Here is a 541,724-nt window from a genome sequence, read left to right as displayed (position 1 = left end):
AGCCAAAGTAATGAAGATTTTGTATTATCTGATAAACTTCAAAGCGTAATAACAAGACACCATTTATCATCTCTCTAAATATAACAGCTACACCAATGAAGATTTTGTATTATCTGATAAACTTCAACACGTAATAACAAGACACCATTTATCATCTCTCTAAATATAACAGCTACACCAATGAAGATTTTGTATTATCTGATAAACTTCAACACGTAATAACAAGACACCATTTATCATCTCTCTAAATATAACAGCTACACCAATGAAGATTCTGTATTATCTCATAAACTTCAACACGTAATAACAAGACACCATTTATCATCTCTCTAAATATAACAGCCAAAGTAATGAACATTTTGTATTATCTGATAAACTTCAAAGCGTAATAACAAGACACCATTTATCATCTCTCTAAATATAACAGCCAAAGTAATGAAGATTTTGTATTATCTGATAAACTTCAAAGCGTAATAACAAGACACCATTTATCATCTCTCTAAATATAACAGCCAAAGTAATGAAGATTTTGTATTATCTGATATTCTTCAACACGTAATAACAAGACACCATTTATCATCTCTCTAAATATAACAGCCAAAGTAATGAAGATTTTGTATTATCTGATAAACTTCAAAGCGTAATAACAAGACACCATTTATCATCTCTCTAAATATAACAGCTACACCAATGAAGATTTTGTATTATCTAATAAACTTCAACACGTAATAACAAGACACCATTTATCATCTCTCTAAATATAACAGCTACACCAATGAAGATTTTGTATTATCTGATAAACTTCAAAGCGTAATAACAAGACACCATTTATCATCTCTCTAAATATAACAGCCAAAGTAATGAAAATTTTGTATTATCTGATAAACTTCAACACGTAATAACAAGGCACCATTTATCATCTCTCTAAATATAACAGCCAAAGTAATGAAAATTTTGTATTATCTGATAAACTTCAAAGCGTAATAACAAGACACCATTTATCATCTCTCTAAATATAACAGCCAAAGTAATGAAAATTTTGTATTATCTGATAAACTTCAAAGCGTAATAACAAGACACCATTTATCATCTCTCTAAATATAACAGCCAAAGTAATGAAAATTTTGTATTACCTGATAAACTTCAAAGGGTAATAACAAGACACCATTTATCATCTCTCTAAATATAACAGCTACACCAATGAACATTTTGTATTATCTGATAAACTTCAAAACGCAATAACAAGACACCATTTATCATCTCTCTAAATATAACAGCTACACAGCTGACATTCAGTCAGAACGGTACTGACATTCCGTCAGAACGGTACTGACATTCAGTCAGAACGGTACTGACATTCAGTGTGACATCTTTGTAGTTTTCGCAGACATTACGCTGCTAATAGTGACTGAAATTTGGTCTATAGTACAAAGTGTTTCCTTATTTCTTCATCTTAGTAAATATGCTCGCATCCCAACTGGTGTCATCATCCTAACAACTTTTGTTACTTTTGGTAGTAAAATGTCTTGGGGAATCTTTCAGAGAGTGACCGACTTGCTCGGCGTGTGACGTCACGTTAAGGGTTGAGACATGCTCATGGTTACTCGCTAGACTGGTTTTTGTGTCTGGCGTTGGAAGAATGTGATGTCATAGAAGACGATGGTACCGGTCAAATTGTTCGCCAGCGCTTTGCCTCCTGCCACTAGTTCTTGTTTCGATAGACATACGACGTAAATTTAGTTTTTGATTTTACCCAGAATTCACGAGGAAAGACTTGTTTCTGCCAAGTAACCACACAGTACAATTTCAATATGTAAAGGTTAAGTGTAGGATAGATTAATTCTTAATTATTTATCACTAATAAATCTAACACTAGCGAAAGATGGCACTTTCAATTATGATAATGCACCTTTAAATAAGATGGGTTAAAACCTGTTAAGGCGAGATAAAGCCTTTACTAAAACCGCCAAAACAAGCACTATTTCTCTCTGACATGCGCTATCCCCCCTTTCATGGTTTCGCCATCACTCTCGGAATCTTGACAAAGAAATCTAAAACACCGCTGAAGGAAAATGATCCCCGCTTATCTTTACTTATGACAAATGAGAAATTGCTAATCTTCGCTTAGTTAGTCTGAAAACCCCGCAATTTTCGTGCGCAGCGGTGCGCCGTAAATACGGGAGGTTCTGTTAAAGATGTCAGCGGAAACATCGGAGATAAATACGCGCATTATCCCGGTGTCATTACCTAATTGTCGAGTCGGAACGCGCATTGACGCGGCTGTCGGGGGGCGCGCGGTGATACATGGCGAGATAAATGAAAGCAATATTGCTTAGCGTCCACAAAGCTTGTAGCTTGACACCACATTATGACCATATATACAGAGCTGTCAACCTCTAAATGTTTTAAGGCGTGATATTCGCCGTAAAGATGGAATCCAGGGGCTGTTAGGTTCCTTCCCCGAGTCAGACCACCGATCATATCGGAGGCCGGACTCGGGGTAGGTGTGTTTGAAACCATAAAGGTATATGAGCACGTTAAAAACATATCTGAGTCTAAGTCTAAGTTAGGTCCAAGGAGACGCCATGATAAGGGTTTTTATGGTGGCAAATATATATTTTTACTTTTCGTTAGATATACTTCCCGACCTGTGATAGCTATAGGTTGACAAATGACATTGATGCTATAATTCCCTGATAACAATGTGTTGCATGTTTTGGCACAAGTTAGGTATCCACGAGCATTCGTTTCACAATATAAGGGCGAGATTTAGCTCAGTCAGTTCAATGCTCGCTTGAGCTGTTTGTGTCACAGGATCGAACCACTTCAGTGATCCATTCCGCTGACTGGGTTTTTCTCGGTCTAACCAGTGCACCACAACTGGTCAAAGGCCTTGCTATGTTCTTTCCTGTTTGTGGGAAAGTCATTGCCGGATTTATAAGAGGCAATGGGCCAATTGCTCAGAATGTGCTACGGTTTTCACATTTTGATAAATGTGTTTTGCGTTTAGAAATATGTTTAATGAGAGATTTGACATGTTCAATGTGAGAGCGAGATTTTTTGAACGGTAAAATGACAGGTCTGCCATATATTATCAGTGCACATAATTAGCAATCACTAACTCTGTATAGTTCAACTAGTTAGTAAAAAATTTGTTTTGCATTATCACAATATTGATCGACGTAGTTTCTGTGTTGTTCAGGGTTTTGTTAATTGGTTGTTGTTATTGTTATTGTTGTTTTGGTTTTGGGTTTGTTTTTTACGGGTGGATGTAAAGTAGATTTCAGAGGTATTTTCAAGAATACGGATCACACCTTAGGGGTAATTGTTAGATTATCATTGCTAATGGTTATAAAATAGCTCTCCCCCCCCCCCCCCCTCCCTTTGTGTTTGGTTTGTTTGACTCCACGCTGATTATAAAAAAAAAAAAAAAAAACAGACGACTGCTCATGTTTCACGATTTTGAGCAGATCCGCCGAACATAAACAGCAACTGATCGACTTGCCCTCCACTTCCCGGCCTGCGGACCCGGATGTCGTTCCGTGGTACATCCTCACCTTGGGTGATGTAGGTGACGGACCGATTCGGTTATCTCCCCTTTCAGCCGGTGCTCCACGACTGGTATATCAACGACTGTGGTTTGTGCTACATGTATTATATTTGTCGCCAAGTGGCGGGACGTAGCCCAGTGATAAAACGCTTGTCTGATGCGCAGTCGGTCAGTGGGCCCTTTGGGATATTTCTTGTTCCAGCCAGTGCACCATGACTGATATATCAAAGGCCATGGTATGTGCTATCCTGTCTGTGGAATGGTGCATATATTCAATTCATTCATTTCAACTTATGTTTTGCTCATATCGAATTAAGGTTATAGCACGCTGTCATGGGCACACACCTCAGCTATCTGGGTCATAAATTAGTTGTTGTTAGTGGCAAGTGAAAGAGAAGAGGGTTTAGTGGTCTTACACCTACCCACTGAGTCGTTAAAACTCGCTCTGGGTGAGAGCCGGTACCGAGCTGCGAACCCAGTACCTACCAGCCTTATGTCCGATGGCTTAATCACGACACCACTGAGGCCGGTGGTGCATATAAAAGATACCTTGCTACTAAGACAATATGTCAAAATTACCAAATGTTTGACATCCAATAGATCAATGTGCTCTAGTGGTGTCGTTAAACAAAAACCTAATTTTATATTTATCGCCAGTAACTGTCGACCTAACGGGTTTCCTCTCTAGTATTTCTCTGTTATATGTGGAACTGCTGCTAACACGCGACGATTTACAGTATTCTGCGGTTCGCATAAACTCGAAAAAAAATTATCTACGCTTTCCTCTCAACATGATACACGTGCCAAACGAAACAAACGAAATCGTCGATTATTTCTACATTTACCACACACATCTCCATGTTATGTTTTCAAATTCTCCATTATCACAAGAGTGCAAGTCATTTAAATTCCAATGCATTCGAAAATGGCTTTTTATGCACCTTAAAATAATATATCGCTATTTGAATAGCTTCTCCATTAAGCGTTTCGACGCGATCGTATATTGATTGCTGATAGCCTAAAAGTAAATTTGCACCATCCCATAAAATGTTCATCAGTGTTCGTCTTTTTCTTTGTACGGTTTGATTATTCTGTTATTGCATCACCTAGGGGCTAGCAAAGACCTAACGGTAAATACTCGGCTTTGTCCCGGGGGACCCAGCCTCTGTGCTGTTTTCACAAATACTTGGCATACAGTTTAATGGATGGACACGTGTTACATAATGTCGATTATTATGAACATGTTTACGACTGTTTGACTAAGCTGCGTTTGATGTTTAATACAATAATAAATATTAAAAAATAATGGAGTAGTCACCGGACTTGGTAGCATGGTGGTCAGGCGCGGATCCAAGGGTGTGTGAAAGGGGTGTGGTGGGGACATGGTAACAAGTGTTTGCACAGAATTTTTAATTTTTAAATTTTTATCTGCTTGTGGGTCCTGCGTGTGTTTGCCCACAAAGACGTGCTTGAACTTTAATTTATTGAAAGTCAAGTCAAAATAAAAATATTGTAATCGGTCTGCGTTAGACTGCGTTGGTGTGTAATTTATACATATCGACTGCTATTTCATGGCTGGTACGAGCAACATCGTAGTATGTACTGTCCTGTCTGTACGTATAAAATAATCCATTTTATGCTACCTATGCGGCATCACCATACAACTCTTTTTTTTTTAATCATTTCAGCCTCTGATTTAGACAGACGAGTCGCGTGGCCAGGACAACGTGCTTCAACCATTGATTAAGATAAACATAAAAATATATTATTGTATTGTAAAATATATTATTGTATTGTAAAATATATTAATGTGGTTGTCGTTGTTTTGTGTATTGATAAAATCCGTATGGAAGATTAGCAAGTGTTAAACTTGTCACCCCTGCCCAGTGGTAAAGTGCTCGCCTTATGACCCATCGACCTAAGATCGATCCTCTTTGTCACGGGGATTCTATAATACCCTTAACTGAATAAAATACGATTGTCCAAATATCTCTCCTAACTGTATATCTATTTGATATCTCTGTAACAGGCAGTTATACCCGCTGTGGCTCGTCTCTAGGTATGATCAGAGATAAGATCTTATACAAAGTATATATTATTATAGCACGTTTAGTTCACTAGAAAACACAACAAAAACACAATACACTTTGGAATCTGTATTAACCTACGCTGACAAATGTACTGCCGCAGTAGTTAATTAATAACAACAATAATAACAACCCAGAACTGATCACTTAATTAGTTAATCTCTAGGTGTCTAGTTTACACAATATGCTAATCACTTCACCGTGACACAACACCCACACGTGTGATAATTGAGAAACGCTAACACACACACGTGCGATAATGGAGAAACGCTTCCAGGGGAACTTAATTAATAAAGGAATTACAACACTATTCCTAACTGGTTAATTTTTAATTAACCCTAACTACTCATTCAATAAACTTGTAATACAGAATTAATACTGGTACCTATCACAATAAAGACAATAACCTACAGTTTACCTAGGTCCTCTAGGATGACTGGCTAAGCTTTATATATAATTATTTAGGACAGTGAGCCTACAGATTACTGCGTCAGATGACCGGCAGCCCCGTCTAAATAATATTGGTATAATACAGTATTAAAATATTTAAAGTCACATCAATCACATCAAGGTTATACACAGAGCAGAAAATATATATTTACGAAAGTCCCGTCTGAACTAATATAGATCGTTCAGTGGACGACGACCGTTCCCCTGGAGCCTTCCTATCGTTCTTCTCGTTATATCTAAATCCTAGCTATATATTCAAAACTCTCAGAGACAGCGAAAATCGCCTGGGAGTACAAAGCGGTACCTCACGTATCATGTGGATTTTCAACAACCACCACGCCGGCATATTTTTCTCTGATCGTCAGACTGGCTGTCGCCATCCGCGAGCAATCCCCTGGCCATAAACAGCACTACCGGAGATATTACGTAACTACTTGCCACATGGCTCCACAACTGCGCTGGGTGTGTATTAGAAAAGCTCGATGACCGTCGCGCAAAGGTATCGCGTAACAAGTTGCCCATCTGGGCTTAAGTGCAATTTTGAACTGCACACGGTCCTCTAAAACAATTAATATCGCCACAAGCGAAAAGAAATTAAGAGCATGTACCGTCACACACACCCACCTCAAAAAGGATATTTCCTCTGCTCTAGGAATAGGGAAATATACTACATTAAAACAAAAAGGTGCGTTAACCGACGCATACGGGCATTATAACACATGTAATAATAAGGTGACTACCAGTAATCACACTGAGTCTCTGAGTCCCTGGTATACAAACAAAATATATAGAAACAAAACAGAAATCAAGAATGTCAACACATTATCATAATGTTCAACTTCGGGACAGGGCATCAGCGATTACATTGGATGTGCCCTTGATATGTTCAATGGTAATTGGGTATTCTTGCAGAAGAAGACTCCACCTCAAAACTCTCTGGTTGGTGGCTTTCATTCTGTGAATGAAGGTAAGCGGATTATGATCAGTACCATGGCCAAAGCTTCCTTCTCTATAGTGGAATAGTTCACCTGGTGTTTGTCAAACTTTTTGGAGAAGAAACTTACAGGATGGTCCAATCCATTTTCGTTTTCCTGGAACAGCACAGCTCCAGCTCCCACGTAACTGGCATCCACAGCTAGCTTGAAAGGCATTCGGTAGTCTGGTGCTGTCATCACGGGAGACGAGGAAAGCATCTGCTTGAGACGGTTGAATGACTTCTCGCATTCATCTGACCACTGGAACTTCGTCTCCTTCTTTAGCAGCGATGTGATGGGGGCCGCTACCGTCGCAAATTTAGCACAGAAACGACGATAATAACCGGCCATACCAAGGAACCGGCGAACTTCACGACGGTTGGTCGGTGCAGGGTACTGGCTGATGCTTAGTGTCTTGGCCTGCAGTGGGGCGACGCAACCATGTCCGACAGTATGACCTAAGTAGGTCACTGAAGCTTTCACGAATTCGCATTTGCCCAGGTTCACAGTCAAGTTAGCTTTCTGTAGGCGACTGAATATTTGTTGTAACCCGATTAAATGTTCACCCCAAGTGTCGGTGGCTAACACCACATCGTCCAGATATACACTGACGTTTTCTAGGTCTGATAACACCTGGTTCATCATCCTTTGAAAGGCAGCAGGGGCAGTCTTCAAACCAAACGGCATCAGTCGGAATTGGAAGAGGCCGTCAGGTGTGATGATCGCCAGAATGTCCTTAGCTTCCTCCGTTAATGGAATGGCATAAAAACCCTTCAGTAGGTCCAATTTAGTGATATATTGCGCTCGTCCAACTCGGTCGATGCAATCGTCAAGGCGGGGTAGAGGGTAGGCATCTGCCTTGATGAGTTGATTCACGCGACGTAGGTCAGCGCACACCCGGAAACTGTTATCTCCCTTTTGAATCAGAATAACAGGTGATGCTCACTGACTGTTTGATGGTTCCAGAATTTCGTGTTCCAACATGTAATCTGTCTCATTTTTTAGTGCCGATTTATCCGATAGGCATGCTGTCGAATCGGTGTAGCGTTGGATTCCAGGCGCACATCCTGGCTTAAGGTATTAGTAACCGTTGGAAGGTCCTGACAAATGGAAACATTGTCTTGTTTCAACGTAGTCAACTTTACTCGCTGGGGGCTCAAGTCTGCTAGAATCTGGCCGTTGGCCAACTTGACCTCTGCAGTCTTGACGTCATCACAGGAAATTGAGTAACTCTCAATTTGGACGGGTAGCACTGGAACTATTGGCAGTCTGTCAAAATAACCTTTTAGCAAATTGATGTGACAATACCTACTTTTCCTAACCCTATCAGGAGTGTTTATCACAAACCCTGTCTCATTAACCCGTTTGTGCACAACATAGGGACCGAAATACCTGTTCTGTAATGAGCCCCGTTTAATGGGAAGGTACAGCAGCACTTTATCCCCTGGTTTAAATTCCCGACTCTTAGCCTTCCTATCAAACACTGATTTTATTTTGCTCTGAGCATAGCTCAGATGCTTCCTAGCCTGTTTGGTCGTCGGCAACCTCCTATCTCTAACTCTTTTATTCATTAATACTCTCTCAGTTAACAATGTAGTGCGAGCTGCCAACAAATTTGGATCAGCCCCCTGCTCTAGAACTAACTCTTGTCTGTTACAAGGTAAGGCCCCTCTATCAAACACAACTGGTTCAATTCCCCTCTGCGGGAGGTCAACAGGTTCCACCACATTTAGTTCGTCAGTTGACTTATCTACCAATTTACTGATAACCTCATTCACTCCAATTTCATGGCTCACACGGGTATCAGACAAATCACAAATATCCTCTGGGTATCGTGTTAACCTACTGGCCATAGCCCTATTCATTACACACGCAGGATATCTAGTCTCATCAACCTCAGACTCTTCTATGGGTAAAGGGCTGTCTTCAATTAACAATTGGTCACAGTTCGGCTGACAACACTGACTAGTCGAATCATTACCCAACAAAACTCCTATGTTTTCAACAGGCAAGTCCTTTACAACACCCATAATGACTGGTCCCGTCACAAACTTCGAACACAAGAAAACGTTATGTAAACGGACAACCATTTTTTCTCCAGTAACCGAGGTTAAAGCCAAACTACGTCCTGTATCTGAATTTTCAATACCAGCTAAACACTCTTGCGTGATCAGCGACTGCTACACCCGGTATCTCTATAGATTGATATTGCCTTAGGACTCAATTCTTGTTTCACATCACAAACCATACCAGTGGACACATACGGGTTTACCTTCTCTGCCATGGGACTAACCATTAACTCTCTCGCTAACGGAGCTGACCTCACTAAACCGACCACTTGCGCATTATCGCGTTTCCTTTTAAAACAGTCCCCGACAAGATGGTTATCCTTTTTACAGTAACTGCAATGTGGACGAAAAGTTCGTGCATTGGCTGATAATGCAGGCTTATCCTTACTTTGCCCACCAGGTGCATTCCTTGCCTGACTAGCTGACCAACTAGATGACTCTCCCCGATAGTTACTTTCCCGGGAAAAACCTGGCTGAAATTTCTTCTTATCACCCTGTTGTATAGAGCTACCCTGTACTGCCTGAGCCTTGTGTATTAACACGTAGTCATCTGCCACTATGCCTGCCTCCTCTATCTTTTTGACATCACGATCCTCTAAATGAATACGTAAGCTAACTGGTAATCCATTTTTAATGTCCTGTAAGATCAACAACTCCCGTAACTCGGTATATGACTCTACCTGATGAGACACCACCCATTTATCAAACATCCCTGCCTTCTTAGCCACAAACTCACTATAAGACTGACCCTGCGTTTTTCTCAACTCGCTATACCGTAAACGATAATCCTCAGGTCGTAATTCATAAGCCCTCAACACTGCAGCCTTAACTAGGTCGTACTGACTTGCTCGCTCATCACTCATTGAATTATAAGCTACACTAGCCTTCCCCTTAAACTTAGACACGGCTAACAATGTCCACTTGACTGTGGCCAATTTCGCTGCTTAGCGGCCCGTTCAAAAAGTTGGAAGAACATATCTCGCTCCTGGTCATCAAATACCGGCACTGATCTATAAGCCTCCGACATGTTAAACCCATTTCCGGCTTCCCGTCTAACTTCTTCAGTATTCAACTTTAACTCATGTTCCACTTTTAATTTTGCTAACTGGAATTCTCTATCCCTATCTCTCTCTTCTCTCTCTCTCTCTCTCTCTCTCTCTATCTCTCTCTTCTCTCTCTCTCTTTCTCTATCTCTCTCTTCTCTATCTCTATCTTCTCTATCCCTTTCTTCTCTTTCTCTCTCTCTCTATCTCTATCTTCTTTTTCTCTCTCTTTCTCTCTCTCTCTCTCTATCTAATGCACGTTCTTCTCTTTCGTACTCAAGCTTTATAAAAGTTAATTGTTGTTCCACACTTAACTCATTTATCTCTATCTCTGGAACAATCTCACTGTCTTCCATAACAGGACTATCACCAAAAACTTCCTGGGTAATAATTGTCCTTATATCTCCTAAGGTTTTAGCTGATGTTAAATCAATTTCTCGCTAACCCGCGATTTCAACTAACTCGGCCTTACGTGCTCGCTTAATCTCCACTACACTGAGCGTAGGCCTATCCAGCAAATTCTTATCCATGTTTAGATATGACGCACTTATTAATAATTAATTTTCTAGTGAACAACGTTGCTACTTCTAGTTATTTGTAAAAATAATTTATAAAGCCCCCATTTACAAACAATACTTTTTTTTAAATATGCATGTCCCGTTTCAGATCCGGGACGAGCGCCCCAATTTTCTACTCCTGTCACGGGGATTCTATAATACCCTTAACTGAATAAAACACGATTGTCCAAATATCTCTCCTAACTGTATATCTATTTGATCTCTCTGTAACAGGCAGTTATACCCGCTGTGGCTCGTCTCTAGGTATGATCAGAGATAAGATCTTATACAAAGTATATATTATTATAGCACGTTTAGTTCACTAGAAAACACAACAAAAACACAATACACTTTGGAATCTGTATTAACCTACGCTGACAAATGTACTGCCGCAGTAGTTAATTAATAACAACAATAATAACAACCCAGAACTGATCACTTAATTAGTTAATCTCTAGGTGTCTAGTTTACACAATATGCTAATCACATCACCGTGACACAACACCCACACGTGTGATAATTGAGAAACGCTAACACACACACGTGCGATAATGGAGAAACGCTTCCAGGGGAACTTAATTAATAAAGGAATTACAACACTATTCCTAACTGGTTAATTTTTAATTAACCCTTACTACTCGTTCAATAACGTGTGATAATTGAGAAACGCTTCCAGGGGAACTTAATTAATAAAGGAATTTCAACTCTATTCCTAACTGGTTAATTTTTAATTAACCCTAACTACTCATTCAATAAACTTGTAATACAGAATTAATACTGGTATCTATCACAATAAAGACAATAACCTACAGTTTACCTAGGTCCTCTAGGATGACTGGCTAAGCTTTATATATAATTATTTAGGACAGTGAGCCTACAGATTACTGCGTCAGATGACCGGCAGCCCCGTCTAAATAATATTGGTATAATACAGTATTAAAATATTTAAAGTCACATCAATCACATCAAGGTTATACACAGAGCAGAAAATATATATTTACGAAAGTCCCGTCTGAACTAATATAGATCGTTCAGTGGACGACGACCGTTCCCCTGGAGCCTTCCTATCGTTCTTCTCGTTATATCTAAATCCTAGCTATTTATTCAAAACTCTCAGAGACAGCGAAAATCGCCTGGCGGGAAAAAGCGGTACCTCACGTATCATGTGGATTTTCCACAACCACCACGCCGGCATATTTTTCTCTGATCGTCAGACTGGCTGTCGCCATCCGCGAGCAATCCCCTGGCCATAAACAGCATTACCGGAGATATTACGTAACTACTAGCCACATGGCCTCCACACCTGCGCTGGGTGTGTATTAGAAAAGATCGATGACCGTCGCGCAAAGGTATCACGTAACAAGTTGCCCATCTGGGCTTAAGTGCAATTTGGAACTGCACACGGTCTCTAAAACAATTAATATCCCCACAGGCGAACAGAAATTAAGAGCATGTACCGTCACACTCTTCGAAGGACCCATTGAATTATTTTGTTTCAGGCAGTTGTCCACAATATGTGTACTAATGGCCATAGTATGTATTATCCTGTTTGTGTGTGTGTGTGTGAGAGAGAGAGAGAGAGAGAGAGAGAGAGAGAGAGAGAGAGAGAGAGAGAGAGAGAGAGAGAGAGAGAGAGAGAGAGAGAGAGAGAGAGAGAGAGAGAGAGAGAGAGAGAGACAGAGAGACAGAGACAGAGAGACAGAGAAAGAGACAGACACAGAAAGACAGACAGAGAGAGAGAGAGAGAGAGAGAGAGAGAGAGAGAGAGAGAGAGAGAGAGAGAGAGAGAGATCGATCATCCTTCCTGCCTTCTCCTGATTCACCGTTTCTTTTCTATCTCTCCTTCTTACATGTATTAATATTCTGTCGTCTTTGTGTGTATTTGCGTCTGTGTCTGTCTGTGTCTGTCAGTCTCTGTCTGTCTGTCCATGTGTATGAATGTCTCTCTGTCTGCGTGTCTCTTTATCTGTTGATTTAAATTATTAAAAAAGATATTTGATTTACTATTTCCACGGTAACATGATACGTGTGGGTTTTATTTTCTGTTTTCTTTGTGCAGACAAGAGAGCGCTATCAACTGTTCACGAACAACAGTATTTTTGTTGCAGCGCTTTTGTTGTGTTTATCACGTTTCTATTTCTCACAATATCATTCAGGTTATTTGTATTGTTTATTACCAATACTTGATCACTTAACGCGACGCCTCATGTTACAGGTAAAATGTGTATTTGCGGATGTATGTGTTTGCGTCAGTGTGTGTGTGTGGGTGTGCGTGCGTGCGTATTTGTATGTGTCAGTGTGTGTATGGCGTGTGCACGTGTACGTCCGCGTGCTTATGTTTGTGGTACAGTGTGTGTGCGCGTGTGTGTATTTGTGCGTGCGTGTATTCATGTAAGTGAATATGTGTGTGATATTGTATGTCAGTTTAAGTGTGTGTGTCCGCAGGTGTGCGCGTGTGTATGTCAGTGTGTGTGTGTATATGTGTGTATGTCAGTGTGTGTGTGTGTGTGTGTGTGTGTGTGTGTGTTTGTGTGTTTGCGTGTGTGTGTGTGTGTGTGTATGTATGTATGTATGTATGTATGTATGTATATTTGTGTGTGTGCGTGTGCGTGTATGTGTAAAACAATTGTCTCTTCTTTAGTTGGACACGAGAACCGAAGTTTCTGTTTTGTGTGTATTTTACAAATGGTATCCCCGTCCTTTTCTTTCTTGTCTTTTTTTTTCTTCTGTTTTTCTAAACCTTTATTACCCCCAGATCACTGGCAATGTCAAGGTTGGGGTGCCTTGAATCATCGTCTTATAATATACAACAATAATAAAATTATAACGTGATTATGTGTACCTGTATAACGGTAAGGTAAAGGTTTTATATTTCATATTATGTATATAAACAATATGTGATATGTATGGGAGTTATATTCATATTTCTTATCATATACTGCACAACCGTATTCATATACATACATACATACATACATACATACATACATACATACGCATTTTAAAATGATCTGAGGGACAAGAATGATAGGTGAAACGAGCTTGCATTGATGGAAAAATAAAAGTGTGGGGGGGGGGCAGAGAGGAAGGGGGGAAAAGGACATAAAGAAAAGGTTTTGTTGTTGTTGTTTTTAACTGTTTTACGTGGGTGTCTAATGTACCTTTGTCACCTGGAAATATTCTGTAACTGTTGACACTTGGTAAACCTGCATCATATGTAGAGGTGCTCAGCTGCAAATTGTGGCACATCAAGTCCGTACCAGCCTACACTAACCAGGGGGAATAAAAGAAAACAGGCCGCAGGTCTTCTCAAACTAGATCAAATAAAATGGCACTTTTTCATATTTTTCGGTCGTACTGGCAGATCACAATTCCCTGCTAGATACTACATAAAAGTAAACAAAACAAAAAGAAATCTTTACATTTTTTAGGTGTCTTATTTGGAATGTTTTCTGACCAGCCTATGAGAATATTCTGCATGGTCTGTAGTGTGATTAGCAAACCTGTATTTTATCTCCCACTATTTACATATTTATACACATTTTTGAATCTGTATAACCTTATGACACAAGCTCCGAGGGTATGTGACATCCATGGATGTGCCTAGAGCAGATCAAACCTGTAAGACTGTCATGGATGTAGATCGCATGTATAGTTTGAACTCCATCAACGTCACTGTCAAAATCCGCGGTGCTCTGTCTAGGAGGAGGAAGGAGGAAGACAATTTACCAACAACTTATGATCTTGAGTCACACACGGTGAACTTCTTAAATGAGGCGAATTGCTGATGACCTGTTCTAAACACTCAAATATTCAAAATATTAATTCCAGATTGCAACTTTAAACTCGGCGGTTTATAATCAACTATTACGTCATCGAGTGTGGTTTTCGGAATAGGAAAAGAAAGGAATTGGTCGAGAGAGAAACAGAGAGATGGGGGGGGGGAGAGAGAGAGAGAGAGAGAGAGAGAGAGAGAGAGAGAGAGAGAGAGAGGGGGGGCGATCCCAGCTGTCACAACATAGGCTACTCCGTCTACAACGCAGCAATGCAATTTCTCATAGACAGAATAGTACACGTGAAGGCTTTTTCATATACTAGTGTGGGACCTGGCTAGGATGTTTGGGGGGGGGGGGGGTAGCCGTATCCGGCGAGCGGTATAGCCGTATCCGGCGAGCGGTATAGCCGTATCCGGCGAGCGATATAGCCGTATCCGGCGAGCGGTATAGATCATGCAACCCACCCCAGGCGAGCGTTTTACCACCGAGCTACGTTCCGCCATTTGGAATACAAAAAATGTTAAAGTTTGTTTTGTTTAACAACACTACTAGAGCACATTGATTTATACTCTGTCAAAAGAGAAACACATAGGTGATAGGGAAAGAAGAAAAGTGTTTGATTTTACAAAATATCGGGGGGTTTTTTACAATGTTGCTGAATGACCATGTTTGTTAATGTTCCTGAAATGGGACAGCATGCCCAAATGCACCCTAAAACAAATTTAACGCACGTTGTGGCACGTTGTGCGACAATTGCAGAAAATCGGCGTCAGATTTTGGCGAATGCACGTGAAACTCGGGGAAAAGATTGGGGTAGTGATGGGTATTTAAAGCTGCAATGCTCGCAATGATGCCTCATTTCCATTTCGACGTAGACGAGTTACAAGACTAAGCCTGCCGAATCGAAGCATTGCAATAGGCCGTCTCCAATTAGGTGAATCGCAGTCGCACGCCACATGAACGTATAACAGAGCACCATTTCACGTCTCTGGGACAGGTACCAGCAGTTTCAATCAGCTGAAGACCGGCCCAGAAGTGGAAGACCTCGCATAACAACTGCAGCACACGGTCGCTACATCCGGGTTCTGCACTTGCGTCACCGAACTGCCACAGCAGCGAACACTGCTGGACGCATACCTGGTTTGAGAAGGGTGTCTGCACAAACCATTCGGAACCGACTTCGAGAAGCTGGTTTACAGACTAGGAGACCGTATGTTGGCCCCGTCCTGCGACGTCAATATCGACATTTACGTGTTCGCTAGTGCACGAATGGACAGGGGTGGAACTTGGGAAGCTGGCGGCGAGTATGGTTCAGCGACGAGTCACGTTTCCTTCTACAGCGACGTGATGGACGACGACGTGTTTACAGATGCCGCAATGAACGTTTTGCCAACAACTGCGTCGCCCAAGTTGACAGATTCGGTGGAGGGAGTGTCATGATGTGGGGAGCCATCTCATACACCGGCAGAAGTGAACTTGTGTTCGTACAAGGCAACTTGACAGCTGTATGCTACCGGGATGAAATTCTTCGCCGTCACATGCTTCCCATTTAGGATCGACAGAGAGAACTCTTTCAGTAGGACAATGCCAGGCCGCATACGACACGTGTAACAATGGATTTCCTACATAATGAGAATATAATGTGCTGTCATGGCCATCACAATCTCCAGATCTCAACCCCATTGAACATCTATGGGACGAACTGGACAGACGTGCACGTCAGTGTGACCCGGAGCCTCAGACGCTTCCGCAACTGTCACATGCACTGCAGGAAGAATGGGCTAGAATTCCACGTTCCAGGATTCAGAGACTCATTCAGTCTATGCCAAGGAGATTTCGCGCAGTGATTGCTGCTGCTGGTGGCCATACAAGGTACTACTTTCAACGCCTTCGTACGACGCTTTTTGGTGACGAAAACGCCCCCACTGTCGTCAGTCCATAGCAAGAACATTGTCACATACTCATGTCAAATGTGACTGTGATACGATCATAAATAACGAAATTATGCCACTTTGTATTAAAGAGATAATTCCATGAATATTTCGCCTATGCGTTTCTTTTTTAACAGAGTATATTAATCAACGGCTATTGAATGTTAAACATTTGGTAACTGTATAGTCTTAGAGAGGAAACCCGCTACATTTTTTTCCATTAGTAACTAGGAATATTTTTATGTGCATAATCCCAGACAGGATAGCACATACCACTGTCTTTGATATACCAGTCGTGGTGCATTGGCTGGAACAAGATTGAAATACGAAGTTTTGTCTTCTTCATGTTAGTACATCTGGTATATATATAGCACAAATACATTTTAGTCGTAATTGCATTTGTCGATTTCTGCGTGTAATAAAAACAACATATCATATTTCCGAATACTGAACTAACGTCATCGCACTTGCTGGAGTATTATTAGTTGCTTCCACTTATTGGAATATATGACTTATGAACACCTCGAGAAGATGAGTGAGTCGGACGTGTAGACTGATATACGAGGTGATACCCGACCGTGTACTCATGAAAGGGTCGTTCTTATAGTACACAAAAGATTCTTGCAATTAAAAGCTATTGAGTCGTGCATGGAAACAAAATACGTTTGTATTGCGTTATGCGTTATGAGTTGAAGCGTTAAATTCAATTGCCTGGTCGCTTGGCCGTAAGTTATGAATTTGCCTAACTTAATAAAACCTAATGATTTCTCCTGCGTCCTTCGGGGAAAGTCTTAATTACACACGGTCGATAAATACTACAGTTTGTAATTTGTGTAACTCGCAAATGTTGGGATTGTTTTTTCTATCTTTCTAACCATTCTTTTTTCTGTTTTATACTCGCAATATTTTGTAATAGGTCAAACACAAATCTCTCCCACTGTCTGTCTGTCTCTCTGTATATCTGTCGGTCTCTCACAATCTCTTTCACTTTCTGTCTGTCTGTATATATATATATATATATATATATATATATATATATATATATATATATATATCACTCTCACTCTCACTCTCTCTCTCTCTGTGTGTTTGTCTCTTTCTCTGGGAAAGGTTCCGGAGAATTTCCGGGTGGCTTCACGTTTACAATAAACTTAAAACATATTGACAAACGAAATTCCAGAGGAGAGAACCTCTAGAAACTGGCATGCAGATCAGTATTTTGATCCATGTCTATGATTATTATTATTATTATTATTATTATTATTATTATTATTATTCTAGCGAATGGTTTCAACACTAATCTTAGTCATAATAATACTCAGACTAGCGAATGTGTACATTTTGGAAGAATAAATCATGTGATTTGTTAACGCCTGTTTAAGGGACGACCCACTCGTTGAATACACCTACACACACAGACACACAGGTGGACAGACTAATAGACAGGCTTTCAACCCTAACATTTTGTGTTGACATTTAGCTTTGCAGCATGCTAAGGTAAAATCGATTTATGTCTTCAGCTTTGTCAAAGAAACAAATGTGTTTATTGTTGAGACAAACACACATTTAGCTTTCTTTGAAGCCTATTTCTGAAGTAAAGTGTAGTTTTTATCGTCTAGATGGAATGAGCGGACGTAACAGCTGTGACATCGGTTCTCGCCACGAATGCTACCGCTAGGGCAGAATATGCTCACCTTCCTCTAACACTTGACATCATCAATATCCATTGAGCTCTGTTTTGTGTAGGTTTACATTTGTCAAAACTATCTTGAAGTGGCAGTCGTCCTAGAGGTTGAGTACCTTAGAATGAAGTGTTTCTGTACAGTGGCAGTCTTCATAAAGACGAACCTTGACAATGCCTTTTCGACTCGTTGTTGTTCAGATTAGTTGAAGCAAACTCCTTTTGTGACAGTATTTTATAAATAATTTTTGTAAGAGTCCAGGTAAGGCGTACTTTAATTGAATCAGTCTCAACATTTTCGCGATTGTTTTATATCCTGATGTCCATATCGGTTGCTATCTAATCGCTTATATAAACTTAAGTGCTTCGCGACGAAACACTTGCATTAATATCGAAAGTAAACCAGAAATGACGCAACGCAAAATCTGAAGTGTTTTTAAAATTGCCAACATTCATTACTCAGTGGCTATAACAGCTAGGAATGTGTGTTTGGTGTCAAACCCTATGTTTTGCGGGTCATAGAACATGGAAATAATATTTTAAAGGTAATTTGGTGAATATTTTATAAGATTTGAAAGAAAATAGACAAATTCTCTGTGTAAACAGGACGAAAGATGGACACCCCTTTTACACGAGCTACATACACGGTCCCATTTTCTTCCTGTCTGCACTAATTACACATTACATACACTACCAAGGAACTCTTCGTTCCTCTAAACTAGTTGAAATGCTTGGGGTTTAAACATAAGCCCATACTCACATACCCCGTCACCTTTTGACATGAGAAACATCTCATATAAGAGTTCGAGTGCTACGTCTCATACAAGGGAACACAAGCACAAAGAAGTTACAATTGAACACATTTATGGAAAACAATAACTGTTAATATTTAACAAATTTATTGAAAACAATAACTACATGTGTCATCTTTCCTTGTTGTCAACAGCGGCGACGTTGTCTGTCGAGTTAGTAGAATACCCCTGGAAAAATAAAACAGAAATAATTGTAAGTACCGCTCTAGTGGTATACCTGTTAGAGTCGTAGCTAACGTCTATGTAGGATATGGTTTTGTTGGAGGCCTTTTGTTTATGTTTTTGTTTTTGTTTTGTTTGTTTGTTATTTGTTTTTGTTTTTATTATTTGTGTTTGTGGGGGGTTTTGTTTTGTTTTGTTTGGGGTTTTTTGTTTTGTTTGTTGTTTTTTGTGGGGGTTGTGGGTTGTTGTTTTAGGTTAATTGTAAAATTTCTATTTAGTTAGATGTATGCAATAGGAATGGTTAAATATACAAATATATTCAATTTGCAAACGTATTGTATAGTGCATGAACGTGAGCCGTGTCGTACCTAGAAAACACTAAATGAGCTTGTGTATCATACCATCTTTATGAAATAAGTGAACACTGTTCACGAGTTTCATAAAGATGGTATGACAGGCAAGCTAGTTCAGTATTTTATTTATTACAAACCAACTGCAAGACTTACTACATATTAATGTATTCAATAAGATTCAATAAAATGGAATACATTAAAGCCAGCTTCTTACCTTTACCTTATTTTCCAATCCCCATTTTGCCGCCCATCATGCCTTTTCCGTACATTCCGAATCCTTTTCCTCCGCCGAATCCTCCATATCCTCCGTACATGCCCATGCCCATGCCCATGCCTTTTCTGTACATGCCCATTCCCATACCTATGCCTTTTCCGAACATGCCCATGCCTTTTCCGTACATGCCCATCTTGCCGAATCCGCCGTATCCCATTCCCATCTTTCCGAATCCTCCGTATCCCATTCCCATCTTTCCGAATCCTCCGTATCCCATCCCCATCTTGCCGAATCCTCCTCCGTATCCCATCCCCATATTGCCGAATCCTCCTCCGTATCCCATCCCCATTTTGCCGAATCCGCCGCCCATGCCTTTTCCGTACATGCCCATCTTGCCGAATCCTCCGTATCCCATCCCCATCTTGCCAAATCCTCCTCCGTATCCCATGCCCATCTTGCCGAATCCTCCTCCGTATCCCATGCCCATATTGCCGGATCCTCCGAATCCCATTCCCATCTTGCCGAATCCTCCGAATCCCATTCCCATCTTGCCGAATCCTCCGCCCATGCCTCTTCCATAGATGCCCATTCCCTTTCCATAAATATTTTGTGGCATGGATGACGCAACTGCCAGGCAGGCAGCAAGGGCAATAGTTAACGTCTTGATCATTCTGAATAATAGAACATCAAGTGGATTAAAACCAAACATCGTTCACCAGGCACACAGCTTACCTTAAAGGTATGGTAGTGCTAAATCACAAGCTATTGTATGTATGCACTGTCTGGTACTGTCTGGCTCAACTGATACACTGCCTATATCAGTTTTAGTAGAACCAGCTTCATATTATCGGCAATGGGAATTCGTTTGTTCGAAAGGAACCAAGCCCTAATGGTACCAAAAGTGATAGTTTCCCTTGTACTGTACTGCTAAATACAGGCAATTTCAGCTGATTCTAGTTTTTATGTTAAAGATGAATTTTCTTGTGGTATTCCAACGAGAACTTTCTTATAATAGTATTGTAACGTTAGGACAACACTTCAAGTAAAAATCGAAATACAACAGTATTATCGTATAGAGTTAGTATTTTGTTAAATGGTAAAATGATTACGAAAGAATTCCTTCACTCTGTAGCATTTCCGTAACAAAACACGTGGGTAAAATACATGATCACAAATTATTATAATGCGATTAGCAAAGTAAATTCAAAATGAAGTAAAGGAAGCTACTCATTATCATAATACAATGCAACTACTAAAGTAATTTCCAAATGGAGCTATTGCTCTTACACTTCATCATCATGTAATACAGATTATCACAATCAGATCAAAATGAAGGAAATCTTACAGAATGGGGAATCATTGTCATACCTCATTCCTGTTGTTGCCTGTTTGGGGGGGGGGGGGGTGTTCTTTTTTTTCTTTTCTTTTTTTGGGTGGGTTGGGTTTTTTGGTGGGTTAAGCGGGTGGGGCTTTTTTTTTTTTTTGGATCGTATCACAGTTCAATGCTGTTAAATAAACTCCCGCCCCGGAGTCGGTCACTGGCGAAGTCAGAGGCTGAATCCGGGGTGGGCGTGCCTGAACCTTAGTGGATAGGGGCACGCAAAATGAGTTGCCAGTTGCCAGTTGTTAAATAAAAGAAACATGTACGATGATTTCACTAACACATATAAAATATAGATAAATTGCCCAGCTTGAAGCCTTCTTCATACACGTGTATTGATACTTACATTGGAATATCCTGATACCTCGATTAAGTTAAAACAAAACATGTACGATGATTTCACTAACACATATAAAATATAGATAAATTGCCCAGCTTGAAGCCTTCTTCATACACGTGTATTGATACTTACATTGGAATATCCTGATACCTCGATTAAGTTAAGATATGTTGTCTGCTGTACAGTATTTCATACTCTGGTTTGTTTTGGCTCTGTATTTATACCTATGTTTGACAGAGTCTCATAAGTTCATTCGAAGTGTCAGGTCAACCTGTGTCATGGAAAGGTAAACAATTTGTACTTCCGCGTAGGTCGCTTGATCGCTAATCGATCATACCTCATCAAACTAAAAATGGAGTTTACTTAATTAATAATATAATGGATAGATCTACAGGTAACTAAATTGTCGGAGATGCCGAAGCTTAGTGGTGGTGGGTGGATTTTATCGTCGCCAGTCATCCAGAATCTTTGTTATTCGAAAAACGTTTCAGGATATTGTTAAAAGTTGTTGAAAGAAATGTGTGTGCTTAATTCGTTTTCAATTAATAGTCTGTGCGGAGGCACTGCCCTGAATTTGAGGTAGGGATGAACGGGGGTGGGATGGGTGCTGTTCAACAAAATCAAAACATATCTGTGTTGTACTAAAATGTTCTATTTCCGTGCATTGCTTTTCTCCAGACACGATGGATGGCTAGATAGACAGATAGTCGAGTAACACAGGATGAAAAGGCCGCTGAAACTACATTAATAATCAGAAATCATAACTATAATTCCAGATACGTTCAGCGCAGCTTTACACAAAATTCAATCAAACGTAGCGAGCGTCTTGCATCGATCGGGTATTTGTAAATCACGGGTCCCAGCGGCAGATCGCTATCTTCGTTCGTCTCATTTGATTACGAAGTTACCATACTCCGGCATGGCCGAGGTTACTGCAATTATCATCAGCGGCCATAAGCGGAGATGTGTAATTTGATTTACTTCTCCACGAAAAGCTGTGTTAAATCTCTAATATGCGTCTTTTGATTTTCTACAAACATGTCGTTTAGTTTGTTGGGGTTTTTTTTAATTATTATTATTATTATTATTATGAAACGGTCAAGACATGTTGTGTTTGAAAACCCTCGGGTGATTTTCATGGTAATCGGGAACAAGTGAAGTAATTTATGTTGTTGGTTTTTTCTAACGTGATTTATCTTTCAAAGCCGTTATAATATTTATGCACAATAAGCATACAAATGTAATGTTGGAAAAGTTACTATTATCCTGTTCAATTATTTAGACCCAAAGTTTTTTGCAAATGTTACGTTTATTTCCTATTCGATATTTGTTTTCTTTGCATTTACATGAAAACAAACCCAAACCCCGACAGGTTTTATATACAAATCATCATATAAAATGCACGAAGTTGACTTAATTCCACTTTTTAAAAATCTCTGTGTCGTTTGAATGCACGTTATTTCTCCTATAAATAACTAAGGTCATTTGCATATAAAAACATTGGGATCTGAGGCTACGTGAAGGCCATTATAGCTTGTTTCACTAAATCAAGGTTATTATTGTTTTGCAGTGTGTAACAGCAATGTCTAATCTTTCCGTTAAACATAGATGTAAACAAACAGAACATGTAACCCTTTCTTGTAGGTGCATTATATTTAATAAATTTAGCTAATGTATTATGTATTTTTATTTTATTATATCAATTATATATTAGCATACCATACCTAACCTAACACAACTGAGGTGTAGCACAGTAATAAACACAAATCACCTCACTCACCGCAGGAATGTGCTTTCCAAATTTATAAATAAATTTAATGCAGGGCCGGACCCAGAAGACTAGTTTTTTTTTTTTTTTTTTGGGGGGGGGGATAAAATGTCAAAGGCCACCAACATCAAATAATAATAAAAATGTTATTTAATTTACCTCTAAATTGGGAACTCATACGTGTATATATATATATATAGTATTTAGGGTGGTGCTAGGGGCTGGGGTTTGGGGGTGGGGTGTTACATTTGTAATGCGAAAAACCAAAGGGCTATTGTTCGGACTCGTATGGGTTCAACCACTTTTTCATCCCGCAGACACAGCCCTGAATGTTCAAAATACGATAGCATTGCTTGGTCAATAACATCATTATTTCGATCTATGACTGCACGTGCTATTGTAGCAATGTGTAAACCACGTAAAATACAAGTTAGGTAGGGTATATAAATTCATTAAAAATGTAGTAGTCGACATTCTTGTTATTGTTATTTTAGGAAAAATATGGGTAAATCGAAAAACACTTCAGTTGATGTAAAATAGAACGTTTTCGATTATTTTGAAGATGAATATCAGCGCGGTAGACCTAGGTATGCTTCTTATCGAATTGTCGATCGAGTTGCCGCTGCACTTAAAGTTTCGGTTTCAACTTTAAAAAGAACTGTGAAAAATCTAAGTTCTACGAATCCAAGCACAGAAATCACTGTTAAAAAACGCGACCGAAAACTCATCGATTTATTTGATAAAGATGTTATTAGACGACGAGTATACAGATTTTATAGAGAGGGCGAATTACCTACATTACATAAGATTAACGTGGCTTTAAGGGAGGAATGTGGAATCAACATATCCATATCAACTTTACGAAGAACACTCCATGACCTCGATTTTAAATACCAACATATGTCTACAACCGGAAAAGTGATTTTTGAAGACGCCAATATATCAGACAGGAGACTGTCCTATCTCCATGAAATATCCAGTTTACGAGAACAGGGGTAGATGAGACCTGGGTGAATGTCAACCACACAACATCCCACCACTGGACAGATATCCACCCGGGCACAAGTACCGCCAATCACCTGCCGAAATCAGATGCTGCTGATCGAGTTCCTAAACTCTGTTCGGTGACTGGGAAGGGAAAAAGACTTATTATTTGTCATGCTGGCTGTGATAAATATGGATTGATAGATGGCTGTAAATTGATCTTTGAGGCTAAAAAAACAGACGGAGACTATCATGGTGAGATGAATCATGACAATTTCATCAAATGGATTGAAGAATAACTTATGCCTTCTCTACCAGAACCTTCTGTTATCGTCATGGATAACGCAAGCTACCACAACAAATTAACTGAGATTACACGATGTCCTGCACTAAACGCTAAAAAGGAAGAAATTCAGTCGTGGCTACGAAACAAAAATATACCTTTTGAGAGTAACATGACAAAGCCAGTTCTTTATGAACTTGTGAAAAGTAACAAATGTGCAAAGCAATTTGTTACTGATGATATTGCTGAACGCCATGGGCACTTGTGTCTAAGACTGCCGCCAAGACATTCTGAACTCAATCCGATAGAACTGATCTGGAGTCAAGTCAAAGGGCACATAGCTCGTCATAATGATGGTAAAATGACCACGGTGCGGAGAGAACTTGCACATGCATTGAACTCTACACACTTCTCTGACGCAGTTAAACATGTAATAAAGATCGAAGAAGATTTTGGAAAACAAAATAGTTTTATAAGAAATAAAATACCCCCTGTGATAGTCCCCCTTAACGAAGATAGTAATGAAGAAATGAGTTCGTCGACTGATTAAGTTATTTCTCCATACCCATCAGGAGTATTACTTTAATGTATGCATGAACTCTTTAACACCAAAACCAATTTATTTCCATATCATTCACTATCAAACAACCTAACAACCTATAAACTAATCGACTAGAAATGCATATAGACTACACATACATACGAGAGAAATGTTTATTTAACGACACACTCAACGCATACGTTTATGTGGCGTCAGACAAAACGGTTACGGGGCATTATGACAGTGATGCACCATCCCATAGACAGGATAGCACATACCACAGCCTTTATACATCAGTTGTGGTGCACAGGCTGGAACTAGACACAACCCAATGGGTCCACCATGTGGGATCGATCAGTCGACCTACCATGAGCGAACGCTTTACCTCTGAGCTACGTCCCGCTCCATATACAAAAGAAGCCTTAAGTGGGGTTGGGGTTGTGCAGAGGGTCACACCTCCACCAATCGCATGCATACCATATTCTTCTCTCTCTCTCTCCCTATAACCATATAACCATAGATTAAAATATGTTGAGTGCGTCGTTACATAAATGACGTCTCTCTCTCTCTCTCTCTCTCTCTCTCTCTCTCTCTCTCTCTCTCTCTCTCTCTCTCTCTCTCTCTCTCTGTCAGTCTCTCCCTTCAGCGCGCGCGCTTGTGTATTCCACAATATAATTATAATATTTGATACATTTGTTTTTTTCAAACTGAGGTTTTGTCACTTGAACTCCCCACCTGAATCCGCGCCTGCTTCATGTTTACAGATATTTTCTTAAATATAGGTCATACTACTATTTGTGCGGATATGACGATAGAACCGAACATTAGTTTGAAACGCACTATAGAATGATGCTTTTGATATGCAAATGACCTTAGTTATTTATAGGAGAAATAACGTGCATTCAAACGACACAGAGATTTTTAAAAAGTGGAATTAAGTCAACTTCGTGCATTTTATATGATGATTTGTATATAAAACCTGTCGGGGTTTGGGTTTGTTTTCATGTAAATGCAAAGAAAACAAATATCGAATAGGAAATAAACGTAACATTTGCAGAAAACTTTGGGTGTAAATAATCGAACAGGATAATAGTTCGTTTGGTTTAACGACACTACTATAGGACGTCGATCGATTTATTTATCATCGGTTATTGGATGTCAAACATTTGGCAATTTTGACATATAATCTTAAAGAGGAAATCCGCTATATTTTTCCATTAGTAGCAAAAGATCTTTTATATACACCATCCCACAGACAGGATAACACATACAACGGCCTTTGATATACCAGTTGTGGTGCACTAGTTGGAAAAAGAAATAGTCCAAATGGCCCATCAATGGGTTCGATCCTAAATGTACAGCGCATCAAGCGAGTACGTTACCACTGGTCTACGCCCCCCCCCCCCCCCCCCCCCCCCACATACACACAGATATATTGTAGCAGGTTTACATTAAGAACGTGTCGAGTGTGACGTACGAACAGTGTTTCACGTGAACGGTGTGTACATCGACGTCGGCGTGATATAGGTTAGGCTGTCGGACTAGTAGCTACCGGGTTCACATCCCGGTACCGACTCCCACCCAGAGCGAGTTTTTAACTACCACTGGGGAGACGTATTGCCACTACCCTGAGTTATCTCTCACTAACCACTAACTACTAACCAGTCACCCCCTTTTCTGGAAAGCCATCTTTATATAATATGTACGTTCATTTTGTAGAGTATTACTGGTAATCTTTCACAATTCCTGTAAGGATTGGTTCATGTACGTTTATATTGTATTTTGTATTACATTTTATTAGTGTGTGTATAAGGTGAGACTCAAATAAAATATGTGTCTGTCTATTCTAGATAGTTGACAGGGCTTCAACGTTAATTGGATTCAAGCACGGAAATCAAGTTAGGAAACAGAGAACTCGTCCTGATGTTGTCGTCATGTGAGACATTCCAGGAAAACGTGCCAAAATTGTTCCAGTCAAGATCGTTACGTCTAGTTAATTTTTGCTCCATGGGGTGAGAGAGAAAAGGAAAAAAAAGACCAAACACGAAAGAATATATATATATATATATATATATAATATATATATATATATATATATATATATATATATATATATATATATATATATTAAACAAAATAATAATAAAAAAATATAAATAAAAATCCACCTTGAATATAAATTATGTACAAATTAGACATAGTACCAGAAATAATATATAAAGGAATGTTATATTCTCTGTGTTAAATACACACTTTAATGGTCAGACAAAGCAGCAATATAACAACTAAATAAATAAATGTGCACGTTGAAGCTATTGCGGTAAAAACTACATATATACTTGTTATTCTATTTAGAGTTATTTATATTTATTATATTATTGTTAATCATAATCCACAACATTACTTATTAGAGAGAGAGAGTAACAAAGCGCCGAATGGTTTCATAAAATTATCTTTGTCCGAAATAACCAAGAAACGAAAGGATAAACTAATATTTAATCAATGTCTATGTTTACCAAGTACAAGACCGTCAACTGAAGGAATATTATTTCCTGCTGATTTTGTTACGGATCCTGTAGACTGTAGTCGGTCTAACTTGGAAAACAATTGGTCCCTAACACCGTTTATGTTTGCGCGAGATCAAATACTGCCACTCAAGCTGAATTCACAGTGAGATCATATTAAATGCATTTCTTTATTAAATGTTGAAGGGTTTTGTTTCATTTAAACAATTACGTTTACTCCGCACATTGCCCTTGTTCTGCTTGGCATCAATATTTTGGTGTCTTCGAATCCCGCCTGAGTTTGCGACACATCGCAGTCCAGGGTCCGTGTTTATAAAACGTTTATAAGAGTCCAGACTCAATCTCTAATGACGTCACACGTCTACAATTTGTATGGCATTGTTATGACATAATTTAGAATCTCAAGTCTAGACTCTAAAGATTTTCTAAGCACCAGGCTTGGTCGATTGCCTTCTATGGATTCTGGGAGGGAGAGGTCCCGTTAGAATCACTACATCAAAGTACTTTTGTACTTACTGTCCTGCCTATGGGAAAAGTGCATGTAAAAATAGCTAGGATCACAGCAGGTCTCTCTACCTATCTCTCCCTCTCTCAAAGGCCGTGGTGTGTGCTATCCTGTCTGTGGGATGGTGCATATAAAAGATATCTTGCTACTAATGGGAAAATGTAGCGGGTTTCCTCTCTAACATTATATGTCAAAATTACCAAATGTTTGACATCCAATAGCCGATGATGAATAAATTAATATGCTCTAGTCGTGTCGCTAAACAAAACTGCTCTCTCTCTCTCTCTCTCTCTCTCTCTCTCTCTCTCTCTCTCTCTCTCTCTCTCTCTCTCTCTCTCTCTCTCTCTCTCTCTCTCTCTCTCTCTCTCTCTCTCTCTCTCTCTCAAACCAGTCGTCAGAAAACTATGTTTGACATGAAGTATCCGTAGTTTACTGAGGTTGTGTTAACAATTATTTTCCTTCTTCCTTTACTATCTGTAACTAGTTTCCTACGTTTGGTTGTCGCACAGCGTTTCTTCTTAACGAGTGCCACCCATAATCGTGACCCACGATGGCGAATCGTCTCTCGGGGTGCACCCGCTGACCATTTCCGTCTGTATTGCTGCACATTAAGTCGAACCCCGCAGTCGTAGCCAAATAATTGTCAACAAAATGGCATTTCATTTAACCAGGAAATGTTCCAGATTTGTTCAGCCACCTCCCGTGATGTTGTCGAATTAATATCAATTTGGAGAGAAACTGCGTCCGTGGACAAAGCTCGGAGCTCTTAAACTGGCCAATCTGCTTCAGGACAAAAGAGATATTTGCAAGCCGAAGAACACGAATACGATCACTAACTGCTTGTGGTGTCATCAGTGTATGATGAGATGGCAGTCATAATCGCGTGAGAGAATTCGTTCTGACGACTATTATCTGTTATAATCGTAATTAAAATAAGCCTTAAATTATTTCAATTTCTGTTCCGTGTCGACAGCTGAGGTTTCTGGGTTAAGTGATAAATACAGCGTGTTTCAATCTTAGATGAATATAGATGCTCCTAAACTGACTCAACATAATTCAATATACTATTTATTATTTTCTTTTACGGTTGCTTTTAAGGAATGTGCAAGTTTACTATTAGTATGTACACTTGCAAAAAAAAAAGAGCATAAATATTCAGATGCCGAAAGGAACTGCGTTGATTTGTCATCAAAATAACAATCGGGTTAGTTCTTCTTCTGAGTTATCATAATTATATCCATCATTCCGATAAAGTAACGCTGCATTATTTATTGCTTCATTAATGCGAGTCCTTGCGGCACAGAAGTAACGTTCCTTTAGCTCGCCTCTATTGACCCCATGTTGGGGTGCTTCCTGCAAGGCCCAGGGCCATCGCATTCGCCTCTATTGACCCCATGTTGGGGTGCTTCCTGCAAGGCCCAGGGCCATCGCATTCGGAGAATTGGGGTGTGTGTGTGGAGGTGTGTAGAGTCATATATTATCAACTTCAAACATATTTAGCCTATATATTTATGAAGATACAAGGAATAAACTCACAATTTAGAACAGTCTATATAACTGTATTATATCCGTGTCTTCACTGTATTTTTTTGTGTGGTTTTTTTTTTGGGGGGGAAGGAGTACATCTCATATAGTTAGGTTTCTGGGGTTGTTTTTATTAGGTTTTTTGTTGTTTTGTTTGGGGGTTTTATTGGGGTTGTTTTTTGTTGTTGATTTTTTTATCATGTCAAATTTAACGATTAGTTAAATGTCGTTTTAGCTGGTGAATTATTATCCATTATTAAAACCAAATAAAGCATAATATATGCCTATATCTACGTGCATATTTTTATTTATATTACATTATTATTATTATTATTATCATTAGTATCATCATCATTATTATTATCATTATTATTATATTATTATTATTATCATTATCATTATTATTATCATCATCATCATTATTATTATCATTATTATCATCATCATCATCATCATCATTATTATTATCATCATCATCATCATCATCATCATCATCATCATTATTATTTACATTTTCATTTTTATTCCATCTTACCTTTCATTTCATTTCAACTTATTTTCGTGATTATATCCAGTTAAGGTTCAAGCACGCTGTCCTGGGCATACACCTCAGCTATCTTGGCAGTCTGTCCATGACAGAGCATTAGTTGTTAGTGATAGAGAAGACAATGTAGTGACCCTTACACCTACACATTGATACGAGTCCTTACCGGGATGCGAACCCAGAACGTGCCAGCCTTATGTCCCATGGCCTAACCACTACAGTACCGAGGACTGTTGGATCTTACATTCACATATTTATTACATACACACGGTACACACAATTAGAACTGGTTGTAAGTAGTAGTAGTTTATTTACTTTAAGCCGTGTGACTCATAAGCATACAATTATATACAATATTATAAAACATATATAAATAATCATCAGCATAAACATAAACAAGTGGATGTGTATTTGGAGGATGGACAGTTATACATGTTGCAATCTTAAATGTAATGCACATTTTAAATATTTTCCAAGGTTACAAAGTTGTTTTCTATCCTGACCAGACAGTAATTGTATTAATTTAAACACAGACGGTCTTAACCAGTAGTATTTTGTCGCGATACGCGAATATGCAAACACAATGGACATATTAAAATAAAATGAAATTCATCTTCAATGTTGTCCAGATTACACATACGACATTTTCTCTGTGATCGTTCAGTTCCACAATACCTTCCTTGTTCAATGAATGAGTGATTGGTTCGATGAAACACATTTAGTGATAAAAGATGAATAACAAATAGGTAATGATATCATCAGATAAAATTGTAAACAAAAAATATGTTAAATGCCTTAAAATATTACATTTTGGTGAATTGTTCTATAATTTGTCTATTTCTTGAATACAGTGATCTGACAGGCGCATTTTAACAGTTTTTATAAATATTAGATTAAATGAGTTACATGGTGTAGCCAGTCAAACGATTCCTGGCTTTGTAACATATCATCATATATTGATTTCAAGATACAATTATTCGTTTCTAAAAGCTTCAACCAACATTAAATAATTCTTACTTTACGTACTACATGTAGAGGCAATCTTCCTAATTCTGTTAACACAGCTGCATTCATTGTAGCTTTTTTCACATTCAATATTATTTTACAAAAATACATATGAACTTTTTCTATATCATGAGCTGGGTCAAAACCCTATGGCCATACGCCACAACCTGTGGCATACACATTAGATATATAAGTATCAAAAACATGTAACTGTGTTTCCTTATTAAGTGATAGATTATTACATAGTCTGGATATGACCCATGGTTTTTCTGCCACTTTTGACTACAAGTATTTGCTATCTATTTCACACACAACGAATACGTCGATGTAGACGACGGGTCAAGGTACGGACAAAACAAATTGATTGATGTATATCTTGAACTGTTCTGTTTGTACTTTGTGGTTACAGTGATCCACATTCCGTGATTACGTAATGTTCTGCCTCAAGTAGATACTAAACCATTGTAAATGTACGGCTGCTAAATGCTCAGAGGTAAAGGAAGAAAGGAATGTTTTATTTGACACACTCAACACATTTTAACTACGGTTGCATGGCGTCGGACATGCGGTTAATTTAAGGACCACACAGATAATGGATGAATGAATGAATGTTTAACGACACCCCAGCACAAAAAATACATCGGCTATTGGGTGTCAAACTATAGTAAATGCTAAACATGAAGTGATGATCAACATCAATATAAAAGTTCAAGATTTAAATAGAAACAGTGTAAAGAACTGTGCAAACATATAATGGAAGGTGAGGTTTTTGAGTTGGGAGGAATTTGCAATACCAGGTTAGAAATTTGGTCCAGAAGCTAAAACCAAAAAGCACTTCGAACCTTGGTCTGAAATAAAAATGTAGAGGCCAAAAAGATAAGTTGAATGTTTAGCTATAATAAATGAAGTTGATTTGACCTTTGACATTCCAATAATTGTGAGGGGCAGGACGTAGCCCAGTGGTAAAGCGCTCGCTTGATGCGCGGTCGGTTTGGGATCGATACCCGTCAGTGGGCCCATTGGGCTATTTCTCGCTCCAGCCAGTGCACCACGACTAGTACATCAAAAGCCGTGGTATGTTGCATATCGAAGATCCCTTGTTGCTAATCGAAAAGAGTAGCCCGTGAAGTGGCGATAGCGGGTTTCCTCCCTCAATATCTGTGTGGTCCTTAACTATATGTCCGACGCCATAAAACCGTAAATAAAATGTGTTGAGCACTGATTTGGATGGGGGGTGGGGGGGTGGGGGGGGGGGACAATGAGAGAACAGGTTGACAGGGGAATCAATCCTTCGACCAAAATACACGTACCTTAAGCAAGCGTTCTAGCGGAACTTGATTATTTAATGAAAACAAGACTGCGCATTTAGTATTAAGACAATGTTAGCTGTTGCATGCTATTACAAAATATAATAAATTCTAGGACAGCGACATGCTGTTTGAAAAATCAGTTTCAGAGAATGCTACTTTAAGTATTGATTTGTTGTTAAAAGACAATATATTAGTGGACGCCAGTATTCGCTAACCTTTTAAAACAAGTATTAGCAGAACTGACAACGTTACGTCCAACAATTTACTCTTTGGTTTGTTACCATTGATTTGCAAAACTGAATCATAAAAGGAAAAAACATCTATGAAAATTTTTTTGAGGCTGTACGCATTTTGCCCACAAACCATTCGTAAGAAGAAAAATTGCCGACAAATCTACAAAAAGCGAGAGAGAGAGAGAGAGAGAGAGAGAGAGAGAGAGAGAGAGAGAGAGAGAGAGAGAGAGAGAGAGAGAGAGAGAGAGAGAGAGAGAGAGAGACAGACAGACAGACAGAGGGAGAGAGATGAGATGAGACACGGAGAGAGAGCGACAAACAGAGATAGAGAAACATATATATTGAGAGAGAGAGAGAGAGAGAGAGAGAGAGAGAGAGAGAGAGAGAGAGAGAGAGAGAGAGAGAGAGAGAGAGAGAGAGAGAGAGAGAGAGAGAGAGAGGAGGGTCTGTATCTCTCTCCCCAATACATGAATTATAAAAACATGTCAGCTTCTCTTTTCTTATAGTGACGTGCCAGTATTCGATTTTCTGTATAATGATATCTTATGTCTAGGCCACATTCAAACTCATCTTCGATCAAATCGGGCGATATAACCGCAGATGTCCATGCTAACAGATTACGTGTACGGGTATATATATACACACATGTATATATACATGTGTATATATATATATATATATATATATATATATATATATATATATATATATATATATATATATATATGTCTGTGTGTATGTAGGGGGTGGGGTGGGGGGCGTCCCCCACTTGTTGGCACCTTCCTACGCCTTTGGATATCGGTATTAAAAAGGTAATGTAAAAATTGACATTTGACTATTTTTCTTTCTTCATTATTTCTTTCTCTTTTTGTTTCTATTCGTTAAAAAAAAAATCCACGATCTTTATTTTATCAGTTCCTAATGAAAAAAATGCGCATAAGGTAATTAACACCAGACAACATCCAAGAAGAGTGGAAACTTCCTCAGGGGAGGTAATATATATTTTTGGTCCCTGCTGGCCTACTCGCATTATACGCGTAATGAGACTAATATCATCTCGTCAGTGTAAGTCGCCATAAAGCCGTGTGTTTACAAACAATCCAAATGCCAAAGATGCCCATACTAATTGACATACAAAGCGTCAAAAAGCCAACGTAAAAACGCCATCTTTAAATGATTAATGGCTGCTACAAAAACGATCACGTATGGTTGAAGTTGGAGACTGGCGGTAGGAGTTTGATGCAACACGGTTACATGTATTAGTTTAAACCTACAATCTCGTCGCTTTTCTCACATGGATATAGTCACCTGGGTGAATTAAACAAATACGCCCGTTTAATTCGGTTTTACGCTTACTTTAGCGTCGCCCACTTTTGCTAAGCGAAGAAACTAAAGTGACATCACCATGTTTTAGCACTAAAATGTTACCGGTGGTACTGTTTGCTAATACAGTCGTTGCGAAACTCGGTTCAAGAGAAGATTGGACTGGGATGGACTGGATTGGACTGGAAGTAGGCCAAATTTAACATGCATTTTGAGAGCAAGCTGTTTAGCGCACGCTTCTTTTGGGCACAAGTTTTGGCATGGCTCAGTTCTTTCGTCCAATACACAAAGGGAAGAGAAGAAGCATGTTCTAATATATATAATGTATGTATGTATGTGTGTGTGTGTGTGTGTGTGTGTGTGTATGTGTGTGTGTGTATGTGCGTGTGTGTGCGTGTGTGTGTAAACCATCGCTGCTGCTACTGGATCAAGAAAAGATCTCTAGTGGTACCGTTAAACAAAACAAACTTCTATTATGGAAACTACCGAAATGGTTCGTAGACCTACTTATCGTGTTGTTCGCTCTAAAGCTTTGTTTAAATTATTAAGTTTAACAACATAGCACAACGTCGAAATGATGTAGATGCCCTTTGTTTAAATTATCAAGTTTAACAACATAGCACAACGTCGAAATGATGTAGATGCCCTTTGTTTAAATTATTAAGTTTAACAACATAGCACAACGTCGAAATGATGTAGATGCCCTTTTAAAAAATAATATTTAAACAAAACAATGCCGAAAATATCTACTGTCCCCTAATTAATGTTGTTGAGTATAAGTTGGGCTACCTTTGACCTTGAGATCTGGATGAGATATCTTTTCTAGTCCACCTACTCTGGCCCTGCAACTCTGAAACTCCGTTCAGAAACCTTGGTAATAAAGTTGGTTTGTTTTGTCTAACGACATCACTAATAATTTAGTAATTTATGTAATTTTGACATAGTCATGTCACATTAGTCTGCGTAGCACAAAAGTCTGCGCATATTAATTACGTTACATTACGTCTTGAAACAAGCGTTGAGGTATATTTGTAAACAAACAAACAACGTTAATTTAATTCATAAACCATTGTTAAAACAACACATCTTGATTGTGAATATATGTATACAACTGGTAGATAACAATTTGACTGAAAAAACTGAATTAATGCACTAAAAGTATACCTTTGACAGCCTCGATCAACGTGTTTTTCTGTCACCTGTTAACACGGGTCTGCCATTACAATCAACCTTGTATATCAACTTACACAAGTTTACATAGAAGCTTCAATACATACCTTATTGTAATTTATGAATCCATAAATGAAATAAATGTTTTATTTTATCTGTTAACGTAAACATCCAAGCATACTTTGATTTTCCCTCCGAGTGACACAACACAGACAATATGGCTGCCCCGACTATAAAGCTTACAGCATTGCCTATTTTTAGCTATATTCTGCTTCATAATTATCATTGATTGTTCTATACAACTAACGAACACTATTTGTATTTATTTGCACAGTTAATAACATACAACTTTTATTGAATAATGATAATAAATTTTGACATTGGCTTGTTTTATATTGTTATTTTGTGTTATCCAAACTAAGCAGAGAACACCATTTATATTCATCAGATACCGACTCCAAACCCTGAGTGAGTGCTCCGCAAGGCTCAGTGGGTAGGTGTAAACCACTTACACCGACCAGTGATCCATAACTGGTTCAACAAAGGCCATGGTTTGTGCTATCCTGCCTGTGGGAAGCGCAAATAAAAGATCCCTTGCTGCTAATCGGAAAGAGTAGCCCATGTAGTGGCGACAGCAGGTTTCCTCTCAAGATCTGTGTGGTCCTTAACCATATGTCTGACGCCATATAACCGTAAATAAAACGTGTTGAGTGCGTCGTTAAATAAAACATTTCTTTCTTTCTTCTTTCTCATTTGCACAATCTAAATTAACCTGAAACAAACTATAATAGGAAGTGTTTGTTGTCTAGAACTTAGGAAAAGTCGGTCACATTATCTGTTTGTTGTTTTTGTGAACACTAGTGACAGAAATAGTTGTTTTAATGTGACTTATGTGCCGTCATGCAGGCCAGTAAATATAGAGGGATGCCACTAAAAATGCACTCATTATTTGAGTTTAAAAACAAATTTTTAATTTTTAACTTTCACTAGTAACACGTTTATTGTTCCATTGTATTGTGGCGGTGAAACAAATATTTTAAAAGAAAGATTTTAACTTTAAAATATAACACAAATGTTTAGGTGCGCAGACTTATCAGTGTATTATAGTCTTAGAGAGAAAACTCGCTACATTTTTTCCATTAGTAGCAAGGGACCTTTTATATGCACCATCCCAGACAGGATAGTACATACCACGGCCTTTGATATATCAGTCGTGGTGCAATGGCTGGAACGAGAAATAGCCCAATGGGTCCACTGTTGGGGATTGATCCCAGACTGGTCGCGCATCAGGCGAGCGCTATACCACAATGCTACGTCCCCCGCCTCCTCCCCACCACCCCACCTTAGTAATAAGTGTTGCATGTATAGAAAGACCCTGACGTTTAAAAAAAAGAGCTTATATTGTAGCAGGTTTCTTCTCCGATTCTCACCATAATGAGACATTGCATTGAAACACCACAAAACTCAGCATTGCTTTGAGTATGTTTAACATATCTTGTGTATCTGGTAGGTCTATCAGAAGAACCTGTTCTTTGGGGTGGGGGTGGGGTGGGGGGGGGGGGAAGCATAAACATGACTCATAATTATTCCAATTACTGAATATTGCTTTCCACATGTAGACTTAGGGCTTAAGGCGGTCAAAGCTGTACAGAGGGGGTAGGTCACATTTGGTTCCCTAGACATGGAAAAGTTCAGTTTTTAGTTTTAAAATGGTCCTTTTGTGTAACTAGAGAAGACTATATTAAAGATAGAGTCAACTTAAACAAGAGCCTTGTGTGTTGGAAAGATGCATATCCGGACCACCAACACATACTGACACTTTAACAAATGAAAAACGCGTAATTGTAGAGTTAATTAAAAAAAAACATGATTATTCTTGCTAACTGGGGGCAGCCATTTTGTTTCGTTTTTGTGACGTCCGGTGATGTAGCTTGGGGCGAAGTGACGTCAGCTCCGTCCATCCCCTCTATGCACAGTGTAAACAAACGCCCTAATTTACGACAAGGCGCTTCGCTTTCATCAACCTGACTTGTAAAACAACATAAATGACTTGATAGTATAATAAACTATTTAACTAAATATATTTCAATTTGCATCAATAGAACAAAATGGAATTATAGTATTTTTATTTTTTTCAAATCCAAAGAAAAAATGCATATTATTAGGCATATTGGTAGGGTACGTTCGAGCAAAAACGACCACTCACAATACCCCAAGTGATACTTTTCTTTTCTTTGGGACGATGTAATTGGTCAGTTTGGTGATTTTAGATGGGAAAGTCTACTTAATCAAAGGTTTTACAGAATTACTTACAGTAATAAAGCAGGACAGCTGATAATGTCCATTACGATTTGAGGGATATCCGTGCGGTTATCACACAATACCCTATGATCTTAATAAAAGAGGCATGTGTTTTTAGTGTGTGGACTATATACCTAATATTATTGACTTATTGTATATATGTATTTTTGTTATGTCCACTCGTTGTATTTCTGTATACATGTATTTATATAATTTAACTATTCATATACTATATTATTTACTATTTAATGTTCTCCTGTAAACCCTGTCCTGTCTTGTCAGATATTATATTATGTAATTGTTCATGTTTCCCCATATGCCGTTGCCCAAGACTAATTCCTGACGTGACACGTTAGCTATTACGTAACCACCAGCTCGCCAAAGGGCGTATTCACTGGGATGGTACAAAATGGCTGCGCCAGTTATATATAATAGCCGTCACATTTAATCGTTTTATTAATTAACTATACGATTATACTTGTTGATATTAAGCAATAATGTGCATTATATATCGATGAATATGCATACTAGGCCAAATGCCTTAATTGTCCCTCCTTTAAATTAAAGGGACATACCCTAGTTTTTAAATACTTTAAGGTATATTTTTTACAATTAGAGCTGTTTTGATAACTGAAATCATACTTTACTTAGATTTTATTGTTTAGATTATCCATTTCCGTACATTCGAAGTGTTTTTGGTCATCCTGATGTTTTTTTATATCACAAAATGCTTTTCTCATATTTTTAAAAACGCACGTGCGTCTGAGAAGTAACAGTTATGGAGTCGAGTTTTAGTCTATTTTTAGAGGGTATTTCACCATGTTTCATTCAGTTGTAACTTTATCCAAATGTGTTACACGTTTGTAGATTAACTAAACTTTGTGTTAATTTTCACGGGTTGAAACTAGGGTCTGTCACTTTAACATACACAACTGTGTCTTGGTTATATACTGATAGACAAAAGAAACTCGTAACTAACATGCCATGATGTATATAATCCACAGTGTAAATTATCGCATTATATTAATTCAAACAGAAACTCTCTTCTTTTAAATATCTGTATGCTTAAAATCACCAAATAACATTTTAGCGGTTTTGTTTTCACATTACTGTGTACTTTTTATTATAATTTTGTACCACGCGTTTTTTTTTTGTCAATTAGTGTATCTCACTGCTGCTCGGCCGGGTATTTTCGACTGGATCCTGCCCTGGCGGTGTGCCACCCAGTTAAGCTTTACAATTGTAGATGGTCTCATTGGGCATTCTAGGACATTTTACATTGGCTTTTTTTATCATCAGTTTAAAAACTGGAGTTGGCAAGACAGTGGCAGATCCAGACAATCCATTTAAGTGTCCCCCAATAACATGAGACGGAATGCCAAGGGAACTTTGGGAAAGGTTTGGAGGTGGATCGTAAAAAAAAAAGAAAATTAATATATAATAAAATAATAACTGTCGCAAAATTTAGGGGGGCACGGGCCTCTCCCACCCCCCCCACCCCCCCACCCCAATCCGCCTCTACAAGAGGTTACCGTTAGATGCACATCAGTTTTCTGTCTAGTGGCTTGTACTGTCACAACACGACGCAGATCATCAGCGTGCATTTCAACACAGCATGGTGTCCTGGCCGCGAGATGACGTCGTAGTAGTGCCTAATGTTATTGCGATATTCTACATACCAACAGGAGTACTCTGCCGTTCGAGAGCTAGACGAACATTTGGACGGTTATGATCGCTCTCTCAGCCAGAGATAACTGTATAGCGAAAACACGGAATGGCTGCCTACCATTAGGTAGGCAAAGATTCCCGCTCTAATACAACAATAAGCCAATGTTTGACGCTAAATACAATTATACGGATAATTTTTGAGTTCGCCGATAACAAATATTTCACATATTAACCACTAATACAGACTACAGGACGAAACCCGACAGCATCCAGTTTCAATAATGTTGCGGTTAAATGCATAGGTCACGTGCTGTCGAGTTTCTTCCTGTAGTGGTATGCAACCATTCCATGTTTTCCCTACAGAGCTTTATTATATAACATTTAGTGAAATATGTTAAAATATCAGTGAAATAAAAGTGTTATCAGTCACTCAGTGATGATAACACATTTTAGAGTGAAAATTTCACTATTTCACTCTAAAATGTGTTATCGTCACTGCAGAAGGTATTATCTTCACTGTACGAAAGCCGGAACTATTTTGCTGCTGACATTTTTAAAAATAAAGGTAAATTGCCAAAAGTTATAAAATAAATAGAAAATTTCATGTTTTTTTGTCAAATATGATTTATATCTCATCTCGTGAAGTCTGCAATCGTATCACACTCGTCGCTAAAACGCGGCTCGTGAGATATGATTGCAAACTTCACTCGATGATATATAAATCATATTTGACAAAAAAAACATTAAATATCCTCTATATCCCTGGCTGAGAGAGGATCAGAACCTGTCAAATGCCCGTCTAGCTCTCAAACAGGATGCTTGCCTTTTTTGGAGGGCAAGCGATAGCGGTCGCTCGTTAGACTGGACGTGTTTACCGTCTAAAAGTTAGATACATGTGATGTGACAGAAGACGATTATACCAGTCCAATTATTCGTGATCGCTCGGGCACCTCAACACGTCATTGATATAAAAAATAATAATAATAATTTTTTTACAAACAACGTCCGATAAAAAATAATAATAATAATTTTTTTACAAACAACGTCCGTGTTAAACAGAACTGTTGATGCCACAATTAGTCACGAAGTAATTCTGCTGCATGCTAGCGTAAACAGTGCTGACGATTAGTACACGCGTCTTGTTTCCAAAATATTGATCTTGTAACCCCGGCGAGGGACTTCCATTCTCGTCAGCTAGACTGGCTTTTCAAGAACCCCCAGTAATTAACGACAACCATAAACAAGACTTATCGTCTGCCGAGACACCAGCTGGCCACCGTGTCGTTACTTCCGGTGGCTGCAGCTCAAACGTGTCTTGTCAAAAATCCTTCATACTTCACGGGGCTAACAATGTTGTTCGCTGATCTCTGTGACTGGAGTTTCTCATGGATCGAGTGTTCGGTTATGTACGAACACGATTATTGCCAATAGTTTGTTCACATATAATTGGGTTTGTTAGTTTATTTTAGAGGGGTGTGTGTTCGTTGGTCTTATTTGACGTTTTGTTACTGTTATTTTTAGGACTTAAAATTATATTGTATATGAACAATTCAAATAACATTGCTTGAATGTTTTATTTTTTTTTTTAAATTAGAACTTTTTTAAAAGTGGAGGGCATAGGGTCCTCCAGCTCCTATGGTTATTAAGCGTCAGCTATTGGATGTCTAACAGTTGGTAATTTTGATATAGTCTAAAGCTTCAGTCACACCGGGCCTGCAACCAGGTTACGACCTAGCTGCGACCGAAAAATGTTTGAATCGCGGGCAAATCGTAGAAAGAGTTGATTGCCAGAGCAAATTCAGTCGCATCAAGGTCGATGGTCATGTTCAAAACTTCTGACCTGCGATTCCAAATCGTAAGAGGTCGCAGACAGTTCTTACATGGTCGTACCACCAGTCGCGCACGGACGCACCACCAGTCGTGCATGATCGCTGGTTAAGTAGTCGCCAATCTAATTAAAATTAGCTCCACTATTACATGTGGATCTAACAGCAGCCAGTTGGAGCTCATGTCCACCAATCAAAACCTTACTTGCAGAATCATGCCAGTGATTTGAAAATAATTTGAAAACATTCCGAATTATCCTGAGCGTATACGACATGTTTTGTGTGAATTACAAATGCCTTATTTACACCAGTAGAACTAATTTTAATTAGATTGCTAACAGCACTGCGTAGACTACTATGTCCAGGTAACATTTTGTCTGTAAATAATAATTTAAATATTGACCAATCACACTTCGCCTTTTATAACGTTATTTGGGAGCATACAAATTCTAAAAATATCGGGCGAGTCTATTTTAGTGGCCGCAGTACAGCGAACTATACCAATACGTACGGGTTTGGTTATCAGTCTTCAATTTTACATTACAAATTATTTATTAAAAAAAAAAAAAAACTAATCATTGTTCAGTTTTATATTACAAATTATTTATTTTATAAAATAAAACATGTTTTAAGGCATTCGTAATTCACATGAAACATGTCGTATACCCTCAGAATAATTCGGAATGTTTTCAAATTATTTTCAAATCACTGGCATGATTCTGCAAGGTTTTGAATTCAGCTGGCTGCTGTTAGATCCACATGTAATAGTGGAGCTAATTTTAATTAGATAGAGTAGTCGCACGATTGGTCGTGCTACCTGACGATTGGTGGTGCCACCTGTCGTACAACCTCACGATCGGTAGTGCGAACAGTCACCACCTGTCCCGACTGGTTGCACGACCTTACGTTTGGTGGTACCACCAGTCTTTAGCTCACAGATCAGTATATTTGGAGTGGCTTCTGGGGTTCAGGTCACTCTCCACTACCACACCCAAAGAGAGCATATCGCTATGACGTGTGTACAGGTGCCGCCGAGAAGACTAGAACTTATGTTGGCCCGACTGCAGATGAAGCAACAACAGCAGCTGGGTGCCTTTATATCTGCTCCAGCGACCCATCTCACGACTAGTTGCGATTGGCTGCGATCGATCGTGCAAACTGTCGCAGGTCGCCACGATTGATCGTACGATCGGTCGCTGATCGCCACCACTAGTCGCACGATTACCTACGATTGATCGCAAGATCTTCTCCAATCGTTGGTGATCGCACGACCACGCGTACCACCAATCGTACGATGACCTACCACCAGTCTTAAGAGCAATCGCAGTATGCGAACGCAAATGGAGATCGTAGCAAACATTGCCGATTGGTCGTATCTCGGCCAAATTGCCACTCGCTATATTATTCCATTAGTAGCAAGGGATCTTTTATATGCACCATCCCACAAGAAGGATAGCACATACCATGGCCTTTGATATACCGATCTAGCTCAGTCGGTAGAGCGGTATCTTGCGGTGTTTTAGTCGAAGGATCGAACCACCTCAGTGGACCCATTCTCTGATGGTACACCACCACCCAAACACAGTTCCAATCAGTGCTCTACCACTGGTATATCCAAGGTCGTAGTATGTACTGTTGAGTTTGTGGGCAAAAGTGCATATAAAAAAATCCCTTGCTACTTATGAAAAAACGTAGCGAGCTTTTCTGAGACTTTGTCACTGATGTCAGAATTACCAAATGTTTGACATCCAATAGTCGCCTCGGTGGGCCGATTGGGCTATTTCTCGTTCCAACCAGTACACCACGACTGGTATATCAAAGGCCGTGGTATGTACTACCCTGTTTGTGGGATGGTGCATATAAAAGATCCCTTGCTGCTAATCGGAAAGAGTAGCCTATGAAGTGGCGACAGCGGGTTTCCTCTCTCAATATCTGTGTGGTCCGTAACCATGTCTGACGCTATATATCCGTAAATGAAATGTGTTGAGTGCGGCGTTAAATAAAGCATGTCTTTCTTTCATTCCAATAGTCGATACAAAATAAATTATAAATCAATGTGCTCTAGTGGTGTCGTTAAACAAAGCAAAACTTTCCCTTCTTGTGCATGTCACAACTCACAAGCAACGGTCGAGATTCGAACCTGTTGGTAAATTGCAAAGGACCATGGGAGATCAACCACTGGTTTTGTCCACAGACCGGGAAACGTTTGCTTGGCGAGGACCTCTTCAGATCTGCCACAGTGCTACATTTCATAGCTGGCAATAGTAATAACTGTAACGTGGTACAAATCGCCAAACAATGGTTTATTAGTGTAGTACAACTTTTCGAACCGTATCTTCGTGTTATTTCCGAGTTTCCGCCGAGGTTCTGGTAAGAACGCTAATATCCGGGCAATAGGAAGCGCAGTGGAATCAGATTTATGCTGAATCAGAAGTCGAGGTAACTAATGTCCAAGTGTTAGTAGCGCGGACAACATCATACAAATCTAATTATATGGGCTTCAGAACTAGTGTGTTGAAATCCACATCACGCGTGGGCTTTGGGATGTTGGAAGAAGACTGTGCTGTGTAGTTATAATCGAGCCTGTAGGTTAAAGCACGAGAAACAGGAGATAAATGTCGAGTAGTAGCCGTATACCTGTCCAGTGGCCCGTCACAAAGTTCTATGGGTTCAAGCACGAGAAACAGGAGATAAATGTCGAGTAGTGGCCGTATACCTGCCCAGTGGCCCGTCACAAAGTTCTATGGGTTCAAGCACGAGAAACAGGAGATAAATGTCGAGTAGTGGCCGTATACCTGCCCAGTGGCCCGTCACAAAGTTATATGGGTTCAAGCACGAGAAACAGGAGATAAATGTCGAGTAGTGGCCGTATACCTGCCCAGTGGCCCGTCACAAAGTTATATGGGTTCAAGCACGAGAAACAGGAGATAAATGTCGAGTAGTGGCCGTATACCTGCCCAGTGGCCCGTCACAAAGTTCTATGGGTTAGAGCCGGTACTGGAATGCGATTACCAACTGTGTACTTAAACACGTCACCAAATTAAACCAGTTTAGTGTGTGTGTGTGTGGGGGGGGGGGGGGGGGGGGGGGGGGGTGGTGGTAACGACACCACTAGAGCACATAACATTTTCCTAATGTAGCAAGGGATATTTTATATGCACTTTCCCACAGAGAGGAAAGCACATACCATGGCCTTTGACCATTTGTGCTGTACTGGTTGGAACGAGAAAAAATCTAATGAGATTCAAGCGAGCACTCAACTGACTGAACCAAATCCCGCCCCCAAATAAACAAATACTAACTCTTATCATATATCTGAACTTTATCATACAGCGTGCCTACCAGATCACGAATGTGAGACGACATCTTTTCAATACATCATCAAGGGTCTCACCTTAGCAGCTGTGGTGTCTTTCCCCAAATTTAGAGAGCTTGTACGTTGATGCACACGAACCTTGTTTGGGTGCTAGACGTGCCAAGCTTTCTCTGCAGTATGCTGCCAAGATTAAATCGTTACCAACACATCCAGCTCATGATGCGGTGTTTGACAACAAATATATGAAGTTGTATGATGCAAGTCTAAATGCTATTCGTACATTTGGTCTTCGCATTAAGCGTTTTTTTTATCGCTTTCCAACATTGATTTATCAGACACTTTGGAAACATCTTCATTTTTTGTTTTACCACCATGGTGTATTACACCACCTAAAATTGTATTTGATCTTTCGCACCTAAAGAAAGATCGTACAGATGCTGTTGTGTTTAAACAGTTGTTCATGGAAATTTAAGACAAGTACCGTGATTACATTCCTGTGTATACAGATGGATCACGGGATGGAAATTGTGTGGCTTGTGCTACAGTCTTTCCATCAGACACAATACTTTCCATGAGACTGCCCGACTCAGCATCGATCTTTAGTGCTGAAGTTTGGGCAGTCATTAAAGCCTTAGCTGAAATCAAGGATTCTAGTGCATCCAAATTTATTATTTTTACTGATTCACTTTCGTGTCTCCAAGCTTTAAGTAATATGAAGCTGGACCATCCCTTAATTGGGATGGTGATACGAAAGTGTGTCTTTTTATCTATTGTGAATAAAGACATTGTATTTTGTTGGGTGCCCAGCCATGTTGGCATCAGGGGTAATGAAAAGGCAGATTCAGCTGCCAAGTCTGCTTTGGATTTGCCTCATGCCAGGGTTGGTGTACCTTATACTGATTTTAAAAATAATATCAACCAATTTATCTTTTCGACTTGGCAACGTGATTGGGACGGTGTGGTTGCGAGCAAGCTTCATGCTATCAAGCCAGTCTTGGGAGAGTGGCAGTCCTTCTATAGACAGTGCAGGAAGGATGAAGTAGTCTTGTGTCGTGCCCGCATCGGTCATACTCACTTGACCCATTCATTTATCTTAAAGAAAGATCCTCCACCTCAGTGTGAGTACTGTCAGTGTACTCTGACGGTACACCACATTTTGGTGGAGTGTAAGCATCTTCATGAAATTCGAAAAGATATTTTTGGTCAAAGTAATGTGATGGAATCATTTCGATTCCATCCTGAACGCATTTTACAATTTTTACGTGACACCGAGTTTTATTCTAAATTTTAATTATATCTATCTGTGATATTTGTATTTTTACACAGTCCTTTACACTGTGTTTTTATTTAACAGTTAAATTTTTATATTCATGTTGATCATAAAACAATTGTTTTTGCATTTACCATTGTTTGACACCCAATAGCCGATGTATTTTTCGTGCTGGGGTGTCGTTAAACATTCATTCATTCATTCATTCATTCATTCCCCAAATTTTGAATATACAAATGTTTGTAAAGACTGAGCCGTCACAAACCGCGCACAAAATGCGTTTTCTATCTAGAGTTGTTTCTACTTTGTGGAATACTATTCCACAATAGGCTAGCTAAGACACTGCTACGATTCCACTCCGGCTCAGATTGTTTGGTCACATTTTTGCTATAGATAGAATGGACGTCACCTTCAGACCAGTGATCAATGACTTTCACAATGATACAAATCGGCTATGGTACGAAATGACGAGGCAGCATGGGCCCATTCCTCTGATGATGTTACTGGTATTTCATGTGCCAATACCCGGATGGTGTAACGGGGATCCAGTGGGCCTATCCCTCTGATGGTGTAATTTCGATACCACGATGGTGTTACTGGGATCCCATGATTGTCTACGTTGGATCCAATTGACGAATTCCCCTGATGATGTTACAAGAATCCCATAGCCTACTCCCCCAGTAGTGTTACTGGGATTCCATGGGCCCCATCCCCTGATGCTGTTACTGTGACCATTGGCCCCATTCCCCTGATGACGTTACTGGCAGTCCATGGATCCATTCCCCTTGTGTTACTGGGAACCCATGCAGTGGGCCCCATTTCTTCTCCGTTTGTGTGATTTTGGTCGCAAGATACCGCGCCCCTGAGAATATTACTAGGATCCCATAGCCATATTAACCAAAGGGGTTACTGGGATTCATGGACCCATTTCCCTGATGGTGTTACTTGGGATCCATGGACCCATTTCCCTGATGCTGTTATTGGGATCCCATGGTCCCATCCCCAAAAAGGTTACTGGAATTCAAAAGAAGCATCCCCATCAGTGTGCCGATGGCCCAATTCCCCTAATGACGTTACTGGAATCACATGGTCATATTTCCCTGGTGTTGTTTCTATGATCCCATAACCATGATTGTGTTACTGGGATCCAATGGACCCATTCCTCTGTTGGTGTAATTTCAATACCACCCAGCTGCTGATGTTACTAAGATTCCATGGCTCCATTCTCCAAAGGGAATATTGCAATCCCAAGAAACCTTCCCAATGATTGTGTTCGTGGGATCTAATAGCCACATTCCCCCCAGTGGTGTAACTAGGATCACATGCCCACATCCCACAATGGTGTAACTAGGATCACATGGCCCCATCCCCCAATGGTGTAACTAGGATCACATGGCCACACCCTCCAATGGTGTAACTAGGATCACATGCCCACATCCCCCAATGGTGTAACTAGGATCACATGCCACCATCCCCAAATGGTGTAACTAGGATCACATGACCCATCTCCCAATGGTGTAACTAGGATCACATGCCCACATCCCCCAATGGTGTAACTAGGATCACATGGCCCCATCCCCCAATGGTGTAACTAGGATCACATGGCCACACCCTCCAATGGTGTAACTAGGATCACATGCCCACATCCCCCAATGGTATAACTAGGATCACATGCCCACATCCCCCAATGGTGTAACTAGGATCACATGCCACCATCCCCAAATGGTGTAACTAGGATCACATGCCCACATCCTCCAATGGTGTAACTAGGATCACAAGGCCCCATACCCCAATCGTGTAACTAGGATCACATGGCCCCATCCCCCAGTGGTATAACTAGGATCACATGGCCCCATACCCCAATGGTGTAACTAGGATCACATGGCCCCATCTCCCAATGTTGTAACTAGGATCACATGGCCCCATCCCTCAATGGTGTAACTAGGATCACATGGCCCCATCCCCAATGGTGTAACTAGGATGACATGGCCCCATCCCCCAATGGTGTAACTAGGATCACCTGGCCCCGTCCCCCAATGGTGTAACTAGGATCACATGGCCCCGTCCTCCAATGGTGTAACTAGGATCACATGGCCCCATCCCCCAATGTTGTAACTAGGATCACATGGGCCCATCCCCCAATGTTGTAACTAGGATCACATGGCCCCATCCCCCAATGGTGTAACTAGGATCACATGGCCCCATCCTCCAATGGTGTAACTAGGAACACATGGCCCCATCCCCCAATGGTGTAACTAGGATCACATGGCCAAATCCCCCAATGGTGTAACTAGGATAACATGCCCACATCCTCCAATGGTGTAACTAGGATCACATGGCCCTGTCCCCCAATGGTGTAACTAGGATCACATGGCCCCATTCCTAATGGTGTAACTAGGATCACATGGCCCCATCCCCCAATGGTGTAACTAGGATCACATGCCCACATCCTCCAATGGTGTAACTAGGATCACATGGCCACATCCTCCAATGGTGTAACTAGGATCACATGGCCACATCCTCCAATTGTGTAACTAGGATCTCATGCCCACATCCTCCAATGGTGTAACTAGGATCACATGCCCACATCCTCCAATGGTGTAACTAGGATCACATGGCCCCATCCCCCAATGGTGTAACTAGGATCACATGGCCCCATCTCCCAATGGTGTAACTAGGATCACATGGCCCCATCTCCCAATGGTGTAACTAGGATCACATGGCCCCATCCCCCAATGGTGTAACTAGGATCACATGGCCCCATTCCTAATGGTGTAACTAGGATCACATGGCCCCATCTCCCAATGGTGTAACTAGGATCACATGGCCCCATCCCCCAACGGTGTAACTAGGATCACATGGCCCCATCCCCCAATGCTGTAACTAGGATCACATGGCCCGATTTCCCAATAGTGTAACTAGGATCACATGGCCCCGTCTCCCAATGGTGTAACTAGGATCACATGGCCCCGTCCCCCAATGGTGTAACTAGGATCACATAGCCCCATCTCCCAGTGGTGGAACTAGGATCACATGGCCCCATCTCCCAATGGTGTAACTAGGATCACATGGCCCCATACCCCAATGGTGTAACTAGGATCACATGGCCCCATCCCCCAATGATGGATCACATGACCCCATTCCTAATGGTGTAACTAGGATCACATGGCCCCATCCCCCAATGGTGTAACTAGGATCACATGGCCCCATCTCCCAATGGTGTAACTAGGATCACATGGCCCCATACCCCAATGGTGTAACTAGAATCACATGGCCCCATACCCCAATGGTGTAACTAGGATCACATGGCCCCATCCCCCAATGGTGGATCACATGACCCCATTCCTAATGGTGTAACTAGGATCACATGGCCCCATACCCCAATGGTGTAACTAGGATCACATGGCCCCATACCCCAATGGTGTAACTAGGATCACATGGCCACATCCCCCAATGGTGTAACTATGATCACATGGCCCCATCCCCCAATGGTGGATCACATGGTCACATCTCCCAATGGTGTAACTAGGATCACATGGACCCATCCCTCAGTGGTGTAACTAGGATCACATGGCCCCATCCCCCAATGGTGTAACTAGGATCACATGCCCACATCCCCCAACGGTGTAACTAGGATCACATGCCCACATCCTCCAATGATGTAACTAGGATCACATGCCCACATCCTCCAATGGTGTAACTAGGATCGCATGACCCCATCCTCCAATGGTGTAACTAGGATCACATGGCCCCATCTCCCAATGATGTAACTAGGATCACATGCCCACATCCTCCAATGGTGTAACTAGGATCACATGCCCACATCCTCCAATGGTGTAACTAGGATCACATGCCCACATCCTCCAATGGTGTAACTAGGATCACATGGTCCCATCTCCCAATGTTGTAACTAGGATCACATGTCCACATCCTCCAATTGTGTAACTAGGATCACATGACCCCATCCTCCAATGGTGTAACTAGGATCACATGGCCACATCCTCCAATGGTGTAACTAGGATCACATGGCCACATCCTCCAATGGTGTAACTAGGATCACATGGCCACGTCCTCCAATGGTGTAACTAGGATCACATGGCCCCGTCCCCCAATGGTGTAACTAGGATCACATGGCCCCATCTCCCAATGGTGTAACTAGGATCACATGGCCCCATCTCCCAATGGTGTAACTAGGATCACATGGCCCCATCCCCCAATGCTGTAACTAGGATCACATGGCCCCATACCCCAATAGTGTAACTAGGATCACATGGCCCCATTCCTAATGGTGTAACTAGGATCACATGGCCCCATCCCCCAATGGTGTAACTAGGATCACATGGCCCCATTCCCCAATGGTGTAACTAGGATCACATTGCCCCATCTCCCAATGGTGTAACTAGGATCACATGGCCCCGTCCCCCAATGGTGTAACTAGGATCACATGGCCCCGTCCCCCAATGGTGTAACTAGGATCACATAACCCCATCCCCCAATGGTGTAACTAGGATCACATGACCCCGTCCCCCAATGGTGTAACTAGGATCACATGGCCACATCCTCCAATGGTGTAACTAGGATCACATGGCCCCGTCCCCCAATGGTGTAACTAGGATCACATGACCCCATTCCTAATGGTATAACTAGGATCACATGGCCCCATCCCCCAATGGTGTAACTAGGATCACATGGCCACATCCCCCAATGGTGTAACTAGGATCACATGGCCCCATCCTCCAATGGTGTAACTAGGATCACATGGCCACATCCCCCAATAGTGTAACTAGGATCACATGGCCCCATCCCCCAATAGTGTAACTAGGATCACATGACCCCATCCTCCAATGGTGTAACTAGGATCACATGGCCCCATCTCCCAATGGTGTAACTAGGATCACATGGCCCAATCCTCCAATGGTGTAACTAGGATCACATGGCCACATCTCCCAATGGTGTAACTAGGATCACATGGCCACATCCTCCAATGGTGTAACTAGGATCACATGACCCCATTCCTCCAATGGTGTAACTAGGATCACATGGCCACATCCTCCAATGGTGTAACTAGGATCACATGACCCCATTCCTCCAATGGTGTAACTAGGATCACATGGCCCCGTCCCCCAATGGTGTAACTAGGATCACATGCCCACATCCTCCAATGGTGTAACTAGTATCACATGCCCACATCCTCCAATGGTGTAACTAGGATCACATGCCCACATCCTCCAATGGTGTAACTAGGATCGCATGACCCCATCCTCCAATGGTGTATCTAGGATCACATGGCCCCATCTCCCAATGATGTAACTAGGATCACATGCCCACATCCCCCAATGGTGTAACTAGGATCACATGCCCCATCTCCCAATGGTGTAACTATGATCACATGGCCCCATATCCCAGTGGTGTAACTAGGATCACATGGACCCATCCCCCAATGGTGTAACTAGGATCACATGCCCCATCTCCCAATGGTGTAACTAGGATCACATGGCCCCATCCCCCAATGGTGGATCACATGACCCCATTCCTAATGGTGTAACTAGGATCACATGGGCCCATACCCCAATGGTGTAACTAGGATCACATGGCCCCATACCCCAATGGTGTAACTAGGATCACATGGCCACATCCCCCAATGGTGTAACTATGATCACATGGCCCCATCCCCCAATGGTGGATCACATGACCCCATTCCTAATGGTGTAACTAGGATCACATGGCCCCATACCCCAATGGTGTAACTAGGATCACATGGCCCCATACCCCAATGGTGTAACTAGGATCACATGGCCCCATCCCCAATGGTGTAACTAGGATCACATGGCCACATCCTCCAATGGTGTAACTAGGATCACATGGCCCCATCCCCCAATGGTGTAACTAGGATCACATGGCCACATCCCCCAATGGTGTAACTAGGATAACATGCCCACATCCTCCAATGGTGTAACTAGGATCACATGGCCCTGTCCCCCAATGGTGTAACTAGGATCACATGGCCCCATTCCTAATGGTGTAACTAGGATCACATGGCCCCATCCCCCAATGGTGTAACTAGGATCACATGGCCACATCCCCCAATGGTGTAACTAGGATCACATAGCCCCATCTCCCAATGGTGTAACTAGGATCACATGGCCACATCTCCCAATGGTGTAACTAGGATCACATGGCCACATCCTCCAATGGTGTAACTAGGATCACATGACCCCATTCCTCCAATGGTGTAACTAGGATCACATGGCCACATCCTCCAATGGTGTAACTAGGATCACATGACCCCATTCCTCCAATGGTGTAACTAGGATCACATGGCCCCGTCCCCCAATGGTGTAACTAGGATCACATGCCCACATCCTCCAATGGTGTAACTAGGATCACATGCCCACATCCTCCAGTGGTGTAACTAGGATCACATGCCCACATCCTCCAATGGTGTAACTAGGATCGCATGACCCCATCCTCCAATGGTGTATCTAGGATCACTTGGCCCCATCTCCCAATGATGTAACTAGGATCACATGCCCACATCCCCCAATGGTGTAACTAGGATCACATGCCCCATCTCCCAATGGTGTAACTATGATCACATGGCCCCATATCCCAGTGGTGTAACTAGGATCACATGGACCCATCCCCCAATGGTGTAACTAGGATCACATGCCCCATCTCCCAATGGTGTAACTAGGATCACATGGCCCCATCCCCCAATGGTGGATCACATGACCCCATTCCTAATGGTGTAACTAGGATCACATGGCCCCATACCCCAATGGTGTAACTAGGATCACATGGCCCCATACCCCAATGGTGTAACTAGGATAACATGCCCACATCCTCCAATGGTGTAACTAGGATCACATGGCCCTGTCCCCCAATGGTGTAACTAGGATCACATGGCCCCATTCCTAATGGTGTAACTAGGATCACATGGCCCCATCCCCCAATGGTGTAACTAGGATCACATGGCCACATCCTCCAATGGTGTAACTAGGATCACATGGCCACATCCTCCAGTGGTGTAACTAGGATCACATGGCCCCATCCCCCAATGGTGTAACTAGGATCACATGCCCCATCTCCCAGTGGTGTAACTAGGATCACATGGCACCATCTCCCAGCGGTGTAACTAGGATCACATGCCCACATCCTCCAATGGTGTAACTACGATCACATGCCCACATCCTCCAATGGTGTAACTAGGATCACATGCCCACATCCCCCAATGGTGTAACTAGGATCACATGGCCCCATCTCCCAATGGTGTAACTAGGATCACATGGCCACATCCTCCAATGGTGTAACTAGGATCACATGGCCTCATCCCCCAATGGTGTAACTAGGATCACATGCCCACATCCTCCAATGTTGTAACTAGGATCACATGCCCACATCCTCCAATGGTGTAACTAGGATCACATGCCCACATCCTCCAATGATGTAACTAGGATCACATGCCCACATCCTCCAATGGTGTAACTAGGATCGCATGACCCCATCCTCCAATGGTGTAACTAGGATCACATGGCCCCATCTCGCAATGATGTAACTAGGATCACATGCCCACATCCTCCAATGGTGTAACTAGGATCACATGCCCACATCCTCCAATGGTGTAACTAGGATCACATGCCCACATCCTCCAATGGTGTAACTAGGATCACATGGCCCCATCTCCCAATGTAACTAGGATCACATGCCCACATCCTCCAATGGTGTAACTAGGATCACATGACCCCATCCTCCAATGGTGTAACTAGGATCACATGGCCACATCCTCCAATGGTGTAACTAGGATCACATGGCCCCATCCTCCAATGGTGTAACTAGGATCACATGGCCACATCCTCCAATGGTGTAACTAGGATCACATGGCCCCGTCCCCCAATGGTGTAACTAGGATCACATGGCCCCATCTCCCAATGGTGTAACAAGGATCACATGGCCCCATCTCCCAATGGTGTAACTAGGATCACATGGCCACATCCTCCAATGGTGTAACTAGGATCACATGGCCACATCCTCCAGTGGTGTAACTAGGATCACATGGCCCCATCCCCCAATGGTGTAACTAGGATCACATGGCCCCATCCCCCAATGGTGTAACTAGGATCGCATGGCCACATCCTCCAATGGTGTAACTAGGATCACATGGCCTCATCCCCCAATGTTGTAACTAGGATCACATGCCCACATCCTCCAATGGTGTAACTAGGATCACATGCCCACATCCTCCAATGGTGTAACTAGGATCACATGGCCACATCCTCCAATGGTGTAACTAGGATCACATGGCCCCATCTCCCAATGTTGTAACTAGGATCACATGCCCACATCCTCCAATGGTGTAACTAGGATCGCATGGCCCCATCTCCCAATGTTGTAACTAGGATCACATGGCCCCATCTCCCAATGTTGTAACTAGGATCACATGCCCACATCCTCCAATGGTGTAACTAGGATCACGTGGCCACATCCTCCAATGGTGTAACTAGGATCACATGGCCCCATCCCCCAATGTTGTAACTAGGATAATTTATGTTACAAACGAAACATTTTGATGTGTCACAAGACTTTCTGATTGTTCAAAAAAGCTCGATCATCGAATTGGCCTAAACCAGAGTTTGATATTCCAATCAGAATTTTGTACTGTCAACATTTGATATTTGTGTGATCTGATTAATACAATAAAATAACATTTATATCATAATGACAGCCAGATATTGACAAAATAATCTAATTGCCAAAGAAAAGTGTAACTTTTAATCGCAATTGCAGAATTTCACTCGTATTGGAGTGTGTTTTACTCGCAATACTACGCCCCGATTTCCCCAGTGATACTCCAGGGATCCATGGGTAACTGGGATCCATTTCCCGATGGTGTAACTAGGATCCATGAGTCCATTTCACAATGGTGTTACTGGGATCCCATCCCTATAATGGTGTAACTTGGATCCATCCCTTTAGTGGTGTTACTGGGATCCCATCCCTCCAGTGGTGTTACTGGGATCCCATGGACCCATCCCATTTGAATGTGTTACTAAGTCCTATAATTACATCCTACACATACACACACACACACAGGCACGCACAACGCACACGCACACCAACGATACCTTCACCTGGCAATTTCTGGCAAAACGGATGAATTTTGTTTGATTATAATCGATCATTGGACCATGACTAGTGTGGGCCGGAGTTTGCAGTGGACTTTAGATGTCACTCATGTGGGCACAACAGGTTTGTTGTCCAGGTACAGCCAAGTCTTTTCAACACAACTGCTGAAGGCTTGTAGTTATGCTCAAAGCATTTAACGTTACTATAATATAATTAAAGCTAAACATGGCAGTGGTTTTGAGTGGGCTATGCTTAGAGTGGGCTATGCTTAGAGTGCGCTATGTTTCGAGTGTGGTATGCTTAGAGTGTGCAGGGCATACAATTTGGCACGAACGATTTTGTCGTTCGTCTGTCGGTTATGCAAAACCAATATCGACACGAACGACGGATTGTTCGTGCAAAAACTATAACCGCTCGTCAAAAAATGTAAACTGACGTGTTTTGGTTAATATAACTATTTTTGGAATAAAATAATAAGAGAACGGGCCTAGCATTGCAGGTGTGATAAAAAAAACCAATGTATCCGTTTGAACTCGACATCGCGGTCAATTACAAAGTCGGAACTGTCATTAGAAGTGTCAATAACATTTAGTAATATAGTCCCACGCTCCGTTTGATAATTTCGCTACGTGCAGAAAACAATACGCGGTTTGGAAATTAAAGCGGTTTATGAGTATTTATTAAACGTAACATCATCTTAGCCCGGCATTTAGTTATAGAGTTGTAAAATGTCAGGACCTAATGCGAAAAAACGCAAAAAGGACAGTTAGTGAAAAAAAACGTTTAAAAAATGGTGGTTTTCCCCGACTATTTCGCAGTTAATACAAACGAGAATGGCGATGTATGTAAAGTTATAATCAGCGTATGTACGGAGTATTGAACAGCGGTTTAAGATACATTGTTTATATATATATATATATATTTTTTTATTTATTTTTTTTTGTTATTTTTTTTTTTTTTAAGGTATGTAATAAATACAGAACCTCGTGGTAAATATTCTTGCACACAATAAACTCGTGCAATAAATAGGAAGTGAAAAAAAACATATGAAGTTCTGTATATTTATTTACTTTTTGACACCTGTGTGGTTACGTTGAAATATATGCATTAATTCTGAAACGTGTATTAATGAAAAAAAGTACAACCATTGCTAAATCAATTTATTAAAATATGACATACACAGCGAAGAAAATAGTACGTTTAATAAGGGACTTAAAAATAACGAAGTGGAAATTAGAACATGATGAAACACTGAGTTGCAACATCGATTGGATCGATCGAGGATTCGCAGAACTTCGGTTTTTCCGTTCAGACCCCCGTTTCGTTCAGACTATTGTTTGGCGCCAACAAGTACTCCCCTGTAACAGAACCGATAGGGTAGTGTGCTGAAATTAAATGGCAGCTTTCAAGTTAGTCCCAGCATACCAAATAATAATTTAGTATTTATAATAAGAATTTGGAGAAAAGCTACGAAAATCGCCCATCTTAGATTCTCATTTGATTACCGTTGCCGGTTAACCTTTTCATTTGTATCTGAACCACTGGAGAAAATCGTTCGTGCAAAAACTAAAACCACCCGAACGACAAAATCAAATTTTATGCCCTGGTGTGGTATGTTTTGAGGATGGTATGTTTTGAGGACGGTATGTTTGTACTTAAATTCAGAGTATTGGAGTGTACATATTGTACACACATTTATCACCTTCACTTTGATACAATCTAAAGCCCTTAGTGGTGCAAGGGTTGTTTCTCTGGACGTGGGGTAGGATGCAGCTTGAATGCGTTTATGACGTGATAGGTCTCTGCAGAACTGTTTTAACCGTTTCCACGTATGCCGCATCATTTTTGGGTTTCCGCTGGGGTCCCTTTAAATACGACGATATCCGCTCGTTGAAAAGCATCGTAGAATGAAATTTCTGTAAGTAAACGTGACAAAATATGTACAATCTGATTAAAATTAGCTCTACTGGGTCTAGCCAGTAGATCTAACAGCATTGCGTGGACTCCCATGTCCAGGGGACATTTCATCTATAAATAACAATTTAAATATCAACCAATTACACTTCGCCTTTTATAGCGTTATTCGGGAGCATACAAATTCTAAGAATATCGGGCGAGACTATTTATGCAATAGGCGAACTTGTTGATCTATTTCAAGTGCAGTAAAAGTGCAGTAATAAACTTTGGATTGTATACTAGTATAAACAGATTTTATGGCTATACCATCACGGTTTATTTTTTCGTCTTGAAACGAATTTTATATTAAAAAAATTATAATGCAATTAGTTTCCGGCATACTTCGTAATTCACCCGAATTATTCCGTATACCCTCGGCATAATCCCGAATGTTTTCAAATTCTTTTCAAATCACTGGCATGATTTTGCAAGTAAGGTTTTGATTGGTCGAATGAAAGGTCAATTGGACATGAGCTCTAACGGGCTGCTGTTAGATCCACTTGTAATAGTGGAGCTAATTTTAATTAGATTGAAAATATGTAATAATTTCTGGTTTAAACCATTCTGATTATGAAGGGATGCATGAAACTGTAGAAATAAAACACCGACTGTAGAAGATGATTATGCTCACCTTCAAGGATGGGAATTCTTTTAATGCTTCCTCTCCGAAATAGTCGAGCGCAATTAAAACAGGTTCCAGAAGCCCTACATCAGCCAATGTCAGCTGCTTACCCACCAAATAACCACTACCATTTTTGTTCAATACCTGAAAACAAGAAATAACATATGACTGAACGCGTGTTTGAAACCCTAGTGGTATATGAAAACGTTAAACTAGTTACCTACCTACATATATGACTAACAAAAGAGTGAATCAGTGAATAAAAATCACATTAAGCTTAGTTAAAATTTAAAAGATTAATATTATACATATACTTGTATTTATTCAAATTAATATATCTATTTCGCATTATGAAACGTTATAGTGGAGGGAAAGGGTGTTTGTCAAGTGTAATATATCGTTTTCAAAGTTTATCTTTTTTTAATAATAAAAAATTGGAATTGTTTTACATTCAGATTGGGCTTTTTTTTACTCCACAATAGACCTCTTTTTCATTCCACTGCGCATGTGCCCGTTGCGGAGTTACTCGAGGACGCAAACTGCGAGATTTCGCGAGATCTCGCCAAAATAGACCTATCTGCAAATTGGGGGGCAAAAGCAATGGGAGGCCACGACCATTGTTCAATTATTAACTGTTCCAATCACATATGTCTGGGAAATTCGTTATCCTTCCATCGATATCCAGCCAATTGATATCGGAAACGTTTGTGGGTAATAGTTTCACGTAGAAAACGATTTTAATGTTACTTTAAGTACGAGGGTTTGTTCGGTACATTTTGTAGGAGGGAACCCAGTGACCAATACCTTACCAGTTCTGTACAGGACGTTCCTAAACAGGGCGGTCTAGTATACTTAGATATGGTGGAAAACTCATTAACAGTAAAGAAAATAAATATATATTTTGTATATAAAGAAAATATATGTATATTTCGAATTATACTCAATAAAATATATAACGTGGCGTGTGTAAATATATAAAAAATATATGTAGTCAGGACAGCTATGTACAGAACGTTCCTATACAGGGCGGTCTAGTATTCTCTACTTGGATATGGTAGTAAACAGTAAATAAAATAAATAAATATATATTTTGTATATACAGAAAATATATGTATATTTCGGACAATACTCAACAGAATATATATATATATATATATATATATATATATATATATATATATATGAACTTTTAATGTTATTATTACTCAGTGTGTTTCAAATTTAATTATAAGTATTGTCTGTTATTACTTTTACGTTCATCTAGGTATGAACAAAAAAATCATCCGCAAACTTATGTGATGATTACGGATGATTTATTTTGTTCATACCCCGATGAACGTAAAAGAAATAACAGACACTCCTTAAATAATAATAATAATAATAATAATAATGATATATGAATATATATAGAGTGATGATGGCTGTGTACAGGACGTTCCTACACAGGTCCGTCTAGTATTTTATATACTTAGATATGGTGGAAAACACATTAACAGTAAAGAAAATAAATATATTTTGTATAATACCCAATGCGTTCATGTTGACACTGTATAAAAATGTGTGTATGGGTAAACAGAACGACACCTACCTTCAAACCCCCCCCCCCTCCCCTCAAATCCCCCTTTTTTTAAATTCCCACTTTATGGATATACATGTAACAGCATAAAATCAATTCCTTTTTTTAACTTTTCCCAATTAGACAGACACTAAGAAAAATGCAACAAAACACCTAATATATATACAGTCAAACCTGTCCTAGCGGCCACCTGTACTCAGCGGTCACCTGTCTTAAGCGGCCACTTTTTTCCTCCCAAACGATTTATAATGTAAATGCACCTGTAATAAGTGGTCACCTGTCTAACGCGGCCAGCGGCCACCTAAATCGGATCCCAAATCGCTAAAATACCTGCATTAAGCGGCCACAGTAAAGTTTTACTCTTATATAAAAGGGATATTTTAACAACAGCGATAAGGTGCAGCAAATAACTGATCTTCACACCTTCAGGAATACTAGTACCCATTCAGTCCCGACATCTCCACTGTATATCAATTAAGGAAGTATGAATCTGACATGCATCTAATTGCCTCTGGGCAGGCTACGCTTGACATTTGTAGATTCACTTACTATAACAATACATCGCATGAAGTCGGAATTAAATAATTAAATGGAAAAAGAAAACAAAATTGTGGAGAACGGTTAATTTAATATATTCTATTTGCATTATTTCTGAAGGAGACAACATGTCAAAAGTTGATTTATAGTCAACTATGAAGCACAAATCCGTTAATTAGCAGTACAGACGGTAAAACAAGAAACAACAACAAATGTTTTAAAGACTATATATGTGGCAACCTGTACTCAGCGGCCACCTGTCTTAATCGGCCACGTTTATCTACTCCCTTGTGTGGCCGCTTAACACAGGTTTGACTGTGTGTATATATATATATATGTGTGTGTGTGTGTGTGTGTGTATACTCTCTCTCTCTCTCTCTCTCTCTCTCTCTCTCTCTCTCTCTCTCTCTCTCTCTCTCTCTCTCTCTCTCTCTCTCTCTCTCTCTCTCTCTCTCTCTCTCTCTCTCTCTCTCTCTCTCTCTCTCTCAAATATATATATCGATCGATGCCATAACCTGTCGATGCCATAACCTATGGAATCTGTCAACTGTTTTGTTTATATTTTTTACGAGATAGTCTTTTAATCTGGCGTTATCAAAACCCTCGGGTACGAGTCGCAGAGACTTTGTCCAAGTTGTTGCACTGCTTTTTAAAGGGACATTCCCGAGTTTGCTGCAATTTTTAAGATGTTATCGACTAACAGACTTTTTAACGATTGTAATTACATATCAAATATATTTTTCTGCATAAAATATCAGTGGCTGTATATTAAACGTGTTTCTGATCGTTCTAATATTTGTACTATGTTAAATTTCATCTTATTTCCTAAAATATAGTTTTTTCTTATGTACGAAGTTATTTGAAGACAAAATCCAGTCTGGGCTTCTTACAAATATTAAGACGATCAGAAACACATTGAATATACAGACACTGGTATTCTAAACAAGAATATATATTTAATATGTAAATTTAATCGTAGAAATATTTTATTAGTCGGAAACATCTTACAATGCAGCAAACTCAGGAATGTCCCTTTAATTTGAACCATTCCGCTGTAAATTTCAGCGGACCGTTTTCTACGGCCATTATACCATCTAATTCGAAATATGTACATGTTAGTTGCCAAAGTTTAAAAGTCTCCTACGAAGCTACTCAAGTCACCCATAACAATCTGTCTGTCACGCCCCCCAATTTGTAAATAGACTAGTTTCAGTCTATTTTGTCAAGGGACGTTACTCTTCGCGCGCATGCGCAATAGGAATGCGAAATACCTCTATTAGAAAAAAAACCCCGACAAAGCCTTTGAGGAACGGCTGGAAATGGTACCGATTATCGGAATCTAGCAACATAGCTGTCAAAACCTTGGGGTCCTAAGAACATCGCTATTAATACATTTCAAAACATTTATATGGTTATTTCTGTGGGTGAAAGTATTATATATGATGTAATACAAGAAAACAATGGAAGCTTACCTCTTCAAATATTGCAAAGTACTTTGGCATGGTCGTCGATTTGGCAGCATCAAGAGCTTTGCTCTCATCCTGGAATCCAATAATTAAGAACGCTAACGCGAAGTCACGTGATCCTTCGTACAGCATGTCCACCCTAAATGTGAGGGGAAAATTGTACACATTGAAAAATGTTGTGGGGGTTTTTTTTTTGGGGGGGGGGGGGGTAAATTCAGGCATTTGTTGAATATACCGGCCTCGGTGGCGTCTTGGTTAGGCCATCGGTCTACAGGCTGGTAGGTACTGTGTTCGGATCCCGGTCGAGGCATGGGATTTTTAATCCAGATACCGACTCCAAACCCTGAGTGAGTGCTCCACAAGGCTCAATGGGCAGGTGTAAACCACTTGCACCGACCAGTGATCCATAACTGGTTCAACAAAGGCCATGGTTTGTGCTATCCTGCCTGTGGGAAGCGCAAATAAAAGATCCCTTGCTGCTAATCGGAAAGAGTTGCCCATGTAGTGGCGACAGCGGGTTTCCTCTCAAAATCTGTGTGGTCCTTAACCGTAAATAAAATGTGTTGAGTGCGTCGTTAAATAAAACATTTCTTTCTTTCTTTTTTTGTTGAATATTTAAAGATAGAAAGTCAGGGCACATAAGATCTAGCTAGGATTTAGATATAACGAGAAGAACGATAGGAAGGCTCCAGGGGAACGGTCGTCGTCCACTGAACGATCTATATTAGTTCAGACGGGACTTTGGTAAATATATATTTTCGGCTAGAATAGAGTTGGAATTCCTTTATTAATTAAGTTCCCCTGGAAGCGTTTCTCCATTATCACACGTGTGTGTGTGTTAGCATTTCTCAATTATCACACGTGCGGGTGTTGTGTCACGGTGAAGTGATTAGCATATATTTATTGTTGTTAATTAACTACTGCGGCAGTACATTTGTCAGCGTAGGTCAATACAGATTCTAAAGTGTATTGTGTTTTTGTTGTGTTTTCTAGTGAACTAAACGTGCTATATTACATATACTTTATATAAGATCGTATCGCTGATCATACCTAGAGACGAGCCACAGCGGGTATAACTGCCTGTTACAGGAGATCTAATAGATATACAGTTAAAAGATATTTGGGACAATCGTGTTTCATTCAGTTACGGGTATTATAGAATCCCCGTGACAGGAGTAGAAAATTGGGGCGCTCGTCCCGGATCTGAAACGGGACATGCATATTTAAAAAAGTATTGTTTGTAAATGGGGGCTTTATAAATTAATTTTACAAATTAACTAGAAGTAGCAACGTTGTTCACTAGAAAATTAATTAATAATAAGTGCGTCATATCTAAACAGGGATAAGAATTTGCTGGATAGGCCTACGCTCAGTGTAGTGGAGATTAAGCGAGCACGTAAGGCCGAGTTAGTTGAAATCGCAAGTGAGCGGGAAATTGATTTAACATCAGCTAAAACCTTAGGTGATATAAAGACAATTATTATCCAGGAAGTTTTTGGTGATAGGCCTGTTATGGAAGACAGTGAGATTGTTCCAGAGATAGAGATAAATGAGTTAAGTGTGGAACAACAATTAGCTTTTAAAAAGCTTGAGTACGAAAGAGAAGAACGTGCATTAGATAGAGAGAGAGAGAGAGAGAGAGAGAGAGAGAGAGAGAGAGAGAGAGAGAGAGAGAGAGAGAGAGAGAGAGAGAGAGAGAAAGAGAAGAGAGAGAAAGAGAAGAGAGAGAAAGAGAAGAGAGGGATAGAGAATTCCAGTTAGAAAAATTAAAAGTGGAACATGAGTTAAAATTGAATACTGAAGAAGTTAGACGAGAGGCAGGAAATGGTTTTAACATGTCGGAGGCTTATAGATCAGTGCCTGTATTTGATGACCAGGAGGTAGATATGTCTAAGTTTAAGGGGAAGGCTAGTGTAGCTTATAATTCAATGAGTGATGAGCGAGCAAGTCAGTACACCTAGTTAAGGTGGCAGTGTTGAGGGCGTATGAATTACGACCTGAGGATTATCGTTTACGGTATAGCGAGTTGAGAAAAACGCAGGGTCAGTCTTATAGTGAGTTTGTGGCTAAGAAGGCAGGGATGTTTGATAAATGGGTGGTGTCTCATCAGGTAGAGTCATATACCGAGTTACGGGAGTTGTTGATCTTACAGGATATTAAAAATGGATTACCAGTTAGCTTACGTATTCATTTAGAGGATCGTGATGTCAAAAAGATAGAGGAGGCAGGCATAGTGGCAGATGACTACGTGTTAATACACAAGGCTCAGGCAGTACAGGGTAGCTCTATACAACAGGGTGATAAGAAGAAATTTCAGCCAGGTTTTTCCCGGGAAAGTAACTATCGGGGAGAGTCATCTAGTTGGTCAGCTAGTCAGGTAAGGAATGCACCTGGTGGGCAAAGTAAGGATAAACCTGCATTATCAGCCAATGCACGAACTTTTCGTCCACATTGCAGTTACTGTAAAAAGGATAACCATCTTGTCGGGGACTGTTTTAAAAGGAAACGCGATAATGCGCAAGTGGTCGGTTTAGTGAGGTCAGCTCCGTTAGCGAGAGTTAATGGTTAGTCCATTGGCAGAGAAAGTAAACCCGTATGTGTCCACTGGTATGGTTTGTGATGTGAAACAAGAATCGAGTCCTAAGGCAATAGCAATCTATCGAGACAGAGGCTGTAGTCAGTCGCTTATAACGTCAAAGAGTTTAGCTGGTATAGAGAATTCAGATACAGGACGTAGTTTGGCTTTAACCTCAGTTACTGGAGAAAATATGGTTGTCCGGTTACATAACGTTTTCTTGTGTTCGAAGTTTGTGACGGGACCAGTGATTATGGGTGTCGTGAAGGACTTGCCTGTTGAAAACATAGGAGTTTTGTTGGGTAATGATTTGACTAGTCAGTGTTGTCAGCCGAAATGTGACCAATTGTTAATTAAAGACAGCCCTTTACTAGTAGGAGAGAGAGAGGTTGATGAGATTAGATATCCTGCGTGTGTAATGACTAGGGCTATGGCCAGTAGGGTAACACGATACCCAGAGGATATTTGTGATTTGTCTGATACGTGTGTGAGCCATGAAATTGGAGTGGATGAGGTTATCAGTAAAATGGTAGATAAGTCAACTGAGGAATTAAATGTGGTGGAACCTGTTGATCTCCCGCAGAGGGGAATTGAACCAGTTGTGTTTGATAGAGGGGATTTACCTTGTAATAGACAAGAGTTAATTCTAGAGCAGGGGGCCGATCCAAAATTGTTGGCAGCTCGCACTACATTGTTAACAGAGGGTGAGATGGAGGATCAGATGTCAGGTTATGATATGGACAAGGGAGTATTAATCAAATCAGTGTTTGATAGGAAGGCTAGGAAGCAACTGAGCCATGCTCAGAGCAAAATAAAGTCAGTGTTTGATAGGAAGACTAGGAGTCGGGAATTTAAACCAGGGGATAAGGTGCTGCTGTACCTTCCCATTAAACGGGGTTCTGTGCAGAACAGGTATTTCGGGCCCCATGTTGTGCACAAACGGGTTAATGAGACAGGGTATGTGATAAACACTCCTGATAGGGTTAGGAAAAGTAGGTATTTGCTAAAAGGTTATTTTGACAGACTGCCGATAGTTCCAGTGATACCGGTCCAAATTGAGAGTCACTCAATTTCCTGTGATGACGTCAAGTTGGCCAACGGCCAGATTCTAGGAGACTGAGCCCCCAGCGAGCAAAGTTGACTACGTTGAAACAAAACAATGTTTCCATTTGTCAGGACCTTCCAACGGTTACCAATACCTTAAGCCAAGATGTGCGCTTGGAACCCAACGCTACACCGATTCGAAAGCTGCCTATCGGAGAAAACCTGGAAAACGTGCGACACGGAAAAAGAAGGAAAAGAAGTTCCAGTGGTCCGATGAATGCGAGAAGTCATTCAACCGTCTCAAGCAGATGCTCTCCTCGTCTCCCGTGATGGCAGCACCAGACTACCGAATGCCTTTCAAGCTAGCGGTGGATGCTTGTGACGTGGGAGCTGGAGCTGTGCTGTTCTCCAAAAAGTTTGACAGACACCAGGTGAACTATTCCACTATAGAGAAGGAAGCTTTGGCCATGGTACAAGCTCTGAAGCATTTTCAGATCTACGTGAAATCGGCAGTGCATCAAGTGGTGGTCTTTACTGATCATAATCCGCTTACTTTCATTCACAGAATGAAAGCCACCAACCAGAGAGTTTTGAGGTGGAGTCTTCTTCTGCAAGAATACCCAATTACCATTGAACATATCAAGGGCACATCCAATGTAATCGCTGATGCCCTGTCCCGAAGCTGAACGTTATGATAATGTGTTGACATTCTTGATTTCTGTTTTGTTTTTATATATTTTATTTGTATACCAGGGACTCACCTTATTATTACATGTGTTATAAATGCCCGGATGCGTCGGTTAACGCACTTTTTGTTTTAATGTAGTATATTTCCCTATTCCTAGAGTAGAGGAAATATCCTTTTTGAGGTGGGGGTGTGTGACGGTACATGCTCTTAATTTCTTTACGCCTGTGGCGATATTAATTGTTTTAGAAGGCCGTGTGCAGTTCCAATTGCACTTAAGCCCAATCTGTTTTAAATTAGTGATAGAAGCCAGACATCAAGCAGAGATGTGTAGCACGTAACGGGTAGTGTGGGGAAATATTGTTCCCCTTTGGTACAGTCTAGCAACAAACGGCCACTTCTAAACAAAAAGTGTTGGGGGGGGTTTCGGATGGAGGGGGAGGAGGGTATGTCGAAGCAGCAGCTGCCATTCTATTCTCTCCCCTCTAATAAAAACTGTGTGTTTTGGCACTATAATCATAACTGTTAAGCTGTATCCCAACGGGACACGAGCGATGCGAGCGATTATTTTAGAAATGCATTGATTTCAATCGCCATATCCTAACCGCAAGCGTATGGCACGACAGATAAATATGTCGCATCGCACGCGTCCGGTTAGGATACAGCAATTGAAATAAATGATTTGTAAAATAATCGCTCTTATCCGGTTACAGCTTTAAGTTGTATCCTAACTGGCCGCGAGCGATGCGAGCGGTTATTTTAGAAACCACTGATTTCAATTGCAGTATCCTAACCGGACGCATGCGATGCCACATATTTATCTGTCGCGTCGTACGCGTGCGGTTAGGATAAGGCAATTGAAATCAATGATTTTTAAAATGCTTGCATCGCTCGCGTCTGGTTAGGATACAGCTTTACAATGTTCCAACACTGTCCCCGTCTTCCATCAATCATACAAAATATTACCAACATTTCAGTGCAGGCCTGCCGCCAAACCCATCTCAGGTGTGGATCTAGAATGCCAAGTGGGACATAACACTTCGACGTCACCCGATGATGTCATCGATTTGTACATTACAACTTACAGGAACGTCAACCACACGAGTTGAGTGATATAAATTAAGATCGATTACGAGTAATAAATAGGATATTAAACTCGCTACCATTTCGTATCATGTTTATGTTCCTCGTAAAATAATTTTCATTGTCAGTCTCTAAAGCTGGTGACAACTGAAAATTATTTCACTCGGGACATAACATAAGAAATGAAATGGAAGCTCATTTAATTACCTATAATTCTAATACATCACAAAACATCTGCCACTATGATGCAGGGAACATTTTGTTTCAAAATTTTGATTAGCAATATGTCTAGTCAAGGTAAATTTATTAACAATGACTGTTTAATGTTTTACCATTGTGTATGGATCTTTGAAACCAGCGTAGCGACGCGATACTCAACAAATGTTCCTTGTGTTGGTCAGTGGCAATGTGTTGCAGAGTTTATGGCAACCAGGCTTAGTGACAAGCTCGCCTCGCCATGGTGTAATCAAGTCTTAAATATCTGCCAACATGGCGCTCTACTCTGTGAAAGTCATGCTAAGATTTTAACATTTCGCTCGGATTGAGCTACTCACTTCGGTCGTAGACTTCATAACGAATTTGTTGTTGTGGCAGCCTTGATATACCAGGCCCAATACTGTTACCAATGTTGTGAATCAGCTGAAATTTCATCATCAAAATTATACAATTGGTTAGAATTATACAGACATACACACATTAGAAGGATTGTCAAGCCAGAATACAATTAAAATGGTTAACAGTGACCGACGCATCACTAAACATAACATACTTACTGTACTTTTTCATGTTCATTGCCCCAAATATTTCCTTTCGTTGCTAAATATCGCACAATTGCGTTTGTCTGAACGATATCTCGTCCATCTATTTCCAGGAGTGGAACTTGTCCAAACAGAAGTCGCCCATCTGAAAAGAAAATACTTCTTAAATCCTTCAGTTTTGGAAACTAATGGTTGACCATAAATAAATATTTGTTTGGATTTTTGTTCCTTCTTTTTCTTGGTTGTTGTGGTCCTTTAAGGATACATAATGCTAAATAGACTAACAACAACAAATATATACTGACCGCCAAAACAAACTACACTTTTTAAAATGTTATATTTTCTCAAGTATATACTTAGACAAATTTCTACAAAATTATAATATACCATCGACGTCCCAAACTGGACGTAAAATGAATCTTTTCTAGTAAACAAAAGGTAACACAATCCAGTAAATAAGAACATGTGGTGGTTTCTAAGTGCCATGTATTGTATATTAATATTACTCCCCATTTAAAGTATTATGGTAACAGGGCCAGTATTACATATTAACTTACGTTAAAGGCCATGCTTTGTCTGAAAAGTGCATTTAAAAGATCCTTTACAGATAATAAAGATCGTACATATCGTACATCATTACTGTCCCTCATTTTCTTTTCCCTTCCCCTCCCTCGCTCTCTGTGTGTCTCAATCCCTCTCTGGATGGTGCATATAAAAGATCCCTTGCTGCTAATCGAAAAGAGTAGCCCATGAAGTGGCGGCAGCGGGTTTCCTCTCTATATCTATGTGGTCCTTGACCATATGTCTGACACCATATAACCGTACATACAATGTGTTGAGTGCGTGGTTAAATAAAACATTTCTTTCTTTCTTCTAAGTGCGTTCAGGCACAGGCATTTGGAAAAATAACCTTTCCGTACACGCGCAGTTCGTCATTTTCAATTGGTAAAGCGTCTATGTGGTAAAATATACATTTCTGAAATATATACAGTGGACGAACACTTTGATTAATATTTTTTTAAAGGAAAAATTCAATTTGTCAAGAGCAGTTACTTTTCCCCCCATGATCGCTGACAATTAATGTCAGTGTAAATAAGCATTACGTTTATATCAGTGAATAGTTTGCATTGGCTGGAACGAGAAATAGCCCAACTGATGGGGATCGATCCCAGACCGACAGCGCATTAAGCGAGCGCTTTACCTCCGGACTATGTCCCGTTCCCTTGTAGTTTAAATTTAACATTCAGTTCGATCATTATTGGACTATTTTTATGCATTATAATGTACTCACGTGTGAAATGTGCTGTGAAATGATAGGCAGTCCAAATGAACATATAAATTTGTATTCGTTGCTTTTGGGTTTTGGGGGCTTTTGGTAGGTGGTTTTGTTTGGGGAGGTAAATTAGACAAGATGTTTAAGATGCGACGAGTCGTAGGATCCATCGCCCTAGATGGACTTTAGTTTCCCCCGTCCCAGCCAGTCAAAGACAGTGGTATTACTGCCTTATTACTGCACGTATTTGTGGCATCTATTTTTTTATTTTTTTTATTACAAATTAAGAAGAAAAAAGTTAGTTTGTTTTGTTTAATGACACAACTAGAGCACATGTTGTGTTATTAAGCTAATCATCGACTATTAAATGTCAAACATTTCGTAATTCTTTCATATGTAGTCTTAGTAGGCTTGAGCAAATCCAAATGTGTGTACCTTGCATTGTATATGGCCATTTTGGTCACTGAACATAAATCGGGGTCGGGACGTAGCCAGTGGCAAAGCGCGGTCGATCTAGGATTGATTCCCGCTGGTTGGACTATTTCTCATTCTAGCCAGTACACCATGACTGATATATATCAACGGCCGAAGTATGTGCTATCCTATCTGTGGGATGCTGCATATAAAAGATCCCTGGATACCAATGACAAAATGTAGCAGATGTCCTCTGTAAGACTCAATGTCAAAATTACCAAATGTTTGACACACAATAGCCGATGATTAATACATTATTGTGCTCTAGTAGCCTAGTGTCTGTAACCCTCACTCGGAGGAAGTAAAATAGAAAGTCAACATTTCTATTTGAGTCCTACAGAATTTATTCTGTTGCCTTCAGGAAAAAAAACAGAACATCTGGCTTCAGCCAACGCTGAACCCACAGCAGCCTAGGAGTGATAACGTTATATATCAATATAACGACTTTGCAGTCGATTAATAGTTTTAACAAATATTCTTGTACGTGTGTGTACTTCGAAATGTCGAGATAGAATGCCCTGGGTGTGGTTAATTTGGCGGAGAAAAAGATGGGATTTTTACCAGCATGCATTTCTACCTGTCATGTGTCAATGTCTTCAGTCAAGCGTAACCTGTCATTAGCTTCACGTGTAACTGACAACACCCAACTTCCCAAAATAGTAACACAGCTGACCAATCCATAAACTGACCAGACCATTAAGAATACAATGCAATCAGGCGTAACACTTAATTAATAATTAAAGTGTAAAACCTGTAATAAAGTTAAATGTATGTTTATTAATATATAGACTTTAATATGGTGCATTCATAACAGTGCAATCGTACTATAATATATGATAAATTATTATTATTATAAATTATACAAAACTACCCCTGATTACATACTTCCCCTCTTGAAGAAAAGTGTCTCCAGACATTTAGTCTCTGCTGAACCTATAAGTTACACAGATGATCCTAAAACTGGTAAGAAAATGGTATGCATCAGTCGAATACAAATTCACATTAATAACAGCTACATACATGTACACATTAATATTGCTAATATTAGGGAACAGCAATATCCTTCAGTACTATATCGGTAAAATAAAATTAAACATACATAATTAGGACCAATATCAATAATAAAATGCACACATATCTGTGGTGGAAACATCACAGATTAATATTAATCATAAAAACAATTATATTATATAACACATTGTGCAACATGTTACAGGATCGCCATTGCAAAGAACGCAATCAGGAGATGCAACTCTCCCATTCAAGAGCATCACCATTAAATTGTTTAATACACCATACACACGTCATAAAATACGTTTGACACAAAAACTTGACAAACACCTCATCGTGTACCTGTTGACACCCAGTGCCCGTACCTGTCGGGAGGTTTACGATTCCGCTGGGAACGTCTACTTGGTTGCTCTGGAGTTTCCAAAGATTCCTCCGATATATCTCCATCATCATCAGGCAAGTGTTCCTGATCAGATAGAAGTCCATCACCAAGAGGTGAGTGTTCCTGTTTTGAGATACTCTCGTGTCTTTGGATAATGTCAATTCCTAAATCCCTAGGAGTATCCTTCTACGTGAATTGAAGTCTCCAAAGATATTGTTGGTTGCACTGATCTTCTTCGCTGAGGAATAACATACTTGACGTATATTTGAGAACCATCGCTACTTGAATCAGAAGACTCAGAACTTGATACTGACTCAATTCCCGATCGATTCCGAAACGGCTGTTTAGGCTTAACCGTGTAGTTAACTTTAACAAGTTCCTCAGATGGCAAAGCATTAAAGGGCAGTAACATGTTACGGTGAAGCATCTGAAAGGGCCCTTTCTTTGTTTCATGCTGTACCCTGTTCACTGGAATATCAATATTTGGAATGCCAGTTTGTGTTTTCCTTTCATACCAACTTTTCGAACCAGCACTCTGTCTCCCATTTCTAACTTGGAATCTTGAACTCTTTTGTCATATCTTTCTTTGTTCTTGTCAGAAGATTTTAAAGCTTCTGTTGCCGCTGATTGGTATGCAAACTGCATTCTCTTACACAACTTCTGTACATAAAGAGTTTGGATCTGGTGCTCCTTCACTCCGAGGTTCTGTACACAAAAAGGCGTCAACAGATAATCTCGGATTCCAACCAAACATCAAGTAATGCGGTGAATAACCGGTGGCGTCACTCTTTGTTGCATTGTATGCTTGAACCATTGGAGCTACGTATGATTTCCAATCAACCTTTTGATCTTCCTCCAATGTCGCCAACATTTTCAATAATGTCTGATGATATCTACTTTATAGATAGATAGATAACAATTTAACGTGTCCATATACCACTAGGGTTTCGAACACGCCCATCTAGAGTCCGACCTCCCATAAGATCGGTGGCCTAACTCGGGATGTGAGTTTAAGGTGGGCGGAATTTGGAATACGAATTTAGTAGTTAGGTCAAAGACCAAAAGCCAAAATGAGCTCTTTCATACTACTCATGTCTGGACAAAAATTTAAGTCCAAAGAACAAAATTAGAGTGCTCGACCGAAAGGGTTTTAAGGTGATTTGAGCAATTTAGACGGGCTGCCAAAATAAAGTGCGTCGGACTGTTTACAAAAAAAAATAAAAAATAAAAAATAAAAACATAAAAAAAATAAAAAATAAAAAATAAAATAAAATTCTGAATGCCGGCCAAAATATTTAAAAGTCCAACTAAGCCCTTGGAACGGTTGGCGACTACGGGGACGAGATGAAGTGCTTGGCGTTGAACTGTGGGACCAGTTTCCTCCAACGGTGGGCTAGCAAGGTCTTAGCTAGCTAGACGTAATGGGCGCCGGCGATGATCTTCAGTACTCTGTGGACGGCGTAGTTGTCCATGTCTTCGAAGAGTATTCCCTGTCTGTAGAGATCATCTCGGCGCGACGTCACCACAAGTCCAAACTTCCCGTCTCGTAGTTCCGTGGCGGTCGTGGAAGGCCGGGCCTTGGCTGGCTGGTCACTACTCGGTGGGGTGACGGCCCTCCGCTTCGCAGCAGCACCATCCATAGGGGTCTTGGCGGAGCCCTCCGGGGGTGGGGGACTCGACGCCGACCGCCTCGAAGGGGTTGGAACGGGAGACGCATGCTGTGGAGTCTCGCAGATCGCTGTGTCCAACTGCGGCGTCGACTGGCCCACTGGCTCAGTCTGTTCAGATGTGTCTGTGTCGGCTGGCACTGGTTCGTCGGGTCCCGCCCCCACACCACCACCACGAGCCGTCCCTGGTGCGGGTTTCCTCTTCCTCATTCCTCTTCCCTTCCTCTTCGTCGTGTTCGTAGCCTACTCCAATAAAGAGTCGTAGCTTGCAATAGACCGTGGGCCCACTATAACCCCCCCAAGATGAGTATATTTTTTAAGCCTATCCATAGACATATTCAAATCAGCTTGTCTGCAGGCAATCTGTTGGTGGGTGTGCCTGTAGGGCACGTTTGAGTGTAGGCACCCTATTTATTTTTAACAGGGCATTCTGATTAAGGTGAATGTTCCACATAATTTTCAAAAATATTTGAAAATAATTCTGGACTATATCACTGCTTTTACTTTAAAGCTGGGTTATTGGTGAATGTATTCCACCAAAAAATAATACATTTTTAGCATCTGACTAAGTATAGTGAGTCAATGAATTTGAAATGTCCTGAGTATTACAAACATAGTATATGCAAAAACTGCATGACAATGTTGAAGTTAACATGCATACATATTTTGGACAGGTTTAAGACCAAATTATGAATGCTATTCATGCTAAATTACATGTTCATAACAACAAACCACAAAGCAATGCAATATATGTGGTATGGATATAGTACCGCGGGTATACTCATCAGCAAAAGTTACACAGTTCCCGATATACGTTATTCTCTATGTACATGTGTATATATACATACTGTACCTAAAACATTGTGATCCTTTTATTATTGTATTGTATTTAATATCTGAGGGCAGCATTACTTAAATATGGTGCAGTACATGCTGTCTAAACCATTTACATGGATATTTTGAATATTTTTATATTACACACAAATCTTAAAACATAAAAAGTGAATTTACATATCATTCTAGGCAAGTCTGCATTACATATACAATTTATCTATCTCACAACAGTTCATCTTACAATAGATAGGGGTTTTTTTGTTGCTTTTTGTAATATTTTAGAATTGCAGTTCTATTTATATTATGCTTAACTTATGTTTTGGTGTATATAATTGATATCTACATAGAATATTGTCATCAGGCAAATATCTAGCACTATAAAAATCTAACTTTCATTCCCACTTCTCAATCATTTTATGTGACCCAAATATGATACATGTGAAGTTTACAATTTTCTATTTCTACATCCGTTCTTTCATTCTATAAAGTAGATGTTAATAACAATTACAAAACAATATAATATGAGGTATTAATAATTATATACTTCTCAAAATACGTTACTAGTAAGCAGTGTATTAATTTCTATGTATACACATACTTAGGATGGCCTGAAGCTTTTATTATTAAAAAAACAAATTGACCAGGCTTTTTTCTATAACATATTGAGGCTTCATTATTCAAATGTGGTTCAGTATATGGAGTTTATATACAATGTTCACAAATATATGAAGATGTCCCTCAATTCCTAGTACCAGCCAATTATAAGTACCTTTCCTCAGCATGTGTGTTAAAACATTTACAATTCATCTATCTCACAGAAGCTTGTACTATTTTTAAAAACATATTTGTATTTAAATTGTGATTAATTTCTGCTTAGGTTTATATAACTGACATCAGATATAGTCATCAGGCATATCTAGCACTTGACTTTCTTTCCTATTTCAGTATTATCATCTGACTCAAATATAATGTCTATTATGTTCACAATATCTGTAAAAAAAAAAATTCCTCTGGGCCTTTGCTCTTGTTCCTCCCTCAATATGTCAACAGCTCTTGCATTATCAGATCACACCATCCAATTCAGCTTCAGTATTTCTTTGGACATTTCTCATCCATTTTTATGTGGTTGAGGAATACCATGGACATTGTGATATGACTAATATGAGACCATGGCAATTTGCTCTCTTCCAGTTTGCTCTATTGGTACAGCATATTTTCAGGGAATATCTACTGGATGGACGGTTTGCAACTAATCCACAGTAGCATAATAACAGCATTCGTGGTTTGGCACTACATTTCTCATGTGAAAGGGGTTCTTCCAAGCCACACTTGATCAAGGAATCCCTACAAAGGTCTTAAGAGACTGGAAGACCTTTGAAATGAAAAAAAGAGGATTGGGGCAGTTAATTGTAAACAGGGTATCTGTGAAGGAATAATAAAACATTAGAATCATGAAGAAAGAAAAAAAAAAAAAAAAAAAAAAAAAAAAAAAATGGTTTTGCATTTATGGCAGGAAATAATGTCCTTCATAAGATATGGATGTTGATTTTATACATTTTATGACAAATGGCCACCATCTTGTTTTTCATCATTTGACCATAAAACTAAATTTTAAGATTTTCAACAGAGATTTTTATAAATTAATTTATACACATATATATTAATGATATAAAAATACAATTAGGCACACAATTTTCCACCATTTCGTTCAATGCTATTTTGAACCATAAAATGCAATTGCTCAATATGACCAAATCCTAAAACAAAAATGCTTGCATATGTCAAATTGGCCCTGACTTTAAGAGACATGGATATTTTTTTCAAGAACTGAACATTTTTGTGTTAAACAAGCATTTTTTAATTCTAAATATTACTCATTTTACTTTACACCAGAAAGCAACATTTTATGTGTGTTTGTATGCCTTTGAATGAAAAACAGAAAACAGAAAAATGAAGAATGAATATAATCATAATACAAATTTATAAAAATAACACATTTTATTGATTTTTTTTTCTACTTTTTACCTCAAAATTTGTTTTAATATGTTATACTAGATACATATGTGGAAATAAAAAAAAATTAAAAATAAAATAATTAAAAAAAAAATTAAAAAAAAAAAACTCTGCCCTCAGCTTCTTGGGAAGAGGGTTCTATTTGTGAGACAAAGTACATGTTTCAAATGCAAACTATGTGTTGGGGTGTTGTAAAGTACACAAGAAGATGCAGAAACAAAGATTATACTTCAATGTCTGTACATTGCTGCCAGTTCACCATCCCAGATACAACATTTTTTATACACTCAACTTGGCAACAAGAGGCATCTTATAGAGATAGATGTGCACAGCATCATTAAGGATGCAGGGAAGACACCAACTAGCAATTCCAGCTGTGCTTGCCATTACTGGCTATGATACCAACAGTGCTTTTATGCAGAATGGAAAACTGGAGGTTTTGAATATTCTCAAGCAACACCAAGACTCCCTTGAAATGTTGAAATGTTGTTAGCTCATGAAGTTCAGCAAAAATTGATGTTCATATACCTTCTTTATGGGAGTGCAGGTGTGAATAACATACTTGAGAAGTATCTGGAAATGTTTGTTGTCAAACCAAGGATGATAATATTGAACTACAGTAGAGTGTAAATCAGCCTTCTCCACTCTACATGTATGTATTCACTGAGAATGCTCTGACAATGCACATAAAGAGAACAAATTGCCAAGTTGTCATTTGGTATCAGTCATGCCAGGCAGTCCAGGCTATTCCTCAACCAAATTGTCATATGGCTGAGAAATTTTAGAAGGAACACTAGAGATGAAATAGTGATATTATACTATGAGCGCTGATGGGCATACTGATGAAGGAACCAGAGCAGAGTCTGGAGAAGGAGAATACCAGAAATTGTGAACATGACAGACATATTTTAATTGCATGAAAATACAAACGAATATGAAAGGAAGTTAAGACTTTCCTAGACAATATTTGATGTAGAAACTAATTATATACACCTGAGCATAAGTTAAGCACAATGTAAATATAAAGGCAAATCTAAAAATATTACGAACACAGACTAGTATAAGATGAACTTTTGTGAGATAGATGACTTGTACATGTAATGCAAAAGAAATTATGGTAGGTACACAAAACTGGTGCTTTAAATTTTTAACACTGGTGTTTAGTAAAGAGGGACATATTCATAATATTGATGCACATACATGTATACTCAACAAAATTAATTAAGGGCTAGTAAACTTTCTTATATTATAATATAATTCTTTGTTACTGTCATATTATTTTAGCATGTTTTGGTCATATATATGGCTTCTATACATTGTTTCAGTAAACTTTTACTGGTTATACACGCACAAAACACTGGGTATTTCACATACTTATGAAAAATATTCAAATGAGCATTATGCAAGTATTTGTTACATATTTGTTCAGAATGTTTTTTGTTATTGTGTTCCCTCAAAATTATTATTTAAGTCATTAAGTTTAAGTACATGCCACAATGCTGACAACTTTCAATGGAAGAAGTTGTATTTTCCCCCATATTTAAAGAACAATGCTAAAATATCTATACTGACCTTAATTAATTTTGTTGAGTATAGTATAGGCAGATATACTGAACCATATTTGAATAATGCTGCCTCAATATATTAAATACAGTGCAATTTTTAATAGTAAAAGGTTCAAGCAGCCCAAAATATGTGTAAATATAGAAAATAATGCATTTCAGGCATTGCTTAACGTTTGCCGATGAGTATATCATTATTCATACCACATATTGCATTGTTATTTGGTTTATTACTATCAACATCTAGTATAGGATGAATATCATTCCTTTTGGCCTTATATCTGTTAAACATTTATATGGATGACAACTTTATCACTATATTTAATTTTTCAATGTAGTGTTTTGGGGACACAAAATGTGCAACGGTACCCCCATTCAAATGGCGATAATTTTTTAATCCACCAACATTTTTGCTGCAGACAAGCAGATATTAAATTCATATATAATGAGGTATCTAAAAATACTTGTCTCCGAAAATCCCTAGGGGGGGTGTTCGGTATCTGGCCCATGGACTACAATAAGAGCGACACGAAGGCATAGCTCGGAATGTCGACTTTATAAAAAATATTGTATAAACAATAACTGTAACTACAGGTCGATGTACACATTCTCAATCTACATTAGTCATAGCCTACTACCAAGAAAGACTAAGAGGCAACAATACAAAAATTTGTTTAAAAAAAATATTTTAAAAAATAATGAATGTTTAACGACACCCTAACACAAAAACACTCATCCGTTCTTGTTTTCTTGTGTCAGAAAAGGCAAGTATATGGAAATATTATATAATTAAAGAAATAAATACAATAATAAATAAAATTTCAAAAATTCTAAAAAAAAAAAAAAAAAAAACAAGAAACCCAAGACAACTTTAAAAAAACATTAAATTGAAAAAGGAGAATTCAGACCGTTCCAGCATGTATTGGGTAGCGATATGAAGTGGACATTGCATTAAACACTACAAACACTCACACTCTCTCACTCACCCACCCACCCTCTCTCTCACTCACTGTCTCTGTCTCTCTCTCTCTCTCTGTCTCTCTCTCTCTGTCTCTCTCAATATCTCTCTCTCTCTCTCTCTCTCTCTCCCCCTCTCACCCTCCCTCTCTGGGTGGGGTGGCAGTGGGGGATTGCATTTCATATGCATATTGCATATGATCTACACATTATTCCGCCGGAATCATCAAAAGCTGGATAGATATTCACATAAACACAAATCACACTGGAAGATATTTCAGATAATTAACAGTATTAATAAATAGTTCCTTTAATTTGGGGGTTGTTTCATAAATTACCTGACTTTAACTTATTAAACTGTTCTGGTTCTGTAAGGAATTCTTCGGTGAACTGAAAAACAGAAACAAAGAAAATTATTTTTGTTAACCTCTGCTGCAAATGCTTTTTTTTTTCTTCTTCTTCTTCTTTTTTTTCTTTTTTGTTGTTACTAATACTGTTTTATGGATTTATTTGTCGAGTTTTAGTTTTTAACTTATTTTATTTAGTTACTTATTTATTTTTAAAGGGAAGAAGGGAGGAGAACGAACAAATATGTATGTGATGTACGAAAGTTATGAAAGTTTTATAATGCAGTAACCAGGTGCGTGCGCCAGGGGGGGGGGTGTTTGACCCCCCCCCTGCTCAAGGTGAAAACAAATTTCATATCCCTATTTTTTACATTCCTGTGAATGGATATGGAAGTACTGAGATGTTATCAGGCTTCGCCAGACACCTCAACACCCCCCCCCCCCCCCTCCACACCTGCAAAATTTCCTGCGCACGCCCCTGGTAACCGTTATTTCCAACTATATGCCGAATACTAATAATATACATGTGGGGTGGGATCTGTCAGTGGTAGAGCGCTCACCCTGGTAACCGTTATTTCCAACAGTATGCCGAATACTAATTATATACATGTGGGGTGGGATCTGTCAGTGGTAGAGCGCTCGCCCCTGGTAACCGTTATTTCCAACAGTATGCCAAATACTAATAATATACATGTGGGGTGGGATCTGTCAGTCGGTAGAGCGCTCGCCACAAGTGCTGGTGTCGTAGGATCGAATCTCCTCAATAAATCTGAACCATTCTCCGTTTCTTTTCCTGTCACAACCAGCTAGTGAACCACGACTGGTATATCTAATGCCGTGGTAAGTGTATATAAATGATCTCTTGCTACTATTGGAAAAACGTAGCGGATTTCCTTTTAAGACTGTACAATTATGTGTTACGGGCCGTTCAAATATTACGTAGAATAATGAATAATGTTCAGGCAGACTAATTTTGTCCGAATTTCTCTTGTTTTGCCCCAAATTTTAGGATTTTTGCCCCCTTTCTCATACGCTTATGCGGAAAAATATCCGCCCGGTCCCCCCTTCCCCTAACCCCAACCCCAACCCCAACCCCAACCCTAACCCCAACCCCAACCCTAGTCCTAACCCCAGCCATAACCCTAACCCTAACCCTCAACCCTAACTAAAAATAATAATGGAGGGGACCGGGCGGATATTATACCCCAAAAAAATACATAGCTTGGTCTCTGACTGTAATGAGAGCGTATTTATGTCCAAATGTCCGTCTAGCTCTCTTACAGTCAGAGTACTCGGGCTAGGAAACTTAGTGCAACAGTCAGCATGTTCAGCAAGGCTACTGATCGATCGATCGCCAGACTGGTTATTGTGTGTAACCCGAGATGAATGTCATATAATAGAAGAAGATGGTATCAGTCTAATTGTTTGCGAGCGCTCGGCCTCCTGAACACGCCACGTGTTACAAGTATTGTCGCTAAATATCCTCACCTGTATTCCTGTTGCAGCCAATGTCAGCCTGACTATTTCACCACGCCCCCGTCCGTTGAAGTAGATTAGCTTTGCAGAAGACATAACACGTCAGCCGTACACGAGTTTGCAGAGAAATGGTTGTTGACTGCTCAGGCGAAAGCTCTGCCAAACTAACTGGCCTCAGACCACAATTAATTTCGCTATATGTTTCTATATAGCCTTAGTGGCTATAACATTTTTATTAATATCAGCAGGCCCGTGAGGTTTTGTATGTACCTTTGCCTGCATGGGGGACACATACCCTGAAAAGGACAACCCCTGTTGTCCAGCTCTTTCTCCCAGCATATTGGTTTAAACAGACACACCCTCTAAACCAGGCCGGAGTACACCCATTTTACACAAAAAGCACTACTTTTGCATGGGCCGGAATTACCACAAACAAGTCTTCAATGTCAACAAGTTACACATGTTTACAAACTACATGCTATCCCCTGTCACTTCAGTCAAACAGTTGCCACTTCATAGCTGTCTGCCATGAAATAATCACAGTCAAACAGCAGACTACTTGCGCGGTGAAACTTCCGGATTTTCGACAACCAAATGGGAAGATAACTGTAATCTGAGGCCTATCAGTCAATTTTTTCCCCTAAAAACTGGCCCACACTAATGCATTCCAATGATATACATATTAAAGCAATGCTCGGTAAGTATCGGTATGTCACCTTTAAACTGAGAGTATACAGAGGCTGTGTTAAAACACCTACCACAGTGCCTTGCCATGGCCAATTTTAGCAATGGAAACTTGAGGGACACCAACTTCAAAATGTAATAACTTTATCAAATTTTGGAATTTCTTCATACAATGAGCAGCTATTTTTTCTTCTACATATGTTCTATCTGCACAGTGTTGTCTTGGAAAGATTTTGAAATATTTAAAGGAAAAAAAATCAATCATTAGATTTTACTTCATTTTTAATTAAATATTAAACTTAAATTTAAATTTTTGAGAAACAAAAAAATCTAAAACTGTAAAATTTTGCATTTTAGATATGATAAGTGGAGGCTTAGTAAAGATATGGTGACTGAATTCATGATACATTATTAGAAATGTGTCAGAGGGATGGTGAAAGTCACAAAATTGGGGCCATTTGCAACAAATGTTTACACACTAATTTCAGGGGAAATTAGACATGATAGGCCTCATATTCAATTTTGACCTGCTGTATTTACTTAATCTACTTCATTTACTGTATTAGACATGTAGCCACTTTGTAAAAGGCAAAACAGTCCATATAAATGCATATTAATATGAATATGCCCTACAGATATTACTTAGGTATACACCATAATATTTTTTTTGTTGACGACAACTTTGAAAATGAAGATTTTGTCACAAAATGCTGATATAAATCCTACCAAGAGGTACTTGAACCATATTTTTCAGTTTCCAGTGGTAACTGTTAACAAGTGTAGTCATGTGCCAGTGTCTGGGATACCTCAGTGTAGTATTTCATTATGGATTATTCTGCCATATGTATTACAAGCCAAATGTTAACCTTTTTGGCAAATTTTCTGCAATAAACTTAAACAAGTATACCAGCATCTGATTACTGAACACAATAAATACATTCAGACAGCATAGAATATTAGCCTATTAGATTTTCTAAGGATAAAAAGACCATTTTTGAAAAATGACTGAAGTGTGTAATTTACATAAATGTAGGTGAAATGTATTATTAGAGTACTTAATCTTGTTAAAAACTGTATACTATTTATTTAAAGTGTTTAATTACATTTAGTAGTGATATATTCATTATATTTAGATCTTCTGTCCAATTGCAATAATTGAGAAACTCATTAAAATTCAATATGTAAAAAAAATTAAAATCTCAATATTGACTAACAAAATCCAACTTTTGCTCTTTTTTACCAAATTATTAGCTCAAAACTGTTAAAAAATATTGCAACAACCTGTAGTAACATCAGAGGTCATGTTATGCTATTTTGGAGGATACTGAAATTTAAAAGTTGAAAATTTTAATTTTAATTTTTAATAAATTAAAAAAAAATGTTTTTTAATTTAATAAAATATTTAGAAAATAAATAAATTAGTTTTCATATTCCTTGTGGTATGCACAATCAGTCTGTGTAATTTCACCTCTCTGGTTATAATACTTTCATCAGAATCAAGCATTTAACCGGTGTAATGTGTGAACTATATCAGGCCTCAGACCACAATTAATTTCGCTATATGTTTCTATATAGCCTTAGTGGCTATAACATTTTTATTAATATCAGCAGGCCCGTGAGGTTTTGTATGTACCTTTGCCTGCATGGGGGACACATACCCTGAAAAGGACAACCCCTGTTGTCCAGCTCTTTCTCCCAGCATATTGGTTTAAACAGACACGCCCTCTAAACCAGACCCATTTTACACAAAATGCACTACTTTTGCATGGGCCGGAATTACCACAAACAAGTCTTCAATGTCAGCAAGTTACACATGTTTACAAACTACATGCTATCCCCTGTCACTTCAGTCAAACAGTTGCCACTTCATAGCTGTCTGCCATGAAATAATCACAGTCAAACAGCAGACTATTTGCGCGGTCAAACTTCCGGATTTTCGACAACCAAATGGGAAGATAACTGTAATCTGAGGCCAACTGCCTGTCGACGGCTGGCTACAGGTAGTACTATACCAAATAACTTCCGGCTGGGTCAAAGTTGGAGGTGCACCGAACTTTTGATAGAGAAGTGAACACCACAAGTCCTGTGATTGGTTATAAATGTGAGTGTGTTGGTTGTAAAAAATAATAGATTCATCTGGGTAAAAAAAATGTGCAATTTTATTTCATCTAGTACCAATGTGTCAAGTAGCCTTGTGCTTGAAACATGTATGGGGTACCTGTAAAAAAAAGTACTCGAATTTTGTGCGAAACTAGGGTAGTCATAGACGCTACCCGTTATCTCAGAAACGAGCAGCTTGACCCCCATTTTTTTCTGATTCACTTTAAGTGTAAGGGGTGGTAGTATTTATATCCGTGGCGTTTATTTCGGTTGATACGTTGCAGGTAGGAGTTTTAGCCGCATATGTTACTATTGTCGTCTATGGGATTTGATTTGGTAGTATACACCCTATACTATTCTATAAAAGGTCACTCTCACCTGACTTGTCCTAAATAAATCAAATCAAATCATTTATTTATATATGAATTATATAAACATGGCATGGTATACATTGGACAACATACATAATTAGAATATAAAATAGTAAGATCAGACACATAGTAATAATAATGATGACAATGAGTATATACGTGTAGTAGTTATACGACATGTACACGTAAATGTGTGCAGTGTCACTGAGTGAGTATACGTGTTTATTCAAGTTGGTGTTGTAGTAGAGGGTCTGGTAAGTTCATTTTGCCTATGGTTGAACATTTCATAACAGAATTGTCCAACAGTTGGAGTTACTTGTTCTGGGCCGTCAAGAAGGAAAACACATTTTTCCAGTTCAGACAGAAATGTGAACTCAGAACATATTTGACCGACTTTATAGTATAGTATTTTTCTTAAATGCATATTTATTGGACACCGAGTCAAAAAATGAATCTCATCTTCTGGTTCTTTTTGGCACAGCCGGCATATACGGTCATTTCTATGGATATTCCTATAACGTCCTACCTCGATTTCCAGTCTGTGCGCACATAAACGTAGTTTTGTGAGAGCTTGTCTAAAATTGGTATTTTTTATATATTTCAAGTAATTTGCCATTTCATATTTGTTTTTAATATGTTTAAATATTTGCAGCTTTTCAGAGTTCTGTAGCTTGATTTTAAAGTGTTCGTAATATCTGTCATCAAGGATTTTGTTAGCGTAGCTAGAGTTTGATTTTGGGTGAATTTTAGCGTTAGTTAATAGACTTATGTCAATGTTGTTATTATCAAGCATATCTTGTAAATAGGCATGCCAGCCTATGTTGTGTTGTGTTTGTAGCTCTTTGCTACAGGATACTGCATCATATAATATAGATCTTGATTCTTCTACATTTTCTAGGTACATAAAATATTTACAAATATTTGTATGTATGCTATTTATAAGTGGGTAGCGCCCCAGTTCACTCCTGCAGGCAATGTTAACACTGTTTCGTGGGACTTGAAGATTAATTTTACAGAATTTTATATGTAATTTTTCGAAGGGTTCAGACTCTAATATGTTAAAGAATTTGTATTGGTTGTGTTTCTTTAGTTTGTCATGCAGTTCCGTGCCCCATACTTCCGAGTTATAGAGTAGAATAGGTTTAATTAGTGTATCAAACAGTTGATTATATATATGTGGTGGTGGATTGACACCCTAGAAAGCTTGGTGTAATCTGAAGAGTGCTTTTGATCCCTTATTACCGAGTACAGTTTTAGTTTCAGTAAAGTTTCCAGCGGAGTTTATAATGCAACCCAGATACGTGTATGCATTTGTTTGAGAACTTGTATTGTTATCTAGGTAGAGTTTAGTAGTTGTGGGGCTTTTCCCTTTTTGTATGATCATAAAATTTGATTTTGAATGGTTTATATTTAGGTGCCATAGCTTACAGAAGTCATCAAGACTATTAAGACATTCCCGAAGGCCTTGTGGGGTTTCAGACAGGAGGAGGAGGTCATCTGCCCATAACAAATGGGATAGTTTTTCTTTTTGTAGTGTAACAGGTGCACATATAGTTGATTTAAAATTTAGGTCATCTATGAAAATGTTAAACATGGCAGGGCTGAGTGTATCACCTTGTTTTACCCCTATATTTGAGGAAAATGTATCTGTAATGTTATTTGCGAACCTAATTGCGACTTCAGTTTTGTCGTAGATTGATTTAACAATGTTGTAGAATTTCCCGCCAATCCCTAGACGTAAAATTTTAAGAAGAAGTCCTTCTCTCCACACAGTATCAAATGCTTTTTGGAAATCAATAAAACATATGTAGAGTCGTTTGTGTAATTTGGTTACATATTTGTGTATTAGGGTTTTAAGAATAAATATGTTGTCGGCTGTTCTTCTACCTTTCCTAAAGCCAGACTGGTTATCTGATAATAGTTTTTTTCTTTTCTAAATGATTAACTAGGCGGTTATTCAGTATCATGGAGAAAAGTTTTCCTAGACAGCTTGTTATAGTTATTCCTCGGTAATTTGTCGGGTCCATTTTGCATCCTTTTTTGTGAATTGGAGTTATATATCCTTTAGTCCAATAGTTTGGAAATATGCCAGTTTTGTACACCGCAACAGGGTAGTGATTCGGGGTCGGATCCATGATTTATTAATACAAATTTGTTTTAAATGACTAAGGAATATTTTGTTATACGATACCCCAGCACATTGCTGGTGATGTTTGGTGTAGTTATAGTTACAGAGACGGGTCCATAAAAACTACTTCGGGGGAGGGGGAGGTCACAATGATCTTCCCAAAGTATAAAACGTTCCCAAAGTATAAAAAAAAAGGAAAAATATAATATTTTTTATAACTGTCGCAAAATGTGCGGGGGGGGGGGGGGGGGGGGGGGGAGCTGCCCATCCATCAGTGAGTATAAATATATATCTGAATGTGTTCAACTAGCGATAGAATGGCTCATGAGACTAACCATAGCGGTGGGCAGGGGGCATGTTTTGACGTACCACCTTGTCCAAGCATAAAATTATATAATAATTAAAAAAAACATATTTTAGTTCAGGCTCGTAGGAGCCGGGGGGATAGGACTTTTTCGCCAGTTTTTATTTCGGGACTTTAAAATGTCTTATAATGCTAATACGGAAACCTGACGAAATTAGCCCCCCCCCCCCCCCCCCCCCCCCCACACACACACACACTGAAAATAATAGTGCATGTATGTAGTTAAAGTAAAAAGTAAAGTTTGTTTTATTTAACGACGCCACTGGAGCACATTGATTTTTTATCTTATCATCGGCTATTGGACGTCAAACATATGGTCATTCTGACACTGGTTTTTTTAGAGGAAACCCGCTGTCGCCACATAGGCTACTCTTTTACGACAGGCAGCAAGGGATCTTTTATTTGCGCTTCCCCACAGGCAGGGTAGCACAAACCATGGCCTTTGTTGAACCAGTTATGGATCACTGGTCGGTGCAAATGGTTTACACCTACCCACTGAGATTTGCGGAGCACTCACTCAGGGTTTTGAGTCGGTATCTCGCTTAAAAATCCCATGCCTCGACTGGGATCCGAACCCAGTACCTACCAGCCTGTAGACCGATGGCCTAACCACGACGCTACCGAGGCCGGTTATGTATGTAGTTACAGGCGTTGTAAGTTCGGCCCATTATGGTTAATGCATGTATTTAGTCGTTCATTATGCTTATCATTAGCTTTATTACTGCTGGCTCACCACTGGGTTTGTTATTATGTATAATTATATGTAGAAACCATATGTAAGCATTTTATATTGTGCTGTGTTGTGTTGTGTTGTGTTGTATTTTGTTGTGTTGTATTGTTGTGTTGTATTGTGTTGTGTTGTGTTGTGTTGTATTAGTGTGGAAGCGCACAAGACGGGAGGGGGTCGGGGGGGGGGGGGGGGTCGGTGGTCAACTCCCGCTCCTTCAATACTAGCCATGGAGCAAATCTTCGCATTCGGGCAAACGTAATGCAGATGTTTTGACAAAATGAGCTGGTTTAAAAAACAGTTGTAGCCTGCCTTATTCAAACTTCCATCGTTCTACTCACAATAATGTCTCGCACGTTTAATTGGCGTTCCGGCCAGTGCACCACGACTGGTATATCAAAGGCCAAGGTATGTACTTTCCTGTCTGTGGGATGGTGCATATAAAAGATTCCTTGCTGCTAATCGAAAAGAGTAGCTCATGAAGTTGCTAAAGTAGGTTTCCCCTCTCAATATCTGTGTGGTCCTTAACCATGTCTGACGCCATATATGCGTAAATACAATGTGTTGAGTGCGTCGTTAAATAAAACATTTCTTTCTTTCGTACGTTTAATTGGAACCCTTAAAGCCGCACACCCTAGTTCCATCCAGCGAAAATAAATTATAATTTGGTTAATCTACAAACCTGTAACACACTTAGATCACGTTTTTATCAAATGGGAGTGAAAAAGCAGGTTTTATATCGATAAATACCATGGGAATCCCCATGTCCCAATTGCTTGAAATAATTTTGAAAGTTAGTATTCTGATGTCACCGGTAGATAGCACAACAAAGCACAACAATGCCTACGTCACGACAAATTTCACAGACTTGGGGTGCGTTCTTTTCACCTCTCCTGGACATGTTCCAACTGTTCTGTCCTGGTTGTATCTCCTCTCCAGATATCGTAGGACTTAGCAAAATTATTGGTTTTAAGGGTTTGCAACGTTTTGTATTGAGATACTTACTTGTCTGAACTTTATTGTTACTGAAAATGTTCACGAACTGTGAAGAAAAATCTCACAAATGAACAACAACAAATCGGATGTTGATTGCGCGAACCGTGCACGAGAAAACAAACCGAACCAAAATGATAACGGTCACGTGGTATACCAACATCTGTGACGTTTACACAGGAAGATTCCCTATAAAAATAGATTGGACCTCGCTTGCTTAACGGTTTTTTCTCGATAGACGTCTTGTGAAAAAATGCAAAAAATGCATTTCGTGGTTTTACAAACATCAGGATTAGCAAAAAGCACTTCAGGTGAATGGAAATGTGTATTCTAAATAATAAAATGTAAGTAAAGTGCAATTTTATTTGTGAAAAATGGGGTTTAATAGCGAAAAACAACGCCGTAATGGTTAACAAATAACTGCAACTAGGGTGTGTCCCTTTAATACCCTGCAACCCCAGTTAGTGAAGACTAGATACGGACCTACATAAAAAAGTCAACATTGTGATATGATATTATCCAGGCCCGTAGGAACGATATTTGAGCTGGGCTACTAGTGGGGGCGAAGTCTGTAATGGGGGTGGGGGGTATACAAGACAGAGTTTTATCTTTATATAGGGCATAGGACAAAAAACCGTACATTTTCGTCCTCAAATGGTTGGACATAACCCCTCCCCTCCCTTCCTCCGTGTGTGTGTGTGTGTGTGTGTGTGTGTGTGTGTGATTCACTGATTGCGAATTTATTCGTTATACTGAAATTAACAGTGTAACATCACTCATGAATCGATCTCGCTAGAGCAAACTAGTTTTGCACGCACGCACATGTATGCACACGCGCACGCACGTGACTACATCGTACGTTTGTGGATTTAGTAGCGGCTCCTAGTTTCACCCCGTGGTAATCGACACTAAGTTAGGTTAATCTAAAAATCTGTTACACACAATACTCTAAAAATAGATTACCGCTCGTTTCCATAACCGTTACTTCTCAGAAATACGTGCGTTTTTACAATTATGGAGAATGCATTTCGCAGTACAAACACCAGGATGACCAGAAACACCCTGAAGTACGGAATTAAATAATCTAAACAATAAAATATTTAAGTAATGTCTCATTTCGATTATCAAAAACTGATCTAATAGTGAAAAATACGCGCTAATGTTTTGTTGGGGGGGGGGGGGGGGGGGGGGTCAAGAAAAAGTAGGGACGGTCACTTTAAGAGACGAATACTGTAAATGCTGGATGATTGGCCGATTCTTGAATAGCATCCGGGCGAGCCGTTGTACCAAAGGCGACCTCGCATCTGGTCGTGTTCTACAAACAGATGTGTAATTTCGTTTTGCGTGTCTGTTTGTGTAACACACACAATGACGCTGTGAGGTAGCCCGTTCAAAGTCACCCCAAGTGTGATACGTGTACATGTCAGTGCCAGTAACGGCTGCAGTTCATGGCGCAGTTTACTCAGTGACAGGGCGATTTCTTCTCTTTCACACAGGGAATCTGCTGTGTCATTACAAACATCGCCGCCTTGTTGTAACAGCACCCTGTCGTAATGTAAACACACAATTTATTTAGACTAAAATATGGCACGTGTGCAGGTGCAGGCTTTCGGGGATCGAAACACCCTTCCTACTAAAAAGAAAATATTTTTCCGGGGGATCATGACTCGACCCTCTTTATAAACTTCGCTCCCCCCCCCCCCAGTCTAGGACCCCCCCCCCCCCCCCCAGTCTAGACCCCCCTGCTAAAATTCCTGGGCACACGCCTGAGGAATGGGGCGCTCAAAGTACACTCAAAAGTATATAAATAAATAATGTAATAAACTTTATAACGGTTGGATTCAACCATTTTTCATTTTACTGCCTTGGTAGTGTTTGTAAGGAATTTACTTGATACCGAGTCGGACATCGACATAATCAAAAATAAAATTTTAATAAGTTGACTTAGGTTTCAAACAAAAGTAAAGGAGCTGTATGTATACACACATCTTTAAAATAAATACCATTTATTTAGTGTTGTCACATACATGACATTGTGTTCCGTTTAGCACGCTGCACACTCAACTGATGATGATCATTGAAGAAAAAAAATCAGAACTTTTAAAATATTAATTATGTATTTCATCTTATGTTCAAAACTCCCACCGATGTGACATCCTTCTAGCGTTAAATGAAACGAATTACAAATTGTAGTTCTAAAGGTAATCTTTATAACCGTTTTTATGTGTGTGTTGTTTTGTTGTTTAACGACACCACTAGACTACATTGATTTATTAATCATCAGCTATTGATGTCAAACATTTGGTAAATCTGAAATATACTCTTAGTGAGGAAACATGCTGCAGGTTTCCAATAGTACCAAGAGATTTTTTATATGCATCATCCCACATACAGGATAGCACATGCCACGGCCTTTGATATACCAGTCGTGCATCAAGCGTGCACTTTACCACTGGGCTATTTTGGCTACATTCACTTTGGCTGGGCCCACAGTGAGCGTGTTTGAACTCTCGGGATATAAGCATGTTAATATATACGAAACAAAAGCAGCAAGGGATTTATTATATGTACTGACACATAGAGGTCAGGACCCATATTCACAAAATATCGTAAGCCTAGTTTTACACGTAAACGTAAATCTACGACTGAAGAGCTATTCACGAAACCACGAAAACGTAAGTTACGTGTAAAGTTGGACGTAAATATAAGAGTGCCTCAGGTTGCAACTAACGCTGCACGTAAGTTGTGTACATATAATAAATCAAGCATGATCGCCGTTATTTACTATTATTTACGGAAACTATCAGCATTTCCAATAAATGAAGCAGTTTGCTATGGCGAACGCCCACGGATTGAACATATTTTTGTTCGTGATCGAACGGATGTTTTCGACTTGGCCAATTTCTCCTGAGTTATCTTTTCCTTTTTAAGAAATGTCCTCAAGTTCGTACCAAAACGCGGATCCCCACCAATACCAAAATGCCATGGTTCACTGTTCGCAATGTTATTGTTAGCAGACGACAAACAAAATTGCGTTTTGCGCATTTGTTATTTACCCGGTAGCCATCGTTTCTAATGTGTTTTTATTAATTACTCCAGTGAGAATGTTAAATCGTAGATTTACGTCCAACTAAGTTACGTTTACATTTACGACCATCTTTGAGAATAAGGTGCTTGTTGCACGTAAACGTAAATCTACTGCACACGTAAGTGCTAGTCGTAGACGTAAATTTACACTTTTTTGTGAATATGGGTCAATTGATGTACGTAGTGAGAATCTGGTGTTGAAAACAAAATCACCGGAGTTCATCTCTAGGGATCTATTGTACGACCCATCACACTTGACCCGATCGCTCTACCCACTTAGCTATATCTCGCCCTTTGTTACTCAGTACAATATACTCGAACCATACACAAATATATTGAATGTCAAAAGAAAACATACACTTTTTAAAATGAATATTTTCTATTAAAAAAAAAAGAGAGGGCCACAAGATCACCCAAAAGTTGCAAATCAGTTTTTCACAAAAAGCACGTGCACAATTAATTTGAAGTTTGCAAGTGGCCATATCATACTGAATTAAACGCTGAATTTTAGCCATTTAAAAAAAACAACAAAAAAACAACAACTTTAAAACCATATTGGATAATGAAAAGTGTGAAATGGCTACGCTCAGTCAAGTTGAACACAAACACGCAGTTTAGGAAAACTTTAATTCATTTGGAGCGTCAGATCAGTATGCTGGAGTTCGGGACATAACCAACAACTCTGCACTATGCCTACCTTGTGAAGAACGCCGTCACGTGAATGACAAAATTTGGTTCGTTTACTTTAACTTTATACGGTAACATCTAACAGCACCATTTTGAGACAGCGGCGGGAAAACGCTGACGAGTCCTCCCACCCCAAACCCTTTCCTGTCCGGGACAAAGAAAGAAAGAAAAGTTTTATTTAACGACGAACTCAACACATTTTATTTACGGTTATATGGCGTCAGACATATGGTTAAGGACCACACAGATTTTGAGAAGAAACCCGCTGTCGCTACTACATGGGCTACGCTTCCGATTAGCAGCAAGGGATCTTTTATTTACGCTTTCCACAGGCAGGATGGCACAAACCATGGCCTTTGTTGAACCAGTTATGGATCACTGGTCGGTGCAAGTGGTTTACACCTACCCATTGAGCCTTGCGGAGCACTCACTCGGGGTTAGGAGTCGGTATCTGGATTAAAAATCCCATGCCTCGACTGGGATCCGAACCCAGTACCTACCACCCTGTAGACCGATGACTTAACCACGACGCCACCGAGGCCGGTTGTCCGGGACAAAGAAGCCGGCTTAAGTCGACATGTGCGCCCACGACAGGCATGCACTACAACAGCTTGCTCTGAATGAAGTTTGTTTTAACGACACCACTAGACCACATTGATTTATTAATCATTGGCTATTGGATGTCAAACATATTATCATTTTGAGTCATAGAGGAAACCCACTACATTTTTCCATTAGTTGCAAGGGATATTTTATATGCACCGTTACACAGACAGGATAGCATATACCACGGCCTTTGATATACCAGTCGTGGGGCATTAGCTGGAACGAGAAATAGCTCAATAGGATCACCAACGGGGATTGATCCTAGACTGATCGCGCATCAGGTGTGCACTTTATACCACCGTTACGTCCCGTCCCTGCTCTGAATATGCACGTCGAGGACCTGACCCGTTTAACAAGCACGGCTCTTTCCATACGTAATGTTACCCCTTTAATTTCAGACGGAGTTGGAATTTTCAAATGTTACAATATTTCACTTTTTTAGGAATAAGTATGGTTTTTATTTTTAAAATGTATTGAAATTTAGTGAAATCGGGTTTGATATTACAACGGTTTTGTTTGTTTTTGTTAAAGAATAAATGTGAAAAATATTTGTTGTAATTTCGTTTGGCATTCAGTATACAATTCTACTGTCATGTTCTCGGCCAGTGTGAATAAATTATAGTTTGTTGTATTTTCGTTTGGCATTCAGTATGCAATTCTACTGTCATGTTCTCGGCCAGTGTGAATAAATTATAGTTTGTTGTATTTTCGTTTGGCATTCAGTATGCAATTCTACTGTCATGTTCTCGGCCAGTGTGAATAAATTATAGTTTGTTGTATTTTCGTTTGGCATTCAGTATGCAATTCTATTGTCATGTTCTCGGCCAGTGTGAATAAATTATAGTTTGTTGTAATTTCGTTTGGCATTCAGTATGCAATTCTATTGTCATGTTCTCGGCCAGTGTGAACAAATTATAGTTTGTTGTAATTTCGTTTGGCATTCAGTATGCAATTCTATTGTCATGTTCTCGGCCAGTGTGAACAAATTATAGTTTGTTGTAATTTCGTTTGGCATTCAGTATGCAATTCTATTGTCATGTTCTCGGCCAGTGTGAACAAATTATAGTTTGTTGTAATTTCGTTTGGCATTCAGTATGCAATTCTATTGTCATGTTCTCGGCCAGTGTGAACAAATTATAGTTTGTTGTAATTTCGTTTGGCATTCAGTATGCAATTCTATTGTCATGTTCTCGGCCAGTGTGAACAAATTATAGTTTGTTGTAATTTCGTTTGGCATTCAGTATGCAATTCTATTGTCATGTTCTCGGCCAGTGTGAATAAATTATAGTTTGTTGTAATTTCGTTTGGCATTCAGTATGCAATTCTATTGTCATGTTCTCGGCCAGTGTGAACAAATTATAGTTTGTTGTAATTTCGTTTGGCATTCAGTATGCAATTCTATTGTTCTCGGCCAGTGTGAACAAATTATAGTTTGTTGTAATTTCGTTTGGCATTCAGTATACAATTCTATTGTCATGTTCTCGGCCAGTGTGAATAAATTATAGTTTGTTTTGTTTAACAACACTTGAGCTCATTGATTAATTAATCATCAGTTACTGGATGTCAAACATTTGTTTTACATGTTGTCTTAGAGAAAACATGTAACATTTTTCCATTAAAGAAGGATCTTCTATATACATTGTCCCAGACAGGACATCATATACCATGGCCTTTGATATACCAGTCGTAGGGCACTGCTGGAAACAAAAGACAACATATTCATCGTCAGGGTTCAATCCTTCTACCCAAGCACCTCAGGGAAGCAATTTACTGACTGAACTAGGTCCAGCCCTTGCCAGTGTGAAAGAAACAAACCAACATTTTGATTAGTCTAATAAAATCAAAATCAAGAGTTAAAAATGTTTATTGTGAAATGATGAACGTTAAATACAAATGAACATGATATTGATCAAATATAATATATGCCTAAAGCAATAGTAACTGAAATAATTATAGTAGCCAAATGAAATTCATTACACACAACACACACACACACAGACACACAGACACACTCTCAGACACACTCACAGACACACACACTCACTCACACACACACACACACACACACACACACACTCTCACTCTCTCTCACTCTCTCTCTCTCTCTCTCTCTCTCTCACACACAAACACACATGTACTAAATATGCAAATAGGCACTTTCAATACCATCTCAAGTATTTAGCTTCACTATTTACTAAAAGACAACTTCAAACAAGTGAATGAATTAACACAGAAACATACAAAAACACGAAGGTAGTAATAAATATTTAAACTATTAATGAAAAACCCCCACCTAATAAGCTAATTAAAAACATTAATGATACTACCACAAGCGTGTGTGCAGGAATTTTAGAGGGGGGGGGGGGGGGGGGCAGGGTGTACTGTGGCTATTAAAGTTTATAGTGTGGGCTGAGTTGTGCTCCCCCAGAAAATATACTGGGAAAAAAAATGTGCTTGAGCAGGTATGGGTTTCGAACCCAAAACCCCTCCCCCTGCACACCAGCCTGTACCAGTAGTTTGAAATAGTTTTTAAATCCCTTGTGTGTTTTACACGTTACAATATAATATCCCCTCCCAAGTTTAGTTTTCCGTAATCCCTTGCACTAAAAACAAGTGGCTATGCATTTACACTGCCTGTTTTTCTTAAACACAGGTGTTCAAGCATCACCAATACTTGTAGTTACATGCATGGAAGTCAAAAACACACTTTGTAAAGTCAGCCCAAGGTCATTAACACAGTTGAAAAGGGGGTGTCAGTAGGTATGAAAAAGATGGTAATAAATCTACAAGTTGACACTATTTTGAATTGCACAACAAATTCATCTGAAACCATGAGAATCAGTGATGTGCCGATTCTCAGCTAACAAACGGTCAATGAAACAGAAAATGTAGACGTCAAAAGTCCAAACAGCTTTAACATGCCAATGCTTCGTGTTCAGGCATGTCCAATGTAGACATTTGACATACAGTATTTATTTTTTCCAGACACATAGTGGGTCATTCAGCTATTACAAAATGCCAAATCTGGTTATTTTTTATCACACCTATTTCAGGTTGTATATGGCTAAGCCCAATCCCAATGTAAATTACAAAATGTTCTTGTCAACCCCCTTTCACTGTGATCTTGAGATAATTTCATCATAACTTTTTTCCACCACAGTGGATTAATAATCTGGTTATTGGTCGCATGGAATACAAATAAAGCTATAATTTAAACTTTTAATAACTAAACATTTTCTACTATTAAAATAATTTTTTTTTTAATTGTATGTCTTTATGAGCTGTTACAATTTCTTAAAATACTATATAACTAATATAATTTTTTGTTTTTCTTTCTTTCTTTACTTATTTAAAGATGATTTTTGTAAAAATCCAGATGTGATCAAATACACATGAATTCATTACGCCCTAACAAACTCAATGTAAATGTGCAATCAGAAAACTTCATCAAGTAAATGTTCTAAAAGAAATCAACTCACAATTTCAAATTGCACACCACCATGTTTGATTTCAATGACAGATTCTTCAATCGTCAACAGAATTCAACACATGAATACAACCAAGAATGACAAAGGATTAAACGATCACCCACCCCTTTGTTTTGATAATTTGTCCCAAATTAAGGAAAGAGAAGTCAATGTAAATGAAAGGAATGTCATACAAGTAGAATGCTAATCGGAGCCTATTGTCAGCTGCTACTAATATATAATAGACATAACAAGTGATGTGAATAATGGCCAACAGCTGGCATATATGATCAGGTATTTACATAAATAAGTATCGGCCATTAAAAGGACTATCCTCAGTTTGTCACATTAGAACAGACACAAGGTATTAAAACATTTAAAAACTAAATTATAAATAATTATATAGATAAATACATCTTGAAGTCTCTTTAACCCAATTATTTAAAGCTTTGTGTTGCATTTGGAAGAAAGAATAAATTAATAATGCAAAATTACTGTAGACACAAATTCATACTGACCTGCTACATACATCACAACGATCAGCAGGGGCCATGCTTATCAAACATTAAAGGGACATTACTCAGTCTGCTGCCTTTATAACAGGTTTCCTTCATATATAATTTCTATTAGGAACAAAATTACATATATAATCCATTTTATTGTTTACAATATCAGTGGGTCCATATTCAATGTCTTTCTTGGCATCCTAATGTATGTAGTAGTTCAAACTTAGTTCTATCCTAATACATATTCAATGTCTTTCTTGGTATCCTAATGTATGTAGTAGTTCAAACTTAGTTCTATCCTAATGCATATTCAATGTCTTTCTTGGCATCCTAATGTATATAGTAGTTCAAACTTAGTTATTTCCTAATGCATATTTTTTCATATGTACAAAATTATTGACAGACAAAATCCCGTTTGGGCAAATACACACATTAGTATTTCCAGAAACACACTATAGACAAAGAGACTGGTATTCTAAACGAAAAATATAGTTAATATGTAATTTTTATGGCTTCAAAGGATTCATTGGTGAGAATACTGTTACATAGCAGCAAACTTAGCCATCTCTTTAGGGTCCATGATTAGAAATATCCATACTTAACTACGTACAATTGTGTATGACGTTACCATGACATTAAAGTCTGCACCCTTTATTAAAGACTCAAGTTTAGAATTAGGGCCTACATTTTATAAGAATGGGTCTGAAGTGCATTGAACATTCACATATTCATATTCTAAGCAAGAGAATGTATATCTTATGTTAATAATTGAATAATGTATTCTATTGTCTGAATATGTGCTACAATGGATACAAACTGAACATAGTCCCTCCGACACATCAATACAATTATGGATGTTTCTGTACAGGGTTGCTGCCTGATAATCTATTTTCATCACAGGTATTATAATTTTACCACCTGGTAAAAATCTTACATTATAAGCCCATCATTTAAAGGTATTTGGACCTCTTACACCACTGAAATAGTACATTTGGCAACCATTGGTTGTAAGACAAGTCCAATCAAAAAAAAAAAAAAAAATCCAATCTGTAAATACTTGTAATAAGTTATTAGATTGGTCCAAATAATAACGCGAATTAAAAAAAAGACGACGTTCATAACTGCAAGAATCTCAAGTTTTCCCAACTTTAGACAAGGTTTAGAAAACAAAATTGATTGTCGGCTACTGAAGGAAAAAGCCAAACCACAAAAATAAGGATTCCCCTCATTGCGTATATTAACTTGATGAAGAAAGAGTTTGATAGTTATTTCATATTAATTCAATTATTATTCACTTGTAGAGCTAGCTCTGGGTTAACACAGAGTTTCTCCATATAATCTATTAAACTTATTAAACTTAAAAAATGGCACAAAACCAGTTATTTTATTAGAAACATTGTAGTAAAATTATTTTATCAACTTAAAATAAAATTCGCCAAATGTTTTTAAAATTCCCAACTGGCGAATGTGGCAACTGTGAGAGCTAGCCCTGACTTAGGAATTGTACAAATAAAACATGATCATGTTTTGACATCCATGCAAATATGAACCACTTTACACACCTTGGTTTGTTTAGTATCAACGGCTTCACGCGTTGGCTCCAAATGTAACAGATAAATCAACCTCCCCTGAGATTCAAACCAACTGAGCTAATAGGGAAATTCCCACTAGCTATCAACACTACCACACTTGTTCATCAAGCTACACACACAGTCATCATCTCCCACTTAGAACTGATATTATGAAATATAACTCGATTATGACAATGAAGCCATAATTTTAAATAATAAATAAAATTAGATAACACTAGATGTTTAAACTGTATCTTATAAGATGAATGTACACAGTGTATATTTCAAGTCACTGAGTCTGTGTGATTTGGTCTTTAGTAGATCAAATGCCGAGAGACTGTTTTTAAGAATCTGGGCCTAATTCACGAAATCTTGCAACCTTGTGATCTCCCAGTGCATTAGAGCTTTAGCAAGTTTTGTGAATTAGGCCCAAGAACAGCAAAACCCTCAAAATAATCCAAGTCAAATCTCTGCACAAGACGGAATCCAAAATGACAGTCAGATACTTTGTCTACAAGAGATAGACATTTTTCAGGATGATTCATCTTTTCTACTTTGTCTTCAGAGGACTGCCACTCAGATTGCTTTCACAATTTATTTCAACTGCAAAACCATATTTCTGCACAAGTCAAGTATTGTAGATGCCCTATTTATACTGTATTTATATTACATGCAACCACGTCAATTAAGAAAATGGCCACAGCAGATAATGTTTTAAGTCAGGAACTGTAAGACTAAGTAGTTTACAGAAATATTGCTCAAATTATTTTGAGAGCAAACTACATTTAATGTTAATTCAATTTGTTTATTTATTTTTCTTATTCCTCTCTCTAACAAATATCCTACCCCACCCTCTACTTTTCCCCAACACTCAAAATTTAACTGGGCACATTCTTTCACTTATTCTAAAATTTCATAAATATATATATATATATATATATATATATATATATATATATATATATATATATATATATATATATATATATGTAACACACATCATTTGCATCCACTATTGTTAGAAGTAAATTCCAGAAAGAACATTTATAGCACTGAATCGCACAAGTAACACAATACTGAACAACTGATCAGGAAACTGAATTTGTTAACATACAATGATTTATCAACAGTATTAACAGTAAATATACACTATGCTTTGTACACAATAAACACTAAGTGAAACACATCCAAGTAACATAGTAACTTGGGACGTGCCAAACGAACAAAATATAACACTTTCAACTGTTCTCAGTGTTCACAAAAACATCTCACAAAATCATCACACTTTTTTCAATAGACAGTTTTTGTTAGATGTACCATTTCAAATAGTTTTAATAGTCCTAAAGAAAATCTACAAACTGTGATCTATCTGTATAAGAGTCTACTAATTTCAATATTTTTATATGTTACCAGTTTTACTGTGATATAAAATATAAAACAGTGTTATTACAATAACAGATATACTTTCAGGCATAATCTGAATAGGAACAAATATATATATACAAAATGCCTCATTTTTATTAAATTCTACCACAATTTATAACGATTCCTTCAACTTTATATCATATGAATCTTAAACAATATAACTTATTCTTAGATTATGGAGGGGTTTTTTTTACAATGTAGGTTTCCAATTGTTGTTCAACACACTGCAAAAAGTTAAATAAACTGCAAATTGGCAAATATATTTCATAATTAATTTGCCAAAAATCTTATTAAAAAATTCCCTGCTGATCTACAACCACTTTGGCTCTTTGGCTAATTCCGAGGGGAATTTAGCTAGAGATATATGGCCAAATTGCTAGTAAACTTTGCAGCTTGCTAAGTAAATGATGCACCTATTAATTAGACATGAAGATTACATTTTTAACATTGAAGGGTGAACACAGGAGGTTGATCTACAAGCAGATGCATGTTTAGTTTTTAAATAATGATGTCACAGGAATCTAAAAGAGTTCACGTCATTTTCATTTGATGAAATATTATAGGAACCCAATTTCCCTGAAACATATTAGCAACTAGTGTTTTTTATGATGTTACATTTCGATATTAGGCACCATACACCAAATAGAGTTAAACTGTATTAGTCCAGCCACTGTCACATCTGCTCTACGTACTGTACAAAATGTTACAACTTTATTTTATCGTGTTTGCAGGACTCTGGGCCAGCTGAAACTGACCATCTACTTTAGACAACCAGCTCCCATCTTTAAAACAATGAATTACTGAATACACTTATGCTTAGTTAACTATAAAATAGTTATATACCTGAATACACTATCAGTTATGATACACTCATCATACATTGAATGGCAAGCAGTCATGTTTTTTTCATCAAAATTTTATATACTTTTAGTAATTAGCACATAACAAGCCGAATTTACAAAGTCTGTTTTTCTTAAACGCAGGTGTTTAAACATTGTAAATGTATGTAGTTACATGTGTGTAAGACAAAAACAGGTGTTATAATTCGGCCTAACAAGTTTTACCATGACATTAATATGAAGAGAGATAACTCATGACAACATTTGTCAACATTACCAACACAACAGAACAAGGCGACCATTCAACATATATGGTCACCATCACAATGTCCAACTGTGTACCGTTTTCAGTTCCTGGAACAAAGTTCAAAGTTTAACTATTTCGACGGATCCCTAGTTTCATATTTGAGCTACTTGTGTCTGTACATGTGTACACAAGTGACAGACTTCATTCCTTCTCTTTATCGGAGTCCACCTCCTCCACCTCCCCCTCCATGATCCCATCGATGTTGTTCTGGTCAGGCTGGTTCGTCCACGTTACATTGTACGTCACTTTGTCGTCTCCCGTGGCAACCACTGTGACAGTCTCTCCTTTGCCGTGCAGTTCGGCCCTGGCCTGCGCGATTGCCTGGTGCACAGCCAGCTCTTTCTGTGCCCGCTCCTCAATGATCGCCCTCTGCAGGATCATCTGTGCATCCAGTCTTGCCGCTTGCAACGCCTGCAAGGTACGAGTTAATGTCGGAGGTCACATAATAGGTTGGCATGGCCTGCGTAGTAAAATATAGTCATTCTAAAGTCAATAGAATACTAGCAGTCAAATTTTAAAATATTTCCTTACAGTTTGTGGTGATAAAACAGTTACAATGACCTCCTTCCCTTAGCGCAAAACAAAGCTACCTCTTTTTTTTTTTTTTTAAAAAGACTCATAATTAAGATATCAATTCATTAGAATATTTAACATATATCCCCAAAATATTCCCATTCCAGAAAAGAAAACCAAAAACAAAACAAATGTCCAACTTTTACATAGAGTTACATCAATGTTCAACTTCTCAATTCTGATCTGGACATCGTTCCACGAAGCGATCTTAGCACTAAGATCACCATAAGTGCATAACTACATTAGTTGGCCCTAAGTTCACTCTGTGGAACAAGGGCCAGATCAGAATTACTTCTAATTCTAGACAAATCTGAGTAAAAGACAACACTATTTCTAATTATAGCCAAATCTGAGTAACGGACGACATTAGTTCTAATTTTAGACAAATGTTAATAAAAGACGAATTACTTCTAATTCTAGACAAATGTGAGTAAAAGACAACATTACTTCTAATTCTAGACAAATGTGAATAAAAGACAAATTACTTCTAATTCTAGACAAATGTGAATAAAAGACGAATTACTTCTAATTCTAGACAAATGTGAGTAAAAGACAACATTAATTCTAGACAAATGTGAGTAAAAGACAACATTACTTCTAGACAAATGTGAATAAAAGACGAATTACTTCTAATTCTAGACAAATGTGAGTAAAAGATAACATTACTTCTAATTCTAGACAAATGTGAGTAAAAGACAACATTACTTCTAATTCTAGACAAATGTGAGTAAAAGACAACATTACTTCTAATTCTAGAAAATGTGAGTAAAAGACAACATTACTTCTTGTTTCTCCTTCTCCATCTGGTTCTTGAGCTGCTGCAGGGCCTGCTCCTTGGAGAGGAGCGACTGGTGTTTGAGGTGGTCGATCATTGCCTTCAGACCCTGCGCCTGCTGGATCACACTGTTACAGATCTGACAGGAGCAAAACAACAATCCAGTCACATATAACAATGGAGTTTAACAAAACATAACAATCCAGTCACGTACTCGTATATATAACAATGGAGTTTAACAAAACACAACAATCCAGTCACGTACTCGTATATATAACAACGGAGTTTAACAAAACACAATTCAGTCACGTACTAGTATATATAACAATTGAGTTTAACAAAACGCAACAATCCAGTCACGTACTCATATATATAACAACCGAGTTAAACAAAACACAACAATCCAGTCACGTACTTGTATATATAACCACAACAGTTTAACAAAACACAACAATCCAGTCACATATTGGTATATATAACAACCGAGTTTAACAAAACACAACAAGCCAGTCACGTACTCGTATATATAACAACGGAGTTTAACAAAACACAACAATCCAGTCAAACAACGGAGTTTAACAAAACACAACAAGCCAGTCACGTACTCATATATATCTAACAACCGACTTTAACAAAACACAACAAGCCAGTCACGTACTCGTATATATAACAACCGACTTTAACAAAACACAACAATCCAGTCACGTACTCGTATATATAACACAACAGAGTTTAACAAAACACAACAATCCAGTCACGTACTCATATATATGACAATGGAGTTTAACAAAACACAACAATCCAGTCACGCACTCGATATAACAACTGAGTTTAACAAAACACAACAAGCCAGTCAGGTACTCGTATATGTAACAACCGAGTTTAACAAACCACAACAATCCAGTCACGTACTCGTATATATAACCACAACAGAGTTTAACAAAATACAACAATCCAGTCACGTACTCGTATATATAACAACGGTGTTTAACAAAGCACAACAATCCAGTCACGTACTCGTATATATAACAACGGAGTTTAACAAAACACAACAATTCAGTCACGTACTCGTATATATAACAATTGAGTTTAACAAAACGCAACAATCCAGTCACGTACTCATATATATAACAACCGAGTTAAACAAAACACAACAATCCAGTCAGGTACTTGTATATATAACCACAACAATTTAACAAAACACAACAAGCCAGTCACGTACTCGTATATATCTAACAACCGACTTTAACAAAACACAACAAGCCAGTCACGTACTCGTATATATAACAACCGACTTTAACAAAACACAACAATCCAGTCACGTACTCGTATATATAACACAACAGAGTTTAACAAAACACAACAATCCAGTCACGTACTCATATATATGACAATGGAGTTTAACAAAACACAACAATCCAGTCACGCACTCGATATAACAACTGAGTTTAACAAAACACAACAAGCCAGTCAGGTACTCGTATATGTAACAACCGAGTTTAACAAACCACAACAATCCAGTCACGTACTCGTATATATAACCACAACAGAGTTTAACAAAATACAACAATCCAGTCACGTACTCGTATATATAACAATGGAGTTTAACAAAATACAACAATCCAGTCACGTTCTCGTATATATAACAACCGAGTTTAACAAAACACAACAATCCAGTCACATACTCGTATATATAACAATGGAGTTTAACAAAACACAACAATCCAGTCACGTACTCGTATATATAACCACAACAGAGTTTAACAAAACACAATCCAGTCACGTATTCGTGTATATATAACAACTGAGTTTAACAAAACACAACAATCCAGTCACGTACTCGTATATATAACAACCGAGTTTAACAAAACACAACAATCCAGTCACGTACTCGATATAACAACTGAGTTTAACAAAACACAACAATCCAGTCACGTACTCGTATATATAACAACCGAGTTTAACAAACCACAACAAGCCAGTCACGTACTCGTATATATAACAACCGAGTTTAACAAAACACAACAAGCCAGTCACGTACTCGTATATATAACAACCGAGTTAAACAAAACACAACAAGCCAATCACGTACTCGTATATATAACAATGGAGTTTAACAAAACACAACAATCCAGTCACATACTCGTATATATAACCACAACAGAGTTTAACAAAACACAACAATCCACTCACGTACTCGATATAACAACTGAGTTTAATAAAACACAAGCCAGTCACATACTTGTATATATAACCACAACTGAGTTTAATAAAACACAACAAGCCAGTCACATACTTGTATATATAACCACAACTGAGTTTAATAAAACACAATGATCCAGTACAGTACTTGTATATATAACCACAACTGAGTTTAATAAAACACAACGAGCCAGTCACATACTTGTATATATAACCACAACTGAGTTTAATAAAACACAATGATCCAGTACAGTACTTGTATATATAACCACAACTGAGTTTAATAAAACACAACAAGCCAGTCACATACTTGTATATATAAACACAATGATCCAGTACAGTACTTGTATATATAACCACAACTGAGTTTAATAAAAACACAATGATCCAGTCACATACTTGTATATATAACCACAACTGAGTTTAATAAAACACAATGATCCAGTCACATACTTGTATATATAACCACAACTGAGTTTAATAAAACACAACAAGCCAGTCACATACTTGTATATATAACCACAACTGAGTTTAATAAAACACAACAAGCCAGTCACATACTTGTATATATAACCACAACTGAGTTTAATAAAACACAAGCCAGTCACATACTCGTATATATAACCACAACTGAGTTTAATAAAACACAAGCCAGTCACATACTCGTATATATAACCACAACTGAGTTTAATAAAACACAACAAGCCAGTCACATACTTGTATATATAACCACAACTAGTTTAATAAAACACAATGATCCAGTACAGTACTTGTTATATTTAGGGAACTAATATTTGTTTTGTTTAATGACATCGGCTATTAAATGTCAAACATTTGGTAATTTTGATCAATAGCCTTAGAGAGGAAACCCGCTACATTTTTCCATTAGTAGCATTTGAGGTATTTTTTATTTTTGTACATTTCAAGTGTCATCATTTGTATGACTCAAAACAGACTAACTGGTTTTAATACAAAACAGAATGTATATTTCAAGTGTCATCATTCGTGCGACTCTGCCTGTAGGTGAGATGCCTTGTGAGTGTTTCTAATAAAAAGTAACTGATCTTAATACAAAACAGAATGTATATATCGTGTCATCATGTGTGCCACTCTGCCTGTAGGAGAGATGCCTCATGAGTTTGTCTCTAAACAAACTTACCTCTTCCAGCTGCCACCACTGCTTCTGTTCGTTGACATCCATTGTGACGATGGCCGTGCCTGGCTTCGACCCGGGACCCAGTGAGATGGGTGTCATCACAACAGCATCTGGTGAAAAATAAAAAGAAAGAAACATTTGTTAATGACACGTTTTAAATTGTGGACATTTGGTGTTTAACATATGTATATAGCTATGCTACTTGGTCAACAGGAAATTAATCTTCTAGACAAGATACACAAATTTCAATTATAAGTATTTTACATCTTTTATTATGACCATGTACCTACAATACGTAGATTTATGAAGACCACGTACCTTTAATACCTAGTTTTATGTACCTTTAATACCTAGTTTTATGAAGACCACGTACCTTTAATACCTAGTTTTATGAAGACCATGTACCTTTAATACCTAGTTTTATGAAGACCATGTACCTTTAATACCTAGCTTTATGAAGACCATGTACCTTTAATACAATTTTATGACAACCACATACCTTTAAAAATGAATCCCTGATAAACCTCAAAAAGTTGTTTAATGATTTAGTCCAACAAAGTGGCACAATAAGTAATAAAAACTGTTTGTACCTCCAGAGATGAGATTTCCATGGCTGTCAGTTGTAACTATGTGCACCGTCTCACCACTTTCTGCATTTGTCACTGATATTGGCCTTGAATTGTTAGCCATCGATACTACATTGGTAACTGTCAAACCTGAAGAATTAAAACCAGAAACATAGAATAGCAGAGTACTGACATAGGATAGGTCCTGATATAAAAACAGGTTAATTGGGTGTCTAGAACAAATTCAGTGTCTACCAAACTTAAAACACCAGATATTACTTCCCTTTCATTTCCCTAGAGGGGTGTTCAGGAGACGGCTTTTTTTGTGTTGACTGTTAGTAGTAATGACAGAGGCAGTAACAACATAATACAATTCTACACCTCATAACCTTCATGTTAAATATTTCCTTTTTTTCTTGAAAGAAAACTATTTTCAAAATTGATTAGCAACTATTATTTTCTGAATAAAATGTTCCTCATTTAAATCTGCTCATACAGTTGTATTTTAACATCATTTCTTGGGTATGTCTTGATGCGTATGTATCTTAGGATATTGGCTTTATCCTGCAAAGATTAGATGGCAAATGTGTGGGGCATTTGTCATTTGACCTACATCATATGAATAATAAATGATATTAGAATAACCACTTTATTTGATAACTTTACCGTTTTCCAGATTAGTAGGTCCATATGTATCGATAGCCTTGTCATCTAGCATACCTACACATAAAACAGAATAGAACTTCTTATTCAAATACTATATTTTATATAATTAAATATCTTCTTGTTATTAAAGTTATTATTATTATTACATTTTAACATCACATCGTTTGTTTATATTGTATGGTCAAATATCAACATTTGTTTCCTGATCATAACTATGGAAAAGGTAGTTCCGTCAATAAATTCTATCTTTTCAGAGAGCATTTTATTCAGTATCGCACCAGAGAATGTTACACAATTTTAAAACATTAAACAGTAGTTGCTAAGCTAATTTCAAATGACTAGAAATGTTGACAATCAAAATTTTTAAAATAAAATATTCCCTAATTTTTTATCATCCATCATATCTTGCCAATATTTAGAGAGTGCAGGATAAATGTGCATCATATGATATTGAATACTCGCCAGTAAATAAAGTTCTATTCTGTTCAGAAATAAAAACCATCAAGTTGTGACATTTATTTAGATAACAAAAATAAAGTAGTGTTTACCTGCTTCAACTTTTGGAATTACTGTGGCCGTTTTGTTGACTTTCATCTTCTTTGCTGGCGTCGGATGAGGAGACATAGGCCCCCCACTCTCGCTGTCCTTCTTCCGTCTCTTGTAGGGAACAAACAATCTCACTGGACCAGTCTGAAATCACATCAAAATAAAAATATATATATATTTTGGAGTTTAACAAGAACACATTTTTTTTTTTTCATCCCATCTTTTCCTTCTGCCATATGTAATTTAAATTTTTTAAATTTTAAATCCTTTTTTTCTAAACTGATATAATAATATACATTTTTTTTTAAACGAATCGGGGCCATTTAAAATTTAAGATTATGGTAGCCCCACTCTCATGGCAAGTGATATTCAATGTTGGGCTAGTAAATAACTATTATTGCTATGCCCGGCGGCTAGTGAAATTTTTGGTCAAATGTTGCAGTTGTCTATTTTGTAAATATGAATATCCTGCCCCATCCCAACACCCCAATGTTAAATGTTTGTGTTTTTAAGCTCTATCTTCCTGTTTAGGTGACATATCTGATTATTACTATTATTTAGTAAAATTTAATCAACTTAATGAGAAGTGGGGCTGGTGAATTTTTAATCATGGCTAGTAAATTTTAAAAATCATTGATCCCATGGCTAGTGGATTTTATACAAATTCTAGAAGCCCCGAGTATATTTATCAATAATTGTTTGGTTACATAATGTCATCCATAAAACTTGTACATTCCTGCTTTGTTTATCAAAATCGAAATATGCCAACGCTTATAATTTCCCGAAGTATGTTAAAACTGATGGGATTTAGTGGCATCACGTAATCCTATGCAGAAAAAAAGAGTTGAAACATTTCCAAGAAAAAAATTCAAATTTGAGACATTATAACCAGCAAGAGTGTCAAAATCATATTAATAGCAAAATAAAATACAAAATGTGATAAATATGAAGTTACATTAAATACTGAAGAGTTACTGATTACCTCCAAATGCATTTTTTTTATTTGTAACATAAAATCTTGAGAGTGCCAATTCCAACTGCATTTTTATGTATCATATACATTTCTAAATTTGCGAGATATTCCATACACAATTTGATGATTACTGACCTTGTTTTTTGTCATATTTGTGGAATTAAACTCAGTATGACTCAAGATGTTATCTTTTTGTTGAAGGACAACAAAGTGTTTTGTCACAAGTTTGTGCTTGTTTACATTAGAATTAGCAGTTGACGTTGCCTTACGTTACCTACTCATTAATTGGATAGAATTTTGTCTCATCTTTATTTTCATTGGTCAGGGCAATATCACTTTTGATGGACCGGTGGGACCATCTCAGGGCAATATCACTATTTACGGAAGGTCATGTGACTGACTTTTTACCAATAAGAATACAGATATATTTTCATTATGTAATAAAAATACTTATTATCATTAAAATAAATGGTTGTGGGATCAGCCAATAGCCTGAAATATATATTGAGCCTATATTCACAAAAATACAATTATGTTATAATATTCATCATGACTGCAAAAATGGTAAGAGTATACCTTTCATTGCTACCATGTCCCCTTTCCTAGAAATCAACATCAAATGCTGATTTGGCAAGAGGAATTTTTATCGAAAATGTTCAGACCCATAAGAAATTAATATCTTACACAACCCATATAAGTAACAGAGTAATTAAAAAAAGAAGTGGGAAGACAGGCAACCTATTTTATTTTGCATAAAACATTGTGGTCTTGTAAATGATTTAATAAATTTAATGAGTAAACAGAAAAAGGGTCACATTCAACCAAATTTGTATGACAAATGAACAAAACAATTGTTTGCAGGTTTTAGATGCCTACAGGTTTTACACAATGAGGCAAGTTGTACTTTTTATAAATAATACTTAACTAAAAACAAAAACGCCCTCTCCCCTCCCACTACCACATTTTTATACTGACCACTGACTCATCATCACAGCATGCAGCACAGGTACAGGACGTGGCGTGAGGCTGTAAAATATTGTCTTCAATCAAACACTGCAGCGTCCGACCTCCGTAACGAATACTTCGCTTCCAGTCTTTACTGCTCGCTCGGCCAGCCTGGGTCTCAAATTCGTTAGGTGTAAACCACTCGCCTAGTGGAGTTTTAATGCACTTCCCTCTCCCACCTGAATAGCACAAACAAAACAAAGCAAATAATTAGTATATAGCATATTCATTGTAATCAAAGTAGGAGATATTTTTCAGATTACATACTTTCAGAAGTTTATAACTTTGCAAATTAGATGTAAATTAATCAATACAATTTGTGTTCCTAATATTTAAATGTATATGATATTGATGATACCAAAACACACTCCAGTTGATATATGTATTAAAAACTAGTCGTTACATATACATGTATTTATTTACATTGGGGGGGGGGGGGGGGGGGGGTTAAAAAAAAACTAAATGTCTCTGTCACTATAAAAATATTTAGGTTGCTGACAGTTGCATCCATAGTTGTTTATCTAACAAAAATCATGGGGTTTCTTTTAATCTAAATTTACATAGCTGAGCAGTTGTTTTTATCACGTCAAAGATAAAAAAAATTGTTGTGTGTTTTTGCACTCAACTTTGATATTTTGTTTCATATTTGTTATGATGGTTAATTTAATATATTTAAGCCGCAAAATCAACAGGAGGCAGCAAACAAAAGCCACTGAAAATACACCATTTTGAAATGTCCACCGTATTTTTTAATACAGTATATATGTTACAGTCAATCTGTGAAACCAGTCATTATGCGTAATGCCTAAACAAATCAGTCATTTCGAGAAGTGCCTGTGACCACCAGGCAATACGCAAAATGACTGAAAATTCCAGGCATTTCACGAAATGACTGAAAATCATGGCCAGCCATTACGCAAAATGACTAAAGTGCTATCTATAATACCACACCACTCAAGTCCTAATGTAACGCTTTATTTAATCTCAAATCAAGTCACTTCAGAAGTTGTACATGAAGATGAAGTTGAATGTTACCAAGTAGTCAGTGTCAAATCATTAAACTGACATATTGGTATAGAAAGGTCACTTTGATAGCAGATAGTATCCATGTCTGCTCTTTGGTCCACTATCAGCTGCTGCTGTTTTAAGATCTTCTAGCATTGTGAAATATGCATCTTTTGAAATTAACACTTTTCTACAAACTTCATACTTTTTGTAAGGCTCAGTTTTAAATTTATCTTCATTGGACTCTGCCATCATGTACTGGTTGCAACAGAAGAACTTTTGAGTAAACCCCATAAACATGTTTAGTTTTATAAATTTGTACTAAAGAATTAGAAGAAGCCACTGAAAGTAGCCATGTCTTGATGCATTTGTTTATAGAAACACAAAGCAAGGCTAGGTTTGAGAATAAACCAGCGAACCATTACAACTAATCAGGGATGAAAAGAAGCTCCTAGATAACAAGACATCAATAATATAGCAGATGCTGTGTTGTTTGTTTAAGAATAAACCAGAGAAACAGTAATTACCAGAACCTTTTGTTAGTAATATTCAAGTGGTATTAAGCATATTTTCTATGATTCTTTAATCTGAAACTATAGCGAAAGTTGAGTAATAATTCATATTAAGTAGTATTTTAAATCGTGTAATCAATATACTTATCCTTGTTTGTTCTTAAAATGTGGTTTAAGACCAAAAGCCTGTATACGAGTGTCAACAATAAGACTTGAATCACTTTAGTCATTTTGCGTAATGGCTGCCCATGATTTTCAGTCATTTCGTGAAATGCCTGGAATTTTCAGTCATTTCGTGTATTGCCTGGTGGTCACAGGCACTTCTCGAAAAGACTGATTTGTTTAGGCATTACGCGTAAAGACTGGTTTCACAGATTGACTGTAACATATATACCAAATATACCCATTTTTAAGAGTGATAATGTATATCATAAGCTTTTATTTGCATTTGTCTCAAATTTTCAGTGTTGCTGCCATTAAAAAAAGTCATACTGTAAATCTAATAAGTTGTCTAATTTCCAGTTTCTTTCTTGCATTACTATAAACTTTTTTGTATGTGTTAACAATGTAGTGAAATCTGTCTAAACCAGAAGCTGATCAAAATAGAATTCTGTTACAAGTGACCAAGATTCATGGTCCCGTTGTTTCTAAATGCTAAAACATTACCAGGCTCTAAACACCAGATCCTGTTTAAATGTGATAAATATTACGTCCCCGGCATTATCACATTTAGACAGCTGTCACTGTATTATAATAGTGTATATGTCATCCATTTTGGCGAGTGAAACATTTAGTACACCTTACAGTCAAAACTTTCCAAAACAAAACTATTCAATGTTTTATCAAAACATGTATGTTTTTAAAAAAACATGTGCATACAGTAATAATAATATATGAAAATGCTTTTAAATATTTTTAAAGCAAATTACAAAATGGAGTCCTTGACAACTAAACATTTTTTATCATAAATATAACAATTCTGTCTCAAGTCCTGCAATTGTCCAGGCTTTAAGCTGTTGCTTGCCAAATCGCAAAATTCCAATTAAAGTTGAATTTGGTGAATACATATCATTACTAATTAGCTAAAAGCTAATTCAAAAATCGTCTGTCGTTTATGGATGTTCTGCCATTTTTGCCAGTTGGCTAAAGGAAACTTCAATTTGGAGATAAATTTATGTAGCAATTCCCCAACTGCTATTATTTCATGGGTTTGCACCTAAACCGTGATTGTCTTACAAGATGGGAAATGAATGGTTATAATATTGGTAAAATTGTTTGGTCAAAAATATAAGATGCATATTAATACATAGAGGATTCGTCACGAGTATTTTTTAATATGGGAAATATCAACCGAGGCTTCGTTAATCTGTATTTGTCGAGGCTCTGCCAAGACAAATACAGATTAACAGGCCGAGGTTGATATTTCCCATATTAAAAAATACGAGTGACGAATTCTATTTATCATATCAGTATCACTGTCAATTTTGTTTATTTTCCACTTAAATGATTAATAAACAAAACCCCAATGCTCGGACGTAACAATCTGTTATGACGTATGAATACATGCACATGTCAATCACTCAGCTGATAATCGGTTTGTCAATACACCTTGAAGGTTATCTATGCTTTCTGAAACTAGGTTAAAAGCGGAAACAAAGATTGTACTATTTAAACAATTTAATACTAATTTAACAGTTTTATATATAAACAATGAAATTATAATAAAATAATTGACAACAGCCAAATGTTTCAAAATAACTTTTCGTGGCATTTTGCCGAGTACTACGTCATTGTCAGACATAGGCCTATCCACGTCACTGACCTATCTAAGGGCTTCATCAAGTTCAGTCTGAGTCTGTCGAAAATAAGTCTTCGTCGTTTTAGGGGGACAACAGGACTTTTAGGCTGAGCCACATTTATTACGATGTTGCTTTGGAAAGAGGTAAGACTGTTCGGTTCGTAATGTCCCCCGGTTTCTTTTCGTACACTGATGTAAAACTTGCACAGAATTACATCGAGTTCTTTGGGGGGGCATTTCATGTATTGGTCTGAACTCATTGATTGATTGTAGATAGTTTTCAAAAATGCGCATGTCGTATAGAGTTTTTTTGGCAGTATTCTTATTTTCATTTTCTGTAATGACATTACCAATCATCATATCATCTACTTCTACAAATCTACAAGTTTTGTTTTTGGGCCTGCCGGATTGTGGCGTCTGCTTCGATGTCCGTGGATCTACCCTATCCCCTGTTTGCACTAACTAAACGTTCTGGTGACAATTCAGCTTGAATCATAACTATATAATTACCGGACGGTAGAGTTGCTTTGATTGTAGCACTTCCTTTTTTATCGATAGTAACGCTATCTCCGACTTCAAAAGACGCCATGTTTGTTTGTCAACAATTTTGACAGGTGAAAATAGTTCTACGTTTTCGGTATATAATTTGCATAATAATGTAATTTGCATACTTATGTTCTAAATATTTGCATACTTATGTCTCAAAATATGTGATTTATGTAATGGGCGTGCCCAATGCTATTCCTTAGTAGTGATATGATAAATTTATATATTAAACACTCCCAGAAAGATTTTATGTTTCAATTTTTTTATTTAAGGACCATGTATATTTATGTTAGGTATATGCAAAGAGTTTTTTCAGCTGACATCATCACAATCATGTGACCTCAATTTAACCAGATAGCAAAACAGCGGACTGGGGAACAAAAATAAAATAAAGTTAGTCTTTCAAAATCACAATAAGAAGTATGTCATGTTTAAGAATGATTGTGATTTCTTAAATCTTTGCTCGTTCTAATTTATTGTAATTTGGAAAGAGTTCGACCCGTTCCCCTCTATATTAAAGTCTCTAAGACAAACCCTAAAACTAACCTTAACCACTGAAAGGGGGGATATGGGTCGAACTCATGCCCCAAAATTAGCTCCTTACCGGAGTGGGGTATTGTGATTCAAAACCACCTCTGTGTTCAAATATTACAATTTATTTGTTTTAAATTTCTTGTTGTTATTGTTCTTTTAATTTGTTTTTGTTTTTAATGTAGGCTCAATATCAGCTTGAAATAATTTTTAAAAGACCAACATAGTACATACTACAAAAGGTTTACATTACAGTCCAGATCCATATTTTTGTTAATGCCAAAAAAACAGTTTTAAAAAAGGCTTTAAACCCCCCCCCCCCCCCAGTATAATATCCGCCCGGTCCCCTCCATTATTATTTTTAGTTAGGGTTAGGGGTTAGGGGTTAGGGTTAGGGTTGGGGTTGGGGTTGGGGTTGGGGTTGGGGTTCGGGTTGGGGTTAGAGTTGGGGTTAAGGTTAGGGTTAGGGGAGGGGGGGACCGGGCGGATATTTCCCCCCCCCCAAAACAAAAACAAAAAAAACTAAAGATCAAACAAACCAAACAAGAAAAGAAATTTGGTAGTAAAAGTTAATATAGTCTAAATTATGGCTATTAATTATTATTATTCACCAGAGCCAAATTTTGACTTGTGCAGTTCACCATTTGAGGATTTGCATCTAACTGGTAAGACTTCTGCATGAACACAAGTATCCCATTGATATTTGAAACCCTTTTCTCGACTAAGAGGGGTTGAAGGGGTCGGTGGCGGGAGCGGTGTCGTTGGAGTTTTTAACCCCGATTCCAAAGACTGGTCGTGGATGACAATGTGCGTCGTTTTGATGCCACCAGCGGCGTGAAGTTGATCTGCAGTTAGAAGACCCTGAGATGTTGCCACAAATACATGTTCTGCAGGAATTGCGCCGTTTTCAGCTGAAATTGTAGTTGTTTCTGGAGTTCTTTCTCCGTTTTGTTGATCTTCGACGAAAGATGATTCGTCATTGCTCGGAATTTCCTCCGAAATATCAACTTCTGACATCGCGAGTGAAAAAAGTTGACAAAAAAACCCAAATTGCCTCCAATGATAGCACCGTGACAGATTGAAAATAAGTTATTAAACGTACTGAATTTAAATGCCACAAAAATAATCTGCAAAAATTATAAATTTAAAGAATAAAGTTTAAAATTGCGAAGTAATCTCGGTCATTTCCGTTTCGTTAACGAAACATGGCGGAAAATCGAACGAGAGCGTCGTGTTGAGGATTGACTGGTATACTTTTTCCAATCAAATATGACAGAACACCGTAACATTAATAAAGCTGTCGGTTCAAAAGGTCTCTGCCGTCTCCAACCCAATCTCACATACGTTGGAAACACAATAAAACAATATTTATTTGTAACATTTTTATAAAATTGTATTTTTATATTTGTTTTAGAGTACAACTGATGATTAATAATATTTAAACTTTTATCAGCGGAAAATGTAATATAATAACATTTCATCTGTAGAGTATAAAGAGTATTGTTTAACTGAAACAACTACAAACAACCATCATTTGCTTATTATTTTTGATGGTGTTATTAAAATTACAAACTAAATACAATTGCTTATGAATTAATCATATTTATTAACTTCGTGGTTTGTTGTTGTTGTTATTATTATTATTATTATTATTACTAAATGGAGTAAATGTGCGTGGAGTGGGGTGGAGAATTGGCCATCAGTGTCAGATAAATTTATGTCAGCTGTTTCCACCGAATAATCATGACACAGACCTTGCGAGCTTTTTTTTTTTTTTTTTTTTTGCTTTCCGTAGCACATGGATTTATGGTACATCAATAGGCCTATGGTAATATTTTTAATAATTCCCCATGATCTAAGTTAGTGGAAAAGTTTGGTACCGTATAAAATTATATCATGTCCACTAACTTCGCATTCATTCAGTTCATATGTAGGCCAACATATATATGTGGGAAAAAGTACGGTAGTGAATCTAAATATGAGGTCTGTCTTCGGGTAGCTTAACACACCTCTAGGCTTTAGGGGTAGATTTTAAGACCCCTCTTGTCTGTGGTAAATATAATCAACCAGTCTTTATTTCTCTATACATGTAACCCTATATGAATAATACAAGGAACATGGCACATTTTAAAACAAGTATGAAAATGTAAATAAAAACATTTATATTTATACAGTTATGTATGTATTTTAAGTGAATAAAGGCAAATCTTGTCCCTAGAAAAACATACGGTTAAATAAATATTTTAGATGGTTTAATAATGAATAAACAAAATATATATGTAGGCCGAGGCTATAGGTTTTAATGCAAAACCAACACTGATGAAGGCTACCATGTCAATTTATAAACATAATAAGAGGTGACTTGTACATGTTCCATGGAAACTAGTAGGCTGCCGTACATACATGATCAAGTGCAAATCATTATAATCTGCCTATTGAGACATTCTCTAACATGCCTATGCAGCTATTAAGTTCTTACAAATGTACTGATTATGGTTCGATTATAGAATATATTTATTCATACATTCACGTATATATAATTTTATAATGCTACATATAACTGTTCAGTGGCCAGCTATCTCAAAATATTAAATGAGTTGCCAATCACAGGCGGATCTAAGGGGCCCCAGGGGTCCGCCCCCCCCCCCCAAAAAGGTTTTTGCGACAATTATAATTTTATTATCTATTAATTAAAAAAAAAATTACGATTCCCCTCCAAACCTCCCCCAAAGTTCCCTTGTCATTCCGCCTCATGTCATTCCCCCCCCCCCCCAAATGGAATTTCTGGATCCCCCACTGCCAATATCTAGACATACGCAATAATTTATGGTGATTAATGGTGCATTTGCGACGTTTCATGTGCCATATTTTGTTGATATTTGCACGTATATATGTGATAAATCACTACAAATTAAGTGGTGCCACGTATAATCTTTTCACAATTAACTTAAAATATTATCCAAACTGTAATTTGTTGTTACTCAGAGTAAACAAAGGTTTTCTCAGAATCATAGAAATGTTCACAACGTTGGTCAAACTTATTAATTTTTTACAATAATATAATATAATATATTAATAAAATCAGGCCTAGTTTGATGTAATTTTTTTGTGAGCATGTAAATACGGTTTGCCTGTACGTTCGCAACGAAAGTGTATAAATATTTTTTTTCATTTTGAAACTTTGCTTTCCTGTCCTGGAGGGCCAAGGCCGGCATCTGTGCCCAGGACAGGCGTGCGCTACAACAGCTTGCTCTGAATGTGCACGTTAAACCCTCTGACCTGACCTGACCTGACCTTGAAACTTTGAGACTGCTCCTTAAAGTCCCCAATTGATGATCTCTCTCCTCCCCCCCCCCCCCCACCGGACACAGTCATAGACGAGCCCAGGTTTAACATAGGCCTAGAGGTTTTTTAAATTTGGATTTGATTATCTACTATAATACACTGGCGTATGAAGACATTTTGCTTTATATTATAATAGTGTAAAAGTGTGTACATATAAAAGTGTGCCCCCCCCCCCCCCCCCCACACACACACTTTTTGACACCTTCCTACGCCACTGTAAATACATTTCGGTCGTTCGGCTTAGCTTAACTAGTTCCTAAACGTGTACATATCCAGTGACAAACTTTCTAAAATCAATACCTTATATTGTTACTTATTTCCCAAAAATATTAAAATTTTATTTCTGGTTTAGTTTAGTTAAGTTAATACTGTCTACAAACTATTCGTCCATTTGTTTAGTTTCAAGTATTGTATATACAAAACTTTCCAAATGTTACCGTATCTTGCTCTTGCTCTATTGTCTCTTAATTTGTTATAGTATATTTTGCACATAATTCAGTTTGTTATTATGTGCTCTTTCAGCATTTATAGTTGTTTTAGCAATGAATAACTAAAAGAACCTTTACAAGATAAAACATTATATGCAATCAGATAGGTGACGATCCGTTTATTTATTTGTTTGTTTAGGCCTATTTATTTATTTATTTATATTTATGTAAATAATAACTCCCCCAAAACATGAACGCATAAAAATGTGTCTACTCTTCCAATGTATGATTGATTAATATAAAGCAAATTAATAAATCGAGTGGACGAATCGTCTTATAATGATTTCTGGTTGTGAACGAATCATCTCGAGTTCATGATTAGTGGATGAATGAATCTTCCGTGAACGAAATGTACGGTGGACACACTAATGAATTAGTTGTTTATGACATGTCGCGGGATTCTACTGCACTTTCTGCGCATTGTATGGGGGAACTCCAAACATGAAAATGGTTTGACATGGATGAATCGCGTGTTTCTGGTGGTTCTGGGTTGTCTGTAAGTATATAAAAACATGCAGGAATGAAGTTACTGAAAAATAAATTGTTCCTGTTGCATAATTTTGGGGAAATAATGTTTAAAATCGTAATTTTCTTAACCAGTTGAATAATTGAAAATAACGATTTGAAGTTCCAGTTGATGTCGAGTCGTGATGTTCTGGACCAGTCACCAGGGCTTGCAAATTTATTTGGACTGTTAGCCACCATGCTGGGAGAACAAACCTGGCATAGAATCATTTCTAATGTAGCTTTCAGTATTATGGGTAACATTTTGGGTTACTTCATGATTGAATACTAACATGTTACATATTAAAATGTTACAGCTGCAGTTTTCTAAGGATCGGTCAACAATATCTTACCATCAGTGTCCCAAGCTGCGTTCATCAAACGACAAACATACAAATACGATATTTACGGAAATACTATTCTACATTTTTCAGCAACAATTTTTGAAACAAAATGGATTGCTATCAGTTAATGTAAAAAAATAAACAGTGTGGACGTAAAACATATCGATTCTAAGGTCGACGACAGTCACTTTTCGGACCCTTGTTCTGGCTTCATAAACAATAAATAAAATGTATCCAATGGTAATTTTTTGATATGATATATTTTACAAAAGGTACTTTTTATTTCTTTAATCTTTTAAAACTTAAAATTAATATTTTGCCCAGAATTATGAAAAAAATTTAAAATCCCGACCTGTAAACAGCGTTGTCTGCTTGTTATGCAAATTTGACAGGGGTCAATGTTAGTAGACCAGTTTTTATTTTAATGTGACGAAGCATTGTAATAATATAGCTAATTTTGAATTTGAATGACGACAGTATTCCAGTGATGTCACTTTGCATCTCCTTACAATAACAATAAACTGGGTACATGACATTTCTGTTCTAAGAATGCTGGAAAAAATCCAGTGCAAAATTGCTATTGAAGTTTTTTTGTTTGAACATTACTAATGCACCTAAATGTGTTTAAAGAAAATCTTGATTAAAAAATAGTACCTTTTACCAGTCCTTGTCTTTTGAAAATCCACGGCGAGTTAAAAATTGCACTCATCAAAATGCACTGCTACGGCTAGTGAAAAACGAGCATGATTAATTTATAAAGTAATTGGTAAATGTTAATGTAGGCATACGTTGCAAAAATGAACCAATAAACCAATAATGTTTTCATCTAATTTTATGTTGTGTGGTTCATTAGTGTAGTCTGATTTCTTTTTCCCTTTCAGGGATGGAATTATTAAAAAAAAATTCAGGAGCAGTTCTATAGAAATATAATTATGACATACACTGATACAAACAGTTTGATTGTTTAATTACAACATGCAGGGCATTTGAAGGCATTTAACTTTAAAGGGACATACCCTAGTTTCAACCCGTGAAAATTAACACTAAGTTTAGTTAATCTACAAACCTGTAACACATTTGGATAAAGTTACAATTGAGTGAAACATGAGTCTGTAACTTTGACATTGTAAAATACCCTCTAAAATAGACTAAAACTCGACTCCCTAACTGTTACTTCTCAGATGCACATGCATTTTTTAAAATATGAGAAATGCATTTTGTGATATTAAAAACATCAGGATGACCAAAAACACTTTGAATATATGGAATTTAAACAATAAAAAATCAAAGTAAGTAAAGTATTATTTCAGTTATCAAAAATGGCTCTAATAGTAAACAATATGCCTTGGTGTTTAAACACTACAGTATGTCTCTTAAAGAAATTAGGCCTTAATTCATAAATCATGGTATTCCATGACGGTGTCCGAGAAGTAAATTGCCAGAAATGTTGAAGAATCAAGAAAATGCTGTTTAGAACGTTACTAAAATAGATAAGTAGACTCTTTGTAAAGTTAGTTTTTGCTTTATCTATGTGAGCTCACGCAAAACACTTGTGATGTAAAACAAAGTCAGGGAATTTCCACTGCATGGACAGTTTTTCACTATGGTAGTAGTGTTTCGTATTGAGAATTCGAAATTAGGTAGTCCATCTGCATATTTTCGCATTTGTTTCCCAATTAAATGGACATATTAAATGTACATGCAAATTAACATTTAATTCACTAAATGTTAAAGAACAATGAGTAGGCACATGTGCAGGAAAATTTGTAACGGGTTCTAAGCAGTGTCCAACTGAGTCTATGTGTCAGACTCGCATCAAGAGCGCCAAACGCCAGGATTTCTAAGGAAAACCGAGTGTATACTCCCCCAGAAAAATTTAAAAATTAAATGTCCTGAAATGCAATGTCCTGCATTCTACAATTAAAATTCATACTGAAAAATAGAGGGGTATACTTTATTTTTATTATTTAAAAAAATATAATATACATCTCTGCGGTACACTTGTCCGTTATAACCCCTACTCCCAAAACCCCCTCACCAAACAAACAAACAAAACATAATTAAGGTTTTTCACTGAAATCATTAACTCAAAGTAGCATATTTTCTATGATCATTCTAAAGTATACCTACACACTGCAGAATTCTCTCCCTTGCCGGATATGCGCAATGCTATCCTTGCACAGGCTACCTGTAACTTCATTCTCAATTTTGCAGTCCACCTGTTAACACCTGTTAAGCTTTGGCAAAAAGTTTTCTTTACTTGTAATTGTGTTTGTTTTTCGGTTGAACTTGACATACGGTTGGTAGTTGGGAATTCTGTGTTGAATTTACCATGTCCGACGTGAGTTCGTTGACAGCTAGCGCACGGAAAGTTTGTGCGCGAGATGGTTGTCCATTTCCTTTACGACGTAAAGACACACATGTGTTGTGTCCGGACTGTCGGTCTTGTTCTGAAGACTGTGTGATCTGCGCCACGTGGTCTCCTGACCAGTGGGTTCGGTTCTGTTCGCAGACTCAGGTTTCGGGTACCAGCAAAATCTTGTCTGCTTCGGCAATAGTCGGCAAGTTGGACTTAGTGGGTGGGTCCCATTAGTCTGTAGACACTTCAAAAAGTGTCCGGAAAGGGGGGAAACACAAGGGTGTTTCTTCGTCGGTCCGTGTTACGAGTACAGTTACCGATACTTCGGGAGCCCCCCCCCCCCGGGCTCCTATTGTGACCGTGGTAAGTGAGCCGTCTTCGTTAATGATGGCGCCTTCTTCTGTTTGTGTGGCTTAGTCGCGGGCATCGCCAACGTCGTTACGATTACTGTTACAAACAGAAGGGGGGCAGGGTGGAGTCGTCGCGGCACTGGTTTTGACGACTTCATCGGGAATACCGAGCACATGCATTCCGTTGTGCATAGGTCCACTGCTTCGTCCGCAGAGCAGGTGGCCCCGACTTTGCCTTCGATTGCTGACAGTCGCTTCGGCACCTCAGCATTCTCAATCCAAAGGGTACGGTGACTTCCTCACAGTTTGCACCGTCTTTGGTCCCTACCTCTTCGACTTTACTCGATAGAGGATGAGGTTTGCGCAGATACCCCTCGGCTGGGGGGTACTCGGTGGCCGCAAACTCCGACCGATCCGCACTTGGAGCAGGAACGACCGTTAGGCTTTCAGGAAACGTTGTTTCGTGGAATTTTTTAACGCTTCGCCTCAGTTGGGATCATTGCTTTCGCAGACGGGACCGTTGGGCGCGGCTCCCATTCCTCTTCCCTCTCCCCCCCCCCCCCCCCCCCCCTCGACAGCAGTTTGACGATGCAGTTAGGGATTGTCATTCGGTTCCTATTGTTTCCGTCTCGGGAGACGCTGCCCCAGGGGCGTCTCGATTAGGGGGAGGAGTCCATGTAGATCTTCGGGATCCAATGGACAGTGACCTGGCTTCAGAGGAAGCGTCGGTTGGACCGGATTCTGTCGCTGACCCAGCTCTCTCTCACTTCGGTTCGGAGGTAGAGGAGGAGTGCGATTATCCGGCGGTTCTGGCTTTTGTCAGGGAACAAGTCCGACAGGTATGCGGGGACGCTATACCTCAGGTTGAGGCCCAGCCTACATTGAAGGGTGTCTCCTTCGGGAACCGTTCTTTGAATTTGGTCACTCCTCGTGAGGAGTCGGGTTTACCATTTGCACAGGAGGCTCACAGTTCACTTTGTGACATTGATGTGTTGATCACTGGCAGTGATCGTATCCTGGGAGTGGGAGTGGGTGCCTACGGGGGAAAATCTTAACGGGAGCGCGCATTTTTCGTGCTGACTCCTATGAGACGTTGGGGGCGGATTTTCTCGAACATCCGGCGGTCGTTCCCGCTAGTGTCCGAGCCGCTTGTTCCCCATCGCCGCATGTGACATTGCCAATCGCGGATCTGGAATCGTTCGAACGGCTGGCTAAGTCGATGTTCCAGGTTAATAACCATTTAGGTACGTTCCTATTTGGCTTGGATAAGGCTGTTGAGAGCCTTCCCGTGATGGCGAAAGGCTGTTTGGAGGCTGCGTCAAAAGCCTCTGAGCATATCGCTCAGTTATCTGGCCGATTGTTTGCGAACAGTTTTTTGTTACGGCGTGACCATTACCTGGCGGGTTTGAGTGCGTCAAACGTTGCGAAGATGTTTTTTCGTACGGGAAAATTAACTTTTTGGTCCCGATTTTAATATTGTCCTAGACAAGGATTTGTCGCGACCAGTCCCGAACACTCAACCCTCAACCTCTGGTAAACGTCGGTCCACGTTTTCGGGGTTCAAGCCTCCTGCTGCTTTTTTACAGTCGGCTCAGATCCCTAGGGTTCCTGACACTAGGAGGCAACCAGGTAACAACCCGTCTTCCGCTAAGCGAGGACGCAAACGTCGTACTGCGTTTCGTTCTCAGTCCACCAAAGGCGTTGCGCCTACGGGCGGTTGGGGTGAGGGTACGTGAACGATCGGCAGTTGCTCTCGGAGGTACTGTTAGCAACCATACCCGTGGGGGGCAGGCTCCGCTATTTCCTTCGAAATTGGTGCAAGCTGCCTGGTCTGGACCCCTGGGTTCTGTCGGTCGTTCAACACGGTTACAAAATACTCTTTTCTTCGAGCCCCCCTCTTACTTCCACTCCAAGAATGCCGCCGTTACCGTCCGCGGATCGGCGCGTTTTAGTGGAGAGTATGATTGCCGAGTTTCTCGACCAAGGGACCATCCAGAGAGTCAGTCTGGACACTCCGGGATTTTATTCTCATCTTTTCTTCGCCCAAATCCTAAATTTGAAGCCACTGAACGTCTACGTCGATGTTCCTTCCATGAAAATGGAAACGGTTCATTCGGTCCGGAACCACCACATGAGATCCGAGCCATTTCTGCTTCCATGAATTTTCACGACTCTTTAGATATTATAAAGGTCATGAATGCAGGGGTTTGGAAAGGACGGCACACTTTTGACCGTTTCTATTTCCGGGATATGGCGGTTGGTCCTGACGGTATGCGTAGGAACCAGACAGTCATTGCGGCTCAACACGTCGTGTCTGTGTGCAGGGCAACGGAAAGGGGTCGACCTCTTTTCCATCCGACTGCCATCGATTCATGCTTCGGACATGTTTAACACTCCACCCTTTTCTGAGGGATGGGTTTTTTTTGTAGTGTTGTCTACCGTTTCCTCTCCCTGGGGAGATGTTTTTCCTCCCTTTCTTGGGGATGAGTTTTTCTTTTGGGAAGCCCCTTTTTATTCCCAAAAGTTTTTTGACTGCTTGTTACCGTATGTCGTGGTTCATCCTATCTCCATGTCATTACTTCAAAGGAGCTTTTTGGGTTCGGGTAAGTACGGGCAAGTTTCTTACCTCCTCCCATTAATGTTGAATTCACGTGCTCTAACGGTGTCATTGCACGTCCTTTATAGCATATTTGTTGTGCTAGCACAGTAAGTTGAATAAGACTTAGAAAATTTGTTTCTAATTTTCATTATTATTTATACTTACCTAGTGCTAGCACAACAAACTATACCTCCCGCCCACCCCTATGAGGCTTTCCCTCGGTGGGTTTGGGTGGACTTTGAACCGAGAATGAAGTTACAGGTAGCCCGTGCAAGGATAGCATTGCGCATATCCGGCAAGGGAGATAATTTTGCAGTGTGTAGGTATGACTCAGGTTGAATAGCATATTTGTTGTGCTAGCACTAGGTAAGTATGAATAATAATAAAAATTAGAAACAAATTTTCTAATGTGTTTTCCACCATATCTTAGTATATAAAATACTAGACCGCCCTGTGTAGGAACGTCCTGTACAGAGCCGTCGTCACTATATATATTTTTTAATACTGTTATCCACAATATACATATATTTCTTTATCATTACTGACTTTACTGACTCTCTCACCCTATCTCAGTACACGTGTAGACAAACGTCAACTGGTAACAACTGGTAACCGTTTACTGCAGCGTATACTATAGACCGTCCTGTGCAGGAACGTCATGTACAGAGCCGATATGGTTTTGGTCCGTTATGATCGTGGTATAACAAAGAATGACAAAGCAATGAAAAAATACAGCTATTGTCCGAGTTTGTTGGACCCCGACGAGTGACGCACCACCTGTTTTATTATCTCCCCTGTTTTGAGCTAAGACGCCCATTAGTTCGATAGTGTTGGTTGGGGCATTGACATTCACTTGGCATTTTTAATTCAACAATTACGCAACCAGTCTCCCTCCCTCAACATTTTGTAACAGTTACATGCCATTTGACCTACAACTACCAGTGGCAGTTACGAATGTCTCTGACATCTATGTCAAGTCAGCGATAAGTTATTGATCTAGAATGGTCCTAATGTTGTTGGTAAAAAAATATACAAACTCAACAAAATCTGTCATTAAAATTTACAAACAATTTTATTCCAAACGTGGGATGCCATAATAATGATAATCTTGAAAAAACCCACTTAATTTTAGACACCATCATAAATGCGAAACAACTTGTGAAGTAGACCAGTGTGTGCATGCAGCCAATGTTCCAAGAGTAAAAATAATCAAACCCAGATAGCTCTGATGCCACAGAGTACTGCGCATCAAATCATGTTCCAGTCACATAGTCTGTGACTTTCTAACAAACATATTGAAACAAAGACAAATTAAATAGTCGGCTATGATCATTGATTACTGTTACATTTTGTACATAATATTATATACATATATAAATAACAGATGTACATTCATTAACCTCTGTTTTATTTATTTTTATTTTTTTGAGATTAAAAAAAGGCCAAAAAATACCTGTTGAAAAAAGGACACCTAGGCCTATTCCTACATACCTGTTATCATTTCTTTTCCTTCTTTTTATTATTCCATCTACTTTTGAATTCTTTGTCTAAATTTCATTTCTTTTTTAAAGAAAGTAGAAAGTTACATGCTTGCCATTTTTGGGACCTCACATAAGCTTTGTAAGCTAACATGTTCAGTTATGAACTAATCAAGATAATTTTACCGACTACGCTGATTTCTATAACGAGTTCATTTTTGTAGGTTGTATAACTACAGTGAACTCTGTCTAAACTGGATTCTGTGTAATCCGGATCTCTGCGTAAACCGGTCCATTTCTAAAGCCCCGTTCAGCTACCGTTTATCTCTTAGGTATAAATCTCTGCCTAATCCGTATTCTGTCTACTCCGAACTCCGGATCAAAAATCAAGAACAAAAGAACCATTCATGTATTAATTACCTCTGTCTACACCGGACTGGGATTTGACTGAACGACGGGCTGCTTAATAAGTTAAACAATGATTGTCAATTGCCAATTAATCAGGACGCCGTCGCAAGATCAAATACAAAATGTAATCGCACTCGTGTGAAGTTTACTCTTATTGCGGTGGGCGTTAGATCAATCGGATTAATATTAGTGTGTGCGTTGATACCTAACTGATTTCACTCTTATGAACTCGGCGAGTTTTACTTGTCAACCTAACGCATGTCTAAATAGGTGCGACTCGCTCGTATATTTTGTGTTGTCTTATTTCATTTATAATGGCGGAGCGACCCCCAAAAACGGCAACATATCGAACTTTCGTTAGAAACTAAAGTCAAATGAATACAAAAATTAGTCAAAACAGAACGATTTAGCACAATTTTTTTAATTCGTACGTACGAATAAATAATGTTTTAGGAAATAAAATGAAATTTAACCTAGTACAAATATTAGAACGACCAGGAACACGTTTAATATGCAGCCACTAATATTTTATGCAGAAAAATATATTTGATACGTAATTAATCGTTAAAAAATCTATTAGTCTATAACATCTTAAAAATTGCAGCAAACTTAGAAATGTCCCTTTAAGTATATGTTTTATGTCTGTGAAATAATCGATTGCAAGTCTGGGTCTGTGTTTCCCAACCATCCATGGGTTCAAATGTCATTGTTGATCGCGAGTTGTCGATCATTCAAGAACCATAACTCTGGATGAACTCTGTCTAAACCAGTCCTCTATGTAAACCGGACTATTTCGACGGTACGAAGTGAGTCCAGTTTAGACAGAGTCCACTGTATATGAAAAGTATAAATGAATTGGATGTGATCTGTTACCTTACAAAAGTAGACTGTTTCTAATTAATAATAAATTAAATAGCAAAGGTGTTTTGATCGGATTGGTACATTTTTGAAGATGTCTATTAAACCAGTGTTTTCCAATTTGTATAACAAAGATAAGTACCAGTCATATATTAAAAGCTTGCATGGACGCTGCCATTCTCGTCAAATTTTGTTGTTGTATTATTAAAGTGGTCTTTTTATCAGCTACATCAGGTAAATAGTGGCAATCAATATTAAAACCCCCATATTTCTACGTGCGCTGTTTGTTAAGGGTAACATGCATTATTTTTCACACTTGCCAGATTGAAATTATGTGTGCTGTACAAGTGCGATCACACTCGCGCACCTTAAAAGATATGCTACATTGTGTACAAAGCCGAAACAAGGATGTGAAAAGTGACTGTCATCGACCTAAGTAAACAAAAGTGAAGCACCCTCCAGTAAACAGGAAAGAATGCAAAGTTTCTAACTGCCTTCAGGTGCGTGCATTTGCAAAAAATATCATACTGTGCACATGCGGTTCGTCACTTTTCCATTTTTAAGGCAACTACATGAAAAAATATGTTTCCTAACTATGCACAGTTGACTTTGTTTAATATTTTTTTAAAAGGAAAAATTCATTTTGTCAAGCATTCTGGTCCGGTACCAGTTTTACCAACACCCATCGCTAACACTTGATGTCAATACTGATAGGTGTTATGTTCATACCAGTGATTAGTTTGTAAAATATAATTTTTTTAATGAATTGATTCTTAATTAACACAATTTATACACTCAAATTGTTTATGATTGTTATGAATGGATTATGAATATTATTGACAACAATAGAGGCACAAGAATGTAGCTTACCTTTTGCAGATCGAATATAATAATTGAAAACAAATTCTAACAATGGGGCTTAAAAATATTTAAAATTAAATGATTTGGTCTTGTTGATATGACATGTGTCAGCTCATGTGACACGCACCGAATGTTAATTCATGTTCCTCCATTTTAAGTCAATTTCTACGAGTCATCATCTGGACCCAGTATCGGTAATTTTAAGGAATAAAAAAAAAACTTAGTAAAATTAATGGTTTTAAGTGTTTGTAAAGTTTTTTATTTAGATACTTGTCTGAACTTTATTGTTAATGAAAATGTTCCTGAACTGTGAAGAAAAACCTCACAAATGAACGACATGCAGATGACAACAAATCGAACCGTGCACGAAAAAACAAACTGATCGGATTTGGAAACAACGTAGTTAGGTACATAGTGGCTTGTAACAGTCTTATCTTGGTGAAATAATAATAATTTAGAAAATGTTATGAATATTAGGGTTAGGTAGCAAAACCAACATAAAGTTCAGAACTTCATTTCTCATAATCCAATGTCACCACGTTGACATATTGTATTTCCGGGTTAAATTTCATCTATAAGGTTGCTTTCATTAGTGGTTTTGGATGAAATGAACACAGTGACTGGATGTGGAATCATGGGGAGCATGTTAGCTTACCCAAAAACTAATTGGTTAACTTACTCCACACTGTTGGTTAACTAGTCTCCAAAAATGTTACCAAGTAACCACTTTATTGTCCATAATTATGACAATAACATTAAAAATGGACATCTACTATTTTGGTCATTTTATTAAATATTAATATTACAGTGAACCTCTCTGCTATGATGACTTATTTGTTTAATGAAAGGACAGGTTTACAGTGTATTTATTACTTTTAGTGTGGTAAAAACTGCATTTGCGTGTAGTAAACATTATCTATCATGACTGTATTCAAGAATGTTGCATCATGGGGGAAAAACTAAAAAAAAGATATTCTAAAGGTTTATATATATAAAAATATAGAGATATAATTTTATGTAAATATTGATATTTTATTCAGAAATAACTAGGTTTCTGTAATTTTTGAAGTTTTAATTTGGTGAAACTTAGCTCACACAGAGCTACTTGTAGCCCTAAACAAGTAATGTCTATTTCGATACACCCTACCTGTTCCAACACCCTCAGAAATATCGGCAAATGTCTTCAGGCACTACCGGTAATTTACCTGAGAGCAGTGAGAAGTCTAAATCGCCATATTTTTTTAGATCCAATCCCAAAAATAAAATTACATGTGTGTCAAGATGCTTTTTGTTTATTGTTGTAGCTGACTTAGCACCTTGTCTCATGTTTCACTTAGTTAATCAGTCTAGCGTTATTTACATCTCATCTGGATTGATATAATAAAAATATTATCAAGGAGGAAATAACGTTTTCTTCTTGTTTTAGGCACTAGGTGCAGGTAAACTGAACCCACTGGACAATGAGCTGATTGAGGCTCCCGAGGATGAGGAAGACTTCGATATTTTGAATGACGAGACGTTTGGAGATATACCTGTAGGTGAGTAAAACACACAGTGATATGAGGTGAGGTAGACTGATATACCTGTAGGTGAGTAAAACATACAGTGATATGGGGTGAGGAAGACTGATATACATGTAGGTGAGTAAAATATACAGTGATACGGGGTGAGGAAGACTGATATACCTGTAGGTGAGTAAAATACACAGTGATACGGGGTGAGGAAGACTGATATACCTGTAGGTGAGTAAAACACACAGTGATATGGGGTGAGGATGACTGGTATACCTGTAGGTGAGTAAAACACACAGTGATATGAGGTGAAGAAGACTGATATACCTGTAGGTGAGTAAAATACACAGTGATATGGGGTGAGGAAGACTGATATACCTGTAGGTGAGTAAAACACAGTGATATGAGGTGAAGAAGACTGATATACCTGTAAGTGAGTAAAATATACAGTGATATGGGGTTAGGAAAACTGATATACCTGTAGGTGAGTAAAATACACAGTGATACGGGGTGAGGAAGACTGATATACCTGTAAGTGAGTAAAACACAGTGATATGGGGTGAGGAAGACTGATATACCTGTAGGTGAGTAAAACAGACAGTGATGTGGGGTGATGAAGACTGGTATACCTGTAGGTGAGTAAAATACACAGTGATACGGGGTGAGGAAGACTGATATACCTGTAGGTGAGTAAAACATAGTTATATGGGGTGAGGAAGACTGATATACCTGTAGGTGAGTAAAACATACAGTGATATAGGGTGAGGAAGACTGATATACCTGAAGGTGAGTAAAACATAGTTATATGGTGAGAGAGACTGATATGCCTGTAGGTGAGTAAAATACACAGTGATACGGGGTGAGGAAGACTGATATACCTGTAGGTGAATAAAACATAGTGATATGGTGAGAGAAAGACTGATATACCTGTAGGTGAGTAAAACACACAGTGATGTGGGGTGAGAAAGACTGATATACCTGTAGGTGAGTAAAACACACAGTGATGTGGGGTGAGGAAGACTGGTATACCTGTAGGTGAGTAAAATACACAGTGATACGGGGTGAGGAAGACTGGTATACCTGTAGGTGAGTAAAATGCACAGTGTAGGTGAGTAAAACATACAGTGATGTGGGGTGAGGAAGACTGATATACCTGTAGGTGAGTAAAACATACAGTGATGTGGGGTGAGGAAGACTGATATACCTGTAGGTGAGTAAAACACACAGTGATACGGGGTGAGAAAGACTGATATGTCTGTAGGTGAGTAAAATACACAGTTATATGGTGAGAGAAAGACTGATATGCCTGTAGGTGAGTAAAACATAGTGATATGGTGAGAGAAAGACTGATATACCTGTAGGTGAGTAAAATACACAGTGATATGGTGTGAGGAAGACTGATATACCTGTAAGTGAGTAAAATACACAGTGATATGGGGTGAGGAAGACTGATATACCTGTAGGTGAGTAAAACATAGTTATATGGTGAGAGAAAGACTGATATGCATGTAGGTGAGTAAAACATAGTGATATGGTGAGAGAAAGACTGGTATACCTGTAGGTGAGTAAAACATAGTGATATGGTGAGAGAAAGACTGATATACCTGTAGGTGAGTAAAATACACAGTGATATGGGGTGAGGAAGACTGATGTACCTGTAAGTGAGTAAAATACACAGTGATACGGGGTGAGGAAGACTGGTATACCTGTAGGTGAGTAAAACATAGTGATATGGTGAGAGAAAGAGTGGTATACCTGTAGGTGAGTAAAACACACAGTGATATGGGGTGAGGAAGACTGGTATACCTGTAGGTGAGTAAAATACACAGTGATGTGGGGTGATGAAGACTGGTATACCTGTAGGTGAGTAAAATACACAGTGATACGGGGTGAGGAAGACTGATATACCTGTAGGTGAGTAAAACACAGTGATACGGGGGTGAGGAAGACTGATATACCTGTAGGTGAGTAAAATACACAGTGATGTGGGGTGATGAAGACTGGTATACCTGTAAGTGAGTAAAACATACAGTAATACGGGGTGAAGAAGACTGATATACCTGTAGGTGAGTAAAACACACAGTGATGTGGGGTGAGGAAGACTGATATACCTTAAGTGAGTAAAACACACAGTGATATGGGGTGAGGAAGACTGATATGCCTGTAGGTGAGTAAAATACACAGTGATATGGGGTGAGGAAGACTGGTATACCTGTAGGTGAGTAAAATACACAGTGATACGGGGTGAGGAAGATTGGTATACATGTAGCTGAGTAAAACATACAGTGATATGGGGTGAGGAAGACTGATATACCTGTAGGTGAGTAAAACATAGTTATATGGTGAGAGAAAGACTGATATGCCTGTAGGTGAGTAAAACATAGTGATATGGTGAGAGAAAGACGTTTGCATATTTACCTGTAGGTGAGTTACAAAACAAAAATGTAGATGAGTAAAAATGCAGTGATATGGACTACATGTTTTGTCAACTTCTTAAATTTTTATATATTTTTTTAAATAATAAAAGCAAAATCTTTTAATGATTTATTCCTTGATAGAAGCACTAAAATGTGTTTAGTTATTTTAAGCCTAGGACCCACAAACACTTTAATCTGGCCCTGTGTAACAGGATCGTCATCGTGATATCTTTTGTTGTATTCACAGAACCGTTTGACTGGCATGAGCAGCATGAGCGGTTTGCGGAGGAGTTAAGTGGCAGTGGTTCGTTTTATGAGAGTCGGCAGAATGGACACGCTGCAAACAGGACGTGTGACTCCGGCTTTGGCACCACGGAAAAAAATTACATATCACAAGAGGTATGTAGAGTTACTACACAGTGAGGCAATTCCACGGTGACTCGTTACATTTTCAGGCAGTTATTTAATTTTAAATACCTGGGTGTGGGGTTTTTTATATATTTTTTATTGCTATTGCAAGCTTTTAGATTCATATATTTATGGATCACTATAGGCAACTTAATGCTAACACAACAGATTCACAGACTATCTTAAATAAACTTTGATGGCCATTTAACTGACACTGTCATGATTGATTAATGACCATCAAAGCCCACTTAAGATATAGTTTGATGAATTTTATTACAGCATTAAGTAGCTTATGGTCTTCTGATATAAATCTTAACAGTAAGAAATGTTTCGACACAAAATTCCGTTATTTGTAACGTCAGTGACCGTGGAATTAACCAGTGGTGTAGTGGTTAAGCTTTCAGAGTCTGACTTGAGGCTGGTAGATACTGGGTTTGCATCCCGGTATAGGCTAATAGTAATAACTAGAGTGAAATTCAGTGGCTCATTTGGGAGTTGTAAAGCCACTGTAAATACTGATACCTTTTCTGTCATTAACTACTAACTTTAAATATTGTCCTAGACAGACAGATTGCTGAATTTTGTTTTCAGAACAAACTGCTTGAACCTTGATTATTATGAAAATCAAGATGAAATGAATGAGTGTCAATCACTAGTACGCCTATTATTGGTTAGAACTGTGTGACAGGCAGATAAAGAACATTTATGGCTGATTCTGGGGGAAAATCCAGCAGTCTGAGAACACGGCTAAAGCAATTCATATCCCTTACTGGGCCCAACAAATTTCCATATAAAGTTCAAGGGCCATAACTCTGTCTACAATGCGTCAAATCTTATTAAAGTCAAACGACCTGTAACTGCGTGATAAAGCTATATCCACAATTTTTTAAGCTTCTTGATGTGTTGCATTATACTAATTTTGAATGGTAAACTTGCAGGAATTTCTGGAACAGAGTATCAGTCAGTTGGTTGTCGATGACGACGAGAGCTGTCCCGTCAGCAGTGACCCTGCCATTGTCAACATTTCAACCAGCCGGGACATCCCATTACCATACGTAAGTTTGTAACTTGATAATGTGTTTTTATATTGATTTTACCGTTATTCATTATAGTGGGTCAGAATGTAGCCCAGTGCTAAACGGTTCACATGATGAGCCTGAGATTGGGCTATTTCTCGTTCCAGCCAGTGCACCACGACTGGTATATCAAAGGCAATGGTATATGATATCCTGTCTGTGGGATGGAATGAATGAATGAATGAATGAATGAATGAATGAATGAATGAATGAATGAATGAATGGATGAATGGATGAATGAATGAATGAATGGTTAATGACACCCCAGCATAAAAGTATACATAGGCCATTGAGTGTCACAAATGGTAGGCATATGAAAATATTATTTATTAAGATCCCTTGCTACTACTAAAAAAATGTCAAAATTAAGGAATGTTTCAAATCCAATAGCCAATGATTAATAAATGAATGTCCTCTAATGGTGTGGTTAAACAAAACAAACCTTTTATTCATTATAGTGTTGTATGTCAATTTATCAGTCCTTTTAATAAAAATGTAATGTAAAACAAAATATTGTGGGGTGTTTTTTCTTTACTTCATCTGTCCACATGTTTTATTACAAGTAGAGGCAGCCAGCTAGAGTTATAATGGTTTCTAACAGAAACCATTCCAAAGTGTAATAAATATGCATTCATACTCAAGGAAGTAAACAGAAATCTTATTTTCAAGAGCGATAAAGATGTTTAAACTGTATGTTTGTTTCTGTATTAAATGTAACTTCATATTTCTATGTTGGTTTTTCAGAAGAAAGGAGAAAGCTAAATATTTAAGTTAAAAAACTTGTTAAAAGCTGTTTGCTTCCATATTAAATATAATTTAGAAAGTTGACTTTTATACTTGTTTTGTTTTGTTCAAGAAGAAAGAAGCTCACCTTGAGAATCTGTTTGGTCCAGCCTCCCCACCATCTTTCTTGGACACAGAACACTTGGTAATCAGTGCTCGTCTTTTTGTCGCCATTGCTATATTCATCATTTACTGTGATATAGAAAGAAAGAAAGAAATGTTTTATTTAACGATGCACTCAACACATTTTATTTACGGTTATATGGCGTCAGACATATGGTTAAGGACCACACAGATTTTGAGAGGAAACCCGCTGTCGCCACTACATGGGCTACTCTTCCGATTAGCAGCAAGGGATCTTTTATTTGCGCTTCCCACAGGCAGGATAGCACAAACCATGGCCTTTGTTGAACCAGTTATGGATCACTGGTCGGTGCAAGTGGTTTGCACCTACCCACTGAGCCTTGCGGAGCACTCACTCGGGGTTTGGAGTCGGTATCTGGATTAAATATCCCATGCCTCGACTGGGATCCGTACCCAGTACCTACCAGCCTGTAGACCGATGGCCTGCCACGACGCCACAGAGGCCAGTTTACTGTGATATAATGCTAGCCAGTTAGCTGGTCAGTCTTTACTTGATGAATAGAGGTTTAATAATCAGAACATGACAAAAATACTTATTATCTATTACTGTTACTTCTTTTCACATCTGGAGGTAGTATGGTAAAAAATAATTAATTTTTTGACCGATTTTGATTGTGTGTGTATTTGAAGCATAACTATAAAGTTAGAGAATTAGAGACGGTATGTTTCAAATCATTTAAAGCGTTTGATGAATAATGTACATCATTTTGAAGTTGCTTTAGTGTGACACTTCTTATCCCAATTCATCATTTACAAACTAGTGTTTTTGTTGTATTGTTCCCCTGCGTGTGCTGTAACCTCACCGTGGTGCAGGGGTTTAACATTCTCTATGAGAATGGCCAATACAGCACAAATTGAAATTTTGAATAAAAGTCTGTATCTATCTGTGATATTTGTATTTTTGCACAGTTCTTTACACTGTTTTTATTTAAATCTAGAATTTTTATTTGTTTGCATTACCATAGTTTGACACCCAATAGCCGATGTGTTTTTCGTACTGGGGTGTCGTTAAACATTCATTCATTCATTTTGTTGTATTGTTCTTGGTGGCATGTCCTGTAGTGTCCATAAACATTGATAGAGGATATTAATAGAGGTGTGATTTTATTAGCGCCAATTGTTAGATGTGAAAGCTAAGAGGTCATACGATTGTGATTGTGTTATGACATACGAGGGAAATCATATGATAAATATGAACTGCATTATGCTGTTCCTCATAGTAATAAAAGTGATTTTGGCCAGTGTTGTCACTCCGTATTCCAGTCAGTGATGTATTGTGTGTCGTTTGTTTTAGCTTTCTCCGACAAGCAGAGACATCTGGGGTTCACCAGCTGGTGACTCATCGTTCCCGAAACCTGTTGACAATCTGCAGGCACTGTTCAACTTCGCAAAAGTAGCCAACAATGATGTTCAGATCAGTACCAGTGTAAGTTGGAAGACACACATGCATGTATATACACATACAAAGGAATTTTTTTGGATAAAATTAAGTTTCTTATTAAAGCATTGCAATAGTCATGGATTATGACAATTATTGCAGAAAAAGTCTTGAAAATGGAAGGTCGATAAAAAAAAAAAAAATTCTCAGAAGAGATATATTTTGAAAAAGTGATTTACGTATAGTCCGTCACATCCTCTTACAAAATTGTTTTTTTCTAAATAATTTCAGTTTGTTAAGATGTAAGAAGAAAAGTAAAAGTGTTTTGGAATTAACAAAAAACCCAACTATTTTTGTGTGCAATTTAGAAAAGGGTCTGTTCAGAAATAAATAATTTGTAGTAAATTGTAAAGTATGAAAACAGGTGATCCCTGTGGGAAAGACTATAACTCCCTTAATCCAACATTGTGCCTGTATGTTTTCAAAACAAGCTTCCTGACGTTCATCTTAATTTTCATTACCCAGAGTCCTGCTGTTACCAAATCCAAGTCGGCAGTGCCCCAGTCACCATCTATACCAGCCTATGCACAGACACTGGCAGAAATAGAAAACCAGCTCCTGAAGAAGAAACCAGTGAAAGTAATGACGGCCGAAAACTTGGAGCGAGAACTGCGGGGTGAGACCGCTTCGCCAACAAAACACGAGGAGATCTCTATCCGCCAGCCGGGCCCGTTCCAGCTCCAGCAACAGAACAGGTTGCCTTTCTCTATGCCAGTACCCATTCCTCCAATTGGACGAACCGTTATGCAGAATATACCACAGGTGACCTTTTTATGTGTATTTTTTGTTATTTGCTTTACGTTTTTTTTAAATTTATATATATACATCAGTTAGCATAAAAGAAATAAGAAAATCCTTGTAATTATATTTGAAACATTACTTCAATAATAACACTAAAAGTTCATATTTTATTTTTAATTCTTCTTTTTTCTTATTGTTCTATAATGGTCATTATTACAAATATAAAGTTACACCATGAGGTATGATGTTTCTTGATGTAATTTTTACATTCATCAAGTAATGAACAAACTCAAATTGCTGCAGGCTGGTCCATGGAGATGCCTTGAAATTGTCATGAAAATAATGGAAACCTAATTACAATTAACTCATAATGTTACTTACTTATTTAAATGACATACTTTTTATTGTGGGCTATTGTGTGTATTTATAATTATATTTGTTTGCAGTCTAACATTGGCTTCAGTCCTATTTCTCATTACCCCGATGGACGGAATTCCCCTCTCCAGTTTGGCAGTTCTCCGTTACGGAACAGAGTGTCACCTATACCAACATTAACTCGCCAGTCACCAGTCTTCATTGGTAAAACAGGTCTTATTGCTCTTCTCTTGTTTTCTGGGGCAAACTGTACAGCAAGTCAAGGTTTTTAACATTGGCAGTGGACACCTAATAACTTGATGAAATAGAGAGCTGAGGGGTCATTGAGCATTAATGTTCTTGTTCTGTCTTGTACACTAATATACTGCATGTCTGTTGTGCATGCTGATTCTAATATACAAGTATAGTTCGACTGTCGGACCAGTCCAGGGTACACTGAGAGACGTTAGCTTAAATGATCATGAAAAAAGTAAATAATGTTTTCTTCATTTGGGTAAATCGGTTTTTGCAAGGTAATATATTTGGATCTTCCAGTTAAGTCATGGGTTGGATGTAGCCTTAAGGTGCGATGAGTCTATTATCAATCAGTTTGTCCATAATAATTGTAGTCCTATCTATGTGAGAGTGTTTAATAAAAAACACACATCTTTTTCTGATTCTCAGTAATGGCAGTGGTTTTTTTCTTTCACTTTAGACATAATGTCGAGATAATAATATGTTACTCTTAAAATTAAAAGGTTCTGTGGTGATATTAAACACATTTCCCTTTTCTTTCTAATTTAGACAATTTGTAGATCATATCAGATATGTGTGTACATCATACTACTATAAAATAATGAATCCAGGGCATTTTGTTTGGCCTGCATGGGTTTTGTATTGGTAGTTTACTGTTGTGTAGAATTTACTCTTGGTTATATCTGTTATTAATCCCTTTTGTCTTTTTACTGTATAATACATCACAGTGGCACCAGTGCGGCAAAGAGCTAAACTTGTAGCTATAAATTACAGGCTCGAAATTAAATACTGTAAATCAGAAAATATTAGCGACCTTAAAATTTAGCGAAATCCATATCAGTGACATATTAGCGACATAAAATGTTACCGAGGTCGGCATATCAAACATTAAAAAAAACGTAGGCCGTTTTTTGTTGGTTCTTTTTAGACTGACTGGTGACAAGAACACTCGATAATTTTTGATGTTATGCAATGCACACTATTTCCGGTTTGAAATATAGCCTCAAACATCCAAGTGACGCTCCTTGTCGCCAACTTAATTTTAATAAAAACATTACAGTGTTATACGTCTAAAATAATTAGTATTATTGTCTGTATTTATTGCCTAATCTATAACCTGTTGTTTGTCCGGTTAATCGCCGACGAAACAACCATACATAATCAGTCCAATGAAAATGTGTTTTTGGAGTAGTCTGTTGTGCGTACAGGGGTCGTAAGCTGTTTTTCCACTGAGACGTACTAGTAATCAGTGCTCTGGTACTTTTCTCACTTTGTCAGATAAAGCAAACAATTTATTTTTAACCACAATTATGTGTCTTTATTGCTAAAAGTTACAAACATTCAAACTATAAGACTGTATTCATAATACTGACATTTCGTGTTGCTTTGCTGTGACACTGCACTGGATGTGACAATAGTTTTAATTATTGTGCCACGAACGATAGTGCACATAGGATATGTGACGACTTTTTATTTGCCTTGGTTCTGAAATTCAATTGAATTGTTCATAATTGATTAATTCAAATCGTTATTAAATATGAATACGTTTTAAGACTTGTTTGATTTTTGTTTCAGTCCGACTTCAGTTTACATTTAGCGTCATGAAATGTTAGCATTTTGTATGGCTTCGCGAAATTCGCGAATATTTTATGCTCGCCAACATTTTCTGATTTACAGTATGTAATTATGATTTTGTATGTGTTTATGATGGGTTTTTTTTCAATTTAATAAAATCAAGGGCTGATGGGATTGAGTAATAACAAATGAAGGATGACACTGAAATTCTGTTTGTTTTTACTTAGTTCATTAAAAACAATTATTATGCAGAATCAGTTTTAGTAATCACAATCGTTTGGGAGCAACCAAATTCTTTGAAGTAGAAATGTCATTGTGGGATTACCCACTTTTGATTGTCTGTGAATAGCCAGTGTCCGAGCCATACCATTGGTAATCAGAAGGTGCCACAGTGATGAGTAACATAATCTAGTTTAGTTGCATGAGTTGTTGAAGATGTATTTTTCAGGTATTCAGTCGCCACTGGCTAGATCATTCACACCACCCCTTCCAGTTCACCGACCCCCTTCTCCTGTTCAAGCACGTTTTATGTCCCCTTACAATCAGACATACATCATAGGTATGTTTTACTAATCTACCTTCTTTCACTCCAACTAGAACCTGAGACATGTTCAGGAGGACAAGTACTTGTAGCTAATTGTATTAGTCCCTGACTCGTCCAACTGGAGCGGACTAATTGTGATCAAGACTCGTTTTACAATGAAAATTTGTTAATAGCTTTATCATGTACCGTTAGAGATTAAATTTGACTTTTCATGGTGATTTATCCATTTTTGACAGAGTTATGGCCCTTAAACAGACATGAATATGTGTTGGGGGCCCAGTAAGGGACATTTATTGCTTTATCAGTACTTTCAGAATGCTTGTTCATTCATTTAATGTTTGGTGTGGGCTGTGGTAGAGTGTTTGCATGTGGTGCGATAGGCCACCAGATCAGTCACATTTCATGGACTTTGGTTTTTTCCGCGTCTCAGCTAGTGAGTGACCCATAAAGGATTCCTTGTTGGACTAGCCTGTGTGACGGTGGAAACTTTCATCTCTCACTTGACTAAGTCTCGAAATAGCCATATGTTAGATATAATTAGTTATATTAAAATGTACTTTGGGGTCGTTAGACAAATATTTCTTTCATTAAAGTAAGGTGCCAAAACATCAGAGCAGCTGAAAGTACTTGACCTCAGGAACATGCCTCGTGTTTTCCAGGTGGAAGTTTAAATTTTTTAATAATGCATGGTACCAGTGAATAACTGAATAATCAAAATTGTCAAAGAGTGAAGTTATGTAATGCATTTTAGTGGTGTAATAAATAATATATAGTCATTTATGTGCATGTTCAACAATATATAAGTAATGGTGGTGGGGGAGTAATTAAAAAGTGCAGAATTTTCAGTCAATTGTTTGTGACAGACATAGTTTGTGAGATAGAATGTTCACTGGATATATAGTTTTTCCACCAGAGTAATACCATATTGATCTTGAAATTACTAGTATGGAGGGGCAGAGAGAAGAGAATAAGGCCACAGTGATATTGGACCATTTCTAGATAGTCCCAGGGCTAGCTCTGGATGAGCAAAACATTTCACCTTATTATCCTTTAAATACAAAACCACAGTTATTTTCCAACAAAATACCAATTATTGCATGAAATTTGTTTGCCAAATTAAAATAAAATTTGCCAAGTCTTCCTAAAGTTCACATTCAGCGAATTTGGCGAGTGGCAGAGCCATCCCTATTAGACAATAACTAAACGTGTTTTATAATTCCGTACGGTGGGGAGTAACTGTTGCTGCCTTCTCCACTAGGAATGGCCCTGCCAAGCAAATTATTTTAATATATCTGGATTTCACAAACTTGCAAAAAGTCTGCAGATCTAACTGAACAAACAAAATTTGACTTGCATTTACAAGTTCTCAAAAATCCACCGACTTTTTTTCTTTGGAGATTTGTTTAGTTCTTCATTATTTCTCTATTTTTCACTATTTCTCTACTAAAACTATGTTGTTGGGTTTTTTTTTACTAGAATTGTACTGTATGTTATTTGTGCTTTAGGAAATGCTACCTCCCCACAGAATGTATTCAACAATGCAGTCCGCATTCCCCAGTCAAGTCGTGGCCCGGGTATGCCATTTGTTCACATGGGTAGTCCACACGGTCCGAGGTACGTACTCAACAAGGTTCTCTGTGTTTGTATTCTTGGTTGTTGCAATAAGTCGAGAATAATCATAGAGGTTACTGGGACATTACCACATGTTCAGAAAATAGGGAATGGTACTACATTCCCCATGAAATCTTTTAAAATAAAAACCCCACCATGTTTATTTTTTTTATTAATTGTGTTATTCCAATATAGAATACACATACAAGTACCGGTACAACAAGAAAAGTGATATGAATGAATATCAGAGTATCAGTGTGGCTGTGAAGGAATTGTATATTATTATTGAGAGTTGTAAAGTCAGTAAATGTGTGATGACCTATAGTTAGCAGGTGTGTATTTTGTGGTAACCTGTACGTGGGTTACCACACGTTATGCTTGTTTGAATACCTGACTGATCAATCTAATTAAAATTAGCTCCACTATTACATGTGGATCTAACAGCAGCCCATTGGAGCTCATGTCCACTTGACCTTTCATTCGACCAATCAAAACCTTACTTTCAAAATCATGCCAGTGATTTGAAAAGAATTTGAAAACATTAGGGATTATGCCAAGGGTATACGAATTGATTCGGGTGAATTACGAAGTATGCCAGAAACTAATTGCAATATAAAATCCACAAGATGGGGGGAAAAAAATATGATGGCATAGCCATAAAATCTGTTTATACTAGTATACAATCCACAGAGTTTATTACTGCACTTTTCCCCCTGGTTTTTTAATGTTGAAATTGACCAACAAGTTCGCCTATTGCATCAATAGTCTCACCCGATATTTTTAGAATTTGAATAGTGCTATAAAAGGCGAAGTGTAATTGGTTGATATTTAAATTGTTATTTATAGATGAATTGTCACCTGGACATGGGAGTCCACACAATGCTGTTAGATCTACTGGTAGATCCAGTAGAGCTAATTTTAATCAGATTGCTGACTGATGTACATATAGTTCCAAGGGATATGTCAGTACAAGTGAATTGTTTTATTAAAGATGTCTCTTCATTCTATTCCTTTCGTGTTATTCATTGGTTCTGTATGCTTTAGTACAAACATGTCCTTGTTTTGTATTGTGCTCTCTTATACATGAGAACAAAATGAATAAAAAGCAGAGACCAATGCTTGGATGTCATTCTTAGACATAATGGTTTTGACAGTTTGAAAGTTCCTTGAATTGCTGTGTAACAACTTTAAGCGAAGTATATATACACTTATTAAATTGTGTATGAAGTTTGTCCTTCTTTCATGTTTGTACATTGATCTTGTTGTATAAAATGTGGTCATATTGCAAGTGATTATATAATGCACATTAGAATATATCATCGTTGAAAATAAACTGTAGTGAGTTATTACATTACTAGCTTGTTTGTGTGTTTTATTTGTAGAATAACTCGTCCGATGGTGATGAGTGATCCGGGATTTGGACGAGGATACCTGTCAAACAGAGGTCGTCATTTCTCCAACAACCAGTGAGTAGCGTGGAGCCATGCAACTTGTTGCTGGCTCCCTGTCACCTTTCCCCAATTTAGTATAAAGTACCAATGCAACTGCAGCGTTAATGAACCATTTTGAACAGCTCGCACCAACGGTAGAGGGAAGAATAGAGGTCATTTCTAGGATGCTTGTCTGAGGTATGGTGGGTTGCAGGATCAGACGCCATCAGTGGACTTCCCTATTTTCCACATCCCAACCATTGCCAGATGATTGGAACATCAAAGGCCATGATGTGTACTGTCTGTCAGGAAAGTGTATATAAAAGATCACTTGTTGCTAGCTGGTGGGGTTGTCTGACAGTAGCACATTTCTCTCTCTCTCTCTCTCTCTCTCTCTCTCTCTCTCTCTCTCTCTCAACCAAGTATTGAAATATCCTGTTAAACACCAAATAATCATAGTTTAAAATGTGCTGAGGTGTTAAACAAATATTCCATTCCTTTCCATGTGTATAACCACTATTTTATTTTGTTATCACAGCTCCAAATACTATTTTCATAAATTGTTTGAATGCTGGAGTATCGTTAAACATGTATTTGTAACAACTGTGGTTTGTTATATACTCATCATGATGTGTCTTTCACTTAGTAGCTGATTTCCCTTTGTTCTAGAGTGTTGTTAAACATTCATTAATTTATTACCCTGTTTTTTGACACCATGATCAGTATAATTTTTTTACTAGGGTGTCATTAAACCCATCTATTTATTAATAATTTCCAGACATTTTGAGGGTTCTCCTGTGTTATATCATGACAGACCATCTCACAACACTCGCTTCGTGAAAGACAACCGACCGATGCAGGTGCGTGATAACCACCGGACTGTGGACGAATACGACGGGCTGATGACGCAGAAAGAGAAGGACTGGATTGTGAAGATTCAACTCATGCAGCTACAGACGGATAATCCATACCTAGACGACTACTACTACACGGTATGTCACAGACTGATAATCCATATGTAGACTACTACACAGTATGTCATAGATTACAGACTGATAATCCACATGTAGACTACTACACAGTATGTCACAGACTACAGACTGGTAATCCACATGTAGACTACTACACAGTATGTCACAGACTACAGACTGATAATCCACATGTAGACACGGTGGTGTGTCACGACCTCTATGTGCACATCCTGTGTTTGATAGTGCTCACTTCATATTCTGGTATATTTTTGTACACTTTTTTTTATCACAGATGTTATATTGTAGAAGAATTTCAATATCAATTAATATTGAGTAGAATAGTTAATATTGAATTTGTTACTTGATCTTTACTTTGATACCCTTGGTTAGATACAAAATTGTTTGCAAAGTATGCAGTTTTCCTTATTGTATGGTACGTATATTATGATTTTCAAGTCCTCTGTCATATTTGTTGCAGTGCTACACGTTAAAAAAGAAGGCCATAGAACGGCAGAAACTCCGAGAGAGTAGTGGAGATGGAGACAATAAAAACGATCCCAAACTTGTGATACCTAACTTAGCAAAAATGGAATCCAGGGCTTACATGCCAGGTATTGTAGAAACCAATTTCTGAAACTCGAGTGATAAACAGTAGGTTCCATCTATGGGATTACAAACTTTGATCCTTGTATAATTTTAAAAGGAAACATAACATTCGATCAGTCTGACTATTTGACTACACACATAAAAGATTACTGACTGCTAATTGGGGGTGGGATTTAGCTTAGTCAGAGTAATTGGGTTGTATCATAGGACGTAGGCACACCAACTGAATTGTTTTCCACATCCCAACCAATTCCCAATAACTGGTATATCAAAAGCCTTGGTACATACTCACCTGTCTTTGGGAAAATGCAAGATTCTTTGCTAATCCTGGGAAAATGTGTGTTTTCTCTAAAGTATTACATGTCAGAATTACCTAATCCAATATCCAATGATTAAAATTAATCATTGATGGCAGCAGCTGAAAATTAGTTTGTTCTGTTTAATGACACCACTAGAGCACATTGATCTATTAATCATCAGCTATAGGATGTCAAACATTTGGTAATATTGAAACATGGTCTTAGAGAGGAAACCTACAGTTTTCCATTGGTAGTTAGGGAAAGGATTACACATACCATGGCCTTTAACATATTGCATGGTTCACTGCTTTTAAAGAAACCTGCTACAGTTTTCCATTGGTAGTTAGGGAAAAGATTACACATACCATGGCCTTTAACATATTGCATGGTTCACTGCTTTTAAAGAAACCTGCTACAGTTTTCCATTGGTAGTTAGGGAAAGGATTACACATACCATGGCCTTTAACATATTGCATGGTTCACTGCTTTTAAAGAAACCTGCTACAGTTTTCCATTGGTAGTTGGGGAAAGGATTACACATACCATGGCCTTTAACATATTGCATGGTTCACTGCTTTTAAAGAAACCTGCTACAGTTTTCCATTGGTAGTTAGGGAAAGGATTACACATACCATGGCCTTTAACATATTGCATGGTTCACTGCTTTTAAAGAAAATATTCCAATGGGCCGGCCAACAGGGATCGATCCTAAACCGACCTCTCCTTGTGTGTGTTTTCCAGCCCAGTTTGAAGGATCTCTCGGCAGGTTGACCACGGCTAGTGTTCACAATCCCAGGCAGATCATCGATCTCGCGCGGAACATCAGCCAGGCTGGGGAAGAGTCGAAGAACGTGAGCAAGGAATTACGTCGCTTCAGGCAGTTACTGATGGATATCGAGAAGGTAAATCGGCTAAACGCCCACTCTGTCATTTCAGGCAGTTACTCATGGATATCGAGAAGGTAAATCGGCTAAACGCCGACTCTGTCATTTCAGGCAGTTACTCATGGATATCGAGAAGGTAAATCGGCTAAACGCCCACTATGTCATTTCAGGCAGTTACTGATGGATATCGAGAAGGTAAATCGGCTAAACGCCGACTCTGTCATTTCAGGCAGTTACTGATGGATATCGAGAATGTAAATCGGCTAAACGCCCACTCTGTCATTTCAGGCAGTTACTCATGGATATCGAGAAGGTAAATCGACTAAACGCCCACTCTGTCATTTCAGGCAGTTACTGATGGATATCCAGAAGGTAAATCGACTAAACGCCCACTCTGTCATTTCAGGCAGTTACTGATGGATATCCAGAAGGTAAATCGGCTAAACGCCCACTATGTCATTTCAGGCAGTTACTCATGGATATCCAGAAGGTAAATCGGCTAAACGCCCACTATGTCATTTCAGGCAGTTACTCATGGATATCCAGAAGGTAAATCGGCTAAACGCCCACTCGGTCATTTCAGGCAGTTACTCATGGATATCCAGAAGGTAAATCGGCTAAACGCCCACTCGGTCATTTCAGGCAGTTACTCATGGATATCCAGAAGGTAAATCGGCTAAACGCCCACTGTGTCGCTTCAGGCAGTTACTCATGGATATCCAGAAGGTAAATCAGCTAAGCACCCACTCTGTCGCTTCAGGCAGTTACTCATGGATATCCAGAAGGTAAATCGGCTAAGCGCCCACTCTGTCGCTTCAGGCAGTTACTCATGGATATCCAGACGGTAAATCGGCTAAAGCCCACTGTGTTGCTTCAGGCAGTTACTCATGGATATCCAGAAGGTAAATTGGCTAAGCTCCCACTCTGTCGCTTCAGGCAGTTACTCGTGGATATCCAGAAGGTAAATCGGCTAAAACCCACTGTGTCGCTTCAGGCAGTTACTCGTGGATATCCAGAAGGTAAAACAAGAAAACATTTTTATGTTGTTTTTACTTATGGCTGTTGAGATGGTTTCATTCACTGCATGTGACTACATTGCAACTTGTATGCGAGCTGTAAAATTTGACTGACTTCTTGGCAAATATGTACCCATGTGCACGGAAGATTTGTAATTGAAATTACAGGCTGTTAAGAAACTAACAAGGCTAGTACTTGTTTTTCAATGTCTTTTTTGGGGTCTTTTTTTTGTGAACAGTCTGCAAATCCATAAACAAATTTTAAAAAGGCCTGTAGTTTGTCTTCTCATGGTTTAAACCAGTAATGTGGTGAGGGGATAGGAGGGCTAGTGATTGTTCATGGAAAGTAGTAATTTATAGATTGATTCTTAGGTTCTAGCTCTAAACTTCTTTTGTCATCATAATGCTTGGCAAAGAAAATTTAACATACAAGAAGTCTTTGATGGTTGTTTAATTAATAAAATTTTGAAGTATCCAATTCTGTAATGGCAGCGTGATGTGTGCTATTAACAGTTTGTATTAGTGTCTCATTGCCTGGGTGTTCTGTTTTGTTGCAGGGCTTTAATATTCTTCTGGACATCGATGACCTGGAGAAAAAAGTGCTAGCTCTCCCGGAGGACAGCAGGTTGGTTTGGATCTCGTAAAGACTTTCACCATTTTAAAAGTGCAGTATTCATAGATTCTCATAATGATGTAGTTACATGCAGGGTTGTCCATCTTTCACGGGTTCATTTTGTCGTACTCGGGTTTGATCTTGTGAATCATATAAATCAGCGTGGACGTTTTCAAGGTGGAGAGTAGGTACATTAAGATTTGTGATACTTTTAATTCTGACATGATCAACAAGGAATCTTTCAACAAATGACGTCTCATATAGGTTCAGTGGGTCATGTTTATCATTTATTTACCTTTTTGTTGCCGTTGTCAAGCATCATTCTAGATACAAAACTTTACATTTTTAAATTTGAAATCCGATTTTTAAACGGCTTATTCCCTGTAAACATAAAGGTAAGAGAAACTGCAATGTACTCCATTGTAAAACTCGTAGTCAGTTAAATGGTTCAATAGTTGAAGCGAGATTTGCTCAACAATCTTTATTATTCAGAACGTCATTAGTCATAACACACCAGTTTTCTTTATAGTGTCTACTGTTTAATGTTTTGACATTGTGTTGCGAATCGCGAAACTACACTGAACAAAATGTTCCCAGTATAGAGCTTGGGTATTATGTTTATTCATTTGTTCAGTATTCACCGATAGGACTGCAATTTACACATTTCAGGATTCCACTGTTAGAGGAAAGGCAGGACAAGATCAACCTACTCTATTCATCTCTGTCTATGCAGGATTACATTGAAACATTTATTCAAATCATGTCTGTCAGAAAGGGGAGGAAACTCTTGTCCAGAGTGCTGCCCTATTTGAGCAAGGTATGTACATTTGTTTGGTTAATAATACCTTCCCTCCCCCCCCCCCCCCCCCCCTCGAGAATTGATTGCCAACATTTTATAGTGCAACAACACACTCTTTTGTGGGCCTAAAATCAGTATTGCCACATCTGTAAATGAACAGGCATGATGTCAAATGTTGGATTTGACAGGTCACAAATACATTGACTACCACCAAGAAACTCACTATTAAATGAAAAATAGTTTTGTGTTTCCTGACATATATTTTGATGGCACATCACTAAAACACTCAATACGACATCACTAAAAACTTATCTTTGTGTAGGAAAAATCCCAATCTCAGGCCATACATCTCTCAGGATAATCTCTTGCAGGATCTTCTAGTTATTCCTTAACCTTCTGACTAGATATCTCACCTGCCAGTCGACATACTGTATATAGTGCATTCCCCAATTCATATAAAATAATAATAATAGAACACAGGCAAGTATTTTCTCTAGACAACAGTGGAACATCACAGTAATTTTGAGGAATCGATAGCTGATTGTGACAGCTAATTTGTTAATACATTTGATCGTTTTACTAACAACAGTGCTCTACAAAGCGAGTAAAATACTCGCCATGGCGACTACAAAAATTCCCTGGCATCTAAAAAATAAAATCACATTCTCCAGTTGGCGACTGTCCAATAATTTTACTTTAATTTGTAAACAAACTGGACATCGGAAAACACAGACTCAGTGCTAGCTCTGGGTTACCACAACTTTTCGTCAAATTATCTATTAAACTTCAAAAATGGCAGACAACCAGTTATTTTCTAATAAAATGAAGTAAAATTATTTCGCCAACTTAAAATAAATTCGCCAATTATTTTTAAAGTTCGCAATTTGCGAATTTGGCAACTACCAGAGCTAGCCCTGACAGTGGACCAGTAGCAATTTATCTTCTATAAAACTTGTTTTCTATCGGTATTTTGTTTGAAAAATAAAAGTTTGAGACAAGTTATATCGGACTATGAATAATGATTTTCCAGTATTTAAGAGTAAACATGTTAAGGGAGGTAATATTTCGTTATGATGCTATCTCCCTTAAGTGTTTGGAAATAATTCAGCCCCAGTTCAGTTTTGGACCCAAGTCAATCCTGTTCCATTTAGAGCTCGATTTTATTTATGGATTAAAATGAGATTGTTGAGTCACTGTGTGTCTTTACTTGTCTGTTTGAAACTCAAACGTTAATTATTTTAAATGTTAGACTTACATATGTGTTATGCTGCACTCCAATCGTCTCGTGCTTATAGTGACGAGTCCCTCCACGATAACGACGTCTCCAATCGTGAATGTCGTTTTAATCACGTCGGAAGTCATGTTCACCAGTGGAGGATGAAAATATGTTTCCATTTTCATGACTCGACTTTAGACGTGTTTAAAGACACAACTATTTACAAAACAGTATTTATGGATTTACAAGGCAGTATTTGACGAAAATAAATATTATTTAAACCAAAAGTAAGGTAGCCGATTGGTAACTACTAGCAACACGTTGAAGCCTGGTAGATATTATAACAATGCTTTTAGTTAACTTAAATGGAAATATCAATTCGCTTAATTTCATTTAATAAAATTATTGGGTACTGAAGTTGCTAATGATAGTTAAGTCGTTCACTGTTTTAGTGGAACCGGACACAAAAAGTTGCAATTATGAAAGTCTCATACAAAGGCTTCATGGTCAGAAGACATTCACATGATGGACGAACTGTGATCACACAGTTGACAAAAGTACTTTTTAATAATTAAAGAACAAACTCTTTAATGGTGTTTAAATGTTTTAATTAAACCAGTGACTCTTCATGGACGAATGATATCCACAGCTGTCTGTGATCCATTAGGGGATGATCAGGTCATAGCATTAATAAATGAAGATAGAAACAGCAAACGGTCTTGCAAATTTCTTTATTCACTCTATTTAAAAATCTAATACATATTATGCAGTATACAAGTATATGTATAAATTTAGCTGGCTATTAAATATAAGTGGCTGGTGATTAAAATATTATATTTTACTGGCCAGGGAAGAGTAAATTGGAACTTGTTTTGTAGAGCATTGAACAACGAAAATCACCAAATATTGAGATATGCATCCGAATGTAGTCCGAAAAACTGTTATCTGGCACAAATGCCCATAAGTAAACGCAACTTGTCAAAAATTAATCCTGTAGTCTGAAAGTTAAATGAAACGTGTTCCTATAAACTGTTATATGCACTTTGATAATACTATATGAACTTGACGTCGTGTTTCAGGCACAAGCTGCTATACTAGTCTCGTTGATACTGTGTAAGTTTACTTTGATAATACTGTATAAACTTGACATCGTGTTTCAGGCAAAGCCACTATACTAGTCTCGTTGATACTGTGTAAGTTTACTTTGATAATACTGTATAAACTTGACATCGTGTTTCAGGCACAAGCTGCTATACTAGTCTCGTTGATACTGTGTAAATTTACTTTGATAATACTGTATAAACATGACATCGTGTTTCAGGCACAAGCTGGTATAGTAGTCTCGTTGATACTAGTCTAAATTTACTTTGATAATACTGTATAAACTTGACATCGTGTTTCAGGCACAAGCTGGTATAGTAGTCTCGTTGATACTGTGTAAGTTTACTTTGATAATACTGTATGAACTTGACGTCTTGTTTCAGGCCCAAGCTGCTATACTATAGAGGTGTGCGGTATTACCGGTATACCGGTGTTTTTTTCTGTCGTGGTACGTACCGGTACTTTTTTTACTGTACCGGTATACTTCGGGGCTTTCCGTGGACGATGACTTTACGGACATTTCCGAGAAATAAATTATCAGTGTCATGAACCAAAATACATAATTTCGAGAAATTATGTTAAAAGTAGTAGACTTCATCCAATGTTAATGATTGTTTGTGTTCCATTAACAAATCTTTGAAAAACTAACGGAATTTCCCAAAGTATCTAGAATCTCAAAACGTTGTCACTAACAAAAACATGGTAACTGATGAGTTTGTTGTTCGTAACACATGTGCGATATTGGTCATTTGCAGGGCTCACCCTGTTGTTCGTCAAAGTCGCAAATTACAAAAACAAAAAAAAATTGGTAAATGGAATTTTCGACTTGTCGAAAAAAAATTAAGAAAGTTTTTTAATGTCGATTTTTAGTCACCAAACATACTTTCAACCAATTTTGATCGACAGATATGCCTCGCGGTATGCATAAGCCCTATTTGCATGTCCGGGTGACCAGTCTACTATTCAATAGTGAACTGCTTCTCGTAAAGCTATAAATGCGATCAAATAATATGAAATACTGTTCAAAACATGTTGCATTGTTGATACTGAATGTTTTATTACTAGCTACAACAAGGTTCACTTTTTATTTGTCACGTTTTTAGTGTTGTGTTGTATCAGATAATGTTGTAAAATCTAGGTCACGTGGTTGAGTTCATTTTACTGAAGTTGATGAGGATTACATATTTTTTCTCACATATACACAAGCATTATTAGTTGAAGTTTTCAAAGTTTACAGATTTAATTTTAAACATTCAGTGGGGGAATTACAATTTATTGATGCTATGTCTACTTATATAATATTAGCACAGGCATGATACATCCTTCCGCCCCTGGTAGATAAACATACAAAAGTCTCGGATCACGTTGCAATGAATTTATGAAACTGAAAACGTTTTTTTTCCAGTTGTTAAAGTCTGAAAGACGGTCACACGCCAGTGTTTTGAGAACAATAACATATAATGACGTTTTCTTTGTCTTTGTTTTGTGTGACTGGCTATACTCTTGAGTTGGATACGAAAACAATTATAAACAGTATTCAGTTTAAAACATACATATAAGTTAGGAGGAGGGGAGTTACGTACTTGAAAAACCCCCACGAAAGCCCAACTATTTCATTTGCATTCATAAAATAAAATACTGCCAGTGTGGTTATTTTGTTTCTAAACTGTTTTTTCTTCTTTAAACATGAATTCATTATCAAAGAGATTAAAGATACAGGCCCATAGGATATAGCTTATATATATATATATTGGGCCTGTGGAATTGGCACGATATCTGGAGGGTTGGGGACGTATGCAGAGCTTCTAGTGGGGTGGCACAGGTTACATTTTTTATCTTTATATAGAGCAGAACAAAAACATCGGCTACTGAATGTCAAACGTTTGGTAATTTTGATATATAGTCTTAAAACCCACTACATTTTCTCATTAGTAGCACATACCACGACCTTTGCTATACCTTTCGTGGTGCACATACATAAATGAGAAATATCCCTATGGGCCCACCGACTTGGATCGATCCTAGACCTACCACGTGTCCAACCGAGTGTTTTACCACTGGGCTACGGCCCGGCCTAGACATTCAAATATTACGTAACTTTGTCATTTTCATTATTTTCCAGTTTAACTGAAATGATAACTAGGGAATTTATTCATCTGTTATGTTTATTTCATTTACATTATAAGGTCTTAAAATACAACAAGGCTCTACAACTATGTTCTACCTGTAAGTATTGGCTATTCTCTAAATGAGAGTTTTAGTCCTGCTTAATGCTTACTCAACTTTAGAGGAAATAGTGTAAACTGAATCAGTCAAAATCTGTACTGGTAGGTATATCATTGTAGTATGTCATATGTGTTTGACCCCTACGTTCAAAAAGGCACATAAATGACATTGTATGTTGCGCAATTATTGTATCACTGAATCGCAGTGATTAGTATCCTGTCATTACCATGGTATACCGTGGTACATTACAAAAAACCGTGGTACGTTTTTTTTCGCGGTACCCAACCCTACTATACTAGTCTCATTGATACTGTGTAAGTTTACTTTGCATCGTGTTTCAGGCACAAGCTGGTATACTAGTCCCGTTGATACTGTGTAAGTTTACTTTGATAATACTGTATGAACTTGACATCGTGTTTCAGGCACAAGCTGCTATACTAGTCTCATTGATACTGTGTAAGTTTACTTTGATAATACTATATGAACTTAACGTCATGTTTCAGGCACAAGCTGGTATACTAGTCTCGTTGATACTGTGTAAGTTTACTTTGATAATACTGTATAAACTTGACATCATGTTTCAGGCCCAAGCTGCTATACTAGTCTCATTGATACTGTGTAATCTCGGACAGCTCATGAAGAAAGACCAAAAGGATGAGGTATGATCAATTTAATTTTTTTTTTTTTAAAATATGACTGAAATGAAAACTACATACATTATATTTTCATTGAGATCATGTTCAGAATGATCAGCCTAACTGTTAGGCTAACAGCATAAATGTAAACTTTGAGCATGTTATCAGTTGCCTTATGTTCATGCTTGTGGCAAGTGAAGAGTCACTCTGGAAATAAACTTCGTACTAACAGGTATCTTGTTTATTTATTTTCATCTGTTATTATGCAGTGTGATGTTGTTGATGTGTTTAGTGGTGCTGATGACTGGTCCTATGTACATGTTTGGTGTATGATAATTACGCAGTGTGATGTTGTTAATGTGTTTAGTGGTGCTGAATCCTATGTACAAATTTGGTGTATGATAATTATGCAGTGTGATGTTGTTAATGTGTTTAGTGGTGCTGATGACTGATCCTATGTACATGTTTGGTATATGATAATTATGCAGTGTGATGTTGTTAATGTGTTTAGTGGTGCTGATGACTGATCCTGTGTACATGTTTAGTGTATGATAATTACGCAGTGTGATGTTGTTAATGTGTTTAGTGGTGCTGATGACTGATCCTATGTACATGTTTAGTGTATGATAATTACACAGTGTGATGTTGTTAATGTGTTTAGTGGTGCTGAATCCTATATACATGTTTGGTGTATGATAATTATGCAGTGTGATGTTGTTAATGTGTTTAATGGTGCTGAATCCTATGTACATGTTTAGTGTATGATAATTATGCAGTGTGATGTTGTTAATGTGTTTAGTAGTGCTGAATCCTATGTACATGTTTGGTGTATGATAATTATGCAGTGTGATGTTGTTAATGTGTTTAGTGGTGCTGATGACTGATCCTATGTACATGTTTAGTGTATGATAATTACACAGTGTGATGTTGTTAATGTGTTTAGTGGTGCTGAATCCTATATACATGTTTGGTGTATGATAATTATGCAGTGTGATGTTGTTAATGTGTTTAATGGTGCTGAATCCTATGTACATGTTTAGTGTATGATAATTATGCAGTGTGATGTTGTTAATGTGTTTAGTAGTGCTGAATCCTATGTACATGTTTGGTGTATGATAATTATGCAGTGTTATGTTGTTAATGTGTTTAATGGTGCTGAATCCTATGTACATGTTTGGTGTATGATAATTACGCAGTGTGTTTTTAATGTGTTTAATTGTGCTGATGACTGATCCTATGTACATGTTAAGTGTATGATAATTATGCAGTGTGATGTTGTTAATGTGTTTAGTGGTGCTGAATCCTATGTACATGTTTGGTGTATGATAATTATGCAGTGTTATGTTGTTAATGTGTTTAGTGGTGCTGATGCCTGGTCCTATGTGCATGTTTAGTGTATGATAATTATGCAGTGTGATGTTGTTAATGTGTTTAGTGGTGCTGAATCCTATGTACATATTTGGTGTATGATAATTATGCAGTGTGATGTTGTTAATGTGTTTAGTGGTGCTGAATCCTATGTACATGTTTGGTGTATGATAATTATGCAGTGTGATGTTGTTAATGTGTTTAGTGGTGCTGAATCCTATGTACATGTTTAGTGTATGATAATTACGTAGTGTGATGTTGTTAATGTGTTTAGTGGTGCTGATGACTGATCCTATGTACATGTTTGGTGTATGATAATTATGCAGTGTGATGTTGTTAATGTGTTTAATGGTGCTGAATCCTTTGTACATGTTTGGTGTATGATAATTATGCAGTATGATGTTGTTAATGTGTTTAGTGGTGCTGATGACTGATCCTATGTACATGTTTGGTGTATGATAATTATGCAGTGTGATGTTGTTAATGTGTTTAGTGGTGCTGATGACTGATCCTGTGTACATGTTTGGTGTATGATGATTATGCAGTGTGATGTTGTTAATGTGTTTAGTGGTGCTGAATCCTATGTACATGTTTGGTGTATGATAATTATGCAATGTGATGTTGTTAATGTGTTTAGTGGTGCTGATGACTGATCCTATGTACATGTTTGGTGTATGATAATTATGCAGTGTGATGTTGTTAATGTGTTTAGTGGTGCTGAATCCTATGTACATGTTTGGTGTATGATAATTACGCAGTGTGATGTTGTTAATGTGTTTAGTGGTGCGGATGACTGATCCTATGTACATGTTTAGTGTATGATGATAATGATTTATGGCAGGGCTTTAGATTGCACCAAAGCTGAGTCAATAAAGGGTGTGTTCAAAATAAGTATGTTCAAAATAAGCAAGCCCAATTAAGTATAATCAAGTTAACCTGAAAACATTTCAAAATCAATGGAATGTTACTTAAGATGTAAATTGGATTAAAATAACTAAAAATGCATTTCTGAATATCTGGAACTCTTTACCAGCTATTACTATCATTACTGTAATCAGAACTTGTTGTGCTTAAAACAAACAAAAAGCCTGTTGTGCCCAAATCTAAAATGTGGTATTACGTGTTTAAGGCATGGTGACCAGGACTTGTGGTGTTTATATGTTTAGGGCATGGTGACCAGGACTTGTGGTGTTTACATGTTTAGGGCATGGTGATCAGGACTTGTGGTGTTTACTACATGTTTAGGGCATGGTGACCAGGACTTGTGGTGTTTACATGTTTAGGGCATGGTGACCAGGACTTGTGGTGTTTACTACGTGTTTAAGGCATGGTGACCAGGACTTGTGGTGTTTACATGTTTAGGGCATGGTGACCAGGACTTGTGGTGTTTACATGTTTAGGGCATGGTGACAAGGACTTGTGGTGTTTACTACATGTTTAGGGCATGGTGACAAGGACTTGTGGTGTTTTCATGTTTAGGTCATGGTGACAAGGACTTGTGGTGTTTACAATTTTAGGGGATGGTGATAATGATTTGTGGTACTTATGTGTTTATGGGAATGGTGATAATGATATGTGGTATTTGTCTGTTTAGGACATGGTAATGTTGACTGGTACCATCTGCCAGACAATCGAAAACACAACATATTAGGGCATGGTAATAATGACTTATGCTATTTCCATGTGTAGGGCATGGTGATAATAACTTGTGCTATTTACAGGGCATTGTGATGTTTACTTGTTCTATTTGTGTGATTAGGATATGGTGATCTTGACTTGATATTTCCATGTGTAGGGCATGGTAATAATGACTTGTGGTGTTTCCATGTGTAGGGCATGGTAATAATGACTTGTGATGTTTTCATGTGTAGGGCATGGTAATAATGACTTGTGGTATTTCCACGTGTAGGGCATGGTAATAATAACTTGTGGTATTTCCACGTGTAGGGCATGGTGATGTTGACTGATGCCATCTGCCAGGCTATCGGAAACACTGATCTCGACCAGCTTGTGGAGCTCACTCAGCAGATCAGCGAGGACAAGATTCAGGAGAAAATCTCTGCCCTTATGCAGAACAAGGTTTGTCATCTTCTCTAGCATACACACCTTACAACAAGGTTCACGAGAAAATCTCCACCCTTATGCAGAACAAGGTTTGTCGTCTTCTCTAACATATACACCTCACAGCAAGCTTTAGGAGAAAATCTCCTATTTATTGCACAAGTTTATTTTGCGCAAGAATATATACCACATGTTCTTGCACAAAATAAATGAGTGCAATAAATGGGGAGTGAAAACAACATGTGAAATTCTGTATTTAGTTCTTTATTTTATACCTTATTTTATTTGGTCAAAAACAGTTTTTAATTTACTGTCTTAACTACACGTTGTTTGAAAATGTCTTTATCACTATAGTAAGATTGAATAGGTGCAGAGCTCGACCTTAGTGATAGCCCAGGCTGTTTTGGCTACCGACTTCTTACTCGGACTACCAATTGTCTAACCCCGGTAGTCCGCCAAGCTACCAAATATTTTGGCATGTCCAGTCAATCCTCAATCAACAAGAAGTTTAATTCATAGGTGTCTGAAATTCCTCCTTTCATGTGTGCGCTCTCTACTGCCACGAGTCACTGTAACTGTTAAGTGCTCCCCTAGTTGGCCCACAGGTGGCAGTTGTACAATATGATATTAGTGAAATAAAGGGGTATATTTGCCAGGGGTAGGATTTTTTTAACATAGCGGACTAATACAAATAATTTGAAGTAATTCAGTGGCCAGATACACAGGGTTCGTACGGGTCATGTAATTTTCTTTTATAGTCATTTATGACAATCAACAACACAGCCTGTTGTTTTGATGCCTACTTATAACTAATGCCTGGTATGATCAAGACTAGACTATTTACCACCAGTTGAAATCTAAACTAAACCATAACTCAATCATGGTTTATTTCCTTCTAGGCTACCTATGCAAATTGTCAGATTATTGTTTACAAAATTAAAATCTATTATTATGTTAAAGAAATGTATAAATTGGCAAATGTTTTCAATGTTAAAACTATTAATCTTTCTTACAAATTATTTTTAATTAAATCTCTCTCATTGTTTACTATTGCTTTTTGAGATAACCTCGCTCAAAATGGCATCTGATCTTGTCATGTGATAACACAAAAACACACATGGCAATCCCCTGTCTGGGATAATTGGCGTACAGCATTTACAAGTTTATTGTCATCAATAAAAAACACTGAAAAAAGGTCAAGGCCTGAGGTATGTAATAAGTCAGTTTTGAGGAACTTAAAATATTTACAGATGTTGAAGTATTTCCCATGTATTATTGAACACAAAGCATTAAAACAACATACTGATCTATAAGGTGTACAGATTTATTTTTTATTGCACCCCAGTACAAAGCTACATCGGCTATTGGGCATGGCTAGAAAAATGGCTCTTACACTGTTAATGTAGAGAAATTAGTTTTCTAAGCAAAAATGTTGATGTTTCATGAAAGAATCATAGCTAAGATTAATTGTAGTGACTTAAAGGGACAGTAAACTCAAACATGAGCCTTATGTGTTGGAAAGATACATACCCGGACCACCAACACATACTGACACTTTAACCTTCTGACTACTGCAGGCGAGATATCTCGCCCGACGTCACATCAGTCGATATACTGTACACTGTATACAGTGCATTCCCCAATTCATATTTCCCCGCCGTTTTGCACACGACACTCACCGGAAACGGAAATATAATTAAAGAAAAAAGATTTTTTTTCAAAATGGTGGTTTTTGTTTTGATTTTTTCAATTGAAAATACCTTGAAATTTTTAGTTCAAAAAGTGGTTTTCGGCAAGTATTTTCACTTGACAACAATAATATTCAGGGATCGATAGCTGATTGTAACAGCTAATTTGATAATAAATTTGATCGTTTTACCAACAACGAAAATTACCAAATATTGCAATATGAATTGTAGTTCGGATTTTAAAAAAAAATTCTGGTCAGAAAACCACTGTTATCGGGAATAATGGACATAAATACTGGACAGCTGGCCACAAATGCCCGTAAGTAAACGCAACTTTTTCGATTTTTTGCCTAATTTTAATCACCATTAGCCGATCTAAAATAATAAAAATTACAAAAAAAGACACGAAAATAATACTTACCGATTCATATATGAACTTTATTTCATGTATTTATGAAACATTTAAATGAATATATGTGAGTAAAAATTATAAACTTGTACCCACTCAACATGGTTTTTGTTAAAAATTAATCCAGTAGTCTAAAAGGTTAAGAAATAAAAAGCATGTAATTTTAGAGTTGATAAGAAAACGTGATTATTCCTGCTAACTGGAGGCAGCCATTTTCTTTTGTTTTCGCCGCGTCCGGAATTCTAGCTTGGGGCGAAGTGATGTCAGCTTCGACCAACTCCTGTATGCACAGTGTAAACAAATGCAGTCATTTACAAGGTGGTTTGCTTTCATCAGCCTGAATTGTAAAACAACATATATGACTTGATAATATAATAAACTATTTAACTAAATATATTTCAATTTGCATTAATAGAATGAAATGGGGTTATAGTATTTTTCTTTGTTAAACAAAACCAAAGAAAAAAATGCATACTATTAGGCAAAAACGATCACTCACGATACCCAAGTCACAATGATCTTTTCTTTGGGACTACATAATTGGTCATTTGTGTGATTTTAGATGAGAAAGTCTACTTAATCAAGGGTTATACAGAATGATTTACAGTAATAAAGTATAACGGTTGATAATCCATTACCATTTTAGGGGTGGCCGGTAGATAATTTTGTGTCTATACGGCGGTAATTAATAGTCTTTATACACCTGCCAATCAGGAATCGGTTATAGACCAATTAACTAAGAAAACATTTCGTTTATCATTTCAGTACATAGGTTATTCATTTCAATTTCATTTCAACTTATTTTCATGCTTATGTCCAATTAAGGTTCAAGCACGTTGTCCTGGGCACACACCTCAGTTATCTGGGCTGTCTGTCCAGGACAGTGGGTTAGTTGGTTAGTGAGAGAGAAGAGGGTGTAGTGGCCTTACACCTACCCACAGAGCCCTTAAGAACTCACTCTGGGTTGCAGCCGGTACCTGGCTGCGAACCCTGTACCTACCAGCCTATAGTCTGTTGGCGTAACCACTGCGCCACCAAGACCTGTCATAGATTATTGCATGGAAACTTCGACAGTGGCGGTTTATTTTGTATTGTACAATAATATGTACTTATTGGTGGCTTACTATTACAGAACACTGCACAAAAATCAGATACATTTCTTACTTCAGTTCTAAGACTAATTCCTGGTGTGACGCGTTAAATATTACGTAACCACCGGCTCGCCAGAGACTTATTCACTTGGTTGGTACAAAATGCCTGCACTTGATATGTATAATAGTCATCACATTTAATTGTTTGTTAATTAAATATAATAATATACTTGTTGATATTGAGCAATAATATGCATTATATATCGTAGAATATGCATACCAGCCCAAAAGCCTTGCGTGAGCATTCCTTTAAGGTGAGTTTACAACTGGCACCGTTAACTTTACAGCCGTTTGACAAAGCAACCTTATGTTAGTCTAAGTGCCCCTTTAATGATTAAAATCTTCTTTGCTAAGAATTGAGAATTAGTTAAATAATAAAATGGTTACCGACTTTTCGGAACATCTTGGATGTGTTAATTGGTAACTTTGTCAATTTATTTGCTAAACAATAACTGCTGTATGCATAAGAGATGAGTTATCTCCCGTATTTTCGTGTGCATGTCATATGGTCTAGAATGTTTTTCATAGAACGCCGAGTTTCATAAAAGGTATTTGGTATATATTAGATCCAGTTTTACACAAAAAGTTAGTATCCTTCTAAGTGGCTTAGTGGCTTACAACTGCAATTATAAATTTTCACCGTAATTTATGGCAAAAGTAAGCTACACCATGTTGTGGAATGGGCTGGCAATCTCAGAAAAAATGACGGTAATGCTAGATAATAGTGCTAAGATCGCTTCGTGGAACGGGACCCAGAAGTACCAGGTGAACAAGAAGCTTTAACCAGCCACCAGTGTGTGTAGGTGTTAATCAAGAATCATGCCTGGTTTCTCGAGTAGGAAGACTGACCTTCATTATTCTCACATTCACCGTTTTGACACCATCTGTTTCAGTTCGGCTCAAGCCTCTTGTGCAGTATGTTACGGCAGGGGGAGAACATTCTGAAGAACACGTCACCAGTCGACTTGGACAACCAGATGCAGACTGCTTGGTTAGTTCATTAGCACAATAAAAGCCTCTTCCATCTAGTTGTCGTTTATGTAATTGTAACTGGCATTAGGTGCAATATTTCTCTTTGCAGTAGAATTGTGGTGAGTCACAGGATTAACCGTTACATCAAATACTATGATGTTGGCAGTATCTGGGAAAAGGCATATAAATGATTCATAGCTGCTTTTTATAACAGGTAGCCTGTGTCATGGCTGCATATTTCCCCTCCCTCCCTCTTTTTCTCCCCTCCCTCCCTGCCTCCCTCTGTCTCTCTCTCTCTCTCTTGCTTTCTCTCCTTGCCTCTGTCTATATCTCCCCCCTCTCTCTCTCTCTCTCTCTCTCTCTCTCTCTCTCTCTCTCTCTCTCTCTCTCTCTCTCTCTCTCTCTCTCTGCCTATATCTCTCTCTCTCTCTCTCCTCTCTCTCTCTCTCTCTCTCTCTCTCTCTCTCTCTCTCTCTCTCTCTCTCTCTCTCTCTCTCTCTCCCTCTCTCTCTCTCTCTCTCTCGAAAAGTCTCTCTCTCCTGCTTCATCTCCCTCCCTCTCCCTCTCTCTCTCTCTCTCTCTCTCTCTCTCTCTCTCTCTCTCTCTCTCTCTCTCTCTCTCTCTCTCTCTCTCTCTCTTTCTCTCCCCCTCACTCTCTTTCTTTTTCTCCTCTAAAAAAACATATATTAAATATCAAATGCTTGTAGTAGTATTTTGTTTACATAATGGTGATACTTTAAAGGCACCAACATAGAGATTAACTTTTTATTCATTATTACCTTGTGGAAAGCACAAGCTTTGTGGGGTCAGGTTTTTATTCTCATGCATATCTGTAATACAGTCTTCTGTATTTTTCAGGAGTCATTTTGTGGAAGAATTTGTCGAAGCCTTGACTACCATCCCAAAGGAATCTATAGTGTCTCCGAACAAACCTCATCAAAGTATAATGGACCATCTTGACCGCCAGCTGAACAAAGAGCTCATTGCTGACATAGAGGACAAAATCAGTGTACTCACTTCAATACCGGGGACAAACCGTCACAACAGCGAAAGCAAATAAACCGTGACACCACACTGGGTCGTTTTCCTCAACAATTTGGGTCTTTCATTAACAAGTCTTTGTCCGAGGAGAATTAGAATTTTTTTTTATCGCAGTGTTTGATATGTTTGAGTATTTATGGACAAGTTTTCAATGTTTCAAGACCATTACGCCAAATGTGAAGATATATTAGGTATGAAAATGGTTAATCAAAGATTAGTTTATGTTGATAGATTTGTTGAATGTGAATTCATTTGACTAGTTAGAATTGTTTTTGGATTTTTTTTATTTTTTTATCCTAGTCTTTCAACAAACATTTTTCATTAGTTTAAAAGGAATTTACAAAATATGTATCGAGGGGGTGGGGGGAGACTCAAACTAACTAGTCAATTCAGCTTTTGTACATATGAGGTGCTGGGGTTATGACACAGCCGGGGCAAGGCTTTATTCTGTACACTGATATATGTGGGGATATAAAGTATAGTATTTATTAACAACTCTAAGAAAGTGCTGTAATTTAAGAGGAATTGTTAAATGGACACCAGGTGCAAAGATGTGCATTTTCCATTGGTGAGAAAGATGAAATATCTTCATGTTTTTATTTAATAGAATTGCGCTAAGAAATAATAGCTTCTTCGGGGGTTTTTCTGTGTATAAATGTTGTCACAAACAAGACTTTCTAGATAGTTGGTTATTCATTTATAAAATGTGTTATCATTCTGTATCGGATGATTATTCATCTGTAGGTATATTATCATTCTGTAATATTAGTATGTGTTAACCTTGTGTAACGGATGATTATTTATCATATAAGATTTGTTGGGATGGCCACTGGTTGGACAGAGTTGTGAGCTGTTGTTGAGGAATTTTGTGTGCTTAATAATATGAACTGCACTGTACAATATAACATTTTAGATCCTTTGGTTTTCATTTTCAGAGACCTCTCACTGCCATTTTGGATGCATGGGAAAAAAATTTGAATTTCTTATATGATTCAATAAAGTTGGAAGTTACTTTATATTCCCTTTTTTGGTTAGCATTAGTGTGCATGTTAGTTTGATAATTGCATATATTAATTTCAGAAATTCTCTTCCCTACCCTATTGAATATTTTCTGGCATTTGTATGTAGGACTGGGCAAAAAGTGCTTTGAATTTTTGTCATTATGATTGTTAAAAGCCCCGAAATAGAACAAACTTAGTTTGCTTTTATGGTGATCCATTGATGATTTTTAGGGTGTTACCTCTTGTGTTACTCCACTTTCATATTCATGACCATTCTCATGAAGGCTTTATCATTTTTATTGCTAATTTGGTAGTCAAATTTCCTAATGTGAATGTTTAAATTCCCACCTTTTTATCATCAATGATATATATAAATACATATATAAATATATATATTAAATGATACACATTTTCATCATAAAGCGTATACGAACATGCAGTAGAATAGACTTAGAAGTATCTTACTAATTAACAAGTTGTCACCAGAATTTGCCATTTTTGAAACTCATTTTGATTTTGTAGGCCAGTTGTGATAGGAAGATAGCCTGCTTTTAAAGTTCAATTGGGAATGTATTTTTCATTATCTTGGTTTTGTAACTGGTGTAAGCCACATGTGCATGACAAGACGAGACATTTTTCAACATGCAGAGTTTGTATTGTTTTTATTTGATGCAGTCGTGTAGATATAGTTTTCTTAAATTTACTTTGGGCTGTAACAGAACTTATTTTGGGGCAGTGGTTTGATGTGGGATGAGCTTTTTTGTTTGTTTGCAGAAACAAATTTATAATATTCTGAAGTTAAACAGAATATTTTTGACTTGGCAAAGCAGGAATTAAAATATAAAGAAAAGCTATAAAGTACAGTTCAATTATAGTAATTGTTCCTTAAGAACAAGTTTATGCCAAACCTAAAACAGTTCCAGCAAACACAAGCTGTATTAAATGGGTAAAAGAAAAAGAAGCTGTTTTGCCATTCCTAGAACACTCTTAATTAAAATTAATTTTGAACAATTAAGCTAAAATCTTTTCATATGATATAGTACATAGGCTTGCCTAGCAGAGTTAATTGTAATTTAGTTTAGAATGTATTCGGATCAACTAACAATTAATTTTTTCATGTAAATGTCCTTGTTGTCTTTTCTTTTGGTCTCTCGTTTCGTTGCTGCTGGAAGTTGAAGCAGAATTGCTGTACAGGTTGTTTAACTGAAAACCAAATTCTTTCTCAAGATGAATTGCTGTATTTGTGAACTGCATTATGTCGTTTGCTTTAATACTTGCAAATATGCTGGCCAAAATAAATTCTTTTTCTATTATATAAATGAATTGCATGCATTTTCAGAGATAGATCCTGACAACTTAAGAATGATACTGAATTACTTAATTATGTGTTAACTGTTTGTTGAACTGTCCATAGTGCTAGTTATGTTATCTTTTTTCTTTCTTTTGTTTTTCTTTTCTTTGTTTTAATTTAACATTTCTATTTCTGCAAATGTGTTAGAATAAAGTGTTCGTATAAAGTGCACCTACTCTGGCAGTAGCTAGTGGGAATTTCCCTATTAGGTCAGTTGGTAGGGCACTGGACTGGAGGTTGATTTTTCTGTTACACTGGTGTAAAGATTGAACTGGATGTATTTGGGTAAATTGGAAAACTAATGGGTTAATACTGACAGAATGTACTAATTGCCGTCTATCTAAGCATAACCAATAAGTGCAAAGTAAGAGTTAAAATGGCAGTGCATTTTATTGCAGATAAATGGTTAAGACCTATTAACTGTAGTATATCATAAGGAAAAGAACTGTTATAATATAGTTAACTGGGTCAAATTTAATTCTAATGATAACTGAAGATTTGTTATTCACAAGTGCTGTTGTATGCACATGCTGTTAATACTGTGCAGGCTAACATTTGTTTTAAACCCTGGCATGCTTGATAATTGAAATTATAACAATTGCTTGTGTTTAAAGTATTAAATAGACTGGGTTACCGGTAATAAAAATGGAAAAGGTAGCAGTACAAAGGTATTTTTATTTTATTTGTGTAATTGTCTATAGTTCATATGAAGTGCTAATTTCATTTGATGTTTATTTGCATTTGTTATGTTCGTGAATGTTGTATTTGTGAAATTAATGGAACGCAGCTTGTTCAGAATTTTGTTCATTTTATTTAACACATTATTTTGAGTGGGTTTTTTTCCCCTTTAAATTTCTTTCCTTTTTTTGTCTTTTTTTTTTTATACTAAATGTGCACTATTTGTATTATTTGATATTAACCATTTATTGACACAAATTGCTTGTAAGTGGGGCGACATTAGTTAAGCCGTGACAGTATTGCTGGCTGACTCTAAGGACAAAAAAACTATTTCCGACTAATTCTCTTTAGGTTAGATTTCCACATCAGTTCATTACACTGGTAGATGAATAAAGACAAGTAAATATGTTTATTCTTAAGGTGACCACTCCATATGTCGGTAACCTAGTGACTGAACCATTGCAGTTTACCCGGAACTTGTATGGTAAATGAGTTCCTTAAAAACTAATCCAATAGTTAACTCCTAACTTAATTTAATTGTTATTTACTGAATCCCCATACAGACATCAGTGATTTATTGTGTTGAGATGTTCTTACATCCCTTGGTTGATTGGGTCAACTTTGACCAGAGAAGGAAGAGAATCGGCTGGGGTCACTTTACCAGGACTCTCTGTTCTTTGACGGACCAGTGACATAGATATTAATATTGTCATTGTCCTATTTTGACAAAACGTATGGTCCGATATGCTAATATTGACTTTTTGCATATTTGAAGTATTTATTTTTAAAACATAGATAAATAATATTTGTTTTATAAATGATTAACATGCCATGGGCTTAGTCAGCAATCTGTCTTAACTCATTTCTAAGACAAAATATGTAACATTTATGTTAATGAGTCAAACACTTGCAGGCAGAACGTCATGTACAGAATTTGTAATGGCTCCAATAAAGATAGTGTAAACCTTAGTCAGTCATTATTTTCTTTAATTTATGATGAGCAGTACTCTTTGTCACCAAGTGCACTAACCTACCAGCGCTGGCAGCAGGCGACGTATTGGGAATGGCTGCATCTGATGACGTCACGTGGGAATGATAGACCTCTTCCCCTCACTCATTCCCCACACCATCCACCCGTTACGGACATGTATTAAGACTATGTAGTCTGGCTTTTTTTGTCTCTTCAGAATTGTCATATGATCAGTAATATATTAATCCCCTTTAGCAAAAGGACACATTTGTGTTTTTCGCTGACCCAAATTAGCACTTTTCGACTGGTATATCAAATTCTACAGTATTTATTATCTCCTCTAGGAGGCATACATGCATATAAGTATTGATTAATACAGAAAACGAACAATCGCATGTTTGTAATTGGGGTCGGGTACTAGTAGCAACAGCGGGTTTCCTCTCTCATTATCTGTATTGTACTCCCACGTCTGACGCTATATAGTCGTATTAAAATGTGTCGAAAAAAATGTTTTATTTAACGATGCACTCAACACATTTTATTTACGGTTATATGGTTATGGACCACACAGATTTTGAGAGGAAACCTGCTGTCGCCACTACATGGACTACTATTTCCGATTAACAGCAAGGGATCTTTTATTTGCGCTTCCCACAGGCAGGATAGCACAAACCATGGCCTTTGTTGAACCAGTTATGGATCACTCATCGGTGCAAGTGATTTACACCTACCCACTGAGCCTTGCGGAGCATTCACTCAGGGTGTGGAGTCTGTATCTGGATTAAAAATCCCATGCCTCGACTGGGATCCGAACTCCAGTACCTACCAGCCTGTAGTCCGATAGCCTAACCACGACGCCGGTAAAATGTGCCGAGTGAGTAGTTAAATAAAAATGTCTTTCTTTCATCCTTATTAGCAGAATAACAACAAATAACGTTCCACGAAAAAAAGTTATTGTCGGGCAAGGTGGAAGCAAGTGAATATTGATTTGTTGGATGACTGATATCAGGGCGAGAAGCATACCACTTTCTAGATATTTCGGGAGGTTATTTGGGGGGGGGGGGGGGGGGGGGGAGAGGAATGACTAATATCAAGGATAAGTGCGATAAGCATACGACTTTAAGGAGTTTTAGACTATTAACTACTCAGTTGCCCTCCCCCCCCCCCCCCCCCAAACAAAAATCCTAGCTACGGCCCTGAACCATATGTCCAATGTTGTATAACCATAATTAAAAATGTGATGAGTGTGTAGTTGATAAATAAAACATTTATTTTCTTTGTTCTTTTTTTTCTCATGATAAATGTTGCAAGACTTAAAACGCATCCCACACCCCCACGGTGTATAATTTTTGTGTACATGCGTATGCGCTTAATATTATAGGCCAAAACACCATAGTGATGTAGGCTACTAAACTGATGGATCCATCTAAAAGTTAAATGTTTGTTTCGTTTAATGACACCACAATGATAATCACCGGCTATTTTGGTAATTTGGAATCGCAGTATTTAGAGGAAACCCGCTACATTTTTGCATTAGCAGCAAGATATCTTTTCTATGTATTTTCCCAGACATGACAGTACACACCACGGCTTTATCGATATTAGCTCTAAAAACATTGAAATTCAATTTTCAGTCGTGGGGCACAGGTTGGGACCGGAAATAACCTAATCAAAGAATGGGTCAATCCAGGAGGTTCTATCCTGCAACCAAATCAAATACTTAAAATGAACAACTGTATGGTCCAATAAAATAATTACAATTGGGGTGGAAAATTTCATATTATAAATATCACACACACACACACACACACACACACACACACACACACCACACACACACCACACACACCACACACACGAGAGACGAGAGAGAGAGAGAGAGAGAGAGGAGAGAGAGAGAGAGAGAGAGAGAGAGAGAGAGAGAGAGAGAGAGAGAGAGAGAGAGAGAGAGAGAGAGAGAGAGAGAGAGAGAGAGAGAGAGAGAGAGAGAGAGAGAGAGAGAGAGAGAGAGAGAGAGAGACGGACACATTTGCAATGCATTATTTTCAGCCAAACTGGTCTGACTCATTTTGGTCTCCCTCGGAAAATGTCAATACTTATTTTTATTTCTTTTATATTTAAAATTATTCAGCCCACACACCCCTCCCCCTACACACACGCGTCTCTTCGCCCCTGTGCCTGCTTAAATATAAAAGCATAATTATAAGGTTTTTTTTTAGGCTACCAAAGAGACATGACCAAGTCTAATTCTTGCACTTTCACCGCTTCCCGTCATAATACATCATTCAGTACTCGCCATGTTTTTAAATGCGGACTCGTATTTTGATTCACATATTTAATTCATTATCTAATGTATAAATGATGTTCATGTCAACTCTTTAGTAGACCTATGATATAAATATTTGGTGACTTTCAATTAGGACAAGTTTACCTTTAACGAACTCGTGTAACCCTACTGCATCTGTCAGGTAAGAAGCGTAGTCTGCTATTAATTGTAACGTCCTCACCAATACAGAATGAAATAAGCTGAGAGGAGTCTGGATGGAAGGGAAGAGGAGATGAGAGAAAGATGGGAGAGATAAAACGAGTTAGTGCGGTTATATACGATGCCAATTGCTTTGTTACAGAAAAATACATATCCATTTCAAAAAGAAATATGCATGTATGTATACACATAAGGGATACACATAAGCGTACGAGACGTGACGGGCAAAGCCTCAAATTCGAACAAAAATGATAGAGATATTCGGGGTAAATGTGCTAATCTATGACCTTTTACCATGTATTTCCATCATTCTACTCTCAACATTATTTATACTAATATGAATAAATGTTAACCAGATTCGGGCATATCAGCCCCTCCCCCCCCCCCCCCCTTACGAACATGGGAGCCCGTACGCAGGCCTATGTACATACATAAGGCCTTAGGCCTTAGGCCTGGTATGGATGGTATTGCATGTTACTATTTGTTATGATATGGAGCTATTTTATGTTAAGTGTCATTCGCGACTTTTTCGGTCTTGCCAAATGTGTAATAAAGGCCGTGAGTAGGCAAATATGAGTGCCACGGAGCTGGATTTGATGTCACATTTTGGGAAGAACGAGCCAAATTATGTTAACAATGACGGTTGGCCTGTTGCCTACCACATGCCTCTATTTCAATAGCTTCAAAGTCGAAAGGGGCTATTCAAATATTACGTAACGCCCAATGGGTGGGTGGGTGTAGGTCCAAACGTTATGTAGCGTTACAGGGGTTAGGTGTATTTAACAGCGTTACGTAACGCATTAAAAAATTTATTAATATTTTTTTTTTTGCTATTATTTTATTAATTTTGTATTCGTAATACTAATAGCTCTGTCACGGCGACAATGTTAAAACGAACGTAGTTATAGCTAGACGTATACACACAATAAGGAAAATAAATGAGTTGAAATGCGTAAGCCTATCTGCGCTTTCCCAAATTGCAAAAACAGGACGTTAAAATTAGTGGTGTAACAATACATCGAACTATCGATATGTTGCGATAGTCAGCGCCTCGATAGCAATGCATCGATAGTTAATTAAACTATCAATAACTATCGCAATTGTTTGTTTAACTATCGATAGTTTTGATTGTATGTATAGTCAAATAATATAGTTTACGACCAACGCATGATTTCACTACCTAGTGACATTATTCCAAATAATTAAGTACAAACACAGTACGTACATACACACGCATGCACATTCACACAGACTTGTAAACACACACACACACACGCGCACACACACACACACACACACACACACACACACACACACACACACACACACACACACACACACACACACACACACACACACACACACACACACACACACACACACACACACACAATTTGAAGACCGGTAAATTGTTTTGCGAAATATCTTCATATTATTGTTATCAAGCTATTTAAGAACTCGCAATACTATTGCAATATTATTACAATAGTACTATTACTATTGCAATACTGTCACAATAGTATTAATTTTTAACTATCGCAATACTATTGCAATAAAAACTGACCGCAATAGTCACCCTTAGTAAAAATTATATTACACGCATGACTTGTTTGTGAATTGGCGGGGGGGGGGGGGGGGGGGGGGGGGGTCCTCTAAGTGTCACGTAATATTACTGGAGTGTAGGCCTATGGTCTAGCGTTACGGGGGTGGGGGTGGGGGTGGGGGGTAGATGGTGTCTAATTTTGACAAAAATAGCGTTACGTAATATTTAAACGGCCCCAAATGTGCTCCCAAACCATTTTATAGGCCTATTCCTGTTCCATTTCCAGTTCACTGTCAAATTATTATTTATTTATTTATTTATCCATTCGTTCGTTCGTTCATTAATTTATAATATAAAATATGTCATTGCCGTTGAGTAGCATCACATACGGTAAAGATGGGTACAAAATTGTCAATAGGGGGCAGCACTATCGCAAATTTTGTTTGCGTGTTTTTCGAATTCCGGAAAATGCCGAAATGCTCAAATCAGACGCCAGCCAGTAAAATGTGTTGTTAAAATGCTCAAAATGTAAATAGATACATACACACCTGGCATGAGTGCCTTTGGAAGTATATGGTATGAAAATATTATACGATATTTTATATCGCTACTATATTAAAGGGATACCGCATTTGTAAATTTCGCCGTTAAGTTTTGTCAAATTTTGTGGGAGAAAAACTTTTTAGCCCTAAATTTTGTAAAGCGATATGTCAGTGATTTAACCCAGTTTTACAGATCGTATATATATTTCTGTATTTTAAGAAATAAAGCATATACATATATGTAACCTTTCACACGGTTTATAGCGATGTATATAATACATTTTTATTTATTGAACAATAATTGGCCTCTTTACCTAACTCCGAACATCACCCATTTCCGATATTTTAACAGGAATAGGGTTGGGGGTTGTTCGTATGTATTCACGCAAAGACAAAACAAAACATTGTCAATTTGTACGAATTTCAGTCTCAATATCCACAAACATTCGATTTTCAATCTTATGAAATATGATCTTGAAAAGAGGTATAAAAGATAACCAAACCGTTAGTCCGAACCAAAATGTGGGTAAAATCTAACGAAAAATTGCTCTCCTATCTTTATTTTTCGTTAGATTTTACCCACATTTTGTCTGGACGGAAATCTTGAAAAAACCATTACAATGACACAGATTCCACATAGATGATAACCATGTCACCTATATCGACTTCGCTTAGATCGCATAAGGCAAAAAGCATGTAATTTTGTGCCGACTGCCATTTTGACTTTTTATGGAATATTCTCCAAGAGGGGTGAAAGGATATAAATTAATCTAACAACATCATAACATGTTATGATATAAAAGCAAACATGATGACGTCATATTAATTTATTATTATTATTTAATTTTTATTTAATGATACCACTAGAGATAATTGATTTTATATTAATTATGTCACATACTTTGGAGGCTTTCACCCCTCTTGAAGAGTATTCCATAAAAAACCAAAATGGCAGATTGCAGAAAACTGCATGTATTTTGCCCTTGCTATTTCAGCGAAGTCGATACTGGCGACATTGTTACAGTCTCATATGTGGAATCTGTGTCACTGTAATGTTTTTTTCACAACTTGTGTCTGGACAAAATTTGGGGGAAATGTAACGGTAATTAAAGGTAGGAGAGTAATTTATTGTAGTTCTTAACAATTTGGTTTGGACTTTTAGGCCTATATGCATAAAACCTATACTTGGGCAGAGCAATAGGCTATAATTGTCATAAAATGTGTGAAAGTGATCTGAAACAACCAGACATGAGGTAAAAAAGTGTAGAAGCTGATGGGTGTTTTGCACAGATGGCCACAAGAGACAAACACTTGTTGCAGTTGGCAAGACAAGTACTGGAATGGATTTAAAAAGGAAATGTAAACAAGGAAGGATAAATAATTGAACAAATAATATTAACAACCTAAATTATTATTTTTTTTTTATTATTATTATTTATTTATTTAGGATTTGTGTTTATTTTTATTAACGTTCATACAGAAAACAGATATTAAATAGTTACTAAAGTTAAACTTAATTTAGGAATTTTTAGGGTCTGTCCTGGTGAACAGGTACATGATTCTTATAATTCAAATCCTTCTTTTATTCATATAATTAATTCTAACCAATTGTTTCATCAAAAGTTTATCAGACGGTGCAGATTGATTATAATTAATCGATAATGAAATACCAGTCGATTCCCAACACTAATCTTAAAGGCAAACTACAAACCTTCTCAAATTGCAGTAATGGTTGTTTTGTCCATGCATCACAGTCATCACCATGAGTAAAATCAAGGCGAACTCTTTAAATGATGCAAGGTGAGCAGTTGCAAGCATTTTCAAATGAATACATCAAGGTCTCTAATTTGTAGCTCTCCTAAAACTTTCCAGGTGAGTATGGAGGAGAGCAGGAGTGAACACTCACCTTTCCTGGCAAAGACTGCATTGGTTATACAGTTTTATTTAGCATGACTGATAAACTGTTTGTGTAAAATTTACTGAATGTATGATCAGTCTTAGCAAAAAGTTAAATGCAAACCAAAGTAGGTTCTGTAAATTATTTCAGCATAATCCCTTTTGAATTTCGGGTTATGAAAATTTTGAATTTACTGAAGCATGTAGTATCAATGATTACATTGTATGGGATGTGAAGACAGACTGTTTTGAAGCTGGTGGAGTTGAGTACTTTTAGGGACAAAGTAATTTCATATATGTTTAGGTACCATATTATTTTTATTGGGTTAATTAAATAGTACTATCCAACATGGTTATGCCATTAAATAGCAGTGTTAGTAGTTTTGTTTACTTGCATTTTCAGGGCCAATAAGACTTGTCATGTGCCTTGGTCAGATCATCATCATAACATGAGCAGTGACCGACAGTAATAGTTGTGGAAATATCAAGCTCAGCCCACAGTATCGAGAAGATGGAAGATGATTCTGTTTGTTCAGCACAGGATGAGTCGACCAACAACACATCTGATGCTGTTGACCATTTTGAATGTCATAGTGCAGAATATGCAGTCAGTAATTTGACCGATTTGGTCTTGGAAATAGATCAGTCTGAAAAATGCATAGTGTAAAAAAGAGCATGATTCTGTTATTCCAGTACAGGATGAATCGACCAATAACACATCTGATGCTGTTGACCATTTTGAATGTCATAGTGCAGAATGTGCAGTCAGTAATTTGACCGATTTGGTCTTGGAAATAGATCAGTCTGAAAAATGCATAGAGAAAAAAGAGCATGATTCTGTTATTCCAGTACAGGATGAATCGACCAATAACACATCTGATGCTGTTGACCATTTTGAATGTCATAGTGCAGAATGTGCAGTGAGTAATTTGACCGATTTGGTCTTGGAAATAGATCAGTCTGAAAAATGCATAGTGGAAAAAGAGCATGATTCTGTTATTCCAGTACAGACTGGATTAACCAATAACACATCCAATAGCACTGATCATTTTGAATATGAGAGTGCAGAATGTGCAGTCAGTAATACAACTGAAGCGGTCTTAGATGTAACAAAGTCTAATTATTCTACATTGAGCAAAGATCATATTGTAGCACATGATGAATTGAGCAATGAAATATATTTTACTGCTAATAATTTTGAAGATGAACATACAGACTTTGCAATCCACAATTTAGCAGATACATCCATGGAAATAAAAAAGTCTGAAACTTCCATGGTGAAGACAGAATCAAATTATTCAGATATGTTAGTACAGGATGAATGGACCAACAAAACATCCAGTATCACTGATCCTTATGAATATGAAAGTGCAGATTATGATGCCACAAATTTTGGCTTGAAAATACCGCTGTCTGAACATCCCTTGGTAAACACAGAACATGATTTGGTTATTCCAGAAGAGTTTGAATTCACCAGTGAATCATGTAATACTACTAGTCCATTTGAAGATGAAAGTGCAGACCATGCAGTAAATAATACAGCAGATATGACCTCACAAATACCAGAGTGTGAACATTCCCTGTTGGAAACAGAAGACTATGACTCCTCTGTCCCAGCACAAGGTGAATTGACAGTTGAAACATCTAATACAATTAATGACTCTCGAGGTGAAAATGCAGAAGGTGTAGCCAATGACACAACAATAGATTTAGTCTTGCAGATACCAAAATCTGAAGATTCCGTGATGAATAGCAGAGAACATGATTTAGTTCTTTCAGAAAAAGATGAATGGATTAATGGATCATGCAATAAAATTTCCAATGACGTTGAGAGTGCAGAGTGTGTAATCAGGGACTCGACAACAAGTGTAGAAGATGGTGAAGTAGCAGATATAGTTTTGCAAACACCAGAGCCTGATCAGTCCACTATAAAGACAGAACACGATTCTTTTACTCATGAATTCACTAGTGAAATGACTGACACAACAATAGAAGAAGCAGTGGTTGACAATCTGTTTTTTACATGTGACATTGACAAGAAAGGACTGGTTTTAGTGTCAAGTATTATCAGATATCTACGATCAAATATACTTCATCATCAGTTGCAAGTAAGTTTCTGTTAACATGCCAAGTATGTCTTCTTTTCTATAAAATATACATTTTCTAGATGACCCTCACAGAGATAAACATATTCTTTTTACTTTCAGGTTGTCACAAGTGATTGAATAACTAAAAGAAACAACACTAATCTAAATAAATTATATTACATTTATTTACAGCACACAAATAACAATCACATTCATTCTCCACTCCTACTTACTAACCCTAATTATATCCCTCTCACATACCACTAATCACCAGCACTCCCTCAACACTCACACTTCTCATATATAATAAACATACATTATCACCACTTTACACATAATTTCATATAAAAATATCACGTATCACAACACACAAAATAATATACTAAAACCACACAGTTCAATATAAAATGTTTCAGTTCATACCACAATCCTTATGATTCACTTCCTCGTGATCAACTTTTATATACATATTTTGTTCTAACTAAATTATGTACTAACATTAGTTAGCACCCTCCATTTCAAATCAGCTCTAAATACTACAGCCATATTTACACAATATGTTTCTGCTGCACAATAACAATACACTTGTTATTCACCGAGATGCTGCACGATAACAATACACTTGTTATTCACCACCACAACATCATGGCTAATAAGTAGCCCACATGTGGAACTTCAATTTCCACTTCAGCTGTACCCAACTTCCATGAATTAACATCAACGTCAGTTTCCTCGTCCCTTCTTCACATAATTCCGCAGCCCAATCACCTGGTCAAACTCTAACATTGCCCCTCGCTGCTCATCCCGTTGTTGGTCTCAACAGATACCACACAAGCTGCTGTAAACAATATACACTCCATTACTATTATGCAAAACCTCAATATTAAATACCCTTCATACATCAATCATTTTCATCATTTCACACATGTCCACATTATACAGGTTTCACAACGTATACGTTAATAACACGTACAACTTACTTCATGTGCATAATTCAATTCACATTATACATTTAATAAACACATAAATACATACAGCAAACAATTTCATTACTTTACACAATGTCCGCATTTCACAAGTTACACTGAGCATTTGCTAAATATATACATTTAATATAACAAACTAAATACAGACCAAAATAACATTCAAATGTCACACCTCTGTAACACAATACATGTATAAAATATTTAATTTACTTACGGTTAAACAATAACCCGAACTTCCACAAAGTCTCTTACACTTCTACCAAGTCTTTCCCAAACTGAATGTTCAATGATTCTCTCTCAGCGATTAATGACAAATCATCCACTCAATAGCCCAGTTCCACACTATATTCACCCAGTCAGCTTATCACTCATCTATCACTCACCCATACCACAAGCTACAATAATACAAATTGCTACCTTGCTAATTACAGACAGCTTCACATGTGAGATACAAGCTATGACTCATACTTCATGCTTCTCTCATTCGTATAAATTAAAATACCGTATAAATGATAAAAAATGTTATAAAATATATAACACATATTCTCTTTCATACAATTAAAATCAGATTACCCTTGACTTGTGACACAGGTCATAATATTATGTATAGTCCATATGTGTCAAAAAGGAACTGATGAATTGACATGTAACTGTAACGAATAGCAATAAAATTCATATCAAAATATATTATTACGATTTAAACCTGTACCAACTCCTAAAACATTTTTTTTTTAAAGAATCTCAGTGTAAATAAAAAAAAAAAAGTTTCTTTACAATTTATTCCCATCAAATTGCAGAGATTAAATCTCTTTTTTAATACAGGAATGAAGGCTACTGATGGAATAGACAATTCTGCTTTTTTGTGTCTTACACTGCTATATTGTTTACTTCAGGTGGTACTGCATAGCTTGACTGTCCATCATTTTGTCTTCACCCCTATATTAGAGATGAGCTTTAATCTATATAATTTGAAGATAATTTGTTACAAAATGTTTTCCTTTCCGTAACTTTTTCTTGCAAAAGATGTTCTGAGATTTGGTATGTGTTAAAAAGTGAATAATATGTTTTTATAAAAAAAATTATCATTATACTGTATGTAGTTGTATTTCCTTTTGATGCAAATAGACTATACAGACTGTGGGACTCAGTTTGTACAGTGTATTTGCCCTACATTGTCTAGAAGTATCCTGTGGGGTGAACTAATTTTACAGCTCAGTCTATTCTGGATAAGAAGTTATTAGCATATCCTAGGCATATTCAGAGAACTATATTTATTCAAACCTAGATTATTTCATGCTAAACACTTTCAGAGTTTCGTAGTATTATAACTTAAAAGTTACATTATGCATGTACTGATTGAATTCTGATGAGGTTTCTAAAGGGCTTGTTTAGAAACAGATTGAACTGGCCTGCAATGTCTTTACTATGAATTTCTCAAGTGGTTTTTCTTACCATGATTCAATAATTGCTTAATACAGCTGTGCTATAAAAGACTTATGGTTTGAATAAATAAACTGAATTCCTAAAAATGTAAATTTTATGATTAAATGTGACAATTAACATTTTGTTATCCTAGTTAAATTTTGCATATCAAACAGTTCATACTTTCTTTACTTGTACTTGTAGTAATCTTATTAATGTGTTATAAAACTGTTATATTTCCAGTCAGAGTGTGAGTTGTCTACCCTGTCACATCTGCTAGACCCCGATGGAGACGATGTTATTGTCGACATAGTGACGTACCGAAAGGCCATGATGAAGTGGATTGGTGACATCAGGAGAGAGTCGGGGTATATACTGTAGATCTGGTGATCAGGGCAGGGGTCAGTTTTAACAATTATTAGAGGTTGTCAAAACAGCAATCAAGAGGTCATGTTTAAAGATGCAGTTTGCCTCCCCACCATGTAACATTGTATACTATTATTAATTCAGAAACATAACTATAGTTTCAGTAAACTGATCCAAACCAAGTTGAACTTAAGATTATTACTTTTATTTATTCATCTTATAGTCTTCCCAGTATATACAGTCAAATCCGCTTATTTGGATGTGCCTCGTGCAACAAAATTATATTCAAATAAGCGGCATATTCAATAAACCGAAGGTACAATTTCGACATACGATATACCCAATTAAGACCTCTTGTTGATTTATGCAAACCCTAATTATGATTCTCCCAATTTGGGCCTCATGACATGTGGAATTTTCGTCAGAAACCGGTAAGTATTTTGTGTTAATAAAATACCGATTCCAAGTTCCATATTGTGACTCTGTTATCATTATCAAGTTTGTCTATAAACTTGATAAATACAAGAGGCAACAGTTAATGCCGTTTGTACGCCTAGAAGTAGAAGTGACTAAACATCTAATGACCCAGATAAAACCACCGGAAGCTCAATTAGACTGGCCACAGTCAAATAATTAAAAGGCCGTTATTAACTTCTTGATAATTAAACGGCCATTATTAACTTCTTTGTACATTTGTAAATCAAATGCAACAAGACCCCACCCCCACCACCCAATATAATCTTGAATAAGTAGTCATTTCCATATTCTGTATTTTACCAGGACGTCTATCTGACTATTATCTGTGTGCATTTGTAACTGATTTGACAGGTAAACTAGACTGGCCAGAGTCAAATAAGTGAAAGGCCGTTATTCAATGTAACGGAAGGAAAAACACAAACACAAACACAAATGCTAATATCTGGCCCGATATTGCAATGTCTTTTTGTCTGGTGACGGAAAACCATTCTGATAAGGCCTTCTCCACATTGGCTGCTTTTCCCGTTCTCTGTCTTTTTCGTTCTGGGTCAGCATTGGTGAGATACTGGGCACATATCTCGTCGTATTTCTGAGCCAAAGATAAATTGTTTCGTTTCCGTTTATTTGCCATGTTGACGTGAAAAAAAAAGTTCTTGTCAATATTTATAGCCTAAAGATTATTAATCCAACTTGCTAAGAAAATCTCCTACAACTTACCTTTTGTCGGCATTTAACAATTTAAACAGTAATCACCATAATCGGTCACCCCAAATGGGGCCTCACATTGTGAGCTGCAGAGGAAAAATCACGTGATCAAAAGATCCCGCTAAAAATAACACTAGTAGCAAACGGCTTTTGTTTTGTTACTGTCACCGACAATTCATAGAGAAAAATATCTGACAAGTGTTTATTTATGGATTAAACATACACTACTTCAAAAGTGGCCGACATGAGATTAAGGGATGCCTGCTTATGAAAAGCACATGGCTGCCAACAAGGTGGGAATGACCGACTTTGATCCTTGATTGTCCTGCATTGTCTCGGCCATTGGGTCACATTTGAGATGAATCTCAGAGTTCATGGATTAATTATGATGTAATTAGGAAATGTATTGATTAATAACGAGTCATCCGAAATAATTTAAGAAACAAGAAAACAAGTTTGTTGTAAGTCTTTTCTCTTTTTTTAACAATGAAATTAAATCAAATTAAAAGTATTCATTTCTGCATGTACGATAGTATGGTATTACGTACGATCATAAATTTTACATCAAGTAACACAAACTTTCCTATGTTTTACATGCAATTGCCATTCGGCAAGGATAATTTTATATTCAAATATCCGAAAACACGTTAAAAAACACATCCAATTAACCGTTGGATTTTGTATTGTCATAATGGCAAATGGTTCCGTGCAGGACAAACATATTCAAATATCCGAAATATACAATAATCCGACATCCAATTAAGTGGATTTGACAGTACTAGGATACCTTATTATGTCAAAATGATGTTGACCAGGCATCACAGAAATAACTGAATATAAGTTTCATGATGAGTATAAGTGAGAATAATATAGAGTTACTTGCTTTTTTGTTTTATGGTTTGCCATGTATTTACTATAAAAGTATGCGAAGCAAGCTATGATTAATTGCAGGGTTCGAAATAATAGGAAGCGAAATATGACTCACTGCTATTTTTTTAAAACTGAGGATGTATTTTCAGGCTAAAAGAAATATGTCTTGCTCAGAACAAACTATGGCCTCCTGGAAATAAGACAGCACTAGGTCAAGGAAGGGTTTCGGATAGTGTGTGAAAAATTACGACCTCTCAAATGTATTTTCGAGCATTATAGAATCAAAATAACCGAATCACAAACTACATTGCAGATGAGATGATTGTACTCTGCAATTTCTGTTTCACATGCTAGGTCTTAAAAATGGACCCTGTAATTGGAATAGTTTTTTAAAGAAACATAAGATTGCATTGCATATTTTTATATATGACATAGTGAGAAATGTGCTTGTAAAATAATCACTGGTATTATTTGCTTTCATAGAAAGTATACATTAGACACCAAATAGTTGCTCAGTTGTTCTGAGGTGTTGTCACGTTTTCCTCTTTTCTGTTCAGGGAAAACGATCTGAGTGAGGAGGAGGCTCATTTAAATTCAACAACACCAAATTCACCAGCTTTCCGTGAATCTCTCCTGAGTAAGTGTTGTTTCAAGATTTCTTTTGTCTCTCTACTCTGTTACAAAAAATAACCATTATTTAACTGGTCTATCTCTTCATTTGTAATTGATAGCCACAGACTGTTCATTTTGTCAAATCCTGATGAGTTTACTTAGCCTAATTTATTTCTAATGTGTGTTAACATTTCAAACTAGTATCACAAACATCTTGAAATTTTGGTGATTGTTTTCTTCTGTAGGTGTGTACAGTAACAGTTACGATGCATCTCAGTTGACAGATATTTCACATTTTTCAGACTGGTATGTATTATTTTAAAACTAAACCAGATTAATATTTACAACGTACAAATTTTGCAAACAATCACTAGTGTCTGGAAACCAAATGAGAAAGTCATTTAATTTACACATGTAATTTTTATCCTCCCCCAAACGAGTAATGGAATATGATTACTTTACTCAACTTAATAAACAAGAAAAGGTAGCATGTGTATTATACTCTGTTTATTGCCAGTCACAAGTACATTTGTATATAGCCAGTCTCTGGTTAGACCAAAGTTCTAAAATTGATGCGGCAATGCTGGGGTTTTGTTTATGCCTTTCCTTTTTTCTTTTTTTTTGAAAGCATGGAACAGGTGGGCATATTTAGGGTTTTTTCTGTCTCTCCTCATTGACCATGGGTGCTACCTCATTTGCCTTGGTACCCTAAATGCTTTCCTTCACATTTTCCATATAGGCAAGGAAAGTTTAATAACTTTGATTTTGCCCCCAAATGACCTCATTATTAGATGAGATGGCACAGCATTATTTCTAGTATAGGTGTGTTGCTAGCTATGAGGATAAATTTGAAGGATTTTTTTTTTTTTTATGCATCTTATTTAAAAAAATACAATTACTTCTCTATCTTAATTTTTTAAAATGTACTGTATGACTGTATTGGCATTTTTTATAATTTAGTGCATGTACATGCCTGTGTAATTGTGGTCACCTTGTTGTTGTTGTTTTTTAGTGATATTGCCGATCTGTCAAATAAACTAGAAATCCTACAGTATCAGTACAAAAGACAAGGAGAGGATTATGCCAAGTTGCAGCAGCAAATTGACTCTCAGGAAGAAACTATTACTTCCTTGTCCCAAGAAAATCTAGCAGTATCCAAACAGATCAAAAGGTTTGAATTTGTATTTAAAATGATATATTTTAGTTGTAACATTTGAGTATATATACCGATAAAGGCTATGTACTTAAAAATATGCAGGTTGTAAAAGCACACAAATTATATTGCCTCCATAATGATGGAGTCGTGGTTTAGTAGGCTGTTACTTAGTAGTAAAGAGGCTAATTGTACTGCAAGTTCAATGCTGTAACAACACATTAATATTGGCACACTCAAACACCGAGTTGTGGACTGAAGATCTACACAAACTTTTCCTATAGATATTACACATGAATTATGCCATTTATCATAATTGGGTCATAGTGGCCATTGTTTTTTGCGATGTTGAACAAATAGAGGAATTCATTTAGTTTTATTAGCCTTCAGGAAATATCTAGTTTGCGGAGTGGGATCCAGACAGAGAACGAAGAACTGAAAACAGTTGTAGTGAGATACCAAGAAACAAAAAGGGACCTGGAGCATCGACTTTGCCAGATGGATAGAGATAACACTATCCTCGTTGAAAATGCTGAACGCTACAGAATACGGGTAATTGTGTCAATTACATTGGACTTGTACAATATTAAACAATTACAGCACTGTGATGAGACCAAAATGATGTTTAATGAAACAAAAACAAAACACCCCAAGAAAAATCAGTATGACCGAGGCTGGAGGCTGAGGTTGACATTTATTTTTTGCACCCCATAAAGCATCATATCACTCATGTAACAGTGCCACAATTGTTTTATTACATCAGTTAATTTAATAATAAAAACAAAAAACAAATTATATACTATATACTGGAAATGTGTTTTAAGTGTCCTAAAAGAGTCCTGGAAATGTCCTTGAATTTGATGTTGTTTCAAGTGTAAGAGCCCTGTCCCTATGGGTTAAGAATTAAAGATGAAAGAAAGGAAGCACTTGAATATGCAATCGAGCACTGCAATCTAGTAAGCACAAGTATATTGTCCTATGATGTCATACACAGAACACAACATCATCTGTAAGACAATACAATTTCTGATAGCACTTATTGGTCAGCGCCAAGGGGATTCTCCGTTTATAGTGCAATATCTTGATAATGGGTTCGCAAAAACACAGCAGTGCAAAATGATCTCAAAACGTAAAATACAGAATGGAAATTATTCTTGATGATTTATTCTAAATGCTTAAAATGTCGTGAAGATTATAACTGTAGGACATGCTTAGTGAATGCCTGGTTAATAGTAATTTTATTTTGTTAAAGGTGTCTTTAAAGGCCACTCAATTTAAGCCACATACTGTTTTCCTTTTGCACAAACGATACAGATTCATCTCTTGCCCAAAAGACCAGTGTCATCAACACTGATTCTGGCTGGCACTAAATATGGGCTGGACACAGTCCTGTTTAATATTGCATCTCTCTTGTAGATTCAACAGTTGTTGTCTGATTTAGATGCATCGAGGTGTCAGATAAAAGCCCTACAAAAAGAATTAACAGAGCAAAAGGTTTGAATTTATTTCACTTTTTCGTTTTATTTCAGTTATTCAATATTATGGTGCTTTATAATTATTTTAAAAAGTTAATATTTCTTGCTGAATTAATCTGATGATTCAGTATAATAGACTATAGGAATACAAGAGATGTCAAGATATGGAACCTACAACATAACACTCTTTATACAATAAGCCTATGCAGGCTTTCTATGTAGCAGAATGACATTCAGGGTAAATCTGCCTGTGATATATGCCTGTTTTATGAACTTAAATCAAAATAACTTTCATAGGTATTGTTGTAACTCTTAAATAATGTTCATTAAAATTATAAACACATTGATTAAATTTTATTTATTGTGGATCTTTTAGCTACTGATGACCAAACTACATGATGACAAATCTTTCCAAGAAGTTCAACTTGCTGAGGTAACTTGTTGAAATGTTTAAAAAAGAAGAATAAGAAAATAATCAGAATGCCAGGATCAAAGTAATATAAATGATTCCTTTTTGCTAATGGAAAACTGTATCAAGTTTCCTCTGAAGACTGCTGTAATTATCAAATGTTTGACATCCAACAATTGATTAGTTCAGTAATAGTATGCTCTAGTGGTGTAGTTAAAACAACTTGACTACTACTTAACAACTGCTATCTATAATGGACATATTGTATCCCATGCAAGCAATTGGTACCATTTAAATAACAATGATTTGTTAATTTCTCTGTTACATTAAATATATCATAAAGAAAAAAGCTTCCCATGTGGCCCCTCACTTCATTATATAAAATATGCAACACCATGATTACAGTTATGTTCTATTGCTGCAAGTCAACAGGAACCAAGCTAAGCTGAACCTTGCAGAATCCATTTGGATACACTAATTGAACACTGTTCACCCATGTGGCTTAACCCGAGTTCAGCCCTACTGGTTTTAATACCTAATACTTTTTATACCCCATCATCAATCACTATTGGTCAGTTTTTACTCCCCATCATCAATCACTATTGGTCAGTTTTTACTCCCCATCATCAATCACTATTGGTCAGTTTTTACTCCCCATCATCAATCACTATTGGTCAGTTTTTACTCCCCATCATCAATCACTATTGGTCAGTTTTTACTCCCCATCATCAATCACTATTGGTCAGTTTTTACTCCTTCCCAATATTGTTTTTAACTTGCAAGCTAGTTTTTTTCTTCTATTTTATGATTACTTGCCAACCATTTTGTTTTATTTCTTCAGACAAAACATTGATTATATCTTGGGTGGTTTCAATGGAAACAATTCTTTAAATTTTTTATACCATTTCTCTGTTAGAAAATCCATAACATGATTTTCTGACACAGAACATATTTGATACTGCTATCAGACATCTAAACACCCTCAGTTACTAAGTATTGGTTTTGCAATTACTTCAGTAATATTTTCCCAGAAGGCCTATTGTTTAGTGGAACTCTGTTTGCAACAGAATGTTTAAAATTAATGTTTTTTAAAAAAGGTACATTTTATTTGGTACAAAACTAAAATTAGTCTGGAAAAGATTAGTTGTATTAAGAACATTGGTAAATGTTTTTGTATAACTGTAATATTATGATATTTCAGTTACACAATGTTATTTGATCTCAGCTAAACTGGCAAGGACATTGAAGGGCCAGTGGTTGAAAAACAGTGCATTAAGGGCTGTTCCAGAATTGATCTTGGTGGAGGGGGAGGTGGGAGGCATTGTAATTGTTACTTTATGATCAGCTATAATATTTCTCAAAGCTTACTTGGCTTAAATAAAACTTTATTTTATGGGTAGTGGCTGTACAGACAAATTGCCTTCTACCCCACTCACACCAGGTAATTAATTCTGGAACAGACTAGTCCCAACATAATCTCAATAGTACGTCATTTCCTTGAATTAAGTTGACTTGTAGAACCTATCAAATCCTTTATTAATGCCATCATAATACTTGACTTGGAGCTACTTATACCTGTGTAGCAGCTTTACCTAGTGTTACCCATGTTTGATATTTTCCATGTATGAGTATGTAATAGCCTGTGTTTTGTTTTGCAACAGAAGGAAATCCAGAATAAAGACCTACTGGCATCTGTACATGAACTCAGTCGTGTTATTGAGGTACTTTAATAGGTTTCCATAATCTGCTGCCATAGGTATTCAAATAGCATGGGTCTTAAACAATATTGTAATATGCCTTATTATTAATTAATATTTAGATCATTATAAATTGGTTTGTGGTAATCATTTATGTATTTAAAAATAAGATGGAAATATGTATATAAAAATATTAGGATTGGCAGACCTGTTAAAATGAAGAGTCAGTTATGTAACCAGAAAAAAACAATATTTTATGTTATGCCTAAGTGTTGCTATGAGAAGTATCTCAGCAAACACATATCAATTAGTATATTACTGTATAATACTTTATTTTCGCGTGGAATTTATTTTCGCGTGTGAATGAAATTCGTGAAAATATATTCCACGCGAAAATAAACTTTTTATAAAGGCCGACAAAAATAAAATATGTAGTCTCGTTCAACTATACCACATTAGTTTCCGATGTACAAGGCTAGTAGTAACAAAGCGGTGCTCCCCCCTGTCACGGAACAAACCACAAAACACAAAAGCTGTTTAAAACTTTAAATCAAGAACACGATTGTAAGTACATACATGATAATAAAACAATACTAACACTAAAAAGCTTTATGCTGTTTTCCTTCGCATGTGCTAGCGATCAGTTCATCGGACAGAGTCTACACATGTTCAACGACGGAAGTAAACATGCATTATCACAGTATATTAAAAATGTGGAAGTGAAAAAATCCAGACTGGGCTATGTTCAGATGTTTCACAATTTTATTTTTATTTTTGGCCCGTTAGCCAATCACAAACCATTTTGAACTAGTATTTTGACTGCAATAAATATTGTTTCAATCAAACTTAAGTTACTGAGTACTAGTAGCTTGTGCCTTCAAATTTCGTTTCGTTTGTTTTCGGTTTTTGTTTTTATAACAAGTATAAGGACAATAAAGTCTTGATTGGTTAAAGCAGGAAAACTATTGTTTTATGTGTATGGCACTCGTGTGTACATGTAGGATTAGTTCTACAGATTAGCGTAACAACCAGCAAAACTAAATTCCATTTTTAAAACAAAATTATTGACATCTGTACCCATTTTCATTAAATTGCAAAAATTTGATCCCGCAAAAATAAAGTATTCTACAGTAACAAGTCCTTCGATCTCAGATGGTCTTCTTTGTGTTTTACATTGGTAAAACACAAAAGACATAAAAAGTACAATCTACTGCGAAAGTGTAGTCTATTAACATTAAGAACAGTATTCAGTGTATGATATGTTTGTTGTGCGATGTTTAAAATGAGTTTTTTCTTGACAGGATTTGAGAAGTGAATACAAGGATCTTCAGCTAGAGTTGATTCATACACAGCAGCAACTCGAGAAGTAAGAAAACAATAACACTTTTGTACCACCTCATCCCCCTATATATTGCATAACACTTTTATCAGCAACCCACTCCTTCACTGTTATTGTGATGTCATTTAACCAACATTTAGGGGATAATCATACTGTGGTTTCTGATTTGCTGACATAGATCGGTGGTTTTACTTTTGCAAATTTAATTTTATTAGTGATGTCAGCAAATTAGAAAACGCAGTAGGCCTTATAGGTCTGCAACTGTTGGGGGTGGGGGGGGGGGGGGGGGTGGGGGTGTTAATAGCAAATAGTAAGAATAACCATTACAAACATCACCAGCTAATGATGTCACTGGGTATTTTAATAGGAGCTGGTAGTTCTAACTGATGTGTAATCTGAGATGTTTAATCGGCTTTGTGTATGGATAAAGCCAAATTAAGGAATGTGTTCATTTCTGACTTTAAAATAATTCAATATTTAATTATTTAAGTATGGTATAGAAATTGTCTTCATTATGTCATTAAAAACACATATGTTCTTTGCTTAAGTAATGACATTGTATGACTTTACTTTAAGTTTTACTACCTCAAATTTTACTAGAGAACCAATCAGATTCATTATTACAAATGAGTTGAATTAGAATATTGGGGGTTTTGTTTGTTACTATTATTATTATTTTGTTTTATTTAAATAAATACTGTATTTGACAAAAGATTATATATTTTTTATCAACTGCTCCCTTCCCCATAACATTTCATAACATATTGCACGACCTCCCCTCCCCCACACCCCAAAGCATTACGTAATTGTTAAATGGCCCTTTTTGAGTAAAATTTGTGTGTATGTGTCTGTGTATGTTTGTGTGTGTGTGTCTGTGTGTTGTGTGTGTGTGTGTGTGTGTGTGTGTGTGTGTGTGTGTGTGTGTTAAATGTAGGACATCACTTACATGGTTATAATGAGCCTACAAAATAAAATGAAAGTGTTGTTGCATAACCTGTCATTAGTTTATTTGCAAATTGTTTATTTTCAAAGGTCTGTAGTTATGATAGTGTTCACACCATTTAATTAGTTGTAGTCAGGCTTTAGATTGCATCAATATCAAAGTGATAATAGTGTAATGAATTTCGCACTCAAGTATGAAACGAAATCATTTTACCCGGGTCCAGCTACCCCTTTCAGTTGTAGACTTCAATGTAATTAACACTAAATAGGCGGCCTTGACATACCACGTCTAAATACTAGTATCAGACAGACTACATAACAATAGAACAGATTATATATTTATTCCAGGGGGTCAACACAGAAAACAGTCCTCAACATTTCACAATACGAAGACAGTTGACATTTAAATTTTAATAGTTATTTACAAATAAATCTAAGTCCCCTTTTAATTAACACCTCCCCATCACAACAACGTTCACCAATACTAAATGAGATTGAGATATCCGCTAGCTCTTCTCAAAACACGGAAAAACAACTCCCTATTATAGTCTAACGGCACCCTTTTCGTTAGCTCCGTTTTGCTAATTCGGAAAGCGTTTTCTTCAACGAGTCAAACCCCGAATCCTACTTCCTATTATAGTCTAACGGCACCCTTTTCGTTAGCTCCGTTTTGCTAATTCGGAAAGCAGATTCCTTGACACGCTGCCCTAGACGGATAAACTCCCAACCCACTCAAAATGTGCTAGCGTCATCGTTGGGAAAGGAATTTCCTTTAGCCAAATACAACCATTTAATTAATTAATCTCTTCCCCACCCATAATAATACTTAAATACGTTCTAATGATTTGGAAGCAAGCACAAATTCAATCCAAAAAAAAACATCCTACAGAACAAAACAAGACTTACTTGTTTGAAACCCAAAAACCAAGTAAAGGATAATGCCTCGGCCCGGTCTGCACGGACTTTCATAACCCTTAAACCCGATTGGCCAGATAATAACGAAGCCCGTAACCTACCGACAATGCCCAAGTTATTTTCCACCACAATATAAATTAGACTGGTCTCATACCATACTTTATAATATGCATAACGTAACATTCCTGGCATTCCCTTATTAGTAAGGTTAATATTAGAGATTTATATAATTAATAAGAAGAAGAATAACAAGAAGAACCAAATAAAAATAATAACCAAGGAAATATGAAATGATAGATCGACAGAAAACCAGGAATGCTACATATTCCCCCTCTACATCCTAAGCTATGTCCTCATAGCTCAAAATGTACTCCATCAGAATTAATGGCACTGTGAGCTTCATATTTCCTAACAAATGCTAGCTTCCAATAATTAGAACTTAACTATTAATTATATATAATAACCTTCCCTAAATCAAACCCCCTAAAAATAATATAACCGTACATAGAAACTTATAAAGACACATGTTCACAAAAACCAAAAATAACAATACATTGACTTGATTTTGGGCTAAAAAAAAATATATATATACATTTTAAAATAATGAGAAACCGTTCCTTACATTATATAATTTATAATAACCTACTTTAATAAACATAAATTGACTTGTTCCAATTACCATTCAAAAATAACCTCTTCCAAAATTCCAATGTAATATCCATATTGACAATAGCTCAAGTTCCTTACTATATATTCACACGTACCTAATACCCCCTTAACTGTACATTAGAGTTCAGAATATCTAAATTGCGCAATGTGCTCCCCGAATAAATAATAAATATAAAAAAAAAAAAAAAAATTCACAATAGAAATCCTACTCTACAGTTAAAACACTAACAGTCTATCACACGCTGTATTCAACAATAGAGTAGCACCTCAATTTAACATTTACTTCGTGGATCAATATCAACAAACAAACAAAAATCCAAATCTACTGTTAAAGTACCAACAGTCTATCACACACGGCACCCAACAGCAGAGTAGCAATTCAACTTACAATTTGTTTTCCCTTTTTCCACATTACAACATTCTGAATTCTTTAATAACCACCCACTTCAATTCATGATAATATTTCTTCATGCCTTTTATCCCCAGATGGACCCCACCTGACAACAATTTCCTAGCCTGAAGTTTTTTTCTATTAACATACGTCACCCTACCCCCCCGGATACCTTTTTGCTAACTCCAAATTCAAACATGCTCGTCTGGCCGAGTATTCAGCCAGAGTCACATGCCTGAACTGCAGCCGAGGAAAGATCCTTAAAACCACAAATTTCCTCACCCCCCAATCTTCTAAATCCACTATGACCTTCTCTAACTTTTCCAAGAAATCCCCCAGACTATACCCCGCCCTATCCAAAAATCATTGCCACCCACCTGAAAAATTACCAACTTGGGTTTAAACCCCCTGACGTTTCATTCGCCCCACTAATTCCTCTAAACTATCTACATTGCCCCCACCACATCCATAGTATCGCACAGTAACCCCTTGCAACCCAAGATTTCTGCCCCCCGATGACGTCCGTGCAAAACTAGCCAGCCTAGATATAAATGAATGCCCCATAATAGCAACATTCCCCAAAACTTGAGCCATTTTGTTTTCTTTTCAGTTTTGTTCTTCCTACAAAGGGAAGAACAGAAATTTGTAATAACATTTCACTAACATTCTCTACGCTTCATGTAACATGAAACATAACAAAATAAAATACATCGTAAACTATTCTCAACTACATATATGGCTCAATTTCTAAATTCTACAATTCATTTACCAATATATAATTCAAGAACATGACTATGCAATAGTCATTCCTTTCTGTAACCACAGTTCTTATAACTAAAACAAATAACAATTCATGACCATAAACTGGTCATATATTTTCCTAATTAGTCCATATGAATTACACAATAGTTCATGACTAATTTAGTCATATTTTCCTAACCACAGTCCATATAAATTGCACAGTAGTTCATGCCTAATTTAGTCATATTTTCCTAACCACAATCCATATAAATTGCACAGTAGTTCATGAAGATGAAGAAACAGTCACTCATGACTTGTCATGAATTTCCACAAGCAAATCTCACAAGTGCAGGAACACAGTTTATAATTACAGCTTGACACTTCGCGACTAATATTACAACAGAAGGAACACAGTCCATGTGGACCAGAAGCACATCAATACATGACACCCGCTTCCAGGAACGACATTTAGGTGTCAACAGTTCATGGCGCAAAGTATCCAGTATTCAGAGAAGCACGAATCCGATCTCAGAAAAGCATTTCCATGATAACAATTTGTAAAGTCACAACCCGATTACCAGGCATAAGTTCAGTTTATAGCACCATAAATGTAATGAAAATAGTCCCAGGTGCATCGCTTTATTTATATAATAAACAATCCACACACACATTGTATGGTGCATTATCTATCTCACAAATAAAATAAATATATACACAATTCACAATGAGGTCAAATCATATTCCCCAGACCTCATCCACTCTGGACATTTACATTTTCTTTTTCTGTCAGATTCCCTAATGGAGTAATTTAACTCAGTGGCCCTTGGTGCTATGGCTCCATAAAATATTTGATCTACAATATCGTCCGAAACAAATTGAATTTCTGAACCGTTAGGTTCATTAACAATATCAGGTGTAAACAGTTTCCTCCGGTACCGGAATATTGAACTCATTGTCTATGTCCTCTATCTCACTGTCAAAATAGGGCTTTAACCTATCAAAATGTACCACTTGTTTAATTCTACTTCCAGGCCTCAAAATGACATAATTCACTGCCGACAATCGGTTTAGTACTTGAAAAGGACCAATCCAGAATTTCTGGTTTTTCGGAGATAACCCTTTCTTTCCATTTGGAGTAAATAACCAAACCTTAGCACCTATTTCAAATTCTTGTCCACTAATCTTTCGATCATAATGAACTTTCTGCCTTTCTTGATTTGTTTTAGTATGCTGACGAGCCAACTCAAAAACATCACTAAGTTTCTCCTCTAATTTATCAACATAATCCACAGGATTATTAATTTTCTTTTGCAAATTTTCTGTCAGAAGAGTCAAAGGTACTTGAATTTCAGTCCCCAACATCATTTTATTTGGAGTGAAACCAGTGGTCTCATGAATACTAGTTCTATAGGCCATAGTTATCAAATGCAAATCCCAATCCGATTGATCAGTTTGTACATACGCACTTAGCATTTGGATTAAAGTTCTGTTAAAGCGTTCTATCATTCCATCTGATTGTGGATGATATGGAGTAGTGCGGGTTTTTTTTATTTCCAACATTCTGCACATTTCCTGGAATAATTTACTTTCAAAATTTGCACCTTGATTGGAATGCAATTCTTTGGGCATACCAAACCTAAAAAAGAATTTATATACCAGTACTTGCGCAACGGTCTTAGCTTCCTGATTAGGAATAGGATACGCCTCGATCCATTTCGTAAAGTAATCCCCAACCACAACTATGTATTTATTGTCCTGCTGGGTTTGTGGGAATGGACCAATAATATCCAAAGCAACCCTCTCCATAGGCTCTCCTACTGGCATGGAAATTAAAGGTGCTCTTCTATAAGGTATAGGATGCTTTCTAGCTTCACACGGTTTGCATGTACGAATCCAACAGGTAACATCTTTTCTTAAACCCACCCAGAAATAAAGCTGTTTAATTTTTAGAGTGGTTTTATGAACACCTAAATGACCCCCAATTGGTGAGTTATGGGCTAGTCGCAAGACCTCTTGTACAAAGCACTCTGGCATAACTATTAGCTTAAGATCTTCCCCCGTCTTCTCGCAAAACCAATTTCTAAAAAGGATTCCTTCCACCATTTCTAGTTGTTCCCACTGAGAGTTCACTACCTCATAGTTCGGTTTACTGCCATTGGTTTGCAGTAGCCCAATTATAAACCCCAATGTTTTATCTTGAAGTTGAGCTTCTTGAATTTCCTGCTTTGTCCAACATAAATTATTAAATACTAAACTTGAGCAATTTAAAGTTATCCTACTCATTGCATCAGCATTAGTGTGCTTGGCTCCAGATCGGTGTTCAATTTGAAACTGAAAACTATTCAAGTACTCTATCCACCTAGCTACTTGTCCTTCTGGATTTTTGAAAGTAGTTAGCCATTTTAAGGAAGCATGATCTGTACACAGTAAAAATTCCCTACCGTACAAATAATGTTTGAAATGCTTAATAGCTTTAATCACAGCCAATAGTTCTTTGTGGGTTACACTATAATTTTTCTCTGGCTCTGAATGAGTAGTACTGAAATAAGCCAAGACTTTCTCTTTTTTATCTTGTACCTGTGATAACACCGCCCCTGAGCTATATTCACTGGAGTCTGTGTCCAGTATGAAGGATTTAGACAAATCTGGATATGCAAGTATAGGAGCTTGTTGTAAAGCCAACTTTAGTGTATCAAAAGCTTCTCGTCTTTCAGAACTCCATTTAAATTTAACATTTTTCCTGGTAAGCTCAAAAAGAGGACTAGCTATATTCGAGAAGTTTTTTATGAACTTCCGATAATATGAGCATAACCCAATGAAACTTCTGACATCAGAAACACTTTTTGGAATTGGCCACTCCTTAACTTTTCTTATCTTCTCAGGATCTGATTTTACTCCTCCTTTTCCAACAACAAATCCCAAATAAAGAACTTCAGTTCTAAATAAATGGCATTTTTGTGGCTTCAACTTTAATCCCGCCCCTTTTAAACAATTCAGCACTTGTTGCAGGCTAACTAAATGTTGTTCAAAAGTGGAAGAGTAAACAATGACATCATCAAGATAAATTAGACACACTTTCCAGTGTAACCCTGCTAGTACCCTTTACATTAACCGTTCGAAAGAGCTGGGAGCGTTACAGAGCCCAAATGGAAGTACATTGAACTGATAAAAGTCCAGTCCCCGTGGTAAAAGCAGTTCTCTCCTTAGCTCTATCCGTAAGTCCCATTTGCCAGTAACCCGAGGCTAAATCAAGTGTTGATAAGTGTCACAAGTGATTAGATAACTAAAAGAAACAACACATAAAACCAATATAAGTTTGCTACATTTATTTACATCAGCAAATAATAATCATATACACTCACACATTTCAATCATTACTCAAACCATAGGCCTATTCATCCTACATCAATGCACACTAACACAACTCCTCACACCCAAACCTTTCTCTCCACACATTTAACAAATTTCACCAGTCACCATCTTAGTACAGATGATCACCACACTACTCAATATTAATTACACACAAATACTACTCAATGTATTAAGTATATATCACATCACACATATAGCACCACGTAATATTTAAAATATTACGTATTCAAAATAAGATATCAGTGTCCACTTATGACTTCATATATCTTCATTAAACAGTTCTTTTATAACACCCAAAGTCACTTATTTATTTTAACTAATTAAGCAGTATTGTACATACCACTTTCTTCCATTATCAACTATCACTGCTAATGTTTCAACACATACATGAGCACGTTGTTAACTAATACACTTATGAACTAATTGCACAACTCATCCTTCTCTTCACCTTCCGAATTCACCACACCTCCATTATTATACTTGCACAGTATAATAATAATATTACAAAACAACAATCTGTTGTTTTCTATGTTACCCGAACATGGCTAATAAATAGCCCACACATGGAACTTCATTTCCACATTATCACCACACTGCACTCTCTCGTGTACCACTCCTCCACGAATCACCACACCTCCACAAGCTCAACTCTCAGCCACATCTTCAGGCAAGCCATCTCTATATCTTTGAATACATCTTCACACAGGCAAGCCATCTCTACATCTCTCAGCAGACACTACTTCTGTACCATCTAGCACAGATACCTCTTACAGTGGGTTAAGCATTAACCCGAACTATAAACACCAAAGTCTTTCACAAACTTCTGTCCAACTTGCACAACTCTTGTTCACTATTCTCTCTCAAAAATAAATCACACTGCCCCAAACAATAACTAAGTCATCTCTTTTATTCACACAGTCAGCTTTTCAGTTACCTTTCCACTCACTCCTGCTACAAGCTATAACAATACAAATTCCTACCTTGCCTAATTAATCCCATACCAAGAAACCTTTAGTTTCACGATCCAAGCTATGACTAATCTATTCCATTTCTCTCAACTGTACAACCTGTATTACCGTATAATTGATAATAAGTATTATACTATAAACTTCATATGTACAACTAAAAATACCACATGTGTACTAATAAACATAGTATAGTAAATCTACAAATAATTACTTTCAAATCACATTCTGCTCTGATTACCCTTGACTTGTGACAATAAGTATTTGGAACCAGCTAACATGTCAAGGCTATCGTCTATTCGTGGTAAAGGATACGCATCTTTTCTGGTCACTTTATTTAACTTTCTATAGTCAATGCAAAATCGCATGGTTCCATCTTTCTTTTCAAATAGCACAATGGGAGAAGCCCACGGACTTTCGGAATTCTCTATAATACCCTCTTTCAGCATATCCTCAATTTGCCTATCCACTTCCTTTTTCTTGACCGGCGGAGTTCGATAAGGTCTTTGTTTAATAGGACAAGCACCCTCTGTATTTATATCATGAAGAGCCCTATTACATCTGCCCAGCTTTTTATCCGATTTCATAAAAACATCCTGATTCACCAAGAGAAATTCCCTGATTTCATCTCTTCTATCTGCAGGAACATTATCCTGAGTATCTTTAATTAACATCTCCAATAACCCATCCATATGATCATCCTTATTCTTTTCTCCATCTTTAATATCATCTAGCTCCTTGACACAGGATCTAATAGGATGCATCAAACCTATCTGAGTTCCCTTCTCAATAACTTCCGCCTCCCCAGAGGTATTCAATACTCTAACAGGAACATGCCTATGGACATCACAGGTTACTAATGTTCTGGCCAACAGTAAAGATCCCACAGCCTTACTAGAATCTGTAACGGGTTCTATAATTCCTTCAGCATAAGGCATTCCCCTCTTATGTACCAACCCCTCAACCAATATCTCAGCATTGGGTGGAACAGTGAATGTCTGAGAGGCTACAACTCTACAACATTTATAAGACCCCTGTTCAGTACAAAAACTAATAATGTTGGTTCCTATTTCCAAACGACAATGGAGTAAATTAATATTCACTTCATATTGTTCAAAAAAATTTATTCCTAATATACCATCTTCAACAGTATCAGCTACAATCACCTATTGTTCATAGAGGAAATCCCCTAACCGTATTTCTATCTCACAGGTGCCTTTCATCTCCAGATCTTCCCCATTAACCATTTTAAAGTTTTGGTTAACTTCTTTCAGTTGAGGACATTTCATCTTATAGATATTCTCAAATAGTACAGAATTTAAAAGGGTCACATCAGATCCCGTGTCAAGGAGAAAACTAACTTCTTTGTTGTTTACTCTTCCCTTTACATATCTAACAGAATTAGGGGCTTTCTTAAACTTCCTGGACCAAGATACGCCCTCTACCTTGACCCCTGTTCGTTTAACGGACAATCTGACATTCTATGACCTGGACTTTGACACCTAAAACATACAGGAACGCCTCCCCGTTCTGTTCGTCCCATCTCCCTACCACAACTATCAGGAATATATCTAAGATTATTTCCTTGCTCATTTAAGGGGTGTCTAGTAGTGTTCTCAAAGGACACCTGCTTCTGTCCGAAATTCTTATGTTTTTCATCTAAGCACTTTTTCACTCTCATTTCAAGTCTATCAAACTTTTGATTCAAAATATTCATCTCCGAAATATGTGGAACAGTTAAATTATGAACTTTTGGCTTTCTGTCCAATCTTTGATAACTTTCCTCATCAAGAGCAATTTTTAGTGCTTCCGTTAAATGGGTAGGCCGTTGACGTCTTACTTGTTTTTTTACCTCCAAATCATCTAAAGCTTCAATGAATTGCTGTACTGCAATTTCCTCACATGTACTTACATTAGCCCACGGGTGAGCCTTATTTACTAACCGTTGTATTCCTCCTGTTGGTTCAGACAATGATTCTCCCTTTTGCCTTACTCTGTTTCTTAATTGGGTCTAATATACACCAGAATCCCATTCTGGCTTGAATCTATTTAACAATGATGAGGTTAGAAGCTCTAAGTTAAACTTATCATCATCGTGTAAATCAGTATAGACTTGAAGAGCATCACCACGAAGCTGTACAGCCAAAAACTGACATGACTCTTTTTCAGTCCACCCGTTAATTTCCCTACTCAGTTTAAATTGAGCTAACCAATCCTTACAGCTAGTCTTACCAGAATAAGTGTCTGGCATAACGACAGGTTTTGACTTTTTTTTTCACTACGCCCAGCAGACGGCAAAACGCAAGAAGCAGAATCAGGAATGTTAACTGACCTATATCCAAAGGGGCATCGTGGCACAGAAACGGGACTACCGAACAGAACACGGGAAGGTTGGGATACATGTACAGACAATGATTCGGGAACGGTTTCTCGTACATTAGATGGACTTGTGCCTGCTTCCAAATCAACATTATCTAAAACATCGCCCACTACTAAGCGCACTAACCTGCGTCTACAATGATTTATTCTCTCCAAAGTAGAATTAATTTCCCTTTCTATCTGCAAATGAGCATTGTCAAGATCTGGTATATCAAGTCTGCCTGCCATATTTACTAATACAATTTTCCAAAAAAATAAAATATGTCCGCATCCAAAACAATTATTAGTCCGAATCAATGTTAATTTTTACTTAAATAAAAACCAACAATGGAATTGTTAATCAACTCTGACTTGCCTAATTTTCGATTCCTAAATTTTCTAATTCTAAATTTTCAGTTTCCCGGTCGATGCACCAAATGTAATGAATTTCGCACTCAAGTATGAAACGAAATCATGCCACTTGAAATTTTACCCGGGTCCAGCTACCCATTTCAGTTGTAGACTTCAATGTAATTAACACTAAATAGGTGGCCTTGACATACCATGTCTAAACACTAGTATCAGACAGACTACATTTCCCCTTAAAGATAGATTATATATTTATTCAAGGGGGTCAACACAGAAAACAGTCCTCAACATTTCACAATACGAAGACAGTTGACATTTAAATTTTAATAGTTATTTACAAATAAATCTAAGTCCCCTTTTAATTAACACCTCCCCATCACAACAACGTTCACCAATACTAAATGAGATTGAGATATCCGCTAGCTCTTCTCAAAACACGGAAAAACAACTCCCTATTATAGTCTAACGGCACCCTTTTCGTTAGCTCCGTTTTGCTAATTCGGAAAGCGTTTTCTTCAACAAGTCAAACCCCGAATCCTACTTCCTATTATAGTCTAACGGCACCCTTTTCGTTAGCTCCGTTTTGCTAATTCGGAAAGCAGATTCCTTGACACGCTGCCCTAGACGGATAAACTCCCAACCCACTAAAAATGTGCTAGCGTCATCGTTGGGAAAGGAATTTCCTTTAGCCAAATACAACCATTTAATTAATTAATCTCTTCCCCACCCATAATAATATTTAAATACGTTCTAATGATTTGGAAGCAAGCACGAATTCAATCAAAAAAACATCCTACAGAACAAAACAAGACTTACTTGTTTGAAACCCAAAAACCAAGTAAAGGATAATGCACGGACTTTTATAACCCTTAAACCCGATTGGCCAGACAATAACAAAGCCCGTAACCTACCGACAACCCCAGAGTAATTTTCCACCACAATATAAATTAGACTGGTCTCATACCATACTTTATAACATGCACAACATAATGTTCCTGGCATTCTCTTATTAGTAAGGTTAATATTAGAGATTAATATAATTAATAAGAAGAAGAATAACAAGAAGAACCAAATAAAAATAATAACCAAGGAAATATGATATGATAGATCGACAGAAAACCAGGAACGCTATAATAGGACCAAAATGTATATAACAAACAAAAAACTAAAAGAATCATGCCTAAATTAAGTACAATCATGCTGACCTGAAAACATTCCATTTGAAAAGCACTGAAATGATAAACTGTAATTGGATTAAAATAACTTGAAATGTATGTCTGCTTCAGAAGCTGTTAGTAACATTATTGTACTAAAAAAACTTGCTGTGCTCGGAAAGGACAAAAAATCGATTGAGCACAAATTAGTTAGATCTAAAGCAAAATCTAAAACCCACTGACTAGATATTAGAAAGTGTCCACTATTTTTGGCTGTTACAGCTATTTTACTATTAACTTATAGATTACTCAACTTTTTGCTAATCCAGCATTTCTTGTCCTGATGTTCAAATTTGATTTTATGTGAAACAAAAAAGATACATAGCTTGGAGAGTAGGGTCAGTGACTTCAATTATTTATATTTTCTGCTTGGCTTATCATTGTGTATTTAAAGTGACTACTCTTCATGTGTGAATCATTAGTACTAACAAAATTGTATAACCTTTGATTTTATTTTATTTTTCAAAAATACTGTCTGGATTAATAAGGATTCACTGTATGTTGTACATCAGGAAATGTTAGCGAGCATAAAATTTTAGCAAATTTAGTGAACCATACAAGACACAAACTGTTCTGAAAAATGTTTGTGTGATTGTTTTGTTGGTGATTAACTGAACATACAATTATGGTTGCATGCTATTGTTTAAACCAAAATGATCGCAGACAACAACAGTTAGTTAGCATGCACATTACTGCAATTTTCTTCTAAATTTAAGTTGTCAGTAAACTGCGTAACATCAAAATTGATCAAAAGTATTATTTCAGCTGATCCTGCAACTTCAGCTCAGTTTTTTAGCTAATGTTTTTAGTGTTTGATATGAACACTGCTAAAGTTTTACGTCACTAATTGTCACTTATGTGGATTTTGCTAAATTTTAAGATCTGTAATTCTCAGTTGTTTCTACTTGGAAAAGTTATACTATTGTTTTTCTCACATACATCATTTTTAAAATACTTTTCCTTCCTTTATTATCATTAGTCTTGTGTTTTTATATTTTTGACATAATTTGCCATGTCCTTAACAAAATCAAAAACCTGACAGATGTTTTGTTTTGAATGTTCTTTGTTGCAGTCTTGAGAATCTGGGAGAGGAACACTTATCTATGTCTGTAGGGTGCGATGATTACATGTTGGATGACGAGGAGCTGGGGTCACGCCGTTCATCGTTTTCATCCTGTGGATTCAAGAGAAGTTCATCTATTCACAACGAGCTGAAAGCAGTGGTCAGTCACAAAAAACACAGCACAAGTAATGCATTACCATGAAAATAGGGTTCTGACAATAAGGGGCCACTAGGAGACAATTTTGAAGTTATGGGGTCACACATATAAACAATGAAAGGCTGTATGCTGCTTAGAAACTTAACTCTGATGGCTCTAGTTAACATGGTGTTACTAGACAAAAATGCAAATAATGTTAACAAGTCACGTTTTGTTTCTAAATTAGCAGAGTTTCTTTAAAAAACTGTCTATATCATAAGAATTGTACGGATCTACTTTTAAAAAATACATGCCAAATCAGGTACATGGATCCATTTCCAAATATTTTAACATTGGGGCTGTTCCTGAATGGATCACATCAGTCAGCAGTCAATGTTTTAGTGTACCCATAACACACAAAATATATTAAATATTTTACATAAAATAAAAATGACATTCTTCATCCCTCTAACACCAACAAATAGTTAATGTTAAAGGCAGTGTATAATATTTTCAGCTATTATATTTTTTCTCCATTAAAGTGCACTTTATATAAATAATCAGTGTTGTCCATTCCAGTATGTTTCTGCTTGTCCTGGTGTTTGCAGTAGTTTCAAATGAAATTTAATGTAAAATTGAAATGACACGCACCCCAGAAACTAGGATCAGTAACTTTAATTATGTATGATGTTTGTTATTTGACAGCTTGATCACAGTCCACTCCCGTCTCCGCTGTGCGAGAGAGATCACAGCAGTAAAATGATGATGATGATGGAAAACAGTCCTGCTGACTCCTTCATAATCGATGCCGTTTGGGGCAACATAGATCTCGAACTGTCTCCTCACAAAGAGGAACACTTGGTGACAGACCTAGTAAAACTGGTTTGTATTGGAGTGATTCCAATCCTGTTACAATTTGTATCAATAACCTTATTCTAGTCCTCACAGTTTAGGTTAAAATATAGCATTGCAGAAGTAAAATTAATGAACATCACCATTTTGCACTCTGTTTTTTTGTCCTTCAGTGAAGAGATACTACTATACATATTTAAATACAAATGCAGAGGCAAAGTATATTTTGGCTGATGTACTTTAACATCATCGTTTGTTTTTGATGAAGCAGTTTTCTGAATTGCAGGGACTGCTATTAAAGGACCAGCTATGCCCATCTGTGCTTTCAGAATAGTCTTCAGTTTGTAGCTTTTATATATGTCCTATTATGTTTAGCTCTTACTGCTGACCACCTAACCATTTACTTTTGTTTAAATGATCACAGTTATCTCCCTTCCATTATGTATTTTAGGACTTGTGAACTTGCACAGCTTGGCACATGTCTTCATCAGTGTTTTGAATATTTCCCATTTGTTTTTAGTTCCCTACCGTCCTTCTGTCTGTATGTCTGTCTGTCCGTCCATCCACATAAGTTTTCCAGATGTGTTTTTTTTTCACAGTGCCCTGAAATATTTAGCTGAAATTTTGTGTATAATTTTATCAAGATCAAGTTTGACTTTCATGGCGATTTACCCATTTTTGACAGAGTTATGACCCTTGAACTTAGGAGATACAAAATGTGTTTGGTTCAGTAGGGGACATGTATTGCACTAATAGTACTTTCAGAATGCTTTTTTCATCCGGTAATCCTTGTTTTATTTAATTGTGTATCTAAATTTTTGCTACTGACTGAATGGATTGTGTAAAAGTCTTTGCTCCTGGCTATGCCTATCCTTATTGATAACTGTTCTTCTCTCAAAGTCAAAACGATTGCACAGTTGGCAACATCTACACATAAACTCTGATAAATTAAAAAACCCAATATAATTATATATTTTTTAACTATAACGGATTAGTGGCTCATTCATTATTTATGTTTTAGGTTGAGAAATGTAAAGGAAAGTACAATCCTTTGCTGAAAGAAATCTATGGCATTGTCTGTAAACCTGAAAGTACTTTGGATGTTCATAGATCTAGATCGTGGCCATCGATTAAAGGAGAACCTGACGTAGAAGAGACATCAGCCGTACACTCTATAAAGCAGTAATATATCATACTAATTTATTACACATCTTTGTTAGTTTAAAAAAAAAAAAATTATTACGGGGAAATGATACTATCGCACGCAGCGCCATTATATTTGGCAGCGGTAGACTTGTTAACTATCAGAATGACAGTGGCATGACATCACTAAGGATAGGTTTAGCGCTGAAACACACAATGATGTAACAAAATACCATCCATCTATATAGGCTATAGCCATAGTCTGTGTTTAGTTTTCAAAATGTGTTTCATATATAATTGTTTTTTTTGTCAACATAGGGGAAAAAAGAAAACAGTTTTGGCAAAAAGAGATAATGTTCTGTGAAATTAAATAAAATTCTATTAAAAACTGTATGATTAAATGAGATTGTGGTGTAGGCTACTTCCACGACTAATGTTCTCTGTTGCATTACAGAAAAGTTGAAAATTAAAAATGGTTAATAGATATAAAACATGACTAATTCAACTACACACGGAAAAAAGGAAATGTCATAGTGTTTGATACACCTATTCACTTTACGGTTTGTGGATCAAAATTTTGTCTGGTGATTTATGATTTTTGAAAATATTTTAGTGATATAAGGATATCTTTATAATATGTGAAAATTTCAAGATGTAATGACTTTTAAATTTTGACCGAATAGTATCATTTCCCCTTAATATCTGTTTCATTGAAATTCATTAATATTTTAAATTAAATTGTGGTCTTCAAATATTGAAGGTGAGGGAGATTTCATAAGTACCTAGCTGATAAAAGTAGCTCAATTTTATGATAAATGCATAGCAAATATGTTAGTGTTTTAACTTATTATCATCATTCAGCACAGTGCTCATTCTAAAGCAAACATTTGAGAACTATTTTGTTCGGTATTGCAGAATGCAAAAAAAAATTTCAAGCCTGTTATGATCAGCAGCATCTTTTTTCTTTCATAGTGAAAAATAGCTACATTCAATTTAGATCTTTTGATCAATCTTGACCTTATAACTACCAATACAGTTTTTATGAACTGTTTTTATGTTAGCACCAGTGATGTATCTTATTCTTTTTATTTAATTCATATATTTCAGTATTTTTTATTCCTTTTTTCCTTCTTTTTGTAGCTTAAAACAATTGGTATGCATTCTATGCAGATTGGAAGGTAAGCTGTTTAAAATATTTTTAACCAAATAAAAATTTCTTGTGAAATGATACGCATACAATTTAAAAATAACAAAAAATACAAATAAAATAAAATAAGATTGATGGCCTGTCCTTTGTAATGAGTTGTTTAAAGTAATTAACAGTTATAAAATGTTGTAAAAATACAGATAAGCTTTTTCAAATACATATTAGTTCCATACGTCTTGTTTCTAAATGATGTTGGAATTCATGTCTTGGACATGTCCTGTACGACAGTTAATACATTGTGTACTAGCTTTTCACAAATACAGGTAATGAGGTTAAAACCAATATCATTAAATAACAATCGTAATTCAGTCTCACTAGATCACATGCAATTCAATAGATCATGTCTTGTCTACATTACACAACCAAAAACGCCACTGAATGTCCTGTACAACAACAATCATGAGCTATTTGGTTTGTTTCCATCATCACAGAGATAATGAAGGTTGACTGTGTTTAAATAACTTGACAGTTATTCACCCTTCCAAATACTAATTTCATGTTGTCTTTTCAAATGGTAAATTAACAGTTTTATTCCACCTGTTTTGTTTAATGCAGTTTAAATATTTAATTATTACTCCAGCTGAAAATGAACAACTAAAACAACTGCATTACAAGTCTGTGGAAATTCTTGAAACCTCAAAGCCAGACATGGATAAAACTGCTGAGGAGAGATTTTTTGCACTACAGACAACGCTAATGGAGGAAAGGATAGAAAAGTTATCTCTACAAGAAGAGGTATGAGACATATTCTTAAACAATAAATAATTAAATTTCTGTTACATCCATTACAACGTAACGTCATCCCATTGGTCCAGACACGGAAGTTTGTTCAATTCTCGAGGAATGTAAAAATTACGTTGTCAGGGAATGTAATATCTGATGACATCATTTTATATGAGCAAGTTGTCTTATTTGAGCATTTATAGGATGTTAAACGAGCTTCCATTTTGTATCATGTTTTCGTATCGTATTTTTAATTGTAAAATTATTTCACGAGGGACATAAACATGATACGAAATGGTAGCGAGTTTAATATCCTATTTATTACCCATAATCGATCTTAATTTATATCACTTATCTCATTTCGTTGACATTCCTGTAAGGTTGTAGTACGCTAATTGATGATGTCATCATCTGACGTCAAAAGTGTTACGACCCACTTGGTGTTCTAGTAGGACGTACCACTTTGATATGTACCAAGATATTTTTAACCATATGGGTAATAATATTGTTTATGGACATAAAGTATGAAATTTTGGTGTTATTATTAGCAGATATAATTAAAATTAATTATAAGTATTGTCTGTTATTTCTTTTATGTTCATCTGGGTATGAACCAAAAAAAGAAATCTGCAAACTTATGTGAGAACGGCTTCGCCGATTCGCACAATTTGGAGATGATTGTTTATGTTCACACCCCGATACCCCAATGTAAAAGAAATAACAAACAATCCTTAATTAACAGCTAGAATTTGAAGTTCATAGATTTTTAGTTTTAAAGTGATGTTGGAAAAGTTTCTCAAATCACTTTGTTTTATTTAAAAAAAAAAAAATCACTGCTTGAAATTACCTGAGTTTTGGGATCTAGAGCTGATGTATGGTTATTGCCTTGGTTCAGAAACGAAGGGAATGTTAAACGACACAGTACATTTGAAACTACAGCTGTCTAACATTTGGTTATTTTGATACTTGGTCAAAAGAGACGAAACCGGTTGCTGCCATACAGATTACTCCTTCCAAAACATATCTTTTATATGCACAGAACAGTACATACCATGGCCTTTGATGTACAAGTCATGGTACACTGGTGGGTGGGTGGGGACCAAGTCCATTAAAGGAGATTGATCCTGTACCTAATGGTGCCTGATGCCAGCACACTGCCACTGAGCTGCAGTATTTGAGACCTCTCCTTTTACCAAAACCACTGTGATGAGGTCACTGCTGCAGTCTGTGGCAGGTGCATTGTTCAGCACCTGTTTTTACACTTGTGTCAAGAAATCCCTGCATGTGTGGAATTACTCTGGAGTCTGATCTTTTGATCATTCTTAGTGTGATGACGGACATCAAGCGTTGTTGGCGTTTCCCTTCAAACAGCTAGCTCTATTTGTTACATTACGATGCTAGTAATTAGTATTTGTTTTTGTGCTTACATTGAGGTTCAAGCATGCTGTCCTGGGCTTGCCTCTCGGCTGCCTGCCTTAGCTCTTACTGGCTACTCTTATTAGGAGTAAGAGATCTTTAATGTGCACTTGTCAATGCAGGACAGCACATACCACTGAGTTCCAGACAGTCCATCCAGCATTGCTTAAATTGATTGCATTAAGAATACTGTATGTATCAGTATCAGAATCGGTATAATACTATATTAGGCCTACATGGTGCACTTTGTTTACTTTAGTTCTTGATATTTATAAAGAATGCAATCTCATTTTATGATCATTTAATTAAGTAATCAGTTGTTTTGTGATGAGAATGTTCCTCAAAAGAGTGATGTTATACTGATTAAAATACCTGATATAAAGGATCTACTTAACCTTTAGACTACTGGATTAATTTTTGACAAAATCCATGTTGAGTGGGTTTATACTTTTTACTCACATATATTCACTTAAATAATTTATAAATACATAAAATAAAGTTCATATATGAATCGGTAAGTATTATTTTCGTGGGTTTTTATAATTTTTATATCAATTAATGTTGACTAAAATTAAGCAAAAAATTGAAAGAATCACATATGCTTACCGGCATTTGTGACCAGCTGTCCAGTATTTATGTCTATTATTCCCCCAAAAAGTGGTTTTCTGACCAGAATTTTATGTAAAAAACAAACTACGATTTATATCCCAATATTTGGTGATTTTCGTTGTTAATAAAACGATCAAATTTATTGTCAAATTAGCTGTCACAATCGGCTGTTGATCCCTGAAAATGACCGCTACATGCTGCCATTAAGGTCAAGCGAAAATACTTGCCGCAAACCACTTTTTCAAAGAAAAACACCAATTAAAGAGACAGGAAGCTGGATTGACTTCTGTTTCCTGTTATACAAGTCTTTCCTGTGAGTGTCGTGTGCAAAATGGCGGAAATATGAACTGGAGAATGCAAGGTATACAGTGTATAGTATGTCGACTGGCGTGACATAGGGCGAGATAGTGACATAGGGCGAGATATCTCGACTGCAGTAGTCAGAAGGTTAAATAGCTGATAATTTCATTTTTGCTAGAATCTCAACCCGTAGCAGATTGTTTCAATCACTGTTAGTCAGAATATGTTAAATAAATATAAATAATCAGGAAATGAAGTAGTTGAGAGGAAATAAATTTGTTGAGAGGAATCCAATAATTTCTTGACTTGAATATGCTGCGATAATGTTTACTTAGCTGATCACGTTGGTCTCTTGTAGCTGACTTACTGAATAGATCACAGGAGCCAAAGGGAACGTCTGTGTAATTAATATTAATTATAAAACTATTGTGTACTATAGTCCGTCCCATCCTCATACAAAACTGCTTTTTGTTCATAATTTTAATTTGGTTTGACGTAAGAAGAAAAGTAAAAATGTTTTGGAAATAACATAAAACAACAACTATTTTTGCGTGCAAGTTACGAAACAATGGGCTTAGAAATAAATAAGTTGTAGTAAATTCCATAATATGAAAAAAGGTGTTCCCTGTGGAATGGACTATAAAATTACAGTGACTGTATCATTTTAAATTTGTAGGATATAACCAAAGCTAAGGATAATTTAAGACTTGTTGCTATACTTAGTCTCTACTAATTTGACCTTTAGTTCATCGTTTCTGTCAAATTAAGACTAATTGAAGACCATTAAATCTGCATAAACATATTTTTACTGAGTAATAATGTTGATTCGGTATAAATTACTTGGTCAGACTTTTAAATGTTGCTCAGAAAAGCTGTAAATTTTCACTCCTTAGAATTGGATAATTATGCATCATCAGTGTTTAATTATACATATAACAGCAACTCTAAAACACTGATGCTTATTTCTGAAGAGGAAATGTGAGTCATTTTGAAGAGAAATTTAACCAATACTTTTTTCCTTCAATGTCTGTTACATGACATTTAATAATCACATGGTGAATGATTGTTTTATAACCTGCAAGATTAAACTTGTACATCACTTGTCTTGTTTTAAATGAGTTCCATTCGTGTAAGAAGATGACAAAAAAAGTCAGATTAAAAATACTGCCAAGCATGCTGTTTGTTCTGTGTTTTTGTCGGGTAATCCCTGCTCTTCCAGGGTGGGTTTTTAAAAAAAATACCCAGTGATATATGAAGAGTTCAGGCGCAAAAACCGACAAACGCCATTTTGGTCGAAAATAAACCATGGCGACCATTACATAGTACTGGTGGCGTATTTACTGACAGCATATCTGTTTCTTTGCAAAAGCCGACACCTACTTCATAAAACCCACAAGAATTCCATGATTCGTTTCAGAAACCGACAAGTGACGGGTATCATTTTTCGCAAATACCGACAACTCCATTTATCCAATCTATACGCCGTAATTAGTCACGTGATTCAACATGGCAGCGCCCAGGATCCCTCTCATTACTCACTAAAGTTTTTACGTATTTTATCGAAAATTTCCTTTAATAATGGAGAACTTTGATGACATTGACGAGACAGTGGTATTATCACCAATTGGGCGTAAACGGGAGAACAATTCAGGCAATTCTGGACGCTCCCTTGCAAAAAACGCGCGACATAGTGGTGCTGAAAAACTTGCTAGCATTTCGTGTGTACATAATGTACGTAATGTGTGCTTGGCGACTTCCCTGTCCAATGATGATTTAACCTACGCACATGATCGGTTATATTCTACTGAAAACAAGGTTACTCAGGATGCCACCCTGCTTTCTTACATGGATATCGGTAAATGTGTGCGGAGGCGACCAAGGATAGACGATACTTCTAAAATTAAGAGGAATAGAGAAATTTCAGTGAAGTACTTCACTTTGACTGCAAACAAAGAGAAGATACCAGTGTGCAAGGCCTCATTCATGAGCATTTTCGGTGAGTATAGTACCCAGTGTAATAAAGTTCTAGACCCTAGGCCATAAATGATCTAGTTTTCATTAGTATCAAAATGCCATGCAAATAAAAAGTATTATAAGTTGTAGAAACATCACGAGGGGCAAATGGATTTTTATGTGCCCTCTGTGTGCTTCGACTCGGGGTAAAAGAGCACACAGAGGGTACGGTGCATAAAAATCCATTTACCCCGAGAGATACTTCTTCAACGGATTTATCTGGCCGACATTTAACTATATATTATGATGATGTATTTACAAATTTCCGCGATTAAAGGTTTACACTTTTCTAAGAGTACGGCGTCTCCCTAAAACTGAATGTTTTCCTTCCATAAACCTAAAACAAAAATGACGTCAAACCTTAGAAAATGACGTCATTTATATCTCGGCGGGGAATACAATTCAATAAGAGAATCTGGCTTTGCCTTCCAGTGTATAATGGTTTTTGTCAAAGGCTAAATGATCAATGGAATTCAAGTATTTTACATGCAGGCGAGATAATTAATATTAGCCCCCGAACCAGAGAGTGGCTAGCCACACCAACTGACCAAGGCTATGCAATTGTTTGCTCCAGCGGCCATATTTCCTGGTATGGCAGACGCGTGCGCAGGGGGAGGGTTTTAGGGGTCCCCCCCCCCCCCCCCCCTGCTCAAGGCGAATTTTTTTTGGTCAGAAAGCAGCTCGGCTAGCCAGCAGAAAACACCTCAGAATAGCCCTAGAAGGGGCTTCGCCAGACACCTCGACCCCCCCCCCCCCCCTGCAAAATTTCCTGCGCACGCCCCTGTATGGTTACATGACTGCTAAATTAGCTCCACTTAGCAAATATTCACCCCTACCCAAGACCAGGCTATACCCATTTATTCTGACCCCCCCCCCCCCCACCCCCACCCACCCCTTCCCACACATTTTAACCTTACTATATGGGCTTTGGGAGTGGCTCAGGTCTTATCTAATGACATAGTCACGTACTTTGAGCCTTCAGGTGGGACCCACCTTCATAAAATCGTGGATCTTCCCCAGATTTCATGCCGAATGATAACTGCTTATTGTTATGTACTCCAGTATCGTTATTTTAATAATTTTCTTATTTTCATTTCCATTTTATTGTTTCAGGTGTCAAGAAAGATCGGTTAGCGAATATTGCCAAATATTGGTCAGAGAATGGAGTTGCGAGACCAGAACATCGTGGAGGTGTGCGAAATGTGGAGAGGAACCTTGCCAGAAAGCATGCCATTCGTGACCACATCACAACGTTCACTTGTCGAGCTAGCCATTATGCTCGGCGTGGCGCCCCTGGCCGGAAATACTTACCAGCGGACCTGAACGTCAAAAAGATGCACCAAATGTTTCAGGATCAGAATAATTTACAGATATCGTATTCACTATACTACAGTGTTTTTGTCTACGATTTCAACTTGGCCTTTGGTCATCCTGCTGTGGATATATGCAGCACATGCCTGAAGTTCAGGCTACAGCTGAAGGACCCATTCATCACAGATGATAATAAACGGAATTGTTCGGCCATGTTCATTCTTCACAGGCGTATGGCAAGGAGATTCTATGACAGTTTAAATAATGTCGAGGATTCATTCACCGTTTGTTTTGATATCATGGAGAATCTTGTTCTTCCAAAGTCTCCCATAGGACAAACCTTCTATTCTCGGCAGCTCTACCTCTATGTATTTGGTGTAGTTCACCACCGCGGCCGAGGTCTTCCACAGGGAAAAGATGACATTCACCTATACATATGGCTAGAAAGCCAGAACCGCAAGGATAGCAATATGGTGGCTTCAGCCTTAAACCATTTTTTCATTTCTGTTGTGGGGGACCAACTGAAAAGGAATCAACACTTGCGCTTGTTTTCAGACTCCTGCTATGGCCAAAATAAAAACATCAATGTTTTGTCGATGCTGTGTGCTATGCGAAAACAGAACTTTCCACAGCTGAGCATCGAATACACATTCCCTGTCCGAGGCCACAGTTTTCTTCCAGCAGATAGGGTATTCGGGAGGATCGAGCAAGACATTAGGAAAAATAATACTATTCTCCTACCTGATGAGTATGTTGCTATTCGAAAAACAAACACGGCAAAGTACATGAGTATTGTACAGATTGGCAATGTCGCGATTTCAAGACAGCTGCAGCAGCGCATTGCAAGTCCCAGAGGTCCTTCAAGATCAGCGACGCCAAGGTCCTACGCATCAATTCGGATCAAGTTGGTTTCAAGCAAGTCTATGGTGGTGACTTTTGTGAACACGTTATTCTCAAGAAGGGTAGAAAATGGGAGAACTTCAAGCCAGCCATCACTCCCATGGTCAACTGTGTGAAGCCTGCCAAGAAAGTTGATGTCCTCAAACTTATTGATGAGATTGGTGCAGCTGACACTGTCCGGATCTTTTATGAGAATATCTTCGCCGATGTCGGCCAGCGTGACATTGGCAGACAGGACCTCGAGCAAAGCAGTGATGAGGACTGAACTGTCATTGGTTGGTTTCAAGCTAGTGCTACATTATATCCTACTGGAACTTTGTGTGGCGATACTAGTCACAAACTGTATAAACCTTAAGAACCTTGACTCTCTTTCGTGGCGGTGATTATTCCTTTGTAGTTAATATCAATCTGATTAGATTTCTAGTCATATGAATGTTTGTTTCCCCCAGGACCTCTTGTTTTGTTAGATTAATACTGATTTATGTTGAATATTGAATAACAGTCATAATATTTGCCATTTTTAACATATTTGTGTACTTTGAAACATATAATGTTTAGACCATTATTTGAAGAAAAAAAATGTATGGACTTGTCTGTTTTTGCCGTAAAACGGAATCAAAAACTACATTTTTCTACTTTATTAATAAATTAATATTTTTGAAATTCTGTCCTTGGTTTACTTCACTTATAACAATTCAGAATCACCCTATACTAAATTGATATGCTTAACCTAGAAAGCACACCAAAAAAACCTCTTTTACAGAAAATGATCAAAATGGATTTGTCTGTTTTTGCATCTGAACTCTTCATATAATGACAGTGGTGACGCCTTGTGTTTCTTTCTTTAATTTGATGTACGTAGCAGACTATAATGATACAGTTTTTTTTTTCAGTTTTGCCATTGCTTTATTAAAAGTTACTTTGGGAGGGGAGGGGATTCACATCTAATAGGAAGTCCAGAGCACCAAATGACTCTGCCAGCTCCAGGCTCCGAAAAACATTAACATCTTTGAAGATGCCACCACTTTAACAAAACTGCTAATCTCATATCTGTGTGCATTTAGAATCTCTTCTGAAGTCGTTAAATAAAGATTGCAGTCATAAGAACAACATAAACCCGTTTTCCTGTCAGAGAGTCCAGATTCTTGGATGTTTTACAGATGATATGCAGTTTGTCTGTTTGATCACTTGATGTGTGCAAAGGAAATTGACCCTTTGGACGACTGTATTTGTGATAGGCATAAACAAATTTAAAAATTAAAAAGAGAAAAGTTATATTTAACACCCAATAGCCATTGTATTTTTTTGTTGGGGTGTTGTTAACATTCATTCATTCAAAAAAAAAAAAAATTCTTCAAAAGACCAATACCAGTTGGGCAATGGCTATGCCAAACTCTGCAATTAAGAAAATGTCCACGGCAAATAATTTGCAGTGGAATTCGGCATTTTTTCCGTCAACATGTTTGCAACTCTAGATTGTAAGTAAATTTGAATGATTAGTTTGGTGTTTGTGTTATTTGCCAATATGCTTGTAAGATTTATTTATACCAGTGGTGGTATTCGTCGCGAATGACACGTGCACGTTCAAAAACAATGGGGTTGCAAGGGGATGACAATTTATCATATACATCATAGTTAGTCCACAGTGATGTGCCAGTTCAATCTTTATATTTTAATTATATTACATCAAAGTGTGGAAACATATTTAATGCGATATACAATTAAAATAATTTTCCATAATAACGGCATAATTTCGGTTAGAAATCTGTCACCAAGACCAAATGCCTCTCTCCCCCCCCCCCCCCCTTCAAACCCAAGTAAATCGGTAAAGTTTGTTTTGTTTTTTGGATTAGGCCACTCGGTACCATGAAAAGGGTAACATATTTTGCCAATATAAATAATGCAGACATTTTTATTAAACTATCGGAACGACCTCTCTCTCTCTCTCTATATATATGTATATCTACAAATAACTCATCTTTAGGCTGACCATAACACTTCATGTGACTTGTAGGAGTGTATGTCAACATTTTACTGAAAATAAAACACTCAAAATGCACCATAGCCACGGTTCAACGATGCATAAGTTGTCAACCCCCCACCCCCCTCCTGCAGTTCAGTGGTCCCTGCAGTGCATGCTTTTAACAGTCAACAGAGTTCAATGACCTAGTTGATACTTGCTTAATGCTGGTAATTTACATGTATTTACCATGTCCGATGACGCTGAGATTCAGATACTTAGTAACAACGGTGCAGTTACTGTTTTAAAACTTACGTTTAATCTGTTTTCAGTTCACAAAGTATATTTTATTTTTAACAATAAGGAAAAAATACATCTTGGAAAAAAAAATCCAATAGAGACCATGGCAAAAAAAATGCAGCAAAGAACGAAAAACTCTGCAACAATGTCCACGACATTGCCGATTGCCATGGGCAATTACAGGGGTTGAATGCTATCATGTTATTGGCTGGTAGATGTTAGGTTTGTATGCCATTTCCAACACTAATTGCAATAAGTACACAGCTCAATGGGAAAGTATAAGATAACACAGTGACTGGTCTTTTAGAAACCATTCTCATGGATACTTACTAGATAGCTGATGTGAGTGTCCAGGACAGTGTGCGAGAACCTTAAAGGTTAGCTTTATAATAAAGTAAAGTTAAAACCAGACATAATAAAAATATTTTGCCAAGTTCTAGTCAAATACCAGAAGATGACATTATGGTTTTTTTTTTCTCATTTCCAATAAAGGCTATTTCAAATTTACAAAAAACCTTGAATATCCTGTATTGAATAATGACATAGTTGGTGTGACTTTCCCTGACTAGCTATGTAGGGATAGACAGAATATGAACAAGAATGACTTCATGTATGAATAACGATGTCATCTTTGTTTTTGAATAAATTTTACAACAGTTAGTGTAGGAATTTTGTAAGATGCTTATGTGAAAGCGAAAGCAGCAATAACACTTTTTACTCGCATTGGGAATACAAAGTATACAGTAAAATAGATTTAAACTGTATAGCTTGAAGTTGATAATTTTGTAGTTAACTTTTCATTGGATGTAAGAACGAAAATCTATCTATAGTAAATGAATAGTGAATGACTGAGATAATTGAGCAGTGTGGGACTGGTTGGTTTATCCACCGTCATGCTGAAAGATTGTTTCTCTAAATCTCGTGACATGTCTAATGGGGACCGTATCGTAAGATTTGTGTTTGCCATGCTGTACGTGTCGTGCTTATGGTCACTGGATCTAGATTAATTCCTACCCTCGCTAGCTCTGTGGACATTGGTAGAGCCTTTATCTGACCAGTTCAGTTGTTATGTTATATCCATTTTTACTAATGAATGATGTTAGATTTTGGTGCTGCATGACATTCCAGTGTTATGTGTCTGCCATTTATCATCAGGGCTTTTCCAGAAGTGAACTCTTAAGAGTTAAGGGAGGAGGGAGGGATGAGGTTAGAAGTTAATTGTAATTTTCCCCAGCTCAGACTACAGTTGTTGGTCCAGTACATTTGGCATTGAAGAAAAAAGGAATAATTTTGACACTTGTTAATAGTTTTTTGTCTTATTGGTAGTTTATACCCAGTAATATCTCTGCTCATGGTGCAGCTTTGAATTAAACTGTTGAAATACCTGTAATATTAGAGTGAATAGATCAGTGGTTCTGAATCGGGGGGGGGGGGGGGGGGGGGAGGAGGCAAGGAAATTCTCGGGTCTGTATGGAATCCATGGGAAAAGCTAGTTTGCTGTGTGCTGGGTCGAAGATTGGCATTTTGAGAACTGCTGGTATAGTTAAATCCAATATTCAGTTCAGTATTGAATTTACAAGCACTCAGCAGACAGTCAGATTTCTTAAATTGATTGCTGTTACATTTGAAATTCCAAAGCCTTGATACTTGAGAGAGAAAGCTACATAATTTCATAAAGCAGATTCTTTAAACCAAATATTCAATATTCAAAATAATGGAATAGGATAGACAGTAAAACCTGTCTAAACCGGATGATGAACAAACGGGAATCGGTTTAGACAGGCTTCACTGTATTTAATCACTACCATACCTCATACTAGTTGTCTGCTCTTAAATTTATTATTACATTGTATTATTATTTATTTATTTTTTAATATTTTATTATTACTTTTTTGTGTGAAATACTCATCGCTGGAACCATGGTTTTAATTTTCAGCTCGAAAGTGTAAAAAGCAAGTTTGGTGAAATGTCTGATGAGCTACAACAAAAATTCAAGGAGATAGTGATTTTGCATGCTGAAATTGAAAAGCTTCATGATAGTGTCACAAATCTAACAAGGTCAGCTATTTGTATCATTTGTTATCCAGCGTTAAATAACATGTCTGTCTGTTATGAGAGGTTTAAAATTAAACTTTGAAGTATCACAATCCAGAATTTCAGTGCGTGTAGCTTGTGTGTTTCATGACTTGCAATACTTGTATGCTGGATACAGATTCAGTGTGTGTAGCTTGTGTGTTTCATGACTTGCAATACTTGTATGCTGGATACAGTTTCAGTGTACGATTGCAATGAAAAGAGTGGGTGTTTGTTTTGATCTGTGCAGACAAGCGTGAGATACTGTTTTCTCTAAACCTGAAGACAGACTTTTAGCTAGATTGTTTTCTTAATTAACTGGTGCCAGTATGCATCTAATAACTGACTCCATCAACACACTGGGTTGATTTCTTACACTGCTTTCAGAGTAGGTAGCTTTCTTGGCAGCTGCTTGATAATGAAAAAGTGTTGACCAATTAAGAGAGAACATATCTTGTTATGCAGCTGCCTCTGTATATATGAGAGAGAGAGAGAGAGAGAGAGAGAGAGAGAGAGAGAGAGAGACAGAGAGAGAGATATGCAGCTGCCTCTGTATATGAGAGAGAGAGAGACAGAGAGATATGCAGCTGCCTCTGTATATGAGAGAGAGAAACGGACAGAGAGAGAGACAGACAGACACAGAGAGTGGGGGGGGGGGGGGGGGGGGAGGGAGAGAGTTAGAGAGTGCAAGAGAAAGATAGACAACTTCAGACAAGGCCAGAGTGTGCTAAGTATTAAAAGCTATCAATTTTTGTAACATTCAGATGACTATTTTAAAAGAGTCGTTAAATACTGTGTCTAAAATATACATAGTTTCCTAAATCTGATGGCACAGACCTTTAGTGTTATTGTCTTAGAATTCAGTTATAACACTAAACTTACATGTTTTTGTTTATTACAAATGCTCAAAGAAGAAACTTAACACCACTATCCTAAACAGAGTTGGCTGGTTTTATCTTAGTTTACTACTAAGAGTAAACTTAAAATGGATCAAACTGAAGGTCTGTAGCACCAGATTTAGAAAAATGTGTGTATTTAAGACAAAACTCATCTTAAACCTGGTCTAAAATATAAGCAAGGCAGGGCTAGAGGTCACCTATGTACTAATATACTAATTACTTTACTTCATTAGCGTGCCTGTATCCAAAAGAGGTTCAGGCATGTTACACTATTCAGTGGCGTAGGAAGGTGCCAAAAAGTGTGTGGTGGGGGGAGGGGGCACACTTTTATATTTACACACTTTTACACTATTACAAAGCAAATATAAAGCAAAATATCTAAGTGCCCCCCCCCCCCCCCACACACACACACACACACACACACTTCCTACGCCAGTGCAGTAATTAGTTCTCAGTTGTTCCAGTTTGTTTTGATGTTCTGTTTGCAGATGGAATAGTCATTACTATCTATTTTGTCATTTAGGCCAACTGTCTGCGATGCAGATAATTTTTATTTGAAAAAATATTCTTTGATTTGAAGATAAAACATTATTGATTTACAAGATGAGGTTATTAATAGATTTTTGAGAAGCACCAACCTGAGCAATTTTCTTTTGGCAAATACATTTGTGTTTCTTTAGACAGATTTACTTGATTAGACGGGGTTAAGTTTTCACCGAGAGGGATGCCACTTCATCAGCTTCATGACAATATTTACAGAGAAAACACTGAACACAAAACTAATTCAATCAATGCCCAGTTTGGGATTTAGAACCTCCTGTACATTAAAGAGAGTTTTTTTCCCATGTTTTCAAGAACGTGGTCTCTAGTGGATTTGAATATTAATAATCAATTATCGTTTCCTGATCAAGTGTAAGCATATAGCTACCAGTTATAAGTACAAGTCAAACATTCTATATACAGGGAAACCTCCCAAAACCGAATTTTCTCAAAACCAGACATTTTTCATGGTCCCTTTTTAATAATCGGTACAAAACAGAACCTAAACTGGATACCTCTTAAAAGTGAATATTTTACTTGGTCCCTCAAATGTCCGGTTTAGAGGGGTTTCACTGTGTATATATTTTGTACAAATATTTGTTGTTGTTTGGGAGGAGAGACCGAAATGTTTGCTAAATGTCACCCCAGGAGATTGTTTACTCATCAACTATTACAGGCATCGAAATAAGTCGAGAACGGTCGTTCAGGTTACCAGGAGGTTACCACATGTAAGAAAAGTCGAGAACGTATTTTCGTTCTCGACAAAAATTTCAACGTTAACGGTAGTTTCGTTTCTGGATGTAAACCAGACAATGCATTCCGGTCTTCTGCGTTTTATTTTCTCGTAAGGAATTGCATCGATGTTCGCATGCACTTGTGCAATTGCAAGCAATTATAGTTTATCCGCGTTTAAGCAGCGTCCACTAGATGAATTTACTTCCGCGTTTCGTTTTCTCGTACGAAATTGCACCGATGTTTGTGCGCACTTGTGAAATTGCAAGCAGTTTCGGCAATCCATGTTTAAGCTTCTGTCGCGGGTGAGGCCCCTGGATATCCAGAGACTGGACCCGCCACAGACATGCTCGAAACTCAAGTGGTATATGAGCATGGTAATACATATCGGTTTCGGTTTCCGCGTTTAAGCAGCGCCCACTAGATAAATTTACTTCCGGATTCCATTTCTCGTTCCGATGTTCACGCGTACCGATACAATTTCAGAATTATTATTATCTTTCGTTGTTGTATGATAAAATACGAGACAAGAGAAAACAGAATATTTTTATTTTAATCAATTTATTTATTCAGTTGTTCAGTTATTAAATATGAGTCACCTACTTGTAAAGAATTATATGTAATACATTAAGAACAGTGATAAGATAAAGAATGAATCATAAATACATGTATACTACAATAATCATCTAGTACACATACAAGGGCGTTAAAAATAGTAGTAACAGGAATTCAATTCTAACTTTCATATAGTTGTGTTAACCTATGGGTTACCAGGCTATATTTTGTGGTAACCTGTAAATGGGTTACCAGACACAATGCTTATTTCGATGCCTGTATTAGGTGTCCAACATCAGGTAACTACAACACTTGGTCTAGAGAATGCGATAAAAACAACAAATCATACTGTTTCCACTTAAGCTATTCTTGCAGAGTAAAGGAAAGCAATATCAAGCCTCCCAGACCACCTATATTTCCTATATTTTTATAGGATCCTATAAAACTCCTATATTGAGATTCATTTCCTATATTTTTTATAGGATCCTGTAAAACTCCTATATTGAGATTCATTTTCTATATTTCCTATATATTTTCTAGGATCCTATAAAACTCCTATATTGAGATTCATTTCCTATATTTGACTCGATTTCTTTGCCAAAATGCCGATGAATAAAATATGTTACTGAGTTATATTCGCAATGAAAGGCAGCCAGCCTGTTAGAAATTCAGAAGATGCATTGAATATGCACCAACTTTAAAATTATCCTGAATATCGGCATGGACTGCTGGCAAGCCTTGGTATATATTTGTTCAGGGTTGAAAATTAACATGAAAACCATGGTCGCCAGCAGGGCCAGTTGAAGAATTCAACTAGTCCTCCAATTTAACTGCACAGCCAAAAGGAATTGACATGTAACTTCATAACAAATAAAGTTAAAATTCATAGTAGAAACATGTTATTAAGTTTTAAACCCATACCAACCCAAATCACATTTAAAGAGAAAAAAAAAATAGTCCAGTATAAATAAAAGTTACTTTAAAAGTTACCATTAAATGATACGGATACCAAAAAAATATACTAGAACAGCCAAAGTATGCAGCTTCGTTTGCATTGTCTCTGAGTAATCGATAATGCAATACAAAGAGACTAAAGGTAGAACTGCGCATGTTTTAGTACGGTATAATAGTCTGGGAGTGACAGTCTTCTGGTTTAATATGGAGAACTCTCCAGTAAAGGATCTCCTTGGGAGTGGTCGTCCTAAAGATGAGGCACTATAGATAAAGATTCATGGAATCATCCACTACTTTGCCAAATACCCAATCGACTCTGCATTGTGCAGAGATACGGCCCAGATCTTGTATTACGGTTTTTGTCATTCAGATTACGTTGGATTTTTCCTATGCAGTTTTATAAATATATATTGTTTACCCCGAAAAACGTTATTTGACACGATATGGGTTTACAATTTAATAAATTAATATGTTTTTATGTGAATTTTATCTTTAGGCCTACATACATGCCAGTTAACTGACTTTTGAAATAATCCATGTAGTAATGGAACATTTCATTGTTCGTGTGAGTTAAAAGTACATGTTCAAATTTGATTTTGTCCCAGAATAACATACGCTAATTAAATACGATTAATATATTGAATAATGTCAAAAAGTAGGTCTACTAAATAATTATGGCATATCCAGTCCATTAATCTGACAACTTAAAAAAAAAAAAACATGATGTGTTTGCAATACGTTTTGAGTTATTATTTTTTTTAAAGCCTCGAACCAAAATCTCAGAAGCTGAGGCTGAGTCTGGTAAGTCTGGTGTTGTCAAAATATAGAACATGTTCTATAATGTTGTCTGTTGCCAGATCTGTAGTTTGCGCCAGCACAATAGCGGTGTGTTTTGTCACATTCGATTCAGTTTCAGTTCGTTAATTTTTCACCTAGTACCATATTCACCAGATTCTAAAATTAATGGTTGTCCAACGGACTACCTTTGTGAAATTCATAGTTGCCCATAGCCAATAAAGGTCGCTACGGGCAACCAGGTGACTGCTAATTTTCAACCCTGTTTGTTGAGGTAGTAGATGGTAAGGTAAGAACATATAATTAGTAATGTAAATGTCTTTAAAAATCCATGTAAAATGCCTATAATCATGATAATCGGTCCAAATTTTCCTATAAAACTCCTATATTTTGGTATGCAAATGCCTATATTTCCTATATTTTAATATGTACAAGTGGCTGGGAGGCCTGTTACTGAAACGAAACCCAGAGTTCACTTGAAATCATGTGACTCGGTGTTTACAAAAAGGATAAATTCCCACGCCAGGTCCGGCCACCCCTTTCGGTTGTGGACTTCCAAAAGGTTCTACAACTTAATACATTTTATAATAATGGTCTGTCCAGTAATCTAACGACCTGCCACAAGGTTAACCAAAACACAACAATTTTAAAACATTTATTCAACACAAAGACAAAGAGCTCTTAACAAAATACTGTGGACATTTGACAAGTTATACAATAATATTACCCTGAGATTTCCGACAAATATACTTATTTGAAAGTTCCATACCAAATAAAACACCGGTCTACATGAAAAACTTATAATATCGGTAATTTAGGCTACAACTCCTATTACAAATAAATTAGTCCCTATCGGAAACTATCAATTTGATTTGAAAGATGATTTACACCAAAATCCCAAAACTACAATTCTTCCATGTTACAATTAATTTCCGCAACAGCCCCTATTACAAATGTGAATATCCCACATAGAAATTCAACAATTGGTTTGAAAGCCGAATTATCACGGAGTTCACTACATTACCAGTTTTGGAGACCATTGCATGCCGGGTGAGTTCACAACCTCTAAGCTATGATACATCCCACAGACAGGATAGCACATACCACAGTCTTTGCAAGAAATAGCTCAATGGGCCCACCGACATGAATCAAACCTTGACCGACTATGCATCAAATAAGCGCTTTACCACTGGGCTATGTCCCGCCCAAAAATGGCCACAAGAGACAGGCACATAGTGCTGCTGTGGAGACAGTGACTGTGGTGTGGAGCTGGAAGATAAAAGACATCACAAAGACTAAATATGCTTTCTTTCCCCACATGTAGGCCTGTCTATGACAAGTGAATAAAATTTAACATGTCAAACAAACACGGTAATAAAATGGTCAAATAAATAAGATACTTTTTCAACCATTTTTTTCTGTTCATGTAAAATAATAGTTATACATCCATTAAAGGCTTGTAGGAGATATCGCTGGCACTATAATTTGCGATATTCTCCGCAGGAGATATCGCTTCTTATAATCTTGATTGGTCTAATTTTAATCACAAGACAATGTTTTGTTATGTCACTGTGTTTGTTTCAGCGCTAAACTTACCATTAGTGACGTCATGCCAGTGCCGTTCTGCTAGTTAACGAATCTACCACTGACATTCAACCCACATTACTGACATTGTTTACAACTGTCGCAAATGAAAAGAACGATAATGGATAATAAAAAGAATACCGCCTCGTGTCTTGTGATATCATAATGTATCAGCACTCATTGATAAAAGTATAAAATCCTCGGCAAGCCTCGGTTTTTCATACTCATGCTGATAAATTATGATATCACAAAACACATCATATGTGGTCATGTGGGATAGAAAAAATACACCCTCGGTGAGGGAAATTTCGACCCTGGGACTTCTATGATGTCTGTAAATAACGTCTTCTTTTCTTTTTCTTTCTTGTTTTACCAATAAAACAATTTGATAAGATGCTGTTAATTAGTTACCAGATATCACTTTTAATTAGATTACAGATATCACTTTTTAATTAGATAATAGATATCACTAGGTTAAATACTATGAGCAGATTATCGAGAATAACTGGTTTTCAGTGTTAATACTCCTTGGATCTAGTTTATTTTCATGTAGTAATAGTGCTTGCTGGTTTCATTAACTGTCTTAACACGCTTTGTTGGCAAATCTTTAGACTGAGTGTGCCGGGGAACTAGTTTATCTTCATGTGGTAAGAATGATTGCTCAGCTGAAGAAAATTGATTTTTGAAGTCCACCAACGGAAGAAATTGTATTTGACTTGGGAGTCAAGATGTATCATGATCAAATTTTATTTTAACCTAAAAAGGAATAGCCAGAATGTTTGAACTCAGCAAGATACAGACACTGCAACAGGGTTTTCACTTTGTGGGAATATTTCTGTCTTTTTGGGGACTGAGAAATCCATGCCAACACAAGACTGTAGCCAATTTAGAGTTCGATCGATATGATTATTACCTCCATAGCGTTCACAAGAGTGCCTCCTACAAAACAGTGTAGTATCGGTGAGCTCTGTATGATTTAGAATCTGGCATTATAATGATGAGCACCCTGTAGAATTTTATTTCCATTTCAAATGTAAAAATGGGGAGTTGTTCCTCCAAGCGTTCATTTCATGCAGCAAAGCTGGCATCAAGGTGAGTTTGTTTTTATCACTTGTTAAAGAGAAAATTAAATTGTGATTATTCTATAAAAAAAATCTTATGTTCACAGTGAATTGTGATCCTTATCATAATATGTGTATATCATGTACATTTCAAAATTATCTCCCCCTTTTATAGATTTCTTGAATGACGCTCAATGACTGAGTCATCCATGTTAGTTTTATTTTAAAGTAGTCAACATTTTTATTTAATTCTTCAATCTCATGAATATTTATTATTTAATGATGTGGAATAGATCATCAATCATTTTTTACTTGCTGTCACACACCATTCTTCAACATCATTTAAATGCAGTTGCCAATCTAAGGGACATGAAAATGTATCCGTTCGTCATTCATGCAAACAACAGTAGGTACCGTTTCTACTATCTTCATAATGATTAAAACAAAATGAAGAGAGACCTCTCTGTCATATCAATACAGATAACTGTATATCACATTGGTAAACATGATATACATACATTCTGTCTCTTCAGAGATCTATCTTCTGTGTTAATTTTAGTAAGGCGATAGATATACATACATTCTGTCTCTTCAGAGATCTATCTTCTGTTTTAATTGTAGTGAGAAGATTGATAACATACATTCTGTCTACAGAGATCTGTCTCTGTATTAATTATAGTGAGGAGATAGATATACATACATTCTGTCACTTCAGAGATCTATCTTCTGTATTAATTGTAGTGAGGAGATAGATATACATACATTCTGTCTACAGAGATCTATCTTCTGTTTTAATTATAGTGAGAAGACACATATACATACACTCTGTCTCTTCAGAGATCTATCTTCTGTTTTAATTATAGTGAGAAGACAGATATACATACACTGTCTCTTCAGAGATCTATCTTCTGTATTAATTGTAGTGAGGAGATAGATATACATACATTCTGTCACTTCAGAGATCTATCTTCTGTTTTAATTATAGTGAGAAGACACATATACATACACTCTGTCTCTTCAGAGATCTATCTTCTGTATTAATTGTAGTGAGGAGATAGATATACATACATTCTGTCACTTCAGAGATCTATCTTCTGTTTTAATTATAGTGAGAAGACAGATATACTTACACTCTGTCTCTTCAGAGATCTATCTTCTGTATTAATTGTAGTGAGGAGATAGATATACATACATTCTGTCTACAGAGATCTATCTTCTGTGTTAATTATAGTGAGGAGATAGATATACATACATTCTGTCACTTCAGAGATCTATCGTCTGTATTAATTATAGTGAGGAGATAGATATACATACATTCTGTCTACAGAGATCTATCTTCTGTGTTAATTGTAGTGAGGAGATAGATAATACATACATTCTGTCTACAGAGATCTATCTTCTGTTTTATTTGTAGTGAGGAGATAGATATACATACATTCTGTCTCTTCAGAGATCTATCTTTTGTATTAATTATAGTGAGGAGATAGATATACATATATTCTGTCTACAGAGATCTGTCTTCTGTATTAATTATAATGAGGGGATAGATATACATACATTCTGTCACTTCAGAGATCTATCTTCTGTATTAATTATAGTGAGGAGTTAGATATACATACATTCTGTCTCTTCAGAGATCTATCTTCTGTATTAATTGTAGTGAGGAGATAGATATACATACATTCTGTCTACAGAGATCTATCTTCTGTATTAATTGTAGTGAGGAGATAGATATACATATATTCTGTCTACAGAGATCTGTCTTCTGTATTAATTATAATGAGGGGATAGATATACATACATTCTGTCACTTCAGAGATCTATCTTCTGTATTAATTATAGTGAGGAGTTAGATATACATACATTCTGTCTCTTCAGAGATCTATCTTCTGTATTAATTGTAGTGAGGAGATAGATATACATACATTCTGTCTACAGAGATCTATCTTCTGTATTAATTGTAGTGAGGAGATAGATATACATACATTCTGTCTACAGAGATCTATCTTCTGTATTAATTGTAGTGAGGAGATAGATATACATACATTCTGTCTACAGCGATCTATCTTCTGTATTAATTATAGTGAGGAGATAGATATACATACATTCTGTCATTTCAGAGATCTATCTTCTGTATTAATTGTAGTGAGGAGTTAGATATACATACATTCTGTCTCTTCAGAGATCTATCTTCTGTATTAATTGTAGTGAGGAGATAGATATACATACATTCTGTCTACAGAGATCTTTCTTCTGTTTTATTTGTAGTGACGAGATGGATATATATACATTCTGTCTCTTCAGAGATCTATCTTCTGTATTAATTGTAGCGAGGGGATAGATAGACATACATACTGTCTACAGAGATCTATCTTCTGTATTAATTGTAGTGAGGGGATAGATATACATACATACATTCTGTCATTTCAGAGATCTATCTTCTGTATTAATTGTAGTGAGGAGATTGATAAACATAAATTCTGTCTACAGAGATCTATCTTCTGTATTAATTGTAGTGAGGGGATAGATATACATACATTCTGTCATTTCAGAGATCTATCTTCTGTATTAATTGTAGTGAGGAGATAGATATACATACATTCTGTCTCTTCAGAGATCTATCTTCTGTATTAATTGTAGTGAGGAGATAGATATACATACATTCTGTCTCTTCAGAGATCTATCTTCTGTATTAATTGTAGTGAGGAGATTGATATACATACATTCTGTCTACAGAGATCTATCTTCTGTTTTAATTATAGTGAGGAGACAGATATACATACACTCTGTCATTTTAGAGATCTATCTTCTGTATTAATTGTAGTGAGGAGATAGATAATACATACATTATGTCTACAGAGATCTATCTTCTGTTTTATTTGTAGTGAGGAAATAGATATACATACATTCTGTCTCTTCAGAGATCTATCTTTTGTATTAATTATAGTGAGGAGATAGATATACATATATTCTGTCTACAGAGATCTGTCTTCTGTATTAATTATAGTGAGGGGATAGATATACATACATTCTGTCACTTCAGAGATCTATCTTCTGTATTAATTATAGTGAGGGGATAGATATACATACATTCTGTCACTTCAGAGATCTATCTTCTGTGTTAATTGTATTGAGGAGATTGATAACATATATTCTGTCTCTTCAGAGATCTATTTTCTGTGTTAATTGTAGTGAGGAGATAGATATACATACATTCTGTCTACAGAGATCTGTCTTCTGTATTAATTATAGTGAGGAGATAGATAAACATACATTCTGTCTCTTCAGAGATCTATCTTCTGTGTTAATTGTAGTGAGGAGATTGATAACATATATTCTGTCTCTTCAGAGATCTATTTTCTGTATTAATTGTAGTGAGGAGATTCACCCAACAAATGTGTGCAAATGATGGTAGATTGTTATCTCTGGGGAGGTTGAACTACAAATTCAATCAGTTTAAAAAAAACAAAAAACATCAACATGCATTATTATTTTTGATGTAGGTGATTGGCATGGTTTCTCCTACAGGGTAAAACGGGTAACATACCATCCCCTAGAAATATTTGGGTATGGCACCATACCTTGAAAGTTTTGCAGATTTTTTTTTTTTAGTTGACCATTTAACAAAATTAATGACTTATCATTACTGTATGATTAATGTGTTGATTTAATGGAGAAAAATCCACAGCCCAACAGTAACAGGATACAGTGAAACCTCTGAAAAACGGACCCTCTGTGGTCCTCGGTGGCCTGATTTCATCCATTCAGAACCAGTGTCATGGATTGATGGTCCTCGGTGGCCTGATTTCATCCTGTCAGAACCAGTGTCATGGATTGATGGTCCTCGGTGGCCTGATTTCATCCTGTCAGAACCAGTGTCATGGATTGATGGTCCTCGGTGGCCTGATTTCATCCTGTCAGAACCAGTGTCATGGATTGATGGTCCTTGGTGGCCTGATTTCATCCTGTCAGAACCAGTGTCATGGATTGATGGCCCTCGGTGGCCTGATTTCATCCTGTCAGAAACAGTGTCATGGATTGATGGCCCTCAGTGTCCTGATTTCATCCATTCAGAACCAGTGTCATGGATTGATGGTCCTCGGTGGCCTGATTTCATCCTGTCAGAACCAGTGTCATGGATTGATGGCCCTCGGTGGCCTGATTTCATCCTGTCAGAACTAGGGCCCCACAACTGGTACATCATAGACAACGGTACATACTCTCCTAATTTTGGGAAGTGCATTTAAACCATCCCTTGTAGGAGTAGTCATGTACACTTTCTTCTGTCAGTGTTCTACATTTTGAATGAACTGGCTGGATCTAATGTCTAACAATTTCCTGCATGATGTCATTTGTTGATTTACAGCGTGTGGTTTAATTAAAGTAAGCAATTTGGTATAGGTTTCTGTACCAATAAATCAGTATTGTTTAATAAACATTTGCAATCTCCTGTAGTATTTGGCTATATTACATTACTAGCAGTATTTTATCTGGATAAACACAATTACATAATTTGTGTGAAGCAATCAAAATAAGTGAAGAATGGTTATTCTTGATATCAGAAGGTTATCTCATGTCTAGTAAGATGAGAATAGTACATTGTTCTCCACAAAATCTTCATGAACCAAAACTATGCCTCGTAAATCATGATCCTTTCAGTGTTAATCAAAATATAATGATCTTCACATACAGTATCAATACAATGAGAACGGTGTTATGAATGAATTTGAAGAGATTTTTTTGTAATAATAATATAATATAAATTGTAAACTTGATAAATGGGTCGTAACCTATCAGTTACCAGGATCCATTCTTATAAAAATAAAAGATTTACTCGATCTCTAATGATATCACACACATACAATTTGTATGGTGTTGTCATGGCATTAGAGTCTAGACTGACCAGTCACTATATATATATATATACTTATTTCGCTATCTGATCAGGTCAATGGAATCTTAAACTTAATTTCAACTTCTTTTTGGTTTTAATCAGTGTTTACAGCTGGCTAACTTAATTAGCAAAATTTACATGTAGACACATGGGTAACAGTTAATTTGTTTTTGCAAATTATTTTAAACATTTGTACACAAAACAAAGCTGTAAACTACATGATTTGATATGGATACAAATTTAAGTAGGTGAATAATGTATTATTAATTTTTGAAGTGGAATAGTGACACATGCCTTGAACTTCATGGTGGCAATCAGAAATACATTTTTATGTCATCATAAAATGGGGGAAATATCATAAGCAACACAGCTCCAAGACTACACAGTTGAGACATTTAAAGCTGGTGTTTATTTGTATTTTCGAAGCATAGCTATAAATTGGATAACTTGTCACAGAATGGAAACTGTAACCAAACTGCACAAATTTGTCTTTGCACCTGCACCATGTTTTTTAAAATTATATTACTGATGCATTCCATCCTAGCCAACTAAGGTAAGTCAACTAGGGTCCCAGAAGCAAAGACATGCAGGAAAACCGATGCCCAACTATCCAGATAGCCTGAAGACAAACCAAGTAAGCCTACTAAAATCCTATATTTAGGGGCTGGGAATCAAAATTCTTCAAACTAAGTACCTAGATCGGTGCATATATGTATACAATTGCTACTTGCCACCGTTAGTTTCGTTTTATTGCATTGGTAATAAAGTTAAGTATGCCAAGCACTAGGCTTTTAAACCAATACCTACACTATAAGGGTTTAACCCTTCAAATTAGATAGCTAGGCTAGTTTAACTCCCCCTCCGTCATTGTATTCAATGCTATACAAGGACGGAGGGGGATGGGTGGTCTTGAATGACCGTTGAACTCACTAGAATAGGGACTTAAGACAATAGGTACAACTGTAACACAAAACTAAGATTCACACACAGACTACACGCTCACTGCATCAGTACACAGGGTGCATTGACTAATGATAACAATGCACCCGCCCCCATTTAATGGTCCAGCACGTACTCTAATAAGGAACCGGACAAAAGAATACCGTTCCGAGTACACAATTGCAATGCACCCGGGGGAAGCTGAACAAAAGAATATCGGCCTCCCCCACCCAAACGCCCAATACTTGCTGCTGGTAATAACTTTGTACTTGGTGATGCCTCGACCAGAAGCAGTCAGGCCCTTATAAGGGCCCTATGGGCAACCTAGAGAGACCACACAGCATCGTAAAGGTCTAAAATTAACGAGCTACTCTCGATTCACTAATATCAAAACCTATATTAGCTCGGCCATATACCTTTCGACCGACCGTTCAAAATTGCGCCAAATTCCCTCAATCAAAATTGCGCACCCTTTTCTCTTTGGCATTTAACTGCTCCATTCAAATTCCATAGCTCCACCACCACCCCCACCCGCCTGCTACCGATTTGATCAGGCTGCTGGTGCTCCCTTGCACCTGCCAGTGCAGGCGGTCCTTCCTCTCCCCTCCCCCCACCTTTCCTGTCATGGACGGAGGAGCCGGCCAAGGCCGGCTCTGTGCGCTACAACAGCTTGTTCTGAATGTGCATGTAAAACCCTATGACATGACAGAATGAAAGTTAATAAAACATTTTTTATATTTCTAAAATAGTTTGTTTTCTTTATATGTGAAGCCAAAGAATTACTGACAATCAACACTTAAATGTTTTGCTTAAGAGTATAGGTTTTTATTTTATTTAATCTCAAATACATTTAAAATAGACTATATTTATGTATGCAGATCATATATATATATATATATATATATATGTACACATACACACACACGTGTTTGCAAGGTTTTATCACCTATGTTTCTAGACTGATTATCGGCATCATTCCCCACCATTCCCCCAAAACCAATCTGTCATTTTTTTATTCCCAATTTTGAACTAAAAAATGTCCTAACTGAATGTAAATAATTCCTATTTTATTCTATAAATATATACATGTATTTTGAAAGCAATATGCAACACTTGACAAACTTGAACACTCCATCATTTACCCATAACATTTCATAATGCAAAATAAATATATTAATTTGAATCAATTGCAAGTATATGTTTTGTATTACTCTTTTTAATTCTAACTTCACATAATAAGATTTTTTAAAAATGAAACTGAACATTCCCAATTTTTTATAAAACGACGCTAAAATTCCCAGAATCAAAGCCATGGGTGTCAAGTCAAATTTTAGAAATAAAACCCTGCCTATTTTTAATTACTAATGCAATGCCATGGTAAAATTAATATGCAATGGCACTTTACTGCCTTCGTATAATTGTGTGCATTTCAAAGGCTGCTTCTTCCTCCCAATTTGTCTGAGGCAAACAGGTCTAATAGCTGAGGTGTGTGACATGAGAACATAGTAAATATAAGCAGGAAATAAAATCAAAATGAAAGAGTTTTACAGAGAAGACTTGTACAACATTGTACAACACCGCTAGAACTTTGATGATTTTAGTTATCATTATTGCAACTTTTTGTGTTACCTCAGTTGTTTAAGAGTGGCGCATAAACTGGCGTAATGTCTGTAAAAGATATTCAGGCCACAGTCGTTATTGATTTTTCAAGATTCCCTTGAACAGGTTGGGTTTATTGTACAGGAAGGATTTATGGCAATCCAGACCTCACTTATCTCCAGGGATGTTTGACTGTGGTTAAGAAGGTGTGAATTGATGGGGGTTGATATTAGATGATATTAGGTCTTAATGGCTCAAGTGATCCTTTTCACAGAACTTACAGGAAATGAAATCATGTATGACACACACATACACATACACTTTTTAATGCAATCAGGTTGTTGATGTAGCCGTTAGGAGTTACATATTGTTACGGAAATTGTGTGAAGTGAAAAGCTATTTGACATACATATTCATGAAAATTTGTTTTGATTGTTAATGAAGTTGAATTGTTAACATAGTGATTAGGAGTTGCAGGTTGTTACCTGAACAAGGAAAATAGGATTTTTTTATATAATTTTTTTTGAGGGGTGGGGTGTGAGAGGTGGTTTTGGGGGCGGTTTTGTTATTTTAAAAGTTTGAGTTGAAGATATGAACCAATTTCTGAAACTTGTAAACACACATGTACATGTATGCACACACGCACACACACTCATAGCAAATGTCTTATTTCTTTGGTGAAATTTTATTCTTAATTTAGTCAAAATGAGTTAAGATTACCCTGTGAAATTGTACCTTTTTTGCTGGCTCTTGAAAATTTACATTTTGAAAATAGAACTTGTTAAAATCCAAACAAAAGTTACATATGACAACCATATAGCAAGACATTTTTCTTCTAACTATAAACTCGACATTTTTAAAGAATAAAACAGGTTAATAGCTGAAATAAACATTTTATTGGTTTGTCCAAATTACTGTACAGCAGAAGATTAATACATGATAACAAAATAAGAAAGCATGGGTGTGGGTCTTTTCCTATCTACAAAATGTACATTTTATTGGTTTGTCCAAATTACTGTACAGCAGAAGATTAATACATGATAACAAAATAAGAAAGCATGGGTGTGGGTCTTTTCCTATCTACAAAATGTACATTTTATTGGTTTGTCCAAATTACTGTACAGCAGAACATTAATACATGATAACAAAATAAGAAAGCATGGGTGTGGGTCTTTTCCTATCTACAAAATTTACATTTGGGAGAATAGATTAGATTTGCTGAAATAAAGTGCTTCTTGTTGTTTTGTGTGTGGTGTGTGTGTGTCAGTACAAGTTTCAACACACAAACACTAGGGCGAGCCAACTTCATTGGTTACTCGGAGGTATCTAAAGATGTTCTCTTAGCCACCAAGACGGTTACTGATTCAATTACTCTAGGTATTTTCATGGCTAATATTATTTGCAAGCCAAAGTATTTTGGCATTTCTAAGGTCTAACTGAAGATATATGCATATTTTTTTTAATGTGTCTAGGACAGGTTTATGTAGCATTTCTATTTTAGGTGTGAGCATCATTGCACCAAAGACTATATTTGTGAACAGATAGAAAAGAAACAGTAGGTTTGAGTTATTGACACTCTGCTGTCATATGTAAGGATTAAACAACAGTTTTACCATAACCAGTTTGTTGGTTCCATGGGTCACACTATTTTACATTAATGGTCATTCTGTTTGTGTGTCTGTTACGTAAATTTCAATTTGTTTTGATCATCAGTCAGTTAAAAAATAACAGTAAAAAGAAATTTATGCATTTAGTTAAATTTCTGTTTATATATCCAGCTGAATGAAAGAGAATTGTATATGATCTACCATTTATTATCAAGTATATGTTCTGGGCATTAAAAATATTCAGGTATGACAAATCTGTTGTGAATTACAAAAAGCTCAGTAGCTTCAAGAACCTATCAAATGTATAGGGTTTTAAAAAAAATTATTATCACAAATAGGTTTATTGTACTACTATAATTACAGAGGTTTTACTGGTTCTATGGTAGTGACGTCTTGAGGTGACTGTAGGATCTATTCTTGTTGTTGGTTTTTCATCAGAGCTGCATGTCTGTGGAGTCGTCACTGTGTTATTGGACAATGATCAGGACATGTTTCAATATTTGGAAACACTTGTTTAGGTCCTTTCTATGTTTTTCTAAAATTGATTTAGTATATTTCATTTCTGATTTTAGGGCCAACTTGGATTTGTCGGAAAAGTACCACTGTGCTGAATGTAAGTACTTTATTTATTTATTAAAAATTTTAAAAACTTAAATTATGTTGTTATGGAATTTATCATGTAGGTTTACTCATAAATGCATTTAAGAGGATCATTTTTGCTTTTAATTTATTTGTGGTATTTTTATTTGGTTTAATGATTTGGTGTAAATTTTTCATTGTTCCATTTTTCAATAACAAAGTGATAGGTTTGTATCTTTTGTATAAATTGTTAGTTAATTACTCAGTTAAAGAGAATATACAAATAGATCTCTATTGTTATTTGCAGTGACATCCACCAAGCTTCAAGAAACACTGGAAAGAGAAAAACAGATATGTTCTGAATTAGAGGTTGGTTTAATTGTCAGTTACAAATTACTGATACAAATATAGAGTAAAACCTGTCTAAACCGGACACTGAACAAATTGGGATCCTGTGAAAACCGGCCAAGTTTCGTGGTACCAAAGTTTGTAAATGGCAAAACACCACCCTCTAAACAGCGGATCGTGTGTAAATGGGATCAATAATTGATCCCTGGCATGATCCGGTTTAGACCGGTTTCACTGCTCTTTGTTGCTTTTTAGCATTAATTGGATGATACCTGTTGTTCACTATTGTTGCCATAATATGTTGATCCAAATCAGCACTTTATATATGTATTAAATGACACTTGAATAAACAAAAAAATCATAATTTAATTAAAACATTTCTTGTTTTTAAAAGAAACTTAACAAGATTGTATTTGAATAGCATTGTGATTTGTGTACCCATTTATGTGTACGACTAACCAGAATGTTTTGTTTTGACATAAGGAATGGAAAGGAAATGTTTTATTTAACGGCGCACTCAACACATTTTATTTACGGTTATATGGTGTCAGACATATGGTTAAGGACCACACAGATATTGAGGGAGGAAACCTGCTGTCGCCACTTCATGGGCTACTCTTTTTGATTAGCATTGATTTATTAATCATCGACTATTGGATGTTAAACATTTGTTAATTTTGACATATAGTCTTAGAGAAGAAACCGGCTAATTTTTCTATTAGTAGCAAGGGATCTTTTATATGCACCATCCCATAGACAGGATAGCACATACCACAGCCTTTGATGTACCAGTCGTGGTGCTCTAGCTGGAATGAGAAATAGCCCAATGGGCCCACTGGTGGAGATTGATCCCAGACCGACTGTGCATCAAGTGAGCACTTTACCACTGGGCTACGTCTCGCCCTTGTTTTGACATAAAGTAAACCTAACTTGGTTTTTCATTCTTAGTTTAATGGCATCATTTGATATCTGATTTGTGGGGCACTGGATGAGACGGGCGATCATTCCTGTGAGTCATCAAACCTCAGGCGAGTGCTCTACCGCTGGTCTACATCCCTGACATTGCAAGTAATTGAAAACATGTCGAGTGCATCGTTTTTTATCTTTGGTTAATTACAGCTGTTGCTGGTGTGGTCTGTTTTAACAGACAAATGGCACATCTCTGACCTCATTAAACACTTGATCTTGTAATGGGCAATTTGCAAGGTGAGGGTGTGGGAAGTGATCAATATTGTAGTGGCGCTAATTTTGTTTGCAGGGACATTTATCAAAGGCCAAGCTGGCAAGACAAGTTGATTTACAAGATATATGGAGGCTGGTTCACAAGGAAGCCGAGATGGAGTACGTGGACGATCAGGTTCGTGAGATCGGCAGACAGTGCACAATTGTCGACTGGCTGTGAAAATGGTCAGACGTGTCCACAGTAAGCAAATCTCTCGCATCCACTCGGCCGCCAGTAACCTAATAAATATGATTCTCGTTTTCTTGATTCAGTTATTGAGTGGATGTTTTCAGTTTGTACAAATATAGTCCTCAAAGTAAAACTTACACAATAAAAATTTTATTTTTCTTTCTCACTTTCTTTAAAAAATTAAAAAAAAAAAATGCTTAATTATTTTTTCATTTGGTCAGTAGAGATAGGTTAAAAGATTTAAATTATTTTGACTAATAGATATGAAATAATTATTTTAATCACCTTAATTGCGTTAATAGTTAACTTCTTTTACCTTAATTAGTACCTAGTTAACATTTTATCCTGCATAAATTAACTAAATGTATGTTTAATGACACCTGCAGAACATTGTTTAGAAGGAAGGAAATGTTTTATTTAAGGACACACTCAACACATTTTATTTACAGTTGGTTCTATGGCATCAGACATATGGTTAAAGACCACACAGGTATTGAGAGGAAACCCACTGTCGCCACTTCATGAGCTATTCTTTTTGATTAGCAGCAAAGGATTTTTTTATATGCACCATCAGACAGACAGGATAGTACATACCATGGCCTTTGTTACATCAGTTGTGGAGCACTGGCTGGAACGAGAAATAGCCTAATGGGTCCACTGACAGGGATCGATCCTAGACCGACTGCGCATCAAGCGAACGCTTTACCACTTGGCTACATCCCGCCCCCACATTGTTTAGAAAACCAAAAGACAGTACTAATGAAATATGCTTATTATAGTAATAAAAGATTGTTTTAATAACCAGCAAATGTATTTGATTTTCTAGAATGATAGTCCTGTCTCCAGTTCAACAGACCTTCTAAAGGATCAGATTTCCAAGGAGATCGAAACACTCAAAGGACAACTGGTGAAACGGCAGGCCGCACTTGGTGTTCTGGTTCGTATCAATTCCTAATATTGCCTTGTCCACAATATGGATGATATGACAATCATAGTCTCATTTGTCTGTTTGGTGTTTGTTTGGTGATCAGTTTCAATGAATCACAGAGGAGTACTGAGATGGTCAATGATGGTCAATCTATGCGCATAGAATAATTAATGGGTTTAGCTCATGAGGTGTTTGAGCTGATAATTGAATACTAATTTTATTGACATGTTTTTAAATATGATTAATAATCAACGCCACTGAATATGATTTTCTATAAATACCTTTATGGTACTGAGTTAATTTTAAAACTAAATTGTGGAAAAATGTACACAAATAGATGTTGATAAATTGGAATATTTTTGTTTCCCTTTTATTTTTATTAAATGAAATGTGTTAAAATATTGTGTCCCCATATTGTATGTTCTTCACAGTATAATGGATCTCTGTTTTCAGAAAGGAAAGCAGATGTCGTTGGAGTTGGGAAGCCTGTGTAGACAGTACAACCCCGCACCTCACTCCCCGAGTTCACCTCTTGTCGGTAACTGATGCACTTACTCAATCTTAATCATTTTAATCTTTATTAGCTCATCTGATGCGTGATCTGTCTGGGATTGATCCACATCTGTGGGCTTGTTGGGCTATTTCTCATTTCATCCAGTGCACCATGACTGGTATTTCAAAGGCCATTGTATGTGCTTTCCTGTCTGTGGGATGGTGCATATAAATGATCCCTTGCTACTAATGGAAAAATGCAGCGGGTTTTCTCTCTAAGACTGTAGATCAAAATCACTAAATGTTTGACATCCAATAACCGATGATTAATAAATCAATGTGCTCCAGTGGCAGTGTTCATTCTAGGATGCCCCATTGGTACTATTTTTTCATGAATGGACCAAAATAAATTACGCCAATGCTCCCGACGGCGCACATAAATGTGCCCAATATGCGCAACGTGTTTACTAAACGGTGGTGAGACCGCCATATACACATGGCCATAAAATCAGAATAACCATGTCGGAACATCAGTACATTCAGGCGGCCTCGTTCAATCAAGCAAGGCATGTAGCCATAGCATGTTATCGATTATCATTTTCATTGGTCAGCACTATTGGTTACAATAATTAGATATGTAAGCGTTGATTTCATTGGTCAACCTTGCAATCTGAGAAAATGTTACCGAAACGTAAAAGTGTAGCCTAAATATTCTTAAAAAATGTGCAAAAAATGCAAAGTGGTCTGATTCTAAAAATGATTGTAATAAATATGGTACCTACTATTGCAATTGTAACTTTTTCTTATGATCTGTAGACTGGTTCACATTTTGCGATAGTTTACTATTGTCTTAAGTTGTGAAAATTTACAGACGTCTATGCCACTAACATAACTGACAAATTACTAGGGATAACCTTACAGAGTTTTCCAATTTGCTGACATAGATCAGTGGTCTTCTTGTCACAAATTTACTTTTATTGATGATGCTGAAATTTCAAGCAATTTAGGGTTTTTGGGTCAGTACAAATATTTTGTTGTTGAAAACTTAGTTTTCTGAATATACAAAGTCACTGGAAATAATAGAAAAGCTGATTCAAAACAACTCAGAATGCATCTGAGAACATTTGCAGTTAAAACAGTTCATGTCTTCAGACCCTCTCAAGACTATCTGTTTGAATAAGTTATATAATAGTTGTCCTGAATCCATCCTATTTGTTACCAATGCATCTTGACCCCAAAACTTACCAAATACATTTGTTTTGTTTTAATTATTATTATCTGTGTATTTTGGCATCATGACCCTAGCATAAATCAGCTATATTGATGTAGACATTTACTCAATTTTCAAACTTTGCTTTGAACTGAAAAGACCGTGAAAGCCTTGTAATATAAACTGAACAAATACTGAACACCTTATAATGTAAATAGTTTTATTGCAGATGCTTTGACAATTGATTTCTTTGACGGAAGATACGGCCGGTTGAGACAGAGTAGTAAGAAAGTGTGTACGTTTAGCGGCCTGGCCCACCACTCGTTTGACATGGACAAGTCGAGGTATGATGACAGCAGACTGGCACCACACCACACCTTATCATGTCCATCATTGCACCAGAACAGACAGCAGTGTGCGTGGGATGGCAATCGGAACATTGTATCGTACACCAGTCTTAACACCTCCAGCAGCTCCAGCACCAGTGGAATTGATACCAGTCCACGCTATCACCGCAGTACTGACGGTCAGAACAAACGTAGGGACTTTATTCGCAGTTCAGCCAGACATGAGAACAGTAGTACCACAACAACCACAACGTCGAATAGTGCAGACAGCAATACAGCGTCGGACTGCTCGTACTTGAAACAGCAGCAGCAACAACAGCACAATGTCAATGGTGTGAAGTCACCGGCTGGAGTAAGACGGTTTAGTTTTAAGGCGGCTATTGAAAATAGGAAAGACATGAATGATCATGGTCAGCCTCTGCCTCGGAATCGCAGCTCCAGCTATCATTCTGCTATAGAACAGGGTCAGAAGGATTGCACAGAGGATGTGGGTTATGCTTCGTCCACCACGGACACAACGCCGGAGAATGTAGACAGCCATCATGACTTTATGTTGGGACATGCGGGACCTGTGAGAACCGACGGCAAGTCTGTCAGTTTCCATCTTAAAGCACAGAATGTATATGAGTACTGTGGTGACAAATGTTCAGGGGATGATTTCGATGTGGAGGCTTTAGATTCAGAAGAAGATGCTTATCGTAGCTTTGAGAGTTTCGAGGTTTACCATTCCTCTCAAAATAGCAGGTAAGATGATTTGATACAGATATAATTGTATGGACTTATACTTATATATATATAGTGTAGAAGTGTATCTTGGTAAAAAAAACATTAGGCCAACATTTAAAAAAATATACTGTTTGCTCTATCCTGACCCAAGTTTTTTTATTTAGTTATAAATTGTTTTTATTTTCAGTGTTGATCAAAATAATAAGAAATAATAATAAGATTAAATTGCTGCTGCAACCATCTTATTGTAAAAATAGTGGGTTAGGGTAAGCAAATCATCCATTTTTTTAAAAGATGGCCTAAGCATTAATTTGTTGTGTGTCTATTGTTAGCATAGATTTTTGGGGGTCATGTTATTAAGGCATAAATACCCTGTTGTTCACAGGTTTTATGTTATTTTCAGGCATTTAAAAGGTGTTTGTACAATATTGGTGCATTTTATTAAATAAGCCAAATAATTCATCCTCGAAGTACAACTTTACCAGTGATTCGGCAAATGACCTTCAGCATGTAGTTACCCTCATGTTGTCTATCATTTTCCATGAGTACCATCTCTGTACATGCGTTTTGTTATGAGCATCCTCTAACATTTAGAGCCCAAACCATGTTTAGCCAATGTTAACTGACCACAAGGCTGGCTTCCTTGTCTGCCAGAGCTAACAAATTTGACTTGCCCACTGCACTGTCAACTGTCAACCATTAGTAGGCTATAACAGGAGAATGGGAATACCTCTTAGTGTCAGGTCAAGTGAGAACTGCATATCCTGAAGTAGAAATCACCAGACAAAGCCCACAGCACAGAGCTGATATCAAATGACAGGTTCACAGGTAATGGTTACATGAGACACTCACCTGTTATGGTTGCAGAGACAAGGACTGTGAAGTGGAGTGGACTGGCAAACTTTGTTGTAAAGATGATTCTGATATTTTCCAACATCTTTTCCTACATTTTCAAATGAAGTATCTGCTCCAAAAATAAGATTCAAGTGATTTGATGTTATTGATAAATATGTGGTTAAATAGAAGTCATTCCATATAGTACTACGATCTTTGACCATTTATGTCTAAAAAACATTTAAGAAAGAAAGAAAAAGATTTCATTTGAAAAGCAAGTTAGCATTAAGTAAAGTGATTACCACTGTATACCGAGTTAACCGTGAAGAACTACATAAATATGCTTCAGTTGGCACTGGCATTTATTATATGCTGATTGCCATGGAAATCATCTTGAGTAACACCTTCAGCTCTGTGCATTGTATTATGAAAAGATATAAGATACACACGTGGTTACTATTATTCACAGACAAGATGATGTACCATATGTCACTGTGTATAGGCAGAGTTTCATGTCTGTATATACCTTCATAAAGGGAACCTAAAGGAAATTAAAGTAATATATTTGTTTAATGGCACTTTCTAAACTGGCTATTTGGTAATAGTTTGGAGGAGGCCGAGACAGAGAGAGACAGAGAGAGACAGATATAGGGGAAACCAGTTTTTACAACAAACGCTACTCCCAAAAGTAGCAAGGGATCTTGTATATACACTTTGTTATTGACAGGATGGGACATAACTCACCTTTGATGTATCAGTTATAGGGCAATGCTTGGAATGGGGGGGGGGGGGGGGGGGGGGGGGGGGCAAAAAGAATCCACCGCTGACACAGTGTACTCAGTTGACTGTATAAAGACTTTACTACATTCTGCCTCCAGCAGTACAATTGTCAGTGTATTCAGTTGACTGTAGTATAAGGACATTGCTACATGCTGTCCTCAGCAGTACAATTGTCAGTGTATATAACTGACTGTATAATGACCTGTATATTGCATGTTCATTGGAAATTCAAATCCATCTGATTAGCTTGCCTCTCTTGGGGCAGCTTTGAGACACTGGTGTGTAAGACATGCACACACTTGTCAAGATGTGGCAGTCTTTAGTCTGATTGCTTACCCATTACACCACTGAGGCTTGTAATTCATGCTGTCTTACATAATCACACAGGGTATGCACTTGGGACTTTTTTTTGGACTGGACAATCTGGCCACTCACAGCAACACTTTGACTTTCCCCGTACAACTTTTGAATGGCCCGCGACCGAATTTCGTTTTAAAAAAGAACTTACTTAAATTGCACTTTAAAAACATGTTATTATATCAGACAAACAATAATAACAACAGAAAAGAAGGAAACAGAACTTGTTTTAGTTTTATTACAAACTGTTGTAATTAAATTCTAATTTTTGTGTTGTCACGGGCCCCACACAGTCAAAAATCTGGAATGTTTTACCAAAGTCCGGTCTTGGAATAAATAAGGTGCTTTTATTGACCGTATGACGAGGAATTAAAAAAAAAAAACCTAAGCTGACAGCAATCTATACAAACAATAATCACATCCACTACAGAGCAATCTATACAAACAATAATCACATCCACTACAGAAATAAACATACAACACAAGTTAAAGGCATAATTATCACTATTTAACTCGCCCCAAAACCAACTCGCCCCACACTGTTTAGTCAACTCATATCGTTACATTTTGAAAATTAATATACCAACATTTTAAGCTAATGTGCATTAAATATTGTTGAATATGCACACCAGTCGGAGTCCAAAAGCCTTGCCTGATCATTCCTTTAAGGACACAAGGAACAAACTAAATTAGGCTTGACAGTTCATTGTAATAGATTATTATTTATCCGATATTAAGATCTCCCCAATATAAAACCATTTAATAAGCGGTAGTAATAGCGGAGTTTCACTGCAGTAATATTAATAAATAAAATGACACCAAAGTTGTAGACGTCGATTTTTAATTTTGTCACAATTATTTATGGACAGTAAAGTTTGAGGCGAGTTGGCTTTGGGGCGAGTTGACCAGCATTCCTATTTAACACTCGTATGTGCACAGGCAATGATAGCTGTTGTTGACATCATTGACAGTGACAATTGGGTGTTTGGTATAGTAGACTCGGTATATTCCGTAAGAAACGAAAACGTTCCAACACAATGTAACGTCAGAAAACCTCAGTCTCGTAAACAAAATCTGTTTGCGAAACATACCGTATCGGAATGTGACGAGTTGTTCCGATTGTAACTAAATGGAAAGTAAAGATGGACATGGCCGAGGTGTTCTGATTGCACCTACATGTTGTATGAATACATTTATGTGGTCGAGATTTTCCAAATACATAATCAAAACTAGCCGAGGCATTCCGAATGGTTTTAGACTTTGATATAATGGGGAAGTGGTCGTTATTATGTCCTATATGGGTTTGGTTGCGCAGATATTAACAGGAAACCAGCTGAAAACCATAAATAAAAAATAACTTACCGATCTCTTACAAACATTAGTTATTTGCATTTTTATAAACAATAAAATATATGGAAATTTTCTGTCATTAAGCGGGCAACACGTGATAAGGTTTTGACTTGCCCGATGCTATTTTGACTCGCCGTGAGCGATCAGGCAGCCGTAAAGTGCACACCCAGATCACAGATAAAAAGTTTAAAAATGAAGAATTCTTAAAATGTTAGGTTCAGTTTTAAAAAACAAAATTGTTATAAAATAAACAGTTTTCAGTTATTTGAACAGGAGACATATCTTATTTTCTTGTCAGACCATGTTAATTTCTTTTTGACAAAATGGAGCATGATAAATATTTTTCGTAAAGTACCATTGTTGAATAATTTGAATCTATCAAAATTGGAATTTAGTTTAATTGATTGTAAAGTAATGTACATGTAAGTAGATAAGTTTTGTTTCTTTGTGTTGTAAATAGAAATTGATGTTTATTGAGTTGTTCACTAACTGTATCAGTTGTCTTTTGATGACCATGACATACTAATCTGTGTCTTGTAGTTAGTTAGAAGTCTTATCATATATTATTTATTAATATCCAAATATATTACAGTATTAATATCCATATAATTCGATACTCCAAGCATATTCTTAAGTAAAATAGCTTACACTTTCAGACAGTTGTTAAATCCACCCAGGAAATTATCAACGTTGATAGAAGAGGACATTGATCACTTTGATGGTCATGGAGATACAGACTTTGTTTCTCCTAAAAAACAAGACAAAACTCTGAAATATTCAAGGTAGTTAGGGTTCTTTCTATTTACATTTTTCATTACATTTTAAATTTAGTTTTCATTGTTGTTTTGGCATAATTCATCGAGTGATCATTCTTTTTCCTCTTTCTAATACATGTTTAGGGTGGGGTATGATTCTAATACATGTTTAGGGTGGGGTATGATTCTAATACATGTTTAGGGTGGGGTATGGTTCTAATACATGTTTAGGGTGGAGGTATGGTGGGGGCTGACATGCAGTTACTACCCATAAACTGTTATTGTTGTTTTAGTCAGTTGTTATTGTTGTTTATTTCAGTGCATGTTGATTATCACCACCACCCCCACCCCCCACCCCCACCCCCCCAAAAAAAGTGAGCATTTCTAACTAGACAACGAAAAAAATATACTGTATTCAAATATATCTGCATTATTCTATTGATAATGATATGTGTCTTTGTGTGTGTACACACACACACAAATGCCCACACACACAAATACATAAATAATTAGTTTAGAATTTATGAATTATCGTCATTGTGAATTTATTTTGTGCAAGTTGACTAAACATCTTAAGTTGTTAGTTAAATACATGGTTGTTAGAAGTTACACATACCTTTTTTAAATTTGTCTTTTAATGCTTGGCAACACCCCGGCATAAAATTGCAATAAAATCCTTCTGTTGATCACATGTGTAACTATCTATAGATGTGACTCGGGGTTTGGTGTGCATAATCTCTTTATTTCAGCTCATTTATTGTAGGACAACTATTCTTAAACATATCTTTCATGATATTTAGTTTTGAAAACATGGTAAAGTAGTCACGTCTACAGTAATATTATACAGTGTACATTATATCAGGGAATATTTTGTTTTTACATTTTGATTAGCAACAGTAACTAACTAACTAAAAATTGATTAGCAACTACTATTTAACATTTTAAAATTGTGTAGCAATCTGTGAAACTTGCATAGCAAATTACAATGCGATACTGAATAAAATGTGACAGGGCTGTATATATTACAGTATAAAAAAGAATCCTAACTAGCATTGAAACAGTTGGTTAAGTCACATTCAGACGGCATGTTAGTTCATGTATGTATTACCCACCTTATATGCAAATATGTTTGCGAATAAAATTTGTTACATCACTCTTTAGTATATACAGAACATTGTTTTTGGTGACTATCATTAGATGGATGTGATGTGATAGAAGGAGATGGTCCTTGTCGAATTGTTTGTGAGTGCTCGGCCTCCTAACATGCCACTGTTCACCAACCTTTTGGGTGTTCTCGGCCAAATAATAAACCCTTGCCTTAAATACAATCACATATCTGTCTGCAAAGTCGGCCAGATAAATGTATTGTTGATTACATTCTTTCACAACTTGTGGATATCACTAATAAAGATTGTTTGGTTTGGTATGTGATGTGCATTTTTTATTCTTCTGCATCTTGTGCATGTGTTCAATCAGCAACATCTAATCGGAACACTGACGTTTTATCGGAACACTGACTTCGCGCATATACATGTAGCATGGCGAGATTGTTTGAGTGAATTATTTTTGTTGTGAAATTGTTTGTGTATATTTTTAAAATAAAGTAATAAATACATGTGTGTTCTAGTGATAACTGCAGAAATAAAAATCACAAAATGCAAAACATATCTTTGTTTTCGAGAACAGCACATGAATAGTTCGTTCGTAAAATTACACAAAGTTATCATTTAAATCTAATGCATCTACTGATAAGTACGTCTTGAGATAAAATAATGGAAATTTTTAACAAACTTCATGTGTAAAGAAGTTAGTATCACACACATGGTTGAATGTTGGTATTGTGGTTTGACATTTCCCAGGATAAAAAAAAATCTTATATAAATTAGACCTTGTTAATTTACTAACTTTGTTTGGTGAAATACTGGCATAAAAAAGTTCATCAATTTTAAATCCACCACCTATAACAAAAAATAATTATTTTACAAATTTAACTCTTTCTGAATGTTTTTTGTGTGTGTGTGTGCATGCATGCATGCGTGCATGGGTGGGCGTGTGCATGTGTAAGATTTTTATTGCTAAATATTCATTTCTGTTCTAGTTTTAAGCCCAGTTTAGCTAAACTGTTCATAGTAAGATTGTAATAATTTGGTCTTTTGGATATTTAATAAATGATATAATATATAGATTATATCAGATATGGTTACAGGTTTATTGTGTGTTATTTACATTTCAGATTAGAGTGCAATAAGCCAATAGACAGTGCCAAGAATATTAGTTGTGAAAAGGTAAGTTGTTCTTTCCATATTAGGCCAATTTTACTTACAACAATAAATACATTTTTTAATTTTTAAAATTGTGTGTGTGGTGGGATAACATTCATGTAGAAAGATTGATTACTGATAGTTACACAAATCCCTAAACTAACAAGACAGTTGATAAGTTAAAAAAAAGAAAAAGAGGCTGGAGCTGTTGTCTTCCATTATTAGACTTTTTTTATCAAAAATAATAAGTACTTGTAAATTCCGAAAACTTGCACATACCCAAACACCATGGCTCTCTGCATGCACGAGAGCACACAAATGAATGAATGAAAGGAATGAAGTAGGTGAATGAATGAATGTTTAATAGCCAACATTGGCTATTGGAATATGTTAAAGTGCATGTAAAAAAAGTAAAGTGTGTTTTATTTAATGACGCCTCTGGAGTACATTGATTTTTATCTTATCATCGGCTATTGGACGTCAAACATATTGTCATTTAGACATATTTCTTTAAAGGAAACCTGCTGCTGCCACATAGGCTACTCTTTCTGATAAGCAGCAAGGGGTCTTTTATATGCACTTTCCCAGACAGGACAGCACATACCATGGCCTTTGATGAACCATTTATGGGCCACTGGTTGGAACAGAAAATAAAATGTATGCATGTGTGCACATACACACAGAGAGATATGTATCAGAAACTTAAAAATGTCTTCAAAATTAATAGTTTTCCTCTAAATGAGAAACATACTGTTATTGTGGCATACAGTTCACTAACCAATTAGCAGATGCATCTGAACAGCTTTGAAGAGCTTAATAACAGACATTTCTTACTTTGCATGCTGTGCATTTTGCGTACAGCGAACTCTCAGATGATGTTGTGAGTAGTGATCATATTTTCAAGAGATCCTCTTTTCCAATAGGTTGTAAATCTCCTAACCTTGGCCGCTGTGGTTCTTGACTGCTCACTTTATGACATGCTTGGTAGATACTTAATATGATAGGGCAGGCAGTGAAAGCTAACACTGTGATTGGGGTTCCTCTTGATGAATGAACCTGCTGAAGTGTTCAGCTATCTACAGTGTGCAGGGATGATCAAGATAGCAAACCCAGTACAGTACACCTTGCAAAAAGTGTATGCTTATAAGATGTTCCTGTTACTCCAACAAACAAGGCCATGAAAAGATCCATCACAATCAACACATAGCTTCTCTTGTGTGTCTGTGATTTAGTAATTAGTGTTGATTTCATTCTTACTTAAGAACACATCATGTCTATTTTTTATATGCATTTTGTCATCAAAGAAATTGCTGAATGGATTGATGGCTAACAAATCTATCAAAAACAAACAACCTGATTTCTTCAGCTTTATGTTGTTTATGTACACATGTGTTTTGTCGTTACCAACAGGATATTGTTCAAATGATTTCCTGATCTCAATTCGGTATTAATGTCGATTTGTTCTTGGAATCTGGAAATGTGAAAGAAAAATTTGTGTTGTGGTATATTCTTGAAAAACGGATGCTGGCATTACTGGCTTAATGGTTTTTCCTCTGGAATTATACGACTGGTTTATGTGGTCTTTATGGATGGTACCACTAATGACACAGGAGAAAAACTTGTTTCGTTTCTTTGTTGGGAGGATAAGTTGGAACTCCAGGTTTGTTTTTAGCTTCTTGGTTTATTTTTATTTTCAGATCTTTGAGAATTCTCTTGACAATTAACTAATATGAGGGTAAAGTTCAGCATACCATGTGTTGTACTACATGGTATGTAATTTTCAAAGAAACATTAATTTGCAAATATGGGTGGGTGGGTGAGAGTGAGGGTGGATGAGTTGCCAGCTAGATGAATGAATTGATGGATAGCTGGGCATTTTTCTATACATATACAAAGTTCACATTGTAATCGAAAAAAATAAAGTGCTTTCCAATCACAGTTGGAACTAGATTTATTTACATTTTGGGTGGTTTGAAGTCAAATCCATCTGGCTAAGAAAATAATAGGATGAAGAAACAAAGTAGGGGTCTTTACTTAGTGACACCTAGTACATTGTTTAATCACTGCTGTGAAGTATCTAACCAATAGAATTATAATAGATTTTATTACACACCTATTCAATCTTACTATAGTGATAAAGACATATTCAAACCGTGTAATAAATTTATTTTGCATTACACATATGTGCAATCTGGACCTGAACTTTTTAAATGGGGAATTCCCTTTTTATTTTTACTTTTATTTACTGACGTCATATATGATTTACAAATGATGTCACATTGTATTTGAAACATTACACAAGGCTGCCGCAGAGTATGATTCATAATGTTAAGCAGATCCATGAAAGGAGTTTTGATCATAGATTTAACAAAGTGACGTTACGACGTTAAATTCGCTTCTAAATTACACTCGTTTATTTTGTGAAAGAACATACCACTCGACCGCTACATATATATTATTGCTCAAAATAAATAGGAAGCAAAAACAACGTATATGTGAAGTTCTGTATATTTACTGCCATTTAAATTTGGAAATGTCTGCTAGTAGACAAATTTAACCGACTGTAGTGTTAGTCCATACCTCTCTTTTCCCCTCTCTCTCTCTCTCTCTCTCTCTCTCTCTCTCTCTCTCTCTCTCTCTCTCTCTTAAATTAAATGTTAGACACTAAACACGCATAGTTTAATTTATATCTATCTCCACTTCAATTATCTAAATAATTATGTTAGACACCAAACACCCATAGCTTAAAATTTCTCTCTCTCTCTCTCTCTCTCTCTCTCTCTCTCTCTCTCTCTCTCTCTCTCTCTCTCTCTCTCTCTCTCTCTCTCTCTCTCTCTCTCGCTCTCTCTCTCTCTCTCTCTCTCTCTCGCCCGAAGTGTCTAAATAATTATATGTTAGACACTAATCATCCATAGCTTAAAACATCTATCTCTTCACCCAAAGTGTCTTAATAATTATATGTTAGACACTAAATATCCATAGGTAAAAATATCTGTTTTCATCCCATGTGTCTAAATAATTATGTTAGATAGCAAACACCCATATCTAAATACATGTATATGTCTTCACCCCAAGTGACTAAATAATTATATTAGATAGCAAACACCTATATCTAAATACACATGTATATATCTGTCTTCACCCCAAGTGTTTAAATAATTATATGTTAGACACTATACATCCATAGCTTAAAATATCTCTCTCCACTACAGTTGTCTAAATAATTATATGTTAGACACTATATATCCATAGCTTGAAATATCTCTCTCCACTACAGTTGTCTAAATAATTATATGTTAGACACTGTACATCCATAGCTTGAAATATCTCTCTCCACTACAGTTGCCTAAATAATTACGTTAGACACCAAACATCCATAGCATAACAAGTGTCTTAATACAAAACAACACCTATTCAAACTAAATAAGTGTGAACAATTTCGTATTTTTGTAATAAAAAAAACTTTCAGGAGTTACTTTTAAGTATGATGACCAATTACTAACATATACCCAATAAGGCACAGCCAGTTAGGCAGAGAGACTCTTGTTAATTTTCAGGGCACTGGAGCAATGACTAGGGCATTGTTGGAATTTGCCGCATGGCACCATTAAACTCAAGAACTGAAAAAGTGTATTTTTATAACATCTGTACTTTTTAGAGCAGAGATAACAAAAATGAAAACCTACCAGTAGGTAGAGGATATTCATGTTTTCTGTCAGATATGATTGATATTTCACTGAGTGAAGTTTGTAATCGTATCACATAGGCTGCGGTTACATGATGACTATGATATAAGATTCCAGTGTTCACAAAATGAGATATCAATCATACTGGAAACTTCTCAAAGATGTTGACATAATATAAAGGAAGGATAAAACTGACCAGATTTGCACATGAAACATGACTTTTCACCATTTGTTTTATGATTATCTGAGCTGAAATATATTAGTTTGACTGTTTTTAAAGAAGAAAACATTCATCAACAACAAGTATGGAGTGTTATTTCATTGGTTTCATATTGTGTTTGATGTGTTAACCTATTCAGGCATCGAGTGCTGATATGAAATGAAACAGGTGTTATTTTCACTAGTGATTGATAAAAATATTATTTACTGTTTTGTCATATTTAAAAAAACAAAAAACATTTCTGAATGTAAATAATAATTTTTCAGGAAAGAAAACATTGTTTAAAAAATTTGGTCGCTATCATTATAATTATTTTGTTTTATCTGCCTTATAAAATATAGTGCAAGGAAGTTAAAAAGTTATTTTTTTGTGCAATAAATCTGTTGCTTCCAATTTTGTTTTATGGTCTTAAACACGCTCTCTCACAGATGGTTGACCTAATTATTGACCCAACAAGGTATTATATGACAATATATACATTTGATTTGTACCTAAAAGTACTTTATTGAACCATTTACATAACCGCCATATCACACTTATTATTGATATTTTATAAAAATAATTGAATTATGGGTACGGTCCATAATTCTGAGAAAAATAACTGCTATTTGAAGAGCAGAGGTGTGACGTATTATTTTGAGTCACATGACGGGCATTCCCCGAATAACCGTAGTGCCAAAACGATTTACCAAGCTCGTGTAACGAGAACACTTGACCGTCCTCTGCGACGTAGGGTAAATAAAAAAAACAAAACAATGAAAATAAGTTATTAAAAAATAATAAAAACATGTACTGAATGATAATAAGCTTATACATTAATTTATTTTAGTAACAGAAGCATGTTAAACGTCGACAATCCCGACTAGTTAGGCCTTTGCATCTATAAGTAAATTTATCGTTAGTCGTCGGCGAAAAACTCTAAACATCTGGATCACAAACACCGTCATTTTCCATCTTGTCAAATTCATTATTATACATAATATGCCATAACATTAACAGCTGACTTGGGATAGGAATTGTTACATTTTTAAAGAATACTCTAAACTAGACAGTGTTTATATACGATGTGACTATATATACGAAGGCCGTGTCTATAGCCTTCACTAAAGAGGGCTGGCTATATTCACAGCAAAAATGTATATAGGCAGTAAATAAGTACATGTATTTGATTGATCCATATTACTGAACCATCTGGAACAGGAGGAATACATACTAAGTACTGTACGAACAGTGCATTTTCTGAACAGGGGAGGTGGTGGGGGAGTATATGAATTTAGCAGACCCTTTTGTGTACGTTTTCCATAGATATATGAATAGCGTCATATTGTCCCTATAGTACTAACAAAAAATTAATTGCAAGGGGCAATAAAACTCAAAATAATTTTTTTTATAGGCTACTAGTAAAGCTGAGACCACTCCCGGGTCTTCGTCTAAATTTATGTCATGTTTTTGTAACTATTATTATTATTAGCCTACTACTACCTTTTTGGGGTGGAGGGGCGGTGTTTTATCTGGAGGAGTTTAGGCTATAAAAATGCAAGATTAACGTGCGTGCACACACGCACAAACGGCAGGCTGTTCCTGCACGTAGAACTGGATTCAACTGGGTTAAGTAATAATTAGCCAACCTTTGGACGACAAAACATGCAACAATACACTGTTTTTTTTATGCTGTACATTAAAACCGAAATACCATTTTGCGAACCAGTCAAAATAATTTGCACACACACCTAATAATAATAATAAATGGTGAGTTCATGTTCCGACTGTTTATTAATTTATTTCAGCATATTCGCGGTTATTTTCGTCATGAAATAATATATTTTTTATTATTTGCCATGTATATAGCTGGCCCTCATTTGCCAAGTCTCTATACACGGCGATCGTTTATATAAAATCCAAAACTACATTATACGGTTGTCGTATATATAGCCTCATCACTACGAGTCTGTTTTCCCATATTGTTCATGTCTCCTCACAAGAAGAGTTCCAGATTTTAAAAAAATAAGTGTATCATGGAATTCCCTCGATTGTAGTTCAATTAAAATGTTTTGGATCATACAATAACTAGGTTTGGAATTCCAAATGAATGTAAGTTTCATTTATAATGCATATTTAGAGAAACAAGGCCCACTAAATCCGTGATTGAGCTCCTTTAATAACAACAGTGTCAATTAATATTCAGACATGATTATTTTCCATTATAAAACAGATTTCCAGGGGTTTTTTTAATATTCCATTACCGATTTTTATTTTCCACTTGTTCTAGTTTTTAACAAGTGGCCATATCTCAGTCTGCATTAACATTGCTATGTTTGAGTAAAATCAGGGGTTTTTTCCGATAGGATGTGCACTCATGTTTGAATATTACTGATTTTACTTATTCTAGATTCACACTGATTACTGGTGTTGAAATTTTTTTACACTTCTGCATTCATGTCAGCATCACAGAAAACCTTGTTAAACATTTACATCACATTTTACAGGCACACACATTTTGCTTCAGAAATAGAATATTTCAAAGGCAATATTAAATGAAAGAAATAAGATACACTTTCTACAGTAACAGGCTGCACCTAAATATAGGAGCTTGGGCATTTCGCTAAATTTTCACCACATTAATACTGGTTTATATGTGAGGAAAAATTGGATTAGTCAGTAAAATTTATGTTACATTAAGATAGCATTTGAATATTTGTCTATGAACAAGGATGCTTAAATAGATTATTTTAATATTTTTTCCACTTCAGCGTTCATTTTGACAAGTAGCAAGTTTATGCACATGATTACACTCTACAGTCTAGAGATGAAACATAATGGAATAAATTCACTTGATGTTGCAAGTGCGGCACAGTTAGATACCAAAAACTCAAATTACCAAGCAGTCGGAACAAATCTAATTAGGCAAAGTGGCAATTCAAAGTAAGTTATTGCAGGCTACTGCGTGCATCTGAAGTAGCTGGCAAAAACTAGTGAAGCTAACATTGGGGGATTCTGGGCTATTCACGTCACTGTATTATTATTTTTTTAAATCTTTCTTTTTTACAGGGTTCTTCTGAAAGGGTTCCTAAAATTACAACCAGAGTGATGCCAGGAAAAAGTGGAAAAGGTGATCTATCTCATGGTAATTTAGAAAACATAATTTGCATGTTGATAATTAAATGAATAAACCATACATGGCTGACAGAGGTGGAACATTCTTAACCTGTACTCTTATTCACGCATCACAACATCCCTTCCTGCTACATTTAGTTAAAGTGTAGATTAATGATTCTTTAGAGCAAAAGAAAAAAAAGGTTATGAATCATTTCTGTGTATGCCACGGTACAAAACAGAGAGGAAATGTAAAGTAACACATCTGGCGTCTGAAAATGCTTTCAGATAATTTCTGTTATTAACTTTTCATTCATGCTAATTTCCTTTCCAGCCTTATATCCATGTGTTTCAAGCATGCTGTCCTGGGCATACACATTGGCTATCTGGGCTGTCTTGTGGAAGACAGTTAGTAGATTAGCGATCTAGAGAGGTCAATGTAGTGGCTTTACACCTCCACATTTAGCCATTAAACTTTACTCTGGGTAGGAGCTGGTACCGAAAAGTTTGTAAGTTTGTTTTGTTTAACGACACCACTAGAGCACATTGATTAATTAATCATTGGCCATGGGATGTCAAATATTTTGTAATTCTAACATGTTGTCATCTGAGGAAACCCAGTACATTTTTCCTAATGCAGCAACAGATCTTTATATGCACTTTCCCACAGACAGGAAAGCACATACCAAAGTCTTTGACTAGTTGTGGTGCACTGGATGCAATGAGGAAACCCCAGTCAGTTGACTCAACCGACTGAGCTAAATACAACCCCGGAGCTGGTACTGAGACATGAACCCAAGACCTACAAGCCTTTATTCCAATGGCTTTGTGATAATTTTCAAGAATACTTACTCAGGACATTACACAGACTAATTAACACTGTCTGGACCTTGGATTATGTGTGTGTGTGTGTGTGTGTGGGGGGGGGGGGGGTTGACAGATTAAATAATTTCCCATTTATGTTGAACCATGTGAATAATAACTGTATATATTAACTGGGCTTGGATTTGATTTATTGCAGGATTTTACAAATACATGAGCAGGATATAGCCCAGTGGTAAAACACTCTCTTAATGCATGGTTAGTCTGGGATCGATCCCTGTCAGTGGGCCCATTGGGCTATTTCTTGTTTCAGCCAGTGCATCATGACTGGTATATCAAAGGCTGTGGTATGTGTTATCCTGTCTTTGGCGTGGTGCATAATAAAAGATCCCTTGTTACTAATGAAAAAATGTAGCAGGTTTCCTCTGTAAAAATTACCAAATGTTTGACATACAGTAGCTGATGATTATTAAATCTTTATTCTCTAGTGGTGTTGAAAAACAAAACAAACTTTTTACAAATACACCACCTATTCTGTTTCCTCCCAAAAGAAAACAAGCACAATTATTTTTACCAGATTTGACAATCAACGTTCAGCAGGTATTAATGTTTATGTGCCTTTCCTGGGCTAATTAACCTGTCCTATTTTCTCAACTTAGCAGGTAGGCCCCTTGCTTGTGTACAGTAAATTGCATTCCGTAATCTGTTCACTGCTTCGCTGAGTACTGTAGCACACAAGAGTTTTTACATATGTAAAATATTATTAACATTCTTCTCACCAGCATCAGTGGCTAAACTATGGGCTTTAAAGCTAGTTGGTTCTGGGTTCACTTCCAGCTACTGACTCCATCCCAGAGTTCAAAGTGTATCAGTGAGATGTAAAAGGGTGTTCTCACTTTGCTACTTGTCTTTCATCATGTTATTGAGTTACATTGTGAGACCTACTGTTTAAGTGTAATGATTTTAGACGCACACTCTACAAGGCCATGCACAACAAACATATTACAGATCACACGATACAAGTTCTTACATGTGGCACTACATTGTATTTTTTCATTTTTTTATTAACCATTAACTTCAGTTCTGGACAGTCAGTCCAGAAAACTGAAGTGTGTGTCCAGGATAGCATGCTTGAACCTTAATTGAATATAAGCACACAAATACTGTCTTGTTTTGCTCAGTATTCTTTATTTGGTTGGTCTGGGGTTTTCATGACTAACTATCCTATGTAATTTGTTCAAGATGTTTATTCTTTATGGTTTATTCTTTATAGTTAGTGATATGTATACAGTTTCGTTTCATTTGGGATATCTTATCACCACTTTTATGACTGAACAGCTGATCAATTAGTGGGATAGTTGAGATATGAAGTGGTCTTTACTGCTCCAGACTGACTAGTTGTTTCAAGATGTTTAAGTTTGGAAGTTAAGTTCACATCATATCGATATCATTGATGAATTCCCAGGTCCGAATTTTGAGCCTTGACCTTTATGTATTCAAGTAGAGCTGTCACTTTTATAAACTTCACTGACACTTACCTGGTACCCAGACACAAAATTATTGTGTTTAAGGCCTTCCACTTTGAATTTATTTGAAGTTTTTACCAGTAGCAGATAAACAAATTTAAAAGCAGACTTTAAACTGTTGTTTGCCAAAATCCCCAAATGCACTTTGCATTTGAATTTGACAAAATATATTGTATTATTAATTCAACAAAAAGCTAATTCAAAAATCGCATTTCCTTTGTAGATCAATTGCCATTGGTGTTGTTTGAAAACACTGCTGTCATTATATAGGAACAATTTATTGGTCAAATTTGAATGTTTGTTGTCTTTTCAATTTTTTGATATGTAATAGTTATCTTAGTCAGTCAGAAATTCTGTATTGTCAAAGAGTTGATTTTGTGATCTTATATGCTTTGGTAAATTGTCCAATTGAATTAAGTAAGTATATACAAAAAAAAAAAAGGTTTTGTATGCTTTATATATCAGGAAATATTGTTTCCGTATATTGAAACTGTTGAGCCATACTGGTATACCGTGGGTATTAACTATGTCCATGTCTTTTTGCTTATTATCAGTGCAGAGTTTACATTGCAATAAATTACAAAATTAAATTATTGAAATAGTGAGATATAAAATGGAGCACCCTTTTATTGCTATCATATACATGATTCTAACCATGGTGGGTGAGCAGGTCAAACTCAACTGGAACTTACAAAGTTCTGACCAGCACTTTTGCTGTTGATCACCATTATGAAAGTCATGAATGTCATGCTTTGGTGCAGAACCCTACATGTTATGTGCAATTCCCAAGGCATGAGGACGAGTGTTTACTGTGTTGGACTATATATACATGGACTATATAGATCCGTTGCTTCTATCCTGTCAGCTTCTTAAATATTTTGCTCCTTTAGAGCATAACCTAGCTGGTAATTATGAAGGTTTCCACATAAATAACAACAGACTGATATAGCAATGGCAACACCCATATCTGCAAGATGTATAGTAAACCATGGGAAATAACTCTAGAAATATTTGCTCAAACAAAGTTGTTTGCCTTGGTTTTGATACATTCAGTTACATGTTGTGTTAAAGCATTGTGTGATAATAAACATGTCATCATAATCAATTAAATGCATTGGGCTCCACAAAATAATTTGAAATTGGTTTACTGTAATGGATAAGACTTAACGAAGAATAAAACCACGTGTAATACAAGTAGTAATTGAATACAGGTAACAAGATGAAAACCAAAACATCAATTAATGACGTAACTATATCATTATAAGTTATCATTGTCCTTATTATTTGTAATATAATTTGTCGTGTAGTTAGGCAGTAAAATAGTAAGTGATGTAACATATGTACAAGAGAATAGGAATTTATTATTAATATTTCTTACGAAAAAGTGCACAAAATAGTTTATATTGCAAGTGAAGTGAACGTGATGCAGGCTAATTTCAGGTACGTTCATAGTTCAATGTAATTAAAACTATTTAAACAGAAAATGTAGATAGTTTAATGTGTTCATGTTATTTTTCAGTATCATATTCCAAAGAGGATATCTATAAAAAGGCTTTAAAAGCATATTGCAAATTATGTAGGTTCTTTTAAAAATTAAGCAGTATTAACTGCAATTGTTGTTTTTGTTTTTTGTTTGTTTGTTTGTTTGTTTTTTTCAATTTATTTTCTATTTGTCTGATCCTATAGTTCAGGGATGGATGACCTAACCTTCCATTTCAGTTGACCATAAAAATAAATGAAACAACAACCATATGTATAACTTGACTGAGACACTTTCAACATAATTCTGTCACATGAATACACAGTGAACTCAATTTAAATTTCATTAAACTGAATTCTATCACAACTTGTATAAACCAAATTGATATAAAACTGAAGGAGCATATAATAATATTACAAACATTGTACAATGTGGAAATTGTCTAAATTAAAGGGAGGGATGTAACCAAGTGGTAGAGCGCTTACCTGGGGTTTGACAAGGCATAACACTGATTTCATTTCATGGACCCATCAGGTTTTTCCCCCCTGGCTGTGGCATGTGCTGTCCTGCCTATGGGAATATGCATATAAAAGAGTACTTCTGTTTGGTAGGAGTAGCTTTTGTGGTAATGCTAGGTTTCCTTTCATTCTCTAAACCAAAGTATATTCCAGTTTTAGTCACTTGTGTGTATTTTGTTTAATGTGAAGGAATGTAATATCCTTATAATCATTATTTCTTTCATTCATGTTATATACGTCATAGTTTTTTGTTTCTTTTCAAATACCAAATAACTTGTCTACCACACCAAGTCTGTATTAAGTATTCAGAACAAAAAGCAATTGTTTTCCATGCAGTGCTTTAGATTTCACTGATTTTGGTACAGTAGTGCAGTAAATTTTGAACTTTTGATTGGAGAAAAATAGGAGAGAGATAAAACTTGGCAGATACCTTCGTGTGACTATCAGAAACAGCATACTAAAAGTCTCCAAGTGTCAAGTGTGAGCTAATGTCACAATAAAGAAATGACATCATACCCTTGCAAAGACCCTGATGCTTGCCAACCCAAACAAAAATTGCAAGCTTAATAAATAGCTGGTAACAACCTTGCAACAAGGTAGTAACTACCGCGTTTCGAGCTAGTATTTGAACCTGCTTGCAACGTGCTTCTCGCAACCTTGCAACGAGCTTCTTGCAACCTTGCGACGAGCTTCCTGCAAGCTTATTCAGTTTAAGCTAGTATTTGTAACCTTTTTACAACCTTGCTGCAAGCTTGCGATGAGCTTCCCGCAAGCTTGCGACGAGCTTGCGGGAAGCTTGTTGCAAGCTTGCGACGAGCTTCCCGCAAGCTTGTTCAGTTTAAGCTAGTATTTGGAACCTTTTTACAACCTTGCTGCAAGCTTGCTACGAGCTTCCCGCATGCTTGCGACGAGCTTCCCGCAAGCTTGCGACGAGCTACCCACACGCTTGCGACAAGCTTCCTGCAAGCTTGCAACAAGCTTCCTGCAAGCTTGCGACGATCTACCTACAAGCTTGCATCAGTGGCAGCCATCTTGCATCTTGTATAATTCTTTAAAAAAACAACAATGGTTTTAAAGTGAAAAACATAAACAGTTAAAACAAAAAAATAGGTGCTACATGTTGTCAGATACTTAGGCTACAAAATTAGTTTACCTGTCTGATAGATGTGTTCCATTTATGTGGGATAGTCTTGACTAAACTAATATGCTAAAAAGCTCCTTGTCCTATATTCTTCTTCTTCTTGTTTTATGTTATATTCCTCCACTATCTGGAGATCCACACTGTGGTGTAAAGTCATTTGTTTGTTTCTTCTTGTTTTCTTTTTTCTCCTGTTCCACTAAGCAGGATTCAACCAAACTTGGTCCAAATGATCCTCTTATAGACCTGACCAAGTGTTGTTATTTTTCAGGCCAATAAAAATTCCAAGATGGCCGCCCTGGCCTCTGAATAACTGAGACATTTTTAACTTTTACTCAAATTCCACCATGCAAATTTAAACCATATGTATTCCTAATGATCCTCTCATGGCCCTGACCATGTTTGTTATTTTTCGGGCAGATTTAAATCAAGATAGCTGCCCTGGCCTTTGATTGACAGAGACATTTTTTGGCTTCTTTTCAAGGTCCACCAGGCAGGTTTCAATCAAACTTAGTCCAAATGATTCTCTCATGACTTACTAAGTGTTGTTATTTTTGTGGCTGATTCAAAATCCAAGATGGCCACCCTGGCCTCTGATTGGCTCAGACATTTTCAACATCTCAAATTCCACCAGGCTAATTTCAACCAAACATGGCCCATGTCATCCTCTCATGGCCATGCATATGTTATTATTTTTGGGGCCAATTGAAAATCCAATTATTACAAGATGATTCTGTTTTAACCATATTGTATTATCATTCGTATGTATTAATATTAATTTTGTTTTAATTATTATTGTAAATACTATCTAAATCTGTAACATGTATGTTTGGTTGTTTAGCCAATGTTCCCACTTAATTTGATAAATCATATGAGAAGTTATGAATTAAAAAAACAACAACATGAAAATGATTTGGACTTAGCTTTTTCTCCATAAGTGTAGACATGCTTTCACAGTTGAAGATATACATGCAGCAAGCTTACAAAAATGAAAACATGCTTGCGGGAAGCTTGCACAGTTGAAGATATGCATGCAGCAAGCTTGCAAAATGAAAACATGCTTGCGGGAAGCTTGCACAGTTGAAGATATGCTTGCAGCAAGCTAGCAAAAATTAAAACATGCTTGCGGGAAGCTTGCACAGTTGAAGATATGCATGCAGCAAGCTTGCGCATGCTTTCACAAATGAAAACATGCATGCGGCAAGCTTTCAGAAATACTGACTACCTTACGCGAGCTAAATGTTAGCTTGCAAATAGCTTGCATTGCTTGTACTACCTTGTATCAACCTTGTAACTACCTTGCAACAACCTAGCTGCAAGCATGCATTTTTGTTTGGGAATTCTCAGCCAAAAATGTTTGTATTACAGGAACAGGAATAACTTGGCAGATTAATTCCTTCCTGTAACTACAAGAAACAACATACTAATAGCCCCGGAGTTTCACATGTGATATAAATTTACCATAACGATAATGACATCATACTTTTATGAAATGTCCTAACACCTGCCAATTTTGGTTCTTTTTTTTCTTCAGAAAATAGGACATTTTAATTACAGAAACACATAAAATAATAGAAAAAGCTGTCATCAACTTACGGGAAAACATAGTTATTTCAAATATCACTGAAAAGTAAACAGTGACATTTTGATAACATGTTCATAGTAGACAGAGGTTATCTGCTGCGACGGGTGGTATAGCCACAAAATAGGTCATACAGTGACTCCTACAGCACATATATATCCTATGTACAAAGGCACTTTGGTACAAACCAGTTATGTCATTTTTGATGGCTACAGTGATGCTCATAGCATAAAGACTGTAGATCAGCATCGAAGCACCGAAAAGCTCCAGGCCACAGAAATGTTGTTCACTGATGACATGCCTATCACCATTAGACTGATAACATGCCTTTCACCATTAGACAAGATCGATTTTTGACAAATGGGGGAACAAGAACAGGATGATTGAGGGTTTGACAGTGCAACTGGAGCAAGCTGGGATATGAGTAAAAAAGGGAAGGTGTATCATATTAGACATGCCCAGTGCCGTCGACCAGTGGGATTCTGCCATAATCTGTTCTTTCTGCATGTAATAACAGGTTGTGCCCTTTTTAGACAAGGGAAGAAGAAAGCATTCAAGCTACTGTTGAAGCGTTCTAATATAAGAAAATGTGTGGATGTTTTCAATGACCCCTCCTCATCTGAATGCTCTGTTAATCTGCTGGTGAAGAGTTCCTACTGGCACTTTATGGAGCTCCGAGTCCAACATTAGCACAGATATCACTGTTTTATGGAAGCAGTTATGAAATGTCCAATTCACACCAAATTCCAGCTTGCATTTCTTCCACCAACATCTGCAGCAGCAACAGAACATTCCATGTGTGTTTATATTAAGGTACAATAGTGGTTAGGTTGTGACTTACTACCAACTGAATGGGGTTGGGATTTAGTTAATGGACAGCTCCATCCACCTCTTACTCCAGCCTCCAGCCACAGATACTCTTTTGAATTTATAAATGTCTTTGTAATGAAGCCCCAAACTATCTTTTAAACTTATTAATATATGTTGGAGAAAACAATTCCTACAATTTTTGAAATGTAGAGGATAGAAATCTATTAATTCCAAAACCTAAAATGTCTTTATTTAAACATGCTTTCAGTTACTCTGGACCAGTACTTTGGAATCAATTACCTAAAGCTATCCGATCATCGCTAAATACTGCTGTTTTTAAATATAGACTCAAGAAATGTTTTCTAAAATAATATCATTTGTATATATGTTTATTGCCATATACCGTATTTGACCGGAAATAAGCCCATGTCTTTGAATAAGCCCCCCTCCGTTTTGATAGCATTTAAGAAATTAGGCCCTCATTCGTAAATAAGCCCACCCCCAACTTCGTCACCTTATAAATTAAAATAACACGAAATTGCAAGTTTGCTCAAAGTTCATTTAAAAGGTCATACCTCCTGCAGATAATTAAACACAAATGTAACACAATATTTTACCCACCAGTGAGATTTAGCAGTCTAACAATAACAGTGTGTAACATTGTTTTCAATTTCATGCTTGCAGTATTTCTTTGAAGTATCCAAGCCCAAGTATGAACTAAAAACCAATGTCTATTTTTACCACCACACTGGGTCCACAGTTAATGCTAATTAAGCAAATACCATATTTTGATTGGCTAAGAACAATGACCTTAGATTGACAATTTTTTGTAGTGTAAGCTGGCTGCCTGTGTCAGAAACGTGTGTACGCTATTGAGTTTGTTGTTAATTGATGTTGTTTTAAGTCTTCTCAGCATTAAATTTTGGATGTAAATAAACCTCACTGGTAAGTAATTGTAACATAGAAGGTGTGTTTCTGATAATTAGATACTAGTAAAAAAAACCCACAATTTAATTAATAAACAATTATTATTTATTAATAACAAATGGAACACTAATTAATAGATATGCTATATGCTACTGAACGTTTTTTGTTTTCTTCCTAGTTCATTTAATTATTATTATTTATTTTAATTATTATCATTTTTTTTTCTCAACAAAACTGGCCCCTTGTCTGGGAATAAGCCCACCCCATGCTAAGCTCACAATGAGTTGTCTTGGCCCCCTGGGCTTATTTCCGGTCAAATACGGTATGTATTGTTTGTACCTGAGAGCTTCATGGAAGATTGGCTTTTGCTAACTGTGTTACCCTCACTAAATAAAGAATTTATTATTATTATTATAATAGTATCAGTGGTCATGTCATTTGTTTTAAAGCAGATAAGACTGTATCCCAGTGTCAGCGCTGTCTTAGTAAGTGCATCACTATTGATGTATATAATGACTTCAAATTTTTCTGTCATCTTCCTTGCCTTTTTGCTCATTAGTCATGGTAGCTTTTTTCAACAATATCCTTGTAACCCCTTTGGCCTGGACAGTCAGGTAAAAACAGCTCGCCAAAACTTTAATTGGATATAAAATATCATCATCATCATCATCATCATCATCATCATCATCATCATCATTATCACTATCACCAACAGGAGCAGCTCTGCTGTCTGGTGTTTGTGAAGGGTCAGACGAGGTCTCCAGCACCTTGAGATGTCATTCACGTCATTTGTGAAATTGGTCTGGCAACGTTCTGCTGCACGTCTGCTTATTTTGGCATGTTGAACCCAGAAGTACATTGGTACATTTGCCACTCTGGTAGTCCAGCTGCCATCTCGGTGCTACTGTAGTTGTCTACATGCCACAGTGATCATTAATCACTCGCTTCTTGTTAGAATGATCTCGGTGTGTGGTCAGACTTGTATAAAAACTGAAAGGGAAATTTGGCAGTGCACCATGCCATCATCACATGCGATGTCAGGTTGTCAGTTATTCCATCATAGAGGAATTATTTTCTTTTTCTGGATTTTTTTTTAAACAGTGTGGATGTGTATTTGAAAAGAAAGAAATGCTTGTTTTTGTAATGATGCCTGGGCACTTTGTTTTGACCATTAGCTACTAAAGCTAAGGAAAGGAATGTTTGTTTAATGACACATCAGAGCATTTTAAACAGCAACTCGCTTGGTAAGGTTATTTTGACATTGTTCAAGATTGCAAATGAGGAAAGCTGACTTTTCTGTTTAAAGAGAGCTATATCTGACTCCTTATCATTCCACTGAGAGAGAGAGCCGGAGGGAGGGAGGGAGAGAGAGAGAGGGAGGGAGAGAGGGAGGGAGGGAGGGAGGGAGTAATTTTAGCACCTCTTAGCTTGAGAAAAATAATTTTTAAAATAGTACTACAAAAGGATAAAATATCACTGCTCAATGTGGTAATATCTCAAATAGCTCCCCATAATCAAAGTTCGGTTAGCAATCAATCACTCCCCTAAATTTTATTAGTGGTGAGGACTGGGAAACCCACTGCCACCACATAAGCTGCACTTACCAAATGACAACAAGAATATGAAAGAAGAAACCACATGCTTCCACATAGGCTACTCTTGGGTTAATTGTGTATGTACATTTTTAAACTCATAGACTGTGATAGACTAGTCATAGTATTCTGATTTCTGTAGATGTCTCCCGGAGAGGATCAAGCCAATAGACTTCTCTGGTGGATACTCTATGCCAGTGCTAAATGCCGATCAGTTGGGTGTTTATGCTATTATAAAGGCATACCAGTTTTAATTATCTGAGTGGTTCAACATTTACCTAATTTCCTTGTGGTATCTCTGGTTTTTATGGTTGGAACTATGTATATCATAATTACACCACATAGTAACTAAAATATATATCTACTTAATTTGAAACAGAAAAATCATGTTGGCAAAGTCTAAATAAATTTCACATTCCAGCACGTTAATTGGGGCCATGCAGAATTTTAAGCATTTTCTCAAAAATGTCTAGCAAAAGTGTTGGCTATTATCACTATTCTTATTGTTTTAAAGTATGCTAGCAATAATGTTCTACCTCCAGCATACTGTTTATACATGTGTGAAAATGCTGATAATTAGTAACACCATCTTATATATACTGTGTTAATCGTTCTGTGCTCATTCTTGGTACATTTTGATGATGACCCAGTTTGTTTAACAATGCTGTCTACACTGTTTTTGAGTTTTCACCATAAATGTTTTTGTTCTAAATTTTTTTAGTTATTTTATGTTGTCACTGGTTCATTTTTTTTTATGTTGGCATTCGTACTAAGTTGTCTGAAACTTTCATTAGTTTCTGTTTGTTTCTTTTTGTTTTTTGTTTTTCTGTAGGGTTTTTTAGTTATTTAAAAAATAAATTTGAGGGGTGGTTGTGCCATTTGAATATTTGTTCATTCATTCAAAATAAAGTGCATAATGAAGTAATAAAAGAAGAAGACATTTCCTCCAGCCAAAAATTTTAAAAGTTGAAATGATGTCAAACTATGATTATAGATAACTGACAGATTTACTTTTGACAGATTTTTCTTTTATAGTCATATGTATCATTTACTAGTACATGTACCTTATTTATTTTTGTAAAGGAATTTATTCATTGCATATTTGTATTATTTAAGAAATTCATTTGAAGTCTAAAAAATATTGCTGTAACCATTGTCATATATTTCACACAGAAACTTACATCATTACAGAAGATGACACATTTTAAGGACAAAATAAACTGAAATATGTGTATTTAAACTATTTTATTTGTACTATTAATAGCAATAAGAAATGTGGTTTAGTTGTAGATTTACGTTTAGGTGTAAAACTAGGCTTACGATGCTTTGTCATAATTAGCCCCTGAGCCGGCTGCCATGAAGAGAGAAGTGAAAGCTGGCTGAAATTTATCACGATTCCATGCTTCTGTGAATCCCAGATTATGCGTGGGAAGCATTATGAGATGAAATCTCAAAATATCGGTATTACTTCAGTTGGTGCTCCAATGGAATCCTAAACAGTTATCCCTAAATTCAATGCCTGAAAAGCTAAAAGGGGAAAGAAATAAAAGAAAAAGAGCCCAAATGAAAGCTTGTGACACGTATATATATATACAAATATAATGCTTTAAGGAAGATTAGCACACCAAACCAACAAGGCCACCACAAGCGAACTGTAGGCCAGAACAGGTTTGAGTTAATTACTTCACAAACTGTAATAAGTTCCAACAGGCAGATTAAGTACTTTGTGTTGCACACTGGGCTGCTGGGTTTTTGAATAGAAAATCTGCTTCTGATTTTGCAGTTGAGACTACTGGGCCTGACAGAACAGGTAATCTGGCAAGTGCATCTCCATTAGGAGCGTGTCATACTGTAGAAACACAGACAACAGTGACTAGTCCTCAGGTAAGAATTCATTTGCATTTGTTTTTTGTTGTTACGTGCACTGACCCTGGACATTGGTGTAGCCAGAATATATATATTTTTTTTGGGGGGGGGGGGGGGGGGGGGGGGGGGGGGGGTACTCACACTGCTTCTGCCACACTGCTTATGGGGAGAAAGGCAAGTATAAAAGGTTGTGGAGGGGAAAAGATGTTATTGCCAGTAACCCTGAAGTTGGTCACTAATGAAGTCAGAGGCCGTGCTCAGGGTGGACATGCCTGAAAATGAAATGGATACTGGTGTGAGAAAATGGTTTAGTAAATTTCAGTACAAAGGAAGGAAGGAAGGAAGGAAATGTTTTATTTAACGACACACTCAACACATTTTATTTACAGTTATATGGCGTCGGAGAACAAAGATGCCTGAAACTGAAATGGATACTGGTGTGAGAAAGTGGTTTAGTTAATTTCAGTACAAAGTATTGTCTTTATCAATGGGGGTTTTTTGGTGGTGGGGGTTGGGGATGTCTTTTGGTTTGGGTTTTTGAGGCAACTACAAGAATAATTAATTTAAGAAATGATCACTTTAAACTTGTGTTAAACAGGTCACTAACCTGGAAAACTGAAAACAGTTTCAGAAAACCCTTTGAGACTTAATTGGTGTCATATGACTTTTGACATAACGATGTTCAAAATAAATGTCTTTCTTAACTTGCTCTAAAAGTATATTTTGAATTTAATGAATATTAGTGTTAAAACATAGTTTATCATATTTTTCAAGTGATTTTAGATTGATATAGGGAAATTTGTGTTTTTACCTGCAAAACATGTGGAATGTTGTAATACACAATTTGTGTCCACCTTGACAGACTTTACATTATAAAGTATATACATTATAAAGTACCTATCAATAACTCGAGGATACCCATTGGTTGGGGAATTGCCTTTTTATAAATTAATTTTCAGTCTGGTAAATACATTTTCAGTCAGGGAAAGGTCATGACATTTATAAAAAGTGGGAAAAAGAAGTGAAGAATAAGTTATGCAATTTATTGTGAAATTCATTCAAGCAGTTAATTTTTTAAATTATTATTATATTATTAATATTACAGTGCACAGTCATAAATAAATAATATGAAATTTATGTTGCTGTTTTCTAGTAGTTATATTGTCTAACATTAACAGCGCATGAGTTTAAATGTGGAATATTCAGGAACAAAATCATAGAACATAGGAAACTACAACCCTTCATTTTTAAATATGACACCCAAAGAGCAGTTTATTTTTATTATGAAAAATCAGGACCCAGCCAGCATAGGTGTTATTTGCAAGTTGGTTTTCCAATATAATGAATAGATTGTAGTGGTCATATATATGTATATGTATATATGCATAAAACTATAGTCATCAATTGTTTGTTGAAATTGCAACTTTTTGGTGTTATTTTGTGCATTCCGTTCCTATGTGGGATGTTTAAATGCAATACATTTTATCTTATCATATCTTTATCTAGGAAATTTTATGCTTAGAAAAAGTGGGATCACTATTAATTCTTTGTTATTACCATTATAATGCTGAATATTATAATACCTCATAATCAAAAACTTAATCATCTGATTTTGTATGTTTACATAATATTGGCAGTAAGTGTAAAACTGGCAGCCAAGTAATGTGGCCATCTCTCCGCAGGTGATGTAACGAAGATATTATATTTCAGAGGCAGCTTAAACATTCTCCTGTTGGGCAGTCAGTGGTACACTCAGCTGCTGATTTAAACGCTCCTTCACCTGAGGGGAGGGCAGATCCCGTTTCAAAACCTTCCACAATTCCATCCAGATTGGCACAGCTGAGGGAGGTAGGTTGCTCTGAGTGTGCCTTGCTACATAGATATTGCTGTGTGACTGTATGCTTGATTCACTTCTTTCTTTTTATTCACACACCCACCCACCTCTCATCCCGGATTCTGCCCCCCCCCCCCCCTTCCCCATTCATCCTAAATCAGTCTGGCTAAACATTAACACTTTAAAATCACCAGTGTGCTGTCTAATGCATATAGGTTGTTTGTGTCATTGTTTATGGAACTTCTGCCAGGCACCATTCTCATCATCTTAAGCAAAACACAAGAAACGATTATTTGCAAGTACCAAAACAGGTCACAGAATGTTTCAGATTTGTAACAAATATTTTGTTTCCAGGTGCCAAAATGTGTATTTAACTGCTGTATGAACAGGTTTGAAAAGCATATATTAAATGTGTAATTGTGATGCACTCCAAACAGTCTGCATTGATTTAATGCAGACATCTTGTCTAAATCAGACTGTAGGTCGATTTAAATTCAGTTTGACTTTAAAAAAATATTTTAACTTAATCTATACCTGTGACGTCATAGATATTTCAAACTTGCAAATGTTAATTCTTTAATGGGTGGTCTACAGCAAATTGATTAAATTTTTGCAGCTAATAGGTCTATAGCAAAAATATGCTAAAAATCTACAGCATGTAATTTCACTAAAGATATAACTTTAATCCTTCATTTGCAGATGATCAGTAACACTTCATTGTACATTTTCTATGAAAGCCATATCAACACTGCCATACTGGTTTGTTTATCCGAGTGAGCTTTGAGGTCACCAGTTTATTAACTTTCATGGTGATCCCTATTGGGGTACGTGTCACATGTTTGTTGAGAGGTGCAAGTCATGTTTGGGACATGTGACACCTGAATTGTGGATATGAATCATAGATATGACTGCCTTCCCCCCTCCCTTTTTTTGTTGCTCTTATTGAAGAAACACTACTCATTTTCAGTTATTTAGGTTATCACTTGATTACACCATGCTTAGCACAAGTACATGTACTGTAGAGTGCAAAGGGCTTGATTTTAATGTTACAGGGCAACATTTTCCAGGTTGAAGAATTCACTAAGTGTCAAGACAGGGCAGATCGTAGCCCAGTGGTAAAGTGCTTGCTTGATGCGCGGTCGGTTTAGGATCGATCCCCAATCGGTGGCCCCATTGGGCTGTTTCTCGTTCCAGCCAGTGCATCGCGACTGGTGTAACAAAGGATGTGGTATGTACTATCCTGTCTGTGGGATGGTGCAAATAAAAGATCCCTTGCTGCTAATCGAAAAGGATAGCCCATGAAGTGGCGACAGCAGGTTTCCACTCTCTATATGTGTGGTCCTTAACCATATATCTGACGCCATATAACCGTCAATAAAATGTGTTGAGTACGTCGTTAAATAAAACATTTCCTTCCTTCCTAAATGTCAAGACCTACCACTCATGACTCTCTATTAGTACTATGATACTACATTAAACCTACAACCATCCTCGTCAAACTACTCTGTTCTCCTTCCAGATGGACGTAATTTTGTGCCTTTTTTCTGTGAAAAATCCCTGTTTAGTCATGTCAAAAGTTAGCACAGAGTCAAAGAAAATTATTATTATTAAAATTATTGTTCAGTCCAACCATGATGACTAGTACCTCAAGTGTCATTGTATACTAGTATGTTATTCTTTCTGTGTGAAAATACGTATTAAAAAACGTCTTATCTATATAATTAATAGTCAATGTGACAAGTTATCTTGAGACAGTGTGTTGGGATGTTAAGTAAATGCTTTTTTCGTGACAAGGATTATGCAATCTTTTTCACAGGTCACCTGATTTAAGCCCAGCAAACTATGGGAGTGTAAAAATTCACCGAGGACTATTATTCAAATTCCACCACTTGAACAAATTTGCCACTAAAGCCCTAGATTGGTTGATTAATATTTATTCACTGTTATTTGTGCAGAACCATATGTATGTATTAATAATGCTTAACGCATCAACATGAAAATAACACATTCATTATAACTCGAATAAGTGTTGCTGTACTTACAATTTATGAAATACAAATGTCTACTTTCGTGAATATTAAATTGTGTCAACCCAGAAAAGTGAATGCACTGGGGACACATGTAAACACCAACATTCGTTAGGTTTGATTCTGCTCACATAACATCTATCTGGGCAATTGTCGGAATCCAATCAGAACTGAATTCTGTGTCGTTCATTTGGGATTCTAGTTATTCCAATTTCTAGAATTGTCAATATGATTACATTATTTGTTTTGAAAATTGGAATATATACACATAAAGTTGGTATAAATACCACAGAGTCGATGAGATGTTGCCAAGCTTCTGTAGACAAGTTACAGTGAATATCGATGTACTCTTCCCATACCCACACAGAACCACACACACTCACATGATACACATTTCTCATTAATGTATCTCCCTGGTATACTAGGAGCCACCACTGGGATGCGAACCCAGTACCTGTCAGCCTTAAAGCACATAGTTAACCAATATGTCACTGAGGCAAGTTTCTCATTTCCATTGATAGTCTATATATGTATTTATTACATAATTAAATGATTACACGTCTGTGTGTGGTAGGTGCGTTCTTGTTTTATTGAGAAACTATTGTATTGAATGTATTGCACCAATTATTCTGATGCATGTTACACAGTGTTATGTAAAAGGGGCTAACTGAGATTAACAATTTGTTAATCCATTTTGTTACATAATCTTGAGGTTGAATAGCTTATGAAAGAAAATATTATTTTTACCACCTGTTACCATTTATGAGCATTTGTCTTAACTTCAGTCAGCACTGAACAATCACAAAATGTAGCTGTCACCAAGTGTAACAAAAACTAAAAACTTCATTCAGTGCATAACATGGAGAAGCATTTAAAAAACATTTAATGAAGTAAATTTTTATTACTGTATCCTGTAGTCATATGTACAAATTATCAAGCTTTCCTTATTTATATTTATTACATAATTCATGTGTAGTCACAAATTGTGTCTGAAATGTATTTGTTGTCAGGTAAAAGAAACACTGTCTTATTCTGAGAAACGTCACAATGATAAAGGATTTTTCTAGGAAATATTATCTCTAAAAAAATATCATCACAACTTAGAAAGGTTATCACCACTTTTAAATAGGTGTAAGATTGTTAGTGTAAGCCCATCCCAATTAATTGTCATATTGCTGAATGAGGAAATATTCAAATGATTGGCTTTATTCCCTATTCCAGCAAAACATTTAAAAGTTTTCTGTCAATAATTTTAGTTGGCCTGAGTAAAAGAAAAAGCAAAACTGTTTTGGAAATAATAAAAATGTTCTTGTTTTTTTAGCATATTAATACCGTATTTTCCCATGTATTATGCGCACCCCCCACTTTGAAAGTTTATTCCAAGAAAGAAAAAAAACCCACAATATAATGCGCACCGTTTTTTTAAACCACAAAATCGACAGTGAATACAAGATGTACCGTTTTCCCCGTCACCAAAATTAACAAAAAGTGAAAGAAGCGGTATATTCAAGAAACAAAACTTAAGTTAGGTATTTGAGTACATAGACCTACATGTCACATTAAATAAAGGCTAGTACTTGCGTAGTCACATGTCACAGACTCACACGTGCATAAATCAAAACAGTTATATACCCCATACACTGTAAATTACTAAAAATATATGAAAACAAAAATATAGCATATTACATTTCGTTCTCGTGGCTAACGTGAATGCGCGAGATTTCTAAATTTATAATAGTGTGGTATATTTCCGGTTTGCCAGAAATGGCCGAATTAAATCTCATGGAAATTAAAAATATTTACGGTCCAGTTTTGTCATTTTTCTGTACTTTTTAGCGAGGTATGGATACTTTTGTTGATTTATTTTGCATTTATTACAACCATCACAAGTGAAAAGCGATTTTTAAGAGGGTTTGGGCGTTTCGTTGTAATGAACACTGTCAATAACCTGTAAAGTACCGTAAACTACCGATCGGCGATTTTTCATGGGTGATCGCTGGACATTTTTAAAAGATATTTTTTCTATTGCTATGTATAGTGCGCACCCCCATTTTTAACCTGTATTTTCTGGGGAAAAAGTGCGCATAATACACAGGAAAATACGGTATTTGAAATTAGAATTTTTCTCCTCTTCTTATTTTTAATAAAAAAAATTTTTACACATACAAAACAAATTTCCAATTGGTAAAGACACATTAATAAAAGAACAATCAAAATATAGAGTCTAGTAGGGTAACTAATAAAAAAATATATATATAAGTTCAAACTTCATGAGCAGATGACATTCTTCACTGTTGCTGTTTTATTTATATACTGAGCAATGTTTTTGCAAATTGCACATAAAAACAGAACATGTTTGTTACTTCCAAAACAGTTTTCCATTTCTATGTCAAGCCAAGCTGGAACTATTGACAAAAAGCACTTAAATGTTTTGCTGAAATGGGATGTATAGTTATCTTTCTAACTGTTGCGTTGTGTTATCTACTGATATAGGCTGCCAAGGGTATGACCTACTTATTGATATGATACCCTATCAAATGGTTACAACAGTTCATACTAATGTACCAGGAAATATTAGCAAGTGTAGAATATTATCTTATTTAGTGATGCCATACAAACAGTAGGATTCTATCACATTAAATTTCATTACTTAAGATATTTTACCCACCACCAAAAATGGTAAGTCAGTATAGATATTTATTGTCCTTATACTATATTCTGTGCTTTTCTTACAAGTGTTACAGGGTTTTACCAGCAGTTTCTAGTCTCCAATAATTGACACCATGCATCCCCACCATTCCCAAAAGGCTATGTCGTTTTTTATTCCCAATTTTGGAGTAATAAATTCCCAATCTGAATGTAAATAATTCCCAGTTTTAAGTCCCCTACATGTTCAACTGGAGTGGACTATAGGTTTCATCTCCATCCTTTCATCTGTTTGTCTGTCCGTCTGTTCCACATATAATTTTTTGATGTTGTTTTTTTTCACAATATTTTGAGATACTGAAATTTTGTGTATAGCTTTACTGTTTACTGTTACAGATCAAGTTTGACTTTTATGGCAATTTACCCATTTTTGAGTTATGGCCCTTGAAATTAGGAGATACAAAAATTTGTTGGGCTCAATAGGGGACATGTATTGCTTTAGCAGTATTCAGAATGCTCATTATTATTATATAAAGATATATTTTAAAAATAGTGTGTAACTCTTGACACATTAAACACCCCTGGCTTCCCTCCCCTAAAATGTTTCATAATGCAAAAAAGATATATTAATTTGAATAAATGTAAGTACATGTAATGCATTGTATAGTATTACTTTTTAAAATTCTAACTAAACTTAATAGATATTTTTTAAATAAAACTGAAAATTCTCTCTTTTTGTAAAACAACGCTAAAATTCCCAAAATCAAAGCAATGGGCGTCAAGTCAAATTTGAGAAATAAAACCCTGTGTTATTATTATCAATGTAGACAGTATGCAATAATGCTGTGGCTCTTTAAGTTGGTAGTTACATGCTGTTGTATTTTGGTAAATCAAATACAGCTCAATAGTAATGAATGAATGAATGAATGTTTAACGTCACCCCAGCACGAAAAATACATCGGCTATTGGGTGTCAAACTATGGTAATGCAAATAAATAAAGTGATGATCAACATCAATATAAAAATTCAAGACTTAAACAAAAACAGTGTAAAGAACTGTGCAAAAACACAAATATCACAGAATTTTACGGATACTGAATTTTACTCAAAACTTCAATTTTGTGCTGTATTGGCCATTCTCAAAGAGAATGTTACACCCCTGCACCACGGTGAGGTTACAGCACATGCAGGGGCAATAGTAATGGATACTGATAATTAATAAATAATATTTGTGGATTATTATATATGCTACATATTTCTTAGCAACTGATAGTAGTTTTTCTCAAAATAAAATAATTATTATATAAAGAAATTTTAAAAGAAGGAGAGAGACAATGTGTCTGCACAGTCGTATTTAATCTGTTGTGCCTGGTTGCTGTCTAAAGATGCATCAGCTGTGTCATCACAAAGTATTAAACAGAGACTTAAAGATCAGTTTATGCAAAATGTGTTTGCTAGCATCTCAATGTTTTCACGTTTAAGAAACTATTGCAAATTCAAAACTAATTACTGTTATGAAGCATATCTAGATAGCATATTTTGTACAAAGTACAGAATTGCTTTGTTTAACTTAAGGTGTGGTGTGTTAAATATCAATATTGAAAATGGAAGACATAACAGTATTTCTAGAGAACAACGACTATGCACTCTTTGTAATTTAAAAAAGATTGAAGATGAATATCACTTTTTACTTGTTTGTCCTTGTTATTGTGATATTAGATTACGATTCTTGAAGAAATATTACTGTGCCTGGCCTTCATATAACAAGTTTATAAATTTATTAGCATTAAAATCAAAGAAAATTGTACTAGATCTATCATCATTATTATTACTTATTAATCATTAAATCTTGTATACATTTCCATGTTTTGTATTTTCTCATTTTTAAATGTAGTTTTGTAACATATTTTATTTATATATTTTTAACACTACTGTATTATTGACCACACATTGCATTTTGTATGTTTCAGCCAATGGCTGATTTCAGCTTCGGCAAAATAAAGTGATTGATTGATTGTTAACAATTTCATGTTTCACTGATTCTATTTTCATTCATCTATCATCTTCGAAAGACATTCAAAAGGTTGCCATTATTATTAAACAGTGCACACCTATTTTAAGATTAAATTTATTATTGTCATTATTGATATACAGATACAAGTTATACCTTTTCAGTATTGCATTTCTGTATTTAAAAAAATAAATAAATAATAATCCACACATTTGTAAAATAACATTTCTTTAAAGGTCCAAGCTCAAGGCACATTTTTAATACACAGTATATATAAACAATACATAAAGATTACATTATTAAAAATAAAAAACAAAATACCACCCCAATTATTAATAAAGTGACTTTTAATAAAACGCTTGGGGGAAAAAACACTGATCCAGTCGATTTGTATTGCATCAAACCTGTGATGTAGCATGCGGCAGATGCCACTCATGCTGTTAGTAGGTCAACATGGTGACTGCAGATAATGATTTTTTGAAAAACAGCTGATTCTTAACGGATGCTAGTTCAGACATTTTGGTGACGAAGAAGGATAAAATCCGTTAGGGGTACTTCCCTGTCAATTTTAGCGGTGTCCAGCGTTTCGGCGGAGTAGATGTGGATCGGTGACCCTGCTATTTATAGACCACCCATGACCTCACTTTGTAGCCCATAAATGCTACACTATTGTCCCAGGATTATTTTAGCACTTTTTTGTTTTGTCTTGTTAAAAATATTACTATGAAAATAAACTATCACATGACACATCCCAGGATTGGTTTCCAAATTGTTTTCTTGAGTGGCACAGTTTGTCATTACTGCAGATGCATACATGTTCACTGCCATGCATGGCTAAGATGCCTACATGGGTTTTTTGGGTCTGGTAGATTGTGCGCACACGTGGATCTTATTTCACTTTTATTTTTTGTAAGAATGTGACAATTGTGAACTGGACTGAATGTCAAGTAAGGTGTTAAAACTTTTGTTTTGTTTGCATTTTTCTGTTTTTCTTTTTAGTTTAAATAAAAATAACCAAAAAAAGAATTATACTGTTTACTATAATTTAAAAAATGCGGGAAAGGTGTTTTTTAGACTGGTTTTCGTAATCCCCAGGGATGAAGTGGTCACTGCAGATCCTATCGCACTGGGACGGTCCTTTCCATTACGCACAGGTTCAGTTTAAGAACCAGTTCCATGCAAACCCTGTGATTGTCGGTTTGTCTAAAGTTCGAAAAAACTGCAGCTTTGATACATCCAAAGACTAAACAATGGTTCACCATATTTTACATTTGAAAACTATCTCCAAAAGAATATTCCATCCGTACAATTCATTTCAATGGAATATTATTTTCGCGTTTAAAAAAAAAGCATTCCAAATCAAATGTGTGAAAAGGTCAAGTCAGGTATGAAAGGCTGTGCACAATAACGCTTTCATGTTATGCCGCATAGCGTGTCACAGGGTCACGTGACTTAGCTCGAGGAGTCGTGAGGTGTTTTGGCAGTCGATGGGGAAAACACGACTTTTTATTGCGAATATATTAAAAACGGGTAAATCTTTGGAATTTGTTTTATTGATACTTCATATATATTGTAAAAAGTATACGTAGATACCAAACAATAGTGAATTATGTTTTCAATAAGCCTGAACTTTTAAAAACAAAATAATATACCCAAAAAGAAGAGAAATTGTTTTGTTTTTTTAATTGTCATTTATGTTGTTTACACAATAGAATTGTTCTGATAAATCCATTTATTAATAGTCTTGCCTGCTGGTATTAATTTGGTGTTTGCTAAATGTTATGGCCACTTAACATTTTATGATTTACAGTATCCAAAACTTTTCATAATATCCAAAATAAATTTAAATTACTTTTTAAATGTTTGGTTCACAGATCTGTTAATCATTATTTGCATGTTTCCCTCTTCTGCTTACTCCCCAACTCCCCACACTGGATCTGCCAGTGGGAATGACAGGTCCATTACTGCGTATTTATTAGTATGCACACTGTTTATTTGGGTTGTATTAAACTCACAGTATCAGGACTTTGGCAGTGGGCCAATGAAACTTTGGTTGCTATGGTGAGCATGGTTACCAGTAATTTAATATAAATATGGTGTGAAACATTTTGTTTTGGCTTGACCAACTGATAACCAAAATCTTTGACAGCAGAATTTTTTTTATGATGCAGTATGTATTAATTTATTAGAATTGATTTATTTTGTATCTTTTTTCTAAAAATATTGAAATTATCAGGAAAACACTCAATTTTGTAATGGTTATTTTATTTTATTTTTTGTTGTTGATATGTTAGAGTGTTCTATATGCTTTGCAACTACCGGTAATAACAGTGCAGGTGGTCTACATGCAGTCCAATCTTGCTCATGTGTTGAGACTAGTTTGGTTTCTGGCATAGATATATGGCTTAATGTCGGTAGGCTATTTTATGTGCTGCACTTACTGATGAGACAAAGAAAGAAAATGTTAGTACAGGTGCTCCAAACAGTTCACCGTCATGTGGGGTTCTGCTAACTGTGTTCTTAATTCAGAAAGTCTGTGCTTTTCTCTTAGATAAGAGGTCACTTGATTTTAATCTCCAGTTAATGTTGGTATCTTAGGGTAAGTATAAATATATTTTTGTCTGGATGTATATCTTCATTTATAACCCTGTGCATTAAAAACGAAAATTAATATAAATTTAAAATTGTTTTCTTTTACTGTTTTGTTCAGTATGAAATACTCAGGAGCAGAATATAAGTCAGAAATAAAACTGGGTGGATTTTGAAGATCAACATTAATTTTTGCATACATTTCAATCTAATTTCTGTCAAAATATTCTGTAAAATCTCCAGCAATATTGACAGAGCTACATGCTGCCAATTTTAGGGTGTGTTCTCCTTTAATAACTACCTAAAAAAAGAAGAAAGAAAGAACATAGATTGACATATAAAAAAAATAGAGGATAATAAACTCATTACCAGTTATTATCAAATTTATGTTCCTCGTGAAATAATCTTCACTTGTCGCAAGCTTTAGCAAGTGACAAGTGAACATTATTTCACGAGGGACATAAATTTGATAATAACTGGTAATGAGTTTGTTATTCTATTTATTACCCCAACTATTTGGGGGGTTTTAAAAGCCTTTATTTTCAATATAGCCTATATCAGCTACATGTCCATGGATATAGAAATGACATAAACTACTTTACTGTTCTGGGTATTGCTTTAACTTTGTATTCCATTCACGGTTCAGAGATAATTTTCAAAAACCCAAGTTCTAAATATTCTGTAAAAAAAAAAATATATATACAGTATAATGAATTGCATTAAAGTACCATTTTATTACAAGTTTAACACTGAAACCAGAAAGACGTAAATGCAAACGCTTTAAACTACGTGACGTCATTGTGTGTGCTTTGCCACATTGTGTTGACATCATATTTAGTACCGACAAGATGATTGGTTTGTTGGCGTCAAATCGTCCAATAGTAGGGTACGTTAAACCAATGCATGATTTTTATTTTCCCCATTATGAGTGCCTGCTAGGGTAATAAAATTAGTTATCTACCCTCATGCCAGAGCACTGCCTATCTGTCTGTTAACTTTTTCTTGTCCGGACCATATCTTCCATACAGATGCATACTAATATAGGGTGTGCACTTTATGGTTGCCCGATTGCCCATGGCGAGTCAAAATAGCATCGGGTAAGTCAAAACCTTATCACGTGTCGCCCATCTGGTGACCGAAAATTTCCGCATATATTGTACTATGTATCTATCAAAATGCATAACTAATGTTTGTAAGAGATCGGAAAGTTATTTTTTATTTATTGTTTTCAACTAGTTTCCTATTAGTATCTGTGGTACCAAATCCATATAGGACATGATAGCGACCACTTCACCAGTCTGTCGAAGTCTAAAACTATTTGGAATGGCTCGGCCAGTTTTAATTATGTATTCGGAAAACCTTGACCACGTAAATGTAACCGGCCTCAGTGGCGTCGTGGTTAGGCCATTGGTCTACAGGCTGGTAGGTACTGGGTTCGGATCCCAGTCGAGGCATGGGTTTTTTAATCCAGATACCAACTCCAAACCCTGAGTGAGTGCTCTGCAAGGCTCAATGGGTAGGTGTAAACCACTGGCACTGACTAGTGATCCATAACTGGTGCAACAAAGGCCATGGTTTGTGCTATCCTGTCTGTGGGAAGCGCAAATAAAAGATCCCTTGCTGCCTGTCATAAAAGAGTAGCCTATGTTGCGACAGTGGGTTTCCTCTAAAAAACAGTGTCAGAATGACGATATGCTTGACATCCAGTAGCCGATGATAAGATAAAAAATCAGTGTGCTCTAGTGGCATCGTTAAATAAAACAAACTTTACTCTCTCTTTTTTACGTAAATGTATTCGTAGGTTCAATCGGAACACCTAGGCCATGTCCGTTTTTACTTTCCATTTAGTTAAATCGGATCAACTCGTCACATTCCGCTATGCTATGTTCCACAGAAAGATTTTGTTACGAGCCTGAGGTTTTCCAAAGTTACATTGTGTTCGTACGCTTTAGATTCTACTATACCAAAGACCCAATCATAACTGCGAACGATGTCAACATAGATTGCTGTCAGCTTAGTATTTTTTAATTCCTCGTCATGCGACCATAATTATTAATAGCATCTTATTCATTTCAAGACCGAGCCTTGGTAAAACATTCCAGATGTTTGATTTGTGTGGGTCCTGTGACAACATAATAATTATAATTTAATTTTGTAATACAGCTAAAACAAGTTCTGTTTAATTCTTTTGTGTTGTTGTTATTGTTTGTATGATATGATAACATGTTTGTAAAGTGCGATTTAAGTAACTTCTCTTTCTTTAATGAAATTCGGTCGCTGGCCATTCAAAAGTTGTATGGGCGAGTCAAAGTGTTGCTGTGAGTGGCCCGATTGACCAATCAAGAAAAATCCAAAATGCATACCCTGCTAATAGAATCTATCACCGTTGTGAGGTATAGATAAGGCAATTCCAACCTGAGGGACAAATTGTTTTTTGTGAGGGCCGAGGTTTACAAAAACATTTTGTTCTGAGGATTGGACTTGCCTTATCTATACCTCACAACAGTGATTGATTCTTTTTCTTGCTAATTTAATTACACTGAAAAAACATTAATTTTGTAAGCTAGGGTTTGTTTATTGTAGAAATATAGTCCACATTATGCAACAACTTAAAAATGTAACAACTTTCCAATAAATATGAAGTTGAAAATATTAATTTGTTTAAATATTTTTAAAACAATGATACAACATTAAATGACAAACAGAATTCTGAAAAACATGAGTTATGATGGCAGTCATCGAACCACATGAGTTATGATATCACACGTATGTAGAAATCGTCCAGCACTGGGGTGTTAAATAGATTTATCTAGCATCAGGGTGCTAGACAGCTTTTTCTAGCACTGTAAAAAGCTGACTAATTCGGTCCAGTGGGTAAGAAAGGACCATTAAACCTCACATGTAAGAACAACATGTGATGGCGGTGTGTTGCATACTAGGTCACTGTTACCTACTTTTCATGGTATACTGCACATAACAGTAAATCCTTGTCCGACCATATCTTGCATACAAGACCATATAACCTCAGGTGTAAGAACAACTTGGGATGGCAGTGTGTCGCATACTATTACTAGGTCACTGTGACCTACTTTTCATGATCTACTGCACATAATAGTAAATCCCTGTCTGGATCACATCTTCCATACAGATGCATACAGGACCATTAGACCTCACTTGTAGGAACAACTTGGGATGGTGGGGTGTCACATAGAATTACTAGGTCACTGTGATACAAATGAATCAAATAATTTGTCTATTCTGAACATCATATCGTTTTCCATCAAACGTGATGGGCGTATCATGTACCTTACCGGTACTCTTGTTTAGATATACATATGCTTTATTTGAAGTTTTCCATAGACAGGATAGCACATACCATAGCCATGGGCTACTGGTTTATCTCTTCATCATTTTGACTGCTGTTTTCACCATACCTTTTCGCTGATGACTAAGCTTTCTCTCTCTCTCTCTCTCTCTCTCTCTCTCTCTCTCTCTCTCTCTCTCTCTCTCTCTCTCTCTCTCTCTCTCTCTCTCTCTCTCTCTCGTGACACATTCTGCATTGCTGAAAACCATGCTTAACTTTGTCATTTGTAGTCATAAAAGTTGAAATGAAAAATGATTTGTTTTAAACAGTAGATATGGTACACATGTATGTGAGTGTGTGTGTGTGAGAGAGTGTGTGTGTGAGAGAGCGTGTGTATGTGTCTGTGTGTGTGTGTGTGTGTGTGTGCATACGTGCGTGCGCGCACACATAATAATACCTTATAGTCTATAAACCCATTTACTACTGAAAAATGTAATAAATAATTGTACATCAAATAGACACACTGCAATTGTAAATAATGGGTTGAAATGTTGAAAGGTATATTGATTAAGTATAATTATATTATGTTTTTGTTATATTCTTGTTTTATATTTTTGTTTTTATGTAAAAATAAAGTGTTAGTGTCATTTCCGTAATGCAAATGCCATTACGGAAATGATTATTTCGGAAATGACAATTACACAAATATGAACTCAAATGGGGCCTCATGAAGTTAGAAGGCTAGAAATGAATGTCTTTGAAATAAAAATTTTATTTTGTTAACTAGTGCCTGTGTAATTTATGGGTTATACGGTAATGACAGTAAATTAAAATACGCCAGAAAATATTCATACTTATATGTCAGATTAACTTAATTTTCGTCTATCAACAAGCCACCTTTTGCTTTCCAACTTTAGAGGGTGCAGACTTTCTAATGGCATCATTAGCAATCTTGACAAGAGAAACTATTGTTCTGTAGGGCTGTTTTATGACACAATTACGGAAATGACACAATATTGGAGGACACACGTTTGATCTATTATTTGATTGTTTTTTGCAAACATAAGAACTAGATTTTTTTCATAAATATTTAACACAATATTAATGTAATAAAATTTTCATAAATATTTTATACATTACATAATTTTAAATGAGTGGCTTTTATTTGTATTGTTAGGATACGCTGAACATAGGTGGGTGTATTACATAGTTGTTTTATTGACCGGCGTCGTGGTTAGGCCATCGGTCTACAGGCTGGTAGGTACTGGGTTCGGATCCCAGTCGAGGCATGGGATTTTTAATCCAGATACCAACCCTAAACCCTGAGTGAGTGCTCTGCAAGGCTCAGTGGGTAGGTGTAACCACTTGCACCAACCAGTGATCCATAACTGGTTCAACAAAGGCCATGGTTTGTGCTATCCTGCCTGTGGGAAGTGCAAATAAAAGATCCCTTGCTGCCTGTTGTAAAAGAGTAGCCTATGTGGCAACAGTGGGTTTCCTCCAGTGTCAGAATGACCATATGTTTGACACCCAATAGCCGATGATAAAATCAAAAATCAATGTGCTCTAGTGGCGTCGTTAAATAAAACAAACTTTACTCTCTTTTTTTTCTTTTTTTATTGTTTAAAAATACGATTCATGTTAATAACATTTATCGCTGAAAATGTTGCGTCATTAAATATGAACAAAATATAGTTTTTAATTTTCAGTTTTACCTTTATTTGTGTCTATTTTATATCTAGTTGATGAAGGGACACATTATATTCAGAATTTGTAGAAGAAGAAGTTTGTTTTGTTTAATGACATCACTAGAGCACATTGATTTATTAATCATCGGCTATTGGATGTCAAACACATGGTAATTTTTTACACAGTCATAGAGAGGAAACCCGCTACATTTTTCCATTAGTAGCAACGGATCTTTTATATGCACCATCCAACAGACAGGATAGCAAATACCACGGCCTTTGATATACCAGTCATGGTGCACTGGCTGTGACGACAAATAGCCCAATGGGCCTACGGCAGGGATCGATCCCAAACCGACCGCGCATCAAGCGAGCATAGTCTTATTCAACTTACCGTACTAGCACAACAACAATGCTATATGACCCTGAGTTATAACCTCCACTGCAGAATTATCTCCCCTTGCCGATGTATAACCTACACCCGCGCATGGGTAGACCGTATATCCTTGTTTTTTTATTCTGCAGTCCTCCATTGCAGTCGTGTTCGAGTTCTGTAGTAAAAAAAATTGTCAAATTGGCAATTTGTTTATTAATTTGTAATTTTGTTTTACTCTGTCATACGAGGTCTTTTGGGTGATTTATACAGGGGGTTAATGTCTGACATGGCTTCCTCGGGCTCCAACCGGTTGGTTGTGTGTGCCGAGGGGGGTTGTCTTAAACGACTGCCCCAGTTTGATCAGCATTTGTTATGTCGTTCTTGTTGTTTTGAACGCCAGTGTCATATCTGTGTAAATTGGTCCCCCGCCACGTGGGGGAAGGCTAAGAAGCTGTCAAAAGACGCCGAGCGTAAGAGGATGATTAGACTTGAACGGGATGGGCGGAGCACAGTGGCAACCTCCGGGGTCGTGCTCCATACCGACTTGCCGACCGACGGCAAGTCGGTGTCCAGTTCAAAGAGCTTGCGGACAAGTGGTAGGTGCAAGGGCGCCACCTCGTCTGTTCGCCATCTTCATGGTGATACCAGTAAACCCGAAGCGCCGCTTGGCATGGAGGGGGTGCTGTTGCTCTCTGCTTCGGCTGAAATTCCGTTTTCATCACCCCCTCCACTGATGTCCTCCCCCCGGTTACCTGCGGTACCGTCTGTCGACAAACGAGTACTGGTGGAGAAGATGGTTGTCGAGTTTCTCGACAAGAAAGCCATCCAGGAGGTAGATTTGGGCACTCCGGGATTTTATTCCCATCTATTCTTCGCCCAGAAGAAGAATGGCGAGTGGCAACCAATTCTAAACCTGAAGCCGCTGAATTCAGTCGGTTCGCGCTTTGCTTCGGGTGTGGGAATGGGCGGCGTCCATTGATTTGAAGGACACTTACCTGCATGTTCCAATCCATCGGGATTTTTGGAAGTACTTGCGGTTCCTCTACGACGGCAGAGCTTACAGTTTCAAGTTCTGCCGTTCGGATTGGCCACAAGCCCTCACGTCTTTACTCGGGTAGTAAAGGCAGTGGTGGGGCGTGTACATCTGTTGGGTATACGGATGCACAATTACCTGGACGATTGGTTAATTCTGGCAGCGTCACGGACGGCATGTCTCGTGGACGTGGAGTTCGTGATCAACATGATTCTTCGATTGGGGTTTATTACAAATTGGGTCAAGTTGGAATTAGTGCCAACGCAAGTTTTCACTTATCTCGGGGTGGTTTTCAACCTTGTGGAGGCATCCATTCTTCCGACGGATTCGCGACTTCACAATTTCATGATGTTAGCGCAACGTCTTCTGGTGGAGCAAAGTGCGTCAGTGCGCATGCTCCATGTGTTGATATGCCATCTTGAATCGCTGGCGGCGCTGAATGTGCGCTTCAATGGCATTTGTCCCAGGTGTGGGATGGTCTCAACTGGGATTTGGTGATACCATTGGGGCCTTGGTTCATTCTTCCGATACAAGAGTGTCTAGTGGACAAGTGTATGTCCCAGGCCGTTCCTTTACACCCACTTTCTCCAGAGTTGGTCCTGTTTACTGATGCTTCCCTCGAGGGGTTCGGTGCTCACCTTTTGGATCAACATCTGTCAGGGGTGTGGACTCCTTCAGAGAGGCGTCGTCACATCAACCTGTTGGAGATGGAAGCGGTGCATCGCGCTTGTTTCCATTTCAGGACTGTTATTCGACATCGTCAAATTTTGTTGAGGTCGGACAACACGTCGGTTGTTGCATACCTCAATCGGTGGGGAGGCACCAAGTCCCTGTCATTGAGTCTTGCGGCTTTGGAGATTCTGGAATGGTGCGACGATTGGGGAGTGGTGTTATCAGCCAAACACATTCCTTTGTCCGTGAACGTCTTGGCAGACGCTTTGAGTCGTCGTTCCCCAGTTCAGACAGAGTGGATGTTGCACCGGATGGTGGCTTATCGAGTTCTTCTGTTGTGGGGGAGTCCTCAACTCGATATGTTTGCCACTCGCCTGAACAGTCAGTTGCCAGTGTTTGTATCGCCGGTACCAGACCCACTGGCACTGGAGTACGATGCGTTGAGCATGGACTGGACGGGACTGGATTTTTACGCCTTTCCCCCTCCAGTTCTGCTTGGCAAGGTTCTAACAAAGATCAGACAGCAACCTTGTCGTGTCACGCTTATAGCCCCGAGTTGGGCAGCTCAAGCCTGGTTTCCTCCGCTCCTGTCACTTTTAGTGCAGGAGCCGGTGCGGTTGCCATTGATACCCGATCTGCTCATTCAGAGACTGCGTCGGACAGAGTGGCATCCGGAGCCGGAGGTTTTGCGACTTCACATGTGGCGGTTGTCAGGGTTTCCCTCCGAAACCAAGGCTTTTCTAAACAGGTTGCTGAGCTCGTCTCCTCTTCGAAGCGCCAGTCTACGGAGAGGGTCTACCAGTGCCACTGGCGAGCTTGGGTTCGTTGGGCGATTGAGAGGGACGTGGATCCCTTGTCGCCTACTGTTAATGACTTAGCTGAGTACTTTCTGGCTATTGTCCAAGAAAGACAGCTGAAGGTTCAGACAGTGAGAAGTCACCGGTCGTCCATTTTCACTACTCTGAGGCAGTGTGGACATCAAGATTTCTCAACGAATCTTGTGTTGCATGACTTGCTTAAGTCGTTGCAAAACACGGTTGAGAAGCCTTCCATTTTGCCTAAATGGAATGTTTTTCTGGTTCTGCATGCACTCAAAGGCAAGCCCTACGAGCCTTTGAAATTCGCCAGTCTTCGTCATTTGACGTGGAAAACTTTGTTTCTGGTCTCAGTGAGATTCATGCTTTTTTGCATGATTTGGTGGATTACAATACGGACGGGTCAGTTACGTCACGTACTGATCCTGTTTTCGTGGCTAAGAACCAGTTGCCAGAGGAAGAGTTTCCTCTGGCCATCATTCAGTGTTTATCTCGTACGCTTTCTGCGGATAATTCTGATAGACTTCTTTGTCCGGTGTGGGCTTTGAAATTCTATTTGGAGCGTACTAGAAATCTCCGGCAAAACACTAAGAGACTGTTTATCTCTTTCACACGCCAACCGGGAGACATTACGAAGAATGCTTTGTCGAGATGGATTGCTGCAACCATCAAACTGGCATATGAGAAGGCGGGTGATCATGTTCTGCTGAATTTCTCCGTTTGACCTCATGAGATTCGGGCGATTTCTGCTTCCCTTAATTTCCATGATTCTTTGGATATTTCCAAGGTCATGAGTGCGGGGTTTTGGAAAGGTCGACACATGTTTGACCGGTTTTAGTTGGTCCGGACGGAACTCGGTGGATTCAATCAGTCATTGCAGGGCAGCAAGTCATTTCGGTGTGCAGGGCCACGAGTAGGGGTGACCCTTATTTTGTCTGGTCGCTAGCGGCAGTCTTTCTGGGAGATAGTTCTCCACTTCCTGTTTGGAGAGTGGGGGGTGGATGGTTGACTATCTGGGGCAGTCGAGTGTCTTTTACCATTACTTGGTGTGCGGGTTTCCTCACCTTGTTAACTTGTTAACTTTTAATTGGGGTTGTAGTTCTTCAATTTAAAAGTCACTTTGACATTTTATACCTTGTATGATGTGGGTTGCTTTTTCACTGTATCATTACTTGAGACGAACACTACTGGTTGAATGGGTAAGTCCTCCTTGTTTTCTTACCTCCTCCCTTTAATGTTAAATTCTCGTACTTTAACGGTGTTATATCACGTCTGTTATAGCATTGTTGTTGTGCTAGTACGGTAAGTTGAATAAGACTATTAGAAAATTTGTTTCTAATTGTCATTATTATTCATACTTACCTAGTACTAGCACAACAACCGTTACCTCCCACCCGCCCCGAGGGAGGTCTTTTTTGATTCAGTCATTCCGGACTGAATCGATAACGAGGATATACAGTCTACCCATGCACGGGTGTAGGTTATACATCCGGCAAGGGGAGATAATTCTGCAGTGGAGGTTATAACTCAGGGTCGTATAGCATTGTTGTTGTGCTAGTACTAGGTAAGTCTGAATAATAATGAAAATTAGAAACAAATGTTCTAATTTTACCACTGGGCTACATCCCGGAATTTGTAGAATGACCCAGCTATTTATCCTTGAAGAGGGCCTTTTTTTCATTTTATATGTTAAATATATAAAAGCTGCTGGTAAAGTATTATGTTTGTATCAAGGAACAAACATTCTTTTCCTTTGACAGTAGGTGATAATCACCTGACAGTGATTGTGTAGTTCCACATCTCACAATAGTAAAACAAAGCAATAACAGTATGAGGTAGGAAAACAGTGATCTGTTACAGTGTGTGAACCGGCAGGTAAGATGGATTTTGGCACCAAGCATGGTCTCAGTCCCTTACTGCCATGCCAAGGTATTCTCTTAATGTTTTAATAAAGATTCTCTTGCAGGCATGTTTTATGTACAGATGTCTTTTTGGTATTTTAGTGGTGTAATGTGAACTAACAGTTGCCTAAATTATTTTCTTATGAAACGTTTTAAGTGATGTACAGTACAATATATACATATGATCTAACTGAAGCAGACTTTAAAATCTGTATGGATAAAAAAAATCCCATGAGTTTAGTTTTTTTTTAATAAAACATTTTGATTTTTAAAGACATATGGTTGGTTTCATAACTTTACACTCATATACAATAAAACTACTATGCCTGCAAGTGTTAACTTTAACTAGTCTCTTTTCCTTTAGGAAGATCAAAATACTGTGGTATGTATTTACCTTCAGATTGCCAAGTCAAAAATACATTTCTGACACGTTGGTACATTTCTAGACCCACTGACACCTAGCTAATACTGGTAATATATCTTTCTGCTTGAAAATGACATCCTGAAGAGAAGGTAGCTCTTTGACTGCTCGAATATATGTGGGCTAGAAAAGAGGAATTTCCCTTCTAAGTTAGTCACTCTGACAGCAAATATCTACATTTTATTTTGGCTTAAGTGAATGAGATTTATTGATGAGGTCAAATTTTAAACTTTATTATTGCTATGGGTGTGTGTTTTTTTCTAGCTGTAAGTAGAATTGTACTAACCCCAAAGAAAAAGGATTATTTGTTTGCTTACACCCAGGTCATTTTGACTTATGGCTGTTTGGTATCTGATGCTAATATCAGACTACCAACTGCCATGACAAAGTTGGCCAACTTTTTGCTCTCACGACTTCTATGATTGTCCACTTGCTAGTGTGAGCACTCTTACAACTAGTCATATAACCCATTAGTAATCTGAGTGCATCCATCTAAGTCGGGAGTTGGGGTAATTACAACGCATCTGTCAAGTTGGCCAACTTTGTCATGAGAGTTGACAGTCTAACTCTACCATAACTCTGATACAACATGTGATATAAAATGAGAGAAGAAACCTGCTGTTGCCACTGTTGCTACACCTACCAAGTAGTAGCAAGATACCTTGTACATTATCCCTACAGCACTGTACGTGAGTGCTCTATCACTGAGCTACATCCAGCCCACAATATTTTAAAGGTTCTATTGTACCAAATCAATTCCTGTTGCCCATGATGTTAACGTTTTCTAATAAAACTGATGTAGGCAGCGTATCAAAACACCCAGCAGTACATCAATTAAAAAACTTGTGTTTTACCTCACATTTATTTTTGGGTACTCTGCACTGGTTTCAACCTACCGGCCTCAGTGGCATCGTGGTTAGGCCATCAGTCTACAGGCTGGTAGGTACTGGGTTCGAATCCCAGTCGAGGCATGGGAGTTTTAATCCAGATACCGATTCCAAACCCTGAGTGAGTGTTCTGTAAGGCTCAATGGGTAGGTGTAAACCACTTGCACCAACCAGTGATCCATAACTGGTTCAACAAAGGCCATGGTTTGTGCTATCCTGCCTGTGGGAAGCGCAAATAAAAGATCCCTTGCTGCCTGTCATAAAAGAGTAGTCTATGTGGGCGACAGCGGGTTTCCTCTAAAAACCAGTGTCAGAATGACCATATGTTTGACGTCCAATAGCCAATGATAAGATAAAAAATCAATGTGCTCTAGTGGCGTCATTAAATAAAACAAACTTTACTTTGGTTTTAACCTCATCTATATTCTGCATAACAAATGCATAATAAATTGAAGTGTATTAATTTATTGGCAATAGATAATAGTATTTACACAAATAATCAGTGTCACATATTACTACAAATCAGAGCTGTTGCTGTTTTAACTCTGCAAATGTTTAACAGTGTACCTCAAACTTTGACATGGAATTTTCTTCTTTGGCACAATGCCACCTGAAACAAACAGCTACACTACTCTCTCTCTGTCTCTCTCTCTCTCTCTCTCTCTCTCTCTCTCTCTCTCTCTCTCTCTCTCTCTCTCTCTCTCTCTCTCTCTCTCTCTCTCTCTCTCTCTCCAAAATGTTAAAATAACCAAATGTTACATACCAAACAACCATATTTACTTTCATAATGGTTAAGCCTAAATATCTTCTTTAATTCTATCCCTTTCATGTGAATGTTCATACTGGTACAAAAAACAGAATGTACATTCAAACTCTTGATCAAAGATAAAACTAGAAATATTGGATGGGTGTTTTGGGGTTGGGTTGTTTTTTGTTGGTGTGTTTGTGGGGTGGTGGTTTTAGAACATCTTTGGACAGCATTAGATATCTATTTTATTTGATATAGCTGGCATAGATTGGATGGCAGCTTTCTTTGTCTGACAGTATACAAATATGAAAACCTCGTCCATTTTCTGGTGGTTACCTTGGTTGCACATATCTGTTGTATCTTATCAGAACGAAAAGATAGTGGAAATTCCACGTCATGAACACAATAGCTGATGCATGAAATGAGTATGATGCTAAATATTGTTAATGTATAACTGTGTGATTTAGTTACATGCTTGTCAAAGGCTTCCAGCAACATGTCTTCCGAAAACTTGTTACCGTAGTACATCTAGAATATAATCAATGTTAATGATGATAATCTAAAATCAAATAAAGTCTGTTCCAGGTGTATTAGAATTTGATATATGACAGTCTGTATATAACTAAACCTTAAAAAATCTGTGGTGGCTATACTCAAACAATTCACTAAAATTTATTGCACATGGTTTGATTTTTGTCTCACTTTTATGGAGTTGAAATGCAATTTATAGGTATTACTTTTCTGGCAATAGTGATGATGTCATCAGCTTTTGTGTTTAAATCAACATTAAAGTTTTGCATTTAGCTCTTTTTCTCACAAAATTAGTCCAAGATCAATGAAATTTGGTTTATAGTTGCACCTATGGTTGTTCATCACAATGCATGTGGAAAAACATTTTAAATAAAATTGTATAGGTTATAAAAAGACTATGGGTCAAAGTTTTTCTTCAATTGTTTTTTTTTTTGCTAACCACAGGCATAGGCTACTATAAAAATGATAAAAGTGAATCCTTGATTTGTTTCTGTAAAGTAAATTTGTCAGTTTCTCTAGCATATATCAGTTTATTGTTTATTTGTTTGGTCTTTTGTTACAGTCGGTACCAAAACAATTAAGTATTTTTCAACCCCATCCCTAGCTATGCAAGATAAATGCCAATGTGGAATAAATCAGAACAAAAATCATGTTTACCGGAACATAATTTGATGTCAAGGACTTGACAGTATTTGTTGCTGACATCTGTTTATCACATATGTACATACAACTTATTATTTTAGTGTTACGTTATAATCATACAAATCTATACTACAGCAACAATGGAGTGGTTTCAGTTTTGATATATGGGTTTTTATGAAGTGTATACTGGCATCATTTGTAATAGCATGGGTTTTATGTTGTGTATACTGACATATGTAAAATTTGAGAGGAAGAAAAAGGGAAAAAAACTAGTTTATTTTTTGTATTACATCTTAGCTATGGCAATCTAGTCCACCAGCAAGATAAAACTTTAGAAATACTTGTGTTGTGAGAATGATCTCATAATCTTGTCCATTCCAAGATGTTCTCCACATTATTTTTGTTTTAAAACAGTCCTGTAAATCCACCACTCTTTATAATCATAGTGCCACTCACCTATCTCTGATCCCGGTGCCATTGATGATTTCAAATTCTAATTTTGCAGTCGAATTTAGCAAAGAAGCGAGAACACATGAGATTTATGAAGCTGCCAGACCTTCAAGAACAGATGGATACAAACAATACCATACCACTGAATTCAGATTCCCTTATGAATGTCGCCGTTATCCCACCAGCACCATCGTCTGATCCCGTGATGCCGAGCATTTCTGACAACTTCCTCCAACAGCTTGGGCTCAAGAAGAGTGCAAAGGCTTTCAAGTAAGTTCAGCTTTAGACCGGGGGGAGGTTGCAGTTGACAACTTGTACAGGGCTCGAACTTAACAACAGTTGCTGTCGTTGAGATATAAATTGTCGTAGGGGCGGGACGTAGCCCTGTGGTAAAGTGTTTGCTTGATGCGCAGTCAGTTTGAGATCGATCCTTGTCGGTGGGCCCATTGTCTATTTCTCGTTCCAGTCAGTGTACAACTTTTGGTATATCAAAGGCTGTGGTATATGCTGTCCTGTCTGTGGGATGGTGCATATAAAAGATCCCTTGCTACTAATGGAAAAATGTAGCAGGTTTCCTCTCTAAGACTATGTCAAAATTACCAAATGTTTGGCATTTAATAGCTAATGATTAATAAATGAATGCTCTAGTGGTGTCATTAAACAAATCAAACTTCCGTCTACATATAGCAAAATAACCTTTCAGTCATGTTTATTTGCTGAAAATGTCACTTTTAAACATAATTGCCATAGGCAGTCTCAAAATTGCTGGCGGTGAGCTGTTTCACCTGTAGCAATTATTTTAAACATTGCCATTGGAGAATGAGTCTTAAGTTCGAGTCCTGCTCATACAAGTACCTGTAGAACCCCTAAATCTGTTTTATGTGATACCTTTCTTGTCTTACAAGTCCCTCCCAATGTGTAAAATGTCACTTACAAAAAGCTGTTTAAAAATGTATACTTTAGTTAGTATTTACACAGTAAGAATATCTGAAATTTGTTTTTGTGATATGTGAAGAATATTTCAAGAATCTCATGAATGTGAACAAAGTGAAAGATTAGGGATTTTTTTACAATTCAACGACACTTGGCTAATATATTACACAACACTAATCACTGATATGTATTACATCCATGTTAATTGCAATCCTTTTAAGTGTAGGAGTCAATGTAAATGTACAAGTTGGGTATCACAACCTCCACCCATCCCTTTGTATTAGATTCACTGTCGTCAAGTGAGAGAAGAAACCTGCTGCTGGCACATAGGCTACCTCTATCAAAATCAAAAATAGTTCTTTCATTTGCATTTCATATTGACAGAAAAGAACATGCCATGACTTTTGATGTAGCATGCTATCGCTACTCAAGTGAGTGCTGTACCACTGACCTCCACACTCCCACCCCATTGAATCAAATGACAGATGTATAAATACATGGTCTGATAAAATAAAAACAAAGGAAGGAAGGAAATGTTTTATTTAACGACGCGCTCAACACATTTTATTTACGGTTATATAGTGTTGGTAAAAACACTACATCACAAACGTAAACAGATTACACAGCAATATAAACTAATAAATTCTTCGTCATTCACATTTACAGTCTGACATTATCACCTTCCTGAAAGATTATCTTTTGTCTTTTTAAGAATAGATTTACAGAATGGAATTTGATTGAACACAATTTACCAACACATTTTCTTGCATACCGTAGTTGGCCAATAAGAACTGCATGTTTTTGACCCAGAAGAGACAGGCTAATATCGATGTGATTGGTCTTCTGATTTCCTAATCAGCTGGGTCACTTCCTTGTTCTCAACTGATAATCTGAGTGGCACGCATTTCAGCACTACTTATACCACGTGTAGCCAGATTAAGCGTCACTTTGTACCAAGATAGTGATATAGGTTTTTTTGCAAATTGTAACAGCAGTTCAGTTTTGTGTCATGCGTTTTTATGTCAATGGATAACTTCCGTAAATTAGCTGATGAACTCATTGATCTTGACAGGTAGGCCTAATGTTAAAATTACACCTGTTCCAATACACTTTCATTTCTTTTATTTCTAAAAAATATATATGTATGATATTTAAATAATATAATATAGGATACATGAATACATTTATGAATATGTAATTCATTAGATGTTGCTGACTGAATAAATTTGAATAATTTCTATTTAGAGAGCACAGTGTTAGGGCATCAGACTCATTCCATATTGTTAAATAATTCCATATTGTTATAACTAAATTATATCTCCTACTAATGGTACTGGGAGTACCCTGTAGTTGAGTCTTGCCTATATTGGCTAGGGCCATTATACATCAGATTACCTCATCTGGTATTGTGTGTTCATAACAAGTATGCAAAGTGTTTAGATAAGAATTTGACAGGTGTTGTTGCAGATTATGTTTATATAAAGAGTCTTCAAGGAAATTAGAGAACAGTTCATGTTAAACACAAACGATGATCTTAAAATGCATCTGTCCGTGTAACTTTCTTAGAAGTAATACTTTGAAGAAAGCTACTGTAGAGCCTGCATTAAGACATTAGAATACATAAGTAATGTAAAGCTTTGCTTGATTATGTCAGCAATTTGATGTTTTATCTATAATATTCGAAACCAAAAGAAATTGACATTTAAAACATTTTGAACCATGACACTAAACTTTTTAAAATCTTACAACACCTTTTGAATTTGTTCTTAAAAGTACTTTATTCAGCCAACGGCATAGTCATCACCTCTCAGTTTTGTTCATATTTTTGTGAATAATTGAATTTGTTTTAGTAGGTTATCTGCTGTGCAGCCCTGCTTTAATAAAATATAATAACAAAACGCTTTTGATAAAAATAGCAAATACAGCTTACCCATCCGCTAACATGGCCCTGTGTGATGGTATGTCTTCAAGTATTAGTTATCTTCTTTGCTCAAGAGTGCATTTGTTCAAATATGTGACCTCATATTCTGTACAGCAAAACATTGTTTGGGTTTTTTTTTAAAGTAAAATGATGTTCTACTCCAATTGAAAATCTCTCTCTCACTCTCACTCTCACACTCACACTCACACTCACACTCACACTCACACTCACACTCACTATTTATTTATTTATTTATTTATTTATTTTGCTGCTGCTGCTTTTTACTAGTAGATTTCATACAAAACAAAACAAAATCATATCATGAAAGAACTTTAGTCAGGGTCAAATAGTCCATAGTGAAAAATGTCATCTCACACTTAGTCCCAGTGGTATCATTACCCAGTACTTAGTGTTATTGGTTAATTATATAAAAATAAAATGTTTAACTTCCATACAGAAAATGAATCACATTTTATACTGGGGAACTTTGTACAGTGCTTCATTTAACACAGTTTAATTTTAGTTTCCCTATTTTTGTTAGTAGCCAGTATCATATGGAGTTGGTATCAAAACTGAAGTAGGATTGATATCCCATAGACCCAGTGGCTTATTCATCACAGTGATTACTTCCATAGAGTGGTATACCAAAGCCTGGGTTGTGTGCTGTCTTGTATGAGGGTGTGGGCATGTAAACCTGCTTTCTCTTGTTAGAAGAATAACAACAACAAAAAGTGTTTTGTTTAATGACACAACTGGAGCACATTGATTAATTAATTATCGTCTATTGGATGTCAAACATTTCGTAATTCTGACTCATAGTCATCAGAGGAAACCCGCTAAATTTCTCCTAATGTAGCAAGGTATCTTTTATATACACTTTTCCATAGTCAGGAAAACATGTACCAAGGCCTTTGACCAGTTGTGGTACACTGGCCGGAATGAGAAAAACTAAACAAATCAGTTGAATGGATCCATTAAGGTGGTTCGATCCTGCAACGCAAGCACCTCAGGCAAGTACTCAACTGAGTGAGCTAAATCCCACCCCCTGTTAGAAGAGTAGTGTATGTGACAAGCAGCAGGTCTCCTATCTCACCTGGTGATCGGGTCACGGCCACCTTGTGTTTACAGCACTCCCTAACTGTAGACTAACATTGCACTTTGATACAGAACTAGAATTCTTTCAGTTTCTTTTCCCTAGCCACAATTATAGTACGTTAAACGGAATCAATGTGCTTTAGTGGTGTCGTTAAACAAAACAAACTTTAATTATTGAACAGAAACATTTGCATTAGTCATGAGCATTCATGGTGTATTTCTGTGGAAATGTTCCTTTTTGAGAACTGTTTTTCATGAACAGTCAATAAAGTTATATCAACCCTGGCTTTGACATTCTTACTGGATCTATGTACAGGTTGGTATACCAAGACGTTTCTTACAAGTTCAAAGCATGTCTGTATTTAAACAGAGCAAATAAATACTGCCTGACTGCAGTAATTGGTAATATAATTTACTCAAAGGCAAAAGTTATTGTGACACACAAAAGACAAAGATAATTGATGGTAAGTTTTTACTGCTGTGTATGAAACATTATAACATGGAAAGAGAAATGTCCGAAGGTATGGAAACTAACAATAGTCCATGAAAAGGGCGCACCTGCCATATGCAAATGAGCCACATCACTAGAGGGGGTCCTGAGCAAAGTTCACACAGTCAGTAGCGAGTGTGTCCACCTTGAGCATTGATACTGTAGGCCTGGCACCGTCGTCTCATTGAGGCCACTAAACGCTGGAGAAAATACCTGATCTGAGGAAGAATCAGCATGATTCGGATCCATGTGTCTTGGCAAGGAGTTGTCATGGGTGGTCGGCCACTACAGGGACGGTCCCTGACCTGGTTGTTTTGTTGATATTGTTGCCATAAGTGCCATGTGGTGTTTCTGTGGATGTTGAATTGATGTGCGACATGATGCTGCAAGGTTCCAGATTCAAGTATCCCTATGATTTGCCATCTGTCATTTTCACTGAGGCGTGGCACGAGGAACAGTTCACTAATGGTGTTTTTCTGACTTCTTGACTTCTGAAGGCTGCACAGAGTGGCAATGATTTGCAACTGAATGTCTGGCCTTTTATGGTGAACACTGGACAGGATTTCTCCCGAATATTCCATGTTTCTTGCACAAAGCATGCAGTCGCTGCAACAACTGCTTGGTTGCATTTCTTTGAGCTGTTTCATGCACATTTTCTCTGGTTTACATCCATAAATCCATTCACAAATTTATTACATCAAACAATCCATGTCACAGTAACTTTTGCCTTTGAGTATATATGACAGGACTTGCCATAAATTGTCATTTCTTCTGGTCAGTAACCTTTTGTAATTTGAATCAGTACTATTTTGCTTGAAATATACAATGTGCTACTAAAAATTAAGATGTCAGTTTTTGTATGGAACTAGGATAATCAAAGATGCTTCATGCATACTCATCCCCCACCCCCACCCCCACCCCCCACCCCCCACCCCACCCCATTTCCTCTGATTCAGTTTAAGGTTGAGGGGTTGCAGTATTTATATCTGTGGTATAAGTATGCTGATTGAAACAGTGTAATTAATATTAGCCATATATTTCTATTGTCGTCTATAGGATTTGATTTAGTGCAATACACCTAACAGCATTATGTTACTTACAAGAATAAAACTGCCTTGCAGTTTATTACTTTTTATCAATGATTCCACAGTAAGGGCACAGTGCCTGTACAGTCTGTCGCCTCTAATCAGTGTAACAGTGTTATAGTGATGTCATTGTTAATTAGATACTAAATTACAGCAGGTGTTAGTCATTAATGAAGGGTCACTTTATATGTTTGGCCTGTCAGACTGGAACTGGATCTGTTTGTTTGGTGCAAGTGGTGGTCAGTGTAAGAGGTGTTGGACTTGTAAATTAGTTATTGACTATGCGACGGAGACAGATTTATTACCGGCTGGAAGCTAGTCATAGGCAATACATGTAACACTGCTAGAGATTATTGACCTCAAGAGCTTTAAGTTGTAGTCTTCTTATTTTTTCTTTCTTTTTTTTTCTTTTTAAAAAATATAAATAATAATAAATGTAGTTTTTTGTAACCTGACCAATCATTTAAATCAATATTAATTTTTAGTATCAGGATTTGTGCCCACTATCTTAGTTTGGGGTTAATTGGTTGGTCAGTTTGTCATTTTTTAATAATATTTTTTAGTGAAAATAGAAGAAATACTAATTGAAAAGAATGGAAGCTGAGCCATTGTTATCACTGTGCTGTTACAGCAAGGAAAATGTTATTTTATTTTATTTAAAAAATAACAAAATAAAATAATTATACTTATTTTAATTTTTTTACTGGTCTTATAATGGTAATTTATTTAAATAAAATCAACTTGAGATTAGTCTCATTTCAGTTTAGTTTTTACAGTTCTTATTACTTGGACAGAGACATAAATTTTATAGAATTTTAAATATTAGACTTAGAACAGTATCATCTTCAACAGTCATACACCCTCTTGACACACTTTAATAAGGAAGTAAATATTTCCTACATCTTTTTTTCTCAAGTCTAGCCAGTGAATGCAATTTGTAGTAAAACGTGACTGCACTTTATAAATGTGATGCATTTGGTAGCAGAAACCAGTATTTAATCTAGAAATGTTGAGTAAAACTGTAAGAAATAAATGAGTAATACCTTCATGACTTAGTGCTCTGTTAAGACTTGTCTGCGACATGTAGTCTTGGGTGTAAGATTAGAAACATTTTGTAAAAACTTGTCCAAACAGAAGTTCATTATAAATTACAATATATTGACAAAATGATATTTACACTGCTATAATTGATGATGTTTTTCTCCCTAATGAAAGACCCATTAAATAGTGTTCAATTCTTTCAGCAGAATGAAACATTTGGGTGGAACAAGCACATGTCAAATGAGACAAGTAAAAAAATAGGCACTTGTCTTACAGAACAGTTGGATATTTAGAGTTTCAATTTTTAAATTATTACAACCATATGAATTATACTTACATGCAGTAATATTTTGTTGAGTTTTGTTTTATGTTTTATTTAACGACACACTCAACACATTTTATTTATGGTTATATGGCCTCAGACATATGGTTAAAGACCACACAGATATTGAGAGAGGAAACCCGCTGTTGCCACTTCATGGGCTACTCTTTTCAATTAGCAGCAAGGGATCTTTTATATGCAGCATCCCACAGACAGGATAGTACATACCACAGCCTTTGTTACACCAGTTGTTGAGCACTGGTTGGAACGGGAAATAGCCCAATGGGTCCACCGACGGGGATTGATCCTAGACCGACCACACATCAAGTGAACACTTTACCACTGGGCTACCTATTTTATATATGGAAACATTTATTAAACACCCTTTTATTATTAGGTCAACTATATTTTATTCATATTTTTATTTGCACTTAATTTTAAGTGATATTGTCAAACACTAATATTATCCTTTTTAAATTTAATTTCTAGAAGAGATTTTTGGGTTGTTGTTCTTCTTTTGGTCAGTTGAAAAAACCCCAGAGTAATTTAATCCTGTACGGTACAAGTAAGTATGCATACACAAGTTTTATGGATTGGTTCACATCAACACTGGATTCAGCAGTGTGTGTGTGGTATTACTCATATAGCAGGGTGGGACATAGCCCAGTGGTAAAGTGTTGGCTTGATGCTCGGTCAGTGTAGGATAGATCCCCACTAGTGGGCCATTGGGCTATTTCTTGTTCCAGCCATTGCACTATGACTGGTATATCAAAGACCATGATATGTGCCATCCTGTCTGTAGGGTGATGCATATAAAAGATTCCTTGCTACCAAAGGAAAAATGTTGCATGTTTCCTCTCTAAGACTATGTCAGAATTACCAAATGTTATACTTTACTCTTATACCAATATATATTATCAGTCAAAGGGTAAATAAATAGAGGATTCGTCACAAGTATTTTTTTTAATATGGAAAATATCATATTAATTGGTATTTATTTTAAATAAATCTTTGTAAACGTTACACTCAGGTATACAGGTCTTGTTGGTTTTTAAACAAATGACCCATCCACAGCAATACCTTACCTAGAGACCTTGCAGATATGCATACCATTATTAATCGGGTTAATATACTAAATTATCACATGGGTTTATGACATGGATATCATGGGTAAATTACAGTATAATATATATTAAGATATACCCTTATACTTGATGGTTTTCATAAAAGTTCATTATCAGTGGGTGGCACCTATTTCTTGGACTCAACTATTGTTGTTTCTTCTCTAACCACAGTTGTGAGAAGAAGAAAAAGGGATTGACAATTACTAAATACACTTTAGTACACCCATATTAGCCACATGTTTTGAAGTATCAATAATCGATTTGAACTTGTACTCTGTGTTTTCTTTATTTTCTAAGAAATCTTCCTCAATATACTGTTGACACTGCTGTGAATAATATATAATAACATATATTGTGATACAGGGTACATGATACATCGCAAGACAATATCATAACCATCGCTATAAGTGAATGTTTCTCTTTTGAAATTAGTTGGCAGAGTATACTATGGAATGACATGTCCTTACAGACCTGTAACATCACACTAGAGTAACTCTTCTGTTGGTGAGACAGTATTATTATCAATCAATAAAATTAATATTAGGCTGTACATCTTCATTCAGGCATCGAAATAAGTCGAGAATGGTTGTTCAGGTCACCGGGAGGTTACCACATGTAAGAAAATTTCAACATAACGGTAGTTTTATTTCCGAACATAAACCAGGCAATGCATTCCGGACTTCCGCATTTTATTTTCTGGTAAGGAATTGCATCGATATTCATGCGCACTTGTGCAGTTGCAAGCAATTATAGTCAATCCACATTTAAGCAGCATCCACTAGATAAATTTACTTCCGCATTTTATTTTCTTGTACAAAATTGTACCGATGTTTGTGCGAGCTTGTGCAATTGCAAGCAATTTCTAAAATCCTTTTCGGGAATCAAGTGCCTACTAGATAAATTTACTTTCGGATTTTGTTTCTCGTAACAAGGTTCGCACGCACTAATACAATTTCAGAACGTCCTCATTTTAGCATTAAAATTGGTAGTAGTAACAGGAATTCAAGTCTAACTTTCATATAGTTGTGGTAACCTATTGGTTACCAGGCTATATTTTGTGGTAACCTGTAAATGGGTTACCAGACACAATGCTTATTTTGATGCCTATTCATTTAATAAAATAGATTTTTCGTTTCGACCAATTTTTCATGACTGGAGTATCAAAGGCTGTGGTATGTGCTTTCCGGTCTGTGGGGAAAATGTATATGAATGATCTTTTAGTGTTAATTACAGAGTAGCTTGTGTGATAGCAGCAAGTTTCTTTAACATTCTAGCCTGTCAGAGTTATCGTAAGTTTAAACACCTATCAGTGACAGCAAATATGACTGTCGGAGTTATCGTAAGTTTAAACACCTATCAGTGACAGCAAATATGACTGTCGGAGTTATCGTAAGTTTAAACACCTATCAGTAACAGCAAATTTTCTTTCCTGTCAAAATATAATGTAATGTCGGAGGAAGAATTTTCAAATACTTAAAGATTGGAGTGGTCTGTAGCTCTGTTCACAAGTTGAACTGGTTTAACTAGTATGGTTTAGCTAAAACACTTTTGGTTGGAAATGACAAGCGTTCAAACAAGCAATATAGTTGTACCGCAATAAGGCAGAAGTGTAATTATCTGCAAGACATCAAAACAACAATGGGCTACAAGTCTGTTAGGCCATTGCTAACGCACCTACTGCTTATTCCTTCCACCGTATACTAGTTTAACTAAAACAGTTTGTGTTCACATTTACATTTAAACTGTTTTAACTAAACCACATCCTGAAATGTTTTAGTTATACAATGTACCAGTTTAACTGTAGCAGTATAGAGAAATATTGTATTGACACTTACATTTTAAACTGGTTTAATTATCCAAGTTTAGTTAAACTAGTTTAAACCCAATATTGCCACATAGGCTGCACCATGCCAAACAGCCAGAATCTCTCAAGTTTACTTTTCCAAGTTGTCAACAATTTAAAACCAAAAACAATTCTTCTTGTGTATCCAGTTCAGTGGGTTTGTTGATGTGTGACAACCATTAAAGTGCTGTGCCAGATGTATGATGTATTGAGCTATGTCATTCAAGATATTATTTAATATGATTAGAAAATTAAAAAAAAAAAAATTAAAAATTATATACCGGTATATTTTCCATTAAAAAATATTCCCCTGAAAAACAGAACCAGCTGAATTCGTTTCGGGAATTTCCGTAAGATTTGATCCGTGACATCACGAAGGGAACTCCTTTCGATAGTCAGCGCCATTGTTCATTGCTTATTTTGTGTTTATTATGGTTAAACGGCGTGTTGTTGGCGGCTGTAGCAATACAAAAGCCGATAAATTTAGTCTTCACGCATTTCCTAGTAATGTTGCTGTGAGAAAGCTGTGTGTGAATTTGATTAAAACAACGTGGAAATACTGGACAGGAAGAAAATGCCGGAGACCGTTGCGACAGCATACACTTTAGTTTCGATTTGTCAGAACTGGCTTGTCGGCTTTAGCGAGATATGGGAATACCATGTGTTATGGCTTTTAAAAAAGATGCTGTACCAACAATTTTTCTGCGACACAAAACAAATGACAACAAGCCGATGCCATCCACACCGAAACGACCTTGGGGTGCATATCGTCAATGTCCCAAATTGCATTATGCTTTCAACTCCGGTCAGTTTGTTTTCTCATGCATGGTTCATGCAATCATCGAGATCCGATTTGTTGTTGTTTGCATCTCGTTCATTTGTGAGATTTTTCTTTACAGTTCGAGAACCATTAAAACAATAAAGTACAGACAAGTAAGTATCTATAGCCTAGTCCGTCCCATCCTACAAAAATATAGGGGTTTTTTGTAAAAAGAAAAAGAAAAAAAAGAAGCTAATTTTGTATGCATCTTAGAAAACAATCGGCTCAGAAATAAATGACTTGTAAATTCCATAGTATGAAAATATACATTAAATTAATTTTACTATACCTTCCACAGAGAAAACCTTTTTTTCATACTATGGAATGTGCTATAAGTTATTTATTTCTGAGCAGACTGTTTTCACAACTGCACAAAAAAAAAATAGTATTGTTTTGTTATTTCCAAAATACTTTTACTCTCTTTTTTTTTACGTCAAACTAAACTGAAATTATTCACACAAAAAACATCTTCATAGAGGGATGGGACAGACTAAAAGTCGTTTTTGTTTATTTCTTAAAATTACCGATATCGGGTCCACTTGACTCGTAGAATTCAAGAGTTATTTATCGTCTTTTCTACTACCGTATATTGCCGTGTATTAGCCGACTCCTTGGATAAGCCGACCTCTTATTTTTCCCCTAAATATCTAGTACAAAATCATCGGCCGTGTGTATAAGCCGAAGTCATCTTTTGTCCCGCTGTTTGTTATATCGATTTCAATAATACTGTCAACAAATAGACTTGTGCTTTTCTTGTTCATTATATTTGTTTTCCCTTTAATTATTACAAACACGGTAATCGTGATCGCAATCAATGTGGCAATGCTAACATCTACCATACCGTGAAAAATAATTTAGAACTGATAAAGCATAACAGAAAAATAAATAATTCAAGCTGTAACAACATATCACTACACACAAGTAATTAATTTATTCACTGGACAGCAAAAAGTAAAATCGTTGAGGCATGTTTAATCCCCCACCACACACACACACAAAAACAAAAGATCATGCGGTCCGTGACTGCAGCTGTTCACTGTATATAGTATGGTCATGTGACAATAGTGGGAGTAATTACTGTCCTGAAATTCATGTTATGTTTTTTCAGTCGGTAATATTAATAATGAGCTTAATTTATTTATGACATCACTTTACAGTTTAATGCACCCTCCCAACAAAACAATAATATTAAAAATATAATACTTGTTTGAAGAAAAAACACCATTTTGTATCTTAAATTTGCTATATGAAAGACTGGTCCCAGTACAGGTCAAACAAAGATGGCGGACAGTTGGAAAGAATACGTTTTTACCATTGAAATGACAATAAAACAAGTAATTTTTTATTATTATTCATCAAACTTATAATGCATTCAAGAACAAAAAACTGCATAATATTGCATGATGGGGTGTTTTATTTATACTGTGCACAAATTATTGTTACATAATCTGTGAAAGGCTTAGGGTCTGATCAAAATTTATAAGTCACGGTCGGGAGTATTTTCGATCGGACTTTTATGCTCCAATTTGTTGCCTCCGTGTATAAGCCGACTCTCTTCTTTTGGAAAGTGTTTCTAGACTTCAGAAGTCGGCTAATACACGGCAATATACGGTACATCACAAGTATTAGAACATACAGTGTAGCAAAATAATTCGAACACAAAACAAGAATAAAAGTTGTAAATTAGTGGTAAGCTGTCTCCACGACCATTTTCATCATCATCTGTCAGGCCGGTGGTTCGTCGGAAGATGTTCCAGGTTCAACCTGATACGATATTATTTGTTGTGTTGCACAAATATTAGTCCAGTCGTCATTACTACACTATTCATCATCGAAAGAAGAATCGCATGATCAAGCTTGGCAGTCGCTGTCGGTCCAACTTTCGCTTGCGCTGGAAGTCATCTCGTGGTAGGTTTCTGTAAAGCGCGTTCCCTTCGTGACGTCACGGCTATTTACAGGCAAATGTTTTTACCGAGAATTTTACTCGGTCGTTTCCGGCAGTGTTCTACGGGAGTGATGTTTTAATACTTTTATGGGGCATTTTTGTAATTATTGACTTACATATCGATGTAAAATATTATTGCAATGAATTAAGAAAGCATTTAATTGTGGAATTTGAAATTTTAGTGTATGGTCTGGCACAGCACTTTAATAACAATTTATAAATTTTTGTCTTGGTGGAAAAACATATCATGTCATTTTGATGATGATGTCTTTGATGATTCTTAAATTGTTCGAGCAGTACTGTTAGGTTTTGATAACCGTCAGTTACATCTGTTGAATTTCTCAGAATATTGATCTTGCTCACTGATTTGCTTTTTATTAGACCCATGGAATTTGATGATTACTTTGAATTGTGGGGACAGTGACAAGATGAGCTATATTGATTACACAAGTTCATCTATTCCTAGGTTGGGGGGTGGGGGGTGGGGGTGTATGAAGGTGTCATATTTCAACTCTTAGGGCACCTTGTTAGTCTTGGGTCTATCATTTCCTTTTCATTATCACAACAAGCATTCTGCCAGAAAATAATTTGAGGGTACTTATTAAAAACAAGACAGATCCTAAGTTCCCCTACTAGGTGGTTATGGCTTCAAAATACTTTAATTACACACTACATTTAATATACTTTGATACATTTCCAACACTAATTTCCAAAATTTTAGGATACATAATTTTACCCTTTGGTACAAACCCTGCACAAGGAATTTTCTTCAACATACAGTGTGTGTGTACATATGTGTGTACTTTTTACATCACATTTAATAAGGGAAGATTAAGTTAAAAATTGATAGTATGATCGTATAAATTACCATTGAACCCAAAATAGGATGATCAGACCCTAGGAGTTCATCTAAATTTGTGCAGTAGATACTTTTAATGTTTAAGCCTTACTTGAAAAATATTGTGAAAGCAGCTCACTATCAATACCAATTTCAATGTTGTTCTTCTCTTCAATAATGTCCATGATTACACCACAACACAGAACTGACTTACTTCATGATCCCTCACCAGGATTTTCTGTTGTTGGAGGGGTGGGGGATAGGTGTCTCTAAATTTATTTAGGGTCAAAGATCTCAAATTCTTCAATTCTCCTTTAACATACTCTGTTCTGTGTGCCAGCCCACAAGTTAATTTTAGCCATAATTATTTGCCAAACTCTTTTTATATATATATATATTTCTTTTTTTAATTTATTGTTTTGAAATATGTGGTTTAGTCACAATATGTTTTTCTTGCACTGAGCACATGATCTCCTCTGTGAAACTGGGTTTCTGCAGGGTTGTTTTTCATGTATCTACATGGCCTCAGATTACAGTTATCTTCCCATTTGGTTGTCGAAAATCCGGAAGTTTCACCGCGCAAGTAGTCTGCTGTTTGACTGTGATTATTTCATGGCAGACAGCTATGAAGTGGCAACTGTTTGACTGAAGTGACAGGGGATAGCATGTAGTTTGTAAACATGTGTAACTTGTTGACATTGAAGACTTGTTTGTGGTAATTCCGGCCCATGCAAAAGTAGTGCTTTTTGTGTAAAATGGGTGTACTCCGGCCTGGTTTAGAGGGTGTGTCTGTTTAAACCAATATGCTGGGAGAAAGAGCTGGACAACAGGGGTTGTCCTTTTCAGGGTATGTGTCCCCCATGCAGGCAAAGGTACATACAAAACTTCACGGGCCTGCTGATATTAATAAAAATGTTATAGCCACTAAGGCTATATAGAAACATATAGCGAAATTAATTGTGGTCTGAGGCCTGATATAGTTCACACATTACACCGGTTAAATGCTTGATTCTGATGAAAGTATTATAACCAGAGAGGTGAAATTACACAGACTGATTGTGCATACCACAAGGATATGAAAACTAATTTATTTATTTTCTAAATATTTTATTAAATTAAAAAACATTTTTTTTGAATTTATTAAAAATTAAAATTAAAATTTTCAACTTTTAAATTTCAGTATCCTCCAAAATAGCATAAGATGACCTCTGATGTTACTACAGGTTGTTGCAATATTTTTTAACAGTTTTGAGCTAATAATTTGGTAAAAAAGAGCAAAAGTTGGATTTTGTTAGTCAATATTGAGATTTTAATTTTTTTTACATATTGAATTTTAATGAGTTTCTCAATTATTGCAATTGGACAGAAGATCTAAATATAATGAATATATCACTACTAAATGTAATTAAACACTTTAAATAAATAGTATACAGTTTTTAACAAGATTAAGTACTCTAATAATACATTTCACCTACATTTATGTAAATTACACACTTCAGTCATTTTTCAAAAATGGTCTTTTATCCTTAGAAAATCTAATAGGCTAATATTCTATGCTGTCTGAATGTATTTATTGTGTTCAGTAATCAGATGCTGGTATACTTGTCAAGTTTATTGCAGAAAATGTGCCAAAAAGGTTAACATTTGGCTTGTAATACATATGGCAGAATAATCCATAATGCATATTCAGTGGTCATTACTACAAACATCCTTCCAATCAAGAAATACTACACTGAGGTATCCCAGACACTGGCACATGACTACACTTGTTAACAGTTATCACTGGAAACTGAAAAATATGGTGCAAGTACCTCTTGGTAGGATTTATATCAGCATTTTGTGACAAAATCTTCATTTTCAAAGTTGTCGTCAACAAAAAAAATATTATGGTGTATACCTAAGTAATATCTGTAGGGCATATTCATATTAATATGCATTTATATGGACTGTTTTGCCTTTTACAAAGTGGCTACATGTCTAATACAGTAAATGAAGTAGAGTAAGTAAATACAGCAGGTCAAAATTGAATATGAGGCCTATCATGTCTAATTTTCCCTGAAATTAGTGTGTAAACATTTGTTGCAAATGGCCCCAATTTTGTGACTTTCACCATCCCTCTGACACATTTCTAATAATGTATCATGAATTCAGTCACCATATCTTTACTAAGCCTCCACTTAACATATCTAAAATGCAAAATTTTACAGTTTTAGATTTTTTTGTTTCTCAAAAATTTAAATTTAAGTTTAATATTTAATTAAAAATGAAGTAAAATCTAATGATTGATTTTTTTTCCTATAAATATTTCAAAATCTTTCCAAGACAACACTGTGCAGATAGAACATATGTAGAAGAAAAAATAGCTGCTCATTGTATGAAGAAATTCCAAAATTTGATAAAGTTATTACATTTTGAAGTTGGTGTCCCTCAAGTTTCCATTGCTAAAATTGGCCATGGCAAGGCACTGTGGTAGGTGTTTTAACACAGCCTCTGTATACTCTCAGTTTAAAGGTGACATACCGATACTTACCGAGCATTGCTTTAATATGTATATCATTGGAATGCATTAGTGTGGGCCAGTTTTTAGGGGAAAAAATGGACTGATAGGCCTCAGATTACAGTTATCTTCCCATTTGGTTGTCCAAAATCCGGAAGTTTCACCGCGCAAGTAGTCTGCTGTTTGACTGTGATTATTTCATGGCAGACAGCTATGAAGTGGCAACTGTTTGACTGAAGTGACAGGGGATAGCATGTAGTTTGTAAACATGTGTAACTTGTTGACATTGAAGACTTGTTTGTGGTAATTCCGGCCCATGCAAAAGTAGTGCTTTTTGTGTAAAATGGGTGTACTCCGGCCTGGTTTAGAGGGTGTGTCTGTTTAAACCAATATGCTGGGAGAAAGAGCTGGACAACAGGGGTTGTCCTTTTCAGGGTATGTGTCCCCCATGCAGGCAAAGGTACATACAAAACTTCACGGGCCTGCTGATATTAATAAAAATGTTATAGCCACTAAGGCTATATAGAAACATATAGCGAAATTAATTGTGGTCTGAGGCCACATGGGTGGTGTCCATTTTGAATGACAGCAGTGGTAGATGGAAAGGACTAGTATGGTACAAGTGAAGGGTGGTGAAAACAGGGAAATCCCTGCATAGTTGACACAAGTTGATGTACTCTTTATATTAGATTTAGTAATTGCAACATATTGATGCACTCCTAGTGGTGTCATTAGTCTGACACAGCTAATCAGTACATATGGTCTAGTCTTGATATTAGGCTATGTCTGTCCATGCACATGGTCCCAGAAACTGAAGAAAACTACAATAGTACAAGACAAAACAAGACAAGTCTATTTTGTGTGTCTTTTGGTTTTTGAGTCTTTAATATATAGCTGTTAAATTTACTGAAAGCATTGTAAACTGTCCAGCTATTATTACTGGTTTACTGAATCAGATGTACTGCATAAATGTTCTCTCTTTCTTTCTTTTTCATTATAATGAATCTTTAACCGTGCAATCATAATTATTTAACGACTTCGAGGGAAATTGTTGTCTGAGCCTCTCTGAGGTATTAATTGGTCTGCTTGCAATTACTTCAAGTCTGATAGTCTTTCACTGTCTGTGATAGTGTTCAAGATACGATCCAGAAATGGATTGGAGGAAACTGTATGTCAGACTGTTCTCGGCATGGTTTTAATCAATACACCATTACACAAGCCAGCAATCAGCATTATTGTTGGGCTACCATTGCAGGCATTTGCAGTTTTGCAATATGAATGTATTTCGCAGGTTGGTCCTTCAAGCTTTAAAAAATTCTGAAGGGTAAGTTGTTGTGTTATTAAATATTCAGCACTATCTCAACTGTATTGATTTACCCAGCCCTACACCGCCCCCACTTCTCATTATTTTGGTTGTAATACAAATGCACAAGACAAACCGATTAATGTTGCATTGTTTAAATCATGGTCTGATTCCTGTACATTTGTTATTCATCTAATAGCTGGAGTGTTGTTAAATGGTTACTTCTTCTATTTCTGTTTTTACTAGAAATATTTTTCAGATTTACATGGATTGGTTTATACAGACTTCATTTTCTATTAGACTTTTGTAAATTTGGTTTGTGTTGGTGGGGTATTTTTTCAAAAGCATATGACATTTATTAATAAATGGTAATTGTTATTAGTGAGACACCATAAAATAAACTGTTTGGGTTGATGTAGTGTATGAGGAACTAATTACTGGCCATTACCAGGTTGTTTCTTGGCTTACTTTTCAACACAAACTTATTTTCACAAGTGTTTTTATCATTACAGATGTGATGATCTTTCTGAACAAGAAATTGAGGTAAATACATTTCTTATTTGAGTGTGTATGTCTGTGTGTGTGTGTGTGTGTGTGCGTGCATGCGTGCGTGTGTGTGTGTGTGTGTGTGTGTGTGTGTGCGTGCGTGCATATGTGTGTGTGTGTGTGCGTGCATGTCTCTGTGTGTGTGTGTGTGTGTCTGTGTGTGTGTGTGCGTGTGTGTGTGTGTGTGTTTTCAAAAATTAGAAAATAAGGTTTTGGACCACTGCACACTTTGAATGAATCATAGTTGATATATTTTTGTAATTACAAATAATTGATTTACTTTCTTAATCTAACTAAGATCAAAATGGTGACAATGCATGCTGCTTATAGAAGTAGCTGTTTTCTTTCCTAGCATACATGGTTAGCTCTTTTCGCATTATTTCTGTGACATCATGGTCTGTCAAAGAATATGTTGGTTGAGACGTTTTCATTCACTTAAACACTATTGATGAGTTCCAAAATTGGGGAAATTTGAAATAACCACATAAATTGCGGTGGTCGTCTGAAATTGGATTAAATCCCGTGATATAGTTTAAATAAAGCAATGTGTATACATGAAGCTATAATTGTTTGAAACATTGTTTTTTCTCCAATTGACATTTCTTGGAGGGAATGAGTAAATACAATCAATCTTCAGTTATCTTGGTTATTAATCTCAAACCATGTGTTTTAAGGTGGGCGATTGCCCACGCATGACATTGCCCACTTAAAGTGTCGACCAGGCTGGCTATACATTCCACCTGCCTAATAAAGTTGGTCGGCACTTCATGTAGGAAGTGGCACAAGGTCTGAATATCTTATGAAATAACAGATTTAAAACTGAAATAATATCAGTACTTTCTGCATTATCAGTACCCTACCAGTACAACCGGAGGGGACTGGCTTTTATCTCTGTCCTTCCATCATTCTTTCTGTCTGTCTCCCCATCCATCCATCTGTCTGTCCCACATATGTCTAACAAATAAAAAAGGCTACTTTAACATAGCAAAAATAAATGTGGAAGTAGGTGTGTTTGTACAAAACTAATTAAAAAACAACTAAAAAACGTAATAAAACCCTAATGAGTATTACTAAATTGTATCTGACTGTTACCACCTACTACAATCTGTGACAATCAGGCTGCTACTAAAGTCCAAGAAAGACACAGGTTGTTTTCTTTATTGCTCCTCGGGTTTTTGTTGTTTGTTTTCTTTCTTTTTTTTCTTTTTTCTTTTTTTCTTTTTTGGTTGGTTGTTATTGGGGGCTGGATGGTGGGATTTAGCTCAGTCAGTTGAGTGCTTGCTTGAGGTGCATGCATCGCAGGATCGAACCACCTCAGTGGATCCATTTAATTGATTGGGTTTTTCTCATTTCAACCAGTGCATCACAACTGGTTAAAGGCCTATCTGTGTGGAAAGTGCATGTAAAAGATCCCTTGCTGCATTAGCAAAAATGTGGCAGGTTTCCTCTGATGACTACAAGTTGGAATTAGCAAATGTTTGACATCCAATGGCTGATGATTAATTAATCAATGTGCTCTAGTGGTGTTGTTAAATAAAACAAACTTTAAGTTAAATGTTGACAGTTACTGTATACAATCAATCAGGAACAAGTTTTAGAAAGTATATAATAGAGTTGTCAACGTGTACAAATGTGTAGTAAAAATATCAATATTCAGTTGGGAAGCATTGGTTCCTTGACATTACCAGCAAACATTTAAAAATATTCTGTGAAAAATTGACACTTATTATTGACATCCCTGTTGGGGGGGGGGGGGGGGGGGGGGGGGATCCAATAAAGGGCACTTGTTTTTTATGGTTCAGCTTGATTAATATCTTTAGATGAAACTAATCTAGAAGTATACAGTTCAAGACAGATAGAAACCAGTACAGAAAATGTTATCTAGGCTTGTTGTTGAGTTGTTTCTGGGGGTTTTGTTTGCTTTTTTTTCTTTCATAATATTAACTGAATGTATCTTTTTCAAGCCCAGAATTGCCTAGAGACATTTTCACTTATATATACCTGTACATGCAATGAAACATGAAATTTCATTAATAAAAGCTACATGTATTTCTACTGATTATTAGATTGGTAACCTTTTGATGGCTACATTTACATAGCAAAGGTTATATGAGGACCAAAAAAATAGCATCTCGACATAATGATTGGCATACATCAATAGTCAGATTGACTTCTCTCGCTTTTTATCCTGTTATTTTGAGTTGCAGTGTTTACACACTATGTTTTTCTGCAAACAGGCCAAGTTTCTCAGTCTTTCGCTGGCTTTCAAGACTGACAAGTTAACGTTGGAACAGAGGAAAGACATACAAGAGAGATCTCGAGATATTGCTGAAAGAAACATAGATCAGGAGTTACTAGGCTTGAGGAATGTTGTCGAAGTAAGTCAGATGCTACGTTGGTTTAACTGTCGGTGCATATCACATCAAGCAGTTTCTCCTCTTGTTTTACAAACCTGACTAACCAAAATATGAATCTCCCAAACCGTACATGAAATCTCTTTACTGTAATCTGATAGATCTACCTGGATGTAAAGTTTACAAATAGATCAATTATGCAAACATCAGTCTTGAGACTGGTAAAATGTTTATCTAGAAACAAGTTATCAATGAATTTTGTTGAGATTTCAGATTTGTTTGATATCTTATTGTATGACCCAGTAATATTTATAATTTTTATGTTTAAGTAAAAAGAAAAGGAATTTGCCTTGGGTATATAGAATTAAATTTCTTATATTGTTCATTTAATGTTAAGATTCAAAAATATTTTGTTTACTTAATTATTTCATTCACATCATATGTGATAGATTTGCGATGTTTTTCTCTCTGATTTATGGGACTGACTTGTAGTTAACTAACTTTGTGTTTTATTTGTATTCCAGTTCTATGGTAGTTATTTCACTATTTTAATATATGAGACTTATTTTGATACCTTCTGTTCATTGATTGTTTTATGTCCATACAAATGTGAAGGTTTTGTGCACATGTTGTATTGTATATTTGGAAGCCATGGATCAGTCATAACAAAAACTAGTTACTGCCATTCTAACTCAGTCTTTAGTAGTTATTTGCATCATAACATTATACATTTTTGCATGAAAGAGAGACAAAAATCACAACAGACTCTTTCTACATTCGAACAATTGTTTACATTTTTGGTCCGACAACTAGAGTTGTGGAATAAATTAACGTTTAATGACATCCAAAAGTTTATGAATAAAGACTACTCTATTTTGGGAATTCATTAAGGCAGAAGTTGTGATCTGGGGTCTTTGTCCTCTCTCCCACATTTCCAGGTTAACTTGTACGTGAAGTTTCATGAGCAGGAAATGGAATACATTTCAAGTTGCAAATATTAAAAGGAGTAACTTTGGATACTAAACAAAGACTTTAGCATTGTTGTATTTTGTTTCTTTTTTCCTTTTTTTACAATTTACTCAGTATGATAAATAGAAAATAAGTATTAAGAAAAGAAAATCGGTGAGTTAACATTGAGAAGAGTTATGTGACATCTTACATTGTGATCAAGGGGTCTAATGTTGGTGGTGGAGGGGGTGGGAGATTTCATTGCATTGAGGAATATGTTAGACTGTAACAGAACGACCAGTAATCCCTTACCTTGTTGTTGTCAGAAGCTGAACCAGCTGATATCTGACGTGCACGTGCACGAGATCGTGACAAAGATTCAGAACCACATTGACGTGTTGGAGCAGACCGCAGCCCGAGTCTCTAGCAGGGCCGAGGTGTTCGGAGCGGTCCAGCAGGTAACTAATCGGACACAGTATCATAGGGTCTTTCATCACACTGCTTTCTGAAAGACTCGTACAGAGGGAGGGTGGGGGGGATCTTCTTCCTCTTTTTTTTAACTGATACAGGGGAGGGGATATTGTTTTTAATTTTTTATTTAACCTTTTGATGATGTGGACTGGGTGTGTACCTTTTTAAACTGATGAGAAAAGCTGCTTTTTTTTTTTATATATATATTTATCATATAATATCTTACATTTTCAGTGCAATCAAAGTATGTGATATTTTTCAGATCACATACTTTAAGAATTTAATAGCTTTGCAAATTAGATGTCAATTAGTTGAGGTCTCGGCACTAGGTTTATTGACATTTAAGCAAACGTACTTGGGTGACACTCCATGATTGACGTATGCATTCATAGTCATCAAATAAAAACATTTCAATGGCAATTTGACACTGAAAGCTGTCCAGCGTTCAAAAAACAAAAGACGTTAGGCATAACTTTGATGTAAGGACATCCAAAATGATGTCATTCGAGTTTGACGTCATTTTCATTCAAAAATACACCGCACCACATATTCTTACGTCATTTGAATATCTAGTAATGGCAGACTGGAATTAAAGTTGCGTGTACAGTTTACAAAAACACTTATAAAGCTTGAGCTTATATGATAAAGACATTATTACCCTCGTGTATTTCGGTATCGTCAATATCGTATATTAGGAATAAAAATAATGTATTATACTCGCCAGGGACTCACATAATACAATTTTTATTCCTAATATACGATATTGACAATACCGAAAAACACTCTGGTAATAACCTCTATATATATTCCAATAAATGTATCTATTACTTACTCCATGGTATGTACTACCCTGGCTATGGAATGTTGCATATAAAAGAAAAGAGTAGTCCATGAAGTGGGGCGACAGCAGGTTTCCTCTCTCAGTATCTGTGTGGTCCTTAACCATATGTCTGATGCCATATAACCGTAAATAAAATGTGTTGAGTGCATCATTAACTAAAAGAAAGAAAATGGGTTATGTTAGGGTTAGGGTTAATAAAATCATACAGTAATGATAAGAGTAATTAATTTTGTCAAAAAGTTAACTTAAAAAAAACAAATCTGCAAAAATAAATTTGGGTATGGCGCCAGAAATCCTGACTATTAATTTCACAGATTTTACGTTAAAAGTTTGTTATTTGTTTTCTGTATGTACATGTAAAAACAAACTTAAACTCAAACAGATTTTACATATATTTTAATTGTTTAAACTGTAGAAATAATTACAGTTGACAGTCATTATGGTATTTCATAGTGGATCATCACACTGGCAGTTTAACTACTGGTAATCAGTTTTCAGTTAAGGATTGTCAGTTATTTCTTTTACGTTCATCAGGGTAGGAACAAAAAACATCCACATATTGTGTGAATCGTCGATGCCATTTAAATATAAGTTTGACAATGATTATTTTTTTCATAATAGATGAACATAAAAGAAATAAAACTTAAAATCCTTATAATTAAATTTCAAACATACTTTCTAATACAGTGTATTTTTAATAATTATTAGTAGTATTTTAGGGAGGGGGGGGTCTTAAAGATACTGCTTAATAAGACAACGCAACAATATAAAGTGACGTCACCTGATATCATTACTTGACAACATCATTTTTATGTTCCTCAAAATATGAACAAACTTGTGGTCCTACAGCTGGACCAATGGGATGACATTAAACAAATAAATGTAAAAGAAATTGAATTATTTCTTATTAATCCCTGGCACTGTACATCGTGTTGTGTTTGTAGGAGATGAGGATGAGCCGGGCAATGGAAGTGATGGTTGTTCATGTGGAGAATGTCAAGAGATCTCAGGAAAAAGATCGCTTGGAGCTGGAAGAGGCGAGGTCAGCTTGTAGATTTGCTACTTTGTCTTTACATGTATATTTTACTTATTCAGGCAATCTGGATACAGAATATCATTGTTGCAGTTGTTTTGTTATGGTACGTTAACTGTTAACACCATTAAGGTTGACAACAGTCACTCTTCACACCTTTGTTCTGACTTCGTACACAATAGATATAATATATCCAACAGTAATTTTTGTATGTGATATATCTGACACAAGGTACTTTTTACTTCTTTCATCTTTTTAAACTTAAACTTAATATTTTGTCAAAAATTATAAAAAATAAAAATATATCAAATTGTAAACAGCGTTGTCTGTTATAGAATTTTGGCAGGGATCAAGGTTAGTTGACCAGTTTTTATTTTAATGTGGTGAAGCATTGTAATAACCCAGCTAATTTTGAATTCCAATGATGCCAGTTTTCATCTTACAATAACAATAAACTGGGTACATGACGTTTCCGTAAAATTGTTACTGACAATTTTTTGTTTGAACATTACTAATGCGCTTGAATGTGTTTGAAGAAAATCTTGTACCGTATATCTTCGCCTGTAAGTCGATCTCGGCTATAAGTCGAGTCCCTAATTTCAAGCCCTGAAAACGTATTTTTTTAGTGACCCGTTTATAAGTCGACCCATGAAAAACTACTTATAAATATTGAAATATTTCTTATTTTCAGCACATGAGAACAATAATATTTGAACACAAGAAAATTATTTTACAAACTTCGGTTTTCACGTTTTGTACATCGCAATATGATCAGACTATTCCAATCAAACTATCATTATTACATAGCATCAAAACGAAATATTCCCTTAGAAGAGAGTGAAAGCTGTTTGACTGTTACTGTATAGTACTGTACAGATGGTTTTGTGCACAGACAACAACTTTATTTATAAACACTGACAACAGATCACTACGATAAAACTGAAAGTATCACGTTTTGCCGCCATATTAATACATGTAAGGAGGATAACTCTGGAAAGTACACTGGTTTTTGTACCAAATGATGTGTGTCCCTATTGCTCTAGATAAGTGAACTGCAGAGATCAATCTATTTTAAGGGAAAGCTTAGTAATATTCATGAAGTTAATCACCGCCAAAACATTGTTTGAACAACCATTAATGCCAGTGACCAGATTTCAAAATAAACTCAGGCAACAGGTAGTTAGTATTGTTTACATTTTTACTATTAGTTATGACTGTTAATTTAACTAAGTGGACTGTTGTCTTGGCATGTGAGTGAGATCGTACGCCTTTTCGCATAACCAAAACCGTTCTAATGCCAAAAAAAATAGGTTATAAAAAATAAATGTGTCAAATTAACATATTTGAGTATAAATACATGGCATACTTCAACAATAAAACTTGTAAAATAATCCCCAAAACAAATATTTTTTGGTGAAATTTTTTTACCCTCTTATAAGTCGACCCCCCAAGTTATAAAATAATTTTTGGGTGAAAAAAATTCGACTTATAGGCGAAGATATACGGTAATTAAAAAATTGTACCATTTATGAAATATGGATTTCAAGTGAAATTACGGTGAGAAATGTTATATTTATTGTGTACGAAGCCAAAACAAGGGGCCGAAGAGTTGACTGTTGTCGACCTTAGGACTAATGAATTTTAGATACCATCTCTTGCTTTAAACGTCTTGTGCTTGTTATTTTAAGCAGAATAATTGACCTTGCAACATCATTAAATTTGAAAAGGAAATAAAATGTTTGCATTAAAATCATTGATATATATATTTGTTATTAAACTGTATAGTCAGTGATGAAATATTTTAAAAGTTATGTATGGGTATGCTTTTTAATGTTTTCTATGCATTTCAGAAAGTGTGAATCATCTCTTAATTTGTTACTTTCAGAAAGCAACTAGAAAAACCCTTTGGAATGTCCAGTTTATCAGAATTAGGTAATGTCATACACAGCTAACATTATATCAGATAGCTATCTCTGCTGTTCAATGTTTGATAATTAAATTTCCATTACATTGATTACAATATAAGGCCATCCCATTGGTCCAGCCGTAGCAATGAAAGTTTGTTCATTTCTCGATGAATGTAAACATTATGTTGTCAGGGAACGTCATACCTGATAATATCATTTTATATTGCTAATTTGTTTTACTGAGCATTATTATTTTAACCCCAATAAATATATCAAAATAAAATATGAACTTCTAATGTTGTTATTATTAGTAAGCATGTTTCATATTTAATTATAAGTATTGTTTGTTATATCTTTTAAATCATCTGGGTATGAACCAAAAAAAAAAATCCGCGCAGATGATTTTTTTTGTTCATACCCTGATGAACGTAAAAGAAATAGACAATCCTTAAATATGTGAAGAATTTATTTCCAAAACATAATATCCACCAATTTCCAAATTTTGAAGTTAACAAAGAAGATATACCTATGTTTGTTCAATTCAGCAATAAGACGATAGAGTGTCTATGAAAACACAATCTATGCTCATCTAATAGAATCTTTAATATGTGCTTTGTGTGATGTAAATGAATGAACCGCATTTTGGAAATGAACTTTTCATATGTTATGCAACTGTTAGTTATATGAGTAGAATTGTTTACAACTGTTGTATCAATAAATATATTGGCTTTAAAATGCTGTTTATATATGCTTTATTGCTTATGATGTGTTTATATGTTTACTATGTATTTTACAGTAAATAACAAATATCTGGTATATAATTTCGTTTTAGTCTTCTTATTCTGTATATACAGTGATTATCGGCTTCATACTACATATCTGTTTATCTTTGGGGGTGGGGGAGGGGGTCTGTTTCTGAACCTACCCTTTTGGAAATTATTTGGTTTGTTAATGATTCCTTGCAGGTTCAAAACGATCTATGTCTGTGTGTCCAATGAATTTTCCACAGAAGGTAGGTTTTATACTCAGTTTTGTTTCATAGTCAAAATCATATATCCATTTATGGATTATACATTTTCAAATAAAAAAATCAACATGTGTTATTCTGAGGCAAACAATTTTCTTAAATCATTGTCACTGGACTTCTTTACCAGTGATGTATGTTCTGTAACTCAGTAACTATAGACTTATAGCAAATTAAAGACATTGACTCAGCAACTGTAGATTTTTAGCTGAAATAAAAATGTCAGGGAGGAGTTTATGTGACACATTCCTAATTTTTGAGGAGTGATAATCATTAATTAATAATAGCAATATAATTAGCAGCAGCCACTTTTTTTATCTAATGAATCTCTAATCTTTGGCTGAACACACACTTTTCCTCCACAGTAAAGCCAGTCATGTCAAACATTTTCCACTGATTCTTATGAAATCCAACCCCTTAAACCTGATTTAAGAATCGCGATTTGTATGTGTTTCCAGGTATAACATAGACATGTATTTAACTTCATAAAAATACAATGTAATAACAATAATGTAAAACTATACTTCTTGATGTCACATTTTGGAACATTAATGAGTAGAAACATAGACATAGTTCTTTTGTTACTCGTTCCAGTTTGGCATTTATTTCACCATGCTAATGCCAGTCTAATGTAAAATATACCAAACTATAAAAATTCGTGAATTATTTATGTGACTTTTACCATAGCCTTGTGAAAATGTATCTGTGTAAGTATAATATTTAGTTGATCTAAAAACATTACTTCTAAAGTAATCGGCTTAATGTTCTGTGAAGCATCTTCACTGAATGCTTTTGTGACAAAAGCTAGTGTGGTGTAATATATATTTCATTTATAGTTTTCATTCTCTTAGTATATTTACACAAAATATAAATATAGATATATTTAACGGTTCTTGCACCTTTAAATATCCACGTTTATTTGTGCTTGTGTATATGTTGTGGTTGTTTATTGTTCTTTCACCTCATTAATATATTTCAAATATCTATCACTGACATTGTAAATATTTTATCTTTCTTTTTCATCATCTAAACTTTGAAAGTGTGGCTAGTCTCAAACTGATAGGGTTGGTGCATATTTAGGTAATATCTGGTATTTACAGGATATGTTTCTTCTGCAGATTCGACATGACAGATCCTTGGTAATTTGTTTGAATAACAAAACTTGCTTTTGGTTAATTGCCATGGGTTTTTGGCATCTAATTAGGCAGCTTTGTTTTGCATACACTTGGCATCAAAATGAAAAATTATTTTAAGCATTTTAAAAGTTTCTAAAGGTATGGCTATTTGTGATTGAGTAGTTTATTATTAGTTATATTAAACCAGTTTTATTCAGAGTTGGTGATGGGGTGGGTAGGTTGAAGACTAGGCACTCTTAAGTATAGTAAGGAAAGGGAATACCTAAAAATTATATTTTAACTTTTAAGAACTTGCAAATAGTGGACAGAACTCTTCTTTTTATGGATCAAAGAAATATAGTGATATGCGATCTTATTGTGGAGCAGTAAATATGCTTCTGTAGTAAAATGTCAACACAAACATGTAGTCTATCTGAAGAACAAGTATGCTTATAAAAGACACTCTCTTTCATGTTTTTTTTTCCGTGTGGGTTTTTTTTGGGGGGTGTAGGTTTTCTGTTTTTTTAAATCATTGCTATCATTGCATTCATTTAATCATGTGCTGTATTTGTATTGTCATGGTCATGGTTATGGAAATAAAGTTGTACTTACATTAACTCTAGCACAGACTGCCATTCTTGACCAGAGTTATTCATGTGTCAGAATGAAAACCTTTTATTTTAGTTAATTATTATATACGTGTAAAATTATTACATACAGTAAAACAATAATTGTAACAGTTTACTTTACCCACTATATTACCTTTTCCGTCAGACCCCCTCCCCTTGAAACTTTAAGCTAAAATATGTATTTCCAGTTGATATTTTGTGAAATAATCAAAAGTGCAATCTTATTGAAGTTCCAAGTTTATGTGAAAAATATTTTTTATCAATAGATTATGTATTTTACAAAAGGTTATGAACACCGGTAGTTAGGTAATTTATTGAATCTATATTGTTTGATAACTCAGAAATGGCTATTTGCTCTCTGCACTTATAGTTTGATGCTTAATCTTATATACTAAATATTAACTAGCCACCTGCCTCGTGGAGTCACCTCTTGGACAGTATATTCCATTGCTTACATTGCCACATATATTTGACATTGTTCTTGTATTGTCCTGCTTTAAACTGGTTTCTAAACTATCACTTGCTTTGCCTTGTGGCACAAATAATTGAGTCCATTTTTGAAAACATATTTTTTGCCCACTATGTGTCTATAATGTGCCAGTGTGACAATAATCAAATGCTGGGTTTTGTTTTCTCTTCCTATTCAAGTGTCTCCAGCGCAGTAGGTCTCCCAGCCCCCTACTGAGAGACCAGGTACATTGCCCAGTAGTTCAAGTGTCTCGCCCTAGTGTACCAGCATCACAGCAATGGTCCCACCCTTTAGTCCTTACTGTTGTTAGCTGCTCATTGTGCTATACAAGATAATATAGGGAACGCCAGTCATTTTACAGCATACAGTAAATATTTGTAGCAATTTTCATTCTTACCAATTAGGTTTGTGTATCAACCTCTTAAATGCCAAAAGCTTTGACATTTGGCTAAACATTTTAATTACTTTCACAGTGAAAAACAGTCCAAAATTGATAGTGATGCTATAACCAACTGTCTTTTATGAAGGTGAATCATGCATTATTGACGACCACCTCAAGTAATTCATTATTTTAGACATTGGTGGTGGGTGGGTGCTGACTGAGATTGAGAGCACAGAGCAGTTTCTAGGGAGTTTAGGGGTATACACCCCCGTAAAAGTTTGAAAACTAAATGCAATTTTTTGCATTCTACAAATAAAATTAATCTCTGTCTTAAGATTTACTATTTACTACCAGTAATATATTTTATTCCGAATTATTGGAGAGCCCAGCCCCCCTGCTCCACCGTGCCTGATTTATCAAATGATTAAAAGTGATAAAATGTACACCTGTTGTACTTATTAGATGTTCCCTGAATTGTTTTGTATAGTATATCAATGATACAATTTGTGGGTATTGGTATAGTTAGCAGAAATAATAAAATTATTTTAGTTGCATGGGTTTTTAAGGGTATGAATCTCTAGTACACAGCCCTTAAAATTTGGATCATCTTACAACAGAAATTTAGTGGAGATAATAACACAGTAAACACCTGATAATGATAAAAAATACCATTGCAGATCAATTTTGCAACATCGTTTTGCTGTAAACTGCTGATAGTCATCGCAAATTTCTAGGGCTGTGTACATAGGGTGTAGGAAGTAACAGAATGTATGCCGGTTCATTTTTATATTAGGTGATTTTATTTTTAGCTTCTTTTTACAGCTTATTTTTGATGTGTATTCTAGGATTCAGTAGATGTCTTTTTTAGAGTGTTCCCTATATTTTAGTAGTAAAAGAAAAGAAATTAATTTCTCAAACAATGTGTGTTGTGGCTGTCTCCATCGTAGTGTTCAACTACCATGTAGTCAGATGAGAAAGTATCCCGTGTTGTGAGCCCATGTCTTTCAATGAACTTGCTTTTTCTAGACTAGACGAAGAAGCGAGATAGCTTTACCGCTCATATTGGGTGGGTCAGGCGGTGCCTCCCTCAAGCACTCAGCATCCTTGGTAAGATTACATGAATATTAAGCCAGTTCTGTATTTCTGTGTTACTAATATTAAACATCAAGTTATCATATTCTCGTTTTAATGTTTTGTTATTGTTAATTACCATATTTCTTCTCACAAATGTTTCAGTTACATTTGTGAATAAACTATATGTATTCAATCAATTTGTCAGATAATATTTTTCGTATTGTGAATTTTCATATATTAAATCATAGAATACTTTGTGTTTGATAAAGATATTGGGGATATTTTAGTATGATTTGTAGTCTTGTTTGTTTTTTAGGCATTAAGATACTGCAGGTATAAATTTCTTTTAAATCTTAAATTGCAAAGACAATGCTTATTAATAATAACATAAGTATTTATAAGCTTAGGTTAAATAAACAAACAGGTGTTGGGTGTTTTGATGATGGGGTTGGTGTATATACTCAAAGATTGCAATAAATTAATAACAAAATCAACCCCCAAAATTGGAAAACTTATAGGGCTAAGTTATCCATATATAACAGCTAATGTTATTTTCTGAAAATATATGTATGACTTAAAAGAGTGTTTTTTTGAAGAAAAAAAATTAAAAAACAAAACAAACCCAAACAAAATAAATAAACTGGACTACTTTTTTTCTGGGGAACCCCTTGTGTTGTTAGTCCCATGATTTCTAAGTTTGGTTTGTTAGTGAAGCATGTAAATCAATATTGCTTTGCATGTGCAGTTGCTAAAATGCATGTTAATTTTTATATGCATGTTACTGGCAATGTATGTGTATATGTATATGCATGAGCATGTATTTCTTATAAATTATCTTAGTCAGTTATGCATGATTTTAATTATATACTGTACTTGTCATTAAACAAGTGAATTGATTAAAAGAGTGAATTGATACATCAGTTTGCATAATTTACATTTATTTAATATTTATCATCTTGACTTGGTCCAGTATCATTAGTTTGTTTTTATATATTAAAATTGAAAATCTATAATAGGGGGGAAAAAAAGATTTTGTCAAATAATTTCAGTTTATTATAGCCTAGGACTTTGTTTTTATGTATTATGAAAACAAAAATTTAATAGAATAAAAAATAGATTTTTTAAATGGTGAAAATATTAAATATAAAGTCAGTGTGCATAATTTGAGTTTATTTATTATAGTCAAACTTTATTATTATTTATTTTTATCATCCATTAAAAGCTTTTGTAGGAGATATCGCTGGCACTATAATTTGCGATATCTTCGCAGGAGATATCGCTTCTTATAATCTTGATTGGTCAAATTTTAATCACAAAACAATGGTTTGTTACGTCACTGTGTTTGTTTCAGCACAAAACCTACCATTAATGACGTCATGCCACTGCCATTCTGCTAGTTAATGAGTCTACGGCTGTAATCAACCCACATTACTGACATTGTTTACAACTGTCACAAATGAAAAGAATGATAATGGATGATAAAAAGAATACCCCCCTGATAAATTATGATATCACAAGACACGAGGGGAGTATCCTCTGTATATTCTCAATAAAATAACACAAACACATGAAATGTTAAGTGGTGGGGAGAGTATGAATGGGTGATTTTTTTTTTAATTTTTTTTTCTATTTAAATAATAATGTGCTAATTATCACCAAGTTCTTTTTTATTTTCTATTTAAATAATAATGTGCTAATTATCACCAAGTTGTTTTTTCTTCTTTTTTTTTCATTTCTTTTTAAGCATAATATTACATTGAATAGTTAAGAAAATATGTATATTTGGTGCATTGGAGTTTGTTTTTGTTTTTTTTGCTGGGGGTTTTTTTGGGGGGTGGGGGGGGGAAGGGTAAATGAAAATAAAAATAATAATTTTAAAATACTTATCTGCAAATTTAAATGTTACATCATATAAAAAATAAAACAGTTTCAAAATTAATGATGTGGTTATTGTGAATGTGAAAACAGTTTAAGAACAAATGATAATAATAACACATCAGGAGAGTTGTTTAAAAAGCTGCAATATTCAGATTGGTGTGCTAAAATGTTTGCTTCCACTTTGCACCGAGCATAATGAAGTCATCCTTTGAGACTCGGGGGACGTGTCAACAGGGTCATTATGTTCCTGCACTGGACCATTGCATTGAGACAGACACAAAAAGTGTCCACCCATTGTTGTCCCACTGTTTTGAGGAAGTGACACTTTGAAAAGAAAAGACATGTGCGAAGTTTAATTACAGCATGATATACCTGCCACCCGTGTACAAAGCTTCACTTGCAATTATGGTAATATGCTGCCCCCTGTGAAGGCATGCTTCTGCATTCAGCCTCAATTAGTTTACTGTTGAAAAAAAAAGGCTGAATGAACCACAATTACTGACTTCAATTACCCCAGTTCAAACCTGTCACTTTATTTCACAAATGTTTCTTTTTGTGTAGCATTTGTATTGCAGATTGGGTTTGTTTTCAGGGAAAGTATTTTGTTGTGTTTCAGGGTAGTTTTTTTCTTGTGGAGATTTTTGTTTTGTTTGTTTGGAGTGGGTGGGTCTCCTTATAATGGACTCCCTGTGGTGAGATGTTGTATCTTTATAGTTTGGTCATTACAATCACAGTTTAAAGTTTTAAGGGTTTTCTTCACCCATTAAATTGTAATCAAGCTATTGTGCATATACTTTGCTGTTTTTCAATTCTTTCTTTTTTTTTTCTTTTTTTTTCTTTTTTACATTCCCTTTTTACTTACTTCATAAACGTAGGTTTTTTCTGTTTATTTTAATAAACTGTTTGCTTTCTTGGAATTAGAAACAAATAAAAAAGGAAAGAAAAAGAATGTTTAAAGATAAACCATGACCAATTGATGCCTAACAAATGAATATTTTGACATTGGGTTATACTGATAAAACAGCAAGGTATCTTTTATATGCATTTTCCCATTGGCAAGACAGTACATACCACATCCTTTGATGTACTAGTTGTGGAGCAAGGAAAAATATATGTCCATCAAGGACAGTTGATCCTGCAACCAAAACGCACGTCAGGCAAGTGCTGTACCACTGAGCTACATCCAGCACCTACCCTGTAAGGAATAATACCACAGGCCTTGATTAAATACTGGGTGGACCTTCAGTAGCAACAGGGTTTTGGGGTTGGGTTTTTAACTTGATATAATATGGTGCTTTAAAAAAAGAAGAAAAAAAAGAGGAATTTTCAAAGGGGTGAATACACATCAGTTGACATTCACTAACCCCTGAATATGTACTTGTAGTGGAGGTTTAGTAGAATATTTATATAGTATATCATAAAACAGATATTGGACAAAGATGGAATAGGTGTTATGCATTGATTGAAGTTACAGCTTTTTACCTTTGTAAACATTTAACGATTCTGGCACTAAAGTCCTAACCAAATTGTTAACAACTACAATAAATTACTCTCCTACCTTTAATTACCATTAGATTTTCTCCACTTTTTGTCCAAACATAAATCATGAAACAAACTATTACATTGACATGGGCCCATATTTTTAAAACAGTCCTAGCACTACAAAATTGTAAAACCATCGAAGGCTATGACGTCACTATGGCATACTAGACTGAAACCATATCACCTATATCAACTTTGTTAAGATCTCCTAGGACAAAACACGTGCCATTTTTCACCATCTGTCATTTTGCTTTTTTGTGTTATACTCTTCAAGAAGCCTCCTAAGTATGTGACATAATTAATCTGACATCATGACGAGTGCGTTATACCTTAGTGCATGTCATGACAGTGTTAGATTACATAATATCAATCCACCCCTCTTAAAGAGTATTCCATAAACAAGCAAAATGGCAGATGGCCGAAAACTGCATGTATTTTGCCCTATGCAATCTCGGCAAAGTCGATATCAGTGACATCATTACATATGTGGAATATGTGTCACTGTAATAGGTTTTCCACAATTTGTGTCTGGACAAAATTTGGGAGAAATCAAACGGTAAGTAAAGGTAGGAGAGTAATTTATCATAGTTATTAGCAATTTGGTTCAGACTTTAGTTAACTCAACTACTAACAGAAATAAACAATTAAAAACCTCTTATAGCTCTAACAGTAGTGTATACCAGTAGTTTATTCTGTGTGACTCTATCTGCATGCATGTTTATAGGATTATCCTCTCTTTATGGAATGCCCACCAAAGCTAGGAACCAGTCAGACCTTGTTGGAGGATCCAGAGGTGAGTACTACATGTTATCAGCAGTCTGGGGTGGACATCACATGGGCCTGTTAAGAACCAGTCATTGGTTCAAAACATGTAGATAGATATGGGCCTAGGATCCTCTAGTCCACCCCAGATACCAGCCTACTTTCATTTTAAGGCTTAAACTTTTTAAATATTTTAGATTGGTGGTTTAATATATATCTAGTGTATTATAATTTATAGTAGGATAGAGAATAAGATTATATGTTGTCATATGGCATAGAAAAAATATACCCGAGGTGGTGGAATTTTCTACCTAGGAAGAGGCTAGCTGAGTTCCCAGGGCTAAAATGTTCACCACCACTGCATATGATGGAGTCTTTGTTTTTTTCTCATCCATTTGGTAAATAAAGTATTATTTTACACAGACAGACAAAGATGGCTGAAATAGTAACTTCTTCATTTGACCTATTTATCATAAATAAACTATACTGTTATATTTGCTGTGTTTGTAAATAAAATTTAACACTACATATCTATCTAAAACTGTTGTCTGATGACCTCAAATCATCAACTCGCCAATAATATAAAATAGTAACCTTTATAAAGCATCAGTTATAATTTTAGTATGTACATGTGTATTTTCAAAACAGGTTAATTTTTATTTTCTTATTTTTAATACTTATTGTCCATGAAACAGACCAACTTAATACTTACTTTCATTCATTACTGTTGTTTTACAGGTTATAATGCATGTTTGATTGCATGTGTTTAGTAGACTAACAAAATACTATTGGTGTTGGTCATATGCATGAGTTTGATGTACAGTGAATATATTCACATTTCTGATAGTATTTACTAGCCATTGTTGTTAGTACATGTATTGGATATCAGTATTGATATTGTATTAGTGGCATTATATCCTGTTCCTGTACTAAAGGTTTGGTAAGCTCAATGTACTAATTGTCATCACTTGATGCTATGATCTTGAATTTAAACTTATGGGCTAGTCAGTCTTTCGCATTCTTATTGCGCATGCATGCAAAGAGTATGCTACTTTTAACAATTAGAATTATAGTTATATTCTCACGGATTTGTAGTGATGTTTAATTAAATTTAATAAAAATATGCCTCTCCTTCCACCTAAAAAACCCAACAAAATCCGTACCTCACATAGACCTTTATCACAGCTCTATTTTCACCTTATCGTTTCATTAAAGGGACATTCCAGAGTTTGCTGCAGTTTTTAAGATGTTATCGACTAATAAAATATTTTTACGATTAAATTTATGTATTAAATATATTTTCTTGTTTAGAATAACAACGTTTGTATATTCAACGTGTTTCTGATCGTTCTAATATTTGTACTAGGTTAAATTTAATTTTATTTCCTAAAATAAGTTTTTTTCATATGTACGAAATTATTTAAAGGGACACACCCTAGTTACGGCTAGTTGTTAACCATTACAGCATTGTTTTTCGCTATTAAACCCATTTTTTCACAAATAAATTGCACTTTACTTACCGTTTATTATTTAGAATATACATTTCCATTCACCTGAAGTGTTTTTTGGTAATCCTGGTTTTTGTAATACCACAAAATGCATTTTTCGTATTTCATAAAATGGCACGGGCCTCTGAGAAAAAAACGTTGAGCAGACAAGGTCTAATCTATTTTTAGAGGGGATATTTCCATTTCAATGTCACAGACGTTGGTATACCACGTGACCGTTATCATTTTGGTTCGGTTTGTTTTCTCGTGCACGGTTCGCGCAATCAACATCTGATTTGTTGTTGTTCATTTGTGAGATTTTTCTTCACAGTTCGTGAACATTTTCAGTAACAATAAAGTTCAGACAAGTAAGTGTCTCAATACAAAACATTACAAACCCTTAAAACCAATAATTCTTACGTCTTACGATATCTGGAGAGGGGATACAACCAGGACAGAACAGTTGGAACATGTCCAGGAGAGGTGAAAGAAACGCACCCCAAGTCTGTGAAATTTGTCGTGACGTAGGCATTGTTGTGCTTCGAGCGACATCTACCGGTGACATCAGAATACTAACTTTCAAAATTATTTCAAGCAATTGGGACATGGGGATTCCCATGGTATTTATCGATATAAAAACTGCTTTTTCACTCCATTTGATAAAAACGTGATTTAAGTGTGTTACAGGTTTGTAGATTAACCAAATTATAATTTATTTTCGCTGGATGGAACTAGGGTGTGCAGCTTTAAGACAAATATTAAGACGACCAGAAACACGTTGAATATACAGACAGTTATTCTAAACAAGAAAATATATTTAATATCTAAATTTAATCGTAAAAATATTTTATTAGTAGGAAACATTTTACAATGCAACAAACTCAGGAATGTCCCTTTAAAAAGACTAATCAATGCTACATGTCTTATCCATAAATTATTTATTTGATGTATTTATTTAATTTTATTTACTTTTCACTGTCATTTATATCAGACACATACAACTTCATTTGAAATATCTGGTATTTACGAAGTTTAAAAAAAAATCTTTATTTACCGGGCATCTTATTTTTATTTATTTATTCATTTATTCATTTATTTTCTTTCTTTCTTTCTTTCTTTCTTTCTTTTTTCTTTTTTCTTTTATTTACTCTTCACTATAACTTATATCGGACACATACAACTTCATTTGAAATATCTGGTATTTACGAAGTTTTAAATATAGTTATTTATTTTACCTTTTATGTTTTTCTTGTATTTACTTTTCACTGTCATTTATATGAGACACATACAACTTAAGTCTGCCGAGCATAATACATTATGTTTATTACTAATCTATGATATTGATGATACCGAAACACACGAGGGTAATAATCTCTTTATCATATAATCTCAAACTTAATACAACATATTTTTGTAAACTGTATATACCAGTTAACCATCGATTGATATATTCAAATGACGTATGGATATGTGATGTGGTGTCGTTTTGAATGGGAACGACGTCGAATATCTTTATATCAAAATAAACTTGCACATGATGTTGTTGTTTTTTCTGAACGCTGGACAACTTTCAAAGTAAAGTTGCTATTGACGTGTTTTTGTTTGACAACTGTCAATTCTGGAGTGTCACCATAGTACGTTTGCTTAAATGTCAATAAATGTAGTGTCGATACCTTGATTAATTTACAGTTGTCAAATTTTTTTATTTTTTTATTTTTTTTATTGGCCTAAATCTTTTTCTTTCACCGTTTTAATTATTTCAGCATAAATTCAAGCTTGTCCGTCGTCCGAGGCATAATACTTCATATGTTTGCTTCCAACATTCAAACAAAATACCTTTTGACTGTGCATAATAAACCCTCTTGAATTTATAATAAATGAACCATCCTGAGTTTGTAGCCATATTATCAAGTTGTCAGTTAGTTTAATCTCTTATAAATAAACCTTACATGTTTCTGAGGCTACATATTCTTGCTTCAAATATAAATATCTGTATATACAATACAATTACATTTCTGGCCATTCTCAGGTCATTAGAACCGAGAGGCTGTACTCCCACTTTTAACTACTTTATATAAATCCGGTTTAAAATATGGCTTGTGTCCCTCACCCCCCAAGCACACACTAGACTATCCCTCCACTACAGATTGTGCCGCCTTCAATATCGTTCCTACAGGCCTGATTCTAATGTTTTATAGTAGCTTATATTCCATACATATCATTGCATTTTTCTTCCAAATACTGAACAAAACTTTAAATAATTGGCTAAAAAGAAATCCAGAATGTAGTTATCCGTATGCTGTTTTATAAATATTTCAATCACGTTAAATACGATAAATATCTGCATACATATGTGCACACTCATACACATTATTATTTCAGCCCATGTCCTATATGTCTTGTGTACGAATCCGAACCGATGATTTCTCGGGCGTTAACAATAAAATATTTTTTATTTTGTGATAAGTAATAAGTATTTGTTAGATGTTTACAGAAGAAGTTTTGGTTTCCTATTAATAGAATAATTAATAATAGAGCTAATTCACATTCCTATTGTGTGGCCTCCCATTGTCAATGGCCCCCAATTTGTAAACAGGGCTCACGTGAGTTCACGATTAGCGTCCATGAGTTGCCGCGCTATGCACACATGCGCAGTGGAATGCGAGAGAGGTCTATTAGGGGTGTAAGTTTTTGTAGATAGGCAGTATGTATTCACATAGAATTTAGCACCAGAAGTACTGGCATTTGAACCAATAAATGCATTTTCAAAGAAACCCAAAATATTACGATGTTTTAAGATAGTTTTAATACACAGTTCTTACTAAATAGTTTAATTGATACTGATGTATAAAAGAATACAACCAAGTAATAAATGTATGCTTCAACCTGGATTATAATGGGATGTGTTTCCTGACTGTTATGTCAGATACACATCAAACATTGGTTTCATTGTAAACACTTCAGAAATTATTGTTTTTAGGGTTATCTGTTTTTTATTATATTATTTGTATTGTCTTTTTCGCTTGGTGTATCTTTTTCTTTGCTTCATTTTAAGTAAACCAGTGAAGTGGGGTTAATAAATTTGGCATGTCAAAATTGTTCAATTTAATTTCAGATTTTTAAAATAAAATTTCAGCTGTTTGAATCCTTTATTTCCCTTCTTTCTTTTTTTGTGCAGAACTAGAATAACTTAGTAGAGTGAACTGACTTTGCTAACAAAATATATCATCATTATGTTTTAGTTAAATTTTGATGATGCTGTAAGTATATATAATATATAACCATGTAATAACTAGAATTTTGGAAGATATTCTTAGCTCACAAACCCCACCACAGATATGATTTAAGCTTTTTAGTACTCCTGCTTGTCTCAAGTTCTAAGTGTTTAACGATAGAATGACACTTGGCTCTGAAAAATTTAGAAATAGTGGATTCACTTAAAGTGCTGTGCCAGACCATACACTAAAATTTCAAATTCCACAATTAAATGCTTTCTTAATTCATTGCAATAATATTTTACACCGATATGTAAATCAATAATTATGAAAATGCCCCATAAAAGTAATAAAACATCACCCCCGTAGAACACTGCCGGAAACGACCGAGTAAAATTCTTGGTAAAAACATTTGCCTGTAAATAGCCGTGACCTCACGAAGGGAACGCGCTTCACAGAAACCAACCACGAGATGACTTCCAGCGCAAGCAAAAGTGGGACCGACAGCGACTGCCAAGCTCATTGATCATGCGATTCTTCTTTCGATGATGAAGTTTAGTAATGACGACTGGACTAACATGTGTGCAACACAACAACTAATGCCTTATCAGTTTGAACCTGGAACATCTTCCAACGAACCACCGGCCTGACAGATGACGATGAAAATGGTCGTGGAGACAGCTTACAACTAATTTACAACTTTTATTCTTGTTTTGTTCTTTAGCTTTTCGTGTGAATTATTTTGCTATACTGTATGTTCTAATACTTGTGATGTAGTAGAAAAGACGATAAATAACTCTTGAATTCTACGAGTCAAGTGGACCCGATATCAGTAATTTTAAGAAATAAACAAAAACGACTTTTAGTCTGTCCCATCCCTCTATGAAGATGGGGTTTTTAATTAACAATTTCAGTTTAGTTTGACGTAAAAAGAAAAGTAAAAGTGTTTTGGAAATAACAAAACAATACTATTTTTGTGTGCATTTATGAAAACAGTCTGCTCAGAAATAAATAACTTATTTTAATTTTAAGAAATAAACAAAAACGACTTTTAGTCCGTCCCATCCATCCATGAAGATGTTTTTTTGTGTTAATAATTTCAGTTTAGTTTGACATTAAAAAAAAGTAAAATTGTTTTGGAAATAACAAAACAATACTATTTTTTTGTGTGCAGTTGTGAAAACAGTCTGCTCAGAAACAAATAACTTAGAGCACATTCCATAGTATGAAAAAAGGTTTTCTCTGTAGGAAGATATGAATGAATGAATGAATGAATGAATGAATGTTTAAAGACACCCCAGCACGAAAAATGTAGGAAGATATAGTAAAATTAATTTAATGTATTTATAGTCTGTTTTACAGGGAATGCCCTTTTTTATACTATGGAATTTACAAGTCATTTATTTCTGAGCCGATTGTTTTCTAAGATGCATACAAAATTAGCTTCTTTTTTTTTTCTTTCTTTTTTTACAAAAAACTCCTACATTTTTGTAGGATGGGATGGACTAGGCTATAGATACTTACTTGTTTGTACTTTATTGTTTTAATGTTCTCGAACTGTAAAGAAAAATCTCACAAATGAACAAGATACAAACGACAACAAATCGGATCTCGATGATTGCACGAACCGTACATGAAAATAAAAACTGACCGGAGTTGAAAGCATAACGCAATTGGGGACATTGACGATATGCACCCCAAGGTCGTTTCGGTGTGGATGGCGTCGGCTTGTTGTCATTTGTTTTGTGTCGCAGAAAAATTGTTGGTATGGCATCTTTTTTTAAAAGCCGTAACACATGGTATTGCCATATCTCACTTAAGCCGACAAGTCAGTTCGGACGAATCGAAACTAAAGTGTCTGCAGTCACAATGGTCTCTGGCATTTTCTTCCTGTCCAGTATTTTCACGTTGTTTTAATCAAATTCACACACAGATTTCTCACAGCAACATTACTAGGAAATGCGTGAAGACTAAATTTATCGGCTTTGTATTGCTATAGCCTCCAACAACACGCCGTTTAACCATAATAAACACAAAAGAAGCAATGAACAATGGCACTGACTATCGAAAGGAGTTCCCTTCGTGACATTCACGGATCAAATCTTACGGAAATTCCCGAAACGAATTCAGCTGGTTCTGTTTTTCGGGGGAATATTTTTAAATGGAAAATATACCGGTATATAATTTTTTTACATTTTGTTTTTTAATTTTCTAATCATATTAAATAATATCTTGATTGATATAGCTCAATACATCATACATCTGGAACAGCACTTTAAATGATAGTGTTATACATTCTACAACATAAATAGTAGTACATGCAGTGCTCATTTTGGAATCAGAAATTCACTCCCTGTATTATTGTCATATATAAAAATCATACAAATCCAGTTAGATTCCTGTAATATCAATCTTTTTTTTAAAAATAAAGAAATATCTAGTCCATCATCTACCGGTAGTGTTCAGGCAACATCTGTTAGAAAGTATATTTGTCATGTCCAAATAATAATTATAAATTTATTAGCATCAAATTCTGAAATTGTCGTTAGTTCTGTGGGGTTTTTAAAAAAATCAGTGAAATAAAATTTGATTCTCATGAATACCAGTGACATAAAATTGATTGTGGTAGAATTTAACAAAAATGAGGCTGATAGTGTACCTGTGCTACCTGTATTGTAGTATGGGTTTTTGTTTTTATCTCACAATTTCTCTAAATGTGCTCAATAGAAAACATGCAATGTTTATGTATTTAATCTTCACAAATTTGTCTAAATGAAAGACAACTGACAGAATACAAACTATTTCAGGTCTGTTAAACATCACAGCAGGAGCATAGTTACAGGACATGCTGTGGATTGGAATACTAAATCCAAAGTGATTCATTACATTTCCTTTTGAAGTTGTAATTCTTGATGCTGTGATATTTCCATAAAATGTCTGGCTGTCACCCATCAAGTTGGGAAAACGGTCACCCTGCAGTGATTGAACCCATGTCAATCTGGGCACAGCTTCTTTTGGTCAAGGCGTTGTGGGCTACTTACATAGCTGTCCAGACTCTTTTTAAACCTCTTGATCTAGAACACTGACTTCCCTGCGTTTAAAATCAGCAAGACATGGGCAAAGATTATGCATGCCACGATTCGGTTAACTCCTTTTTAAATGATAATTTACATTATTGATGCATATTTATATTTAATCAATCAATCGGCTCTTTGACATGTGCTTATGCACACTGAAGGTTCTGGTTATGTCCTCCTAGTTCCTTGGGAAATATGTTCAATAAAGGCTGTGTGATTTGTAATCTTAATGAAAAAATGTGAAGTCGTGTCTGACATATATTCTCTTTTTTTTTCTTTCTTTTTTTATCTCATAAAATATTAACTTTATGGCTGTTTTTTGTAAAATGAAATTGTGTGTGTGTGTGTGTGTGTGTGTGTGTGTGTGTGTGTGTTTGTAGTCTTAAAAAAAATTTAATAGTACAAAAATATAGAGATTGAAATGTTTAGATGCTACTGGTGGTTTTTATAGGTGACAGAAAATTAAATATTTATATGAAAACAATATACACGCATAACATTAAGCCCAACAAAATATTATCTAATATATCTACATTTAATTTGTCCCAAAAAGAACTTTATTCAACCAGCTACATGGTTATCATAGTTCTCTTTATTATAGATATATATTGGGGTTTTTATAAAACTTAATTATAGCTACATAGCGGTAATTGAGAAGAAAAAAAAAATTGTTTCTTTATTTTTAGTTAATGTAGGTAATTTAAAATATTTGCAAAACAGCTTATGGTGGCTGAAAAGGAACATATAATCAGTGTAGAATTTTGGAATAAAATTGTTCTCCTTTGTAATTTGGTATTGGTACAAAAATAAACCTTGTAATCAGTGATACTAAGCCTTTAATGTCCATGAATGTTTGAATATATTGTTTGTATTGCAGGATGCTAGGCAAAGATTTCAGGCTGCTGTAGCAAGCACTTCTGTTCAAAATGCTATAACCACAACACTTAGAAAAGCTTCCATAGAACGTCAGAACGCCATTTCATCACAATCATCACTGTCCAGAGAAAGTTCAACATTATCGCGAGAGAGCTCCACAGATAGGTAATGTATAACAGTATTTTTAGTTCTAAAATTAAACAAATATCAGTGTGTTTTTTACATGCTTTGAAATTAATGTCCTAGAGATTTTACCTTTAGAGGGCTTATCTTTTTATGCATACACATCAGTAGTTATTACCTTGTAATGACAGGGTTAGTTTGCTTTTTAAACATGATCAGTTTAATATTTACCTCCAATTATTTTATGTTTTTGTATTTAGAACCCATATTCATGTATCCATTTTGGCAGCTATGGCATGGCCTTTATGATTTCATTAACTATCTTTAAATTTTCTACCCATATTTTTTATTGCCAACTTATTATCTCAGGATAGCCATATTCCTATTAACTTTGTTCAAGTTTAAACAGATCACATGATTTTGAATTACACACCATACTGGTCTTATCTGAAAAGTGTAATTTTGCATTGTTATCATTATATACCGGCCTCGGTGGCATCGTGGTTAGGCCATCGGTCTACAGGCTGGTAGGTACTGGGTTCGGATCCCGGTCGAGGCATGGGATTTTTAATCCAGGTACAGACTCCAAACCCTGAGTGAGTGCTCCGCAAGGCTCAATGGGTAGGTGTAAACCACTTGCACCGACCAGTGATCCATAACTGGTTCAACAAAGGCCATGGTTTGTGCTATCCTGCCTGTGGGAAGTGCAAATAAAAGATCCCTTGCTGCCTGTCATAAAAGAGTAGCCTATGTGGAGACAGCGGGTTTCCTCTAAAAAACAGTGTCAGAATGACCATATGTTTGACGTCCAATAGCCAATGATAAGATAAAAAATCAGTGTGCTCTAGTGGTGTCATTAAATAAAACAAACTTTACTCTTTTGTTATCATTATAAAGCAGATAGTTTTGCATTAACAGTACAGACCATTTAAACAATTGTGCACTCTTGTTATAACAAACCAGTTATTTCATTTCAACTTATTTTCTTGCTTATATCCAATTAAGGGTCAAGCACGCTGTCCTGGGCACACACCTCAGCTATCTGGGCTGTCTGTCCAGGACAGTGGGTTAGTTGTTAGTTAGTTAGTGAGAGAAAAGAGGGTGTAGTGGCCTTACACCTACCCATTGAGCCCTTAAGAACTCACTCTGTGTTGAAGACGGTACCGGGATGTGAACCCTGTACCTACCAGCCTGTAGTCCGATGGCTTAACCACTGCGCCACTGAGGCCGGTTATAAACCAGTTAAACAATTTTGCATTGTTATTATAAACCAGTTAAACAATTTTGCACTGTTGTTATTACAGACCAAAAGAACAAGGTAGCAGCTCTCCTGCACCAAGCAAGCAAAGTTCACAAGACGAAGAGGCCTACCAGAAAGGGTATGTTCCACATTAGGACACCCCAAAAATTAATTCACCACTTTTAGGTTCTTTGACAACTCATTAACTTTGACCAATTATTAACCTGTAGTTTATATCCTTTTTTCCTACAAATAGGACATGTACCATTCCTTGTATATAACAAACTCTTCATAAATAAAGTATTGTGCTCATGTGGAAATTTTGCATGTAAACAGTTTCTGTAAAATTACCATTTATATAAGAGGTGACATGTTTTGTCAGTGAACATAAAATGATGCAAATTTGATCATCTGTGTCATTCAGATTTGAAGATGGTGTCAAAGCAAAACTGGGTAAAGAGCTGAGTGACTTACGGGAACAGCAGAACTCAATTGGTAACAATATTGAGGAAGTCATGGAAAAAGTCGAACATTCGGAAGAAGAACTCTTGAAGTAAGTATTTGTTCTGCCCATATAGATGGGGCAACTTGCTAATCTACCCAATGTGCTTTCTTTACTTGTCAGTTAATCCAGCATATTATGTTGTACACACCTGCAAAGTTATTCGAGAGTCAGTCGGTCATCTTAGTGATTGTCTTGTGTGGGGTGGGACATAGTCCAGTTGTAAAGTGCTCGCTTGATGCACGGTCAGTTTGGGATCACTCCCCGTTGGTAGTTCATTGGGCTATTTCTCGTTCCAGCCAGTGCACCACGACTGGTATATCAAAGGCTGTGGTATGTGCTATAAAAGATCCCTTGCTACTAATATAAAAATGTCGTGGGTTTCCTCTCTGAGACTATATGTCACAATTACCGAATGTTTAACATCCAATAGCCGTGGATTAATAAATCAGTGTGCTCTAGTGGTGTTGTTAAACAAAACAAACTTTTTGTCCTGTATGACCATTTAGGTCGTTGATCAATGACTGCTGTGTCTGTGTCTGGCAAATTTTAGAGTATTTGGTCTTTGCACCAACTCAAATTCAAGTTGAAAAGATTTAGTTTTCAATTATAGAAATGTGATGTGAGAGGAAGGAAGGAATGTTTTATTTAACGACACCCAAAACATTTTATTTTCGGTTATATGGTGTCAAACATATAGTTAAGGACCACACAGATATTGAGAGAGGAAACCCACTGTCGCCACTTCATGAGCTACTCTTTTCAATTAGCAGTGAGGGATCTTTTATATGCACCATCCCACAGACAGGATAATACATACCACAGCCTTTATTATACCAGTTGTGAAGCACTGGCTGGAACGAGAAATAGCCCAATGGGCCCACTGATGGGGATCGATTGCGCATGAAGCGAGTGCCATACCACTGAGCTATGTCTCTCCCACTCCCTCTCTCCCCCCTTCCCACTCCCTCTCTCCCCCTCTCTCTCTCTCTCTCTCTCTCTCTCTCTCCCCCCCCCCCCCCCCCCCCCCCCCCCCCCCCCCCCCCCCCGATGTGAGAGAGATGTTTGAAAGTGTCACTGAGTCTGGATTGTAACCATTATCACCGACTGAAAAGTATTGTGTCCTGTATGTCAGAGAAGTCAAATACAAACTTTAAGTTATAAGTGTTGAACTACAGGGCCCGTATTTTCGAAGCCATCTTAGCTACGACATATCGTAGCTAGTTACGAGCAAAATACGAATGTTGTAGATTTAAGATACGACAGATTTTTGAAGGTATCATAAAGTTCTCTTAGTGTGTCATAATTTACAATATTTGTCGTAAACAAAAATGGGAACTCTCATTAAATGGAGATAGAAAAGATGGGTATTTCTTGGTAACGTCATCAAGGAAATTTTCTCTAAACGTCATCTCGGTACAGCTGACTTTCCAGAATGGATACTATGCAAGCATCCGAACCACCGACAGAGGCCCCCATAAGGGAAAGTAATGTTCCATAGAAGTGGAAATTTTAATATCGGATGTGATGAAGAAGTCCAGCATTCTTTTCTCTTCTGTTGGCTAGTTAACAGTGATTAGGCTACATTATTGTACACGAGTGGTAAAGTCCTTGCTTTATGTGCAGTTGGTCTGGGATTGATCCTCGTCGGTGTGTCCATTGGGCTATTTCTCGTCCAGGCCAGTGCACCATGACTGGCCGTGGTATGTCTTATCCTGTCTATAGGTGGTGCATATAAAATATCCCTTGCTACTAATGGAAAAATGTAGCAGGTTTTCTCATTAAGACTATGTCGAAATTACTAAATGTTTGACATCCAATAGCCGATGATTAATAATCAATGTGCTCTAGTGATGTTGTTAAACATAACAAACTTTAATTTTATACTTTAATAATAAAAAATATAAAATCCAAGAAGGAAAATGGATACAGCCTAAGGGGTCGTTCAGATGTTTGTGACAAAATTAAGACACCCTCCCCCAGTAATGCTAAACCATACGCCCCACAATGTTTTAAAATTATTTAAAGCTTGTAGACTTCCCCCATTTCCAAACAAGACATGCTATGGGTGTAATATAATTTTAAGGTGCTGTTTATGTACTTATGAATAAACTGATTTTATTTGATTTGGTTTAGAAAGCACTGATAAATTTTATAAAATCATACATACATACATACATAGTGTGGGTTCCCCCCCACCCCCCATATGGGTTACCTGCATATACAAGACATCCATATCTGCGCCATTGGCATAGCCAGGATTTGGGGGGGGGGGGGGGGGGGGGGGGGGCAATATAAAATCCTGGTTACGCCAATGGCACAGATATGCATGTATTTCAACTCGATTTATAATCATTGTGTGTTTACATGTATAGTTTGTCCCATCCTCCTACAAAAATGTTTTTTTTTTTTTTGTAAATAAGTTCACTTTGGTTTTAGTTAACAAGAAAAGTAAGTGTTTTGGAAATAAAATAAAAATATTCACTATTTTTGTGTGCAGTTTAGAAAACAATCGCTTATAAATAAATAATTTGTAGTAAATTTTATAGTATGTGGGAAGAACTATAGCTATAACTATCTACATTAAACACTGTTGCCGTGACAGTGTTATGAGAAGGTAAAAAAAAACACATTAAAGGAAACATGACACGAGACCATATTATAGCTCATTTTAAAAGAAAAATGATATAAAAATAATATACAAATAACTTTATAACAATAAAATACGTGTAGTTAACTTAAAATGAAGAAATTACGCTAATCAGTATCAAAGTACGATTTATGCATATTTCTTCGTGAGCGTTCGGAAAAAAAGGGAAGTGACGTCAGAGCCGCTGTACTCTTCCATTGTTGTTAACTGTTTATATATGGAGTAAGGGGCTTACGATCTTTTCAGTCCAACAGTGCCGTACTGCGCGGCCTTTGGGTGTAAAAATAAACAGTTTAAACGATAGGCATTGTCTTTTTATGGTTTTCCAAAGGATTGTATCCGAAGAAAGACGCGTGTATTTTATCGCAAAAGAAAAGATTGGACACCAACACCGCATAGTACTTTGGTGTCAGCCTAAGTACAGCCCGGAGCCCGAACGTTACCCGGAGACAAAAACAGTACTCGGTTGCGAATGCCGAGGTGTACATTGTACATATTTGGCACAAAGATACACCTCAGCATGATGTATTTATATATGTTAAAACAAAAATGTAGAATTTTTTATTTATTTATTTATTTTGAAAAAAAAACGATTTTTCATGTTAGGGCTGTAGGCCTACATAACAAAATCTGTATTCACCGTCCGAAGAAGGAAACGTCAATAAGTAATTAAATATGGCATATACAAACATGGGATTTGGCATGAGGATACATCTCAGTACGATGTATTTAAATATGTTTTTAAAAAACGTGTAGAAAACAATAATAATTTTAAATAATGCCCCAAAGCAACACGAAGTTCAATACAAAAAAACCCACTACTGTCGGTGTCGAAATAACTATTATGTTTCATCCACGGGCTGACTTGAGAATCGGAGTGTTGTTTTAGTTAATTGGTCCTTTCTTTCCGTGGCCTGCACATGTGATTCCTGATTGGCAGGTGTATATTGCAGGGTATCGACCAGGTAAGTGATTACCACGGTCTAGACATACGTACAAAATACGTGCCAGTTTTTTTAAGATCACAGGGTATTGTGGCGTAACCTGTCGCGACTATAGTACAATGTTAATAGACATTATCAGCCGCCCTGCTTCATTACTGTAAATAATGCTGTAAAACCCTTGATTAAGTAGACTTTCCCATCTAAAATTACAAAACTGACCAATTACGTAGTACCAAAGAAAAGAAAATTATCACTTGGGTATCGTGAGTGGTCGTTTTTACTCTAACGCACCCTACCAATAGGCTTAATAATATGCTACTTTTTTTATGAGAGAAAAATACTATAACCCCATTTCGTTCTATTGATGCAAATAGAAATATATTTAGTTTAAAAGTTGATTATACTCTCAAGTCATTTATGTTGTTTTACAAGCCAGGTTAATGAAAGTGAAGCGCCTTGTCGTAAATTAGAGCGTTTGTTTACACTGTGCATACAGATTTCATTATGTACAGCCCGAACATAAAAAATGCGACATTTTCTTTTAAAAAACCCCCAAAAATGTTTGTCCTACATTTATATTTTTTACATATTTAAATACATCATATCGAGGTGTATCTTTATGCTAAATATGAATAGTATACACCTCGGCATTAGCATCCGAGTTTTGGTTTTGTCTCCGGGCTGTAAACTGGTCGACCGGTCTGGTCTGGCACCATCAGTTTCTCCACCCTCCGACTCGCTATCCGTTTTTTCTTCAGTATCACTGTTGTAAGTAAATGTGTGTCTTTCTTCATTTACTAACAGCTCATATTGATACGGCAAAACGTTTTGCGAACGAACACTCATTGTTTTGGTAAGCTGTGCAAGTCTTAGATTCTTTATGAGTGGTACGGACTAATGCTTTTAAGTGTAAGGCTTCAGATCAAGCGACGCGTCTCTGACGTCACGGACCTCGTGATTGCCCTGCTCATTAAAGATCGGCAATTTCCGCTAAGAGCTCGTATCTGGGGTTCTTTTATGGAGATATTTTAAGTAATTAATTTTTTATAATTTTTTTTTTTAGGTGATTCAATTTATAATTAATTGTACATGGTTGGTGCCAAATATGGTTTACGTGACATGTTTCCTTTAAAAACAAACAAAATATTTTAGTAATAAAAAAATGTGTTACATAATGTTCAGTACACTCATCCCATGTAATGCTACATAACATTTGTACATACATCCACCCACCCACCAAGCGTTACGTAATATTTGAATGGCCCTAAAATTGTCACACAACATATTTTACTATATTAATAACACAATATAAATATCATTTAATAAAATAATATTTTATTATTCTTTTTTTTTTTTACATTTTTCATGTACCAGTAAGGCATTTCAAATATTAATTTTGGAAAAGTTTTATGTCTATTTTTTATTACTGTAAATAGTGAAAATTTGTCAGTTAGGTTAACTTCAGTAATATTTCTTTTATTTCCGATACATTATTTAGGTGCATATCACATTTCACACCTGTGCCTTTTTCAACAACCCCGATCAGGCCCCATTATATCAATTGGTATATTTTCTGAAATTGGTAGCATAACAATCAAAGGCCACGGTTGCAATACACTGTTTTAAAGTTTTGACGGCAAAATACTTCGAGTTTACAAAACTGGGGAGCTGTATCTTCGTCATTATTATGAAATAAGAAGTAAGGCACCATATTGGTTCTAGTCTACGATGTATTTACGATATTTTGGAGTTACGACAATTTCGACGGATTTACGACATATCATGGCTAAGATGGCTTCGAAAATATGGGCCCAGGACTGTGTAATTATCATCATGAATAACTGATGCAGTAAGCTGACGAAATTAAAAGTCCTGCAGCCAATGCTGGACAGTTGTTAACATTACATCGTTTTCCACTCCGGACTCTGCGTAGTATTTTCATGGGTTTGTTTTATCTTTACGTTCCTCCAGACAGATTAGTCCTCAAAGTTCATGATTTCATTGAATCCAAGAAAGTGAATTGAATTATAGCACTGGCAAAATATATTCTGTAAACGAGACAATATTTCACTTTAAAAAAAAAAAAAAAAAACATTTTTCTCAACATTTGAAAATCCCAATTTCCACTTTCTTGATGTGTTTTTTTAAAATATATATATATTTTTAGTAACAATCTTTTTTCTTTCTTTTTTTTTCAGGGAAAATAATAACTCTGTGGCCAAAAGTGTGATTCAGTTTCAGAACATTGCAACGAAGTTGTCCTGGGATGACCCATTGAAAACACTGCGCTTTGTCGCGGCCTGTCTTATTTTCATGGTCGCCATTTGTGTTGTGATAATGTCCCTTTTCACTGGAACTGCATCAGGGGTGGAGATTGAGGTGGGTCGCCATCATTACGGAATGCCTCCATTGTGAGAGTGAAACTGAAATTCGTTGAGACATGCAGTGAGATATTCCCACTGTGAGAAGAGTGAAATCCAGGGTACTAACGAGCCTGATGAAGTAGACTTACTTTGAGCCGTCTTCTGAAATGCCGCACTAATGGATCAACACAACCAACAAGCAAATAGTTTTTATATACATGCAAAAGGAACTCGATAAGATTTCTCCACATTTAGACATATATTTCTGATAACACTAAGAGGCTGTAGCTTATTCAGAATACGAACATTTTGTTTATAACAAACAGATCTCTTAAAAACTAGTTTGCTGAAACAACTGCCCAAGAATTAGTTTGTTTTGTGTCCTTTATTTAACATAAAACAAAATATTTCTCAGGCAACGATATGTTTCCACTTGACATTAACTGTGATACTTAGCAGGCTGTACACTTTAATCTTGGAAGAAATAACTACTAGTATTTTGTGCCCAATGCCACCAGGTGGCAGGGGTGAACGAAACTTTACAAACAAAACTTTACAAACTTGGTTGTTTGTGGGTGGGGTCACATCATACATGCTCCCTACTTATTACTGGTTGTTTCAGTTACTGTTCATTACATTATTTGTTGTAACAAATATTGTTTGAAGAAGTCTCTCAAAAACATGGAATTGCATTTAATTTGACTATTTATTGTATTGGTGCAGTTTTAAATGATACACTATAATTAAAATAATGATTGTTCTCAGGCCAATGAAAAAAACCCCAGACGGATGATTCATTTGATTACATTGTTAAATGATTTTCAACTGCAAAGTTTGTTGCATTTCTTTGACATATCACATTTGCCTTAACACGAGACGTTGTTAGTGCATTAATATAGTTGTTTAGTGTTTTCTCATTTCGTAATAATAGCCTTATTTTAGGTGCCAGCTCAGGACTCTTGGTTTTCTGCTAATTGTGTGGATGAGACATTATTATAGCCTTGGGTCTAGACTTCAAGTTGTAGGCATAGAGCCTGGTCTTAGAATGACAGCTTAGAGCCTGGTCTTAGAGTGACAGCATAGAGCCTGGTCTTAGAATGACAGCTGCACAAATTCATTCTGAGGTGGGTGTTTCATCTACATGGTCATATATAGGGTGGAATGAGCAATCAGCACGGACCTAGGCAAGGCTCAGAATTGATTTTGTGGAGTGGGAAGCAATTTTTACTTCTCAAATGTTTAAGTTGGAAGCAAATGCTAGAAATTGAGAAGCACTTCTAGACATTAGTCTGAAAGTTAAAGTGTAACTTTTTTAACAGCAAAGCAGAAAATTTGAGACAAACATGGATAAAAGTATAAAATGTATATTATCACTTTTAAAAATCAATAATTCCTAATGTATTTCTGGAATACTTTGAAATGAAAATCCAAAACTGCTTGTGAAAACTATTTTGAAGATAATTTGCTGCCTGCCTTCAGTCATATTAGAGCTGCCTAGGCCCTCAGGTAATTATGGGGTCAATGTGCAGGCAAGTCCGTACAAGGAAAATGATGCATGTATTGTAAATTATTAAATAGACCGAGAGAGCTGTTTAGGAAAGTTACATGTGACTGAAGGATAACTTTGGTCCAGATTGTAAAATGGAGACAGTGACATTATTACATGGATGCAAATAAAAATTTTAAGAATGAATTATATTATCTAGATCATACTTTTCTTATAGTATATTTTTCATAAATAACAATTAATCCATTGTTGTTGAACCGTGGCGATACTGTGATGTGTAATTAAGACATAATGATAGAAAGTGTTTAAGATGTTCATATACCAGAAACCAGAGACTGGTGCTCTGATGTGTTCCACAGGATGCTGTCCTTTTTTCAACTCCACAGACAAATCTAATACAGAGAGCTAGAGTTTTCCCAAAATCATATCTCATAATGCAAGTTTGATTGCTTGTTTTGCAAATTTAGTTGAGATGTTTTGAATAGGAATAGGATTTCTTGGCAGTAAGAATTCTTGTATTTTCATAATGTTGGTCCTTGTGCTAGTAGTAAGAAATATGTTTTTGAAACCAAAGTCAGAAGATGGATCCCAAGCAGTGTGTTGCAGCAAATTAAAAATCCAATATTTTTTCCACTTGCCCCATAGAATTGAAGGTGGGTACTAACATTGCCATCACAAAAATTAAATAAACCAGTTGGTAATGTTCCTGTTGAAATACTAGTATTAACCTGTCAGGGACAGGTATACAATGGTCCATTGTATACACTGTGTCACTTACGTCCATCCCTACTATTGATATTTTAAAGTTTTAAATGCATTTGATTCACATGGTTGACTTTAAATTTTAGAGATGAGATAAAAACAGTATAATACAAGTAGATGGAAATAACGTTCTTTCTTCAGTTGGGATTTTAAATGTATTTATTTAAATTTTAACTAGCATATGAATAAAATAGAATTTTAAAGTTTGTCAAAATTTGTAAAACAAGCTTGAGCCTGCTTACCTTGGTTGTTATATAACTGGGTACACCTGTAGATGTTGAGGCAATAGCAGTAGTTCTCTCTGATACTTTTTGTCAGGTGAGCTGTGGTGACAATAGCAATTGTTTTCTTTTACGTGTGATTTTTTAAAATATTGACCAAATCAGAATGTATTATATTTCTTTATTATTACCTATTTGTGATGTGTTTTGCCCATTGTTGACCAATTAAATATATTTACCTTTATTTTTCCTCTTGTCATTTTCTGATAATTGAACTGAATTGAGTTTAATGACACCGCAGGATTGTTTAATTAGTGGCATCATAATAAAAACTACAGAACACCTCCAAGTTGGCCATAATTAAAAAAAAAAATTAAAAATCTGATATCTGACTTCTGTGGTAGGTAATGTGTTCATCCTGGTACCGGTGCCCATCCAGTGTCTGTCACTGGCAGTTTTAATGACTCAACGGTTAAAACTATTGGGTGGTAGGTAATGTGTTCATCCTGGTACCGGCTCCCATCCGGTGTCTGTCACTAGCAGTTTTAATGACTCAACGGTCAAAACTATTGGGTGGTAGGTAATATGTTCATCCTGGTATCAGCTCCCATCCAGTGTCTGTCACTGGCAGTTGTAATGACTTAACGGGAAAGAGTAAGACCACTGAAGCTATTCTTTTTCAGTAACCGTTATTGGCATTAACACACTGACCAGAACGTTGTGTTCTCAGGTCATTACATTTGAATCTTAATTTGACGTAAACAAGGTAAAAGAAACCAGTTTAAATTGTGCTCAGAAACCAAATACAACTCTTTATTCATCAAAATTACAAGCTCTTTCAAAACCAAACTAAAAAGACAATATATCACGCAGGACTTGCACTGGAACAAATTTGTAGGGCATTTCCTTGAAAATTGTTAAAATGTGCTTAATTTAAGGAATATTTTATTTGCCAAAGATTAAATGTTGTAGTCTCTATATAGAAATGAGCAATTTGCTAACGGACAGCGTGAGCCCAGACATTGTATCATTCTACACATTTTGCTTCAGGTGGGTGGGCAATTCTCCCCCCCCCCCCCCCCCACCAAGTAGGTGAATGAAAAAACAAAAACTGAATACAATACACATATTACCAGTTTTATTAAATGTTATTGAGTTTTAAACCAAATAAAACTTATTTTAATTTATAAAATAATCGTTTTCACTCAACTAAAAATAGTTTTGTAAAAACTAAAGTTGTCAAGTGAGTGAAAATAATTCCAAGCTGCAGGTGAAAAGAATAAAAGAAAGGGAAACTTTTAAAAACTGCCTCTAATACCTGAAAGTTTTAAATGACACTGGCTCGTTTTGACAAGACCCCAACACCTACCACTGTTTATTAATCTAACTGGTAGCTTCCTAAAACAACACAGCAAATGGCCTGCACAAGTCAGCATCTGGTGAAAGGCCCAGCTTTATTCAAGTGATAATAGCAGGGGGCCTAATGCAGACTTGTAGCAATCTGGTGTACAGGCTTAACAAATGACTGTCAAAACAAAAAGCATGGAACACATAATCTTCATTATGCATGCACAACAGTAATTCAGATGGTCAATTGGCTAAACCCATTACATGTACATTACTATTAGGATTAAGGGCTACTGAAATTGGTCTTGCCTTTGAATTTCTTTTGATTCTCTTTGCATTGTTTTTGCTATTAAGATTTATTTTGAAAATGCATATAAATTGCAAGTTGGAAAAGTACTGTGGTTATCCACTTAATACCCAAATTGTTTCAATTGTAATAAAATTGTTAAAAACAAGTGCACACAAACGTCTTAACCATGTTGTTACATAATAGTTTTACTTTATGCCTTTTTTGTAGTAGGAATATTTGACAATGATAATCAATTTATAACACCAGATTCGTTATAATAATCTACCTTTAAATAACTACTTTGCTGCAAATATAACGGGGTAGATCCAGCATTTTGTAAAGGGGTGGGGATATGCAGAGTAGAATACTGGTATTGAGTTTTGTCATCAACAGGAGTGTTCTGGTACACCACACACCTACCCCCCAGTTTGTCAAAATATATTTAAATTCATTTTTGATTGTAAAAATTATCAATTTCATTTTCAAGCATGTTTGTAATATCTGTCACAACACCCCCGAAACAATTGCTTGAATTGCTGCAAAAATTTTATTTAAAGTGATTTAAAGAAAGTGTGCCTCCACTCACCACCACCCACTCAATTTATACTTCCAATACTAGCCTCGAATGCAGTTTGAGGCATATTGCTGTGTAATTATTTTCCCTTCAGACCTTAATGGGGTCAACAGTTACAAACTTGGTGAAGTGGTTGTTACCAACTTGGTGTAGTGGTTCAGTGAGCAGTAACATGCAGTATCAACAAACCAATGGTTTAACCACTGCCAACAAGTTCAATAAGCATCATTCTCAGTCAGTTTACAATATATCTCTCTGTTGACTGTTGCTTTCCAGTTAATACATCTCTGTGTGATTAAAATCTAGAATAAAATTTTGTTTAAAATTTTTTTGGCCAGCTGTACCCACCATTTAGGTTAGAGACATTCAAATAATACACAGAGGATATTTTATGTTTTTTGTTAAATATAATTTATATCTCATCTAGCGAAATTTGCAATCATATCTCACGAGTCATGCTATCACGAGTGTGATATCATTGCAAACTTCACGAGATGAGACATAAATCATATTTAACAAAAAACATGAAATTTTCTATTTATTATATAACTTTTGTCAATTTACCTATAGTTTAAAAATGCCAGCAGCAAAATAGTTCCGGCTTTCTTACAGTGAAGATAACATTTTCTAGTGACGATAACACATTTTAGAGTGAAATAGTGTAATTTTCACTCAAAAATGTGTTATTGTCACCGAGTGACTGATAACACTGATTTCACCGATATTTTAAGATATTTAACTTAACTCGCTAGCAGCACACCAAAATATTATACAGTGAGACCTCAATAATCAGGACTCCAGTGGTCCCGAAAACCCACCTTACACCCGACATACAAAACAAACTCTCCACTATATTGTATTCGTTAATCCAGATATTCAGCTTCCAGAACCGGACAATCATTATCAACAATTTGTAAAAAATTAAACATTTTGCTTCCCTTGACTGGACTTAATTTCTTCCAGCTGATCATTTGAACAGATTTTTGTTTTAATATAACCTGCCGAGTTCATTCAAGCATAGCCAGTAAAGCAGCAGTATCAACTACCATGGCCAGTAGACATCAATAGACAATTAATTAATAAGTGCCATAGGTCTCACACCTCACAGTAGGTTTAATTGTGGCTTTTCCTTCAACATGGGAATGACATGGTTCACGGATTTAGCGTACCCTTTTGTTAACATGTTCATTGTCTTTATAAAATGTAATTACTAAAATTAAGACCAATTGTCATTGGTAAAACTATATTATTTTTACACTAATCCCAAGAAATGAAAAGTCACAAAAGTACAGCCTTTAAATTGAAAGAAAAATGTTGAAACATACATTTAAAAATTCAAAATCTAATTAAGAAATTACTTTTAAGATATATATATATGTTGATACATACGGGATGCAGTCGATTCGTCCACTGGACAATTCGTCCACTGAGGAACTCGAGACGATTCGTCCACTACAAAAAATCAGTACCGGACGATTCGTCCACTGGGTTTTTATTTCGTCCATTATTACCCCACATTTTTTTTGCTGCGTCATAAATTTACAAAGGTGAAAATAAATTATATTGCATTAGATTATGCTTGGTTGATGTTTTTGTAACAATGCTCTGTAGACATAATTCTTTGGTGTTTCTATTTATTCGGTTATTGTTTGTTTCTATAATGTACGCCTTTCAACGCTACATGTCGGATGTTTTTAGTACAATGTGCCCAGTAAAGATAATCTTTAGTCCTTCCCTTTCAACGTGGTAAGTGTACAGGTGTCCTCTATTGTGAAGTAATTAGCAATGCAGGCTCATTACTGCTTAAGCTTGTTTCACAAAGTTGGATCCAGTAGCGTTTAAAACAACACGCCTTATTTCAAAGCTGCACCGCTAACTACCTGTATGGACGGAATGAATGAATGAATGTTTAACGACACCCCAACACGAAAAATACATCAGCTATTGGGTGTCAAACTATAGTTTTTTAATGTACATTTAATTAAATTGGAATTGAAGACAACACGTTTTTATTTTATTTCGAGGTTATTAGGCATAACGTGACGAGGGAGGGTACAGTGGATAGAATGTACGCCATTGAAGGAGAACATGACGGGGGGGGGTAATAAAGTCTTCCGATGCGGAGGCTTGCTGATGATAACTAGTTTAACGTCAAAATTAACGTTAAAAATTCAAAATCTAATTAAGAAATTACTTTTAAGATATATATTTTTTTTAAATATTCATTTAGAATTATTTTTCACAGATGTTTTGCTTAAAAAAAAAAAGTTTATACAAAACTACATTTGTTTTTTAATTGCTTTGCCATTCAAGGGAAATAATGCTTCAGGTATGATTCAGTACCAAGGTAATTTGTTAAACCGGACACTTTTAGGAAAAACCATACTGTCCGGATTATCGAGGTCTCGCTGTATAGTGAATAACACTACTTTTTAAACACCAAATTGGTTACAGCATCAACACATTAAATATATAAAAATGACACACAAGATGTTAATTTTTAATTTTTATTTCTCATATTTACAAAATATACACCAGTGTCTTTGGCATAGTCATTGTTCCTAACAGCAACCAAGAATTTGATATAATCATAATTTATACCAAGAATAATTTGATATAATCACGATTTACACCAAGAATAATTTCAAATAATCACGATTTAGATAAAAAATAATTTGATATAATCATGATTTATAAGTGTACCTATTTCGTTAAGGTACACTACTTCAGTGTGCCACCAAAACAGAAGCACATGAAAATCATTAAACAAACATAATGCCCATGGTAACCTAGATATATCATTAGCTATTTAATTATGTCATACCAGCAGGGTACTGAATTCCACTAGAATGTTATATTAATTTCAAATCAAGCAAACATCAAATTGGTTATCAAAGTAATAGTAATGATTCTGTACATTAAAAATATATAGCAATAAATAGAAAGTGTTTGTTTCATTTAATCTTGTTTTATTAAGTCAATAGAGAAATGATAATTAAAAATATATAGCAATAAATAGAAAGTGTTTGTTTCATTTAATCTTGTTTTATTAAGTCAATAGAGAAATGATAATTAAGGATAATTAGACCATAACTGTATATAACATAAATTGTCAATTCTTTGCACAAGATTACTGTAACCCTATGGAATGATATCAAAAGCCTCAATTGATAAATTGTCAATTCTTTGCACAAGATTACTGTAACCCTATGGAATGATATCAAAAGCCTCAATTGATAAATTGTCAATTCTTTGCACAAGATTACTGTAACCCTATGGAATGATATCAAAAGCCTCAATTGATAAATTGTCAATTCTTTGCACAAGATTACTGTAACCCTATGGAATGATATCAAAAGCCTCAATTGATAAATTGTCAATTCTTTGCACAAGATTACTGTAACCCTATGGAATGATATCAAAAGCCTCAATTGATAAATTGTCAATTCTTTGCACAAGATTACTGTAACCCTATGGAATGATATCAAAAGCCTCAATTGATAAATTGTCAATTCTTTGCACAAGATTACTGTAACCCTATGGAATGATATCAAAAGCCTCAATTGATAAATTGTCAATTCTTTGCACAAGATTACTGTAACCCTATGGAATGATATCAAAAGCCTCAATTGATAAATTGTCAATTCTTTGCACAAGATTACTGTAACCCTATGGAATGATATCAAAAGCCTCAATTGATAAATTTAAGCCACTGTAAGCCACTGTAACCAATATGGGAAGTACATGTATAAAGATTTCCAAATGTTATGAAATGTATTTTTAAAACGATAAATTCTTGAGTTAATAAAGATTTACAAAAACTGTTTTCCCCCACTCACTTGTAAGCAAATAAACAAAATGTTTTAATTAATGTAATTTAATGAAAAAGCTCAAACAGCAAAAATACTTTACCCTGCTAAATAAGCAGGGTTAGTGACTGGTTCAAAAGTAAAAAAGGTTTCATATAATACATCAGAAAAACAGATCTTCAATAATTTTTTCGCCAGATCAATGTCCTCTGAATATTCTTGACAATTTTTGTTAAAAAATGGGAATGGTGAAGGAAACCCCGAACAAGCCATACACCTTGTTCCAGCATAGAATAGCACCTACATAATTATGAACTATAGCAACCAAAACATCAAGCACCTTTAGTTAAACTTGCAAATAGCCCGATAGATATACACACACAATTCAAACAATACATTCACTCTCAAATTTGAATATATCTGCTTGTTTAATAGCAGCACCACTTGAAAATTTAAAAAAAAATAATACATTTGTCTATTTTATATATAAATATATACAATTGGCAATTACAAAATCACAGGAAGAAAGCAATTCAATGGACATGAAACAAAGTTGCACTTTCGTCACAGCCTGGGGTTAAGAAATAACAAAATAGCACAGTTTATCAGACATTCCACAGCACACTATCACGACTATCACTTCGTCTTGGCCCACTCCAAACCCCAGAATAATCATTCTAAAATACACACTTAAAGTCGGAAAAGTAATGAAATACTATCAACAGGGTATGAAAATGTATCCTGAATTCACCAAGCAGATTTAAAAGTTTTAAATTATTAAGCCCTTCAACATCAATTTTATCACTATCATAAAGTGTATAAAACTATTTGGGGGGACTATTCAGAGAACATTTTGTTCACATTGTATCATAATTCACTATGCAAGTTTCACAGATCGTTACACAATTAAACAGTAGTTGCTAATCAATTTTCAACTTACTAGAAATATTACTAATCAAGATTTTAAAAACCCAAAATGTTCCCTGCTATTTGCTTTATTCTTGAAGTATGAGATGTTTTGGTCATTTCTCTTAACACTAAACCAGGCAAAATGTTGTACAACTGAGTGTAAAAACATAATGTCTGCAATTTCACAATTTGAAACCAAAACTGAACGTCATTCATAAGTTTAAGTTTTATAACTGCCATTTTGTAGTCATTATTAGGATTGTTGTTTAACCATATCACTGTGTTAGTGAGAATAAAGAGTTCGCCACCAGGCTCTCGCTCCAGGGTTCAGAGTAGGGATCACAGTCTAACAATGTCAGAGTCCCGCACAACTAGAAGGCAGACAAACTCATGCTTCTCTTCATCTTGTTCCCAATCAAACGCCCGACCCGCGCCAGTCGATTTGAATGTTGACTCGTTAGAGGCGTTACCTGGGTGATGAACTCCGTCGCTTCTATCAGCTGCCTGGAAAATTAGAAAAATGGAAATGTGTAGTAAGGATTTATGTTAGGAGAGGTTTTGTTTTTCCTGTATCAAAATATGTTTTTAGGATATTATTTAAAACAAGAAGGTTCATAAGAAATTAAATAAAAATATCCAATATCCAATATAAAAATACAGATGTTTAGAGAATTCTTTGAAAGCAAAAAAATCAAATCACATTATTTGGTTTTCTTCACATGACATCACTACACTAACATATGTGTAAAAAATGCAAACCTTAAAGTTGACATAATTCAACAATAATAAAAAAACTTTAAATTTAAAACTAAACGAAAAACCACACAAATAACATGTCCCAACATTTCAGGGGCCTAATTCAAAATTCTCTTAGGCTCTGCTAGACAACAGATGTATCCTTTTTGTAAGTCTTTTAGCATTACACTGCGAGATCGCTAAGTTGCAAGAGTTTAGTGAATTATGCCCCAGGTGTACAATACAGCCTTCTTCAAGGGAATTCAAGCAATCAAACTTTAAAAATGGGGGCGAGACTTACTTTGATAACATCTGATTTTTGAAACGTTCCTCGTTGAGTTCTTTTCTAAGCTGAGCTTTTGTTTTCTGTATCTGTGGGCAGAGCAGGGGGTGCTGTGTCAGGGCCTGGGCCGACGGCCGGTCGCGGGGGTCCTTGCTGATCATACTCTGCAGTAATTGGTGGAAGTCGGTCAAGTAGCCCGGGAGATCTGGTAGAACACCATCTCGTATGGAATGCCAGATTTTGCCATTCTTTGGTAATCTTTCACAGGATGCCTAGAGAGAAAAATATTGTGTTATTAATAACATATTTAAATTGAAAATATTGGTTTAACAATATGAAAGGTTTTCTGTTCAGATCAAATGCAGTCTCCTACTTTGTCATCAACTATTGTATGCACACAAAAATTGTGAAATTTTCCTATGTAATGGGTCAAATTTTAATAAAACAATGTTTAGAAGTCACCTATGTTTAAAAATTGCTAAAATGAACAATATAACACTAGCAATGACTTACTCAAAAGTCAACTGGCCCGTAATTAATTGTGTTCAGTATAGTTGATGTTAAAAACACACCTACCCCTTATTTTTATTGGAAAAAAAGAGATTAAAATCATACTTACAGCTTCAAAGATGGTCAAGCCTAAAGAGAAGATGTCGGCTTTGGGAAGATGGTCGTAATCTTCGTTAAGGATTTCTCTGGGTAGATAGCGACAGTCACCTTCCTCGACAACCGGATTAGAGACGGATGTCACATGACCAAGATCACCTGTTAAGACATTAGAAAATTTACAGAATGAGTTAAAACAGTTAATTTGGGCACCAGCGGGTGTCCAAATAATGGACACAAAAAATATATAATTTTTAAATAGTGTTATTTTTTTTTAATCAGGTTAAAATGCAACAGATAAACAGGACATAGCCAGAGTGTAGCTCAAAGACATTTTGACTTTTAACATAACAAAAACTATAATTTAAATAAGTGATTTCATACTGGTAGTAGCTGACATGTCTTTAAAACATTCACAGCTCCTCGGCACACCTGGGCCCCGTTCCACAAAGTGATCTTAGCGCTTACATCTTACATGCATAACTACCTAATGCACTTAAGATGACCTTAGTGCTAAGATGACCTTAAATGCATAACTACCTAATGCACTTAAGATGACCTTAGTGCTAAGATCACTTCGTGGTATGGGGCCCTGTAACTGAAACAGAATCTGCACTTGTTTTAGATATTTAATAATATCCGAGTTAGTGAGAAACCCTCTCCATGCATATCTGACATGACAGAGATGCTTTCTAAAAAAAGGTGGCAACCCCAGATTGGCACCAGTTCAAACTGGCATAATAGAGCACCAGTTTGATTATTATGTCATTGGATGACCTTGCAAGAGATGTTCCTAAAAACAAAATCTAATAAACTCCTCACCAATCTTGTACGTGACTGGCTCCTCCTCCTCCTCCTCCTCCTCACACGACTCCATGCCGCTCTCGGGCGACGCCAGGAGGCGTGGGTTCCGGTGGATGAAGATGTTGCCGGGCTTCAGGTCGAGGTGCACTAGGTTCTGGGAGTGGATGTACTTCAAGCCAAGCGACGCCTGATACAGGATCTGACTCAACTCTGACTCCAGGAGCTGACAACACGCGTGGCGTTGGTTATCTACGAGATCCGCTAAACTACCACCTAAAACAGTCAAATTTAATATATAAAATAAAGGAACATTTATTTAACGTCTCATTTTAAGCTACCATTACAGTGTCCAACATGGGCTATTTCAACATTTAGTCCCTTATGAGTGTAAATACATACATGTCTGAAAATTTACCGTACAGTGGCAACATATTGAAAGATAATATAAACATATAAAAGTACCATCATAAACCAGCATGCAAAGCATGTTAAAAAAAACACCACTTACCATTACAGTATTCATTCTGTATAAACATGTGGTCGTCTTCAGCCCAGGCGGAGTAGTACCGGACAACGTGTGCATGTTTCCCCAACACTGCATGAGCATACACCTCGTTCATCGCATTCCGTCTGTAAAACAAACACATCACAGTAAACAATTAAAGAGAACATTTTAACACTAATGATATTTTAGTCAATTCCATTTGTTTGTTACTGTATACACATATAGAAGAATGTAGGTAATATTAATTAATTTCAACACAATGAAAGTTGACCATCTTATCTGGGCCTAATATTTGACCCAAAGAATTTATATTAGTAAATAGTACAACTATAATCATATACACTTCCACATCCATTTAGCATCTAACAAGTTTAAAATTAAAACTTTTCCAACATGATTAAAATGACACTTACTCATAGACGCTGCCAGCTACTGGTGTTTTTGACTTCTTGATTGCGTACGTGCACCCGTCCAGTCTGTGAACACACTTGTGAACGCTGCCGAACTCGCCGTCGCCCAGCTTACAGATCTCGTAGAACTCCTCAACGTACCGCGACGTGTTGATCTCATGCAGGGCTATTTTCTGAAAATAATCTTTAGCTTATTAATTTACTGACTGATACAATTTTGACAATTGTCAAGATTTTTTAGTCCATAAAGTTAATTTTGTTAGTGCCTTTCTCCGAAATGTCAGTTCCCACAAAGTGAAATGATTTAACAAAGTGTCTAATTTTTAAGGTGAACATCTCCACTGTTACAGAATAAATGAAAAATACAAATGAACTGATTGCTTTGTTCAGCTGTCTCAGGTAATTTAAGTGATCAATTGGGACGAATGTATAGTTAAATACTGTTACATCATCTAGTCATCATCATTAAATTTTATGGGTACACTGATCCCAGGGCTAGTGGATTTTTATAAAATTCTAGAAGCCCTTATCAGAATACAATATTTTATGAGTCATGCAATGTTAAATTCACATCAGCCCACCAGCTATTTAGTGAACCTTTACTTTCAAACTTTTCTTAGATAATTCACTAGTTAAACAAATTTAGCTCACTAAGGCCATCACACAAAACTCCAGCGATAGAAATAAGCAGAAATGTTCACTAGTCCACCGGACAAATACATCTAGAAATCTAGTCTGCCAATGGTTTCACATGTCCAAATAAATGGTTTGTTTCATTCAAGTACAAAGATAATGGTTTTTAAGTTTTCCTGCAATATAAAAATATCCACTTCTAATTTTGATGAGCATATTTATTATTTAATGTAATAAAAGGAATGATGATTGTGAAGATCTCTTCAATTCTGAGGGTTCAGATTTTTTACTTAATACTGTCTGAAAACATTTGCTAAAATATGTGTTTTAATTATTTCTACAATCAATACCTTTGATGACGGCACCTCAGGGTCTGAATCTTCTTGCAAGGACTCATCCAATAAACTTCTGAATAGTAAACAAAACATTTAAATTAATAATACAGCTATGATTTAATAAAATGTTTCAAATTATCACCTGAATACAAATTTGTTTTTAATTTGACAAATGTCTTTCATAATTTGCCGAAAACAAAAAGCAAGGCACCAAAAAAAATACACTAAAAACTTAATTCCAAATGTTATTTTATTTGGATATTTTTATAGTTAGTACCATTGCTAAAGAAAATAATAAAAAACACACATTGCGAACAGGATCGTGGTGAAATACATCCACATGTTCCCCACTATTTCACACGTTAGGGTTAGCCTCTCTCTTTATATTAATACAATGGGGGTTAACAGCTTTCCTATGTATGTTTTTATTTGCAATGTCAAAATGTTAACATTTTGAAAAAATTAATTATCATGGGTGAACTAATTTCAGCGCGAGGTTAAGCATTCGGTTTTAAAGTATACCAATATTTATAAACAGACAATTGTTCAGGGCTCACCCTGTACACTGCCAAATTAGCCAATTGCTAATTTTTATAACAAAATTTTCTTTAAATTAACCACTTTATAATAATTTTCAAGGAAATTCTCTACATATTAGAGAATTGGCTAAACTAAAATAATTTCTACTTCAAATGAGCACTAAACTGACCACATGTGCGTCAAAAACTGTAGCATGCATCAGCAGTAAATACTGTTAACTATGTAAGTTGTTTCGGTGAGTGAAATGTTTAGTGGTATAGCTTACAGCAAACCTTCCAACACAAAACTTTTCAGTGTTTTATCAAAATATGTATGTTATTCAACAAAACATGTACTTATATATTTTAAGGCAAATTACAAATTGGAGTCATTGAGAACCAATGTTAACAGACAACATTTTGGAAAATTAATATAACAATTCTGATGTCTTGCAATCATGTTATTAAGTTGAGCAAATGAATGGTTATAATGGTAAAATTGTTTGTGTAAAAAATATAAGTTGCATTCTGAGTTTTAATAAGTATATTTAAACAGAAATCCAGAAAGATATTTATGTTAAAACATATAAGGACCATATATTTTTGGCAAGTATCAGTAAAGAGTTTTGTCAGTAATGTGACAATAATGAGACTTCAAGTTCAATAACTAGATTGCAGTACAGCTGAGAACAGACAAAAATTGTTTTTAGAATAAGGTTTTCTTTCAAATCATGACAACTGAGTCTTTGAAAATCATAGAAAAAAATGTATTAAGAAATGAGCCATTTTTATGAGTGGGTGAAGCTCAATCTTGCTTTCTGTAACTTTATTTTTACGAAAATGTCTGTGAATGTCTGTCAACAACGTCAGAAATACTTGTATCATTACTGCATGATTTTCTTAACCATAACCTTAAACATAACCCATTTTCTTTCTGGGGGAGGTCACCATACTGTGGTTGCATTCAATTCCATAGTGTCATACCCAACAATTTCTCTCTGGTAGAAACACTGCCTTCCCATGCATAGAAGTGTTTCTAGTTATTCTGGTATATAATACCACAAAATCCATATTCATCATTTTAACCACACACTTTAATGTTTAACTTTATTTTAAGCATCCAAATGTGACTTTTTAAGCATTATAAAATATGACCTGTTCAGATTCAGAAAAAATATATTGTTTGTAATGACATTATTTATAAGATAAATAATTCAAATAACTAGCCGACTGTTTAAAAATGTCAGTGTTACTGGTAGCCATGCACTGTTACTGTATGATTGTATGAATCTTTTAAAATAAAATTTCAGTTTACACAGACAGGCCAAAACAATTCAATTGTGTTTACATTATGGGGGGAGAGAGAGTAACAAGATGTACCAAATTGAATAAAATTAAGAATAAACAAATAATAAACATACAAAAATAATATATATGCTACAATATTTCCGAACATGTCATTACAAAATGTGAAGCACAAGCAAAATATTCTAATTTTTTTTTACAAATTTCACAAAAGTAGGTCAAATGTTTAAAGCACTAGAAATTGTAAAATGGGGGATGACTCACCTTTCCATATCCAATCTGCTTCGCTTCACGCCCGTCGCGAGGCTTACAGGTGTGAAGGGATTCGTGTTCGCTTCTACTTTGTTGCATTCTGGCGTCGTCTTCTTCTTTTCTCGGGTTTTCGTTCTCTGTGCTTTTTGTAGAAGGGATTTTGGGGTGTGTGGGGTGTCAAAAAGTCGCAAAGCACGAAGCCTTCTGTGTGGTGGGGATCCCGGAGACCCGGATGGGGAAAGGTCACAAATACCGGGTACCTGTTGCTCTTCCTCATCGTCTATATCATCAAAATTCAAAGTTACTGACACTGGGGACACTCTCCTGGAACGGGTTATCCTTCGCATCCGTCGGGGACTGGGTATCGCTAACGGTGAAGCGAAATCATCATCTAGAAAATCGGCAACCATCGGCGACGGTTCTTCATCATGGAAGCCAGAATCGTCCAACTCTTCGTATGTCAATGTTTTAGCAATACAACCCTCACCTCTTTTCGGCATCCTCTTACTGCGGTAGGATCGATGTTGTAACATAGACATAGTAATCCACTATTTCCAATAACAACTATTTCACGATCTAAGAATTGAAATCAACAACAGTAATATTCCGAGATCAAAACACAACTAACTGAACACCGTTCACTTCGCCTCCTTTTAGATTTGGCGGGACCGTTAATCACGTGACATAATTAGCCAATTGAAGGGCGCGCACCGACTATCCCTTGAGTAATGTTTTTCTAGGGCGGCCAATATGGATTGGTTAAGAGCATCGAGCAAAGATTGCGGCATCGCTTTGACTCCCCATGGATGACCCAGAGATATCAAAAGAAGCCGATTAGATACTTATCTTCTTGTTGCTTGGCCAAGCTGGTATCAAAGAAACAATTTGTCAAACATTTATTCGTGTTTGTTCTTCGTAACTCACTTCTATGCACACGTAAGGCCTCAATGATTGAGGTTTATAAAACGCGTAGGTCGTTACGCTAAATAGTGACTAATGTAGCTATTAGTAATGTTATTGGTGTGTATTAAAATAAATAACAATTAAAAAATCATTTATTAATATTTTTAAGTATAAAAACAATTATAATATTAAAATTTTGCGTTTTATTTTTATTGTGTCCTAAATTTATTGATTTTAGAATTGTAGCTCAATAGGGCGTATAACTTTAGACTAAGCTGTAAACAAACATTTACAAGCCTTTTGGAAACAGACGTGTATGTTTACGGGGGGAGTTGGTTTTGCTTCTGGGTTTGTTTTTTTTCTTCTTCTTTTTTTTTTGGGGGGGGGGGGGGGGGGGGGTGGGGTGAGGCGGTTAAAGATGGAAGAGGAACATGGTGGGGCCAGAGTTCGGTCTGTTAAATTTTGTTGTTTAATCTAGGACATGAAGCACAATGATGGAATTAGGCCTAACAGTAGGCTATAATTTAAAAAACAAAATTTATTTTGCTAAACAGAGGAACTAGCAGCTTGTTCTGTTGGCCCAGTTGTTTGGTAGGTAATAACGATGGCTCAAACACGCTTTCTGTGGGCACAACCTTATCCAATCAATCAGTCAACTATTTGACTCGTGCTCACATCAACTGAAAGTTCAAACACGGCTGTCTTGGGCACATTCTCTGAGATTCCCTTACCAACCCTATGGAAACTAGGACTTGTTAGGGACCCATATATCAGTAGCGGATCCAGGGGTCTGGACCCCCCCCCCCCCCCTTTTTTTTGTTTTGTTTTGAAAACCGACCATAACGTTTGAGGGGAAACTTGATTATATTAAAGCGGCCGTCTCTGGTTTCAATCTTATAAAATCAAGTCCTAAATTCTGTGTAAAAGGAGAGATCAGTCATCACATTTGGACCCCCCCCCCCCCCTCCTCCAGAAATCCTGTATCCACGCCTGTATATTCATGCACATAATTAGGGTTCACTGGTCAGTTAAAGCCACAATAATGGAGCTCTGGTCCAAACGTGCATTGAGATTTTAAAGCCCAAGTGATCAGCTCATTAAACGCTGACGGTGGTCGACCGTGTGTATTGCTGGTTGGTGTTTCAAATGGCCAACTGGTGTCAACTGTTACTCGTCTGTTGTTGCGCCGTTCGAGTGTTTTCTTTCACCTTTCTTAATGAGCTCTAAACTGTCCGGGCACTCCGCCGTGGCTTCCTAACGAGGTGGCAAAGCTGGGCAATTGTAACGGGATCCCCTCGATCTGTCCTACCACAGAGCTCGAAATAACTTCTTCGTTTTCCGCCTCGCTGAATGTCCATGCGCGGACCCAGAACTACTTACATGAAACTGGGACGGGACGTAGTCCCGAGTGGTAGTGTTCGCCTGATGCGCGGTCGGTCTAGGATCGATTCCCATCAGTGGGCCCATTGGGCTATTTCTCGTTCCAGCCAGTGCACCACGACTGGTATATCGAACGCCGTGGTATGTGCTATCCTGTCTATGGGATGGTGCATATAAAAGATCCCTTGCTACTAATGAAAACATTTAGCGGCTTTCCTCTCTAAGACTATATGTCAGATCCAGTTGCCGATGATAAATAAATCAATGAGATCTAGTGATGTCGGTAAACAAAACAAACTTTACCTTTTAACAAGGGGGGGGGGGGGGAGGGCACAAGTCATGTGTGCGCTTATGTATATAGAGTATGACAAAAAAACCGTACATGTTTGTCCTCGAAGGGGGAGGGGAGAGAGCTCTTCAATCACACGCCCCTAGTTCCTACAGGCCTGATATACATTTGATAAAAAAAAATACGACTGACCACTACTAGGTGATGACCAGGTCACTGCTGCCATATGGTATGTACCATCCAATGAAACAAAAAAGAACAAGAAGTCGTCTAAATCGATTGCTCTGTGAAGTTAACCTGCAATTGACGCATAAGTTATAACTGTAAGAGCTATGGCCATAAATACGTTTTAGATGGAAAAGACGTTTAAATTAAAGATACTACATTCGTGTCCGATAGATACCATTTATCTTACAACTCGTTTAAAACGTATCCTATTCGCTTTCGCACGTTAGATACGTTGTTAGATAACATTTAATGGAGTCTAACGGTCATTCATGTAGTATTCTCTCTTTTGTAGCAACGAATGCACTTTAAAATAAGAAGAAAAAACTCTTCTTTTTTTCCACTGAGCAAGGGGTCCAGACCCCTTGACCCCCTTTGGATCCGCATTTGCTGCCATGGTTATAATCACTGGTTTTAGTGAGGCGGAGTGAAGTGGCAAGGGCATGGCTTTATCTGGACCTGGGTGGGCATCCACTAGTGGGGCGGATGAAGTGGCAAGGGCATGGCATTATCTGGAGCTTGGTGGGGATCGACTCTGAACATAGTGCACCCTTTATATACGTTATCCCTGGACACCTATATCAATAGTCTAATATTGGTATGTACAAACAATGTTCTAGCCTCAGGTGGGGGGTGGGGACTCCGAGTCAACGCTCCAGGGTGGGGGCTCCGAGTCAACGCTCCTGGGTGGGTAAATGGTCAGTAATTTAGACCGCTCGCCTGTGCTATCAGTTTGTGCATGGACAGGGTTTATCTCAGCTCGCCTGAGGAGTTTGGGTTGTGGGGTCGAATCCTCTTGGCGTACACATTGTTTTTCCCTGTCTCAGTCAGTGCCCCACGACTGTCATATCAAAGGCCGTGGTATGTGTTGTCCTCTTGGAAAGTACAAGTAAAAGATTCATTGCTTGTAATGGAAAAATAAAAGCCCGTAGTAGGTTTTCTCTGAAAACTACACGTCCAGAATTACCAACGGTTTGGCATCCAGTACTCAATAAATAATTAATTAATTGCTCTAATGGTGTCGTTAACCAGAACACATTTTAACTTTCACCGCATGCCCCAATGTTGTCTTGTAACTGTATTCAGTACGGTTGTTTTGTTGCGAACAAAACAGATAAGCTACTTGAGTGTGTGTGTGGGGGGGGGGGGTGGGGGGTGGGGGGGGGGTGGGGGGGGGGGGGGGGGGGGTGGGGGGGGGGGGGGGGGGGGGGGGGGGGGGGGGTGGGGGGGGGGGGGGGGGGGGGGGGGGGGCAAATAAACAAAATTAGTTTGGGATCATTGTGCACATTGTGCACATGGTATCGACGCGGTTGCTCTTCGCACCATGTGCACAGCGAAGATGGGCGGGGAAAAGTGATGCACGTGTCAAAGGTCGACTCTTTGTTATTTAATGTTGTACTGTTGACTCGAGACGAGTGGAGCGTAAGAGTTTAGTGAACCCTACGTGAAATGACTATTTAGAACAGATGTTACTGTAAATTATGTTCAATTAACACGATCACTTTAACAGTGCAATTCCTCCCCCTCACACTTTATGCGCCTGTCAAGCATCTTGCCCAGTGCAGTCATGCTTGAATCTTGTGAAAGAGTATTCATCCATCCATCCATCCATCCATCCATCCATCTATCCAAAACACCCCATCCATCCATACATCCATCTTGAAAACTTGATCTACAAGTATGTTTCTTTATTTTTACATTAACGATACCACTAGAGCACACTGATTTATTATAATTGGCTAACACGAAGAACACCGCTATAGTTTTCATATGAAATTTCCCACAGACAGGACAGTACATACTACGGCTTTTGATATATCAGTCAAGAGACTGTCTTATTTCCAAATATGTCAGTCTCGGTTTGCTTTTGTCTGGACCCGTTGAAAAACAATCGTTTTGAAATTTCTTTCTGCAACACTTTCAATTCAGGACTTTTTGTTCTGTCTTTTTTAGTATGTTTATTGGGAAAGGTCTAGTTCTGTGTATAGGTTACGCCTGTTGACCAGTCTCAGCTATTAAATACTAATCACAGAAATAAATATTGCTTAATAAGAGTTAGGAGAGAGAGAGAGAGAGAGAGAGAGAGAGAGAGAGAGAGAGAGAGAGAGAGAGAGAGAGAGAGAGAGAGAGAGAGAGAGAGAGAGAGGGAGAGAGAGAGAGAGAGAGAGAGAGAGGGAGGGGGAGGGGAGGGGAGGGAGGGAGGGAGAGAGAGAGAGAGAGAGAGAGAGAGAGAGAGAGAGAGAGAGAGAGAGAGAGAGAGAGAGAGAGAGGTTATAGGTAGGTTACGGTATTTACTAAGTTGCTATTTGCGTCCAGTAATAGTTTCGTTCGCTCGTTCCATTCTTTGTTTGTGGAAAATAAAACCTTTTTTTCTAATTATAACAAATTTAGTAAATTTATTCTTGTTTTATTAAATATTTAGACAATCGTTTTAGTCTTTTGTTTATTTTCTCTTTATTACACATGAAGGGGACATAATTATGTGAAACAAATGACATTTTTTGAGAAAAGGGTTTCACTGAAAAGCGAGATGTTTGTTGATTACCTAATTACCTACACATGCCTGCGTCCAGATTAACACTTTTGATGTTGAGGTCTTGTTCCGAAGATAAAGCAGACAGAACGCGGAACAAAAGAGTCACCAAGCGTATTATTACGATGACGTGGAGAAAGGTTTCAGCCGAGAGACGGAGGGGGAGGGGCGGTGTCTTTGATCTGGAAGTGGGGCCCCATTGTGTGTTGATAGAACTCGTGTTTTAAGAAAACGTGTTAAATATACTGCAAAAACACTGGTATACATGGCCATAGCTCGCAGCCTTTTACACTCCACTAAATAATAGATCAATGTAAATAAACCTAGACCCGCTATTTATTTTGTTATCTCTTTCATGAGTCATTTGGGAATTTAACATGTTTTAGAAATTATTCACGATTGGCGTTTTAGCGTCAGTGAAATTGTCTTACACCAGTCTATCAAAGCGATCCATCTTCAGATTACATTGTCTGTGTTTTGACGAGTTGCAACTATCTTGAAATATCTAGCACTACTTTGAAAAACCAGTGTACTCTTGAATACAGAAATATAATTTAGCTTACGGATATTATTAGCTTTGAGTACTGTTTAGGCACCCTAAAGTAAAAACAGCAGTGAAAATAAAGTAAAATTATATTTAAAGGACAAACTCCTATCGCTCGATTTGAGCATTACACAGAGCATTAGATTTTATAATCTAAAATCTAGATGACAGAAACCGTAATAAATCACATATATGTATATATATATATTAGATACGAGTCCGTATATATTTAAATTAATAACACACAGAACACACATCTCAAAACAAGTTAATTATTCTTAGCATACATTATTATTTAGGACCCTCAACGCCAACAAAAAAGCAAAAAACAAAACAACAATAGCAAACAAAACAAAACCGCAAAACACTACCACTGTAGTTTGCAAGTGACATTTTTGTCTGGATGGAGAAGACCCTAACCCACTGGGCTCAGATTGTTTCCACCACACCTACCCCTACCCAATTCATGTTAGGCACGGTCCTCCGTCTCAAGCAGTGCTCTACGACTGGTATACCAAAGGTCGTGGTGATGTTGTTGTTTCCATCATTTGAAGAATGTATATTAACGAACCTTTGCTACTATTCGGTATGCGTAACCATTGTCTTTAAAAAGTGCCTAGGTATCATTAAGCAATTTTGTGTTTCCTTTGCGGAGATATTAACATTCTGCCCTTGGCATGGTCACTGGCGTAGCCTGAGGTGGGTTCGGGTGGACAATGGCTCTGTTTTTCTCACCACCCCGGCCTCGGTGGTATAGTGGTTAAACTATAGCACATAAGGCTGGTAGGTACTGAGTTCGCACCCAGGTACCCGCTCTCACCCAGAGCGAGTTTTAACGACCATTATACTTATTCTATCCTACTAATCACTAAGCCACTGTCCTAGACAGACAACCCAGATAGCTGAGGTGTGTATCCAAAACGCAAAACAGTGTGCTTGAAACTTAATTGGATAGAAGCATAAAAATAAGTATATGTTTTTAAAAATAGGCACAATATCTGTCTTGCGCCATATTTCTCGTCCAGGACATACAATCGAGCGGTAACACGGCTTCATTTGCTAGCCTTATTGTAAAATTGATGTAACTCTCACATTTTAAGTAATTCTTTCTTTCTTTTTATTCTCTGCTGCATCTGGGTAAATGTCCAATGAGTAATAATCAGAATTTGTTTTCTGATTTACAGGAATCATATGGTATAAGATGGGAAATTACAGTTGTGTGTGTGGGGGTGGGTGGGGGTGGGGTGGGGGGTTGGGGCGTAGTTTAGTGGTAAAGCGCTCGCTTGGTGCGTGGTCGGTCTAGGATCGACCCCTGTCGGTGGGCCCATTGCGTTATTTCTCGACCCAGCCAATACACCACGACTGGTATATCAAAGGCCGTGATATGTGCTATCCTGTCTCTGGAAAGGTGCATATGAAAGATCTCTTGCTACTAATGGAAAAAATATAGTGGATTTTCTAAAACTATGTGTCTGAATAACCAAAGGTTTGACATACAATAGCCGATGATTAATAAATCAGTGTGCTCTAGTGGTTTCATTAAACAAAACAAACTTTAACTTTAGAGTTGTGTGGGGGTAGGGAGGGGGAACTGAGTGTTATCAACCGATTAAGTATTTTTTGTGGCAAAGACTGATGTTTACTTTTACAGTTGAGGTCCATCTGATACGTCGTATTCTTGAGGTCTGAACTGTGTTTAACACCGCTGGTTTAGCCACGACGTCAAGAGGCCGATGATAACATCTTTTAAAAAGAGATGAGATAAGAAATACGAATCCTCAAGTCTGATAGGTATGTGGACAAAACCATTTGTCAGTAAATACTCCTCGCCTGTGTTTTAATTGAAGCTTGCTAAATATTGTAATAACTGAAGAATTAGCCCAGGAGTAACGGTCACAATCTGTGATACGTGTTTTATGTATGCACTGAAAAACAAATGACCAAATCTAATCTGATTTAAGCCTTTGACACGTGCTTAAATCCACTGAAGGGTCAAGTACGACTGTCCTGGTCACACCGGAGACTTCTCTCCACAAAATAACATACTGAGCTAAATTTCTCTTACCGGACTCGGTGGTGTCGTGGTTAAACTATCGGACATAAGGCTGGTAGGTACAGGGTTCGCAGCTCTGTACCGGCTCCCACCCAGAGCGAGTTTTAACGACTCAATAGGTAAGTGTAAAACCACTACACCTTCTTCTCTCTCACTAACCACTAACAACTAACCCACTGTCCTGGACAGACAGCTCAGATAGCTGAGGTGTGTGCCCAGGACAGCGTGCTTGAACCTTAATTAGATATAAGCACGAAAACATAAATTGAAATGAATGAAAATTGTTCATTCCTCATCTGCAGCACACATGTGCGTGTGCAGAAAATTGTGCAGGTGGCCGAAGGGTCAGTACTGTGGCGACGTGGTAGAGTCATGCTAGCCCGTAAAATATATTGAAAAAAAAACCCCATCTTTGCCCCCAATGTGCATATTTGAACACTGATTAGAAATAAGCACGTTAAATTGCAATACTAGATGTGACAACCATCTGTAAGCTTACATACCTATACATAGCTCTCAGTTTATACGTCATATCGGCCTATTGTTGAAGATTAGCGGTATAATACGCTGAAGAATGTGAAATATCCGTAAAATTACACATCTTAAAATGATGCATGTAGTTACTGCATATTGGTTTGTATTGGTACACTGTGTAATGTTACGTACTTGTTTGTAATTGTCCATACAGAAGATTAACATTAAAATCGTGACACATAAGCTAGCAACATCATCGGCGGTGTGGGTGAGCTATCGAATGTTAGGTTCGTGTCCCAGTACCGACTCCACCCCAAAGTACACAGCAGGCCGTCATTACGGTTGTATTTATGAAATATATCTTTGTATGCAATATTTATCACGATCTGTATACGGTAGTCGAGTGAACCTGAACGCAAAAGAACATTACGAAATGTGAAATGCGGTATCGGGTAAATACAAAGAGGGCGGTCGGCAGTGCAGATGAAAAGAGGAGAAGCGATGAGAACGATCGAAAACCGTTAAAAAGGCCTTGTATACCGGTACGTATGGATTACAGTTTAACAATCTTTATAGGTTAGCTGTACGGTTACAAGTTTAACAATCTTTATAGGTTAGCTGTACGGTTACAGGTTTAACAATCTTTATAGGTTAGCTGTACGGTTACAGGTTTAACAATCTTTATAGGTTAGCTGTACGGTTACAAGTTTAACAATCTTTATGGGTTAGCTGTACGGTTACAAATTTAGCAATCTTTATTGGTTGCCCCGATTGGTTTTCCTCAACCTCCCCCCCCCCCCCCCCCCCCACCCCCCAAAAAAAAATATCCACAAAAAACATCAATAGCAACACTAACCAAAAAAATTCAACCAAATAACCAAAAAAAATATCTGATCTCAACAGCAACAACTGTCCTACGCATCTCTCACCCCGCCCCCGCAAAAATGAAAATTCAAGTCACTGAGTAGTAAATTTTTACGTCTATATTAAACGATTATAATTACTTCTGTTTTTAACGATGAGTCATTAATTTGTCACGTTCGTATTACTGATACGCCATCTTCGTCGTATCTCTAAGTGTGAATGTTATGTGGATGTAACCATTTGATTGGTAAACGTTAAAACGTCTGCGTTAATGCTGACCTCTTGAAGACTGCTAATTTATCTAACAGCTAGAGAATCAACTAATTAGCAACACTTGGAATTTACATCTGCTTAATCAATACAATTGTTAATGAAAAAAATGCTGTAATGTATGACAATACTCTATACCACCAGAGAGGCATATTTGTTATTTGTTTGATATTTGTTCTAAGATATTCACTCTGTCCAAGAGAGGAAGGCGCGTGTGGATTTCGTGTCCAGGGCAGCTGGGAGAAAGAGAGAGAGAGAGAGAGAGAGAGAGAGAGAGAGAGAGAGAGAGAGAGAGAGAGAGAGAGAGAGAGAGAGAGAGAGAGAGACAGACAGACAGACAGACAGACAGACAGACAAAGAGATACACAGAGACAGAGAGAGACAGCGAGAGAGAGACAGAGAGAGAGAGAGAGACAGCGAGAGAGAGAGAGAAAGAGAGAGAGAGGGGGGGAGAGAGAGACACACACCACACACACACACACACACACACACACACAGACAGACAGAATAGTCCAAATATCCAGGATGGGCGTGACAGAATCTTGAATGGGTAAGAACATATACACTTGTGTGGATAGTCACTCAGTATAAGATAGTTTTAAAATCTAATAATGATTGTACTAATCTGCTTGCTATTTGGCGACAACCCTTCCCTACCTTAAGGCCCACCTGCTACATCATAATGAATCAAGCTCAGCAGGACACGCCTAAATTGTCTTTTATTGAACCCATCTCTGTGGCGTCTGCTTCACACTCTGATTTACACCGTTTGTTTAACCACACCACTAGGACACCTTAATTAACCACTGACTAATCGTTCGCGGCAAGGGGTCTTTCGTATGCGCTTTCCTACAGACAGGATAGCACATATCACAGTCGTGGGGGTCTGGTTGGGGTCATACTATGTAATACAGACCGGAATACAACCAGCTATGTCACGTCTAACAGATTATGAACGCAGTGTTTTGTATATGTCACGTCTAACAGATTATGAACGCAGTGTTTTGTATATGTCACGTCTAACAGATTATGAACGCAGTGTTTTGTATATGTCACGCCATCAGCAATAGCCACATGTATGTCACGGGTTATAATAAACTCAAATATGTCTGTTACATTATAATGAAATGATCTAAGTCACGTTTGCTACCGTATTAGCAATAACTACGTGTATAGCACGGCTGCTATATTATAAGAAACCCAAATATGTCAAGTCTAGTGTGTTGTAATGAACCTGTCTGTTACTTTCAATGGAAGAAAGAAAGAAATGTTTTATTTAACGACGCACTCAACACATTTTACTTACGGTTATATGGCGTCAGACATATGGTTAAGGACCATACAGATATTGAGAGAGGAAACCCGCTGTCGCCACTTCATGGGCTACTCTTATCGATTAGCAGCAAGGGATCTTTTATATGCACCATCCCACAGACAGGGTAGTACATACCACGGCCTTTGATATACCAGTCGTGGTACACTGGCTTACTTTCAATGAAGCCAGTTAGGTCACATCTACTTTATTACAGTGAAGCCAGGCGTGTAACTAGAATACACTTAGATCCAAGCAAGGTTCAGGCACGTCTACCCTGAGCACAACCTTTGGGTATGCCAGTGAATGAGTCCATGGCAGAAGGGGGGGGGGGGGGTAAGTTTGAAGTGGACGGAATTTGGAATACCAAGTTAGAAGTTAGGTTTAGAATCTAAGTCCTACTAAGCCCTAGCTGTTACATTATAATGAGCCCAGCTATGGTTCAGATCATTTTTAGCATGTCTATGTCCACTAAGGTTCAGGCATGTCCCCCTCTGGTCCAGTCTCTGGCATGGCCAGTGGTTGGACCAGGGGGAGAGGGTTGAAGTATGGGATAATTTTGAATTTTAACACCAAATGCAGGGGACTTTACTATTTTTGATGTGTCATTCTAATAAGAAATATAATATTATTGATTCCTAAAATAAATTTAGTAGACACTATTTTAGGCCGGGCGGTCTAAAATTATGTAAAAAATATTAACTAAATTAAACTTAGCCCTGGAGAAAAGGATAACGATCGGGGTGGGCCTTGCGCCCAATCCGGTTAGGCGATCCAATACCTGAGTGAGTTTCCACCACCTCACCGGGCCGGGCAGCGCCCAGCTATGTCACGTGTGTTACATTATAATGAACTCAACCATGTCACGTGTGCTACATTATAATGTGACCAACTATGTCACATATGTTACATTATAATAAGCCTAACACGGTCATGTGTGTTATATTATGAGCGCAACTATGTCACGTGTATTACATTATGAGACCATTAATGTCGCTTGTTACATTATAATCAGTCCAAGTATGTCACGTATATTACATTATAATTAGCCCAATTATGTTACGTGTGTTACCTAATCATGAACCCAAATATGTCACATCTGCTACTAGTATCTTGTAATAACTATGTCACCTCTGCTATGTTATCACAAACCCAAATACTTCATGTAATAAAAATAATAAACCCACCTAGGACACTACTACTTCATTACAATGTATTAAACTGAATCGAGCTGGGACACTTTGAAAAAGAAGCATTTAGGGAATATGATAATCTCAAGATCACTTCCTGTAATGCAAATATGAGAAATGTTTACGTAAACCTCCAGCAAATGGACCAAGAGAGACCAAGGACACGTAATCTCGGAACAATGTATAGGTCTGATCAACGTGTTAAACCTGATGTAATGCACTTGCACAGATTAACTGCTAGGTACGAAAAGAACACTACTGACTCGACAAAGAACTTTCCACGGATGCTGAAAGATTAACACGTAATATACATATAGGTGATCATGGGTAACTATGACATCGGTAGCAGGAATGGGTCTAGTCGGTCTATAGGTGTCGCGATAAGCGATTTGTTTCGCCACATACCTATTGAAAGTGTTTGATTTGTGGATCTCTCTAATGCAGTTGGGCGTTAAAACTGGAGAGTTTAAACAACACATTGTTAAGCACTAGGGTGACACCTAACCATGCAAATCGTAAAAAAAATGGTTCTTTCTAAACACAAGGTCCGTGGTTGACATCTCACTGGAGAGTGGGTGAAGCAAAGATCATAATGTCGATGGTCACGGAAGGAAAGGAATGTTTGTTCAACAAAAACGAAGTACATGCTATTGCCGTATAAAGTTTTAATTTGCAATTAAGACTTATTTTTTCATAATTAACTAAATATTATCAAATATGCTGTCACTGACCGGGAAAGAGAAAGTGAGAGAGAGAGAGAGAGAGAGAGAGAGAGAGAGAGAGAGAGAGAGAGAGAGAGAGAGAGAGAGAGAGAGAGAGAGAGAGAGAGAGAGAGAGAGAGAGAGTGAGATGGCAATTAGATGTCAAAAATTGTCTTCTGGGGAAACCTGCTACATTTGTCTGTTAGTAGCCAGGGATCCTATATATGCACTTTCCAACAGACAAGTCGTGTGGTACTGGTTGGGACGGGGAAAACCCAATTGATCCGCCTAAGAGGTTCGACCATACGACCCAAGCACTTCAAGCGAGCGCTCTATTGACAGAGCTAAACCCCGCCCATTTAATTTTATCACGTCATCCAATAATTTAATTAAAAAAACCAGTGACATTTTATTTTGTAGAAGTAAAAACTTCAGTTTGTGACTTTATCTGGCAATGACACATGCCCCTTTTCAGTGAATATGTATATTTGTATTTCAGGCCTAACCACATCGACGTCTTCATTTAAAATGAACAAAATTATATTAAACATCCAGTAGGCCGATTTGAACCCGAAGGAACATGATCTGTTTTCGTGGTAGAGTATTACACACCCGCCTCAGATGCAATATATCATAAGATCGAACCCACTTGGTGGAGAGATTACGTTTTTCTTTTCCAACCAGTATGTGACGGCCGCTGGTTCCCTAACCCCCTCCCCCACCCGGTCTCTTTTTGTCGGGACGACCCATTGGTAAAGCGCTCACCTGATGCACGGTCGGTCTAGGAGCACATCCCGGCAATTCGCCCATTGGACTATTTCTAGTTCCACCCAGTGCACCACGACTGGTAGGCCTATATCAAAGGCAGTGGTATGCGCTATCCTGTCTATGAGATGGTGCATATAAAAGATCCCTTGCTATTAAAGGAAGAATGTAGTGGGTTTCCAAATGTTTGACTTCCAATAGCCGATGAATAATAAATCAATGGTAAGTCTAGCGATATCGTTAAACAAAATAAACTTTAAGTATCTCTGTCTATCTTTTCTCTCTCTCCCCTCCCTATATCTCTGTCTCTCTCTCCCTTCTTTTCCCTATCTCTGTCTCTGTCTCTCTCTGTCTGTCTCTCTCTGTCTGTCTGTCTCTCTCTGTCTCTGTCTCTCTCTCTCTCTCTCTCTCTCTCTCTCTCTCTCTCTCTCTCTCTCTCTCTCTCTCCCTCCCCCAAATAGTTTTAAAATGTGCTGATGTCCCTCTCACTCAAGGTGAGTGCTCCGCAAGGCTCAATGGGTAGGTGTAAACCACTTGCATCGACCAGTGATCCATAACTGGTTCAACAAAGGCCATGGTTTGTGCTATCCTGCCTGTGGGAAGCGCAAATAAAAGATCCCTTGCTGCTAATCGGAAGAGTACCCCATGTAGTGGCGACAGCGGGTTTCCTCTCAAAATCTGTGTGGTCCTTAACCATATGTCTGACGCCATATAATCGTAAATAAAATGTGTTGAGTGCGTCGTTAAATGAAACATTTCTTTCTTTCTTTCTCTCACTCAAGATGAAATGCGTAACATCTGTAAGAATATATCTATTAGTATTAGACTTTGGAAGAGTTATCTACCCCAGGTGTTTCGCAGCGAAGAGCAACTTTAAACAAAGATTTATTTATAAATATTGAACGGTAGAAGGTAATTAATGATATTGTTTTTATTATCTACGAAACGTTTTGAAATGTAACTATATCTTAATTTACAACATACTAGGTGAAGCGATTCTCTGACAAAAATATTGTCTACTTATTATTAATCTATTTTCGTGAATGACCTAAATTCGGAGTCATTTACATTCTCTTCCAGTTTTTAAATATTCTCAGTTTAACGTCAATATCGAGGGTGTGATTGCTTGTAACTAAGTTAAATATTTTTAATTTCCCCATCAGCTGATGACTGCTGATTAAATGGTATGCTTGGGTCTCATTAGACTGAGTACTCTGCCGTTGGAGAGCTAGACGAACATTTGGATGGTTATGGTTACTCTCATAGCCAGAGATATGTCTGTAGCGAAAACACAGAATGGCTGCCTACCACACAGTATGCAAAGATTCCTGCTCAAATACAATAATTCTATGTTTGAAGCTAAATATACTGATGGAAAGAAATAAAGGAACACACAGATAGCAACAAGAAATAATGACTGCATCAAAAATTAATTCATATTGTCAGAAATTGACAGGGAACATATAGGCAGCACATTCGACACTACAGACATTCAATCCCACATTACAACTTGGCATGAAATACAAACATTACTACGCTAGTAGTGAATTAAATTTGGTCTACAATTTGATGTGTTCCCTTATTTCTTTCCATCAGTATACATTTACATTGACCATTTTCGAGTTAATATTTCACATAGTAACCACTAATACACACTACAGGAAAAAACTCGGCAGTACCCCCTTTCAGTAATGTTCTCATCAAAAATCCATCAAAAACTTTTTAAAAAATATCAAATTTTGAAAACTCCACCTTCGATCTCTTGAAAACTTCAATCTCTTGATCTGAAGCGATGGTCCCGGCCGAGTTGGTATACAAACTAGTAATAACGGCCTTCGAAAACTCAAACTTCAAAAACTCAATAAACTCTATCTCTTGACCTAATTCTTTGTTTCCGCCATAAAAATGTAATTGAGTATGCACCTCTAAAACTCGATGCGTGTGTATTGATCAAACTGTCGTTAATGATAGTATTTTACAGACAAATTTATTGTCAATCAAGCGAAGCACGCCAGTCTCAGGTGGTTTTGGCTGTTGAGGATTAAGGTGAAAATTACAGAATAATAGATCGCTGACTAAGGGGAAACAAACTGATCCTGTGTTTGGTTGTCGGTGTTTGTACATCATGGAGAGCCTCACTATGTAATACATGATTACAGACACAGTCTGGTTAACTTCAAAGAGCATTTGTAATAATTGTTATCGCTGTTTGTTTTTGCTTTCAAAGGCGTGAATCATGTCAAACTTTTATTTTTTTTATTTGACCAGTTTATCATAAATAAACTACACTATTGTATTTGCCATGTTTGTTTCATGTGTTAAATAAAAATTTAACACTACAAATTAACAAGATAGCTTTTAAAATGAAGGTTTTAATAACAAAATATTAATTTAAAACTGTCTAATGACCTCATGTCACCATCTCACATTAATATGACAACAACGTTATTTTAAACGTAAGCACGTGATATCCCATGTAAGATAGAAATTTCTTACATGTCTTTCTTTCATGGGATAGCTCTGTTCCATATACTTGAGGATGAGAGAAATATATATATTTATATATTATTTTTGTTGAATAGTCATACTCAATATAATAATCATGGGAAATGCAATTTCAGTTCTGTGATTTTACTGATACGCTACCGACATGGTTCTGTGATTTTACTGATACGCTACCGACACGGTTCTGTGATTTTACTGATACGCTACCGACACGGTTCTGTGATTTTACTGATACGCTACCGACACGGTTCCGGAAATGTTTTTGTGAAATCCGAAAGCCTGTTAATGTAAGTGTATTAGGTGTAAAATATAGGATTATTGTTGTGTTAGAGAAGGCCGTGTGGTAGGCAACTATTCCATGGTTTTTCAATACAGATATCTCTGGCTGAGAGAGCGATCATAACCGTCGAAATGCTGATCTAGCTCTCAGACATCAGAGTACTCGGAGTAGAGTGTTATTAGTTGTTTCACAATGAATTTTTTTGACTTTATCTCATTTTATTGTTAGGAATTATGAAGGCAAAAATCAATGAAGCAGTTGCTTTCCACTGGCATGTTTCCTATAAATACTATCCCGATTTTTGCTGAAATAAAGTTAAAACTTTTATATACGTATAAATGTGTCTTAAATTGCCCAAAATGGTTAAAAACCATGTATATTGAGGCAAGTGGCTTTTTACCAGACTGCCGTGTTCTTAGCCACACGCATTGAGGATTGGGTAATATTTTTATTTTCTAGGATCAATCCCTGTTGGGGAGGCCATTGGGCTATTTCTGATTCCAGCCAGTGCACCATGACTGGTATATCAAAATCTGTGGCATGTGCTATCCTGTTTGGGATAGGGCATATAAAAGATCCCTTTCCACCAATGGAAAAATGTAATGGGTTTTCTTTCTTGGACTATAATGTCACAATTACCAAATGTTTGACATCCAGTAGCCGGTGATTAATAAATCAATGTACTCTAGTGGTGTCACCAAACAAAACAAACTTTTATTTTTACTTTAGACAGTACCCCCAGGTAGACAAGATGTGTATTGGTAATACTGTCTTAGACAGGCCCCCCCCCCCCCCCCCCCCCCGGTAGACAAGATATGTATTGGTATCATTAACCTACTGTCTTAGACAGTCCCTCTTCCAGGTAGACAAGATGTATATTGGTATCATTAACCTACTGTCTTAGACAGTCCCACCCCAGGTAGACAAGGTGTGTATTGGTAATCATTAAGCTACTGTCTTAGACAGTCCCACCCCAGGTAGACAAGATGTATATTGGTATCATTAACCTACTGTCTTAGACAGTCCCACCCCAGGTAGACAAGGTGTGTATTGGTAATCATTAAGCTACTGTCTTAGACAGTCCCACCCCAGGTAGACAAGATGTATATTGGTATCATTAACCTACTGTCTTAGACAGTCCCACCCCAGGTAGACAAGGTGTGTATTGGTATCATTAACCTACTGTCTTAGACAGTCCCTCCTCCAGGTAGACAAGATGTATATTGGTATCATTAACCTACTGTCTTAGACAGTCCCACCCCAGGTAGACAAGATGTGTATTGGTATCATTAACCTACTGTCTTAGACAGTCCCTCCTCCAGGTAGACAAGATGTATATTGGTATCATTAACCTACTGTCTTAGACAGTCCCACCCCAGGTAGACAAGGTGTGTATTGGTAATCATTAAGCTACTGTCTTAGACAGTCCCACCCCAGGTAGACAAGATGTATATTGGTATCATTAACCTACTGTCTTAGACAGTCCCACCCCAGGTAGACAAGGTGTGTATTGGTAATCATTAAGCTACTGTCTTAGACAGTCCCACCCCAGGTAGACAAGATGTATATTGGTATCATTAACCTACTGTCTTAGACAGTCCCACCCCAGGTAGACAAGGTGTGTATTGGTATCATTAACCTACTGTCTTAGACAGTCCCTCCTCCAGGTAGACAAGATGTATATTGGTATCATTAACCTACTGTCTTAGACAGTCCCACCCCAGGTAGACAAGGTGTGTATTGGTATCATTAACCTACTGTCTTAGACAGTCCCTCCTCCAGGTAGACAAGATGTATATTGGTATCATTAACCTACTGTCTTAGACAGTCCCACCCCAGGTAGACAAGGTGTGTATTGGTAATCATTAAGCTACTGTCTTAGACAGTCCCACCCCAGGTAGACAAGATGTATATTGGTATCATTAACCTACTGTCTTAGACAGTCCCACCCCAGGTAGACAAGGTGTATATTGGTAATCATTAAGCTACTGTCTCAGACAGTCCCACCCCAGGTAGACAAGATGTATATTGGTATCATTAACCTACTGTCTTAGACAGTCCCACCCCAGGTAGACAAGGTGTGTATTGGTATCATTAACCTACTGTCTTAGACAGTCCCTCCTCCAGGTAGACAAGATGTATATTGGTATCATTAACCTACTGTCTTAGACAGTCCCACCCCAGGTAGACAAGGTGTGTATTGGTATCATTAACCTACTGTCTTAGACAGTCCCTCCTCCAGGTAGACAAGATGTATATTGGTATCATTAACCTACTGTCTTAGACAGTCCCACCCCAGGTAGACAAGGTGTGTATTGGTAATCATTAAGCTACTGTCTTAGACAGTCCCACCCCAGGTAGACAAGATGTATATTGGTATCATTAACCTACTGTCTTAGACAGTCCCACCCCAGGTAGACAAGGTGTGTATTGGTAATCATTAAGCTACTGTCTTAGACAGTCCCACCCCAGGTAGACAAGATGTATATTGGTATCATTAACCTACTGTCTTAGACAGTCCCACCCCAGGTAGACAAGGTGTGTATTGGTATCATTAACCTACTGTCTTAGACAGTCCCTCCTCCAGGTAGACAAGATGTGTATTGGTATCATTAACCTACTGTCTTAGACAGTCCCTCCTCCAGGTAGACAAGGTGTGTATTGGTATCATTAACCTACTGTCTTAGACAGTCCCACCCCAGGTAGACAAGGTGTGTATTGGTATCATTAACCTACTGTCTTAGACAGTCCCTCCTCCAGGTAGACAAGATGTATATTGGTATCATTAACCTACTGTCTTAGACAGTCCCACCCCAGGTAGACAAGGTGTGTATTGGTATCATTAACCTACTGTCTTAGACAGTCCCTCCTCCAGGTAGACAAGATGTGTATTGGTATCATTAACCTACTGTCTTAGACGGTCCCCCAGGTAGACCAGGTGTGTATTGGTAATCATTAAGCTACTGTCTTAGACAGTCCCACCCCAGGTAGACAAGGTGTGTATTGGTATCATTAACCTACTGTCTTAGACGGTCCCCCAGGTAGACCAGGTGTGTATTGGTAATCATTAAGCTACTGTCTTAGACAGTCCCACCCCAGGTAGACAAGATGTGTATTGGTATCATTAACCTACTGTCTTAGACGGTCCCCCAGGTAGACCAGGTGTGTATTGGTAATCATTAAGCTACTGTCTTAGACAGTCCCACCCCAGGTAGACAAGGTGTGTATTGGTATCATTAACCTACTGTCTTAGACAGTCCCTCCTCCAGGTAGACAAGATGTGTATTGGTATCATTAACCTACTGTCTTAGACGGTCCCCCAGGTAGACCAGGTGTGTATTGGTAATCATTAAGCTACTGTCTTAGACAGTCCCACCCCAGGTAGACAAGGTGTGTATTGGTATCATTAACCTACTGTCTTAGACGGTCCCCCAGGTAGACCAGGTGTGTATTGGTAATCATTAAGCTACTGTCTTAGACAGTCCCACCCCAGGTAGACAAGATGTGTATTGGTATCATTAACCTACTGTCTTAGACGGTCCCCCAGGTAGACCAGGTGTGTATTGGTAATCATTAAGCTACTGTCTTAGACAGTCCCACCCCAGGTAGACAAGGTGTGTATTGGTATCATTAACCTACTGTCTTAGACAGTCCCTCCTCCAGGTAGACAAGATGTGTATTGGTATCATTAACCTACTGTCTTAGACGGTCCCCCAGGTAGACCAGGTGTGTATTGGTAATCATTAAGCTACTGTCTTAGACAGTCCCACCCCAGGTAGACAAGATGTATATTGGTATCATTAACCTACTGTCTTAGACAGTCCCACCCCAGGTAGACAAGGTGTGTATTGGTATCATTAACCTACTGTCTTAGACGGTCCCCCAGGTAGACCAGGTGTGTATTGGTAATCATTAAGCTACTGTCTTAGATGGTCCCCCAGGTAGACCAGGTGTGTATTGGTAATCATTAACCCACTGTCTTAGACAGTCCCCCAGGTAGACCAGGTGTGTATTGGTAACATAACTTAAACTTACATGTAGTTCTGTTTTTTATGGTCTAGTAAATGTTGAGACTAGTTTTACGCAGATTTCTCATAAAGAATAAATTAATCAAAAATTAATAATAACCAGTGTTTCTGCCAGAAAGAATTTTTTGGGTATGGCGCTATGGAATTGAATGCAACCACAGTCAGCAGGGGGTATAGGGGGACCTCTCCCAGATAGAAAATGGGTTACATTAGGGTTAGGGTTAAGAAAATCATACAGTAATGATAAGATTCATTAATTTTGTGTAAAAGTTAACTTAAAAATAATAAAAATTTGGGTATGGCACCATACACGTTTTACCCTGTGGCAAAAACCCTGATAACATTCCATGGTTATTATAGCTTCATTTTGCATATTTTGTTTTTATTGAAAAACTAAAACTAAACTTTTTCTCACTTTTAAAATGTTTGTCTCCTGAAAGGATGCGATTGAACTGACTTCATCCTATACATGTAATTTGGACGCTGTGTGAGGCCTGCTGAGTGAACGTCTGATTCCCCTAATGCTTAATGAATGTTTGGTGCTTGAACACTTGTAGGTCAGATTTAAAGTTGAATCTTGTGTATAATTGGTCCATTTGTTAGAAAACCAATTTTCCTTTAATAATTTTCAAAATAATTTTACATTAATGTTTTGGTGTTAAAAAATTATTATTATTTTGTTTTACAACAGAGTAATACTTTTAGAACCATTAATTTATATATTTAAAAGTCTGACATGTATGAGACTTATATTTGTATTTTAAATGTATTAATATGAATATTATTATACATGTATATATATTTTAAATGTATTAATATGAATATTATTATACATGTATATGTATTTTAAATGTATTAATATGAATATTATTATACATGTATTTGTATTTTAAATGTATTAATATGAATATTATTATACATGTATATATATTTTAAATGTATTAATATGAATATTATTATACATGTATATATATTTTTAATGTATTAATATGAATATTATTATACATGTATATATATTTTAAATGTATTAATATGAATATTATTATACATGTATATATATTTGGTTTTACAAAGAACTAGTTATCTAATACAGTGTTTTTGCCAGAAAGAAATTTTTGGGTATGGCACTATGAAATTGAATGCAGCCACAGTCAGGGGGGCCTCCCCAACAAAGAAAATGGGTTACATTTAGGGTTAGGGTTTAGAAAATCATACAATTATGATAAGAATCATTAATTTTGTCAAAATGTTAACTTAAAAAAATAATAATTTGGGTATGGCAGAAACCCTGTAATAGTATGAATCCGTTAACTACCTGTCTGTACGTTGTATGTGACTAATAATTGTTGTCAATGGTTATATCAACAGGTGTAATAGAATAACATCCTTGTTTTGTCTCCTATCAAGGTGCTAACTGACCGGCGCATAACTTAAACTATCTTCCCTTTGATTGACCACAGCTTGCTAGATTGCCAATCTGGGGCTTTTTCTCAGTCTTAATGTGTTTCTGTCACACTTTGTTAATGAGTTATGTTTTAGTGTGGCAGTGTTGTGTAACAGCCCATCAAGTTTTAGAGTGGTGGGGAGGTTTAATCAAAGACTAATGGAATTTTTTGGTTGTGTTGTTTTTGCAATAAAAAAACCCCCCAAAACTAAAAAACCCCATTGATAAGTTGTTATCTTCTAGTAGACATATATAATAATATATATTATTTTTCATTTATTAAATTGGATAATACTGATATGTCTTAAGTTCAATTTAGGTAAAAAAATGTGGAAACTTAGTAAAAAGACTTTGGGACATTTTAGTAGGTGGTGTTTTAAATTATATATATATATTTATTTATATCTTGCTTATTTTATTTACAGTAACATTTTTGAATGAATTGAAGTAAATTTATAGGAAATGAACATTAAATTTACAATAAAACGTCCCAGTAATATCACTTTAATGAATCATAATGATAATAGTAACGTATATTTAATGAGCAAGAAGAATGCATTTTGTAATTGATGCAACCAGAAGAAATACTATATGTGAAAATTAAAATAATACTTGAACTGACAAATGAACACCTCTAGCCTTTTCAGCAAAGGATATTTGGTGGTAAAGTGTTGATGATTTGTGATAATTAAAATGTCTAACATTGTGAGAAATCAGCTTTATGTAGCCAGGTATATGAGAGCGGGCTAATATAGGTGTCAGCAGCAACAAGTAAAGTGTAATGTGTTCATGCCCATGCAATCGGGCAGCACACCACATAACCAGGGACTGCTAAATGAATCAACTCCACTGTCTGGCACTTTTACGGTCTTTGTCCACGCGCTCGGCAGAGGGTCTAATCATCGTAATGGTATGTTAAACAAACGTTTACCAAAACAACTGTTATGCTTAGTTGTTAGCACATGTTTATGATGTAGACCTTGCAGGTATTTACTTCCGGGTCTTTTGGCATGTATATAGTTATCAGGTGTTCTGTTTTATGTCTTGAAAAATAAACATTTGTATAAATCTTAAATCTGTACAATTTAAAGTTTTTGTTTAAGTGTAGTCATTGGTTAATTGAAAAGCAGCTCAGTTATGTACTATATTGTACTGTTTATGGATATCTGATCATAATTACATGTAGTAATACATAATAAAATGTATATCCTAAAAAATTCAAATTGGCTTTGGCCTGACAATGTTGGAATGTAATAAAATATTTTTATAACTGATTTTCAAACTGATGTTAAGCAGCTATTAAACAGTTATTAAACAGCTATTAAACAGTTATTTAACAAAATGCCCCCCACCAAAATGTTTGTTCTAGCTAACCTCATATTTTCCAGCTTATAATAGGAAAAACAGCTGATGTGTTCATATATATCTTCAACATTCATTCATCTATATCTTGAACTTTAAGGCCTGAATTATTTTAGAATTAGTAGAATACATGTGTCTTATGTTAATATCTGTGATAATTAAATTATTTCTGATCATTATTTTTTTTACAAGTGTGGGAATTTGAATTTGCAGCCATTGCAGTTTGATTGGGATGGTCACGAAAGTGTAATTTGTAACTGATGATTGACAGTTAATGTTGACCAGCTCGACATGTGACGAATTAGACGGGCTGATCTGGGATAGTAGACCATCAGAGGGTCAAGGTCATCTATCATTGTTGACATATTTTCATAACTGTCTCCCCTACGCCCATCCATCATTAAGTCTCACTTTCTGCGAGCTGACCAGCTGTTTGTAAATGGAAGCCATTGTGTGGTCACAGTTGCATACATGGACAGTGGTCAGATGTTGTGACATGATGAATGTCGGCCGACGTATATTATCTACCTATGGTCAGACCCTTGTTGTTTTGTTAATTCACTTGTTTCGTAACTCCAGCTTAATCATTAAATAAGACTAGACCCAGATTGTCCAGGTCATGGTCGGTCACAGTGGCATTTGGTGTGGTGATGATACAGTGGAGTAGATGGATGGATGGATGGATAGATGGATGGATGGATGGATGGAAGGAAGGATGAAAGAATGGATGAATGAATGAATGGATGTTTGACACCCTGTCACAGAAAAAGTGATCAGTGTGTCAAACAAAAGAATGAATGAATGAGTAAATGAATGCAGGAAGGAAGGTATAATCATCAAATACGACTAAATCCATATTTTTAGGGTCATGATCATAATGGTACTATGATTTTACATTGAATAAATGAATGAATGAATGAACGAATAAATGAATGTTTAAATGTGAGTTAGATTAAAGCCATATTTTTAAAGTTAAGTTCAGATTCACAATAGAGTTTGGTATAGTGATGTAATGATTACCAAATTTAAATGAATCAATCAGTCAAAGAATGTTTAATAACTAAAATTGTTTAATTTATTTTTAAATTGAGAGTAATAAATGCCTAATTGGAACAACATAATACTATTCTACATGTTTACTGTAACCTTTATGTAGTAAATTTACCATTATTTTATGACTTCTAATTTCCATCTAATAAAAATAAATAATGTATTACTATATATATATATATATACAGTCAAACCTGTATATAACGGCCACCCAAAGGACCTGACAAAAGTGGCTGTTATAGAGGTGACCCTTATATACAAGTTCAAAATTAGAACCCATATATTAAAGAATATCACAATTGTCATGAAAAAAGATGTCGCATTTTTAAACCATTCCCACACTAGCTTGTTTATGCCATCATTGCCTGTTGCTTTCTTCTGCCTTTTTCTTTTGGCTGAAACATTATTGTCAAAATCGGCCAGAACATCAGCTTTCCTTTTTAAAATAGAATTAATCTGAAAACGTCCTACACCAAAATGATCGGCGATCTTTCGCGCACTTAAATTGCCTTTCTCAGATTTGTTAATAATGTCGATTCTCTGTTTTAACGTTAAAGCAGTACTATTTTTCGGTGGCATTTTGCATACAAATGTATTTGTTAATATATTTCGCAAATGTTAAAATTGACTTGCAGAAGATATTTTGTGTAATTGAAGGTTATGTGGCATGTTTGACTCATTTGTTTGTTTCATATCACCGCTAATCCTTCAGTGGAGTATGACCGTTGATTACAGCTAAATAAATCAGGAGTTGCTTAAAAAATCCGAACACGGGACATCTGCAATGACCGCCGCCTTCAGCTATTCATGTTTATTTACCAATCATGTCTGGCTAGAAACAAGGAAACACCTAACATAATACCTCATTTGTTTGGTTTCTCGAGACTCAATAGAGTGACCATACATACAGATTACAATATGTACAGCCAATGGGAAGTCGTCTACTATTCAGTGAGGATGCTGAGAACCAATCGAATTACACCACCAGTAACTGCATGTCACGGAAGTTATTGAGTGCCCGTTTGTTTTTCAATTACGATCAGAGAATTACAATGGAACCAAACTTTGACAGAAAATAAAACAAAGCTACAGACATGGCCATATAAACACATTTAATTTATAATTTTTAAGATGATTGAAAAAGTAAAGACATAACCAGGGTAAAAAAATAAACAAAAAAACGTCTTTACAACGATCATCTTGTGACCGTTATAGCAGGTTCAGCCTGTGATTTTGGGTGAAAAATAGTGACCGCTGGCCATTATGGACAGGTGACCATTATGTACTGGTCAAATAAGGAAGGAAATTCATTGGGCGAGATTTATAGTGGCCGTTATAGGCACGTGACCGTTATGTACAGGTGACTGTTAGACCAGGTTCGACTGTATATATATATATATATATATATATATATATATATATATATATATATATATATATATATATATATATATATATATATATATAGATCTGCTAAGTTATATACGAATAGTTGACATGGATGTATATATTGACAGTTTTATAATGCAAAGATAGGTTGGACAAGAGAGACAGGCCTGTAGGCATAAATGGGTAGACAAACTTATACGTAAATACAAACATGAACACAGACACGGACAGAAACTCACATATATGAACACAGACGTGAATACAGACAGACATGAACACATACAGACATGAACACATACATAAACACAGACAGACATGAACACAGACAGACATGAACACATACAGACATAAACACATACAGACATAAACACAGACAGACATGAATACAGACAGACATGAACACAGACACAGACAGACACTCAAATGTATGAACACAGATATGAATATAGACATAAACACAGACATACATGAACACAGACAGACATGAACACAGACATACATGAACACAGACAGACATGAACACAGACATACATACATGAATACAGATAAACATACATAAACACAGACATATGTGAACACAAACAGACATGAACAAAGACAGACAGGCATGAACACAGACAGACATACATGAACACAGACAGACATACATGAACACAGACAGAGACATGAACATAGACAGACAGACATGAACACAGACAGACATGAACACAGACAGAGACAGACATGAACATAGACAGACATGAACACAGACAGAGACAGACATGAACATACACAGACAGACATGAACATAGACAGACAAACATGAACACAGAGAGAGACAGATATGAACATAGACAGACAGACATAAACATAGACATGCAGGCAGTAGAACTGTTGCTCTTCCAGGTAGGATGATTTTATGTTTAAAGGAGAGGACAATTAAGGCATTTGGCCTGGTATGCATATTCAACAATATATAATGCACATTATTGCTTAATATCAATACGTATAATCATATAGTTAATTAATAAAACGGTTAAATGTGACGGCTATTATATGTAATGGGCGCATCCATTTTGTACCTTCTCAGTGAGTACGCCCTCTGGCGAGCTGGTGGTTACGTAATACTTAACGCGTAACGTTAGGAATGAGCCTTAGAACTAGAGAAACACAATCTACCTGGTTTTTGCGGGATGATAAATAGTCATGCATTGCAATGTTCTGTAATAATACACATCCCAGTAAGCCAGCAATAAGTATATCAATATATACATATATTATTTTTCAATACAAAATAAAATACCATTGTCAAAGTGGCTACACAACAAGTCGAAACAATTAACAATGTTTTGCAATGTATTAACATACGTACTGAAATGATACATGGAGTGTTTTCTTAGTTAATTGGTCTATGCCGTTAGTCGCTTCTACCTGTGATTCCTAATTGGCAGGTGTGTATTTGATTGGTAACCAGACGAGCCAATTAATTGACGCTGTCTAGACACAAAAATACATACCGGTATTGTGGAATATTACCTGTCGCCCCTAAAATTGTAATGGACATGGTTTATTACTGTAAATAGTTCTGTAAAACTATTGGTTAAGTAGACTACTAGTATTCCATCTAAAACCACAGAACTGACCAATTACGTAGTCCCAAAGAAAAGAAAATTATCACTTGGGTATCGTGGGTTGTCGTTTTTGCTCCAACGTAACATCAATAGGCCTAATTCTGTACATTTTTCCTTTGGATTATTTAACAGAGAAAAATACTATAACCCCATTTTGTTCCGTTAATGCAACTTGAAATATATTTAGTTAAATAGTTTATTATATTATTACGTCATTTATGCTGTTTTACAAGTCAGGTTGATCAAAGAGAAGCACCTTGTCGAAAATTACTGCTTTTGTTTACACTGTACATACAGGAGATGGTCAGGAGCTGACGTCACTTCGTCCCAAGCTATCCCACCGGACGTCACAAAAACGAAACAAAATGGCTGCCCCCAGTTAGCAGGAATAATCATGTTTTTTTATTAACTCTAAAATTACGCGTTTTTCATTTGCTAAAGTGTCAGTATGTGTTGGTGGTCAGGGTATGCATCTTTCCAACACATAAGGCTCTTGTTTGAGTTGACCTTACCTTTAACATCTGTTGCCTACGACAGGCAGATGAAACATAAAACAAGTTGTAGGCATCAAGTCACTGTATGTTCTTGTTTTACAGAGTACAGTAGCTTGAAAAGTGATCTCATGTGAGTGATGTTGCTTAGTTAGGTCACTGTGTGTTCTTGTTTTACAGAGGAGCTTGGAAAGGGAACTCGTGTGAGTGATGTTGCCTAGTTAGGTCACTGTGTGTTCTTGTTTTACAGAGTAGCTTGGAAAGGGAACTCGTGTGAGTGATGTTGTCCAGTTAGGTCACTGTGTGTTCTTGTTTTACAGAGTAGCTTGAAAAGGGAGCTCGTGTGAGTGATGTTGCCTAGTTAGTTCACAGTGTATTCTTGTTTTACAGAGGAGCTTGAAAAGGGAACTCGTGTGAGTGATGTTGTCCAGTTAGGTCACTGTGTGTTCTTGTTTTACAGAGTAGCTTGAAAAGGGAGCTCGTGTGAGTGATGTTGTCTAGTTAGTTCACAGTGTGTTCTTGTTTTACAGAGGAGCTTGAAAAGGGAACTCGTGTGAGTGATGTTGTCCAGTTAGGTCACTGTGTGTTCTTGTTTTACAGAGTAGCTTGAAAAGGGAACTCGTGTGAGTGATGTTGTCCAGTTAGGTCACTGTGTGTTCTTGTTTTACAGAGTAACTTGAAATGTGATCTCATGTGACTGATGTTGCCTTATTAGGTCCCTGTCTGTTCTTGTTTTACAGAGTAGCTTGAAAAGGGAATTCGTGTGAGTGATGTTGCCTAGTTAGGTCACTGTGTGTTCTTGTTTTACAGAGTGGCTTAAAAAGGGAACTCGTGTGAGTGATGTTGCCTAGTTAGGTCACTGTGTGTTCTTGTTTTACAGAGGAGCGTGGAAAGGGAACTCGTGTGAGTGATGTTGCCTAGTTAGGTCACTGTGTGTTCTTGTTTTACAGAGTAGCTTGAAAAGGGAACTCGTGTGAGTGATGTTGTCCAGTTAGGTCACTGTGTGTTCTTGTTTTACAGAGTAGCTTGGAAAGGGAGCTCGTGTGAGTGATGTTGTCCAGTTAGGTCACATGTGTGTTCCTGTTTTACAGAGGAGCTTGGAAAGGGAACGCGTGTGAGTGATGTTGCCTAGTTAGGTCACTGTGTGTTCTTGTTTTACAGAGTAGCTTGAAAAGGGAACTCGTGTGAGTGATGTTGTCCAGTTAGGTCACATGTGTGTTCTTGTTTTACAGAGGAGTTTGGAAAGGGAACTCCTGTGAGTGATGTTACCTAGTTAGTTCACTGTGTGTTCTTGTTTTACAGAGTAACTTGAAAAGGGAGCTCGTGTGAGTGATGTTGTCCAGTTAGGTCACTGTGTGTTCTTGTTTTACAGAGGAACTTGGAAAGGGAACTCGTGTGAGTGATGTTGCCTAGTTAGGTCACTGTGTGTTCTTGTTTTACAGAGTAGCTTGGAAAGGGAGCTTGTGTGAGTGATGTTGTCCAGTTAGGTCACTGTGTGTTCTTGTTTTACAGAGGAGCTTGGAAAGGGAACTCGTGTGAGTGATGTTGCCTAGTTAGGTCACTGTGTGTTTTTGTTTTACAGAGTAGCTTGGAAAGGGAACTCGTGTGAGTGATGTTGTCCAGTTAGGTCACATGTGTGTTCTTGTTTTACAGAGGAGCTTGGAAAGGGAACTCCTGTGAGTGATGTTGCCTAGTTAGTTCACTGTGTATTCTTGTTTTACAGAGTAACTTGAAAAGGGAGCTCGTGTGAGTGATGTTGTCCAGTTAGGTCACTGTGTGTTCTTGTTTTACAGAGGAGCTTGGAAAGGGAACTCGTGTGAGTGATGTTGTCCAGTTAGGTCACTGTGTGTTCTTGTTTTACAGAGGAGCTTGGAAAGGGAACTCGTGTGAGTGATGTTGCCTAGTTAGGTCACTGTGTGTTCTTGTTTTACAGAGTAGCTTGGAAAGGGAACTCGTGTGAGTGATGTTGTCCAGTTAGGTCACATGTGTGTTCTTGTTTTACAGAGGAGCTTGGAAAGGGAACTCGTGTGAGTGATGTTGTCCAGTTAGGTCACTGTGTGTTCTTGTTTTACAGAGGAGCTTGGAAAGGGAACTCGTGTGAGTGATGTTGCCCAGTTAGCCGGTGTTGATCTGTCCAAACCATGATGATGGAGAACCACGATGATGTCATAGAGGCTGAGCTTGCCCAGGTCAGACTCAAGGTGCCCGCTATAGAAGGGTTCATATTGGACGCTGCAGTACCCATTCTTGTCAGAGCAATATACAGGTAAGACCCAAGGTGCCCACTATAGAAGGGTATAACAATATACAGGTAAGCAGCTGGTGGTTTGTTGGTGAATACTTATTTGATAGCAAAAATCAATTATAAATTAAAATATATCTCTGTAGGATATTCAGATATTTTCATCAAAGTCAAGCAATACAAAGATAATTCATTGCTGAACATTTGGGATGAAAGTTTGCCTAAATATTTATACAAATGTTTAATTTAATATTAAAAAAACCAAACACACTAAAGAACAGGGGTTAATGGTCAGCTGTTAGTGAGTTGGTGTAATGACCGTACACAGACCAGTTAAAACTTACACTACTTGGGAATTGGTACCGGAATATGAAGCCAGTACACACCAATCTTAAACTGAAGACATGACCACTGAGGTCGGTAGCATCTCTATGTCAATCGCCATCTGTGTGTAGTGATGCACCATGCCACCTAAGATACAACGTCTAGGTAAAGACATGACCACTGAGGTCGGTAGCATCTCTATGTCAATCACCATCTGTGTGTAGTGATGCACCATGCCACCTAAGATACAGCGTCTAGGTAAAGACATTACCACTGAGGTCGGTAGCATCTCTATGTCAATCGCCATCTGTGTGTAGTGATGCACCATGCCACGGTAGCATCTCTATGTCAATCGCCATCTGTGTGTAGTGATGCACTAAGATACAGCGTCTAGGTAAAGACATGACCACTGAGGTCGGTAGCATCTCTATGTCAATCACCATCTGTGTGTAGTGATGCACCATGCCACCTAAGATACAGCGTCTAGGTAAAGACATTACCACTGAGGTCGGTAGCATCTCTATGTCAATCGCCATCTGTGTGTAGTGATGCACCATGCCACCTAAGATACAGCGTCTAGGTAAAGACATGACCACTGAGGTCGGTAGCATCTCTATGTCAATCACCATCTGTGTGTAGTGATGCACCATGCCACCTAAGATACAGCGTCTAGGTAAAGACATGACCACTGAGGTCGGTAGCATCTCTATGTCAATCACCATCTGTGTGTAGTGATGCACCATGCCACCTAAGATACAGCGTCTAGGTAAAGACATTACCACTGAGGTCGGTAGCATCTCTATGTCAATCACCATCTGTGTGTAGTGATGCACCATGCCACCTAAGATACAGCGTCTAGGTAAAGACATGACCACTGAGGTCGGTAGCATCTCTATGTCAATCACCATCTGTGTGTAGTGATGCACCATGCCACCTAAGATACAGCGTCTAGGTAAAGACATGACCACTGAGGTCGGTAGCATCTCTATGTCAATCGCCATCTGTGTGTAGTGATGCACCATGCCACCTAAGATACAGCGTCTAGGTAAAGACATGACCACTGAGGTCGGTAGCATCTCTATGTCAATCGCCATCTGTGGGTAGTGATGCACCATGCCACCTAAGATACAGCGTCTAGGTAAAGACATGACCACTGAGGTCGGTAGCATCTCTATGTCAATCGCCATCTGTGGGTAGTGATGCACCATGCCACCTAAGATACAACGTCTAGGTAAAGACATGACCACTGAGGTCGGTAGCATCTCTATGTCAATCGCCATCTGTGTGTAGTGATGCACCATGCCACCTAAGATACAGCGTCTAGGTAAAGACATGACCACTGAGGTCGGTAGCATCTCTATGTCAATCACCATCTGTGTGTAGTGATGCACCATGCCACCTAAGATACAGCGTCTAGGTAAAGACATGACCACTGAGGTCGGTAGCATCTCTATGTCAATCACCATCTGTGTGTAGTGATGCACCATGCCACCTAAGATACAGCGTCTAGGTAAAGACATGACCACTGAGGTCGGTAGCATCTCTATGTCAATCACCATCTGTGTGTAGTGATGCACCATGCCACCTAAGATACAGCGTCTAGGTAAAGACATGACCACTGAGGTCGGTAGCATCTCTATGTCAATCGCCATCTGTGGGTAGTGATGCACCATGCCACCTAAGATACAACGTCTAGGTAAAGACATGACCACTGAGGTCGGTAGCATCTCTATGTCAATCGCCATCTGTGTGTAGTGATGCACCATGCCACCTAAGATACAACGTCTAGGTAAAGGTATGCAAAGATAATTGTTAGCATGCGTCCATCAAACAGCTCAATTCATGACACAGATAGGTAAAGATCATAATAAAATAAATAGTAGAGTTTCATTCATATTATTTTTCAAAGTGCAACCAGGAGTAAATATTTAATAGGACATTCAAAATTTCCCACATGAACTAAATAAAAAATGGGGGTGGGCAATGGGCCTTTATTTTTGTATTGGGTGGGGATGAAAGTCTAGGATATATTTTATTATGGTCTTATTATGTTATGTTATTTCTCTGTATGATCGTGATGGGATGTAGCCAAGTGCTTGCTTGATGTGTGGTCATCTAGTATTAACTCATGTTGGTAGTCCATTGGGCTATTTCTCGTTCAGCCAGTGTACCACGACTGGTTTATTAAAGGCCGTGGCATGTGTTATCCTGTCTGTGGGATGGTGCATATAAAAGATCCCTTGCTAATGGAAAAAATGTAGCAGGTTTCCTCTTTAAGACTTGTCAGAATTATCAAATGTTTGACATCCAATAGCTGGGGGGGGGGGGGGCAGGACATAGCCCAGTGGTATAGCGCTTGCTTGATGTGCAGTCGGTTTGAAATCGATCCCCGTTGGTAGTTCATTGGGCTATTTTTCATTCCAGCCAGTGCACCACGACTGGTACATCAAAGGCCGTGGTATGTACTACCCTGTCTGTGGGATGGTGCATATAAAAGATCCCTTGCTGCTAATTGAAAAGAATAGCCCATGAAGTGGCAACAGCAGGTTTTATATCTCATTATGTGTGGTCCTTAACCATATGTCTGATGCTATATAACCGTAAATAAAATGTTTTGAGTGCATCGTTAAATAAAACATTTCCTTCCTTCTGGTGATTAATTAATTCATCAATGTGCTCTAGTGGTGTGTTAAACAAACTATAACTGTAAACTTTGTGTGCAGGCGGACAGAGCACAAGCAGGTGACGATCCATGTGCAGTTTCCGGCGGGGTACCCGCGCGAGCCGGTCATCATGGAGTTCAAGAGCAAGACGCTGTCGGACAGACTGCTGGACGGACTGATGAAGGTGTGTGATGAGGAGGCCAAGAGGAACGTGGGACAGAGACAGGTAACAACAACCTCACAGTACACTGATTTTATAGATACATTATTCACTGTGTACTGAGATAATACAGACAGTAAGTGTGTGACGAGGAGGCCAAGAGGAACGTGGGACAGAGACAGGTAACAACAACCTCACAGTACACTGATTTTATAGATACATTATTCACTGTGTACTGAGATAATACAGACAGTAAGTGTGTGACGAGGAGGCCAAGAGGAACGTGGGACAGAGACAGGTAACAACAACCTCACAGTACACTGATTTTATAGATACATTATTCACTGTGTACTGAGTTATACAGACAGTAAGTGTGTGACGAGGAGGCCAAGAGGAACGTGGGACAGAGACAGGTAACAACAACCTCACAGTACACTGATTTTATAGATACATTATTCACTGTGTACTGAGATAATACAGACAGTAAGTGTGTGACGAGGAGGCCAAGAGGAACGTGGGACAGAGACAGGTAACAACAACCTCACAGTACACTGATTTTATAGATACATTATTCACTGTGTACTGAGATAATACAGACAGTAAGTGTGTGACGAGGAGGCCAAGAGGAACGTGGGACAGAGACAGGTAACAACAACCTCACAGTACACTGATTTTATAGATACATTATTCACTGTGTACTGAGATAATACAGACAGTAAGTGTGTGACGAATTGCTATAATAACTAGTAATAACAGCCTTCGAAAACTCCAATCTCTGAAACTCGAACTACTTCCTCGTCCCCTTTGAGTTATTGAAGTTTGACTGCATCTTGAAAACAAAAATGCTAAAAAGTTTACGAAGCAGATTATTTTGTTTTGTCCACAGACTAATGAGATTTCTTCATATGATATGAAGATTGATCTTATCTCATACTTGAAGATGTTACCACCAGCCTCGTTGGTGTAGTGTTTAAGTTGTTGGGGTAAAGGCTAGTAGGTACTGGGTTCACTTGTGGGTACCAATGTCCACTGCGAGTGAATTGTAAGAGCTCAGTGGGGAGCTTTAAGACCATTACGTTGACTTCCCTCTCACTAAACACCAACCCACTGTCTTGGACAGATAGCCCACATATCTAAACACCAACCCACTGTCTTGGACAGATAGCCCACATATCTAAACACCAACCCACTGTCTTGGACAGATAGCCCACATATCTAAACACCAACCCACTGTCTTGGACAGATAGCCCACATATCTAAACACCAACCCACTGTCTTGGACAGATAGCCCACATATCTAAACACCAACCCACTGTCTTGGACAGATAGCCCACATATCTAAACACCAACCCACTGTCTTGGACAGATAGCCCACATATCTAAACACCAACCCACTGTCTTGGACAGATAGCCCACATATCTAAACACCAACCCACTGTCTTGGACAGATAGCCCACATATCTAAAGTGTGTGCTCAGGATAGCATACTTGATTATAAGCTTTAAATAAAATCATATTGACAAAGGTGAAACAAAATCTCCCTAGACTTGGAGAATGCAGTTGTAAAATTTACTTAATGCTGAAATCATTGATGCAGTCCAAGGAGAATCACCATGTATTAAAACAATTATCTGGACATTACTATTTAAATTTCTTTGTTCTTTTAAAAATATGTTTTTATTACACCTTTATTTAATTAAATGCTCAGACTGATATTGAAATTGACAATTTGATAGTAGTAAAGCTGAGAAAAGTTACCCAAAGAAACCATACAATACTGACATAATTTGTCAATTGAAAATTAAAGGAGACCGGACACCAAAAGACATGTAGTGTGTAATGGATTAAGTTGGCGTCAAAGACAGCATTACTCTAACGCCCGGCTCGCTGTGAGAGTTACCAAGCAATACCGGTATACGTGTTGATTCTTTGGTTGTGCCTTTTAGTCGTCTTTTCTTCTTTTTTTTGTCTCCAGGTTTATCGGAAATTTAGTTTACAAGATAATTAGTGTTATTATATACTGTCGACGTAATTATATGATGGTTAACTGCGCAGTGTTTAACTGCAACAGTAACAGCAATGCATCCCAAGAAACGGCCAACATCATGGTTTCGATTTCCAAAACAATGAAAGTTGTTTTAAAACATGGACGCATTATTGTCGTCGAACGGACTTTACACTAACTAAATACAGCAGGTTATGGTACATTTACAATGTGAAAATTAAAACAAGTATGTACTTAAGATATACATTAAATAAAGGTATTGCAATTTGTTCACATACGAATATTTAAACTTCACATTTATTTACCTATAATTACCAAATTAATTTTCACCGACAGCCCATAACGACTCCATACTAACATCTCTTGATCTAGTTGGTTTGTTAACCTTATAACAAAACACCTTCAAAACGTGAATTATTATGTTAGTTAACAATGTTTATAGTCAGTTCAGTATATTGTCATTAAAATTAAAATGCTAACACTTTGGCAGGAACAACATATGTACTCTGGCCAGAAGGAATGATGGTTAATTAGTTTTAAAGCTAATGTCGATTATTAAAGCATAATAAAATTGTACTTTTCAATGCTTTCTGTATGTCATATTAAAAATACTCTACACCAAATAATTATTTTAATACCTACCCTGGGTTTCTGCCAGAGGGTGCGGAGGGTAAACTTACATGTATGTACTAAATAATCTCAGAAAGTAATGTGTATATATATATAATGTTTTATTTTGTTCGATAGATTATAGTAACATAATTGCTGTTTAAAATTTATAAAAGTGCATGAAATAAAATGTTCAATAAAAAAAACATTTCAAACCTGTAACCACCCAATATACTCCTTTGAATATATTTAGTTTTTACAGGCCCGCAGGAACGACTTGTGGGGGGGGGGGGTGGGGGGGGGGGGGGGCACTGACAGACTGGGTATAAACTCTACAACAGATTTTGGTTACAATGGCAAAAATGAATGTGATAAAGAAAAGCTCACAAGTGGGGGGCTGTCTGGCAGAAAACCTGGTACCTTTGGTAGAGGTTGAAACAATTGGTCGTCTAATTTTCGACTGTTACCATAAAGTAATATACTAGCCGTCATTAATAACGCAATTTCCTTTTGTCAAAATAATATACGTTCCGGTTGGACTTCGTTGACGCTATTCGTCAATGTACATGGTACAGTGGTACACATTATTTCAGCAGCATGTAAAGGTCGACTTCCGGCCTGTTCCCAACATAAGGGGAACAACGCTAAAAACGCATTATCCGGTAAATTGCGCACACACAACCACTTGGCGAAATAACACTTTGCACGTGCATTTCCTGATACCCGGGCACACTCGGAACACGCGGGTGGCAATGAGTATCTCACTCCTACACGATGCCTCGGTTGAACAACGCCGATCGGAATCAAGCCATTGGCTTGTTGAATGCCGGAAACTCGCAATTGCGGGTAGCACAACGGTTCCACGTGCACCCGTCAACCATTAATCGGCTCCTAAACCGATATCAGACGACAGGGACCGTCATTGACCGCCGTCGTTCGGGCACACCACGCGTAACGACCAATAGACAGGACCGGAACATACGGTTGCGGCACCTGCGCAATCGGTTTTTGACAGCTGCAAGCACTGCCAGGACTGAAGTGGGAACCAGGGGACGACTCATCAGCGCCCGAACTGTCCGGAGACGTCTTGCCGCAGCACGACTGCATTGCCACTGACCCTACCATGGCCTTATCCTCCTGCACAGACATCGTCAAGCAAGACTCTTATGGGCCAGGAATGGTGGGCATTTGCGACCCAGGAGATGGCGAGATGTCATCTTCTCGGATGAATCGAGATTTAACGTGAGTGTCACGGACAGACGTAGTTGCATTTACCGCCGTCGTGGAGAACGTGTCGCGCAGGCCTGTGTTCTGGAGAGGGACCGCTACGGGGGCGGCGGAGTCATGGTTTGGGGGGCCATCAATGCTGACTTCCGGTCCGAACTCGTGGTGGTACAGGGAAACCTTAATGCGCAACACTACGTCGACAACATCCTGCGGCCGGTCCTCCTCCCATTGATGAGACGGCATGGCGGAAACAGGCTCGTCTTCCAGCAAGACAACGCTCGGCTGCACACTGCCAGGTGTACACAGGCGTTTCTTCGTGCCCACCATGTCACTGTGTTGGACTGGCCAGCAGTTTCCTCGGACATGAACCCAATAGAGCACATGTGGGACGAGCTGGGACGTCGTGTTCAAAACCAACTGAATCCACCACAGAACTTCGCTGAGCTGCAGCAGGCATTGCAGCATCACTGGGCAGCCATCCCACGACGTGTGGTGAGGCGCCTGTGCATGTCCATGCCTAGGAGGCTGCAGGCGTGCATCGCAGCACATGGAGGTCACACGAAATACTGACCCCCATGACGTTGACATCGCCAGAGACGTTATGCGCGATTCACTGTTGGCGGCTGACAGTGCCAGTCAGATGGGCCAGTGGTTGGTCTCACTGGTGGTATCAGTTTCATTTTTGTGGGATCTCGTATAATAAAATGAACCATGATCATTTCCGAGATTGCGTTTTTATTGCCGCCTAGTATATAATTAATCACTTTTGGCATCTAGCAATTTAAAGCAAAATTAACAATAGTTACCACATGGAATAAGCATCATATATTATTTTGTTTTACCTGTAATATATTTTACCTGTAATATATTTTCATCAGCCTTCTTCCTCCATGAATGATTAAAGAAAATAACACTGGATATATTGTAATTATTTTATTTTATTCCAATATATAACAAAATATATAACATATAACCTCACCCTCTACATAGTATCTACATTTGTATAGGCCTGTAGGAACGATATTTGAAGTGGGGGGAAGGGGGAGGGGGAATACAGTCTCTAGTGAGGGATACAAACTAGATTTTTATCTTTATATCATCTTTATTTATGCAAAGTAGTGAAAACTTAAAACATACATTTTCATCCTAGAGTGTGTGGTGGAGAACAAGCCCCTAGGCCCGCCCCTCCCCAGTTCCTACGGGTCTGTTGTATTTTATATTAATAAATGCAAAGACTACATAATAATATTGTTGATAAGACATATTAGTTGTAAAGTGATTGTCAGTATGTGGCAACAGTATAATATTTCCCAACATTTCTGTGTTTCTGTACCCGGCTGTGGACAGTTTCGGCAGACTGGTAACACATTTTCTTAATAATTAAAAATACACGGTTTAACCAAACACATTAAAACTTGGAGAGTAACTAGTTAAGAGAACAAAGTTTTTTGTTAAATTATTATATCTTGCTTTGGTGAGGAGGGGACGCTTTTTGCAAATTTGCGAAATCGGCCTATGGAATATCCACTGACGTGTCATATTTACATCTATGCTGAACAAGATTTTTGATGAAATATTAAATTTTGTGTGCTTTTCTTCTAATTAGATCCATTTGCTTCAGTTTACATTAAAAATGTCATAAAAAATTATGTTTAAAAAAATGCTTGTATGCTAGTCTATGACCGTGTGGCTTCCTAGTCTTCGTCGGCAGTTGATTCATCCGAATTTTCGTTTAAGACAACATTTCCAGGATTAGGGACAAAGTCTCCGATAAGTGGTTCAAACTGATACGGTTTGATGCCATTAGCACAAGCTGGACACAATTCTTCGTCACTCGAATCGCTAAGTTCGTCCATGCTGCTTGGTAGTTTCTTCAGTTTTCCTCTCATCGATGACATCACGGGTCTAGCTCATCAATTGTCGACAGTTTCCGGCAAACATTGGAAATCGGCGAAAAAAAACCCCAACCAAGACTGGCACGCTTAACTTAGTCAATAAGGGGAGCGCGGTAGTTGCGTGTTGTGGTTTATGACGGCAAACAATTCATTACGCCGTATATATGGTTTGGTGTCTGGTCTCCTTTAACTAAGTCTGTCCACAATATCAAATATATTGAGGATAAACCTGGTTAATGCTTGGTCGACAAATTTGTGGCAAAAGGTGCCTTATATTTCACCCAGTGTCAAAAGAATAATACAATAATACATTCATTCTGCATGCATGAAGTATAGTTTCATTTTTGTTTCTTCTGTTGAATATTACATAGTTATGCAACTATGTTGCATGTCACTAAAATTGACTGAAATATGTTAAAAACCCCCATCCCAAAATAACCCTAAAATCCCAAACAACCCTCCTCCAAAACCTGAACAGAAATTGAAAAAATATTTTAAAACAAATGGATAATATGTTATGGAATCCCCCATCATTTCATTGTAAGATACAAACCAGTGTTCTTTATTGTGTTGTTTTCACTCTTTGATTTCAGGTTATTCTGATGTTGAATTTCATTAAAAAGTTCATCGACGAGAACCCGCTGTGTGTGTGTCATCCAGAAATCTCCTACATCAAACAGTCACTGATTTCCGGCGATGACAAAGTGATACTCAAACAAAAAAACTCTCAAATTGTGATCAAAGTGTTTCAAGACAGTTACTTCATGAACATTCGTATCTCTGTGCCCGAAGACTACCCCATCGCTCAAGTGCAGTAAGTAACGTACAGGTGGTGTAATCCTAGTGATCATATTAATGATATTCATCGAACAGTCCTCACTTGATCCATTTTAACCAATGAATGGAGTACAAGTTTTATCATTGAGTACAATAAAGGTACTTTCTTTCTAATGTGTGGAATTCAATAAATTATGGCTTCCTTTACTAATGTTACTGGAGGAAACGAAATGCTTTTGGAAATAAACAAAGTAATTTTATCCAACATCTTTAAAAGTTTTAATATGAAATAAATACAGTGTTTCTTTAGCCTTTGGATTTAAACATGTGTCAAAGGATTAAATTGATTTGAAAGACAAAACACACAAAAAATAATTGCAGAAAAATAAGAAAATAAAATCTGGAGACTCAGTCATGTGTTGAAATTTTTTCATATCAACTGTTCTACACAGATTGAGTTCCCTATAGGAGTATTCTGTTTTGTGCTAAATGAAGAGGGATTTTTTTGTTACCATTTTGTTAATGTCTAATAATGACCAAATGTGATTTCTTTTATATGTTTATCACAATATGCTTAATCTGGTAATCCCATTTTGAAAAAATTGAAATTTAACAAATATGAACTGAAATGGAGAACAAAAATCTATGGCGGCTCAGTCTGCTCGGTACTGTTTGTTTATAACAAACTTCTACACTGGTTGAATTTAACTTATTCTGTAGGTGAGATGATTGTGAAAGGGTTATTATTTTTGTTCACAATAGGGTAACATTTTATTTATTTACAAACAACAGAAATCATCATTCCCGTTCTTGTTAACAAGGTTAAGATGATTTTAACGTTTTCTAGATAGTAAGTTAGTCAAGACCATTTTAACATTTTATAGATAGTAAGTTAGTCAAGACCATTTTAACATTTTCTAGATAGTAAGTTAGTCAAGACCATTTTAACATTTTCTAGATAGTAAGTTAGTCAAGACCATTTTAACGTTTTCTAGATAGTAAGTTAGTCAAGACCATTTTAACATTTTCTAGATAGTAAGTTAGTCAAGACCATTTTAACGTTTTCTAGATAGTAAGTTAGTCAAGACCATTTTAACATTTTATAGATAGTAAGTTAGTCAAGACCATTTTAACATTTTCTAGATAGTTAGTCAAGACCATTTTAACATTTTCTAGATGGTAAGTTAGTCAAGACCATTTTAAAGTTTTCTAAATAGTAAGTTAGTCAAGACCATTTTAAAGTTTTCTAAATAGTAAGTTAGTCAAGACCATTTTAAAGTTTTCTAAATGGTAAGTTAGTCAAGACCATTTTAAAGTTTTCTAGATAGTAAGTTAGTCTAGACCATTTTAAAGTTTTCTAGATGGTAAGTTAGTCAAGACCATTTTAACATTTTCTAGATAGTTAGTCAAGACCATTTCCAACGTTTTCTAGATAGTAAGTTAGTAAAGACCATTTTAACAATTTCTAGATGGTAAGTTAGTCAAGACCATTTTAAAGTTTTCTAAATAGTAAGTTAGTCGAGACCATTTTAAAGTTTTCTAAATGGTAAGTTAGTCGAGACCATTTTAAAGTTTTCTAGATAGTAAGTTAGTCGAGACCATTTTAAAGTTTTCTAGATGGTAAGTTAGTCAAGACCATTTTAAAGTTTTCTAGATAGTAAGTTAGTCGAGACCATTTTAAAGTTTTCTAGATGGTAAGTTAGTCAAGACCATTTTAAAGTTTTCTAGATAGTAAGTTAAACGTGTTTCCTATTTCCTAAGTTTGTAGATTGCCTTGAAATACCATAATAGTATGATTACCTTTTTAACAAATCTAGTTCACTGGTGCTGAGGCCGCAGGATTGGGTTGGGGAAGTGTAGAGCCCATTAACCCCTCATCAATTTTCCTTGTTACTGTTTTCAAAAAGCTGAAAATGCCATTATTTTAGCACCTAGCAGGTTTGGGCCCTCAAATACTTGCTTATTCATCCCAGACCATCAAACTGACATTGCCACTCCCCCAACACACAAACTTTCAAATACAGTCTGCATGCCCTGAGGTGTAAATTCTAAAGTGTAATTTTTAAAAATTATCCATTTATCAATATAATCGAGTTAATAAAAAAACATATAAAGCACACGTGTAATAAGTGTAATGACATCATTTTGGAAGTGACATCATAACATGACATTGCTTCTCTGGTCCTAGCTCAGACTGTGTATGTGAAATATGATGTCATTTCATTGTTTCCTTCTAGTTGGGTGCTCGGGCAATACAAAAATCCTGACGCTTATTTCATAAAATGACTATGACACACAAGCTCGTATAGTAATCTGTATGTTTGTTTCTTATAGAACGGAGATTACTGATACCAATTTCCCGATACTGCTGAGGACGAACTTCCAAGCCCAGGCGATCGAGATAGCGAGACAGTGCATCCAGCCACCTCTCAAGAAAACACCCAAGTATGTTCTTATTTCCTATGTGAAAATATATACTCGTGCATTCTAATGTGTACATGTTTTTAATCTTTTCATGCAAGTGTTTGCTTTATTTTTCTCAGCACAAAAATATTGCTTAAAGATATCTTTAAAATGCAAATGTGGAATGTTTTACCCCCTCCCCATGTACATCTGTCATTAGACCCCTTCCCCGGTGTACATCTTTATTCCATGCAGAAAAATATATACTGGATACAATAAAGAACTTGGATTGTATATATTTTACAATAATAAGTATGAGAAATTCAAGAAATAACAGATATTAAATTGATTTAAATGTACCTACTTTATGGATAACTCCAATGTACATTATGGTAGACAGGACAGGTCAAATGATTGCCTTTAAGGTACCAGTTGCAAGCACTGGTTGAGACAGGCTGATTGATCCACAGGTGAGCACTCTACCACTGTGCTTCATCCCACCACATGTTAAACAGAAAATTACTGATGAAAACGTACCTGAAATCTCAACTTGAAGTTGTGAGAGGTGTTTAATCAAGGGAAGTAACTCTGCTAACTTTTTTTACTACTAAATTTCCGCTATCAATGTTTAAAAAATAAATGAACCAGTATATTTTACTCTTTTCTTTTATCTGATTAGTGTTAAAATGTGCAAAGAAACATTGCTCACACAATTGATAATATCTGTTGATGACAGAAACATACAAGCTCATTAAAACATTAATTGTGTTTTGCAGTAGTTAAATATGTTGTATGATGGAAAATGCTTGACACATCATTTTGAACAAATGACCAGCTACCTTGAAATACAATGAACTCCCTGTTTTATTTTCTGATATGTCCTTACATTACTGTCACATCTTTTTTTTTAGAGCACCGCCTTTTGTGCCGAAGCCTTCATTACGTCCAGTGTGTGACTATTTGATAAGTGTGTGTGTGAAGAGATATCCACAAGAGATCTGTCCTATTTGCAAAGAGAAAGTTCTTTCAGAGGATCCAAAGGTAATCACATCAAGAAATCTATCTTTAAAACCTTCAAGAAAAGGGCCCTGTTGGCGCCAAGATCACCTTTAGTGTATAATGTAGGTTTGCACTTACGGTGATCTTAGTGCTAAGATAACTCGTGGAATCGAGCCCAGGGCGCTATTTTCCAGAATGATATGATTTCATGCTAACAGACATTTAATATTGAATATGATAGTTTTTACTGTAATGTACAGTGTATTGTAATATCGTATATGATAGTTTTTACTGTGATGTCCAGGGTATATGCTCATATGCACATGCTTACACCCACACATACATTCAGTGGTTGGGTGCATGTTCACTTGTAAGACCCTCTCCTAATTACAAATGCAATATCACTGACTGCATTTTATATAAAAATAAACATTTAAAATGAAACAAAGAAGAATGTGAAGAAACAGTAAAGTGGAAGGACATGGGACCCTGCTGTATGGGTGTCTATTATAGTCCATGTATGGGAAGGAAGTGGAAAGACATGGGACCCTGCTGTATGGGTGTCTATCGTAGTCCGTGTATGGGAAGGAAGTGGAAGGACATGGGACCCTGCTGTATGGGTGTCTATCGTAGTCCATGTATGGGAAGGAAGTGGAAGGACATGGGACCCTGCTGTATGGGTGTCTATCGTAGTCCATGTATGGGGAGGAAGTGGAAGGACATGGGACCCTGCTGTATGGGTGTCTGTCCTAGTCCATGTATGGGAAGGAAGTGGAAGGACATGGGACCCTGCTGTATGGGTGTCTGTCCTAGTCCATGTATGGGGAGGAAGTGGAAGGACATGGTACCCTGCTGTGTGGGTGTCTGTCCTATTACATGTATGGGAAGGAAGTGGAAGGACATGGGACCCTGCTGTGTGGGTGTCTGTCCTATTACATGTATGGGAAGGAAGAGGAAGGACATGGGACCCTGCTGTGTGGGTGTCTGTCCTAGTCCATGTATGGGAAGGAAGTGGAAGGACATGGGACCCTGCTGTATGGGTGTCTATCGTAGTCCATGTATGGGAAGGAAGTGGAAGGACATGGGACCCTGCTGTATGGGTGTCTGTCCTAGTCCATGTATGGGAAGGAAGTGGAAGGACATGGGACCCTGCTGTATGGGTGTCTGTCCTAGTCCATGTATGGGAAGGAAGTGGAAGGACATGGGACCCTGCTGTATGGGTGTCTTTCGTAGTCCATGTATGGGAAGGAAGTGGAAGGACATGGGACCCTGCTGTATGGGTGTCTTTCGTAGTCCATGTATGGGAAGGAAGTGGAAGGACATGGGACCCTGCTGTATGGGTGTCTATCGTAGTCCATGTATGGGAAGGAAGTGGAAGGACATGGGACCCTGCTGTATGGGTGTCTATCGTAGTCCATGTATGGGAAGGAAGTGGAAGGACATGGGACCCTGCTGTATGGGTGTCTATCGTAGTCCATGTATGGGAAGGAAGTGGAAGGACATGGGACCCTGCTGTATGGGTGTCTGTCCTAGTCCATGTATGGGAAGGAAGTGGAAGGACATGGGACCCTGCTGTATGGGTGTCTGTCCTAGTCCATGTATGGGAAGGAAGTGGAAGGACATGGGACCCTGCTGTATGGGTGTCTGTCCTAGTCCATGTATGGGAAGGAAGTGGAAGGACATGGGACCCTGCTGTATGGGTGTCTGTCCTAGTCCATGTATGGGAAGGAAGTGGAAGGACATGGGACCCTGCTGTATGGGTGTCTATCGTAGTCCATGTATGGGAAGGAAGTGGAAGGACATGGGACCCTGCTGTGTGGGTGTCTGTCCTAGTCCATGTATGGGAAGGAAGTGGAAGGACATGGGACCCTGCTGTATGGGTGTCTATCGTAGTCCATGTATGGGAAGGAAGTGGAAGGACATGGGACCCTGCTGTATGGGTGTCTATCGTAGTCCATGTATGGGAAGGAAGTGGAAGGACGTGGGACCCTGCTGTATGGGTGTCTATCGTAGTCCATGTATGGGAAGGAAGTGGAAGGACGTGGGACCCTGCTGTATGGGTGTCTGTCCTAGTCCATGTATGGGAAGGAAGTGGAAGGACATGGGACCCTGCTGTATGGGTGTCTGTCCTAGTCCATGTATGGGAAGGAAGTGGAAGGACATGGGACCCTGCTGTATGGGTGTCTATCGTAGTCCATGTATGGGAAGGAAGTGGAAGGACATGGGACCCTGCTGTATGGGTGTCTGTCGTAGTCCATGTATGGGAAGGAAGTGGAAGGACATGGGACCCTGCTGTATGGGTGTCTGTCGTAGTCCATGTATGGGAAGGAAGTGGAAGGACATGGGACCCTGCTGTATGGGTGTCTGTCCTAGTCCATGTATGGGAAGGAAGTGGAAGGACATGGGACCCTGCTGTATGGGTGTCTGTCCTAGTCCATGTATGGGAAGGAAGTGGAAGGACATGGGACCCTGCTGTATGGGTGTCTGTCCTAGTCCATGTATGGGAAGGAAGTGGAAGGACATGGGACCCTGCTGTATGGGTGTCTGTCCTAGTCCATGTATGGGAAGGAAGTGGAAGGACATGGGACCCTGCTGTATGGGTGTCTGTCCTAGTCCATGTATGGGAAGGAAGTGGAAGGACATGGGACCCTGCTGTATGGGTGTCTGTCCTAGTCCATGTATGGGAAGGAAGTGGAAGGACATGGGACCCTGCTGTATGGGTGTCTGTCCTAGTCCATGTATGGGAAGGAAGTGGAAGGACATGGGACCCTGCTGTATGGGTGTCTGTCCTAGTCCATGTATGGGAAGGAAGTGGAAGGACATGGGACCCTGCTGTATGGGTGTCTGTCCTAGTCCATGTATGGGAAGGAAGTGGAAGGACATGGGACCCTGCTGTATGGGTGTCTGTCCTAGTCCATGTATGGGAAGGAAGTGGAAGGACATGGGACCCTGCTGTATGGGTGTCTGTCCTAGTCCATGTATGGGAAGGAAGTGGAAGGACATGGGACCCTGCTGTATGGGTGTCTGTCCTAGTCCATGTATGGGAAGGAAGTGGAAGGACATGGGACCCTGCTGTATGGGTGTCTGTCCTAGTCCATGTATGGGAAGGAAGTGGAAGGACATGGGACCCTGCTGTATGGGTGTCTGTCCTAGTCCATGTATGGGAAGGAAGTGGAAGGACATGGGACCCTGCTGTATGGGTGTCTGTCCTAGTCCATGTATGGGAAGGAAGTGGAAGGACATGGGACCCTGCTGTATGGGTGTCTGTCCTAGTCCATGTATGGGAAGGAAGTGGAAGGACATGGGACCCTGCTGTATGGGTGTCTATTCTAGTCCATGTATAGGAAGTGGAAGGACATGGGACCCTGCTGTATGGGTGTCTATCATAGTCCCTGTATGGGAAGGAAGTGGAAGGACATGGCACCCTGCTGTATGGGTGTCTATTCTAGTCCATGTATGGGAAGAAGTGGAAGGACATGGGACCCTGCTGTATGGGTGTCTATCGTAGTCCATGTATGGGAAGGAAGTGGAAGGACATGGGACCTGCTGTATGGGTGTCTGTTCTAGTCCATGTATGGGAAGGAAGTGGAAGGACATGGGACCCTGCTGTATGGGTGTCTGTCCTAGTCCATGTATGGGAAGGAAGTGGAAGGACATGGCACCCTGCTGTATGGGTGTCTATTCTAGTCCATGTATGGGAAGAAGTGGAAGGACATGGGACCCTGCTGTATGGGTGTCTATCGTAGTCCATGTATGGGAAGGAAGTGGAAGGACATGGGACCTGCTGTATGGGTGTCTATTCTAGTCCATGTATGGGAAGGAAGTGGAAGGACATGGCACCCTGCTGTATGGATGTCTATTCTAGTCCATGTATGGGAAGTGGAAGGACATGGGACCCTGCTGTATGGGTGTCTATCATAGTCCCTGTATGGGAAGGAAGTGGAAGGACATGGCACCCTGCTGTATGGGTGTCTATTCTAGTCCATGTATGGGAAGAAGTGGAAGGACATGGGACCCTGCTGTATGGGTGTCTATTGTAGTTCACAAATGGAGGATCAAACAAACAAAAACCAGGTCGTGAGTGGGTTTTTTCTTTTTCTTTTTTTTTTCTTTTGTTTTCACCACACATGGAATTTAAACTCTGTGCACAAGCCATTTCACTATGACAAGTTATGTTATAAAACAGACACTTTCATGAGAAGGTTTTGCCTTTTATCACAAGACTACTACCAGCTTTTCAGAATTTGTAAAGTACTGTAACGATGTTGATTAAAGGAGACCGGACACCAAAAGACATGTAGTGTGTAATGGATTAAGTTAGCGTCAAAAACCGCATTACTTTAACGCCCGGCTCGCTGCGAGGCACCGGTCAGCTGCGCGTCTTAGGTTTGGGATAAAAACAGAAGTGGGCAGGATTATGCATAGATCTGAACGAAAGCGAGGCAATACGTCATCGGTGAGAGTTACCAAGCAATACCGGTACACGTGTTGATTCTTTGGGTGTGCCTTTTAGTCGTGTTTTGTTTTTTTGTCTCCAGGTTTATCGGAAATTTAATTTACAAGATAATTAGTGTTATTATATACTGTCGACGTAATTATATGATGGTTAACTGCACAGTGTTTAACTGCAAGAGTAACAGCAATGAATCCCAAGAAAGGTCCAACATCATGGTTTCGATTTCCAAAAAACCCCGAAAGTTGTTTTAAAACATGGACGCATTATTGTCGTCGAACGGACTTTACACCAACTAAATACAGTAGGTTATGGTACATTTACAATGTGAAAATTAAAACAAGTATGTACTTAAGATATACATTAAAAAAAGGTATTGCAATTTGTTCACATACGAATATTTAAACTTCACATTTATTTACCTATAATTACGAAATTAATTTTCACCGACAGCCCATAACGACTCCATACTAACGTCTCTTGATCTAGTTGGTTTGTTAACCTCATAATAAAACACCTTCGAAACATGAATTATTACGTTAGTTAACAATGTTTATCGTCAGTTCAGTATATTGTCATTAAAATTAAAATGCTAACACTTGTGGCAGGAACAACATATGTACTGTGGCCAGAAGGAATGATGCTTAAATAATTTTAAAGCTAGTGTCGATTATTAAAGCATAATAAAATTGTACTTTTCAATGCTTTCTGTATGTCATATTAAAAATACTCTACGTCAAATAATTATTTTAATACCTACCCTGGGTTTCTGCCAGAGGGTGCGGAGGGTAAACTTATATGTATGTACTAAAAAAATCTCAGAAATTAATGTATGTATATATATATATATATATATATATATATATATATACTCTTCAAAAAAAGAAACGCAAAAGGGTACAAATGGGTTATAACTCCGATTTTATGTTTCCTACCGGTTCATGCTTTGTGAATATAAGGTCATTGCATGTTCCAAACACATTCCCACGGTTACATTCGATAAAACGCAGCTACTGTACAATAAAGTTCCAAAATGTGAATATTCGCAAAAACGCAGCCACGTGCAAACCATGTCACCACTGCACGTGCGTTGTCTGCACGTGCAACATGAACACCGACAGTATAAAAGTGCAGGGTGTTCGCTTGCCTGGCCTCTGTATCTGGCCGACAGTTGACAATCCAGGACATGCCACGTCTCAGTGAACCGCAGAGAAACAATGCCATCGGCCGACTAGACGCAGGCGAATCCAGAACGGCCGTTGCCAGGGCATTCCATGTGTCCCCAAGCACCATCTCCAGACTGTGGGACCGTTACCAGCAACATGGATCAACACGTGACCTCCCTAGATCCGGTCGACCACGGGTCACTACCCCCGGGCAGGACCGCTACATCCGGGTACGCCACCTTCGGGAACGATTGACTACTGCCACCTCCACAGCCGCAGCAATACCAGGTTTGCGCAGGATATCCGACCAGACCGCCTACGTGAGGTAGGAATTCGTGCCAGACGTCCAGTTCGAGGTGTCATCTTAACACCACAACACCGTCGACTCCGACTGCAGTGGTGCCAGATTCATCGACAATGGCCTCAACTGCGATGGAGACCGGTGTGGTTCAGTGACGAGTCCCGATTTCTGCTCCGACATCATGATGGAAGATGTCGCGTGTATAGGCGTCGTGGTGAACGTTATGCGGCAAACTGCGTGCAGGAAGTGGACAGATTCGGCGGGGGTAGTGTCATGGTGTGGGCAGCCATCTCACACTGTGGCAGAACTGACCTGGTCCACGTGCAGGGCAACCTGAATGCACAGGGCTACATTGACCAGATCCTCCGGCCACACATCGTTCCAGTTATGGCCAACGCCAACGCAGTGTTCCAACATGACAACGCCAGGCCTCACACAGCACGTCTCACAACGGCTTTCCTACAAAACAACAACATTAATGTCCTTCCTTGGCCATCGATATCACCGGATTTGAACCCAATTGAGCATCTATGGGACGAGTTGGACCGACGCCTCCGACAGCGACAACCACAGCCCCAGACCCTGCCCGAGCTGGCAGCAGCCTTGCAGGCCGAGTGGGCCACCATCCCCCGGGACGTCATCCGTACTCTGGTTGCTTCAATGGGCAGGCGGTGCCAGGCAGTTGTCAACACACCGGAGGCCACACCCGGTATTGACTCCAGATGACCTTGACCTTGGTGGTGTGTCCTATCACTTACTCACAATGGACTAGAGTGAATTGTGAACAATCCTCCAACATTTGGTAATTATCGGACTCACCATTCAATAATTAAATCAATTTTCCAAATGTTACGACAATGTGGTTTTGCGTTTCTTCTTTTGAAGAGTATATATATATATATATAATGTTTAATTTTTTTCGATAGATTATAGTAACATAATTGCTGTTTAAAATTTATAAAAGTGCATGAAATAAAATGTTCAATAAAAACCCCATTTAAAACCTATAACCACCCAATATACTCCTTTGAATATATTTAGTTTTTACAGGCCTGTAGGAACAACCTGGGGGGGGGGGGGGGGGGGCACTGACAGACTGGGTATAAACTCTACATCTGATTTTGGCATTCCCAGTCTGGAGCTCCACGCAGTAAGACGTGTTTGTTTCGCTTGTGCACACTGCACGTGCTTTCGTGTGCTCGACTTGGGGGTCCTTCATTTCGTTGTTTTTGTCAGCGAAATGAAGTTTTCTACTGGGATGTATGCGGCCATTGGAACTGATTGAACATGGAACGCTTCTCGTTTCGACAGTCTGCACCACCAGGTTGGATTCTTTTTCAGCGAGATTCCTCGCCTCCACGTCATTTCTCCGTCTGACTATGTTGACTTGTTTTTTCGTGACTCGTATGACGACCATTCTGCAGAACGCCACGGTTGTTCGCGTTTAGTCTCTACATGTCCGAGCCTGTCCTACCAGCACTGGAAGATTGACTGCCCCACTCTAAGAAGAAATAGGAAGCGGGGTCGGCCCCTACTACTCTTTTTCTAGACTTTACATTGCTTTATAATGATACCATCTCGTATCCTCCGGAGTCGGGCCCGTCCGCACCACTATACCAACCCATGACGACTGGACTATACCCTAGTCTGATACTCTACTGTTCAGACGGATCCGGCTTCTCAAGATCTGTATTTCAGCACAGCACTACACCTTCAACGTCTATCGACTGTCAATCTAGGGGTTTTCTTGACGGGATGCAACCCATCTCGTCCCTTTAAGCTGTGCACCCAAACGGCCTTAACGAGGCCACTCGCGTGGACATATCGATCGGACTTTAAACGTTTAGATCTGCGTTCAAAATTTTATGTCGAAATTACTTCTTTTTTGTAATATTATTAAATAGTCCGATCCTCTCTTCTTTCTCTTATTTAATTTTGGACTGTCCTTCTAAAATGCTCCAAATTATATAAATATTCGGCCGAGCAGTCAATTCTTTTTTATTTTTGGCTTGTAACCTTTTTCTTTTTTTATTTATTCTATTAACGTTTTTACTAATTGCTATTTTCAAAATTCTGCCCATTTTCAACACCCCCCCCCCCCCCCCATCCCGAGTCAGGCCACCGATCTTATCGGAGGTCGGACTCGGGATGGGCGTGTTCGAAACCCTAGTGGTATATGGGCACGTTAAACTAGTTATCATCATCATCATCTGATTTTGGTTACAATGGCAAAAATGAATGTGATAAAGAAAAGCTCACAAGTGGGGGGCTGTTTTATTACGTACCCTCAAATTATTTTCTGGCAGAAAACCTGGTACCTTTGGTAGAGGTTGAAACAATTGGTCTCAGTGAGGGATACAAACTAGATTTTTTATCTTTATATCGTCTTTATTTATGCAAAGTAGTGAAAATTTAAAACATACATTTTCTTCCTAGAGTGAGTGATGGAGAACAAGCCCCTAGGCCCGCCTCTCCCCAGTTCCTATGGGCCTGTTGTATTTAATATTAATAAATGCAAAGACTACATAATAATATTGTCGATAAGACATATTGGTTGTAAAGTGATTGTCAGTATGTGGCAACAGTATATTTTCCAACATTTCTGTGTTTCTGTACCCGGCTGTGGACAGTTTCGGCAGACTGGTAACACATTTTCTTAATAATTAAAAATACACGGTTTAACCAAACACATTAAAACTTGGAGGGTAACTAGTTAAGAGAACAAAGTTTTTTGTTAAATTATTATATCTTGCTTTGGTGAGGAGGGGACGCTTTTTGCAAATTTGCGAAATCGGCCTATGGAATATCCACTGACGTGTCATATTTACATCTATGCTGAACAAGATTTATGATGAAATATTATTACATTTTGTGTGCTTTTCTTCTAATTAGGTCCATTTGCTTCAGTTTACATTAAAAATGTCATAAAAAATTATGTTTAAAAAAATGCTTGTATGCTAGTCTATGACCGTGTGGCTTCCTAGTCTTCGTCGGCAGTTGATTCATCCGAATTTTCGTCTAAGACAACATTTCCAGGATTAGGGACAAAGTCTCCGATAAGTGGTTCAAACTGATACGGTTTGATGCCATTAGCACAAGCTGGACACAATTCTTCGTCACTCGAATCGCTAAGTTCGTCCATGCTGCTTGGTAGTTTCTTCAGTTTTCCTCTCATCGATGACGTCACGGGTCTAGCTCATCAATTGTCGACAGTTTCCGGCAAACATCGGAGATCGGCGAAAAAACCCCCCAACCAAGACTGGCACGCTTAACTTCGTCACTAAGGGGAGAGCGGTAGTTGCGTGTTGCGATTTATGACGGCAAACAATTCATTACGCCGGTCTCCTTTAACAATTCTTTGTTGACCATTCTTGATATTTCCACCTCTCTAATGTTTTGTAATGTATAATGCACACCCTTCATTTAACTTGATTGTGGGGATGGATATTATTGAAATGTGGTAATACATATGGTTTTATTCGTGCTGTGTTGATTTTAATGAATTTAAATTTCAGTTGGTGAACAGTGATCCTAAGAGAGGCATCGAGCGCGTGTACTGCGGCCATTTGTTTCACAACGAGTGTCTGGATGCGTACATGAAGACACCACCCTTTACTGGTCAGTATTTAGTATTCATTAACCCTCCTCCTCAATAATGCAGGGACGTTTACAGCTCTTTAAGAATGATGTCAGTTTGTATATTAAATGGTGTTGTAAATTATATGAGGTATTAGTTGATCTTACTAAAAGAATGAAATATTTGATGGTTGTAAATTAATATCAGTCGAGACACATAATCTTGTTCAGAGGTGTGGGGTGTGTATAATTTCTCTCTTATTATTTGGAGAAAAACAACGATTTTCAAAAATTATTTTCAAAAATGAGTAAATAAAAATTTCAAGTGTGTGAAATATATTTTGATGATTGATTGTGTTTTTATTTTCAGGAGGCAAGAAGTGTCCGGGCTGTGATCAGCGAATATTCCATGACAAGTGGAAGATTCCCCCCGAACTAGCCGAAACTCGGTGGGCTCACAAACAGGCGCGACAGAGAGAACTCGAGGAGGTGGTCGACTTCCTCTCATAGTGCTAGCTTGTTTGAAATATACACATTAAACAAAAATAACATGTTCTCATCTATACACAGTGGAAACTAGTTTTTATAAAACTTGTTTCCTCCTTGAGATGTCAGTTAGAAAAAAACAAAAAACTATATGTTTGATAGACATTATTATATGACCTTGTCTGTCGTACTGATTTTACGAAATGAGAGTGAAGGTAATTCATGAATCCTGTCACAAGTTTCATAAAATTAGTACGATTCACACGAAAGTGTAATAGTTTTTATGAAGACTGTCAGAATGTTTGTAACTAGGAGACGATAAAGTGATGTCATTTTAGTAAGTCATTACACAGAGCTAAGATTGTGGAGGCCGCATTATGTTAGGATGTCCTTCCCAAAATTATGTACTTTGTTATGCACATAAAATGATTATGACGTGTGTCATACTGGTTATATTTCCCTGTTGAACTATGTGGAAAATAAAAACATTTATAACTTCAGTTATATACCACAGGCTGCATATTCATAAACATACTTCAAGGTAAAGTTCATAATAAAAACATTTATAACTTCAGTTATATACCACAGGCTGCATATTCATAAACATACTTCAAGGTAAAGTTCATAATAAAAACATTTATAACTTCAGTTATTCATAAACATACTTCACAGGCTGCATATTCATAAACATACTTCAAGGTAAAGTTCATAATAAAAACATTTATAACTTCAGTTATATACCACAGGCTGCATATTCATAAACATACTTCAAGGTAAACTTCATAATAAAAACATTTATAACTTCAGTTATATACCACAGGCTGCATATTCATAAACATACTTCAAGGTAAACTTCATAATAAAAATAAAAACAGACAAAAGTTTATTTTAAAACCAAAAGTCTTTGTCTAAAACTGTCCACTTTTAAAAAAACAACAACAGAAAGTTAAAACTTGACGTTTCATCTGTACAATACAGATTTTTTCAAGAGTATGAGGAGGAACAGAAAACTCACAGGTAAGTTGCCAAGTTGTAGTCTAATATCAGATGGCCTTATGTATGATTTCATTTACGAAAAAGGCTATTTCAGCCTTTTAAAAATATATAAAAAATCCTGCATTAGATTGTTTTTTGGCTAAAAGGAAAAGTACCGTGGAGTTAACTCCCTGAATAGTGACAGCAGCTGTGTAGTGATGTACTGAAAATTAACAAAAATGATGTCATGTTTGAATAACTGTCATCCTTTTTTAAAATTAAAGTTTGCAATATTTACTATAGGTATTGTGTAAAATGCTTTGCAGCACCTTCGTGTAAGCATAAATAGAAATGACTTTTTAGTCGTTGGAAATACGTTTAAACCAATAAATAGCTGACTGAAGTACATATATGAATATGGAGCGTGGTTTATATCATTAATGTAAAAGGGTTTAATCCATTTGGAAAACCACTAAGCATGTATCCTTGCACACAAAACTGTTTATGTGGTTATCTCCCTTTTTCACCATGTTGGACGTGACAAATTTTGTAAGAATACTCTTCAGTTTTAAATTCTAATATTGTTATCATTTTGTGCATTGTTAAATTTGTTTGTTAATGTATTCTTCACAATGAATTAATGTTCAGCACATTGTTTAATCTTTGGCTGTTAAAGCGCTATTTTTATTATGTGATTAATCGTACCGACTTGTCGCATGAGATCGAATCATACTGTGAGAACGCCTAAACCGGAATGACTTTAGTCTTATATGTTTTCTTATTTGTAGGGCCGACAAATCGCCTGCGACAAGTCGGTGCGACTAATGACATAATTGCAACGCTGCTTAAGTAACATATACATGTAAGTGGTAATTGTCGTACGTTGGTCAACGGACTGAGACGGGACTCTCTTGTTGCCACATACGCTATTCTAACTGATTACAAACAGGGCATCTTTTATGTTCACTTTGACACAAACAAGTTAGCACACACCACAGTCCTTGATATATCAGTTATTTACACATGGTGACCACTGCCTGTTTTTCTATGTATAAGGACTGTTTAGATTGTGGTCTGTGTCTATTCCGTAACAATTGGTCTGGGTTTTTGTTATTGGCAGGAGAGAATGGCTGAAGAACAAGTCGGTTGTAGACTCGGATGTTATGTGGGGATTGTGGCAATCATTCTGTTGTTATGAGTAACATGTCGCATATCTTGTGCCATTTATACAGCTCCGATACAGTGTTTTATATGTTTACTGCTTTCAGATACAAATACTGAAAAAAATATAGTAAAGTAGATACTACTGAAATCATCACTGTTTCTTTTACTTAGCTATGTATTGAATTTAGTTGGGGGGTGGGGGGAATCATGTATTAAAAGATTTCATTAGTTTGGTAGAACAGAATTAACTTTTTTTTGTCTATAGTTTTAAATAATCTTGGAGAATAATCGTTGAGCTGTGTTAGTTTTTTTTAATATCAAGTATATAGTAATCTCTATCCTGTCTGTCTTGTCTGTCTGTGTGTCTGTGCACCTGCGTACATCTGTCCATCTGTCTGTCCTGTATTGTTGTTTGTCATACATAAAACTGAAAATATATTTGTCCATGTTAAATTATCAATTATTTGTTACAATAACTCCTTTTGGAATTGAAGTATTTTAAACAACATTTGTAATATAATTACATGTTATATTTATATTTCAAAGTGCTATGATATTGCATACATGGAGCTTCAGGATGGGTGGGTGTTACTGTTATTAGAGCTGTTACAGAATTGGACACAGGGGTGTATTATGAGACTGTTTTATACATCCCCATTACCATAAAATAAAATTCATTTAAAAAAACCCATATGCATAGAGGAAAATGTAGAGTGGACCCATGAGACATAAAGTAATAATTACATCCTGCCTCCCCCACCACCCCCCATGTGATCAGCTTTGGAACAGCCCCTAACATTATTAATAAGATATTCTGTGTATTAAGTTTATATTACATGGATCAACAAAGGCGCTGAAAGAAAACAAAGCCAATGTCCTTGGTGTTGGTTTTCTGTGAATGTGTTTAATTTATTTTTGTGCATATATAGATAATTGATTGAAGGTTCAAGCAGCACACAGTGTTGTGTGCACACTCTTTAGTTGTGTCGGCTGCCTGTTGCCGTGAGATATCTGTGTATTGTTTTACACTTCTCCACTCAAGCTGATGCTGGGATAGATGGCTTGGTCCGTGCACTGTAACTAGCGTAATGGGTGGGTTGCATGGAGGACTCTTTCGAGTGCCTCTTCCATCCAAATGTATGAGGCTAGTTCAAAGAAAGACAAAAAAAGCCTCCAGTATTTGTTTAGTGATACTGCAGTACATTTTAAACTATTTATTTGATGTCCAGTATATTGTTATTTCTGCAGTACCATTTTGGCTACTCCTATGTAATAGCAGCACTTTTTCATAGACAGAGCAACACATAGCACGGTCTTTGATATATAACAGTCACGAGGTAATAGTTGGAATGGGAAACACCCTAATAGAGCCTGCAGAGTGTAACCTTAGGTGAGCACTCTACAACCAATGTTTTGGATTTCTCTTTATAACATGTTGAAAGCTTTTTTGTATTGTCTTCATGTTCATGTTTTCATCATGTTTATGCATACTTTCCTAATAAAAACTTGAAATGATGGCCATACCCAGGGGAAAGGGGAAGGGAAGGGATGGTTACCCCCTTTAGAAATAAAAGAAGGGTCCCTAAGAAGATTCTACATTACTGTGCTCAGATTCCTTTTCTACTGCTCTCCAAGTATTTTATGGTTGCAAACATTTGTTTTGTTTAATGACACCACTAGAGCACACTGATTAATCAATCATCGGCTATTGGATGTCAAACATTTGGTCATTCTGACTTGTCAGAGGAAACCCGGTACATCTTTCCTAATGCAGCAAGGGATCTTTTATATGTACTTTCCCACAGACAGGATAGCACATACCATGTCCTTTGATATACCAGTCGTGGTGCACGGGCAGGAACGATTTGTGATTGCAATGCATTCATTCTTATTAATTTTCGTGGTACGGTGTCACAAAAGAACAATAAAGCAGGGTCTAAAGCTCACCACCACACTTCATCCTGGTTATACTCTGGCAGGGTCTAAAGCTCACCACCACACTTCATCCTGGTTGTACTCTGGCAGGGTCTAAAGCTCACCACCACACTTCATCCTGGTTGTACTCTGGCAGGGTCTAAAGCTCACCACCACACTTCATCCTGGTTGTACTCTGGCAGGGTCTAAAGCTCACCACCACACTTCATCCTGGTTGTACTCTGGCAGGGTCTAAAGCTCACCACCACACTTCATCCTGGTTGTACTCTGGCAGGGTCTAAAGCTCACCACCACACTTCATCCTGGTTGTACTCTGGCAGGGTCTAAAGCTCACCACCACACTTCATCCTGGTTGTACTCTGGCAGGGTCTAAAGCTCACCACCACACTTCATCCTGGTTGTACTCTGGCAGGGTCTAAAGCTCACCACCACACTTCATCCTGGTTGTACTCTGGCAGGGTCTAAAAAGCTCACCACCACACTTCATCCTGGTTGTACTCTGGCAGGGTCTAAAGCTCACCACCACACTTCATCCTGGTTATACTCTGGCAGGGTCTAAAGCTCACCACCACACTTCATCCTGGTTATACTCTGGCAGGGTCTAAAGCTCACCACCACACTTCATCCTGGTTATACTCTGGCTCATGTATTTCTTTGGCTGGATACATTTATAGTTTTTATCATTTTCTGTGATGTACAAGTCCCCTTGTGTTGCTGCTGTTTGCCATGTGTATATTTATTTTACACAGCAGCACATGTGCGATACATGGAAAACGAATGTTTGAGAAAAATCACTAGTATGGTTACCAACAGCAGTGATTTCATAGGAGCCTGTTTTATGCACATGAAAATATCTTTTAAGTTGCATCATGTTTTGTTTGTCCAAGTGATTTTCAGGTTACACGTCCTGTAACCTGCAAGTCATTTTAATTGTACAGAATTGGACGATTGTAATCTGTTTATTGAATAAGGGTGGGTTAGTTGAGGAGATCCTCACATAATGTGTTTGTCTGGTGTATCATCGTAAATGGTTTTAAATATTATATTTACTAGGTCGACATTACATTTCTGCTGGTCGACTCAACTATTAGTCCTCAAGCGAGTCATTAGACCTGCTGCTCTATATAAATACAAATCATTAAATTAGTTTCCAAGAGAGTGTGCCAGCACGCTTTCTTAATTACAGTTAATTGGGCTTTCAGTTTTTGTGGAAGACTCGGTTGGTCACGTGGTTAAGGCTGCGGGGTGTCAAATGCCATGTGAATCGTTGCAGTAGGTTCAAATCCAGCCAATTGACACCTTTTGTTTTTAAGTATTAAAAGTAATGTTAATACATATAAATCATATTTCTTTTCAGTTTTTTAAATAATGGATATTGTTTTTAAAAAATGGTCTATTCTTGTTTATGGATTTTACAAAATGCCTTCCACTCTAAAACTATAAGTCCTAATTCTGTCTTCCATATTTTTTCTCAGAATTCTGGGTTTGAGCACTGCCTAAAATCTATTCCAATGTTGATGAAAATGAACCCCCTTCAGTTTTCTGGGTTTTAATTTTTTTTTTTGTCTTAACATTTTTGTTTGGGACAACCATTTTCGTGGTTTATGAACCCTATTTTATTTTACACTTATAGAAGTTTTAAAAACATCTAGATTAAAATCATGACATTAGAAGTATTTAAGCTTGATCCCAAAGTCCAGTTTATGAAGTTTTTATGTACTTAGAGGTCACGTTTGTGCAATTCAAAAACAGTGTGTCATAGGATATATGCTGGTAAGTATTTGTTCAAGTTGGACACGTTTTTTGTAGAATCGTACTGCGGTATTATTCCAAACTTTAATTAAATTGAATATGTGTTTTATTAAATATATTTTAAATAAAATAATGTGAATGACTTGCCGTGTGGCAATACAAATGACTTGTACTATTGTTATTATATGTACAAATAAATAATATTTTATGCCAGTTTTGTATTCCTGTTTTCTATTTAAAAAAAAAAAAAAAATTACATTGTAGACATGTAATCAGCAATGCAAGAAAAGAATGGATTATTTGTTTATAGACAGCCCAGCACATGATTTGGTTTGTGGTTGTTAGATGTGTGTATAAGACAGCTATAAACGGAGCTGGGTATGCCAGTTATTGCCATGTCATCATTGGAGAGCATTTTCTTTGTTTAAAATGACTGTCATTATGTAGCATATATTGCGGGATGGAGCTCAGTCGTAAAGCACTCACCTGATGCGTGATCCATCTACGATCGATTATTGGTGGGCCATTTCTCATTCCAGCCAGTGCACCACGTCTGATATATCAAAGGCAGTGGTATGTACTATCCTGTCTGTGGGATGGTGCATATGAAAGATCCCTTGCTGCTAATCGAAAAGAGTAGCCCATGAACCGATGACAGCAAGTTTCCTCTTAATATCTGTGTGGTCCTTAACCATATGTCCGACGCAGTATAACCGTAAATAAACTGTTGAGTGCGTCGTTAAGTAAAAATGTTCTTCCTTCCTTCATCCACCAACCCACACTATTAATATTGTTAGTGAGCTACAAGTGAAAAACAACAACTAAATCAATAAATAAGGTGAAATGGCACATCTTTATTTAAAACTTCAGGTAGAATATCTATTAAATAAAAATACAAGTTAAAAAGATAAAACTTTGAAAACAATCTTTTCGTCAAAATCTAACAAAAGAAAACTGATATAAATTGTTACAAACATTGGCACAGTCTTGAGTATGTGAATCTGAGAATTCCAACACACGGGGCGATGCCGAACTTATTCTGCAGCTCGGATGGATGGGTGAAATTACAGATGAAACAAATTGTAAAAGCAGCCAGTGTTCATCTATGTATTTCTATAAGATCAGTCTGATGTATTATTTACCGTACTATAAAAGTTTTTTATTGGCACAAGTTAGGTTTTGACAGTACATTAACAATGAATTAAATACTGCAAATACTGTTAGTTTTTCTTTGTTTTTAGAATATGAAGAAAAAGCTGATTTTAGGTTACTCGATTTTAGAGATACAGACATGAAAGTCATAACAGATTCTACATGTACTAGTAAAACATAATGAAAACCCCCAGGAGAAAATTGTGACAATCATATATTGTGAATATATTAAAACCTTTATAAGTCTTCAGAGTCCAGATTTGAAACAAACAGGATGTACTGAAGAGAAACAATGATTTATATGAAACAAGGTTGCAACCTGATCCAAGACTTCTTGTTTAAAAATTAAATATAAAAGTATACACATTGTTCAGAATGATGAAAGACTATTTGTTGACGCCCCTGCTGGAACAACCTATTGAGTATCGAACAAATACTACATCATTCTGCACAGCTAGACCGGGATGAGCAGAAGATTTCACCAAATTATCTACTAAACTTCAAAAATTGCACAAACCCAGATATTTTCCAACTAAATATTAATTACCCGGTATTACATGAAATTATGTTGCCAAATTAAAATAAAATTCACCAGTTATTATTAAATTTTATGATTGACAATTTTGGCAAATAGCTGAGCTAGCCTCAATTCTGTTTACAGACATAAAACTATAGTGTTATAATAACCATGGAATATTAAAAAGAAACCCCTTCCAATCCACCCCCAACCCTCAAATCCACCCCAACCCTCAAATCCACCCCGAACCCTCAAATCCACCCCAACCCTCAAATCCACCCCCAACCCTCAAATCCACCCCCAACCCTCAAATCCACCCCCAACCCTCAAATCCACCCCGAACCCTCAAATCCACCCCCAACCCTCAAAAGCCAAATGTAACATCCCCCTATATGTTAGGAATTCTCCAACTCTAACATATTAAGACAGTGTGGTCAGGTCTTTTCTAACGTCCATATTTCTGTTACTAATCCGACAGCTAATGCTCCACCAAAACTATACACTGATTGAATAGTTTATAATTTCCTCCGTTTTAAAATTGTAATAATATAAATATCAAGAGCCAAATTTACAAAGCCAATTTTTGACTTGCACAAGAATAACTACGTGTTTACAATGCTTAAACAGCTGCATTTTAGAGAAATGGGGTTCGAAAATGGCCCCAAAGTTTGTTTTTAATCTGGAAAAAGCCTGGATACCTTCCTATTTTGATGATGTGGACTGCTTTAAGAATCCCGCCAATTTTGCCTGTAACAGAACTGGGTTTTTTTTAGTTTTGACACGTCATCTTTGTCCAGCTGAAGAACACCATATTACTGGCACTGTGCCCCAACTAGTGATTAGTAAACGAGCTTGTGTCTGGGGAAGAAATGTCACGTTATGACGTTGCTTCCCAAGTCGCTTCCTAAAATTACATCATTACACTTGTTATTACATGTGCTTTGTATGATTGTTGTTAACTCTATGTTGAATCACGTGGATAATAATTATGTTTAATTTACGGGGAATTGTTTGTTCACATGCTGTTTATTAACAATAGTAATACAGCATTGATGGATTAACAGTACGTTCAATTTAACAACAGAAATGGACATTAAAAGCTAACCAAGTTAAAAAGACATGTATTCAAAATAAATAAATAAAATATTTTAAAGATATGTACAAACAGATCTGAGTGGAAGTAAAACAAATATTGCACTTGACACATTGCACTTGTGCATTGTAAGTAGTAGAATGGCACATTGTAACGCACCATCTTCCCAATTTCACATCTCACAATTTTAAAACCATAGAAACAGTCATTAATATATTTCACAATGCCAGATCAACTGGCACACACAAAAATACTGTCATGACTAACAAGTTATTTATTCACAGTGCAGACAAAGCACATTATTATTTTTATCGCACTGCAGTTACAATATATTGTAGCAAAACTTGTCAACTCAAATATTCCACTGTTGGCAATAAATAGTGTATTTACAAAATTAAATGTGAATGATTTTTATCCAGCAGTTTCATATTTATATGAACATGTAATGATTTTTTTTATTTTATCAAGCTTCACACAATATCGGACAAGTTCGCAGTAAATGGAGGCCATTCCAAAAAATCTTCCCACTGAGCTCACTCCAAAGGTGCATTGTTATATATACTGAGAGAAAAAAGTTTAGCAATTTGGTACTACTTAAAAATACAAGAAACATACAAAAAATTAGTTTGCTTTGTTTAATGACACCACTAGAGCACATTGATTTATTAATCATTGGCTATTGGATGTCAAACATTTAAAACAAAAAATTAAGCACATTTACCAAATTGCTAAACTATTTTGTCTTAGTAATACATGTACTAACAGTATCGTTGCTAGTGCCAAAGTTTACTATTCTGACATTTATTTGTCATAAATAACTACGATACAATTAACCAGGTTCGCACATAATGTATTGCATAACTGACTTGAGAATATCGGGACTAATGTGCTGCTACTCCGTGAAAACAGTGGTTTTCCCAAGAATTGTGGTAAAAATATAAAGAATGTGGAAAATTCTACATCACATATCCATCAAAACAACAGCCAGTTATTAACTGTAAAAGAATTATGGGAACAAACTGTGAAAAACATGCATATGATAAACAGTAACACAATGCGTTAACTTGTGGGCCACACTCAATACATTTTCCAATAATTGTTTTTTTAAAGTTGTCAATTGAATTATATGGCTGTAAATCTTGGGTCAAATTTTAATTGCCCTTTATGGACTTGGGTTTTTCTTGCCCAACCAGTGTCCTATAACTAGTATATTAAAGGCTGTGGTATATACTGTCCTGTCATGGAAAAGTGCATATAAAAGATCACTTGCTACTTTTTTCAGTAGGAGTGGCCTATGTGTCCCACCCCAAGAAGAAAAGATCTCCCCTTCAATATTTTTGTCCTTCAAACATATACTGATGGAAAGAAATAAGGGAACACATCAAATTGTAGACCAAATTGAATTCGCTGCTAGCGTAATAATGTCTGTATTTCATGCCAAGTTGTAATGTGAGATTCAATGTCTGTAGTGCTCAATGTGCTGCCTATATGTTCCCAGTCAACTTCGGACAATATCAATTGATTTTTGATGCAGTCATTATTTCTTGTTGCTATCGGTGTGATCCTTTATTTCTTTCCATCAGTATATATGAGCCATATTTCCAGTGTCCTAAAAATATAAAAATATTTTACCCCAGCCACATTTTGAAAAGAATTGGATTAAAATCTACAATTTATTTTATGATGGCCTGAAGAGCTTCCCGTAACAACTGTTGATGAAGGACACTTGAGATGGGAGTCTAAATATACGGAGGTATTACAACCTGCATATACAGTCCACCTGTTGGCAAAGGCCATTGTGGCTCCTAGCATAATCTGATAAAACCGCTCTGTGGTTGTACAGTATTACCAGGTCTCAGTGGTGTAGTGGTCAAGGTACTGGGTTTGCATCCCGGTGTCGGCTCCCACCCAGAGCGAGTTTAAAGACTCAATACGCAAGTGTTAGACCAGTACACCAACTTCTCTCTCACTAACTTGTCCTGGACAGACCGCCCAGATAGCTGAGGTGTGTGCCTAGGTCAGCATGCTTGACTCTTAATTGGATAGAAGCACAAAAATGAATGAATGTACAGTATTTGTCCCAGACAGTCACTGGCAGTCGGAGGTTGCACACAAAATTTACATGTTTAGTCTTAATTGTATGCAAACACATTAACATAGCTCCTAATCCATAACAAAATCCACGATCCATAATTGTGATTTAATTACCAAATCAGGAACAATTTTTAACTGTAGTTATTACAACCCTGTCATTAATTATTCAACAAATAAATACTATGATATTTATACTCTCTCACATAATCTCACAAACTCTTTAATTAATATATACATGGGATGTAAATGAAAATAAATATTTTAAATTATAAAACTCCACCAATGTGAAATGTTCCTCTAGGGGCAGTTCCAGAATGGATAACAAGAGGTGGGGGTGGGAGGCACTACAGTAATTATATTTTTATGCATGGTGGATTTGCTGCACGTTTGTTTTTCTCTATGCATGGTCATGAGTATAAACAAAACCAACTGTCCCCCCTTGTGATCATTTTGGAACTGCCCTAATGCAAGGATACAAAATGTTTTAATAACTGGATTCTGTCCTGGCTTGTTGCCAACAACACAGTGATTCAAAAACCACAACCTCTGCACAGAAACTCATCCCCCACCCCCTTTTAATTCAAACAACAATAATAATAATAATCATATATGCATCAACTCAATACCAATATTTTACTTCTGGTTACTTAATTTTGTGGCAGCAGAAGGTGAAAATTGTAAATCTTGCACAACCAGAATTCAATCACATGGTTCATTACCAAGGTAACCAACCATTGTTCTTGTTAAGTGGGGTATAAATTGGCTTTTTGTACTGTTTTAGTACGAATTGGCTTTTAATATTGTTCAAGTATAAACTATGTTATACTGTTTATGTATAAATTGGCTCTTTATACTGTTTCAGTACAAGCTTTTTATATTGTTTACATATAAAATTTAAGTATATGTCAAAAAATTTGGGAGTCCACACTAAGCTTACTTCTAATATATATGAAGTCCTGTTGTGACCTACATAATATAAACTGGCTTTTACATGTATAGTGCGACTGACAACTAGTGTGTTTAAACTTTAATTTTTTCAGTGAATCGGACACCTTCACAGTAAAAATTTGAATTTATCTGAATAGTGCACCAGACGACTACATTGTTCAAAATAACTTGTATTTATTCAGTGTTACTGACACATACCCAGTAATCACTGGCTTTTAACTGTGAAGTGCTACTGTGACCTATATTGTATAAATTGGCCATTATCTATACAGCAGCTCTACTGACACCTGCATTGTACAAAGTGGCTAAAATCTAATCAGTGCCATCAACACCTACATAGTATAAAATAACTAATATCTATGCAGTACCATTAACGCCTATATAGCATAAACTGGCATATCTATAGGTTACTATTGACCACTACAATGTAGTACATTGTAGAATTATGACTATATAAATATGATTAAAATTTGAACAGTGCTGTTGCCATGTACCTACTGATAATTATATACTGCTATCTTATGCTGGTAAGTATTCATCATACTGCAAGACGCAGAAGTCACACTAAATACTGCACCCCAGTGCTGTTCAATTTGACTTACTCAAGCAGTTAAAATTCTCTTAGACTGTCGTCACTCTTGTACAGCGCTAGTGTTTCATGTTTTCTGCATCACCTACATAATGTAAACTGGCTTTCGTGTGCCATAAAAACAAAACTTCATCAAGCAGTTGCAGTATTAGTGGACTACTGTAACTGTTTTATGTTTGTGTCACATAGTTAATGCAAACTGTTTTTTGTGTGCTGTGTGACTATATGAGCTGTAACATTTCTGAAGCAGTTAAGGTTCTAGTAGTCTATCATAAAACCCTGTACACAGCTATTGTTATGTGTTTTTTTATCTGTGTTACTTATACAATACAAACTGGATTTCGTGTGCTGTAAAATTAAGCTTCAAGTAGACTATGGTAAAATTATGTACACTTTAAGTTTTTTTTGTGCTGTAATATTAATTTTCAAGTAGACAACGGTAAAACCCTAAACACTAAGTTTTCTTTATGGACTGTAAAATTAAGATCCAAGTAGACTGCTGTAAAATTAACATTCAAGTAGACTATGGTAAAACCCTAAACTCTTCTACTTTGCTTCATGTGGTGTAAAACGTGACTTCCCTCAGCAGGTTCAGTTCTAGATGACTACGTTGAAGCCTGTACAGTGCCACTGCCCTCCGTTCTAGAGGACCACGTTGAAGCCCGTACAGTGCCACTGCCGTCCGTTCTAGAGGACCACGTTGAAGCCCGTACAGTGCCACTGCCGTCCGTTCTAGAGGACCACGTTGAAGCCCGTACAGTGCCACTGCCGTCCGTTCTAGAGGACCACGTTGAAGCCCGTACAGTGCCACTGCCGTCCGTTCTAGAGGACCACGTTGAAGCCCGTACAGTGCCACTGCCGTCCGTTCTAGAGGACCACGTTGAAGCCCGTACAGTGTCACTGCCGTCCGTTCTAGAGGACCACGTTGAAGCCCGTACAGTGCCACTGCCGTCCGTTCTAGAGGACCACGTTGAAGCCCGTACAGTGCCACTGCCGTCCGTTCTAGAGGACCACGTTGAAGCCCGTACAGTGCCACTGCCGTCCGTTCTAGAGGACCACGTTGAAGCCCGTACAGTGCCACTGCCGTCCGTTCTAGAGGACCACGTTGAAGCCCGTACAGTGCCACTGCCGTCCGTTCTAGAGGACCACGTTGAAGCCCGTACAGTGCCACTGTCGTCCGTTCTAGAGGATCACGTTGAAGCCCGTACAGTGCCACTGCCGTCCGTTCTAGAGGACTACATTGAAGCCTGTAGTCCGTTCTAGAGGACCACATTGAAGCCTGTACAGTGCCACTGCCGTCCGTTCTAGAGGACTACGTTGCAGCCTGTACAGTGCCACTGCCGTCCGTTCTAGAGGACTACGTTGAAGCCTGTACAGTGCCACTGCCGTCCGTTCTAGAGGACCACATTGAAGCCCGTACAGTGCCACTGCCGTCCGTTCTAGAGGACCACGTTGAAGCCCGTACAGTGCCACTGCCGTCCGTTCTAGAGGACTACGTTGAAGCCTGTACAGTGCCACTGCCGTCCGTTCTAGAGGACCACGTTAAAGCCTGTACAGTGCCACTGCCGTCCGTTCTAGAGGACCACATTGGAGCCTGTACAGTGCCACTGTTGTCCGTTCTAGAGGACTACGTTAAAGTCTGTACAGTGCTACTGCTGTCCGTTTGTCATCTGTGGTCGGTGCGCGATGAGCCCGGCCGCGGGGATGCCTCCATCTCATACTCCTCCATCGTGGACAGCTGCTGCCTGTAGCCGCCGACCCGCTTTGTCAGGAATGCTTCCTGGATGTCATTCACCTGAAACACAAGTACATTCACTGTCTTATTTTCAAATGGACAATCTTGACTGTGTGCTGTAAAATTAAGATTCAAGTAGACTATGGTAAAACCCTGTACACTTAAAAAAATGTGTGCTGTAAAATTAATTTTCGTCATGAACGCTTCCTGGATGTTATTCACTTGAAACACAATTACGTCTGTGGTTTTATTATCAGAATCGGCCAAGCTATTGCAACTAAGTTTGAATTTATTTCTCAATAAATACTATTTAAATACTATACTGAGCCCAACAACGTTTCATATCTTGTAATGTCCCATACTGAGCCCAACAACGTTTCATATGTTGTAATGTCCCATACTGAGCCCAACAACGTTTCATATCTTGTAATGTCCCATACTAAGCCCAACAACGTTTCATATCTTGTAATGTCCCATACTGAGCCCAACAACGTTTCATATCTTGTAATGTCCCATACTGAGCCCAACAACGTTACATATCTTGTAATGTCCCATACTGAGCCCAACAACGTTTCATATCTTGTAATGTCCCATACTGAGCCCAACAACGTTACATATCTTGTAATGTCCCATACTAAGCCCAACAACGTTTCATATCTTGTAATGTCCCATACTGAGCCCATCAACGTTACATATCTTGTAATGTCCCATACTAAGCCCAACAACGTTACATATCTTGTAATGTCCCATACTGAGCCCAACAACGTTACATATCTTGTAATATCCCATAATGAGCCCAACAACGTTACATATCTTGTAATGTCCCATACTGATCCCAACAACGTTATACAGGGCTCACCCTGGATCAAAAATACCTGTAGCCAAAATATTAGCCAAATGGAATTTTCATTAGCCATATTGAAAATGCTTTAGCCAAATTTGTTTTACGCAGTACTGTATAGAGTATTTATATATGAATATGAAAATGTATCTTTTTCAGCTAATTGTGTACAAACTGGAATAAATAGGAATAACAAAACCTCAATGGGGGTAGGGACAGTTAATATATTACTTTGATTTTTTTCAGCGGGGGTGGGGTTGGGATGGGGTTAAGCAATATCTTCAGAGTCTGAAGCCAGTACCTCATACACCCACCCCCACTTCTAAGGCCTATGACATTAAATTAACAAACGTACAGAAATATGGGTGGGTGGGTGGATGTTTATGGATGGTGTTTTTTCTTTCTTCCTTTTTTCCCAAAGAAAAATTTGAGAGCTTTTTTTTTATTTTATATATATATATATATATATATATATATATATATATATATATAGAACTCATTATTTCTTTAAATAGCAATCTTTATGTTAGTTTGAATAACTTCTTCTAAAATGTTTTTTTTTTTTTTTAAGTGACCCATCAATTCCCCACCCCATGTCTGTGCCATGTTGTTGCTGTTGATTTCAGCGTCGTGTTAAATGCTTGTTGTGATTTCTGCTTACAAAATACCTCAGCTAAGAATGCCGACTTCACCACAGTATACTCCATTTATTAAAAAAACCCAACAAAAAAACAAAAACAAAACCCCCAACAACAAATCCTTTCATAAAATAAGAATTTACGGTCTTTATAAAATCCAGCTAACTTATTAAATGTCACCTCACAGTCTTACAAATTTATATCTAAAATTATCTAACAAATATGATTACTGTAAAATTTTATTCAGTGTACATTTAACTGCAATTTGTATAATTTAAATACTGCATGTTCATTTCCGGCGATCATGATCTGCATGCGTGCTCTCGACCATGGGTATGAAATGAACAAAGATAAAGGAATAAACAAAAACTGCAGTTAGGTATTCATTGATGTGAATAACTATTGTTTTTCTACAAATTTACATAAAGATTCATTTTTGCGTAATCGTATTGTTTAATGTCCGCAACGATGTCTCTTGACACGCGGGTATCAGCTGACTCTGAAGCGTGACGTATGTTCGCGCCAAGAGCTGTCCTCAGTTCAGCCAACGAACGTTCTTCCTAACGTTCGCGAACTATTTGATTGGTGTTCGTCGTGTCCATTTGGTTTAACGTGAAGCGCACAAACCAGTCTAACGAACGTTTTGTTTTCGCTCGGTCTGGCTGAACTCAGATCTTGAGATGGCCTACATGTCTTTTGGCCCTGAACTGGCATGTGTAATTCAAATTGACACGCATTGTGGGTCTGTTTTTATTACTTTGGTTCAAAGATTTTACAAAGTAAATAAACAAGTTACAGATCTTCCAGACATTGCTGTCATACATGTTGATGCATGCCTTTAAAATTAATAACCGTGATTATTAAAATAAGCATACATTATCAGGCCTACGCTGTATTCAGCATGGCACCGTTTCTCGTTACCGGTCGCGAGATCGCTATTACGCTAATTGAATATTTGGTAGTATTATTATGTTTGAGGTGTCGGATAGATTATGTAACCGTTTGTTCACATCAGAAGACAGAAAATGGCTTAGCCAAAATTTTAGCCACTTGCAAATTTTATTAGCCATTTTTTGTAAAAATTAGCCAATGGCTAATTTGGCTACCGACAGTGCGAGCCCTGGTTACATATCTTGTAATGTCCCATACTGAGCCCAACAACGTTTCATATCTTGTAAGTTCAAGGGTCATCTCTCGGTCAACAAGGGGCGGGACGTAGCCCAGTGGTAAACCACTCGCTTGATGCGAGGTCCGTTTAGGATCGATCCCCGTCGGTGGACCCATTGGGCTATTTCTCGTTCCAGTCAGTGCTCCACAACTGGTGTAACAAAGGCTGTGGTATGTACTATCCTGTCTGTGCATATAAAGGATCCCTTGCTGCTAATCAAAAAGAGTAGCCCATGAAGTGGCGACAGCGGGTTTCCTCTCTATATATCTTTGTGGTCCTTAACCATATGTCTGATGCTGTAAATAAAATGTGTTGAATGCATCGTTAAATAACACATTTCCTTCCTTCCTCTGTCAACAATGGGCAGATCCACATGCAATTCAAACATGATTTGTAACAATACATGATAAAACTATACACAAACTGTCAGCTCAATAACTTGATGCACTGTGAAAAAGTCCAGAAAACTATAAGTGAGACATCCAGCCAGACAGAAGGATGGAAACAAAACCTACAGTCCCATCCCGTTTGACCGGTTGGGAACTAATGAGTAATCACTGACATTGGGAACAGAAGGCCAAAACTTAGGTGGGATCGGGCTGGTGGAACACGCTTGGATAGTATATGCTATCATAACCATATGGTTAAAAATATCTTGGTACATTTCAAAGTGATACATCCCATTAGAACGCCAAGTGGGACGTAACACTTCGTGACGTCATCGACTGGCACACTGCGACCTTACAGGAACATCAACAAAACAAGTTGAGCGATATAAATTAAGATTGATTATGGGTAATAAATAGGATATTAAACTCGCCACCATTTCATATCATGTTTATGTCCCTTGAGAAATTATTTCACTCGGGACATAACCATGATACAATACGGATATTCAACTTTTCCATCATTTTAAACCTGAAAATATCTTTATCTTGTTATATATTTGCAGTATCTTTAAAAAAGAAAAAGAAACAAAAAGACAACTAAATTGAATTAGGTATAACACTAAAATAGTTTCTTTATCTATCATTACCTCAAGCTCCGGCCATGATGGGAGAGCAACATGTGTTGGTGAGGGCTGGCTTGATGGGGGGGCAGTTGACAGGGGCCGTATCGTTGAGGCGACGGATGATGTTGACATCTTAGACGACACGGACGTCGTCCGGCGACGGAACGGCCGTTGTACCCTGTCTGGATCACTCTCGTATTCCTGTGGGAAAAACAGAAAAGGAATATTATTAAACTACACCTCAGCACATTGTTTAATGAGTATCTGTCTAACATAGGTAATTGTGACACTTGATCAAGAAAGACGAGAGAGCAAGAGAGAGAGAGAGAGACAGACAGACAGACGGACAGAGAGAGCAAGAGAGAGAGACAGACAGACAGAGAGGGTGATCACCCCAGCACATTATTTTATGTGCATCTATTTTTTTTATTGAAAACATATTTTATTGCATATAATATATATATATATATATACACAGCACCCTACTTATTACCTCCCCTCTTGATCGTCCCCGGAAAGATTTTAACATTTATCTTCCGCTCATAACTCCCACCTCCACTCTTAACACTTCTCTCCCATCTTAACACTCACCCTCCCTTATACCACTCATCCTCTCCTCTTAATACTTACTCTCCCCTCTTTACACTTACCTCCCCTTTAACACCTATTCTCTCCTCCCCTCTCAAACACTCACCTCCTCTGATGAGATCGTAACAGCCCCATCACTGTCGGTGGCCTTCACTCCCCCTCCCCTCTCAAACACTCACCTCCTCTGATGAGATCGTGACAGCCCCCTCACTGTCTGTGGCCTTCACTTACCCTCCCCTCTTTAACACTCACCCTCCGCTGTGACCCCTCTCTAACACTCGCCCTCCCCTCTCAAACACTCACCTCCTCTGATGAGATCGTGACAACCCCCTCACTGTCTGTGGCCTTCACTTACCCTCCCCTCTTTAACACTCACCTCCTCTGATGAGATTAGTGACAGCCACCTCACTTTTGGTGGCCTTCACTCACCCTCCCCTCTCTAACACTCACCCTCCCCTCTCAAACACTCACCTCCTCTGATGAGATCGTGACAGCCCCCTCACTGTCTGTGGCCTTCACTTACCCTCCCCTCTTTAACACTCACCCTCCCCTCTCTAACACTCGCCCTCCCCTCTCAAACACTCACCTCCTCTGATGAGATCGTGACAGCCCCCTCACTGTCTGTGGCCTTCACTTACCCTCCCCTCTTTAACACTCACCTCCTCTGATGAGATCGTGACAGCCCCCTCACTGTCTGTGGCCTTCACTTACCCTCCCCTCTTTAACACTCACCTCCTCTGATGAGATTAGTGACAGCCACCTCACTTTTGGTGGCCTTCACTCACCCTCCCCTCTCTAACACTCACCCTCCCCTCTCAAACACTCACCTCCTCTGATGAGATCGTGACAGCCCCATCATTGTCAGTGGCCTTCACTCACCCTCCCCTCTCTAACACTCACCTCCTCTGATGAGATCGTGACAGCCCCTCACTGTCTGTGGCCTTCACTCCCCCTCCCCTCTCTAACACTCACCCTCCCCTCTCAAACACTCACCTCCTCTAATGAGATCGTGACAGCCCCCTCACTGTCGGTGGCCTTCACTCCCCCTCCCCTCTCTAACACTCACCCTCCCCTCTCAAACACTCACCTCCTCTGACGAGATCGTGACAACCCCTCACTGTCGGTGGCCTTCACTCTCCTCCCCTCTCTAACACTCACCCTCCCCTCTCTAATACTCGCCTCCTCTGATGAGATCGTGACAGCCCCCTCACTGTCAGAGGCCTTCACTCCCCCTCCCATCTCTAACACTCGCCCTCCCCTCTCTACCATTCACCTCCTCTGATGAGATCGTGACAGCCCCCTCAGTGTCTGTGGCCTTCACTCACTCACCCTCCCCTCTCTAACACTCATCCTCCCCTCTCTAATACTCACCTCCTCTGATGAGATTGTGACAGCCCCCTCAGTGTCTGTGGCCTTCACTCACTCACCCTCCCCTCTCTAACACTCGCCCTCCCCTCTCAAACACTCACCTCCTCTGATGAGATTGTGACAGCCCCCTCAATGTCTGTGGCCTTCACTCACTCACCCTCCCCTCTCTAACACTTGCCCTCCCCTCTCAAACATTCACCTCCTCTGATGAGATCGTGACAGCCCCCTCAGTGTCTGTGGCCTTCACTCACTCACCCTCCCCTCTCTAACACTCATCCTCCCCTCTCTAATACTCACCTCCTCTGATGAGATTGTGACAGCCCCCTCAGTGTCTGTGGCCTTCACTCACTCACCCTCCCCTCTCTAACACTCGCCCTCCCCTCTCAAACATTCACCTCCTGTGATGAGATCGTGACAGCCCCCTCAGTGTCTGTGGCCTTCACTCACTCACCCTCCCCTCTCTAACACTCACCCTCCCCTCTCTAACACTCACCTCCTCTGATGAGATCGTGACAGCCCCCTCACTGTCGGAGGCCTTCACTCCCTCTCCCCTCTCTAACACTCGCCCTCCCCTCTCTAATACTCACCTCCTCTGATGAGATCGTGACAGCCCCCTCACTGTCTCTGGCCTTCACTTACCCTTCCTTCTCTAACACTCACTGTCCCTTGTCTACCATTCACCTCCTCTGATGAGATCGTGACAGCCCCCTCAGTGTCTGTGGCCTTCACTCACTCACCCTGCCCTCTCTAACACTCACCCTCCCCTCTCAAACACTCACCTCCTCTGATGAGATCGTGACAGCCCCCTCAGTGTCTGTGGCCTTCACTCACCCTCCCCTCTCTAACACTCACCCTCCCCTCTCAAACACTCACCTCCTCTGATGAGATCGTGACAGCCCCCTCAGTGTCTGTGGCCTTCACTCACCCTCCCCTCTCTACCACTCACCCTCCCTTGACCCTCCCCTCTCTAACACTCACCCTCCCCTCTCAAACACTCACCTCCTCTGATGAGATCGTGACAGCCCCCTCACTGTCGGAGGCCTTCACTCCCTCTCCCCTCTCTAACACTCGCCCTCGTCCTCTCTAATACTCACCTCCTCTGTTGAGATCGTGACAGCCCCCTCACTGTCTCTGGCCTTCACTTACCCTTCCTTCTCTAACACTCACTGTCCCTTGTCTACCATTCACCTCCTCTGATGAGATCGTGACAGCCCCCTCAGTGTCTGTGGCCTTCACTCACTCACCCTCCCCTCTCTAACACTCACCCTCCCTCTCTAACACTCACCTCCTCTGATGAGATCGTGACAGTCCCCTCAGTGTCTGTGGCCTTCACTCACTCACCCTCCCCTCTCTAACACTCACCCTCCCCTCTCAAACACTCACCTCCTCTGATGAGATTGTGACAGCCCCCTCAATGTCTGTGGCCTTCACTCACTCACCCTCCCCTCTCTAACACTCACCCTCCCCTCTCAAACACTCACCTCCTCTGATGAGATTGTGACAGCCCCTCACTGTCGGTGGCCTTCACTCCCCCTCCCCTCTTAACACTCCCCTCCCCTCACTACCACTCCCCCTCCCCTCTTTAACACTTACCTCCTCTGATGAGATCACAATAGCCCCTCAATTTCGGTGGCCTTCACTCTCCTCCCCTCTCTAACACTCACCCTCCCCTCTCTAACACTCACCTCCTCTGATGAGATCGTGACAGCCCCCTCACTGTCAGAGGCCTTCACTCACCCTTCCTTCTCTAACACTCACCCTCCCTTGTCTACCATTCACCTCCTCTGATGAGATCGTGACAGCCCCCTCAGTGTCTGTGGCCTTCACTCACCCTCCCCTCTCTAACACTCACCCTCCCCTCTCTAACACTCACCTCCTCTGATGAGATCGTGACAGCCCCCTCACTGTCGGAGGCCTTCACTCCCCCTCCCCTCTCTAACACTCGCCCTCCCCTCTCTAATATTCACCTCCTCTGATGAGATCGTGACAGCCCCCTCAATGTCTGTGGCCTTCACTCACTCACCCTCCCCTCTCTAACACTCACCCTCCCCTCTCTACCACTCCCCCTCCCCTCTCTAACACTTACCTCCTCTGATGAGATCACAATAGCCCCTCAATTTCGGTGGCCTTCACTCACCCTCCCCTCTCTACCACTCACCCTCCCCTGTCTAACACTCACTTCCTCTGATGAGATCGTGACAGCCCCCTCACTGTCGGTGGCCTTCTTACGGCGGAGCTCCACCATGAGTTCGCGGAATTGCTCCTTGAGGTTCTCGATCTTCTTGATGCAGTGCGTCTCGTTGTGCGAGATCTTGTGGGTCGACTCAGACTCCACCTGCAGCTTCAAGTCGTGCAGCTCGTTCTGGATCAGAGACATCTGGAGCTGGAGCTGACAGTGAACAGAAACAAGACACTATTATACAGGTGGTTCTGGATCAGAGACATCTGGAGCTGGAGCTGACAGTGAACAGAAACGAGACACTATTATACAGGTCGTTGTGGATCAGAGACATCTGGAGCTGGAGCTGACAGTGAACAGAAACGAGACACTATTATACAGGTCGTTGTGGATCAGAGACATCTGGAGCTGGAGCTGACAGTGAACAGAAACGAGACACTATTATACAGGTCGTTGTGGATCAGAGACATCTGGAGCTGGAGCTGACAGTGAACAGAAACGAGACACTATTATACAGGTCGTTGTGGATCAGAGACATCTGGAGCTGGAGCTGACAGTGAACAGAAACGAGACACTATTATACAGGTCGTTGTGGATCAGAGACATCTGGAGCTGGAGCTGACAGTGAACAGAAACGAGACACTATTATACAGGTCGTTGTGGATCAGAGACATCTGGAGCTGGAGCTGACAGTGAACAGAAACGAGACACTATTATACAGGTCGTTGTGGATCAGAGACATCTGGAGCTGGAGCTGACAGTGAACAGAAACGAGACACTATTATACAGGTCGTTGTGGATCAGAGACATCTGGAGCTGGAGCTGACAGTGAACAGAAACGAGACACTATTATACAGGTCGTTGTGGATCAGAGACATCTGGAGCTGGAGCTGACAGTGAACAGAAACGAGACACTATTATACAGGTCGTTCTGGATCAGAGACATCTGGAGCTGGAGCTGACAGTGAACAGAAACAAGACACTATTACACAGGTCGTTCTGGATGAGAGACATCTGGAGCTGGAGCTGACAGTGAACAGAAACAAGACACTATTACACAGGTCGTTCTGGATGAGAGACATCTGGAGCTGGAGCTGACAGTGAACAGAAACAAGACACTATTACACAGGTCGTTCTGGATCAGAGACATCTGGAGCTGGAGCTGGAGCTGGAGCTGGAGCTGGAATTGAACATCAAAGGAAAACAGTGAATTATTATACAGGTCGTTGTGGATGAGAGACATCTGGAGCTGGAGCTGGACATCAAAGGAAAACAGTGAATTATTATACAGGTCGTTGTGGATGAGAGACATCTGGAGCTGGAGCTGGACATCAAAGGAAAACAGTGAATTATTATACAGGTCGTTGTGGATGAGAGACATCTGGAGCTGGAGCTGGACATCAAAGGAAAACAGTGAATTATTATACAGGTCTTTGTGGATGAGAGACATCTGGAGCTGGAGCTGGACATCAAAGGAAAACAGTGAATTATTATACAGGTCTTTGTGGATGAGAGACATCTGGAGCTGGAGCTGGACATCCAAGGAAAACAGTGAATTATTTAACAGGTCGTTGTGGATGAGAGACATCTGGAGCTGGAGCTGGACATCAAAGGAAAACAGTGAATTATTATACAGGTCGTTGTGGATGAGAGACATCTGGAGCTGGAGCTGGACATCAAAGGAAAACAGTGAATTATTATACAGGTCGTTGTGGATGAGAGACATCTGGAGCTGGAGCTGGACATCAAAGGAAAACAGTGAATTATTATACAGGTCGTTGTGGATGAGAGACATCTGGAGCTGGAGCTGGACATCAAAGGAAAACAGTGAATTATTATACAGGTCGTTGTGGATGAGAGACATCTGGAGCTGGAGCTGGACATCAAAGGAAAACAGTGAATTATTATACAGGTCGTTGTGGATGAGAGACATCTGGAGCTGGAGCTGGACATCAAAGGAAAACAGTGAATTATTATACAGGTCGTTGTGGATGAGAGACATCTGGAGCTGGAGCTGGACATCAAAGGAAAACAGTGAATTATTATACAGGTCGTTGTGGATGAGAGACATCTGGAGCTGGAGCTGGACATCAAAGGAAAACAGTGAATTATTTAACAGGTCGTTGTGGATGAGAGACATCTGGAGCTGGAGCTGGACATCAAAGGAAAACAGTGAATTATTATACAGGTCGTTGTGGATGAGAGACATCTGGAGCTGGAGCTGGACATCAAAGGAAAACAGTGAATTATTATACAGGTCGTTGTGGATGAGAGACATCTGGAGCTGGAGCTGGACATCAAAGGAAAACAGTGAATTATTATACAGGTCGTTGTGGATGAGAGACATCTGGAGCTGGAGCTGGACATCAAAGGAAAACAGTGAATTATTATACAGGTCGTTGTGGATGAGAGACATCTGGAGCTGGAGCTGGACATCAAAGGAAAACAGTGAATTATTATACAGGTCGTTGTGGATGAGAGACATCTGGAGCTGGAGCTGGACATCAAAGGAAAACAGTGAATTATTATACAGGTCGTTGTGGATGAGAGACATCTGGAGCTGGAGCTGGACATCAAAGGAAAACAGTGAATTATTATACAGGTCGTTGTGGATGAGAGACATCTGGAGCTGGAGCTGGACATCAAAGGAAAACAGTGAATTATTATACAGGTCGTTGTGGATGAGAGACATCTGGAGCTGGAGCTGGACATCAAAGGAAAACAGTGAATTATTATACAGGTCGTTGTGGATGAGAGACATCTGGAGCTGGAGCTGGACATCAAAGGAAAACAGTGAATTATTATACAGGTCGTTGTGGATGAGAGACATCTGGAGCTGGAGCTGGACATCAAAGGAAAACAGTGAATTATTATACAGGTCGTTGTGGATGAGAGACATCTGGAGCTGGAGCTGGACATCAAAGGAAAACAGTGAATTATTATACAGGTCGTTGTGGATGAGAGACATCTGGAGCTGGAGCTGGACATCAAAGGAAAACAGTGAATTATTATACAGGTCACGGATCAGGCTTTTCTTTTTACATCTTAGCAACCTGTGTTCAGGAAACAAGTTTCCATTTGTTTTAACCAAACATAAATGCAATAAAAGTTAAAGTTTGTTTTGTTTAAAGACACCACTACAGCACATTGTCCACTGGATGTCAATTTATTTATTTTTGACATATAGTCTTAGAAAGGAAACCCACTACATTTTTTCATCAGTAGCAAGGGAACTTTTATATATACATTCCCACAGACCAGACAGCACATTCTATAATCTTTGATATACCAGTGAAAGCCAATTTCAGTTCAGTAACAGTTAAGAAGACATAATTGTTTTTGAACATTGAAATAGCAATGGCAATACATTATTAGGTTACAGAAAAATCATGTTCTTTTATTTTTGTTACCAGGGGCCTAATTCACTAAGCTCTTGCAACTTTGCGATCTCGCAAAGCAATGCTAAAAGACTTGCAAAGAAGATGCTTTGTTATCTAGCAGAGCCTAAGAGAGCTCTGTGGATTAGGCCCCAGGTCTTTATGACAAGGGAGATGACTCATGACACATTTATTACAACAATGGCAACCACGGTACCATTTGTTAAAGGGCAAATACAGCTGAACACTACAAGGTCTGACTATATATTTAAAGGCATACTGTCACGGATTGAAGGACCTTATTTCTCTAAAAATGGATAATAAATAAAAATTACATTAATTCTTGGAAACGAAATCTAGCTATCACATCACCTTAACTGAACCATGATGGAGTGAAATCCATGTCATCCCTTCTCGGCAATTTTAGTTTTTGAATTATGGACCATTGCCATAATTCAATTATTTTTACAAAATATCATTAATAAATGGAGTATTATGGTTATGAAGATGGTTGAATAAGTACATTTAGGGACAAATCAAATTATTTTTGTTCAGGTAATAGGGTTTTATCTGCACATTCAGAACAAGCTGTTGTAGCGCATGCCTGCCCTGGGTGCAGGTGCCAGCCTAATGCAGCAAGGGATCTTTTATATGCACTTTCCCACAGACATGAAAGCACATACCATGGTCTTTGACCAGTTGTGGTGCACTGGTTGGAACGAGAAAAAACCCAATCAGCTGAATGAATCCACAAGGTGGTTTGATCCTGCAACATAAGCACCTCAAACGAGCACCCCACTGAGCTACATTCCGCACCTCAAAAAAGAAATTTTAAAAATGTATATTGCAACCTGTCTATTGCAACCTGTCTAAATCAGACCCTGAACAATCTGAAATCGTGTCGAATCTGGCCAAGTTTCATGGTCACTAATTATGTAAATTCTAAAAAGTGGCCCCCTTGTATAAATGAGATAAATATTAGGTCCCTGAAGCGATCCAGTTATATAGGTTTCACTTTATTACATAAAACAAACAGATAAAAATGTTTCTTTGAGGGGTGAGGGTAGGGGTGAGGGTAGGGGTGGGGGTGGGGAAAGGTCTGGTTCCTCATCCATCTTTCTTGGAATATCAGCCCTTATTTTATATGCCACCTCCACTCCACAAAAGACAATTAAGATAGCCCACCACAATACATCTAAAAGTGATTACAGTACCATTACAAGTGATGATAAAATGATTTGCGGTAGAGAAAGTTATTAACCACTTGAACACCGGATCCGCCGGTGCCAGCCCGAGGAGAGGACATTCTGGTGTATACATGTAACTTGATTAGCCGGGGATTGTTGTATTCGGATTACCTCCAACTGATAATCAATTTCTGTCAGGTCTTAGAAGGAGTTGTCAGGTAATTCATAGACAATGAGAATTTCTACCAAGAATAGGTGGAAAGAAAAGGACTGTTTCATTAACAACACCTCAACATATTATGTTAAAGAAGAACTATTTAGTGACTAATGTATGCATTCTGGGATGTGATCAAGTTATTATTTACGTTTTTATTGACACCACTAGAGCACAAGGATTTATTAATCATTGGTCATTGGATATGAAACATTTGGTAATTTTTAACATGTAATCTTAGAGAAACCTGCTACATTTTTCCAATAACAGCAATGGTTCTTTTAAATGCATCATCCCACAGATAGGATAGCACATACCATGGCCTTTGATATACCAGTTGTGAGTATCTTGTTGGGTCACTGGTCAAGAGTACAGAACAAGGAAACCACTTTGATTACACACTCAGGCTATTTGTAACAAATTGTCACAATAAATATATATGAGTAGACAGGACAGCACATATCACAGCCTTTGATATATGAGTCATATTTCACTGGCTGGGATAAGGAGATCTTATCAGGTTGACTGAGAGGTATCGACCCTACGACCCACTGCATCTCAGGCAAGTGCTTCAACACTGAGCTATACAAACTCTCCATAATTAATAAATATTGGGGGGAACGAATGAATGAATGCATGAATGAATGAATGAATAAATGATTGAATGACTGATTAAAGAAATGAATGACTGAATAAATGAATGAATTAATGAATGTTTGCCAACACCACAGCATAAAACAGATCATCAGCTAGTGTACCTTCCAGTGGGTTTGTAACATTCCTTTCCTTTATTTCCATTTAGCCGTATGTGTGTACGCACCTCTTCAGCGGTGAGATCACTGAGCGTGTAGCTGTGTGTGTGTGTACGCACCTGTTCGGTGGTGAGAGCACGGAGCATGTAGCTGTGTGTGTGTGTACGCACCTGTTCGGTAGTGAGATCACTGAGCATGTAGCTGTGTGTGTGTGTACGCACCTGTTCGGTAGTGAGAGCACTGAGCATGTAGCTGTGTATGTGTGTACGCACCTGTTCGGTAGTGAGATCACTGAGCATGTAGCTGTGTGTGTGTGTACGCACCTGTTCTGCGGTGAGATCAGAGCGTGTAGCTGTGTGTGTGTGTACGCACCTGTTCGGCGGTGAGAGCACTGAGCGTGTAGCTGTGTGTGTGTGTACGCACCTGTTCGGCGGTGAGATCACTGAGCGTGTAGCTGTGTGTGTGTGTACGCACCTGTTCGGCGGTGAGATCACTGAGCGTGTAGCTGTGTGTGTGTGTACGCACCTGTTCGGCGGTGAGATCACTGAGCGTGTAGCTGTGTGTGTGTGTACGCACCTGTTCGGCGGTGAGATCACTGAGCGTGTAGCTGTGTGTGTGTGTACGCACCTGTTCGGCGGTGAGATCACTGAGCGTGTAGCTGTGTGTGTGTGTACGCACCTGTTCGGCGGTGAGAGCACTGAGCGTGTAGCTGTGTGTGTGTGTACGCACCTGTTCGGCGGTGAGATCACTGAGCATGTAGCTGTGTGTGTGTGTACGCACCTGTTCGGCGGTGAGATCACTGAGCATGTAGCTGTGTGTGTGTGTACGCACTGTTCACCGGTGAGATCACTGAGCATGTAGCTGTGTGTGTGTGTACGACCTGTTCGGCGGTGAGATCACTGAGCGTGTAGCTGTGTGTGTGTGTACGCACCTGTTCGGCGGTGAGATCACTGAGCGTGTAGCTGTGTGTGTGTGTACGCACCTGTTCGGCGGTGAGATCACTGAGCGTGTAGCCGTGTGTGTGTGTACGCACCTGTTCGGCGGTGAGAGCACTGAGCGTGTAGCTGTGTGTGTGTGTACGCACCTGTTCGGCGGTGAGAGCACTGAGCGTGTAGCCGTGTGTGTGTGTACGCACCTGTTCGGTAGTGAGATCACCGAGCGTGTAGCTGTGTGTGTACGCACCTGTTCGGCGGTGAGATCACCGAGCGTGTAGCTGTGTGTGTACGCACCTGTTCGGCGGTGAGATCACCGAGCGTGTAGCTGTGTGTGTACGCACCTGTTCGGCGGTGAGATCACCGAGCGTGTAGCTGTGTGTGTACGCACCTGTTCGGCGGTGAGATCACCGAGCGTGTAGCTGTGTGTGTACGCACCTGTTCTGCGGTGAGATCACCGAGCGTGTAGCTGTGTGTGTACGCACCTGTTCTGCGGTGAGATCACCGAGCGTGTAGCTGTGTATGTACGCACCTGTTCTGCGGTGAGATCACCGAGCGTGTAGCTGTGTGTGTACGCACCTGTTCTGTGGTGAGATCACTGAGCGTGTAGCTGTGTGTATACGCACCTGTTCGGCAGTGAGATCACTGAGCGTGTAGCTGGACAGCAGGTGCATAGATTCCATTCGACGATGCAGCTGTTCACCCGGGATACGGCGGTGAGCTAGCAGCTTCGACAGGGTCTCCATCTGAAAAATATCGGCTATGCTGTTACATCTACATGTGAAAAACATCAAATCTTAATGACAAAATTATTAACCAGTAATGGTGACACTTACTTGTTGCCTGTGAGGCACATGATATGCCCATCAAAAGTAGGTCGCAGTGACCTAGTTATGGTATGCAACACACAGTCATCATTGTACTTGCATGTACGGTTTGATGATCCTACACATGTATATGAATTGATAAGGAAGATATGGCCGGGGCAAGGATTTCCTTTAATGTGCAGTAATACATGAAAAGTAGGTCACAGTGACCTAGTTATGATATGTGACACACCTTGTACACAAAGTTTGATGATCCTATATGAAGTGATAAGGAAAATATGTCCTGGACAAGAATTTCTTTTACTGTGCAGTGTGAAAAGTAGGATATTTGAAATTGTGAGTTTGCATGTTAAAATATTGTGCAAATAACCACTCTGGTAGGGGGAGGCCCCCACCAACCCATCAAGGGGAGGCTCCCACCATCCCAGCATGGTACTGAAACATCTCCATGAAATCAACAAGAATATCAAACAAGAAAAGTTTTGGCAGACCGGTCAATTCATTTTTGTTTGACCTTTTTTCTCCGGTGATAGATTATAAACTTCTCATAAACTGACTATTTCAAATTCTTCCCACCTCAAACCCAACCCCAAATCTGCCCTGGACTCTGTCGATGGTGAAGTCAGAGGTTCTGTCCAGGGTAGATGTGCTTGAACCTTAATTAGAAATATAGGCACGCTAATAGAGTTTTCCATTCACATTCCCAAAACAAAGTAAAATCTGCTGCTTTCCACGCTCCAACACCACCTCCCTACACCCTCTCTGATCTTTTAATCTCTAGTGCCAATAAGCCTAACACAACAAGCCAGGAGGCAAAGGGTTAATGCACTGCAACATCATACGAAATAGTCAACAATTATGAGGCAGAAACAAAAGCGATCCATCACGCTAACATCATCACCCATCTCGAGATCTGCTTTCCGAACGGACAGCAGTGGAACTGAGTAGTGCAGCTGTACCAGCAATCAATAATAAAAACACTGGTGATAGCTTCTATACCACAGACCTATATTACCTTGTTTACCACGTGTACTGTAAACAAGCTTTAATATTTATGACCCACTTTGTAAATTACTACAGTGTTTACGACTACTAGTAGCCATCAAAGAGAAAGGGTCGCAGCATTTTGTGTACAATTAATACTGCAAATGACAGGACCATTACTTAAAAATAATGAATATACATTCACCAAAATGATAAATAGTATCTAGTTGAATAACTAATACTGATAACGATAGGTGCATAAAAGGATTTTGTTACCCATGTGGGCAGTGAGATGCGGGTGAATATATTTTCTATCTTTCTAGGGAAATATAGAAGCTATCTTTCCCCGCTGATGTCATGACATTAGTTTGGTGATGTCATCAGTTTCCTCGACTGTCAAGTCTCTCGTTGATGAGATTTTACAAACAACAGTGAATGTTCTTGTTAACAATTATTAAACATGCTCTAAACTAATTTCTTTGTAGTTCATTCACTTCCCACTAGAAACATCAGTTCATTACGAATGTGACCATACAATAACCCACTCGACACTTGCAATTATGGAGGCAGAAGAAGAGGTCATGAAAACTATACATGGGACAGACAGACGGACGGATGGACATAGATGAAATAGTCCCCTCCTACTGGTACTAGTGGTAGAGGACTAATAACACAAAGTTGCTTGATTTTATATATAAGATTTTGTTAGTTTTTTAAACTTAATAAATAATTCTGTATTATTATAATTAATGTTTTACTTGTGTGACGGGGGTGGAGGGTAGATGGCAGTAATAGTACACTTTCTGCCAGCCTGCACTGACAAATAGTGGCCAGCTATTAAAGTTAAAGTTTGCTTTGTTTAACAACACCATTCATCATCGACTATTGAATGTCAAACATTTGGCAATTTTGATGTATTGTCTTAGAGAGGAAACCAACTACATTTTTCCATTAGTAGCAAGGGATCTTTTATATGCACCATCCCACAGACAGGATATCATATACTGGTCACTCTCTTTGGTATAACAGTTGTCGTACACTGACTAGAACGAGAAATAGCCCACTGACAGAAACTCTTCAAACAAGCTGGTTAAACTTCAAATAATTTTATTAATTTTTATAACAAACATGTTTGATAGGGGTTAGATCTGGGGATTTTGCTAGGTGATGAAATTTGTTCTGTTTAATGACAGCACTGGAGCACATTGATTAATTAATCATCGGCTACTGGATGTCAAACATTTGGTAATTCTGACTCATTTTCATCATGAATATGTGCTATAGGTTGGACTATACCAATTCAAATCCCATAGGCGACCATGTTAATGTTTGTGTTTAAAAATAGGGGGAGGGGTTAATATGAAAAAATATACTTTTTATAGCCTGTACCATCTCAAAATATGGGGTTACCTTTTATAATTGTGAAACAACTTAAAATTATCCATATTTTATATGCTAACCCCCCTGTACATGGGGTCCAAAGATATCAAGTGGCTCCTGGTGTCCAAAAATTCAGAATTTGCTAAACGTTAATATTATCAGCCTGTTTCAAAGATAATTTCATGTTGATTTATTCTGTATTAAGAAATGTAGGATAAAAGCCTTTTTTAAAAACCATAATTGGAGATAGGTGTTTATGGAAATACAATCCCAACCCCCACCACCACCACCACCACCACCAAATTCTACTATTCAAAGTAGAATCGATTGTTATAATATATTTAGCATAATAAACCTTTATTATGATGGTAGCTTTTTTATTTTTAAAGCAGTTTTATTTTATTGAATATATTTTTAAAGGCTGCAGGTAGTACTAAACCAAATAACTTCCGGCTGGGTCAAAGTTCGAGGTGCACCGAACTTTTGATAGAGAAGTGAACACCACAAGTCCTGTGATTGGTTATAAATGTGAGTGTGTTGGTTGTAAAAAATAATAGATTCATCTGGGTAAAAAAAATGTGCAATTTTATTTCATCTAGTACCAATGTGTCAAGTAGCCTTGTGCTTGAAACATGTATGGGGTACCTGTAAAAAAAAGTACTCGAATTTTGTGCGAAACTAGGGTAGTCATAGACGCTACCCGTTATCTCAGAAACTAGCAGCTTGACCCCCATTTTTTTCTGATTCACTTTAAGTGTAAGGGGTGGTAGTATTTATATCCGTGGCGTTTATGTCGGTTGATACGTTGCAGGTAGGAGTTTTAGCCACATATGTTACTATTGTCGTCTATGGGATTTGATTTGGTAGTATACACCCTATAGCACATATTCAGTGCATAATAAAAAATATTATGATTTTGTCATTTTATTTAATTAAACTATACTGGTTGATTAATTAGCCATCACTCGATCATGCAAGTTCACAATGACCTTGACCGTGACAATAATCTCTGTACATGGCTCAGAATGGAGTTTGAATCAAAGTTATCACTGAAGAAAAGTTGGTTTTGGCCTATAATTCGTACTGTAAAGATTTCAATAATTTCTTTTTACATGGTATTTGACTTGCCATATACAACTGCTCTTAAATATGGTATTATATATAGGCAACCTGAACTAAGATTTTAATAGCAATTTATTTTTATATTAAAAATAGCATGTGCCAATAGCGGGTTAATGTCTTTAGTTTCCATTAACATTGTTAATTTTTTATGTATGAAATTCTGAAAACTCAAATTTGTAAAGAAGTTGATTTTTATTGTCATTCTGACATATTTATAGGGTGCTAAGTTATATTTTAGACAAATTTGTAGTTTTATGCAAAATTTAAAGTAAATTTGAAGAAAAACTTGATCAAAAACATAATTAAATTTGTTGTCACTATTGTGCCTTCTGTTCTTATTTGTACATAACAATAAGGTTGTTAAACATATACTTAGATCTCCAGATCATTTTTTTTTCTTAATAATCACTTAGTTAGCTCTCATGAAAAGCATTTTGAGTTTATACTAGATTCAGAACCAATTTTTTTCAGATTTGATTATCTGCCTTGGATTAAGTTGATAATTTATTTTATTGTTAAAGCTGTATTACCTAATGTTACTAGCTAAATAAAATGCTGGATTACAGATTGTAGGAATACATCTAATGTACATATTGTATTCATCCGGATAAGAAAATAATGCAAGAAAATAGATGTTCGGGTAATTTTGTCATTTAAAAATAGTTTTTTTCAGTAATTAATCAAAAATAAATGTGTTAAAGCTGCATGATTATTCCAGATATCACAACTATTAAAACCTCCAACTACAGTAGGCTATAAATAAAATATAGTCAGGAATATTGGTGGCTGCCAATAGTTTTGATGGTTCATTATGAAAATCAGCATGGCCGATGGATTTGAAATTCCCACACCTGGTAACTAGAAGACACCCACACCCAGCATACAGGATTTCCGCCCAACACTAATGTACAGGACATTAAGTCATTACTTCATACAGGTACAGTCATGTTTGTGTTTCCTTCTTAAGACAGTGTATTGTTTTAATACTGATATTTCTTTGATGTGCCTGTTAAGGTCTTCAAAATCTAGGGGTCAATCAAGTGCATGTGTTTTAATGGAATTCTTTAAAGGGGTAGAGGTACTCTGACTATCTTTGTTGTCTCTACATATATACCTGAGTACACACACCCAACTGAAAGTAAATATCTTCAGGAGTTTTATTTTAAAACATTTTGTTGTTTAATATGACATATTGCATTTGTACAAAACTGTGTGCAATATATAAGCCTTTTGAGGTGTACATTATATTAGGTTGCACTGTAGAAACAACAGTTTCAGTGAGGTTGTCAGTTTATGTCAGAATACACCAGACCCTGGTTGTCATAAAGACACATAGCTGGACACTTTTTGAAAAATGTATGTTATCAGTATAGGTAGTACTAAACCAAATAACTTCCGGCTGGGTCAAAGTTCGAGGTGCACCGAACTTTTGATAGAGAAGTGAACACCACAAGTCCTGTGATTGGTTATAAATGTGAGTGTGTTGGTTGTAAAAAATAATAGTTTCATCTGGGTAAAAAAAATGTGCAATTTTATTTCATCTAGTACCAATGTGTCAAGTAGCCTTGTGCTTGAAACAAGTATGGGGTACCTGTAAAAAAAAGTACTCGAATTTTGTGCGAAACTAGGGTAGTCATAGACGCTACCCGTTATCTCAGAAACGAGCAGCTTGACCCCCATTTTTTTCTGATTCACTTTAAGTGTAAGGGGTGGTAGTATTTATATCCGTGGCGTTTATGTCGGTTGATACGTTGCAGGTAGGAGTTTTAGCCACATATGTTACTATTGTCGTCTATGGGATTTGATTTGGTAGTATACACCCTGCAATATCCTTGGGTTTTGGTTAATAACAATCAACATTGATTGACTCTGTACATTGCATGTTTTTACACAAGTCACAACAATACAGCCAGACAGTTGTTTATATCATATGCACTGCAAACCAATCAGACAATTCTGTTAAACATAAATTATCATAGTGTTACTTCTACTAAAAAAAAAAATATTAGGGTTTTTTTCTGTCAAACTCTTAAAGGAAACAGTTGGCACTGAATTAAACATTTTTATAAATGGCTTCAAAAAGGTTGACTTCAAGTAGTGGCCCCAGCCCAAACAGAGATATAAGATCAAAGTCACGGAAGATTATTGGTGATGAAATATATATTGAAAAAGCTTCATTGCTGGTGGGGAAACTTCCTGTTCAAAAAACAATCATCGAAGCCATGATGTATCTGCTAAGGGCAGAAAGAGCAGGTCAAGCTCAGCGATCAGTCACTGATGCTGCAAGAATTTTAGCTTACATCTTAATAGAGCACTGGATGTTTTGCAATATTTATACTCAAACAGTGAAGGCTGTTACTCAAAGTATTGAAAAACTGTATAAAGAATTCATCAGAAATGTACAAACTAGAGTTGAGCGCCGGAATGAGCAATGGAAGGATAAAATGAAGATATACAATCAACGGGTAAAGGTTACCTTGTTTGACATTTCTACTAAGGATGAAAGAAGAAGAAAGATCATAGAAAGGGAAACTGGTATCAAAATGCTTAAAATAGAAGAAAAGTTTTTGAATGATCAAAGAGGGCCAACAATTGGCTATTGTGATGATTTTGTAGACAGACAGTGGTCAAAAACAATGAAAAGAAAGAAATTTGAAATGAAAAGCCAGGATCAACTGAAACAGAAAGATAAATGTGATCAAGAAACAGTTCAGAAAAGAATAAATAAAAGGATAAATTAGTCAAATAAAACTGTTCAGCAAAAGAGTGTGAAAACCTCAAAATCGATATAAGACGAAACGTGGATTTAGAAAAGCTGAAATCCCTTGGGGAACCTTTCACCTATTCCAGTGATGTTAAAACTTACATTGCGGACAGATAAATATCACATGATGACCAAGTCAGGAGACTCTACCTTGAAGTTCGATACTGTCGTGATAGCTGCTTGTCTCTGCCAAAGTCAAGTGATTTGTTTCGACTGAAGAAAAACTACAAGCCATTGTCCATACAAAACTATGTATCAAATCTGTGTGTCTATCTTAATAAGGTGCAAGCAAATGCAAGTGCTAGAATGGAAGATTTTCATATTGCCCTCGACATGTTAGCTTCTGGGATTACAGCAAACAAATGTCGTAAAATGATAAAACCTGCCAAAACAAATATTCAGCAATTTCTGATTGTGTAATGATTTAAACTATTTTAGTGCAGAAGTGACCATACCGTAAAACCTCAAAATAAAAATTAAAAAGGAACCACTGTTCAACTCTCTGTAGGGGTTTCAAATGATAAAATTACAACTAGAGATGATGAAAGTGTTTTTCTTTTTATTGGTGAGTGAATTGTAACTTTCAAAATAAAGACGAAAAATAGAGCTTTATTTTGAAACTTTACGGTATTAAATAGAAATAATTAAAAACAGAGTATTGTTTTAATATATTCTTCCTATATAATTAATCATCTTAATAATATCTTCATAATGAAGTATTTAGTAAAAAAAAATGTGGGGTGGGAAACTTACCTTAAAAACTTAGTGAAAACGCACCCCATTAACTTTCGGAGCTAATGTACAGGGGGGTTATACTTAACAAGATCATCAAAATAGGCATGCATTATGTTTATAATATATAACCTCACATTTCTAAAAGGTACAGGCATATAAAGTTACATAACACCGCCCCCTATTAAAAACACTATATGCAATATATCAACCAAACTATGACCCATAAATATCAGTACTACAACCCCTACCTCAAAGTATTAACTGCAGAAAATGGTACCTTTCATGGCTCATTTTTGGTATAACCAGATGTTTTTACAACACCCCTAGTTTCGCACAAAATTTTAGTACTTTTTTTTTTACATGTACCCCATACATGTTCCAAGCACAAGGCTACTTGACACAGTGGTACTAGAAATTAAAATTGTATACATTTTTAGCCCAGATGAAACTAATTTTTTTTACAACCAACACACTCACATTTATAACCAATCACAGGACTTGTGGTGTTAACTTCTCTATCAAAAGTTTGGTGCACCTCGAACTTTGACCCAGCCGGAAATTAATTGGTATAGTGCTACCATCAAAGGTAACCTGCTACACTTTTTCTAATGCACTTTTCCACAGACAGGAAAGCACATACCACGACCTTTGACCAGTTGCGGTGCACTGGTCGGAATGAAAAAAACCCCAATCAGTTGAATTAATCAAATGAGGTGGTTCGATCCTGCAATGCAAGCACCTCAGGCGATCACTCAACCAACTGAGCTAAATCCCGCCCCTACTCTGGGTGATGAAGGCATAATGATAATATGTTGTTGTTGTGACTAGCTGCTGTACTTATGAGTTAAAGTCATATTCATTATTGTTGCAGGCGACCAAGACCAGCATAAAGAAACACAATGAACAAATTGTGCATCGAGTATCGAGTTCAGTACATCTTTAAACAGTAGTAAAATCTGTTTCAAATGGAGCCTTCCCAAACAGAATATAATTCTTAAAGGTTGGTCTTTGTAAAAACTGTATAACAGTTTGTATTACTAAGTAATATCCTTGAGTGTAATATTTGATGTGCTGTAGTATAACATTTAATATCCTTGAGTGTAACATTTAATATGCTAGAGTGAAACATTTAATGCTCTTGAGTGTAACATTTAAAGTGATACTTTTTAATCACTACAACATATTTTTATTACTAATAGACATTTAAAGTGATACTTTTTAATCACTACAACATATTTATTTGTATTACTATAACAGACATTTAAAGTGATACTTTTTAATCACTACAACATATTTGTATTACTATAACAGACATTTAAAGTGATACTTTTTAATCACTACAACATATTTGTATTACTAATAGACATTTAAAGTGATACTTTTTAATCACTACAACATATTTGTATTACTATAACAGACATTTAAAGTGATACTTTTTAATCACTACAACATATTTTTATTACTATAACAGACATTTAAAGTGATACTTTTTAATCACTACAACATATTTGTATTACTATAACAGACATTTAAAGTGATACTTTTTAATCACTACAAATTATTTGTATTACTAATAGACATTTAAAGTGATACTTTTTAATCACTACAACATATTTGTATTACTATAACAGACATTTAAAGTGATACTTTTTAATCACTACAACATATTTGTATTACTATAACAGACATTTAAAGTGATACTTTTTAATCACTACAACATATTTTTATTACTATAACAGACATTTAAAGTGATACTTTTTAATCACTACAACATATTTGTATTACTAATAGACATTTAAAGTGATACTTTTTAATCACTACAACATATTTGTATTACTATAACAGACATTTAAAGTGATACTTTTTAATCACTACAACATATTTGTATTACTATAACAGACATTTAAAGTGATACTTTTTAATCACTACAACATATTTTTATTACTATAACAGACATTTAAAGTGATACTTTTTAATCACTACAACATATTTGTATTACTATAACAGACATTTAAAGTGATACTTTTTAATCACTACAACATATTTGTATTACTATAACAGACATTTAAAGTGATACTTTTTAATCACTACAACATATTTTTATTACTATAACAGACATTTTAGATCATTGAGATTAGACATCATTTGTATTTTGGTTTAGATTATCCATTTCTGTACATCCAAAGTGTTTCTGGTCATCCTGGTGTTTACAATACCATGAAATGGATTTTAATAATTCTAGAAATGCACCTATCTTTGACAAGTAACAGTTATTGAGACAAGCTGTAGTCTACTTTTCACTGTCACAAACTGTCATTTTACTCTAATGTAACTGTATCCCGATCAGTTATAGCTTTGTAATTAACCAAATTTAGTGTCCTTGTTTATGGCGTAAAACTAGGGTTTGTGCCTTTAATGCTTGAGTGTAACATTTAAAATACACTTGATTGTAATATCTGGGTAACATTTAAAATACACTTGATTGTAATATCCGGGTAACATTTAAAATACACTTGATTGTAATATCCGGGTAACATTTAAAATACACTTGATTGTAATATCCGGGTAACATTTAAAATACACTTGATTGTAATATCTGGGTAACATTTAATATACACTTGATTGTAATATCCGGGTAACATTTAAAATACACTTGATTGTAATATCCGGGTAACATTTAAAATACACTTGATTGTAATATCCGGGTAACATTTAATATACACTTGATTGTAATATCCGGGTAACATTTAAAATACACTTGATTGTAATATCCGGGTAACATTTAAAATACACTTGATTGTAATATCCGGGTAACATTTAAAATACACTTGATTGTAATATCCGGGTAACATTTAATATACACTTGATTGTAATATCCGGGTAACATTTAAAATACACTTGATTGTAATATCCGGGTTTCGTCTCTCTGTCTCTTTTACTCACATGGTCTGCATTTCATTATCTTTCTCTATTTCTATCTTTCTCTCTCGTCAAAAAAAAAAAAGAAAGAAAAAAGTTAAAAGTTTGTTTTGTTTAACGACACAACTAAAGCACATTGATTAATTAATCATCGGCTATTGGATGTCAAACATAAGAGGAAACCTGCTACATTTTTCCTACTGCAGCAAGTGATCGTTTATATGTACTTTCCCACTGACAGGAAAGCGCATACCACAGACTTTGACCAGTTGGACAGTTGTGGTGACTGGTTGGAACAAAAAAAAACAATCAGTTGAATGGATCCACTGAGGTGGTTCAATCCTGTGACACAAGCACCTGAAATGAGAACTTGACCAACTGAGTGAAATCCCACCCCTCGTCAAAACAACCAAATATACACACCAAATATAGACACCAAATAATTGTAGTTTAAACTTTAAAATGTATTAAGATGTTGTTAAACAAAACTCCTTTTCTTTCATATAACAATTGCATGGCACTGGTTGGAATAGGAAAAACCCCCAATGGATCTAACAAAGGTGACTGATGCTATGACCCACAGTAACGAACACTCTAACACTGGACTAACATCCCAGCCTGAAAGCGTCTAGAAATGCAGTTTTGTGCTGCTATCTGACCCTCTATCAGTTATTTTCATGTTATGTTACATTAATGTTTAACCAAGAAAGCACACTGGTCCTCCTGAGGCTTGTAAAACCAGTCTATTAACCCGACAGCACTAATGGACCATGGATGTATTCCACAAATACTGATGTTTATTACACCACATATAACTGGCCCTGGTTGTGTAGTGGTTAAGCCTTCAGAATAATGGACCATGGATGTATTCCACAAATACTGATGTTTATTACACCGCATATAACTGGCCCTGGTTGTGTACTGGTTAAACCTTCAGACTAATGGACCATGGATGTATTCCACAAATACTGATGTTTATTACACCGCATATAACTGGCCCTGGTTGTGTACTGGTTAAACCTTCAGACTAATGGACCATGGATGTATTCAACAAATACTGATGTTTATTACACCGCATATAACTGGCCCTGGTTGTGTAGTGGTTAAACCTTCAGACTAATGGACCATGGATGTATTCCACAAATACTGATGTTTATTACACCGCATATAACTGGCCCAGGTTGTGTAGTGGTTAAACCTTCAGACTAATGGACCATGGATGTATTCCACAAATACTGATGTTTATTACACCACATATAACTGGCCCTGGTTGTGTACTGGTTAAACCTTCAGACTAATGGACCATGGATGTATTCCACAAATACTGATGTTTATTACACCACATATAACTGGCCCTGGTTGTGTAGTGGTTAAGCCTTCAGATTCTAGGCTAGTAGGTAGTGGGTTCTCCTCATGCTACTGACTCCCACTGTGAGCAGGTTTTATCAGCTTATTTGAGAGGGGTAAGGCCACTACTCTGACGTTTTTTTCATTAACAGACAGCCTAGATAGTTGAAATGTGTCCAGTACAGCATACTTGCACATTAACTGGATGTAAGCATAAAAATAAACTGAAATGAAATACAGTCAGCACATATATTTTTTATTATTTCTATGTCTGCAGCTAAAGCAGAGAAAAGACCAGGTAGGGTGATGTGTTCCATCCCCAAACTTGTGGACTTGGTGTATGTGTAGAGCACATTAATTTATTAACCATCTGCTTCTGGATGTTAAACATTTGGTAATTTTGACAAATAGTCTTTGAGAGAAAAGCCACTACATTTTTCTATTAGTAGCAAGGTATATTTTATATATGCACTATCCAACAGACAGGATAGCAAACACCATGGCTATACCAGTTGTGGTGCACTGGTTGGAATGAGAAATAGCCCAATGAGCTCACTAACGGGGATAAATCTTCGACCAATCATGTGAGTGCTTCCTTCCCCAATTGCATGTACATAATTTAAATAAAGAGTATTTTCATGATTTTGTTTTTTAGTGAAATATAACTGATATTTCATCGATTGATGTCTGCAGTCATAGAAAAGTACAGATCTCACTGAATGAGAAATAACACATGTCTGACAAAAAATGAAATATTTTATTATACAACTTTGACTATTTCACCTAAAGTTATTCTCAAACAACATATCATAACTTGCAGTAGAAGTTAATAAGCAATTAGTATAAACAGTGCATCTGATCATTAAAAAAAGTTTAGTTTTTTTTAAAATGATACCACAACATTTGGTAATTCTAACATACAGTCTTACCGAGGAAACATGCCACATTTTTCCATAAGCAGCAAGGGATCTTTTATTTGCACTTTCCCCCAAAAAGGACAGCACATCCCACAGACTTTGATATTTCAGTTGTGGTGCACTGACTGGGACAGAAATAAACACAGTCAGATAATGGATCCACTGAGGTGATTCGATCCTACAATGCAGCGAGCGCTCTACTCACCGAGCTAACCGACCAATGCACACAGGTGAGCGCTCTACTCACCGAGCTAACCAACCAATGCACACAGGCGAGCGCTCTACTCACCGAGCTAACCGACCAATGCACACAAGGCGAGCGCTCTACTCACCGAGCTAACCGACCAATGCACACAGGCGAGCGCTCTACTCACCGAGCTAACCGACCAATGCACACAAGGCGAGCGCTCTACTCACCGAGCTAACCGACCCATGCACACAGGCGAGCGCTCTACTCACCGAGCTAACCGACCAATGCACACAGGCGAGCGCTCTACTCACCGAGCTAACCGACCAATGAGATCATTATGATGAGTGTCATCATTAGTGTGGAAATAACTCACTGGTCACCGATGGCGCCGTCATTAGTGTGGAAATAACTCTCTGGTCACCGATGGCGCCGTCATTAGTGTGGAAATAACTCACTGGTCACCGATGGCACCGTCATTAGTGTGGAAATAATTCACTGGGTACCGATGGTGCCGTCATTAGTGTGGAAATAACTCGCTGGGTACCGATGGCGCCGTCATTAGTGTGGAAATAAGTCGCTGGGTACCGATGGCGCCGTCATTAGTGTGGAAATAACTCACTGGTCACCGATGGCGCTGTCATTAGTGTGGAAATAACTCACTGGTCACCGATGGCGCGGTCATTAATGTGGAAATAACTCACTGGTCACCGATGGCGCCGTCATTAGTGTGGAAATAACTCACTGGTCACCGATGGCGCCGTCATTAGTGTGGAAATAACTCACTGGTCACCGATGGCGCCGTCATTAGTGTGGAAATAACTCACTGGTCACCGATAGCGCCGTCATTAGTGTGGAAATAACTCACTGGTCACCGATGGCGCCGTCATTAGTGTGGAAATAACTCACTGGTCACCGATGGCGCCGTCATTAGTGTGGAATTAACTCACTGGTCACCGATAGCGCCGTCATTAGTGTGGAAATAACTCACTGGTCACCGATGGCGCCGTCATTAGTGTGGAAATAACTCACTGGTCACCGATGGCGCCGTCATTAGTGTGGAATTAACTCACTGGTCACCGATAGCGCCGTCATTAGTGTGGAAATAACTCACTGGTCACCGATGGCGGCTTCATTAGTGTGGAAATAACTCGCTGGTCACCGATAGCGCCGTCATTAGTGTGGAAATAACTCACTGGTCACCGATGGCGGCTTCATTAGTGTGGAAATAACTCACTGGTCACCGATAGCGCCGTCATTAGTGTGGAAATAACTCACTGGTCAGCGATGGCGCCGTCATTAGTGTGGAAATAACTCACTGGTCACCGATAGCGCTGTTATTTCACTCATATTTTTACATACCACTCGTCACCGATAGCGCTGTTATTTCACTCATAGTTTTACATATCACTAGTCACCGATAGTGCTGTTATTTCACTCATATTTTTACATATCACTAGTCACCGATAGCACTGTTATTTCACTCATAGTTTTACATATCACTAGTCACCGATAGCGCTGTTATTTCACTCATATTTTCACATACCACTAGTCACTAAAAGCACTGTTATTTCACTCATAGTTTTACATATCACTGGTCACCGATAGTGCTGTTATTTCACTCATATTTTCACATACCACTAGTCACTAAAAGCACTGTTATTTCACTCATAGTTTTACATATCACTAGTCACCGATAGCGCTGTTATTTCACTCATATTTTTACATACCACTAGTAACTAATAGCACTGTTATTTCACTCATATTTTTACATATCACTAGTCACCGATAGTGCTGTTATTTCACTCATAGTTTTACATACCACTAGTCACTAATAGCACTGTTATTTCACTCATATTTTTACATACCACTAGTCACCGATAGCGCTGTTATTTCAATCATATATTTACATATCACTAGTCACTAAAAGCACTGTTATTTCACTCATAGTTTTACATATCACTAGTCACCGATAGCGCTGTTATTTCACCCATATTTTTACATATCACTAGTCACCGATAGCGCTGTTATTTCACTCATAGTTTTACATATCGCTAGTCACCGATAGCGCTGTTATTTCACTCATAGTTTTACATATCACTAGTCACTGATAGCGCTGTTATTTCACTCATATTTTTACATATCACTAGTCACCGATAGTGCTGTTATTTCACTCATAGTTTTACATATCACTAGTCACTGATAGTGCTGTTATTTCACTCATATTTTCACATACCACTAGTCACCGATAGTGCTGTTATTTCACTCATATTTTTACATATCACTAGTCACCGATAGTGCTGTTATTTCACTCATAGTTTTACATATCACTAGTCACCGATAGTGCTGTTATTTCACTCATAGTTTTACATATCACTAGTCACTGATAGTGCTGTTATTTCACTCATATTTTCACATACCACTAGTCACCGATAGTGCTGTTATTTCACTCATAGTTTTACATATCACTAGTCACCGATAGTGCTGTTATTTCACTCATAGTTTTACATATCACTAGTCACCGATAGCACTGTTATTTCACTCATATTTTCACATATCACTAGTCACCGATAGTGCTGTTATTTCACTCATAGTTTTACATATCACTAGTCACCGATAGTGCTGTTATTTCACTCATATTTTCACATATCACTAGTCACCGATAGCGCTGTTATTTCACTCATAGTTTTACATATCACTAGTCACTGATAGTGCTGTTATTTCACTCATAGTTTTACATATCACTAGTCACCGATAGCGCTGTTATTTCACTCATAGTTTTACATATCACTAGTCACCGATAGTGCTGTTATTTCACTCATAGTTTTACATATCACTAGTCACCGATAGTGCTGTTATTTCACTCATACTCATAATTTTACATATCACTAGTCACTGATAGTGCTGTTATTTCACTCATATTTTCACATATCACTAGTCACCGATAGTGCTGTTATTTCACTCATAGTTTTACATATCACTAGTCGATAGTGCTGTTATTTCACTCATAGTTTTACATATCACTAGTCACCGATAGTGCTGTTATTTCACTCATAGTTTTACATATCACTAGTCACCGATAGCGCTGTTATTTCACTCATATTTTCACATATCACTAGTCACCGATAGTGCTGTTATTTCACTCATAGTTTTACATATCACTAGTCACCATAGTGCTGTTATTTCACTCATATTTTCACATATCACTAGTCACCGATAGCGCTGTTATTTCACTCATAGTTTTACATATCACTAGTCACTGATAATGCTGTTATTTCACTCATAGTTTTACATATCACTAGTCACCGATAGCGCTGATATTTCACTCATAGTTTTACATATCACTAGTCACCGATAGTGCTGTTATTTCAATCATAGTTTTACATACCACTAGTCACTAATAGCACTGTTATTTCACTCATATTTTTACATACCACTAGTCACCGATAGTGCTGTTATTTCACTCATATTTTTACATATCACTAGTCACTAAAAGCACTGTTATTTCACTCATAGTTTTACATATCACTAGTCACCGATAGCGCTGTTATTTCACTCATATTTTCACATACCACTAGTCACCGATAGTGCTGTTATTTCACTCATAGTTTTACATTTCGCTAGTCACCGATAGCGCTGTTAATTCACTCATAGTTTTACATATCACTAGTCACCGATAGCGCTGTTATTTCACTCATAGTATTACATATCACTACTCACTGATAGTGCTGTTATTTCACTCATAGTTTTACATATCACTAGTCACCGATAGTGCTGTTATTTCACTCATAGTTTTACATATCACTAGTCACTGATAGTGCTGTTATTTCACTCATATTTTCACATACCACTAGTCACCGATAGTGCTGTTATTTCACTCATATTTTTACATATCACTAGTCACCGATAGTGCTGTTATTTCACTCATAGTTTTACATATCACTAGTCACCGATAGTGCTGTTATTTCACTCATAGTTTTACATATCACTAGTCACTGATAGTGCTGTTATTTCACTCATATTTTCACATAACACTAGTCACCGATAGTGCTGTTATTTCACTCATAGTTTTACATATCACTAGTCACCAATAGTGCTGTTATTTCACTCATAGTTTTACATATCACTAGTCACCGATAGCGCTGTTATTTCACTCATATTTTCACATACCACTAGTCACCGATAGTGCTGTTATTTCACTCATAGTTTTACATATCACTAGTCACCAATAGTGCTGTTATTTCACTCATATTTTCACATATCACTAGTCACCAATAGCGCTGTTATTTCACTCATAGTTTTACATATCACTAGTCACTGATAATGCTGTTATTTCACTCATAGTTTTACATATCACTAGTCACCGATAGCGCTGATATTTCACTCATAGTTTTACATATCACTAGTCACCGATAGTGCTGTTATTTCAATCATAGTTTTACATACCACTAGTCACTAATAGCACTGTTATTTCACTCATATTTTTACATACCACTAGTCACCGATAGCGCTGTTATTTCACTCATATTTTTACATATCACTAGTCACTAAAAGCACTGTTATTTCACTCATAGTTTTACATATCACTAGTCACCAATAGCGCTGTTATTTCACCCATATTTTTACATATCACTAGTCACCGATAGCGCTGTTATTTCACTCATAGTTTTACATATCACTAGTCACTGATAGTGCTGTTATTTCACTCATATTTTCACATACCACTAGTCACCGATAGTGCTGTTATTTCACTCATATTTTTACATATCACTAGTCACCGATAGTGCTGTTATTTCACTCATAGTTTTACATATCACTAGTCACAGATAGTGCTGTTATTTCACTCATAGTTTTACATATCACTAGTCACCGATAGCGCTGTTATTTCACTCATATTTTCACATACCACTAGTCACCGATAGTGCTGTTATTTCACTCATAGTTTTACATACCACTAGTCACTAATAGCACTGTTATTTCACTCATATTTTTACATACCACTAGTCACCGATAGCGCTGTTATTTCACTCATATTTTTACATATCACTAGTCACTAAAAGCACTGTTATTTCACTCATAGTTTTACATATCACTAGTCACCGATAGCGCTGTTATTTCACCCATATTTTTACATATCACTAGTCACCGATAGCGCTGTTATTTCACTCATAGTTTTACATATCGCTAGTCACCGATAGCGCTGTTATTTCACTCATAGTTTTACATATCACTAGTCACTGATAGCGCTGTTATTTCACTCATATTTTTACATATCACTAGTCACCGATAGTGCTGTTATTTCACTCATAGTTTTACATATCACTAGTCACTGATAATGCTGTTATTTCACTCATAGTTTTACATATCACTAGTCACCGATAGCGCTGATATTTCACTCATAGTTTTACATATCACTAGTCACCGATAGTGCTGTTATTTCAATCATAGTTTTACATACCACTAGTCACTAATAGCACTGTTATTTCACTCATATTTTTACATACCACTAGTCACCGATAGCGCTGTTATTTCACTCATATTTTTACATATCACTAGTCACTAAAAGCACTGTTATTTCACTCATAGTTTTACATATCACTAGTCACTGATAGTGCTGTTATTTCACTCATATTTTCACATAACACTAGTCACCGATAGTGCTGTTATTTCACTCATAGTTTTACATATCACTAGTCACCAATAGTGCTGTTATTTCACTCATAGTTTTACATATCACTAGTCACCGATAGCGCTGTTATTTCACTCATATTTTCACATACCACTAGTCACCGATAGTGCTGTTATTTCACTCATAGTTTTACATACCACTAGTCACTAATAGCACTGTTATTTCACTCATATTTTTACATACCACTAGTCACCGATAGCGCTGTTATTTCACTCATATTTTTACATATCACTAGTCACTAAAAGCACTGTTATTTCACTCATAGTTTTACATATCACTAGTCACCGATAGCGCTGTTATTTCACCCATATTTTTACATATCACTAGTCACCGATAGCGCTGTTATTTCACTCATAGTTTTACATATCGCTAGTCACCGATAGCGCTGTTATTTCACTCATAGTTTTACATATCACTAGTCACTGATAGTGCTGTTATTTCACTCATAGTTTTACATATCACTAGTCACCGATAGCGCTGATATTTCACTCATAGTTTTACATATCACTAGTCACCGATAGCGCTGTTATTTCACTCATAGTTTTACATATCACTAGTCACTGATAGTGCTGATATTTCACTCATATTTTCACATACCACTAGTCACTAAAAGCACTGTTATTTCACTCATAGTTTTACATATCACTAGTCACTGATAGTGCTGATATTTCACTCATATTTTTACATATTGCTAGTCACTGATAGCACTGTTATTTCACTCATATTTTCACAAATTTACTAGTCACCGATGGCATTCTCCATTGGGTTTCTTCTCATTCCAACCAGTGCACCACAACTGGACAAAGGCCGTGGTATGTGCTTTCCTGTCTGTGGGAAAGTGCATATAAAAGATCCCTTGCTGCTAATGGAAAATTTTTGCAGGTTTCCTCTGAAGACTATGAGTCACAATTACTAAATGTCTGACATCGGCTAGCCGATGATTAATTAATCAATGTACTCTAGTGGTGTCATTAAACAAAACAAACTGTGATGGCATTCTTATTTCACTCACAGTGTCACGTAGTTACTGATGGAAAGAAATAAGGCAAGAGATAAATAGTAACAGCTAATATTGGCTGCAACAACAAAAAAACCTCATCGACAGTATCAGGTGTGTAACCGTGCTACTGGCAGACATCCCATAGTACAACATTCCATCCCACATACCTCTCTCTCTGTTTTATACAGACATAACTACACTCAAAGGCAATTTAATTTGGTCCAATATACCATGTGTTCCCTTAATTCTTTCCATCAATGTATTAAACAATTAAAAAACAATTTGTTTTTTCTGCTATACCTGCCAAAATTAATTCAGTAAAATTCTCATTATCCAACACTGTTAGAAAACAATTCAGTGCTACATATCTGAGATATATGTTACAACAGGTGGCCACAAATATATCTTTATCTGCTTTTTTTTTTTCATTAAAAAAATTCCCAAAAAGCATTGAAAGAAAGTTCATATATTTCCCATATCTTGTCATCTTTGCCACTCAATTAGAAATCCTCACACTTTCATCACTTACGAATTCATGGATCCAAATATTTGCTAATTTATCTAATAAGAAATTTTCTTACAGTAATCTTCAAGAACATCTTGTGTGTGAGTGTTCATTTGTTGGCAATAAATTTCTTGATTTCCAATTGCGTAACACACTTGGCTAGTATTATCACCTTACGTGAACTACAGACGCCAAACATAATCTACTTGGAATAGAAGCAATTACCGCAGCTGAATCCCTCAGTTGCAGTTTCTTTAAGTCAGTCCTTGACGGGGGAGGGGGGGGGGGGGAACAAACATTGCAGGGAGTGTTTAATTGCTCCCCTAGCTTACATTATGGGCAGCCATTTAAAGTATTACCATATTGATCTATATATAAATTCACATGCTAAAGGTCCTAGAATGATTCTTGCTGAACTAGTCTCAGAGGAGTAATGGGAAGCGGAGAGATAGCTCCCCTTAAACACATGCATTTCACTGTTGGCTTTTGTTTAGTAATGGATTATGAAAAAGGAAGAAAATGGTTTATTTAACGATGCATTCAACACATTTTTATTGACGGTTATATGGTGTCGGACATACGGATAAGGACCACACAGATATTGAGAGAGGAAACCTGCTGTCGCCACTTCATGGGCTTCTCTTTCGATTAGCAGCAAGGGATCTTTTATATGCACCATCCCACAGACAGGATAGCACATACAACAGACATATGGATAAGGACCACACAGATATTGAGAGAGGAAACCTGCTGTTGCCACTTCATGGGCTTCTCTTTTCGATTAGCAGCAAGGGATCTTTTATATGCACCATCCCACAGACAGGATAGCACATACAACAGCCTTTGATGTAGTGCACTGGCTGGAGTGAGAAATGGCCCAATGGGCCTACTGACGTGGATCGATCCCAAACCGACCGCGCATCAAGCGAGCGCTTTACCACTGGGCTACGTTTTGCCCCTAATGGATTATGAATACCAGTAGATAATACCTACTGGACATTTTAAAGTAATATTTATGTTACAATAAGTTGTTTGATATATAATGTATCTAATGAGTGATAATGAGTTATTACCATAGAGCAGCCAATCACAAGTCTGTAAATAAATGACCTTAATATGTAGGATACAATCATGCTATATTACAGTTCTATATTAAACATGTTTGCCCAATGTGTGTGTAAGAAATTAAAATTACATTCACTTGGGATAGGAAACTCGATGTCAATGTCTGCAATTTTCACTGTCAAAATGTTTAACAATTCTGTTTTGAGACATATATGTCTGCTGGTTTTTGGTTATCGCAGTGGTTTTGTAACTCTGAATGTAGAAACTGCCGTGAAACTCACAATATGTCATCCACCAATGCTTTACCATGTTTTCTATATAAGGCTACATATGAGAGTTTATGCTATCATTTGTCAAATCACCAAATGCGAATTATAACAGAATTTGGTGTACATATTTCATTATTAATTTGCCAAAAAGCTCACTGATAAAAAATCACATGGCATTTTGTAGATCAATGGCTTATCTGTCTATTTGGTGAATTAAAGCATGAATTTAGCTACTGTCTGACCAAATTTGCAAAAATGCAAATAATGATTTGAGTTCAGCTTAAACCCTGTACGTATCCATCATGCAGTTATATGTATATATATATGTATATATATATCAATACATGTATAATTACAAGCCTCCACAAATTGGAGCAATGAGAATTTTGTTTGTGCATCAGTTATACAATTTTGTTTAGCATAAACAATTTACCTTACAAAATCTACAGAACGATCAGTCCTGGCAATAGTTTTTTGTTTCTTTTTCAATATTAAAAAAGGTTATGTAAACGAAAACAGATTACATAAATATTTTTAGCACCACCTCTTTCCAGGTTATGCAAATTTTGAATTTTTTGAGGCCTACATGTATGTATGATGACTACCTGTATCTAATTGGTAGCCCAAATACATTTTACAGAAAACTCAAAAATACATACCTGGGAAACCAGAATCAGTATGATTGCTTGGAGTACATCACAATATTAGTTTTGACTTTACTAAGACCACATGCACAGATTTCTTTCTTACCTGGAAAATAAAGTCTTTAGTAATAACTTCGGGATTTGGAAGCACTGAGCGGTCGGATATCACAGACATTCGTATTTGATCTCCGTATGTGAGGAAGGACACCACGAGGGTGACGCGGTCCATGGGGGGCAGCCAGTACATGATGCACTTGATCTCGTGTGAGGCCAGCCTCAGTGTGTTCTCTGGACCAGCCAGATTGGAGATGAGGCAGGTTGTCTTGCCGTAGATGTGGCTCCACAGCCTGCTGTACGCGCGCTTCGTCAGGATCGCGCTCGTCAGCCACATGGCGCCCTTCACTGCCGCCGCCTCGGGCGACTGTTTGAACTCGTCCATCTTGGTCTTGACGCCCCAGAGCCGTGGGATAGCACCTTCCACATTGGTGAGGAGTGGCAACACGGCCAGGGTGTATTTGTTGGCCATGTCAGTGACGTTGGCCGCGCCGCTGTGGAAGTCGATGGGGATTACACACTTGAGGTTAAACGGGTTCGTGATCCCGCTCAGCTGCATGTACGTGCGGATGTTGCCCGCGGTAACGGCCATGAACAGCTCGTTCAGAGTGCATCTCGCCACCTGTTGGGGGTTAAGCAATATTTATTTTAGTGATGTGAAACAAGCATTCTTACAGTACTGCTGATGCAATACATGTCCCCTACCGGGCCCTACAAATTTTTGTATCTTTTTTTTTTTAGTAACAGTACAATATAAATCTGTAAAGAAAAATTCACCTCAATATATTGAAACATTGAACAAAAAATCTTAATATTTATTTTAGGTATGTAAAACAAGAAAGCTAAAGCAGTACACGTTCTCTACTGAGCCCAAATACATTTTTATATCTCCTAAATTCAAGGGTCATAACTGTGTGAAAAGTGGGTGAAACACCATGAAAGTCAAACTTGATCTGTAACAGTACGGTGCATTATAAAACAATAAACAAAATTTCAGCTTAATGTCTTGTAACATTCAAAACAAAAGTCCGGAAAACAAATTATTTTTTCCTAAGTAAAACGGCCATAACTCTGTCAAAAATGGGTAATTTCGATCAGAGTGAATCTTCATCTGTAACAGTATATGATAAAACTATACACAAAATTTTAGCCCAACTCTCAAAGTATTGTGAAAAAACATCCACAAAACTATGTGGTACAGATGGACAGACAAAAGTTTGTTTTGTTTAAAGTTTGTGTTGTTTAAAGTTTGTGTTGTTTAACGACACTACTAGAGCACATTAATTTATTAAGCTATTGAATGTCAAACATTTGGTAATTCTGACATATAGTCTTAGAGAGGAAACCTGTTACATTTTCCATTAGTGGCAAGGGATCTTATATGCACCATCCCACAGACAGGATAGCACATACCATGGCTTTTAATATACCAGTCGTGGTGCTCTGGCTGGAAAAAAAAAAGCCAAGTGAGCCCCCTGACACGGATTGATTCTAGACCGACCGCACATCAAGCGAGCACTTTATCACTAGTCTACGCCCCACCCTGACAGACAGACAGACATACAGACAGAAGGATGGAGATGAAACCTATAATTCCCTCTGATTGGACCGGGAGGGGACTAATACAGCAGTATTGTGATTGGTCAACATTGATCCATATTAAACTTGAGTTGAGGGATTGAATCCCATCGTTGGACCCATTCTCCGACTGGTTTTCTTTTCTGTCCCAACATTGACCCATATTAAACTTGAGTTGAGGAATTGAATCCCATCGTTGGACCCATTCTCCGACTGGTTTTCTTTCCTGTCCCAACATTGACCCATATTAAACTTGAGTTGAGGAATTGAATCCCATCGTTGGACCCATTCTCCGACTGGTTTTCTTTCCTGTCCCAACATTGACCCATATTAAACTTGAGTTGAGGGATTGAATCCCATCGTTGGACCCATTCTCTGACTGGTTTTCTTTCCTGTCCCAACATTGACCCATATTAAACTTGAGTTGAGGAATTGAGTCCCATCGTTGGACCCATTCTCCGACTGGTTTTCTTTCCTGTCCCAACATTGACCCATATTAAACTTGAGTTGAGGGATTGAATCCCATCGTTGGACCCATTCTCTGACTGGTTTTCTTTCCTGTCCCAACATTGACCCATATTAAACTTGAGTTGAGGAATTGAGTCCCATCGTTGGACCCATTCTCCGACTGGTTTTCTTTCCTGTCCCAACATTGACCCATATTAAACTTGAGTTGAGGAATTGAATCCCATCGTTGGACCCATTCTCCGACTGGTTTTCTTTTCTGTCCCAACATTGACCCATATTAAACTTGAGTTGAGGAATTGAGTCCCATCGTTGGACCCATTCTCCGACTGGTTTTCTTTCCTGTCCCAACATTGACCCATATTAAACTTGAGTTGAGGAATTGAGTCCCATCGTTGGACCCATTCTCCGACTGGTTTTCTTTCCTGTCCCAACATTGACCCATATTAAACTTGAGTTGAGGGATTGAATCCCATCGTTGGACCCATTCTCTGACTGGTTTTCTTTCCTGTCCCAACATTGACCCATATTAAACTTGAGTTGAGGAATTGAGTCCCATCGTTGGACCCATTCTCCGACTGGTTTTCTTTCCTGTCCCAACATTGACCCATATTAAACTTGAGTTGAGGGATTGAATCCCATCGCTGGACCCATTCTCCGACTGGTTTTCTTTCCTGTCCCAACATTGACCCATATTAAACTTGAGTTGAGGAATTGAGTCCCATCGTTGGACCCATTCTCCGACTGGTTTTCTTTCCTGTCCCAACCATTACCCAAGGGGTTGGACATAGCCCAGTGGCAAAGTGCTCGCTCGATGCGCGGTCGGTCTCGGATCGATCCCTGTTGGTGGACCCATTGAGCTATTTCTCATTCCAGCCACTGCACCACAACTGGTATATCAAAGGCAGTGGTATGTACTATCTTGTCCGTGGGATGGTGCATATCAAAAGATCCCTTGCTGCTAATCGAAAATAGTAGTCCATGAAGTGGAGACAGCGGGTTTTCTCTCTGAATATCTGTGTGATCCTTAACGATATGTCTGATGCCATATAACCGTAAATAAAATGTGTTGAGTGCATCGTTAAATAAAACATTTCTTTCTTTCTTTCCATTGCCCAATGACGGGATATCAAATGTATATATGTGCTGTCCTGTCTGTGGTATTGTTAAAAGTGCATGTGAGACATCCCTTCATGTTAATAGAAGAATGTAGCGGGTTTCCTCTGAAGACTATGTGTCACAATTTCAAAATGTTTGACATCCAACATCTATGATTAATTAATCTATGTGCTCTAGTGGTGTTGATAAACACAACAAACTCTATATGTAGGCCTCTCCCTACATTTTACATATCTACATTTACATATATACAAACATATAGTCAAACATCTTCATCTGCATGTTGAAGGGTTACAATCAAATCCTCAATGTAATGGAGTTTTAAGATAAACTGCACTTTTTTTAAACCTGAGTGTTCTGTCGTTTGAAAGCTAGACAGACATGTAGACAGTTTTAATTAATTTCTGCCATCAGAAATACATGTAAGTCTATAACGAAAACATGGGGGTTTGCCTGCCACTGGGTACATCCAATAGGCAAAGATTTGCACTCTAATACAACAATAATCCTGATTGATGTTACATACCTTTACATTGATCATTCTCGAGTTCGCCAATTACTATTATTTTACATACTAACCACTAATACACACACTATAGTTCTTCCTGTAGTGTGTATATTAGTAATTAATATGTGAAATAGTTGTTGTCAGTAAACAGAAAAATGATCAGTGTAAAGGGTATTTAATGTCAATCATAGGATTATTGTTGTATTAGAACAGAAATGTTTCAAGTTTGTCTACTTATATCTGATGGAAGAAAGCAGTTATCACTGTCCATATGTCTGTCTAGTTCTAGAACAGTAGACTACTTGGCTGAAGTTTTTTTGGTAAAAATTATGCTATTCCTCAACCATAAAATATACTGGGCTAACACGATAACAGATGTAGATAACAACATTTGACTGTATTTAATAAATCAAGATGACAAAAACCATAATAATAAAATATAATTCTCTTTGCTTCCCTTCTTTTTTTAATAAAATATAATTTTCACTATGGTAAACAAGGAGGACAAACAGAAAGAGATAAAAGTACAGAAAGAGATAAAAGTACAGAAAGAGATAAAAGTACAGAGAAGAGAAAAAAAAGCAGAAAGAAGATGAAAAAAAGCAAACAGTTAATTACTATTGTGTTGGCTAAATCTTGATTTTTGTAAAGATATTTTAAAAGTATAATATTATGATATATTTTGAACAGGTAGTTATCCCCTGTCATATGTACACCCATATCATATGTCAAAATACTGGTACAAATTATTTAATACAAATAATTGTATATTGCATATTGCCTATGATAAACTTCGGTTTAAATGTGAAAAGGATAATAATGTGGCAACTCATATCAAACAATAATTGTGCTCCCTGGGATTTTCAGCTTTGTGGTTAGAGCAGGATTCACTAGCCAGTGCTAACTTCTATTTACCCATGTTATGGCAGAGAATTATAGATAGTGCAAGCAACATCTTACAGGCATATTACAAGAATCGACTAAATGTTCTTATCTTTATAAATATTTATTAAAGGATATGACTTTATAGAACTATCTTATGAAATTATTCCAGTTTCAAAGTGTATTATGTTGGCAATTTTTTAACGATTTAAGAGTTTTATATATTAAAAATTATTATGAACCTTGTCGGTGCCCAAGAAAGTGTTCGACCCATCGGGTAGTTCGACATAACCATTCGGTCAACAATGTTAAAGTGTAACTTGGGACTTCGTATTTGGTTTGAGCGTTGCAGAGTATTCGATCCTTCTGAGTTTGACTCAACGAGATTCTACTGTATGTTCAAATTAATACAGTTGCTAAGTACAAATAATATTAAAGATTTGTGTAATTTAGGTAAATATTTATTGAAAGTATTCCAAAGACGTGAAAGTCGAATTGCACATGTTCTATTATATCTTCCTTTGATTGTAATAATTCTATTTGTAATAACGCTATTTTTATTTTACATCTTTCATTCATTTTCTAGCATGTTATTTGTATTTATAACTGATGACCAGTTATTGCTCAAAGTTTCTATAAAGAATTGAAATCCAATTATAGATGAAAGTAACATGATGAATGGTTAATTAACTGTGTGTTATTTCTTTTAATTTAATCAGAGGGTTGAAAAAAAACCAATCAGGCAGTAAATGTGTGATTGGTGCAGTGGCTCACTGAAACGTTCACCACGTTTTGTTTTTGTTCATACCCAGACGAAGCTAAGCGAAAAACACACAATCTGTATATTAAACGTAAAACATATTTATTAATAACAACACAAACAAGTACAGTGAAACCTGTCTGAACCGGATCACGCCAGGGACCTAATATTGATTAATAACAACACAAACAAGTACAGTGAAACCTGTCTGAACCGGATCACGCCAGGGACCTAATATTGATTAATAACAACACAAACAAGTACAGTGAAACCTGTCTGAACTGGATCACGCCAGGGACCTAATATTGATTAATAACAACACAAACAAGTACAGTGAAACCTGTCTGAACCGGATCACGCCAGGGACCTAATATTGATTAATAACAACACAAACAAGTACAATGAAACCTGTCTGAACCGGATCATGCCAGGGACCTAATATTTATTAATAACAACACAAACAAGTACAGTGAAACCTGTCTGAACCGGATCACGCCAGGGACCTAATATTGATTAATAACAACACAAACAAGTACAGTGAAACAAGTCTGAACCGGATCACCTAATATTTATGTTATTTAGACTGAATCCGGTGTTTAGAGGATCCCGTTCAGAATTTGGAAAATTTGGGATCATGAAACTTTGACAGGATTCCGGTTTGTCCAGGGTATGGTTTAGACAGGTTTAAAAAAAAACACAACCCCACTCCATAATAGAAAGCACAATATTAATATAATATTTAATTGGGTATTCAGGGCTGCAGAAAGTACTGGCCCGTTCACCAAATGCGACTAAACATTCTGATGGACGAGTTAAACAATACAACTACCAGTCGGACGGGCGATCCGTCTTTTACCGACTGTAAGAGTTAAACAATACAACTACCAGTCCGACGGGCGATCCGTCTTTTACTGACTGTAAGAGTTAAACAATACAACTACCAGTCCGACGGGTGATCCGTCTTTTACTGACTGTAAGAGTTAAACAATACAACTACCAGTCCGACGGGCGATCCGTCTTTTTCTCACTGATTAACACACTACAGAGCCAGTCAAAGGTCAATACTTCCTAGAAATAGTTTGTTTACATTGAAAGTATGTTGCTGGTGTGTTTTAAATAGATTGAAAATTTTATATCAGAATATTTTTAAAATGTATTGATTTGTCAATCAAGGTATAGGGCTTGATTTTGTTAGCCACATGATATTGATCAGTTACCAAGGGTACTTAATAATATATTATTTGAAGTGGAGGTAATGCATATTATAATATTGTTAAACACTTGCCATTAATAAGAAAGTTGTGAAGAGATTTAGAAATATAAGTATGTTTACCTGTTTGATCCTTGTGGCTGCCCGGATGCTGAAGGGAGCTGACCACGCGATCGCCATCTCGCCCGACGGGTGAACGTGGTTCCCGTGGAGGAGGTTGAAGTCATTCTTCAGACACAGATATTTATAACAGAACAGCAAAGGGCCAAAGAAAAATGCACGGAAAGTACCCAGAAACGCCGGGCCAATTCCTCGATGAAAAGGTCGTAAAACCACATCCTGCGAATCCACAAGAGCCTGTTGAAGAATCTGTATCATGGAGATTCCGTCAGTCATGCATGGGTGCATTCGGAACAGTAGAACTGTGTCTCTCTGCGGGCCAAAGTTCTGGTAGATCTGGATGTCCCACAGTGGGTACTCCATGGGCAGAGGGTGGGACGCCATGTCGGCAATGTACTCCTGCAGATCTTCCAGCGACCGCAGTCGCAGTGTTATGTCGAAGATGTGATTACTGATGATGAAGCGTCGGTCATTCACCCATGCGTAGCCGCAGCAGAAGGGCACGATCCTCTGCGTGAAGCGTGGATAGAGTCGGTTTCCCCGCCGGTCCTCGGCCGAGATGAGCCGAGCATTGATGAGATCGCGAATCCTGTCTATGTCCATCCCGTGCTGCAGGATCACCAGACTCTGGACGACGGGACAGCTGCTGGGTGACTTCTGTAACCAGATCTGTTCCGTCTGTGAGACGTGCTCCGTGCAGCAGAAGGAGCAGCAGTGACCACAGTAGCGGCAGCAGCAGCAGACGTCACACAGCCGCTTGACGAGCAGACACAGGGGAACCAGGACGATGACCAGCACGAGAACCGGACCAAACATCAGCAGTGAACCGAGCAGCAGCAGCAGGGCCCCGGCACAGCTCAGGCAGATGCTGCGAGTCGTCACGTGCACGATGCGGTGGTACGGTGCACTCGGGATGCCCAGCTGAACCTGGATCCCCTCTGTGGAATGTACGGGTTTGTAGCCCTGGTCCTCCACGATCTCTGTGAGGTCAACATGGACATCGTCCAGTCTGGTGGCCGTCGTGGCGACAGACTCCAGCGAGACTCCGCTGGAGGAGGATGTGGCCTGTTTCTTGAGAGTCTTCTTCGGCTCATGTTGTTTGTGGTGGTTCAGGACAGGCACGCTGGTCTGGACCTTTGGGGCAACCACACTGTCCAGGCCAATGATCACCGTCTTGTTGCCTCCATCCTTTGAAAACCTCTTCTGGATGCTGCTGGGTTGTTCTGTGATCACACTAAATGATGACGAGTCTTTGTTCGTGAAGGTGATTTTCTTCTTTGGCACAGAACCTTCTGAAAGTACTTCATCAGTTTTACCACTGGATGATTTAGTTCTTGAGTTAGACTGAGAATGATCACTTGAAGACTTTTGTGCATCAGCTGACTTCTTGTTACCAGACAGAGTAGAATCAACACTGGCACTCCTTTTAGGTTTTATCACAGACTGTTTGGTCTTTTCATTCGAGACACTTTCTATATCATCTCTACTACTGCTCTTTGACTTGTGACCTGATTTTTTATGAAGCTCACTTGGGGGGAGAGGTTCAGATGATTGTCGCTTAACCTCGTTTGTTTTATCCTGTGATTTAGACTTGAAATGAACCTTAGATTTAGGACTAGCAGGAAAATGTTCAGCAATAAAATCACTTTGTGACTTTGGCAGATTTTCAGGTCGTTTTGCCTTTGCTGGCACTCCATATTCCTCACTTCTGATAATAGTCTTAGATTTCTGATTTGCTGCCGATTTGGACTTTTGTCCAGATTTGTGTGAACCTGGATGCGTGTCATATTTTACCTTCTCACTAGACGCACCGTGACTTTTAGACTTTGTGCTGGACGCAACGCTCTGCTCCTTCAGACTGTTTGCAAGTTGAGCAATGGAGGCTGGATTGGCTTGACCTGTTTTACTGTCTCCTTGACCCGATGATGAAGACACATTAAGAGAAGCCCGGGCTGGAAGACTGTTTGACGTTTTGTGTTCCGGCACAGACGGCTTGCTGGAGCTCGGTCTGTTACTGGCAGCCTGAGCGATGGCCAGGAAGCTGAGTCCCTGATCCTGACCTTGAGGGAAGGTCGCCGTCTGCTTCGAGGGCACAGAAACATCATAGATCTTTGACCTCTGCTGTGACCTCTGTGAGGGGTTCACCTTGGCGGCTTGAGCCGGGTCTGACCGAGATGGCGTAGTCGAGCTGGCATGATGGCTTCCTCGGCCACCACTTCTTTCCATTTGACAGCTGCTTCCATTACATCGTCAGCATCAGCACTGCAAAGAAATGAGGTCAGAGTAAATAAAATAAGAAACACAGAAATGAGGTCAAAGGTCATAATGAACATAATGAAGAGGTTACAGTAAGATCATTATAAAATCACAGTTAAAATAAAATCATAAAACCCATTATTAAGAAAAATGGGTATATTGCCATAAAAGTTATACTTGTTCTGTAACAGTACATGAAAAAGCTATACACAAAATTCCAGCTCAATATTCCGAGGCACTGCAAAAAAAAGTCCAGAAAACAAATGTTCGTATCTCCTAAGTTCAAGAGCTAATATTCTGCCAAAACTATATAAATTGCCATGAAAGTCAAATTTGATCTGTAACAGTACTTAATGAAACACTAACAAAATATCAGTTCAATATCTTGAAGCATTGTGGGAAAAAAGGTCTGGAAAGCTATATGTGGGACAGACAGATAGACAGACAGACACAGACAGACAGACAGACAGACAGACAGACAGACAGACACACACAGACAGACACACAGACAGACAGACACAGACAGACAGACAGAGACAGACAGACGGACAAACAGAGACAGACAGACGGACAAACAGACAGACAGACAGACACAGACAGACAGACAGACAGACAGAGACAGACAGACAGACAAACAGACAGACAAAAGAATAGAGATGAAACCTATAATCCCCTTTGGTTGGACTAATAAACTAATAAATAGATGAGGTCAGAGATCATAATAATCACTGCAAAGAAACACGGTCCTGTAAGATCATTACAATCGCCGCTATAAGAAGATAATAAAAATCAGTGTTAAGAAATAAGGTTAGAATAAGGTCACATTAAGTTGTAACTATAATAAGGTGACAGTATTGGTGGTTTTCTCCCAACGACAGCTGTGTTGAGTGGCGGCTGGCTGTGTTAACCACAAACAAAGTGGGATGTGTATATTGGAGCTATAACAAACAATAAATTAACTCACAACATTGTTTTCTTTAATGACACCATTTGTGCACATTGATTTATTCATCATCAGCTATTGGAAGGAAGGATGGAAGGACATGTTTCATTTAATGACGCATTCAACACATTTTATTTATGATTATATGGTGTCGGACATATGATTATGGTCCACACAGATATTGAGAGCGGAAACCCTCTGTCGCCACTTCATGGGCTACTCTTTTCGATTAGCAGCAAGGGATCTTTTATATGCACCATCCCACAGACAGGATAACACATACCATGGCCTCTGACATATTAGTTGTGGTGTACTGGCTGAAGTGAGAAATAGCCCAATGGGCCCACTGACGGGGATTGATCCAAGACCGGCCGTGCATCAAGCAAACGCTTTACCACTGGGCTACGTCTGCCCCATCACTATTGGATGAGCTATTGGATCAGCCAGACATTGGTAACTTTCACACAGTCTTACAGGGCAACCTGCTACATTTTCCCATATTAGTTGCAAGCGATCTTTTATATGTACATTCCCACAGACAGGATAGTACACACCACATCCTTTGGTATACCATTCATGATAGCAACTGATAGCAAGTGACTTTGAACTATTGATGGTCAACAATGCAGGCATGGGCTTTAGCATTGGATTTTTTAATTGTTACTTTTTGGTGAAGTTTTTGTTTACTTACTACCGCTGGTTTCCTATTAACATAAACAAGCATAGAAACCAGCTACCACCACACCATGGCCTACTTTGTTCAAGGGATCTTTTATATGCACCAGTCTACTGACAGGATAGTACATACCATGGCCTTTGTTTCACCAGTTGTGGAGCATGGGCTGGAATGAGAAATAGCCCAATCAACCCAGTGAAAGGGGATGATCAGGCGAGAGCTTTACCACTGGGCTACATCTGGCCCCAATGTAGATTAGAGACTGTAGCCAAAAGATATTGCAGGATAGCAGTATAAAATAGTAAAGTAAACCAAAAGATATTGCAGGATAGCAGTATAAAATAGTAAAGTAAATAATTACTGAGGATGATTAATTCTCAATGAATAGAGTTTTAAAGCAAACAGACACGGTAATGAAATATGGTACAGTGTGATAATCAATTCATGTACGTTTCTCAAACTGCAACAAAGCCACAGTCATGAACATATTTTAATATTTTACTGTGTTTCTCAAACTGCAACAAAGCCACAGTCATGAACATATTTTAATATTTTACTGTGTTAAAAGTTGAAAGTTTGTTTTTGTTTAACAACACCACTAGAGCACATTGATTAATTAATCATCAGCTATCAGACATCAAACATTGGTAATTTGGACATATAGTCTTAGACATTTGTCCATTAGCAGTAAAGGATCTTTTATATGCGCCATGCCACAGACAGGACAGCACATACCAAGTCATTTGACCAGTTGTGATGCACTAGTTGGAATGAGAAAAATGACAATCAGTTTGAATGGATCCACTGAGGTGGTTTGATCCTGCGACACAAGCTGAGTGCTCAACTGACTGGGCTACATCCCACCCTCTTGGCTGTGTAGGTAAAAGATAACAGTATTGAAATACGACCTATCCAATGTTCACTTAAGATTTTACTTTTCATGGGTGTAGAGTAGGGGTGGATTTGCCGGGTTCGCAGACACCCCCCACTTCCCGCTGAGGCTAAGACACGTTTTTTTACAGTGCAATATTAGGCTATTCAGATACATATGTAGATGTCCAGGGGAAGATGTAATGTAGATAAAAGGGACCGGTAGGTTCATATTTGATTACCCACATAATACAGATACATATGTAGATGTCCAGGGGAAGATGTAATGTAGATAAAAGGGACCGGTAGGTTCATATTTGATTACCCACATAATACAGATACATATGTAGATGTCCAGGGGAAGATGTAATGTAGATAAAAGGGACCGGTAGGTTCATATTTGATTACCCACATAATACAGATAATATGTAGATGTCCAGGGGAAGATGTAATGTAGATAAAAGGGACCGGTAGGTTCATATTTGATTACCCACATAATACAGATACATATGTAGATGTCCAGGGGAAGATGTAATGTAGATAAAAGGGACCGGTAGGTTCATATTTGATTACCCACATAATACAGATACATATGTAGATGTCCAGGGGAAGATGTAATGTAGATAAAAGGGACCGGTAGGTTCATATTTGATTACCCACATAATACAGATAATATGTAGATGTCCAGGGGAAGATGTAATGTAGATAAAAGGGACCGGTAGGTTCATATTTGATTACCCACATAATACAGATACATATGTAGATGTCCAGGGGAAGATGTAATGTAGATAAAAGGGACCGGTAGGTTCATATTTGATTACCCACATAATACAGATACATATGTAGATGTCCAGGGGAAGATGTAATGTAGATAAAAGGGACCGGTAGGTTCATATTTGATTACCCACATAATACAGATACATATGTAGATGTCCAGGGGAAGATGTAATGTAGATAAAAGGGTCCGGTAGGTTCGTTCATATTTGCTTACCCACATAATCCAGTCCATATTACACCCCTGTTGTTAAGTGTTGAAAACAAGCATTCCATGAAACAAATTTAAAATAGTTTTTGCATCAATAATCCTTATGACTTATGCATTTTTATTCTAAAAACATGCTCACACATAAATTTGAAGCCATTTGATAAGCAGTTGACATGCTCATACATAAATTTCAAACAATTTGATGAGCAGTTGGCTGTTCTAAAGACATACTCACACATAAATTTCAAACAATGTGATGAACAGTTGGCTATTCTAAAGACATGCTCACACATAAATTTCAAACAATGTATGAGCAGTTGGCTATTCTAAAGACATGCTCACACATAAATTTCAAACAATGTATGAGCAGTTGGCTATTCTAAAGACATGCTCACACATAAATTTCAAACAATGTATGAGCAGTTGGCTATTCTAAAGACATGCTCACACATAAATTTCAAACAATGTATGAGCAGTTGGCTATTCTAAAGACATGCTTGTACATAAATATCAAACAATGTATGAGCAGTTGGCTATTCTAAAGACATGCTCACACATAAATTTCAAACAATGTATGAGCAGTTGGCTATTCTAAAGACATGCTTGTACATAAATATCAAACAATGTATGAGCAGTTGGCTATTCTAAAGACATGCTCACACATAAATATCAAACAATGTATGAGCAGTTGGCTATTCTAAAGACATGCTTGTACATAAATATCAAACAATGTATGAGCAGTTGGCTATTCTAAAGACATGCTTGTACATAAATTTCAAACAATGTGATGAGCAGTTGGCTATTCTAAAGACATGCTTGTACATAAATATCAAACAATGTGATGAGCAGTTGGCTATTCTAAAGACATGCTTGTACATAAATATCAAACAATGTGATGAGCAGTTGGTTATTTTATTTGTACTCAATGTGCCTGCTTCCTTCTGTGTGATGCAAAACAGATGACATGGATTAAAAAAGATGGCTATGTAATGAATTAGATTATGAGACTGCGATCGATGAGGCCGTTTAGCCGAGCACTGACTGCAGTGAGAGTTATCAGACATGTTCTGTGATCAATACAGATGACACTATTTCTCAAAACGATATCACAAACACTCCGACCTGATGAATAAAGAAAATTATAATCACTGGATGATGGAGACACCATTTCTCAAAACAATATCACAAAAACTCAGACACTAACAAATAAAAATAAAAATTCACTGGAAGGAGAATGCACAACACTATTTCTCAAAATGCTATAAAAACTCTACTAAAAAACCCCAAAACAAATACATTGTCTATTTTCTTAATCCATGGTATAGTCATTGGTGGGAAGAATATATTGAGAGATTTAAAAAGGAATTGAGGTCAGAGGTAAAATGCTCGCCTGATGCATGGTCAGTCTGGGATCAATCCCTGTCAGTGAGCCCATTGGGCTATTTCTCGTTCCAGCCAGTGCACCAAGACTAGTATATCAAAAGCTGTGGTATGTGCTATCCTGTCTGTGGGATGGTGCATATAAAAGATCCCTTGTTTCTAATGTAAAAATGTAGCGGGTTTCCTCTCTAAGACTATATGTCAGAATTAAAAATGTAGCGGGTTTCCTCTCTAAGACTATATGTCAAAATGTAGCGGGTTTCCTCTCTAAGACTATATGTCAAAATGTAGCGGGTTTCCTCTCTAAGACCAGACCTGTCAACCCTCCCGGATTCCGCGGGAGTCTCCTGGTATTTGATCAAATCTCCTTTCACCTGTGCGGGAGACAGTTTCTCCTTTTAAATGACATTTTTGTAAGCATAAAAAAAAATTGATCCTCTTTTGTCAAAATAACAGAAGGGAAGTAACTCTGCCTTTTTTTCTCATTCGGAAAATGTCGACTACTTTCGGTTTCCGAGAATGTACCAGGCCGAATTGTCCCGACTGTTTAACCTTTGCCGAAGTGAGAATTGTGGGATAGCCTATTTATGGTCTCACTACACAGATCACTTCCGGGTGAGAGTTCATTCATCACAGTCCACTATAGTTCCTAATTGTGACACATGTTATGGTTCACATATTCACTTCTAGGAAATGGTGAAGAATTAAAACAATATGTATGTTTAATGGTAAGCCTTCTGGCTGTATTTTGCCCATGTTATTTTGTAATATTGTGCATCGACCTTTTGGGACATGGGTATATAGCGCACGTGACAGCCGGAGTGAATCGATTAATGAACCACCTGTTCGGACCGGTACTACAGCCAGATGCGGTCATATAGCAAAAAACTGAGACGGAAATGTTCTCAATTTTGCAGTGAAAATAAATGCTTATATAATGTATGTTCGCAATGGTGTATGTTGTTGGTGCCAACGAGAACCCGTTCTATGGGCAATCTTCACTTGAAGTTGGGCAGTTTAACATGGGTTTCAATGGCAGATGACATCTGTGTAGTGAGACCTTAAGGTCTCACTACACAGATCACTTCCGGGTGAGAGTTCATTCATCACGGTCCACTATAGTTCCTAATTGTGACACATGTTATGGTTCACATATTCACTTCTAGGAAATGGTGAAGAATTAAAACAATATGTATGTTTAATGGTAAGCCTTCTGGCTGTATTTTGCCCATGTTATTTTGTAATATTGTGCATCGACCTTTTGGGACATGGGTATATAGCGCACGTGACAGCCGGAGTGAATCGATTAATGAACCACCTGTTCGGACCGGTACTACAGCCAGATGCGGTCATATAGCAAAAAACTGAGACGGAAATGTTCTCAATTTTGCAGTGAAAATAAATGCTTATATAATGTATGTTCGCAATGGTGTATGTTGTTGGTGCCAACGAGAACCCGTTCTATGGGCAATCTTCACTTGAAGTTGGGCAGTTTAACATGGGTTTCAATGGCAGATGACATCTGTGTAGTGAGACCTTAAGGTCTCACTACACAGATCACTTCCGGGTGAGAGTTCATTCATCACGGTCCACTATAGTTCCTAATTGTGACACATGTTATGGTTCACATATTCACTTCTAGGAAATGGTGAAGAATTAAAACAATATGTATGTTTAATGGTAAGCCTTCTGGCTGTATTTTTGCCCATGTTATTTTGTAATATTGTGCATCGACCTTTTGGGACATGGGTATATAGCGCACGTGACAGCCGGAGTGAATCGATTAATGAACCACCTGTTCGGACCGGTACTACAGCCAGATGCGGTCATATAGCAAAAAACTGAGACGGAAATGTTCTCAATTTTGCAGTGAAAATAAATGCTTATATAATGTATGTTCGCAATGGTGTATGTTGTTGGTGCCAACGAGAACCCGTTCTATGGGCAATCTTCACTTGAAGTTGGGCAGTTTAACATGGGTTTCAATGGCAGATGACATCTGTGTAGTGAGACCTTAAGGTCTCACTACACAGATCACTTCCGGGTGAGAGTTCATTCATCACGGTCCACTATAGTTCCTAATTGTGACACATGTTATGGTTCACATATTCACTTCTAGGAAATGGTGAAGAATTAAAACAATATGTATGTTTAATGGTAAGCCTTCTGGCTGTATTTTTGCCCATGTTATTTTGTAATATTGTGCATCGACCTTTTGGGACATGGGTATATAGCGCACGTGACAGCCGGAGTGAATCGATTAATGAACCACCTGTTCGGACCGGTACTACAGCCAGATGCGGTCATATAGCAAAAAACTGAGACGGAAATGTTCTCAATTTTGCAGTGAAAATAAATGCTTATATAATGTATGTTCGCAATGGTGTATGTTGTTGGTGCCAACGAGAACCCGTTCTATGGGCAATCTTCACTTGAAGTTGGGCAGTTTAACATGGGTTTCAATGGCAGATGACATCTGTGTAGTGAGACCTATATTGTTAAATTTTTTTTATAAAATGACGTGTTATTATAATGTTTGTTGTCATCGTAATGGCTACGAATCGTGTTGCCGCTAATTCAACAGGCTGTGTATTGACATTCAGTGTTGCCATATAAAAAAACCCACTATCCAATTTAGTTCTAATAACACCTCTGAATAGTAAAATGTCTTCCCACTGGATTACATAATGCAACTATGACAAATTTGAACTGCCAGACTCCCGAGTTGACAGCGATACACACGATGCATGTTAAAATCACATGTCACAGCAAGACAACGAAAAGACCAATTAGCTGTATAAACATACTTGTGTCAGTTAATTTTGTATGTTTGTGCGGTAAAATGTTGATTATAAGGGTACACTTCAAGAAATTCTTTTTGTACAATTAAAAAATGTTGTGTTTGACATTGACATAAAGTTACTCACGGAAATGGGTATAATTCCGATATATTTCACACGATGTCCGTAATGAGGTTTTACTTATGATTAATGAAAATACAATGTTTATTACATCATTATAATGATTTTAAATAAGTACCACACCACCGTTCCTCATTATAGTAAAAACTTAATATTAATTTATAAGATTTATATAAATTTGTCTTTGGTACTTAGGTACACTAACCACAAATGATAATGTAACGCAACCTGTAAGGCTGTAAGTGTAATACCGTAAATGTACTAATTAAATTTTTTATTTCTTGTTCATGTTCTTAAAAATTTTGGATAAAATATTTTTTTTTTTTTTAAATATGTATTAAATCATAATAATATTTAAACTTTAAAAAAAAAAAAAAAAAAAAAAAATATATATATATATTTTTTAATTTTTTTTAATGCCAAGATCTAAGGTTAAGAAGTATATATGACATTATAAAATATTCATATAACTTATTGTAATAATGTTTTTCTTAAATCTTGCGATTTTGGGTTAAATTGTGTGAATTTAAAAAATCTCCTGCTTTTTGACAAAATCTGCTTTTTCAACACACATCTCCTGCTTTCTCTTGACTAAAGGTTGACAGGTCTGTCTAAGACTATATATCAAAGTATAGCGGGTTTCCTCTCTAAGACTATATGTCAAAATGTAGCGGGTTTCCTCTCTAAGACTATATGTCAAAATGTAGCGGGTTTCCTCTCTAAGACTATATGTCAAAATTAAAAACAATTTGACATCATAGGATCGAACCACCTTAGTGGACCCTAGTGGACCATTCTCTGATTGCATTTTTCCCATTCCAACTAGTGCACCACAACTAATATAGCCATGGTATATGCTGTCCTGTCTGTTGTAAAGTGTATACAAAAGACTCCCTCGCTACTTATGAAACAATATAGCAGGTTTTCACTTCAAGACTATATGTAAAAATTACCAAATATTTGACATCTAATAGGCGATGATGAATAAATCAATGTGCTCTAGTGGTGTTGTTAAACAAAACAAACTTTTTTAATATGCTAGTCATGGCAACACTGGCTAGGATTAGAAAAAAACAGAAGTCCATTGATGACAATTGATCCTGGGACCTATCACACCTAAAGGTGACCACCGAGGTACGTCCACTCCTAACTATCATGCAGACCATTGTGCCAGTCAGACAATACCAGTGTGATGGCAGCAAGCACTGCAGTGTGTCGATCACAGGCAGGTGGTTACACACCACTTAAATCTACACCGACAGGGAATCGCCATGTGATGGATGTGATAGCATTCTGTCCTGTCAGTGGCGCTGTTCTTCCAGCCAGGCATGGGAATAATGAGATCCCAGACCTACCGGAATGTCCACAACTATACCCATAGCACGGCTGACTCTAGTGGGGTACAGGGTTTTGTCTAGTCACTAGTGGGGTGCAGGGGGAGGAGACCTGCCTCCCAGACAAGGAAAGAAACTGTCTTTATTTTACTGCCCCTTTCATCCAACTGTAGATGACCCAATATTACTGAGTCCTTATTTGTTTCATACCCGCTTCCCCTTCAACTTCTATTCAACTGTATCTCTGCACAAAACTGATTTCAAAAGAAGTTCTGACAGAGACATGAAGGTATGTGTAGTCATAAATGACTATCAGATACTTGTCTGATGGGGTGAGCTGTTTCTTACCATGATATATGAAACTAGTGCCCCATGACTGGTATATCAAAGGTTGTGGTATGTGCTGTCCTGTTTGTGGAAATGTGCATATAAAAGATCCCTTGCTGCTAATGGAAACATATAAAATTGTTTTTTAAAGTATGTGTTAAAAAACACCAAAATTTGAGATGCAATAGCCGATGAATAATTTATCAATGAGTTCTCACCATGTTGTTAAAACCCCCCAACTATAATGATGTATGGTTCAAACTCCGTCTGAAGGACGACTGCCACTTTATAGTGTGCACTAGTAGGCCTATAGGCATATTTAAATGCATGCATGGACATGCATAGAACAATACTTTAAGCTTGAAGAACTAAGTATTTTACACAAATATTGTTCAACATGTTTTAAGGGTGAAGTGCCACTAACAACATCACAAAATACATGTATCATTTAATTAACAGCCATCAGGTGTTAAACACTGTAATTATACGCTTGAGAGAAGAAAACTGCTACCCCCACATGGCTACTGCTATTATTAGCACCAAAAGATCCGTTTTATGCACTTTCTCATGTATAGAATAGCAGGGTTCAAGTACATCTGTGTTGGGTATGAATTTGGACAAGGACAGCACATACCAATGTTCTATATACATACCAACCTTGGAGTGCTGGTTGAAATCAAAGAGTTCTGTGTTAGTGTTCATCTGGTGTACAACCTAGAATGCCCACCATTGAGCAAGAAAACGTTAATATTATTGCAATAAGACAGCAACCTGGAAATTCCATCTCTTACTGTACTATATATATACAACATAAACGTCATAGCAAACAACAACTGATTTGATGTATTGCAACCTGGAACACCCATCTCAGGCTATATCATCAACATCATAACCAATGACAACTGATTTGATATACTGCAACCCAGAATGTCCACCTCAGGCTATATATAACATTGTATAAAATGAGCTACTTCCCGATCTCCGATTGCTGGTTGCTATTTGCCCAACAAATCAGTGTGATTGTCCAAAAATAGTCTATTACCTCTAACTGTACAGACAGATCACTCTAGTCCAGTGCTAGCAGTGGTATATTATCCGACACATTATGTGGATCTCTTCCAAAGCTAAACAAAATATGACTGATACAGAAAAACCTGTGGTATGTACTGTCCTGCCCATACATGGGAAGTGCTTATAAAGATCCGTGCTGGGCCTTTTTGCTATAAGTACACCTAGCTGAGGTTTTCACAAACAACATTCCTTTGCCTTTTGTATTATTGGGGGTGGGACATAGCCCAGTGGTAAAGCGTTCGCTTGATGCGCAGTCCGTCTAGGATCGATCCCCGTCGGTGGACCTGTTGGGCTATTTGTCGTTCCAGCCAGTGCTCCACAACTGGTGTAACAAAGGCTGTGGTATGTACTACCCTGTCTGTGGGATGGTGCATATAAAAGATCCCTTGTTGCTAATCAAAACGAGTAGCCCATGAAGTGGCGACAGTAGGTTTCCTCTCTCAATATCTGTGTGGTCCTTAATCGTATGTCTGATGCCATATAACCGTAAATAAAATGTGTTGAGTGCATCATTAAATAAAACATTTCCTTCCATTTGTGTTATACTAAATATAATGAAAGTAAATAAGGATGCCTTATAGTGCTAATTATCTACAACTGTTGCAATTTTAATTTTAATTTAAAAAAATAATTTTTGTAGCATCAAGTTAAAGGTATTATTACTTTATGAGACACAGAAGGAAGGAAGGAAATGTTTTATTTAATGACACACATTTTATTTACGGTTATATGGCATCAGACATATGGTTAAGGACCACACAGATATTGAGAGAGGAAACCCACTGTCGCCACTTCATGGGCTACTCTTTTTGATTAGCAGCAAGGGATCTTTATTATACACCATCCCACATACAGGATAGCACATACCATAGCCTTTGATATACCAGTTGTGGTGCACTTGCTGGAGCTAGAAATAGCCCAATGGGCCCACCACTGGGAATCGATCATAGACTGTCTGCACATCAGTGTAATAAACAAAGATATGATACCCTTTTAAAAACATCAATTTTTTCAATTAACTATCTCGCCTAACATAAACCTATCCAATGTTGCTAACAGCTGCATCTGTAGATATTAGAGGTGGGATTTAGTTCAGTCAATATCTGTGTGGTCCTTAACCATATGCCTGATGCCATATAACCATAAATAAAATGTGCTGAGTGCGTCATTAAATAAAACATTTCCTTCCTTAACTATAAACCAAGTTTTATTGATCAAGGACATATAGTTTGTGAGAAATGGAGCCATATGTGAATGTGAAACTTTAAAGGTACATACCCTGGTTTTTAAACACTAAGACATATTGTTTACTATTAGAGCTGTTTTCTGATAACTGAAATCATACTTTACTTAGATTTTATTGTTTAGATTATGCATTTCTGTACATTCGAAGTGTTTTTGGTCATCATGGTGTTTTTAATATCACAAAATACATTTCTCATATTTTTCAAAACGTACGTACGTCTGAGAAGTAACAGTTATGGTGTAGACTTTTAGTCTATTTTTAGAGGGTATTTCACCATTTCAAAGTCAGAGACTCATGTTTCACTCAGTTGTAACTTTATCCAAATGTGTTACAGGTTTGTAGATTAACTAAACTTAGTGTTAATTTTCACGGGTTGAAACTAGGGTATGTCCCTTTAACAATGAGTTAAACCATAAAAGTTGACCCCGTCGCCATCAGAAAGGTACTACCTACTGCTATAGATATCATGCCTTTTTAGTAACTTCGTAAAGTTGACCCCATCGCCATCAGAAAGGTACTACCTACTGCTATAGATATCGTGCCTTTTTAGTGACTTCGTAAAGTTGACCCCGTCACCATCAGAAAGGTACTACCTACTGCTATAGATATCGTGCCTTTTTAGTGACTTCGTAAAGTTGACCCCGTCCCCATCAGAAAGGTACTACCTACTACTATAGATATCGTGCCTTTTTAGTGACTTCGTAAAGTTGACCCCGTCACCATCAGAAAGGTACTACCTACTGCTATAGATATCGTGCCTTTTTAGTGACTTCGTAAAGTTGACCCCGTCGCCATCAGAAAGGTACTACCTACTGCTATAGATATCGTGCCTTTTTAGTAACTTCGTAAAGTCGACCCCATCGCCATCAGAAAGGTACTACCTACTACTATAGATATCGTGCCTTTTTAGTAACTTCGTAAAGTCGACCCCATCGCCATCAGAAAGGTACTACCTACTGCTATAGATATCGTGCCTTTTTAGTAACTTCGTAAAGTCGACCCCATCGCCATCAGAAAGGTACTACCTACTGCTATAGATATCGTGTCTTTTTAGTAACTTCGTAAAGTCGACCCCATCACCATCAGAAAGGTACTACCTACTGCTATAGATATCGTGTCTTTTTAGTAACTTCGTAAAGTCGACCCCATCGCCATCAGAAAGGTACTACCTACTGCTATAGATATCGTGTCTTTTTAGTAACTTCGTAAAGTCGACCCCATCGCCATCAGAAAGGTACTACCTACTGCTATAGATATCGTGTCTTTTTAGTAACTTCGTAAAGTCGACCCCATCGCCATCAGAAAGGTACTACCTACTGCTATAGATATCGTGTCTTTTTAGTAACTTCGTAAAGTCGACCCCATCGCCATCAGAAAGGTACTACCTACTGCTATAGATATCGTGCCTTTTTAGTAACTTCGTAAAGTCGACCCCATCGCCATCAGAAAGGTACTACCTACTGCTATAGATATCGTGCCTTTTTAGTAACTTCGTAAAGTCGACCCCATCGCCATCAGAAAGGTACTACCTACTACTATAGATATCATGCCTTTTTAGTAACTTCGTAAAGTCGACCCCATCGCCATCAGAAAGGTACTACCTACTACTACAGATATCATGCCTTTTTAGTAACTTCATAAAAATGAAACAACAAAAGCTGTAAAAAGTTAAAAACCCTATACCATAATAATAATATACCATACTTTAATAATCATACATTTTTGTTTATCAGATTAATTTCAGAGTACTTTGTAAAAAATATTTCATGCAAAAAAAAGCTGAAATGCTATAAAAATCTTTAAAATCACATCCCTGAATTGAAATGAACATTTGAAATCAACATTTGAAATCAACATTTAAAATGAACATGGCAACAGGTTGCATGCAGAACCATACCATACCTGCTGGCCTTTCATTAAATCCATTGCATATGGAAATCCTTATGATTCAACCATTACCGGCATGTCAAAAATGCAAGAACACATTTCCAGTAAGAAATTGACACTTTTTTTTCTATTTGCCCTTCAAATAAAACTACGGATGAAAAACTCTTCCCCAAAAACACTCTTGACACCCACACACATAAAGACAATGTATGACAACTGATCAGTTCCACTGGCTATAACCCACTCAGCAAGCGCCACACTCTTCCTTCATAATGCCTCGTTATTCCCAGAAAGTCGGTAGAAACCGTTAAGCTATGAGTCGGAAAAGAAAATTAGGGGCACATGCGGCAAGGTGGCAATGGATACCAGAGCAATAGGTAAGGCTAGAGAGACAGAGAGACAGAGAGAGAGAGACACAGAGAGAGCAAAAAATAGACAGGGAAGAAAAATGTGCATGTAATGTTGAGGAAAAGAATGGAAGCCCGACTAACTGGGGGAAATGCCTGTGAAATCCAATCTGCTGCTTACATCAGCTTCAGTATGTGCCTTTCTCTCTCACCCACTGAAAATAACCAACATACTCCGTTTGCCGTGCATTTTCACCTCCTCCTCGGCTATTTTCACCTGTTGCTTAGTTTCAACAGTCGATGTGTGTAATGTGTATAAATATCTCTTTATTTATGTGTGTATGTGTGTGTGTGTAAATATATGTAATTATGTCTACTGTGTGTATGTGTGTGCGTGCAATTATGTCTACTGTGTGTGCATGTATGTGTGTCTGTGTGAATATATGTAATTATGTCTATTCTTTCTCTGTGTGTGTGTGTGTATGTGTGTGTGTGTATGTGTCTGTGTGAATATATGTAATTATGTCTATTCTTTGTCTCTGTGTGTGTGTGTGTATGTGTGTGTGTGTGTATGTGTCTGTGTGAATATATGTAATTATGTCTTCTGTGTGTGCTTGCACTATTAACCTATTTAATATTTGTACTTGTATATACGTATCTTTCAACTATTAACCTATTTAATATCTACAGTTCTAAGTGGATCAAACGTCAAAGTCACAGCTAAGCACTAAACAAAATGAAGAAGAAAAAACCTGTTCAATATTTTTGAAAAAATTGTCTTAAATCAACTTTTTTTAGTTTCTTGACCACAAATACAACATGAAACTCTTTGTAACACCTTGTTTTAATTCAGACTGAGTGAACTATCCATAAATAGGTTGGATTTAGCCTGCTTTTGAAAATCTGCCACTGTTGTGCTAAACATGATAAATGACACACATCTAAAGACAGTCTATTAAAAGCTGATGATGAAGTAGAAAACAATTCGTTTACAGGTAAACACAATTTATGTGCTTCAAGCCTGACATTCTGACAGACCTGACTAAAACCTGAGGAAATACAAAACGTTCTGTGGTTTATTTTCAGTAAAAGAATGATAAATAAGTAGGGGCCATTCCATAAATGCTCACAAGGGAGGAATAAGTAGGGGCCATTCCATAAATGCTCACAAGGGAGGAATAAGTAGGGGCCATTCCATAAATGCTCACAAGGGAGGAATAAGTAGGGGACATTCCATAAATGCTCACAAGGGAGGAATAAGTAGGGGACATTCCATAAATGCTCACAAGGGAGGAATAAGTAGGGGACATTCCATAAATGCTCACAAGGGAGGAATAAGTAGGGGACATTCCATAAATGCTCACAAGGGAGGAATAAGTAGGGGACATTCCATAAATGCTCACAAGGGAGGAATAAGTAGGGGACATTCCATAAATGCTTACAAGGGAGGAATAAGTAGGGGCCATTCCATAAATGCTCACAAGGGAGGAATAAGAAAGTTAAAGTTCATTTTGTTTAACAACAACATTAGAGCACATTGATTAATTAATCATCGGCTATTGGATGTCAAACATTTGGTAATTCTGACACGTAGTCATCAGAGGAAACCCGCTAAATTTGTCCTAATGCAGAAAGAGATCTTTTACATGCACTTTCCCACAAACGGGAAACACATACCATGGCCTTTGACCAATTGTGGTGCACTGGTTGGAACAAGAAAAACCCCAATCAGTTGAATGGATCCATCGAGGTGGTTCGATCCTACGATGCAAGCACCTCAACAGACTGAGCTAAATCCCCCAGGGATGAATAAGAAGTACATTTTTTTAATATGCTTAAAATATAAAAAGCCAATTTGGCTGATATCTCAGGTATATCTAAACATTGGGTGTAGAAAATAGTATTTTAGGGGTGAATGCAGGAGTTGTTTAGAGAAGTGTTGCAATGTTTCAGAAACAGCACTGAAAGTATTCAGGGAGCTGGTGCAACATTTAAAAGGGCACCCATTTAAACGTACAACAGTAATTATTAGATAGCAATCATCCCCTGAAACACAAAGTCGATAGAGAGTTATTGTTTTTCAGGGAGATGCACACCCCAAGCACCCTCCATCAAGTTCTTTTCTTGGTATTTTCACAAATAAACACGGTCATATTCTGGCATTACCACCAATAAGGAGCTGTGGTTGCTTTTACCGTGTAAATATTTGACGGTAACCCTTAAACTTTATTTAATGACACCTCCACACATTTTAAAACTACTTTTGACGTCTAACATATAATTACTTCAATAATTGGTCAAGAAAACTACCACCGCATAAGCTACTCCTAATAATATAGCAGCAAGGGATATTTTATATACACTTTCTCATACAGGTCAGTACATACCACAGCTTTTGATGTACCAGTTTTAGGGTACATATTGGAATGGGGGGAGGGTGATCGATCCTGGAACCCACCATACACCAGGTAAGCACTCTACCACTGAGCTACATCACAACCAACATTACACAGGAAGTCGCTCTTTACGTACAGTGCAACCGCTACATCCCAACCACCATTACACAGGAAGTCCCTCTGTCAGTACAGTGCAACCGCTACATCCCAACCACCATTACACAGGAAGTCGCTCTGTCAGTACAGTGCAACCGCTACATCCCAACCACCATTACACAGGAAGTCTCTCTTTACTTACAATGCAACCGCTACAAGTAGACTGTGCATGCACCGGCCACCATTACACAGGAAGTCCTTCTTTACGTACAATGCAACCGCTACATGCTGACTGTGCATGCACCAGGTCGGTGGCCTACTTGTAAACATATGTAACTACTGGAGCACATGCAAGTAAACCTGAAACGTGATAGCCCACATTGTTCAAGACAGGTACAAGGGAATCAGTAGATGAAAATAAACATTGGAACAGTGATTGGAGTACGTTATCTTATTATGTATGTGTACGTCATGTGTGCATATATCCAATCTGTTTTACACTAATAATTACTAGAAGACATACACAGTGAAACCTATCAGAAGTGGACCCTCTGTAAAGAAGAATTATCTCACAACTGGACATTTTTCACATATGGTGTGTCTCGTTTAGAAGGGTTTCAGTCAGTGGCGCAACATTCTGGACTGGTGGAAGGGACTCAGGGAGTGCCAACGGTCAGTCCACTGGTTAGGGGACACAATACTTGCTTTGCCCTGGATGCCCCAGGCGCTGGCAACCCATGCTACACCACTGGTTTCAGTGCATAATATACATCCATTACATATAGGTCACTTTTACTATAGTAGTTTAGTACATTTATTTAATTTTAAAATGTGCATCTTTACTTTGAACCAACCAGTGTACCACAACTGGTCAAATACTGTGGTATGTGCTATCCTGTCTGTGGGAAAGTGCATATAAAAGATCCCTTGCTGCATTAAGAAAGATGTAGTGGGTTTCCTCTAATGACTACGAGTGAGAATTACCAAATGTCTGACATCCACTAGCCGATGATCAATTAACTGATGTGCTCCAGTTAAACAAAACAAACGTGTTTACTTTGAAATACACCTACTTGTTAGGATTAGTAGTGATTACAGACAGGTGGTAAACAACCCACTGCATGTTTAGTTATGCTTACAGTGTCTTGTCAAAATCACACTTTTATAATACAATTTTAAAAGCAACATCACTAAAGAAGCTCACATATTCAGCCCTTTCCATGAAAAAACAACCCTGAAGAGGGTGATTAAATAAAGTTAGTTTTTTTTAACGACACCACTAGAGCACATTGATTAATTAATCATCAGCTAGAGTGATTATTTGCTCTCCTGTCTTAGATTGTGGGGAGCCATTTAAAATATTACCATATTCATACCATAAAAATTCACCGTCTTAGATTGTGGGGAGCCATTTAAAATATTACCATATTCATACCATAGAAATTCACATGCCAAAGGGTGATAAAAATTACTTCCCTTGAACAACACTCAAGTGACAGAAAGAAAGAAAGAAATGTTTTATTTAACGATGCACTGAACACATTTTGTTTACGGTTATATGGCGTCAGACATATGGTTAAGGACCACACAGATATTGAGGGAGGAAACCCGCTGACGCCACTTTATGAGCTACTCTTTTCGATTAGCAGGTGAGTAATAGTTCCCTGTACATGGAAAGGCCGGTATATTTATCAGCAAATGAACATTTTGTGCAACTCATCAGTCACTAAGACAAAGGGATATATAGCACTTGAATGAATGAATATGAAAACCACACCAAGACAAAAATACCAATCGGCTATTAGGTGTCAAAGAAAGGTAAGTATATGATTATTTACATTATCTATCTATCTATCTATCTATCCGCACAAACGATCCAAAATCGGCTATGAACCGCTCACCTCCACGCACGGCGCCCATATGTCTGACCCATTTTAGACCCAATTTCATCGACGTCAACGTCAACTGTGGGAACAACCCCACTTGCGATGGACGTGTTTAGCGATGAATCAAGATTCACACTGTGATTTGCCGATAGCAGGCAGAGGGTTTGAAAATGACGTGGTGAATGTCATGCCAGTGTTGTGTCAGTGAAGTTGACAGATTCAGATGCGGAAGTGTAATAGTTTGGGGCGCTTTCTGTGGAAATGGCCGTTCTCGACTTCTTGTCATCCGTGGCACACCGCAACCAGGTGCTGGCCCAGGAACTTGTGCCCTTCATGGCAGCTCATGGTCCAGGCCTGATCTTTCAGCATGACAATGCCAGACCCCACACAGCCATCTTGACAAGGGATTACCTGAGGAACGCGGGCATCAATGTCATGGTCGCCCGACCTGAATCCCATCGAGCATGTCTGGGATGTGCTGGGAAGACGCCTGTGCACTCTCAGGAACCCTGCAGACTTTACAGGAACTGGGTGCCTCATTCATGGAAAAATGGTGCCGTATCCCTAATGCAGTCTTTACACGCATCAGGCAGTCAATGAGGATGCATTGTCTTACAGTTGTGGGTACACAAGGAGGGCATACATGCTACTGAACCTGTCATTTCATCAGACGACCCCGCTTGTAAAATACCATTTTGACTGTTGTTTTGACAAATGCTGTGGGTGCATCGAACAGATTTTTGACTCAACATTTATTCCTATTTTTTCTTTGGACGTCATACAATAAAAAAATACATTATTTAACACATTCTTCTGTCATATTTGCTAATTAGTCAAGATGAAATGGTTGTGAAGTTTTTAATTTGACTCAGTATATATATATATATATATATATATATATATATATATATATATATAATTGTGTAATATAGCATATAGCATAAATTACAGTACTGCCAATAATGATACGATGGCAAACTAGTGATTAATAATAATTAAACAGATATTATAGCACTGCCAATAATGATACGATGGCAAACTAGTGATTAATAATAATTAAACATATTATAGCACTGCCAATAATGATACGATGGCAAACTAGTGATTAATAATAATTAAACAGATATTATAGCACTGCCAATAATGATAGGATGGCAAACTAGTGATTAATAATAATTAAACATATTATAGCACTGCCAATAATGATAGGATGGCAAACTAGTGATTAATAATAATTAAACAGATATTATAGCACTGCTTATTAGCCATGGTTTCACAAAAAGTGAACTGCACAATTTATCTATCGATCGATCAGTTTGCTGTAATTGCTGACCATACAATGTATACATTATTTATATAAAGAATAATAAACGAATTACCAGTTATTAAATTTATGTCTCTAGTGAAATCATATTCACATATCACACATATTAGCGAGTGACAAATGAACACTATTTCACGAGGGATATAAACTTGATAATAACTAGTACTGTACCCCATCTGTGATCAATTCTGGAACTGCCCTGACTGACAACTTGTCTATTGTATTGTGAAGTAATGCTAAGTAATTACAGTAAACAGATGGAATAAGACTTGTGCTGAAATATAGGCATGTTCATGTTATAATCACTTATAATATGACACACACGTTGGCAATGGCCAACATTCCAAAATGGAGTAAGAGATAATGAACTTGCACCAACTGCAGGCTTGAATCACAGACCCTCAGGGAAAACCTCATGTGTTCTACCCACTGAGCCAAAAGGGGAATTCCCACATGAACTTGCACCAACTGCAGGCTTGAATCACAGACCCTCAGGGAAAACCTCATGTGTTCTACCCACTGAGCCAAAACGGGAATTCCCACATGAACTTGCACCAACTGCAGGCTTGAATCACACCCTCAGGGAACACCTCATGTGTTCTACCCACTGAGCCAAAAGGGGAATTCCCACATGAACTTGCACCAACTGCAGGCTTGAATCACAGACCCTCAGGGAAAACCTCATGTGTTCTACCCACTGAGCCAAAAGGGGAATTCCCACATGAACTTGCACCAACTGCAGGCTTGAATCACAGACCCTCAGGGAACACCTCATGTGTTCTACCCACTGAGCCAAAAGGGGAATTCCCACATGAACTTGCACCAACTGCAGGCTTGAATCACAGACCCTCAGGGAAAACCTCATGTGTTCTACCCATTGAGCCAAAAGGGGAATTCCCACATGAACTTGCACCAACTGCAGGCTTGAATCACAGACCCTCAGGGAACACCTCATGTGTTCTACCCACTGAGCCAAAAGGGGAATTCCCACATGAACTTGCACCAACTGCAGGCTTGAATCACAGACCCTCAGGGGAAAACCTCATGTGTTCTACCCACGGAGCCAAAAGGGGAATTCCCACATGAACTTCCACCAACTGCAGGCTTGAATCACAGACCCTCATGGAAAACCTCATGTGTTCTACCCACGGAGCCAAAAGGGGAATTCCCACATGAACTTCCACCAACTGCAGGCTTGAATCACAGACCCTCAGGGAAAACCTCAAGTGTTCTACCCATGGAGCCAAAAGGGGAATTCCCACATGAACTTCCACCAACTGCAGGCTTGAATCACAGACCCTCAGGGAAAACCTCATGTGTTCTACCCACGGAGCCAAAAGGGGAATTCCCACATGAACTTCCACCAACTGCAGGCTTGAATCACAGACCCTCAAGGAAAACCTCATGTGTTCTACCCACTGAGCCAAAAGGGGAATTCCCACATGAACTTCCACCAACTGCAGGCTTGAATCACAGACCCTCAGGGAACACCTCATGTGTTCTACCTACTGAGTCAAAAGGGGAATTCCCACATGAACTTCTACCAACTGCAGGCTTGAATCACAGACCCTCAGGGAAAACCTCATGTGTTCTACCCACTGAGCCAAAAGGGGAATTCCCACATGAACTTGCACCAACTGCAGGCTTGAATCACAGACCCTCAGGGAAAACCTCATGTGTTCTACCCACTGAGCCAAAAGGGGAATTCCCACATGAACTTGCACCAACTGCAGGCTTGAATCACAGACCCTCAGGGAACACCTCATGTGTTCTACCCACTGAGCCAAAAGGGGAATTCCCACATGAACTTGCACCAACTGCAGGCTTGAATCACAGACCCTCAGGGAAAACCTCATGTGTTCTACCCATTGAGCCAAAAGGGGAATTCCCACATGAACTTGCACCAACTGCAGGCTTGAATCACAGACCCTCAGGGAACACCTCATGTGTTCTACCCACTGAGCCAAAAGGGGAATTCCCACATGAACTTGCACCAACTGCAGGCTTGAATCACAGACCCTCAGGGGAAAACCTCATGTGTTCTACCCACGGAGCCAAAAGGGGAATTCCCACATGAACTTCCACCAACTGCAGGCTTGAATCACAGACCCTCATGGAAAACCTCATGTGTTCTACCCACGGAGCCAAAAGGGGAATTCCCACATGAACTTCCACCAACTGCAGGCTTGAATCACAGACCCTCAGGGAAAACCTCAAGTGTTCTACCCATGGAGCCAAAAGGGGAATTCCCACATGAACTTCCACCAACTGCAGGCTTGAATCACAGACCCTCAGGGAAAACCTCATGTGTTCTACCCACGGAGCCAAAAGGGGAATTCCCACATGAACTTCCACCAACTGCAGGCTTGAATCACAGACCCTCAAGGAAAACCTCATGTGTTCTACCCACTGAGCCAAAAGGGGAATTCCCACATGAACTTCCACCAACTGCAGGCTTGAATCACAGACCATCAGGGAACACCTCATGTGTTCTACCTACTGAGTCAAAAGGGGAATTCCCACATGAACTTCTACCAACTGCAGGCTTGAATCACAGACCCTCAGGGAAAACCTCATGTGTTCTACCCACGGAGCCAAAAGGGGAATTCCCACATGAACTTCCACCAACTGCAGGCTTGAATCACAGACCCTCATGGAAAACCTCATGTGTTCTACCCACGGAGCCAAAAGGGGAATTCCCACATGAACTTGCACCAACTGCAGGCTTGAATCACACCCTCAGGGAACACCTCATGTGTTCTACCCACTGAGCCAAAAGGGGAATTCCCACATGAACTTGCACCAACTGCAGGCTTGAATCACAGACCCTCAGGGAAAACCTCATGTGTTCTACCCACTGAGCCAAAAGGGGAATTCCCACATGAACTTGCACCAACTGCAGGCTTGAATCACAGACCCTCAGGGAACACCTCATGTGTTCTACCCACTGAGCCAAAAGGGGAATTCCCACATGAACTTCCACCAACTGCAGGCTTGAATCACAGACCCTCAGGGAAAACCTCATCTACCCATTGAGCCAAAAGGGGAATTCCCACATGAACTTGCACCAACTGCAGGCTTGAATCACAGACCCTCAGGGAACACCTCATGTGTTCTACCCACTGAGCCAAAAGGGGAATTCCCACATGAACTTGCACCAACTGCAGGCTTGAATCACAGACCCTCAGGGGAAAACCTCATGTGTTCTACCCACGGAGCCAAAAGGGGAATTCCCACATGAACTTCCACCAACTGCAGGCTTGAATCACAGACCCTCATGGAAAACCTCATGTGTTCTACCCACGGAGCCAAAAGGGGAATTCCCACATGAACTTCCACCAACTGCAGGCTTGAATCACAGACCCTCAGGGAAAACCTCAAGTGTTCTACCCATGGAGCCAAAAGGGGAATTCCCACATGAACTTCCACCAACTGCAGGCTTGAATCACAGACCCTCAGGGAAAACCTCATGTGTTCTACCCACGGAGCCAAAAGGGGAATTCCCACATGAACTTCCACCAACTGCAGGCTTGAATCACAGACCCTCATGGAAAACCTCATGTGTTCTACCCACGGAGCCAAAAGGGGAATTCCCACATGAACTTCCACCAACTGCAGGCTTGAATCACAGACCCTCAGGGAAAACCTCATGTGTTCTACCTACTGAGCCAAAAGGGGAATTCCCACATGTATATTTCTGGTAGTTCATGCTAGTATTGGGAACTGGCTGGAATTTCATCATCGATCATCAGATATAATCAGTTTACACCAACCAAGCAACTTTCGATTACACAATCAGTAAGAATTATAGGACCATAAGAATCTGAGTTACAAGCACATGCACCTGTTGTCATTTTCACTGGGAACAGACCACGCAAATCACTCATGTTTCATTTTCACTGGGAACAGACCACGCAAATCACTCACGTTTCATTTTCACTGGAAAAAGACCATGCAAAACACTCATGTTTCATTTTCACTGGGAACAGACCACGCAAATCACTCATGTTTCATTTTCACTGGGAACAGACCACGCAAATCACTCATGTTTCATTTTCACTGGAAAAAGACCACGCAAATCACTCATGTTTCATTTTCACTGGGAACAGACCACGCAAATCACTCATGTTTCATTTTCACTGGAAATAGACCACGCAAATCACTCATGTTTCATTTTCACTGGGAACAGACCACGCAAGTCACTCATGTTTCATTTTCACTGGGAATAGACCACGCAAATCACTCATGTTTCTTGTAGTACTTGACTAGATAATTTGTCATTTTCACTGGAAATAGACCATGCAAATCACTCATGTTTCTGTAGTACTTGACTAGATAATTTGTCATTTTCACTGGAAATAAACCACGCAAATCACTCATGTTTCTTGTAGTACTTGACTAGATAATTTGTCATTTTCACTGGGAATAGACCACGCAAATCACTCATGTTTCTTGTAGTACTTGACTAGATAATTTATATTTTTTATTTATACACATGAAAACAAACCCCAACCTTTTAATATCAATTCCATCATTTAAAGTGGAGGAACTATTACAATGACATTTTCCCACACCATCAATTTGGATTTTAATAACTGATAAATTGATAATAATATCAGTAGAACCCAAAGCGACCAATTTTCAATTATAATCGATCATTGGAACATCACTATAATTCATACACTTCATACAGACAGCACTTCATACAGACAGCACTTCATATAGACGTAGTTTCATAACGTCACTTGATGACTAGACGTCACTTAATGACTAGACATCACTTGATGACTAGACATCACTTGTTGACTAGACGTCACTTGATGACTAGATGTCACTTCATCACTAAACGTCACTTGATGACTAGACGTCACTTCATCATTAGACGTCACTTCATCACTATATGTCACTTCATATTACTTTACTGTAAAGCGGATTAATATTGTGTCATGTCTTCTATATGAATGTGCACAAAAGCACATGGTAGTAAGATATAAATTTGGAAAACCTTTGGTATCTGCAGTGCCTAATAATAATGTGTGTGTAAATTTGAACAACACACTGTTTATATACTTATAGGATATTAAACAAGCTTCCATTCTGTATCATGTTTATATCCCGAGTGAAATAATTTTCAACTGTCACAAGTTTTATTTATGTTACTCAACTCGTTTGGCCAACGTTCCTGTAACTTACAGTGTACGGTAGTAGTGCACCAATTGATGACATAGAAGTGATACGTCCCACTTGGCATTCTAGTGGGACATATCACTGTAATATGTACTGAGATATTATTAACCATATGGGTAATAAAAGCCTTTTCTTCTTATTTACAACTTGTTTCTCTTCTTTAGGTTCAGAAGGAAGGAATATGTTTTATTTAACAACAAACACAACACATTTTAATTATGGCAGTTTTCAACTAGCCCTCACAAGATTTGGCTAATGCCCTATGTATTATTGTAATACAGTTGATAATTTCCACTAGCCCAGACCAAACATTCACTAGCCTGGACTGAGGGCTAGTAGATCTGTCAAACCCTGATTATGGTTATATGGCATTCGACACATGGCTATAATGACCACACAGATAATGAGAGGAAACCTACTGCTGCTATGCAATGGGTCACTCTTTCTGATTAGCAGCAAGGGATCTTTTATATCCAGCATCCCACAGACAGGGTAGTGGTTAGTGAGATGTAAGTCGGTGTAATGGCCTCACACATCCCAAATGAGCTGTTAAATCTGTCTTGAAGCCAGCACCAGAAGATAAACCCAGCTCCAGATGCCAGTTTATCAGCTGGTTGTGAAAATCTTATCAAGATGATCACGCAATGCTCATCAGCCATTAACACATGCATCCTTTATAAGACCTGTAACATTTGTGACTTGTAGTCAATCAGACAAAACATGTTTTACTTGGTGATATCGTCATCAATGGCCCCTGATGGACTGCCAACCAATCAGTCAGAAAACCCATTTGGTGATATCATCATCAATGGCCCCTGATGGACTGCCCTTCCAACAGAGTGTCCCACAACTGGAAGATTACCGGTACAAGTACACCTGGTCTCGGAGAACTGAACATCCAGGTGACATCACTAGCCCCTGATGGACGGCCCTTCCAACAGAGTGTCCCACAACTGGAAGATTACCGGTACAAGTACACCTGGTCTCGGAGAACTGAACATCCAGGCGACATCACTAGCCCCTGATGGACGGCCCTTCCAACAGAGTGTCCCACAACTGGAACATTACCAGTACAAGTACACCTGGTCTCGGAGAACTGAAAATCCAGGTGACATCACTCGTTTTTATGTTAAAATATGCTGTGTTTAACAACACCACTAGTGCACATTGAATAATTGTGATATATAGTATTAGAAACAAAACCCACTACATTTTTTTCATGAGTAGCTAGGGATCTTTTAAATGCACCATCCCAGTCAGGACAGCACATACCACAGCCTTACCACTGGGCTACGTCCCACCCCCTCAGAGGTCTGTAGAGCAAAGACTATAGCCTGTACTGTCCTGTGTTGTTAGTGAGCAGCACCATGCGGTGCAACAGGCTTCCTGTATCCTCTGTAAGTGTGTATCCTCTGTAAGTGTTGTTAAGACAGCACATAGCCACAGTTTAGAATGTGCCAAGGGGTCACTGAGGCCAAAATAAAATAAAGGCTATATTTTCATCCATGTTTGTTAAAAACGGAGGTGGTAAGGGGGTGAAAAAAAACAGAAAGAAAGAAATGTTTTATTTAACGATGCACTCAACACATTTTATTTACGGTTATATGGTGTCAGACATATGGTTAAGGACCATACAGATTGAGAGAGGAAACCCGCTGTCGCCACTTCATGGGCTACTCTTTTCGATTAGCAGCAAGGGATTTTTTATATGCACCATCCAACAGACAGGGTAGTACATACCATGGCCTCTGATATACATCGTGGTGCACTGGCTGAAACAAGAAATAGCCCAAAGGGCTCAACGACAGGGATCTTAAGGGGGTGAAATTTCATTTTATATTTTAGAACATTAAAAATACCGCACATAAATATATAGGGCTGAATTTACAAAGCCTGTTTACGTCTTACACACATGTAACTACAAACATTTACAATGCTTAAACACCTGTTTAGGTCTTACGCACGTGTAACTACATACATTTACAATGCTTAAACACCTGTTTATGTCTTACGCGCGTGTAACTACACACATTTACAATGCTTAAACACCTGTTTATGTCTTACGCGCGTGTAACTACACACATTTACAATGCTTAAACACCTGTTTATGTCTTACGCGCGTGTAACTACACACATTTACAATGCTTAAACACCTGTTTACGTCTTACACGCGTGTAACTACACACATTTACAATGCTTAAACACCTGTTTACGTCTTACACGCGTGTAACTACACACATTTATAATGCTTAAACACCTGTTTATGATTTACACGCATGCAACTACATACATTTATAATGCTTAAACACCTGTTTGTCTTACACGCATGTAACTACATGCATTTACAATGCTTTAACACCTGTTTATGATTTACACGCATGCAACTACATACATTTATAATGCTTAAACACCTGTTTACGTCTTACACGCATGTAACTACATACATTTATAATGCTTAAACACCTGTTTATGTCTTACACACATATAACTACATACATTTATCATGCTTAAACACATGTTTATCTCATACATGTGTGTTACTACATACATTTATAATGCTTAAACACCTGTTTATGTCTTACACACATATAACTACATACATTTATCATGCTTAAACACCTGATTATGTCTTACACGCGTGTAACTACATACATTTATAATGCTTAAACACCTGTTTATGTCTTACACGCGTGTAACTACATACATTTATAATGCTTAAACACCTGTTTATGATTTACACACATGTAACTACATACATTTATAATGCTTAAACACCTGTTTATGATTTACACGCATGCAACTACATACATTTATAATGCTTAAACACCTGTTTATGTCTTACACACGTATAACTACATACATTTACAATGCTTTAACACCTGTTTATGATTTACACGCATGCAACTACATACATTTATAATGCTTATACACCTGTTTATGATTTACACGCGTGCAACTACATACATTTATAATGCTTAAACACCTGTTTGTCTTACACACATGTAACTATACATTTATAATGCTTAAACACCTGTTTATGTCTTACACGTGTGTAACTACATACATTTACAATGCTTAAACACCTGTTTGTCTTACAAGTGTGTAACTACATACATTTATAATGCTTAAACACCTGTCTACATGCATTTATAATGCTTAAACACCTGTCTTACACGTGTGTAACTACATGCATTTATAATGCTTAAACACCTGTCTTACACGTGTGTAACTACATGCATTTATAATGCTTAAACACCTGTCTTACACGTGTGTAACTACATACATTTATAATGCTTAAACACCTGTTTATGATTTACATGCATGCAACTACATACATTTATAATGCTTAAACACTGTGTTTAAGAAAAACGGGCTTCGTAATGTTTTGACCAATGAAAAAACCCCTGAAAAACCCACAACAAACCTTTGTCCTTGCACCAGACGGGGATGAAAAGTAAGGTTTATGTTATAATGGCCTTTTTGAAAAAGTCATACCTTTTTTGTAGTTTAAAATATGCTGCGGTGTTGATAAACAAGCATTTTGTTTACCTTTGCCAACCTGTTTTACTGTTGTGAAACATTCCTTCCACCGCTCCGACCAGTGTTATTAGTGCTATTACGTGTTGTGCTGTAATCCATGTTGTATGAGATCTCCCTCCCAGCACACGGTAGAGATTACCACTACATCCCCGACATCTACACACCCAGTGCTGTATACAGACATGTATAATTATAGATGTTACAGAGTGTGTGTACGCTGTACCTGATTTATGAAACGAGCTGGTAAATCATTTAATATGTCAAGCAAGAGTACGAGATGATCAGTCCTCAGACTAAATTCACAATCATAAATCTTGTATGGCACATGTATGTATGATGGGGGGGGGGGGGAGGGGGAGAGACATAGCCCAGTGGTAAAGCACATACTAAATGTATAATCATAAATCTTGTATGGCACATGTATGTGTGATGGACGGGGGGGGGAGAGACATAGCCCAGTGGTAAAGCACATACTAAATTCATAGAGGTAAATCTTGTATGGCACATGTATGTGTGATGGAGGGAGGGGGAGAGACATAGCCGAGTGGTAAAGCACATACTAAATTCATAATCATAAATCTTGTATGACACATGTATGTGTGATGGAGGGAGGGGGAGAGACATAGCCCAGTGGTAAAGCACATACTAAATTCATAGAGGTAAATCTTGTATGGCACATGTATGTGTGATGGAAGGAGGGGGAGAGACATAGCCCAGTGGTAAAGCACATACTAAATTCATAGAGGTAAATCTTGTATGGCACATGTATGTGTGATGGAGGGAGGGGGAGAGTCATAGCCGAGTGGTAAAGCACATACTAAATGTATAATCATAAATATTGTATGGCACATGTATGTGTGATGGAGGGAGGGGGAGAGACATAGCCCAGTGGTAAAGCACATACTAAATGTATAATCATAAATCTTGTATGGCACATGTATGTGTGATGGAGGGAGGGGGAGAGACATAGCCCAGTGGTAAAGCACATACTAAATGTATAATCATAAATCTTGTATGGCACATGTATGTGTGATGGAAGGAGGGGGAGAGACATAGCCCAGTGGTAAAGCACATACTAAATGTATAATCATAAATATTGTATGGCACATGTATGTGTGATGGAGGGAGGGGGAGAGACATAGCCCAGTGGTAAAGCACATACTAAATGTATAATCATAAATCTTGTATGGCACATGTATGTGTGATGGAAGGAGGGGGAGAGACATAGCCCAGTGGTAAAGCACATACTAAATTCATATAGGTAAATCTTGTATGGCATATGTATGTGTGATGGAGGGAGGGGGAGAGTCATAGCCGAGTGGTAAAGCACATACTAAATGTATAATCATAAATCTTGTATGGCACATGTATGTGTGATGGAAGGAGGGGGAGAGACATAGCCCAGTGGTAAAGCACATACTAAATTCATAGAGGTAAATCTTGTATGGCACATGTATGTGTGATGGAAGGAGGGGGAGAGACATAGCCCAGTGGTAAAGCACATACTAAATGTATAATCATAAATCTTGTATGGCACATGTATGTGTGATGGAGGGAGGGGGAGAGACATAGCCCAGTGGTAAAGCACATACTAAATTCATAGAGGTAAATCTTGTATGGCACATGTATGTGTGATGGAGGGAGGGGGAGAGACATAGCCCAGTGGTAAAGCACATACTAAATTCATAGAGGTAAATCTTGTATGGCACATGTATGTGTGATGGAAGGAGGGGGAGAGACATAGCCCAGTGGTAAAGCACATACTAAATTCATAATCATAAATATTGTATGGCACATGTATGTGTGATGGAGGGAGGGGGAGAGACATAGCCCAGTGGTAAAGCACATACTAAATGTATAATCATAAATCTTGTATGGCACATGTATGTGTGATGGAAGGAGGGGGAGAGACATAGCCCAGTGGTAAAGCACATACTAAATTCATAGAGGTAAATCTTGTATGGCACATGTATGTGTGATGGAGGGAGGGGGAGAGACATAGCCCAGTGGTAAAGCACATACTAAATGTATAATCATAAATATTGTATGGCACATGTATGTGTGATGGAGGGAGGGGGAGAGACATAGCCCAGTGGTAAAGCACATACTAAATGTATAATCATAAATCTTGTATGGCACATGTATGTGTGATGGAAGGAGGGGGAGAGACATAGCCCAGTGGTAAAGCACATACTAAATGTATAATCATAAATATTGTATGGCACATGTATGTGTGATGGAGGGAGGGGGAGAGACATAGCCCAGTGGTAAAGCACATACTAAATGTATAATCATAAATCTTGTATGGCACATGTATGTGTGATGGAAGGAGGGGGAGAGACATAGCCCAGTGGTAAAGCACATACTAAATTCATAGAGGTAAATCTTGTATGGCACATGTATGTGTGATGGAGGGAGGGGGAGAGTCATAGCCGAGTGGTAAAGCACATACTAAATGTATAATCATAAATCTTGTATGGCACATGTATGTGTGATGGAAGGAGGGGGAGAGACATAGCCCAGTGGTAAAGCACATACTAAATTCATAGAGGTAAATCTTGTATGGCACATGTATGTGTGATGGAAGGAGGGGGAGAGACATAGCCCAGTGGTAAAGCACATACTAAATGTATAATCATAAATCTTGTATGGCACATGTATGTGTGATGGAGGGAGGGGGGAGGAGAGACATAGCCCAGTGGTAAAGCACATACTACTAAATTCATAGAGGTAAATCTTGTATGGCACATGTATGTGTGATGGAAGGAGGGGGAGAGACATAGCCCAGTGGTAAAGCACATACTAAATTCATACTCATAAATATTGTATGGCACATGTATGTGTGATGGAGGGAGGGGGAGAGACATAGCCCAGTGGTAAAGCACATACTAAATGTATAATCATAAATATTGTATGGCACATGTATGTGTGATGACATAGCCCAGTGGTAAAGCACATACTAAATGTATAATCATAAATTGTATGGCACATGTATGTGTGATGGAAGGAGGGGGAGAGACATAGCCCAGTGGTAAAGCACATACTATAAGTGGTAAAGCACATCATAATCATAAATCTTGTATGGCACATGTATGTGTGATGGAAGGAGGGGGAGAGACATAGCCCAGTGGTAAAGCACATACTAAATTCATAATCATAAATATTGTATGGCACATGTATGTGTGATGGAGGGAGGGGGAGAGACATAGCCCAGTGGTAAAGCACATACTAAATTCATAGAGGTAAATCTTGTATGGCACATGTATGTGTGATGGAAGGAGGGGGAGAGACATAGCCCAGTGGTAAAGCACATACTAAATGTATAATCATAAATCTTGTATGGCACATGTATGTGTGATGGAGGGAGGGGGAGAGACATAGCCCAGTGGTAAAGCACATACTAAATGTATAATCATAAATCTTGTATGGCACATGTATGTGTGATGGAAGGAGGGGGAGAGACATAGCCCAGTGGTAAAGCACATACTAAATTCATAATCATAAATCTTGTATGGCACATGCATGCCTGTGTGATAGAGAGGTGATGTAGTCTAGTGGTAAAAAGCTTGCCTGATGCGCGATCAGTTTAGGATCGATCCTTATTAGTGGGATCATTGTGCCATGTCTTGTTCCAGCCAGTGCATGACTGGTACATCAAAGGCTGTGGTATGTGCTATCCTGTCTGTAGGATAATGCATATAAAAGATCCCTTGCTACCAATGGATAAATGTAGTGGGTTTTGTCTCTAACACTCTATGTCAAAATCAATGTGCTCTAGTGGTGTAGTTAAACAATACAAACTTTACTTTAATGTGAGATCATTTACTGGAATGCAAAATACCAGAAAGAAGATGTCCATAATGTTTATTTTTTGCCGCTAAAGGAAAGGAATATTTGTTTAAAGACAAATCTGCTCGTTTTAAACTATGGCTATTAGGTGGCCAACCTATGTTTAAAAGTTAAAGTTTGTTTTACTTAACAACGCACATTCATTTATAAATCATCGGCTATTGGATGTCAAACATTTGGTAATTTTGACATAGTCTTAGAAAGGAAACCTGGTACATTTTTCCATTAGCAGAAAGGGATTTTTTATATGCATCATCCCAGACAGGATAACACATACCACATCATATGATATACCAGTTGTGGTGCACTATCCAACCTATGTTTAAAGTCAGGCAGCTTAGGTTCAGATTTCACAATTAGGTGGATATTTTTAACAAAAGCACATTGGCCTTATTTTTGAATGTCTAATATGGACCAATTCTTCAAGATCAGCACGTTAGATTACAAATGTTGTGCCTAAAATATGTATGCCTAAAATAAGTACAAACATGCTGACCTAAAAACATTTCACCTAAAACAAATTGAAATGTTAAGCTTCAATTAGATTAAAATAACTCAAAATGCATTTCTCAATACCCACAAGTCTTCAGCAACTATTAATAAAATTACTGCATTACAATGACTTCCGTGGGCTGAGAACAGACAGAAAACCTGTTGTGCCCAAATTAGTGAGATCTCAAGCCCCAGAGATAGTGTATGATGACCCTGTTACATTTCCAAGACAACAATATCACATGCCACCTAGACTTGACATGTTTTGACTACCTCTCCATACACCATAGCAAGTGAGCACTCTCAATCTAATGTGTGATAGATCACAGCAGCGATAACTCTCAAACGATTTTAATTCTTCTCTTTCCTAGCCAGGCTATTCCTCATTCCAGCCATTACACCAAGACTGGTATATCAAAGGACATGGTATGTGCTATTTTGTCTGTGGAATAATGTATATAAATATATTTCTTGCCCACTGGATAGGGTTATCCAGCTTTTGTACGATGCTAAAAAAATCTGTCTGACCCTAGGGCTAGATCAATCTGTCCGACCTGAGGGCTAGATGATTTCTACATACGCGTGACATCATAACTCATGTTTTACGACGACTGATGTCATAACTCATAGTTTTAAAAATTCTCTTTGCCATTTCACGTTTTATCATTGTTAAAAATACTTAACAAATTAATATTTTCAACTTTATATTTATTGGTAAGTTGAACATTACATATTTATGTTGTTGCATAAGGTGGACTATATTATTCTGTGTATGATTAAATATTAATTAAGTTTGCAGGTGAAATGTTTACGAATCGTTCTACAATAAACAGACCGTAGCTTACAAAATTAATGTTTTGTTACTGTAATTAAATGGGCAAGAATAAGAATCAATCACCGTTGTGAGGTATAGATAAGGCAATTCCAATCCTCAGGACAAAATGTTTTTGTCCCTCGGGTTGGAATAGCCTTATCTATACCTCACAAGGGTAATAGATTCTATCAATATAAAAGATCTTGCTACTAATGAAAAATATAGCAGGTTTCTTCTCAAAGACTATGTCAAAGTTACCAAGCTTTATTTGTCAATCAGTGGCCCATGACTAATATATCAAATGATGTGGTATGTACTATCCTGTCTGTAGAAAAGTACGTATATAAAAGATTCCTGCTTGGTTGGTAGAAGTGGCACATGTAGAAATATTTCCTTGCTTTTCTCTTTTCACCGAAGGGCAGGATGTAACCCTCGGTGCGCCCATTGGGCTATTTCTCGTTCCAGCCAGTGCACCACGACTGGAATATCAAAGGCCGTGGTATGTGCTATCCTGTCTGTGGGATGGTGCATATAAAAGATCCCTTGCTGCTAATGGAATAAAAAAGCATGTCGTGGAGCACCTGCACCCAGGACAATAGCTACAACAGCTTGTTCTGAATGCGCACGTAAAACCCTATCACCTCACCTAATGGAAAAATGTAGCAGGTTTCCTCTCAAAGCCTATATGTCAGAATGACCAAATGCTTGACATCCAATAACCGATGATTAACAAATCAATGTGCTCTAATAGGGTCGTTAAACAAAACAAACAAACAAACTTTTCACTGAATATTAAAACACAGTAGCAATATGTTAAACACCAAATAGCCAAGGTTTAAAATGTGCCGAGGTGTTGTTAAACACCAAATAGCCAAGGTTTAAAATGTGCCGAGGTGTTTTTAAACAGACATTCCTTTTGTTTCCAGTGCAGATGTGCTGAGGTACATGTGTGTATCTCCTAGGTTACTATCACCACTGATTTGACACAGATTGTAGTCACCCACTGTCACATAACAGATCGGCAACCTGCCTTCCAAGTGACATCAATCAATACTGAGGTACATGTGTGTATCTCCTAGGTTACTATCACCACTGATTTGACACAGATTGTAGTCACCCACTGTCACATAACAGATCGGCAACCTGCCTTCCAAGTGACATCAATCAATACTGAGGTACATGTGTGTATCTCCTAGGTTACTATCACCACTGATTTGACACAGATTGTAGTCACCCACTGTCACATAACAGATCGGCAACCTGCCTTCCAAGTGACATCAATCAATACTGAGGTACATGTGTGTATCTCCTAGGTTACTATCACCACTGATTTGACACAGATTGTAGTCACCCACTGTCACATAACAGATCGGCAACCTGCCTTCCAAGTGACATCAATCAATACTGAGGTACATGTGTGTATCTCCTAGGTTACTATCACCACTGATTTGACACAGATTGTAGTCACCCACTGTCACATAACAGATCGGCAACCTGCCTTCCAAGTGACATCAATCAATACTGAGGTACATGTGTGTATCTCCTAGGTTACTATCACCACTAATTTGACACAGATTGTAGTCACCCACTGTCACATAACAGATCGGCAACCTGCCTTCCAAGTGACATCAATCAATACTGGGGCAAAAAACACACAGCACAATACTGGCTGCCAAGATGCTTGGTGCTAACTGACACTAACCGTATTCACGCATTCATGGAATGAAGGACATTATTGAGGTCACAGTTAAATACTGACAAAGTGTTCATTATCCTAAATAATATAGGACGTGCGAAGTCCGAAGTGTATTAAGTAGGATAATCAATGCTTCCAAGTCATTTAGCAGCGTAAATAAAACATGCTTTAGTGGGTGTTTTTGTCTTCAAAACAAACTTCTACCATCACGGGAAAACAGGACAATGAACTCATGGCGATCAAGTATCATGGTGATCAAGTATCATGGCGATCAAGTATCATGGCGATCAAGTATCATGGCGATCAAGTATCAGCCACAAGATACATTTCGATTGTTGCTGTCGGAATCTAAACATAACAAACAAAATACAAAAGGTATATACAAAAAGAAAGAAACCCCCCAAAGAAATCTTGAATATATTATCTATCATATACTAACAGGGTTATTATTTTCCACTGCCAAGAAGTCAAAATCATTTAATTAAATAAGCATTCACAAACTTTCCAGTTTTATAGATTACAATGCTTACTGTATTTTGTAATCATGCATAGACTTTCCAGTTTTATAGATTACAATCCTTATCATATTTTATAAACATTCAGACACTTTCTAATTATTTACATAGCCAAAAATCAGATTTTTTTTTTATATCTTTCATGTTTTGGTAAAACATTACATTCAAAATCGTATCAAAATGGCTAATAGTAAGTAGCAATTTAATTATTTAAGAATTGACCGCAATTATTTTTTGGTTCATGCAAGTATGAACCGAAAAAACAATGTGCACACTGTATGAGCCTGCGTAACGGGTCATACAAAAGTGTGCACATGGTTTTTTCGGTTCATACTTGCTTGAACCAAAAATTAATTCTGGTCAAATCTTATAATTAAATTTATATGCATACTTTATTAATACATAACTGAATTTATTTTGTTTAACTTTAAATACGCCTGTATTATTGTTTGTGTAAACTTCAATGATACTTATGTCGCGTAAGAATACGAACGTTCATTCACTATTATTTGAATCAGGTGATTTGTTTTGTAAATGACGTCATTTCCTCTAGCTGCTGTGCATTTTTACGGAAGGAATTGTCCTATTCGTGTTTAGTTTATATTTTATGAAAGTGAATGAAGGGACCGTGTCTAGCATTTATGCTGTTGGTGGAACCGTTTAATTTTTGTTAACAACTGTAGAACATCGCTTACAAGTAAGTTACAGAAGTGAAGTTTCCTACATTATTTCTTTGGCCACCGATCGAGTCTCATGTCATGATTAGCGAAGAGGGTTGGGGGGGGGGGGGGGGGCAGAGGGGGGTTTGGGTTTTTTAAATCAATGCATATATATCTACATGTCTACTCTGCTATAGCATTTTGAATTAATTTATCGCATACATTTTTTGTAGCTTTCACGTGTATTTTCTTCAAAATATCTAAATATTATTGCCAGAATAATCCGGCTTGTTGCACAAAAGTAGTGCGAGTCAGTGGGGTGGGGTGGGTGTAGTAGGCGTGGCTTTTTTTTCTTCTTCGGTTCATCGTAAAGTGTATAGACGCAAAGAAAATTTAATTATAATATTATAACCGAAGTGAAACATACACCCAATGTACATGTAAAAACACAAAACATCACAAACTGGCAGGAGGATCTTAAGATGCTTGGATTGGAGGATCGAACCCCGTCGGTGGACCCATTCTCCAACTGGGTTTCCTCCCTCCATCACATTCAGACTGGTTCATGCCTTCCTACTGGTACATTAAAGGCTGTGGTTCATGCCTTCCTACTGGTACATTAAAGGCTGTGGTTCATGCCTTCCTACTGGTAGATTAAAGACTGTGGTTCATGCCTTCCTACTGGTACATTAAAGACTGGTTCATGCCTTCCTACTGGTACATTAAAGACTGTGGTTCATGCCTTCCTACTGGTACATTAAAGGCTGTGGTTCATGCCTTCCTACTGGTAGATTAAAGGCTGTGGTTCATGCCTTCCTACTGGTAGATTAAAGGCTGTGGTTCATGCCTTTCCTACTGGTATGCCTTCCTATTAAAGGCTGTGGTTCATGCCTTCCTACTGGTACATTAAAGGCTGTGGTTCATGCCTTCCTACTGGTACATTAAAGGCTGTGGTTCATGCCTTCCTACTGGTAGATTAAAGGCTGTGGTTCATGCCTTCCTACTGGTACATTAAAGGCTGTGGTTCATGCCTTCCTACTGGTACATTAAAGGCTGTGGTTCATGCCTTCCTACTGGTACATTAAAGGTTGTGGTTCATGCCTTCCTACTGGTACATTAAAGGCTGTGGTTCATGCCTTCCTACTGGTACATTAAAGGCTGTGGTTCATGCCTTCCTACTGGTACATTAAAGGCTGTGGTTCATGCCTTCCTACTGGTAGATTAAAGGCTGTGGTTCATGCCTTCCTACTGGTACATTAAAGGCTGTGGTTCATGCCTTCCTACTGGTACATTAAAGGCTGTGGTTCATGCCTTCCTACTGGTACATTAAAGACTGTGGTTCATGCCTTCCTACTGGTAGATTAAAGGCTGTGGTTCATGCCTTCCTACTGGTAGATTAAAGGCTGTGGTTCATGCCTTCCTACTGGTACATTAAAGGCTGTGGTTCATGCCTTCCTACTGGTAGATTAAAGGCTGTGGTTCATGCCTTCCTACTGGTACATTAAAGACTGTGGTTCATGCCTTCCTACTGGTAGATTAAAGGCTGTGGTTCATGCCTTCCTACTGGTACATTAAAGACTGTGGTTCATGCCTTCCTACTGGTACATTAAAGGCTGTGGTTCATGCCTTCCTACTGGTAGATTAAAGACTGTGGTTCATGCCTTCCTACTTATATAGAACATATAAAGGATCCTTTGCTGCTAATGCAAACATGTAGTGGGTTTCCTCTGAACACTATACATGTTTGACAGCCAATATTCATCCCATGATTAATTAATGTGCTCTAGTGGTGATGTTAAACAAAAACAAACATTAATGTTAAAATCACCAAAAATATTGATAGAGAATTTTGTCTGCCATAAATTGGCAAAACTGTACTGAACTGTACAACAGTGATAGTCAATATGGTTAATATCACAAATTAATATAATTTTTAAAGGGGCATTCCTGAGTTTGCTGCACTTTTTAAGATGTAATCGACTAACAGAGACTTTTTAATGATTGCAATTACATATCAAATATATTTTTCTGCATAAAATATTAGTGGATGTATAATAAACGTGTTTTTAATTGTTCTAATATTTGTACCAGGTTAAATTTCATCTTATTTCCTAAAATATTGTTCTTTCGTACGTACGAAATTATTTGAAGACAAAATCCAGTTTGGGCTTCTTACAAATATTAAGATGACCAGAAATACATTGAATATACAGACACTGATATTCTAAAAAAGATACTATATTTAATATGCAAGTTTAATCGTAGAAATATTTTATTAGTCGGAGACATCTTACAATGCAGCAAACTCAGGAATGTCCCTTTAAGAATCTAATTTTAGACAAAACTAAAGTTTGTAATCAGTGAAAGCATGTCTCTAAAGTAAATGAATTATTGATTTGAATGTTTTAAACAACGTTAATGTGGATAGGAACTATATACTGATGATGTCTGAACTAGTGGTTTGATCAAGACTCGATTGTGTTCCCCAATACAGTTACGTGTGCTTCCCCATTAAAGTTCGTTATTACAGTTTTAATGTTCCATTCATTAGACTTACACTGACATGAAAAGATAAAGAGGTAAATTATCTGCCTTATGGTACAATAAAAATAATGAATTTTCTCTTGGTAATCCACAACATTTTGCAGCTGGCTAAAAAAAATGGCAGCTAGGGCTTGCAATAGTCTTCATCTCCTTAATAATTCTGTCAAAATCTTATCAGTGGGCAAAATATGGAAATATACTCACCAACAGAAGAAATATACTCACCAACAGAAGAAATATACTCACCAACAGAAGAAATATACTCACCAACAGAAGAAATATACTCACCAACAGAAGAAATATACTCACCAACAGAAGAAATGTCAACATAAATTTAGTTTTCTTAAAAGTCACATATCCCAGTTTTTAAACACTGCAACACAGTTCTCACTAATTTAGACATTAAAAGTCACAGAACCCAGTTTTTAAACACTACAACACAGTTCTCACTAATTTAGACATTAAAAGTCACAGAACCCAGTTTTTAAACACTGCAACACAGTTCTCACTAATTTAGACATTAAAAGTCACAGACCCTAGTTTTTAAACACTGCAACACAGTTCTCACTAATTTAGACATTAAAAGTCACAGACCCCAGTTTTTAATCACTGCAACACAGTTCTCACTAATTTAGACATTAAAAGTCACAGACCCTAGTTTTTAAACACTGCAACACAGTTCTCACTAATTTAGACATTAAAAGTCACAGACCCCAGTTTTTAAACACTGCAACACAGTTCTCACTAATTTAGACATTAAAAGTCACAGACCCCAGTTTTTAAACACTGCAACACAGTTCTCACTAATTTAGACATTAAAAGTCACAGACCCCAGTTTTTAAACACTGCAACACAGTTCTCACTAATTTAGACATTAAAAGTCACAGACCCCAGTTTTTAAACACTGCAACACAGTTCTCACTAATTTAGACATTAAAAGTCACAGACCCTAGTTTTTAAACACTGCAACACAGTTCTCACTAATTTAGACATTAAAAGTCACAGACCCTAGTTTTTAAACACTGCAACACAGTTCTCACTAATTTAGACATTAAAAGTCACAGACCCCAGTTTTTAAACACTGCAACACAGTTCTCACTAATTTAGACATTAAAAGTCACAGACCCTAGTTTTTAAACACTGCAACACAGTTCTCACTTTTTAAACACTGCAACACAGTTCTCACTAATTTAGACATTAAAAGTCACAGACCCTAGTTTTTAAACACTGCAACACAGTTCTTTAGACACTTTTAATACAGGAAATCAGACATTACTTATATTTGATTGTTTAGAATATCAATTTCTGAACATCCAATGTGTTTATAATCATCCTGGTGTTTGTAATGACACCAAATCCATTTTTCATCATTGTAAAAATTCATGCACCTCTGACAAATAATGGTTATAGAGACTAGTCTCTGGTCTGTAGCTGTAGACTATTTTTAGAGGGTATTACCCCTTTTGAGCATCAAATTTTTATATCATTCTAGGCTTGTAGATTATGGTAACCCCACTGCCATGGCTAGTAATATTCAATGTTGGGCTAGTAAATAACTACTATTGCCATGCCCGGCGGCTAGTGAAAAAGAGGTCAAATGTTGCAGTTAAGTGTATTTTGTAAATATGAATATCCTGCCCCCACCTCCACCCCCAATGCTAGTGTTTTTAAACTTTATCTCCCTCTTTAGGTGACATATCTGATTATTACTATTATTTAGTAAAATTGTATTAACTTAAAGTAGGGCTAGTGAATTTTTAAAATCACTGATCCCATGGCTAGTGGATGCTATAAAAATTAGTTTGTGTGTATTAAAATTATCAGTGTCTTGTAAACAATTTGAACCCATTTTGACAGTTTTTGCAGCAAATTAAATGTATCATGGAAAAAAACAAAAAATGTATTTCTTTTGTTGTTGAGTATTTGAATGGCACACTGTAGAGCATCTTTCCTACAGTATTGCTACAAGTACTAGTATCTTCCCTCTTCCCTGATCGATGTAACCTGGTCTGGTCCTACTAAACTGTAAGTCTACACACAGCCACAGATACAACACTGTTATTTATATACCCTAGCTCCCAAGAATCTGGTGAGGCTCTAAAGATCTAGTCATTGTAAAATTTAAAATGTACATCAATGTTGGTCATTTGTTTACATAAGTGTACGAGGGTGTGAGGGTGAGGGGGTGAGAGTGGGGGCAGGGGTGGGAGACCAACTGCCCCCCTAGTGCTGAAAGAAAACCTCAAATTTGGGAAAAAATTATACAAATATTTGGGGAAAATGTGCTAACCTGAGACCTTTTTACCATGTATTTCCACTATTCTACCTTCAAAATTAGTTGTAATCCATGTAAAAATGCATAGTGATTTGTTTGGTAGTACCTTAATGCTAATATAAATAAATGTTGTTATCCAGATGCAGGCATTTTTGTTTAATTCGGGCAAAAGCCAGCCTGCTCTCCTACCAAAATGGGAGTCAGTAGCACACTGTTTGTTTATACACATGTACTTCTTTTGGTACTTATATCCAGGACAGAGGGTTAATGGTTAATCAGACAGAGAGAAGTGGCCTTACACCTATCCACTGAGTCGTTAAAACTTGCTCTAGGTGGGAGCTAGTACCGGGATGTGAACCCAGCACCTACCATGTACCAGCCTCAAGTCTCACGCCCACTGGCTTCATCCAGGTCTGCCTAAGACTGGTTATATCAATTAAAAAAGAAAGAAAAAACAATAACCTTAAATTTCTTGATAGCATTCGGCAACATAATTTTGAAAATTAAAGGGAATTTTTTTTTGGCACTGGTTAGTATTATATAAACAAAAAAGAAAAACAAAAGAATTGCATTAAACTCTGTGGACACTGGTAAACATTATTTTAAGCACAAAAACCCCACATTACATTAAAGTTTGTGGACACTGGTAAACATTATTTTAAGCACAAAAACCCCACATTACATTAAACTTTGTGGACACTGGTAAACATTATTTTAAGCACAAAAAACCCACCCCATTATGTTAAATTTTGCTGGTAGTACTACTAGCTGTGTAATATGATTTAAAAACAGAAAGAAAACCCCACATTACATTAAATTTTGCTAGTACTGCATAACATAATTTAAGAAAGAAAGGAAAAAATATTACGTTAAATTTTGTGAGAACTGGGTAACATAATTTAAAAAAACATAATTAAAAAAATTATGAAAATTTGTGTGAGTAATCTGTATTGACCTGCCGATGCAGTTGTTTAACACAAAGCCATGTAAAAATAGCACTTACAGATCAATGTTAACAATGACGATGGCACTTTAATCAAATTGAACAGTCTAGAAAGAGAGTGGAACACTCAACAAAAAATGCCCACCAGCCCACAGAACATTCTTGTTTCATCGATATTGATTGATGTAACTCTGATGCAACCCGATGACAACCAGCAGCACACTGACAGTGCGACATCTCACACCGGTAAATTAACAACAAACATGTCCACCATCGCCACTTAACAGAATGCCAGGGCTTGAAAAATTTGTATTTATTGAAAACCATGGAAAGGACTATTTTGTTAATGACAATTGAAAATGTGAATAACCATGCCTCTGAGAATTGTAAATCTGCCTGACCCATTTATCAGTCACACAGAAGTACATCCATTTATCAGTCACACAGAAATACACCCATTTATCAGTCACACAGAAATACACCCATTTATCAGTCACACAGATATACATCCATGTAACCCATTTCAGTTTTGTGTAACCTGCTATATCCATTTAAATGGTGCTCAAAACTTTGCAGAAACCCAAAATAGGTTACACAAAGTTAGATTTGCGCGAGCAACGCACGAACGAAATGACCAAACGACCATTCTCGCAGTTGTCAGAGGTCTGAGTAAGCCATAAATGTATAAATAAATTCAGGCGACTCATTTCCTTTTTGTGAAACCCATTATGTCTGTGTAAACGATGTCCTAAATTTAATGAACAAATGCATTTCGTTCATTCTTGGAATTTTCTGAGCCCTACACTTTTTAAACTATGGCTATTAGGTGTCTAACATAATATTTATAATAGTTATTTTCACACTTGGTTTACATAGTGAGAAAGATTAAACAAAAGGAATATATGAAGAGTTTACGCGCAAAACGCGATATATCCATTTTTAATTTTCAGTAAAATTGATTTTTTTAATTGGGGTATATTGCGTTTTGATTAAAAAAAACAGGATTTACCCAATACAATTTCATAAGGATCAATCGCGTTTTGTGGCAAATAAGCGGGCCTACGATTAGCCCTTATGGACATACAATAATGGCTTTAACTAAAAAGTAGAAAGAAAATGATTTATATCGCATTTTGCGCCTTAACTCTTCATATATATATATTTTAATGACACTGTTATCAGCACATTTAAAAAGTATGGCTATTTGGTGTCTACTAGAGCACATTGATCAATTAATCATTGGGTCATTCTGAGTCATAGTCATCAGAGGAAACCCGTTACATTTTTCAATTAGCAGCAAGGGATGTTTTATATGTACTTTCCCACAGACAGGACAGCACATACCATGGCCTTTAAATTTAATCAACCAGTTGTAGTGCACTAACTGGAATGAGAAAAACCCAATCAGTTGAATGGATCCACTGAGGTGGTTCGATCCTGTGACTCATAAGCACTTCAGAGGAGTGCTCAACTAACTGAGCTAAATGCCGCCCCTTTAATTTTTATCCACCAGACAAGGGCCAGTGCCATGGGCCCTATCTCATTATTATGTTGATAGCTCCTTAAGTATACTTTCGATGAATCATTCCAAATCATGTGCCTTAAGACTTAATCTTATGGAACATTCAAAATTCAATAGTACCACAAATGCCACTGGCCGGCAGTGCGGGCAGTCCCTCCTCCCCCCCCCACCCTGGACGAAGGAGCCGGCATAAGTCAACACCTGTAACCATGACAGGCGTGTGCTACAACAGCTTGCTCTGAATGCGCACGTTAAGCCCTATGATCTGACCATTATGCTCAAGGTTTCTTAATGTCTACAGCAGCTGCAAATGCAGATACAAACATTTAACCACAAAGCTACATACTGAACTTTGTCAGCTGATTACAGCAATAATTAGCAACAGAAAATACCAAAACTTTTCACCAGCCTCAAAGAAGAATTGATCATTTAAAATAATTGCAAGTAAAAAGGTTTAAACATTTTTATCTTGTTCCGTTTGCAAATTGTTCTTATCCTTGAATTTACTGAAGATTATTATTACTATAAATCAAATCTGCTATTTGTTGTCATGAAGAACAATTATTGTAATTTTAAAAATTTAAATAAAAACAATTAAGAGCACTGACAAACTAGCCAATTAGACACACTTCAGTGAGAGTTGCCAGACACGGTTAGCTGGATGTGAAAACGCAAACACAAACAACTGATGCAAGCACTGGTGCCTCTTCATGAGAGGAGGAAAATCAATAACATAAATCATGATCCAAAGCCGGCAGAAACCACGGCTTTTATTTAATGGCCAAACTGATGCCTAGAGCTCATCAAACATCACCTACATCCTCAGCCTGTGATCTACAAGGGCAACAAAAGAAGAAAAGGAATATTTGTTTAATGACACCACTAGAGCACATTGATTTATTAATCATCCATCAGCTACTGGATGTCAAACATTTGGTAAATTTGACATATGCTCTTAGAGAGGAAACCTGCAACATTTTTCCATTAGTAGCAAGGGATCTTTTATATGCACCATCACACAGACAGGAGAGCACATACCACAGCTTTTGATATACAAGTCGTGGTGCACTGGCTGGAATGAGAAATATCTCAATGGGCCCACCGACGAGGATCGATCCCAAACTGACCACGCATCAAGCGAGTGCTTTTACAACTGGGCTACGTCCTGCCCCACAAGAATGCTTGTTGAACGACACCTCTATACAGTTTAAACTACGGCTATTTAGTATCGAACATATGGTTATGGGCAGGATTTACCTCAGTCGGTTGAATGCTTGTTGAACGACACCTCTATACAGTTTAAACTACGGCTATTTAGTGTCTAACATATGGTTATGGGCAGGATTTACCTCAGTCGGTTGAATGCTTGTTGAACGACACCTCTATACAGTTTAAACTACGGCTATTTAGTGTCTAACATATGGTTATGGGCAGGATTTACCTCAGTCGGTTGAATGCTTGTTTAACGGACCTCTATATACAGTTTAAACTACGGCTATTTAGTGTCCAACATATGGTTATGGGCAGGATTTACCTCAGTCGGTTGAATGCTTGTTGAACGATACCTCTATACAGTTTAAACTACGGCTATTTAGTGTCTAACATATGGTTATGGGCAGGATTTACCTCAGTCGGTTGAATGCTTGTTGAACGACACCTCTATACAGTTTAAACTACGGCTATTTAGTGTCTAACATATGGTTATGGGCAGGATTTACCTGTCGGTTGAATGCTTGTTGAACGACACCTCTATACAGTTTAAACTACGGCTATTTAGTGTCGAACATATGGTTATGGGCAGGATTTACCTCAGTCGGTTGAATGCTTGTTGAACGAAACCTCTATACAGTTTAAACTACGGCTATTTAGTATCGAACATATGGTTATGGGCAGGATTTACCTCAGTCGGTTGAATGCTTGTTTAACGACACCTCTATACAGTTTAACCTACGGCTATTTAGTATCGAACATATGGTTATGGGCAGGATTTACCTCAGTCGGTTGAATGCTTGTTTAACGACACCTCTATACAGTTTAAACTACGGCTATTTAGTATCTAACATATGGTTATGGGCAGGATTTACCTCAGTCGGTTGAATGCTTGTTTAACGACACCTCTATACAGTTTAAACTACGGCTATTTAGTGTCTAACATATGGTTATGGGCAGGATTTACCTCAGTCGGTTGAATGCTTGTTTAACGACACCTCTATACAGTTTAAACTACGGCTATTTAGTATCGAACATATGGTTATGGGCAGGATTTACCTCAGTCGGTTGAATGCTCGCCTGAAGTGCTTGCATCGCAGGATTAAACCACCTTAGTGAATCCATTCACCTGATTGGGGGTTTTGTTGTTCCAACCAGTGCACCACAAATGGTTAACGGCCCTGTCTGTGGAAAAGCCACCATGTTTGATTTTTCAAATTCCTCAAGGGTGCTGGATGGATTATTGATGTGGACCTCCTACAAAGTCTGAATCAGCAGAGAAAAAAATATGCACCAAATTTTGCACACCTAAGTGGTAATTCCTTTAGACTATATTTACCTAACCCTTAAAAACAGTTAAAAAGACAAAATTGTCTGCCGACACCTTCATTTGAATGAATGAATGAACGAATGAATGTTTAACAAGAAAAATACATCAGCTATTGGGTGTCAAACTATGGTCCTTCATTTGAAGTACCTAGTAAGGCGATAACAATTCAAATTGCACGCCCTGGCTGTAAAATTAATCCAAACCGATGACGTCCCCTATAGTTCTAGGTGTAGTTTATTTTTCAACAATCTACAGCTGTTAACAAAGGAATCTGAACACTGGGAATTGGAACTCACTACTGACAGAACTTGTACATTGTCAACAAATACAATGCTTTAGCTGACAAGGCCAAACATCTGCATCATTGAATAAACATGTAAATTAAGCCTTATAAACCTGATACTAGTGATAGTGATATATTCTGGCAGAACACAGAGAAGATTGTCAGAAGCTAAACAGGAAATAGGAGATTATGTTTAACATATGCATCAGAGTTAATGCCAGCCATCCACTACCGAGGATTTAGTGTGCGAATCATCCAGGTTCGATCTGAAAGGATCACGTCATTTTGAGTTATTTGTTTTGTAAATATTCCTTGTTGCAGAATTCATGAAAAATAATACATATTAACGCGTCCCTATGGCACTTGTGTATTATTTTTCACAAATCCACACTTCCTCATACATTCTCCAATATATAAAACACTTTACAACAATGTCAGGCATGTCAGTATTAAATGCTCTATTTAAAGTTGATATTACTTTGAACTTTGACCTACTGAGATGCTATTTGGTAAAAAACTAGCCATATGTGTTGGAGATAGTAGGTTATTACCACAATGTGCAGACATATGAACAAGTATGTATTATAGAAACCAATATTTCATTCCTCCTTCTTTTGACCTTTAAACCCATTTCCTCATGGGTCAAGCACGGATTCAGTTATCCGCTGAGGATCTACGGTACAAATCACATTTGTTACCTATCAACAACCAGTGTTTTGTGGTAATGTCGAATATGCCATGAGACTAGTTGGTAAAGAACTCATGTTTAATTATATAATTTTTGACCTTTCCGCCAGCAGATCCTTGGAACCATTCTGGATCTCCGAGTTTTATATTTTTAACTTTCCACCAACACATCCCTGGAACCTGTTTGCTTCACAAAATGTCTTTGTTTTTAAATAGAGACTGAAACAATATTTGCTACATAAATAGAAAATGTATTTGTGAACAGAGTTCGCAGAAGGAAAGGAATAAATATTATATTTAATGACAAACTTAATACATTTTAATTATAGTTGTATAGCATTGGACATATAAAAAGTTAAGTTTGTTTTGTTTTACGATACCATCAGCTATTGGATGTCAACCTGCTACATTTTCCCATTAGTAGCAAGGGATCTTTTATATGCACCACCCCACAGACAGGATAGCACATACCATGGCCTTTGATATACCAGTCATGGTGCACTAGCTGGAACAAGAAATAGCCCAATGGGGCATTGAACATACGGTTAAGAACCACACAGATAATGAGAGAGAAAACTATTGCCACTACATGGGCTACCCTTTTCGGTTAGCCACAAGGGATCTTCTATATGCAACATCCCACAGACAGGACAGTGGGTGAAGCACTGGCTGGAACGAGAAATAACCCATTGGGTGCACTGATGGGGATTGATCCTGGATCGGTCATGCATCAGGCAAGTGCTTTATTACAGAGCCTTGTCCTATCCAACAACATAAGTCTTCATGGGGAAAGACCTATATTTTTCCAAGAATCTTTTACATGCACTTTCCAACCAAAAAAAAGACAGCACATACCAAGACCTTTGACATATCAGTCACCGGGCTCTGGTCAAAATGGGAAAAAACAACAACTAATTCTTCACTAATTATTTCTGTGGTCTTTAACCATGTATAGGACATCATAAAACAATAATTAAAATGTGTTGAGTGTGCTGTTAAATAAAACATTTCTTTCTTTCTTTCCATCAATGGAGAGATTTACTATGTACTGAGCTACAGAGTGCTACCATGCTCATATAAAGTCATATTGAGAGAAACAATAAGTAGCAATTTAATTTTTTCATCTAACAGAGATGGAAGTAAAAGCAGCTCTCTATATATGTGTAATTTGTGTCTGTAATGACCCGAGAGCTTCCACTGCTTCACTAGACCAGTGCTGTTTATTTTGCATACCGCTGGTGTTTGCAGGATTACAAACACTGGCTTTAAAAATAGCTCACAAATAACTTGAAAACCTTAAGACAACACATCTGAATTATAGCTGGGTACAGCGGCACTCTTGTGTGATGTTGGGGTTATTACAGCAAGACTTTGTAGCTAACAATTCACCAACTGTATACAAGATTCCCAAACCACCCACCACCTCCCTCCCCCACCCCTAATAAAGACTTGTATACGACATTTCACCCACTGTATACATTCCCAAACCACCCACCATGCACCTCCCTCCCCCACAAACAAAAACTTGTAGTCAACATTTCACCAACTGTATGCAATGTTCTCAAACAATCCTTCCCCCAAACAAAAACTTGTAGTTAACATTTTAGTAACATTCTCAAACACTTCGAAACGACCATCGACCAAATATCATGTTGTCAGCATTTCCACACTGAGCTGGTTAGATCTTATTGAGGGTTGGACTGACAATGGAGATGGTATTGGAATTGCCCACCCTTTCCATGTAATCATGTGACAAATCATTACACTATCAAAGGAGTGAGACGAAGCCCAGTGGTAATGCACTCCCCTGATGCGTGGTCGGTCTGGGATATATCCACGCCCAGTGGTAATGCACTCCCCTGATGCGTGGTCGGTCTGGGATATATCCACGCCCAGTGGTAATGCACTCCCCTGATGCGTGGTCAGTCTGGGATATATCCACGCCGGTGGACCCATTGGGCTATTTCTCATTCCAGCAAGTGCACCAAGACTGGTCATGGTATGTGCTATCCTGTCTGTAAGATGGTGCATATAAAAGATCCTTTGCTACTACTGGAAAAATGTAGTGGGTTTCCTCACTAAGACTATATGTCAAAATTACCAAATGTTTGACATCCAATACCGAATGAATAATAAATCAATGTACTCTAGTGGTGTCATTAAACAAAACAACTTTAACTTTTATTTCATTGGATAGTATGGCTGTGGTGACCAGATAATCATCTAGAACTAGGAGCAACCAATTGTGTGTGTCTTTAAATCAATATCACTCATATGTGTGTTATTGGTGTGTGATATCAAAAATATTGATATTCTCACTAATGGGTGAGAAACATTAAATTAAAAACATGCAAACAAACTTGTACATTAATGTTAGTGATAGCTGCTGATAATCCTAATAATACACATGTTTATTACAACTGTAGAGCTCTGTGTTTATAATTTAATTTAATTATGTTATACTATCATATGCATGATATGGTTTGGCGAGATTGTAACTTAAAAACCTACTCAATTTTCTTAAAATCCGCCATTTTCTTGACAGGAATTACGAATATTTAAATTAAATCCGACTACTTCATCATTGCATAACATATTCCACAAACGGTATCAGCCACAAATATACCAAATAAAGATAAGATTTTCCATTCGCACACCTTTGATAAATTACAAACGAACTGGCGTCTGCTTTGGTGTCTATCCGAAGTAAGAAACAGAAAGCACTGTCAGATAGCAAGACTTGCGACTCGTAAAACTGTAAACAGAATCTAACGGCAAATCAATGCGAGACACACATACTCACATTCCTTGACGCACAGTTGTTTATTCCTGAAACCGCCGCAAAATGATGTAGTCACCACTAGAAACGTACAGATCATCATTTAAAGGTGAAGCATATTTTCTTTTTAGTTTTTTTCCTCCCTCTTTCTCTCTGTCCACTTCTTGTAAAAAGCGTGCTCTACATCCCTGCGTTGTGAATGGGAAGCTACCAGTTTATAGGCCAGCCTGGCCGCAGTAGAGTTGGCCAATGCAATGTTACTGACAAAAATCAATAACCTCTCCCTTGGGTGAGGACCTAGTTACATTACACAACAACCGCCAGTACTGTAGCATCTTTCCTGATCATCTTGTTCTACTGTTATAATTGTATTGTCGTAAAGACAACAGACGGCATGGGCGGATCTAAAGCTAGCGGTGGGGGAGTACAACATACCTGTATTAGGCTAAATAAAGTTATCGTATATCTATTTCTATCAGAGCGGGTAAAGCGCTCGCCTGATGTGCGGTCGGTCTAGGATCGATCTCCATCGGTGGACGCATATTTGGGCTGTTTCTCGTTGCAGACAGTACTCCATAACTGATAACAAAGGTCGTGGTGTGTATTATCCTGTCTGAAGGAGAAAATGTTTTATTTAACGATGCACTCAACACATTTTATTTACGGTTATATGAAGTTGGGTATATGGTTACGGACCACACAGATATTGAGAGGAAATCCGCTGTCGCCACTTCATGGGCTACTCTTTTTGATTAACACAAAAGAATCTTTTATATGCATCATCCCACAGACAGGATGACACAAACACAAACACGAAGATCGATCCTAGACCGACCGCGCGTCAAGCGAGCAGTGTACCACTGAGCTACGTCCCGCTATATCGTGTCTAGGATGCTGCATATAAAATAAACTGACGATCAAAAGAAAATATACCAATTAGTTTTATGATAAATAAAAACAATACACGTTCATGGAAGGTTAGATAGGTTCCAGTATTGTTCGTTATAATGCAATCAATGACGAATAGTCGCACATTGCTGCGTTTGGGCGATGCCGCACGTGCAAAATGAGTTTATTCATCAAATTTATACTGCACGAGAAACATGATACTCGTGCACATAAGGGTGTAAAAAAGGGTGCCATTGCTTAGAACATGCCTCAGTCAACAGTAAAACACCAGAGAACATGGCAAGGCTAACTGCTGAAGAGAGAGAGAGAGAGAGAGAGAGAGAGAGAGAGAGAGAGAGAGAGAGAGAGAGAGAGAGAGAGAGAGAGAGAGAGAGAGAGAGAGAGAGAGAGAGAGAGAGAGAGAGAGAGAGAGAGAGAGAGAGAGAGAGAGAGAGAGAGAGAGAGAGAGAGAGAGAGAGAGAGAGAGAGAGAGAGAGAGAGAGAGAGAGAGAGAGAGAGAGAGAGAGAGAGAGAGAGAGAGAGAGAGAGAGAGAGAGAGAGAGAGAGAGAGAGAGAGAGATTGAGATTGAGATTGAGATTGAGATTGAGATTGAGATTGGTATGGTGCAGGTGGGTGCGAGTTATGCCCATGTGATACAGTGTTACAGGGTGACTGGCAGGACTGCAGACAGACCATGAAGTGGAAGACCCCGCGTCACAACAGCCAACGAGGATCGCCATCTCCGCATCTTACACTTACGTAACAGATTCCTCACTATGACGTCATCTGCAGCGACTGGCCTTGGACATGTCATCATTCGTCACACTGTACGTGGTCGACTACGACAGCATGGTATCAGGGCCTATCGAACATTCAGAGGGATGACATTGACGAGGCAATATCGACTTCGACGTTTACGTTGGGCATGTCAGTTTCAACGTTGGCAACATCGGAACTAGCAACGTGTACTCTTTTCTGATGAGAGCAGGTTCCAGTTATTCAGAGCTGATGGCAGGACACGGATATACCGACGTGCAGGAGAGAGAACAGCTCCGTGCTGTGTTCAGGAGACTGAACCGTTTGGTGGTGGATCTGTGATGGTTTGGGGCGGTATCTGTGGCCAACAGCGGACAGACTTTATTGTCGTTGACGGAAATCTGTCCGACGTCGGGTCCATGCTTGCATACTTGCACATGGTGGACATACACGCTATTGAAACATGTTCTTGTGGTCAAATTTATTCACCTTCGTTATGAGTGGTCCTTTATGAAATCGCACATTTCACCCCTAGTGCTGTTGTGAACTGTGATATTATAATTTTATGGGTTTTATTGAGTATACTCGTGTTTATTTATCGCCAAATTATTATACTTTCAAAATATAACATTTGCATCAACTTGTGTTTTGTGTTGTTTTTTAAAGGGACATTCCTGAGTTTGCTGCATTGTAAGATGTTTCCGACTAATAAAATATTTCTATGATTAAACTTGCATATTAAGTATATTTTCTTGTTTAGAATATCACTGTCTGTATATTCAATGTGTTTCTGGTCGTCTTAATATTTGTAAGAAGCCCAAACTGGATTTTGTCTACAAATAATTTCGTACGTACGAAAAAATGAAATTTTAAGAAATAAAATAAATTTAGCCTAGTATAAATATTAAAACGACCAAAAACACATTTAATATGCAGCCACTAATATTTTATGCAGTAAAATATAGTTGATATGTCATTACAATCGTTATAAAGTCTGTTGGTCAATAACATCTTTAAAATTGCAGCAAACTCAGGAATGTCCCTTTAATACTTTGAAAAAATAATTGGTATACTTTCTTTTGATCGTCAGTTTAGTAGCCCATCGCGTGGAGGAAGCGCGTTTTCTCTCTGATAAGTATCTGTGTAGTAATTAAAATGTGTTGGAAAGTCAAATTTTGTTTTGTTTAACGACACCACTAGAGCACATTGATTAATTGTCAAACATTTGGTAATTCTAAATTAGTTTATTAGAGGATGCAGCAAGGGAGCTTTTATATGCACTTTCCCACAGACAGAAGCACATACCACAGTATTTGACCAGTTGTGGTGCACTGGTTTGAATGAGAAAAAACAACCTAATCAGTTGAATGGATCCACCAGGTGGTTCGATCCTGCGACGCAAGCACATCAAGCGAGCACCCAACCGACTGAGCAAAATCCCGCCCCTTCTGAAATGTGTTGAGTGCTTCATCAAATAAAACAGTCCTTCCTTCTATCATTGCATATGGTAGTCTGCTCGTATGTCCGTCTGTGTCTATAGTAACAATCGCACTATTTACAAATAGTAACTGACTAGCACACATGCATTTGCTTTATGTTGTGAGAACAAACCGCAGGGAGGATCTAGAGTATACGATAGGGTTTAATATGCCATGGTCCCCAAACTCCAAACACGATATTAAAGATCAGTCAGATGATGTAACAACCTTAAATGGCAGAAGCAGCAGAAACAATGGCAGCAGCAGTAGTAGTAGAAATGGTAAAAGTAGTAGTAGTAGTAGAAGTATTATTATTATTATTAGTAGTAGTAGTAGTAGTAGTAGAAGTAGTAATATTATAATTATTATTATTAGTAGTAGAAGTAGTAGTAGTAGAAGTAGTAGTAGTAGAAATAGTAAAAGTAGTAGATGTAGTAGTAATAGTAGTAGAAGTAGTAGTAGAAGTAGTAGTAGTAATAGAAGTAGTAGTAGAAGTAGCGGCAGCAGCAGTAGTAGTAATAGTAGTAGAAGTAATAGTAGTAGTACTAGTAGAAGTAGTCGTAGCAGTAGAAGTATTAGTATTAGTAGTTGTATTGGTAGTAGAAGAAGTAGTAGTAGAAGAAGTAGTAGTAGTAGAAGAAGTAGTAGTAGTAGTAGCAGCAGCAGCAGTAGTAGTAGTAATAGTAGTAGTAGTATAAGTAGTAGTAGTAGCATCAGTAATTATATTGATAATAATAATAGTAGAAATAGTAGTAGAAGTAGTAGTAGTATTAGAAGTAGTAGTATAAGTAGTAGTAGTAGAAGCAGTAGTATTAGAAGTAGTAGTAGTAGTGGTAGTAGTAGTAGTAATAGAAGTAGTAGTAGTAGAAGTACTAGATTTAGTAGAAGTAGCAGTAGCAGCAGTAGTAGTAGTTGTAGTAGTAGTAGTAGTAGTAATAGTAGTAGTAATAGTAGTAGTAACAGTAGTAATAGTAGTAGTAGTAGTAGTAACAGTAGTAGTAGTATTAGTGGTAGAAGAAGTAGTAGCAGTAGTAGAAGTAGTAGTAGTAGAAGTAGTATTAGTAACATCAGTAATTATTTTAATAATAATAATAATAGTAGCAATAATAGCAGTATTACTACTATTACAACCACTATCACCAACACCACTACCACTACTACTATTATTACTACTACCACTATCACCAACACCACTACTATTACTACCACTATCACCACTACCACTACAACCACCACTAATATTACTGCCACTATCAACAACGCCACTACTACTAATACCACCACTACTATTACTACTCAGGGCCGTAGCTAGGATTTTTTGTTGGGGGGGGGGGGCAACTGAGTAGTTAATAGTCTAAAACTCCTTAAACAGTTAAGACGGAATTTATACGCTAGCTACGGTCCTGCTGTACTACTTTTTCTACTAGGGCCGCTACCACTTGCCCACCACCACTACCACTACTACGGCCCCGCATACCGTATGCTTCTACTTTGTAACCAATGAAAGCAACCGATCGTACAGTCCATCGTTTCGCTGGGCGGTTTTACCCAGGACGTATATTTTGCATTGTGGGGTCTAACAACTACATTTAAAGACAAATGGACAAACTTTTCAAAGACAGGGGCCACTGAAAAATTAAAATCAAACAGCCCGTAAAAACGAGGAGGGGGGTGTGGGGGTGGGGGGCACTTGGGTCCGTGTCCGCATCGTGCCTCTGGCGGACATTGCCACTGATCCATCGGGTATCCACTCTCATCAGATTTTGGTTAAAGTGGAGACGTCATGCAATATGGCCCACAAGTGTGTGTGTATGGGGGGGGGGAGAGACACGTGTCCCCAGACACCTCGTGATTGACTTTTGCCGACTCCGGTTCCTACGGGCCTGCAATATCATCTATTAGTACCACTATTCCAGTCAACGTATCAAATGCGCCTTCCTTTCACAAAACCCTGAACCTGCTCCTGCATTTATAATTTATTTATTTATTTATTATTTACTAATATATTTTATGCAGAAAATTGCAGCTGCATTTTGTATTGTTCAACATCTTGTTCAAAATCTTACATTTTAGTCCCCCATTCACCCACACCCATGTCCCATTCTGAATTGTCCATACAGGCCTGTAGGAACGAAATATATGTGGTGGCGGGGACACACAATCTCACATTTTAATTCTCAAGTGGGGGCGGGTGTTGCACCCCCTCTGAAAATAAAAATAAATACATAATAATAAAATAAATAATAATAAAAATAAAATAAAACTGGAAGTAATAAGACATTCATTTCATCCCTTATTGCTATAAATATCGGTTGGAATAGCTTATGGGGCAACAGAGGTTTTGTTAAAAAAACTTTAACTTTTAACCTTCTTCCTCTTGACCTAGTGTCAAAATAATTTAACATTAGATTTTTATATAGCTGTTGATCATCATGTCATACACACACACACCACACACACACACACACAACCGATATATTTTCAGTGAAATTGAACGCGTCGTTAAACCTCTTGAACGCGCTCCAGGTGGCGCTCACGACAATTTAACTTGGTTGGCATCAGGCAAGTATTTTCGTACGCGTAAGCCCGTTTAGGAAGACGTGGAAGTGTTATTTAACGATTAAATACACATTTTATTAACGGTTTAATATCGTCGGAATAATATGTCTTAGCAAGATAGTGTATACTGAGAGAGGGAAACCCGCTGTCGCCACTTCAAGGGGTCTCTAGTCTGGACTAGGAGCATGTCAAAATTTACCAAAACCAATCCCGCACCAAAGGTAACACATACCACGGCCTTTGATAGAACTACAGTCTATTGTGCATTCTGGCAAAATATTTAATATATAGCCCAATGTGTTTTCTTTACGGATTCGATCCCAGAGCATAACACTTTACCACTGGGCACGTCCCACCCCAGAATGTTCAGGGGACTTGTTTCATTACAGAGTAAAAACATAAGGGAAAGAAAAATAAATGGAGTTAATATTCATTGCTTTTCAAAAGAATTTCGTGCTTATATTCCAATTACGGTTCAAGCACATGTCCTGGGCACACACCTCAGCTATATGGGCTGTCTACCAGGACATAGGGTTTTTTGTTTAGCTTTTGAGCAGCACTATACTAATTAAAGAGACATTCCTGAGTTTGTTGCAATGTCTTACACCTATCCACTAATCAGAGGCCTATGTCCGATTGTTATTACATTTAAAGAATATTTTTCGGATTTGAACAATGTTAAATGCGATCGTGGAAAACGTTCGATGTTTTAATACATTCGTGACTAGGTCCCATTTGGATTTTTTTACTGTAAAAAATATCTTTTCATACGTACACATATTATTTGAAGACAAAATGCAGCTGTTTTTGGGCTTCGGACATTTATAACGCGGAAGGCTCATATGGTACACTTAATACCCTGTACGCGTGTGTATGTCTGACAAAACGTGATAAATATATTTAATATGTAACAGGTTAATCGTGGGGAAATATTTTTATAGACACAAATCTTACAACTAAACTTTCGGGACTGAGCTAATCAGCGGCGGAATCATAGCTCACCCTCTGAGGCATGGGGCGGAAAATGCGGGTCCAAGGAAGTATCGCGTGGGGCCTACTAGAGGCTGCGAATTAAGATCAGTCGACCTGCTGTACAAACCCCTGAGGTCCGTTAAATACATTACTTAAAAAATGTAGCATGTACATACAAGAGGAATTTAGGGTAAAATTAGCCTAAATCTATTTCTGGGGTGGGAGTATAACGCCTATAAAACATCGTCGATGCGAGACGGAATGAAAAGCATGAAACAACAAAAAATGTCACTTAAAGGGATGTTCTAGGGTGCAAGGCTTTTGGACCGGTATGTACATATTCAACGTGAGTATATGACGGTGATAGATTGACTTACATGGACATTATCATTCTCTCCATCCTATTGTTGAGTAATACGGTGATAGAGCTGGATTAGTTGGACAGTTATCAACGCTGATCTCCATCCTACCCAGTACGTTCATTGATAGATGACGGACAGTGGAAAAACGCCATACATACTAGCGTGTGTACTCTGACGGTGATGAGAGCTATCACCGACATGGAACGTCAAAAATATAATGTTCCATCCTCTTAAATATCTGACGGTGATAGAGCTATATAAATGTTGGACAGTTATCAACGCTCTGGTCCATGTAGCTCTCTTACCGTCATAGTACTCAGGCTAATATATCCATGGAATATATATATATTTATATAAAACTGTAATTATGTGTTGTATTTGTGTGTGAGTGTGTGTGAGAGAGAGAGCTAAAGAGAGAGAGAGAGAGAGAGAGAGAGCCTTGAGAGTCACGAGACTTGGCTCTAACGGTGAATCTCCAAAGAGGTGTGTGTATGTGTGTGTGTGTTTTAAGTGTGTGTGTGTGTTTACATAAGTGCATACGTGTTTATAACGAACAGTAATAACAAAACAAAACCCTATATTTTTTTTAATTGTCTTTGTTTACAGATTGTATAGAAACAACATGATTAATCGTACCTGCGTAGATGTCCAATGTTTGGCCCCCAAATCTCTGTGTTATAAAGGTGAAGACCTGATGGTAAACAGCAGTACATGCATCAGCCCAGATGACTGTTCCAGTGCAGGCTGGGTAATGTTCAACACGGAATGCTTAAAGAATTGTCCATCCGGTTACAGACGCCAATATGACGTTAACTTTCCGTCAGATGTGTTGAAGTGCACAAGTAATACGCCTCCGCTGATCGCCTTGGGAATTTCTGTAGCGCTGGTGGTGCTTTCTATTTTAGGTTGCTGCATACTGTTAAAAAATCCAAAAGGAGACCCAAGAGATCTTCAAATTCACAACCAGGAAGATCAGGTAGGTACCACAGAATATAACTCCCAGTTAACAGCATGCTTTTATAACACTGTGCACTCTCCATCAGACGAGATAGCACATGTATGCGACTGTCGTTGGTTGTCATGAAATACTTACATACACCTACCTGGAACTGAAAGAGGAAAGCAAAGGAAATGTTTTATTTCACGACGCACTCAGCACATTTTCTTTACGGTTATATGGCGTCGGGCATATGGTTAAGGACCACACAAATATAGAGGAAAGAAACCCGCTGTCGCCATTTCATGGACTACTCTTTTGTTTTCGATTAGCAGCAAGGGATCTTTTATATGCACCATCCCATGAACTGAAAGAGAGATTGATATAGCATAGAACAGAATAGAACAGAACAGAACAGAACAGAATAGATGTTTAACGACACCCCAGCACGAAACATACATTGGCTATTGGGTGTCAAACTATGGTAAAGGCAAAACTAAAGTGATGATCAGATTGATATATTAAGTATGTGACATTTTTAGAATTTTCTAAAAGTAATATGCGTGGATCCATTCTCCGATTGCCCCTTTTCCCATTCCAGCCAGTGCACCACGACTGTTATATCAAAAGCCGTAATATGTGCTATCCTGTCTGTGGGATGATGTATTTACAAATCCCTAGCTAATAATGGAAAAATGTAACGGATTTCCTCTCTAACACTATTTGTAAAAATTACCAAATGTTTGACATCCAAAAGCTGATTAATGAATCAATGTGTCCTAGTTGTGTGGTTAACAAAACCAACTTTAAGAAAACGTTTCTTATTGAGACCACCACGAAGGAAATGATCTGTACTGAATCTGACTTACGAAACCAACTTTAAGAAAACGTTTCTTACTGAGACCACCACGAAGGAAATGACCTGTACTGAATCTTACTTACGAAACCAACTTTAAGAAAACGTTTCTTACTGAGAACACCACGAAGGAAATGACCTGTACTGAATCTGACTTACGAAACCAACTTTAAGAAAACGTTTCTTACCGAGAACACCACGAAGGAAATGACCTGTACTGAATCTGACTTACGAAACCAACTTTAAGAAAACGTTTCTTACTGAGAACACCACGAAGGAAATGACCTGTACTGAATCTGACTTACGAAACCAACTTTAAGAAAACGTTTCTTACTGAGAACACCACGAAGGAAATTACCTGTACTGAATCTGACTTACGAAACCAACTTTAAGAAAACGTTTCTTACTGAGAACACCACGAAGGAAATGACCTGTACTGAATCTGACTTACGAACCCGACTTCTTTAATTAAAATCATATTTCTACACAAGGAAGAGTCGAAAGGACGGTTTAGCAAAGTGTTAAGCGCCTTATCTGCATCCAGGATTTGTGGCAGGGAACACAACAACTGACTGCCGCTGACGAAATAATAATAAGAAGATGGGGATAGATTGGCCACACGCTCCGGAAACCATCATCAGCTATCACCAGGCATGCTCTAACATGGAACCCAAGGCAAGCGAAGGCATGGAAGGCAAGCGAAAAGGAGGCCGTCCGAAGAAAACATGGCGAATTGACACCAGCAAGACAGACTATACCTGGAGACAGCTGAAAACAAAGAGCCGAGGACAGACGACTCCGGAGAGCGCTTGTCGACGGCATATGCTCCAGGAGTGGCAGTAGGCATAAGTACTTAGTAGGTGAGTGATCGCTTTCTTTAATCAATACCAAGTACTTTTTTTAATTGAGAGAATGACAATATAATACGCAAGGCCGTTTACACAGTTTCCGACCGTTCTGATAGCTTCTACTCTCCTCATCTGCACTATCGACAACCTTCTTTTTATTTGCCAGATGCTGCATGTAGCAAGGATCCGATTGCGCTTAGGTCCAGTCGACTACCGTACAGACGTGCTAAATATTGCGTATAAAGATGAATTCCATAAATACAACAACAATGGATACTGTCATCTTTGTCTCAGTATCGAAGCCATGTGAGGAAGTGAAAATAATTTACAATGACCCAGTCTTTCTGAAATATTTTTTATAACCATAAAAATGGTGTAAGTTCAGCTTTGTCTTTTACAAATAAACAAAAATAAAAAAGACGAAAAATAAAGGCTCCAGAGGGATTTGAACCCTCGACCTTCTGCTTAATAGGCAGACGCTATAACCAACTGAGATATAGAGCCACAGCTATAGTGTTTCTTCAGTCTAGAGCTGCTGTTATAAATTACTTTATCTGCCAGACGCTTATGACTCCATAGACCCATACTGCTAAAGTTCGCTAGACACGTTTATATATTCTTCATGCTATAGGCCCGTAAGAACGGTGTCTGGAGGGGGTGGGTGGGTACAGTGTCTAGTGGTGAGGGCACAAGCCATATTTTTATCTTTAATTATATATACATTTCGTCCAACTGGCCTATGTTAAAATAAATGAGCAAATCAGCAATCAGTGATATCGTTCGCGATCGCTAGCGCTTCTCCGTGGTACTGAATTCTATAAAATTAAAATACAATGACAGGACTTCTAGATTATGGTAGCCCCACTCCCAAGGCTAGTGATATTCAGCGTTGGGCTAGTAAATAATTACTATAACCAGCCCAACGGCTAGTGGAAAAAAACACCTTGTCAAATGCTGCATTTACTTATTTTGTAAATATGAATATCCTGCCCCTCTCTTTCCACCCCAATCTAAAGATTTTTAAGCTCAATCTTCCTCTTTAGGTGACATATCTGATTATTACTATTAGTAAAAATTTATTTATTTAAAGTAGGGCTAGTGAATTTTTAATCATGGCTAGTAACTTTTTAAAATCACTGATCCCATAGCTAGTGGATTTTTAAAACATTCCAGAACTGATCCATGGCGGCCAATATACATGGCGGCCAATATAGTGGCGGATTTTTACATGGCGGCCAAACATTCCATATACATGGCGGCCAATATACCGGCCAATGGCGGCCAATTTATGGCGGATGGCGGCCAATATACATGGCGGCCATATACATGGCGGCCAATATACATGGCGGCCAATATACATGGCGGCCAATACATGGCGGCCATATACATGGCGGCCAATACATGGCGGCCAATACATTAAACAACAAAAAGAACTTACCCAAAACGGGCACCAATCACCAAAACAACTAAACAATAAATGAATGAATGAATGAATGTTTAACGACACCCCAGCACGAACAATACATCGGCTATTGGGTGTCAAACTATGGTAATGCAAATAAATAAAGTGATGATCAACATCAATATAAAAATTAAAGACTTAAACAAAAACAGTGTAAAGAACTGTGCAAAAAGACAAATATCACAGAATTTTACGGATACTGAATTTTACTCAAAACTTCAATTTTGTGCTGTATTGGCCATTCTCAAAGAGAATGTTACACCCCTGCACCACGGTGAGTATACAGCACACGCAGGGGCAACTAAACAAAGTCAATGTCAGAGAGAGAGAGAGAGAGAGAGAGAGAGAGAGAGAGAGAGAGAGAGAGAGAGAGAGAGAGAGAGAGAGAGAGAGAGAGAGAGAGAAGGGGGGGGGGGGGGGGGACCTACCACTGCCATGCAGCTTACTTCTACAGAAAAGCAGCAAGGTATCTTTTATATGTACTTTCCAACAGACAAGACAGTACATCTGGTGTACCAGTCATGTAGCTAACACTTGTTGGAACGGAATGCAATGAACACGGTTGATTCTACGTCCCATTCCACCTCAGGTGACCAATTTTAAAGGCTGATCTGCAGAAAAATGATTTGCTGATTTTATGTACGGTGATTTTCGAGATATCAAAGTGGGAGAAGCACATATCCGAAGACGATAGTTTGTATTGAACTCTCACTGAGATGGTAAACAACAATGGATGCCGTCATCTTTGTCTCAGTATCGAAGCCATGTGAGAAAATGAAAATAATTTACAATTACTCAGTCTTTCTGAAGTATTTTCTATAACCATGAAAAGGGTGCAAGTTCAGTTTTGTCTTTTACAAATAAACAAAAAAGAAAAAAAAGAATGACAAATTAAAGGCTCCAGAGGGATTTGAACCCTCGACCTTCTGCTTACTAGGCAGACGCTCTAACCAACTGAGCTATAGAGCCACAGATATAGTGTTCCTACAGTCTAGAGCTGCTGTTATAAATTACTTTGTCTGCCAGACGCTTATGACTCTATAGACCCATACTGCTAACGTTCGCTAGACGGGTTTATATGTCCTTCACGCTATAGGCCCGTAAGAAGGGTGTCTGGAGGGTACAATGTCTGGTGGTGGAGGCACAAGCCATATTTGTATCTTTAATTACATACAGTAGGATAAAGAAGAAGGAAAAAAAACAGAGGGGAAAAACACATTTCGCCGAACATGCCATTGTTAAAATAAATGACTAAATCGGCAATCAATGATATCATTCGCGATCGGTAGCGCTTCTTCGTGGTACTGAATTCTATAAAATTAAAATATAATGACATTCACATTGGATGCGGCCATATACATGGCGGCCAATACATTAAAACAACAAAAAGAACCTACCCAAAACGGGCACCAATCGCCAAAACAACTAAAGTGTTAGAGAGAGAGAGAGAGAGAGAGAGAGAGAGAGAGAGAGAGAGAGAGAGAGAGAGAGAGAGAGAGAGAGAGAGAGGAGAGAGAGAGGTGTGACAGAGAGACAGACACACACACACACACACGGGGGGGGGGGGGAGACATGTCACTGCCATACAGATTACTTCTACACAAAAGCAGCAAGGTATCTTTTATAAGTACTTTCCAAAAGACAAGACAGTACATCTGGTGTACCAGTCATGTAGCTAACACTGGTTGGAACGGAATGCAATGAACACGGTTGATTCTACGTCCCATTCCACCTCAGGTGACCAATGTTAAAGGCTGATCTGCAGAAAAATTATTTCCCGATGTTATGTACGGTGATTTTCGAGATATCAAAGTGGGAGAAGCACACATCCGAAGACGATAGTTTCTACCGAACTCTTACTGAGATGTTAAATAATAATGGACCGGCCTCGGTGGCGTCGTGGTTAGGCCATCGGTCTACAGGCTGGTAGGTACTGGGTTCGGATCCCAGTTGAGGCATGGGATTTTAATTCAAATACCGACTCCAAACCCTGAGTGAGTGCTCCGCAAGGCTCAATGGGTAGGTGTAAACCATTTGCACCAACCAGTGATCCATAACTGGTTCAACAAAGTCCATGGTTTGTGCTATCCTGCCTGTGGGAAGCGCAAATAAAAGATCCCTAGCTGCTAATCGGAAAGAGTAGCCCATGTAGTGCCGACAGCGGGTTTTCTCTCAAAATCTGTGTGGTCCTTCACCATATGTCTGACGCCATATAACCGTAAATAAAATGTGTTGAGTGCGTCGTTAAATAAAACATTTCTTTCTTTCTTTCTTTAATAATGGATGCCGTCATCTTTGTCTCAGTATCGAAGCAATGTGAGGAACTGAAAATAATTTACAATGACCCAGTCTTTCTGAAGTATTTTCTATAACCATGAAAAGGGTGCAAGTTCACTTTTGTCTTTTACAAATAAACAAGACGGAAAAATAAAGGCTCCAGAGGGATTCGAACACTCGACCTTCTGCTTACTAGGCAGACGCTCTAACCAACTGAGCTACAGAGCCACAGCTATAGTATTATTTCAGTCTAGAGCTGCTGTTATAAATTACTCTATCTGCCAGACGCTTATGACTCTATAGACCCATACTGCTAAAGTTCGCTAGACACGTTTATATGTTCTTCACGCTATAGGCCCGTAACAACGGTTTCTGGAGGGGGTGGGTGGGTACAATATCTAGTGGTGGGGCACAAGCCATATTTTTATCTTTAATTATATAGAGTAGTGTAGCGTTCCTGGTTTTCAGTCTGTCTATCTTTTCATATTTTCCTTGGTTATTATATTCAGTTAAGATTCTGATTATATCTCTTACTAATTACATTAACAGCATGATCTAACTCTACTCACTTATCAATCTAATTAAAATTAGCTCCACTATTACATGTGGATCTAACACCAGCCAGTTGGAGCTCATGTCCACCAATCAAAACCTTACTTGCAGAATCCTGCCAGTGATTTAAAACTAACAACACTGCGTAGTCCCCAATGTCCAGGTAACATTTCGTCTGTAAATAATAATTTAAATATTGACCAATCACACTTCGCCTTTTATAACGTTATTTGGGAGCATACAAATTCTAAAAATATCGGGCGAGTCTATTTTAGTGGCCGCAGTACAGCGAACCATACCAATACGTACGGGGTGGGTTATTAGTCTTCAATTTTACATTAAAATTTATTTATTTATTTATATATAAAAAAAACTAAATCAGTCTTTAGTTTTACATTACAAATTATTTATTTTATAAAATAAAACATGTTTTAAGGCATTCGTAATTCACACGAAACATATATACCCTCAGGATAATTCGGAATGTTTTCAAATTATTTTTAAATCACTGACAGGATTCTGCAAGTAAGGTTTTGATTGGTGGAGGTGAGCTCCAACTGGCTGGTGTTAGATCCACATGTAATAGTGGAGCTAATTTTAATTAGATTGCCCACTTATGAATATCAGGAACGTTATTTTCTCATTTCTACGAGGGATAATACAATAAGTGTCGTGCAACCGTTTTAAATGTTGTCGGCAGAAGTCCGTGCAAGAGTGTGGCCTGACGGAATCAACCAATCAGGTTGGTCAGGTTAGATAATTTTTCGACGCACGTTATTCATCCCCACTTGCGCTCGGGTTTTTTTTGTGTGAGGTTAGTGTTTGTGTGCTGTGTTGTTTTTCGTTTTATATATATGTAAACATGTTTGCTTCCATTCCTAACTGTCTGCCCATTTAAATATACGTTTAACCAATGTTTATCTTATAAGTTTCGGTTATTAAAATTATAAATTAACTACCTAAAGCGACTCAGGCAAGGACCCGTGTTACGTGTAAGCCTACTGTAAGGTGTAATTGTCCCATATATAATTCCTTGTTTTTACCGTGCACGAACTGTCCGCTTAATCGTTTTGGCCGAGTTAGAGAATGGACGACCCGTCTGAATAAATTAAACCTGATTAAATTAGGATCTCGTTGATTTTAATAAGCGGTCTTCGTCATTGTCGATGGTTTGTAACCCCATTCCGAATAAGTGAGTCCTAATTATATGGATTAACGACTACTTTAATAGGGTGTTTTGGAAATCCCAAATTCTTCATGTGTATGTGTATATATACTCTTCAAAAGAAGAAACGCAAAACCACATTGTCGTAACATTTGGAGAATTGATTTAATTATTAAATGGTGAGTCCGATAATTACCAAATGTTGCAGGATTGTTCACAATTCACTCTAGTCCATTGTGAGTAAGTAATAGGACACACCACCAAGGTCAAGGTCATCTGGAGTCAATACCGGGTGTGGCCTCCGCGTGTGTTGACAACTGCCTGGCACCGCCTGCCCATTGAAGCGACCAGAGTACGCATGACGTCCCGGGGGATGGTGGCCCACTCGGCCTGCAAGGCTGCTGCCAGCTCGGGCAGGGTCTGGGGCTGTGGTTGTCGCTGTCGGAGGCGTCGGTCCAACTCGTCCCATAGATTCTCAATTGGGTTCAAATCCGGTGATATCGATGGCCAAGGAAGGACATTAATGTTGTTGTTCTGTAGGAAAGCCGTTGTGTGCTGTGTGAGGCCTGGCGTTGTCATGTTGGAACACTGCGTTGGCGTTGGCCATAACTGGAACGATGTGTGGCCGGAGGATCTGGTCAATGTAGCCCTGTGCATTCAGGTTGCCCTGCACGTGGACCAGGTCAGTTCTGCCAGTGTGTGAGATGGCTGCCCACACCATGACACTACCCCCGCCGAATCTGTCCACTTCCTGCACGCAGTTTGCCGCATAACGTTCACCACGACGCCTATACACGCGACATCTTCCATCATGACGTCGGAGCAGAAATCGGGACTCGTCACTGAACCCACACCTGTCTCCATCGCAGTTGAGGCCATTATCGATGAATCTGGCACCACTGCAGTCGGAGTCGACGGTGTTGTGGTGTTAAGATGACACCTCGAACTGGACGTCTGGCACGAATTCCTACCTCACGTAGGCGGTTCCGTACGGTCTGGTCGGATATCCTGCGCAAACCTGGTATTGCTGCGGCTGTGGAGGTGGCAGTAGTCAATCGTTCCCGAAGGTGGCGTACCCGAATGTAGCGGTCCTGCCCGGGGGTAGTGACCCGTGGTCGACCGGATCTAGGGAGGTCACGTGTTGATCCATGTTGCTGGTAACGGTCCCACAGTCTGGAGATGGTGCTTGGGGACACATGGAATGCCCTGGCAACGGCCGTTCTGGATTCGCCTGCGTCTAGTCGGCCGATGGCATTGTTTCTCTGCGGTTCACTGAGACGTGGCATGTCCTGGATTGTCAACTGTCGGCCAGATACAGAGGCCAGGCAAGCGAACACCCTGCACTTTTATACTGTCGGTGTTCATGTTGCACGTGCAGACAACGCACGTGCAGTGGTGACATGGTTTGCACGTGGCTGCGTTTTTGCGAATATTCACATTTTGAAACTTTATTTTACAGTAGCTGCGTTTTATCGAATGTAACCGTGGAAATGTGTTTGGGACATGCAATGACCTTATATTCACAAAGCATGAACCGGTAGGAAACATAAAATCGGAGTTATAACCCATTTGTACCCTTTTGCGTTTCTTTTTTTGAAGAGTTATATATATATATATATATATAATGTTCCTTTATATTATATAGCCCTCCTATGCCGTTGCTGAACGGCCAGAGTGTAAATAAATTCTGTTCTGTTCTGTTGTTGTTTGGGGTTTTTGGTGGGGTTTTAAAAATCTGCTGTATACTAAATTTTACATATTAATAGTGACGAATGGTAGCCGTTATTTGTTATTTATATAAAAAAATATTAGTCTAATCATGCACCAGTGAGTGACTGAGTGTTTTGCATTATACTTCAGAGGAACCAGGGAATCGACATTTTCCCTCCAAATGTATTTATTTTGTTTCAGTACTGGGCTAATAGTGTTAACTTCAGCAAGCTGCACAGAGGTTCTAGAATACGGTAGCCCGATGCCCGAGGACAGTGGTTTTTAGATTCGGGAACTAAAAATTACTTTTTGCGATCCCGATGGCAAGTGGTGAATAATAATAATAATAATAATAATAATAATAACAATAATAATAATAATAATCTACAACGCTACGATCGTACGAAAACAAAAGAAACATCTACAAGTCACTTCTTTCGATTTGCAAGCATTACAGAAACTGTTTTATAAAACGTTTTCTTTTGTATTTTGTTTTAACTTTGTTTGAGCTAAAAATTATGTATTTAAAATATAATTTCAGCGTAACTTTGAGGTAACCGATCAGGTAATCCACAGGTTACGCACATATAATTCACGTAACCGAACAATTGGTTACCTAGGTAAAAACCACGTGGACCGACTTCCGGTTACCTCAGATTTCGAAATATTGTCCTCTGCTTTGAAGGGGGCTGTCCAATATATATGATTTAACGGAGTTCGTGTACACCGGCATGGATGGGTAAGGTGTAGAGCCTAATTATTTGGTGTGTGCTGTCCTGCAGATGTAAATTTAATTCCGCGAATATTCTGTGTTGGGATTATCCACGACACATTCATACACGTCCCTAAATATAAATATTTATTTGTATGGATAGGTGGGTGTAAATTTATTTATTTAGTGGTAGTTAATTCATATATGGATCTTGGAGGACTACCATACATATTTGTTATTTGTTTGTACTCCCTCGAATAAATGTGTAATCTGTTTTTTGTTTGTTAGTTTGGGTTTTCTGTGCTAGCCAAGTCGGTCTGGTTTATAGCCTTCTAGAGAATTATTAATAGACTCTTAGTACCAGCAAAAGTCTACAACCGAAAGGGGTAGCCGAACCCGTGGTCCCCAGATTGGGACCCGAAAAGTAAATTTCATTACAGTAGGATAAAAGGAAGGGAAAAAAAAGGAGAAAAAAAGTACATTTCGTCCAACTGGCCAAATCGGCAATCAATCAATGCTATCGTTCGCGATCGCTAGCGCTCCTCCGTGATACTGAATTCTATAAGGGCGAGACGTAGCCCAGTGGCAAAGCGCTCGCTTGATGCGAGGTCGGTTTGGGATCGATCCCCGTCGGTAGACCCAGTGGGCTATTTCTCGCTCTAGCCAGTGCACCACGACTGGTACATCAAAGGCCGTGGTATGTGCTATCCTGTCTATGGGATGGTGCATATAAAAGATCCCTTGCTGCCAATCGAAAAGAGTAGCCCATGAAGTGCGACGGCGGGTTTTCTCTCTCAATATCTGTGTGGTCCTTAACCATATGTCCGACGCTATATAACCGTAAATAAAATGTGTGTCGTTAAATAAACCATTTCCTTCCTTCCCGCATTCTATAAAATTAAAATACAATGGCAACGGGTGCCGCCATATACATGGCGGCCATGCATATGCCTCGGCTAATGAGAGATGGCTATCTACACGGGGTCGTATTATTCTGGGAAAGCCCAGTAACAGACCAATGAATGAACGACACCCCAGCACGAAAAATACATCGGCTATTGGGTGTCAAACTATGGTAATGTAAACAAATAAAGTGATGATCAACATCAATATAAAAATTCAAGATTTAAATAAAAACATTGTAAAGAACTGTGCAAAAATACAAATATCACAAATAGATGCTGACCTTTATTCAAAATTTTAATTGTATCCCGAAGAAAACTAGGGGATTTGTGCTGTATTGGCCATTCTCAAAGAGAATGTTACACCCCTGCACCACGGTGAGGTAACAGCACGCGCAGGGGTGAAAGACCACCACATCCCATCTATACTTTCCCGTGATAAACACACGTGTAACATCTACCTATGATACTGAACAGTCGGTGAAAAGAATCGTTTAAATCTATATAACAGCTATTTTTAATCTATGAAAAATTGGGTTAGAATCTTAACTCGGTCGAATTAGCTCAGTGAACCCATTCTCTGGTTGTTTTTTTCCAGTTCACTACAGTTGTAATATCAAAGTCCGTGATATACACTGGCCTGTCTGTGGGATGGTGCATATAAAACATCTCTCGGTCTGTGATATACACTGGCCTGTCTGTGGGATGGTGCATATAAAAGATCTCTCACTACAGCTGTAATATCAAAGTCCGTGATATACACTGGCCTGTCTGTGGGATGGTGCATATAAAACATCTCTCGGTCTGTGATATACACTGTCCTGTCTGTGGGATGGTGCATATAAAACATCTCTCACTACAGCTGTAATATCAAAGTCCGTGATATACATTGGCCTGTCTGTGGGATGGTGCATATAAAAGATCTCACTACAGCTGTAATATCAGTCCTACAGCTGTAATATCAAAGTCCGTGATATACACTGTCCTGTCTGTGGGATGGTGCATATAAAAGATCTCACTACAGCTGTAATATCAGTCCTACAGCTGTAATATCAAAGTCCGTGATATACACTGTCCTGTCTGTGGGATGGTGCATATAAAACATCTCTCACTTCTAATGGAAAACTGTAGCGGGTTTTCTCTACGTGTCAAAATTACCAAATGTTTGACATCCAATAGCCGATGATTAATTAATCAATATGCTCCAGTAGTGTTTTTAAACAAAACAAACTTAAAACAAACTTTAAACAAACATTTTAACTGAAAAATTGAAAACAATTTACAATGACTCAGTCTTTTTGAAGTATTTGCTTTAAATTTCAAAAAAGGGAGCATGTTCTGTTTTTTTACAAATAAACAAAAGTTAATGACGGAAATAAAGGCTTCAGAGGGATTCGAACCCTCGACCTTCTGCTTACTAGGCAGACGCTCTAACCAACTGCGCTATAGAGCCACAGCTGTAGATTGCTGTTATACAGAGCTGCTGTTCTAAACTACTTTGTTCCCCCCCCCCCCCCACAATCACCAGACAGTATGATTGTAACGGTCTCCCAGACGCTTATAAAAGTTAGTTTGTTTTGTTTAACGACACCACTAGAGCACATTGATTAATTAAATCATTGGTTAAAACTAGGGTTTGCGCCTTTAATGATTGAGTGTAACATTTAATATACACTTGATTGTAATATCTGGGTTACATTTAAAATACACTTGATTGTAATATTCGGGTAACATTTAATATACACTTGATTGTAATATCCGGGTTTCGTCTGTCTCTTTCACTCACTGTCTGCATTTTATTATCTGTCTCTATTTCTGTCTTTCTCTCTCTCGTCAAAAACAAAGAAAAAAAGTTAGTTTGTTTTGTTTAATGACATCACTAGAGCATATTGATTAATTAGTCATTGGCTATTGGATGTAACATTTTTAGTCATTCTTATACATAGTCATCGGAGGAAATCCGCTCCATTGTCTCAATGCAGCAAGAGATATGCACTTTCCCACAGACAGGACAGCACATAGCTCGACCTTTGACCAGTTGTGCTGCACTGGTTGGGACGTGAAAAAATCCAATAAGTTGAATGGATCCACCGAGGTGGTTCGATCCTGCGACGTAAGCATGGGCGTATGGGGACTCTTTGATTTAGGGGGGCTGGAGGGGTTTATTTGCCCGAAATTTTACCCAGATAAAAACTGCCCGAATTTTCCCCACTGTTATGCCCGATTTTTTTTTTTTGGGGGGGGGGGGGGGGGGGGCATGGACGTAAGCACCTCAAGCCAGCACTCATCGACTGAACTAAAACGATTCTATATCCTCCCATAATGTTTTCGAGCAGATAAGCAAATATTGCAAATTTCTGTAATGAATTCTGAATTAAAAGCTAAATAATCTTTCTTAACTGTTCATTGCAATATAATCCACGAAACAGACATAATTATAGATGTTAAACACAATACTGGTTGCAGCAGAAAAGTTTTTCTGACATCGTGTCTGGATATATTGTAAGTGAATGACGTATTCAATATTTATATACACAAAGCAGACGGCACATCGAGTGCAGATGTAGCCGATGCAGTAAAGTGCTACGTTTGTATTTACATGATGGTATGTACCCAAAACTTGGACAGCGATTCATTAACATTATTTTTCAATAGATTAATTGCCATAATTACACAAGGAAGTTTTATAGGCAACATTTTTGTAACAAACGATGCACAACTTCTTGTCAATCTACGATATTTGTTGACGTCACACCTTCAGTATGCACGTGGAAAATCGCATATAAATGAGCTGTTCGAAAACATGATGATCGAATTTATATGACGGTACGATATATAACGGACTCGTAAAGCAATACATTCCCAGTCTGTAGCTCCACGCGGTAAGACGTGTTTGTTTCGCTGGTGCACACTGCACGTGCTTTTGTGCTCGACTTTGGGAATCCTTCATTTCGTTGTTTTTGTCAGCGAAATGAAGTTTTCTACTGGGATGTATGCGGCCATTGGAACTGATTGAACGCTGGAACGCTTCTCGTTTCGACAGTCTGCACCACCAGGTTGGATTCTGTTTCAGCGAGATTCCTCACCTCCACGTCATTTCTCCGTTTGACTATGTTGACTTGTTTTTTCGTGACTCGTATGACGGCCATTCTGCAGAACGCCACGGTTGTTCGCGTTTAGTCTCATACATGTCCGAGCCTGTCCTAGCAGCACTGGAAGATTGACCGCCCCACTCTAATAAGAAATAGGAAGCAGGGTCTTTTCTAGACTTTACTTAGCTTTATAGTGATACCATCTCGTATCCTCCGGAGTCGGGGCCCGTCCGCACCACTATACCAACCCATGACTACTGGACTATACCCTAGTCTGATACTCTCTCTCGTTCAGACGGATCCAGCTTCTCAAGATCTGTATTTCAGCCTAGCACTACACCTTCAACGTCTATCGACTGTCAATCTAGGGGTTTTCTTGACGGGATGAAACCCATCTCGTCCCTATAAGCTGTGCACCCAAACGGCCTTAACGAGGCCACTCACGTGGACATATCGATCGGACTTTAAACTTTTAGATCTGCGTTCAAAAGTTTGTCGAAATACTCTTTTTTTTAATTATTAAATAGTCCGATCCTCTCTTTTTTTCTTTTTTTTTAAAATTTATTCTATTAACTTTTTCACTAATTGCTATTTTCAAAATTCTGCCCCCTTTCAACTCTAACCCCACTCCCCCCTCCTCCATCTTGAGTCAGGTCACCGATCTTATCGGAGGTCGGACTCGGAGATGGGCGTGTTCGAAACCCAAGTGGTATATGGGCACGTTAAACAAGTTATCATCATCATCCCCCTGCGCGTGCTGTAACCTCACCGTGGTGCAGGGGTGTAACATTATCTTTGAGAATGGCCAATACAGCACAAAATTGAAGTTTTGAGTAAAATTCGGTGTCCGTAAAATTCTGTGATATTTGTATTTGTATTTTTGCACAGTTCTTTACATTGTTTTTGTTTAAACCTTGAATTTTTATATTGATGTTGATCATCACTTTATTTATTTGCATTACCATAGTTTGACACCCAATAGCCGAAGAATTTTTCGTGCTGGGGTGTCGTTAAACATTCATTCATTCATTCATTCATTCATTCATTCATCATCATAAAGCAATATAAACCCATACGTCGTGGGTCTGTGTGTTCATGTCTTTATTTCTCTTTAGGTCGAGGCATCAACATTGGTCTGCTTGTCTGCTTCCATTTTTATTTTACGGGACCGTCAAAATCGTCGTCCAAATTATTTAAAACTTAAAAACGACCTATTTTGAATTATTTTGTCCAACCATTTTTCTGTCCTGGAGAGGCAGTCCAAACCGGTGGACTGAGTCCTCTGAATAGCGGGCTGGAACTTTAATTGGATATAGGCACGTCAAGTAAATAAGTAGTTAGTAAGTAAGTAGTAAGTAATTAGTAAGAAAGTAGTAAGAAAGTGATTAGTAAGTAATTAGTAAGTAGTTAAGTAAGTACTACTTACTATGTAGTTAGTAACTAGTATGTAGTTAGTAGTTAGTAAGAAGTAATTAGTAGTAAGTAATTAGTAATTAATTGGTAGGGAAGTGGTAGGTAGGTGGTAGGTAGGTAGGTAGGTAGGTGGGTGGTAGGTAGATAGGTGGTAGGTAGATAGGTGGTAGGTAGGTGGTAGTAAAGAAGTAGGTAGGTAGGTAGTAAAGAAGTAGGTAGTAAAGAAGTAGTAAGTAGTAGTAAAGAAGTAGTAGGGGGTAAGGGGGGGGGGTAAGGGGGTAGGTAAGTTAGTTGGTAAGTAAGTAAGCATAAAGCAAAAGTTCGCCAGACAGGTTTATGTGTACTTCACGTTACAGGCCCGTAGGAACGATGTCTGGAGGTGAGATACATCCTCTAGTGGAGGGAACAAGCCATAGCAATATCTCTATTTATATAGAGTAGGATCAGTGTTACTGAATTCCATAAGTACAATGGCAATGGATGCCGCCATATAGCCTCGCAAACGAGAGACAGTTTGCTTTGAACACAAAAAAGGAAACAAGTTCTGTCTTGTCTTTTACAAAGAAACGCTCCAGAGGAATTCGAACCCTCGACCTTCTGCTTACTAGGCAGACGCTCTAACCAACTGAGCTATAGAGCCACGGCTGCAGTGTCGTTTCAATCTGGAGCTGCTGTTGTAAGCAGTTTGTTTCTCACAATCACCCGATTCTTGGTCTCCCACAAGCTTAATCATTTCACACAAACATACCGCAAAACTTCGCTACATTGGTTAATAATATATTCTTCACGTTACGGACCCGTAGAAACATGTCTGGAGTGGGGTGGGGTTGGGTGTCAGTGTGGATGTTTAGTTAAAGTAGGATTGAACCCCCCCCCCCCCCCCCCCCCCCCCAACAACAACAACAGAAAAACCAACAACATTGTTTCCATTAGTAGCAAGAGATCTGTTATATGCACCATCCCACAGACAGAATAGCACATACCACAACTTTTGACATGCCAGTCGTGGTGTACTAGCTGGAACGAGAAATAGCCCAATGGGGCTACCTACGGGGATCGATCCCAAGCCTACCGCGCATCAAGTGGGCACTTTACCACTGGGGTACGTCTCGCCCCTTTTAGTGTAAAGACAAACATAACAGGCCAGATTTACAAAGCTTTGTCTTACATGCGTGTAACTACATACATTTACAAAGCTTAAACACCTGTTTGTCTTACACGCGTGTAACTACACATTTACAATGCTCAAACTCCTGTTTATGTCTTACACGCGTGTAACTACACATTTACAATGCTCAACACTTGTTTATGTCTTGCACACGTGTAACTACACATTTACAATGCTAAAACACCTGTTTGTCTTGCACACATGTAACTACACATTTACAATGCTCAAACACCTGTTTATGTCTTGCACACATGTAACTACACATTTACAATGCTCAAACACCTGTTTATGTCTTACACGCGTGTAACTACACATTTACAATGCTCAAACACGTGCGTTTAAGTAAAACAGGCTTCGTAAATTCGGCCCTGTGAATATAGTATTATTGTACAAGCCTAGACTATATTTTACAAGCCTAGACTAGATTGTTTTCATTTCCGCATTTTAAACAGGTCTACTGTGATAATTCAGACACACGTCCCCTGGTTCCCGTGGGCTTGATATCGAACAAAAACGAACTGTAATATGCGATACTATGCCTTTAACAAATGCGTCTTACTCCGGTACAAAAAATGAAATGGATTTGATATCACCAATTATTTTATTATTGTCCAAATTCTGTACCTAGCAGATCGTTGTACATTTTAATGTCGGTTTTATAACGCAGTTTACAAAAACCGACCAGTGTATTTGATCGATCTGAAAGGACAACCAAAAGCACTGCATAACATATTACGAGTTTGCGACACCCAACACACACGTTGTAGGTCAAAGCACAGTAGGCTACCAGGAAATATATTCAGGGCCGAACCTAGTCTAAAATTAGTGGGGTGGCAGTACACAAAGAATCGGAGCTCAGTAATAAAGGATATTCTCCAGGACAGACCAATACACGGCCCCTTTCGCATTTTTCTAGGGGGTGCAGCTTCTCCCCCTAGCCTTCCACTAAGAACAGCCCTGATGTCATACCGAGGGTGAGTCCTATGCGTCTACCAGTCTGCGCAAGTTTACTGTTTCTTAAAATTACTACTTTACGAAATGAATGAAAAGATATAAATTATTTATATTGGTTTTGTGAAAAAGTTCAAGTTTGTTTTGTTTAACGACACCACTAGAGCACATTAATTAATCATCGGTTATTGGATGTCAAACATTTGGTAATTCTGACTAGTAGTCATCACTGGAAACCCGCTACATTTTTCCTAATGCAGTAAGGGATCTTTTGTATGTACTTTCTCACAGACAGGAAAGCACATACCATGGCCTCTTACCAGTTGTGGTGCACTGGTTGGAACGAGAAACCCCCCAATCCTGCGACTCAAGCACCTGAGACGAGTGCTCCACCGACTGAGCTAAATCCCGCCCCTTGTTTTGTGAAAACGATACACGTACATGTGTATTATAAATAATTGAAATGCCCCACCTCTGGTTCACTCGTAGAACCGCCCCTTGTTTTGTGGAAACGATACACGTACATGTGTATTATAAATAATTGAAATGCCCCACGCTCTGGTTATCACTCGTAGAACCGCCCCTTGTTTTGTGAAAACGATACACGTACAGGTGTATTATAAATCATTGAAATGCCCCACGCTCTGGTTATCACTCGTAGAACCGCCCCTTGTTTTGTGAAAACGATACACGTACAGGTGTATTATAAATAAATTAAATGCCCCACGCTCTGGTTATCACTCGTAGAACCGCCCGGCGATTCTATTTTCAGCACCGCGGTCACAATCTGTTTGTTTAAGCCGATCAGGTCGACGTTACTCGACGTACTTGGTGTTATGTATATATATATATATAACCGAACATGACTAGAACTAGCACGTGAAGTCATGAAGACTGCCATTCTTTGTTTTCTCGGTAAGTTGCAACTAACGTTTGATTCTATTTTTGTTCTGTTTTAAGAAAAAATATTTTTCTATTTTATATGTAAATTAGCTGGAATATTCTCGAATATATATATGACATGAAAACAGGATAGGGCTAGATGATAGTAAATGACATTGCAGAAATATGTACATAAATAATGCACATGTGTTATTGTGTTTGTGTGTGACCAACCGAAACTGGCAGCCAATATACTGGTTAATCCTCCCCCCCCCCCCAAAAAAAAAAACCCCAAAAAAAAACAAACCCACCCACCCCTACAACGACCCCCCCCGAAACAACCCCCCCCAAACCCCAACAAAAAACAACAACAAAAAACCCCAACAACCAACATAAAAAACCCCACAACAAAACAAAACAACGAAACATTACAGATTCGGTATTCGCTTGACTTGTGAATCTGAGATGAAGAAAATTTAGGTTGTCTTTGCCTGGACTTTCCCTATTTTCGCGGTGCCTATGCCTATTCGTACATTCTTGAAATATCTCCCATGTCTCATTACAGTAGAAAAACCCAACATGTTTAATTTTATAAAGTTTGAAATAAAGAGTTCCGGTTTTGCTATTTGTTGATAAATAAACGTACAAGTGACCGATGTTGTGCAATACGATAAGACGGCAGTTGAATTTTGAAGAAGATGCCGGGTTGAAACACGCGTGTTTGGACCTGCCTGTCAGCTACACGCAAAACTGTGAAGCAATGTTATAATTAGGACGAATATAGACTACGATTTATGACTGCCAGTAACACGATTGCGATCTGCTGTGAACAATAATGAGCCATGTTGTAGTGTACTATACCCATGGACGTCCAAACGAGTGTATAATATCAAATGCAATGCGCAGTAAAATAGCAAAATGGTTATAGTTACCCCCCCCAAAAAAAAAACTACAACATCAACATCACACACACAAAGGCGCACGTACACACACACACACATACATACATACATACATACACGAGAGAGAGAGGGGGGGGGAGAGAGGAACCCCCCCCCCCCCACACAACACCACTCATCCCCACCTCCAAGACCAAACAAAAACACAAGACTATTAAATTAGAGCCTGAGCCAAAACGAAAACGGTGGCCAGGGCGGACACGCTTGAACCTCAGTTGGATATGGCCACGTTAAAGAGTATTCAGACCCAGATCTAAATTCAGATTATAAAGCACCTTCTTATATTCTTCTAGGGCAATTCCTTTCCTCATTCCCCTCCCCGTTAGGTGTCGTCCTGTAGATCCACCAGCTTGAATTGGGAACTTCCCGTCTTCTCCAGAAAGGGTAGCTGTGACCCGTGGTGCAGGTCTATCCATCCCACTGTGACCCTGTCACGGGAAGGTAGTCAAAGTGTGATGCCACACTTGGTGCTTATACAACGTTTTGAATCTGGACTCGTGACTGTAATAGAGTCTGAGACAATAATGTCACGACAACGCCATACATACTGTATGTGCGTATGACGTCATTAGAGATTGAGTCTGGACTCGTGACTGGCCTAGTGCTTATAAAACGTTTAAAGGGTAGACTCGAGACTCTAAGAGAGTCTGAAACACTAATACCATGACAACGCCATACAAATTGTATGCTTGTGACTAATAGTCTGAAACACTAATGCCATGACAACGCCATACAAATAGTATGCGTGTGACATAATTAGAGATCGAGTCTGGACTCGTGACTGTAATAGTCTGAAACACTAATGCCATGACAACGCCATACAAATAGTATGCGTGTGACATAATTAGAGATTGAGTCTGGACTCTAAAACTTTTATAAGCAGGTCATCCCTAACATTATGTGGATTCGACCTTGGTTGATATCAAACATAGACACTAAACTATATGCGATGATAGGGAGTTGAAGAGGCGTAAGGTGACCACACTGACTTCTCTCTCACCAAACATTAACCACTGTTGGAGAGTCGCAGACCATATACCTTAAAAATAGCCTAAACCAAAGAACACAAAATTAAATGCAGAATTAATTATGATTCTTATTGTTTTTTGTTTTATTTTCCAGTCTGTGTGTTTTGCACAGGACAGGAATGTGACCAGAAGAAAGCGACAGAGTGTTTGACGCCAAAGATGGACTCCGTGAACTCTGCCAAACGGTCAGGGAATATCACAGCTCAGTGCGCGTGAGTGGTCGCCCATCAAAGGAATAAATGTGTCATATCCAAGCAATGTACCTACCTACTTACCTACCTCACCTTCACATCCACTAACCTACCCACCAACACATCCACTAATCTACCTACCTCCACATCCACTAACCGACTTACCTTCACATCCACTAACCTACCTACCTTCACATCCACTAACCCACCTACCTTCACATCCACTAACCCACTTACCTTCAAATCCACTAACCTACCTGCCTTCACATCAGCTAACCCACCTACCTTCACATCCACTAACCTACTTACCTTCACATCCACTAACCTACTTACCTTCACATCCACTAACCTACTTACCTTCACATACACTAACCTACCTACCTTCACATCCACTAACCTAACCATCAACACATCCACTAATCTACCTACCTTCACATCCACTAACCTACCCACCAACACATCCACTAATCTACCTACCTTCACATCCACTAACCTAACCATCAACACATCCACTAACCTACCTATCTTCACATCCACTAACCTACCCACCAACACATCCACTAACCTACCCACCTTCACATCCACTAACCTACCCACCAACACATCCACTAACCTACCCACCAACACATCCACTAACCTACCCACCAACACATCCACTAACCTACCTATCTTCACATCCACTAACCTACCCACCAACACATCCACTAACCTACCCACCTTCACATCCACTAACCTACCCACCAACACATCCACTAACCTACCCACCAACACATCCACTAACCTACCCACCAACACATCCACTAACCTACCCACCAACACATCCACTAACCTACCTATCTTCACATCCACTAACCTACCCACCAACACATCCACTAACCTACCCACCTTCACATCCACTAACCTACCCACCAACACATCCACTAACCTACCCACCAACACATCCACTAATCTACCTACCTTCACATCCACTAACCCACCTACCTTCACATCCACTAACCCACCTACCTTCACATCCACTAACCCACCTACCTTTACATCAACTAACCTACTTACCTTCAAATCCACTAACCTACCTACCTTTATATCCACTAACCTACCGACCTTCACATTAACTAACCTACTTACCTTCAAATCCACTAACCCACCGACTTCACATCCACTAACCACCTACCTTCACATCCACTAACCACCGACCTTCACATACAGTAACCTACTTTCCTTCACATCCACTAACCCACCTACCTTCACATCCACTAACCCACTTACCTTCAAATCCACTAACCCACCTACCTTCACATCCACTAACCCACCTACCTTCATATCCACTAACCCACCTACCTTCACATCCACTAACCCACCTACCTTCACATCCACTAACCCACCTACCTTCAAATCCACTAACCCACCGACTTCACATCCACTAACCACCTACCTTCACATCCACTAACCACCGACCTTCACATACAGTAACCTACTTACCTTCACATCCACTAACCACCTACCTTCACATCCACTAACCTACTTACCTTCACATACAGTAACCTACTTACGTTCACATCCACTAACCCACCTACCTTCACATACGTTAACCTACTTACCTTCACATCCACTAACCTACCTACCTTCACATACAGTAACCTACTTACCTTCACATCCACTAACCACCTACCTTCACATCCACTAAC

At 37.6% G+C, this 541,724-nt stretch overlaps 9 protein-coding genes, 1 long non-coding RNA gene and 5 other non-coding genes across 28 annotated transcripts in view; 4 read left to right on the top strand and 11 right to left on the bottom strand.

Annotated features, from left to right (window-relative positions):
• Positions 1-19,014: 19,014 nt before the first annotated feature.
• On the bottom strand, positions 19,015-20,304 carry LOC121371450 (keratin-associated protein 19-2-like). Its single transcript, XM_041497342.1, has 2 exons — positions 19,660-20,304; positions 19,015-19,098 (listed from the first exon to the last, which is right to left on the bottom strand). Exon 1 carries the CDS (start codon positions 20,273-20,275, stop codon positions 19,667-19,669), a length of 609 nt encoding a protein of 202 aa, XP_041353276.1. The 5' UTR covers positions 20,276-20,304; the 3' UTR covers positions 19,015-19,098; positions 19,660-19,666.
• A 35,440-nt stretch (positions 20,305-55,744) lies between these two features.
• On the bottom strand, positions 55,745-79,184 carry LOC121372475 (glutathione S-transferase A4-like). The gene is made up of 6 exons (XM_041498804.1): positions 78,910-79,184; positions 77,413-77,464; positions 66,917-67,046; positions 60,763-60,895; positions 57,187-57,321; positions 55,745-56,515 (listed from the first exon to the last, which is right to left on the bottom strand). Exons 1-6 carry the CDS (start codon positions 78,991-78,993, stop codon positions 56,384-56,386), a joined length of 666 nt encoding a protein of 221 aa, XP_041354738.1. The 5' UTR covers positions 78,994-79,184; the 3' UTR covers positions 55,745-56,383.
• A 13,308-nt stretch (positions 79,185-92,492) lies between these two features.
• On the bottom strand, positions 92,493-112,841 carry LOC121372474 (deformed epidermal autoregulatory factor 1 homolog). Of its 3 annotated transcripts, none has more exons than XM_041498801.1 (8): positions 112,225-112,841; positions 107,192-107,400; positions 105,246-105,387; positions 104,698-104,751; positions 104,056-104,181; positions 103,469-103,575; positions 100,115-100,246; positions 92,493-99,170 (listed from the first exon to the last, which is right to left on the bottom strand). In XM_041498801.1, the coding sequence occupies exons 1-8, from the start codon at positions 112,628-112,630 to the stop codon at positions 98,901-98,903; spliced, it is 1,446 nt and encodes a 481-aa protein (XP_041354735.1). In that variant the 5' UTR covers positions 112,631-112,841; the 3' UTR covers positions 92,493-98,900. The 3 variants fall into 3 exon arrangements, with proteins under 3 accessions (XP_041354735.1, XP_041354736.1, XP_041354737.1); XM_041498803.1 differs by having other exon boundaries at positions 98,976-99,219; XM_041498802.1 differs by lacking the exon at positions 104,698-104,751.
• Positions 112,842-115,854: 3,013 nt separating this feature from the next.
• LOC121372473 (protein PAT1 homolog 1-like) lies at positions 115,855-162,549 on the top strand. Of its 5 annotated transcripts, none has more exons than XM_041498796.1 (20): positions 115,855-115,942; positions 126,634-126,745; positions 129,383-129,534; positions 130,482-130,598; positions 131,479-131,547; positions 132,841-132,972; positions 133,450-133,746; positions 134,172-134,304; positions 136,358-136,468; positions 137,959-138,067; positions 139,447-139,530; positions 140,273-140,486; positions 140,944-141,076; positions 142,112-142,272; positions 143,828-143,895; positions 144,553-144,700; positions 149,810-149,884; positions 153,176-153,307; positions 157,431-157,528; positions 158,368-162,549. In XM_041498796.1, exons 1-20 carry the CDS (start codon positions 115,904-115,906, stop codon positions 158,567-158,569), a joined length of 2,586 nt encoding a protein of 861 aa, XP_041354730.1. In that variant the 5' UTR covers positions 115,855-115,903; the 3' UTR covers positions 158,570-162,549. The 5 variants fall into 5 exon arrangements, with proteins under 5 accessions (XP_041354730.1, XP_041354732.1, XP_041354729.1 ...); XM_041498798.1 differs by having other exon boundaries at positions 131,476-131,547; positions 140,309-140,486; XM_041498795.1 differs by having other exon boundaries at positions 131,476-131,547.
• Positions 162,550-167,039: 4,490 nt separating this feature from the next.
• Positions 167,040-336,371, top strand: LOC121372468. Of its 8 annotated transcripts, none has more exons than XM_041498787.1 (42): positions 167,040-167,154; positions 169,420-171,124; positions 173,755-173,879; positions 176,487-176,566; positions 176,787-176,847; positions 177,554-177,712; positions 178,078-178,246; positions 179,111-179,188; positions 179,546-179,602; positions 181,243-181,299; positions 182,577-182,641; positions 195,623-195,773; positions 196,455-196,631; positions 197,623-197,783; positions 198,885-198,922; positions 199,532-199,686; positions 210,420-210,541; positions 227,288-227,328; positions 227,602-227,663; positions 228,901-228,999; positions 229,880-229,990; positions 230,435-230,519; positions 231,913-232,774; positions 236,734-236,859; positions 239,066-239,117; positions 246,048-246,123; positions 249,960-250,016; positions 258,271-258,371; positions 260,064-260,201; positions 282,984-283,198; positions 300,698-300,728; positions 302,969-303,109; positions 304,360-304,491; positions 306,290-306,387; positions 308,264-308,310; positions 309,251-309,297; positions 312,931-313,011; positions 317,123-317,191; positions 325,817-325,980; positions 327,243-327,317; positions 327,603-327,731; positions 333,473-336,371. In XM_041498787.1, the coding sequence occupies exons 2-42, from the start codon at positions 170,264-170,266 to the stop codon at positions 333,687-333,689; spliced, it is 5,772 nt and encodes a 1,923-aa protein (XP_041354721.1). In that variant the 5' UTR covers positions 167,040-167,154; positions 169,420-170,263; the 3' UTR covers positions 333,690-336,371. The 8 variants fall into 8 exon arrangements, with proteins under 8 accessions (XP_041354721.1, XP_041354722.1, XP_041354719.1 ...); XM_041498788.1 differs by having other exon boundaries at positions 181,240-181,299; positions 246,048-246,108; XM_041498785.1 differs by having other exon boundaries at positions 181,240-181,299.
• Positions 171,271-172,524, bottom strand: LOC121372469. Its single transcript, XR_005957934.1, has 2 exons — positions 172,304-172,524; positions 171,271-171,941 (listed from the first exon to the last, which is right to left on the bottom strand). It is a non-coding gene; the product is annotated as an uncharacterized LOC121372469 (long non-coding RNA).
• A 4,459-nt stretch (positions 336,372-340,830) lies between the features above and the next one.
• On the bottom strand, positions 340,831-350,083 carry LOC121372467 (wee1-like protein kinase 1-A). Its single transcript, XM_041498783.1, has 8 exons — positions 349,454-350,083; positions 347,382-347,439; positions 346,402-346,571; positions 345,992-346,113; positions 345,502-345,756; positions 344,693-344,838; positions 344,092-344,345; positions 340,831-343,559 (listed from the first exon to the last, which is right to left on the bottom strand). Exons 1-8 carry the CDS (start codon positions 349,978-349,980, stop codon positions 343,427-343,429), a joined length of 1,665 nt encoding a protein of 554 aa, XP_041354717.1. The 5' UTR covers positions 349,981-350,083; the 3' UTR covers positions 340,831-343,426.
• Positions 350,084-363,783: 13,700 nt separating this feature from the next.
• On the top strand, positions 363,784-403,036 carry LOC121372466. The gene is made up of 8 exons (XM_041498782.1): positions 363,784-363,856; positions 379,178-379,369; positions 382,393-382,558; positions 388,822-389,042; positions 391,340-391,450; positions 392,320-392,449; positions 401,843-401,945; positions 402,274-403,036. Exons 2-8 carry the CDS (start codon positions 379,245-379,247, stop codon positions 402,411-402,413), a joined length of 996 nt encoding a protein of 331 aa, XP_041354716.1. The 5' UTR covers positions 363,784-363,856; positions 379,178-379,244; the 3' UTR covers positions 402,414-403,036.
• A 13,223-nt stretch (positions 403,037-416,259) lies between these two features.
• On the bottom strand, positions 416,260-512,207 carry LOC121372465. Its single transcript, XM_041498781.1, has 7 exons — positions 511,943-512,207; positions 459,653-461,911; positions 453,060-453,629; positions 431,226-431,345; positions 424,138-424,347; positions 420,027-420,203; positions 416,260-416,403 (listed from the first exon to the last, which is right to left on the bottom strand). The coding sequence occupies exons 2-7, from the start codon at positions 461,873-461,875 to the stop codon at positions 416,275-416,277; spliced, it is 3,429 nt and encodes a 1,142-aa protein (XP_041354715.1). The 5' UTR covers positions 461,876-461,911; positions 511,943-512,207; the 3' UTR covers positions 416,260-416,274.
• A 9,798-nt stretch (positions 512,208-522,005) lies between these two features.
• Positions 522,006-522,079, bottom strand: Trnan-auu. The gene has a single exon. It is a non-coding gene; the product is annotated as a tRNA-Asn (tRNA).
• Positions 522,080-523,932: 1,853 nt separating this feature from the next.
• Positions 523,933-524,006, bottom strand: Trnat-agu. The gene has a single exon. It is a non-coding gene; the product is annotated as a tRNA-Thr (tRNA).
• Positions 524,007-525,468: 1,462 nt separating this feature from the next.
• Positions 525,469-525,542, bottom strand: Trnat-agu. Its single transcript has one exon. It is a non-coding gene; the product is annotated as a tRNA-Thr (tRNA).
• A 6,192-nt stretch (positions 525,543-531,734) lies between these two features.
• Positions 531,735-531,808, bottom strand: Trnat-agu. Its single transcript has one exon. It is a non-coding gene; the product is annotated as a tRNA-Thr (tRNA).
• A 3,614-nt stretch (positions 531,809-535,422) lies between these two features.
• Trnat-agu lies at positions 535,423-535,500 on the bottom strand. Its single transcript has one exon. It is a non-coding gene; the product is annotated as a tRNA-Thr (tRNA).
• A 2,236-nt stretch (positions 535,501-537,736) lies between these two features.
• Positions 537,737-541,724, top strand: part of LOC121372009 — a 9,087-nt gene continuing 5,099 nt past the window's right edge. Inside the window, exons 1-2 of the mRNA XM_041498248.1 lie at positions 537,737-537,894; positions 539,943-540,060. Coding sequence (XP_041354182.1) covers positions 537,867-537,894; positions 539,943-540,060 — 146 coding nt within the window. The 5' untranslated portion in view covers positions 537,737-537,866. The remainder of the gene's footprint in view (positions 537,895-539,942; positions 540,061-541,724) is intronic.

Source organism: Gigantopelta aegis, chromosome 4 (assembly GCF_016097555.1).
Source record: "Gigantopelta aegis isolate Gae_Host chromosome 4, Gae_host_genome, whole genome shotgun sequence".
NCBI lineage: Eukaryota > Metazoa > Mollusca > Gastropoda > Neomphalida > Peltospiridae > Gigantopelta > Gigantopelta aegis.
The sequence above is the reverse complement of the archived record's forward strand: the minus strand, read 5'-3'. Positions and strand labels throughout refer to the sequence as shown.

What these genes read in the sequence shown, in the direction of transcription:
- LOC121372475 (XM_041498804.1), bottom strand. Translation starts at nt 78,993, where the DNA reads ATGTCTTCTGCAAAGCTAATCTACTTCAACGGACGGGGGCGTGGTGAA. An exon ending in TGGCTGCAACAGGAATACAG is followed by an intron (nt 77,465 to 78,909) that starts GTGAGGATATTT and finishes TCTGTTTTTCAG; the next exon opens with TTCACCGAAGAATTCCTTAC. An exon ending in AATGAACATGAAAAAGTACA is followed by an intron (nt 60,896 to 66,916) that starts GTAAGTATGTTA and finishes CCTCACATTTAG; the next exon opens with GGTGGACATGCTGTACGAAG.
- LOC121371450 (XM_041497342.1), bottom strand. Translation starts at nt 20,275, where the DNA reads ATGCCACAAAATATTTATGGAAAGGGAATGGGCATCTATGGAAGAGGC.
- LOC121372466 (XM_041498782.1), top strand. Translation starts at nt 379,245, where the DNA reads ATGATGATGGAGAACCACGATGATGTCATAGAGGCTGAGCTTGCCCAG. An exon ending in CTTGTCAGAGCAATATACAG is followed by an intron (nt 379,370 to 382,392) that starts GTAAGACCCAAG and finishes CTTTGTGTGCAG; the next exon opens with GCGGACAGAGCACAAGCAGG. An exon ending in GAAGACACCACCCTTTACTG is followed by an intron (nt 401,946 to 402,273) that starts GTCAGTATTTAG and finishes TTTTATTTTCAG; the next exon opens with GAGGCAAGAAGTGTCCGGGC.
- LOC121372465 (XM_041498781.1), bottom strand. Translation starts at nt 461,875, where the DNA reads ATGGAAAGAAGTGGTGGCCGAGGAAGCCATCATGCCAGCTCGACTACG. An exon ending in GTGATCTCACTGCCGAACAG is followed by an intron (nt 424,348 to 431,225) that starts GTGCGTATACAC and finishes GTTCACTGTCAG; the next exon opens with CTCCAGCTCCAGATGTCTCT. An exon ending in TCACGATCTCATCAGAGGAA is followed by an intron (nt 420,204 to 424,137) that starts GTGAGTGTTAGA and finishes TTTTTCCCACAG; the next exon opens with GAATACGAGAGTGATCCAGA.
- LOC121372474 (XM_041498801.1), bottom strand. Translation starts at nt 112,630, where the DNA reads ATGTCAGAAGTTGATATTTCGGAGGAAATTCCGAGCAATGACGAATCA. An exon ending in CAAGTCAAAATTTGGCTCTG is followed by an intron (nt 107,401 to 112,224) that starts GTGAATAATAAT and finishes TGTGCTATTCAG; the next exon opens with GTGGGAGAGGGAAGTGCATT. An exon ending in GCTGTGATGATGAGTCAGTG is followed by an intron (nt 105,388 to 107,191) that starts GTCAGTATAAAA and finishes ATGTGATTTCAG; the next exon opens with ACTGGTCCAGTGAGATTGTT.
- LOC121372468 (XM_041498785.1), top strand. Translation starts at nt 170,264, where the DNA reads ATGGAAATAAAAAAGTCTGAAACTTCCATGGTGAAGACAGAATCAAAT. An exon ending in ATTTCACATTTTTCAGACTG is followed by an intron (nt 176,848 to 177,553) that starts GTATGTATTATT and finishes GTTGTTTTTTAG; the next exon opens with TGATATTGCCGATCTGTCAA. An exon ending in GAAGAGGCCTACCAGAAAGG is followed by an intron (nt 327,318 to 327,602) that starts GTATGTTCCACA and finishes TGTGTCATTCAG; the next exon opens with ATTTGAAGATGGTGTCAAAG.
- LOC121372473 (XM_041498795.1), top strand. Translation starts at nt 115,904, where the DNA reads ATGGATGAATCGCGTGTTTCTGGTGGTTCTGGGTTGTCT. An exon ending in TAGACGACTACTACTACACG is followed by an intron (nt 140,487 to 140,943) that starts GTATGTCACAGA and finishes TATTTGTTGCAG; the next exon opens with TGCTACACGTTAAAAAAGAA. An exon ending in TGCTGCCCTATTTGAGCAAG is followed by an intron (nt 144,701 to 149,809) that starts GTATGTACATTT and finishes ATCATGTTTCAG; the next exon opens with GCCCAAGCTGCTATACTAGT.
- LOC121372467 (XM_041498783.1), bottom strand. Translation starts at nt 349,980, where the DNA reads ATGTCTATGTTACAACATCGATCCTACCGCAGTAAGAGGATGCCGAAA. An exon ending in GCCAGTCACGTACAAGATTG is followed by an intron (nt 344,839 to 345,501) that starts GTGAGGAGTTTA and finishes ATGTCTTAACAG; the next exon opens with GTGATCTTGGTCATGTGACA. An exon ending in AAAAATCAGATGTTATCAAA is followed by an intron (nt 343,560 to 344,091) that starts GTAAGTCTCGCC and finishes CTAATTTTCCAG; the next exon opens with GCAGCTGATAGAAGCGACGG.